The 576,716-nt window shown below is 41.6% G+C and overlaps 5 protein-coding genes and 1 long non-coding RNA gene across 8 annotated transcripts in view; 2 read left to right on the top strand and 4 right to left on the bottom strand.

Annotated features, from left to right (window-relative positions):
* The window catches only part of kiaa1549lb (KIAA1549-like b), a 290,305-nt gene extending 96,494 nt beyond the window's left edge, over positions 1 to 193,811 (bottom strand). The window contains exons 1-7 of the mRNA XM_034188840.1: positions 193,306 to 193,811; positions 66,457 to 66,804; positions 60,995 to 61,471; positions 51,148 to 51,263; positions 25,367 to 25,586; positions 25,097 to 25,230; positions 867 to 1,035 (exon numbers count right to left, since the gene is read on the bottom strand). Coding sequence (XP_034044731.1) covers positions 867 to 1,035; positions 25,097 to 25,230; positions 25,367 to 25,586; positions 51,148 to 51,263; positions 60,995 to 61,471; positions 66,457 to 66,804; positions 193,306 to 193,507 — 1,666 coding nt within the window. The 5' untranslated portion in view covers positions 193,508 to 193,811. The remainder of the gene's footprint in view (positions 1 to 866; positions 1,036 to 25,096; positions 25,231 to 25,366; positions 25,587 to 51,147; positions 51,264 to 60,994; positions 61,472 to 66,456; positions 66,805 to 193,305) is intronic.
* Positions 193,812 to 209,828: 16,017 nt separating this feature from the next.
* On the bottom strand, positions 209,829 to 371,146 carry hipk3b (homeodomain interacting protein kinase 3b). 2 transcript variants are annotated; one of them, XM_034188818.1, is made up of 16 exons: positions 370,764 to 371,146; positions 322,160 to 323,459; positions 264,405 to 264,528; positions 241,470 to 241,589; positions 238,180 to 238,266; positions 234,839 to 235,023; positions 234,586 to 234,751; positions 230,935 to 231,058; positions 230,725 to 230,846; positions 230,348 to 230,463; positions 229,909 to 230,076; positions 229,500 to 229,841; positions 229,244 to 229,390; positions 228,883 to 229,139; positions 213,455 to 213,588; positions 209,829 to 210,419 (listed from the first exon to the last, which is right to left on the bottom strand). In XM_034188818.1, exons 1-16 carry the CDS (start codon positions 370,834 to 370,836, stop codon positions 209,949 to 209,951), a joined length of 3,936 nt encoding a protein of 1,311 aa, XP_034044709.1. In that variant the 5' UTR covers positions 370,837 to 371,146; the 3' UTR covers positions 209,829 to 209,948. The 2 variants fall into 2 exon arrangements, with proteins under 2 accessions (XP_034044709.1, XP_034044719.1); XM_034188828.1 differs by having other exon boundaries at positions 229,500 to 229,817.
* Positions 371,147 to 380,020: 8,874 nt separating this feature from the next.
* On the top strand, positions 380,021 to 441,653 carry cstf3 (cleavage stimulation factor, 3' pre-RNA, subunit 3). 2 transcript variants are annotated; one of them, XM_034188807.1, is made up of 20 exons: positions 380,021 to 380,228; positions 403,333 to 403,437; positions 403,609 to 403,704; positions 412,733 to 412,765; positions 427,701 to 427,798; positions 427,888 to 427,954; positions 428,044 to 428,078; positions 428,156 to 428,282; positions 428,379 to 428,456; positions 428,552 to 428,714; positions 429,977 to 430,086; positions 432,778 to 432,894; positions 432,974 to 433,192; positions 433,315 to 433,417; positions 433,516 to 433,579; positions 433,662 to 433,857; positions 433,967 to 434,117; positions 440,450 to 440,544; positions 440,637 to 440,697; positions 441,021 to 441,653. In XM_034188807.1, exons 1-20 carry the CDS (start codon positions 380,202 to 380,204, stop codon positions 441,218 to 441,220), a joined length of 2,145 nt encoding a protein of 714 aa, XP_034044698.1. In that variant the 5' UTR covers positions 380,021 to 380,201; the 3' UTR covers positions 441,221 to 441,653. The 2 variants fall into 2 exon arrangements, with proteins under 2 accessions (XP_034044698.1, XP_034044690.1); XM_034188799.1 differs by having other exon boundaries at positions 433,516 to 433,585.
* Positions 441,654 to 459,403: 17,750 nt separating this feature from the next.
* Positions 459,404 to 539,471, bottom strand: depdc7a (DEP domain containing 7, paralog a). The gene is made up of 10 exons (XM_034188781.1): positions 539,330 to 539,471; positions 509,063 to 509,147; positions 505,469 to 505,916; positions 502,093 to 502,223; positions 501,772 to 501,961; positions 468,405 to 468,625; positions 467,329 to 467,471; positions 467,131 to 467,256; positions 465,396 to 465,474; positions 459,404 to 460,536 (listed from the first exon to the last, which is right to left on the bottom strand). The coding sequence occupies exons 3-10, from the start codon at positions 505,906 to 505,908 to the stop codon at positions 460,313 to 460,315; spliced, it is 1,554 nt and encodes a 517-aa protein (XP_034044672.1). The 5' UTR covers positions 505,909 to 505,916; positions 509,063 to 509,147; positions 539,330 to 539,471; the 3' UTR covers positions 459,404 to 460,312.
* On the top strand, positions 535,933 to 550,388 carry LOC117526727. The gene is made up of 3 exons (XR_004565339.1): positions 535,933 to 536,076; positions 548,360 to 548,365; positions 550,376 to 550,388. It is a non-coding gene; the product is annotated as an uncharacterized LOC117526727 (long non-coding RNA).
* A 13,132-nt stretch (positions 550,389 to 563,520) lies between these two features.
* qser1 (glutamine and serine rich 1) overlaps positions 563,521 to 576,716 on the bottom strand; it is a 57,713-nt gene continuing 44,517 nt past the window's right edge. Inside the window, exons 12-13 of the mRNA XM_034188767.1 lie at positions 564,619 to 564,714; positions 563,521 to 564,440 (exon numbers count right to left, since the gene is read on the bottom strand). Coding sequence (XP_034044658.1) covers positions 564,300 to 564,440; positions 564,619 to 564,714 — 237 coding nt within the window. The 3' untranslated portion in view covers positions 563,521 to 564,299. The remainder of the gene's footprint in view (positions 564,441 to 564,618; positions 564,715 to 576,716) is intronic.

The following is a 576,716-nucleotide window of genomic DNA, read 5'->3' as shown; positions in this document are numbered from 1 at the left end:
ATTTATACAGCTTGATGGGGGGTGGCACAGAGAACAATTTCCTTACATTTTGCCAGCAGGCACATGGGAGAGTTTAGGAAGGATCTGATTTTTTTTTTTTTTTTCTTTTTTTACATGAACCACCCTCTTTGGACGACTTCTCTAAGCCTAGTGGTTGTACAAATAATGGAAAATGACTTTAAAAAACAGTTACTGTATAACATTATTTCATGATGTTTTTGTGTCATCATCATCATATCATCGCTCAAATCATTTAATTACAAATGATTTACTGATTCATGTCATAGAAGCCAGTGGACAGAAATTTTTGGCAATGCTGATACCTTTGCAGGAGAGCAAAAGTCTTTAGAGTAGTGGTGCTTTTTACCATGTTGTATTGTTGAGAGACTTGAACATTAACCAGTGAACTAAGGTAACAGATGGATGTCTTCGGTACTAGGCCTCTATGGAAGATCCTTGGGAACTGCTGGAATGACTTTGTATCAGTGACCCGGGCAGGCCAGTTGTCTGCCTGGGTCACTGTTATCCAGGACCCAAGGCAAGTTCTAGGGGATGCTTTCAGATCTGACTTGATTTACCAATTGATATAAGACTTACATGGTCTCTCTAACCTTATGAATTTCAGGTACTGTATATTCTGGAGCATGTGTTTTTTTTTTTTTGGACAGTATTCTTGATTACCTTGACCTTTTACTGATTGACTCCAAAAGTCAGTCAACTGGAAAACTCACCCTTTGAATGTTCCTACCTAGTTTGGTGAAAATTTGCTCACCGTTTTCCAAGTTAGTTTGTACAGACACACACATAAACAATTACAATACCGTGCTGCCCCATCTGCGCGCAAAGTAATGAAAACTCTAACTTACGTTCAGCAATAATTAGGGGTGGATAGAAGAGGAAGTATCCAACCAGCTCAGCTGATAACTGGCCAAGGAGGTTTGAGGCAGTGGTGCCATTAAGGTAGACCGTCCCGTTCCTCACAGTGTAAACCAATGATACAGCAGGGGACGGCGCCAACTGAGACACAGTCAGAATCTGAAAAATCACAGGAAAAAGATAACAAGAAACACATCTGATGTCATAGTTACTGTTTGTGAAAAACAGGTGGTTCCAAACATTAGGGGCCCCAAGCAGCTGTGATGTTGTTTTTAGGAAACTGTAAAATCACTTTGAAATATATGACTGTAAAATGCAGGTTTCAAATATTTATGTGTAAATCTTGCACAATCAATAACATACAACCCCAATTCCAATGAAGTTGGGACGTTGTGTAAAATGTAAATAAAAACAATACAATGATTTGCAAATCCTCTTCAAACTACAGTGGGGAAAATAATATTTGACCCCCTATCAGTTTTGCAGGTTTTCCCACCTACAAAGAATGTAGAGGTCTGTAATTTTTATCATAGGTACACATCAACTGTGAGACAGAATCTAAAAAAAAATCTAGAAAATCACATTGTATGATTTTTAAATAATTAGTTAGCATTTTATTGCATGAAATAAGTATTTGACCCCAACCAACCAGCAAGAATTCTGGCTCTCACAGACCTGTTAATTTTTCTTTAAGAAGCCCTCTTATTCTGCACTCTTTACCTGTATTAATTGCACCTGTTTGAACTTGTTACCTGTATAAAAGACACCTGTTCACACACTCAATCAATCACACTCTAACCTGTCCACCATGGCCAAGACCAAAGAGCTGTCTAAGGACACCAGGGACAAAAAAGTAGATCTGCACAAGGCTGGGATGGACTACAGGACAACAGGCAAGCAGCTTGGTAGAAGACACACCTGTAGTGGTGTGTAGTCTTACACACCTCTCTGCAGCTTCTCTCCCCCTGCCATCCCCTCATTACCCCATCCCTGTAGAGACGGTGCCTGCTCCCAGACTACCAATAACCAGCAAAAATCTATTTAAGCATAAAAATTCAAAAAGAAAAAATAATATAGCACCTTCAACTGCACCACAGACTAAAACAGTTAAATGTGGTCTATTAAACATTAGGTCTCTCTCTTCTAAGTCCCTGTTGGTAAATGATATAATAATTGATCAACATATTGATTTATTCTGCCTAACAGAAACCTGGTTACAGCAGGATGAATATGTTAGTTTAAATGAGTCAACACCCCCGAGTCACACTAACTGTCAGAATTCTCGTAGCACGGGCCGGGGCGGAGGATTAGCAGCAATCTTCCATCCCAGCTTATTAATTAATCAAAAACCCAGACAGAGCTTTAATTCATTTGAAAGCTTGTCTCTTAGTCTTGTCCATCCAAATTGGAAGTCCCAAAAACCAGTTTTATTTGTTATTATCTATCGTCCACCTGGTCGTTACTGTGAGTTTCTCTGTGAATTTTCAGACCTTTTGTCTGACTTAGTGCTTAGCTCAGATAAGATAATTATAGTGGGCGATTTTAACATCCACACAGATGCTGAGAATGACAGCCTCAACACTGCATTTAATCTATTATTAGACTCTATTGGCTTTGCTCAAAAAGTAAATGAGTCCACCCACCACTTTAATCATATCTTAGATCTTGTTCTGACTTATGGTATGGAAATAGAAGACTTAACAGTATTCCCTGAAAACTCCCTTCTGTCTGATCATTTCTTAATAACATTTACATTTACTCTGATGGACTACCCAGCAGTGGGGAATAAGTTTCATTACACTAGAAGTCTTTCAGAAAGCGCTGTAACTAGGTTTAAGGATATGATTCCTTCTTTATGTTCTCTAATGCCATTTACCAACACAGTGCAGAGTAGCTACCTAAACTCTGTAAGGGAGATAGAGTATCTCATCAATAGTTTTACATCCTCATTGAAGACAACTTTGGATGCTGTAGCTCCTCTGAAAAAGAGAGCTTTAAATCAGAAGTGTCTGACTCCGTGGTATAACTCACAAACTCGTAGCTTAAAGCAGATAACCCGTAAGTTGGAGAGGAAATGGCGTCTCACTAATTTAGAAGATCTTCACTTAGCCTGGAAAAAGAGTCTGTTGCTCTATAAAAAAGCCCTCCGTAAAGCTAGGACATCTTTCTACTCATCACTAATTGAAGAAAATAAGAACAACCCCAGGTTTCTTTTCAGCACTGTAGCCAGGCTGACAAAGAGTCAGAGCTCTATTGAGCTGAGTATTCCATTAACTTTAACTAGTAATGACTTCATGACTTTCTTTGCTAACAAAATTTTAACTATTAGAGAAAAAATTACTCATAACCATCCCAAAGACGTATCGTTATCTTTGGCTGCTTTCAGTGATGCCGGTATTTGGTTAGACTCTTTCTCTCCGATTGTTCTGTCTGAGTTATTTTCATTAGTTACTTCATCCAAACCATCAACATGTTTATTAGACCCCATTCCTACCAGGCTGCTCAAGGAAGCCCTACCATTATTTAATGCTTCGATCTTAAATATGATCAATCTATCTTTGTTAGTTGGCTATGTACCACAGGCTTTTAAGGTGGCAGTAATTAAACCATTACTTAAAAAGCCATCACTTGACCCAGCTATCTTAGCTAATTATAGGCCAATCTCCAACCTTCCTTTTCTCTCAAAAATTCTTGAAAGGGTAGTTGTAAAACAGCTAACTGATCATCTGCAGAGGAATGGTCTATTTGAAGAGTTTCAGTCAGGTTTTAGAATTCATCATAGTACAGAAACAGCATTAGTGAAGGTTACAAATGATCTTCTTATGGCCTCGGACAGTGGACTCATCTCTGTGCTTGTTCTGTTAGACCTCAGTGCTGCTTTTGATACTGTTGACCATAAAATTTTATTACAGAGATTAGAGCATGCCATAGGTATTAAAGGCACTGCGCTGCGGTGGTTTGAATCATATTTGTCTAATAGATTACAATTTGTTCATGTAAATGGGGAATCATCTTCACAGACTAAAGTTAATTATGGAGTTCCACAAGGTTCTGTGCTAGGACCAATTTTATTCACTTTATACATGCTTCCCTTAGGCAGTATTATTAGACGGTATTGCTTAAATTTTCATTGTTACACAGATGATACCCAGCTTTATCTATCCATGAAGCCAGAGGACACACACCAATTAGCTAAACTGCAGGATTGTCTTACAGACATAAAGACATGGATGACCTCTAATTTCCTGCTTTTAAACTCAGATAAAACTGAAGTTATTGTACTTGGCCCCACAAATCTTAGAAACATGGTGTCTAACCAGATCCTTACTCTGGATGGCATTACCCTGACCTCTAGTAATACTGTGAGAAATCTTGGAGTCATTTTTGATCAGGATATGTCATTCAAAGCGCATATTAAACAAATATGTAGGACTGCTTTTTTGCATTTACGCAATATCTCTAAAATCAGAAAGGTCTTGTCTCAGAGTGATGCTGAAAAACTAATTCATGCATTTATTTCCTCTAGGCTGGACTATTGTAATTCATTATTATCAGGTTGTCCTAAAAGTTCCCTAAAAAGCCTTCAGTTAATTCAAAATGCTGCAGCTAGAGTACTGACGGGGACTAGAAGGAGAGAGCATATCTCACCCATGTTGGCCTCTCTTCATTGGCTTCCTGTTAATTCTAGAATAGAATTTAAAATTCTTCTTCTTACTTATAAGGTTTTGAATAATCAGGTCCCATCTTATCTTAGGGACCTCGTAGTACCATATCACCCCAATAGAGCGCTTCGCTCTCAGACTGCAGGCTTACTTGTAGTTCCTAGGGTTTGTAAGAGTAGAATGGGAGGCAGAGCCTTCAGCTTTCAGGCTCCTCTCCTGTGGAACTAGCTCCCAATTCAGATCAGGGAGACAGACACCCTCTCTACTTTTAAGATTAGGCTTAAAACTTTCCTTTTTGCTAAAGCTTATAGTTAGGGCTGGATCAGGTGACCCTGAACCATCCCTTAGTTATGCTGCTATAGACGTAGACTGCTGGGGGGTTCCCATGATGCACTGTTTCTTTCTCTTTTTGCTCTGTATGCACCACTCTGCATTTAATCATTAGTGATTGATCTCTGCTCCCCTCCACAGCATGTCTTTTTCCTGGTTCTCTCCCTCAGCCCCAACCAGTCCCAGCAGAAGACTGCCCCTCCCTGAGCCTGGTTCTGCTGGAGGTTTCTTCCTGTTAAAAGGGAGTTTTTCCTTCCCACTGTAGCCAAGTGCTTGCTCACAGGGGGTCGTTTTGACCGTTGGGGTTTTACATAATTATTGTATGGCCTTGCCTTACAATATAAAGCGCCTTGGGGCAACTGTTTGTTGTGATTTGGTGCTATATAAAAAAATTGATTGATTGATTGAAGACAACAATTGTTATGATTATTTATTAGAAAGTGGAAGAAACACAAGATGACTGTCAGTCTCCCTCAGTCTGGGATTCCATACAAGATCTCACTTTGTGGGGTAAGGATGATTCTGAGAAAACTCAGAACTATACAGGAGGACCTGGTCAATGACCTGAAGACAGCTGGGACCACAGTCACAAAGATTACATTAGTAACACATGATGTTGTCATGGTTTAAAATCCTGCAGGGCAGCAAGGTCCCCCTGCTCAAGCCAGCACATGTCCAGGCCCATTTGAAGTTCACCAGTGACCATCTGGACGATCCAGAGGAGGTATGGGAGAAGGTCATGTGGTCAGATGAGACCAGAATAGAGGTTTTTGGAATCAACTCCACTTTCCATGTTTAGGGGATGAGAACAACCCCAAAAAAACATCCCAACCGTGAAGCATGGGGGTGGAAACATCATACTCAGGGGGTGCTCTTCTGCAAAGGGGACAGGACGACTGCACCGTATTGAAGGGAGGATGGATGGAGTCATGTATTGCGAGATTTTGGCAAACAACCTCCTTCCCTCAGTAAGAGCATTGAAGATGGGTCATGGCTGGGTCTTCCAGCATGACAATGACCCCAAACACACAGCCGGGGCAACTAAGGAGGGGCTCCGTAAGAAGCATTTCAAGGTCCTGGAGCGGCCTGGCCAGTCTCCAGATGTGAACTCAATAGAAAATCTTTGGAGGGAGCTGAAACTCCAAACCTGAAAGATTTGGAGAAGATCTGTATGGAGGAGTGGACCAAAATCCCTGTTGCAGTGTGTGAAAACTTGGTCAAGAACTACAGGAAACATATGACATCTGTAATGGCAGACAAATGTTGCTGTACCAATTGTTAAGCTCTGTTTTTCTAGGGGGTCAAATACTTATTTCATGCAATAAAATTATTTTTGCAAATTAATTATTTAAAAATCATAATGTGATTTTCTGGATTTTTTTCTTTTTTTTTTTTTTGATTCTGTCTCTCACAGTTGAAGTGTAAAATGACAGACCTCTTCATTCTTTGTAGGTGGGAAAACCTGCAAAACTGACAGGGGGTCAAATACTTATTTTCCCCACTGTAGATTCAATTGAATACACCACAAAGACATGATATTTAATGTTCAAACTAATAAAGTTTATTGTTTTTGTGCAAATATTTGCTCATTTTGAAATGGATGCCTACAACACGTTTCAAAAAAGCTGGGACAGTGGTATGTTTACCACTGTGTTACATCACCTTTCTTTCTAACAACACTCAATAAGCGTTTGGGAACTGAGGACACTAATTGTTGAAGCTTTGTAGGTGGAATTCTTTCCCATTCTTGCTTTATGTACAACTTCAGTTGTTCAACAGTCCGGGGTCTCCGTTGTCGTATTTTGCGCTTCATAATGCGCCACACATTTTCACTGGGCAACAGATCTGGACAGCAAGCAGGCCAGTCTAGTACCCGCACTCTTTTACTACGAAGCCATGCTGTTGTAACACGTGCAGAATGTGGCTTGGCATTGTCTTGCTGAAATAAGCAGGGACGTCCCTGAAAAAGCCGTTGCTTGGATGGCAGCATGTGTTGCTCCAAAACATGGAGGTACCTTTCAGCATTGATGGTGCCATTACAGATGTGTACGCTGCCCATGCCATGGGCACTAACACACCCCCATACCATCACAGATGCTGGCTTTTGAACTTTGTGCTGGGAACAATCTGGATGGTCTTTTTCATCTTTTGTCCAGAGGACACAACTTCCATGATTTCCAAAAACAATTTGAAATGTGGACTCATCAGACCACAGCACACTTTTCCACTTTGCGTCTGTCCATTTCAAATGAGCTCGGGCCCAGAGAAGGTGGCGGTGAGGGATCAAAGGTCACAGGCATTCAATGTTGGTTTTCGGCCTTGCCGCTTATGGGTAGAAAGTTCTCCAGATTCTCTGAATCCTCTGATTATGTTATGGACTGTAGATGATGGAATCCCTAAATTCCTTGCAATTGAACATTGAGAAACATTGTTCTTAAACTGTTGGGCTATTTTTTCATGCAGTTGTTCACAAAGTGGTGATCCTCACCCCATCTTTGCTTGTGAACAGCTGAGCATTTTGGGGATGCTCCTTTTATACCCAATCATGACACTCACCTGTTTCCAGTTAACCTGTTCACCTGTGGAATGTTCCAAACAGGTGTTCTTCGAGCATTCACCAACTTTCCCAGTCTTTTGTTACCACTGTCCCAGCTTTTGTGAAATGTGCTGCAGGCATCCATTTCAAAATGAGCAAATATTTGCACAAAAACAAAAAAGTCTATCAGTCTGAACATTAAATATCTTGTCTTTGTGGTGTATTCAATTGAATATAGGTTGAAGAGGATTAGCAAATCATTGTATTCTGTTTTTATTTACATTTCACACAACATCCCAACTTCATTGGAATTGGAGTTGTAATAAAGGATGGAGAGAAAAAGCATCAAAAAGCAATTATAACCTTTGGATCCCCAAATATAAAATCAGCCAGAGCAGAAGAGGTTGGAAAAATGGCATGGCATAAAAAGGTGCAAAAATAATGCAGCAATATAAATTTTGATAACCGTGCAAAACTGGTAAATTGGCTTTAATATAGGGAGCATTTAATGTGGCAGCTCATTAAAATTTAACATTGCTGCCATAAATATAATTTACTTCCACATGAGAGCCGCTATTTTTGCACAAATTACACACAATTTGTGTAACTGCCTCACATTGCAGTTCATTTTTACTGTGTCACATGAGTTTATACATTGTCATTTGCACATTAGGTTTTGGTTCCTACTCTCACAAAACACTGAGACAGTGCCAAGGCTCCGGGGGACTTCTTATATGACAACCACAGGAAGCAGATGTTCTTTTGTTATTTCTGTCCTTTCAATAAGTGTTTATAAGAATTAAGGGTGTTTGTAAGAATCACGGAACACTCAAGAAGAAGCCTTACCCTGTTTGTGTTGTAATCCAGTCATTGAGGTTTGTGTAATTTCTGTAAGTTCCGTTATTTATTTGTGGTGAAGGTGAAGTTTGTGCTACTGCTAATGTTGCTAACAGTTAATTTGCATTGCCGTACTGTTGCTAGTATTACTAATGTTGCTTTATGTTGCTTTATGCAGTCATGACTTAATGAAAAAGCTTAATGTCACGTGGTTTAACCCAAGCTAAAACAAATCTAAAGATTGATAGTGAACAAAGATAAATATTAAAATAATACAACTAGTTAATTCTGTATAAATAGCTAATGGTTTAGGCAAACAAGTTATACAAGGGTTAAAATATATTATTATATGGCTGTGACACTACGCACATTCTGATTGGCTGATCACCGGTCGGATATTTTCCCATATCGGACCAGTTACCTTGACAATCAGTCCACAACGTGTATTTTCATTACAAACAAGGAAGCTAAAAACATGATTAGGAAAAGCAAAGTTGGACATGAACGTACTCCATAAATATCTAAACAGCATTGGAAAAAGTACACAGATTGACCTGATGACTGGACCATCTGTTCAGCTAGTGGAGGTGAAGAAAGTGAATGAGCCCAACACCATCAGCAGCATATTCGGGCAATTCTGTAAGTTTGCGTGTTTATTTATATAATAGCCATATAATAAACAAATTATTAACCCCACTTGCTCAGTTAGTAATACTTTATTAATTACTAAGGTTAAAGGACTAAAAGAGAGTTTATTCACTGTTTATTGTTTTATGTCTTTTATCAACAGTTCTCATTGTTGGGAATAAATCCCTCATCAGTAAACGTAAAGGACGGTTGTGCTGTCATCATTTACATTACATTGGAAGGAGGTACAATTTGTTTTTGTTTTTTTGAACTCTTTATTTAACCATTTAAAACATTAAACATAACATTTCCTGACACAACATTTCCCACAAAGTAAGAAGGTTTTCTTTCTTTTTTCCTTTTTTTCCCTTTTCTCTTTTTTCTTCTTTATATATATATATATATATATATATATATATATATATATATATGTAATATGGTATGTATGTAATTGTGTATATACACACACATACACACATACCTATATATCTATGTATACACACATAAATACCTATACCTATACATATACACACATATACATGTACATACACAATTACATACATACCATATTACATATATATATATATATATATATATATATATATATATATATATATATATATATATATATATATATATATACACACACACACATATACATACATACACACATACGTATATATATATATATATACACACGCATACACATACACACACATACATAGATACATACATACACACATAATGATTTAGGGGTATAGTAGATAATATCTATAAATGGTGGCTAAGGTAAATTTTCCAAAGAGTAATAGAGGAACAGTATTTTATCATGCTTCTCGTCAAACATCCACGTATCTCGAAATACATGCCCATTTTTGCTCAAAAGTGTCCATGGACAGTTGGAGATTTGCAGTCATTCGCTCCATTATATAAACAATTTTCAGTCGCTGTACCCATTGATCTATAGTTGGTGGTTTTACATCTTTCCAGTTCACCGTAATCATTTTCTTTGCTATCAGCAAAAGAATCCTCAGTATATATCGCTGATCTGCATTATATAGGTCTCTAGGAATGGCTCCCAACAGGAACAACATAGGTTCTGGGACAACATTTATTCCTAAAATAGTGTCTATCTCTTTTTTAATGTCCCAGTATTCCTTTATTACTGGACACTCCCAAAAAATGTGTGTGGTGTCTCCAATATTTCCACAGTTCCGCCAACATAGTGCTGTAGTAGGATTCTTTACAAATGAAGAGATGGTAAGGGGAGTATTAAAGTATCGGATTTTCACTTTCCAGTCAAATTCCTTCCACAATTGGCTATTAATTCCCTTATGGCAACCTGTACATATGTCATTCCATGTAGAGTCTACAATTATTATATTCATTTCCAACTCCCATTTTTCCTTGATATAATTTGTGTTTTGCACAGTGTCAGTTATCAACCTTTTGTATATATTAGATATGTGTCTTTTTGTTGGGAAGTGTTTCTCTGTAATACTGATAAAATACTCCTCCATCTCATTTGGGGCTTACTAATCATCTCCTTTTCTTTATGGCTGGGCTTTACTAATCATCTCCTTTTCTTTATGGCTTGTGATATAGTGTCCGATCTGGATATATCTATAGAAATCGTTCGAAGGGAGATCAAATTGTTCTTGAAGTTGGGAGAAGGATTTGAATTCTGTTTCTATAAAGAGTTGATTAATTGTGTGGAGACCTTTTTCTGCCCATCTTAAACCCACTATCACACACCGAGGGGGGGAATTCTATGTTTCCTACTATAGGCATAGCCCTTGAGATTGACTGCGGCCCCCCAAGCACTTTTTTAACTGTTGTCCAAATTTTTAAAGTGTGTTTTATCCATTCATTCTTTAATTTAATATTTTTGATTGACTTTATATCAATAAAGGGCAGTATTGAAAAAGGGACACCCTTAATTGAATCCTGCTCTATCCAAGTCCATATTGTCTCCTGATCATTTCTAAGCCATGCCACGATTGCGTTTATTTGTGCAGCCCAATAGTAGTTTTTAAAGTTTGGTAAACTCAGTCCTCCTCTGTCCTTAGGCAGATGGAGGCATTTCAGTTTTATCCTCGGCCTCTTCCTTTGCCAAATAAATGTTGATATTAGTTTATCTAACATTTTTAGAGTGGGAACAGGTACTCTTACTGGAAGGGACTGAAACAAAAAGAGAAGTCTAGGCAATAGGTTCATTTGTACTGTCTCTACCAATTAAAGACAGGGGAAGCACCTCCCAACGTGTCACATCCCTTTTTATTTGTCTAATTAATTTGCTATAATTGGCCTCAAATAACTGAGTGGGGTTAGGTGTAATAATGACTCCTAGATACCTAAATCCCTGTTTAGACCAGCGAAAGAAGACGCTGTTATTCAATTGTGTAGGCCAGGTACCCGAGATCATCATGGCTTCTGACTTAGTCTCATTAATTTTGTATCCCGATACTGACCCGTATTTATGTAGACATTTTATAAGCATGGGAATGGAAAGGAGTGGATTTTTTATAAAGAGCAAAATGTCATCTGCGAACAGAGCTATTTTATGGATTGCCCCTCCTTCATCTGCTATCCCTTGAATCTGCGTGTTTTGGCGTATTGCCTCTGCCAGAGGTTCAATACTTAGGGCGAATAAGATGGGTGATAACGACTTCCCCTGTCTCACACCTCGCTCAGTCCCAAAGGGACTAGAGCAGTGGCCATTGACTCTCACTTTGGAGCAAGGCTCTTTATACAAGAGACTGATCCAGGTCACAAATTCCTTTCCAAAACCCATTTCTAGCAGTGTCTGCCTCAAAAATATCTAGTCAACTCGATCAAATGCCTTCTCTGCATCTAAGCCGAGAAGCATCGACGGTTGTTTCTCCCTTGCTGCAATTGTCTGCAAATTCAGAGCTCTCCTAATGTTATTTGTTCCTTGACGTCCTGGTATGAATCCCGTTTGATCTGGATGTATTAATTTCTTAATATTTTTTTGAATTCTGATAGCCAATATAGAAGTCAAGATTTTATAATCCACACATAGTAGACTTATTGGGCGGTAACTAGTACACTGAAGGGGGTCCTTTCCCTCCTTATGTATGACTGTTATTATGGCTTCTGACCACGAGTTTGGGGGATTTCCTGATTTCAGTGCATAGTTGTATAATTTACATAGTATGGGAGTGAGTTCATTCACAAATATTTTGTAGTATTCTCCGGAGAAACCGTCTGTTCCTGGTGATTTATTATTTTTTAGTTTGGTAATAGTTTCTTTAATTTCACTTTCTGTGATGGGCTTTATTAATAGTTCTGCTTCCTCACTTGATAGTTTATTCAATTTAAGGGGCCCTAAGAACTCTGCACTCTCCTTTCTCCTGAATTCTGATTCATCAGTCCTATATAGTTGTTTGTAGTATGTTGCAAAGGAATCTGATATTTTAGTTGGATCGGTTTCTATCTGATTGGTCTCTGGGTTCCTTATCTTGGGGACTGCATGGCTAGATTGGGCTTTTCTGAGTTGAAAGGCCAATAGCCTACTAGCTTTATTACCCATTTCATAATATTTTCTGTTAGTGTATCTGAGAGCTCCCTCTGCCTTATGTGTCAAAACTTCATCCAGTTGTTGTCTGACTTTCTTTATTTTATTTAAAATGTCTTTATTTCCATATTGTTTGTGTTCCCTTGTTAATTTTTTTAATTCTGCTTCTAATCCTTGTTGTTTTGCAAGCCTTTGTTTCTTTATTCTAGATCCAATAGAAATAATCTTCCCTCTTATTGTGGCCTTACTGGCATCCCATACAACTGAGGGGGAGACACTACCATCATCACTGATAGCAAAGTATTCAGAAAGGGCTCTTTGTATTTTTTGTCTGATGTTTGTATCCATTAGTAATGAGACATTAAGCCTCCAGTGTTTAAAATAGTTATCTGCTCCCAAGTTAATTTTCATAGTCACAGGGCCATGGTCCGTAATAGTTATTGGTTCAATTGTACACTCTTTTACCCTGTGTAATTCAGTTTTTGATAAGCAGAAAAAATCTATCCTCGAATAACTTCCATGTACTTGGGACATAAAAGTGAAGTCTCTCTCGTTAGGGTGAAGTTGCCGCCAAATATCTACTAGGCCCAATTCCTTCATCATATCTGACAGCCCCTTAGACATTTTAGATTCAGATATTTTTATTGTAGGTAACCTGTCCAGCTTTGAGTTCAAGGTGCAATTGAAGTCACCCCCTACCAGTATAATCCCCTCACTTTTGTCTGCTAGTAAAGCTGCTACCTTTTTGATAAAGTGTGGACAATCTTCATTTGGGGCATACACATTAAGTATAGTTACTTTCATTCCTGCAATCATGCCTATCACCATAACATACCGGCCTTTATCATCCTGGAAGAATTTCTCATTATTATAATACACAGATTTATTAAACAATATGGCAACCCCTCTCTTCTTTGCTCTCCCACGTGATGAGCTATAAACCTGATCGACCCACTCTCTCTTCAGTTTTAGATGCTTCACCTCTGTCAGGTGTGTTTCCTGTATCAGAGCAACAGAACAGTGTAGTTTCTTTTATTGTCCCAGAATTTTCTTCCTCTTGATCGGATTATTGATTCCTCTTATATTATAACTTATGAAATTCAACTCAGTCATAATCCCTATAGGATCTCACAGTATAGTTCTCTACCTGTTTACCCTTGGACATCAGAGTGTATCTAACCCCTAACAAAGTGATATCAATTATAGTATATGTCAGGAAAAACAAAACACAAAGAACATAGAATTGAACTTCCACTACATCAATCTGACACAGTAGCTGAGCTATGACCGTGTCAGATCCCCATTGGTACTGGGGCAGAGAGGTGTGACCTACCCTCTCTGTGGAAAAAAGTACACACAGTGTAAGTGTGACCAATATTACACTAAACTGTAAAAAAGGTCCAGGTGAGTGTGTTCCACTCATATAATCAGCATAACCGCCTTGGACTATCTAACATATAACCTTATTTTGTGACAATAAAATATATTTGAATAATAAAACTTAGTGATGCTTATTATGTTCCTTTGAGTCTGTTAGCTATAGCTACCATGAATCCACCAACCTTATCCTTAGGTTAGTTGAAACAGGCTTATTGTCCACCTTAATGGTAGAGTCCCTTTAATCCTCCCCTTGCAGAAAAGTCTTGAGATCGGCTGATGACAAAGGCACCCCCCTCTTTCTCCTCTCCTGGCTCCTCCATCCATCCTTCAGTTCCTCCTCAATGCGCTCCCTCTCCTCGTATCGCACCTCGACCCCCAGGTCCTTCAGTAGCGTTGCGGCGCTCGTTAGCGATCCAAACGTCTTCTCTCCAGTGCTCAGCTTAATTTTCAGTTGCGCTGGGTACACACACCTTGCCTGGATGCTCTTCTTTTTAAGTTGTTTAATAACTTCGTGGACCCTCATTCGTTTCTGTTTTAGATCGGGAGAATAATCCTGATCGAAATAGATCCATTTGCCTTGATAGACAACCGTCCCCTGGCTCCATGCCTGCCTTATGATTATGTCATTTACCGCTGCGTCCAGAAATCTCATTATTATCGACCTCGGAGGGGCTGTTGGATCTTTAGGTTTAGCCGCCAGGGAGCGGTGTGCCCTTTCAATCTTAATGTCCAAGCCTGGTGGTAAGCTAAGCTCTTTCAGGAGCAGGTCCTTAACAAAACCAGCGGCATCCCCTCCCTCACTATCTTCTGGGATTTGAAAGATCCTGATATTGTTTCTTCTCAACCTGTTTTGGAGGTCATCGCACTTTTCTGTAAGCTCAATATCACGGTGCAGCAGATACCTCAGTGCTCTGTGGTGGCGCATCTCCGTATCTTCCGCCGTGCTGATTCTCTCCTCCAGCCTTTCCATTCGTTGTTCGTGTTCTGCCAGTTGGTTTTTTTATGTCGGAAATAGATTGTTCCACATGGTTAAGGGCCAGTTTAGTTTGTGTGTCCGTCTTGATTTTCTTTTCAGAGTTTTCTCAGTTCTTCCAGTACCGTTGTATCTGATTGACTTGTGTTGCTACTAGCCGAGTTCTTGCTAGTTGGGCTCGGCGGATTCGGCTTATTATCATCTTTTCCTCGCGAGGGGTCAAGTTTCTCCTGTCTTCTTTGTCCAGCGGAGGAGCTCATGGTTTAGTAATCTATTTTTACGTTTTGTTATAGTTGTTACACTTATTTTCATTTATGTCCAGCGGAGCTCAGTTACATTGCTGCCACTACATCCATGACGTCACTGGAAGTCCCGGGAGGTACAATTTGAATAGGTTTTTAATCTGACAATTCTCATAAACCACATGGCAATATTTACAAAACAGGGTTAAAAGTTCTGGAATTCAACATGCAACATGTTGCAAACACTATTTAGAACAACTGTAGCACCATCTACTTTTGTTCTTTAAGCATGGTGTCACAAACTCCACAAAAAGTGAAATCTTGTCACATCTTGCCTCTCAGCCCTCAGATTGAACTAACCCAGGAATGTCAAACAAATCTGTTTTCACGTGGCAAAGGATGTTACAGTGCAGGCTTCCTCTGTGTTTTGCTATTTGCTGAAGTTCAAATGATAATTCTTGGGGAAATGTAGTGGATATTTTAACACACTCTCAATAACAACTTGTCATATTTTTACACTTGGTCAGTGCCCCTTTCTGTCATCATGTAATGAATTACAACCCCAATTCCAATGAAGTTGGGACATTGTGTAAAATGTAAATAAAAACAGGATACAATGATTTGAAAATCCTCTTCAACCTATATTCAATTGATACACCACAAAGACAAAACATTTAATGTTCAAACTGATAAACTTTTTTTTTTTTTTTGCAAATATTTGCTCATTTTGAAATGGATGCCTGCAACACATTTCAGAAAAGTTGGGACGGGGCAACAAAAGACTGGGAAAGTTGATGAATGCTCAAAGAACACCTAAATGGAAACACGTGAGTGTCATGATTGAGTATAAAAGGAGCATCCCCAAAAGTCTCAGCCATTCACAAGCAAAGATGGGGTGAGGATCACCACTTTGTGAACAACTGCATGAAAAATTAGTCCAACAGTTTAAGAACAATGTTTCTCAATGTTCAATTGCAAGGAATTTAGGGATTCCATTGTCTACAGTCCATAATATAATCAGAAGATTCAGAGAATCTGGAGAACTTTCCACACGTAAGCGGCAAGGCCGAAAACCAACATTGAATGCCCGTGACCTTCGATCCCACAGGCGGCATTGCATTAAAACCTGACATCATTGTGTAAAGGATCTTACTGCGTGGGCTCAGGAACACGTCAGAAAACCATTGACAGTTAACACAGTTCATCACTACATCTACAAGTGCAAAGAGAAAGCCATACAACATCAACAACATCCAGAAGCGCCGCCACCTTCTCTGGGCCCGAGCTCATTTGAAATGGACAGATGCAAATTGGAAAAGTGTGCTGTGGTCTGATGAGTCCACATTTCAAATTGTTATTGGAAATCATGGATGTTGTGTCCTCCGGACAAAAGAGGAAAAAACATCCAGATTGTTACCAGCGCAAAGTTCAAAAGCCAGCATCTGTGATGGTATGGGGGTGTGTAAGTTGCCCATGCCATGGGAAACTTACACATCTGTGATGGAACCATCAATGCTGAAAGGTACATCCAGGTTTTGGAGCAACACATGCTGCCATCCAAGCAACGTCTTTTTCAGGGACGACCCTGCTTATTTCAGCAAGACAATGCCAAGCCACATTCTGCACGTGTTACAACAGCGTGGTTTCGTAGTAAAAGAGTGTGGGTACTAGACTGACCTGCCTGCAGTCCAGACCTGTCACCCACTGAAAATGTGTGGCGCATTATGAAGAGTAAAATATGACAACGGAGACTCCGGACTGTTGAACAACTGAAGTCGTACATCAAGCAAGAATGGGAAAGAATTCCACCTACAAAGCTACAAAGGATGAATATGTTAGTTTAAATGAGTCAACACCCCCGAGTCACACTAACTGTCAGAATGCTCATAGCACGGGCCGGGGCGGAGGATTAGCAGCAATCTTCCATCCCAGCTTATTAATTAATCAAAAACCCAGACAGAGCTTTAATTCATTTGAAAGCTTGTCTCTTAGTCTTGTCCATCCAAATTGGAAGTCCCAAAAACCAGTTTTATTTGTTATTATCTATCGTCCACCTGGTCGTTACTGTGAGTTTCTCTGTGAATTTTCAGACCTTTTGTCTGACTTAGTGCTTAGCTCAGATAAGATAATTATAGTGGGCGATTTTAACATCCACACAGATGCTGAAAATGACAGCCTCAACACTGCATTTAATCTATTATTAGACTCTATTGGCTTTGCTCAAAAAGTAAATGAGTCCACCCACCACTTTAATCATATCTTAGATCTTGTTCTGACTTATGGTATGGAAATAGAATACTTAACAGTATTCCCTGAAAACTCCCTCCTGTCTGACCATTTCTTAATAACATTTACATTTACTCTGATGGACTACCCAGCAGTGGGGAATAAGTTTCATTACACTAGAAGTGTAAAGCTAGGACATCTTTCTACTCATCACTAATTGAAGAAAATAAGAACAACCCCAGGTTTCTTTTCAGCACTGTAGCCAGGCTGACAAAGAGTCAGAGCTCTATTGAGCTGAGTATTCCATTAACTTTAACTAGTAATGACTTCATGACTTTCTTTGCTAACAAAATTTTAACTATTAGAGAAAAAATTACTCATAACCATCCCAAAGACGTATTGTTATCTTTGGCTGCTTTCAGTGATGCCGGTATTTGGTTAGACTCTTTCTCTCCGATTGTTCTGTCTGAGTTATTTTCATTAGTTACTTCATCCAAACCATCAACATGTTTATTAGACCCCATTCCTACCAGGCTGCTCAAGGAAGCCCTACCATTATTTAATGCTTCGATCTTAAATATGATCAATCTATCTTTGTTAGTTGGCTATGTACCACAGGCTTTTAAGGTGGCAGTAATTAAACCATTACTTAAAAAGCCATCACTTGACCCAGCTATCTTAGCTAATTATAGGCCAATCTCCAACCTTCCTTTTCTCTCAAAAATTCTTGAAAGGGTAGTTGTAAAACAGCTAACTGATCATCTGCAGAGGAATGGTCTATTTGAAGAGTTTCAGTCAGGTTTTAGAATTCATCATAGTACAGAAACAGCATTAGTGAAGGTTACAAATGATCTTCTTATGGCCTCGGACAGTGGACTCATCTCTGTGCTTGTTCTGTTAGACCTCAGTGCTGCTTTTGATACTGTTGACCATAAAATTTTATTACAGAGATTAGAGCATGCCATAGGTATTAAAGGCACTGCGCTGCGGTGGTTTGAATCATATTTGTCTAATAGATTACAATTTGTTCATGTAAATGGGGAATCTTCTTCACAGACTAAAGTTAATTATGGAGTTCCACAAGGTTCTGTGCTAGGACCAATTTTATTCACTTTATACATGCTTCCCTTAGGCAGTATTATTAGACGGTATTGCTTAAATTTTCATTGTTACGCAGATGATACCCAGCTTTATCTATCCATGAAGCCAGAGGACACACACCAATTAGCTAAACTGCAGGATTGTCTTACAGACATAAAGACATGGATGACCTCTAATTTCCTGCTTTTAAACTCAGATAAAACTGAAGTTATTGTACTTGGCCCCACAAATCTTAGAAACATGGTGTCTAACCAGATCCTTACTCTGGATGGCATTACCCTGACCTCTAGTAATACTGTGAGAAATCTTGGAGTCATTTTTGATCAGGATATGTCATTCAAAGCGCATATTAAACAAATATGTAGGACTGCTTTTTTGCATTTACGCAATATCTCTAAAATCAGAAAGGTCTTGTCTCAGAGTGATGCTGAAAAACTAATTCATGCATTTATTTCCTCTAGGCTGGACTATTGTAATTCATTATTATCAGGTTGTCCTAAAAGTTCCCTAAAAAGCCTTCAGTTAATTCAAAATGCTGCAGCTAGAGTACTGACAGGGACTAGAAGGAGAGAGCATATCTCACCCATATTGGCCTCTCTTCATTGGCTTCCTGTTAATTCTAGAATAGAATTTAAAATTCTTCTTCTTACTTATAAGGTTTTGAATAATCAGGTCCCATCTTATCTTAGGGACCTCGTAGTACCATATCACCCCAATAGAGCGCTTCGCTCTCAGACTGCAGGCTTACTTGTAGTTCCTAGGATTTGTAAGAGTAGAATGGGAGGCAGAGCCTTCAGCTTTCAGGCTCCTCTCCTGTGGAACCAGCTCCCAATTCAGATCAGGGAGACAGACACCCTCTCTACTTTTAAGATTAGGCTTAAAACTTTCCTTTTTGCTAAAGCTTATAGTTAGGGCTGGATCAGGTGACCCTGAACCATCCCTTAGTTATGCTGCTATAGACATAGACTGCTGGGGGGTTCCCATGATGCACTGTTTCTTTCTCTTTTTGCTCTGTATGCACCACTCTGCATTTAATCATTAGTGATCGATCTCTGCTCCCCTCCACAGCATGTATTTTTCCTGGTTCTCTCCCTCAGCCCCAACCAGTCCCAGCAGAAGACTGCCCCTCCCTGAGCCTGGTTCTGCTGGAGGTTTCTTCCTGTTAAAAGGGAGTTTTTCCTTCCCACTGTAGCCAAGTGCTTGCTCACAGGGGGTCGTTTTGACCGTTGGGGTTTTACATAATTATTGTATGGCCTTGCCTTACAATATAAAGCGCCTTGGGGCAACTGTTTGTTGTGATTTGGCGCTATATAAAAAAATTGATTGATTGATTGATTGAAAGCTTCAACAATTAGTGTCCTCAGTTCTCAAATGCTTATTGAGTGCTGTTAGAATGAAAGGTAATGTAACACAATGGTAAACATACCACTGTCCCAGCTTTTTCAAATGTGTTGCAGGCATCCATTTCAAAATGATCAAATATTTGCACAAAAACAATAAAGTTTATCAGTTTGAACATGAAATATCTTGTAGAACAAAAAGGCCAGAGGACAGGCCTTCTCTTCCTGCTGCACGCTGTAAGAAGAAATCAAGATGTCAAGTTTTGAATCGATTAACGCAAGTACTACTACTGATGAGCAAGGTGCTAATATTGTTTTGCCGCACTCATTTAAGGATACGTTTAAGTCTGCAGAGTCCAATATACTGTCCCTGACTAAAGAATTAGAAGACCTGAAGAAATCAGAATCCAGATTCTATAACTCTGTCTGAATACTGGAGAGCTAAGCACATTCCGCGCGGTTTGCACATCAATAAAACTCCGTCATTCGGTTTGAATGATGAACTCTTCATGCTGAAATGGGAGCAAATTCTAAACAAATGCTCTCTTGATCTTATGTTTTGATAATTGAGGAGACTAAGTCTGAACAAGAGAAATTGAAAACGGACGTGTTGCGGGTGGAAGAACAAATGAAGAGCAAAGTTAATGCTGATGCATTTGCTGAGGTTATAAAGAAAACCTCCATCACTTTGTCATCCTTTGTGAAAGATCTACAGGCATATAAGATAGGGAAATATGAAGGGGACACTAAAGACTATGCAGATGGATCAGTTTATGACTGGCATGGTAAAAAGAGGAAGTTTTTAAGAACAATCGTCCGCCCCTCCTCAAGACGCATGGGGACACGCCTCTTTCTACGGCAAGTGAGAGAGATTCCTCTGAAGAACTGAGTGACATTGGAGGTCGCGGCTTTTCTCCATCCAGCAGTTCCTCTTCTTATTTGGATCAAGGTCACACTCGTCCAAGAGTAAGACACGCCGGGGCTCGAGGGGGAAGAAGAAGAGGACCCCTGACAACCACTCGTTGGTCCTTTTAAAATTCTATGATTCTTTTAAAATTTTCAGACATTTTTTTCTCTAAGTCTAATTTGTCCAACAACAAAAGTGATGATCTAGATTCTAATATTAGTGAGTCTTCAAGAGAAGTTACTCCTTTTAAAAAAAAACTAGTTTTTTGCCTTCTTCAAATTTAAACCCTACTATAGTGGCTGTTAACCAGCTAGTTGAGTGGGATTTTGCTAAATTAGGTGTTTTATGTCGATCTAAACTGGATGTATTGCAATCTTTGGGATCCAGACGGGATATCATCATTCGTCCCGCTGATTGTCGTCATGGGGCTGGAGAATTATGACCGTGTTATTTTGAAATTGTTAAATAATGTAAAATACTATCAACCTTTATCTTCAAATCCCACTTCTAATATTAACAGTATGATTCATGAATGTATTGACTCATCTTATAAGAAAGGCTGGATTACAGAAAAAGAGAAGGCTTTTCTTTTAAGTGAATTTCCTCCTTGTCCTGTATTTTATGGTTTACCCAAAATTCATAAACAATTGGATGATCCTCCGTTACGGCCTATTGTTTCTAGAATAGGGAGTCTTACTGAGCCCCTTTCACAATTTCTTAATTTTTTTCTGGGAAAATTTGTTCATGATTTACCTTCGTATCTTGCGGACACTACTGATGTTCTAAACTTAATCAATAATTGGAATTGTGCAAGTGATGATATCCTTGTGTCTTTGAATGTACAAAGCTTGTATACATGCATACCTCACCACGTAGGCTTAGAAGCCATTTCCTTCTATCTTGCTACAGTCCTAATGATGTGTTGCCGCCTTCAGATTTTTTTTATCAAATTGGTTGAGATTGTTCTATCTAACACTTTTTTTAAAATATTCTGGTAAATATTAATTACAACTACAGGGGACTGCTATGTGGAGTGCGTTTGCTCCATCGCACGCCTGTTTAGTGATGGGTTTTTGGGAAGAGAAACATATCTTTAGTATTGAAAATAATCCTTTTCACTCCAAAATATCATTATGGCATAGATATATTGATCATGTCCTCTTAATTTGGAGGGGCACATCTGATGAGTTACATCAACTTTTGAATTTTATCAATTTCACTACAGATTATCTTTCTTTCACTATGAATTATAATCCATTCCATTGACTTCTTAGACTATTGACTTCCATTGACTTCTTACTATTTATAAGGATGATAATGATTTTTGCAATCGACTATTTACCGTAAACCCCTCAGTAGAAACACTTTATTGAAAGCAGACAGTAATCATCCACCCCATTTAGTTCGTAACATACCAGTGGGTCAATTTTTGTGAGTTAGAAGAAACTGTAGTACTATTACTGATTTCATGTCAAAAGCAGCTCTTTTAGCATATCCGTTTGAACAACGTGGCTATGATAAAACTGATATTGGCAAAGCATGGGATAGAGCTCTAAATACTGATCGTGCCTCTTTACTTAAGAAGAAATCTAAATCTTTTTCAACATCTAAATAGTTTTTTCTACCACTACACTCCATTGGCGGGAAGAATAAAAAACATAATTTACAAACACTGGCATATTCTTAAGAGTGATCCAACACTTAAAGACATCTGTGCTGAACTGCCCAAATTTATATTTAAGCGTGCCCGTAATATTCGTGATCGACTTGTTCATTCAGATATGAATATTCCTGTCTCGTCTACTTGGCCTTCCAGCCCACCAAAAGGTTTCTTTAGATGTGGTAATAGCGTACATTGTTCTAATTGCACTTTTTTTTTCCCATCCCCGTACTGGTAAGCAATATTCTATTTCTTCATTAATCATTTGTAATACTACACATGTAGTATACCTCCCATAACGCCCTTGTGGATTGGCATATATTGGCCAAACAAAACGTCAACTTAAATTACAGATAGCTGAACATAAAACGGCAATCCGTACCCAGAATCTAACTTATGCCATGGCAAGGCATTATAAACAAGCCGGTCAAGGCTCACCAGCATCTTTAAAATTTTGGGATTGAGAAAATCACAGTTCCACCCAGAGGCGGTGACATCATTAAAAAACTTTTTATTTAGAGAAGCATTTTCGATTTATACTTTGGGCACTATGGAACCATTTGGTTTGAATGAAGAACTGAAATTCACTTGTTTTCTTTAATATTAATATTTGTTTTTATTCTGGTTTTTGTCATGTTGTTTGTTTTTGTTTGATGGTTGTTTGTTTGTTTGTTTTTTGGGACAATGTGCCTCTAATTATCAACTGATTACAAATGGAGTGAGTGTTTTGACGGATGGTCACGCCCCATTTAAGCATTATGACACCTGGCTCTTATTAGTATTTAGGCTGTACCATCTTTAACCCTTCTCAGTACAGTTTCTGTGAGTCAGAATCTAGCAGCCTCTAGCCACTCGGCTCTGACCTGCCATGCCCACATCAGCAGGTTGGATGACACCTGTCTGGTGCTGAAGGAGCCATGCCATCCAATTGAGGTAAGCTTGAGACACAGCTCCTGGACATCATTTTGCAAGTTGGTGAGTGTGCTGCCCACACTTTTCTTCTTGTTTTTTAAATTATTATTTATTCTTTATTTTATTATTATTTACAGTGCTTTTTCTTCTGTGCCTACAATCAGAGGAATTTTCACAACCTCTTTTTACATAATAGAAATATAATAGCAGCCCACAGCCATCCTGAGCACTTGGTGCACAAATGTGCCATCATTTCAGCCATGGCAGTGGCGCTCGAAATCTGTGAAAGCGTCACACGGCATTCACACGCAAATCCTTGCATGCCATTTGAGTGGCACTTGTGCACTATGTATGCAGACTACTCGCCTATTTTCGCCACCAGTCACCATGTGACATTTGGACAGCATTCAGGAGACGTGCGCTAATATGTCGTAAGTACCAATTCAGTGAGATTCCAATTGAAAAACTGCCATTTTTATGTGATTTTGTGTCTCCAACTACTCCCCAACAGTCACAGCCCAGTGAGATACTGACCTTAGTGACAGGTGGGGAGACACCTTTTTTTCACAGCTACATCATTTCTCTTTGACAGCACACAGAACTAACTGCTTCAGTGTCATCAGGGAACATTTCTCTATGATTTGGCGTCTCACAGTCGCACAACAGTGGTACTCAACTTGTCATAGATTGTAGTTTAGTCAAAATATGAGAACATGGGTGTGAGACTAGGTTATTTTAAGTGTCCCAGTTAATCAGTGTGTCATCAAAAATGATGCAGTGGAAGTATACATAAAAATCCTACAGCAACATACCTTTTGTTTGCAACACACCAAATTCATTTGCCTTGCTGTCCTCTGCAATACCTCCACTTTAGGAACTGCTGTATTAACTGGATCATTTTCAGTGTGCAAGCATCGTTCTAGTTCCACAAAACATACAGCATTTTTGTATGTTGTCGCATGTTGCGTGTACTCCTTAGATTGGTTTCATTCATTATGATACATAACACACCTGTGAACACGTGGAAAAATGAACCCCAAACAGTGGCCTGGTATTCTGGTACTGGTAAGCTACATTCCTGTACTACAGTAGATGGCCTCTTGTGCTATGTATAAGAGGCCATCTCACCAATCCAACCAATCCACCAATCCAACCAATAAATTGACTGGATTGTTTAGTCACAGAGCCCAATTGCTGCATCTTAAACATTGGCAAAATGTTTGTGTTTCTCTTTTTCCAGAAATACAGCAACATCATAGTCTGGTTTTCTAGGATTTAGCCCTGGGATCCTTTGAGTGGAATATTGATTTTATCTGACATCACACAAACCCAGTTGGTACATTTTAAACATTATTGATTAGCTGGTAATAGTGACAAATGTTGTACCCACATAAATTATGTTAGCAATAGTTTATCTAAAACTACAGGCCGGTGCAGAACTCTGTTCAGCTGTCTGTGTGCCTTCTTATCATTTTACACAAACATATGTACAGGATATGTGCTAAAAGAGCTTCACGGAGCAAGTAGCTGAGATTTTATGATACAAAGTGCAGATCATCTACAGTATAAGAGTACAAAGACGAACAAGTTCCAGTTCTTTGAGAGGAAAAAGCTCAGATGGTCAAGAGATGATATTATAAGTAGGTAATGTGTAAAATGGATTTGTTCAGACTATGCAAGATGGGGTAAAAAAGTAGTGCATCAGGCAGCAATGTGTGTGTTTCATCTTTTTTGCTTCTAAGCTCAGCTGCTCTCCAGTTATATTAAAGCACCGGGAGACAGACTTCAACTTCATTTTGACACCAATGTAGCCATATGTGTGGAATGTGTCTGTGTGGCAGACAACAAATTCTGCTATAAACACAACTGTGTTCACACACCTAGGTTGATCTCCAAGTGTAATCCGCTCCTACAGAGTGACTGTGCACACAAACATCTCATGAGTCTACCTGGACAGACAGTCTGCTGATGGTCATGAACACTTTGGCCTGTGCTTCAGAAAACACCTTTTCCAGCCTCTGCTCCATCATTTGAGAGAATCGACAGGAGCGCGGGTCATCGGCCGCTCCAACAAACTGCAGCACTGCAAAACAACAAGAGGAGGCTGTTTACAAAATCAGTATAAAGATTTTAGAAAGAGAGGAGTTTGAAAATCAGATCAACAGCATTCTGATTACACATCCTCGGGACAAATAACGGCAGCCAAATTTGTTCCTGACCTGTTTTCAGTTGGAAGCTGGTGTCTGGACTCCGTCTCCATAATGCAATTGGGAGTGGCAGTGCTGTTACCATGGGGAGATACTGTCGTAGGTCTGAAATCATCTTATCGCGGCCATAGGAGTCCAAGCCCTCCAGCACTACGGAGGGAGGGTAAACCATGTCTCCTGCAGTCACATGATAAGCCACCGTCATGTTGGGAGAGCCGAATACAGTTTCCACCTGAGATGGCAAAGTATAGATAGATGTTAGTGCAGTGCTGTGTTACTTATTTCCCAATATTTTATTCCAATAATGACTTGAGCAAACACAAAAAACTGCTGACCATGTGTTTGTGCCACACTGAAAATAATACAGACCAGCTGCTGAAGGGAATGTATGAAATCAGGATGAGTATCATGGAAAATGTAAAATTTTGTAGTTGGTCTGCTAAAACATTTAGACGAAGGCAAAGTAGCTCATGTTATTTAATGTGCACTTTTCAAAACAACCTTTAGAAAGAGTAAAAGAGTAAATAAAAGAAAGAAGAAAAGCAATGCATAAAAGGTAGTGGTGTTAAATATATTTTGATGCAATACATCATAAAAACCTTTTTTTAAGTTACAATATGAAGTTGAAAAAATGGATCTTAATGTGTGCAGTCCTGGTCAAAGATATTAGCACGCCTAAATCTTAAGAAGAATATTTACAATGTGGTCAGAAATAAGGGCAACTACCCACTTTATCATAAGCACAATATTTCAATAAATGACCAAAGGTATTCAACAAATATAAAATGTCTTCACGTTGTGAAATTAAAGAACACATTTATAACCACTTTTCCATCTGATGCTGACACTCAAAGCACTTCAGAATGAAGCTGATATCAGAGTGTGCCAATGTAACATGTCCAAATGCAGCCCAGGAGCAACTTGGGAATTACAGGTCTGGCTTCAAGGCATCACAGAGACTCATCTGGGACTTGAACCCACACCCCTCAGGTGAAACATCAACATCTCTAACCTTTAGGCCACCACTTCCACATGCCAACAACTAAACAGACTCGTGTGACTTTTGTCCCCAACCTTTGGAAAATTTGACCTTGTCTGAGCAGTTCCAGAAGCCACCTACACAAGTGTTAAAGGGGGCTGGAATGGTCCAGGAATGCGATCCGGAACCTCAGACAATTAAAGGAATAATTTGGTTCAAACTAACAACAGCACAATACATTGTAAACATCTCATTTTTCGTGTGCTGCCTGTGGCCAAATTGCAGCCTGCCTGGCTCTCCCTCAGCAGCATCGAAGTGTTCAACAAATCAGAGTGTAATCCTCTAGCCCTGCCTTCACAAACATGCAGTATCTCTCCCCTTTGTTCTCACGGTCCTGTCCCTTTGTTGTGCTTTATTTGAGTGTATTAGTGATCCATATCGGTCCACGAGAAGCTCTGTGTTTGAGGCCCATCCACACAGAACAGGCATTTTCAGAGCCTGAAAACACTAATTTTGAAAATTGATCCCAGAGTGGATGAACAAAGCGCTGTGACTCCTTAAACTCTGAAAGCGCCAGTCACGATCCGACCACAACCAGCACTTTGGTACTTTAAAGAGTCACAGTGCTTCATTCATTCATGGCACACCAGGGGACCGGGTTGATCAGACAGGGGAACCGTTCAAAGCACTGGTCGCGATCTGATCAGTGATCAGACCGCAATACCAGCATCCTCTGAGAAACGGATCTGGAGCAGAAAAACCACTGAGGGACTTGCTCTAAAATGCTACATTTCCAGCCATGAGAAGGTATTAAAGTACTTTCAGATGTCGTTTTCCAAAAACAGGAGGCTTTATGTGGATACGTGTTCCTCAGACTGTGATGATGAATCCCACTGAAACAAAGAGGTAAGATTAAGATTATATTACTCCATGTGTGAATGAAACAGTCTGTTCACATCAGAACTGCAGCATGCAATCAATGGACAGCATTAACGGACGCATTTAGACTTATGAGTAAATTACAAGAAATATGTGTCAATATGTGGCACAACTTAACTAAAACTGATGTCCCGCATGTGCGGGACAAAGGAGTCATATGCTGGCATGCAAATTAAACTGTCAGCATGCCCAAAATATTTCGAGGTGCTCAGCTGTAACACCCCGGTCAAATGCGCTGCGCTGCAGGAAGGCGTCACAGAGACGCAATTCTTTAAGCTGAAGTAGTTCAAATTTTTACAGTGTTTCTGAAACTGCAGAAATGAACTAGTGATTTCAACTAATGCATAAAATCAATTTGATCACCAAATTTAGCTTTTTTGGACTGACATTTTCTTCAGGCAAACCAATTAAGCTTGAATCACTTTGAACAGCCCTATATAATCCAATTAAAACAAGCTTTGTGATCATTAATTTAGACAAAATGTGTAATGCTTCTCACTATCACAATTTTAGACTGCGGCTGGTTTCTTGGAGTTAAGTGTAATTTTTAAAAAGACAAACTGTGTGGCACCACTATCGGAGTGAAAGGAAATCAAACCACCCATATAATCCTTGAGAGAGGATCTTACGCGTAGCCAAGGGTGGGCCTGGATGGGCCTGGGCCTGCCAACTTGTCAGCCAGGCCTGCCCCATCCAAGGAGAAGGCTGAGTCAACACTTGACAGTCACCTGTTGTTGCCTCATTGTATTCCTATGATATGGTATTGCATTAGCACTGAGCGACAATTAATAAATTTTTTCAAAAAAATCTGGTTCATCTTCTGTGATTTTTATTAATTCATTTTCACCTTTCGCGGCCTCGCAGTTTCGCAGATTTTTTAGAGCAATTTTGCATGCTTTTTTTTTAATGGCGCACTGTGTTCTGCGTCCTTATCAGGCGGGCCGTTCGCGGCACCGGTCGGCATCACCACGATTGCTCTCACTGCCTCCGATGCGCTTTCTGCGGGCTCAGTAAACGCCGCAGCGGGCCAATCACACCGCCGCCCTCCTGTCTGCTGTGCGGAATTGCGCCAAATCTGGCAACAGGTCCAGAGACTACGCTCGCTATTTTGATCCGGATGTTGATCGCAGCCGCAGAGCTCTGTGACCACCGAGAGAGGACTTGGATTCTTTGCGGGTCCCGCATCCGTACCTCCGGAGGCAGTGAGCGAAGGGAGAGCACACGCATTGTGTTCTGCGTGTGTCTGTTTATAATCTTCTCGCACAGAAGAAAAAAGAGAGTGTTTACACAAGAGAGAAAAGTGAGAAAATTTTAATGCCTGTTTGAGAAAAGTGTGTAGTGAGGGGTTTTACAGCCTTAAAACATCTATAATAATTGCAAAAAAGAGCGCTGACTACTTCGCGGATTTTGCTTATCGCGGGTTATTTTTGAACGTAACTCCCGTGATAAATGAGGGACCACATTTTTCCTCAAATAAATAGTCTTCTGCGGGCCCTCATCACAATGCCAAAAACAACATACACTGTCGAACGGCTGTTTTCTACTGTTAATCGGATAAAAACGTCCACCAGAACATCCATGTTGACTCACAGACTGAATGCACTCTCCGTGCTTTCCCTTGAAAGAGAACTGACCCAATCATTGGACTATGATGATGACGTGATAAGAGAGTTCAACAAAAAACCCCGTCGTCTCCTGCTGTAGCATTAAAAGAATTCATCAAATGTAAGTGTGAGACCATTAATTACTTTTTTCTTCTAAATAGGCCTAACTGTTAATATTATATTGCATCTGCCACGAATAATGTTGGTGTCCGTTCTGATAGTTTTTAATTTGGCCGCTAAGCCATGGTTTCCACTGTTTATCAATTTCATAATTTGGCCGCCGAGCCAACCTGTTTTCATGTTGCGGATATATTTTGAATTTTTATTTTAAAGGACTTTACATGACTAAGCGTTGCGTTGCTGCTTGCATTGACCATGGGGTGCTTGTGTCTGACACTTTGCGTCTGTGTAACTGTGCACACAGCGTCTGTGCAGTTGGCTGAGATGTGTTCATCATAAACTTGGAATTCATTTTTGAAACAATGCCTTATTTAAATACTTATTGACATTTTGGGTTTAGTAGAGAAGCTTGAATCTTCAACTGGACTGGGTTGTTTGACGTGAGGACGTTTCGCTTCAAATCACAGAAGCTTCCTCAGCTAAAATTCTTGCTCTGGTAGTCTGAAGAAATTTTGGGTTTAGGCCGAGCCAAGTAGGCTACCAGACTTGCACTGAATGTGTGTGTGTGTGTGTGTGGGGGGGGGGGGCTGCACTGCAGCTTGCATTATCCATGAAGAGTACTTGTGTCTGACGTGTCGCGTCTGTGTGCTCACTTTGCCAGTGCTGTAGGCTAAGTGATATCGTTTTGCTTGCGATGTCCAAACGAGGCATACTTTTTCAAACGGTGTATTATAATACCTACACCTTACCTACAACTCCAAAAGTTGGGCCCGTTGATTTTTTTCTGGGCCCACCCATTTTATGATTTCTGCCTACGCCCCTGGAGAGGATCAGTAGCTGGTGTCTATCTGTCATATTAGCCAATGGGCTGAATGACAAGATATTGAACCGCAGTAGATGGATGAAGCACTTTAGTTGTTCTTCAAGTCGTCATTAATGAACGCATAAGAAGCAGGTGCAGGAATGATTATAGAATATAGATAAGAGAACCAGGGCTGCAGGAGAAAGAGACAAGATTGCTAAGATGTGAGACTGTTAAATAGAAACTCTGGGACAAAGAGGCTGATGTTCACTTAAGCTCTGAAATGGCAGTAATCCCTGTATTCACCAACAACACAGAAATGAAGATGTGATTCTACATTTTTGTGTTGAGACGTGCATATGACTACATACTCCTCAGCAATGGCGCTTTTCCACTGGCACAACTAAACCAAATGTTCCCAGTCTATACTGCACTAAGAAGCTTTTCTATTGCAAACCGGAAGAGGCCGGACCTGTACTGCACCCTACATAATACTGTGACTATCGGAAGCTAAGCAGTAGTTATCCAGGATTCACGGGGACAGATGAAGAATTTAACAATTTCCTTTTGCGATTTTTTCACCACACTGCTCTCCACCTCTTGACTCAGAGAAGTGGAGAGCAGAGAAGAAACACCTGTCTGATTCTAAGGAAACTACTGAATGATGCAGACCTATTTAGGTGTCATATAAAATAAATAATGAATGTTTGTGAGTGCAATGGAAAGAATATTTGCATGAGTTAGAAAAATAGAACATTCCAGTCTGCTTTCTAAATCGCAGACTACACACCTCTTCAAGGAGATGTCAGATGACACACTGACTGGTTTATTTCATTGTATGCCCAAAACATGCCTGTGTCAAATTAACTGCATAAATCCAGTCACTCTGCACCCTATTTTGCAAGCAGATTAAGTGCTGTGTGAATAGTTGAATTTACTTGAATGCCCCGCGGGCAGTGTGGTGTCCAAGTGGTCAGTGCACTTGCCTCCAAAACAGAAGATTTCTAGTTCAAGATCACCTGTGCCCATTCTCCTTGCAATGTGGAGTTGCATCTGGCAAAAAAAACCTGTGCCAAATCAACATACAGATCCACATCGAATTTGCTGTGGAGACCTTGAGCAAAAACGCAGAAGCTGAAAGAAGATCAGTATTTGGATAACCCACAAATTAATTTACAGCAAAAATCATCAAGTTAGTGTCCTAAATATCTCTGAAAAATACCACCTCAGTTGATGATGTGATTAAATGTTTTCACATAAAATGTATCCGAATGAATTTATACAAATGATAAATAATTCATTTATTTGGTCCCCCTGCAGATTCTGGTGCCTCTCAAAATGCTCTTATGCATCTGCATGTGATCAAGAGGTACACACATATGTACATTTTGGCAAGCCTTTTAAATTATGTTGCTTTTGAAAAACACCTCTGTAAAATCATGAACTTCTTAAGTATATTCCTACAAGCATCTCAGACTTCTGGTAATCTCAGTGAGTCTTTAAGGAAAGAAAAAGCGCTTGAGGAAGTATTTGGAAATAGATCCGCTTTGGAAATACAACACACTGCAAAGCAATTTAGAGAGAAGATTAGGAAAATAAAACATATGAAAGACCACAACAACTGATGTGGTTCATATGAAAAACTTTTCCACTGGCATGATGCCAGCAGTCCACGCTCAGACAAGGATCGGCAACAAGCTGTGGGGCTGCACTTCTGTTGCAAATCATTAACTCAGGTGCAGATGGGACCTCAACACATTAACGTTAGAGTTGATACATCATAAAATAGAAAATACAAAATAGAAAGATAATGTGTAGTGAAGGTATAGATGTGTACAATATATAGGAAAAGGTGGTAGTGGGCACAGTTCCGCTAATCCGCTAACTGCTAATTAGTGAAGCTAACTTTTTCAGCTAATTTTGAAAACCATCAGTCGATTAATTAGCTTCTGCTAAATTTAGTTCTGCTAAGTAGAGGTGGGCGGATCGATCCTAATATCGATAATATCGATACCAACGCTGGATTGATATTGAACGATCCTTGTGTAAAAAGATCAATACTCAAGCTTTTTTTCCTCTCCCGCACGCACTGACTGCTGTGCACGCAGGTTCAATCTACTCTGTCTGTAAGAGCAGCGCTGTGCTGTGTCACACAACACGGAGCAGCACACCCTCCCCCCTCTGGTCTTTTATTGTTGCGCCGTCACGTGGCTCAGCGGCACCAGCCAACAGCCATGCAGGTAGTCTCAGCCTGGCCCGCCCACTCAGCGCTCTCCTCGAGTCAACACGTGACACTGTGAACATGATACTGTTCTTAAATATGTACGAGGTCTGTTAGAAAAGTATCCGACCTTGTTTTTTTTTTTTCAAAAACCTGATGGATTTGAATCACGTGTGCTTGCATGAGCCATGATCGGTGAAGATGCTATGGGCATCACACAGATTAAGGAGCGGTACAACCGGTTTAAAGACGGCCGCACAATGGTGGAGAGCGAGCCGCGCTCCGGTCGGCTATCAACATGCTGAAATGACCAGGTCATTTCCAAAGTGAACGCTGTGGTGATGTGGGACCGTCGTGTGACTATCCGAGAAATTGTGGAAGAGGTGGACATCAGCACTTTTTCAGCACATTCCACTGTGACAGAAGATTTTGCCATGAAGAGTTGCAGCGAAATTCATGCCGATGGCTTCGGCACGAAGCTGATGGCGCAGCAAAAGCGCCACCGTGTTGAAGCCTCACAGGACATGTTTCATGCCCAGCTCTTCCACAATTTCTCAGATAGTCACACGACTGAAAAGCCACCGAAAGCCGTCTGAATCTTCCGAATGGTGGAAGACCTGGGCATGTCACAGCATTCGTATGTGTATATATATATATATATATATATATATATTTCTACCTCATTTTCTTATTTTATTGTACTGTTACAAGTATTATTATTATTGCTTATCCTTGCACACGCTGTTTGATGAACATTTTCCTCTACTTGCACCCATCTTGTGTGTTTTTTAAGAGCTGACATGTGAATTTCTCCTCTGTGAGATCAATAAAGTTTTATCTTATCTTAAATCAAAACCTCTAATCCTTTGTTCTCAACAGGGGGACTTATTAACGTATTCCTTTTTTATTTATACTTTCTTTATTTAATTTTCACTTATTGTTTTTATTTTGTTTAAAGACAGACGTGGAGTGAAGGGAGGAAATTCCTTATTCTTTGTATTATTTTCTTGTATTGTTTGACTTGAAAAAAGAACAAGTTTGAAACTGTTTACACTATTTGTTGTGGTGTGTTAGTTTTTCTCTATTGTGGTTTGTCAGCTCTCTAACCTCAGAAGATTGTTTTAATTTGCTTAAAGTTCTATGTTTTTACACTCTTTATTTAAGAAAGAAAGTGCACCGAAGGGAAGAAATTCCTTATTTTTTTGTATTATTTTATTGCATTGTTCAACTTGAAAAACAGAATAAGTTTGAAACTGTTTACAGTATTTGTTGTGGTGTGTTAATTTTGTTGTATTGTGGTTTGTCAGCCCTCTACTTCAGGAGATTTTGTTTTAAGTTGTGTTGAGTGATATTTTTTTAAACAAAAATGTTGATTGTGATAATAAAGTATTTAGTTGTCATGTACAATGTTTGGTGAAATTCTATCCTAGGTCTTTTGGATCCTTTGGTAGAGCCAAAGGATCCAAAAGACCTAACTTAAAGCAATCGGTATCAATATCAGCGATACTGAGCCTGTATTTAATTGGTATCAGATCAATACAAAAATTCCCGGTATCGCCCACCTTTACTGCTAACTTTCAGTCTGCTAACATTTCTTTGCAGATTGATGACTTGAGAATGACTTGACAGTGACTTCGTCCCACCTCTGGTCTGAAATCAAAGATTTGAGTACCAACCTGTTAAATGTTTTGTAGTAGATGCACAGCTCAATCCTCCTAAGAGGAGAGCTGGTTCCAGAAAAGCTGGTTCCAAGCAAAGGAGAACTGATCACAGAAAAGCTCATTTCATTTGACCCCATACGGATGTGTTGGCCATATCACCCACATCATCCAGAGGCATGCAGTTTTAATTTATAGTTAAAATTTTAACCAAACTGAAGTTTCATAAAGTGAAAATATCAGATATATGTTTTAGTTTTAAATTAATGCACTAATTTTTAAGGTTTTAGTGTGGACATTGTGTCTCCACAAAGTGCACTATGGGTAATCTCAGTACATTCATGACAGGAGAAATGCATTTGTGATGCTATGATTGGGCACGAACACGGACAACAGCATTAAACACTTTGTATATTGTGCCTAAAACTCTCGTGAATATATTCTCTGTGTTTATAGGCATTGTTATTTTGTTTGTTTTATGTAAAAATGCCAGAAGAAGCTCAGGTTGCTTCTACATTATTTTCAATTGGAATTACTGTGAGCTGCAATGCTTCATGTTCTTTAACGTCTTGCTTTTGTCAAACACTGACTGTCCTCTTTGTTCCAGAGTAATATATATAAAATGTCTGAAATTCGGTTTGTGTTTATTAAATTCCACACATCTTAAACGTAGCATACACGGACGGATTATTTATTTGGAATAATAAATGATCCGTATGAAAACTGCAGGTTTGCAGGGTCTCTACTGCCCTCTACTGGCCAGTAGTGTTCATAACAGCATTTGCCCTAAGTACTAAGTGTCTGGGCACCAGTAGATGGCAGTGTTCTATTTATTTTGACCCCGGTTATAACAGATGGTTGTCAAATCAACTTTTTGGCTTTTTGCAAATGGCTTTTTTTTTTACAAATTAAAAAATGGCATATTTTACAAAAGCACATTTATATGTAAACACCAACACACACACACCTTGGTTTTTACATAGAATGAATGAGTCAACCAATCAGTGTTAGCAGAGGCTCATTTACCCATAATCCCTTTGGCATCTGTCTGTGTTTGTTACAAAACTTCAGAATTAGTGCATTATTTAAAAGATATATGTTATATTTAAGCTTATTACATTAATGGAGTTCTTCTATCTGTATTAATTTTATTTACACTTCAAAACAATAAGCCAGCACTGCTTTATTTTCCAAGACCTCGTTCAAAATTAGAAGTATTTCACCTTGCGTGGTGTGATGCTATCTTAGACTATAAGCATGCATTATTGGCTACAAAGCGGACCTACTACTCTGATTTGATCAACAAAAACAAGCATAACTCAAAGTTCTTGTTCGACACGGTGGCAACACTTATGCATGGACAACCACCTGTAGTTCGCTCTCCTTTTACAGCACAAGCTTTCCTGGATTACTTTGGGAAGAAAATAGAAGTGCGTCTGGATGACGGCTGCTTTCAGCGGTCCTTACGCCTCTGCAGGACCCAGTTTGAGGACCAACTGTCCCGTTCACGCGTGCACATGTAAATAATAATTAAAAAAAAGAAACTCTGCTGCTTGCTGCAGCTCGCTCCTCCCCCAAAAAACTCTGTCATAATTGTGTTTAGAAACCAGTCACCATTTGTTTTATTATACATCTGTGTAGTTAAGTAATAAAATATTCTCCACACAGACGATTCGCTCGCGCGCGCATGTAAGAAAGAAAAAAAAAGAAAGAAAGAAACTCCGCGGCTTGCTGTGAGGCTGCTCCTCGCTCTTTCCCAAAAAAAACTCTGTCATAATTGTCTTTAGAAACCAGTCACCATTTGCTTTATTATACATCTGTGTAGTTAATAAGTAAAATAATCTCCATAGATGATTCCATCGCGTGCGCACGTAAAATAAAAATAAAAAGTCCGCTCCCGCTGCTGTGGGGCTGCTGCTCATCCCAAAAACTCTCTCATAATTGTGAAATAAAGGACAAAAGAGACATAAGTCCTGCTCACAGGCTGCTACCAGAGACAGGACATGTTCACATCTTCAGTCAAACTCCAGACATCTCCACGTCACTACATAGTCAGTCCCTGATTGGTCATCACGGCACGACGAGATGAAAAAGTTCAGATTTTTCAACTTGGGGAGGAGGACAACACGACGTAACACGACGAAAAAGCGTCCTTACATAGGGATTACATGGCAACCTGTGGCTGCAGTCGCTCACGTCGCGCCCGGTGTGAACGCAGAGAATGTAACTCCCGCGATAAATGAGGGACCACTGTACATCATTAAACAGGAATTTGTACTCTATCCGGATTTGGTGTGACTAGTGTTATTAGGCCTACAATACATGCCCAGTTTATTTTCGGTGTGGCGCACAGCGTTGTTCGCAAGCCCCCCCGTCCTTCTTTTTTTTTTCTGCACCGGAGCCACCCATCCTCTGTGCTCTGGGACCTCCCACTTTACAAATTAAGCACTGATCAAATCTATCATTTTTCTCTGAAATTCTGGAAAAAGTGGTGTCATGGCAGCTCGTAGACTATCTTACTGAGAATAATCTCTTTGAGCCACTGCAGTCTGCTTTTAGAAAATATCATTCCACAGAGACAGCTCTCACTAAAGTGGTGAATGATCATCTCTTACAATAGATTCGGACACCACTATGGTTCTGTTGCTGTTAGATCTCAGTGCTGCATTTGATACAGTGGATCATCATATTCTACTTGATAGGCTGGAAAATCATTTTGGGATTACTGGGAGTGCCCTTGCATGGCTGACGTCATACTTGACCAGTCGTTCTCACTGTGTTTTGTACAGTAACACTACCTCTAACCTTAGTTACATGAAATTTGGGGTTCCACAGGGGTCTGTCTTAGGCCCCCTGCTTTTCTCCCTTTATATAGCACCCCTTGGGCACATATTGTGGCGTTTTGGGATTACTTTTCACTGCTATGCAGATGATACTCAGTTATACATGCCGATAACTGCTGGTAATCTCGTTCACATAAAATCCTTAGAAGATTGCCTTGCAGCAGTGAGAAGTTGGATGTCTAGAAACGTCCTACTTTTAAACACTGATAAGACTGAAATGATGGTTCTTGGTCCAGTGAGACATCGGCATCAATTTGACCAGTTAACGCTCAGCCTCGGCTCATGTGTCATACATCACACTGACAAAGTGAGGAACCTTGGGCTAATTTTTGATCCTTCGTTATCCTTTGGCCTCGACATTAGAAATATTACTAGGACTGCTTTCTTCCACCTGTGAAATATAGTGAAGATTCATCCCATCCTGTCTATGCCTGATGCTGAGACCCTGATCCATGCATTTATCTCTTCTAGATTGAACTACTGCAATGTTCTATTTTCTGGTTTACCGCAATCTAGCATTAGGGGTCTCCAATTGGTTCAAAATGCTGCAGCCAGACTTTTGACACAAAGCAGAAAGTACAACCACATTACACCCATTTTGGCGTCTCTTCACTGGCTTCCTGTCCCAGTGAGATCAGATTTTAAGGTTCTGCTACTAACCTATAAAATTATTCATGGACTGGCACCTCCCTACCTAGCTGATCTAATTAAACTTTACGTACCGGCCCGGGCTTTACGTTCTCAGGGTGCAGGACTACTTTGTGTTCCTAAGGTGAATAAGAAGTCTGCGGGTCACAGAGCTTTCTCTTATCGTGCCCCTGTTCTGTGGAATGATCTCCCTGCATCAATAAAACAGTCAGATTCTGTTGAGATTTTCAAGTTCAGACTTAAGACGCACTTATTTTCCCTTTCATATGGCTAGCATACTGTTACAGTTTTGTTTTACGCTTTTTACTCTTTTAATTCATTTACTAGTAATTGGAGCGGGCTGCGGCCTCAACTTTACCTAAATTTTGGGTATTTTAGTGAAGTTTAGGGCTAGTGGCTGGCAATCACCTTAGTATTTCTCTGTTTTCCTTGTTGTTTAATGCTGGCAAATTATACAGTATTGTTTTGTCTTTCTGATGCCTGATTCTGTTTTTTCTCTGTTTAAGGTGCAGCTCCATCCAGAGATGGGAGTTGTATTCGTGTTGGCAATCCTCCTGTCCTGTGCGCCACTAGCATTTCTTGCATATCCGTCCGTGAATTGTTCTGTGAATTGTTCTGTAATTTATGTTTGTAGCATGGTCCAAGCAGAGGGTCACCCCTTTCAGTCTGGTCTGCTTGAGGTTTCTTCCTCAGAGGGAGTTTTTCCTTACCACTGTTGCTCTGGAGGTTGGTAAGGTTAGACCTTACCTGTGTGAAGCGCTTTGAGGCAACTCTGTTGTGATTTGGCGCTATATAAATGAAAATAAATTGAATTGAAAATTGAAAAAACCTCTGCCTCATGGCGACACTGCTATTGCATAGAGAGTTGAGATTTGCTGCTCCTCTCAGCAAATCTGTTTTACTGCTACAAGCTATGTAGTAAACAGGAGCTTCTAGCATTGGGCAGGGTGCACAAAGAAGTGCTGGCTTGTTTTTTGGAGTTTGTGATTGCTTTGCACTGAATTTAGTCAGAAGTCTCTGCTGTGCTAAAAGTCGAAACTAGTCTATCAGTCACCGACAATATGCAGAGTCAATACTAAAAGTTAGCGGTTAGCTGTAACTTCCCCTAATTTTTTTTAGGAGTTTATCAGTTTATAAAAGTTAACTTTTCAGTTAGCAGATTAGTGGTTATCGAAGTTAACTTTTCTGTTAGCTGTGCCCACCACTGGGGATAGGTATAAAAAACCAGTATCAAACTGGAACTGGTTACTGAGTGTTCTGAACTGAAATATCTAGACATGTCTTGACATCTGGATCCATACCTGATGAACTGATGCAACCCCAGCAAAAAATTAGAAAAGCTGGAAGAAGGTATTTGTTGTGAACTTTGCAAAGGGACATTATACCCTTCTCATTACGGTGCATCTGGAAAGTATTCACAGCGCTTCACTTTTTCCACATTTTGTTATGTTACAGCCTTATTCCAAAATGGAGTAAATTCATTTTCTCCCTCAAAATTCTACTCACAACACCCCATAATGACAACATGAAAAAGGTTTTTTTTTTTATTTTATTTTTTTTACATTTTTGCAGATAAAAACTAAGAAATCACATGTACATAAGTATTCACACCCTTTGGTCAATACTTTGTTGATGCACCTTTGGCAGCAATTACAGCCTCAAGCAGAGCTATGCCAGGTTGCACTTTGTGGATTACAGCTCGACATTCAACACGATCATCCCGGATATTCTGACAACCAAACTGGACACCTTGGGCCTTTCCCCACTCACATGTACATGGATCAAGGACTTAATGATCAACAGACTTGGCCCCCACCCGCACACTGAACACTAGTTCACCACAGGGCTGCATGTTTAGCGCCTTCCTGTACTGTCTCTACACCTGCAACTGCAGTCCGACCCACAGAAACAACATCATCGTCAAATTTGCTGACGACACCACAGTGGTTGGACTGATCTCAAAGGGAGACGAGGCAGCCTACAAAGAGGTCCAGAAGCTAAGAACTCTGTGTTCAGACAACAACCTGACAATGAATACCAAAAAACAAATGAGATAATCATGGACTTTAGGAGGAACAGATCTGACCTGCACCCTCTACATCAATAGCAAGTGTGTGGAGAGGGTCCACATATTCAGGTTCCTGGGAGTCCAGATCTCCAATGACCTCTCCTGGACAGACAACATTTCAGTTGTCATTAAGAAGGCCCAGCAGTGTCTACACTTCCTGAGAGTCCTCAAAAAGAACAACCTGGACAGGAAGCTGCTGCTGGCCTTCTACTGCTCATCCATGACAGCCTGCTGATGGATTGTGTTTCCACATGGTACAAGAGCTGTACTGAGGCAGACAGAGCAAGGCTTCAGAGGACAGTCAAAGCAGCACAGAGGATTGTTGGTTGCCCTCTCCCCTCCTTGACAGACAGCTACACCACCTGGTGCATCAGCAGAGCTCAGAACATCATCAAAGACAGTTCACATCCTGGCTCCCAGCTATTTGACCTGTTGCCCTCTGTTGCTCCGACCAGGAGCATTAAAAGTAAATCCACTTATGTCCTCAGAATAATAAATAAATAACACAAGAAATCTGGTTTGTGAAGGTTATCCATAGCCCGACAGGATGCATCCAGCCCCCACGCGCACAGCAGACATGCACTGACCAGGAGCATTAAATTTAAATCAACTTCTGTCCTCAGAATAATATATAAATAAATAGACACAATGAATCTGGTTCAAGCAGCTCATGCGTCCAGCCCAGCCCGCGCGTGCATGTCGGGTGGGTGCCGGCCGGCTGCAGAGTGGGTGGCTGGAGGCTGCTGGAGTGTTCTGTTGCTTCCAGAAGTGCTGTTTCTCTCTGAACATATACTAAAAACAAAAGTGTGTGTCAACCCCTCATAAGTTGTCTCACATGTTGCGCACGCTCTGAGTGGCAGAGACTACATGGTGAGGGGTATGAGGTGCCTACCTGATGACTTGGTGAGGGAGTTCATCGCAGCGATTGTTTTTGTTTGTTCAAACGTCAAGCGACACAGGGATCCGCCTCACGACTGAGGCAAGGGGACATTTAGAGGCTGATGCAGCCCAGCGAGACACTAGCCTTACTGCATGGTTGTGAGACTTGGACACTAGCCAATGACCATGAATGAATGTCTTTGGTACTAGATCTCTTTGGAGGATTAGAGACTAAAGACCCAACATGGACTGCTTTATAATTTCAATTAAGGGCTCTGTTGTTGTTGCTCTTCTTTTTATGTGTGTTTGTAAAGAAATTCTTGTAAAAACCTTGGAACTGTTCTGAGTCTGGTCTGCTTGAGGTTTCTTCCTCATTATCACCAGAGGGAGATTTGGTTCCCACTGTCGACTGTGTTTGCTCAGGAGGGTTGGTAAGATTAGACCTTACTTGTGTAAAGCACTTTGAGGCAGCGTTGTTGTGATTTGGTGCTATACAAATTAAATCAGTTGGATTGAGGATCCTTGAAGCTGGAATGACTTTGGGTCAAACAAATATCTTAGGAAGATTCACATGAGGAGTTTCATCAGCTACAGTATGACTTCATGGCCATGTGGCACACTTCACTGAGCACGATTAAGTGTGTATGTCCCTTAGTGTTTACGGCCCCCAGCAACTGGAAAAGGTCAAGGGGACATCCATGTATCACCCAGCTATGACCAGATTCCACAGGGCTACATTTAAGAGGTGGGAATAGACTTGTTGTATGCCTGGACGGTTGCCATGCAAGACCCAAGATGGTTCCTTTCATGTGATGGATGCAGACATGCACCACCCCAGTGCATGCCCTATACCTCAGCCAAACATCGACATACTGTAAGCATTTATATGTTTCTGTATCAATATACAGTACTGGGCGGCAATAGCTCAGTTGGTAGAGCAAGCCATCTTGTGATCGAATGGTTGGCAGTTTGACTCCGGCTCAAAACCTATTGCCATTGTGTCCTAGGGCAAGACACTTAACCCACCTTGCCTTGGAGGGGTCGTAGGCGCAGAATGGCAGCCATGCTTCCGTCAGTTTGCCCCAGGGCAGCACCGCCAATGTGTGTGAATGTGAAGGAATAATGCAACTTGGAAACTTTGGGTGTCTTGAAAAGTTATTATTACTGAGATTGTATTGAGAAAATCCTATCCTATGTGTATATACATATAACAGTGACTCTTTTCTGAACATATGGGTAAAGTATAGTTCCTGTGAACCTGTGAAAATAACACCTGATGTAGTTGCCACTTTTGGTGTACTGAAGAAGAAACAACTGGAAAAGACATGAACGTAGATACCGCAGTGAGAGAAGGGTGGCATAGAGGTGAGCCATTCTAACTCTACTATCTAAGTATATCTGAAGGTCCATGCTGACAAAGAGATCCGCTGACCACCACCCCAAAAGTGAGTCTCCACTCCACTTCCTCACAATACAGCCTTGTATTCAGCTCTGTGAACAGAGCCCTGTGAAGGTGTCATTAAGAGATTGAATTTCAAATTTGCCACAGGTTGGTAACACACCCACTGACTGTGTATCAAAGAGCCTGGGCGACTTGCAACAGATTAACCCAATCGATCCCAATAGAGGCACTCCACTGTTTGCTGGAGAGTTTTAACTACAAGACACAGAGCAGTTCACTCTATTTATTCATAGTTTAAAAGAGTTTTACTCCTATGTTTCAATTCATTTAGCCTCATTAGTTTCTTAGCATCCTCTCATTTTGCTCTTACCAACTAACTACAACCTATAATTAAACAAAGAAGCAATTTCCCTTGCCAGCAGCTTCCTTCCCATTGGCTGAGGGAGTTGCGCTGCTAAAAATGGCCTAAGCATGTTGTAATGGCTGACAGGAGTGTGTGCACTGAAGCAAGACAGCTTAAAAACTACACAGACAGAATATGTAAGAACACTGACCTTCACACAAGGACGACTGCACAGGCTTCATGCTCAATAATGAGACACTTCAACACAGAAATACTACAGACAGAGACATTTCGCTGGATTGCACATGCACAAGTAAAACACAAGTACACTCACGTGCACTGATGCACTTATAGTTTATCTAAACTGCAAGACTTTGAAGACAACCAAACCCACCAGAGACCAAGTGAGATGGTTGTGACCATATTGGCACCTCATTTATTCCCTACCCACTCAATTGTTTAACAAAATAAAATTTAATTACATCCCCTTAAAAATCATCTTCCTCAGAGATATGCAGTTTACAGACTAATTCCTTTAGGAATTGTTTCTCTTTTCCGCATACACGAGGAAAAAAGTGCACATATACATTGGTGGGAGACAGCACCAACTGCATTGTGCCATAGCTTCTCATTGCTAAGAGGTGTTGCTACCGATACCAATCCACACTGAGCACAGCTATTAGAGGCTTAGTGAAGGGAGATGATTGTTTTGGCATAATGAGAACCATGACTGTTTCCATAAATGGATAATCCACAGACAGAAAGCTCATTGTGTGTCCACTGAATATGTTTGCGTGTATTTTGGCATTGCATAGAAAGTACTTCCCCATTATTTTTTATTAAACCAAATGGACTGTGACCTTTTTTCTACCAGTGTGTGCACAGCTGGACAGCTATAGCTTTCTGTCTGTACATAAAATTGCATTGAATCTAAGAACTGTTTCAGATTACTAAAGCTCCTTCAAGCACTATGTATTTTGGGCAATCTTTTTCCTCAAGCACATTTTGGTACAGAGCCAAGAATTAAACCACCATTTGAACCACAACTGCAAGAGGTTTGGAGCAATCCATTTTTGCATTTGCTATTCTATATATTAAAAGCCAAGTTGTTGTGGTTTAGCCCCTGTCTGTGCCCTTTTTTCATGTTCTTTGTGTTCTGCCCATGTTCCTTCTGTGGGTTTCTCTGTGTTCTGATCTCCGTCTGTGTCTGTCACTTGTGTGGTTTTCCTGTTTTTTGACACTCTGTCACATTTTTTTGAGTTCCATGTTTGTCTTCTACCCCCTGTTTTCTTAGTTTGGCACTTGATTGCATCCCTGCTAATGTGGGACACCCAAGCGTGATAGCGAGTGCCAAGGGCGCAATGCGTAACTAGTGGGGTTCAGGAGCATGCCCGGACCCACACAAACACAAATGCAGGACTAATGAGCGTCCCGCACACACTCATCTGGGATGTGGGACATGGGGGTAAATACCGGGACTGTCCCGGCCAATGAGGGACATTTGGCAGTGCTGTGATTATTTTATAGTTCTCTGTTCAGTTTGAGTATTAGTATGTTATGATTTAGTTTCCACTCACCCCTGTGTTTCTTTTGAGTTGTAAGTCACTTCCCGTGTGTGTTAGTTTCACGCATATGTTTTGCACCAGTCTCCCCATTTCCTCCCATGTTTGTCACACCTGACACTTGTTTGTTCATTTGTGTTCACTGTTTAAGCCTGCTTTGTTTCCTGTTTCACTTGCCAGTTTCTTCTCCTTGGTTTGTGTTGTGATTAATTGTAAGTACTTGGATCTTCTTTGTTAACCCTCTGCATTTAGAAGTGTGTCTGTTTCTCTCAATTATGCCTGTAATTCCTCTGTGTGTTTTGACATTGTTCCATCACTTTGTTAATCCAGTTTGTGACAAGCCAATCGGCACCAAGTGGTCAGACACAAATGCAGGATTCAGGTCTCAGGTTAACAGAGTCTAATGTCAGGGTTGCATGGGTCTGTACACAAAAAGGCAGTCCAAAAATAGTAACAGTAAACAAAGCATTAGGCAGAGATAGGATCCAAAAACAGGCAGACAGGTTGATACACCGTAATGCTAAACAGGAATGTGAAAACTCAGAAGACAAATGCTCAAAAGAGGCACAAGGCAAAACAATCTCGCAAGTGAGAAAAGAAAGAGTGGCTAATATAGAGGACTTGATCAGGAGGAAATGTACCACAGGTGTGTGAGGAAGGTTCCAGAAAGGGGGTGTGGCAAGCAGGAAGGGAGGACCAGAGGGAAATGGCTGACACCAAACACTCAACACCAGACAAGAGAAATCCATCCACAAAACCCCAGTGCAAAAATATTCACATACCATAAACAAGAGAAAAAACAACAAACAATAAACCCCACAGACCCAAATCATGACAATTTGTTTGTTACCACCCTCTGTCCGGGTTGTGGTTTGTGTCTGTTATCGGACTTGGGTTAGTATTTCACCATTAGTTTGGACAGTATTCATGTGTGCTTGGAAAATAAATCACCTATGTTTCCACCTTACATCCCATTTTGGTTACTGCCTGCATTTTTGGGTTTGTTTTGAACCTGCTATGGCAACACAAGTGGCCTCTGTGTACATGTATACATGCGTGAATGTGTGTCTATGGCTTCAATCATGGAGAAACTGGGGAGAGCTGACATTTGCCATTTGGTACGATTCTGTTTTTTGGGTCAAGGATAAATGCCACAAAAACAGAAAGTTGATAAGACTTTTTTTTTCATGATTTGAACTTTATTGACTTTCTGCAAAAAACAAATGCTGTAAAATATGCAATCAAAGGTGCAATGCACAGAGTGAGCATATGTGCAATGACAATAAACAGGACTAATATTTTTGGAGAAATTAGGGATATTAGCTAACAACAGTGAACAACAGATGTTGATAATTAAATTTTAGACTCACACACCATTCCAGCAGGAGGCAACTAATCATCTGTTTATTAAAAGCCAAGTGGCCTCTGTGTAAGTGTATGTGTGCTTGTGTGTGTGTGTGTGTGTGTGTGTGAGTATAACTTCGATCACGGACAAAATGGGGAGCAAACATCTCAACCAATCAGTGTCACCTGTCCTTTATTAGCAGGAGGTGGTCAAATCACAAGTCAGAATTTCAATACATCCACTTGGGAAATGATTCACAATATTAATACCAGCATTTTGGCATCAAAATTAATCCTATATCTTGAAAATAACCCCCCACCCCTTGAATGTAACAAAGTATAGTCTATTTTCAATTATCTGGCTATTCCGCTATGTGTAAAGTTTGTCCATGCTCTTCAAAAACTTTAAAAACATAAACCATTGTCAAAGGTTTTATTTCATTCACACTGTGTGAATAACAGAACTCAGGAGGAGGCCATGCTCTTCAAAAGCTTTAAAAACATAAACCATTGTCTTTGTGACTGTGGTCCCAGCTCTCTTCAGGTCATTGACCAGGTCCTCCTGTGTAGTTCTGAGCTTTCTCAGAATCATCCTTACCCCACAAAGTGAGATCTTGCATAGAATCCCAGACCGAGGGAGATTGACAGTCATCTTGTGTTTCTTCCACTTTCTAATAATTTTTTTTTTTTTTTTTTTTTTTTAGATTTTTTTATTTTACTTTTTTTTTTTTTTTAGATTATGTCTCTCACAGTGGACATGCACCTAAGATGAAAATTTCAGACCTCTCCACGATTTCTAAGTGGGAGAACTTGCAAAACTGCAGGGTGTTCAAATACTTATTTTCCTCACTGTAGTATATAATTAAAGTCTGTGTAGTTCTATGTAAAAGTTTGGGCACCCCTGATGATTATCATGATTTTCCGTTATAAATTATTGGTTGTTTGGATCAGCAATTTCAGTTAAATATATCATATAGCAGAAAACACAGTGATATTTGAGAAGTGAAATGAAGTTTATAGGATTTACAGAAAGTGTGCAATAATTCTTTAAACAAAATTACGCAGGCGCATAAATTTGGGTGCCCCAAGAGAAAAAAATACATCAATATTTAGTGGATCCTCCTTTTGCAGAAATAACGTCCTCTAAATGCTTCCTATAGCTTCCAATCAGAGTCTGGATTCTGGCTGAAGGTATTTTGGAGCATTCTTCTTTACAAAACATCTCCAGTTCAGTCAGGTTTGTTGGTTTCTGAGCATGGACAGCCTGCTTAAAAATCACACCACAGATTTTCAATAATATTCAGGTCTGGGGACTGAGATGGCCATTCCAGAACATTGTACTTGTTTCTCTGCATGAATGCCTTAGTAGATTTTGAGTAGTGTTTAGGATCATTGGGCCTCATGTATCAACGTTGCGTACGGCGATATTTGAGCGTATATGGGGTGTACGCCAAAACGGCTGCGCTACTTGGCATTTATCAATGTGGTCAATGTTGGCGTACGCTGCGCTGAAAATATACACCAGGTCGAGAGGTGGCGTAAATTATACACCAAAATGAACCAGCCCTGGAATCCACATAAAAGTGAAGATGATCAACATGATAAACAGTGCCATTATACAAATCAATGCATATGTTACATAAATAACACTTTCCTGATTATACACCATAATAATCAATACAAATCCCGCCTTTGGGGGATTGTTATGGAGCACGATCCGTGGCTACAGCGCTGACTGCAAAGACAGCGCTGCTCGCCTTTTTCTCCAGACTTCGAGCCTGGAGCCAGAGCAGCACTGAGCTTAACTTCATGTGGTGTGATCGTTTTAGACTATGAAATTGATAATAACAACTGTAGTTTCGTCATTCCCTTAATTCGCCCGTGCTGCAACCAGGTTTTGTCGTCTCCATTCGGTTGTCACAATAAAATAAATACAGAAATACATTTAAAAAATAAAGACATCTGACAGATTAGGCGTGTCTTATTAACTGAGCAAGCAAATATCCACGTCAAGAATTATTGACGTGAAAAGAGAATACAATGGTCCCTCGCTATAACGCCGTTCACCTGTCGTGGCCTCGGAGTCTCGCGGAGTATTTAGTCCAATTTTGCATGCCTTTTTTTTTTTTACAGTGTTCTGTGTTCTGCGTATCTGTTTATAAGAATCTTGTTGCCCAGAAGAGAAAAGAGCACCAACAACTACTCATAACTGTGTTTGTCACTCGGAAACAAACACCTGCTGCAGCCAGGTGTGAGTGGAAAAAGGCGCAGCGCCAGGACGCAGAGGCCCGATCTGTGAAATACTGGTGAGTCACTATTAATAATTTCTTATGTGTCTGACCTCGTTCGTTGATCGTTAAAATTAATTTGTTAGTTCTAAATGCCATCATAATTATTTATAGGAAAACATTCTATTTTTATTTCTCAAACAAATGTTTGGGCCTGAAAACAGTTTGCTATTATTTTCCTACTAAGGTTTGAACTTTGAGAGTGTTTACACACGAGAGAAAAGTGAGAAAATGTTCATGCCTGATTGAGAAAGTGTATAAACTGTGTAGTGAGGGGTTTTACAGCTTTGAAACGTCTATAATAATTGTAAAAAATAACACTGACTACGTCGCGGTTTCGCGTATTACGGGCTATTTTTTAGAACGTAACTCCAGCGATTAATGAGGGACCACTGTAACACTTTATTGATTATATACTACAAAACAGTTGATACGACGGCCACTTTTGACGCTCTATTGGCACGCGTCGTGATTGGTGGAGTTCTTTTTCATTGCCGTCTTCCCGGCTTCCATGTCGTAAAATGAGGGTGTGTCTGGGCGTGTTTATTATAATTATGATCGTTTCCACCCGCCGCTTTTATCAAGATCACGTCAGGCGTATGCCGGAAATGGGCAGGTGCGCACTGCTTGATACATGTCACGGCGACTTTGGTGTATTTCAAGTTTACGCCGTAAATTTACGCCACAAGTGTGCAACATTGATACATGAGGCCCATTGTCTTGTTGAAAGATCCAGCCCCGGTGCAACTTCAACTTTGTCACTGATTCATGAACCTGCCGATATTGACTGGAATCTGTGTGACCCTCAACTTTAACATGATTCCCAGTAGGTAGCAAGCATTTTTCTTGGAATGTTTTGTTCTTTTTCAGCCATGTATACTGCCCCTTGTTATGTCAAAATAACTCAATTTTAGTTTCATCAGTCCACAGCACCTTATTCCAAAATGAAGCTGGCTTGTCCAAATGTACCTTAGCATACCTCAAGCGACTCCATTTGCAGCATGTATGCATTACAGCATCATACAGCATCTCTTTGTGCAAAGTGTGCTGTACATTGAATGATGCACAGAGACACTATCTGCAGTAAGATCATGTTGTAGGTCTTTGGAGCAGGTCTGTGGGTTGACTATGACTGTTCTCACCATCCTGCCCTTCAGCTTATCTGAGATTTTTTCTTGGCCTGCCACTTCGGGGCTTAACTCGTAATGTGCCTGCGGTCTTCCATTTCCTCACTATGTTCCTCACAGTGGAAACTGACAGCAGAAATTTCTGAGATAGCTTTTTGTATCCTTCCCCTAATCCATGATGTTGAACAGTCTTTGTTTTCAGATCATTTGAGAGTTGTTTAGTGGCTTCCATGTTGCCACTCATTAAAAGAGATGCAAAGAAAGGAAACATTTGCAAATGACCACCTTAAATACCCTTTCTCATGATTGGATTCACCTGTGTAAGAGGTCAAGGGTCATTGAGCTTAGTAAACCAATTTTGTGTTCCAATAAATAGTGCTAAATGTATTCAAATCAATAAAATGACAAGGGTGCCCAAATTTATGCACATGCCTAATTTTGTTTAAATAATTATTGCACACTTTCTGTAAATACTAGAAACTTCATTTCACTTCTCAAATATCAGTGTGTTCATCTGCTATATGATATATTTAACTGAAATTCTGATCCAGACAACCAATGACTTATAAAGGAAAATCATGAACATTATCAGAGGTGCCCAAACCTTTGCATACAACTGTATGCAAAATGCATGTATGTATAAACTGTAAGTATAAATGCATGTATGTATAAACATTAAAATGGCAGACTATTTTATATATAAAGATTTTGTGGCATAATGGCATCCTACACAAAGAATAAGGCAGAATTCTCTCTGTATTGTAATAAAAGCTTTTCTTTTCCCTGTTTACATCACTGGACCAGCCAAGCATGCATATTTAGTGCATTCAAGGCCTTGCTCTTTACTCCTTCCCATGTTTGCAAAGATACAGTACTAAGTGACTGCCCACATAAAACTAAACATGGCTTTTTAGTTGGAGGAATTTCTGATTCCTGAATGCACAGAGACTAAAGGCTCCTTTGATCAAGAACATAGTGGGACTAGAACCAATATTGGTCTGGCTTTAGCCACATGGAGAGTCCTTTGAACCACTACAGAGCCATAACTTCACTCGTAACTGGTGTTACTACACCAAGGTGTAAAAGTGGGGAAAGGGGAGGGGTACTATGCCTGAAGGGAAGATGTTTTGGTGTGAGATGCTGGTGCTTTAATATGAAATTGAGTGGCAACAAATCATTTATAGGGTTTGTAACACCTGTCATCTGCTATGTGTGAAAAGCATTCAGTGGCAACCATGAGCGACCATGCATGTAAGATACTACATCAGCTGGTCCACCCTTGCAAATTCCTGAATGAATGGAAGTACTGAGTCCTGTTGCCTGCAGCACTTTTTGGGATAAGTAAATAACTGTTCAGTCTGTCCTCACCTGGATATTTGCTGTTGTGATCTCTGATGTGTTGCTATGGTGAACACTGGTGAAGATTAAACTTTTTGTGTATTTATGTAACAAAGCATGGATTATTACACATATTTAAGATGTATTATCAGCACTGTGACTTCACACTAGCACTTCTTCGGTTCAAACAAATTGATTTGTTTTCTCCCTTGGTGCATTAATCTGGTTCAAACAAATTGATTTGTTTTCTCCCTTGGTGCATAATCTCACTTGGGTACACACATAAACAAAGCCAGACCCATAAATGGAGGTGCATGGTCTTGATCTGGTGCCAAACAAATTCTTTGTTTGGGATGAGAATGTAAACCAAATCAATGGACCAAATAATTAAACCAAATGAGAATAGTTGATGTTATATGAGTATCAGACAGCAGAGCCAGGTTTACAATGACCAAGGGGTTGGTGGTTCAATTAACATTTACATGTTTCTAAACACCCTGGAGGAAACTGGACAAGAATAGACCCTGGGTGTATTACCTACCTATTTAATGAAATATGTAATGTTAAATATACTTTGAATTACATGGAAACTGCTCCTAACATTTTTTCTTTTTAGTCAAATTTTATGACACTTTTAATTGTCTGTACAGATTTTGCGTAAGTGTTGATGCAGTTACTCGAATATGTGACATCGCTCAATGTCTTGTGGGACACATCACCCAACCTAATTTCTATATTAGTCCTCATCTCCTTCATGTAACCTACATGAGGGTCCTTGGTTTGAATGTCTAATTCACTGTGGTGTGGCTGTGGCTCTCTATGGTGAAAGTTTAGAAACCATTTTCTTTTCTCTGAGGCTTTTCAAGTTCAAGCACCAATCCTCGTTTTTGAGTGGAGGACAAGGTATGTGTCATGTTTACAAATTCAATTCAGAGGGAACAAATTACAATCTGTGAAATGTCACACAATTTATATCATTACAAAAAAAAGTAGGCTTAAATTCACTGCAAATTTAAAAGAGAGAGAGAGAGAGAGAGAGAGAGAGAGACTTTGTCATTGTGATAAACAACGAAACCTCGTTGGTGACAACCAGTCAGTAGCAGCAATGATTAAATATAAAAAATAAAATAAATAAAAATAAAGCATAAGTGCAATAAGGTGCAAGAGACAACAATAGACATGCTATGTTATGTGTAAAATGAGATGTAACTGAACATTTTTTAACAAACACTGAAAAAAAATATTGGACATACAGTTAAACCATTGGGTGGGCAATCCAAATTTTTGAGCATTGGAGTGGAGACAGTTTGTTTTTTTTACAGTTTACAGTTGATAGCAGGCGGTACTGTGACATAGACAGCAGTATGTTAATGAGGATTTTGCTTGTGTTAATGGCCCTCCAAATTCACAAAAAATGTTAAAATATGGTTGACAATTTTTCAAAATTGTTTTGTGTGATGCTGGTTGATTGGTTTATTAAACCAGTACATAAAGCTCTATTATGGATTTCTGTATGTAAGACAATCACAGTTCCATCTATTGAAGAGACCCCACTTCACAATGAGAGAAATAAATAATGTTGCCATTGTCAGGAACAGCTATATTACAAATATGAAACGAAATCTCACCTGTGCCTGTGCGGCGCTATTATTCAGAGCTTTTCTGAGGCCTTGACTTAGACCCCGGCGTAGGTTTTGTCTCTGGATACTATCCAGCCTGTTTCTTCTGACATAGATGGAAACAACTGAGATAGAAAAGAAGGAGACAGAAAAGGAGAAACAAGGCTACAATAGACTCAATATACTGTATCTTGGAGCAATAAAACAACTTATTTTTCCATACACTACTATGAAAACAAGTGGCAGGTGGGCTGGATATTGTCCCACCAAGATGCTGAGTTACAATGATGAGGAACATGTCTGTTTTTGTGGGATATGTGAAAATAGTGGATATGTGAAATAATCATGCACTTTTTGCTACAAGCATGAAATTTTGCACAGTGATGCCTTTTCATACCCTAAAAACATATAGACATGGAGGCATTTGTAATCCATGTGTACTTAATTTCCTCAGTGTACTCAGACTTTATATGTGGAAACTGTTGTAGAAATACAATGAGTGATTTTAACACTTTTAATTTTCATCAGTATTCACAAACATGACAAGAACTTAAAAGTATGTACACTGTTTTTCTTATAATAGCACCTACAGGTTTACTTCTATGCATTTTTGTCTATATATCACGCAGTCATTCAAACACATATTTTAACTCCACTACATATTAAAGGGCATGACTAATTTGTAGTTTCAAAATACTTTGATACTGACTGAAACAAAGTTGTATTTGTCTATAAGCAATGTTTACAAGTTTAGATTTGTTAATTCACATTCATATGCTGCAAAACTATCATTAACACTTCCATTAAGGACACAGTTCTCTACTGTCCTGGGTGATACCATCATTGAATCCTGGTTTGTGCTAAAGTCAAGAGAGATCACTTTTACATGATCCACCACATTTGCAAAGGAAAGTACACCTCTAAGCAGCTTTGTAACATTTACAACGGCCTTTGCAGCCTTTGGTACATCCACATTTGAGTAATTCATGACAGGACTGTGATGACTCAGGAAGGGTTGTCCACTTTGGTTCCCATTTGCCTTCTGAGTTTATTTTCCATCCCCAGTGGCTTGGATCAGGAAGCTCTGGTGAAGCTAGGAATGTTTGCCCCCATGTGTGTCCTCACTGGTATACTGCCCTTCTCACATGCTCCCTGAGTGCTGCTGGGGTTGAAGGAATGTTTTCAATTCTAATCCAATTACATTTTTTCAGCGAATCTGATTGGTTAATCAGGCAAATAATATCTGTGGAACGGAACAAAATATTAGACCAGTCACTAAAGATGTATTACTCCGTGCCCTGGCCGGTGTTCTGACGAGATGTGATTACTGTTTAATGTCATTCCAGTCCTTCGCGTGCAACAGTGCATGCGTGCGCAACTGCGCCTGCGCAGTATTGTCAGGACGCAGAACTTTCGAGACACACAATTCGTCAGAACACCGCCTGCATGCTCTGCTAGCTGTTAGCGCTGTTAGCTCAGAGAGAAAGTCGTGTGCCACCACTGAAATGGGTGAATTTAAATGACTGTACGAAAGTATTGATGTGGATTCTGTTACAGAATTACCGTTTCACGTTTGATGGATTTTCACATTTGATGGATTACTGCACGCCCTGACCGCTGTTGGAGAGATGGCTCGCTGCTTCATGGTAACTTAGCCTACCCTCGGCGACCGAATTACCTACAGAAAAATAAACCGTGCAAACAATGGAATTGGATTAGAATGGGAATAACCTCCTTGTGTCTGATGATGTGTCAGACGTTCATGCTGTTATATACGGCCGAAAATATTGGTTTTATCGGCTCTACTAATGCTAAACATCGCTGATAAAACTGCCTTTTAAAGCCTATTTTCGACCGTATATCCCAAAATGAACATCCGACACATCATCAGACACAACAGGGTTATTGCCTAATTGACCGACTTCCCCTTGTGAAAGCTGCTGTCTTGCTCCATTCACCTCAGTCTACATAAGTATGACAGAACGGTCGATGCTTGCCATGTGACTCTCTGCAATGTCAGAAGGAGCACAAGAGAGAGCAAGGAAGCTGTTCGTTACTTCATCAAATGTTTGACAGGTTTGCCAAGCAGTTTTTTTTTACCAATTCCATTAAAGGTGGATACTGTGTCGCGGCTAGATATGCTGTGGAACACAGGCAGGGTTCTGTATCTCAAAGGCCCAAGTGCTGCAGCAATGTCATGTACAGCGGGTACCGGAAATGTTTTCCAGCTCCAAATGCCACCTATAACTCATTGATATTGAGCTGGCTGACAGCAGATATTGCCAATGCCACCACATCTGTGTCCACTGTCCTCAAAAGTGCACTGTTGCATCCTTGCTTTGTGGCATCCACCAGATGCAACAGCATCCTGGTGTCGGCTTCCTTGTGTTGACATGGTTGTAAACCTGTAGTGTCACACTCTTGTGGACAAAGGATGTTCTCTCCAATGGTTGAGATGACTTGTTTGTCACTTTCAATAGTGATTGTCAGCTCAGACAGATACATGAACGGCTCTGTCTTGTTTTCATCTATACAAACTCTTGCCATTTTCTTGGAATTATAGTGTCGGCTTCTACCCGTCTTCTCACTCCTTTATCATGTCTCCCTCTGGCTGTTGCCTTCATGGAATCTGCATGGTACTGATCCCACACAACATCAAGTCTTTTTGTAGCTTGTTTTAGATGCTTCTGAAGATAAGGCAGAAATATGTCATCATGACCATATGCTGCAAATGTTTTGGCTGTGTTTGGTTTGAGCATGTTCACTATTACAGCCCCATTGAGAATGGTGACATCAACTGTTGGCCTCTCATCAGTAGAGTCTGCTAGATCCTCCAAGCACTGAAGGAGGCTGGATTTTTGCAGACATCCTGAGGCTTCCCAAATGTGAGAGTGATGGGGAGAAGGGCTGATTCTCGTGTTTGAAGAAATCTTCAAGATTTCCATCCCTTGTCTGGCATGAGATATATAGTCTTGAAAACAAATTGCAGTCACTTTGTAAACTGGCAATCTGCATCTTTGACTTGGATGGTTGCTTTGCACATGGGCATGACATCAGTGGCAATTTGCTTCACTTGATAGGATCACAAAGGGGCACAGTCCTCTCCACAACTCTGTCTTTTACAAATGCTTGAGATTGATCCTGTCTAATCTTCTTCATTCCCACTGTGCACGTTACAGATTGATCTGTTTGTTTTTGCTCAGTAAGACAAGAAGATCATCACTGTGCTCTAAGAATGGCTGACCATGGTCCTCCATAACCTGCGCTCGAGCATGCACATCTTATGCAGCCTGCTGTCCTCTCTTATTTTCATGGTGATCTGGTGGATGATTCTGTGCACAGGATGATTACTGCCCCACATCTGTTTGAAACTCTTGAACAGGCCTGGCAATTTCTCGGCCTCCCACTGTCCATCTTCGGAGTGTAGTTGGATTTTGGATTATGCTGACTGCACCGCCTTCACCCTTCAATGAAGCATTGTTCTGCTCATGGGCTTGGTCTGAAAAGGCATGTACAGTTTTGTTCACCACAAAGTGTCCCTTTTCAAACTCTGCTGTTACATGTGGATGTGTCTTGTGCAGAGTTGCCATATCTCTGACGTGGATAGATGGAATATATGAAAATGACATAATTACAGTTGCCATTTAAAGTTTATCAAAACCCGAAGAGAGTAAAGCTTTGAAAGTGGGTCCATTGTATTCCTTGACCTCAAAAATGTATATTTAGACACCAAGATTGTTATTCTACCTATTCTAGAAGCAAATATCTAAGAAATCAAATAACATCAGAGGCCATGTTGAAAAAACTGCCCCAAACCTGTTTACGTCAATTTTTTTTAAATGCCTCCATGTCTCTATCTTTTTGGAGTGTTGTGTTGCATCACTGTGCAAAAATTTCATGCTTGTAGCAAAAAGTGCATGATTCCACCCAAAATTGTTACATATCTGTTGGACTATATTTAGTCTGATCATTAAAACCATCTGGGGCTAAATAGCTAAAAAAAAAAAAAAAAATATATATATATATATATATATATATATATATATATATATATATATATATATATATATATATATATATATATATGAAAAGTACAGGGCAAACATAAAACACAGCAGTTAAATGTTATTCCTGGCTACTGAATATGCTAAAATGTCATTAGAGGTGTCAGGAAACATGTAGTGTCTTTCTGCCGAGGCACACGTGTGCACATTTACCTCAGTAAATGAAAAGCAAATTTTTCAAAGACTAATTCGAAAGGCAGCAGTTATTTTCTTCTTTTTTTTTTTTTTTACCACCAATGACACATTTACTATTTTAGCCAACAAAATCGTGAAGCCTATTTTCAAATTCTAGACTGCAAATTTAGATTATTTTGAAAGTACAGCATTTGAATTTGAAGCCTGAATATAATTATTTGAACAAAATATAGTGAGGAACATCACAGTGAACTTGTGGTTCATCATCTACTCCAGATGAGGTACTGTACCCATCATGTGAATAAGCTTCCAATTACTATGCACAGGTGAGACATAACTAAAAAAAACATAACAATGCTAAAATACCCTCAGCTGTATGAACATTGTGTTCTTTATAATTTGCATTTGTTTTATTAATTATTAAGATCCTATTGTCTTATGTACAATTTGTACATGTTCATTAAAATCATCAGCTCTTTAAAGAACTCCAAATGTAGGGACATCTTTCAGCTCGATATCATGTTTATTAAGAAACTCCAAACCACGTTAGTGCCACCAATTACTCAATCAATTTATCAAAAAAACATAATGTTTTCCAAGTGTTTGGAAGCAAGCCATCGTCACTCCTATCTTTAAATCTGGTGACCGTCATTAAGTGAGTAATTTCAGACCAATAAGTATACTTCCTGTGCTTTTGAAAGTTGCTGAGAAGGTTGTAATTAAACAACTGACTACATATCTCGCAGATAGTAAATGTTGTTTGCATCCATTGCAGTTTGGCTATAGACCCAATCACTCCACTGAAACAGATGATTTACATCTGATCGAGCAGATAAAATTTAAACAAGACGCGGGGGGGTTACCATATTTTTAGATTTGCTACAGTAAATCATAATGTTCTTATCTCAAAACTTTAAAATTTTAATATTTCATCAGAAACGCTGCAATGGATGGGTTCTTATTCATCTGATAGGATGCAATGTGTTAAAGTTATTGATGTTTTTTCTGATAACATTAAGTGTACAATGGGTGTGCCACAAGGTTCTATTTTGGGCCCCCTCCTATTTAGTCTTTATATTAATGATCTGCCACAGGTGTGTCAGGGCATGGATCTACAAAAGTATGCCAATGATACTGTTTTATACACACATGCAAAAACTGCTGAACTAGCAGCTAGGAAGCTGACAGCTGCTATGGAAAGGATCACAGAGTGGCTTGACCAGCCTTGTCTCAGCCTTAACATAAGACAAAAGGTATGTTCTTTTCTAAAATCAACCAGTTTGCGAATGATGTCGTTATAAAAGCTGAGAGGATTGACGTTGTGAGGGAGTTTAAATATCTTGGAGTAGTAACTGATTCAAATCTGAATTTTAAGTCACATGTGAAAAAATTTACCAAAACCATCAGATATAATTTGATACATTTTAGACATATTAGAGCCTGTCTCTCAATGGATGCTGAAAAGACCTTCATGCACGCTATGATCCTTTCTCATATTGTATCACATGCAGGCTGGAGAAACAACTATTAAACCACTGGAATCTCCGTATAAACAACAACACGTGTGGTATAACAAACCACACGTGAAGCGGACCAATCTCCGTCCTCTCGCTCGCTGCTCCCATCACACAGACTCACGCCACTTGAAATTGTCTCTCCTCAATACCCGCTCTCTCACAAACAAGGGTCTCATCTTAAATGAATTCATCACGGACAATAAACTGGATTTCCTCTGTTTAACTGAAACTTGCCACAAACCCCTGGACTACTTTTCTCTAAATATAGCCACACCCCTGGATTCACCTACATTGAAAACCCCCATTCTGAAGGGCGGGGCAGAGGCACGGCAGTTATTTTCAACAAGGACATTAAAGTCACTCCCATATCATTCCCAATTTTTTATTCTTTTGACCATATTGCTTTTAAATTCTCTGGTCCCTCACCTTTGGTCACTGTTGTAATTTACCATCCCCCAAAGCACAACCCCTCCTTTCTCTCAGAACTCACTGACCTCCTGACCCAAATAAGTGCCATCTCACCATTCATCTTTCTGCTTGGTGACTTTAACTTTCATGTCGACAATGTCAATTCCAAACCTGCCACTGAATTCTTGGACCTTCTCAACTGCTTCAACATCTCTCAACTAGTAAACTTTCCCACTCATTCTCAAGGCCATATCCTGGACCTAGTATGTTCTGCCGGTGTCACAATCCATAACCTTGCAAGCCATAACCTGCACATTTCAGATCATTCTTATGTTTTTATCTTTTTTTTCTTGGTTGTAAAGCGTCTTTGAGTGTCCATAAAAGCACTATACAAATAAAATGTATTATTATTATTATAAACAGCAGGGGTGGTGGCCAAGTGGTTAATGCGCTTGGTTTCAGTTCGGAAGGTTCTGGGTTCAAATCCCACCCCTGCCACATTTCTCCATGTAATGTGGAGTTGCGTCAGGAAGGGCATCCGGCATAAAACCTGTGCCAAATCAACATGCAGATCCACCTTGGATTTGCTGTGGCGACCCCGAGTGCAAACAAGGGAGCAGCCGAAGGGACTTACTTACATTATTATTATAAACAAACCTCAAAAACTCTAGATAAAAAAATCTATGCAATATCACCACTGCAGGATTCTAGAAAAGCTTCATCTTTTTGAGAATTATAAACTGTTTTCTAACTTGTGTCTTACATTTAAGATTTTAAATGGCTTGGCTCCTTCCCCATTATGTCAATTTGTTAATATTTGTCCGAAGCAGTCTATAAGATATACCAGAATATCTTCAATAAGAGACTGTTCTGTGCCTTTCCGTCGTACTGCTTTTGGTCAGTCAGCTTTCTCTGTGAAAGCAATGACTCAGTGGAACGCTCTCCCTGACAACATCAAGAACTCTGATTCTATTGGAAGCTTCAAGAACAAACTGAAAAATTTACTGAAAGTCACTCAGTTCTGTAACCACTGATTTTTAGAAATATTTAAAATATGACTGTGTGAATGTGTTTGTGTGTATATGTCTGCAGCTTTGAGCTGATGTTTTTGTGATGTTTTATTATTAATGTTTTAATTGTGACCTGACAAGGGACTGCAGATGTAAATTAGCTTTAAGCTAACTCTGGTACAATGCATCAAATGGAAACATTTATGTTCTTTATTGTACATGGTCCCTTTACAAATAAACAAATAAAAGAAAGAAGAAAGAAAGAATGACTAAAGCCCCTCTATCAATCAATCAAAAAACAATATTTACATTTTAACGGCATCAGCAGGAGGCTTTGCGTGTGTGTTTACATGAGCATTTGACAAGAGTGGAAGTTGTGCAAGTCAAGGAATATTTGTAGATCACCCTATGTGCATTTGCAGGTATAGAGGGTTTTCAATCACGTGACCAATTTGCTGCAGGACAGGTGCTGTCTCCATTCTGGATTACAAGGAGGCTGGCGGGTGATAGAAAAATGGAGAGAATGTATGGTTATTACGATGCTTTAAATCCTCGAGAGCTATTTATCGTGATAGATGTGTAGCAGTTGGTTCAGTGGATCCGTATCTTATACCAGATAGTCAATTTAGTGGTGATGTAACGAACTGGCCAACAGTGTCACACTGTGATATTGTGAACTAGGAAGCTGCCAACCACGTCAGCTTCGCCGGCCTCCTGCAGAGCATCACAGCGGAGCTCTGAAAGCGGAGGTCGTCTTGAAGTCCTGAGCGATTTCTCTCACCAGGCGCTAGAAGTGCAGCTTGCAGATCAGCAGCTCAGTGCTCGAGGACCACAATGTAAATAAGCGTCCATATTGGAAACATTCTTGTGTTATCCTCGGCAGTATTTTTATGTATTCTTATATAATTTTATTGCCGAATAAAATAAAATAAAATTCTGGTAGCAGTGGATTTCTGTTAGCGGCGGATCTCTCTCAGCGCCACGGTGCCATGAGACTTCTTCACACCAACGTTGAAGCTTCTGCAATTGGTCACCAAATGCACGTAGCGTATCACAGCGGCCACCGCGTCATAATCCAGAATGGGCGCGGGACACAAAATGATATGACCGATACGTCACATGACAACCCTCTATTAATGAGACAAACATAACTCCATAGGAAGTTAGCTATGCTAACATCTGCTAAATGTCTTATAATTCACTCCAGAGGTGTTACTAGGCTCCAAAAACAGTGTTTTCAGTTTCTGAAGTATTTTTTTTCTTGCTAGCTTTTTACATAATATATGACAAAGAGGTTATGTTTACACAAATGAATGAGTTTGCAGCTAGCTACCAGCCTGTGACAATACCACGCTAACATCCGTTAAATGTTTTGTAAATCTTTCCAGAGGTATTATCAGGTTACAAAAATAGTGTTTTCAGTTTAAAAGTGTTTAAAACTTAAAACCTATTTTTATTCCCTTTCTTATGAATAGTTTTTTTTTATTTTTTTTTATCTGTTTTATTCTTTTACTTCTGTTTTTAATTATGTATTTGAATTTTTGAATTTTATTTATTTAAATTTTTTATGTTGAACTGTTCTGTGTGAGGCACCTTGAGACGGCTTTTGTTGTGATTTGGCGCTTTATAAGCTGATTAAATTGAATTGTAAATTTTACAGAATATATGAGAAAGGTGTTATTTCTAGCCAAAAATGAAGCAAAGTTAGCAGTTAGCAACACCAGGAAGAGACGTCACCACACTAAGGTCCACAAGATCATCACGCAACTGTCCATGAGATCATACCATAAAAATAGCAGCAGAATATGACTTTTTAACCTTTAAAATACCTCTTAGAATAACTCCAGGTTAGCCATCTTTGAACTTGTCCAAAGTCTGTGTCCCAAGAATGTACCCTGTGATTTTGAAGACTCTGGCAGTAACAGGACTGGACTTGTGCTGAGCTGATGGACGGACGGAAAGCCTTGGCAATACCCGATGGTCATATTTGATGGCCTCAGGTAATTAAGATCCATAATTAGTATTGCTTTAATTCTGTACTTATTTTTATACTGGGTGGGGGGCCTCTCTTTTTTTATTCATGCGCCTTTAAACTTGGGATATTTTGAAATTATCTGTAATTTATCTGTGTTGCATTGATGTTTAAAAGCACTTTGTAATGATTTATTAGAACGCTCATTACAAAAAGCAGGAGTAGTAGTGGCAGTAATCGTGGTAGAAAATGTATGCAGTATTATAACAGCATTTGACATCTACTCTACATGAAGTACTCATGATGTATAACCTTTCAACTGGTAGACACTGTGAGCTATGGCCACAATTTTTTTTTTTTTATTAAAAATGTTTTATGTGTGTACAAATTTGTGCAAATATGTCAACTCAGACATGTAAAAAGTACACCATATCGGGTACCACTGATGCAAAAATAAACGTTCCACTATTCTGTACTATCGGGACATAGTGAATCCAAAAACATCACATTCCCTTCATTAGCATGCAGATTTATGCACAGAACTCCGCAAAAACCAGGCATCAACATCCTCCATGTATTGGGCTTGTGTTATTTTTTGACCCCCCCCCCCCCCCCCCAAAAAAAAGTGTCTACACAGACCAATAACAGTGACAGACACATAAAATGACGTTGCTCATAGTGGCGGGAACTTGAATTCTTATTTGCTACAAAAGCAGTGTTTGAAGCCAGTATAATAAAATTAAGGTTTACCTGTTTTTACCCACATTCTCTCTGTGATGTTGCACTGCTGTGGTGGAGCTTCTGCTGTGGTGGTAAAAGGAGAAACAAATATGGTGGTGGACACTCTTGGTGGGTTCGTTCTTGGGACCAGCGGTGTGAAGGTTCTCCTGCTGGTCTGTGTTCTGGTGGATGTGGTTGTTGTTGTTCTCCTGGTCACTGGGGACGGCTGCGGTGTGGTAGCTGTGTCTGATTGCGTAGTTCTGGTTGTGACTCTCACAGAGGGTGTGCTTGTGTTTTTCATTTTGGTAGTTGAAGCTAAGGTTGTGGTGGTAAGCTTCACGGAGGCTGTTATGGTGTCATGTCCAGGGGTCAGTGGCAATACCTGAGATGTCCTCTCGGTGAGCCCAGCAGAGAGAGTCATTCTTACTGACTGAGAGGTGCTGAGACCCGCCTCTTTTTCTTTGGGGAACATGAGCTCCCCTGCTCTGGATGTTCCAGGAGACAACTCTGTAAGAACGACAAACGTCTCTGTCTCAGAATCTGTCAATGCCTTCAGACTTGGTGTTGACAATGGAATTGCGGGTTGTACAAGCCTCACAGATGGTGAGTAAACAGGTGTTCTAGTTAATGGTTTTTGACCAGGTGAGTTTGGGGTTGGTGAAGATGACTGTGACAATGAAGAGGTTAGATATACGAGGTCTGTTAGAAAACTATCCGACCTTTAAATTTTTTTTAAAAACTATATGGATTTGAATCACGTGTGATTGCATCAGCCAAACTTGAACCTTCGTGCGCATGCGTGAGTTTTTTCATGCCTGTCGGTTGCGTCATTCACCTGTGGGCAGGCTTTGAGTGAGCACTGGCCCACCCCCCTCGTCGGATTTTCATTGTCAGGGAAATGTCTGAACGATTGGAGCAGCGCTGAATCAAATTTTTCCAGAAACTGTGAGAGACAGCCAGGTGGAAAACACACAGAAGATTCAGATGGCTTTCGGTGAAGATTCTATCGGCGTTACACGGATTAAGGATTATTACAACCGGATTAAAGCCGGCCCACAGCGGCGGAGGCCGAGCCGCGCTCCGAGCGGCCATTGACAGGCTGAAACGACCAGATCATTTCCAAAGTGAACACTGTGTTGATCCGGGACGTCGTCTGACTACCAGAGAAATTGCAGAAGAGTTGGACATCAGCACTTTTGCGGCACATTCCACTGTTACAGGAGATTTTGTAATGAAAGACGCGCTGAGGAATTTGCGCGTCGGGACGGAGCCGCAATGGTGCACAACAAAAAGCACGTCCATGTTGGAAGTCTCACAGGACAAGTTGTGACATGCCCAGCTGTTACACAATTTCTCAGATACTCACTCGACTGAAAAGCCACCGAAAGCCGTCTGAATCTTCCGAATGGTTTCCACCTGGCTGTCTCTCACAGTTTCTGGAAAAATTTGATTCAGCACTGCTCCAATCGCTCAGCCATTTCCCTGACAATGAAAATCCGACGAGGGGGGTGGACCAGTGCTCATTCAAAGCCTGCCCACAGGCGAATGACGCAACCGACAAGCGTGAAAAAACTCACGCATGGGCACAAAGGTTCAAGCTTGGCTGATGCAAGTGCACATGATTCAAATCCATATAGTTTTTTTAAAAAATTTAAAGGTCGGATAGTTTTCTAACAGACCTCGTATCTCTGTTTATTTTCTATTATATTTTATATTTTAAGTGGTAAATGGACTGCATTTATATAGTGTTTTTCCATCTGCATCAGACGCTCAAAGTGCTTTACAAATATGCCTCACATTCACCCCAGTGTGAATGTGTTGCCATGCAAGGTGCTCACTACACACCGGGAGCAACTTGGATTAAGAACCTTGCCCAAAGGCCCTTAGTGATTATCCGGTCAGGCTGGGATTTGAACCAAGGATCCTCTGGTCTCAAGCCCACTAGACCAGGGGTGGCCAAGTTCGGTCCTCGAGAGCCACCTTCCTGACACTCTTAGTTGTCTCCCTGCTCCAACACACCTGAATCCAATGAAAGGCTCATTAAAAGTCTGCTAACGAGCCTTTCATTGGATTCAGGTGTGTTGGAGCAGGGAGACAACTAAGAGTGTCAGGAAGGTGGCTCTCGAGGACCGAACTTGGCCACCCCTGCACTAGACCATCAATATTTTTCCCAATATTTTACTTTAATTTTTTACTGTATCAAGTATTTGCTATGCTTAAATGGTTATATTTTTTTAGTGAGTTTGAGTTATCTGTTTGAGTATGCATGTCAACTGGTCTGAACTGGTTTTATCTGTTCAGAACATTTAAAGAAAGGAGTTAAGTTCCACCAGGTACCAAGTAACTGTGGGCTGAAGACAAGGGGTGGGGTTACCCCTCTGTTTACGCTAGCCAATAAGGTTCGGTGTGGGAATAAATCCCACCCACTGTACCGCCTACACTGTCTTTTATAAAAACACTTGTTGGCTATGTTCAGGGTCACTCACAAGATGGCGCCCCTGTGTGGGCTGCATCTCTGAGGACCCAGGCCTGTTTTTCAACATGACTTTGAATAAATTCAAACTGAGGAATAGTTTGTCCCTTACAATACTTTGTAAGGGACAATATTACAATAAGAACCAGGGAGTCAAACTGAGTACACCTGAATGACAGCGGTGAAGCATCTGAAGATCATAACAAAATTCGGTCTGTTGATGATGATAACCCCTTCTGATTAGAGTCTGTTGTGTTTCCCACACTGTCCTTGGGAGCGGTGTTGTCTGATTGTGCTACAGCAGTTGCAGCATTGCTATGGGGAGGCTGTGCTCACTTTTATAAATGACTTTGAGGGAGGGGGCATGTGAAGTCGATACAGAGTTAAAGGTTATGTGACGGAGGGGTAGAAATACATCTAAACCTCAGACTGATGAAGGCCGTGTGTCTGTGGTGGCTTCCTGTGGTACTGTAACAGCAGATCTGACATCAGCTGTGGATGAACTCCACTCTTTCCATCCTGGTGTGACTTTAATAAATTGAAGAAACGCATAAAATGCTCTGTCCTCATTGGCTGAACTGACTATGAATCATCCTTGAATACAGTCTGATCAGTAGACCACCGTCTGTTTTCCAGCTTCTGATGTTTATAAGACGAGCCATCTGGTGGTAAATTTAAAATTAGCCTCATTAGAGCTAGACGATGTATTTTCTGATTCAAAAGCACGACTTTGAAAATGTGTAGTGGTTTTCCACTTTGTTCCAAACCTGAAAAGAGAATGAAACCTTTCAGTGCTTTGCTGGATGAGATTGGACGAAGTAGCTGCTGCAGAGGAAAGTCTGTACGGCGCAGTCGTTTGTCTGTCAAAATCAGATTTATCGCTGCTTTTTCTTGAGTTTGGTCTCTGAGAAACAAAAGAAGAACTTGTCCTCAGTGGGAAGATGGTTTTCGACCAGGTGGGAAGAGAAGCCTGCTCATAACGGCCCACAAGTGTCATGTTATCTTTATGAGAAAGAGGTTCTACTGCAACAACATAAGTTACTGTAGATGAAGGGTTTTCGGTTGTATATAGTGTGCCACAACCTTCAGGGTCTCTGTTCAACATGACAAATTTGTTTGCAGAATTAAAAGACAGAAACAGCATTGTGAACTGCACTGATGGAACAACCTCCTTATAAAAAGCAGCATGTCTGATCACATCAGGCTCTTCTTTTCTATTAAATAAAAGAGAAACCGAGCTCTCAGGAGGACTATATCTATGTTTTATGTGAATATTAAAAGCTGAATAAGTCTTTTAGTTTCCTGTGTTGGTTTGCGTTTCACTAGTCAAAGGTTTAGGGTGTTCCGCTCCATCTGACTTTGTGATGTGAGGTGAGATTCTAACTGAGGACTCAACGGTTTGGTCAGTTTTAACGGCAAGTGAAGTTAAACCAAATCTTGCGTAAATCGCATTGGGTAACTTTTGTGAGGGAGTCGCTTGTGATGGAGGAATCGAGGGATTGGGTTGGTCTGAGAGTTTAAATTAGTGTTTTTGGCAGGTGTTCCAGAGGTATCATTCATGTTGTTGTGGTTGTAAAAAAAAGCCATTAAAATGTTGCCTGAGGGTAGGTGTGAAAGGCTTTCTTGCATGTTTTTATGGGTTGTGACCTTTGTTAAATTAGAAAGCAGTGCTGTTCTGTTGGTGGAGGAAAATATCTCTCCTCTATGCTCCTCAGTAAAGCTCTTGGGAGAACCCGCTCCTGTCACAATTCCCTGAACATTTACTTCTCCATTACTCAGCAAATTATGTATTTCTGACTCTAAAGTGGTCCCTGTTCTGGTGATGGAAACAGCGCTGGGATTACGACTTGGCTGTGTCAGTGACAGAGGTATGTGTTCTGTGTCTTCCTGGTTGTAAGTTGTGCTGTGGCAAGAAATTTAAGGCTCCCTGCCACCATTAAATCACCAGGATTAGTTGCATGCCCCGAGGACACCACGTTGGAGTGGCTAGGTGTTAGGAGTGCGACTGCAATTTCACAAAGAAATATTTTATCTCGTCGAGTCTCAGGGGAAACTGTAAAATGTGATTCTGTGGTCAGGAATGCCAGTGCTGGGGTGATACACTTGAATTTACAACGCTACAAGAGAAAAATGACATGACTGCATTGCTAATGCTTTTGGGAATGAAAGTCCGACTGCCTACTGTTGTCTTATCTTTCTCTTCCTCATGTGTAACTTGAGTCTACATCTGCTCTGTGACATGACTAGAAAGTGAGTAACCTTGAGAAAGGGTCAACCGCGGTGCTGATGCCACTCGGCTTTCCTTGAACAGCCTGGCGCTCAATACCGTTGACAAACAAATAGCTGGTTTTGTGATTATTTGCTGATAAAGAGTTCTTATCTATGTATGTTCTGGGATTGAGCAAATGACATTAACGGAATTTTATCTTGGCTAGATGTACTAGAATATGATGTCATGTTTGCTGGTGCCTTGATACCGTGTGCACTTCCATCTGTGCTTCCATCGCCGTACGCTCCGTGGGGTTGAGCCACTGATGAGTAAAATTAGTGTATTTTTGTTTGATTGTTGTGTTCTTTGCTGGATCCCGAAGTGGAACATGCGATGGAGCAGCTGTTGTACTCTGCATTCCCTGTGGATCAGCTGGCAAGTTAACCACCAAATCAGCATTTGACTGTGCAGCTGTTGGACTGTGTGTCCGAGCTAGTGACGCTGTCTGTGCCAGCAGTGTTGTACTGGTCTGAGCTGCAGCGCTGGTCACAATCCTTTGACCTTCAGATGAAGCAGCTTTGGTAATCCGCTCAGTGGAAAGTGACAGTGGATATGAAGACATTAAAAATAACAAACTAGACGCAGTAGAAGGAGTGAATGAATATGGTGATGATGGTGAAGTTGACACTGTTGATGACAACACTGAGTGATTGTTTGTGTTCCCCATCGCAGACACGTGATGATGGAAAAGATGTCACAGTAATAGCATAAGGGATGTAATGTGTTGGTGAAAGATGTGGGAAATCTGACCTGAGCTGGTAGGGAGGGTCCTATCGGGGCCTGCAGGTACAAATGATGAGGACATCTCTGCGCCCTGGTGAGAATAATTTGAAGGCCATTGGGTGGTGTGGTTCTCATCCCTAGTGACGGTCGGTGAGGTTCGACTGGCATTTCTTGCTTCAAAGGTTAACACAGAAGAAAAGGCAGGTTGCCCTGCTAAACGCTCTTCCATGGACTTTGGGTCACCATGTGAATGAACGATGGAGAAAGGCACCTCCTCCCCCTCTGGCAGGTCAACCAATGGCTGAGCAGGAGCAGCTGTGACCAACGAGTCACTCAGTAAAGATGAGGAGCCCGAGGCATCATAGATGGATTTTTCTGTTAACAGAACAGAAACATGTGTCAGGGTTAGGGATTATGATTACGGGTAATAATAAAATGTGCTTGATCTTCAAGTTACTGCCCCGAAGAAATCACGAATGCTACTTATACTCCAGGTCTGGCGTAAACTGGCCTTTCTAATACTCTTTGACAGCACGCCAAGGGCAGAATTTTAGATATTCCCAAAGGAGCCAGAGAGAAAATCTTCAAAGTGGAACAAATAGAATTATTCAAGAGATTGCAGCCATGTGCTCAAGCATATCTAAGATAATACTACTTCTAAAAACACAATGGACTCATATTTGTGTTCTCTGCCTTTGCAAAAAAGTAGTCCTCACTAAAAGCCTAGAATGAAGCAGATTTGTGAATGTTATGTTACAATAAAGATCAAAGTTTCTGGTAGTGTCTCATGCATTGCTGTCCTCTCTCCTTTTAATTCTCAGCATGACTCTATAAAAGGTTCTTTACTCATTGATAAAGATTTGCAGTCCTGTCACATCTCTCACTGGCTCAGTGTTTTGCCATGTTTGAAGTGTGTCCACGCGGAAATCACACATGCAGTGCAACCTATTCAGTCCACAAACAATCCAGGCACGTATTGTGAAGGATACCTAAGCCTAGTATCTCACTGATGCGCTTCTGGTGGAGAGGAGGCAGACACACGAAGTCACAGAAAAACAGACAAAAGGTAATTTTTTGATGTGGAATCTCAGTGAATTGGTCCTCCCAACATGTGTGCACATGACCGCTGACTGTTCCCTGAATGCTGTTCGGAGTGGCAACGAAAATTATGGCCACAAATTTCAAGCAGTCCCCACACATACTATGCAAGAGCCGCTGGCATGGCACATGGCACGAATGCGAAAATCAAGTGGCACTTGTGCTGTCTTTGCAGGCACAAGGATTCGTGCGTGAATACCACGCTCACGGATGTTCAGCGCCACTGGTGCAACTGAAATGACGACAGATTTACGCATACAGTGCTCAGGATGGATAAGTGAAAGAGGAAGTGAAAATTCCCCCAATTTTAGGCAGAAAAGTTGGGAATTAGTTTAAAAGAAAAGAAGAAAAATGTGAACAACCACTCACAGACTTACAGAATGACATCCACTGAGCTGCATCTCTCAAGTTCCACTGATGTCCCCACAGACAATGAAAATGAAAATAAAAACAATAAATCTGGTGTCGCCGATCAAACGGTCCCCTCTAAAACTTGGTCCGCCCTGCCTTCACTGCGCATGCGTCATTTCGGAGCGTCATCAGCAATTCACTGATTATCGCCTCATTTCTGCTTAAAACTGCACTCCAGTCATCATCTATCTCAGTGGCAGTTGAAAAACTATAGGCCGATATCAAATCTATCATTTTGCTCTAAAGTTCTGGCAAAAGTGGTTTCACAGCAGCTCGTGGACCACCTTACCGAGAATAATCTTTTTGAGCCATTGCAGTCTGATTTTAGAAAATATTCCACAGAGACAGCTCTCACTAAAGTGGTGAATGATCTTCTGCTTGCAATAGATTCAGACACCTCTATGGTTTTGGTGGTGCTAGATCTCAATGCTGAGTTTGATACCGTGGATCATCATATTCTACTCGATAGGCTGGAGAATCATTTTGGGATTACTGGGAATACCCTTGCATGGTTGACATCATACCTGACCAGTCGTTCTCACTGTGTTTTGTACAGTAACACTACCTCTAACCATAGTGACATGAAATTTGGGGTTCCACAGGGGGGTCCATCTTAGGCCCCTTGCTTTTCTCCCTTTATATAGCACCGCTTAGGCACATATTGCGGCACTATGGGGTTATCTTTCACTGCTATGCTGATGATACTCAGTTGTACCTGCCGATAACTGCTGGTAATCTCATCCACATAAAATCCTTAGAAGATTGCCTTGCTTCAGTGAGAAGATGGATGTCCAGCAACTTCCTACTTTTAAACTCTGATAAGACTGAAATGATGGTTCTTCGTCCAGTGAGACATCTGCATCAATTTGACCAGTTAATGCTTTGCCTAGGCTCGTGTGTCATACATCACACTGACAAAGTGAGGAACCTTGGGGTAATTTTTGATCCTATGTTGTTCTTTGACCTCCACATTAGAGATATTACGAGGAGTGCTTTCTTCCACCTGTGAAATATAGCGAAGATTCGTCCCATCCTGTCTGTGGCTGATGCTGAGACCCTGATTCATGTGCTTGTCTCTTCTAGATTGGACTACTGCAATGTTCTATTTTCTGGTTTACCACAGTCCAGCATTAGGGGTCTCCAACATTATTGTGTTTGCGTTTATTAAATTCCACATATCGTAAACGTAGCAGAGTAGCAGCAGACACAGATTATCTGGAATTTTATTTTGGTAAGGCTCTACTGCCATCTACTGGCCAGTAGTGTTCATGGCAGTATTCAAACTGAAGCTGGGCTGATATTTTCAATCACTGTACTTGGTTCCAGCTCAAAGTGTACCACAGAACCGCACGGTGTAAATGTTCAGAGTGCACGATTTATGTTCTCACACACATTGTACGTTCAAAAACCACACGTCGGACTTGTGTTTCCAGAAGCAAAACGTAAACAGAAGCTTTTTTTTTTTCAAACTTAATTTACAAAAACTCTCAATGGGAGACATCAAAGTAAAAAAAAAAATTTAAAAAAAAATAATAATTACAAGACAGGTCTGCAGTGTTTGCACAGGCATAGTCCAAGAGATGGTTGTGTGATGTTAAATGCAGCTTGTTACTCCATGTATACTAAACGATGCAGGACGTGCGATTAACCTGCGATCCAAAAAAACTCTCGCACCAATGAAAAATCAACTGAAAAAGGCCAAAACTCGCACTGGCACCAGTAGATCATGGCAGCGTTCTATTTATTTTGGCATGGGTTATATCAGATGGTTATCTAATTACAACTTGGATTTTTTTTGTTTGTTTGTTTGTTTTTGAAAATGCCTGTTTTTACAAATAAAAAAATGGAATATTTTACAACACCAACACACGACACACGTCACATTAACATGTTGGTTTACATAATGAATGACTCAACCAATCAGTGTTTAGCGGAGGCACATTTTACCCAGACTCCTTTGTGATCTGTCTGTGTTTGTTACAAAACTTCAGAATTAGTGCATTATTCTACATTAAAAGATATATGTTATATTTTAACTTTGTACAAATGACAGAATTGACATTAATGGACTTATTCTATCAGTATTCATTTTATTTATACACCAAACCGTAACTCAGCACTGCTTTATTTTCCAAGACCTCGGCCTGACGGCAGCGTTGTGATTAGATAGAGAGTTGAGCTTTGCGGCTCCTCTCAGTTGCTTCTGTGCTGGAAGCCATGTAGTAAACTGGAAATTCCAGCAGGCGGCAAGATGTTCAAAGACAGAAGTACTGGCTCATTGTTTGGGTCTGTTGTCGCTTTTGATGCTTTCAGAAGCGATTGTGGTGTTAAAACTCAAAATCAGCTTGCTAGTAGTTCTAAGTGTACCAGAGACAATATTGGAATTTATCGGTTATCTGTAACTTCCGATACATTTTTGGGTGGTTTATCGTTAACTTTCAGTTATCTGATTATCTGTTATCAAAGTAAATTTTTTGGTTATCTGTGCCCACCACTGATAACAGTGAATAAAAGTAACTTGAAAGGATTTGTGGCATTGCAAGAAACGTCTGAGGGGAGTGTCCACTATGGGTCACGATGCCATGTGGCAGAGACACAACAGTGGGTGTAACAGTTCTGAGCAACATTCTTTAAAATAAAATAAGATGAACACAAGACTAAGACATTAGAGATTGAAGCTATATTTGGAGCAGAATGTAGAGTCAGTTCAAAGATTCTAAGAATATAAAGATATAGCTGTTGTGATACAACATTTACCATCAGTTTAAAAGACAGGCCCAGAGTACAATCAAGTCAAGAACTTTACACTTATTTTATATATATATATATATATATATATATAAACAGCGTGGGGCAGTTTGTGTATGAGGTACTACGAGCACAAACAGGGACTTTAGAGGCATGTTTGCTGTGAGGACAAGGTTGTTAAAAGCCCATTATTATACCTGGCGGCGACAAGGACAGGACAGGCTATTTTGGTATTTTGGCTCAGTCCTCTTGCACACGACAATCCCACTTGCTTTGTGCGCCGGACACTGTACAACCCCTATTCCAATGAAGTTGTGTAAAATGTAAATAAAAACAAAATACAATAATTTGCAAATCCTCTTCAACCTATATTCAATTCAGTACACCACAAAGACAAGATATTTAATGTTCAAACTGGTAAACTTTATTGTTTGTGTGCAAACAACAAACAATTTATGTTGGACCCAGTCCAACATAAAAAAAAAAAAATGGTTAATAAAATAAAACAGAAAGACATATCCCATCGCCATTTCAGCAAAATGTCAAGACTTGTGCCATTCCTTAGGGAGAGCTCTGGACCATTGATGATGTTTAAAAATGCAAAAGTACTTTTTATCTGATTACTCGATGAATCGCCAGAATAACTGATAGAATACTGGATTACAATCGATAGCTGCAGCCCTAGTTTGGCCCAAACCCATGCCTAAACATGCACCAATATCACATTACATGGTGCTACATGGATCATATGCGGCGACATGACGTGGATCATATGCGGCGACACTTGACGTGGATCATATGCGGTGACATGACGTGGATCATATGCGGCGACACTTGACGTGGATCATATGCAGCGACACAAGCCATTCGAGGCTGGACAGGGCTCAAATGACAGATCAGTCGTGGCTCACTAGAGGCTGATACGTGGCACATGTGAGGTACAGAGAGGCTTCTTCATAAAGGATACGTGATAGATTTATACATGACTCATTATTCAAATAATCACTGACAAATCCATAAGTGGCTCATTATTCATGGCTTTATTATTTGGTGGGACCAAGGCTTCACTCTTCTGTGTTGCAATGTCCTGCTTGTTGTTCACATGATTACAGTTATAGACTGGAAAGTGGTCACGAATGTCATTCACCAATAATCCTGATACAGATGGAGATCAGAAGTGACGATGAATTTGAATCCCAAAAGCAGCAAGTCAGACTCAGAGGGATATGAGCAAAAACTCAGGTGATTTATTTCCTCCATACTGAAAAGCAAAACCCATACAATTGATGGGGATAAATGGTGAGGGACTCAGGATTCAAAACCAACAAAACACACTTCTACATGGAGGGAGAATCTAAACACAGTACTTACGGATCTCAGACGACAGGTGACACAGAAGACATGTAGCACACAATGCCGTCATGGTTTAAAATCCTGCAGGGCAGCAAGGTTCTCCTGCTCATGACAGCACATGTCCAGGCCCATTTGAAGTTCACCAGTGACCATCTGGATGATCCAGAGAACGCATGGGAGAAGGTCACGTGGTCAGATGAGACCATAATAGAGCATTTTGGAATCAACTCCACTCGCCGTGTTTGGAGGATGAGAACAACCCCAAGAACAATGTGCCAATCCTAGAGCTTGGAGGTTGAAACATCATTTTTTGGGGGGGGGGGGGGGGGATTTTCTGCAACGGGGACAGGATGACTGCACTGTATTGAAGGGTGGATGGATGGGGTCATGTATTACAAGATTTTAGCAACAACCTCCTTCCCTCGGTAAGAGCATTGAAGATGGGTCATGGCTGGGTCTTCCAGCATGACAATGACCCCAAACACACAGCCAGGGCAACTAAGGAAGGGTTCCGTAAGAAGCATTTCAAGGTCCTGGAGTGGCCTAGCCAGTCACCAGACCTGAACTCAATAGAAAATCTTTGGAGGGAGGTGAAACTCGAAACCTGAAAGATCTGGAGAAGATCTGTATCGAGGAGTGGACCAAAATCCCTGCTTCAGTGTGTCCAAACTTGGTCAAGAACTACAGGAAATGTCTGAGCTCTGTAATTGCAAACAAAGGTTTCTGTACCAAAATATTAAGGTCTGTTTTTCTATTGGATCAAATACTTATTTCATGCAATAAAATGCAAATTAATTATTTGAAAATTATACACTGTGATTTTCTGAATGTGTTTTTAGATTCTGTCTCTCATAGTTGAAGTCCTGCAGCTTGCCACGCTGCAGGCTCAAGTTTTGTAGGGGAGACCTGGGCCACTTTCCCCCTGAAAAGTTTTAAATTTATAACTCTCTAAAACACTACTGACTGCATTTTGAGAGCCAAATTTTGTGAAGTAGTATTGATATGCTGCATAACTGGACAATCAGGTAACAGCTCAAAAAATGGTTTTAAAATGGTTTTTCAAAAACCCCAAATCAATACTGGATTGGATCTACAACCCCAATTCCAATGAAGTTGGGATGTTGTGTAAAATGTAAATAAAAACAGAATACAATGAACTGCAAATCCTCTTCAACCTATATTCAATTGAATGCACCACAAAGACAAGATATTTAATGTTCAAACTGATAGACTTTTTTGTTTTTGTGCAAATACAAAAGGAGCATCCCCAAAAGGCTTAGCTGTTCACAAGCAAAGATGGCATGAGGATCACCACTTTCTGAACAACTGCGTCAAAAAATAGTCCAACAGTTTAAGAACAATGTTTCTCAACATTCAGTTGCAAAGAATTTGGGGAGTCCATCATCTACAGTCCATAATATAATCAGAAGATTCAGAGAATCTGGAGAACTTTCTACAGGTAAGCGGCAAGGCCGAAAACCAACACTGAATGTCCATGTCCTTCGATCCCTCAGGCAGCGCTGCATTAAAAACCGACATCATTGTGTAAAGGATCTTACCGCGTGGGCTCAGGAACACTTCAGAAAACCACCATCAGTTAACACAGTTCATCGCTATATCTACAAGTGCAAGTTAAAACTCTACCATACCACATGAAAGCCATACATCAACAACATCCAGAAATGCTGCTGCCTTCTCTGGGCCTGAGCTCATTTGAAATGGACAGACGCAAAGTGGAAAAGTGTGCTGTGGTCTGATGAGTCCACATTTCAAATTGTTTTTGGAAATCATGGACGTCGTGTCCTCTGGACAAAAGAGGAAAAAGACCATCCAGATTGTTACCAGCACAAAGTTCAAAAGCCAACATCTGTGATGGTATGGGGGTGTGTTAGTGCCCATGGCATGGGCAACTAACACATCTGTGATGGCACCATCAATACTGAAAGGTACATCCAGGTTTTGGAGCAACACATGCTGCCATCCAAGCAACGTCTTTTTCAGGGACGTCCCTGCTTATCTCAGCAAGACAATGCCAAGCCACATTCTGCACATGTTACAACAGTGTGGCTTCATAGTAAAAGAGTGCGGGTACTAGACTGGCCTGCCTACAGTCCAGACCTGTCACCCACTGAAAATGTGTGGCGCATTATCAAGTGCACAATACAACTGAGACCCCGGACTGCTGAACAACTGAAGTCGTACATCAAGAAAGAATGGGAAATAATTCCACCTGCAAAGCTTCAACAATTAGTGTCCTCAGTTCCCAAACGCTTATTGAGTGTTGTTAGAAACACTCAATAAGATGTGATGTAACACAGTGGTAAACATACCACTGTCCCAGCTTTTTTGAAACGAGCAGATATTTGCACAAAAACAATAAAGTTAATCAGTTTGAACATTAAATATCTTGTCTTTGAGCTGTATTCAATTTAATATAACTTGCATATATAATTTGCAAATTATTGGATTCTGTTTTTATTTACATTTTACACAACATCCCAACTTCTTTGGAATTGGGGTTGTAATCGAAATAATCAATTCTGAAACTTTTCTTTAAATTTGGCACAACTGTGTAGTTATAAATCACTGTTCTGTTTCTCAAGAGCCTGCCTGTTGTGTTTAACAGGAAAGTGTGGGTCTTCCAGGAAAAAGAATGGCATCTTTATTTACAGCTATATACATCCACCTGTTGCTCACTCATTCCGGCACCAACACCAACTGCTCCACCAGAGGCAGATCCAGCATTTTATAGGGGCTGAGGCCCCTCCTCATTTATCCACACACCACACTGGCTTTATGTTTGTGTTGCCATTTCACTCTCCACTTGTTTTGGATTTTACTCAGTACTTTTACTTAAAGTACATTTTATATGAGAAATTTACTTTTGATACTTAAGTACAGAAAATGTCAGATACTTTAAGACTTTTACTCCAGTAAAATTTTTAAAGGAGACGTTAACTTTTACCAAAGTAATTTTATGGTAAGATACTTGTAGTTTCACTCAAGTATCACTTTGAGGTACTTTATACAAGATTGGAAGTGTACATATGATAAAAATTACAGACCTCTCCATTCTTTGTAGGTGGGAAAAGTTGCAAAATCGACAGTGGATCAAATACTTATTTGCCTCACTAATATGCTGGCATACAAAATACGAAAATATTGTGCATACCCAAAATTTTTGAGGTACTTGTGTATTACAACGTATGTCAGCATGTTTCAACGTGCTCTTAACTTATAAAAAACTTACCCATAACTTATTAGACGTACACCAGTGTTTTTAATACAGTCGGGATACGCTGGCTAAATCGTCAAGGTGTGACAGGGGTGTTACATGATGCCCAAAAACTAAAGATCAGCCATTTAAATGCATTCTGACTGTTCCCTAATCAGGTATTCAACTAAACATTTCAGCATTACTTGTACAATATTCAAACTTTCTGCTTATTTAGTTTTTCCATTTAATTATTAAATACATATGCACTGCTTAAAAAAGGCTAAATGTCCGAGACATAATCTAATTGGAGAAACCACTCCTTTCCAAATTACATACTTTAAGACAAGCCTGGGGCAGTGTTGGTAATTAGTGCTGCAATCTGTATGCCATTCTATTTTCTGATTTTAGAGATATGCTCAATGTTAAACAATAACTTTAACAGGATCTAATACAGGTGAAGTCAATGAAAGGTTTAGGTCACTAACTATAAATATACTCTTAAATGTCACTAATACTAATGAGAACCAGCCTGATATTTTGTATAACTTGTTTTCAGAGGGCTAAGTTACTCAATTTAATTGATTGCCAGCATTAATTTCTACAAGAGACCTCATGCATTCTGTATTCAAGATTACACTGCTTACTGCTCTTCAATAAATCACTACAGATTCTGACAAAATGTGAGGAGTGAAATCACTAAACTGCACAGTTCACCACAAAGTGTCAAAATGGAAGTTTAATTCGGTTTATAAAAGGGTTCTAATATCACCAACAACAGACAGTGTGCCTCAAGGTCAATATGTCAAAATTAAGAACTTCCTGGAACCATCTGTCACTGCATAGTGTGCACAGCAGCAACATGAATGTTCAAGACTGGAAAAAGGCCAATGCAAGCCGAGGTGTCGGAACTACCTGTGGTTTGCCACCTAGTCTTACAAAGCTGAACATATGTCAGGATTTTAACAATGGATTCCAGAGACAAGATGTGTATATAGATGAAAGAAAGACACACAAAGTAATGAGAAAATAGTTGAAGCATGAAGGTCAGCCTTTGAGGAAAGATTGGCACAAAGAGATCACAAACAGGAGACACAAGCAGTTATATCAGCCTAAGTTGTTTGACGCCAGTATGTTCTTAGTATGACATGTCAGTGCTAACCACTGCTCCACTATAATCTAGTACCAGCTATGCCACAGTGTCTAATGCTGACATGAAATAGCATGCAGTGCATCCGGAAAGTATTCACAGCACTTCACTTTGTCCACATTTTATGTTACAGCCTTATTCCAAAATGGAGTAAATTCATTTTTTCCCCCTCAATATTCTACTCACAACACCCTATAATGATAACATGAAAAAGGTTTTTGGAAATTTCTGTGAATTTATTAAAAACTAGTGTGTTACCCGTGGGGATCCATGGGCTCTAGATTGGGTAGTGTTTATAAAATAGGTAGCTGATGTTTTTCAAGGGTGATAATAAATTATACAAAGTTTCTATGAGTTGGAATGGTAAGCTCTTGTACTTGACTCTACATGCCTTCCTTAAATTATCTGCTTGCTCCTGTGGCCTCATCTGAAACCTGACTCAGGCCACCATTGCCATTCCCTGAAGTCCCTTCATCACCAGATTCCTGAGACAAGTTTAACAGAATGTCTTTTTCAGTCCCCTTTCAAAGTTCAAATTAACCCTCTGAAGTTGACTGATGCGCCATCGCGTAAAAAGTCACATGACCTAATTAAGCAGACATAGCACACAATGCACTCCACTCTGAGTGTCTGTTTGAATTTGTGTTGAACGTGTGAAATTCAACCTGCAAACCACCTTTCAAATTTTGTTAGTAGGCCAAGTATAACTTTAATTATGATTAATAATTTCCTCAAGTTTTTTTTTTTTTTTTGCCTGGCTAATATTCTCATATTTGCTGAGCATTCTGCAGATACCCGCAGCAAAAATGACTAATTTCCTCATTCAGCTGCAGGAGCGAGAGGGCTGGAATGAAATATGACTCCCTCAACTGCAGCAGGAGAAAGGGGTGTTTACCATTGGCGGAAAACTCAGGAACTAAACAGTCAAAACCACCAGCCCCACGGGGGTTTGACGACAACCCACAGACCCCACGTGGCTGTGTGTGTTTTTCTGTCTGCATTTTGTGAATGGGACTTTTCTTCCGTCTCTCTCTGTCTGCGACAGCAAACAAGTAAAAAAAAATACACAATTTTTTCTTTCTTTCTTTATGCTACATTTTTACATATATTTTTGAAATTTACAATTTATATTTGCATTCTAAGTTATAAAAATGGTTAAACCTATTTCTGGATTTCACAGTAAAAAAAACAAACTTTTTTCTGATTTGAATTTTAGGTTCTGGGGTGAATTTAGGGTCAGAGCTTTAATGGAGTATGTCAGAATGAAAGAAAAACTGCAAAGTCACACAGGCGAGGTTGTGTTGAAACAAATGACACCAAACAAGGCCAGGTAAACAGTTTAAGGCAAATTATGAAGGTAAAACCAAAAGTAGTCAAAACCCCCCAAAAAATACCCAAGACTCCAGAGAGTTAAGTTCAAAGCATCTATCAAGGAACGTATGGAAACAGTCTTTTACTTATAGCACCACATCAGTTTTTTGCTGATGACACCGCTGAGTCGTAGATCTGAAGCCGTGAGCAACACTAGAATCTTGTGCCTTCTTTCCAGGGGCCTGTACTACGAAGCGGGGTTACTGGCTTATCAGGGTAACTTCGGGAGTAAGTTGATGACGTGTGAAGTAACTTCCCGGTTAACCCGTACTACGAAAGGTGGATAGGTTTTGATCGAGGTATGCTGCCATGGCAATTTATGCTTGTGTGCCAAACCTGCTCCAAGCAGGTTATGTTCTCGGTTAGCTTGAGGTTTTCGCTCAACCACTCCCTTTATAAGTACCGCCCATCCACCTTCAATCACTCCGAAGACAATGCCGGCCTACCTGGATGATCCGTTTGATATTGGGGCACAAATTGTGAGGGGCTCTCTTTGCAGGGCGAGGGCTTTTAAAGACCGCCAGAATCCGCTGACATACCCGGACAATATTCTCTATGAAAGATATAGATTCTCAGCCGAGGGAATTCGTTATCTTTGTCAGCTGATAGGGCCAGAAGTCTGTAACATCACTCATCGTACACTGTAAAAAAAGACTGTTGTTTTTACAGGAAAACGCTGGCGGCTGTGGTTACCAGTGAATTCCTGTAAAAAATACAGCAGTTAAATGTACAAAAAAAGAGAGCTCTTGTTTATAGATTTAACAGTTCCTTTAATGTGAGTCAACCGTGGTTCATTCACTGTAAATCCATATACATATTATGTCTGTAATGTTATCTACTGTGCTGCTGATTGTTTTACAGGAATTCCCTGGTAATCACTGCTGCCAGCGTTTTCCTGTACAAAAAAGTCATTTTTTACAGTGTAGCAATGCCCCGACGATCAAGCAGATAATGTGCCTTGTGCCTATTTTGCCAGTGGACAATTTATGTATTCCATCGGTGATGCTGAACATCTGAGCAAGAATACTGTATGTCGTATGATTCGCAAGGTAGTACTTGCTCTATCTAAACTGTTGGATGCATTTGTCGTTTTCCCTGGCCATTTATCCGCAATGCAAATCAAAGAAGGGTTTTATGCAATCGCGGGTAATTACTAATATCAAAATAGGTGTAATGCATGTCCATTAATTAGGCGAAGTGGGGCTTATCAAACTATGAATATAAACCTACCGTTCTGAAGGATGTTTTTATATTTCATCTTCACCTGCTGCCAGGTGCATTTGGCACTGCTATTGCATCTGACATATTGACAGGATTAGGAATAGCAATCATACAGTCAAGGTAGCCTATTTAGGAAACATTAAATTAACCTAACATTTATTAGTAGGCCTATGCCCACTTCTGAATCGTGTTGCATCTGGGCATAATTAATGAAAGAAGGTCATTTTTTTTACACATATTAGACATTCCACAGGTTAATCATCTGTAACAGATTTGGGGAACAATTGAATTGTACGTACGCATTTACCTGATCAGCAATACGTTGCCAACAAGCCTGTCTTGCTTTATTGGCAGACGATGTGTTCGATTTCCCCCTTAACATTAATTTAAATTCCTCGTAGCTCCGCATAATAATCGTGCATTCTTCTTCGGTAAAGTAAGGTGACCGCGCCATCATTGAAAAATGGTGACGTGTGCTGCAACCTGCCCCTTTTATGTGAATGCGCACAAACTCCAATTAGGTTAACACAGGTTCAACAAATCAACATCTTATTCAGCGTCGTAGTACCAATTAACACCACTTGAGGGAACCAGGTTTTGTCAACCCCAGTTTAGGAGGTTGACCCTGGGTTACATCTGAGTAAGTTAACCCCGCTTCGTAGTACAGGCCCCAGCTCTGGTCGTGTGTTTTCCTTGTCCTGTTTGCCTTGTTGTGTTTTTGATCACCTGCCCATCACAACACTGCCACCCCTTGACTGTCATTTGTAACACCAGGCTATGTACTTTCAACCCTTCATAAACCTGAGTGGTAGGACTGGATTAGGAGGTCAATATAAAGTTACCACTTGAATACATGAATATGTTGCAGTTCTCTTTGGGAGTGATGAGAATGGACAGGATTAGGAATGAACATATCAGAGGGACAGCTCAGGTGGGATGGTTTGGAGACAAAGTCAGGGAGAGATCGAGATGGTTTGGACATGTGCAGAGGAACGACCCAGGCTATATAGGGAGAAGGATGCCGAGGATGGAGTCACCAGGCAGGAGGAGAAGAGGGAGGCCAAACAGGAGGTTTATGGATGTGCTGAGGGAGGACATGCAGATGGTTTGTGTGACAGAGGAAGATACAGAGGCCAGGGTGAGATGGAAACGATTGATCTGCTGTGTTGGCCCACTAACGTGAGCAGCCAAAAGAAGAAGTGAAATTGGACCAAATGTAAGAAGAAATTACACACTCCATTTCTATATGAAAGAGAATGTTGTTCTCAACTTTGGTGGTATTTTACATAATATATAAAAATATATAAATTTTAATATGATTTTTCATATTTTGAAAAGCACAGAGTGGTGGACTTCAAAGTAGACCATACGTATAAGATCAAATCAAATCAATTTTATTTATATAGCGCCAAATCACAACAAACAGTTGCCCCGAGGTGCTTTATATTGTAAGGCAAGGCCATACAATAAATACGGAAAAACACCAATGGTCAAAACGACCCCTTGTGAGCAAGCACTTGGTGACAGTGGGAGGGAAAAACTCCCTTTTAACAGGAAGAAACCTCCAGCAGAACCAGGCTCAGGGAGGGGCAGTCTTCTGCTGGGACTGGTTGGGGCTGAGGGAGAACCAGGAAAAAGACATGCTGTGGAGGGGAGCAGAGATCAATCACTAATGAATAAATGCAGAGTGGTGCATACAGAGCAAAAAGAGAAAGAAACACTCAGTGCATCATGGGAACCCCCCAGCAGTCTAAGTCTATAGCAGCATAACTAAGTGATGGTTCAGGGTCACCTGATACAGCCCTAACTATAAGCTTTAGCAAAAAGGAAAGTTTTAAGCCTAATCTTAAAAGTAGAGAGGGTGTCTGTCTCCCTGATCTGAATTGGGAGCTGGTTCCACAGGAGAGGAGCCTGAAAGCTGAAGGCTCTGCCTCCCATTCTACTCTTACAAACCCTAGGAACTACAAGTAAGCCTGCAGTCTGAGAGCGAAGAGCTCTATTGGGGTGATATGGTACTATGAGGTCCCTAAGATAAGATGGGACCTGATTATTCAAAACCTTATAAGTAAGAAGAAGAATTTTAAATTCTATTCTAGAATTAACAGGAAGCCAATGAAGAGAGGCCAATATGGGTGAGATATGCTCTCTCCTTCTAGTCCCTGTCAGTACTCTAGCTGCAGCATTTTGAATTAACTGAAGGCTTTTCAGGGAACTTTTAGGACAACCTGATAATAATGAATTACAATAGTCCAGCCTAGAGGAAATAAATGCAAGAATTAGTTTTTCAGCATCACTCTGAGACAAGACCTTTCTAATTTTAGAGATACTGCACAAATGCAAAAAAGCAGTCCTACATATTTGGTTGATATGCGCACTGAATGACATATCCTGATCAAAAATGACTCCAAGATTTCTCACAGTATTACTAGAGGTCAGGGTAATGCCATCCAGAGTAAGGATCTGGTTAGACACCATGTTTCTAAGATTTGTGGGGCCAAGTACAATAACTTCAGTTTAAAAGCAGGAAATTAGAGGTCATCCATGTCTTTATGTCTGTAAGACAATCCTGCAGTTTAGCTAATTGGTGTGTGTCCTCTGGCTTCATGGATAGATAAAGCTGGGTATCATCTGCGTAACAATGAAAATTTAAGCAATGCTGTCTAATAATACTGCCTAAGGGAAACATGTATAAAGTGAATAAAATTGGTCCTAGCACAGAACCTTGTGGAACTCCATAATTAACCTTAGTCTGTGAAGAACATTCCCCATTTACATGAACAAATTGTAATCTATTAGATAAATATGATTCAAACCACCGCAGCTCAGTGCCTTTAATACTTATGGCATGCTCTAATCTCTGTAATAAAATTTTATGGTCAACAGTATCAAAAGCAGCACTGAGGTCTAACAGAACAAGCACAGAGATGAGTCCACTGTCTGAGGCCATAAGAAGATCATTTGTAACCTTCACTAATGCTGTTTCTGTACTATGATGAATTCTAAAACCTGACTGAAACTCTTCAAATAGACCATTCCTCTGCAGATGATCAGTTAGCTGTTTTACAACTACCCTTTCAAGAATTTTTGAGAGAAAAGGAAGGTTGGAGATTGGCCTATAATTAGCTAAGATAGCTGGGTCAAGTGATGGCTTTTTGAGTAATGGTTTAATTACTGCCACCTTAAAAGCCTGTGGTACATAGCCAACTAATAAAGATAGATTGATCATATTTAAGATCGAAGCATTAATTAATGGTAGGGCTTCCTTGAGCAGCCTGGTAGGAATGGGGTCTAATACACATGTTGATGGTTTGGAGGAAGTAACTAATGAAAATAACTCAGACAGAACAATCAGAGAGAAAGAGTCTAACCAAATACCGGCATCACTGAAAGCAGCCAAAGATAAATTTTATTAGCAAACAAAGTCATGAAGTCATTACTAGTTAAAGTTAAAGGAATACTCGGCTCAATAGAGCTCTGACTCTTTGTCACCCTGGCTACAGTGCTGAAAAGTAACCTGGGGTTGTTCTTATTTTCTTCAATTAGTGATGAGTAGTAAGATGTCCTAGCTTTACGGAGGGCTTTTTTATAGAGCAACAGACTCTTTTTCCAGGCTAAGTGAAGATCTTCTAAATTAGTGAGACGCCATTTCCTCTCCAACTTACGGGTTATCTGCTTTAAGCTGCGAGTTTGTGAATTAAGGGCCTTTCACACTGAATCCATCAGGCCAATGCATCAACGGATCCGACGGATGACATCAGACGCGTCGCTTTGGAAGCGGCAAAAAAAAAAAAAAGTGGGGGGGGCGGAGATTGCCACGTCACACTCTGGCTGTTTCCACAATCTGAAAAAGTTCAGCGAAAAAAAAAAAAAAAAAAAAAAAAGTTCAGCGATCGCCATCTTGAATTTGGGTCACCTGAACCACAAAAAAAGCTTTACAAAACAGCAGTAGAACGATTCTCCCATCACCCTGCTGGGAGAAGCTTTTTTTCAGCTACCTTTCGGAGTGACGCCGACTGAGGAGGAGGATGGACAAGGAGGACCGACAATCGAACCGCGACAGCGGACCAAACCGCACGGAGAAGCCGGCCTTCAGGCATCATCACTGGGCAGACCGAGGCAGGCAGCCGGGGTGATGGAGCAGACCCACTCAGTCCGAAATCTTCCACTTTTTGGATATATGCGAAGTCCCAGTTTGCCCAACGGAGTTTAGTTCTGTAAAAATAAAACGTGGCGTTCACTTAACTGCTTTGAAGGTTTAATGATCGGCTAACGTTAGCATAGCCTTTTAGCACAGTTGATCTGAGGGAACACTTTAATTTCTAAATGGTTCAGTCTTTTTATTTTTACCAAATAAAGCTACAGCTTTTTTCAGACACCACAAAAGCTCAACTTTAAATAACTGGCGTTTTTTCCATCGTTTTTTTTTCCCGTTTTCCCCCTTTTATATATATAAACTGTTTAGTGTTTCTTTGTATTTAAAGAAATATTTTTATTTGTCCCAATCAGGAACATTTGCTGTGCAGACAACCAAACTTCCATTGATGAGCTGAACACCACGAAGTCCAGTCGAAATCAATCAATCAATCAATTTTATTTATATAGCGCCAAATCACAACAAACAGTTGCCCCAAGGCGCTTTATATTGTAAGGCAAGGCCATACAATAATTACGTAAAAACCCCAACGGTCAAAACGACCCCCTGTGAGCAAGCACTTGGCTACAGTGGGAAGGAAAAACTCCCTTTTAACAGGAAGAAACCTCCAGCAGAACCAGGCTCAGGGAGGGGCAGTCTTCTGCTGGGACTGGTTGGGGCTGAGGGAGAGAACCAGGAAAAAGACATGCTGTGGAGGGGAGCAGAGATCAATCACTAATGATTAAATGCAGAGTGGTGCATACAGAGCAAAAAGAGAAAGAAACACTCAGTGCATCATGGGAACCCCCCAGCAGTCTAAGTCTATAGCAGCATAACTAAGGGATGGTTCAGGGTCACCTGATCCAGCCCTAACTATAAGCTTTAGCAAAAAGGAAAGTTTTAAGCCTAATCTTAAAAGTAGAGAGGGTATCTGTCTCCCTAATCCGAATTGGGAAAGAAAACATCTCTGCTCTTCAGCAACACCACCAGAGTTCAAAGCTGCAGAAGAGACCTTCATCTGGTCCAGAGAATCCAGCAGAACATCACCTGCTTCTAAATAAAGGCTCTTTGAACAGCAAGTATTTTATTATTTTTTAAAAAGCTGTTTCATTTTATATTTTAACAATAAATGAACGGATCATTAAAAATGTCCACAAAATCAAAGTCAAAAGACATTTGCACAGGTAGAAGCTCTCCACTTATTGTGCTCAAATTCATATTTTAGAAATGACTCTGTCCTGATAGCAACATTAAAGGCAATTACATATTTTGGCGAAATTACAAGTTGAAATGACTATATATATATATATATATATATATATATATATATATATATATATATATATATATATATATATATATATATATAAAATCATCATGAGGTTTGTCACAGAAATCCTATTTTACAGTCACACTGCAGTCATTGTTATATTATTTCCTGTTGCATTTATAATAAACATTAGTATTTATTTACAGTGTCTCTTTTTCTGTTTAAAATGAGATATAAATAATCTACCAGAATTTTAAAAATGTACAAATTTCCATGTTATTTTGTCTAAAAATGAATGTCTGAGGTTCCTTATCTTAAACAAGAAATGAAATAATCTGAAATAACAGGTGGTTTTAATTTACAGACGAAAGGTTTCTAAAGAACCATTTATTGATTTATTTAGCTATTTTAATTACAAGTGTTCTAAACTGTTTTTTAACAGTAATCAGAAATAATGAGGTAACAACAAAAAACATTTCGAAGGATTTTTCTTCAGAAAACTGCTCCATAATGAGCAGTCCTGTGACACGTTTCTGTTTTGCACAGATCAGTGGTTTCCACCGATCCATTTTGTAGAGATGAGTGGTTTCTGCCATAGGTAGGACGCCCCTTCCAAGATGGCGGCCAATGCTGTTTCTGCCACCCGTCTTCCATGTTTTGGCCCAATGCGTCGTTCCTATTGGACAACGAAAAGGTACGTCACAGCTCAGCAGGTCGGAAGTTGGATTGGCTTGAACTTTGACTCCGTCAGCCTGCTGACAAGCGGCAATGCGAGCTCCCGTTAGATGCGTCGGTTTAGCTCGGCTTTTGACGCGACGCATCTGACGCATCTAAAACACAACGTGTCTCATTGAAAATAATGCTTTTTAGACTGATTTTTGATGCATTTGACGCATCTGACGGATTCAGTGTGAAAGGCCCTTTATACCACGGAGTCAGGCACTTCTGATTTAAGGCTCTCTTTTTCAGAGGAGCTACAGCATCCAAAGTTGTCTTCAATGAGGATGTAAAACTATTGACAAGATACTCTATCTCACTCACAGAGTTTAGTTAAGAGTATGAAAGTTTGGTCATTATTCATGGGATATGCTGAAAAAGTTTCAGCTCTGTCACTCTGATTTTTGGTGAAATTTTTTAAACTTTGAGGGGGGAGATATTTTTGAGTATCATTTGCATAATGAGGCATGTATAATTTCTGCAATCATCACAAAACTGTAGTGTTCAACTCAGCCATGATCCCCAATCATACCAGGTGAATTTTGTCCAATTCTGTGCATGTTGTTTTTCAGATTATTCTTTTTTTGCACATGTAGCACCCCCTAGTGACATACCTTTACCACATTTGGTGCACAGCCTTTACACATTCTTATGTAACCTTGTGGGAAATTTAATGTTTATAGGCGGTACTATTGCAATGATATGTAACACTCCCTGCGGTTTCTTCTCCTTTATAAAGTTGGCATATTTTGAGCTATCATGCTCCTTTTAATAGCTTAAGCCCTAAATGGCCCATTGATTGGACTTACAACAATTGGTGTTGATCAAAGTGATAACCTGGGGTGAGATAGATTTTAAAGGTTTTATATATATTGGAATACTGTGTAAAAACAGAAAAACAAAAATGGGTGTGGCCTAAGTCACAAGATTTGCCACACTCCATAGAATGCAGGGATATTGATCGAGCCAGTGTATCAACAAATTATTGAGCAAAGGGTGTGAATACGTAGGTACATGGGATTTCTTAGTTTGTTTTTATTTTTAATAAATTTGCAAAAAATCTTAAAAAAGCAAACTTTTCATGTTGTCATTATGGGGTATTGTGTGTAGAATTTTGAGGAAAAAAATGAATTTCATCCATTTTGGAAAAAGGCTGTAAGATAACAAAATACTTTCCGGATGCACTGTAAATATGACATAATATGGCTTGCTGTGTGGTTAATTGTGTTAATGGACCATCTAAGAAGTTTGTGCTCCTGTAATGTATTTTCTGTGAGTGAAAGTTTAGTATTATTAATTTTATATGTTTGTGCCATTAGTACTTATTAGCAACTATTGATATTGGTGATATTAGCAACACTGACAGTGTCAGTTTATGAGGTTATTTGCCAGTCACAGAAATTAATACCCACAACCAAGCCAGCTGTTCTTCAAGCCACCTTCCTGTGCCCCCAAAAAATGTTCATTTATTACCCAAAGCCAGTTTAAGGCTTGTTAGCCTCAGCTAGCTAACTTCAAGATAGAGCATGTTCAAGCTTTGTTCATCCCATGTAGGTCTGGCCGTGCCTATTCTCGAGATCTTTATCCAGTTATGGGTTTGCCAGGAGTTTGGCAGTCACCCCATTGAAGCTTCAAACCCACTCTTCAGATAAATTATGGGTGACACAACAGATGTAATGTAAAAATTTTGAATTCTTGTTCAATACAGAAAGTGATGTACAGAACAAATACCCTAAACACATAATACCCTGACCACTGAAACATATAATCACATAGAGAGCATTGTACTGTAGTGAGTTATGAGCCATGACGAAACAACTAGAGCAAGACGTACATGCATTCTACAGAACTATCACCAGAAACACTGGTCAACGCAGCATTAAGAAAAAAAGAATATAGAATAGAATAGAATAATTTTTTACTGTCCACCAATGTGGAAAATTGTCTTTGGCTCACCAGCACAAAAAAGACAAAAAAACAGTCATAAAACATTCATACAAACACACGAATAAAACAAAAATAAGATACATAAAATACATGGAAGTAAAAGAAGAAATAGAATAAGACCTAGTAAGATAAATAAAACGTACAGTAAGATCTAATGAAATCAAATAAAACAGAAGTAAAGCAGTTCAGGTTTAATTTGTGGAGTGGTCACTTTTTTGAGTTCATTATGGTGACGGCATTTGGTATAAAAGATTTTTTGAAAGAACCTTTGGCCAGAGGAGCTCTGTAGCACCTCCCAGACTTCAAGAGCTCAAACTGACAGGACAGAGGATGCAAGCTATACATCAAAACAACGCAGTACACCTTGATCACGTATTTTGAAGTGAAATTTATGGAAGTTCATTGACTGCCCACTTGAGAATAGCTACAAAACAAAGTACATTCCCCTAGGACTCCATGTTAATATGTCCATCTTTACAGCAGAAATAAACATGTATACAGCCTGGTACAAAAATGGTTTTGGTCTCTATAGACAGTTTTTAGCACTTTTAGCAGCTGTTGCTAGCTTCATCTGTTAGGTCTATTTAAAGCATGATTACTGAGAAAACAAGCGGCTCATAACTTTTAATGTCTACACCGAAGCAAATCATTAGCAGAACCACTGCACAGTCCCCAAAAATATGATTTTTTAAAGCACCAAAACTGACACTAGCCTGTTAGCTGGTGGTTCAGACTTGAAGAGAGGGGCATGTTCAGGCTTTTTTTTTTTTTTTTTGTCACCCATGCTCCACCCCTTTTTGCATTAATGAGTTCATAGTTAATCAGTGCGGGCAGTGCACATGGTGGTGCACAGACACAGGTATCATTTTGGCTGTCTCTATTGACTGTTTTAGAGTATCCCAGAATCCTTTGCGCACTTGGGAGGGAGGCTTGATAATGGCTCAGCTGAATGCTAACTTTAACATTGAAAATGCCATAGACATGCTAAAGCGTTAGCATCGGCCCCGTTTTTAAGTTATCAAATACATCTATCAACTGTTTCTGAAGACCATAACAGGTTGGTTTAACATAAAAAAGGTAAATATTACTCACAGACATATGCTCTTTAGGGTTTTAGCGAGGAAAATTAAGATAAAGGGAAATAAAAAAGAACCAATGAAGCAGCAGATCGAGATCGAAGCACTGCTTCATTGGTTCAAGGTTCAAAGCAAAGCCGCACTGCAGAAACGGTTGATTATACAGACCCGCTGCAGGGTCTGTAATCAATGTAGAGAAATGATCATTTTCCTGACAAACACCCCCAAAAAGAATGACCACTCTGAAAGACCGATAAGGGAATTGTTAAGTAAAAAGGCTATTGATGTCAATGGATCGAGTCATTTGTTAAGGATACCCGAAAAGAACCGGCTCCCGACACACAACCCTAACAGTAACACGCTTTTTTTTTTTTAAATTTTTTTTATAAAAATCACATTAAAGACTCTCAATTATCTTAGTTGAACACCTAAATACATATTTTGGTTGAACTCACCTCCACGACGCAATGTTGAAAACAAGTTGCCGCAAACGCTTGTTTACACTGGCAACAAAATCTCGGCCTCCCCATCGAGAACGTGATTACGCACGAGATTTGACACCGTAAAATCATCAATAGAAAACCAATGGGTGACGTTACGTGGACTTTGTTCAGTATATATACAGTGTGTGTGTGTGTGTGTGTGTGTGTGTGTGTGTGTGTGTGTGTGTGTGTGTGTGTGTGTGTGTGTGTGTGTGTGTGTGTGTGTGTGTGTGTGAGTGTGTGTGTGTGTACATATACAGTGAGGAAAACAAGTATTTGAACACCCTGTGATTTTGCAAGTTCTCCCACTTAGAAATCATGGAGGGGACTGAAATTTTCATCTTAGGTGCATGTCCACTGTGAGAGACATAATCTAAAAAAAAAAAAAAAAAAAAAAAAAAAAAAAATCCGGAAATCACAATGTATGATTTTTTTAATAATTTATTTGTATGTTTCTGCTGCAAATAAGTATTTCAACACCTATGAAAATCAATGTTGATATTTGGTACAGTAGCCTTTGTTTGTAATTACAGAGGTCAAACGTTTCCTGTAGTTTTTGGTGTTTGAGCTCCCTCCAAAGATTTTCTCTTGGGTTTAGGTCTGGAGACTGGCTAAGCCACTCCAGAACTTTAATATGCTTCTTACGGAGCCACTCCTTGGTTATCCTGGCTGTGTGCTTCGGGTCATTGTCATGTTGGAAGACCCATCCACGACCCATCTTCAATGCTCTAACTGAGAGAAGGAGGTTGTTCCCCAAAATCTCGCAATACATGGCCCCGGTCATCCTCTCCTTAATACAGTGCAGTCGTCCTGTCCCATGTGCAGAAAAATCAATCAACTTCAATCAACTTTTTTCTTCTATAGCGCCAAATCACAACAAACAGTTGCCCCAAGGCGCTCCAAAACACCCCCAAAGCATGACGCTTCCACCCCCATGCTTCACAGGGACGGTGTTTTTGGGATGGTACTCAGCATTCTTCTTCCTCCAAACACGGCAAGTGGAATTAAGACCAAAAAGTTCTATTTTGGTCTCATCTGACCACATAACTTTCTCCCATGACTCCTCTGGATCATCCAAATGGTCATGGGCAAACTTAAGATGGGCCTGGATGTGTGCTGATTTAATCAGGGGAACCTTCCGTGCCATGTATGATTTAAACCCATGATGTCTTAGTGTATTACCCACAGTAACCTTGGAAACAGTGGTGCCAGCTCTCTTCAGGTCATTGACCAGCTCCTCCCGTGCAGTTCTGGGCTGATTCCTCACCTTTCTTAGGATCATTGATATGCCACGAGGTGGGATCTTGCATGGAGCCCCAGTCCGAGGGAGACTGACAGTCATGTTTAGCTTCTTCCATTTTCTAATAATTGCTCCAACAGTTGATCTTTTTTCACCAAGCTGCTTGGCAATTGCCCCGTAGCCCTTTCCAGACTTGTGGAGGTCTACAATTTGTCTCTGGTGTCTTTGGACAGCTCTTTGGTCTTAGCCATGTTAGTAGTTGGAGTCTTACTGATTGTGTGGGGTGGACAGGTGTCTTTATGCAGCTAACGACCTCAAATAGGTGCTTCTAATTTGGAATAATAAGTGGAGTGGAGATGGACTTTTTAGAGGCGGACTAACAGATCTTTGAGGGCCAGAATTTCTGCTGATTGGCAGGTGTTGAAATACTTATTTGTAGCAGTAACATGCAAATAAATTATTAAAAAATCATACATTGTGATTTGCGGATTTTTTGGGGGGGATTATGTCTCTCACAGTGGAAATGCACATAAGATGAAAATTTCAGACCTCTCCATGATTTCTAAGTGGGAGAACTTGCAAAATCGCAGGGTGTTGAAATACTTATTTTCCTCACTGTATATATATATATATATATATATATATATATATATATATATATATATATATATATATATATATATATATATATATATATACGAGGTCTGTTAGAAAGGTATCCGACCTTTTTATTTTTTTTAAAAACCTGATGGATTTGAATCACGTGTGCTTGCATGAGCCAACCTTGAACCTTAGTGCGCATGTGTGATTTTTTCACGCCTGTCGGTTGCGTCATTTGCTTGTAAGCAGCCTTTGTGTGAGGATGGGTGGAGTCTCTCGTCGTTTTTTCTTTGCAAGGAAATGGCGGAACGACTGGAGCAGCACGACTGCATCAAATTTTTGCCACAAACTGGGCGATAGGTGGAAACCATTCGGATTATTCACATGGCTTTCGGTGACAATCCTCTGGGCATCACACAGACTAAGGAGCGGTACAACCAGTTTAAAGATGGCCACACAACGGTGGAGAGCGAGCCGCGCGCCGATCGGCATCAACACGCTGAAACGACCGGATCATTTCCAAAGGGAACGCTGTGGTGATGTGGGACCGTCGTGTGATTATCCGAGAAATTGCGGAAGAGGTGGACATCAGCACTTTTTCGGCACATTCCACTGTGAAAGAAGATTTTGCCATGAAAAGAGTTGCAGTGAAATTCATCGGCACGAAGCTGATGGCGCAGCAACAGCGCCTCCGCGATGAAGCCTCACAGGACATGTTGTAACATCCCCTGACATGTCCAGCTTGTCCACAATTTCTCGGATAGTCACACGACTGAAAAGCCATCTGAATAATCCGAATGGTTTCCACCTGGCTGTCGCCCAGTTTGTGGCAAAATTTGATGCAGTTGCGCTGCTCCAGTCGTTCCGCCATTTCCTTGCAAAGAAAAAACGACGAGAGACTGCACCCATCCTCACACAAAGGCTGCTTACAAGCAAATGATGCAACCAACAGGCGTGAAAAAAATCACGCATGCGCACGAAGGTTCAAGGTTGGCTCATCCAAGCACACGTGATTCAAATCCATCAGGTTTTTGAAAAAAATAAAAGGGTCGGATACTTTCCTAACAGACCTCGTATATATATACAACCCCTGGCAAAAATTATGGAATCACCGGCCTCGGAGGATGTTCATTCAGTTGTTTAATTTTGTAGAAAAAAAGCAGATCACAGACATGACACAAAACTAGTCATTTCAGATGGCAACTTTCTGGCTTTAAGAAACACTATAAGAAATAAGGAAAAATAATTGTGGCACTCAGTAACGGTTACTTTTTTAGACCAAGCAGAGGGAAAAAATATGGACTCACTCAATTCTGAGGAATAAATTATGGAATCACCCTGTAAATTTTCATCCCCAAAACTAACACCTGCATCAAATCAGATCTGCTCATTAGTCTGCATGTAAAAAGGAGTGATCACACCTTGGAGAGCTGTTGCACGAAATGAAAGCCATCATTAACACCTAAACAGAAAAAAACAAGGTTACAATGGGCTAAGGAAAAGCAATCATGGACTGTGGATGACTGGATGAAAGTCATATTCAGTGATGAATCTCGAATCTGCATTGGGCAAGGTGATGATGCTGGAACTTTTGTTTGGTGCCGTTCCAATGAGATTTATAAAGATGACTGCCTGAAGAGAACATGTAAATTTCCACAGTCATTCATGATATGGGGCTGCATGTCGGGTAAAGGCACTGGGGAGATGGCTGTCATTACATCATCAATAAATGCACAAGTTTACGTTGATATTTTGGACACTTTTCTTATCAAATCAATTGAAAGGATATTTGGGGATGATGAAATCATTTTTCAAGATGATAATGCATCTTGCCATAGAGCAAAAACTGTGAAAACATTCCTTGCAAAAAGACACATAGGGTCAATGTCATGGCCTGCAAATAGTCCGGATCTTAATCCAATTGAAAATCTTTGGTGGAAGTTGAAGAAAATGGTCCATGACAAGGCTCCAACCTGCAAAGCTGATCTGGCAACAGCAATCAGAGAAAGTTTGAGCCAGATTGATGAAGAGTACTGTTTGTCACTCATTAAGTCCATGCCTCAGAGACTGCAAGCTGTTATAAAAGCCAGAGGTGGTGCAACAAAATACTAGTGATGTGTTGGAGCGTTCTTTTGTTTTTCATGATTCCATAATTTTTTCCTCAGAATTAAGTGAGTCCATATTTTTTTCCCTCTGCTTGGTCTAAGAAAGTAACCGTTACTGACTGCCACAATTTGTTTTCCTGATTTCTTATAGTGTTTCTTAAAGCCAGAAAGTTCTGATCTGCTTTTTTTGTACAAAATTAAACAACTGAATGAACATCCTCCGAGGCCGGTGATTCCATAATTTTTGCCAGTGGTTGTGTATATATATATATACGAACCATATATGACAGTACACACACACACACACACACACACACACACATGTCCAAAGAACATAATAGTTTCTCAGTGTTGGAAGAGTGATGTCCAGGAGATAAAAATGCAGGGAAAACTCAACAGTGTATGCATTCCACATATCCCCTGTTTGCTGGTTGGTGATGGCGGCAGTGGCAGTGAAGCTAGAAACTGCTGAGGTGACAGTGTGTATGGGAGGAAGGATGCGTGTGTGTTTAGTTTTGTTTTCTGTTTTGTTTTTTTTGTTACATCACAGCAGGATGAGACACATGTCAGCTGTCAGCATCCTGGAACACAGCCCAGCAGACACTTAACCCTGCAACCACGCAGAGCTGCACACACAGTATTAAGAGAGATGTTCACTCGTCAATTCACAAATTCATTAGCTCCACCACGAAGGTTATGTTATTGGTCCAAACTGTCTGTTTGGCTGTTTGCAAATCAGACCAGATTTTCCCGTTAGGGTGACGACCTTCTCATTTTTTGTGGTGAGGCTCCAAGAAAGCTTTAAAATGTTTCTTATCTACGCTGAATTTAGATGAATGGCAGGTATCTGATAAATGTCTCTCATTACTTTCACTCATTATGTGTTTTGGGGCAGATGCAGTTGCATATTTTTTGTCTTATTATCTCTTACTAAAAACACTCCAATTAAGTACAAAGATTTAGAGAATTATGCAACTTCGCAGAGGGAACATGTGCCACACCAACTGCTCTCCAGAGCATATATTTACTTTGGGCTTCACACATCTAAAAACTACGACATCAAGCCCCAGTTTTCTCTTCAACATTTTTAATGAGCATGTTAACATTTGCAGGAGCAGTTGCTTTTTGAAGGATTCCACCAAAAACACACTTACTAAGTGCTGAACAATAGTGCACAGACTCGGGGGAAATCTTGCAGAAACTTTAACACTCTCTCAGAGTTGGGACTGCTGCTTGGCTCTCTTTCTCTCTCCGGATCAGAGTCAGCCTATCCACTGACACCACGGCTTGTCATCTTTTTCAGTGTGACGTGAACACACACTGACTTCTGTCCAGATGCAGCTCAGGATGCTGTTGTCACAGCTCATGCTGCGGCACACTGTCCACTCCCATCACTGCTCACGGTTGCTGTTCTCCTGTGGTAACACGAGCCTCCTTTAGGAGCAGACAGCATGATGATAATACAGACGTACAGTCAGGTCCATACGTATCTGTACTGTGACACAAATTTTGTAACCTTGTGTCTGCACATGACCACAATACAGTTTAAACTAGAGCACTGCGATCATAGAGCGCAAACCTCCGCCAGCACTAGTTCCCAATTCCACAAATTGTTACTTTGGAAAAAAATTTCAAGGTCAAAGTCCTGTTAGAAGTGGCTTTTCATAAGCTACATTAGATGTGATCAAATGTCAGGAGTATGCATTTAGTTCATACACTTGAATCAAAGTTTGTGCTGTAGTCAGGTTTTGTTTCTTTTTCTTTTTCAGTTTTTGAATTCTTTTTCAGATCATTTTTATAGAACATTGCTTATCTCTGCTATGAACAATTGTCATTGGTTTTTGGCACTTGGTTTCTGACTGATAACTGGAAGACAGACAAACAGGCATAAAATTGGAACCTCCATCCAATTTTGGGTGGTGTAGGTAAATCCATAACAGAAAAATGAGAGTGACTGAGGCACTTTTGATTGAGATATTTTTATTTCATTTTTATTTCTGTGTTCTTAAATTCCTGTAAGGCACTTTGTGAGTTTATCTTGAAAGGTGTGAAACAAATAAACTTTACTTACTTACTTACTGGATATAATGCAAAATGTACACCAAATGAGCTTTTCAATATTAAATTCAAATGTCCACAAAATCCACAATCAAGATCAGATCCGGATCAAACTTTGTCAGTCAATAAAGGATACGATCCTACATACAACTCCCAAATATGATCTTTATCTTTTTTGAGAGAGTTACGAATTTTTGAAAATTTGTTGAATGTTATTAAAGACAGAGATTTTTCCAATTTTCCAAGGTTTTTCCTGACTTTGACCTTTGACCTTGAAAATTGAATATGTTCTTGCCTATCAGTATATAAATCTTCAGTAAAAATGTCATAATTATATATGAAAAATTGTGGGCTCCAGGCTGTTTACAGACAAGCAAACAAACGCCTGTTTGTTTATTCGTTTGCATATTTAAAAAAAATAATAATTTTAAACAAAATTTTCAAAAAAAAAAATTCTAATCTATCTGATTATTGACTAGACATTATCAGCAAATGTCAGTTATTACATGACAGGTAATACACACTTTATAGTTGCTAATAAATAACACAGCTTAGTGAGTGACACGCTCAGCATAATTAATAAATATAATGCCTCAAACTATTGATATAATTGTGTATTTAAATAATAACATGCATATGTCACAGACATGAATGAGCAAAACTCTTCAGCATCTCACCATATCATTTAGGTCCTTCAGATTTTTTTTTTGAGTAAATGCTTTTAGCATGGCTAAAACCTTTCAGCTTTTTTTTTTGGGGGGGGGGGGGGGGGGCTTTTTAAGCATTTTTCTTTATTTGCCTCTCACTTGCCTGGAAGCTCCTCACCATCTAACCATGCCCTTTAGGTCCTTCAGACTTTTTTCAGTAAAATGGTTCTTGGGAGCATCAGCATGACTAAAACCTTTCAGCTTCTGGGCCCACCCCCCAGACTCCCCACCTTTTTAAGCATTTTCCTTATTTTGCCTTTCAGCTTCTGGAGGGGCTCTGCCCCCCATACCCCCCACCTTTTAAAGCATTTTTCTTTTTTTGCCTTTCAGCTTACCTGCCTAATTACCATTTTTTTTTAATGTAGATGTAAATTAATATTAAAACTTTTGAGCTAGTTGACAGTAGGGCTGTACAATATGGCCAAATTATCGTATCTCAATATTTTCAATAATAATCAGTTTTATTGCCAGTTTTCTTCAGACCAGTCAGGGGATGGAAACATGAACATTTCCAAGTCACTGAATATGTCTTGGACTTTATTTACATCAATTATGAAGAAATACAAAAAGTTTCTTTCACCAAAACATCAAATCTAGGCTTTCATCTCAAATGCACTTTCTGTCAAATTGGAGCTGAACCTTCAGGTCTTCTTTTTAAGAAAATCCTCCTCTACACCACTTCATCGGGAAGCTGGATTTTATATTTTTAATTCATTTATATCAAGTTGTAGATTAGCTTTCAGTTTGAGTTAAGGAAGATAATTTTAGAAAAAATGTATTTGAAATAGAATAAACAAATTAAAATGTGTGAAATACCAAGTGTTCCAATACTTTTGAGGGCAATTGAGAAACACTGAGGAGCAGCATCTTCCATCTCATATATAGTGCAGCAGATAAGAGACTATTTAGAGTGGAATCCTGCAAATGGTGATACAAGCATCAAATTTGGCACAAATAATCCATAGACATGAACTGTTAAAAAAAACTGATTGGCGACTTGATTTTTCAGCCAGGTAGGGGTCAGTTGAAGAATTACACAGAGGTCAAAATTAAAAGATGCTCCAGTCATATAGAAAACTACACCACATTATTTGCCTGATCATAAAGATTCCAAAAGGTATAGTTTGGACAATTTGCGTCTGAATGTTATGGAGTTATGAGGTAAAAGCAGCAAGAATAGTGACAAAGGTCAGTTTCAGTTTGTACAGGGGTCAAAAGTTAAAGTTGCTCCAATTTTGGTTAAAAAATGCAAATTATTAATTAGGTTTTAAAAAGTAACAGTTGTTACTTTTTAAAACCTTGTTGTTACCTTTTTAAAACCTTACTTGTTGTTAACCCTGTTAACATGAACTAAGCATGTGTCATGCTTAGTTAATGTTAACAGGGTACCATATGTCAAATGTCTTAGAATCCAATGGACATTGACCTTGTTTGACCTTTACTTTGGAGACCAAGCATTCAGCACTGTCAGAAATATTCCATTTATTAATCCTATTAACTCAACCAATAATTTACCTCAATTTTACCAAAATTAGAGCAAATCTTTAACTTTTTACCCCTGTACAAACTGAAATTACATCTTTGTCACCATTCTTGCCGTTTTTACCCCAAAACTCCATAACATTCAGTCATAGATAGCCTGAACTATACCTTCTTAGAATCTTTATCATCAGACAAGTAATGTGATGTAGTGTTCAATTTGATTGGAGCATTTGAAATTTTGACCCCTGTGTAATTCTTCAATTGACCCCTACGGCTGCCTATTAAAAATTCAAGTGACCAGTGTAGTGTAGTGTCTAAGCTGTATTTGTGCTGAATTTGATGCTTGTATCACCATTTGAAGGATTGTTTCAGTTATCTGCTGCACTAATAACCCAACAGAGCATGAACCAGCTGCTGTCTGTTAGTTAAACGTGTATATAAGGCAACCCAAATTAAAGTAGAAATTTTAACAACCTGGACCTCATTTCTGGTATAAAATATGGTTGTTTACTCACTAATATAAGTTTGGTGTCATTAGAAGTCCATAATTAAAACGATGCGTTCAGTTCAAATCTGAGGCAAACATTTTTCTTGTTCTACTAAGGTGGATTAAAACTTTTTGTGGTACACAGCAGTAACTACTAAACAGGAGGAACCCAGCAGTCAATGTGACTCACTAATTTGAAAATGCAGGTCTTTCAACCAGACATGTGGTGCCGTGACATGTCAATCATCTGTGTCCAATCAGATTTCAGGGGAGTCCAGTGAAACCCTGGTCTCCACTCTAGCTCCACCCATGCCAGGAAATGTTCAACATTTGACATTTCCTGTTTCACTGTGACTGAAAATTTGGCACTTCCTGTTTGAGTGTGAGGTTGCCTCTGAGTTCCTACGAGATTCCATGGGATCTCGTTAGTCAATCCAGGAAGTTTTTGACATTTAAACATTTCCTGTTTTTACTGTGGATTCAAAATTTGGCAGTTCCTGTTTAGGATGCCCTGTATCATGAGCGAGCTTTGTGCCGCTGTGCAACGCTTCGCTCGTATAACTGTCCATTTGGTTTTTAATTGAACATTATCATTAGGTACAGTAAAAAAAGGCCTATGGATTGTCACATGTACAGCTAATATATGTTTTAGAAAAAGAATCACACTCACAACATTACCTGTACACCTATATAATTGTTATTATTTATGTTATTATTATCATCATTATCATTTGAGGCAAGTCGGCCAATTTGTAAACAATGGTGGTGCACTGTGATTGGACACAAAGTGTGGATTTTCCCCTAAGGTGTTCCTGGAGGAATGCAAAATGTAAGACCACAAATCATGAATATGTGTGAAACGTAAGACAAATTGTGAAGAAATTGATGTTTTTTGAGATGTGCATTCACATTTCATGAGATATTTTGGGATCAAGTGTTGGTATGGTTTCTAGTGCAGGCTGCAGATCAGCAAAATACACCAAATAGTTACTTATTCATGACTTTGAGGAAGCTTTTGGAAGGTGACAAGGGGCACATTCTCTGCAATCATATATCATATATCTGCTGGCTCAAATGCTTTTGGTGAAAACGGAAGAACAGCAGTCACAATAAATTGATTTTTGGATGCATCCATCCACCACTGGCTTCCCCTTACGCTGTTGAGAGTTATTGGGGGTAGATAATATCTGGCATCAAGGTAATAACTTTGTTGCCCCTCGCAGGTTTCATCAAAAGAAATTTTTTGCCAGTGGAAATAAGCACATCCAGAAATTTCTGAGCATCTTGTGAGCATGTAAATATAAAATCACTTTTAACAGAAAACAGATAAAAAAAAACATCTCTCTCGCTCAATTTTGCAGGTGGTTGAAGACTGGACAATGACCACCATGCACGTCTCCAAGGCAGAGGTTTGCCACAGCAAAGTTTGCCAAAATTTAAATATTTCCACTGTGTTTTCTGTGAAATATGAAAATCAGTGTTGTCATTTGTATCAGCCAATGTTTTCCGGCTCAAGGAGTCCTTTTAAATAATCAAATTATTGCTCATGGGTATAACAAAATGTACAACCAATGTGAAGCGAAACCTGTTTTCTTTATATTTGACAGTGGTGGGCACAGATAACAAAAAATTAACTTTGATAACAGATAATAAGATAACTGAAAAGTTATCTTTTATAAAGATAAACCAATAAACCACCCAAAAATGTATCGGAAGTTACAGATAATCGATAACTGATAAATTCCGGTGTTGTCTATGGGACATTTGCAGTTACTAAAGAGCTAAAATTGATTTTTAACACGATCGCTTTTGAAAACATCAAAAGCGGTAGAAGATCTAAAGAATAAGCAAGAATGTTTGACCATGTTGCCACCTGCAGAAAACAGCACAGACAAATCCTGAGAGCACCCACAAAATCAACTCTTTACTAATCATAATCATTTTACTTTCAACATTCTACCCCTGCTGGAAGCTCTTGTTTACAACACTCTCACCACAGAAGCACACCAAGAGCAGCCATAAGGCCAACTCCCTATCAATTTCAACACTCCGGTCAGGCGGAGGTCTTGAAAAATAAAGTCATACTAACTTATGGTTTTTTGAAAATACTGATAGAATAACTCCATTAATGTCAGTTCTGTCATTTGTACAAAGTTAAAATATAACATATATCTTTTAATGTTGAATAAGGCACTAATTCTGAGGTTTTGTAACAAACACAGACCGCAAAGCATTCTGGGTAAAAGTGCTAAACAGTGATTGGTTCAGTAATCCATTATGTAAACCAACACGTTAATGTGACATGTGTCGTGTGTTGGTTTAAAGATAAATGTGCTTTTGTAAAATATTCCATTTTTATTTGTAAAAACAGGCATTTTTACGGAGCCCTGGAAGTGTCATCGCAATTGCATGTTTTAAAACTTTTATGATGTTGTAAAACATGCACTCAATATTAGTAAGTAAGTAAGTAAATTTATTTATATAGTGCCTTTCACAGACATAAGGCCATGTACACATACATGTTGTCGGGTATTTGTAAAACCGAATATCTTACCCTTTCAGTTTGGGGAAAAAAATTCATCCACACTACGTCGTTTAAAAAAAAAATCCATCCACATCGACCCGTATAAATGTGTTGTAATTAGTCTGCCAAACCTTTGGGTGGTGGCACTGATTAAAATTCTATCCAATCAGGAACCTTATTCTCTTGTCGTCACTTCCACAAAAACTAAAAACATGGCGCCAACCTCGTTCATGTGGACCGATAAGGAGTCGGAATTACTTCTAACCGTAGTTTTAGAATACAAAGTTAACAAATATATGCACACAAAAAGCGCCTGGACAATGGACAATACCAACACTTTGAGAGCAGCCATGTACCCAGATGTTTAATACTGCCATGAACACTCCTGGCCAGTAGATGGCAGTAGCGGCCTTGAAAAAAATGTCAAACAAAATTCCAGATAATCCGTGTCTGCTACATTTAAGATGCGTGGAATTTAACAAACGCAAATACACTAACGTCTATAAACCCAGAGAATATATTCACAAGAGTTTTAGACACTAGAGTTTATGCTGTTATCTGTGGACCCTGAACAGAGTGTCTGAAATGCATTTGTCCTGTTGTGAACGTCTGAGATTACCTTATGCTACCCATAATGCATTGCTGCCTGGCACAGCATGTGCTCACAAAACCTTAAAAATTAGCACATTACTTTAAAACGAAACATATATCTGATATTTTCACTTTATAAACTTCAGACATGACAATAATTTTAAATAACTTGTCTAAAATGAGTGGTTAAAATTTGAACCATAAGTTAAACATGTATGCCTCTGGATGACTTGGTGACATTGTGATTATACTAGTATGGTGTTAAAAGAAATGACTTTTTTTTGGTCACCAGTTCTCCTTTGCTTACAGACGATAGAGTGGTTCCTGATTGCAGAGGGTAGAACAACATGTCCATTAGGAAACTTTTAACAGGTAGGTCTCAACAGCTTTAACAGTTTTAAAAATGTTTTTCACTGTTCAGCTTAGTTTAGTACGTTATTGGTCTAAAAGTTATCGGACGGTAATTCATCGGAAGATAATTAGTCCGATGATGGTTTTTAAATTTATCTAAAAAGATAATCCGATAATGAAAACATTAGCTTCAATAATTATCTGTTATCGGATTATCGGAAGTGTGCCCACCACTGATATTTGAAATGTTCAAATGCGTTTTCACCCTATCATACATCATGTTTGTAGCTATAGATACAGGTTTAAATGCCACGCAGTGTCCCTGTTAATAAATTAACCAAAAAAAAAAATCACTTCCAAAAAAATGGATGGTTGTCTAACCCAGATTGTAAAAATTAACATAGCTTAACCCCACATACAATCTAAGTGTGCAAGTACAGCCAATAACAGAGTTGCCAGGTCTGCAGTTTTCCCACAGAATAAGGCTACTTTTGAATTGTTGCTGCAAGTAAAATGATCTGTTCGCAGGTTTAACTGAACTTTTTTATGGTAAATGTACTGCATTCACCTACTGGCTGTATGTGGAGAAGGTAAAATGGATTTTCTATTGTTTTCAAAGATAAATTCCTCCACCACTGCTTGAGAGTATTTTCAATATTTTTTTACAAGTGGCAACCCATGGACAGTGTTTTAAAGATGAAGATGGACATGTACAAATTTGTCTAAGGCCTGGTTCACACGGCAGGATAATTAGGCCAATATTGGACCCGATCTTCCCCTTCTGACAGTCTTAAGGACGCCCCGACTATCGTGATGACGCTAAAGATAATCTTATCAGATATTCCTGCCGTGGGCGGTGTGTTCAGAGTGCTCTGATCTGCTCGTAAGGGCGTCAGGAGCGCTCCAATCGCAAATCGGGGATATTCAACATGTTGGATTTTTTTGGCCGATATCACAGCGTGTTGTGTCCTCCAAGAACAAATGTGCACACAGCCTGCTAAATGTGACGTGCAGCCAATCAGAAAGCGAGGTGACGGAAGCATGGATCGGAAAATAAAATCAACACAGCTGTTCTGACTTACCAGAAAGTCTGGTGGTCGTGCTGTCTCCACTCCTTTAAAGAACGCCTTTTCTTTTTCCTTTTGTATCATTTTTTTCCCCTCTGTTTTAAATAGTCCACAAAGTATCTCCGTTTGTTTACTCTGAAGTCACGTTTAATCTCGAGAGATTTTGCGAGATTTCCTGTCTGACCTGAGAATGTTAGTGTGTGAAATCTGTTCGTGTGTGGTGTTGTTGTCCTTACCGTGTGGCTGAACACCACACACTGTACAACAAAAACTGTCAGATCTATGATTTTTTATCTTCACGTGTGTGGTCTCTCAGGTTTTGGAAACCTAAAGATAATTTTAAAATCCTGTCGTGTGAACCAGGCTTAAGAGTGCGAGTCATGGTTGGGTTTCCAATACAGATTGGTGTGATATTTTCAGAATGATGACAAAACATGAAAGTGAATTGACAGTGTTTCTGTTGAGTGATGGAATGTGACTGCTGGACTTCGTCTTCTCTCAATAACTGTCATTTCAATAGGGTCCGTCCTGCTAAATATTGGCATTTCATTGTTTTTTGGATTCAATATTACAGTATCATCTCTTATAATGTTTACCAAGCTCCCTGTCTCTTGCTCTGTCCACACAGACATACATATAGATATTGTATTGAGGCTAGTATCAGAAAAATACAAATAGAGCAATTATGTATCCAGATGATGCAGAAGACAGGCAACAACAGATGATATGTTCTGTAACTTTGCTGAAATCACATTCATGTTTAAATTCAAGCATCTTCCATGTAGAATCTGTTTCTTCTTTTGGCTGCTCCCATCCATTTCCATCTCACCCTGTCCTCTACATCTTCCCTCTGTCACACCATCCACCTGCACATCCTCCCTCAGCACATCTATAAACCTCCTCTTTGGCCTCCCTCTTCTCCTCCTACCTGGTGGCTCTATCCTCAGCATCCTTCTCCCTATATACCCTGGGTCCCTCCTCTGCACATGTCCAAACCATCTCAATCTCACCTCTCTGATTTTGTCTCCAAACCATTCGGCCTGTGCAGTCTCTCTGATGTTTTCATTCATAATCCCGTCCATCCTCGTCACTACTGAAGAAAACTGCAACATCTTCAGCTCTGCCACCTCCAGCTCTGCCTCATTTTTGTTAGCGCCACCATTTCTAAACTGTTCAACATAGGTGGTCTCATTATTGTCTTGTAAACTTTCCCTTTCACTCTTTCAGAGACTCTTCTGTCACAAATCACTCCTGCCACCCTTTTCCACCTGCCCGACTGTAGTCCACTTTCCGCTGGCAAACTGTTGGCTAACAACACCGGTGGTGGTTGTTGTTTCTTTCCTCCTCATTTGCCCCAGGTTGGTACCGGCACTCATAATGCACTAGCTGGCTGAGTTGTCTTCAATGGAATCTAAGAATACAAATTTTAAAAACTCATAATGGATGAATTGCTTAAATTTGAACATTCCTGAAACCAGGAATTCCCCAAAATCTGGAAATTTGCATGTTAAAAGTATAGCCTGACCACCAGGACACACACACACACACACACACACACACACACACATATATATATATATATATATTATCCTGACAGCCAGGAGGATATGGCCACTGAACATTTTAAGATTTAAGTCATAAAAAGAATTTTCACTGGCACCACTATAATTTTATTTATGAGCATTTTAGTATGGCTGTCATGCCCAACCAGTCGATCATGGGCTGACTTTCAGTCGATCACAGGAAAAATAAAAAATCTGTCACTGAACTCGAGAAGATTTGGTGCTGCTATTACAGATTGATGCAGAAGGTGGCAGTAATGCACCAATAAGGATGCTGGCTGCCATTAAATGCCACAGAAGATTGTAAAAATTATTTTTTTTTTTTCTGAGTGGGAGGAGGATTATTTTTTTCATTTATTTGAATGGCAAATCCATTTTTCTTATCTGCAATGTGAATGTGGCTTTACTAAAGAAAGGCATTTTGGAGCGGCATTTCAAGACAAACCAGATAAATGCACACCCGAAAAGTCCAGGAAGATGTGCAGATCACACACAGACATTCGGTGGCTCAACAGAGGTAAGTTTCTGGAACGGTTTTCTGAATTGCTGCCCGAAATTAAAGAATTCTTGAAATGTTCAAACCATGCTGAATATGCACAGGTTTTGGATTTAAAAACAAGTCTGTAATTTCTACCCCAGTTCTTTTTGTAATTTACTGCCCTTTTCCAAGAAGTTACACCTATCAAGCAAGTTGCAACAGTTTGACCTGCAGAACTTTCCACACATGGATACAGAACTTTAGCACCAGGACAAAACCTGTGGAGCCTAAGAGTGCACGTTATGATGATCACTTGCAGAGCATCTTGTCAGAATGTGACCGATGCTTTACTGACTTTGCATAATTGAGCCTGTTGTCAGTTTTCTGTTTTCCATTTTGGGTAAAATATAGAGTGGCATCACTCTTCAGCTTGGATGGCTGTGCTACTGAGAATGAGATCCTCACACTGAAAAATGACACTGAGCTCAAAATCCAGAGTAACGCCTGCCATGAATGTCCATTTCTGGAATCTAATGCAGACAGAGAGTGCCTGAGTGCCTGCTTACGGCTGCACTCAGCTCCTACTGTCCGGACTATGAGAGACCGGCTTCCTCCTCTCAGTGCCAGAAGTCCCACTAAGGTAGGAAGCAACTTTTCCAACTTGAGGCCAGTCCTAGGCCTACTTGTACTTATTCTTTTCACCACGCACATTTACTTCAATAATGCATTATTATTGTTAAAACTTTATCTTTGTGTCAGAAAATTGTGTTGTTATGCACAATAAACTATACCGCTATGGTGTTCCATATGGCTTAGGAGATCTCGATACACTGGTTGTCCATTCGGCTGCTCCCGCTTTTGTGTTCGGGGTCACCACAGCTGATACAACCAGATCCGCATTGATACGTGGGCTGTCCGTAAAGTATCGGTCCTTTTTATTTTTTTTAAAAACTATATGGATTTCATTCATATGTTTTTACGTCAGGCAAGTTTGAACCCTCATGCGCATGCGTGAGTTTTTCCACGCCTGTCGGTGACGTCATTCGCCTGTGAGCACGCCTTGTGGAAGGAGTGGTCCCGCCCCCTCGTCGGAATTTCATTGTCTGGAAATGGCGGAATGAAAAGGACTTTTTTCCATCAGATTTTTTTCAGAAGCTGTTAGAAACTGGCACCTGGAAACCATTCGAAAAATTTATCTGGCTTTCGGTGAAAATTTTGGGGCTTCACAGAGAATAAGGACTGTTAACTGTCGCTTTAAGGACCGCTTTAAGGACCCCTTTAAGGACGCTTGGCTCACCGCGCTGCGAGCTGCGACAACGCAGCACAAAACACCGTATCATTTCTAAACGGATAGCTCTGTGGATACGAGACGTCGTGTGCTCTTTCTCCGGTAATCACAAGAGCTGGACATCAGCCATTTTCCAGCAGATTTCACTTTTAACCAGAGATTTTGTCATGGAACGCCGCGCGGAGGCTTCGCGCATCACGACCGATTCGCTTGATGAGCGAGACAAAGAACGCCTCCGTTTTGGCGTGTCAGAGGACAAGTTTGGACATGCCTATCTCGGCTTTCAATGCTTACCAGTCCAGTAAGTATCAGAGAAATTGTGGAGAGCTAGACATGTCCAAACTTGTCCACTGACACGCCGAAACGGAGGTGTTCTTTGTCTCGCTCATCAAGCGATCGGTCGTGACGCGTGAAGCCTCCGCGCGGTGTTCCACAACAAAATCTCTGGTTAAAAGTGAAATCTGCCGGAAAATGGCTGATGTCCAGCTCTTGTGATTACCGGAGAAAGAGCACACGATGTCTCGTATCCACAGAGCTGTCCGTTTAGAAATGATACGGTGTTTTGTGCCGCGCTGTCGCAGCTCGGAGCGCGGTGCGCCAAGCGTCCTTGAAGGGGTCCTTAAAGCGACAGTTAATAGTCCTATTCTCTGTGAAGCCCGCAAAATTTTCACCGAAAGCCAGATAAATTTTTCAAATGGTTTCCAGGTGCCAGTTTCTAACAGCTTCTGAAAAAAATCTGATGGGAAAAAAAGTCCTTTTCATTCCGCCATTTCCAGACAATGAAATTCCGACGAGGGGCCGGGACCACTCCTTCCCAAGGCGTGCTCACAGGCGAATGACGTCACCGACAGGCGTGGAAAAACTCACGCATGCGCACAAGGGTTCAAACTTGCCTGACGTAAAAACATATGAATGAAATCCATATAGTTTTAAAAAAAAATAAAAAGGACCGATACTTTACGGACAGCCCACGTATTTGGCACAGGTTTTACACTGTCAACTTTAAAAGTGGACCTGGTAGAAAATCGATAACTGTAATATATTTTAGATGTATATGTTTTATCTTATGGTTGTTTTTAACTGTGTGCAGCACTTTGATCAACTTTGGTTGTTGTAAAGCACTTTAGAAATAAAACTTGATTGATTGATTGATTGAAATGCTCCAAAATCACTGTGTTTCTGTATAAAAACATGTTTCTCATATATTATGTAAAAGCTAGCAAGAAATAAAGACTTCTAAAGTCAAAATGCTGCTTTTGTAATCTGATAACACCTCTGAAGCGATTAAGAAATCATCTCAAGGATGTCAGCATCATGCATCACATAAAGGTAACTGCCGATCTTTTCAAAAGCTCATACATGCACAAACACGCACGTCCTCCTGCAGATGATGTTAAAAAAGACAAAATATTCGTTATGGAATTTCCCCCAGATAAATATGTTCTCTTGATTAAAATGAGCTGTAATTCCCCGCCCCCGTCTGCATATCTAGTAATGGTAAATGCCACACTGGCAGAACCATTTATGAACATTAATGGGTCTTAGACTACGGGCACTTATTATGTCCTTTGATCATATTGTATGAAAAACAGAAAAAAGGGGAAATTTCACACTTTTATAGTTATCTTTACAATGAAAGTGTGTTAAGAAATTTGTTCTAGTAGTCTATGATGACTTTTTCACCTTTTTTCAGCATCATTATATGCAAATATTGCCGTTTTGTGCTTGTCCCACACCCAGACTTTTGATCTTCAATGATAAAAATGAATGGTAAAGAAACATTTTTTCTAATGTTTTAAAATATCTCTGAATAAAATATCAGTAAAATAATCAAAACATAATTGGGGTATTCAATGTCATACAACTGTTGTGATTTTTTTTAAACAAAATGTAGTTGTCCCACACTATTGCCGTAATTTCCACCTCAACACTAATGTCCCTTTAAACAGTTTGTATGAAAGATTGTTTGGGTAGTTTGTATGGAGATAAACAGTGACATCAGAGCACATGTATATAGCGCCAAATCACAACAAACAGTTGCCCCAAGGCGCTTTATATTGTAAGGCAATGGTGTGGTGGAAATTACATTTACAAGGCCAATAGTGCCCATAGTTAAAGAATCACCCTAATACACATATATGCAATTTATTCTTGCAGGACAGAAGGTATGTAGTGCGTGAGAGAATGTGGTGTGCATGTGTGACCCCCATCCGCCCTTCACGATCACCCTACAAGATCCTACTCAAAGCCGACTGACAACTTCTATCAGGAGGGACCGACCACCAAAACAACACGAAGACAGACAAAAACGAAAGACAAGTGGTGAAGACAATAACTGTGAAGTGAGACACCGAGGAGATGGGGCCCCAACAGAAAACATGCAGGAATAAACCACCACACATGAACAAGCAGTGACAGCGACAGTCTGTTGTCTAGTTAGTGAGCATTCATTCCCTAATCTAGGACACCAGAGTCTTGATCACCTTGAGAGCACCCAAAACCGAATTGTGGTGTCGGCCACAAACACGTGACCAGCCACACACAGAGACCCAGATCACAGCTATATATCTGATCACTACTGTGGCTGGTGTGTTGGGCCAAGATAAAAGTACAGAACCCTACCATAACACATAGACCACTCCGGCGCATCGGAAGCCATACGGCCCACAGCAAGCGACAACGGATAAGGGCCCAGGACGCAGGACTAGTCTGAGGTAGTCTGACTTCTGTCTTGACTCTTGTAGAGAAGAAGTATTAGTAACAGATTGAAATAAACTGCAAAATCACCTAATCTGACAATGTCCACTGGATTTGAGGCTCTGATGAAATGAGTGGACAATCACTGAATGCAGATGCGCAGCGCTTACGGATGCAAACAGAAGACAAACAACTAATGCACGGATAAAACTAATGTCCGCTGGATGGCCACTGGCAAGTTACGAACAAGTACAGAACACAATGGTAAATAAACATGCAACCACCTGGGAATCAGTCTGATGTCTGCTCAAAGTTTTGAATATGCACAAAACATTGACAGACTTGCCAGACATCAGCTGCCAGCAAATGAGAAAAGGATTTGCCCAAGACACACAGACAGAAATGGACATCAAAATTTCATTTCCATTGCTCATACATTTCGTCAATCCCTCACAGTGTCACAGCTGCTTGACATGCAGCTTTCGCTTGACTAGAGTTGTGTTGGCCTATGTCAGTTAATCTATTGTGCCAATGTGTCATACAAAATAAGACTGAGATGTTGCCTTCATGAGCATGTTAACATGAATGTTTGAAGCTGGAAGCCAGTGTTGCTAGAGAAATGCCAAATGTTTAGTCTGTATCAATTGTTGTTCATCCAGCTATCAGAAGATGGTGGTCTATTGTTGGAAATGGATTCTTGAAGCCGATGGGAATGTCAGTTCATATTTTGGTTAATCCAAAGCAACATCAATTTTTACCCTGTATTTTTCCTACTACAGATGATCATGTAATACTGATGCTCGTAGCACGGGCCGGGGCGGAGGATTAGCAGCAATCTTCCATTCCAGCTTATTAATTAATCAAAAACCTAGACAGAGCTTTAATTCATTTGAAGGCTTGTCTCTTAGTCTTGTCCATCCAAATTGGAAGTCCCAAAAACCAGTTTTATTTATTATTATCTATCGTCCACCTGGTCGTTACTGTGAGTTTCTCTGTGAATTTTCAGACCTTTTGTCTGACTTAGTGCTTAGCTCAGATAAGATAATTATAGTGGGCGATTTTAACATCCACACAGATGCTGAGAATGACAGCCTCAACACTGCATTTAATCTATTATTAGACTCTATTGGCTTTGCTCAAAAAGTAAATGAGTCCACCCACCACTTTAATCATATCTTAGATCTTGTTCTGACTTATGGTATGGAAATAGAAGACTTAACAGTATTCCCTGAAAACTCCCTTCTGTCTGATCACTTCTTAATAACATTTACATTTACCCTGATGGACTACCCTGCAGTGGGGAATAAGTTTCATTACACTAGAAGTCTCTCAGAAAGCGCTGTAACTAGGTTTAAGGATATGATTCCTTCTTTATGTTCTCTAATCTCATATACCAACACAGAGCAGAGTAGCTACCTAAACTCTGTAAGGGAGTTAGAGTATCTCGTCAATAGTTTTACATCCTCATTGAAGACAACTTTGGATGCTGTAGCTCCTCTGAAAAAGAGAGCTTTAAATCAGAAGTGTCTGACTCCGTGGTATAACTCACAAACTCGTAGCTTAAAGCAGATAACCCGTAAGTTGGAGAGGAAATGGCGTCTCACTAATTTAGAAGATCTTCACTTAGCCTGGAAAAAGAGTTTGTTGCTCTATAAAAACGCCCTCTGTAAAGCTAGGACATCTTACTACTCATCACTAATTGAAGAAAATAAGAACAACCCCAGGTTTCTTTTCAGCACTGTAGCCAGGCTGACAAAGAGTCAGAGCTCTATTGAGCTGAGTATTCCATTATCTTTAACTAGTAATGACTTCATGACTTTCTTTGCTAACAAAATTTTGACTATTAGAGAAAAAATTACTCATAACCATCCCAAAGATGTATCGTTATCTTTGGCTGCTCTCAGTGATGCCGGTATTTGGTTAGACTCTTTCTCTCCGATTGTTCTGTCTGAGTTATTTTCATTAGTTACTTCATCCAAACCATCAACATGTTTATTAGACCCCATTCCTGCCAGGCTGCTCAAGGAAGCCCTACCATTATTTAATGCTTCAATCTTAAATATGATCAATCTATCTTTGTTAGTTGGCTATGTACCACAGGCTTTTAAGGTGGCAGTAATTAAACCATTACTTAAAAAGCCATCACTTGACCCAGCTATCTTAGCTAATTATAGGCCAATCTCCAACCTTCCGTTTCTCTCAAAGATTCTTGAGAGGGTAGTTGTAAAACAGCTAACTGATCATCTGCAGAGGAATGGTCTATTTGAAGAGTTTCAGTCAGGTTTTAGAATTCATCATAGTACAGAAACAGCATTAGTGAAGGTTACAAATGATCTTCTTATGGCTTCGGACAGTGGACTCATCTCTGTGCTTGTTCTGTTGGACCTCAGTGCTGCTTTTGATACTGTTGACCATAAAATTTTATTACAGAGATTAGAGCATGTCATAGGTATTAAAGGCACTGCACTGCAGTGGTTTGAATCATATTTGTCTAATAGATTACAGTTTGTTCATGTAAATGGGGAATCTTCTTCACAGACTAAAGTTAATTATGGAGTTCCACAAGGTTCTGTGCTAGGACCAATTTTATTCACTTTATACATGCTTCCCTTAGGCAGTATTATTAGACGGTATTGCTTAAGTTTTCATTGTTACGCAGATGATACCCAGCTTTATCTATCCATGAAGCCAGAGGACACACACCAATTAGCTAAACTGCAGGATTGTCTTACAGACATAAAGACATGGATGACCTCTAATTTCCTGCTTTTAAACTCAGATAAAACTGAAGTTATTGTACTTGGCCCCACAAATCTTAGAAACATGGTGTCTAACCAGATCCTTACTCTGGATGGCATTACCCTGACCTCTAGTAATACTGTGAGAAATCTTGGAGTCATTTTTGATCAGGATATGTCATTCAAGGCGCATATTAAACAAATATGTAGGACTGCCTTTTTGCATTTACGCAATATCTCTAAAATCAGAAAGGTCTTGTCTCAGAGTGATGCTGAAAAACTAATTCATGCATTTATTTCCTCTAGGCTGGACTATTGTAATTCATTATTATCAGGTTGTCCTAAAAGTTCCCTAAAAAGCCTTCAGTTAATTCAAAATGCTGCAGCTAGAGTACTGACGGGGACTAGCAGGAGAGAGCATATCTCACCCGTGTTGGCCTCTCTTCATTGGCTTCCTGTTAATTCTAGAATAGAATTTAAAATTCTTCTTCTTACTTATAAGGTTTTGAATAATCAGGTCCCATCTTATCTTAGGGACCTCGTAGTACCATATTACCCCATTAGAGCGCTTCGCTCTCAGACTGCAGCCTTACTCGTAGTTCCTAGGGTTTGCAAGAGTAGAATGGGAGGCAGAGCCTTCAGCTTTCAGGCTCCTCTCCTGTGGAACCAGCTCCCAATTCAGATCAGGGAGACAGATACCCTCTCTACTTTTAAGATTAGGCTTAAAACTTTCCTTTTTGCTAAGGCTTATAGTTAGGGCTGGATCAGGTGACCCTGGACCATCCCTTGGTTATGCTGCTTTAGACGTAGACTGTGGGGGGGTTCCCATGATGCACTGTTTCTTTCTCTTTTTGCTTTGTATGCATCACTCTGCATTTAATCATTAGTGATCGATCTCTGCCCCCCTCCACAGCATGTCTTTTTCCTGGTTCTCTCCCTCAGCCCCAACCAGTCTCAGCAGAAGACTGCCCCTCCCTGAGCCTGGTTCTGCTGGAGGTTTCTTCCTGTTAAAGGGGAGTTTTTCCTTCCCACTGTAGCCAAGTGCTTGCTCACAGGGGGTCGTTTTGACCGTTGGGGTTTTTCATAATTATTGTATGGCCTAGCCTTACAATATAGAGCGCCTTGGGGCAACTGTCTGTTGTGATCTGGCGCTATATAAAAAAAAAGTTGATTGATATAGAGTAAAGTGATACATTTTCCTTCATACAGAATTTTTATTCCTACCGCATGGCGGCCAAGTTCAGGTTTTAATTACTGAGGAAAAAGATAAAAAGTGCATCCATATGCAGTTTGAAATTCCAGATAACTAGTAGATTTTAACAGAGTTGTGCTTTGACAACTACCTCTGTCAAAGCTTCTTCATGTTTCATTTTGCTTGCAAACAAAAATCAAAGAAAAGCTGAGCTTCAACTTAAAGTCTAAGATGGTTTAGAATGGTACAGCCAAAACAATACATCGGATGAGATCAAACAATTGTCAAATCTTAAGTAAAATGGTGGTTAAATTATTCAGGAATATAATGTTAATGATTATATCATTATATGTTTGCTTTTAAATATAGTGAAAGCAGAAGCACAAGTATCAATCAGGTTTTCAAAACCACCTACAATAGACACAGACTAGTTAAAATGAGAGAAATTGGATGCATTTTATGACAAACATGATTGTCATTTGCCATCACATACTGATGATTTCTAACAATATAGAAGAATGTGGAAGAAAAAAATGAAAAAAAAAGTTCTTTCAGTGCATGTGATCAGAGATTCATGAATCCTGAATGAGGCAGACAGGACGACTGGAAGACAGAGCACTCACAAGGAATCTGCAGGCAATCACAGTTCCATTATACCCAAAAATATGTCATCATTCACTTCACCACAATGCCCAGAGGCAACACTGTCCTATGACCGAGCTGAGTACACCACGTAATAGTCATGGAGAGAAAGGTAAAACCCGGTCGTCCATCAGCATCTGTCACATAACAAAACAAAATTAAACTTACCTTTCAACATAAATAACTGTTCTGTTTTGTTCTTTTACATGGATTGGGCAGCACAGGGTGTGATTCATGTACGTATTCTGATTTTGTGACATAGCTCATTCATGAGGTCACTTAAACAAAGCAAGCCTCCGCCAAGCTTCAACTGTATTCTGTTCATGTCCCTGTTGACATCCAGAGGGCTATTTCTTTGATGGCTTCTCTAACATATGTAAGTAAGTAAGTAAGTAAACTTTATTTGTATAGCGCTTTTCACAGACAGTAGTCACAAACTGCTTTACAGTGGTGAAGATATATAAGCTTTTTGAAGGCATCAACTGAGGCCAGAGAGTGCACATCTAAAGGAAGTGCGTTCCAAAGGTGGGGCGCAGTGGCTTTGATCAGATGTCACCAATCAAGATCAAAGATGAGCGATCAGGGACAAAGATCAGGATAGCAAGCCAGTTGTCAGGATCCAAGACCACAATTGAAGGTCAGCAATCAGCAGCTACGAGTATATTCAACTTACGAGGTCTGTGAGAAAAGTATCCGACCTTTTTATTTTATGCAAAAAATATATGGATTTGATTCATATGTTTTTACGTCAGCCAAGCTTGAACCTTCGTGCGCGTGTGAGTTTTTTCACGCCTGTCGGTTGCGTCATTCGCCTGTGGGCAGGCTTTGAATGAGCACTGGTCCACCCCTCTCGTCGTTTTTTCATTGTGAGGAAATGGCAGAATGATTTGGGCTTTGTTCCATTAGAATTTTTTCAGAAACTGTTAGAGACAGTCCTTCTCTGTACTTTTCCAACAGTATTCTCAGAGCAAACATTGCATCTGTAGTGCTCTTTCTCGGCATGAAACCATATTGTTGCTCACAGATCTTCACCTGTTTTCTAAGCCTAGCTTCTACTACTCTTTCCCATAACTTCATGCTGTGGCTGATCAGCTTTATGCCTCTGTAGTTACTGCAGCTCTGCACATCACCCTTGTTCTTGAAAATAGGAACCAGCACACTTCGTCTCCACTCCTCAGGCATCCTCTCACTTTCCAAGATTTTATTAAACAATCTGGTTAGAAACTCTACTGCCATCTCTCCTAGACATTTCCATGCCTCCATTGGAATGTCATCTGGACCAACTGCCTTTCCACTCTTCATCCTCTTCATAGCAGCCCTCACTTCTTCCTTGCTAATCTCTTTTACTTCCTGATTTACTCTCACCACATCATCCAGCCTTTTCTCTAGCTCATTTTCTTTATTCATCAACTCTTCAAAATATTGCCTCCACCTTCTCAGCACACACTCCTCACTTGTCAGCACATTACCATGTGCATCTTTTACCACCCTAACCTGCTGCACATCCTTTCCAGCTCTGTCCCTTTGTCTGGCCAATCGGTACAAGTCCTTTTCTCCTTCCTTACTATTCAACTTCTTGTACAGCTCGCAATATGACTTTTCCTTTGCTTTTGCCACTTCTCTTCTCGCCTTACGCCGCATCTCCGTGTACTCCTGTCTACTTTCTTCATCTCTTTGACTATCCCAAAACTTTTTCGCCAACCTCTTTCTCCTTATGCTTTCCTGGACCTCTTCATTCCACCACCAAGTCTCCTTGTCTTCCTTCCACTGTCCAGATGTCATACCCAGTACTGCCCTAGCTGTCTCCCTCACCACATCTGCAGTACTTTTCCAGTTGTCCAAAATTGCTTCCCCTCCAACTAGTGCTTCTCTCACCTGCTCGCTAAATTTCACACAACAGTCTTCCTCCTTCAGCTTCCACCATCTGATCCTTTGTTGAGCTCTCTCTCTTCTTCTTTACCTCTAAAGTCATCCTACAAACAACCATCCTATGCTGTCTAGTGACACTCTCTCCTGCTACCACCTTACAGTCTGTGATTTCTTTTAGCTTGCATCTCCTATAAAGAATGTAGTCCACCTGTGTGCACCTTCCTCCACTCTTATATGTTACCCTGTGCTCCTCCCTTTTCTTAAAGTAGGTATTCACCACAGCCATTTCCATCCTTTTTGCAAAATCAACTACCATCTGTCCTTCCCCATTCCTATCCTTGATACCATATCTACCCATTACTTCCTCATCACCTCTGTTCCCTTCACCAACATGCCCATTGAAGTCTGCGCCTATCACCACTCTTTTTATGCTTGGGCACACTCTCCACCACCTCATCTAACACACTCCAGAAATCTTCTTTCTCCTTCATCTCACAACCTACCTGTGGGGCATATGCACAGATGATATTCATCATCACCCCTTCAATTTCCAACTTCACACTCATCACCCTGTCAGACACTCACTTAATCTCCAACACACTTTTAACATACTCTTCCTTTAAAATGACCCCAACACCATTTCTCTTCCTGTCCTCACCATGGTACAACAACTTGTTCCCACCACCGATGCTCCTGCTCTTACTTCCCTTCCACTTGGTCTCTTGCACACACAATATGTCTACCTTTCTCCTCTCCATCATATCAGCCAGCTCACTCCCTTTACCAGTCATACTACCAACATTCAAAGTCCCCACTCTCATTTCCACCCTTCTAGTTTTCTTCTTCTCCCGCTGTTCGTGGCAACGTTTTCCTCCTCTTCTTCGTCGTCTTCGCCCAGCAGTAGCCCAATTTCCACCAGCACCCTGTTGGGCAATAGCACCGGTGGCGGACGTTGTTAACCCGATCCGGTATGGGAATTCGATTCTGAGTCTGCATAGTTGGGTTGGCTTGTTTTACGCCGGATGCCCTTCCTGACGCAACCCTCCTCATTTATCCGGGCTTGGGACCGGCACTCAGAATGTACTGGCTGCACACCCCATGTGGCTGAGTTCAATCCACACATTTCACAACAAACCTAAATGTCCCTTACATTATCAATAACTACTACAGTCACATCACTATGTTTGCGCTTCATGTACATGAACTGTGTTTATTCTTTCCTATATCCCTATGCATGTAAATATGTCTGACTATGTTGGATGAATGTCAATCTTTTCTTAAAATAACTGTATTTGCGTGTCTCTTTATATCTCAATGTCAGCTCTGTCTTATGCCCCCTTCACACATAACACAAAGTTGGGTAAAAGAAGCAGAAACCGGACAAAAACTGTGAAAAACAAATGAAATGGGGAACTGGAAAACATTTCACCTGCTGTCAAGAGGAACATACAGTCGGACAGGAGTGAACGATACCACGGCAATGGTTCCATGCATGATCGTGGCACGCGTACGAACACAGTGCGAGCACCTGGAAGGGGTGATGCCACATCTTCCTGCTGATGTGGGGGGAAAGAAACCACACAGCAAAAAAACACAGCAATTTCTAATATTTAATCCCTCTTATTGAGTAGAAAATACAAGTATGATCCTTCTGTTCCTCTGTATGTGACCCATAGTCATAGACGTACAGTCATGAAATGACATGAATGAAGCAGTGCGCTCTTATCATGTCCACATCTGCCGGCCCCGCAAGTCATGTGGACGATAGCTGACGTGGGTGACGTGACATTCAGATCCCCAGCTCAGTGTACACATAATCAGATGGTTCTTTTCACATGGTACAGCCTGCCGATGTGCGCGCTGAGGTGCACATTGGACTGAGCGCAAAGGCGATGTGTTTTTATGTATTTCCACATGAGGACAGCATGCTCATGCACGCATCTCACATGGAGTGTTGTCAGGTGATGTCCTTCATAACATGCTATGTGTTCTCCAGCTGTGACTTGCGGGTCCACAGAACAGCAACGGCTGGTGGGAACACACCTATCTTACCTAACAAACTCAGTTCAAAGAAAAAGTGTCACTCTCTGTTCCTTTGTTATGCGATTATTTATGTTATGTATTTGTTATGTAATTATCCATCCATCCATCCATACATACATACACCCATCCATCTTCATCCGAGGTCAGGTCGCAAGGGGCAGCAGCTCAAGCAAAGCCCGCAGACCTCCTGATCCACACACACCTCCCCCAGCTCCTCCGGGAGAACCCCAAGGCGTTCCCAAGCCAGCTGAGAGATGTAGTCCCTCCAGCGTGTCCTGGGTCTTCCCCGGGGCCTCCTCCCTATGGGACGTGCTCAGAACACCTCTCCAGCGAGGCGTCCAAGGGGCATCCGGAAAAGATGCCGAGCCACCTCAGCTGGCTCAAGCCAAATCTCATGACCATAGGTGAGGGTCGGAACGTAGATCGATCGGGAAATCGAGAGCTTTGCCCCCCTGCTCAGCTTTCTCTTCACCACAATGGTCCGATACAGTGACCGCATCACTGCACACGCTGTCAATCTCACGCTCCATCCGTCCCTCACTCGTGAACAAGACCCCGAGATACTTAAACTCCTCCACTTGAGGCAAGGACACTCCACCGACCTGAAGAGGGCAAGGTATCTTTTTCCGGTCGAGAACCATGGCCTCGGATTTGGAGGTGCTGATTTTCATCCCGGACGCTTCACACTTGGCTGCCAACCACTCCAGTGCACGCTGAAGGTTCTGATTTGACGAAGCCAACAGAACCACATCGTCCGCAAACAGCAGAGATGAGATTCTGTGCTTCCCAAACCGGACCCCCTCTACATCCTGGCTGTGCCTAGAAATTCTGTCCATAAAGGTAATGAACAGAACCGGTGACAAAGGGCAGCCCTGGCGGAGGCCAACGTGCACTGGAAACAGGTTTGACTTACTACCGGCAATGCGAACCAAGCTCCTGCTGCGGTCGTACAGGGACCGGACAGCCCTTAGTAAAGGACCCCAGACCCCATACTCCTGGAGCACCCCCCCCCCCCCCCCCCCCCCACAGGATGCCTCGAGGGACATCAATCAATCAATCAATTTTATTTATATAGCGCCAAATCACAACAAACAGTTGCCCCAAGGCGCTTTATATTGTAAGGCAAGGCCATACAATAATTATGTAAAAACCCCAACGGTCAAAACAACCCCCTATGAGCAAGCACTTGGCAACAGTGGGAAGGAAAAACTCCCTTTTAACAGGAAGAAACCTCCAGCAGAACCTGGCTCAGGGAGGGGCAGTCGTCTGCTGGGACTGGTTGGGGCTGAGGGAGAGAACCAGGAAAAAGACATGCTGTGGAGGGGAGCAGAGATCAATCACTAATGATTAAATGCAGAGTGGTGCATACAGAGCAAAAAGAGAAAGAAACACTCAGTGCATCATGGGAACCCCCCCAGCAGTCTAAGTCTATAGCAGCATAACTAAGGGATGGTTCAGGGTCACCTGATCCAGCCCTAACTATAAGCTTTAGCAAAAAGGAAAGTTTTAAGCCTAATCTTAAAAGTAGAGAGGGTCTCCCTGATCTGAATTGGGAGCATGGTCGAACGCCTTCTCCAGATCCACAAAGCACATGTGGACTGGTTGGGTGAACTCCCATGAACCCTTGAGCACCCAATGGAGGGTGTAGAGCTGGTCCAGTGTGCCACGATCAGGACAAAAACCACACTGCTCCTCTTGAATCTGAGGTTCGACTATCGGTCAAATTCTCCTCTCCAGTACTCTGGAATAGACCTTACCGGGGAGGCTGAGGAGTGTGATCCCCCTGTAGTTGGAACACATACTCCGGTCCCTCTTCTTAAACAGAGGGACCACCACCCCGGTCTGCCAATCCAGAGGCACTGTCCCCACCTGCCACGCAATGTTGCAGAGGCGTGTCAACCAAGACAGTCCCACAACATCCAGAGACTTAAGGTACTCAGGACGGATTTCATCCTCCCCGGGAGCCTTGCCATCAAGGAGCTTTCTGACCACCTTAGTGACTTCGGCCTGGGTGATGGATGAGTCCGCCTCTGAGTCCCCAGTCTCTGCTTCCTCTTCGGAAGATGTGACGATGGGACTGAGGAGATCCTCAAAATATTCCTTCCACCGCCTGACAACATCTCCAGTCAGGGTCAACAGCTCCCCACCCGCACTATAGACAGTGTTGGCAGAGAGCTGCTTCCACCTCCTGAGGTGTCAGACGGTTTGCCAGAATTTCTTTGAGGCCGACCGATAGTCCTCCTTCCAGACCCGAGTTTTTGCCTCGGCGATAGCACAGGCTGCAGCACGCTTGGCCTGCCGGTACCTGTCAGCTGCCTACATTACATTGTTATGTAATTATGTATGTAGTTATTGATGTATGTATTTATTTAATTGTCCTGTTCTCTGTATTTTTAATTTAACAAGTCGTGTGCACTGAGCCGCTGTCAACTGGAACTGACGAGAGCATGAGAGCCCGCTCACACATGCATTGCTGGAGTGTTGTTCATGTTGTTGATGGCATAACATATGTCCTCCAACTGAGTTGCGAGGACACAGTGGTCAGTTGTCCCAGCTGGACTTTACAGCCGTTCAGATACGCGCTGCGCTGGACAGCGATCGCACTGCAACCACCTCAGCTGCACCTGACAATGTTTGAACATGGCGTGGGGGGGCACTACACACTCCTTATGACATCTGTGCTGCAGGGGGAGCATGACACACTTGCACACGCCACATGTGTTGGGGGGGCATTGCATGACATGTGTGTTGCTTTGTAATGGCACACTTGTGCTGTTCACACAGCAAAAGTGGTCAGCGGCTCTGTACTCTTATGCTGGCAGTGCAAATGGCCCCGCATTTTCTAAGTGGTGTTGGATGTTCATGGGTGACACCTAGACTCCAGCCGAGAGTGGGTGGAATGCTCATTCATCCGGCATTCAATGTGAAGGCTGCCTCGATAGCATCATTCACCCACGGTGCGACATCGATGATGATTTTGTGGAGCTGCTCAGCTGCAGCACAATATGTCTGACCTGCGTTCGACATGCCATGCGAATGTTGCAAGCACAATCAGATGGCAGTGTGAATGTGTTTCCGGAGCGAGTGGCACGCGAATATAGAGTGCATGTGCCGTGCCCAAACGAATGTGGCGACTGCTGTACGAGGTGTTCGAGTGTGGCTCCAATTTCCCACAAGTGCCATTTGACTCCTCCTTCATGTGCCATTCTGCATCAATCGTGTTATGTGTGAAGGGGCCCTTAACAAACATGCACTTTGTCTGTTAAATCTACAGTGGGGAAAATACGAGGTCTGTCTGAAAAGTAACGGACCTTTTTATTTTTTCAAAAACTATATGGATTTGAATCATGTGCGCTTGCATCAGCCAAGCTTGAACCTTCATGCGCATGCATGACTTTTTTCACGCCTGTCGGTTGCGTCATTCGCCTGTGGGCAGGCTTTGAGTGAGCACTGGTGCAGCCCCCTTGTCGGATTTTCATTGTCAGGGAAATGGCAGAGCGACTGCCGCTTTGCTCCATGAAATTTTTTTCAGAAACTGTTAGAGACAGCCAGTTGGAAACCATTCGGAAGATTCAGACGGCTTTCGATGGCTTTTCAGTCGAATGAGTATCCGAGAAATTGTGTAACAGCTGGACATGCCACAACATGTCCTGAGAGACTTCCAACACGGAGGTGTTTTTTTGTTGCGCGCCATGAGCAGCTCCGTGCCGACGCGCGAATTCCTCCGCACGTCTTTCATTACAAAATCTCCTGTAACGGTGGAATGTGCCGCAAAAGTGCTATGTCCAGCTCTCTTGCCATTTCTGTGGTAGTCACACGATGTCCCGGATCAACACAGCGTTCAGTTTAGAAATGATCTGGTCATTCCAGCCTGTCGATGGCCGCGCGCCCTCCGCCGTTGTGGGCCATCTTTAAAAAGGTTTTAACACTCCTTAATCCATGTGACACCGACAGAATCTTCACCGAAAGCCATCTGAATCTTTCGAATGGTTTCCAACTGGCTGTCTCTAACAGTTTCTGAAAAAAATTTCATGGAGCAAAGCGACAATCGCTCTGCCATTTCCCTGACAATAAAAATCTGACGAGGGGGTGGACCAGTGCTCACTCAAAGCCTGCTCACAGGTGAATGACGCAACCGACAGGCGTGAAAAAACTCACGCATGCGCACGAAGGTTCAAGCTTGGCTGATGCAATCACACGTGATTCAAATCCATATAGTTTTGAAAAAAATAAAAAGGTCGGATACTTTTCTAACAGACCTCGTAAATATTTGACCCCCTGTCAGTTTTGCAGGTTTTCCCACCTACAAAGAATGGAGAGGTCTGTAATTTTTATCGTAGGTACACTTCAACTGTGAGAGACAGAATCTAAAAAAAATCCAGTAAATCACATTGTATGATTTTTAAATAATTAATTTGCATTTTATTGCATAAAATAAGCATTTGACCCCCTAGAAAAACAGAGCTTAACAATTGGTACAGAAACATTTTTCTGCCATTACAGAGGTCAGACGTTTCCTGTAGTTCTTGACCAAGTTTTCACACACTGCAACAGGGATTTTGGTCCACTCCTCCATACAGATCTTCTCCAAATCTTTCAGGTTTGGAGTTTTAGCTCCCTCCAAAGATTTTCTATTGAGTTCCGGTCTGGAGACTGGCTAGGCCACTCCAGGACCTTGAAATGCTTCTTATGGAGCCCCTCCTTAGTTGCCCTGGCTGTGTGTTTGGGGTCATTGTCATGCTGGAAGACCCAGCCATGACCCATCTTCAATGCCCTTACTGAGGGAAAGAGGTTGTTTGCCAAAATCTAGCAATACATGACTCCATCCTTCCTTCAATACAATGCAGCCGTCCTGTCCCCTTTACAGAAGAGCACCCCCAGAGTGTGATGTTTCCACCCCCATGCTTCACGGTTGGGATGGTTTTCTTGGGGTTGTTCTCATCCTCTAAACAATACTTATTTATGCAATAAAATGCAAATAAATTATTTAAAAATCATACAATGTGATTTTCTGGATTTTTTTCTAGATTCTGTCTCTCACAGTTGAAGTGTACCTACGATAAAAATTACAGACCTCTCCATTCTTTATAGGTGGGAAAACCTGTAAAACTGACAGGGGGTCAAATACTTATTTTCCCCACTGTATGTAAGAATAAGTACATCTTTTTGTCCATCCCACCTTCAAACACAACCTCATACGGCCATCCATGAAAAATCTACTTAAGCTCCCACTTTTCTATAGGAATACAAACTTCCTACGGGCAGTGCAATAGTTATTATTAATAACAAATATGTGATGTTTTGGTATATAACTCCCACCACAGTATATGTTGCAGGTCCTCCCAAACTAGTAAAAAAAGAAAAAAACTTAGATTTATACTTCGACAAAATACAGTAGGTATTTTTCTTGACAGTGTGATCCACTTATCATCATCACTGATGCCTTGTGTCCATCTGTTGAAGAAATTGTGTCTGATCTCAGAGCAGAACCACTGAGACACTTTATATTGTGATAAATGTTCAAGCCAATTGCAGAAGCAGATTGAGTGGTGACACACAGACAGACAAACACACAGAACTCATTCCAATGTCCTCTTATCCAAAAAGAAAAAGGCAAAAGAAAGCCCACTACACGTTGCAGCTAAGCACAACAAGATACCAGGTCAAACATGACACATCTGAACTACAAGAGCATTCACGCCTCACATCACAGCAAACATTCAATCTCATCAGTGCCAGACGGTCAAAGCAAACACACCAGCGGCAGCTTGCAGCATGATGGATGAGCTCTGAAACACAGACCGCAGTTTCATATTCACTCAGTGCTGCACACCAAGGCAACGGATACGTCACACTGCAGCTATTGTCGTAATGTTAGCCAATGGCCATACAAGCTCCAACCATTAAAACTTCAATCAGGACAAAAACAATGTCAACTAGTCTGACTGCTTCACTTTCACATACAGAGAAAAGGGATGAGAGCAAGTTGGCAAAAAAGACATGCAAACTTAAACTGGATTAAAAAGAAAATCTCATCTTTATCTAACAACTTGCATCTGTTGAAAAGCTTTGTTGTTTGAGGAAATATTAAAGTTAAAATACACTCAACAAAAATATAAACGCAACACTTTTGGTTTTGCTCCCATTTTGTATGAGATGAACTCAAAGATCGAAAAACTTTTTCCACATACACAATATCACCATTTCCCTCAAATATTGTTCACAAACCAGTCTAAATCTGTGATAGTGAGCACTTCTCCTTTGCTGAGATAATCCATCCCACCTCACAGGTGTGCCATACCAAGATGCTGATTAGACACCATGATTAGTGCACAGGTGTGCCTTAGACTGTCCACAATAAAAGGCCACTCTGAAAGGTGCAGTTTTGTTTTATTGGGGGGGGGATACCAGTCAGTATCTGGTGTGACCACCATTTGCCTCATGCAGTGCAACACATCTCCTTCACATAGAGTTGATCAGGTTGTCAATTGTGGCCTGTGGAATGTTGGTCCACTCCTCTTCAATGGCTGTGCGAAGTTGCTGGATATTGGCAGGAACTGGTACACGCTGTCGTATACGCTGGTCCACAGCATCCCAAACATGCTCAATGGGTGAGTATGCCGGCCATGCAAGAACTGGGACATTTTCAGCTTCCAAGAATTGTGTACAGATCCTTGCAACATGGGGCCGTGCATTATCCTGCTGCAACATGAGGTGATGTTCTTGGATGTATGGCACAACAATGGGCCTCAGGATCTCGTCACGGTATCTCTGTGCATTCAAAATGCCATCAATAAAATGCACCTGTGTTCTTCGTCCATAACAGACGCCTGCCCATACCATAACCCCACCGCCACCATGGGCCACTCGATCCACAACACTGACATCAGAAAACCGCTCACCCACACAACGCCACACACGCTGTCTGCCATCTGCCCTGGACAGTGTGAACCGGGATTCATCCGTGAAGAGAACACCTCTCCAACGTGCCAAACGCCAGCGAATGTGAGCATTTGCCCACTCAAGTTGGTTACGACGACGAACTGGAGTCAGGTCGAGACCCCGATGAGGACGACGAGCATGCAGATGAGCTTCCCTGAGATGGTTTCTGACAGTTTGTGCAGAAATTCTTTGGTTATGCAAACCGATTGTTTCAGCAGCTGTCCGAGTGGCTGGTCTCAGACGATCTTGGAGGTGAACATGCTGGATGTGGAGGTCCTGGGCTGGTGTGGTTACACGTGGTCTGCGGTTGTGAGGCTGGTTGGATGTACTGCCAAATTCTCTGAAACGCCTTTGGAGACGGCTTATGGTAGAGAAATGAACATTCAATACACGAGCAACAGCTCTGGTTGACATTCCTGCTGTCAGCATGCCAATTACACGCTCCCTCAAATCTTGCGACATCTGTGGCATTGTGCTGTGTGATAAAACTGCACCTTTCAGAGTGGCCTTTTATTGTAGGCAGTCTAAGGCACACCTGTGCACTAATCATGGTGTCTAATCAGCATCTTGATATGGCACACCTGTGAGGTGGGATGGATTATCTCAGCAAAGGAGAAGTGCTCACTATCACAGATTTAGACTGGTTTGTGAACAATATTTGAGGGAAATGGTGATATTGTGTATGTGGAAAAAGTTTTTCGATCTTTGAGTTCATCTCATACAAAATGGGAGCAAAACCAAAAGTGTTGCATTTATATTTTTGTTGAGTGTAGAATAGATGCAACTGATGTGCACAGAATTGAGCTGCAGCTTTTGAATTTCAACACTGTAAAAAACAAAATGAAATGGCTCATCTTACTGTTTATGCTGGTTAAGCGGAACAAAAAAAGTTAATTTGCCATGTAAACTATGTGATGTTTTTTGCTCCAACAAACCACACTGAGTTCTAAGTGAAATGTTGGGCTCATTATAACAGTGTTACTGGCATATGTGTATTTCAGTCAGATTCTGTGTGAGACATGGCCAGCTTTGTTGTATAATGCAACATAGTTGTGTAAGCCGAGGTCTCACCCACTATATTGGGTTTCTAGATAGGTTTACTATAGAGACGCGGTGTCACCGACCAAACAGTCCGCCCTAAAAGTCGGTCTGCCCTGCCTTCACTGTGCATGCGTCATTTTGGAGCTCAGCAGCGTCATTTCTGAGCATCACCAGCGATTCACTGATTATCACTTTGTTTCTGCTTCAAACTGCACTCCAGTTATCATCTATCTCAGTGACAGGTATCTGAAGCTTTTTTACAACAATCATTTCCACATAAATTCAGCATTTCTTCATCATAAAAGATGGCGGACCGATCAGAGCGCCACATCCTATGTCATTTCAGAGCGTCAATGGCATTGATAGATGTCAGGATCCAATTATTTAAAGAAAAAACAACCCAGCACTTCTTCTTCTTTCGTGTATCATCATCATATGTCCAGCATTGTCGTGTAGCCACGCCCTCATCTCAGGTCCCACTCAGAAAATGCCCTCCTCAGAAGGTGGTCTGTGCAGGAAACAGGCAGTGATAATGTGGTTGGCAGTCTGCTCAGGCTCCCCGCACTCTGCGCTGTCTGTTAGGCCCCACTTCTTCTTGAACGCTTTGAAGCAGCCAACCCCTGTGCGCAGGCGGTTCAGGAGGGTCCATTGCCGGAGAGGTAGGTCTTCTCCTTCAACGCCATCTCCAGGATCTGGGACATAATGGTGTAGACGTGTATGTCCTGCCAACTCCCGCTCCTGCTTCCACGCCGCCACCAGCCAGGCTTTGGTTGTCAGATCGTCCAAGATGGAAGTAAGCATTTCTTGCGCGGCCTGGTTGTATGAGTGGCGGGACTTGAGTCTGCTTGGAGGTGTTGCCATGGTTGTGGTGTCATGGAGGAGGTGCCAATCGTGTTCCTGGGCTTTCTTTGCCAGGGTGAGTGTAGCAGCCTCTCGCCATAGGCCGGCCGGAGCTATTCCTGCTAGGACTGGCAGGTAGAACATGGGGTGGGTTTCAGGCAGCCATTTATGATCCGGAGGGCACTGTTAATGGCCGTATCGTCCTTCTTAACATGTGCTCTTCTGCTCCAGGTAGGGGCACAGTACTCGGCTACAGAGCACTCCAACCCAGCACTCATCAGTACTGTATAAAGTACTGATCTCTGAGAAAATATGAAAGTTGGTCATTTTATCTCAATGTTGAAAATTTCATTTCTTCAAAGTTTGCAATGTTTCGTTTGACTTTTTTTCATTATATTTAACTCACTACCAACAGGTCACTGTAGTACTGCAGATTTATTCCAAGCAGGTTTAATTGTCTGCAGACAAACACTATTAGAGGATGAAAGCCTCTGTGGAATCGTCACTGGTGGTTTAGCCAGGCAGTCTCTTTGAAATCAGTTTCTTTTAGTGTAAGAAGGATGTTGTCTTCTAAATGAAAGTACAACCAAAAAAAAAGAGACTGCAGTAATTTATTACCCTTTTTTCTCTAGTATTTCTATATGAGAAAATGGAAAGGGGGAATTATTAGATTTTGGGATGATAATAATTATAATTTATAATTTATTAATTTATATAGCGCCAAATCACGACAAAGTCGCACCAAGGCGCTTCACATAATTCACAACAACACAAATTAATCTAAATTCAAAATTAAAAGCAAGAAAAGCACAGTTAAAAGATAAAACACAGTAGAATAAAAAGAAATTACAAAGCAAACACAAACAGATTAAAAAATTAATGATAAGACAGTCTAAAAAAGTGGGTCTTCAGTCTTGATTTAAAAATCTCCACCGTGTCAGACTGATAAATAACAGCAGGTAGATCATTCCAAAGAGCCGGACCACGGTAGGAAAAGGCTCTATACCCCACAGACTTTTTGTTCATCCTCGGAACACACAGAAGCCCTGCGCCCTGCTAACGCAAAGGCCTCGCAGGTACGTAGGGCTTAACCAAGTCCGCCAAGTAGGAAGGCGCCAGTCCATGAACAATTTTATAAACCAACAATAAAACTTTAAAATCCAATCTGGCAGAAACCGGTAGCCAGTGAAGGGATGCCAGAATGGGAGTAATGTGGTCAAACCTTCTACTTTGTGTCAAAATTCTGGCAGCAGCATTCTGCACCAACTGAAGTCCTCGAATGCTAGACTGCGGCAGACCAGAAAATAAAGCATTACAATAATCCAATCTAGAAGAGACAAATGCGTGAATCAGAGTCTCAGCATCAGCCATAGACAGGATGGGGCGAATCTTTGCTATATTTCTCAGATGAAAGAAAGCAGTCCTTGTAATGTCCCTAATGTGGAGGTCAAAGGACAACGTAGGATCAAAGATTACCCCAAGGTTCCTCACTTTGTCAGTATGATGTATAACACATGAACCTAGGCTAAGCGCCAGCTGATCAAATTGGTGCCGATGTCTTGCTGGGCCAAGAACCATCATTTCAGTCTTATCAGAGTTCAAAAGTAGAAAGTTGCTAGACATCCAACTTCTCACTACTGCAAGACAGTCCTGTAAAGATTTTATGTGGACAGGATTTCCAGCAGCTATCGGCATATACAACTGAGTATCATCAGCATAACAATGAAAAGCAACCCTGAAACGCCGCAAAATGTTCCCGAGGGGTGCCATATACAGGGAAAAAAGCAAGGGACCCAGAACGGATCCCTGCGGAACCCCGAACTTCATGCCCTTAAAGTCAGAGGTAGTGTCTTTGTACAAAACACAATGGGAACGACCAGACAGATAAGACGTCAGCCACACAAGAGCAGTTCCAGTAATCCTGAAACAGTTTTCTAGCCTATCAAGTAGAATATGATGATCAACTGTGTCAAACGCAGCACTGAGATCCAACAACACCAATGCTGTAGTAGTATCCGAGTCCACTGCTCGCAGAAGATCATTAACTACTTTAATAAGTGCTGTTTCTGTGGAGTGATGTCTTCTAAAAGCAGACTGCAGTGGCTCAAAAAGGTTATTCTCAGTAAGATAGTCCACAAGCGGCCGTGAAACCACCTTTTCCAGAATTTTAGAGCAGAATGATAGATTTGATATCGGCCTATAATTTTTCAATTCACCAGGATCAAGATTAGATATCTTGAGTAGTGGTTTAACCACTGCAGATTTAAAACAATTTGGAACAGATCCAGAGTTTAAAGAAAGGTTAACAATTTCCAGCACAGTCAGCCCAAGAATGGGCCAAAGATCCTTAAACAATTTTGTTGGTATAGGATCAAATAAACAAGTTGTGTTTCTAGTAGACATCACGAGTTTCATCAGCACACCTTGTGAGATACTGTTAAATTCCATGAATCTAGGTAGCACCTCAGTAGTAGTCCCCAGCTCAGTAGCTGGATACAATAATTCAACCAAAGTATGCTGAGATGTGCTCAACCTAATATCTTCTATTTTCTTTTCGAAATAGTCCAGAAAGTCCTGTACTGAAAAGGAGAACGACCAACAGGTGGCTGTCCATGAATAAGAAATGCCACCATATCAAACAAGAACTCTGAGTTATGCTTGTTTTTGTTGATCAATTCAGAATAATACGCCTGCTTCGTAGCCAATAAAGCATGCTTATAATCTAAAATAGCTTCACGCCACGCAAGGTGAAACACCTCTAGTTTGGAACTACGCCATTTCCGTTCCAACCCTCTAGCCTTCTTCCTAAGGTCACGCAAATAACTATTGAACCAGGGTGTCTGTGCTTTGGGAAGGCATGGCTTTAACAGAGGAGGCGCAATCTTATCAAGTGTGGTTTTTAGCACTAAATTCAGGCTATCTGCAAGACTATCTACTGACTGAAATTTCATCAAGCTTGAAGTTAGGATTTCAGGTAGTCTTGCTTCGAGTTCAGTCAAAGTTGAAGGTTTAATTTGTCGCCGCAATGATAGGCAAGGTTGTTGCTCCACTAAACGCGGCAGCGTAATTGTAAACCTAATAAGCGAGTGGTCAGAGACCACTGATGCAAGAGGCAGGATGTCGATATTTGTGACAGCAAGGCCACGTGCAAGAACTAAATCCAGAGTATTACCACTGATATGCGTTGAACCATGAACGAACTGCTGAAATCTTAATGCATCCATGATTTCCATAAATGATTTACCGAGGGAATCAGAGAGCTTATTTATATGAATGTTAAAGTCACCAATAATCAAAATGTTGTCTACACTAGTTGAAAGACTAGAGATGAATGTGCCAAATTCATCTAAAAAATCAGAATATGGGCCAGGAGGCCTGTAGACAGTGACAATATAACATAGCTGATTTCCAGTTTTATGACCCTGACAGTACTTAGCATCATGGGCATAACGGAGAATCAGATGCTCAAATGAATTGTATTTCTGACCCCCAACAGTTACTAAAGTAAACCTGGATTTATAAATAAAAGCAACACCCCCGCCTTTCTTCACATCACGTGAAACGTGACTAAAAGTGTACTCTGGTGGGCAGGCCTCATTCAGAGGAAGGACAGCTGTGGATTTAATCCAGGTTTCACATAATCCAATCATATCCAGACGATGATCCACAATTAAGTCATTCACCAGCAATGACTTCAGAGACAATGATCTGATGTTAATGAGACCCAAACTAAGGATCTCGGTGGGATCAGCAGGTTTTAATGAGGTCATGCGGAAGTTCTGCTCCTCAGCAGCCAGTGATGCAGCGTGTTTCAACGGCCGGAGGAGCTCAGGTGAAACACTGCGTCTGAGAGCCTGCAGACGACAGCACCGGCGTAAAAACTCCGCAGCCTGGCGAGAGGCAGCAGCGGGAAGCTGCAGCACAAACGGGCACAGCTTTAGCAGAGCTGGTCCGGTCATCAGTTCAGGAACAGGACGAATACAGCAGCCTCTCGTGCGCAGCGCGCGCTCCCAGGCCCAAAAATATCGTCCATCACAGAGGCGGCGAGGATCAGACCCTCTAGTGAAGGCTGCCAGGTAAAACTTAAGTTTCACCACAGACCACTCCGCTTTCCGCGCCTTCTAAAGCGCCTCCTCCGGAGAGGAACGCAAGGAAAACGGAGCAGGTGGAGCGGGACATCCGCGAGCACAGGTGGCAGAGCAGGGCGGGGCCCTCCAAGCCCGGACCCAGACGACAGCAGCGGCTCATAAAGAGCATTAATGTCCAAGAGAGACTGGCGACCATACACAAGTAAGGCTGAAGTGTCCCGGCAGAACACACAGAGCAAAAACACAGCAACAAATAGCAAAAAACTCGACGAGCGACAGGGCTGACGGCATGCCAAACACACAGGCGCCATCTTCCTCCACTGCTCCCTATTATAATTCCACTATTTCAATTTCAATTTTTCAATTTCAATTTATTTTCATTTATATAGCGCCAAATCACACCAGAGTTGCCTCAAAGCGCTTCACACAGGTAAGGTCTAACCTTACCAACCCCCAGAGCAACAGCGGTAAGGAAAAACTCCCTCTAGGGAAGAAACCTCAAGCAGACCAGACTCAAAGGGGTGACCCTCTGCTTGGGCCATGCTACAAAACATAAATTACAGAACAATTCACGAACGAATATACAAGAAATGCTATTGGCGCACAGGACAGGAGGATCGCCAACACGAACACAACTCCCATCTCTGGATGGAGCTGCACCTTAAACAGAGAGAAAAAACAGAATCAGACATCAGAAAGACAAGAAATACTGTATAATTTGTCAGCATTAAACAACAAGAAAAATAGAGAAATACTAAGGTGTTCGCTGGCCACTAGCCCTAAACTTCACTAAAAGACCCAGAATTTAGGTAAAGTTGAGGCTGCGGCATGCTCTGTTTCCTAATAAAATGAATTAAAAGAGTAAAAAGCGTAAAACAAAATTGCACCAGTATGCTAGCCATATGAAAGGGAAAATAAGTGCGTCTTAAGTCTGGACTTGAAAGTCTCCACAGAATCTGACTGTTTTATTGACGCAGGGAGATCATTCCACAGAACAGGGGCACGATAAGAGAAAGCTCTGTGACCCGCAGACTTCTTATTCACCTTAGGGACACAAAGTAGTCCTGCACCCTGAGAACATAAAGCCCGGGCCGGTACGTACTATTTCATGTAAAATGGATCTCTAAAATTGAGAATTTTTTCTGCATAAAAGAAAAAAAATACATTTTACATATATATTGCAATGTATCAAGATGCGTATCGAATCATTGTCAGTGATGAGATTCACATGCCTGTAAATATATATATACACACACACACACACACACACACACACACACACACACACACACACACACACACACACGAGGTCTGTTAGAAAAGTATCCGACCATTTTAGTTTTTGCAAAAATCATATGGATTTGAATCACGTATGATTGCATCAGCCAAGCTTGAACCTTCGTGCGCATGCATGAGTTTTTTCACGCCTGTCGGTTGCATCATTCACCTGTGAGCAGGCTTTGTGTGAGCAGTGGTCAACCCCTCTCGTCGGATTTTTATTGCGAATAAATGTCTGAATTATTTGGAGCTTTGCTGCATCAAATTTTTCCAGAAACTGTGAGAGACCTCCAGGTGGACACCATTCGGAAAATTCAGATGGCTTTCAGGGACGATTTTATGGGGATTACACAGATTAAGGAGTGCTCCAGCCGGTTTAAAGACCGCCCACAGCGTCTGAGAGCGCGGCGCACTCCAAGCGCCGATTGACAGGCTGAAACAACCAGATCATTTCCAACGCGAAGGCTTTGTTGATCGGGGACGTCGTCTGACTACCACAAAAATGGCAGAAGACGTGGACATCAAGACTTTTTTGGCACATTCCACTGTTACAGGAGTTTTTTTCATGGAAAGAGAAGTGGAGGGATGCGCCACGGAGCCGCTCATGGCACGGACAAAAGCACCTCTGTGTTGGTCTCACAGGACGGCTTTCAGACAGCTTTCGGTGGCTTTTCAGTCGTGTGACTATCCAAGAAATTGTGAATGAGCTGGACATGCCAGAACATGTCTGTGAGGCTTCATCACGGCGTTGCTTTGCGCCATGCGGCTCCACCGCGACGCGCGGAATTCCTCCGCACGTCTGTCTCAATGTGCCGAAAAAGTGCAGATGTCCACGTCTTCCGTAATTCCTGTGGAAGTCAGACAACGTCCCGGATCAACACAGCGTCCAGTGTGGAAATGAACGGCACATTTCACTGTTACAGGAGTTTTTGTCATGGAAAGAGGAGCGGAGGAATTCCGCGCGTTGCGGTGGAGCCGCATGGCGCAAAGCAACGCCGTGATGAAGTCTCACAGGACATGTTCTGGCATGTCCAGCTCATGCACAATTTCTCGGATAGTCACACGACTGAAAAGCCACCGAAAGCCAGGTACTCCGTCTGGGCCAGCAGCTTTCCTGGGGTTCACTGTGAGGAGCACTCGCCTGACATCATGCTCTTTTACAGTGAGTGGAGTGGTGCGTAGAACAGGTGGGGGCGGGGGAGGGCAGGAGCAGGTGAGTGCAGCTGGGAAGATCCGAACCAAGCAAAGAAGCCGTTTAGCTCCTCTGCCAGTGGTGCACTCGGGTCCGCTGTTGGAGCATCACAACCCGGAAGTTTGTGATGTCATGTATTCCCTGCCACACCCTCCGTGCGTTGTTGCTAGACAGATGGGACTCTATCTGCATCCTGTGGTCCGCCTTTGCTCTTTTTACTCCTCTCTTCAGGTCAGCTCTGGCAGCACTATACAGAGCTCTGTCACCTGACCTGAAGGCAGCATTGCGGGCCCTGAGGAGTGAGCGGACCTGGCTGGTCATCCAGGATTTCTTATTTGGGAAAGCCCGGATGGTTTTTGTCACAGTCATATTCCCGATGCAGAACTGAATGTAGTCCAGAACCGTTCCCGTGTGTGTCTCCAGCTCATGATGTTCAAATAGGGCCCAGTCTGTCTGTTGGAAGCAGTCTTGGAGTTTGGGGAGTGCGTTGTCAGGCCAGATTGTAACAGACTTAGTTGTGGGCTCAAGCCTGCATCTGAGGGGGGTGTAGGCTGGTGTGAGCAGGAGGGAAAGATGCTCTGACTGTCTGAGGTGGGGGAGGGATACGGCTCTGTATGCAAGTTTGATGTTTGAGTAAACATGATCCAGTGTGTTCTCCCCTCTTGTAGCACATTTCACGTGCTGGTAGAAGTTAGGCAGTACAGTCTTTAAATTGGCCTTGTTAAAATCCCCTGCTAAGATGTGTACTCCGTCTGGGTGAGCCCGCTGCTGTTCGTTCACGGTGCTCAGCAGGAGAGAGAGCGCTGTGTTTACACTGGCGTCGGGTGGAATATACACAGCAGTGATGATAACAACAGTTAGCTCTCTCGGGAGGAAAAAAGGCCGGCACTTTACAGACATGTACTCTACATCTGGGGAGCAGTGACTGTCTATGATTGTCCCGTTGTTGCACCAGTTATCATGCACATAAATACAGACCCCCCCACCTCTCCTCTTTCCGGAGTCCTTTGTCCTGTCTCCGCGTAGCATCAGGTATGTCCAGGTGCAGCCAGGTTTCAGTGATAATAAGCACACAGCAGTCACAAACATAGCGTATTCCAGCAAGTTGTAAAACCAGGTTGTCCGTTTTATGCACCAGGGATCTGGCATTGGAGAGAAACAGGCTCGGGAGGGGTGGCTTGTGTGGTTGTTTGCGTAGCCTTAGCATAACACCAGATCTGCGGCCTCGCTTCTGCTTCCTCTCCCTCCTCTGTCTTTGTCGCCTCCCAGATCCAATAACAATCCACGGAGAGCCCGGCGGTCTCGTTATGTCGTCTGGGATATCTGATGTAAATGTCCGATATCCAACAGCGACTGGCGGGTGTACTGCAAGCTCGCAGCGCAGATAGTGTCCAAAAATAAATAAAACTGTAGAAAACTAAAAAGAAACGAGCACTGAACGGAGAGCCGGAAAGCTGCTGCACCACCTAGGTGCAACGTCATCATCATCTGCATCATCATCTGTTTCTGCTTCAAACGGCCTCAAATCTGCTTAAAACTGACTTTAGAATGATTTAAGAGGTTTTACCTTTATCACCTGATGGTTAATAATCCCATTAAGTGATGCAACGGAAACATACACATCCAAACACGTAAAAGGCGTGCAGGATCAAGAACAATTGTGACAAAAATAGAAACTAAAAGATCCACACAGCCACAACACACCCACACAAAAAAAGCTTTATTTAACAAAATGTAACGTTTCGGGCAACCTGCCCTTCGTCGGTCCCATTAATAATCCCATTTATCCATTTGCCTGGTTTGGGTGAAGAGACTCCGTCTCAGACGTGCTGCTGTGGTTCGAAATGACGCATGCGCAGATGCAAAAGGCGGACCATTCAGTCTGTGACAAGGGAACTGATTCCAGTTCCATAATGTTGAATCTGGTAAATTTGCTGCTTATAAGGAGTAAATCAAATCCTCTGCCTCTAGCAGAATCAGAAGAAGAAGAAGAATACCCTACTACCATACTGAATTGCAGCTTCTTATTTTCTATTTAAATTTTTGGTATAATTTCTTTGAATCATGTTGAATCGCATCATATCGCACCAAATCGCATCGTATCTCATTGTGAGGAACTGAATCGGCATCAAATACATATCAAATTGCATCGAATCGGGAACAGGGGTGAATCGTATTGCATGGTATAGTCAATATCGTCACGTATTGCTATATGTATCGTATCGCTGTTACTGTATCGCGATGCATATCAAATCGTTGTCAGTGATGGGATTCACATCCCTAATAAATAAATATATATACGAGGTCTATTAGACAATAAACCAACCCTTTTATTTATTTTTTTAACTATATGGATTTGAATGACGTGCGATTCCACCAATCATGCTTGAACCCTAGTGCGCATGCGTGAGTTTTTTCACGCGTGTCGGTGACGTCATTTCCCTGTAGGCAGGCCTTGAGTGAGATGTGGTCCCGCCCTCTCGGCTGAATTCCTTTGTTTCACACGCTGCTCCAGACGGCGCTCGTTGCTTTATCAAAAATGTTTTCTGGATCTGTGAGGAATATCCGAGTGGATACTATTCGAGAAATTAAGCTGGTTTTCGGTGAAAAGTTTAACATCTGATGAGAGATTATGGGGTGTTTCTGTCGGTGTAAGGACTTCCCACAGAGCGGGACGTCCTGCAGCGCTTCCAGGCGCCGTCGTCGTCCTGTTTCGACCTGAAAACATCCTAATTTAAGGCTTAATTCACCCAGGACATCGTGAGAGAACAGAGAAGATTCAGAAGAGGCCGGCATGAGGACTTTATGCGGACATTCCACTGTTTAAGGACATTTTTTAATGAAAGACGTGCGCGCAAATTCGCCGAGTCATTTCCGTGACGACTCGGCGAATCTGTGTGCGCCGCGACAGGGAAAACACCTCCGTGTTGAAAACCATTTGTAAAATTCAGGCGGCTTTTGATGGCTTTCAACAAGTGAGTAACTGAGAAATTGTTTAACAGCTTGGGCATGTTCCAACTTGCCCGTTAAGGTTTCCAACGGAGGTGTTTTTCCTGTCGCGGCCCCCTGCGGTCGGGTCCGGCCCGACATGCGACTCTGCCCGCACGTTCTTTCATTACAAAATGTCCGTTAACAATGGAATGTCCAAATAAACTCCTCATGCCGACTTCTTCTGAAAGTTCTCTGTTCTCTGACGACTTCCTGGATCAACAGAGCCTGAAATGTGGAAGTTTTCAACTTGAAACGGCAAGACGCTGCCGCCTCGAAGCGCAGATCGCCGTCAGGCGCCATGGGCCGTCCATAAAGCGACAGTTACAGACCAAAATCTCTCATCAGCCGTTAAAATTTTTACCGAAAACCAGCTGAATTTATCGAATGGTGTCCACTCAGTTGTGCCTTACAGTTTTGAAAAAATTTTGATCAAACAAAGCAGCAGTCTCTGAGCCATTCCTAAACAATGAATAAATCGACGAGAGGGTGGGCCACTCCTCACTCAAAGACTGCCCACAGGCGAATGACGTAACCGACAGGCGTGAAAAAACTCTCGCATGCCCACGAGGGTTCAAGCATGTCTGATGTAATCACACGTGATTCAAATCCATATGGTTTTTGAAAAAAATAATAAGGTCGGATACTTTTCTAATAGACCTCGTATATGCACTACCTTGACATTTTCTTTTTCTGTCCTCTTTCTTTACTGATGTATTAGCTGCATTGAATATGATGACATTTTTCTGACCTGAACATGTTCATCCCTGCAGTCTACACCAACATTTGGCACCACTTAATATGATGACCACATCAAGAAAGGGCCTGTCTCCTACGTGACAATATAATTACTGAAATGTATGTACAGCATGATGATCTTGTCCTACAAACAGCCTGTTGACCTTAATTAACAATGTAACACACTGTTGCACCACAGGCAAGCAAAAATCAGTCATACTTTAAACAGCTTCCCTAATACTATGCCACCCAGGAAAATAAACATCAATCTGTCCACTTTCTGCTGAGGATTCTGCTGAGGAGCAGGATCATAGTTTAATGTACAAAGAGGCCAGAGGCAGGGTAGATCCAGGAGAAGTCACCAAGCTCTCTCAAGGAAAACACATACACAACCATCCACTCTCACAAGCCCACAATTCAGTTTAGAGTCACTGTGTAACCTCATCTTTGTATTTTTTGATTATAAAGTCAGACAGACAAAGATGCAAACTAGACTGAAAGACACCAGCAGAGACCTCATGCATCAAAACGTAATTAAAACTTTGTCTATGCACAAAAGCAGAAACATATATTCTTGCCAGCATTATAAAGGCATGTGTACAACAGGGTTCTCCTTTATAAATATCATTCATGTTTGAAGTATACATATGGGCATAAGCCTGCTCGTGCACAAGCCTGGTGTCTAGTCCCATCTTTAGCTATAAATGGATGTAGACACTCCTTCAAGTAATCATTTGCATATGCAGAAAGAATATTTTACTGGAAAAATAAATACAAGATCTGTGACATAAACTGCTTTGTTTTCCATAAATTCTGTCTGTCTGTATTTTTTATTTCCATGTCACCATATCACACTTGTCTTGTCCTGAAAAATGTGTGTACACATGGTAAGTACGCATATTCATGTGTGGGAAAAGGCTTACACGTGGTTGTGGTGCGTATACATTGTTTATAAATGAGGACTACAGTCTTCTTGCTGAAAGGTGACACAGCTAACCACAGAAAAATGAAATAACTATATAATTTGCTCAGTTGTATAGTATTAGTGTTAAGTACTGTTAGGATTTTATCAGTTCAGTCTATTCCAGTTCTTATTGATTATCACTGATCGACTTCATGGTAAAAGAAAAGTCAATGGTTAAGACAACCATTAACTGAACATTCAGAAAGTAAAATTAGCACATTTTCTTTGGTACATACTGTTTAATATTATATTTAACAAATGCATATGGACTGCATTTATACAGCGCTTTTCCATCTGCATCAGAAGCTAAATGCACTTTACAATTATGCCTCACATTCACTCATTCATACAAACACACTTACACACTAATGTCAGGGTGCTGCCATACAAGGCGCTCACTACACACAGTAGTGTTCAGAATAATAGTAGTGCTATGTGACTAAAAAGATTAATCCGGGTTTTGAGTACATTTCTTATTGTTACATGGGAAACAAGGTACCAGTAGATTCACTAGATTCTCCCAAATCCAAGAAGACCAAGCATTCATGATATGCACACTCTTAAGTAGAGATGTACCGAATCCAAGATTTGGTTTCGGATTCGGCCGAACATTGGCCTTGTTGACGGGGTTCGGTTTCGGCCGAACCCTAGAGCCCCAACTGAACCGAATCCGATCGCGCGTTAGCACAACATGATTAAGTCGTTAATGTTTAAGGCCGGGTTCACACGGCAGGATAATTAGGCCAATATCGGACCCGATCTTCCCCTTCCGACAATCTTAAGGACGCCCCGACAATCGTGATGACGCTAAAGATAATCTTAGATATTCCTCCCGTGTGTGGTGTGATCAGAGCGCTCTGATCTGCTCTGATGATATCGCTGTGTGTGTTTGTCCTCCGACCAAAACAAGCACGCACCCTGCTGAATGTGACGTTCAGCCAATCAGAACGCGAGGTACTGGATGTACAGAGCGGAAAATAAAATCAAAACAGCTGTTCTGACTTACCAGAAAGTCCGGTGGTCGCGCTGTCTCCACTTCTTTAAAGAACGCCTTTTCTTTTTTTGTATCTTTTTTTTTCCCCTCTGTTTTAAATAGTCCACAAAGTATCTCTGTTTGTTTACTCTGAAGTCACGTTTAATCTCGAGAGATTTTGCGAGATTTCCTGTCTGAGCTGTGAATGTCCGTGCGTGAAATCTGTTCATGTTGTTGTTCTTACCGTGTGGCTAAACACCACACACTGTACGACAAAAACTGTCAGATCTATGATTTTTTTATCTTCACGTGTGTGGTCTCTCAGGTTTTGGAAACCTAAAGATAATTTTAAAATCCTGTCGTGTGAACCAGGCTTAAGAGAAGATAACCTTTTTGCTCTCTTTCTTTGTTCTTTGGAATGAACAGAACACTAAGCCTGTACACTGAATGGCTTAACATTTCAGTGGGGTTCTCTAAGTGTGACTCTATTCAAATAAAAAAAATAATGGTAGAAGTTATTGCCTATGTTTTATCTTACTGTTAAGGAAAGGAAATACACTGTGCAATGGTTTTCATTGCATTATAATGTACTAGCTGATGATTGGAGTAGGATTCGGTATTCGGTTTCGGATTTGGCCAAATCTTAAGCAGTGGATTCAGTATTCGGCAGAACCTTAAAAATCAGGATTCGGTACATCTCTACTCTTAAGGCTATGAAATTGGGCTATTAGTAAAAAAAAAGTAGAAAAGGGGGTGTTCACAATAATAGTAGCATCTGCTGTTGACGCTACAAACTCAAAACTATTATGTTCAAACTGCTTTTTTAGCAATCCTGTGAATCACTAAACTAGTATTTAGTTGTATAACCACAATTTTTCATGATTTCTTCACATCTGTGAGGCATTAATTTTGTTGGTTTGGAACCACGATTTTGCTCGTTTACTAGTGTGCTTGGGGTCATTGTCTTGTTGAAACACCCATTTCAAGGGCATGTCCTCTTCAGCATAAGGCAACATGACCTCTTCAAGTATTTTGACATATCCAAACTGATCCATGATACCTGGTATGTGATATATAGGCCAAACACCATAGTAGGAGAAACATGCCCATATCATGATGCTTGCACCACCATGCTTCACTGTCTTCATTGTGAACTGTGGCTTGAATTCAGAGTTTGGGGGTCGTCTCACAAACTGTCTGCGGCCCTTGAACCCAAAAAGAACAATTTTACTCTCATCAGTCCACAAAATATTCCTCCATTTCTCTTTAGGCCAGTTGTGTTCTATAGCAAATTGTAACCTCTTCTGCACGTCTTTTATTTAACAGAGGGACTTTGCGGAGGATTCTTGCAAATAAATTAGCTTCACACAGGCGTCTTCTAACTGCCACAGCACTTACAGGTAACTCCAGACTGTCTTTGACCATCCTGGAGCTGATCAGTGGGTGAGCCTTTGCCATTCTGGTTATTCTTCTATCCATTTTGATGGTTGTTTTCCGTTTTCTTCCACGCGTCTCTGTTTTTTTTTTTTTTTTTTTTTTGTCCATTTTAAAGCATTGGAGATCACTGTAGATGAACAGCCTATAATTTTTTGCACCTGCGTATACGTTTTCCCCTCTCCAATCAACTTTTTAATGAAACTACGCTGTTCTTCTGAACAATGTCTTGAACGTCCCATTTTCCTCAGGCTTTCAAAGAGAAAAGCATGTTCAACAGGTGCTGGCTTCATCCTTAAATAGAGGACACCTGATTCACACATGTTTTTTCCACAAAATTGACAAAGTCACTGACTGAATGCCACACTACTATTATTGTGAACACCCCCTTTTCTACTTTTTTTTAACTAACAGCCCAATTTCATAGCCTTAAGAGTGTGCATATCATGAATGCTTGGTTTTGTTGGATTTGTGAGAATCTACTGAATCTATTGGTACCTTGTTTCCCATGGAACAATAAGAAATATATTCAAAACTTGGATTAATCTTTTTAGTCACATAGCACTACTATTATTCTGAACACTACTGTACCAGGAACAACTAGGGAATTCAGGACTTTGCCTGGCCCCTTTCACACCGGGGCTGCTCCCAGTTGCGTCGTGCGTCGTTATGACGATGCCGCGTGGAAGCAACCTAGTGCCAAGACGATGCAGCTCAGCGCCACAACAACGCAAGGGGCGCAAAGAAAGAAGGATCACTATAACAGAACTCAGAGCGCAGACCTGCAGCTCAGCACAAGAACAAATATAAACTAGAAGAGAAATCAGGGTGCACAGGCTGTCTGCAGCCAAACTGTGCACTCTGTCTTCTCTGTGCAGAGAACCTGCAGGCTGCGTTCTCACCTCCTCTCTGCCCCCTGCTGCGTGCACCTGATGCAGATATTCCGGCGTCGTCATGACACAACAGGAAGCAACTGGGAGCAGCCCGGGTGTGAAAGGGGCTTTGTTGATTTTGTTGGTTTGGCTGGGTTTTGCACGAAGGATCCCCTGGTCTGAAGCCCAACACTTAACCACTAGACCATCACCTCCCCATACAGTTTAATGTGTAATCCACAGACGTGCATTGAAAAAAATCTTAATTAAAGCTGAATCTAGGGGGTAGTATGTGCATGCAGCAATTATCCTGTTATAAGTAAAATATAAGTGTGATATACTCATTTCAGACCTCTGTGACATGCATAATTGATGTCCACATCTGGACCCCTCTTTAATATGGGAGACACACCCACATTACCACTGGGACAAAGACAGAAAAGGTTATGGTGTCAAAAGCTCCAAATCTACCAGCAAACCACCCCTGCTTGATGGCTTCACTCCCTCCACCATCACTGTGGCACCTCTTTATTCCAAATTTATAGAACCCCCACTGAAACCAACACTGAGTTGCTCCTCAATTTAAAAAAGTTTAACATTAAAACAAGAGTAATGTTCCATCTCTGCAGCAGGGCTGAATGTGCTGAGTATAGCAAATTCTGAAACACATCACACACACAAACACACAAAATATTGACACAACACTGGGTGTGTGTGCAACACTACCGTGTGCTGGGACAATCTCTGAGGAAAGAACACATTGTGCAGCTAACACTGACATTTGTTTCAGCTGGGCTTGTGTCAACATGGTGTGTGTGTGTGTGGGGGGGGGGTACGTGGAGCTATTCTACGGAGGTTATGGAGCTACAGTACATCATGTGGATTATTCAGTAATGAAGCGGCCCGTGGGGATCAGCTGGTCTCGTTTTAAGAGGTGACTTCAGAACACTGTCGCATAAATCAAACAAAGGCAACAGTTGATGTACAGTTAAGGCCACAGATTTACATACACCTCGGCTAAAAGCTCTCAAATCAATTTGTTCCAACACCACACATTTCAGTGTTCACTCAATGATAATGTGAACTTATTTACTGTATTAACATATTTTAAAATAAAAGTTATATAAATATTTAATTAAATTTTGATTCATTGTGCCTTATCTTGACGGTGGATGCAAAACAAGTTCAACATTGTCATACGAATAAACCATTGCAGGTGACTGATTACAATTTGTGCAGGAAAGCAGGGATGACGTGTGTCGTGAACTCACATGTTCTATTACAGAAACTATTTACCTCATTGTTTACATAGACATACTTTAGGTCCCCTTCACACATAACACGAAAGACACAGAAATCGGAAGAAAAACCGCGAACCAAACACAAAATTGGGAACCACGAAACATTCCACCTGCTGTCGTGAGGGACGCACAGTCGCACAGGTGTGCACAACACACTGGCAACAATTTCGTGCATGCTTGTGCACAAACACAGTGCTGACAGCTAGAACATGTTGCACCACACCGTGCCACTGTTGTGGCAAAAAAAAAAAAAACAGCTGGAACATGTTGCACCACATCACACGCTGCTGTGGAGAACTAAAAACTAAAAAAAATACATGCCACCAGCAGGATTTGAACCTGGAATTTACAAAAGCTCTGATTAACAGACAGAAAGTTTACCACTGCTACCTATGCTACCTATACACGTCTCTACTTGAAAGGACCAAACATACACCAGACCACATCTGCCACCTCTTGGAGATCTGTCTTAACACCACGTATTTCCTGTTAAAGGGGACGTACTACAGGCAGATCCATGGTTGTGCGATGGGGTCTCCGGTATTCTCTATTGTGGCCAAACTGTACATGGAGCTAGTGGAGAAGACAGCCTTGGCATCGTTCATGGGCATCTCTCCCAGTCACTGGTTCAGATATATCAATGATACATGGGTTAAAATCAAACAAACTTTTAGCCTTCTTGGACTGTGATGTTATGATTGGAGAGAACAGGCAGCTCCAGACAGGGATTTACAGAAAACCCACTCACACTGACCAATATCTGCTCTTTGGCTCAAACCACCCCCTTGAACATAAGCTCAGGGTGATCAGGACTCTTCAACAAAGAGCCCTACAGGTGCCCACAACCACAGAGGGAAGGGCTAAAGAACAATAACATGTACGGAAAGCCCTCACAGTATGTGGGTACCCACAATGGTCCATGGATAAAGTGCAGAAGTCCCAAAGAACAAAGAGACCAGACAGACAGGAGATGGAGCCAAGAAGAAGAGGAGTGCCTCTCCCTTATTTAGCAGGAGTAGGGGAAAAACTACAGGGGATCTTCAAACAGCACAAAATCCCAGTTTACTTTAAACCTGTTAACACCTTGAGACAGAAATTAGTTCACCCTAAGGACAGGATCCCTAGTTACAAACAGAGCAATGTAGTGTATTCTATCAGATGTCAGGAAAACTGTAACGAACACTACATAGGTGAGACTAAGCAGTCGTTGCACAAAAGGCTATACCAGCAGAGAGGGTGCCAGTGTACCTCAGTCTGCAGTTCATCATCACCTTAAAGACCATAACCACACTTTTGAGGACAAGGAAGTTAAAATCTTAGCCAGAGAAAAGAAATGGTTTGAGGGGGGAATGAAGTAAGCATGGTATGTGAAATAGTTCAAACCCAGCCTTAACCGGGGAGGGGGTCTGAGACATGCTTTGTCCCCTGTTTACAATGGGATACTCAGGTCAAAGCAGTTTCAGTCTTTTGTTCATGGTAATGAGTCATTCACGTTGTCAGGAGAGTCATTAGGAGAGATGTCAGTCCCATTGCTAGGAGGGACAGCTTCCCTGTCAATAGGAGGGTGCTAACTAGAGCACAATAGGTACTAATTAGATCAACTGTTGGTCACTAGCCAATAGCAGTCTGCCTCTCGGTAGGAGGGGTCTGGTTAGGTTTAAACTCCAGCTTTTGCTGGCTTCTGTTATTCTTCTCTGCAAGAGTCAAGACAGAAGTCAGACTACCAGAGCAAGAATTTTAGCTGAGGAAGCTTCTGCAACTAGAAGCGAAACGTCGTCAAGTCAAGCAACCCAATCCAGTCGAAGATTCAAGCTTCTCTACTTTAATTTTCAACGTAATAACAGTGTATTTTTGTCTGTATTGTCATGTAACACCTTGCATGCACGGTCACGCCCAGCTGTCAGTCAGTTGGCAGTCAGCTGGCATGCGCTAGTGTCCACAGCAAAGCAATCACACAAGAATGAGTTCACGCTCACGAATGGCATGCAATTCCTCCTTCAGCACTTGTCGGCTCCATTCGTGTTACATGTGAAGGGGCCCTTAGATGTGATTTTTGTTGGTCCAAGGCGCAAACACACAATATCATGGCAGACAACAGACAATATCAAAGCACCAGTTGCTTTCACAACATAACTAATTTTTCTACCTTTGGCTTGATTTCAGTAATGTTCTTGACCATTTCTTTGCTTTGAGAAGCTCTTGGGTTGCTTTGGTAGTATGGCTTAGGTCATTAGGCACTGTGAAGCTCCATCCTACTGGTTTGACAACATTTTGCTGAATTTGAGCAGAGAGCGCAGCCCAGATAGATACTTCAGAATTCACTATGCTACTTCCATTAGCAGTCACATCATCAATAAATACCAGTGACCCATTTCCATTGACAACCGCATGCAAATGCCTTAACAAGCTGCCTCCACCATGTTTGACAGATGATGTGGTCTACTTCAGATCATGAACCGTTCCTTTTCTTCGCCATACTCTCCTCTTCCCCTCTTTGTTATACAATTTACAGGGTGGGCCAATAAAATGTTACCACTTTTTGATCATACACAAGTTTTTGAAATGAGAACTTATTCAAAAATTTTATTTACAGACTTGTAACAGAAGAATGAAATTAACATTTGATACCAAAGGTTTCCTACTTTGTCTCTTGTTTTCCGCACAGTTGAATAACTGATGACATGTTAAATCCACACTCTTCTTTGGATTACAGCTGCAGCAGGGACACTGAAGTTTGTGATGACATTGCCACACATCTCAAGAAGGATTCTCCAAATTTCTTTTTCAAAAAAAAAAAAAGAGTGACACTATTAAATGTGACTGATGTCCCTGTGTGTTGAAAAGCAATCCTTCCTCTCTCTGTGACCATCTGTTTCTATCTCACGTATGCACAGTATAGATCTCACTCTTGGTTAGAGCTAATCTCATTCCATTATGGTTAAAAAAAAAAAGAAATTTAACATTTTTAACTTCCTATTTCACTTTAATTATTTCCACTGAAATCACATGCAGTAATGAAGAATGATGTCATTCTATCAGACTTCATAGAAACCAGCACTGCCATCATAACCGAGGCCTCTGAACAGACACCGTACCATAAGACACCCTTAAAATCCAACAGCTCTCTTGTGTTGACTCGCTGACTAAATGACTCATGAGAACAAACATAAGGCAATACTCCTGAAACATTTTCAAATTTGTAATTTCCTTCACTGGCAAAAGTATTCTTGAAACAATGAGCTGGATTTGTCCTAATTTGTCCACTGGGGGAAATGCTACTCCTGTTTCCATTATTGCAGAGATCTAGACTACATCTAATGCATGTAATAATGTTGGGAGAGGAGGGGTCCGTGTCTGTTTCAATTGTTCTTGGCTCGTTTGGTCTGTCGTTTTATCTGTTTCCTGTGGTATGCCTGAGGGGGCACAATTGACATGTACACAGTTCTATTTTAAACGGTGCATTATCAAAAATTTACAAACATAAAAAACTAATTTATCATGTCGCCTGTGTACTTGCTCAGGGGGGTTGGTACGGTTAGACCTTACTTGTGTGAAGCGGCTTGAGGCAGCTTTGTTGTGATTTGGCACTAACAAATAAATTGAATTGAATATCAGAATTACTCCTAATCTTCCCATCTAGGTCACACCCATCTCACCCACGATCTGCCTCTTTGCCCATTTATGGCACTACCAACATTGCGACCTCCATGATCCGCCTCATGCCCAAATATTTATTGCACTGCCAGCATGATGACATCCTGAGCAACACTATTTGTGCTTCAAAACCACTCTTCATCACAGATGGTTTGTCCAGTATATACAAGGTGCATTCAAAATGTATCCAACCTTTGCCCTTGAAAAATACAATTGCTTACCTGGAGGTCTGAAATCCCAATCCACATTGCATTAGTCTCCTTGGAAGTGCACACACTTCTCCCAGCAGTTCTGCCATTGTTGGAAGCATTTCTGGAAGGCCTTTTGGAATGCTGTCCAGCTGGGTCATTACGTTACGCATGATGAAACCGAACAGTAAACAGTGAACATTGTTTTTCTTTTGTTTTGTTTTTACATAATAGATGCACTAAATTTATAAGAAGAGATTTTCACAAGATGTTTGTGAATATTACATATAACTAAGTAACTTAATTACTCTGAATAGCGCCGTTCGTTATGTATTCATCCCGCAGAAGGGGGAGGAATTATAGAATCTGATTGCCACAGGTAGGAAAGACCTTCTGTGTCATTTTGTGATGCACCTCGGTGGTTAAAGTCTATGGCTGAAGGTGCTCTGACAGGACATCAGTGTTGCATGCAGGAGGTAGGAGGTGTTGTTCTGGATCCTCCACTCTGACACCTCCACCACCGATTCCAGCTCAACCCCCAAGACAAAGCCAGCTTTCCTGACAAGCTTGTTGATTCTGTTCATGTCAACTGCCTTCGGCCTGCTGCCCCAGCACACTATAGCGAATAAGATGAAGCTGGAGACCACTGACTGATAAAACATCTGCAACATATTTTTGCAGACATTGAAAGACCTGAGCCTCCCGAGGTAGTACAGGTGGCTCTGACCTTTGTTATACACAGCATCTGTGTTTATAGTCCAGTCCAGTTTGTTGTCTATGTGGACACCCGGGTACTTGTAGTAGTCTACAATGTCCACCTGTTCCATTGAAAATAACTGGGTTTGGACGGGTCTTCCATCTTCTGAAGTCCACCACCAGCTCCTTCGTCTTACATACAATGATTTGCAGGTGGTTGAGTCCGCACTATTCCACAAACCTGTCCAACACACACCTGTACTCATCCTCCTGGTTCCTGCCAATGCAGAATAATCCTGAGGAGGAGATACCATGGAAGACCAAGCTCCTCCATGCAATGTATCATCAACTGATAGAGGAAGTGGCTGACATCAAGAAGGCCTACCAGTGGCTAGAAAAGGCCAGCCTAAAGGACAGCACAGAGGCTTTGATCATGACAGCACCAGATCCATAGAAGCAGAAGCCTACCACAGCCGACAAGACCCAAGCTGCAGGCTGTGCAAATGTGCCCCAGAGACAATCCAGCACATCGCAGCAGGATACAAGATGCAAATTGGGACAGTATAAACTGAGAGGCACAACCTAGTGTCGGGAATCGTCTACAGGAATGTCTGTGCCGCATACAGATTAAAAGTCCCCAAGTTCCGATGGGAGACGCTACCAAAGGTGGTTGAGAATGACAGGGCTAAGGTCCAGTGGGACTTCAAATTCCAAACAGACAAGCAACCAACCAGACATAGTGGTGGTTGACAAGGGAAAGAAGACTGCAGTTATGATTGATGTGGGAATCCCAGGTGACAGCCACATCAGAAAATAGGAACACGAGTAATCTGAGAAGTACCAAGGGCCGAAGGAGCAACTCAAACTCCCCGGCCATAAAATATGGACTACTATATCATTACAGTAATGACTTTAGCTGGATTATATATTTCCCAGAAATAATAACAATATACAGTATTACTGCAATTTTAAGACTGTTTTATGTCACCAATAATGCAGGTAGACATTTACCAAAACAAACAAATGAACAACAACAAAAAAAAAAAACAATTATTAGTTCTTAAAACTTTTCAACCATTAAAAATGGACTTTATTACATGCAATAAAGTATAGTTAAGAGAGTGGTTCAAAAAGATGATTTCACTTGATGGTTCCTGGAGCAACAGGAAGTGAAGGCCTGAGATGAACACACTGATGTTTCACAGTTTGGTAACTTAACTTTTCACTTGATTGGCTGGTCCTGCAAAATATATTTGAGAGCGACTTATTTCTCAAAAAAGTACGCCATTGTCATCTTTGGCCACAAGATGGCACCATCCATACATGTGACAAGCCACTCCTCCATGCTATTCTGGAAGAGGTATTGTCTGATTCACACTGAAGCAGACAGTGGCAGTAATGCACTAGTAAGCTGGTTGCCAACTGATGTAAAACAAGAAGATGTGAATGAAGAGGATGTGCTGGGTGTTAGAGAACGAGTTAGTCAAATGCACACTGCCTATACCACGAAACTCACAGAAAATAAGGCCTCAACCAATGTTATTCTAAAACTATTGATGCTGAAATAATAATAACAATTGATGCTGAATAATAACATTATACAGTGGTAACCTTGCAAGATACACCCTGGAGCAGGATATTGCTCAAGGGCACCCTTGTAAATTGGCTGTCTGCCAAGGAATTGAATCAAGGATCCTGTGGTCACAAACCCACCATTTCGATTTCTGGGCCACCATCTCTCTGCTAGCTGTTACTATATGTTGGGAAAAAAAAACTCATGCAAACAGAACATATTGTGTTTACAGGGATCGAAATACATTTTTTAACCTACTTGCACTGGTGCTAGTAACAAAAAATTATTTGCACCAAAAATAAGTTACTTGAACAACCAAAAGTCACTTTAGTCACTTTCACACCGGGCCCACTTCGAGTTGTTTCTGAAATGAGATGATATTGTTTTTTGTATCTCTTCAAGAGACACTGAAAAAAGAATTGTACTGAACAATACCTTACTGTTAGCGAAATATTTTATACATATATGTAAATGTAAGAAAGTAAAGCCCATTTTCACAGTTTTTAAAAAACAAATGCAAGATAACTAGGCTAAATCCCTGAAACAGATGACATGTAAAAATGCACTATCTCTGACGGAAGCCATAGAAGATCTACAAGTTTTTGCTGACCTCTAAAGTTTGTATATGGATGCATATCTTTGTGTGTGTGTGTGTGTGTATGTGTGTGTGTGTGTATAGGATCTATCCCCCCTTTTTTCTCTCTCTTTTTTCTTCTTTGATTACCAGTGCCTTGTAAACCGCACTAGAATGTTTCAAATTGTTAAATGCCATGATGTTTTGTACATTTAATTCATAAAAAAAAAGAGTTGCTTCTTCATGTGGCATCATGATGACGCAGGAATGCCTGCGTCAGGGTGCGCGTAGCAGGGGGCAGAGAGGAGGTGAGAACGCAGCCTGCATTTATCTGTGTGATCAAAGGCCTCGATTATCTTGTAAAAACGGAATTTTGATTCAAACTGTAATGTCTTTTCATAGATGTTTAGTTCCAAAGTGAAGGCTGGCAACAGTTGAAGGATGCAGTAAAGTCTCACAAAGCAAAGAGATCAATCCCTGTCAAAACCAAGATGTCAGAGCTCATTATCAACAGGCAGGTTTCAGGAGTAAACACAGCCAATGTCAGTACAGAAGTCACTTCAATCTGAAAAGGAGTAAAAAGAAATGCTACTCAGCTCGCCGTTCTGTGTGCACAAGGCTACTGTGTTGGACTGTTTCACCAGCTGTGTTAAGAATGCAATAAATCAGTCAACAGATCCTGCAAGTGAATTAAAGAGGCATCTAAATGCAAAAAAATACCTTCATGGAATCACATTACCCAGGACACCCACACAACAAATCATACCATGCCCAGAACTATCGGCACTACTGAGAGCGTGAATTGATAACTGCCTGACCATAAGTGGTGTTCATGCAAAAATCACATGTTGTGATGTTTCCCTTTGTTACGGTTACTGATGCTGGTTTTCCTGCACTCGGAGTCCCACCTTGATGGAATGCACTTGGGATGTTTCCAACGCCACACTGCTATTTGCTGTTTTAATAGCAGTGCACATTTTTATTATAAACATCTTTGAAGTCCGGACCTCCGATGAAAAGTAAATGTCCCACCCCTGTTTGTTCTGGCAGTTTGGTGCAGTCCACCAGCCAATCCAGGGAAGAAGATGAAGTGAGTCCTATATGGGCCCTAAAGCCCATTGGTGCCCGTGTTCATACCTGGATTCTGTAGCATGTAGCAGATGAGCGTCTATGTCTTCCTGTGGATGGGACGCACTTCCAATGCAGGTTACTTTCCCAGCCAAGGATGGTACCCATTTAAAGCTGGGTGGACTGAGACAATACAGATAGCTTATCTTGACACAGACAGGTAGGTTTATCGTAAATCAAAGCTAGGTCTACATATTGGTACCCCAACTCCTATTTAAATGTTGTTATTGTGGTACAAGCTCTATGGAGGAAATAGGCAAGTGTAAAGATAATGTACAAAAAACTATTTCCCAAAAATTATTACCATTTTGTTTTGTTTTTTTGTTGTTGTTGTTGTTGTTTTTTCCATTCATTGTTTACCCAGAATTTGTTAATCTTAGTTTTCAATTAAATTTTTTGTTAGCATGATGCGTGAATGTGCCGCTCTGTACAGGCAAAGGGTACGTGTACTGTGAACCCACCAGTCTAAGGTTATCTGAATACTGTAATTTCCGGACAATAGAGCGCACCTGAATACAAGCCGCACCCAACGAAGCCTCATTGAATGGTACGTTCCATCTTTCACCTCATGAAATATTTGTACCATTGAACTCATAAACATTATTTGTTTTATATAATGGTGAAAATAGATCCTTGTCATTTGATATTTTATTAATTTATAAACAACAGAAAAGGGACTTACATTCTGGTGTTCATCACTGGTGCTTTGATGTTAAAGTCCCCGTCACACATAGCAGGGTTCTCCCCAGACAATGGAACAATGGCGTGGTGCCACACACTGCTCAGAGTGCCGCTCTCATTGGGCTGACATCTCTGCTATTATGGAATTGTGGGATAGCTCGTGCCCACAGATTGACCTTGCCGGACCTATTTTTGCCACCCTGCGCAGTGTGCCGCTCTCGTTGGAGCGACAACACACAGAATGTGTCTCTTCCCAGATAGATCTCTTTCAGTGCAGCTTCTTCTTCTGACTTTAACACGAAGTTAATACCCAAGTCTTTCATCACCAACCGTAAATGGTAATCAAAACATTCAGATCGTGTCATTCTGAACTCTTCCACATCAAACTCCATCGTGTCAATGTTACAATGTGCTTGAGCAATAACAGGTGAAGGTGCTCATAAACTTTAAGTTTCTTAAATATTTATTACAGCCACTCTTAAAACTTCAGTTAGCTTTACAATTTTATTACTAGTAAGTTTTAGAATTGATTTAGATGAGATATACTCATTACTTCACAGGAATATATCTCAACAGAGACAGAGACAGAGATATTGTTTTCACAGATGGGTAATAAGCGAGTATTTGTTTGTGGAGATATAAACATTGATCTCTTAAACCCGCATTAGCATATAGTAACTGAGGATTTCATTAACACTATGTACAGTCTAAATCTATATCCAAAAATTACTAGGCCTTCAAGAATCACTTCACATTCAGCTACTCTCATTGATAATATATTTACAAATGATATCCATACCAAAACACTAAGTGGCTGATTAATTAATGATATTAGTGACCATTTACCAATTTTTATAGTAACTGATTTGAAGTTTAATAAAAAAAAATGTACTGAGGAAAAACAATATTGCAAGCACCTGCAATCTGAAGAAGCTATCACTGTTTTAAAAAATGATTTACTTTTACAGGATTGGAATCCCATTTACAATAGGCAAGATGCAAATTTAGCATATTCCGAATTTGATTGTCCAGTTATACAGTATAATAAAAATAATAACTATAAAGCTAACCCATGGATAACAAAAGGTCTTCAAAAGGCGTGTAAAAAGAAAAATAGGCTATACAGAGAATTCATTAAAAGTAAATCGAGAGGCAGAGGTTAAATATAAGGACTATAAAAATAAACTAACAACTATTATGCAGAACTGTAAAAAAATCATCCTTTGGAAAAATACTAAACGATAATAAAAACAATATAAAGGAAACATGGAAAATATTGAATAGTATTATAGCAAATAAACCCAAATCAAATAACTATCCAACATACTTTACTTATGACAACAAAGATGAATATAACGTGAGCCAAGTAGTGAACAGTTTCAATAAATTTTTTGCTAATGTTGGGCCAGATCTGGCAGCTGAAATCCCACACAGTACATGCGAAAATTAGCAATTAATCGCCAGAAATCCGCACACGTTTCTCAGCCCAGTAGATGAAAGGGAAATTATTAACATAGTTAGTACATGTAAAAGTAAAAAGTCAATGGATCATAATGAGGTACAATTGTCCTTAGTAAAGTGAATAATTACTGAAATCGCAAAACCATTATCATATATTTTTAACAAATCATTTCATATTGGGATTGTTCCTAACAGTATGAAAGTGGCAAAAGTGATACCTTTATTCAAATATGGCAGTAAGCATCTTTTTACTAACTACAGGCCTGTGTCTCTACTGTCACAATTTTCAAAGATACTGGAAAAACTTTACAACAGCAGACTGGATAAATTTATAGCTCGACACAACTTATGGTTTTAGAGCAAAAACGTACACGACATTTCCATAAAAGAGATCAATAAACATGTGGACCAAAGGGTAATAGTTGCAGCTTTATTTATTGACTTCAGAAAGGCTTTTGACACAATTGATCACATTATATTATTTCAAAAAGTTGGAACTGTATGGGATCAGAGGAGTTGCTCTGAGTTGGATTAAAAGCTACTTACAAAACCCAAAGCAGTTTGTTAAACTCGTGGAATGATTAAAAGCTACTTACAAAACCCAAAGCAGTTTGTTAAACTCGTGGAATACTGTTCTTCATATCTGGACATCATTTGTGGGCTACCACAGGGTTCTGTGTTGGGCCCAAAATTATTTATTTTATACATTAATGATTTATGTAAAGTCTCAGATATCAAATCAAATCAAATCAATTTTATTTATATAGCGCCAAATCACAACAAACAGTTGCCCCAAGGCGCTTTATATTGTAAGGCAAAGCCATACAATAATTACGGAAAAGCCCCAAGGGTCAAAACCACCCCCTGTGAGCAAGCACTTGGCGACAGTGGGAAGGAAAAACTCCCTTTTAACAGGAAGAAACCTTCAGCAGAACCAGGTTCAGGGAGGGACAGTCTTCTACTGGGACTGGTTGGGGCTGAGGGGAGAGAATCAGGGAAAAAGACATGCTGTGGAGGGGAGCAGAGATCAATCACTAATGATTAAATGCAGAGTGGTGCATACAGAGCAAAAAGAGAAAGAAACACTCAGTGCATCATGGGAACCCCCCAGCAGTCTAAGTCTATAGCAGCATAACTAAGGGATGGTTCAGGGTCACCTGATCCAGCCCTAACTATAAGCTTTAGCAAAAAGGAAAGTTTTAAGTCTAATCTTAAAATTAGAGTGTCTGTCTCCCTAATCCGAATTGGGAGCTGGTTCCAGAGTTGAGGAGCCTGAAAGCTGAAGGCTCTGCCTCCCATTCTACTCTTAAAAACCCTAGGAACTACAAGTAAGCCTGCAGTCTGAGAGCGAAGCGCTCTATTGGGGTGATATGGTACTATGAGGTCCCTAAGATAAGATGGGACCTGATTATTCAAAACCTTATAAGTAAGAAGAAGAATTTTAAATTCTATTCTAGAATTAACAGGAAGCCAATGAAAGAGGCCAATATGGGTGAGATATGCTCTCTCCTTCTAGTCCCTGTCAGTACTCTAGCTGTAGCATTTTGAATTAACTGAAGGCTTTTCAGGGAACTTTTAGGACAACCTGATAATAATGAATTACAGTAGTCCAGCCTAGAGGAAATAAATGCATGAATTAGTTTTTCAGCATCACTCTGAGACAAGACCTTTCTAATTTTAGAGATATTGCGCAAATGCAAAAAAGCAGTCCTACATATTTGTTTAATATGCGCATTGAAGGACATATCCTGATCAAAAATGACTCCAAGATTTCTCACAGTATTACTAGAGGTCAGGGTAATGCCATCCAGAGTAAGGATCTGGTTAGACACCATGTTTCTAAGATTTGTGGGGCCAAGTACAATAACTTCAGTTTTATCTGAGTTTAAAAGCAGGAAATTAGAGGTCATCCATGTCTTTATGTCTGTAAGACAATCCTGCAGTTTAGCTAATTGGTGTGTGTCCTCTGGCTTCATGGATAGATAAAGCTGGGTATCATCTGCGTAACAATGAAAATTTAAGCAATGCTGTCTAATAATACTGCTTAAGGGAAGCATGTATAAAGTGAATAAAATTGGTCCTAGCACAGAACCTTGTGGAACTCCATAATTAACCTTAGTCTGGGAAGAAGATTACCCATTTACATGAACAAATTGTAATCTATTAGATAAATATGATTCAAACCACCGCAGCGCAGTGCCTTTAATACCTATGGCATGCTCTAATCTCTGTAATAAAATTTTATGGTCAACAGTATCAAAAGCAGCACTGAGGTCTAACAGAACAAGCACAGAGATGAGTCCACTGTCTGAGGCCATAAGAAGATCATTTGTAACCTTCACTAATGCTGTTTCTGTACTATGATGAATTCTAAACCCTGACTGAAACTCTTCAAATAGACCATTCCTCTGCAGATGATCAGTTAGCTGTTTTACAACTACACTTTCAAGGAAGGTTGGAGATTGGCCTATAATTAGCTAAGATAGCTGGGTCAAGTGATGGCTTTTTAAGTAATGGTTTAATTACTGCCACCTTAAAAGCCTGTGGTACATAGCCAACTAATAAAGATAGATTGATCATATTTAAGATCGAAGCATTAATTAATGGTAGGGCTTCCTTGAGCAGCCTGGTAGGAATGGGGTCTAATAGACATGTTGATGGTTTGGAGGAAGTAACTAATGAAAATAACTCAGACAGAACAATGGGAGAGAAAGAGTCTAACCAAATACCGGCATCACTGAAAGCAGCCAAAGAGAACGATATGTCTTTGGGATGGTTATGAGTAATTTTTTCTCTAATAGTTAAAATTTTATTAGCAAAGAAAGTCATGAAGTCATTACTAGTTAAAGTTAAAGGAATACTCAGCTCAATAGAGCTCTGACTCTGTCAGCCTGGCTACAGTGCTGAAAAGAAACCTGGGGTTGTTCTTATTTTCTTCAATTAGTGATGAGTAGTAAGATGTCCTAGCTTTACAGAGGGCTTTTTTATAGAGCAACAGACTTTTTCCAGGCTAAGTGAAGATCTTCTAAATTAGTGAGACGCCATTTCCTCTCCAACTTACGGGTTATCTGCTTTAAGCTGCGGGTTTGTGAGTTATACCACAGAGTCAGGCACTTCTGATTTAAGGCTCTCTTTTTCAGAGGAGCTACAGCATCCAAAGTTGTCCTCAATGAGGATATAAAACTATTGATGAGATAATCTATCTCACTCACAGAGTTTAGGTAGCTACTCTGCCTTGTGTTGGTATATGGCATTGGAGAACATAAAGAAAGAATCATATCCTTAAACCTAGTTACAGCGCTTTCTGAAAGACTTCTACTGTAATGAAACTTATTCCCCACTGCTGGGTAGTCCATCAGAGTAAATGTAAATGTTATTAAGAAATGATCAGACAGAAGGGGGTTTTCAGGGAATACTGTTAAGTCTTCAATTTCCATACCATAAGTCAGAACAAGATCTAAGGTATGATTAAAGTGGTGGGTGGACACATTTACATTTTGAGCAAAGCCAATCGAGTCTAACAATAGATTAAATGCAGTGTTGAGGCTGTCATTCTCAGCATCTGTGTGGATGTTAAAATCGCCCACTATAATTATCTTATCTGAGCTAAGCACTAAGTCAGACAAAAGGTCTGAAAATTTACAGAGAAACTCACAGTAACGACCAGGTGGACGATAGATAATAACAAATAAAACTGGTTTTTGGGACTTCCAATTTGGATGGACAAGACTAAGAGTCAAGCTTTCAAATGAATTAAAGCTCTGTCTGGGTTTTTGATTAATTAATAAGAGTGGAAGATTGCTGCTAATCCTCCGCCTCAGCCCGTGCTACGAGCGTTCTGGCAGTTAGTGTGACTCGGGGTGTTGACTCATTTAAACTAACATATTCATCCTGCTGTAACCAGGTTTTTGTAAGGCAGAATAAATCAATATGTTGATCAATTATTATATCATTTACTATCAGGGACTTAGAAGAGAGAGATCTAATGTTTAATAGACTACATTTAACTGTTTTAGTCTGTGGTGCAGTTGAAGGTGCTATATTATTTTTTCTTTTTGAATTTTTATGCTTAAATAGATTTTTGCTGGTTATTGGTGGTCTGGGAGCAGGCACCGTCTCTACAGGGATGGGGTAATGAGGGGATGGCAGGGGGAGAGAAGCTGCAGAGAGGTGTGTAAGACTACAACTCTGCTTCCTGGTCCCAACCCTGGATAGTCACGGTTTGGAGGATTTAAGAAAATTGGCCAGATTTCTAGACATGAGAGCTGCTCCATCCAAAGTGGGATGGATGCCGTCTCTCCTAACAAGACCAGGTTTTCCCCAGAAGCTTTGCCAATTATCTATGAAGCCCACCTCATTTTTTGGACACCACTCAGACAGCCAGCAATTCAGGGAGAACATGCGGCTAAATGTGTCACTCCCGGTCCAATTGGGGAGGGGCCCAGAGAAAACTACAGAGTCCCACATTGTTTTTGCAAAGTTACACACCGATTCAATATTAATTTTAGTGACCTCCGATTGGCGTAACCGGGTGTCATTACTGCCGACGTGAATTACAATCTTACCAAATTTACGCTTAGCCTTAGCCAGCAGTTTCAAATTTCCTTCAGTGTCGCCTGCTCTGGCCCCTGGAAGACAATTGATTATGGTTGCTGGTGTCGCTAACTTCACATTTCTCAAAACAGAGTCGCCAATAACCAGAGTTTGTTCCTCGGCGGGTGTGTCGCAGAGTGGGGAAAAACGGTTAGAGATGTGAACGGGTTGGCGGTGTACACGGGGCTTCTGTTTAGGACTACGCTTCCTCCTCACAGTCACCCAGTCGGCCTGCTTTCCCGGCTGCTCGAGATCTGCTGGAGGGGAACTAACGGCGGCTAAGCTACCTTGGTCCGCACCGACTACAGGGGCCTGGCTAGCTGTAGGATTTTCCAAGGTGCGGAGCCGAGTCTCCAATTCGCCCAGCCTGGCCTCCAAAGCTACGAATAAGCTACACTTATTACAAGTACCATTACTGCTAAAGGAGGCCGAGGAATAACTAAACATTTCACACCCAGAGCAGAAAAGTGCGGGAGAGACAGGAGAAGCCACCATGCTAAACCGGATAAGAGCTAGTAGCTGCGCTAAGCTAGCGGATTCCTAAAAACACACAAAGTGAATAATGTGTAAATAATTTAGAGGTGATTCAGCAGAGTGAGTGCTTTAGTTAAGGCACGTGAAGATTACACTGTGAAACAAATCGTTATCTAGTTAACTAGATCAATCTAACTGTGCAGATTAAACAGCTAACAGATACAGCAAAACACGGCTGTGCTCCGGAACAGGAAGTGATACAATACCGCAGTGAGAGCCAACCACCAGTAGAGGTCCAGTAGCTGACACAGACTGCTGTCAGACGGCCATAAAAGGCGCTGCAGACTGCTGATGCCCAAACGTCTGGATGGAAAACACGGGACCAGAGTGGGAGGCAGCACTGTGTTCCTCAAGTGCATGTGCGCGCGTGTTTCGCAGCACATGTGTGTGCATGGCACACATGTGCTCCACGGACATGCATGGGGCTGCAATTATCACTCAGCTGTGTGTCTGTGTGTGTGCATGTATGCATATGAGCCACTAAGCGCGCACGCATGCCACTGCACAGCTGCACAGCTTCACTGGAAGTTTGCTGGCATTGGGCCATGCAGTCCCATGCATCAGATGGAGCCTTTTTTAGAAGTTGATCACATATTACAGCGTAAGATCCATTCAGCTCCAAGCCTGACGCGTGTTACTGTACACCACGGAAAGGCACGGCTGCCCGTGTTATATACAGTTATGATAGAGACAATATTCACATTATTTACGTCTCCCATGGGAAGGAATGGACATTATTATACGTGGCACATGCAGGTCATACCGGCAGGCTTTTGTGCCAGATTCATCTCGAGGTTCCCTCATATGCGTGCTCAAATCGTTTTGGATCCTGTTTTTCCACCATCGGAATATGTAAATTGCAGTCAAGTGGTCCTCAGATTGCACATGGACCACCATTGGATAGGTGTCTCATCTTGACGGCACCCAGAGGGTTTTGGGGTTTTGAACATGTGCATCACACTCGGGGCCGCCAGACGATTTTGACCAACTGTGTGGATGTCTGCAGATGGCTGTCAGAACGTTTTGGAAGTGAAATCCGACACTTCGCCATTCTGTGTGATTCTGGCTATGTGTGATGGGGGTCCAACACAAACTTTAAAGAGGAGTCCAAAATTGTTCTCAGTCAACTTGCAAAAAAGAAGCCAGACGATGTAGTCTGTTATGCCGTCCACTGACTTTGTTTACAGACTGCCATCTGCTTTCCTCACTCCAGTGAAAAATCACGTCAGAAATCTGTCTGGCTTTTCATCCTAATTTCATCCTCTTCATCTTAACAGCTCTTCATGCCTCCAGACGGCTTATGGTGTAGTGCAGGGGTGGCCAAGTTCGGTCCTCGAGAGCCACCTTCCTGACACTCTTAGTTGTCTCCCTGCACCACCACACCTGAATCAAATCAAATCAAAATCAAATCAATTTTATTTATATAGCACCAAATCACAACAAACAGTCACCCCAAGGCGCTTTATATTGTAAGGCAAAAGCCATACAATAATTACAGAAAAACCCCAACGGTCAAAATCCAATGAAATCAGTGAATCCAATGAAAGGCTCATTAAAAGTCTGCTAACGAGTCTTTCATTGGATTCAGGTGTGTTGGAGCAGGGAGACAACGAAGAGTGTCAGGAAGGTGGCTCTCGAGGACCGAACTTGGCCACCCCTGGTGTAGTGGATTTGTTTTTTATGCTAGAAGAATTACCAATGTCAATTAGCTCCTACAAATCATCGCTCATCACCAAAACAAGCTCCGCTATGTTTGGCTAAACGCCACCCCCACTAGTGTGTGCGCGCATGGTGTGCGTGGGTGGCGGTCACAGCGTGAAATGGTACAAAACGTATAGAACCAAATTTACACTGTAAATGCAACGTAACACAAATGAGATGAATAATCCATGTCACGTGACATACAAAGCACAAATCAAATGACAAGGATCCAATCAGCTGTTAGATAAACAAAATTCACCTTTAACTGTACTGTTGTCTATTCATCTGTTAAATTGAAAATCAACAAATAATGGTAATTCACCATAACTGAATGGGTTTTTTTTATGGGTTTTCGGACTTGCCGCTTATGTGTACAACCCCTGGCAAAAATTATGGAATCACCGGCCTTGGAGGATGTTCATTCAGTTGTTTAATTTTGTAGAAAAAAAGCAGATCACAGACATGACACAAAACTAAAGTCATTTCAAATGGCAACTTTCTGGCTTTAAGAAACATTATAAGAAATCAAGAAAAAAAGATTGTGGCAGTCAGTAACGGTTATTTTTTTAGACCAAGCTGTTGGGGAAGTGTCGTGACACGGACCCACAACAGGGGGCGTTAATGAAGGGACAATGGAATAGCCAAAAAGTAACAATTTAATGTTGTGAAGGTGCACAACGTAATACAGACAGATATAAATATGCGTTATATCAATCCGACAAAAAGGTGACGTGTGGCAGGCTCGAAGATAGGAGACGTCCGGTGAGAGAAAAGCCGGAACCCACACAAGCCTCACCACAAACGGACCTGAAGAACACCGGAGCCGCCAAGCCCTGCGCCCCAGGTGGCCACTGTCTTCAGCAGTCAGACCCGGTACTGCTGGCAGAAAACAGAAACAGTTCTGGATGAGTGTGAGTTCGCACACTCAGTAATCCCACAGTCTGTGTTCAGTAAGGAGGGAGAACCTCCACCACCAATCACACACTCGTGCAGCTCCTGAGATAACCACTTATCTGGGTGGGGTGTGAGGCGAAGCCGTCGCAGTCCACACCAAACGGCAACTCCGCAGACAGGGTATCCGTCCCAGGAAAACGGCTGCAAAAAGAGATCAGACTACTACTCGAATGTAAGGTTTAACAGAGAATTACCTGTATGGTAGAAGATTTCTCGGCGAGGAGGTGGAGTTGCAGTCCGGTCTTTGTAGTGGTGGTGATGGGTGACAGCTGGTGTTGATAGACGACAGCTGTCACCTCCAGCGGCTCCGACGCCCTCTCGTGCTTGGAGTCTGCACTCCAAGCAGGGCGCCATCTGGTGGTGGTGGGCCAGCAGTACCTCCTCTTCAGCGGCCCACACAACACAAGCAGAGGAAAAAAATATGGAATCACTCAATTCTGAGGAAAAAATTATGGAATCACCCTGTAAATTTTCATCCCCCAAATTAACACCTGCATCATATCAGATCTGCTCGTTAGTCTGCATCTAAAAAGGAGTGAACACACCTTGGAGAGCTGTTGCACCAAGTGGACTGACATGAATCATGGCTCCAACACGAGAGATGTCAATTGAAACAAAGGAGAGGATTATCAAACTCTTAAAAGAGAGTAAATCATCACGCAATGTTGCAAAAGATGTTGGTTGTTCACAGTCAGCTGTGTCTAAACTCTGGACCAAATACAAACAACATGGGAAGGTTGTTAAAGGCAAACATACTGGTAGACCAAGGAAGACATCAAAGCGTCAAGACAGAAAACTTAAAGCAATATGTCTCAAAAATCGAAAAATGTACAACAAAACAAATGAGGAACGAATGGGAGGAAACTGGAGTCAACGTCTGTGACCGAACTGTAAGAAACCGCCTAAAGGAAATGGGATTTACATACAGAAAAGCTAAACGAAAGGCATCATTAACACCTAAACAGAAAAAAACAAGGTTACAATGGGCTAAGGAAAAGCAATTGTGGACTGTGGATGACTGGATGAAAGTCATATTCAGTGATGAATCTCGAATCTGCATTGGGCAAGGTGATGATGCTGGAACTTTTGTTTGGTGCCTTTCCAATGAGATTTATAAAGATGACTGCCTGAATAGAACATGTAAATTTCCACAGTCATTGATGATATGGGGCTGCATGTCAGGTAAAGGCACTGGGGAAATGGCTGTCATTACATCATCAATAAATGCACAAGTTTATGTTGATATTTTGGACAATTGAAAGGATGTTTGGGGATGATGAAATCATTTTTCAAGATGATAATGCATCTTGCCATAGAGCAAAAACTGCAAAAACATTCCTTGCAAAAAGACACATAGGGTCAATGTCATGGCATAGGGTCAATGTCAATGAGCAGATCTGATTTGATGCAGGTGTTAATTTGGGGATGAAAATTTACAGGGTGATTCCATAATTTCTTCCTCAGAATTGAGTGATTCCATATTTTTTTTCCTCTGCTTGGTCTAAACAAGTAACCGTTACTGACTGCCACAATCTTTTTTTCTTGATTTCTTATAGTGTTTCTTAAAGCCAGAAAGTTGCCATTTGAAATGACTTTAGTTTTGTGTCATGTCTGTGATCTGCTTTTTTCTACAAAATTAAACAACTGAATGAACATCCTCTGAGGCCGGTGATTCCATAATTTTTGCCAGGGGTTGTAGAAAGTTCTCCAGATTCTCTGAATCTTCTGATTATATTATGGACTGTAGATGATGGACTCCCTAAATTCCTTGCAATTGAACGTTGAGAAACATTGTTCTTAAACTGTTGGACTATTTTTTTTCATGCAGTTGCTCACAAAGTGGTGATCCTCACCCCATCTTTGCTTGTGAATGGCTGAGCCCTTTGGGGATGCTCCTTTTATACTCATTCATGACACTCACAATTAGTGTCCTCAGTTCCCAAACACTTTTTGAGTGTTGTTTGAAGGAAAGGTGATGTAACACAGTGGTAAACATACCACTGTCCCAGCTTTTTTGAAATGTGTTGAAGGCATCCATTCCAAAATGAGCAAATATTTGCACAAAAACAATAAAGTTTATCAGTTTGAACACTAAATATCTTGTCTCTGTGGTGTATTCAACTGAATATAGGTTGAAGAGGATTTGCAAATCATTGTATTCTGTTTTTGTTTACATTTCACACAACATCCCAACTTCATTGGAATTGGGGTTGTATGTAGGACTTATTCACAGAAATAGAATCTAGCACTCATAATCATCTGTTCCTTCATGTATCAACGGAACTGATGTGTACGTGGTCTATTAGATAATAAACCGACCCTTTTATTTTTTTTTTAACTATATGGATTTGAATGACGTGCGATTCCACCAATCATGCTTGAACCCTCGTGCCCATGCGTGAGTTTTTTCACGCGTGTCGGTGACGTCATTCCCCTGTGGGCAGGCCTTGAGTGAGATGTGGTCCCGCCCTCTCAGCTGAATTCCTTTGTTTCACACGCTGCTCCAGACGGCGCGCATTGCTTTATCAACATTTTTTCTGGACCTGTGAAGAATATCCGAGTGGACACTATTCGAGAAATTAAGCTGGCTTTCGGTGAAAAGTTTAACGGCTGATGAGAGATTACGGGGTGTTTCTGTCGGTGTAAGGACTTCCCACAGAGCAGGACGTCGTGCAGCGCTTCCAGGCGCCGTCGTCGGCCTGTTTCGACCTGAAAACATCCTAATTTAAGGCTTAATTCACCCAGGACATCGTGAGAGAACAGAGAAGATTCAGAAGAGGCCGGCATGAGGACTTTATGCAGACATTCCACTGTTTAAGGACATTTTTTAATGAAAGACGTGCGCGCAAATTCGCCGAGTCGTTTCCGTGATGACTCGGCGAATCTGTGTGCGCCGCGACAGGAAAAACACCTCCGTGTTGAAAACCATTTGTAAAATTCAGGCGGCTTTTGATGGCTTTCAACAAGTGAGTAACTGACAAATTGTTTAACAGCTTGGGCATGTTCCAACTTGCCCGTTAAGGTTTCCAACGGAGGTGTTTTTCCTGTCGCGACCCCCCGCGGTCGGGTCCGGGCCGACACGCGACTCTGCCCGCACGTTCTTTCATTACAAAATGTCCGTTAACAATGGAATGTCCGAATAAACTCCTCAAACTCTGAAAGTTCTCTGTTCTCTGACGACTTCCTGGATCAACAGAGCCTGAAATGTGGAAGTTTTCAACTTGAAACGGTGAGACGCTGCCGCCTCGAAGTGCAGATCGCCATCAGGCGCCGTGGGCCGTCCTTAAAGCGACAGTTACAGACCAAAATCTATCATCAGCCGTTACAATTTTTACCGAAAACCAGCTGAATTTATCGAATGGTGTCCACTCAGTTGTGCCTTACAGTTTTGAAAAAATTTTTATCAAACAAAGCAGCAGTCTCTGAGCCATTCCTAAACAATGAAAAAAATGACGAGAGGGTGGGCCACTCCTCACTCAAAGACTCCCCACAGGCGAATGACGTAACCGACAGGCGTGAAAAAACTCTTGCATGCCCACGAGGGTTCAAGCATGTCTGATGTAATCACACGTGATTCAAATCCATATGGTTTTTGAAAAAAATAATAAGGTCGGATACTTTTCTAATAGACCTCGTATTCATAAGCTTAGAATGAGCCCTTCATATCTACACAGGAGTGTGCCCCCTCATGGAGGCCACCATGTCAATACAGTCACCCAAATGGAGCATACATATTCTGTTTTTGCATTTTTCAACATGGTCAGAAGACTAAAAAAAAAAAAGAGTAATCAGTGGTTGTTCCCTTATACCTACTGCTTACTGGTTGCTAGCGCAGGCTAACAAATGGAGGATCACGCATATTGCTAATCACAAAAACAAAAAAGAGAAGGGAGCATGAATCCCCATCAACAAAGAAGAAAAAACATCAAGGAAAACAAATTCATGACTGTGGTGTCATAATGCAATCTGCAACCTCACCAGTACATGACACTAAATCCTACACATTATAGGTGTAAATGGAAATGTAAGTGTGAAATTTTTAAATAATTAATTCTGTAAGTTACTTGTCAAAGAAAATTTTGAGCTTCTTACACTGTCACATTTGCTTTTTTACTGTTTTATGTATTTGTAACAAATATCTTGGTGAGACAAAGAGGTTACACCTTGAATATCTGGAAACTGTGACTTTTGGATTTTTTTTTATGTTTTAACAGCATAAAGGAAAATCTTTATTTGTGACCCTAATGTAAGGTTTTGCCACTACTCAAAAGCAGCCACCTGGACAGTGAATCAACAACACACAATCTCCCTTTAAGGCTCATCGTATAAAACATGAGCATGCAATTAATAAGCCCGGGTTCTTCTGTAGTATTTTCCACAGTATTCTGTGTGAATGCAGCTGAAAGTGACAGTTTGAGGTGGATTTTACCTCAGAGTCCAGCAAGGACAACTAGACTACGTCACATGTGATTTTTTTCCAACCCTAAGAGAATTCATCACTGAAAGAAGGTTTTCCTGTTTGTTGTGACACTTCATTTGATATCTGGAGAAATGTAAGAAGAGCTATGTGCAAGTAAGACAATCATTTTTCTGGAGCACTTCATTTCATTTTAAAGACATGCAAGTCAATCAGCTGCTGTAAAATGTTTTAAATAGTTATTTAAACTGCATAAGAGCAGTGGCGACTCCAGAGATTTTTTTCTGCAGGTGCTATGGGGGAGCTTGGCATTTTTATGAGGGTACTATGTGCTCGTGTGTCACAACAGCTCTCTGCTAAACCTCTGCCACATTCACGGGCATGCGTACACGTGTCCACGTAGCCACATTCTGATCTGCGACAGTCACTCATGACATACAGAATGAACAAAGTCACACACACAGACCTAGGCTACTGTTCAATACAAATATTCACAGACCTACACATGTAGCCTATAGCCTCAGGGAAAAATACAAACAGCAGGCCAAGGAAAACATCTTTCACCTACCATTGATGTCTTCATAACAGCACAATGCGCCTGTTGTGGTTAAGAGCAAAATCATCAATGATTTGGTTGCTGTCTAGGGGCCGTGTTCTCTGAGGGTTAATTGCCAGGAGTGACACTGGCTCACTGGTTTGTCTGTGCATACTGCTGTTCCTTAGGTAGTTCTTCACGTGACACAGACTTCACTTCTTTTCAATTCCACTCATGGATATTTGGGCAGCAAAAACTGAACCATTTCAGCAACTTGAAACTAGACTCACTACAGTACGACGTCATCATTGATGCTGAAAAACTCATCCAGGCCTTTGTCTCCTCTAGGCCTGACTACTGTAACTCCCTGTTCTTTGGGATCTCTGGAAGAAAAAAAACCTTCAAAGGCTCCAGTACATTAAAAACAGTGCAGCTAGAATTCTGATGAAAGTACATAAACAGGAGCACATTACACCTATTCTCCATAACCTTCACTGGCTTCCCATCACCTACAGAATCCATATTAAGATCGCTTTCATCACCCACCAATGCATCCATGGCAATGCCCCCACATACCTCAAAGACCTCCTCACTCCCCACACATCTTCCCGTTCCCTCCATTCATACAACACTAATCTTCTCCGTCTCCCTCGCACCAAACGTCACACCATGGGAGACAGGGCCTTCTGTTCAGCTGCCCCTAATATTTGGAACTCCTTCCCTGACTGTGGAAGCTTTTTAAAAAAGTCTCAAGACATACCTATTTAGACAGGCTTATCACAGGTCTCAATAATTTGAATCTGTTGCATATTAGTTTTTTTTTATTCTATTTTATTTTTCTATTTTATTATTTTATTTTGGTTTTATTCTATTCTGGTGAGTGTTTTTATCTTAAGATTTTCTGTTTTTATTCTCTTATTTATCCTTGGTTTTATTTTATATTTTTTCCTGTAGCACTTTGAGATTTTTATTAATGAAAGGTGCATTATAAATGAAATTTATTATTGTTATCATGACATTGTTGAACGTGATGTCATTGAACATCACGTTACACTCATTTTGTGTAAAACAATCAGTTCTGTTAATGAATGTTTTTTACTGAATGGAATATTTATCTAATCACATAAATGCCAGAAAATGCCAGAAGTATCTTACTGTGGAAAACTGAAAGGAAGATGTCATTGTCCTGCCTCTGTAACATGTTAACAGTGTAATTTAGCCAAGAATAACCTTTTGATAACTAATTTATTGCTGGCATGGAAACAATATATGAAAATTTTCAATAATACTCACCCTCTTAATCTTATAACGACACTGACAGATAACCCGGAGCTCTCACCACAGGGAATAGGACTGAATTTTATACTCTGGCGAAGAGTAGGTATTATTAGATTATTTTTGACCTCTTCAAGAATGGGAAATTTAAAACATTTGAATCACTTAAAATTCAGTACCATATACCAAAGACCTCTACAAATATTTACAGGTAGGCACTTTGTGTATACGAAGAACAATTCATTGGAAATCCCAACCAATTCCCATCCGCTAGATAGATTTTTTTATTAACTGTACACAACAAAAACATTTTATGTCCGTTCTACTCTGAGATGTCAAGCTTGAACCTGAGTAAACTTTTATGATTAAGAACATCATGGAGTACTTTACTCAAATATGTAATTGATGACGATGCGTGGGATGAGATATTGTGACTGCCTTCCAGAATTTTGATTTGCAATAAATACAGAGAGTTACAATATAATATTCTGCACCATGTCTACATATCTCCATATATCTATAGTAAGTATAGAACAGGAACTTCACCAAACTGTCCCAAATGTAAATCTTGCATAGGCACCGTTGCATTGCTTATGGGAATGGAAAAAAAACCCAAATGTTCTGGAAGGCAGTATGCTCAAATGATAGTAAAGCAACAGGTCAACAGGTATCAGGAGACCCACTTTTATGTCTGCTGGTGAGGGTCCCTGCTTCCCTGCCAATGAAGATGTAATCCAGTCGCTTTTAATGTTAGCAAGAAAAGCCGTAATGGTATAATGGGTCGGAGAGGACCCCCCTTCTATTTCTGTGTGGAAATCTCTGCTCTCAGAGGTTGTGACTTTGGAAATACTTGGACATAATATCAATGGAAGGACTCACCTTTTTCTGCAGAAATGGAGGATGCCACTGGAACGTTTGGGAGTTGATCATAATCTGTACTTAAATTTGTAATATGATGGTCATTATCTCTGAATTAGGAACAGAGGGCAGGGGCTTGATTCATATTTTAATTTTATTGTTATATTTCCCTGCATGACACAGGCTACTGCACGAATGCTGTGTATTATTTTCTGTGCTATTAACGCCACAAGCTTCTTCACCATATGGACCAGTCTCACAGCATTATGTAACATTAATGTTTGTTTATTGTGTATTGTTTGTGCATTTGTGTGGTTAAAAAACAGTGTAATTTAACAGTCTAATTTAGCATATTGTTTTTTCTTCTTGTTGGTGCTGGAACAAAGTGCTGGTGTCCTCCAGCTCAGTCTCAGAAACTCACCCAGAGCAGACAAACAGTGAGGGGCTTCTTTAAAAACTCTTTTAAAAAACCCTTAACAAGTAACTTCCGTCATAACGAATTAATGCCTTTCCAGAAGACATCTTCCAAAATAAGAGTGTCATGTGGAGAACAGTTTTTATCTGTGATGAATTCTGGCAACAGGTCAGATTAAAAGACTTTATTTAATCTGTGAGCCAGCTTCTAAAGTTTTAGCTTCCACTGTTAGCCCCATGCCTTCTCCATTTTTTGTAGAACCATTACAGCACTACATACAGGCCTAGCATGTGTACTACAGCATTTTCATGCAGTTTCACTGGATCTGTGACAATGGAGATATTTATTGAATGGAACACTTTTTGAAAATGACAAAGAAAAAGATTGTATAGGAGAAGTTCAGTTTCAGTGTAGACAAGGCCTTAAAAACATGGGATGAAATTAAATTAAAATAATGAAGAATTATTTTTCTATTTTCTTTTTCCATTTTTCTAGAAAATGGTGTAATTTGGTCCCCCAGACCCCCCAACTCAATATTGTTCCCCCAACTTTAAAAAGGGTTCTGACTCCCAGGTGTGATCTAAAGTATACATGATTTAGACCTGGTTTGACTACGCATTAGATATTTGGTGTTTGCGTTAATAAAAAAGAACATAACAGTGTGTGGGGGGGTCTTCAATATGACTAGTACCTAGGGCACAGAATTTGGTGCTACGCCCCTGTTTCCACATAAATTCAGCATTATTTCATCATGAAAGATGGGGAGTGATAAGAGCGCCACAGCAGCACATCTGAGACTGACATGCTGCTGCTGCTGCACCTACATCACTTCAGTAGCGATTCTCCAATTATTGCCTCATTTCTGCTTAAAACAGCCTCGTTTCTGCTTAAGACTGACTTTAGAATGATTTAAGAGGTTTTAATTTGTCATCTGCTGGTTAATAATCATATTATTCACTTTGATCGCTGCTTTTAAACTCAGATAAAACTGAAGTTATTGTACTTGGCCCCACAAATCTTAGAAACATGGTGTCTAACCAGATCCTTACTCTGGATGGCATTACCCTGACCTCTAGTAATACTGTGAGAAATCTTGGAGTCATTTTTGATCAGGATATGTCATTCAAAGCGCATATTAAACAAATATGTAAGACTGCTTTTTTGCATTTACGCAATATCTCTAAAATTAGAAAGATCTTGTCTCAGAGTGATGCTGAAAAACGAATTCATGCATTTATTTCCTCTAGGCTGGACTATTGTAATTCATTATTATCAGGTTGTCCTAAAAGTTCCCTGAAAAGCCTTCAGTTAATTCAAAATGCTGCAGCTGGAGTACTAACGGGGACTAGAAGGAGAGAGCATATCTCACCCATATTGGCCTCTCCTCATTGGCTTCCTGTTAATTCTAGAATAGAATTTAAAATTCTTCTTCTTACTTATAAGGTTTTGAATAATCAGGTCCCATCTTATCTTAGGGACCTCATAGCACCATATCACCCCAATAGAGCACTTCGCTCTCAGACTGCAGGCTTACTTAGTTCCTAGGGTTTGTAAGAGTAGAATGGGAGGCAGAGCCTTCAGCTTTCAGGCTCCTCTCCTGTGGAACCAGCTCCCAATTCAGATCAGGGAGACAGACACCCTCTCTACTTTTAAGATTAGGCTTAAAACTTTCCTTTTTGCTAAAGCTTATAGTTAGGGCTGGATCAGGTGACCCTGAACCATCCCTTAGTTATGCTGCAATAGACTTAGACTGCTGGGGGGTTCCCATGATGCACTGAGTGTTTCTTTCTCCTTTTGCTCTGTATGCACCACTCTGCATTTAATCATTAGTGACTGATCTCTGCTCCCCTCCACAGCATGTCTTTTTCCTGGTTCTCTCCCTCAGCCCCAACCAGTCCCAGCAGAAGACTGCCCCTCCCTGAGCCTGGTTCTGCTGGAGGTTTCTTCCTGTTAAAAGGGAGTTTTTCCTTCCCACTGTCGCCAAGTGCTTGCTCACAGGGGGTCGTTTTGACCGTTGGGGTTTTTACGTAATTATTGTATTGCCTTGCCTTACAATATAAAGCACCTTGGGGCAACTGTTTGTTGTGATTTGGCGCTATATAAATAAAATTGATTGATTGATTGATTGATCGCTTTGATCACATCTGAGTCAGACTCAGATGTGCTGCTGTGGTCCAAAATGAAGCATGCACAGTGAAGGCAGAGTGGACCAATTTTTAGGGGGGACCGTGCAGTTGGAGACACCGGCCCAATCTGAACCGACAGGAAGGATCTAAAGAGAAAACATTTTCAACACTACATTTGAACTTAGCAATACTCGACACCAACGCATGGCCGCGAGCGCCAAGGGTGAAAAGCGTTAACTAGGGGGTCCGGGTGCATGGTCGGACCCACACAAATTGGGCCCAGGCCCGCGGCGTCGGCGATCCATCCAGGCCCGAGGTATCGGCGGAGGCGAACCATCCAGGCCCGCGGCGTCGGCGGTCCATCCAGGCCCGCGGCATCAGTGGAGGTGATCCATCCAGGCCCGCGGCGGAGGCGATCCATCCAGGCCCGTGGCGGAGGCGATCCATCCAGGCCCGCGGCGACGGCGGAGGCCATCCATCCAGGCCCGCAGCGTCGGCGGAGGCGATCCATCCAGGCCCGCAGCGTCGGCTACATCTGAGGCTAACGGCGGCAACATACGAGGCTAGCGGCGGCTACATCCGAGGCTACTGGCGGCTACATCCGAGGCTGGCGCCGGCTACACCCGAGGTTAATGGTGGCTACACCCGAGGTTGACATCGGGGCGGGTCGGTGTGCGGCGACCGGACCTGTGGTGGTGGAGACTACGGGTGAGAATTGCTTCACAATTAATAGTGGCCAGTACTAAACCACGATAGTCAACATGGCACCACCTAGGAAAACGGATAAACTTAAGGAAGATATAGAGGAGATAAAGACCTCATTAAACCGTATATCAAAAGACATGTCTAATCTAGACAAGTTGATGGAGGAGATTAAAGAGCTCAAAAATCTTGTTAAAGAGAAGGACAAGATTATTAAGAAACTTGAACAACGTGTGGATGACTTGAACAATACACTAGAAAAGATGATGTTATAATATCTGGTTTAGAAACAAAACATCGGACTTATGCAAGAGTAGTGGATTCAAGTGGAGCCATTGGGGAGGATGCACCACCTGAAGAACTTCAAACATTGGAACAAGTTACAAATCTTTTATATCAAAAAGGTGTTGTCATCCATCAAGACACTATATCAGACTGTTATACTATTCCATCCAAAGATAGAAAAAATAAACTATCTAACATTATTATACGATTTACAAGCAGAAAATACAAAAATGAATTATTAAGACAGGCAAAGAATCTGAAAGGAACAAGTGTCTATATAAATGAGCATCTAACGAAAAAAAATGCAGATATTGCTAGGGAAGCAAGACTACTAAAAAACAGAAACACATTGTTGCTACATGGGTCTGGAACTGTAGGGTTTGGATCAGAGTGAGAGAAGGGACAAATGGTATACAAATCAAAAACATGGATGACCTTACAAAATAAAGACCTGAACAGACAATTAAATATGATGCCAGTTGGTAATTTGACCAACAAAAAATCTAATCAAATATGGAAATAGATGATAAAATATATGACATAGACACCAACATTGATGAAAGTATATTTGACTTAAAAACAATTGGTTGTGAGTATTATATGGAAGAACAGCTAAATAGTGAAAAAATTACAGAAGATACCCTGTCACTCATACATATAAACAGCCGAAGCTTGTATTGTAAAATGTCAAAAATAAAAGATTATTTAAATCAGTTTAAAAATAGATTTAGCATTGTTGCAATCACAGAATCTTGGCTTAAAGATGACCTCATGGCTCATGTTCAAATGGAGGGATATGAGCTGTATTTTGTAAACAGAAGAGATAAAAAAGGTGGAGGTATTGCTCTGTACACAAAAACAGATCTGACATGTACAATTGTAGAAGAAATGACAATTATAGATGATGTCATAGAAATTGTAACAGTGGAAATTGTACATGAAACATCTAAGAATATTCTAATCAGTTGTGTATACAGAGTACCAGACTCTTGTGTTGTGAAATTTACAGATAAAATAATAGAATTATTCCATCAAATCAAAAACAAAACGCTTTTTATGTGTGGAGACTTTAACATTAATATAGAAAGCTCCAGTTGCCAAAGAACAAGTGATTTTGTGAATTCAATGTATAGTTAAGGTTATTCCCCTTGATAACAAAACCAACCAGAATTACATTGCAAAGTGCAACGGTAACTGATAATATATTCACAAATAGAACAGATGAAATTATTAAGAATGGGATCTTGATGACAGATCTTAGCGATCATTTACCAGTTTTTTCAATATTTAAATACAAAAATAGGTACAAGAAAAAACTGTTATAAACTTTAGAAGAGATAAGTCAATAAAAGCCTTAGAGGCATTAAATTATGACCTTAAAAATCAAAATTGGGAAGAAGTTTATGTTGGTGATGTTAATGTAGCATATAATTCATTTATGAAAATACTTATGAAATCATATAATAAAAACTGTAAATTAATAAAAACTAGTAAGAAAAGAGTAAATAAACCATGGTTGACTAAGGGAATAAAAAAATGCTTGTGTAAAGAAAAACTATTTATATAGGTGCCTTTATATAGGTTCCTTTGTTTGCTTTTAAAAAAAGCAAACAAAGGAAACAGAACACAGATACAAACAATATAAAAATAAACTATTGACAATAATTAGGAAACAAAAAAAAAAGATTATTATAGTGAACAATTAAATAAGAGTGAAGATAATGTGAGGGCAACATGGGGAATTATAAATAATGTGATTGAAAGTGATGGAGTGAAATCAACTTTTCCAAATTACTTTGTCAAGGAAAATAAAGAGATATATGACACGAAGGAAGTTGTAAATTAGTTTAATGATTATTTTTCAAATGTGGGATCAAGTCTGATGGAAAATAAACTAATAGTAGAAGATAAATTAAATACACTTGTAAATACGGTCAATAGTATTTTCCTTGACAATGTGGAAAAAGATGAAATAAGAAATATTGTAAAAAACTGTGTAAGCAAAAGATCAACTGACTATGAAGATTTAGACATGATGACTGTAAAAAGTATAATAGAAACTGTTATTGAACCATTCACTTACATTTGTAATCTGTCAGGAATTTTCCCAGACAAAATGAAAATTGCTAAGGTAGTCCCATTATATAAAAATGGAGACAAACATAATTTTTCAAATTACAGGCCAGTGTCATTGCTTCCATAGTTTTCTAAAATTATGGAAAAAGTTTTTGTGACAAGGTTGGACAAATTCATTGAGAAACATCATATTTTAAATAATGCTCAGTATGGATTCAGAACCAAACATTCGACAGCTATGGCAATTATGGAATTAACAGAGAAAATATCAACAACAATAGATAATAAGGATTATTTTGTAAGTATCTTTATCGACCTGAATTATGGAATTAACAGAGAAAATATCAACAACAATAGATAATAAGGATTATTTTGTAAGTATCTTTATCGACCTGAAAAAAGCTTTTGATGTTATCGACCACTCAAGATTGCTTCACAAGTTACAACAATATGGAATTAGAGGTATTACACATCAAATAGAAAACAGTTTGTTCAGATAAATAATACTAAATCAGAATTGTGTAACATTATTTATAGTGTACCACAAGGGTCGGTACTTGGACCCAAACTGTTTATTTTGTATATCAATGATTTTGTGAATGTATCTAAAGTACTTGGCAGCATATTATTTGCTGATGATACAACATTATTTTACTCTGGATCAGATATACAGGAAGTAGTACAAGTGATAAATACAGAGTTGGAAAAAGTTAAACATTGGTTTGATATAAACAGATTGTCACTAAATCTTAATAAGACAAATTTCATATTATTTAATGACAGAGTGGAAAATAATGATGTGTCATTAAAAATAGATGGAATGGACATACAAAGAGTAAAAGAAACAAAATTTCTAGGAGTCATGATTGATGAAGATCTTACATGGAAGTCACACATAAATTACATAAAAGGAAAAATAATGAAAGCCATTGCTGTTTTGCATAAAGTAAAATTTTCATTAAATAGTAATGGTTTATTAACATTGTACAATTCATTGATTGTCCCATATTTAACTTACTGTGTAGAAATCTGGGGATCAACATGTACAACTTATACACAACCATTATTTATTCTACAGAAAAGAGCTTTAAAAATGATTAGTAATAGTTGTTTTAGAGATCCATCTAATCCATTATTCATTAAGTATAGGGTACTTAAATTTCATGATTTAGTTGATTTGAAAATATTACAAACAATGCATCAAGCTAACAAAAATACCTTACCAATAAACATTCAAAATATGTTTGAAAAAAGAGAAAGTAGTTATAATTTGAAAGGAATAGAAGTCTTTAAAAAAACAAGATTCAGAACCAAAGTAAAGGAACGGAGTATTGCAGTGAATGGTGTAAAATTATGGAACAACCTCAACAAAGAAATCAAAGAATCTGTTGTGTGGGCCGCTGAAGAGGAGGTACTGCTGGCCCACCACCACCAGAGGGCGCCCTGCCTGGAGTGCGGGCTCCAGGCACCAGAGGGCGCTGCCGCCTTATGGGAGCAGCCTGGGTGACAGCTGTCACCCATCACCGGACACAGCTGTTCCACTCAGCACAGAGGTATATCAGGAGGACGGCGTCTCCACCTCAGTGCCGAGTTATCGCCTTTAGACTGAGGTAACGTTCTCTGCATTTATATTCTGACTAACTAGCTAAAAGACTTGTTAAACCTTTTCAGGACTGCTGATTACTGAAAGCTAAATTGCTTGGATAAGTACTCACCTGCCTGCCATATTGTGACTAGAGGTGGAGGCGGCTTCTCCCCTCTCCGTTACTGGGTGCTGTCGCATCCACACCTGTGTTGTTGCTCTCTCCCGCCAGCAGTACCGGATCCGACGAGCGGAGGCAGTGGCCACCTGGGAATTCGGGACTTGGCGGTTCCAGTATTTCCAGGGTTCGGTGGCAGAGGAGATCTGGGTGGTTTCGGTTCGACTGAGACGGACGTCTCCTACCTTCGAGCCTGCCCACACGACACCAGCGGATTCGACCCCCAAATTGTGATTGTTGTATTCATTGTGCTCGTTTCACAATAGTAAACCTTGTTATTCACCTTCCTCCATTGTCCGTTCATTGCGCCCCCTGTTGTGGGTCCGTGTACCTACACTTTCACAACAGGATAACTCGGCCAGCGTCATGGACCCCGAGGGGCGTCAACCGGCTGTTGAACGGCCAATGGAAGACCAAGGCGCGTCGGCGGCTTCGGGAGGGGTAATCGGTGAGTTGCAGCGGATCCTCACCGCTTTCACCTCTCGGATCGATTTAATGACCGAGCAGCACGTTCTCCTAAACCGCAGGGTGGAGGCTCTCGCCGCACAAGTGGAGGCGCGCCCTCCGGGCGCCGCTGCGGCTCTCCCTCCCGAGGACCCTGCGCGTGAAAGTGACGTTCCACTGGTCGTTCAACGGTCCCTTCCTCCGTCCCCAGAAGCATACATAAGCCCTCCAGAACCATACGGAGGGTGTGTGGAGACGTGCGCGGATTTTCTGATGCAGTGTTCGCTCGTCTTCGCACAGCGTCCCGTGATGTACGCGACTGATGCTAGCAAAGTAGCTTATGTAATAAACCTGCTTCGCGGGGAGGCACGCGCTTGGGCTACAGCGCTCTGGGAGCAGAACTCACGGCTCCTTCATACATACGATGGGTTTGTACGGGAGCTCAGAACGGTGTTCGACCATCCCAACAGAGGAGAGTCCGCTTCAACCGTGCTACTGTCAATGAGACAGGGGCGTCGGAGCGCAGCTGCCTATGCAGTCGCCTTCCGCATCGCGGCGGCGAGATCCGGCTGGAATAGCACTGCCCTCCGCGCCGCCTTTGTAAACGGACTGTCACTGGTCCTAAAAGAGCACCTGGTGGCGAAGGACGAACCGCGGGACTTAGATGGGCTCATCGATCTAGTCATACGACTCGACAACCGGCTAGAAGAACGCCGTCGGGAACGAGGCGAAGGGCGTGGCCAGGCACGCGTCGTCCCTCTCCCTTCCGGTTCCGACCATGCTCCGCCTTCCCCACGCTCCACAGCCCCTGTGCTCCGTGGGGTCACAGCTCCCCCTACTGACGAAGCTAGGGACACGAGTAGGGCAACATTTAGGGCACCAGATGCACAGAGGAGATGGACCCACAGAGCGTGTCTTGTTTCTGGTTCAATAGAGCACCATGTGAGAGACTGCCCCGAGCGGTCAAACGCCAAACGCCCGCCCCTAGAGACTGGGCCAGGGGTGGGCCAAAACATTCACGTGGGACACACCCACATTGCTACACGACTCCCAGTCACGATCCTGTTTGAGGATTCAACCCTGAAGGCCCCAGCACTGGTGGACACGGGCTCTGAGGGGAATCTGCTAGACAGCAGATGGGCTAGGGAGATAGGGCTCCCTCTGGTGGCTCTTACCTCGCCTGTGCAGGTTCGGGCACTAGATGGCTCCCTACTCCCACCAATCACGCATAAGACACCTCCAGTAACTCTGGTGGTGTCAGGTAACCACCGGGAGGTGATCGAGTTCTTTGTGACTCAGGCCACCTCCCGTGTGGTTTTGGGTTTTCCCTGGATGTTGAAGCACAATCCCCGGATCGATTGGCCGTCCGGGGTAGTGGTTCAGTGGAGCGAAACCTGCCATCGGGAGTGTCTAGGTTCCTCGGTCCCTCCCGGCTCCCAAGCTAAGGAGGAGGTCCGGGTCCCGCCCAATCTGAAGGCGGTGCCGGCGGAGTACCATGACCTCGCTGACGTGTTCAGCAAGGATCTGGCACTCACGCTTCCTCCCCACCGTCCTTATGATTGTGCCATTGATTTGGTTCCAGGCTGCGAGTTCCCGTCCAGTAGGCTGTACAACCTCTCACGGCCGGAGCGTGAATCAATGGAGACCTACATCCGGGACTCATTAGCTGCCGGGTTGATCCGGAATTCCACCTCTCCGATGGGGGCTGGTTTCTTTTTTGTGGGTAAAAAAGATGGCGGGCTTCGTCCATGCATTGATTACAGGGGGTTGAACGAAATCACGGTTCGCAACCGATACCCGTTGCCCTTGTTGGATTCAGTGTTCACCCCCTTGCATGGAGCCAAAATTTTCACCAAGCTGGATCTTAGGAATGCGTATCATTTGGTTCGGATCCGGAAGGGAGACGAATGGAAGACGGCATTCAACACCCCCTTAGGTCATTTTGAGTACCTGGTCATGCCGTTCGGTCTCACTAATGCTCCCGCGACTTTCCAAGCGTTGGTAAACGATGTCTTGCGGGACTTCCTGCACCGGTTCGTCTTCGTATATCTAGACGATATACTCATCTTTTCCCCGGATCCTGAGACACATGTCCGGCATGTCCGGCAGGTCCTGCAGTGGTTGTTGGAGAACCGCCTGTTTGTGAAGGGCGAGAAGTGTGAATTCCACCGCACTTCTTTGTCCTTCCTGGGGTTCATCATCTCCTCCAACTCCGTCGCCCCTGATCCGGCCAAGGTTGCGGCGGTGAGAGACTGGCCCCAACCAACAAGCCGTAGGAAGCTGCAACAGTTCCTCGGCTTTGCTAATTTCTACAGGAGGTTCATTAAGGGCTACAGTCAGGTAGTTAGCCCCCTGACAGCCCTGACCTCTCCAAAAGTCCCCTTCACCTGGTCGGATCGGTGCGATGCCGCGTCCAAGGAGTTGAAACGGCGCTTCTCATCTGCACCAGTTCTGGTGCAGCCCGATCCTAGCCGCCAGTTAGTGGTTGAAGTGGATGCCTCGGACTCAGGGATAGGAGCGGTGCTCTCCCAGAGCGGGAAGACCGATAATGTCCTTCACCCGTGTGCCTATTTTTCCCGCAGGTTGACCCCCGCTGAACGGAACTATGACGTCGGCAATCGGGAACTCCTTGCTGTGAAAGAGGCCCTCGAAGAGTGGAGACATCTGTTGGAGGGAACAGCCGTGCCATTCACGGTTTTCACTGACCATCGGAACCTGGAGTATATCAGGACCGCCAAGCGGCTGAACCCCAGGCAAGCCCGCTGGTCACTGTTCTTTGGCCGTTTTGACTTCCGGATCACCTACCGTCCCGGGACCAAGAATCAAAGATCGGATGCATTGTCCCGGGTGCACGAAGACGAAGTCAAAGCGGAACCGTCGGATCCTCCGGATCCCATTATCCTGGAGTCCGCTATCGTGGCCGCCCTCACCTGGGACGTGGAGAAGACCGTCCGGGAGGCCCTGACCCGTGACCCGGACCCCGGAAACGGACCAAAGGACAGACTATACGTCCCACCAGAGGCTAGGGCTGCAGTCCTGGACTTCTGTCACGGTTCCAAACTCTCCTGTCACCCTGGGGTGCGAAGGACCGTGACAGTCGTCCGGCAACGCTTCTGGTGGGCATCCCTGGAGGCCGACGTCCGGGACTACGTCCAGGCCTGTACCACCTGCGCCAGGGGCAAGGCCGACCACAGAAAGACCTCAGGGCAGCTACAGCCACTGCCCGTGCCTCATCGCCCCTGGTCCCACATCGGCCTGGACTTTGTCACGGGTCTCCCGCCGTCCCAGGGACACACCGTCGTCTTCACGATAGTGGACCGTTTCTCCAAGGCGGCCCACTTCGTGGCCCTCCCGAAGCTCCCAACGGCCCAGGAGACAGCGGACCTCCTGGTCCACCACGTCGTCCGTCTGCATGGCATACCATCAGACATCGTCTCCGATCGCGGTCCCCAGTTCACCTCACACGTCTGGAGGAGCTTTTGCCGGGAACTGGGGGCCACGGTCAGCCTCTCGTCTGGGTACCACCCCCAGACCAACGGGCAGGCAGAGCGGGCGAATCAGGAACTGGAGCAGACACTTCGCTGTGTGACAGCCGCGCACCCGATGGCCTGGAGTACCCACCTGGCCTGGATCGAGTACGCCCACAACAGCCAAGTGTCATCAGCCACCGGCCTCTCCCCGTTTGAGGTGTGCTTGGGGTATCAGCCCCCCTTGTTTCCGGTGGTTGAGGGAGAGGTCGGTGTGCCCTCGGTCCAGGCCCACCTACGGAAGTGCCGTCGGGTGTGGCGTGCCGCCTGCTCTGCCTTGTTGCAGGCCCGGACGAGGGCGAAGAAACATGCAGACCGGCGGCGGGCCCCGGCCCCCAAGTATCGTCCTGAGCAGGAGGTCTGGTTGTCCACCAAGGACATTCCTCTGCAGGTAGACTCACCGAAACTCCAAGAACGGTACATCGGACCTTACAAGATCCTCAAGGTCATCAACCCCGCCGCAGTGAGGCTCCAGCTTCCGGCCTCACTGCGGATCCATCCAGTTTTTCATGTTTCCCGGATCAAGCCCCTTCACACCTCACCCCTCTGCACCCCAGGTCCGGCGCCGCCTCCTGCCCGGATCATCGACGGGGAACCGGCTTGGACTGTACGCCGGCTCCTTGATGTCCGTCGGATGGGCCGGGGATTTCAATATCTGGTGGACTGGGAGGGGTACGGTCCCGAGGAGCGCTCCTGGGTGAAGAAGGGCTTCATCCTGGACCCGGCCCTCCTGGCCGACTTCTACCGTCGCCATCCGGACAAGCCCGGCCGTGCGCCAGGAGGCGCCCGTTGAGGGGGGGGTCCTGTTGTGTGGGCCGCTGAAGAGGAGGTACTGCTGGCCCACCACCACCAGAGGGCGCCCTGCCTGGAGTGCGGGCTCCAGGCACCAGAGGGCGCTGCCGCCTTATGGGAGCAGCCTGGGTGACAGCTGTCACCCATCACCGGACACAGCTGTTCCACTCAGCACAGAGGTATATCAGGAGGACGGCGTCTCCACCTCAGTGCCGAGTTATCGCCTTTAGACTGAGGTAACGTTCTCTGCATTTATATTCTGACTAACTAGCTAAAAGACTTGTTAAACCTTTTCAGGACTGCTGATTACTGAAAGCTAAATTGCTTGGATAAGTACTCACCTGCCTGCCATATTGTGACTAGAGGTGGAGGCGGCTTCTCCCCTCTCCGTTACTGGGTGCTGTCGCATCCACACCTGTGTTGTTGCTCTCTCCCGCCAGCAGTACCGGATCCGACGAGCGGAGGCAGTGGCCACCTGGGAATTCGGGACTTGGCGGTTCCAGTATTTCCAGGGTTCGGTGGCAGAGGAGATCTGGGTGGTTTCGGTTCGACTGAGACGGACGTCTCCTACCTTCGAGCCTGCCCACACGACACCAGCGGATTCGACCCCCAAATTGTGATTGTTGTATTCATTGTGCTCGTTTCACAATAGTAAACCTTGTTATTCACCTTCCTCCATTGTCCGTTCATTGCGCCCCCTGTTGTGGGTCCGTGTACCTACACTTTCACAACAGAATCAAGGTCACTTAAATTAAATTATTTAAAAAACGTATTAAATTAGATGTATTAAGTAAGTATGAAACTATGAAATAAGTCAGTGGGCTATGACAAAGCCTAGGGTGTGATCTGTTAGTGATGTCTAGAATGTTTTAAGTTTATAATGTAACCTGTTAGGGATGTAATCTTTTAAATAATGGTTAAAATTATGAAATAAGTCAGTAGTATGTGACAAGTCAAAAATGTAATCTGTTTAATAATGTTGAATAATGATACTTAAAATTGAAAGATTGTATTGTAAAAAGGGGCAGAAAATATAAGACTTGTTATTCTCTCTGCTCCTTTTCATTCAAAGTTTTGTAAATTTCATTTCTGCTTTCTGTCTTTTTCTTTTAAATGAATGAAATAAATAAAGGAAAAAAAAAGTCACATCCATTAATACTTAGAATTGTCCGGAATCGTCCACACTGATGAAGCCCTCATCGCAGCAGCCAGAGGAGGAAGGAAAAGACCCTGAACCCACTTCAGATGAATAAATCATCACCATCCAGGAAGGAATCACGCTTCAAATGGTCAAAACTATTGTAATATGTCAAGGTGATTTTAGGTATTTTAGGTAAGTCTCATTAACTCGCAGTTTCAGATAACGCGCGGTCCAATTTTGTGGACCCTAGCACGAGTTGATGGTGTTCACCCAGTGGTGGGCACAGTTCCGATAATCCAATAACAGATAATTATCGAAGATAACGTTTTCATTAACGGATTTTCTTTTTAGATAACTTTAAAAACCATTATCGGGCTGATTGTCTTCCGATAAATTGTGGTCCAATAACCTTTAGACCGATAACATAGTAAACAAAGCTGAACAGCGGCAAACATTTTTAAAATTTTAAATCAGGGACTTCCGGTGCAGCGACTCATGGAGTAGGACGCGTTTTTCTGAGCTCCTGCAACTACTTCTACAAAACTATTCCTAAGCACACTTTTCCTCATCTTTTTAATTTTTTCTCTTTTTCTTTTGTTTTTTGCTGTGTGTTTGTTTCGCCACCATTACTTCACTTCAATTTACCGCCGACCTCTTCCCGGTAAAGATGCCTCCAAAACAAGCTAAGCTAAATATACAGCCATCGCGGCCTTCTCCTCCCGCTCCATCCTCGGCTGGTGGTGGCTCGTGCTCCCCCTCCTGCTAATTCGAAGCCGCAAGCAGCGGCTCTCTTCCCCCTGACTTTAAGGCCGAACTGCTCTCGTCACTCAGCACCGAGATGTCGGTTATTTTTAAATCTGAGCTACAAGCGGCCCTGACTCAAAATTTAACAAGCATCAAGGATGAGCTCCAGGCTGTGAAGTCCGAGCTATCTGCCACCACTACAAGCATCCAGTCTGATGTCCGCGCTCTGAAGGGCACCATAGGTGAAATGGAAACGTCGCTCTCCTCCTGCACTGACATCTCTATTTTACAAGCTAAGGTGGATCACCTGTCATCGGAACTGACAAGACTGGACAATAAATGCAAGGACCTGGAGGCAAGATCTCGCCGCAATAATATACGATTAGTGGGGATTCCTGAGGATTTTTTCACCTCTTCTATCGATGCGGCCGCAGTCTCCTCTTTGCTAAAGGAGGCATTCCAGCTTGAGAAAGAGCCCCTCGTTGACTGCGCTCACTGCACTTTCCAGCCAAAGCCGGGACCCGGAGGACGCCCCCGCCCCATCGTTGCTTGTTTGCATTACCATATGGACTGTGTGGACATACTGCGCAGAGCCAGGGCCCAGCAACGGATCAGGATCGGCGACATGAACTTTTCCATCTTCCCCGACCTCACTCAGAAGACAGCTCACGCCCGAGCTGCCTTTAACGATGTCCGACGCCAGCTCCGTGAAATACCGGGGATTCGCTTCGGACTGCTCTACCCAGCGCGCCTCCGAGTTACACCCAACGGTGCAGTGAGAGAGTTAAAATCACCAGAAGAGGCCACCGCATTCATCAGGTCACTAGGCACGAAATAAAACTGAGTGGTGATTGATAATATTTCGCTGATTCATACACAGTCGTTTTCATGCCTTTACAGGTTATGCTTTGCTCCCCCCCCCCTTTTTTTTCCTCTCCCTACCCCCTTTTTTTTCTTTTTCTTTTTAAATTTTATTCACTTTTCTTTATTATTATTTTTTTCTTCTTCTCACTTTTCCATTTTCATGTTAATTTCAGTTCAATTTGGACTTGTATTAGTTGTGTCTTGTGGTAAATTGTTGCTAGGTTTGTAGGAGCTCAAACTGAAATCTGACTTAACCATTAGTCAAAAAAAACGTAAGTTTTTGTCTTAGAGGTTCAACTGCTTGTGGAATTAGCACTGGGTGCTCCATCGTTTGGGGATGGGGCCATTGTAGGTGCTGTGGGGGTGGGCTGTTCTATCTTTGAATGTGTGTGTGTGTTTTTTTTGTTTTTTCACTCCTTTCTTTTTTTTTGGGGGGGGGGGGGGGGGTCCACATTCAGTCTATGTCCAGGTAAATAATGTCTACCAAAGCTAATACTTATGGTACTGGGTCTTCTGTGAGATTTTTGAGCTGGAACATTAAAGGCATGGGGAGTCCAATTAAGAGATCAAGGATATTTACTCATTTGAAACGTCTTAAAGCTGATCTAGTGTTTCTACAAGAAACCCACATGCGTATCAAAGACCAGGTCAGACTCAAATGTCCCTGGGTTTCTGAGGTGTTTCACTCGAATTTCAATTCTAAAGCCAGAGGGGTCGCTATTTTAATTGGTAAGTCAATTCAATTCTCAGCTTCTAAGGTTATATCAGACAAAGATGGTAGATACTTGATTATTGTAGGCACACTATTCCATGTTCCCATCCTATTAGTTAATATATATGCCCCCAATTTTGATGATTCACATTTTATGAATAGGCTTTTTGAACGTCTTCCCTCTTTGAACAATAATCTCCTTATATTTGGAGGGGACATGAATTGTGTAATTGACCCCAATCTAGACCGTTCTAACCCACGAACCCTAACCCTATCATTAATGTCAAGATCTCTTTCTGATTTCATGTCTAAAAATGGTTGCACTGATCCTTGGAGATTTTACAACCCCCAGGCCAAGGAATTCTCCTTCTTTTCACAGATGCATCAATCTTTCTCTCGGATTGATTACTATTTCATTGATGCCAAATTAATTCCCAATGTACTTAATGTTAATTACCACCCTATCGTTATCTCAGATCATGCCCCTCTTTCTTTAGATATTCAGTTTTCCTCACAATCTCGCTACTCAACACCTTGGAGGTTCAATTCATTACTTCTTTCAGATGATGAATTCAATAAATTTATTGCAGCTAAAATTGATGATTTTATTGCTATTAATCAAAATGACACAGAACCTATCACATGTTCACTCCTGTGGGAATCATTAAAAGCATACCTACGGGGACAAATAATCTCCTACTCTGCCCATTCTAACAAATCTCGAAAAGTCAAACTACAAGAACTTTCTAACAACATCACTAAAATAGACCAACAACTCACCACTTGTTTCTCCCCCAGTTTACTTAAACAACGTGTTGCGCTACAGACTGAATTTGACCTTATCACTACTAATGATGCAGAGAGGCTTCTTCTACGCTCGAGCTCCATATATTATGAACATGGTGATAGGGCAAGCCGGCTTCTAGCTCACCAACTACGATGCCAGGCAGCCTCACGTATGATTCCCCAGATAAAGGATTCAGCGGGCACACTGCATAGTGATCCCGCCACCATTAATTCTGTTTTTCAATCATTTTACTCCTCTTTATATAAGTCTGAATCTCCACCTAATACTACAGAAATGAACCTATTCCTAGATAGTCTCAATTTCCCAGTGATAAACCCAGTTTTGCTTAAAGAACTTGACTCACCATTGACGGTAGAAGAAATAAATCTCGCTATGAGATGCATGCAAAACAACAAGGCTCCTGGCCCAGACAGGTTTTCATTTGAGTTTTTAAAAAAATTTCAGGATAAATTGTCCCCATTATTGCATGCTGTGTATATGGAATCACTTCAATTGGGAACTCTTCCACCCACTTTAAGACAAGCATCCATAAGTCTCCTCCTAAAAAAAAGATAAGGATCCGGATCTCTGTAGCTCCTACAGACCTCTGTCACTGATAAATGTGGATGCTAAGATCCTGGCTAAAGTCTTGGCTAATCGTCTTGAAAATACTGTACCATCTATTGTTTCACCTGAGCAAACTGGATTTGTTAAGGGGCGGCAGCTTTTCTTTAATGTTCGTACACTTTTAAATATTATCTATTTCAGAACCACTGCAGCAATACCCGAAGCTGTGATCTCAGTCGACGCTGAAAAAGCATTCGACAGGGTTGAATGGGACTACTTATTCGCTGTTCTAAAGAAATCTGACCTGGGAGATGGGTTCATTTCGTGGATCCGTCTCCTTTACACATCTCCACAAGCTAATATTTCTACCAATAATATTCAATCAAATTTTTTCTCTCTTGCCCGTGGCACCAAACAGGGGTGCCCTGTATCTCCCCTACTGTTCGCAATAGCTATAGAGCCTTTGTCAATCTTTTTGCGTTCGTCCTCCATTTTTACTGGGATTATTCGACTGGGCACAGAGTTTAAGCTATCACTCTATGCCGATGATTTATTGTTATATGTCTCTGATCCCATTCTATCCATTCCAAAAATTTTATCTGTTCTTCAGAGATTTGGATCATTTTCGGGATACAAGGTGAATATCTCTAAAACTGAATGCTATCCTATCAACGCTTCAGCATTACAACTCAATCTGATATTCCTTTTAAATTGAGCAGGTCTGGCTTTAGGTATCTAGGGATCATTGTAACCACAACATTAAATTCCCTTTTTTCTGCCAATTTCTTGCCTTTAATGTCTAAAGTTAAATCCGATTTCCAAAGATGGGGGAGCTTACCTCTTTCTTTAATTGGAAGAATTAATGTAGTCAAAATGAACATCTTGCCCAAGTTTTTATTTTTATTCCACTGTCTCCCACTATTTTTGCCTAAACAGTTCTTTAATACAATTGATCAAACTATTTCCCACTTCTTATGGGGTGGAAAGGTACCCAGGATCCGCAAATCCACACTTCAGAGATGTAAATTCAATGGGGGATTGTCACTTCCAAATTTCCAATTATATTATTGGGCTGCACATATTCACAAGACCTTATTTTGGTTCAGATCAATAGACTTGCCATGGTGCAATTTAGAGGTACAGTCTTGTGATTCATCCTCCCTTATCGCCTTGCTTACCTCTCCTATTCCATCCAATCTAATGGTCAAAAACGTTTGTAAACCCTAAAATGAAACATTTTAGTCCCTGTCGTGTGTAGATCAGTGGTTTGTGGCAAACTGGCTGTCGCTGATGACGTAATTATTAAGCGCAAGACGTGATTGGCCGGTTGCCGCCGGGAGTATTGTGGATAGTGTAGTTCAGGTTCACTTTAGATGTTACACTGTTACCGTCCCCTTGACACAAACAAAACTAATTTGAACATTATTTTATTTTATTTCTTTGTGGCTGACTGGATAATTTAATCACCAAGACTCGCCCAGAGGAGATATCACGGCGCAGCTGTGTTACAGAGGGACTTTTCTTCACCGTTTTAGATAATCAGGACGCTTTATGTGGATTATTTTCTTCATGAATCCCACTGAAACTAACAGGTAAGAATTTATATTTACTACGTGTCTTTTACTCTGCCAATCAATGCATTAATGGATGTATTTCAGTAGTTTAAGGTGCAGGCTTCCAAGTGTGTGAAAAAAGCAGCAGTTTTTAGTTTGTAAATGACTGTGTATCTAATACCGAGATAAACTGTGATTTTTCTGCTTTGGAAAGATGATGACAGTTAGGGCTGAAACGATTAGTCGAGTAATTCGAATAATTCAATTACAAAAAATGTTCGAGGCAAATTCTGTGCCTCAAAGCTTTGTTTAACATTGTAGTACATATGCCAGGCCTGTGTGTGGCACTGTAATGTCCCCAGAAAAACAAACAGAAGAAGACTAGAGCAAGTGCTAATCAAATTAGCACAAAAGCTACAACTTTCCAACACGACCAACAGAGTGATATAAAGCCTTTTAGGAAAAAGACGGTCCACGCTGATTGTATGAAATAGCTTACTGTGCATTCAAAGCAAAGCAGTGTGTTTGTTTTTTTGTTGTTTTGTTTTTTAAACAGTTTGGTCCACTGGCCGCTCTACGCGCGGTGGCCGGCTGCTGCCTCTCTCTGCCCGGTGTGAGCGGCTCAGCACTGCCCTCACATGGCTCCGTCCCGGCCACAGACAGTCTCTGAAAGAAGTCCACTCTTTCTTCTGCGTTTTGCTTAGACTCGTAATGAGTGTTTAGTTTTTTTAATTTTCGCTTTTTTGGGCAACACACAACGCTTCACAGACAGGGTAACTCAAATAAAATAATAATAAAAAACCAGTGACTGTGAAGCTGCATGTTCAACCTCCAGCTGAAAATGAAATGCATTGGCTGAATCCCAAAGAGAGTGTTAAAAAGAAATTCATGCAGGGACCCAGTCCACCACCTTAATAAATAAATAAAAAATGGTTAAATTTTACAAGTTGGGGAAAACAAAAAGCCACAACCCATCACCATTTCAGCAAAATGTCAAGACTTTGGCCCGACTTTGGCTGAGCTCCTGACACCAGGAAAGATCCAAAACAGGTAAAGATGTGAAAAAATAAATAATTACCCAGGAAAACAGAAAGGGATACACTAAATTTGACAATCTCCGTTATGATCCAGTGACACTGTGCCATTACTTAGGGAGAACCCTGGACTGTTAATGTTTTAATACGCAAACATACTTTTTATCCGATTACTCGATTAATTGACAGAATAATCGATAGAATACTCGATTACTAAAATAACTGATAGCTGCAGCCATAATGACAGTGTTTGGGGTTTTATTTTTTTATTAATTCATTTTTCGTGCGTTCTTTTTATGTTTGCGATCCTTGAATTTACCTAGCAGCCCCTACATCAGAAGTCAGTGATGTGGCCGCGTCCGAATCAATACTAACAGTTATCGGTTATTGGTAATAAAGATACATTTTTTAGCAGTTTATTGGTTTCGCATCATAAAAGATAACTTTTCAGTTATCTGATTAATGGTTATTCAAGCTAACGTTTTGGTTAGCTGTGCCCACCACTGACCTACACCCACCCATCCTGTCATAGGAGCCAATCCACACGCACCCAACTGGCAAAAATATGTGCTGATTAATAACCTAAACCCAACCCACAAACATTTAAAAAAAAAAGAAGACAGTGAGTGGAATCCATGCCACTGACCTCCTTGTTTAATCCACATTTGAAAAAATATGGACACTGGTACAAACAACAAGGATTTCCACCATGGGTTACAGCAAAGCAGCTACGTCATAGCAAGGGCACGTAGGAAAAGCACACAAACACCAACAATGGAGATAACACCAATCACGGAAGAATAACTCCAAAAACACAGAGGAATATACTAAATGAAAGAAGAACACAACCATAAACCACAAAACTAGTTAATATAATAAACAAGGCAAAACACACAGACACGTCCACCTGAGTGATGCGGTTTATTTGTCATCAAGGTTATAGTTGTTGTGTGTTGGGGGGTTTGGCTGGATGTTTTTGTGTTGTTTTCTTTTCTTTGCTCTCCAGGTGGTATGCAAACTGGTTTTTGTCTGTGGAGAAGGTGCTGGCAGAAGAATCCTTCACCCTCATCAACATTATTGGCTGCACTTGTGGAGGATGTCCACGTGCAGGCCTAATGACTAGCAGCACCTGTGGATGATGCTCACGCGCAGACTTAAGGACTTTCAGCTGAAGCAGATAATTAGATGGCGTTCTGCATTTAAGCCATGAGTGGTTCAAGCAGAAATGCCGGGAACTCGACCTTGTGACGTTCGTTTGTGAGATGCTGAGGACCGCGCCTGGGTTTGACACATCGTGCCTGTGAAGGAGGACGGGTGAGGGACACATGCTGTCAGCACACATCAGAGGTGATTGAATGTCTGAATAAGTGTTAATAGTAATTTGGTATTTTGTTACGCAGTATATTTGAACATTGATGAGAATTGTGCAGCTCGCTTCTCACGGCCGTGGCGTGCGGACTGATGATCCTCCACCTGTTGTGAGAAGCTGCTCATTTACATAAAGCTTAAAGTCAGACCTGAATGTGTTGCTGATAGCGTGTGCCTTTGAAGGATATTAGTTGTAGCTGTTGACTTACCTCACCTCTTCTATCCTTCACAGAGTCAGTTTGTCGTGTCCACCTGGGGGGTGTTTGGCGGTGAATTTGAGTCCAGAAGCGCCGGGCTTCGATCCCTTTGGGCGCTGGAGAGCGCGCCGTCCTTCACTCCGCCAGACAAGCTATATATTATGTTGTACACAATTATTGCACGGAAAGGGAAATAAATGTTTTGTTTTTGGAACCGCTTTCTGGTTATTTAGCGCTGGGTTCAGTCAGACGCAGGTCCGCTCCTCAACCCGCGTTGGCACATAACAGTAGTTCCCGGCCATTCTAAAATGGACCCAGCGGCAGAAGCGGTTCCATTTGCCGAAAGAGTCCAAGAACACTTGGAGAAAATATGGGAGCAATTACAGCATCTCGCAAACCAAATTAAACAAACAGATGCCCGCGTTACGGAGCTTGCAGCGGAAGCCGTTCCGCTTCCTGCTGCTCCAGTTGCGGCACCATCGATACCGGTGCAGATAACTCCGTCACCCAGAGATTCGGCTTCCGAACCAATTATTTGTCATCCGGAGCCTTATGCGGGAAACGTTGAAGCCTGTGCTCCGTTTTTGATGCAATGTTCTCTGGTTTTTGCTCAGCTTCCTTCTCTTCTGATGGTAGCTGTGTCTCATATGTGACAAATTTGCTCCGAGGTGACGCCTTAGCTTGGGTCACTGCGTTGTGGAGTAATAATTCTCCATTGTTAGGATCCTTTAAGGATTTATCCCGGGAGTTCCGATTGGTTTTTGACCATCCGGTGAAAACAAATACCGTTGCTCAACGGTTGCTGAATCTCAGGCAGGGGAGGCGGAGTGCGGCGGATTATTCCGTGGATTTCCGAATTTTTTCTGCTCAGTCCGGTTGGAATACCGCAGCTTTAAGAGGAGTGTTTGTGGATGGTTTGAATGATTCATTAAAAGACGAGCTAGCAGTCCGTGACGAACCAAACGATTTAGATGAGCTAATATCTTTGGTTATTCATCTAGATGATTGGATAAAGGAGCGTGGACGCGAGAGAGGGCGGACATCAGAGCGGGTCTTTTCGTCTCGGGGCTTTCCCTGACACAGATCTGGGCTGCCTCTTCTTCGCCCCACTGAGACTCCTCCGACGGGACCTCTGGCTCCTCTTGCGGATGAGCCCATGCAGCTCGGAAGAGCTGAAGCCGCCATATTGCCCCGGTCACATAAGCGTCAAGAAAGATAGCGATGACGTATCTCCAGGTGTTCTGGGACAGGCACAATAATGGACACAAAAAAAAAAAAATTAGTTATATGGGCTATTTTTGTTTTTTTTGTGAGGGGTTATAAATTGTTTGGGTGTTTAGAGGCGGTTCTGGTGGAGTGAACGACTGGCGGGTCGGAGCTCGGCTGGACTCAGCCAATCGTCGGTTTTTATCATTTGAACTTAGGTATTTTCTGTTTGGGATTGGGTCGTTTTGTTTTGTTGTTTTTTATTTCCCTGCTTCCCTAACCCCAACCTCACTTGCCCTAAGACCGTTCGTCTTGTGGGTTGTGGGGTGGTGCAGGTTGGTCACGCTGAGTGTTTCTCAGAAGACCTCTGCACCTGGGGGGGGTTGTCAGGGGCGTTTTTTTGGGTTTGTTAGGGCCCGGTTCCACTCCAGCCTCGGTGGGCCTTTGACCGTTCGTCATTGGTGTTACCGGGGTGTGGTGCAGCGGGAACATACCTCAGTCGGAGGGGTGGGCCGATCTGTTGCCGTTCACCATTTCGGTAGTTCCGCCCTTCCCGATAGGCTGGTGGTATGGTCGGGTAGGGGCACCGGACGTATTTCCGGTTTTCCGCTGCGCTTCGGGGTTGGGACCGGGTTAGTTTTTCCTGTTTCCTTCCCCGGCTTAGTAATTTTGTGCCGTTTGCCAAAATGGAGCTAACGACTGGCTCTGGGAGTGATCTGGGGTCTTTCGGGGTGCTGGGGGAGGTAACAGGGTTTTCCAGTTGTTTTATTTGCCCCCAGGGTGTTTTAATGAAGTCCGCCGGGGGTTGGATTTTTGTGTTTTTATGCTTCCTTCCAGGTTCCACCTCCAGGGTTGATGGGACGGTCCTCTGGGGGGGGGGAATTGATTGTGGGGCCGACTCACCAAGTGTGGCCGGGTCTGGGGTTCCTGGGTTGTGGGGAGGGGCCTCCTGGGGTTGATGGTACGGTCCTCTGGGGGGCGCTGCTCCTCCATGTAAACCTGGGGACCTCTGTGGGATTCCGGTTTCGGTTGTCTCTCCTGCATATCGTTCTGGGGGGGGGGGGGGGGGGGGGTTGGTTGTTATTTTTCTTTGTGAATTTGTGTTTGTATTGTGTTGTTGGGGCTGTGTTGGGTTTTTGCATTTGGGAGTTTTTCTTTTCTTCCCGGGGTTGGGTGGGACGGTCCCCTGGGGAGGTTTTGGGTAGGTTTTGTGTTTTTTTTTTTGTATGTTGGGTTGTATGTGGGACTTTTTTGTTGATGCCAGCCGGCCTTCCAGCCACGGTGCCCTGTCCTGCTGTCTGCTGTGGACCTTGGGAGAGTTACGCCGTCTGCTTGCTGTCATGGACCCCGGAGGGAGGTGCTGTTCTCGGGCCTGGTCTGTTCGGTCGCCAGGAGGATTCCCGTTGATGGGGGGGGGGGGGGGGGGGTACTGTTGTGTGTTGGGGGGGTTTGGCTGGATGTTTTTGTGTTGTTTTCTTTTCTTTGCTCTCCAGGTGGTATGCAAACTGGTTTTTGTCTGTGGAGAAGGTGCTGGCAGAAGAATCCTTCACCCTCATCAACATTATTGGCTGCACTTGTGGAGGATGTCCACGTGCAGGCCTAATGACTCGCAGCACCTGTGAATGATGCTCACGTGCAGACTTAAGGACTTTCAGCTGAAGCAGATAATTAGATGGCGTTCTGCATTTAAGCCATGAGTGGTTCAAGCAGAATTGCCGGGAACTCGACCTTGTGACGTTCGTTTGTGAGACGCTGAGGACCGCGCCTGGGTTTGACACATCGTGCCTGTGAAGGAGGACGGGTGAGGGACACATGCTGTCAGCACACATCAGAGGTGACTGATTGTCTGAATAAGTGTTAATAGTAATTTTTTTGTTACGCAGTATATTTGAACATTGATGAGAATTGTGCAGCTCGCTTCTCACGGCCGTGGCGTGCGGACTGATGATCCTCCACCTGTTGTGAGAAGCTGCTCATTTACATAAAGCTTAAAGTCAGACCTGAATGTGTTGCTGATAGCGTGTGCCTTTGAAGGATATTAGTTGTAGCTGTTGACTTACCTCACCTCTTCTATCCTTCACAGAGTCAGTTTGTCGTGTCCACCTGGGGGGTGTTTGGCGGTGAATTTGAGTCCAGAAGCGCCGGGCTTCGATCCCTTTGGGCGCTGGAGAGCGTGCCGTCCTTCACTCCGCCAGACAAGCTATATATTATGTTGTACGCAATTATTGCACGGAAAGGGAAATAAATGTTTTGTTTTTGGAACCGCTTTCTGGTTATTTAGCGCTGGGTTCAGTCAGACGCAGGGCCGCTCCTCAACCCGCATTGGCACATAACAATATTTTTTTTTTTTTCTGGCAGAAAAGTGCTGAGAGAAATGCTTCATGTCAGCGGTTTGCCTGCATTTGCCTGCGGCCACATCAGATTTCAACGACAACAATAAACACACACACACTCATCTTCAACCGCTTAGTCCAATGAAGGGTCGCGGGGGGCTGGAACCTATCCCAGCAGTCATAGAGCGCGAGGTGGGGTACACCCAGGACAAACAAACACAGGGCCGCAGGGCCACAAACAGACAAACAAACACATTCACACCCACTCGCACACCTATGGACAATTTAAAGATTCCAATCCACCTAACCCACATGTCTTTGAATGTGGAAGGAAACCGGAGCACCCGGAGGAAACCCATGCAAACACGGGGAGAACCTGCAAACTCCACACAGAAAGGCCACAGACAGGAATTGAACTCATGACCTTCTCGCTGTGAGGCACCAGTGCTAACCACTAAGCCACCGTGCTGCCCAACAATAAACAACTATCGACTAATTTATAATGTGCACCAATAAAAAGTGCTCACCCTCAGTAGGAACATAGCATCTGTTCAATCTGCTATTATAGATGACATTTTTCGCAACTGTGATCGATTTTATGTGACAAGTCAACTGACTGTTGATAGAAATAGCAACAACCAACTTTGCTCCTTCTCTGAGGGTGAAATGTTTTGTGCCCTCTGCTGTTGCCTGAGAAGGTGCTGGAGTGATGTCAGTGTATTTCTGAAATGTTCAGATGTTTTCAACTGAAAAAACAACAACAACAAAAAACAAACAAACAAAAAAACAGATCACTTAAAAAAAGAGACACTGGGTTTGGCCTCTTTTCCTAGACATTTGCATGTGCTCCTTTCTCATTTAGAGCAAATGAAAAAAAGATGCTGCCACAAACACACACACTCATCCTCAACCGCTTACTCCAAGCAAGAGTCGCAGGGGGCTGGAGCCCATCCCAGCAGTCATAGAGCGCGAGGCGGGGTACACCCAGGACAAACAAACACAGTCACACCCACTCACACACCTACGGACAATTTAAAGATTCCAATCCACCTAACCCGCATGTCTTTGGACATGGGAGGAAACGGGAGCACCCAGAGGAAACCCACGCAAACACGGGGGAGAACATGCAAACTCCACAAAGAAAGGCCACAGATGGGAATTGAACCCATGCCCTTCTTGCTGTGAGGCAACAGTGCTAACCACTAATCCACCATGCCACACAGGGAGAGAAGAATGCTATATGGACATGAGGCCTAGTGAGAACTCTTGTTTGTCACTATTTGACTTGCCCCCCCCATGCAGGCACATTATTTTCTGACCAAGCTGACTCTCACCCGCTCCACCAGTGGGTAAACCCACGGTTTCCTGCAAGTTGACCAGAGCATCAGCAGTAAACTGTAGTCTGGTTTTCCTGTCTTTAAGCCTTAGCAACAGTTTACATTTTGTAGTAATTCTGTTGTTTTCTCTTTGTTGGTGACTTTGACAGATACTCTTTTGTACTGGAGGGTCTTCGTGATCTGGCCAGCTTTTACAGGGGCTTAGCTTCATGTGTGACCCTCATCTCTTTCTAAACATTGTCCACTGTGTTCTTCTGGTGTTAATCAACCCAATGATGCATTCTACTTTTTTAATAATAAAAAAACACCAGTGTTGATGTGGCCACACATTGGATTATTATTATGTCTCTGCTGTGATTCTCATGCCGACAGTCAACAGTAGAGAACATTCCAAAAACAACACTTTACATTAACCACCAACATGTTGAATCAAGGAGTAACACACACCTGGCCACAAAACAGCTGTGCAGCCAGTTGGCCAATTTCTTATTGCAAATTAAAAGTGAGGACATTTGAGAAAATTGCAGTAATCCGTACACCATTTCACCACACGGGGTAGAAATACCTTCAAATTAAAGATGAGGTGCTACACTTTAAGACCACATTCCCAATTTGCATTCAACTTTGCTGTCAGCATCCAAACCCATGGGCATCGACCTGCAGGTGTCGGGTTTTGCTGCTGCTATTTTGCCTCCTATGAATGGATGTGCTGACTGTGAAGGAGGAGGAACAGGAGGCAGGGGAGAGGGAGAGAAGGAGAAGGAGGAGCCTCTGCTACTGTAGCAGTGCATCAACAGAGGTGAGACTACAGCCACTCGATCCCAGTGTGCAGACTGGGAAGAGGTGATGGAGATGGCTGTAGATGCCATGCAGCAGTAAAACATCACATCTGGTTATAACTCGTGCTCAGAGCTCTTTGTAAACCAAAGCCACCTGTGCAGGAGGGGTGATACAGCCAAAAAAAGTGGCCATGCAGAGACTAGACCTGCAGTTACCTACAGCATGTGCACCATTAGGGCTGACCCATATGCACCGCATTCTCAAAATAACTCCCCACAGCTCATCCCAGGACGGTAACAGCATGCGATCAACTCAAATGGACAAAAGGGAAGTGAACTTCATGTGAAAGACAAAGTCAGCTGCAGCTGCTGCCGGAAAAGCAATGACTGTATGATCAGATGGAGGGTTGAATTCAGGGCTTCTCGGGTGGAGAGTGGTATGAGGTGCAAACCCCGCACAGTCCAGACACTCACACGCGCGCGCTCTGTATAATGTCACTAAAATCATGAGTGAATTTCAACAGTAACCTAATGCGCGTGACGGGAGTCCTGTTCTGCACAATGCGAGCTTTTGCATGAAGGACCACAGTTCATTTCTGTGCTATGATCTGTGGGGAGAGGGAGGGGAAAAAAAACGCTGCAGACGTGCGGCTCAAATCCCCGCAGCCAAAAAGGCGCCACGCGTGGTGTTAAATGCGAAATCAGTGCGGGTTGTAAATAGAGACGAGCCTGGCGGTGCTTACCCTCTGCGGCCAAAGCGCACCGGGCAAGAAGTGAGAGAATCATCAGCAGCAGCATCCCCGCTGCTCCTCCTGTTCTCCTCACACAGCTCCGCTCTCCTCCTGCTGCTTCTCCGCCGCCGCCATCCGTTCTGCACGCGGTCCGCGGCGAGCGGCCACCGGCGCCGCGGTCACCTGTCCGCCCACTCCTCACACCGGGAGCCATTTGCGGATCCAACGGACAAGTTGGTGAAGTTTCGGTCGTGAATAATACATTGGGGATCGACGGTCGCGCGTAAACGTGGAGTTAAGAGCGGCGCCGTGGTCTGGTCGTGCGTCCAATGTCTGGAGAGGGGAATTGAAGAAATGCGCCCTGGCTGCGCGTCATCGGCACCGTGTGGCGCAGGGCGGCGCGTGCACTTTGCCAAAGGTTTGACACGGAGTCCAAAGCGTCTTCCGCACGCATGACACGCGCCTCTAAGTGCGCTCTGGTGACGTAACAGCCACCAATTCAAAGGCAGTGAAGGTGTTGGTGCGTCTCTTAAAGTCCGCACGTTTCTCTCTGACAAAGTCAGCAAATTAGCCGATTTGCTCTTAATTAGTGAGGTGTGAAAGCGGGAAGGGCGACCTCTGCTGGGTATGTGAGATGACGCAGAGGTGACTGCGTCGTGCTGTGTTCACTAACGCAGCTGAAAATGTGAAAAATACTCTTCTGATTATTTATTTTGTTATATAAACATAAAGAAGTTACAAACTGTCTGTGTAAAAGCTGCAAAAGACAACTGATGTTGTTGCATGAGGGTGCTGTACACCTTTTTCTCCACTAGAGGACAGTATACACCACATTACAGTGAACCTGCCCATGTATCAGACAAGACAAGATTATAATAAAGGCAACATCAACTAAGAATAAACTGCACTTTTATCGAGGCAGGCATTCATGGGCGCAATTTGGTGGGGGATAGGGGGGACATGTCCCCCCACCTTTTCAACCAGGGGGGACAGAATATGGTATGTCCCCCCCACCTTCTAACATATATGTGTGTACTTGAAACATGCTATGCCAGTCTTATGTGCAAACCATGTCAGAATAGTATCTTTTGTTTCTGCAAGTTTGTATTTTTAGCAGCATTGACTTGTTTATAACACCTGTTTCTTGTTTGTCACATTCCGTATTTTCTGGGACTGCATTTGCCCAAATTTGAAACCAAAAATAGTTGCCTCTAGGGACTAGTGTCTACACATAAGTATCAATGGATCATATGCTAATTTACTAAATTCTGAAAGTTAGAAAAGGAAACTAGAAAAGCTATCTGGGACCTCAGAAAGCCCATCTGCAATTATTGCTTGATCTCCAAAATCAGTCTATGCAAGCGAAATTATGTTCAGTATGAGTGTTGTCATTAGTGCCACTTCGAAAATTAAATTCATTGTCATTTATCCTAAACTTATGATCTGTTTTTCAAACTTATGCAAAAACAAATCTTGAGAAAAAAAAAATACCGTATGCAATAGTTAATAATTATTAAGAACCTGTTCTTTCATATTTATGAATACGTTTTACCACATTGCAGTTGTTTTTTTAATGAAAACTCAACCTATCATTCTTTTTGAATTCTACACGTGGTGATACCTTATTTACACCAGGATGTTAATAAAATCAATGCTGGCTATTCTCAGAATAAAGTACTTATATCCACAGTTTCAAATTGCATAAATCAAATGGTGTCCACTTTATGGTCTTCTGAAAACATTAAAATTACTGTTCTGGATGCTCAGAATGCATCTGAGCTCATCTAGAAACCGTTGGCTTCTGGGGGCCTAAAGCGGCCCCCACACCCCCGGTCTATGGGCTTCGCACTTTGTCCCACCCAGTTTCTAGTTCTAAATTGTGCCCTTGCAGGCATTGTATTTGTTTATAACTGTAATCATTTTCTGGTAGAATTAGGGGAAAAAAAAAAAAAAAAAATTAATCATTTTTTGGTAGAATTAGGAAAAAACTACAAAAAAATTGAATATCCTGAAAAAGTTCAATATTATCGGTCAATCATTTCAGTAAGTCAGATTTTATATTCTATACACGTGACAACTAAAATGTTTTGAGCATTTTACTTTTAATAACTATGGCCAACAGCTCCAAAACATGGAAAATGTGTATCTTAAAATGTTAGAATATTTCAAGTTTGTGTAACGCTATTTATGCAGCATAAATTCAACTCATTTTATTTATACGTATAGCGCCAAATCACAACAATGCTGCCTCAAGGCGCTTCATACGAATAAGGTCTAACCTTAACAAATCCTAACTTACTAAATAATCCAATTACTAAATATCATGGATCTGTCAGTCTGGTTCAGAACATGCAACCACAATCATAGGGAAGACTGCTAGTTGACACTTGTTCAGAAGACATTCACTGACGTCCTTGAGGGTAAGCCTCAGAAGGTCATTGCTGAAAGGTCTGACTGTTGAGTGCTGTATCAAAGCGTATTCATGGTATGTTGACTGGAAGGGAAAAGTGTAATCGGAAAAGACGCACAAGCAACAGAGATGACCACAGCTATGAGATGATTGTCAAGCAAAGCTGACTCTAAGACTTGTGCGAACTTCACAAGGAGTGGACTGAGGCTGGAGTCTGGGCATCAAGAGCCACCATGCACAGATATTTCCAGGAAATTGACTACAAGTGTCAGATTCCATGTGTGAAGCCACTCCTGAACCACAGACAATATCAGAAGTGTCTTACCTGAGCTAAGCCCCGGTCACACGGCACTAACGAAGGACACCAAAGCCAAAATGAAACAAGAAATCTCGACTTACGTTGACTTTCGGTGACATCGTTTAACCATCGTCCAGCTTCGTTCCTGTAGCTGGCACTGCATCAGAATTTTCAAACTGTTGAAAAATGTGAACGAATCCCAACGACAACTTCAATTCATCTGTATTCCGTTTTGTTTTCTGTCTTGACGGCTCCTCATCGTTTGCGTAGTTCCCGTACCGTCAGCGTTCCATGAGACTGTCGTCCAACCTCCCAAGTCCGACATCTTGCACAAACATTGACAATATCTGAAAGGACCAATAACTAAAGATCCGATGAGCTAAAAGTGACTCATCCATGTGTGGGATGAAAAGCAACGTCATACAGAAACAATAGTAGCAAGAACACTTTTTTCAAAGAGTCATGTATTTCAACTGAAGTTAGTTGTGGGTTTTCTTTGCATCCCAAACAATTTTCCTGGCAGTTGTTACTGAAATTTTTGTTGGTCTACCAGATCGTGGTTTGGTTCCAACAGAATGCCTCGTTTTCCACTTCTTAGAGTTTGAACACTGCTGATTGGCATTCTCAGCCCCTGGAATATCTTTTTATATCCCTTTACTGTTTTATACAGTACAATTACCTTTTTATTGACAATTATTTTGCTTTCCCCATGACTCAGAAAGCAGAAACGTCAGTGCGGCACTGGATGGAAAATGTAAGGGTCTGTCAGGAACCCAGAAACTCACTGACCTTTTATCCACACACACTGATTACAAGCAAACATATCACAGGTGAGGATGGTTACCTTTAGTAATCATTCAAACCTGTTTGTGTCAACTTGTGTGCATGTTGTCAGGGCAGAATCACCAGGGTATATAAACCTTAGATCAGGGTCATTTGGTTAGTTTCTGTTGTCATCATATTTTAAAAAGGGTAAACACATTGACAATAAATGGCTTCACCCAACCTCTAACCATGTGTGAACTATGAGGCTGTGTGATTGCCCATAGTGCAACTTTTATCTGTTCCACCACCACTCACATCATCACAGTGGAGTGGCGCAGATAATGCTTTTCATACAACAAAACCACAAACAGATCAAATCTAGGCTTTCATCTCCCATGTGCCTTCTGGCAAATGTTTTGGGTTTTGTTGAGGAAGAAAATTCTTCTGTGTGACTGTCCACCATGAGGCTGTGTAACTAAAAGTTAAGAGTTGCAGTTTCTCAAGTTACAGCCACAGAAGCCTGCAACTTTTTCAGGGGGTCCTGGCAGCTTCCCCCACTCATCTCCTCCCTGCACAGTCACTGGGTGTTTTGAGAACTGCCTCCTCCAGGCAGGTTTACCGTACAGCACCATAATGTTTGTATTTCTTAAAGACTGATATAAATGAAATCCAACACATTCAGTGACTTTGAAACTTTCACGTATCCATCCCAACTTGTCGTATGTATATAAAACCCATGTTTCATCTATCTGTGGCTGATAGATGGTTATTTTAGAGATGTGAGGATGATGGACCAGTTGTCTACCTTATTGGTTGTCATTCAGGAGCCAAGGTAGCTCCATGATGTTGTGGATGTGGCGAAACGCAGCACTAGCACACGTTCTCAGCCTTGACTGTTGGTCTCAAATACAGTGAGGAAAATAAGTATTTGAACACCCTGCGATTTTGCAAGTTCTCCCACTTAGAAATCATGGAGGGGTCTGAAATTTTCATCTTTGGTACATGTCCACTGAGAGAGACATAATCTAAAAAAAAAAAAAAAAAAAATCCAGAAATCACAATGTATGATTTTTTTTAAATAATTTATTTGTATGTTACTGCTGCAAATAAGTATTTCAACACCTGTGAAAATTAATGTTAATATTTGGTACAGTAGCCTTTGTTTGCAATTACAGAGGTCAAACGTTTCCTGTAGTTTTCCACCCGGTTTGCACACACTGCAGCAGGAATTTTGGCCCATTCCTCCACACAGATCTTCTCTAGAGAAACACGGAGTTTGAGCTCCCTCCAAAGATTTTCTATTGGATTTCGGTCTGGAGACTGGCTAGGCCACTCCAGAACCTTGATATGCTTCTTAGGGAGCCACTCCTTGGTTATCCTGGCTGTGTGCTTCGGGTCATTGTCATGTTGGAAGACCCATCCATGACCCATCTTCAATGCTCTGAGGGAAGGAGCTTGTTGCCCAAAATCTCGCAATACATGGCCCCGGTCATCCTCTCCTTAATACAGTGCAGTCGTCCTGTCCCATGTGCAGAAAAACACCCCCAACGCATGATGCTTCCACCCCCATGCTTCACAGTAGGGATGGTGTTTTTGGGATGGTACTCAGCATTCTTCTTCCTCCAAACACAGCGAGTGGAATTAAGACCAAAAAGTTCTATTTTGGTCTCATCTGACCACATAACGTTCTCCCATGACTCCTCTGGATCATCCAAATGGTCATGGGCAAACTTAAGATGGGCCTGGACGTGTGCTTCTTCCGTGCCATGCATGATTTTAACCCATGACGTCTTAGTGTATTACCCACAGTAACCTTGGAAACACTGGTACCAGCTCTCTTCAGGTCATTGACCAGCTCCTCCTGTGCAGTTCTGGGCTGATTCCTCACCTTTCTTAGGATCACTGATGCGCCACGAGGTGAGATCTTGCATGGAGCCTCAGTCCGAGGGAGACTGACAGTCATGTTTAGCTTCTTCCATTTTCTAATAATTGCTCCAACAGTTGATCTTTTTTCACCAAGCTGCTTGGCAATTGCCCCGTAGCCCTTTCCAGCCTTGTGGAGGTCTACAATTTTGTCTTTGGTGTCTTTGGACAGCTCTTTGGTCTTAGCCATGTTAGTAGTTGGAGTCTTACTGATTGTGTGGGGTGGACAGGTGTTTTTATACAGCTAATGACCTCAAAAAGGTGCTTCCAATTTGGAATAATAAGTGGAGTGGAGGTGGACTTTTTAGAGGCGGACTAACAGGTCTTTGAGGGCCAGAATTTCTGCTGATTGGCAGGTGTTGAAATACTTATTTGCAGCAGTAACATGCAAATAAATTATTTAAAAATCATACATTGTGATTTCCGGATTTTTTTTTGGATTACGTCTCTCGCAGTTTACATGCACCTAAGATGAAAATTTCAGATCCCTCCATGATTTCTAAGTGGGAGAAGTTGCAAAATCGCAGGGTGTTCAAATACTTATTTTCCTCACTGTAAGTCTTTCAAGTCTTTTGTTTTAATTAAACAGTTGGATTCCCCTGGTCCGCACCAGTCTAAGTCAGCTGCTAGGCAACAGCCGAGGCACTGAGTGTGAATTTTTAAATTTTATATAAGAACCTGGAAAAATGAACCCTAATCAGGAGCACAGTTGGGGTCCACATGAAACCCCGGGGTATGTGTACATACATACATACGTACATACATACATACAGCCACGGTGCATCCAGAAAGTATTCACAGTGTTTCACTTTTTCCACATTTTATGTTGCAGCCTTACACACACAATCCCCCATCATAGCAAAAGTTCGGCTATTCCCTTGTTTGCACATGGGGTCGCCATAGCAGATCTGAAGGGGACTCTGTATATTGAATTGGCACAAGTTTTACATGCCGTCGGTTGTTTAGAATGCAGTCAGACTGCGGTCAGACGGCACTTCGACTGCTGTTCAATATTTTCCACTTTGACTGCCCGACTGTTGGACTGTGCTCAGAATGCTGTGTGATGGCTGCAAATGCACCTCAACACCTCCCGAATGTGGGTCAATTTTTAATTCGGCCTCATTCAACCTCTATTGTGACTGGGGTATTATTCAGGGAGGTGACCAAGAACCCGATGGTCACTCTGTCAGAGCTCCAGCATTCCTCTGTGGAGAGAGGAGAACCTTTCAGAAGGATCTCTGCAACAATCAGGCTTGTGTGGTAGAGTGGCCAGACCGAAGCCACTCCTTAAGGCCCTGTCACACCATGATGATTTAGCCAGCGTACGCCAACCATATTAAAAACACTCCCATAAGTCTAATAAGTTAAGGGTAAGTTTATTCTAAGTTAAGAGCATGTTGAAGCACACTGATATACGTCGTAATACTTTTGGGCATGCTGAAACTTTTCAACAAATGCCAGAGTGTGACTAATAATTTATTAGCGACGTATGCCAATGTATGGCAGTGTTTTTAATACGGTCGGCATATGCAGGCTAAATCGTCAAGGTGTGACAGGGCCTTTAGTAAAAGGCACATGGCAGCCTGCCTGGAGTTTGCCAAAAGGCATCTGAAGGACTGTCAGACTATGAGAAACAAAATTCTCTGGTCTGATGAAACAAAGACTTAACTCTTTGGCGTGAATGTCAGGCATCATGTTTGGAGGAAACCAGGCACCATCCCTACAGTGAAGCATGGTGGTGGCAGCATCAAGCTGTGGGAATGATTTTGAATGCAGCAATGTACAGAGACATCCTGGATGAAAACCTGCTCCAGAGCGCTCTTGACCTCTGACTGGGGTAACGGTTCATCTTTCATCAGGACAGTGACCCAATGCATACAGCCAAGATATCAAAGGAGTTGCTTCAGGACAACTCTGTGAATGTCCTTGAGTGGCCCAGCCAGAGACCAGACCTGAATCCCATTGAACATGTCTGGAGAGATCTTAAAATGGCTGTGCATCAACACTCCCCATCCAACCTGATGGAGCTTGAGAGGTGCTGCAAAGAGGAATGGGCAAAACCTCCCAAAGATAGGTGCACCAAGCGTGTGGCATCATATTCAAGAAGACTTAAGGCTGTAATTGCTTCCAAAGGTGCATCAACAAAGTATCGAGCAAAGGGTGTGAAAACTTATGTACAGGTGATTCCTTAGTTTTTGTTTTTTTTACCTCCACCAAGGAGGTTATGTTTTCGGTCGCGTTTGTTTGTTTGTCTGTCTGTCTGTCAGCAGGATAACTCAAAACGTTTTGAACGGATTTTAATGAAATTTTGTGGAGTGGTTGGAAATGACAAGAGGAACAAGTGATTAAATTTTAGTGGTGATCCGGTTCACGATCCGGATCGAGGAATTTTTTAAATGATTGTTCACCATTGCAGGATAGGGGGAATTTTGACATTCTAGTTTCTAACTCCACAAAAACAAGGCAGAAAGGCTTGAACAAAATTAAGGCGTAACATAGTCAAATGTTCTACCAAACAACAAAGTTTGGTGATGATCGGATCCGGATTCCAGATCTGGTGATCCAGAATATGCAAAAATATAGGGAAAATAGAGAATGTGTCAGTGTGAGGTGACAAATGAAGTTAGAGATGCATAACTAACACCAAACTGTAGCTGAATCTGTACTGATTCAGTAAGGTGTCATCAGATTTGATGTAGCTTCAAATTATGGAGCTAGATCCAGAAGAAAACCGCCATTACCGAAAAATCATTTTTATACAATAACGTTTCAACTAATAAAGACATAAAAGTGATTCCAAGTTCTACTGGTATGTTTTCATGGTCAAGGATGTCAAATATACAGGAAAGAAAAGTATATGTATCATAGTTTTTGGTTGTAACACTGAATTGTTGAATAGATCACTGTGCCAAGGAGGGAATCGCTTTAGGGTCAGTGACCCTATGGCCTTGGCAGAGGTTTGCACTCTCTGAGTGCTTCTAGTTTTTTAAGTAAATTTGCAAAACTTAAAAAAAAAAATCATGTTGTCATTTATGGGGTGTTGTGAGTTGACTCCATAACCAAAATTTTGAGTTCAGCGTCAATGTTTTTTTTATAACTACTGAACTGTTTAGAGTAGTTTTTATTTAGGCTATTTGCATCAGAGTAACAGCAGGGATTAGGGGTGAGTACTGAATTTTTGTACTGAAAAGTCACATTCAAATAAATAAATTTTTTTGTTCAAAGTTTTCAAAACAAAAGGTGGTTTATCGGCCATCCTCAAGTCTTTTTTCAAAGTGTTTGCACAGCAAGTGTATCTAGTTATATTACAGATACCTGAAAAAATAACATCAATAAAAGCATGTTAATAGTATTTAAAAACAAGAAACCCTTGTTTTTTAATACCCACAGTGTACAGATTAGTACATTTCAAAATATTTCCTGGAGGGATAAATAGGTTTTTTGTTTGTTTTTGCAATTTTGTTTAAATGAGATGTAGAATAAAGTGAATTTCATGAAGCATTACTATTCTAAGCTTAGATCTGGTTCCATTCCATGACCGAAGCATGCGAGTCTCATGGTATGGTCTAGGACCACCTGTTTTTGCAATTTCTGGCTACGATAAAGTGTTTTGTTTTTTTAATAAAGAAAATATCTTTCAAACCTGCTGGCAAATTGTGGGGATCAGAAGGCTAATAAGACAATTTCAGCTGACAGATATTTTCTGATCCTTTGGGGAACAAGACTGTGCACATAGAGCACAAGTTTTAATTATTCAATATCAATAATGGAAAAACAGACGAGTCGGCAACAGCTGCATCAATAGATTTTTTTTTTAATTCAAAGTGAATCTTAACAATAATACACCATAAAGTATTATTTTGACACTCACCAAAAGAGTCACCTGGAAAACCCGCTTAATGTGACAAAGTAGAGAAGGCTTGGTCACACTTAAATCACTGAGAACTCGAGAGGAAACACTATCGCAAACTGTAGAGACATCACATCCATAGTTAGTTTTCCCAGTCCTCATACTGTAAATATTGCACAGTGCAATTGCTACATGGCAAACTATTGTAGCACAAAATTTAAAAAGCAAAAAAAAAAAAAAAAAAAAAAAAAATCAAAACAGCCACGAAACTCTATAGATATTAAAACAGTAACAGTTCAGATTCCATAATCATAAAACAGATGATTGAATAACTTGCAGTCTGAATTAACTCTGTAATTGATTCAAATGACCAGAGAACTGAAACAAACTATGAAATAATCATCAAACCAAGTAAGCAGTAAAAAGTAACACAGTAGCACATTTAGACTAATACAAACCCTGAATTAACATTTCTAAAGGATAACACCGCAATTTTTTCAAAATAATATTTAACATGAATTTTAAAACTGACTTTTATCTGTTAAATGTTACATGACTCCTTAAAAAATGCTAGCCATAAAATCAACGCTCAATCATTGAAAACTACTGATTACTCTCCTCCTGCACCCATTCTTTTCTTAAAAAAAAAAAAAAAGTATGGGAGAGTTTATGCATGCACATTGCTGGTGAATACCTCTGAAGGAATCAAAACAGATCTCACATGCTTTTTGTCAGGGACTTATTCCAAGCACTAATCTGCCACGTTCATGCCTCGCTGTCACAAGCTATTTTTGTTTTAAAATTATAGTAGTTTAATCAGCATAAAATACAAATATGAATAAGCTAAGAAAAACAACAACATCAAAAAACAAAACAAAATTACAACTATATAATTTCCGGTCTTAATGTGCACTATTACACTCACGGCCAACTGTGCAGAGAAACCACAATAATCTCCTTTATAAAGGTGTTTCCATTTTGAACACAAAATTAAACAACCAGATAGAATATTCATGGATATACAGTTTGGCTCCTAACTTTACAACTGTGCATCAACTTGCATGATGGAAACTTGTTGTGTGCAGTGAGCTTCTGGACAGATGTATGACAGTTTTGACATAAGATCATGGAAAAGAATGGAGATTATCTAAGAACACTTGGTGGTGCAATGACTGCACAATGTTAAGTATTGCATCTGCTGTTCAGCCAGAGTGACTATCGAACGATCATTGTGTGAGCGCTATATCATTCAAAGTGTACTTAGGCATTTCACTGTTGTGTCCTAACAAAGAAGCTTTGGAGGTGGTTATCTGAAACAGAGGAAAACCTCCTTGTATGTCTACATGTCCCTGGAATGATGTCCGATTGTGAGTTATTTCCAGTTTATTTTTCACTGGTAAATGACTGTTTACATACTAATAGGTTATTGTATTCTACAACCCCTGGCAAAAATTATGGAATCACCGGCCTCAGAGGATGTTCATTCAGTTGTTTAATTTTGTAGAAAAAAAAGCAGATCACAGACATGACACAAAACTAAAGTAATTTCAAATGGCAACTTTCTGGCTTTAAGAAACACTATAAGAAATCAAGAAAAAAAGATTGTGGCAGTCAGTAACGGTTACTTTTTTAGACCAAGCAGAGGAAAAAAATATGGAATCACTCAATTCTGAGGAAAAAATTATGGAATCACCCTGTAAATTTTCATCCCCCAAATTAACACCTGCATCAAATCAGATCTGCTCATTGACACTGACCCTATGCCATGACATTGACCCTATGTGTCTTTTTGCAAGGAATGTTTTTGCAGTTTTTGCTCTATGGCAAGATGCATTATCATCTTGAAAAATGATTTCATCATCCCCAAACATCCTTTCAATTGTCCAAAATATCATCATAAACTTGTGCATTTATTGATAATGTAATGACAGCCATCTCCCCAGTGCCTTTACCTGACATGCAGCCCCATATCATCAATGACTGTGGAAATTTACATGTTCTCTTCAGGCAGTCATCTTTATAAATCTCATTGGAAAGGCACCAAACAAAAGTTCCAGCATCATCACCCTGCCCAATGCAGATTCGAGATTCATCACTGAATATGACTTTCATCCAGTCATCCACAGTCCACAATTGCTTTTCCTTAGCCCATTGTAACCTTGTTTTTTTCTGTTTAGGTGTTAATGATGCCTTTCGTTTAGCTTTTCTGTATGTAAATCCCATTTCCTTTAGGCAGGTTTCTTACAGTTCGGTCACAGACGTTGACTCCAGTTTCCTCCCATTCGTTCCTCATTTGTTTTGTTGTACATTTTTCGATTTTTGAGACATATTGCTTTAAGTTTTCTGTCTTGACGCTTTGATGTCTTCCTTGGTCTACCAGTATGTTTGCCTTTAACAACCTTCCCATGTTTGTATTTGGTCCAGAGTTTAGACACAGCTGACTGTGAACAACCAACATCTTTTGCAACATTGCGTGATGATTTACTCTCTTTTAAGAGTTTGATAATCCTCTCCTTTGTTTCAATTGACATCTCTCGTGTTGGAGCCATGAATCATGTCAGTCCACTTGGTGCAACAGCTCTCCAAGGTGTGTTCACTCCTTTTTAGATGCAGACTAACGAGCAGATCTGATATGATGCAGGTGTTAATTTGGGGGATGAAAATTTACAGGGTGATTCCATAATTTTTTCCTCAGAATTGAGTGATTCCATATTTTTTTCCTCTGCTTGGTCTAAAAAAGTAACCGTTACTGACTGCCACAATCTTTTTTTCTTGATTTCTTATAGTGTTTCTTAAAGCCAGAAAGTTGCCATTTGAAATGACTTTAGTTTTGTGTCATGTCTGTGATCTGCTTTTTTTCTACAAAATTAAACAACTGAATGAACATCCTCCAAGGCCGGTGATTCCATAATTTTTGCCAGGGGTTGTATGCCTTCCTCTCAGAGTAAGTGGTGAGTGTTCACCAACTTGGATTCTCACTTTTTGAATCTCAAGGCACATACACAGTGCTGCTCACACTGTTGTAACTTTAGTAAAGAACACATAACAACGGCCATGTTTTTGCATTGACAAGACGCCATCTTGATATGAGACACTCATAAAGGGGAACGCGATCTGAACACAAGGCGGTTGAAAGTTATAAAGTGTGTGGACCCAATATTTTAGCCAGATATAACATTGAACAGATAAAAGGTTGCAATAAATGTTGGTTTAAATCTACTTAAATTTAACTCAATCAAAACAAAATAAACTATAAAACTGTGTTTGGGAACAGACACTTTTGGGGGGATGTTACTGTCTAATCACCTGAAATCTTACAAGTGCTTAGTGACAAGCTTGGTTGCGTGCGAATTATAGCAACATTTCACTGAGCACAATGTTTTGTTTTTCTGGCATTGCACAATGCTCCTGCAATACACAAAAGAGCACTGATATTATACCATATACATACAACAAAAAGTTAAATCAATCCTGCAAGCTTCAGCTTTAGATGTGTACAATACATCAATATGAAAACATACAAAAAAATTAACTTACAACAACACATCATTTATATGCAGTGATGAGCCCAAAAGGTTAATAAGGATAAAATACTGATGCAAAACACACATCCCGAGGAACAAGAAATGCAACTAATGTTCATCATCAGCAATACAGTAGTTACAATGACACTCCAAATATGAACGCAAAACACTAAAATCAAAACCACTTCTATTTCAGATAATTAGGGACTAACACAAAAAATAGCAATGCTCGATGAAACTCAGAAATCACCTAATTTCACAGCTATTGAAGTGGCAATCATTATATAGCAGCTTATCTATGATACATTCAAGAAAGAAATGATACGACTTAATTGCCCAATAAGCTAGACAAGACCTCAGCCATGTTTAAAGTACATTGTTTTTCTGTTGTTTAATTGAACCCCTTTCTACAACTACAGTATATCTGAAGTCTATGCAAACAGAATAGCTACCTTGCTCAGGAAATTAATTACAGTCTTTGGTGCTGCACAACCAATTTCTTTTACAAATAAAGACGAGAGAGAGAGAGAGAGAGAGAGAGAGAGAGAGAGAGAGAGAGAAGACACCTAACGAGTAAAACCAACAGAAAGAGAGAGAGAGAGAGAGAGATAAGACACCTAACAAGTAAAACCAACAGAAAAATGCACACACAGCATATCTACATATATAGAATGGTGCAACCACCATATATATGTATACATATATATATCCTCCCTGACGGAATGTATAAAATAAGCAGTTGACACCAATCAGCTATAACAAATGGTATAATGTAAAGGGGGAAAGTCAACTTTGTCACACATGCATAAATGAGAAAATTGCACACAATTAACTCACACCTTACCAAGCATCTATACTAAATAGTCTAACTCTATAATATATGTGTGTGTGTATATATATACCAAATACTGCATGGTCTGCTCAGGCTCACCAGATTCCATATCATGATTTAATTTGCATTTTTTTCCTCTTACCTAATCAAAGCCATGCCCATCACACTTCTAAACAGCTACAAAACAAAGTGAAGACACTCAAATGAAAATACAAAGACCCGGGGGGAATCATCAACTACTTAGATTGTATTGCAGTTTCAAATAGTACAAATACTGTTAGTAACGAGTTTCACTAAAGAGAAAGTGATTATCAAATATTAAGCAATACTTAGTACTTGCACTTTGTACACTAGTTCATTCGGAAAGGAGCTAAATAATAATAATAAAATAAAACCCAACAAAACCCCCAACATTTTAAATGAAACAGCAAACATTCGTAACAGCAAAGCATGTTCTTGAAAGAACAGGAAATGAAATCACTACACACTGAAATATACAGACTCAAAAAACAAAAACAAAAAAAAAAAACAATAAGCACCGCTGTCCGCGAAACATCACATCCATGCATAATATGCATGATATATATATATATATATATATATATATATATATATATATATATATATATAAAACCTGGATTAATCTTTTTAGTCACATAGCACTACTGTTATTCTGAACACTACTATATATATATATATATATATATATATATATATATATATATATATATATATATATATATATATATATATAGTAGTGTTCAGAATAACAGTAGTGCTATGTGACTAAAAAGATTAATCCAGGTTTTGAGTATATTTCTCATTGTTACATGGGAAACAAGGTACCAGTAGATTCAGTAGATTCTCACAAATCCAACAAGACCAAGCATTCATGATATGCACACTCTTAAGGCTATGAAATTGGGCTATTAGTAAAAAAAAAAGTAGAAAAGGGGGTGTTCACAATAATAGTAGTGTGGCATTCAGTCAGTGAGTTCGTCAGGTGTGAATCAGGTGTCCCCTATTTAAGGATGAAGCCAGCACCTGTTGAACATGCTTCTCTTTGAAAGCCTGAGGAAAATGGGACATTCAAGACATTGTTCAGAAGAACAGCGCAGTTTGATTAAAAAGTTGATTGGAGAGGGGAAAACGTATACGCAGGTGCAAAAAATTATAGGCTGTTCATCTACAATGATCTACAATGCTTTCAAATGGCCCAAAAAAAAAAAAACAAAAAAAAAACAGAGACGCGTGGAAGAAAACAGAAAACCATCAAAATGGATATAAGAATAACCAGAATGGCAAAGGCTCACCCATTGATCAGCTCCAGGATGATCAAAGACAGTCTGGAGTTACCTGTAAGTGCTGTGACAGTTAGAAGACGCCTGTGTGAAGCTAATTTATTTGCAAGAATGCCCCGCAAAGTCCCTCTGTTAAATAAAAGACGTGCAGAAGAGGTTCCAATTTGCCAAATAACAGATCAACAGGCCTAAAGAGAAATGGAGGAATATTTTGTGGACTGATGAGTAAAATTGTTCTTTTTGGGTCCAAGGGCCGCAGACAGTTTGTGAGACGACCCCCAAACTCTGAATTCAAGCCACAGTTCACAGTGAAGACAGTGAAGCATGGTGGTGCAAGCATCATGATATGGGCATGTTTCTCCTACTATGGTGTTGGGCCTATATATCGCATACCAGGTATCATGGATCAGTTTGGATATGTCAAAATACTTGAAGAGGTCATGTTGCCTTATGCTGAAGAGGACATGCCCTTGAAATGGGTGTTTCAACAAGACAATGACCCCAAGCACACTAGTAAACGAGCAAAATCTTGGTTCCAAACAAAGAAAATTAATGCCTCGCAGATGTGGAGAAATCATGAAAAACTGTGGTTATACAACTAAATACTAGTTTGGTGATTCACAGGATTGCTAAAAAAGCAGTTTGAACATAACAGTTTTGAGTTTGTAGCATCAACAGCAGATGCTACTATTATTGTGAACACCCCATTTTCTACTTTTTTTTTTACTAATAGCCCAATTTCATAGCCTTAAGAGTGTGCATATCATGAATGCTTGGTCTTGTTGGATTTGTGCGAATCTACTGGTACCTTGTTTCCCATGTAACAATAAGAAATATACTCAAAACGTGGATTAATCTTTTTAGTCACATTGCACTACTATTATTCTGAACACTACTGTGTGTGTGTGTGTGTATATATATATATATTCACACATAAGATGCATCAACTGATTAGAATTTCAAGTGCTGCAGTCCAGTACATTAATATCCATGTATATAGTCATATATAAGTAGGTACATTAACAACCTCAAATATGTAAGGCACTATGGCTGGGGATAGTTATACAATGCAGCGAATCTTGTGACACAAATGATAAGAGCAACATCTATGCATCTTCCCATTTATATTTTTGCTCATGCAAGACCACATGCAGCGTGAGGAACATCCCTATTTAAAACCAGTTACTTGACTTGACATTGCTAACAACAAAGACACAGAAAAAGGTACAAATACTTCAAACGCAGTACAACATACACTGTGGACAACATGTGCATCTGTCAAACTAGAGCTAGAGATAGGGATGGCTTTACAAATATGAATGTGACTTGCACATGTAAGAAGGCAATATATAAAAATAGCTGGGATCAGGGGTGCAAAGTCTAACTATTCAACACCACCCCAATTATTTACCTGTTTTGAGGAGTATTCGTAGAAGATCCAATGCAAAGATATATCAAATGTGCAAAACACATTAAGTGTGAGTTTAACTACTCATTCATTCTTTCATTCAGTCATTCACACATAATTTCCTTCTGAATTTCCCCCAAAGCATCTCCATAGTTGGAACTCTTTTTAAAGCTTGTAGTTAATTTTCTGTACACCCAGGTCTATATGATTCAAAAAATAGCTTGTTTTCTCTGTGGTTGTGCCATGGTTTTGGAAATGAAAACCACTTGGTTTGTGGTTTAAGAAAGAATTTGCCCTGCTGACATAGCCCTCAGGTGGTAAGAAGGGTATCTGGGCATTGATGCTCAGATATATGGGTACTGGTTTATTTTGGTGGGGCTGAGAGGGAAACTGGTGTAGGCAGGTGAGGCAATGTAGGAGTGCGGGGCAAAGAGGGGCTTGAACTGGCCCTGTGGGTGCAAGGTAGGGGAGGGTAAGAGACGCGGGTTGATGCCCACTGTGACCTGATGCACAATACCTGCTGGGTGAGAGATGCCATAGGTGGGCTGGAGGATGGGACGCGAGGCCCCAGGGGAAGCCAGGAGATGGGCCATTGGTGGAGCTGTAACCAGTGGGCCAGATGGAGGATAGGACAATAAAGTAGGCTGTGAGTGTGGATGGGCACCAAGGTGAGGGTGAGGGCCTGCAGTGTGGTTTGGGCTGCCGTGGGACAGGGTGAATGTGTGTCCATGTATGGTCGGAGGGATATAGGCTTGTGGTCTCCGGGGTGCAAAACTGGCGTTCCATTCCTGGTGGCAGGATCCGAAATGCTGCACCTTTAAAAGAGAAAAGTAATGGATTCAACAAATTCAGTTTCAGCAGCACAGAGTTCATTCATCACAGAGCCACTAGATGATGCTGTTTTCATTCGTTCTTGCTTCTGTGCCACTCATCTGACCAAGTTTTCACCACCTCATCTTTGTCCATGTATAACACTGGATATGCCCCCCCCAATGCCCCCTCCCCCCACCCAATTTTTTTTTTTGAAAGGCTCCTTGTTTAAACATAATACATAAGCAAAGTATTTGAATATGTGCAGAAATGAGCTTCTGATACTATGCTACATACATGCTGCATCACGGCACCAGCGTAAATGATGTCATCGCTTGTTCTCCTGCTTCACCTGTTTAACAGTCAACCTTTCATCTTTAGTAAGTGCAAATAGAGCATGGTACACACAAAACATGACATCTTCAGTTCAGTGCCCGTTAGTAAATAAAGGTGTGAATCACAACCATCATTTAGTGATGTGGGAGAGAAGCATGAGACGCATGAGTGTGTAGACCTGTCAGGATAACTACCTTTACTTTGTAATTATTGAAAATGTTGTCAGTGTAAGACCATTTTATGCCACTGACATAATGATAATAGCTTAACAATGCAAGTCCACACTTTCTCCCATTTTTGTGGGAAAAACATTAAAATATATTAAATAAATAAATAAAATAAAATAAAACCGCAATTAAAACAATACATAAAATGGACTCTCGAACTGTTAACAAAGCTGCATTTAAATAAATAAATCGGCTTCAAACAGTCAACATACTGACTGACATGTTTGAGTTGAAGGGATCTCCTTTCTCATCTGCCTAAAACCAAATGGCCTTATCCTACACCCAGTGTAAAGTGTCATCGCTAGTTTCCAACCGATGCGGTTATCATTTCATGCTCACTGATGTTTTTTAGTAGCATGATTAATTTCTCTCATCTGTGCTCCATGGGCGTGCTAGTCTTAAAACGAGGTGTGGTCAGGCACAGCGTTCCCTTTCTTTCACCTGGTTCACTGCCCAGCCTTTGTGTGTGTACGTGTGTGCGTGTCTGTGGAGGAGTTGCCTGAGTTCTGCCTACAGGGAATCTAAGATATAGAGTAAACGAGAGGACAGACGGAGCATGACTGAATTTACAGCAAAGAGTGTCTCAGCAAACTGATTTGTACTCATTTACCTCAAATGCAATTGGAAAAACAAACACAACATGCTTTAAAACACTGTGACCACATCTGATAATTGTACCAAAAGCCTGCTGTTTATTCTGGTATTAAGGTAGCTAAAATGTTGGCGACTTTATGTAAATTAGCACACAATGAGCCATATCAAGGACCGGAGTTAATCACAGCAAACCTACCTAAGTGTCAGCTGGTTTAATGCGTGTTCTGTTCCTCTGTAATTACGACTCATATACAACCATAAGCAACAGGTTTGTCATCGTGTCCCTCAGCTGTCTGTACTCAAGGTTCTTGAAATGGTGCAATATCTCCATCTGACGGACATATACCATTCATGCAGGTACAATACAATTACACAAAGAGCTCTAGTATACTATATACTGCATTTCAAGATGTTAAAACCCCAGCTGAATTGAGAAATTGACTAAACTGGGCTATCAAAACATAATTTGTAAATAAATAGTTAAGAAGCTAAATGTCTTTCTTCATGCATCTCATCTGTAAAATAAAGACGTATGTACAGTTTAATGGCACTGATAAAATTTACAGTTAAGAGAAATTGACACAGCTCCAATAACTACTTTCAGCTGTAATACCGCATTCACACCGGGCGAGACCAGACGCCACAAATTCGGACCCAATTTGAGGACCTCCTGTCCCGTTCACGCGCGCACATGTAAACAATAAAAAAAAAAAAACAAAAAACAAAAAACAAAACTCAGCTGCCCCTGCTGTGGGGCTGCTCCTTGCTCTTCCCCCCAAAACTCTGTTATAATTGTGTTTAGAAACCAGTCACCATTTGTTTTATTATACATCTGTGTAGTTAATAAATAAAATAATCTTCATGGATGATTCGCTCGCGCATGCACGTGAAAAACAACAACAACAAAAAAACTCCGCTCCCCCTGCTGTGGGGCTGCAGCTCGCTCTTCCCCCAAACTCTGTTATAATTGTGAAATAAAGGACAAAAAGGGACATAAGTCCTGCTCACAGGCTGGCTACCAGAGACAGGACATGTTCACCTCCAACTCAGTCAAACTCCAGACATCTCCACCTCACTACATATCCAGTCCCTGATTGGTCATCGCGGCACAACAAGACGAAAAAGTTCAGATTTTTCAACTGGGGGAGGAGGGAAACGCAACGCGGCGTGACGCAATATCGCGTCAGAAACACGCTAATCACTCAAATCGCTTCACTCGCGTTGCTTCAATCGCGACCACTGCGTCACGCTGCGAGGCTTGGCGCCACAACGCCTCCTTCCATAGGGATTACATGGCAACCTGTCGCTGCTGTCACTCGCGTCGCGCCCAGTGTGAACACAGCATAAGAGTAATATTGAAGAGTCACAATAACTGTGACGATTTACAGGTAAAAAGTAGTTTTATATGTTTCAAGTTTCTTTATGTGAAAAAATTTGAATGCAAGGTTGAAAGTTATTGCTATAATTTGTGGTTATGATTGACTGGAAAATTAACCAAAGGATAAACCCCAAATGAGAAAATAATCAATAGGTTGTTTAAAACTCATTCAATCAATTTATCAGAAAAAATCCAGAGATTTTTCTAGACCGGAGAACAAGGGCACTACACTTTACTTTTGGTGTGCACCTTCTTACTTAAATACTAATGTAGCCTTAAACTATTCTCACAAACAATGTGTTTGTAGCATTGAGAGTTGTGTGTAGTGTGTGCTACGTCAAATGCCACTGAACCCCGCAAGCATGCAGCAGGCACATTACGTGCATCTCCAATGTTGATTTTTCAGCAAACAATTCTGAGCATCGGTGGTACAGTATGATGGTTATAGGGTGTTGTGTAATTCTCTGTATTATTGCTATGCATGTATGTTACTGTGTACGCTAACCTGCCCAAAGCCTATAGCCTGTTGTTGCTGGAATGCAGGGTTGATCTTCTGAGGCCGGTTGAGGAGTGGAGTGGAGTGGTGATGCTGTCGCCCACGAATCCCTCGCCCTTTGGACTGGCATGAAGACTCTAAAGCTGATTGAGGAGATAATTTAAACATTGAGGAAGGGAGAACAGAATAAAGAGAGCACTGCAAAAAAAGTGGTGCCTAAAAACAAGATAAAAAAAACTAAATCTGAGGGAAATTGCTGCATGGACAGATAATTTCACTTGACATGATCATGTCTTGAATTAAAATTGGTAAATCTAGAAATAAGCACGTCGAAACAGTGTAGAATGAGAAATTATCTAACACTTCTAAATATAAGTTTTTTAAGGTTATAAGGTGTTTTTTATCTTGGTAAGAAGCAAATAATTTGCAGTCTTAGGGTATAAAACATTTTAAATTACACAAATAGCTTGGCATCCCCTTCATACAACAATTTCAGCATGACCATAAAAATTATGCGACTGGAAAACGATGCTAACTACGGTGCATCCGGAAAGTACTCACAGCGCTTCACTTTTTCCATTTTATGTTACAGCCTTATTCCAAAATAGATTAAATTAATTTTTCCCCCAACATTCTACACACAATACCCTATAATGACAATGGGAAAAAAGTTTTATTGAGATTTTTTATAAATTTATTTAAAAAACAAACAAAAAAGTAAGAAATTACAAGTACATAAATATTCACAACCTTTGCCATGAAGCTCAAAATTGAGCTCAGGTGCCTCCTGTTTCCACTGATCATCCTTGAGATGTTTCTGTAGCTTAACTGGAGTCCACCTGGGGTAAATTCAGTTGATTGGACATGATTTGGAAAGACACATATCTGTCTACATATAAGGCCCCACAATTGCCAGTGCATGTCAGAGCACAAACAAAGCATGAAGTCAAAGGAATTGTCTGTAGACCTCTGAGACAGGATTGTCTTGAGGCACAAATCTGGGGAACGGTACAGAAACATTTGAGGCTGTAACTGCTGCCAAAGGCGCATCAACAAAGTATTGATCAGAGAGCGTGAATATTTCTGCACAGTGAGGAAAATAAGTATTTGAACACCCTGCAGTTTTGCAAGTTCTCCCACTTAGAAATCATGGAGGGGTCTGAAATTTTCATCTTAGGTGCATGTCCACTGTGAGAGACATAATCTTAAAAAAAAAAAAAAAAAAATCCGGAAATCACAATGTATGATTTTTTAATAATGCATTTGTATGTTACTGCTGCAAATAAGTATTTGAACACCTACCAACCAGCAAGAATTCTGGCTCACACAGACCTGTTAATTTTTCTTTAAGAAGCCCTCTTATTCTGCACTCTACCTGTATTAATTGCACCTGTTTGAACTTGTTACCTGTATAAAAGACACCTGTTCACACAATCAATCACACTCCAACCTGTCCACCATAGCCAAGACCAAAGAGCTGTCTAAGGACACCAGGGACAAAACTGTAGACCTGCACAAGGCCGGGATGGACTACAGGACAACGGGGAAGCAGCTTGGTAGAAGACAACAACTGTTATGATTATTTATTAGAAAGTGGAAGAAACACAAGATGACTGTCAATCTCCCTTGGTCCGGGATTCCATGCAAGATCTCACTTTGTGGGGTAAGGATGATTCTGAGAAAGCTCAGAAATACATAGGAGGACCTGGTCAATGACCTGAAGAGAGCTGGGACCACAGTCACAAAGATTACATTAGTAACACATGATGCTGTCATGGTTTAAAATCTTGCAGGACAGCAAGGTCCCCCTGCTCAAGCCAGCACATGTCCAGGCTTGTTTGAAGTTCACCAGTGACAATCTGAATGATCCAGAGGAGGAATGGGAGAAGGTCATGTGGTCAGAAGAGACCAGAATAGAGCTTTTTGGAATCAACTCCACTTACCATGTTTACAGGATGAGAACAACCCCAAGAAAACCATCCCAATCATGAAGCATGGGGGTGGAAACATCATATTCTGGGGGTGATCTTCTGCAAAGGGGACAGGACGACTGCACTGTATTGAAGGGAGGATGAATGGGGTCATGTATTGCGAGATTTTGGCAAACAACCTCCTCCCCTCAGTAAAAGCATTGAAGATGGGTCATGGCCAGGTCTTCCAGCATGACAATGACCCCAAACACACAACCAGGGAACTCAGGAGGGGCTCTGTAAGAAGCATTTCAAGGTCCTGGAGTGGCCTGGCCAGTCTCCAGACCTGAACTCAATAGAAAATCTTTGGAGGGAGCTGAAACTCCAAACCTGAAAGATCTAGAGAAGATCTGTATGGAGGAGTGGACCAAAATCCCTGCTGCAGTGTGTGCAAACCTGGTGAATAAATACAGGAAACGTTTGACCTCTGTAATTGCAAACAAAGGCTACTGCGCCAAATATTAACACTGATTTTCACATGTGATCAAATACTTATTTGCAGCAGTAACATACAAATAAATTATTAAGAGATCATACACTGTGATTTCCGAATTTTTCTTTTTTTTTTTTTTAGATTATGTCTCCTACAGTGGACATGCACCTAAGATGAAAATTTCAGATCCCTCCATGATTTCTAAGTGGGAGAACTTGCAAAAATTGCAGGGTGTTCAAATACTTATTTTCCTCACTGTACATGTGATTTCTTAGTTTTTTTTATTTTTAATAAATTTGCCAAGGAAAAAAACCCCAAAGAACTTTTTTCATGTTTCAATGAATGTACTCCATTTTGGAATAAGGCTGTAACATAACAAAATGTGGAAAAAGTGAAGCTAATACTTTTCGGATACACCGTACAACTGCCTCATTGTCTGAGTAACATAAATGGCTATATTTGCAGCAGCAGGATACTCTGTAAACCTGTCAGTGATCTCAGCTGCTTGATCAGATCCCAGGCATTAAATATAGTGGCATCTGTCCTCTGAACATGATCTGGATGAATATAAATAGACATGTTTGGGAGACCTGGGAGAAGCTGGTAACCAAGCTTGTTCATCGAGCTTATAGCAGGGTCAAAGCATCAATTATAAATAAAATAGCACTAGAAGAGCAAACTGTGCCCTTTCATGTGGGGCTTTAGTTACGACAATTTGAGTATATGAGGGGATGAACCACTGACATGAAAAGCACACAGGTCTGTATGATTTTGTCAGCAGTAACAATTAATGTTGTGCTCCAAAGCATCATTAAAATCAAATTAAACTATGAAAAGAAATGGCAACTACAGCTACAGTACCAAAGGCCAACATAAATCATGCGTTAACTGTAACTTAACTGAACAAAGCATTTGTGAAACATTTGTTTATGAAAGCCAGGAAATGCATCATGTCTTTTTTGGCTGATATTCAGGACCTTAACTCTTTTATGGGAATTACACATTAATGTTGCTTTAGAAAAACAGAGAGGAAGGAGAGGAATTACCAGATTTCCAGATATCTTATATAAACTACTTGCAGTGTAGCAGACATTGTTACATCAATACAGCCCAACTGACGACTGGTCACACTTAAGAAAATATTACTACCAGAGGTACTGATATTTACCAGAGGTGGGAAAAAGTCACCATCAAGTCACTCAAGTCATGAATCAGAAAGTCCCAAGTCAAGTCTCAAGTCATAATGACCAGTGGTGGGCACAGCTAATCACAAAGTTGGCTTTGATAACCATTTTTCTTGACGCTAAACCAATAAACTGCACAAAAAAAAAATTCTCTTTATTACAGACAACTGATAACTTTTAGTACTGATTCGGATGCAGCCACATCGGATTACACTGTCAGCTTCTGATAAACCAGCTTCACTTTAAGTGCTGCAGGGGCTGCTGGGTAAATCCAAGGATCACAAACAAAAAGAACGCACGAAAAATGAATGAATAAAAAATAAAACCCCAAACACTGTCATCTTTCAAAAGCAGTAAAACACAGTATTAGAAGTCACAGTTTATCTCGGTATTATATACGAGGTCTGTCCGTAAAGTATAGGTCCTTTTTATTTTTTTCAAAAACTATATGGATTTCATTCATATGTTTTTATGTCAGACATGCTTGAACCCTCGTGCGCATGCGTGAGTTTTTCCACGCCTGTCGGTGACGTCATTCGCCTGTGAGCACTCCTTGTGGGAGGAGTCGTCCAGCCCCTCGTCGGAATTCCTTTGTCTGAGAAGTTGCTGAGAGACTGGCGCTTTGTTTGATCAAAATTTTTTCTAAACCTGTGAGACACATCGAAGTGGACATGTTCGAAAAATTAAGCTGGTCTTCAGTGAAAATTTTAACAGCTGATGAGAGATTTTGAGGTGATTCTGTTGCTTTAAGGACTTTTCACGGTGCGAGACGTCGCGCAGCGCTCTCAGGCAGCGTCATCAGCCTGTTTCAAGCTTAAAACCTCCACATTTCAGGCTCTGTTGATCCAGGACGTCGTGAGAGAACAGAGAAGTTTCAGAAGAAGTCGGTTTCAGCATTTTATCCGGATATTCCACTGTTAAAGGAGATTTTTTTAATGAAAGACGTGCGGGCGGATTGCAGCGTCGGCTCGCAGCCGCCGCGACGCTCCGTCACAGGAAAAACACCTCTGTTGGAAGCCTTGAGGACAAGTTGGAACATCTCCAGCTGATAAACAATTTCTCATATACTCACTCCACTGAAAGCCATCAAAAGCCAACTGGATTTTAACAAATGGTTATCAACACGGAGGTGTTTTTCCTGTGCCGCCGCACCGCGTCGGCTGCGTCCCGACGCGCGGACCCGTCCGCACGTCTTTCATTAAAAAAATCTCCTTTAACAGTGGAATATCCGGATAAAATGCTGAAACCGACTTCTTCTGAAACGTCTCTGTTCTCTCACGACGTCCTGGATCAATAGAGCCTGAAATGTGGAGGTTTTAAGCTTGAAACAGGCTGACGACGGCGCCTGAGAGCGCTGCACGATGTCTCGCACCGTGAAAAGTCCTTAAAGCGACAGAATCACCTCAAAATCTCTCATCAGCTGTTAAAATTTTCACTGAAAACCAGCTTAATTTTTCGAACCATGTCCACTTCGATGTGTCTCACAGGATTAGAAAAAATTTTGATCAAACAAAGCGCCAGTCTCTCAGCAACTTCTCAGACAAAGGAACTCCGACGAGGGGCTGGACGACTCCTCCCACAAGGAGTGCTCACAGGCGAATGACGTCACCGACAGGCGTGGAAAAACTCACGCATGCGCACGAGGGTTCAAGCATGTCTGACGTAAAAACATATGAATGAAATCCATATAGTTTTTGAAAAAAATAAAAAGGACCTATACTTTACGGACAGCCCTCATACACTGTCATTTACGAACTAAAAGCTGCTGCTTTTTCACATGCTTTGAACCCTGCAGCTTAAACAACTGAAATACGCCCATTAATGCATTGACTGGCAGAGTAAAAGACACGTAGTAAATATAAATTCTTACCTGTTGGTTTCAGTGGGATTCATGAAGAAAATAATCCACATAAAGCGTCCCAATTACCCAAAAAGGTGTCTAACACAGTGAAGAGAAGTCCCTCTGTAACACAGCGGTGCTGTGAGATCTCCTCTTTCCCACCAAGTCTTGGCGATTAAATTATCCAGTCAGCCACAAAGAAATAAAACAAAATAATGTTAAAATTAGTCCATTTTGTTTGTGTCGAGTGGACAGTAACAGTGTAACGTCCAAAGTGAACCTGAACTACACTATGCACAATGCTCCCTGCGGCGACCGGCCAATCACGTCTTGCGCTTAATGATGACGTCATCAGCAAGCGACAGCCAGTCTGCCACAAACCACTGATCTACACACGACAGGGATTAAAATGTTTGATTTTAGAGTTTACAAATGTTTTTGACTGTTAAATTTTGCTCACTTCACCAGAAAAAAAAGTGTTAGCGGACTGAAAGTTATTGGAACTAAATTTATCAGAAGATAATTGTTCCACTGATGGTTTTTAAACTGATATGAAAAGCTAATCCCCCAACAAAAACATTAGCTTCGATAATTATCGGTTATTGGATTAGCTGAACAGTGCCCACCACTGATAATGACCACCAATTGTTTGCAAGATGACTTGAGACTTGACTTGGGACTTGAAGACTGATGACGTGAGAATGACCTGACAGTGACTTTGTCCCACCCCTGGTATTTACAGTATTTGCTTACCTACAGGACACCTGGTAATTCCTGGAAAACTTTAATTTCTGAAGAGTGCAGACACACAGATACGTCAAGAAAGGGAATGTCAAAGCCAGTTTTGCACCAACAGAACTAAAATATTACTTTCAGGGGCATTCTGAACACTTTATACAGTTACTTCGGAAAGTTCAATGTGACATTCACAGCACGCTTCATGTACTGTGAATTAAAGTCATGTAAGTTTTAAAGCAAGTAAGACTGGTTCACCAGTCGAACCATGATATTTGTTGTCAACTTTTTAAGTCCAATATGCATTTATAGTTGTGTTCAAAATAATAGCAGTGTGCTTAAAAAGTGAATAAAACTCAAAATCCTTAAAACAGCTTTTATTTCCATACACGCAAATGCATTGGGAACACTGCACATTGTATTTCAAATCAAAACGTGAAGAAAATGCGCACGAAGGTTCAAGGTTGGCTCATGCAAGCACACGTGATTCAAATCCATCAGGTTTTTGAAAAAAATGAAAAGGTCGGATACTTTTCTAACAGACCTCGTACATAACAGGGATCGTCGATCAGTTCGAATATATCACGATACTTGAAGAGTATATCATAGTATACTGCTTTGTTCTGAAGAAATACCATAACATCTTTTATACTGATAGATCACACATTTGAATGAAGATGGACTTATTATTATTATTTATTTATTTTTTTTATTTAGAAGAAACCTTAATTGGAATTATTTGTAAGTACAAGGACAGCTCTTTTAAGAAGAAAAAAAAAGACGATTTTCTTTTATAAATGTAGTAAAAAAAGTTTAAATCAAATCAAGTCAATTTTATTTATATAGCGCCAAATCACAACAAACACTGGCCCCAAGGCACTTTATATTGTAAGGCAAAGCCATACAAGAATTACGGAAAAACCACAACGGTCAAAACGACCCCCTGTGAGCAAACACTTGGCGACAGTGGGAAGGAAAAACTCCCTTTTAACAGGAAGAAACCTCCAGCAGAACCATGATCAGGGAGGGGCAGTCTTCTGCTGGGACTGGTTGGGGCTGAGTGAGAGAACCAGGAAAAAGACATGCTGTGGAGGGGAGCAGAGATCAATCACTAATGATTAAATGCAGAGTGGTGCATACAGAGCAAAAAGAGAAAGAAACACTCAGTGCATCATGGGAACCCCCCAGCAGTCTAAGTCTATAGCAGCATAACTAAGGGATGGTTCAGGGTCACCTGATCCAGCCCTAACTATAAGCTTTAGCAAAAAGGAAAGTTTTAAGCCTAATCTTAAAAGTAGAGAGGGTGTCTGTCTCCCTGATCCGAATTGGGAGCTGGTTCCACAGGAGAGGAGCCTGAAAGCTGAAGGCTCTGCCTCCCATTCTACTCTTACAAACCCTAGGAACTACAAGTAAGCCTGCAGTCTGAGAGCGAAGCGCTCTATTGGGGTGATATGGTACTATGAGGTCCCTAAGATAAGATGGGACCTGATTATTCAAAACCTTATAAGTAAGAAGAAGAATTTTAAATTCTATTCTAGAATTAACAGGAAGCCAATGAAGAGAGGCCAATATGGGTGAGATATGCTCTCTCCTTCTAGTTCCCGTTAGTACTCTAGCTGCAGCATTTTGAATTAACTGAAGGCTTTTCAGGGAATGTTTAGGACAACCTGATAATAATGAATTACAATAGTCCAGCCTAGAGGAAATAAATGCATGAATTAGTTTTTCAGCATCACTCTGAGACAAGACCTTTCTAATTTTAGAGATACTGCGTAAATGCAAAAAAGCAGTCCTACATATTTGTTTAATATGCGCTGTGAATGACATATCCTGATCAAAAATGACTCCAAGATTTCTCACAGTATTACTAGAGGTCAGGGTAATGCCATCCAGAGTAAGGATCTGGTTAGACACCATGTTTCTAAGATTTGTGGGGCCAAGTACAATAACTTCAGTTTTATCTGAGTTTAAAAGCAGGAAATTAGAGGTCATCCATGTCTTTATGTCTGTAAGACAATCCTGCAGTTTAGCTAATTGGTGTGTGTCCTCTGGCTTCATGGATAGATAAAGCTGGGTATCATCTGCGTAACAATGAAAATTTAAGCAATGCCGTCTAATAATACTGCCTAAGGGAAGCATGTATAAAGTGAATAAAATTGGTCCTAGCACAGAACCTTGTGGAACTCCATAATTAACCTTAGTCTGGGAAGAAGATTACCCATTTACATGAACAAATTGTAATCTATTAGATAAATATGATTCAAACCACCGCAGCGCAGTGCCTTTAATACCTATGACATGCTCTAATCTCTGTAATAAAATTTTATGGTCAACAGTATCAAAAGCAGCACTGAGGTCTAACAGAACAAGCACAGAGATGAGTCCACTGTCTGAGGCCGTAAGAAGATCATTTGTAACCTTCACTAATGCTGTTTCTGTACTATGATGAATTCTAAACCCTGACTGAAACTCTTCAAATAGACCATTCCTCTGCAGATGATCAGTTAGCTGTTTTACAACTACCCTTTCAAGAATTTTTGAGAGAAAAGGAAGGTTGGAGATTGGCCTATAATTAGCTAAGATAGCTGGGTCAAGTGATGGCTTTTTAAGTAATGGTTTAATTACTGCCACCTTAAAAGCCTGTGGTACATAGCCAACTAATAAAGATAGATTGATCATATTTAAGATCGAAGCATTAAATAATGGTAGGGCTTCCTTGAGCAGCCTGGTAGGAATGGGGTCTAATAGACATGTTGATGGTTTGGATGAAGTAACTAATGAAAATAACTCAGACAGAACAATCTGAGAGAAAGAGTCTAACCAAATACCGGCATCACTGAAAGCAGCCAAAGATAACGATACGTCTTTGGGATGGTTATGAGTAATTTTTTCTCTAATAGTTAAAATTTTATTAGCAAAGAAAGTCATGAAGTCATTACTAGTTAAAGTTAAAGGAATACTCGGCTCAATAGAGCTCTGACTCTTTGTCAGCCTGGCTACAGTGCTGAAAAGAAACCTGGGGTTGTTCTTATTTTCTTCAATTAGTGATGAGTAGTAAGATGTCCTAGCTTTACGGAGGGCTTTTTTATAGAGCAACAGACTCTTTTTCCAGGCTAAGTGAAGATCTTCTAAATTAGTGAGATGCCATTTCCTCTTCAACTTACGGGTTATCTGCTTTAAGCTGCGAGTTTGTGAGTTATACCACGGAGTCAGGCACTTCTGATTTAAAGCTCTCTTTCTCAGAGGAGCTACAGCATCCAAAGTTGTCTTCAATGAGGATGTAAAACTATTGACGAGATACTCTAGCTCACTTACAGAGTTTAGGTAGCTACTCTGCACTGTGTTGGTATATGGCATTAGAGAACATAAAGAAGGAATCATATCCTTAAACCTAGCTACAGCACTTTCTGAAAGACTTCTAGTGTAATGAAACTTATTCCCCACTGCTGGGTAGTCCATCAGAGTAAATGTAAATGTTATTAAGAAATGATCAGACAGAAGGGAGTTTTCAGGGAATACTGTTAAGTCTTCAATTTCCATACCATAAGTCAGAACAAGATCTAAGATATGATTAAAGTGGTGGGTGGACTCATTTACATTTTGAGCAAAGCCAATTGAGTCTAATAATAGATTAAATGCAGTGTTGAGGCTGTCATTCTCAGCATCTGTGTGGATGTTAAAATCGCCCACTATAATTATCTTATCTGAGCTAAGCACTAAGTCAGACAAAAAGTCTGAAAATTCATAGAGAAACTCACAGTAACGACCAGGAGGACAATAGATAACAACAAATAAAACTGGTTTTTGGGACTTCAAATTTGGATGGACAAGACTAAGAGTCAAGCTTTCAAATGAATTAAAGCTCTGTCTGGGTTTTTGATTAATTAATAAGCTGGAATGGAAGATTGCTGCTAATCCTCCGCCTCGGCCCGTGCTACGAGCATTCTGGCAGTTAGTGTGACTCGGGGGTGTTGACTCATTTAAACTAACATATTCATCCTGCTGTAACCAGGTTTCTGTAAGGCAGAATAAATCAATATGCTGATCAATTATTATATCATTTACTAACAGGGACTTAGAAGAGAGAGACTTAATGTTTAATAGACCACATTTAAATGTTTTAGTCTGTGGTGCAGTTGAAGGTGCTATATTATTTTTTCTTTTTGAATTTTAATGCTTAAATAGATTTTTGCTGGTTATTGGTGGTCTGGGAGCAGGCACCGTCTCTACGGGGATGGGGTAATGAGGGGATGGCAGGGGGCGAGAAGCTGCAGAGAGGTGTGTAAGACTACAACTCTGCTTCCTGGTCCCAACCCTGGATAGTCACGGTTTGGAGGATTTAAGAAAATTGGCCAGATTTCTAGAAATGAGAGCTGCTCCATCCAAAGTGGGATGGATGCCGTCTCTCCTAACAAGACCAGGTTTTCCCCAGAAGCTTTGCCAATTATCTATGAAGCCCACCTCATTTTTTGGACACCACTCAGACAGCCAGCAGTTCAAGGAGAACATGCGGCTAAACATGTCACTCCCGGTCCGATTGGGGAGGGGCCCAGAGAAAACTACAGAGTCCGACATTGTTTGTGCAAAGTTACACACCGATTCAATGTTAATTTTAGTGACCTCCGATTGGCGTAACCGGGTGTCATTACTGCCGACGTGAATTACAATCTTACCAAATTTACACTTAGCCTTAGCCAGCAGTTTCAAATTTCCTTCAATGTCGCCTGCTCTGGCCCCTGGAAGACAACTGAATATGGCTGCTGGTGTCGCTAACTTCACATTTCTCAAAACAGAGTCGCCAATAACCAGAGTTTGATCCTCGGCGGGTGTGTCGCCGAGTGGGGAAAAACGGTTAGAAATGTGAACGGGTTGGCGGTGTACACGGGGCTTCTGTTTAGGGCTACGCTTCCTCCTCACAGTCACCCAGTCGGCCTGCTTTCCCGGCTGCTCGGGATCTGCCAGAGGGAAACTAACGGTGGCTAAGCTACCTTGGTCCGCACCGACTACAGGGGCCTGGCTAGCTGTAGAATTTTCCACGGTGCGGAGCCGAGTCTCCAATTTGCCCTGCCTGGCCTCCAAAGCTACGAATAAGCTACACTTATTACAAGTACCATTACTGCTAAAGGAGGCCGAGGAATAACTAAACATTTCACACCCAGAGCAGAAAAGTGCAGGAGAGACAGGAGAAGCCGCCATGCTAAACCGGCTAAGAGCTAGTAGCTGCGCTAAGCTAGCGGATTCCTAAAAACACACAAAGTGAATAATGTGTAAATAATTTAGAGGTGATTCAGCAGAGGGAGTGCTTTAGTTAAGGCACGTGAAGATTACACTGTGAAGCAAATCGTTATCTAGTTAACTAGATCAATCTAACTGCGCAGATTAAACAGCTAACAGATACAGCAAAACACCGCTGTGCTCCGGAACAGGAAGTGATACAATACCGCAGTGAGAGCCAACCACCAGTAGAGGCAAGCAAGGCAATTACAATGTTTGTTCACCTCACATATGATCATCTGTTCAGTGGTTTAAGGAAGTAGTCTGCGCTTGTGACAAAAACATTAATTAGCTCTTAGCCTCTGACGGCTAAAACAGCAGTGTTTGTGCTGTAAATATATAAACGATACACCGGGTTGTCAAACGATTCATTGTGTGTTACGTTCATCTCACATATGATCTTCTGTTCAGTGGCTGAAAGAAGCAGTTTACTTGCATTTTGTGCCCTTATAGGGAGATTAATTAGCTCGTGGTCTGTGCTGCTTAACACGGTGTGTGCCTTATAAATGAATAATATGGAGATTGAATCCATTTTGCTTCTTCTTGCACGAAGTGATAAATATGACATATAGTCCGGAAAATACGGTATAAGGATTTTGAGCACTTTTTTAAACACACTGCTATTATTTTGAACACAAGTGTATGTAGTTTTGTCTATACATTGCTAAATGTTGCTCAATACACCAAGTTTTTATGAAGTGTCAGAGACTTTAAAGTTCAACTTTTATCTACAGGGTATCCGGAAATTATTCACAGAGTTTCACTTTTCCACATTTTGTTATATTACAGCCTTATTCCAAAGTGGAGTAAATTCTTTTTTTTCCCTTCAAACCTCCCAACACCGCATAATGATGACATGAAAAAAAAGTTTTTGGTTTTTTTTGGGGGGAGGAATTTATTGGGGGGGGGCTAAGAAATCACATGTACATAAGTATTCACGACCTTTGCTCAAGACTGTGTTGATGCACCTTTGGCAGCAATTACAGCCTCAAGTCTTCTTGAATATGATGCCACGAGCTTGGCACATCTATCTTTGGGCAGTTTTGTCCATTCCTCTTTGCAACACCTCTCAAGCTCCATCAGGCTGGAGTGGAAGTGTCGTTGCACAGCCATTTTCAGATATCGCCAGAGATGTTCAACTGAATTCAGGTCTGGCCTCTGGATGGGCCACTCAAGGACATTCACAGAGTTTTCCTGAAGCCACTCCGTTGAAATCTTGGCTGTGTGCTTAGGGTCATTGTCCTGCTGAAAGGTGAACCGTCCCCCCAGTATGAGGTCAAGAGAGCTCTGGAGCAGGTTTTCATCCAGGATGTCTCTGTGCATTGCTGCATTCATCTTTCCCTCAATCCTGAATAGTCTCTCAGTTCCTGCAGCTGAAAAACAACCCCACAGCATGATGATGCCAACACCATGCTTCACTGTAGGGATGGGGTTTTTTCCTTCAAAAATGATGCCTGGCATTCACTAAAAGAGTTCAATCTTTGTCTCATCAGAATTTTGTTTTCTCATCTTCAGGTACTTTAGGCAAACTCCAAGAGGGCTATCATGTGTTTTTTAGTAAAGAGTGGCCTCCATCTGGCCACTCTACCATACAAGCCTGTTTGCTGGGTTGCAGCAGAGATGGCTGGCCTTCTGGAAGGTTCTCCTCTCTCCACAGATGAATGTTGGAGCTCTGACAGTGCGACCATTGGGTTCTGGGTCACCTCCCTGACTAACAATCGCTCAGTTTAGATGGGCATCCAGCTGTAGGAAGAGTCCTGGTGGATCCGAACTTCTTCCATTTATAGATGATGGAGGCCACTGTGCTCATTGGGACCTTCAAAGCAGCAGAAATGTTTGTCCTCTTCCCCAGATTCGTGCCTTGAGACAATCCTGTCTCAGAAGTCTATATACAATTCTTTTGACTTCATGCTTGGTTTGTGCTCTGACATGCACTGACAACTGTGGGACCTTATATGCAGACAGGTGTGTGCTTTTCCAAGTCATGACCAATCAACTAAATTTACCCCAGGTGGACTCCAGTTAAGCTGTAGAAACATCTCAAGGATGATCAGTAGAAACAGGATGCACCTGAGCTTAATTTTGAGGTTCATGGTAAAGGCTGTGAATACTTATGTACGTGTGATTTTTTTAGTGGTTGTTTTTTTAAAAAAATTTTAATAGGTTTGCAAAAATCTCCGAAAAAAAAAAACTTTTTTTTTTTTTTTTTTTACATTGTCATTATGGGATATTGTGTGTAGAATTTTGAGGGAATTTTATTTCATCCATTTTGGAATGAGGCTGTAATTAACAAAATGTGGAAAATGTGAAGCGCTGTGAATACTTTCTGGATGCACGCTATAAGGACTCAGACCTATTTAATCCATAGTTCAGAAGTATTCCATTTCCAATGTGCTACAACAATGTTGCTTTAACTCTCTGAATTTTACCACTTTGAGGACAGTTTCAGTTGTTCACCTTAGCTGTAGGTATCTTACATATCACCAGTAACACCGCTGTCAAACCTTGATGATTTAGCCAGCGTATGGCAACCGTAAAAACACTGGTGTATGTCTAATAAGTTATGGGTAGGTTTTATATAAGTTAAGAGCACGTTGAAGCATGCTGATATATGTTGTAATACGCAGAGTATCTCCAAAAATTTTGGGCATACACAATACTTCCGACACATGCAGACCATAAGTTGTAGGTAAGTTATGTGATTGTTGGCACACATTTCTTCTGTTAGTCATGAGTAGAAATATGTCCATTAATACTGTCCACTGTTTGGCTGAAAGCTACAGTCCTCACGCAAACAGACTGTTTCAAATATTAAAATGATTCACAGGCAGGGGGACTGATCAGACGGGGCCTGGGGGACCAATCAGGCTGCGACACCGGCGCTTTATGCCACAATGAGACAATTAACTTATTTTAAAAGTTGAGGCACAGCGCTTAATTCATTAATGTCAGCGGTTATCACAGCCATCTCTTCAGCATTCTAAATATGAAAATAAATTTTATGATCCACCAAGACAAAAATAAAATAAAGCAATGTAAAATTACAGTTTGCCTCCGTGTGAAGCCACACGACAACGTACGCATGCTCAATGACGTGCTCGTCAATATTTATGTGTTACACCTGCAAAACAGAAGTGTTCTGCCAGTGGTAGAAATGCAAACCAAGCCAGACTTAACTGTTCCGACCTGCACCACACCATGCAGTACCGACTCGGACCGCACGGTGGAAATGGGGCTGTCAGCATACGTTGATTCAATCGTCCAGGTGTGACAGCTGCATAATTTCTTAGATGTACGCCTGTGTATACCAGTATTTTTAATGCGGGCGGCATACACTGGCTAAATCGTCAAGATGTGACAGGGCCCTAACAGACTGTTTATCCATGGAACCTTCATGCTTTTCTTTCAGACCGCCTACTCTTGAATGTGGACGAGAAGTGATTTAGAAACTAAAATGGCACTCCCTGTTGTGAAACAACAGAACAGTTTGTTAACAGATTCCTACATCCTTAAACAGTTCCTGCAGTGCAAAAGGGCCTGAAATACACAGCTGGATCCAAAGGAAGAAATGTTGACAGCAAACAAATATCAACTCTGCAGGTCAGAGCGGATATCTCGGATATCTCAGAGCAGGTTACCCATAATCACCTGTGAGAACCTCTGTGGTTTACTAAAACAGCATAATTCCAGGCCATGTGACCTGTGGAGCAGACAGCACCCATGGTGACTAGATATTGCTGCAAGCATCTTATATTTTTAGATGGATAACACAATCAGTCCCATAAAAATTAAGTGAGGGAGAACTATTGCACTCACATCTCCTTTAGTCAAACAATTTAAATTTAGGCATCACTTATTGGTCACCGTCACCTCCTGCAGCTTGATAACCAAATTATACTCTACATTCATGTTCATATCTCTGACTATCAAGACCATAATTTGTAAACTCACACACTTAGTAGATAATAAACACACTACATGAATTTGGAAGTTGTCTTTACCCGTGTTGCCAGGTCTTTGCCGAATGGCAGAGTTGTTTTTGTTCTGCACCCTCATTGGAGGCACCACAACGGTACGGACGGTTGGCTTGTTGGGTTCAGTCTCTGGAGCAACACATGCAACACGGGGCTCACAGTTCTGGTTGGGGTCTGCAATGTAGCATCGATCTGTGAAAGGACTTCTGCTTTGACCAGAGGCATCTGAGCCTGGCGAGCTATCAACGGTGTCACACCCACTCTCCTGTTCATCGTCTGACATACTGCAATCATTGAAAAACCAGGTTACACGTTGCAGCTTGTGCTTTGTGGGAACTAAATTCAAACCTGTGTATGAGGTTTGTGTCAGAATGTATCCCAGCCATACCTGTTTGGGTGTTTGCAAGGGGAGCTGCTGGACTGGGCAGAGGCTGATGAGGTGGTGCTGAGCGTGCTGTCTGGACTGCTGAGTGAACATACTCTCTCCATACTAACAGTGCTTTGACATGCCTCACAATCTGCACTACCTTTACACCTGCATACGCAGAGAAAGGCTTTAAAAAAGTACACCAATTTCTACAAATCACAATATGTAAAACTACTTTCAAAACATTCTTAGCAAAAACCTGAAGCTTAACACCCACTCCCTTATCGAGTGCGTCTGTTCATTCTCCTCATCGTCACTGCTGATACTGATCACGCTGACAGTTGGGCTACCAAAGTCAGAGATCACCATGGCCTGCCGCTGTTCCTGAGACTCCAAAAGCTCCTCATAGGGTTGCTCCGCCTTGCAGAAACTATCACGCTCTTCCCGCACTTGGCTTTTCCCATGCTGCTTTCCAGCAACTTGGCCATCCTCTGGACAACTGGCTTCTTCTGCCACATTCTTTGCTGTGTCAGCCATCTTTGGAGACTGGCATACTGAATTTTGGATGGTTGTATTTTGGGAAAGGATGTTGCCCCTACAGAACAAAAACAGCACCAGACTGAGCAAACAAATGCATGACATGTATTTATGTCTGTTATAATGTGGGAAACACACATGTATCATACCTGTTAGCACAGGGTTTGGCTCGCTTGTTGGCACCTGGCTGAGGCCATACCACATGTGCAATGCCAATGTTGATTGGCTGGTGGGCAGACACAGTCATTTGGTTGGTTAGCAAAGGCTGAGGGTGGGCAATCATGGAGCTGTAATGGTTACCATGGGAACGTAATTTCCTGCAAACAGAAACAAGAATATTGCAAATTGAGCCAAAAGCCTTCTTAACACCATTACTGACAAAACAGTCTCAGTTGCTGGTCCCAAAGCACATGTATGATTAATCAATCATTAATATTCAGAGGACATAGTATACAGCATCAGAACAGCTCAGCCCCTCCCCAAGGGTGTGCTTACAAATTGTGACCATGAACAAAAATTAGAACTGTCACACATTGGTTTTAAAAAATAATGCATAATACAGTATTGCGTTAAAATCAAACAACTTACCCCCACTCGCCCAATCTTTGTGAGCCCGACACTGTGTCAGATGCCAAAGTGGTTGGTGGTGGGGGCACCTGCTGCCAAGTGGGCACCAAGATTTGTTGGGCACGGTTGGACCAAGTCTGTTGAAAAGTACAGAGACTCTTCCATCAGCTTATATAAAATGTGAAACTTGAAACTTCAAAGCAAGTGTGTTATATGCTTGTCATGTAAATATCTTTGTTTTATGGCCAACAAAAGTAAACTAAGTTTCAGTAACAAAATTTAATTCATTTACTGATTAAAATGTTTGCATACTCAAGGTGCTAAAATGGATTTTACAAATCTTATCTTCTATTCTTCGACCTCTAACCAGCCAGCATTTTCCACTCCCAGTTCCTTACTTGCGTGATGATCCCAGGTCTAATTTGTATGGGCTGGATGGGGGGTGCTTGGGTGACCAGAGGCACGGAAGCCTCCATGCATACTGAGTAGCCACCTGGTTTAGCTGTGCTGGCAGGGATCCCTACAGGGATGACAGGCAGTAAAATAGGTTAAGGGACCACAAACATGAACAAGACAAATTCATGACAGTCAAGCTTTATATGTCCTACCTTGAATGGCTGGGGGACAAAGAATGAGTGCTTGTTGAAATGAATCACTGCATCCAAACTGACCACTTCCAGTTTGCAATGGTATCCCAGTGTGCATCACTGAAGGGGCTGATGGTGCTAACCCCTGAAATAGATTACATAGTGTTACAATTGAATTGGTTTTTCTCCGGAATAAAATAACTGACAGTTGCATTAAAAAGCCAGTAGATGGCGACATCTGTGTCAGGAGTAGTCTTTCAAACACAGGGTACAAGGATGTGTTTCATGAACTACAGAATTAAATCTCTTTTTCAAAGGAAAAATATCAGGTTTCATATTATATTTATGTTTAATGTACAGTTCATGATGGCTTTTTCACCTTTATTGAAGACAATAGACAAGGGAACAGCACAGCACAACACTGACCTCCAAATCCAATCTGGGATATTATTCTTACCTGTTCTGCACCCTGAAGCCCTCAATCACCATCCTGTGCTATATCTGCACATAACTATATTGTGCAAGGTTAACCTGCTCCATAGGAAATAAATTTGTAGGTACTGCTACATAAGCATTCACTTTTTTTTTGCAACCCAACTGCATTTATCACATGAAAAAATTACACAATCATTTGATGTCACATATGACCTGGCAGCTACATCCTGATAACTACTTTGGCATATCTTGGCTTCACGACGTGATAATAAGCTTTGTAAGACAAGCCATCACTAAATATTCTGAACTCACAATTTCACCCCACCCACCCCGGAGATAAAGAAGGAATAATGAAAAAAATGTCTCTCTTCATGGATCAGAGACAATTACTCATTCTTCCCCTGTGCTTGGATAGATATACATCTTGTAAAACACCTTGCTACAAGTTTCAAGATTCTCAATTCATCCCCAGCATGCCAATTTAAGAAAAAATATTTAAAGTAATTCACATTACAAAAATTTCAATGTACATAAGGATCCACTCCCTTTTCTTCCTCAGTAACAACACTGATTTGCGCTGTTGTCATGACCTCACCAACATGATGCGATCATGTTGCCATGACAGCAGTGCTTAGAGACAATCAGATGGGTAAGTCAGCATTCACACAAATTCAACACATGAAAAGAACTTATCTTTAGGTTCACACACAATCTTTGCAAATGAAGTTCCATAGAACAATACATCCATTATTACCCAAGGCCAAAATATGGCGATCGGGTACTGTGAAAACTTTGCATTCATTTGTCCAACCGTCCGTCTGTCTGTGCTCAGCATAAGTCCAGTCTTATTACTGCCAGGGTTGTCAAATACACAGGGAACATTCTTGGGACACAGACCTTGGACAAGTTCAAAGATGGGCAACCTTGACCTATTCTAAGGGGTCAAAAGGTCACATTCTTTCGAAACACTCTTTCATTGATTACATGCTCATATGGCTGAGGATATTTTAGCATTACGCTATATATAATAACCTACGCTATCTCTGGTTATTGCATCATTTTTATCTTTTGGGCACCTACCAGGTTAGAATCCATACCTGTTATTCTCAACAGTGTGCACCTGAAACCAGATGACACTGCTCAAAATCCTTACAATACCTTTTATTTCCATATATGCAAATGCATTGGAAGACTGCACATTCTATTCCAAATCAATTAAAAAATTTATCAAATTTATTATTACTTAAGAAAAAGAAATAAGATTGATCTTTCCTGTGAATCACTGAACTATTACTTAGCTGTATAACCATTGTTTCTAAGAACTGCTTCACATATGTGTTGCATGGATTTGACCAACTTCTTGCACCTGTGAACAAGTATTCCAGCCCAAGACGATTGGACTAGATTCCACAGTTCCTCCACATTTCTTGCTTTTACTTCAGAAACATAATTTTTAATGTTACTCCACAAGTTTTCTATTGGATTAAGGTCCTGGTATTGGGCTGGCCACTCAATAACCTTAAACTTGTTTGTCTGGAACTAAGATACTGCTGACTTGCTGGTGTGTTTTGAGTCACTGTCTTGTTGAAACACCCATTTCAAAGGCATTTCCTCCTCGGCATAAGGCAACATGACCTCTTCAAGAATTCTAAAGTACAGAAACTGATCCATGATCCCTGGTATGTGATAAATAGGCCCGACACCATAGTATAAGAAAAATCCCCATATCATGATGTTTGCTCCACCATGCTTCACTGTCTTCACAGAAATATGGCCATTGGGTATTGCGAAGACTTTGCATCTGTCCGTTTGTCTGTGCTCAGCATTACTCCATTCCTATTATTGCCACGGTCTACAAATTCACAGGGAGCATTCTTGGGACACAGAACTTGGACAAGTTCAAAGATGGCTAACCTTGACCTAAGGTCACATTCTGGTCACATTTAAGGTCACATTCTGGTCACATTCTGTTTCCTATTTTTAGCTCACATGGCCTAGGGTTCTTTAGCATTGCGTGCTATATTTAACTTTTTAATCAAAGTACGCTGTTCTTCTGAATGATGTCTAGAACAACACATTTCAATCAGATTTTCAGAAAAAAAATGCACAATAACCAGCATGTACAACATTTGCTGCCTTCATCCATAAATAACCTGTCAGGGTGCAATAAAGGTCACATAAAGAAAAATGCTGATTTTTTTTGAAGAGCCTAATATTTTTTTTCTTCACTTTCTGTAAAAGAATAAAAATATGATGAATTTTTCTTTGTTTTGATTTGGAATAGAATGTGGAGTGTTCCCAATGCATTTGCATGCATTGAAAAAAAAAAAACTATACAAAGGATTTTGACCTTTTCTCATGTTTTTAAACATACTGCTATTATTTTGAACACAACTGTATATATAAACATTTTTATAAACTCGCTTTATTTTGAAATGGTTTAATGCTCTACTCTGGTGATCAATGTGTACTCAAGCCGCAAAATGAAAATGGCAGATCATGATACAGACAGCCTTTCTGTGTGGAGTTTGCATGTTTTCCCCATGTTTGCGTGGGTTCCCTCTGGGTGCTCCGGCCTCCTCCCACATCCAAAGACATGAAAAGTTATGGAGCTATTCCGCAGAGCGGCGTTCCTTCCAGTTTCATCCCGAATAGCAAATCAGGGCATGTTCTGAAGAATCACAGTAACTTCTTGATCAGTCTTTGTCAATCTTCAACTAACTTGTCAATCTTCAACCAACTTGTCAATCTTCAACCAACGTGTCAATCTTCAACTAACTTGGATATCCATCCAACTTGGTACATGTAGTAGTTACGGCCAACATCGGCCATCATCGTTTTTGGGCAGATTGCCAAGTATGCAGTTTATGACCCAGCCAGTTGCCGGGTCTGCACTTTATAAGACAGCCTGTTAGGAGGCAAGCTGGAGTAAGCTGTTTTATCCCATTTTTGCACTGTTCTTGGATTGTGGACGATAGTCATAGAATGGCATCCTGTAGAATACGGGTGTTAGGTGAACTGGATCTCTGAATCGACCGTAGGTGTGCATGCAAGTGTGAATGTGATTATGCTTGTCTTTGTATATGTGGCCCTGCAATAAACTGGTGTCCTGTCTCGGGTGTACCCTGCCTCATGCCCTAAGACTGCCAGGATAGGCATCAGCCCCCCCGTGACCCTTAATTGGAATAAGCAAGTATAGAAAATTGATGCATGGATGATACAGGCAGATCAGCTTACTTGAGTGTGAACAGCAGTCATCTTGTTGAAGGGATGGTTCACTGAGACGGCAGCAGCAGGAGTTGTGGTCACAGGTCTGACAAAATTACCTTTATTTCTATTGGCCACCTCATATACACTGGCACGCGTCCAGTACACATCCATAATGTGTAAACATGACTTCACACTGTGGGCAAAGAATAACAAAGCTTCAGTTTATACAAGTAATTTAAAACAATAACTTTGTTTAATAACTAAAGCAAACTAGACTCACTGATTGCTATGCGGAAAGTCAAACAGGTGCTGCATTGTCACAAAGGGGTGACTGAGAGCATCGGCTGGGGCGATCCTTTCCTCAGCGTCAATCAATAACATCTTCTTCAACAAGCCCACAAATTCTCGGCGATCAGCCTTCTCCGCAAGCAAGTCACTACATTCCAGATTCATCACCATGTTCACCTGGACCACAATCATTTTTTTACTGTTACAATTGCTTGCAACAAAACAGAAAAAATAAATAAATAAACCATTTACAGGAAAAAAGCAATATTGGCCTGAAGGACTTGTGTCTCAGAAATGTGTGTGGTCCCATACCCATGTCATAACAACTGGCTGAAGGGAACTTCAAACTGTATTATCATAATCATTGTGGAGATTAGTTTCCAAGTTTTTACCGGGGAGATGGCATTGAGAGAAAAAAGGCAAACAGGAACAACTTCTGTGTAATGTGTGATTTTACTGGTTTGGAAATGGTGTGGAAAAGATGAAGTTTCACTGAAAAAGACATGAAGGCTACAGTTCTGGAGTACGCATTTGACCTAGATCTTCAAGGGATGCATCCTTGCTACAAATGAAATCCATTGAAATTTACAGAGGTCAGTGTTCATCATATATGGACAAAATGTTTGGCTCTGTGACCTTCAAATTAAATGAAAGCCATTCATGATCAAACGTGATCTTGATCTTCATGAGATGTATCCTTGCTCCCAATTTGGTAAGCCTGTGTTATTTCTTTGAAAAGTTATTGGGAGTACAGTATCAAGGACATTTTTGGCCCTATAACTTTCAAAATTAGGTCAAGGTCAGTCATCACTGAAGCTGGCATAGAGGCCCCTTCACACATACCCAACCGAACAGAGGTTGTGATGCTGTCATACCGCTATCTGACTGCAGTCACAGCATTTGTACAACAAGTCGAACACAAGTCGGACCATTCAGACTGCGGCTGAGAGGCCGTACGAAATGTGTGGCCATGTCGAATCCTGGCTGAATATCCCAACTGAGCTAACCTTCACGCTACAGGCTGAATGGCCATTTGAGCCGCACTCGGCCAAAGTCGAGGTGCAGTCCAAAGACCTCCAATAGCAGTCGCAGTACAATCGTAACAGCCAGGCCCATTTGCACAGCCAGCCCGAATGTAGTGCACATGACATCATAGTCGAGGTGCGGCTGAGGTGGCAAAAGCTCGAACAGTGGTGGAAGTGCAGTGCGATCGCTGTCCAGGGCAACGTGCACATCTGGACAGGCTATTATGGCATGACAGACCTAATTTAACAGATACATTGTTATTTCCTCCTATGGGTACACACACAGCTGTAACATAATGTACAGGTCAGCACAGCATACTGCTGGCCCATGGCGGGTCGATGCGTGTTGTCACAGGCCCAACACGCTGCCACACAACACACCTCACTGGGATATGACAGCTGGAATAAACCTATCATGACATATACAACATGGCCAGGCTGCCACAACAGAAATAAACATAAAAACCGAGCTTTGGAATGTCTCCAGATGCGTGTCACACCGCTGGGAGAACAACAACCACAGAGGAGCCTATGCTGACCATCCTCCAATCCTGCTGTTGGCTCCCAGTGTCAGCTCAGAAAAGCATCACCACCACATCATATAAATGCCATATGACATGGCATTCTGCGACAAGCGCACCATCCCGCCAGGCAGAGTGACGGCCTGCTATGCATCACGGCACGTACCACATGATCGCAACATTCACAAAGTCCGCCCGTCAAGCCAGGACACATGCGTGTGCCACAGTGTGGCCAGCTCATTGGCCCCACAGCCTGGAGAGGGGAAAGCTGTGAGCTTATTCATGTGATCGCTTTGCTGGTCTGGACAGAGGGGTGTGTCGCTGACCATCACACAGCTGATATCCTGGAGGCTGAGGGAGAGCGAGTGAACAGAGGAGTAAAATAGGAAATAAAGAGAAAAGACAGAGAGGGGTGGAAAAAACAGAGTAAAATGATGTGTGATGCTTTGATAACAGAATCATCATAATCATGGGTTGACTGTCTGTGATGCACCTCGGACTGGTTTACCAGTAATAATGGCTGTGGATGTGCACGTCGGTCATGTGATGTCCGTATTGACATGATCACACGTGATCACATCCACTACAGTTATGCATTAATCAGGGGGCCCTGGTTGACATGTAATCACATCATGGGTTGAATATCATTCAGAATCTAGCAGGGAGAGAGCAGACCACGCTGTACCATGCCCCGTACACAACTGATTCCTAGGGGGGTTGAGAGTGCGAGACAGACAGAGGGGCATGCGTGCAACAGGGGGGGGGGTATCCAACCCATGTACTGACATGTAATGTGGAACACGGCAGGTCTTCTGACAAGCAGGCCACAGTGCTCTTCCTCGCATGCTCCCCCTACTGTCCACCCACACTTCGGATGTCACGTTCGGCATTGGGGATGCAATCTGCATATTCCCGCTGCATTCTGCCAGCATTGTGGTGTTTCGTGCTGTGTACTTGTTTCTTTCTTTTGTTTGTATTTCATCCTATTTTGTACTGTGTTCCCGGTGCAGGCTACCTGGATTCTGGAGTTGCTGCACACCAAATGTGCGCGAATCATTCATGGCGGCTTTGACACACGTTCTGAGTATTCGGGCGGCATTTGTACGGCAGCTGTACAGGGCTGGCTGACTGTGTGTCCCTCCCGTCTGTGTCTTGAGCTTTGCAACTTTTGGCCATTCAGCCTGGTTCAGCCTCATTTGTGCTATGTATGAAGGGGCCTTAGACCTTGAAGGGATGCATGTTTGCTGCAAATTTGCTGAGCCTGTCTGAAATCCTTGGAAAGTTGTTGAGAATACAGTCTTCATCACAGACATTAGTTTTGGCTCTGTGGTACAGTATTTGGTCAAGGTCACTCATCATCGAACTTGACCTGGATCTTCAAGGGATGCATCCCTCCAGCAAATTTGATAAACTTATCTCAAATGTACAACAAGTTGTAGGGAGTACAGAATTTTGGATGGACACAAGGATAGCATTTTATGTCCCTCTTCTGGGACGACAGGGGACAATGAGAACGGCTACAATTCAGCATATCATGTGTATGACAAACCCATAGATTACGATTTTAAAAAATGGTTCTTTATGGAAAATACACAATTAAAGTGAACTTCACTTCCTCAGAATTGTAGGTTCTCACTTATGTGCATGTGATTGTGAAATTACCTAGAGTTTTCTTGACAGAATTGTCACAGTAGTTTTGTTTATTTATTCACGATTAAGGTCTAAGGGGAAGTGAGAGTGCTTGTTTCATTTGCTGTAAATGTGTAGTTTATGCTTTGTCAACATACATGCGCTATGTCATCCAAACAGCTGAAGATGTACTTCCTTGCTTCCTTTGATTTCATCCCCGTCTCTGTCTCATGCTCATCTGTTGACTACATGGAAGAAAAATAGTTTAGTGTAGACTGAAAACTAGCAGTTCACCATCTGGTTATGAATTTAAAGTATCTGTTCCACAAAGTTTCAACCCTGAAAACAAATCAAGCATAACTTTAGATTAAAAGTTTAAAAGAAATCTTCGGGAAAATCTTTACGTCATTGCCAGAAGCCCAAGTTTCAACATCACATATGATGTAATAGAAAAAACTGGGTAGTAATTTAAATAATTTGCTTGACAAATTAAGGGAAAGGGAAGTTTGGGGTCCTCTGCTGGGGTTGTTGCCCCCTTGACCCGATCCCGGATAAGCGGTTGAAGCTGTATGTATATACATACATACATACATACATACTGTTTTAATTGTGTTCAAATTCTTGATCAAAGTATAGCTTAATGTGAAACTCTTTTGTTTGTTCTTCCCTTTGGCACCTCAATGCACTGCAAGACAATGCTTTTCAGAACGGCTCCAAACACCGTGCGGCTCTCTGCTGAGTAAAGTTGGAAAGACAGGTTCCAGTCGGAGTTAATAACTTCAAAGCAAACATTGTAATACAGACAACAAACTACCAAAACCACCCCCCACCCCCAAAATGAGACATCCTCCGTTCTTTATGAATTACATTCATCTTGATGTGCAGGGGCTGTGGAGTTAAATTTCAGGTCTGTGAAATGAAAACTGTGAAATCAGAAGAAAATTGGGATCTGGGGGGCACAGGCCCCCAGGAGCTGAGGTCTAGGGCCCTGTGGGATCCCAGAAACCAAGTAATTTTTTTATCTAATGATAAATTTGCAGCATCTCCTGGAACAAAAAAATTTCAAAATTAGTGCATATTTAAATGACCCTGTATTCAACCTTTCATTTGAACTGTCAATGATAATGTTGAAATAACAGAATATGACATGGAAGTAGAACCTGGAATGATTTTCCTTTTAATTGTAAACCCAATTATGCATAAACGCAGAACAATTAAACTACATGAAATTGATGAAGACTGAAAAAACTGTTAAAGCATTTCAAAAACCACAGCTAAAGCTTGGAGAATATTCTGAAAATCATGGAAAAATTTCAATAACATACCTTATAGTAAAAAAGCCACATATTCTTGTGTAAATTCCTGTAAATCCACTTAAAGCCACAGTGTCTTTTTCCCATGAAAAAAGTCTACATTAATAAAAACTTATTTACATTCTTGTGTAAATTCATGTAAATCCATTCAAAGCCACAGTCTTTTTCCAATGAAAGAAAGTCTAGATTAATTAAAAAAGTCACATAATCTTTTCTAAAATCCCGTTTGAACGGCACAATATTTATTTTCCAGGGAAAGAAAAATTCTTACCGTGTTTCCTGATGGCACAGTTCACTTTTTCCATTTCTTTTATCTTTCAGGTGTATTCATGAAGCCAGCGACAATTCCACGGATTCTTGTCCTTATCAGACTTTTTCAGTCTTTCTCACATCTTCTCTCTGTCCGATATTGTTCCATGACACAGACATGCTGCACAATTCTTCTTTTAAAAACTTTAGAGTTCTAAAGGTATGCGATGTCCACATGAGACTTTTAGCTTAAGCTTCACGCAGGAGCCACATAACGCCGCCGCAGTAACCAACCAGTCCCGCTTGACGACAACTGTCACAACAGCCAGGCTTTGAGAGAGGGAGCCCGGGGCCCGCCTGTCTCCCCTCGGCTGCCCCTGCCACTTCGGGGTCCCATCTTGCACCTTCCCTGGTTCGGGGACCTGCGGGCAGAGTAGCCCGTTCATCTGCGGCTCCCTGGCCGCCAGTCCCCCCTGTTGGTTTGCTCCTCCCTGGCTTCACACAACGATACAAGTTGTGTGAAAAGACTATTTTCCCATATTGGCAAGATGACAAAACTATAATACACAGTCTGTCACATAGATTAAAATACGATTTGGGTTTAAATTAGATTCTTATTCACTTCTATAAATGGGAAACACAATAAACAGATTCTTCCATACAGTGCTGATGTCAGCATTTCTGGAATGCTCCCAACTTAAGTGTCGTGTAAAATGGTGACCAAACAGTTTTCACATCAATATCTGACTTCTGCGAACATGTTAAATATTTAGCATATTTTCCTTCACATGAATATTTCATACCCATGTAAAAGAAGAAACCATGAAATGCAGATTCGGAAGGCTAACATATCACGTTTGCATGGAGACCATCTGAAGTAAATTCATCCCAAAGACAGATTTTGATTTGTGTGAAATAACTTGAATAACATCAACTGACAACAAATTCTGTCAAAGACATGATATAATAAAATCAAAGATTTCCATGGAGTGTTAGCGTTTCTGTATAAATGATGATTTTAAAAAGTCGGTCAGTGTTTTGGTCCTTTTGGTCAAACCAGCCCCATTTGAATTTATTCATGAAGAAGTTTAAAATGTCTCCCTGCAGAAGAACATTTCATCAATTTTGCTCACAGTAAAATCTGTAACAGCGTTTCTCATTCACTGCTGTGTGCTTGAGCGGCTATGCATTACACTATCTCAGACCAGGACGTGAAAACGTGAGACTTAATATCCAGTGTGACTCATCGTCTCATTATCCCGATGCCTTCCCATCAGCCCCCGCACACCCGAGATGCTGAAATGGCTTATTTTACAAACAACATGAAAGACAGACCACAGACTAAATCCTACGCATGCCAGAAAAACAAAAATAACCCTTCTTTTTCTTTTGAGTTTATTGGCGGTTTGCAAACTTACACGGTGCATTACTGCCACCTACTGTTTGGGTGTGGAGCATTAATGGATTCTATCAAAAATAACCCAGAAACATTCACCACGTAAGTAAAAACCCGGATTTCCAGGAATTTCTGGAAAACTTTGTATATTCAAAGTACAGTAAACAATTATTTCAATTTATTTTGAACAAGGTGTGGAAAAAACTAGTAAGTTATTGAAATTTATTAAGTCATTTATTTATTTTGTATGAATAACATTAATCCCTTTGAGAATCACTTGGATTATATGTGATCTAATATGCCAATGCCATACTGTGATTTGCAACCATATCAGAGCACATCTGTGTGACAATGATTTCAAGTATATTGTGGACCCCTACTTAAAAAAATGACAAATGAATCTGATGAAATGTTAGCCCAATGAGCTGATCTATCATTATGACTATTCAGGATGAATTTACCACATCAGTGGTGACTAAATTGTGCTCACCTTCAGTCTCCAGGCTGCATAAGGTGAGTCTGACTCTCTGCAAAAGAATCGTGCTGTCTTTGTCCCAGCATTCAAAAGATGTTCCCCTGGCAAACCTTGTGTCTGAGATATGTAGCGAATCTGTTGGACATAAGAAAGGGAGAGAGACAAAAAGGACAAATAATGTAAACAGCAGAGAAAATTTTGGCAGATTAAGGAAAGAAAGTACAATTTTAATACTGAAAGTTGAGGGCAGCAGAGACCTTGACGATAACCTATTCCTGGAAGGGTGGGGGCAGAGACCAAAATATGACCAATCTACTGACGTTGGTGACCGTGAAGTATCAAGGTCCATGCTAACACCAATAACAAGGTTTCTGAGTCTCAATACCAAACACTCTGCTTTGCAACAACACTTGTCAGTTAGATGCTGCAGGCCAACAGTGTCACACACATGATTATGAGGAAACCAGTGAGGTGCCTGGTTGACATCAATCACAGCAATGTGTAAAGAACAATATCCATTAGACTCATCACTGTTTAGAGCAAGGCCACCAGAAACAGCCAGAAGGAGAATACTGAAGTTTATAAAGTCTAATGTGGTGCCGTATAAAAGAAACAGAGACTTTTAAAAATATATACATTTAAAGTTAGGTCCAAAAATATTTTGCACCTTGGAATTTCACATATTTTAATTTAATTTGTTTATGCCATTTTAAATACAAAAAATACAAAAACTACAAAAAATCTAAAATTATTACCCTTAAACTCAAAGCAAATCTCTCCAACTTGATATAAAGGGCCACTTCGGTATAATACCTGTAAATAATCAGTTTTATTGCTAGTTTTCTTCAGACAAGTCAGGGGATGGATGCATGAACATTTCCAAGTCACTGAATATCTCTTGGACATTATTTACATCGGTTATGAAGGAATACAAACAGTATGGCACTCTATGGTACATCTGTGTGGAGTAGACAGTTCTCAAAAACTGAGTAAGAAGAAGAGTGAGGAAAGCCACCAAGACAACCCAGACAAGGTTATAGGCTTATGTGGCTGTGACTGGACTAATTGTGTATGGTGCAAGTTTTGCATTTTGTATTCCCAGTTATACAACTTCATGATGAAGTGGTACAGAGGAGGATTTTCTTTCAGCAAATATATGCTTGCATCTCAGATGTACCTTCTGGCAAATTGATGTTGAACTTTCAGCTCTTCTTTTTAAGAAAATCCAAGTCACACTGGACTATAAGTTTCAGGGCCTCTCAAACTAGTAAAAAAATATTGGAACTTAGAATCCGAAAAATACACACACACACACACACACACACACACACACACACACACACACACACACACACACACACACACACACACACACACACACACACACACACACACACACACACACACACAGTGAGGCAAGTAAGTATTTGATCCACTGTTGATTTTGCAAGTTTTCCCACCTACAAAGAATGGAGAGGTCTCTAATTTTTATCGTAGGTACACTTTAAGAGACAGAAACTAAAACAAAAATTCAGAAAATCCCATTGCATGAAATAAGTATTTGATCACCTACCAACCAGCAAGGATTCTGGCTCTCACAGACCTGTTAGTTTTTCTTTAAGAAGCCCTCCTATTCTGCACTCTTTACCTGTATTAACAGCACCTGTTTGAACTCATTACCTGAATAAAAGACACCTGTCCAGACACTCAATCAATCACACTCCAACCAATCCACCATGGCTAAGACCAAAGAGCTGTCTAAGGACACCAGGAACAAAATTGTAGACCTGCACAAGGCTGGGATGGACTAACGGACAACAGGCAAGCAGCTTGGTGAGAAGGCAACAACTGTTGGTGTAATTATTAGAAAACAGGAAGAAACACAAGATGAATGTCAATCCTCCTCGGTCTGGGGCCCCATGCACGATCTCGCCTTGTGGGATAAGGATGATTCTGAGAAACCCCAGAACTACACGGGAGGACCTGGTCAATGACCTGAAGAGAGCTGGGACCACAGTCACAAAGATTACATTAGTAACACACAACACCGTCATGGTTTAAAATCCTGGGGCAGCAAGGTCCCCCTGCTCAAGCCAGCACATGCCCAGACACATTTGAAGTTCGCCAGTGACCATCTGGATGATCCAGAGGAAGCAATTCAGCACTCCTTCTTGCTGAAATAGAAGACAAGTGCCCGCTTTCCTCAAGAAAACAGTCTAAAATTAATTTATTACTGTGTTTACAAAATTCAGAAAAGTATAAAAAAAGCATGCATCATACAAATACAAGAATAAGCAAGATCCATATGTAAGTTTAACCATCCATCCATCCATTTTCTTCCGCTTTATCCGGAGTCGGGTCGCGGGGGCAGCAGCTGAAGCAAAGCCGCCCAGACCTCCCGATCCAAACACACCTCCCCCAGCTCCTCCGGGGGAACCACAAGGCGTTCCCAAGCCAGCCGAGAGATGTAATCCTTCCAGCGTGTCCTGGGTCTTCCCCGGGGCCTCCTCCCAATGGGACGTGCCCGGAACACCTCTCCAGCGAGGCGTCCAGGGGGCATCCGGAAAAGATGCCCGAGCCACCTCAACTGACTCCTTTCGACATGGAGGAGCAGCGGCTCGACTCCGAGCTCCTCCCGAGTGACCGAGCTCCTCACCCTATCTCCAAGGGAGCGCCCAGCCACCCTGCGGAGGAAATTCATCTTGGCCGCTTGTACCCGCGATCTCGTTCTTTCGGTCATGAGTCAAATCTCATGACCATAGGTGAGGATCGGAACGTAGATCGATCGGTAAATCAAGAGCTTTGCCCCCCTACTCAGCTCTCTCTTCACCACGACGGTCCGATACAGCAACCGCATCACTGCAGACGATGCACCGATCCGTCTATCGATCTCACGCTCCATCCGTCCCTCACTGGTAAACAAGACCCCGAGATACTTAAACTCCTCCACTTGAGGCAAGGACACTCCACCGACCACTGAAGAGGGCAAAGCACCTTTTTCTGGTCGAGAACCATGGCCTCGGATTTGGAGGTGCTGATTTTCATCCCGGACGCTTCACACTCGGCTGCAAACTGCCACAGTGCACGCTGAAGTTCCCGATTTGACGAAGCCAACAGAACGACATCGTCCGCAAACAGCAGAGACGAGATTCTGTGGTTCCTAAACCAGACCCCCTCTACACCCTGGCTGCGCCTAGAAATTCTGTCCATAAAAATAATGAACAGAACCGGTGACAAAGGGCAGCCCTGGCGGAGGCCAACGTGCACTAGAAACAGGTTTGACTTACTACCGGCAATGCGAACCAAGCTCCTGCTGCGGTCGTACAGGGACCGGATAGTCCTTAGCAAAGGACCCCGGACCCTGTACTCCTGGAGCGCTCCCCACAGGGTGCCCCGAGGGACACGGTCGAACGCCTTCTCCAGATCCACAAAACACATGTGGACTGGTTGGGCGAACTCCCATGAACCCTCGAGCACCCGATGGAGCGTGTAGAGCTGGTCCAGTGTGCTGCGACCAGGACGAAAACCACACTGCTCCTCCTGAATCCGAGGTTCGACCATCGGTCGAATTCTCCTCTCCAGTACTCAAGAATAGACCTTACCGGGGAGGCTGAGGAGTGTGATCCCCCTATAGTTGGAACACACCCTCCGGTCCCCCTTCTTAAACAGAGGGACCACCACCCCGGTCTGCCAATCCAGAGGCACTGTCCCCGATCGCCACGCGATGTTGCAGAGGCCTGTCAGCCAAGACAGTCCCACAACATCCAGAGAATTAAGGTACTCAGGACGGACTTCATCCACCCCAGGAGCCTTGCCACCGAGGAGCTTTCTAACCACCTCGGTGACTTCGGCCTGGGTAATGGATGAGTCCGCCTCTGGGTCCCCAGTCTCTGCCTCCTCTTCGGAAGACGTGACGATGGGATTGAGGAGATCCTCGAAGTACTCCTTCCACCGCCCAACAACATCCCCAGTCAGGGTCAAAAGCTCCCCACCTGCACCGTAAACAGTGCCGGTGGAGAGCTGCTTCCGCCTCCTGAGGCGTCGGACGGTTTGCCAGAATCTCTTCGAGGCCGACCGATAGTCCTCCTCCATAGCCTCCCCGAACTCCTCCCACACCCGTGTTTTTGCCTCTGCGACCGCACGGGCTGCGGCACGCTTGGCCTGCCAGTACCTGTCAGCTGCCTCTGGGGTCCCACCTACCAGCAAAGATAAGTAGGACTCCTTCTTCAGCTTGACGGCATCCCTTACTTCCGGTGTCCACCACCGGGTTCGGGGATTGCCGCCGCGACAGGCACCAGAGACCTTGCGACCACAGCTACGAGCAGCCGCATCAACAATGGAGGTGGAGAACATGGTCCACTCGGACTCCATGTCTCCAACCTCCCCCGGGATCTGGGAGAAGCTCTCCTGGAGGTGGGAGTTGAAGACCTCCCTGATAGAGGGTTCCGTCAGTCGTTCCCAGCAGACCCTCACGATACGTTTGGGCCTGCCAGGTCTGACCGGCTTCCTCCCCTCCCAGCGGATCCAACTCACCACCAGGTGGTGATCGGTCGACAGCTCTGCCCCTCTCTTTACTCGAGTGTCCGAGATACATGGCCGAAGGTCAGATGATACGACTACAAAGTCAATCATCGACCTCCGGCTCAGGGTGTCCTGGTGCCACGTGCACTTATGGACACCCTTGTGCTCGAACATGGTGTTTGTGATGGACAAACTGTGACTAGCACAGAAGTCCAACAACTTAACACCACTCGGGTTCAGATCGGGGAGGCCGTGCTTCCCGATCACCCCCCTCCAGGTCTCACTGTCGCCGCCCATGTGGGCGTTGAAATCCCCCAGGAGAACAATGGAGTCCCCAGTCGGAGCGCTATCTAGTACCCCTCCCAGGGACTCCAGGAAGGTCGGGTACTCTGCACTGCTGCTTGGCCCGTAGGCCGAGACATCGGTGAGAGACAGAAAAATGAAGCGTCCAGCCCCTCTCCAGGAGTTGGGTACCAGAGCCCAAGCTGTGCGTGGAGGTGAGCCCGACTATCTCTAGTCGGTATCTCTCAACCTCTTGCACAAGCTCAGGCTCCTTGCCCCCCAGTGAGGTGACATTCCACGTCCCAACAGCCAGGGGCTGTGAGCATGGACTGGGCCGCCGGGCCACCCGCCCTCGACCACCACCCAATCCTCTCTGCCTTCTCTGAACCCACAGGAGGGCGGGCCCACGTTGCTCCTTCGGGCTGAGACCGGCCGGGCCCCATGAGCTAAGGCCCAACCACCAGGCGCTCGTGCGCGAGCCCCAACCCCAGGCCTGGCTCCAGGGTGGGACTCCAGCTCCGCCATACCGGGCGATGTCTCGGTCCATGATCTTTCACTGGTCATGGAGGTTCTGAGCTGCCCTTAGTCTGACCCGTCACCTAGGACCTGTTTGCCTTGGGAGACCCTACATGGAGCACAAAGCCCCCGACAACATAGCTCCTAGGATCATCCGGGTACACAAACTTCCCCACCACGATAAGGTGGCAGCTAGAGGGGGAGTAAGTTTATTGTAAGTTTATTTTTTTTATTTAATTATTATTTTCCTTGTTTTTTTTATTTGTGGTCAACCAAGCAGAATCAATGTTTTTCCAAGTCTCTTCTGCTTATGAAGTTACACTAATTTGCTTCCACTGGTATTTAAAAAAGGCAAAGTGCAGGAGTTTCTCCTCCTGGGGGTGGGGGTTGTTTGGGTGGAGGAGGTCCTCCCCGTATTCGCACCCTAAGGCTACTTTCCTCTAAATATCTGGGGAGAGCCCTGCTAACAAATCAGGTAGTGCGGTGGGTTGGACTTTGCTACAAACCAGAAAGCAGTGATTCATATTTTAAAAGAAAGGTATGGGCAAACAGCCCCTCAGTGCATGAAGTCAGGGGGCTTCAGCTCTGTATGATGGGTATTTCTCACACATCAATGGGCCTTTGTGATGTGGAATAAATGGAAGCAAGATGTTTAATGTTTTGCAATTGAGTGTAAGAGCCACAACTTCAGCCAATTTAACTTAAATATGATGCATATTTCATGTTTCTGTTATATTTTTGTCTGGCAAGGGCCGAGGCGGGGCATAAACAGGATTGGACAGACAGACTCATACTGCAGGCTTCGGAGTAAAAAGGCTTTATCTGAGAAAACAAGCAAAGGTTTGGTACACTGGTGGTCAAAAAGCCAAGCAAACAAAACTGGAAGGAGTAAGCAAGGTCGTCGTCAAAAAACAAGCTGGTTTCACTAACACGGCAAGGTAGGATACAGAGGCTGAGACTTATGCAAGGTCAAAAACAAGGCAAGGACGATACACAGGTAGACAAAAGAACAAGACTCGTGGGAGGCTGGTAAGTGAATGTGGAAAGTCAACAAACTGGCAGTGAGGTGGCAAACACAAAGGATTCAAGGATTCAAAGGAATTTTATTGTCATATCACAGAAGAACATGTTCCCTGCACAATGAAATATGTCTACTGCATTTAACCCATTCTAATTGCCAGTAGGAGCAGAAGTCACCATTAGGCGCCCGGGGACCAGCTCCAGATGTACATCCCTGCCTTGGTCAACAGCAGGGCTGAGCAAACCAACACCGACCCATACAAACAACACACACACACACAACACATAGGCCGGCCCGGTACATAAACATATATATGAAAAGCAAAACACGAGGGAAAAGGAGAAAAAAAAACCCTCATAGCCGCTGCATTACACAGCGGCAATGAGGAAACAAAATCCCCATCAGCACAGAAAAACAATAATCACACAGACAAAAACAAGGACACAGGACGACAACCGAGATTTGAAAAGGTCCAGTTTATCAGAACACTCCGGAGGCAGCCTGTTTGGCGCCATCAACGGCCTTGTCCGACAATCCTGGAGGGGGGAGGGGCAGCCCTGAGCAGTCCTGAGCAGTCCACAGTCAACGTCAGAGCTGGAGAAGCTGAGGGGAGGGGGGAAGACCAGGGAGCTAGGCTTAAGTGTTGATCTTCTGAGGAGGTTTTATCACAGTGACCTTGAAGTGCAGCTGTATTTGGGGAAGCCAAAAGAATAGCCAGATTAGACGCCTGAAAGATTCCACAGTTCTGAGAACATAGTGGCTCTCAATGCATCTGAATGTCGATGTGGTCTTCACAGACGGTCAGAGCGGGTTTCCAGGGCTGCAATCCTATTCGAGATATTTTCCAACGTGCAGTTAACCCCCGCCAACTGCGCAGCCACTGCCTTCCAAATCGAATCAATCATGTAGGGCAGCCTGGAAGGACTAATCAAAGCTGCTTCCACATTCTTGATTTTCCGGTAAACCAGCATAGTGCCCGCTCCACACATCAGAAAGCCGGTTACCACCAAGCCAAATATGTACACATCTTCGACGTCCTCCACAGAAAGCATGTAAAGGCACATGACCTGCCATCTCCTCCACGAGTCCATCACGTAACCCATCACATGCGTCCCGGCAGGACAGGTCGGGTCCTCCGCCCCGAATGTCTTGTAGAAAAAATAGTGTCAACTGCGTTCAGAGACCACTTTAACAGATCCATTTTTGTCGTTCCAGAAGAGCAAAGCTGTAGCCTCACAGACAACATGCCACAGAAGCAGGAAAGATAAGGAGGGAGGGAGAAGAGAAAAGTGCGTCCGTCTCGGCCGAGTGCAAGCTGGCAAAAAAAAAATAGACTTAAACTAGGACTTAAATAGAACCAGTGGTAATTAGGGAACAAGACATAGGTGCTGGAGAACAACATGGAAGGGGGGAGTGGAAAACAGGAGAGACAGGACACTCCCACACCAAATCCTAAACACCAGATAAGAGAGTGCAGAAAGACAAAAGCAAAGTGAATTGGGCCCAACTCAAAGGTGAACCTAAAACCACCGTGATCTAAACAAAATGTCAAAACCTCAAAACCACTCATGAACAAAACCCAAGTACAAATAAAATAAAGACCTAACATGAAAAAACAAAGAATTAACCAGAGAACGAATGCAAGTATTGAAAATAAATCAACAACAGAAATAAAGGCTCAGATAAACTAGAATGGAATTAACACATGGCCTAAGTAAGAAAAACAGATAATTCAACATATGATAAAATCAAAACAGGTGATACAACTAATGACTACACAAAGGGAAAAGCAAAGGCTGGACACAAACTAGAACAGAACTTGAGTCATGGTTAAAGCATGATGAACAGAAAATACATGATAACTAGAAAACAAAACCAGTGACCTCAATATATCAAACAGAAAATTAAAGACACAGGATCGAAGACCGGGATCGAAGACTCCAGATCATAACAAGAACCCAGAACGGGCTGAATCATGGCAATTTTTTGTTATGCGCAGGTCATAAATAACATTTAAAAAGTTAAAAATACATTAATATTGGATGCCCATAGCATTTCCTCTTCAAAATTACTTTCAACATTTCTGAATGGGACTGGTTTTTATTTTTTATTTTTATTATTTTTTTTTTTTTTACAATGCAACCCATTTAATAATTGTCTTATTTGAACAAGAGCTGAACCTGAACTGATTGTTGTGTGGGCCGCTGAAGAGGAGGTACTGCTGGCCCACCACCACCAGAGGGCGCCGCCGCCCCACAGGAGCAGCCTCGGTAACAGCTGTCACCCATCACCTGAGACAGCTGACGGCAATTATCACTGGGGTATATCAGCAGGACGGCATCTCCACCTCATCGCCGAGATATCGTTCTACCTGGAAGGTAATAATCTCAGCTGACTGCTTGACAGTAACCTTTGTGATTTTTGTGAGTGATTGCAGACTTTTTTCTCCAACGAGAGGTGGAGGTAGCTTCCCTGCCGTACAGGTTGCTGGGTGCAAACGCGCCCACGTTAATTGTGTTCTTGTTCCTCGCCAGCAGTACCAGGTCCGACACGCGGAGGCAGTGGCCACCTGGGAGTTCGGAACTTGGCAACTCCAGTATTTCCGGGGTCCTGTGGCGGAGGAAACCGTGTGGTTCCGGTTCTACTTTGAAGAGGCGTCTCCTATCTTCGAGCCTGCCCACACGACACCTTTGTGAATTGACCTTTGTCCATTGTGTAATTTGTTGTGTTTGTTGTGCACGTTCGCAACAGTAAAGTGTTGTTATTTGACCTATTCCATTGTCCGTTCATTTGCGCCCCCTGTTGTGGGTCCGTGTTCCTACACTTTCCCAACACTGATTTTTGTTGTCCATCCTGTTTTTAAAAGGATAAAATGTGGATGAAAAACTCTGAATTATAGTTTTTCTGCACTTTCATGTTTCATGAACATGAAGCTGTGTGCTGAAGATGATCGCTTATGATCATTAGCTGCTTTAACGAGCATTTAGCACTCAAGTCAACTGTTCACACAAATGACGTGAGCATTTGTAAACAGTTTGTACAGTCTGTAAGCACTTCCATGAGAACTAATAACTTTTTGTCGTCATGTGAAAATGAATGAAGCTCCTTCTTCCAACCCCTACCCCGTCCCCTCTCTCCTTTCTTATCTTAAAGCCAGGAACAGTAACTCTCTTCTTTTGTCCACCTGGACCTTTTTGGAAACACAAAGCCTTTAATCTGTAAAATAAACCAATAATTTCTGATTGTAAAAGCAGCTAGAGACACAACTCTGGATTATTTAATGAAGAATTCGGATGAAGGTTTTTTCCTGTGACTCTGAACTGAAACTTGACACAGAGACCTGCAGAGGGAGAGAGACACCGTTTTCAGCTGTGTGCTTCTCTGTCTCTGCTGCAGTGCACATGCTGAACGCTGAAGTCAGTGAATGGCAATCTCTTATTAAAAATGTGTGCATGATGGCAAAACTTTGCCAACAGTGAGTCGCTACATCGAGTGCTGGAAAAAAAAAAAAAAAACTGGCATATTTGTCGTGGACTGCCCTGTTGCTTGTCCTGTCTGGTCTTTGTTTTCTGTATCCCTCCAGGTGGCGTGCGAGCATAGCTGAGAACTGTCACACCTGCAGCTCATCTGCACCTGATCACCGCCCGTGTATATAAACCCCAGTTTTTCGTCTCATCTCCATGAGAAACTCAGCGTTCCATGCAAGGTAAATCTGGCCTCTCTATTTTCCGCAATAGAGCCTTGCTATTTTAGTGTGTTCCTACACACCCACATTCTTTGTTTGTTCATTCCATTTCTCATCGTTGCTCCCTGCTTTTGGGTCCAGCCTATTCGGTCCAGTTCAGAGCCTAATCCTAACAAAATTGGCTGCTATAAACAACTGATACCGTTATCTCCAAAAATGCTGAATACTGGCACCGATAACCAGCCTAGGCCAATATATGTCGACCCCTACTTCATTCATCTGCAAAGCTGCCAGTTTCCAGAACCCTACCCAACATCCATTCCATGCAAGCACTGAACAGTGTAGGAACCAGAGCACATCCTTGATGGCCAGGAGTACTCATGAGGGAAATGTCATAGATTCTGCTCCTGCTCTGTACAGCACTTACAGTACATGGGTGGAGGCTATCTAAAAAAAAAAAAAAAAAAATACATAACGCATTTTCATATGTTGCAAACATGTCAAGTATACAGCTTTTTGGGATGTCACATAGACCGTCAGGTACAGGAGCCCACTGCATATATGACGTTCATGTGTAAAGCGCTTTCTTACAAAATTGTGTCAATGACCAAATACTTATAAGCATAGCTATAGCTCTATGTTAACTGCATGGCCTTCTGAGCTTACCTAAAACCATGCAAACTGACCTCTGTGGATGCAAAGATAAAATGGTATTAGACCAAAACACAAAGTGTTAGACAATATTAAAGCAAACAAAAGAAAATAACTAAAAAGATAACATGTAGGTGCTTTGAAATCTGGAGCACCAGTGCTAATCATAGCCACTCTTCACGAGATCTCGGCTTAAACGTGAGATTTGTCACATCAAAGTGTGCTGCCTGCTGCTGGGACAGTGAGGTGGAAGGTAGTGATATGAGGAATGAGGTAAGAAGGAGAGAAGAGTTATAAATACAATATGCAGTGTGGGAAGGAACAAGACCCATGCTGAAAGATAAGAAGAAATGGGAGTAGATGGGGCGGCAGCAGACAAACCAGCTCGAGCCAACTCACCCTGTGGCCCCAGGATGACACTCCACACCAGCAGTCAGCTGCCTAGCTGTTTACTGACACAGAATCAGATGACTATTTTAAGTGAAACAAGCTACCTATTTTCATGTTCTGCTATACATAGAATGTGACATCTTCACATCCTATCACTGTGTACAACTGTTGTCAAATAAATTTTGTTTCTGTCAAAGATGCGAATAAACCACACTACACATATGCATGCAACAAGAGTACAAAGTCTGAATGTTATTCTGGTGAATACTGAATTCTGGCCTGAGACTTGTGGCTTTTAAGGATTCATCTGAAGTTTTGCAGATGGCTGTCTGCCCTGTTCTGATGAGTAAAACTGGCCAGACTCCATGATCAGACTGTTTCTTGGGAATTTGTGTGCAATCTGGGTAGAGGACTTGTAGGAATGGACACAACTGATGGTCTGAATGGACTGTGGGACTTCTTCCACAACCAAACCCTAAAAAATGCTGAGGACTGTATAGGAGTAGATGTTTTATATCTGATGGCACTCTAAATGTCATTCAGAGAACTCTCAGCTGCACAGGGAACAGAGACTGGGGCCATTGTGGCCCTAAGAGTGGACAAGGAGGCATTTCTAAATGAATCTGTAATTAGGTGACTCACCATATGTGGTCCTGGTGACCCTCAGCTTGCTTACAGAGGAATCAGAGGACTTTGTTCCTCCAAACCTACAACTTGTGCTAATGCAGTTATGGCAGAAGATGGTTCAGTCTTGACAGATGCCTCTACTGTACTGTCTTGTTGGGCCAGCCACTTTAAGCACCTCTATAAGGCCGATCCTCAGCTGACATGCTAGACATCTCCAGTGCCAGGGTTTTGGTGATGGATTCCCCAGTCAACTATGAACCATCAAATGTTAGTGAGATCGCAAAAGCAGTGAAATAAGAAAGGATCTGCCATATCGGAGCACAGGTTCTCCAGCCAGGTGGAGATTCTCTTCTCCTGGCATTGTAAACAATCATTGTTTCAATCTAGGAGGCCGGTATCATCCCTATGGAAAGGACATCTTGTCCCAATCTGGATGAAAAAGTGACTGCACTGAACTACAACTACAGAGTTATTACACAGCTGTCTGTGCCAAGGAAGGTGCTTGTAAGGATTGTTAAGTTTGCCAAGGACGTAATGAAATCAGCGTTTATTTATTTGTCTGTCTGTCTGTTTGCAGGATTACGTCAAAACTACTGCACAGATTTTGACTAACTTTGCAACATATACATATTAGGCCATGGAAGACTCCATTAAATTTTGGAGGTGATGTGGATCCAGATACATATTCTGGATCAAGTTTCACTTTATATGTGTTTTGAAGGATTACATCAAAACTACTTCACAGATTCTCACCAAATTTTTACTACAGATACATACTGGGCCATGGAAAACTCCGGTAACTTTTGGAGGTGATCTTGATCCGAATTCTGGATCAAGATTTTACTTTATATGTGCTTTGAAGGATTACTTCAAAACTACTTCATGGATTCTCATCAAATGTGCACCACATATAGATATTAGGGCATGGAAGACTCCATTAAATTTTGGAGGTTGCTCTTGTTCCAAATAGGATTCAGTACTAGCTACTTGCTGCTCAGCGAATAGCCGCTTTCTAGCCTCGTGAAGACTCAAGGAACACAAGCATGAATATCAGCTGTGCTTGCAGCTTATGCTGTTTTTCTCAAAGCATTTGATTTAGTCAGACTGCTCTCTGGGACCCTTTGAGAATTTGTGGGAACCCCAAGAAGTGCCTGCACATCATAGCCAGCCTATACCCAGATTTTGTGGGTGCTGTACAAAGTGGAAGGAGAGAGGAAAAACTACCATTCATCAGGGATGTGTTCTGGCACTGTTCAACATTTGCATGGCCTTGGTTTTGGGTAGGGTTGTAGAGATCAGTGACTTGGGTGCTTTTGTTGGTGAAGAAAGGTTAACTGACCTTGGCATTGCGAATGATGCTGTGATCTTTGTGGAATCAGTGGATTCTCTAATTATAGCTCTTGAGAACCAGAATGAGGAATCTGAATGTCTGTGTTTGCGAATGCTGTGGATCAAGACTAAGATCCAGGCTTTTAGTAAGTTCCTGGACTCAGCCATCAGAAGTGTCTCTGTATGTGGTCAAAGTTTTGAACTTGTAGAGACATTCACTAATCTCAGCAGTGACACTTGTGTATCTGGGTCCTCGGCCTTTAAGACTGAGTGACACCTGGGAAGCGCTTATAGAGTCATGAGGTTGCCGGACAGAGCAGTCTGGCGAGGCCAATGTCTTTGCAGGAGAACAAAGGTCTAAGTATTGGCGGAGTGGGACTCAGTTTCACCATATCTAAATTCTGGCGCTGTTAGTGAAATATAACGACTACACTGCTAGCACTCACATCATCACTCTGTCCATTGTATGCTGCTGTGAAGCATTGCTCTTGCGAGTTGTGTATTCCTGCTGATTGACTTTTGCTCTGTCTCTGTCTGAGGTGCTGTGGTCCAAGATACTACGTTGTTGATTGCTGTACAATGGAGGAGAATAATTCCAGTCCCTAGAAGTTCCTGTCCTGACCACGTGGTGTCTGAACTCAAGTCACATGACAATGAACCTTTCCACTAATGAACAACTGTGGTCATGTTGCCCACAAGACTTTTTATTATCTGGATATTTACTTCCATTATTTCTGCTTTTCATTTTTAGCAATTCTTTGTTGATTTGAACTTTGTTATTGTTACCCACTGCCAAAGCAGTTTGTCATCCCTCTGAGTCTGGTCCGCTAGAAGTTTCTTCCTCAAAAAACACTGACGGAGTTTTCCATACCACTGTTGCCCATGTGCTTGCTTGGGAAGCACCTTGGGGTGACATGTCATTTGGTGCTATATAAATAGAGTAAATTGAGTAGAAGTCTTTAGGGTCCAGGTGCTACTGTCAGGATTTGAATTCTGCTTTGGTTATCTAGTTTTATTTTTCTAGTTCGTTTTGTTATTTTTCTGTTTCATTGGTTTTTTGTGTATGTATTCTCTTGTGGGGTTTTTCTGCTTGGGTCTTTTCTGTCTCTATCTCTCTTGTCTCTTGGTGGTAGATGTTTTTCTCTCTCTGGCTACATCCTTATTCTGATGCCTTCCTTGCACACCTGTTCTTGATTTGCTGCTTGTCACCTGGGGTTATATAAGCTCACTGGGTGTGCTAGTCCTTCACCAGATTGTTGTGCCTTGTGCCACTTTCCAGCTCTGTACCTACGTTCCACTGTCCTACCTGCCTCGTGTTTTCCTGTTGCAACGACCATGCCTTAAACCTGATGATTTTTGTACTGCTGTTTTTTCTGGACTTTTTATTGTGTACCGACCTCTGCTATCCACCCAAGTAAAACCATTTTACAACCAAAGCTGTGTGTGTGAGCCGTGCATTTGTGTCCTACAATTCCCGACCATCCAGCCTGATAGCTACCTGTCTTAGTGTATTATGTTGTGTGTTGTGAGTGTCTTTGGTACTAGTTCTTTATGGAGGATCTTTTGAGTACTACTTTTAATGACTGCATCAGACAAGGAGAAGCTGTGACTTACACAGACCAAAATGAAGAGAGTCACTTGCATTGTTTCATTAGTTTCAACATTCTGGCCATGTGGCATGTATCTCCGTGCATAATAAATATATTAATCAGCAGGAAAATAATAATAACATGAAAAATGCAAGATCTAACAGTCTTAAAATTCAAAATGCTACTGAATCTTCTACAATGTGTTTGAATTTCATTTGTGTTCCCTTTCACGTCATGATGCCATTTGTTGCATTTACTGCTTTCCACACATTCACTCTCATTGTCCATTTTTTCTCTCACGCCACTTATACAACCTTCATCATATTCATCCTCATTATGCTGTCTGAGGCTTCCCTGCAGCCCTTTCCTAAACTTAGGAGGCTCTCTCCATAGATCCCATAGGTGCCACTGCACCATGCTGACTGGCTCCTACAAAAACACATTCATCATTTTCAGACTGGTGCCACTATGCTGAAGTCAAATGTTGAGTTATCACTCCTGTCTTGGAGAGAGTGAAAAATGATACCAGGCCATAAACTTTGTAGTGAGTGGAGTTATGCAGGATATGGTACAGGACAGAGTGGGAACCAACTGAGGCTCCTTTGGCAGCCACAAAGGAGACAAGAGAAAATCGTTCAGCAAAAGCTGAAATCAGTCATACCCCAGGAAGACGTGTTCAGTTCTACACTGAAAAAGAGGCACCACCTACAAATAGATGTGCCATCAATCACTGGAATATATACGTAGTTTTGCTCAAATTCAAAGACTCCACCAGAAACACGTGCATGTTTGCCAGATTCCGTTGAACCACTAAATACTGTGCGACTTTGTTAAGGATGCACAATACTAATTAATATTGCTGGCGATACCAATGTTACGTGGTGTATCAGATATCGGTCAGACGCAACCAATAGGCGCAACTGATACTGATACTGACACCTTTTCAGCAGTAGCATGTGAAGTTGTGAGTGGCTTCACTAACCAGCACTTAACAAAACATTCCAAATGATGCCAATACCCACAGACATCCTAAAATTTCTCATCAATAAAATTCTAAGCTCTAGATGGTAGTAAGCCTTAGTGTGAGAGTGCATAACTGGAAATGCATACCAGGTAATGTAATGTAGGCTTGAGACAGAAAGGGCATCCAGCGTAAAACCTGTGCCCAATCAACATGCTGGCAATTAAAAAATGGAGGAACTAAAAAATAACATGCTTTTTGACAACATATTCATACAGAGCAAAGAAAAAAACGAGCACTCACAGGGAGCAGGAATGGAGGTGCAGGGCTCAAAAACTAAGTCAATATAAAAATATAGCCAGCAACACTCAAGTGTCCTTCTTAATAACATATTCATACAGGACACAGTGACAGAAAAACAAAAGAATCTGTCGTAGGGTGATTTCATCCAGTACAAATGCATTTTTCTCAGTAAATTCTCATTCAAACACTAATCTGCATCAGGTTTTATCTAGAACATGAGAAAGGGGTGCTACCAAAATCTTATTATTCTAACCTAATTTGTAATAATAAACATAATCTAAGAGTTTTGTTTGAGACTGTGACCAAATGTACTCTGGTGCAGCTGCCCACAGGCTGTTGGCCTTTTATAGGTCAAGATTTTTGGACTACTTTGAGAAGAAATGTTAAGGTATCAGGTTAACTATTCCCAGCAAACTCTACTTAATCCTAGTGATCCATGACTGTAGCAGATATTTATATTGATGGAAATTTAACATTTACTGATTTAGATACTATCTTGCTTCGTATGTTGTCTCAAGTTATGGATGTTCCTAAAGTTACTATGTGCCTCTAAAATCCGCTACCATCAAGGCCCTTTAAAGATTTGTGGTCTTTGCTTGGACCAATACAGCTGCAAGTCATTAACAATTGGTCCAGTTCCAGCATATTTTAAATCTGCTGTGATTAAAACTATTCTTAAAAACCCAATTTAGAGCCGGGGTTGTTGGCAAATTATCGTTCTATATCTAATTTAGCCTGTTGTTCAAAAATTCTCAAAAAAGTTGTTTCAGAGCAGCTAATGAATTATCTTGTTGACAATTACCTTTTTAAGCCAGTGCAGTCTGCCTTTAGAGCACATCATTCCACAGAGACAGTGCTTGTTACTAAGGTGGGGAATGATCTTTTGCTGGCAATGGACTCAGGTGTTACTACACTGCTACTTATATTTGATTTTAGTGTGGCACTTCATACAGCAGATCACTGTACATAGCTAGACAGACTTGAAAATTACTTTGGCATTAATGATTGAATTCTATCCCAGTTGACATTGTACCTGTCAAACAGGTAGTATGTTTTGCACAACAATGTCACATCAAAATTTGTTCCCATAAACTACAGGGTCCAGCAGGGTTCTGTGTTGCATCCTTTGTTGTTTTCTCTCTATACTGCACCTCTTAGACAAATTTTTCAAAGCTACAGAATTACTTTTCATTATTATGCCGATGACACCCTGTTTTATATGTGAATTAATGCTGACGTCTGTATGACCATGACCCAGATTTCCAAGGTCATCTAAGATAATGACCGACAGTCACTCACTGCCTCACCCCAAAATACCACTTTTTCTCTCCAAATATCAATTCTAGAGTTTAGGTTTTTATTGAAAACCAATAGCATATCATGTATACTAACTCCCTTCAGCACACTCCATTTGACCTTGAACCTCTGGGTCAAGATCAAACATGCAAATGGATAAAGAGAATATTTTGCCATCTCAGCACCAAATTTCTCTATTAAAGCCTAAATTTGCATTGAACACCTATAGTAAATCATTTATCCCAGCACCCTTGAGCCAACTGCATTTGACCTTGGACCTTAGAGTCAAGGTTGTGCATGAAAATTAATACAAAACTACACTTTCCTGTATTATGTGACTCTTTTCCACTCATTTTCACTGCCCCCCGCCATGAAATAGGGGTCCATTAAAATGGACTCCATGCGTCCGTCCATGCTTAATTGTTTAATTTGTCACCATGCCATATCAGCTTAATAAGCGGAGGACCTCAGCCGAGTACTGGCTTGTTTCTTCATTTTCCGCTCTTGTGAAATTCTTCGGTTTACAATCATCATCTGGGGCCACCTCTTATTCAAAGCAAACATCTGTCACCTTTGTTTTGCACAGTGCTGTTCTTCACAGCACACCAAACAGGTTAGTGTAGCGAATAAGCTCTATTAAGAGAACAATTGTGCACTTTATGAAGAAAGCATGAAATTTTTACCAGTGTTAGTTCATAACACTGACTTTAATTTTAGATGTGGAGGTAAGCTGGATTTGACCTCTGAGGACAATGAGAGGTCACTGACCTCAGAGCGCCAAAATATTGATGTTTTTACAACCTTTGATTACAACTTGATAGTTACACTGTCAAAATATGTGTTTATCTTTGTATCTTTTTTCGAATAAAATGTCTGCATTTTATAGTCAATGCCCCATCCAGCTCTGTGCAAAATATCAAGTGCCACCTGGTGTATATTGATACAACTCCCATCAGAACAGGTCCACTTGGTGTGTTTTGCCATTCTGGAATGAAAATGTAAAACACATGGCTGCTCATGGGAGTGTCCAAGACAGTGTTGCTTTGAAACTGCAACTAGCTTATAAACTACAATTACCTTATACTTTTTAGATCTACAAATAAGGTAAATAGGGTTTATACAAACAAAATCGGCTATTTTGCATGACATGTAGTCTACTGTTACAGTAGTGTAGAAATATCCCACTGAGATTGCATTGCTTAGTCACTGTGCAGGTGGTTGGTTATCCTCTATGTGGTGGTTGGTTCTAATGCATTGTGTTTGTTGCAGGATCTCCTTCTTTCTGATTTCCCTAATCTACAAATGCTAGTTGGTCTAATTGTAGATACTGCCATAGACTAATCCTAACAGAACTAGCCCAGACTAGTGACTGCTTTTCCCCTCGTCATGGCAAAGCGTCATATCCTAGTACAGGGGTGGCCAAGTTCGGTCCTCGAGAGCCACATTCCTGACACTCTTAGTTGTCTCCCTGCTCCAACACACCTGAATCCAATGAAAGGCTCATTAAAAGTCTGCTAACGAGTCTTTCACTGGATTCAGGTGTGTTGGAGTAGGGAGACAACTAAGAGTGTCAGGAATGTGGCTCTTGAGGACCGAACTTGGCCACCCCTGTCCTAGTAGATCCCAACATGCCTTCTCGATCTAAACAGCCCAAACAATCTTTAAGTACTAACTGGGAATTTTGTGTTTTGTGCCAAGCAGAAACAGGCGAATCTTTGCAGTGCCCGCTCAGATCAACCAAGGGACTCGCCGGGAGCGGCTATGCATCATTGGCAAAGGACCTTCTTCGGTTCCAGGAACTTCAGCACATGCCAATGGATCTCACAGTAGAGAGACTGGATGATGGCGATGGTGTGGAAGCCACCTTGAGGGCACACAGTGCTCAATGGCACAAGAAATGTCGCCTGAGGTTCAACAAGAAAATAGTCGACCAGCAAAGCCGAGCAGAATCAACTACTGGCCAACAAACTAGTAATTATCCAGCTGTCCACACACGATCTGCTCACATAACAGAGCCAGACAAGCTGCACCCAAGGATGATGACGGAGAGCATGATCGCCTACATGGTATAGCCTTTGCAGAGCTAGTCGTATTAATGGAGGACATACACTCAACAAAAATATAAACGCAACACTTTTGGTTTTGCTCCCATTTTGTATGAGATGAACTCAAAGATCTAAAACTTTTTCCACATACACAATATCACCATTTCCCTCAAATATTGTTCACAAACCAGTCTAAATCTGTGATAGTAAGCACTTCTCCTTTGCTGAGATAATCCATCCCACCTCATAGGTGTGCCATATCAAGATGCTGATTAGACACCATGATTAGTGCACATGTGTGCCTTAGACTGCCCACAATAAAAGGCCACTCTGAAAGGTGCAGTTTTATCACACAGCACAATGCCACAGATGTCGCAAGATTTGAGGGAGCGTGCAATTGGCATGCTGACAGCAGGAATGTCAACCAGAGCTGTTGCTCGTGTATTGAATGTTAATTTCTCTACCATAAGCTGTCTCCAAAGGCGTTTCAGAGAATTTGGCAGTACATCCAACCAGCCTGTAACCACACCAGCCCAGGACCTCCACATCCAGCATGTTCATCTCCAAGATCGTCTGAGACCAGCCACTCGGACAGCTGCTGAAACAATCGGTTTGCATAACCAAAGAATTTCTGCACAGACTGTCAGAAACTGTCTCAGGGAAGCTCATCTGCATACTCTTCGTCCTCATCGGGGTCTCGACCTGACTCCAGTTTGTCGTCGTAACCGACTTGCGTGGGCAAATGCTCACATTCGCTGGCGTTTGGCACGTTGGAGAGGTGTTCTCTTCACGGATGAATCCCGGTTCACACTGTCCAGGGCAGACAGCAGATAGCGTGTGTGGCGTCGTGTGGGTGAGCGGTTTTCTGATGTCAATGTTGTGGATCGAGTGGCCCATGGTGGCGGTGGGGTTATGGTATGGGCAGGCGTCTGTTATGGATGAAGAACACAGGTGCATTTTATTGATGGCATTTTGAATGCACAGAGATACCGTGACGAGATCCTGAGGCCCATTGTTGTGCCATACTGTACATCCAAGAACATCACCTCATGTTGCAGCAGGATAATGCACAGCCCCATGTTGCAAGGATCTGTACACAATTCTTGGAAGCTGAAAATGTCCCAATTCTTGCATGGCCGGCATACTCACCGGACATGTCACCCATTGAGCATGATTGGGATGCTCTGGACCGCCGTATACGACAGCGTGTACCAGTTCCTGCCAATATCCAGCAACTTCGCACAGCCATTGAAGAGGAGTGGACCAACATTCCACAGGCCACAATTGACAACCTGATCAACTCTATGCGAAAGAGATGTGTTGCACTGCATGAGGCAAATGGTGGTCACACCAGATACTGACTGGTATCCCCCCCAATAAAACAAAACTGCACCTTTCAGAGTGGCCTTTTATTGTGGACAGTCTAAGGCACACCTGTGCACTAATCATGGTGTCTAATCAGCATCTTGATATGGCACACCTGTGAGGTGGGATGGATTATCTCAGCAAAGGAGAAGTGCTCACTATCACAGATTTAGACTGGTTTGTGAACAATATTTGAGGGAAATGGTGATATTGTGTATGTGGAAAAAGTTTTAGATGTTTGAGTTCATCTCATACAAAATGGGAGCAAAACCAAAAGTGTTGCGTTTATATTTTTGTTGAGTGTATGTAGTGATGAGGGAAGTGCCCCAGTCTTCAAACTCACAGACATAGCTAAGCTGTACAAGGTCAGGCTGCAGCAGCTTGGGGTCACTGTGGAGAGCCGGATTCACACCACCAGACTGAAGAACAGGCTGCTTTCAGAGACTTCGTGTAGATGAAAATAAAACCGAATTGTTCAGTTTCCTCTCACGGGAATCCACTCGTGGTCCCCTGGAAGATGGTAAGGAGCTGTACGCAACATGTGGGGCCGATGTCCTCTGCTTTCCTGCAGCGTCTAACCTGTCCAACCTTGCCCCATGTTCTCAAGAGGAGGCCGACACCCGCTTACTTCTCCATGTGGCAGATGCTGTCCTGAAAGGATGCAAGAAGGTGACCATTCGCACAGTTGACACTGATGCCCTGGTAGTCACTGTTGCTTTATTTGACAAGATCAAAGCAGACGAGTTGTGGATTTCTCTCGGTACTGGGTCCAGCCTTCGGTGCATACCTGTTCATGATCTCGTATCAACAATGGATCCGAGAAAGTGTTCAACTCTTCCCATCTTCTATGCTCTGACAGGATGCGATACCGTATCAGCGTTCTCTGGTAGAGGAAAGAAAACCACGTGGGAAACGTGGAAGGCTTTCCCAGAGGTGACCGGTGCTTTTAGTGAGCTTGCAGTCATGCCACAAGAGGTCAGTGAGGAGTCAATGTCACTGCTCGACAGGTTCGTGGTGCTCATGCACGACCGCACCAGTGACATCATGGAGGTCAACGATGCCAGGAAACAGCTCTTTGCACACAAGGCCAGAACTCTGGAGAACATTCCTCCCACCCAGGCAGCTCTCGTGCAACACATCAAGCGTGCTAGCTACCAGGCCAACATCTGGAACCAGTCATTAGTTCCAGAACCTGAACTGCTGGACCCATCTGACTGGTGCTGGACAAAGGACACGACTGGATGGCAGCCTTTGTGGACCAGCCTCCCAGAAGCAGCAAGATCCTGCCATGAACTAATCCACTGCGGCTGCAAGAAGGGGTGCACCAGACACTGCAAGTGCACCAAGGCAGCACTCAAGTAAACTGCACTGTGCTTCTGTTCAGGAGACTGCTGAGATCAAAATCCAGTTGCTGGCAATTGAAGAAAGGTTTTGGACCTGTATGATCAATTCTGTTTTGAAATTTTACAGCTGGCTTCCACATTGTCAGAAATAAAGTGTATTTAACTGTATTTTTCTACCTATTTCAAGTGAATTTTTACTTTTCAGAGGTCATTGACCTCACTCTATGCAGTTCAAAACTCTCCAGTGTTTGTAGTAATAGGTTGTGAGGGATTGAGACATCACTATTTAGATGCAACATCTTTAAACAGCACTTCTATTGCTACAGCGGCAGGCAAAACCATGCGTTTAACGGTATATGAGGTCAACGACCTCTCACAGTCCTCAGAGGTCAAATCCAGCTTACCTCCACATCTAAAATGAAAGTCAATGCTATTAACTAACACTGGTAAAAATTTCATGCTTTCTTCATAAAGTGCACAGTTATGGTTATCTGCTGCACTAGGTGACCTTGTATAGAGAAACAGGGGTGTGGCATTATGCAGATTGCAGCCCACTCACCTGTCGGTTTTGACAGATTCTGATTCACTTACCTACACACAGTAGGGGGAGCAAAACCGGCTGGTACATTCATGATGAATCCAGCAGTTATTCTGCTGACACACTTATTTTATGCGAAGAATAAGAACATTTCTGCACACACACTCGTGAATGAGGCCCAGGGACGGCATAATTTTCAGAACAAAACATGAAATTATATGAAATTTTAAAAGAATTAGAAAGAATTACTTTTGGCTACATGTAAAATTTTCAAACTTTAGCTAGATATTGTTACAGCAGACTCTTAAATTTCAAAATATTTCATTCACTGTTTTAGAGAGTCTGTGCTTTTTTTTTTTTGAACATATGTAATTGGGTTCACCTAATCTCTAAAATCCAATATATTTTTATCTGATTTTGAAAATTTGTTGCATCCATCAACCAAAATATGATTTAGCTTTAAAAAAAAAAAAAAAACAGCCATTTACCTGATCATACTCAAGGGCCCCAGGGTAAAGTGGCCAGCCTAGGAAAAGTTCAGCTATCACACAGCCTAGGGACCACATGTCTATGGCTTCACAAAATGGCAATCCCAAAATAATCTCTGGAGCCCTGTGAAACACAGAAAACACAACAGTTAGTCTACAGTCTCATTTTAACAACACTTAGTATGGAAATATTAATCAGTCATGTAGTAGGAAAATAACTGTTGTACTGCAGAAATGTTGGTGCCATCTTTATAAGGATAAATCAGTTTCCACATAAAACACTGTTCGTCCAACACAAAATCATTGATGTGATCACCAACTGTTATGTGTAGTAAACAAATTAACACCTAACACTTGTTAACAACTATACCCATATAGCCATTTTATCCCTCAACAAAAACAGGTTTCTGCAGCTGTGACATCCAGGACCAGAGATGTCAACACCTGCTGCTGTTGGCAGCCAGCCACGCCCCCTGTCCGGTCAGAGCACAGACCAAGGTGTCAGTCTGTGATCAGATGAGAGGCGCCTCGAATGCGGGGGGTGCGAACCACATGCACGCCGTATGTTGGGGGAAGCATGCGAAACACGCACGTGTTGTGGGGGGAGCCGGCACTCTGGCACGCCATGTGTACTTGGCAACTGCACAGTCACGGGGGCACTTAGACAAATTTCACATCCAGCTCGAAAGTGACTGTCTGCTGGCTGTTTTCGTGCTAACAGTGCAAATGGCCACACATTTTCTAAGTGCCAAGTAAGCGGTATTAGATGTTCGTGTGTGTTATCTGGAAATTGGCTGACACCTGCCGTGAGAGGGATCGAACTGGCTCTCACAGGGCACACACTGTCTTTCAACCACTGGTGTGCACAAATAGTTGTGGGGCCCTAAGAGTTGTCATCTTTTCCCTGTGCAGTCATGAGCCCACTGAACCGAGCGTCGGCAAGAGGACAGAATATGTTGCACCAGCATACTTTGACATCAAAATGCACGTCTGGTATGAAAAATGCGTACAGTTTGGCAGGTTTGACCATTATAGGGAAATAAATTAGACATAATAATTGATTTAACATATCTACTGCTTGATATAATAGAAGATGTGCAGTCGGACAAATCTGAGTTTGAACATTTTTAGAATGCTGAGACAGATGTGTGAAAATACAAAACTGATCAGGAAAAAACAAAGGCAGAGATACAACAGAAATAAGACAGACATCTAAGAAAGTATAAGAAAGCAGGATGAGGCTGTTTTGACACAAGATGAGAAGAGATGTTTTGAGGATATAAATACTCGGATGATAAAGAGCAAAAGGTTGTCGTGGAGGTGAAGAGGGACAGAGTAAAGAATCACATGAAGCATAAGTGGCAAGGAGGTATAGAAGCCAACTGTCCAGAAAAAGTATCACCAACAATGGGCCATGCTACAGACAAACTACAGAACAATTCACAAAACAAATATACAAGAAATGCTATTGGTGCACAGGGCAGGAGGGTTTTCAGCACAAATACCACACCCATTACTGGATGGAGCTGCATCTAAATCAGAATTCCCTTTGCTCACCTCCAGAGAGGGTGATGTTTTGTTTTAATTAAACAGTCGGATTCCCCTGGTCCGCACCAGTTCTAAGTCAAAAGGTTGTACTTTAAGTGTTTCTGTGAACAACGTGATGTCTGAATCTGCTGATCTTTTGTGGGGTGTGCCGCAGGGCTCAGGCCTGGGTCCGATTTTGTTCCTGCTGTATATCCTTCCTCTTGGTAAGTTGATCCAGCAGTTCTGTGAAGTGTCCTACCATTTGTATGCCGATGACCTGCAGCTGTACTGTTCTTTTAAGACAACTGAAGCCCAGAAAATTTGTTCTCTATATTAGATGTCTCACTAAAATTACAGAATGGCTTACTGAAAACAGCCTGCAGTTGAATTCTAATAAGACTGAGACATTGATTGTAGCTCCAGATAGTGCTATGTCTGTCATTAAGAATGACTTTGGTAATCTGAGCGGCTCTGTTAAAGTAGACCTGCATTGAAATAAATGCAGTCAGATCTTTGGACCTAAAAATGACTTATATTTACACATAAGATCCTTCTGAATGTAGTAAAGTAAATCTGCAAGCCCAGATCTGTCATTCAACGGAGAAATCTTAGTTTAAAAATGACAAATTTACAGCTAAAATTTAGCCCTCCGCAAAACTGTCAGCACATCCGGGACGCTGCTGAGACGTCAGAGAGAAGACACTATCCCAGCATGCATTGCGCGCGCCAACTGTAATTTGTGGATTTACGTCAGTTTGCATCTCTTACAAAAGCACCTTTTTATTGTCTTATAGAGGGTTTTCATGTGACGTATCAGTCACGTCATTTTGTGTCCCGTGGCCATTCTGGATTACAACGCGGTGGCCGCTATGATTAGACTTTGTGCATTTGGCGAACAATTGCAGAAGTTTCAACGTCGGCGTGAAGAAGCCTCACGACACCGTGGCGCTGTGAGAGATCTGCTGCTAACAGAAATCCACTGCTCCCAGAATTTTATTTTATTCGGCAATAAAATTATATAATAATACATAAAAATACCGCAAAGGATAACACAAGAACGCTTCCAATACGGATGCTTATTTACATTGTGGTCCTCGAGCACAGAGTTGCTGATCCGCAAGCTGCCCTTCCAGCGCCTGGTGAGAGAAATCGCTCAGGACTTCAAGACCGACCTCCACTGTCTTGCAGTACGTTTGGTGAGTATACATTTCTTTTATTGTTGCTTGAAAATGATTTTTGGGGACTTTTTCCATACGCCCATTTGACTGAGTGGTGTCGCATTGAAAATGTACTGTCTTTAGCCTCCGGTGTTACCGTTGCGGGGTACGGATGCGGGACCTGCAAAGAATTCAAGTCATTAAAAAGATATAAACCTCTCTCAGCGGCCACGGAGCTCTGCGGCTCCGATTACCGAGACCGTGCGGCACTGCGGATTTTGCCGCAAGAAGTCTGTCCTTGCGGGCAACAGGTGTTACTGGCCGCTCCGCATCAAAACAGAGAAGAAAGGAGAAGAATGTTGCCCGCTGTCGATGTTGCCGCTGATCTGACCATGCAGAGCTGTATCTCACATTCATTGCAGCTTACTTTTGGATGTTGAAATCAGGATGTGTATAACAGTAGCATTACTAACATAAAAATCAATTTCAATGCCGGATCGGACTGAAGACTTTTTTTTGTTTGTTTGTTTGTTTTTGTTTTTGATCGGACTGAAGGCACAAACGCGTCGGAAATGACCCGGATGTACAAACTGTTTTCACGGAGGGCTAAATTTTAGCTGCAAATTTGTCATTTTTAAACAAAGATTTCTCCGCTGAATTACAAATTTGGGCTTACAGATTTACTTTACTGCATTCATAAGGGTATTATAAATACATATCAGCTATTTCTTTCTGAGATCTGACCACATTTATTTCAATGCAGGTCTACTTTAAAGGCAGCCTGCGTAACCTGGGTGTCTTTGGAACATCACACTAGGCAGCTTGTTAAGAATTGTTTTTTCCAAATTCGTAACATTTCCAAATTACGCAAAATGGTGGCTTTTAATGAGCTTGAGATGATTGTACACGCATTTGTTTCTTTGCAACTTGATTATTGTAACAGTCTCTTTACATGCCTCAATAAGAAAGAGCTGGCCCACCTGCAGGTAGTGCAAAATTCTGCTGCACGACTTCTTACCTGCGCCCACAGGAGAATGCATATTACTCCTGTCCTCAAGTCTTTACATTGGCTCCCTTTCTGAAAGAGAATAGAACGCCTGGTATACCTGAGAACACTGTATGGGAGGCTATGAAGGCAATAATGAGAGGGAAAATCATTTCACTGGCAGCATTTAAAAGATGGTGTGCAATGCAGAAACAGAGAGCTATCTCAGATCAAATTTTGAGTATTAATAGACCGTATGCTCAATCACCATCACCTGCTCTGTATCAGGAATGCTTGAGCTTACAAACCAAACTCAATTCGCTTTCCACCTGCCAAGTTGAAGACTGTTTGATTAGGAATAAGGGTGAGTTTTATGAACATGGGGAAAAGATTGGTAAGCTTCTGGCTAATCAACTGCATGGTATTAAGGCAAAGCAAATAATAACTGGGGTTAGGACAAATAATGGAGAAGTTACATCACACCACAAGGTGTTTAATGACACATTCAGGTCATTTTACTCCAAACTACACATATCAGAATCTACAGTAAATTTAAAAGGATTTGGACGATTTTGTTGACTCTGTTACTATGCCTTTGCTTTCCCTGGAACTTAGACAAACTCTTGACGCTCCCATCACAAAAGAGGAAATTCAGTTGGCAATATCATCTATGCAATCAGGAAAATCTCCAGGTCCAGATAGGTTTCCCGCTGATTTTTTTTTTTTTTTTTTTTTTTTCAAAAAAAATTTGGATGACCTTGCCCCTTTTTTTTGTCAAGTTTTCAGTTTTTGCCCTAGCAATCGAACCGTTAACAATTGCAGTTCGTGGCAGTGGGGACATATAAGGCATTTGGAGGGGTGGCATTGAGCACAGGGTCTAACTTTACGCCGATGATCTTTTGTTGTTCCTTTCCAATCCTTTCACTTCTTTACCTGCTGTACTTAATATACTGGATGGTTTCAGTAAGCTTTCTGGGTACAAAATTAATATGAAGAAAAGTGAATTATTTGCTATTAATGAAAAGGTTCCAGACAAGTGTCTTGAAAATGTCCCTTTTAAAGTAGTAACTGATCATTTCAATTATCTTGGAATATGTATCACTAAACGCTCTCACTGGGACAGGAAGCCAGTGAAGGGCTGATTAAATTGATAAACAATTTAATCATTTGTTTAAGAATAATTTTCTCCCCCTACTTGAACAGTGCAAGCAAATACTGTGTAAATGGTCCCCATTATCTTTGTCTGTAATTGGCAGAATTCATTCTGTTAAAATTATGCTACTTCCAAATTTTTTATGCTTGTTTCAGTGTCTTCCCATTCTGATTCCTAAATCCCTTTTTAACTCTCTTGGATTCTTTAATTATTTCATTTATTTGGAATGGCAAACATCCAAGATTGAGAAAGGTTCTTCTTCAGAGACCTAAGAGGATGGGAGGTATGGCTCTGCCCAACTTCAACATCAATGGGCTGCAAATATCAAGTGTATGTTGTACTGGAAACACTTTTACTTGGAACCAACACCACCCGTCAGGGGCGTCATGGAGTCCCATGCGGACAATAGGATATTTTTGCCTGCAACTTTAGGTTCAACACTTCCTCTTGTTTTCATTACCTAGTAATAATAGAGTAGGACATCAATCACCTATTTGTTCCTTCAATGACAGATAAGGCCTTTCACATTTGGCACAGAAATGGTTTAAAATGTTTTACTGATTTATATTTAGATGGACAATTTCCAAGCTTTTCTCAACTGTCTACCAAATTTGGCATTCCCTCTGCTCATTTTTTTTTCATTTTTTACAGGTCAGACACTATATACAAACCATGACTGCACAATTTCCTCAAAAACCTTCAGACAATCCCATTGATGATCTGTTAATGTTCAAGCCAACTTTTAGAGGTGTAATTTCAACTTTGTTCAACTATATCTCAAACCTTCAGTGTCTCTCTGCAGCTGTTATTAAATGCAAATGGGAACAAGATCTCAATCTTATCATTAAAAATGAACCATGAGATTCAATCCTTGGCCAGGTTCACATGACACTGATGTGTGCACGACATGCACTGATTCAATTTAAGACTGCTCATCATGTGCACATGTCCAAGGTTAAGTTGGCATGCATGTATCCAGATATTGATCCAACTTGTGGAAAGTGTAGATGTGCTCCCGGTACATTGTGTCAGATGTATTGGTCCTGTCCATCATTGGTCAATTTTTTGAATTCTGTTTTTTACACAGTCTCTGACATTCTGCAGTATCAAATTAAAGCAGATCCACTCTGTGCTATTTTTGGAGTGGCCCGGACCTGAACTTGCCAAATTCCAAGCTTAAAGTCTTGAATTTTTAATTTTTATTAGCTAGAAGAGCTATTTTATTTGTGTGGAAAGATTCATCACCCCTTCACATGCACAATGGTTAAGAGATATAATGTCCTGCATGGATTTAGAAAAAAAAATAAAAAATCAGATACATAATTCGTGGATCGGAAAACAATTTTTGTAAGTTGTGGCGTAGTTTTCTGGAATTCTTTGAGAGATCCACAACTAATGCCTCTGGGTAGCCCACTGATTCCTCTTCCCCTAGCCCTGTTCTACCCTCTCCCCCTTTATTTTATATATATTGTTTTTTTCCTGGGATTCTTTGTTGTATTTTGTTTATCAGCTGGCTGCTGGGTTCTATTATTTATTGTAGGGATGCACCGATACCACTTTTTCCAGACTGAGTACAAGTACATACATTTTATGAACATCGTATTTTTCGGACTATAAGTAGCACTTTTTTACATGTTTTGGCCGGGGGTGCGACCTATACATGAAAAATATACCGGTAGATTCTCAATTCATTTACCGTAATAAAACAATTTTACGTGACAGAGTCGTTCTATGTTTTAAAATGGCCACCGGAAATGCAATGCATCATGGGTACTGTAGTATGGCGGCCACCCTATAGGTCACGCTAGTCGCGATAACCAATCAGAGAACATAACACTGGACGCGTATTCCTCACCTAACCCAGACAATGAGTGTGAAACAGCGTGTGAAGCAGACAAACACGGTGCTTGCTGTTATTCCGGGAAGGCTAACAAAACAGCTTAAACCTTTGGATATCAGTGTGAGCAGAGTGTTTAAGTTGACGCTGAGAGCTGCGTGGGAGCACTGGGTGAGCGACGGCAGAGGATTAGCATCTGCACTTGGAAGGAGCTGGCGTCGACACCACGAGGACGTCATGAGCTGCGCAGGTAGGTGCTGCACGAACATCGGCAGCTGACACCTGGTGTGTACTATGGTTCATAGTGTCTAATATGTTAGAAAAGAACTGTTCAGCGATGGTGCGGGTTATAGTTCGGCTCGCAATGTGGTCCGCAAAATACAAACATATCCATAGGTAAAATGCAGCTCACAAGAGGGCACTCAAGGCTTGTGTGACTGTTCCTGCGACTTCTGACTACCATAGAAAAATAAAAATTTCAACATTACTGATAACAACCCAACAGAGAAGGCCCGAAAAAATGCCACCAAAAAGAAAATCATACTCTGCAGATTACAAGTTGCGACTGGTGAAATATGCATCCGAAAACAGTAGCCGTCACAATATTATCATCTGAACTTTTCATGTTAACATACCTGTATGTCCATGCGACTTATAGTCCAGTGCGACTTATTTATGGTTTATTTTTCTTTATAATGGATAAAGTGGCTGGTGCAACTTATACTCCGGTGCGACTTATAGTCCGGAAAATACGGTACTCAATGCAGGGGTCGAAATACATTTTTTAACCTACTTGCAATGGTGCTAGTAGGCTACTGGCCGTGATCATTCGTGCACGTTTTAATGTCCGTGATCATTTGTGTGCACGTTTTCCTTTAATCGAGCCCTCGAATTAATAAAACGTGTGCACGTTTTCCTTTAATCAAGCCCTCGAAATATTAAAACGCGTGCACGTTTTCCTTTCGTTCAAAATGAACTCCATAATATGACCTAAATTGTCATCCTCACGACGGGGAGACGCTTCGCACAATATAATAAACGTACACTCATTCTCTCCACATGCAAAACATTTTGCGATGACACTTCCAGGGCTCCATATGAACTAATCGTCCGTGAAGATAATTTTATTAACTACACAGATGTATAATAAAACAAATGGTGACTGGTTTATAACACAATGATGACAGAGTTTGAGGGCAGAGAGAGAGAAGAACCGCAGCCAGTTGTTTTTTCTTTGTTTACATGTGCGCGCGAACACAACAAATAGAGCACAGCCACTCGCTGTATGTGTGAGAGTCATAAAATGCAGGGAAGACGAAGACAACACACTGGAAATTGTTTTTTCCTTATTTATTCCTTTATTGGTTCATTCTACCAGTGCTTATAGTTGATAAAACTTGGATAAAGTTATTTGCACAAGTGCTAGTGGAGTATAAAATTACGTGCACCGCTCAAATAAACGTGCACAAACTAGCACATGCACGTACTATTTCGAGCTCTGTAATGATACCATTACAGTTTTATGATAATTTTGGAAACATGTTTTATTCATCAGTTGTTCCCCTTACTTTTTGACTGTAACTGTTACCTATATCATTAACTTTGTTTATATTTACGAACATTTCACTTAAATCATGTAACTTCACTTTTTGACAACAAATTGTTAACATTGTGTGTTTTTTAACAAACAAGACACTGCCAGACATCTCACCGAATTGTAACCTGTGGACTTCAGCACTACAAAATATACAACACCAAGAACAGAACTGAAACTGTCCATCAATAACTTTGTCTGTGAGCACTAAAAGCCTTTTTTGAAAATGTGAGGGGCAGATTCATTTTGATGAAAAGAGCTTCTCTGTGTTATCAGCTTTTTTTTCATCTACAATGTGTGACACTGAGCGAAACAGCCTTTCACTCTCCACACTATTTTTTTAACTTTTAATTACAACACCAATTCCAATAAAATTGGGACGTTGTGTGAAATGTAAATAAAAACAGAATACGATTTGCAAATCCTCTTCAACCTTTATTCAACTGAATACACCACAAAGACAAGATATTTAAATGTTCCAACTGATAAACTTATTGTTTTTGTGCAAATATTTGCTCATTTTGAAATGGATGCCTGCAAGATGTTTCAAAAAAGTTGGGACAGTGGTATGTTTACCACTGTGTTACATCACCTTTCTGTTATATGGCTGGGGGGGCCTGGCTGCCGGTTTGTTTCTGTCTTTTGGTTTTCCTCCCAGGTGGCGTGCGTTTGGGACTGAGTGGCTGTGTTGCTGAGGCTGTCAGGACCTCACCCTGATCACCTGCGACTCGCCAGGACTCACAGCTGTGGTGCATCTGGATGGATTGGAACATGTTGGCATTTAAGACTGGAGTGCACAGTGTGTATTTGCCAGGGACTCGACCTTGTGACCAGACGGGTGAGATCGTCGTCTCGGGAGCCATCTCATCAGCAGCGGATGCTGAGAACGTCCAGGTTTGATGCACAGTCTGTGAAAGAGGAGGGGGTGAGGTTTCACGCTCGTCAGCACACTTCCTGAGGTACGTTAGATTTTGTGACTAACAGTTATACAGTCAGTAAATGTGGTGTCCCTCACACCTTATTGTATTGAGCTGTTTGTTAGTCATGTATCAGCTTCCACTGCAGTGGAGTTTTGTGAACTGGATGTTCCATGCCTGCAGGTTGGGAAGCTGATCAGTAATCAAGCCAGGAAGTGTTTGCTGTTTGTACACCTTTAAGTGTTCTGTGTGTGGAGTGTGGACTCACATAATGGTACCTTCTTTCACAGACTCGGTTGTTGCGGCCACCTGGGGGGTGTCGGCGGGGTCCTTGGGTCCGAAACAGCTTCTGGCTCCGGGCCGTTAGCGCTGCTGGGAGCGCACCACGCCAGACCGCACTGTTTTGTTATTATATTATCACTGTTATGTATTAAATTCAGTTAGCCTTTGTACCGTGCTCTGCTTATTTCATACTGGGTCCTTCAAACGCTGGTCGGTTCTCCGAGCTGCGTCCGACACATAACAGTAGTCTCTGGCCAAACATCACGGACCCAGCGGTAGCAGAGAGGGTAACGCGCCGGGAAGGCGGCAGCAGACGTTCAGTGGTTATCCGGATCAGTTGCGGGGCTCTCCGCCCGGAAGGTGCGTGTTTGAGAACCCATTACTGGATACTGATTTGTGCTCTCTTGCAGCCGTGTTCCTGTGTTGTGCCTTATCCGTGGGTCGTGGTGGAGTGTGACTGGCGACGGCGTCGCGTCATGCTCCGACCGGATAAGAGGAGTAAACGGGAGCTGCAAGAGTGCGTTTGTAATGGGTTCACGCGCACGGCGGAGCTCTGTTAGCACGGGTCGCTGGGCTTCCTGTGTTACAGTCGTAGCCCCGTTTCCCCGGATAAAGGTAACTACTGCGTCTGTTGTTTCAGCTCCGGCATTATTTAGTTGAGCACATTTTGGTTGTGTGTTGCACTCAGCTGCGCACATAAAAGCAGCTCGTTTGTTTTTTCTGTCGCCAAAGGGGTTTTTTTGTTTTTAGCACTCTGGCTCCCCCTTGTGGTGACTGAATCACGTTACCGTCAAGCTCTTGAGTAGGAACAGGTGTGTTCCATTTGGTTGAGCTTGACGGTATAACTCACTGATTTGTTTTGTGTTAGTTCATTTTGTGTGGGTGTTTTTTGAGTTGGTTTTTGTGTGGGATTTTATTTTTTGTTGTCCACTATTTGTCTGGGGTTGTGACCCTGCAGCCTGTCTGATAAAGACAAAAAAAAAAAAAAAAAAAAAAAGGGGGACCCAAGCAACTGTGTGTTGGTCTGTTTGTTTTTCCTTTTATTTTTTTTTGTTTCACTTCCCCAGGGTTAGATGGAACGGTCCCCTGGGGGGTGATGGGGTGGTACTTGGGTTGTTTTTTTCTCTTTTTGTTTTTTGTTATGCCCTCTCTTCTCCTCTGACTCCAGCCGGGTGTGCCGTGGTGTCGGCATTGCTGGAGGGGTGCAGTTGGGTTGTGCTGGGCGTTTCCCAGGTAGCCTCTGCACCCGGGAGGGGAGGGGGGGGGTTTGGGGTATCTTTTTGTTCCCCCCCCCAGTTTCCGCCCTCAGGGTTTGACTGTGGTGTCCTCTGGGGGGGAAAGGGCTGTAGGCCCATCTAGCCATGGACGGCCGGGGCTGGGTCCATTGGTCATGAGGGGAGGCGTCTCCTGGGGTTGACGAGTGGTCCTCTGGGAGGCGCTGGTAGTCCCCGTGGGTGACGTTGGATCCCAGAGGGACCTCGGTCGTGGTTATTACTCCTGGAGCTGGCGGGAGGCCCTCTGGGGGGTGTTGGTCCCTACATGTCGTTTGGGGGGGAGGAGGGGGGGTGTTGTAGCATTTTTGTTTGTGAGCTCAAGTTTGGGTTGTTGTTCTTTTCTCCCCTTCCCTGGGGTTTGATGGAACGGTCCCCTGGGGAGGGGGGGGTGTTTTGGTTGTTTGTGTTTTGTTTTATGACTAATTACACATGTTTGGATAAAGGCTGACCGCACAGGTGTAGGAACTCCTGGCCACACCTGTGCTAAGAGACTGTCAGAAACAAGGGCAAAGATGCAGCAAGTTCAACCAGTCTGTTGGAGGATGGACGCGGACACGGTTTCCAGCCATGGTCCCTGGAGGGGGGTGTTTCTCCTGGGCCAGGTGTGTGTGGTCGCCGGGAGGCTTCCCGTGAGGGTGGGGTACTGTTATATGGCTGGGGGGGCCTGGCTGCCGGTTTGTTTCTGTCTTTTGGTTTTCCTCCCAGTTGGCGTGCGTTTGGGACTGAGTGGCTGTGTTGCTGAGGCTGTCAGGACCTCACCCTGATCACCTGCGACTCGTCAGGACTCACAGCTGTGGTGCATCTGGATGGATTGGAACATGTTGGCATTTAAGACTGGAGTGCACAGTGTGTATTTGCCAGGGACTCGACCTTGTGACCAGACGGGTGAGATCGTCGTCTCGGGAGCCATCTCATCAGCAGCGGATGCTGAGAACGTCCAGGTTTGATGCACAGTCTGTGAAAGAGGAGGGGGTGAGGTTTCACGCTCGTCAGCACACTTCCTGAGGTACGTTAGATTTTGTGACTAACAGTTATACAGTCAGTAAATGTGGTGTCCCTCACACCTTATTGTATTGAGCTGTTTGTTAGTCATGTATCAGCTTCCACTGCAGTGGAGTTTTGTGAACTGGATGTTCCATGCCTGCAGGTTGGGAAGCTGATCAGTAATCAAGCCAGGAAGTGTTTGCTGTTTGTACACCTTTAAGTGTTCTGTGTGTGGAGTGTGGACTCACATAATGGTACCTTCTTTCACAGACTCGGTTGTTGCGGCCACCTGGGGGGTGTCGGCGGGGTCCTTGGGTCCGAAACAGCTTCTGGCTCCGGACCGTTAGCGCTGCTGGGAGCGCACCACGCCAGGCCGCACTGTTTTGTTATTATATTATCACTGTTATGTATTAAATTCAGTTAGCCTTTGTACCGTGCTCTGCTTATTTCATACTGGGTCCTTCAAACGCTGGTCGGTTCTCCGAGCTGCGTCCGACACATAACACTTTCCTTTTAACAACACTCAAGCGTTTGGGAACTGAGGATACTAATTGTTGAAACTTTGTAGGTGGAATTCTTTCTCATTCTTGCTTGATGTACGACTTCAGTTGTTCAACAGTCCGGGGTCTCTGTTGCCATATTTTGTGCTTCATAATGCGCCACACATTTTCAGTGGGTGACATGTCTGGACTGCAGGCAGGCCAGTCTAGTACTTTTACTACAAAGCCATGCTGTTGTAACATGTGCAGAATGTGGCTTGGCATTGTCTTGCTGAAATAAGCAGGGACGTCCATGAAAAGACGTTGCTTGGATGGCAGCATGTCTTGCTCCAAAACCTGGATGTACCTTTCAGCATTGATGGTGCCATCACAGATGTGTAGGTTACCCATGCCATGGGCACTAACACACCCCCATACAATCACAGATACCTTTGAACTTTGCGCTGGTAACAATCTGGATGGTCTTTTTCCTCTTTTGTCTGGAGGACACAACGTCCATGATTTCCAAAAACAATTTGAAATGTGGACTCATCAGACTACAGCACACGTTTCCACTTTGCGTCTGTCCATTTCAAATGAGCTCAGGCCCAGGGAAGGTGGCGGCGTTTCCGGATGTTGTTGATGTATAGCTTTCGCTTTGCATGGTACAGTTTTAACTTGCACTTGTAGATGAAGCGACGAACTGTGTTAACTGACAATGGTGTTCCTGAGCCCATGCGGTAAGATCCTTTACACAGTGATGTTGGTTTTTAATGCAGTGCCACCTGAGGGATCCAAGATCACGGGCATTCAATGTTGGTTTTCGGCCTTGCCGCTTACGTGTAGAAAGTTGTCCAGATTCTATCATTCTTCTGATTACATTATGGACTGTAGATGATGGAATCCCTAAATTCCTTGCAATTAAATGTTGAGAAACATTGTTCTTAAACTGTTGGAATATTTTTTTCATGCAGTTGTTCACAAAGTGGTGATCTTCACCCCATCTTTGCTTGTGAATGGCTGAGCCTTTTGGCGATGCTCCTTTTATACCCAATCATGACACTCACCTGTTTCCACTTAGGTGTTCTTTGAGCATTCATCAACTTTCCCAGGCTTCTGTTACCCCGTCCCACCTTTTTTGAAATGTGTTGCAGGCATCTATTTCAAAATGAGCAAATATTTGCACAAAAACAATAAAGTTCATCAGTTTGAACATTAAATATCTTGTCTTGGTGGTGTATTCGATTGAATACAGGTTGAGGAGGATTTGCAAATCATTGTATTCTGTTTTTAATTTACATTTTACACAAAGTCCCAACTTCATTGGAATTGGGGTTGTAAATATGTACAGTACCATACACAAATACAAACCATAAATCTTTTCTTCCCCCCAAGGGTGGAACATGTAATACTTATGAGCAAGGCGTGCACGCACGTGCACACACAGTGTTGCATTGGCATGTCCGCGACACGCAGAGGCAAAATGGAATCATTTTAACATTATTTTATTTTTTCCTTTGTGGATCATGGGATAATTTCCTCACGGTCAGACAGACTGGCCTGTTGCCTGTAGTAAATGAGCCATTAATGAATGAGGTTAATGAATGAGGTGCGCAGTGAAATGACTTCTGCCGCAAACTGCGGCTTGTGAAGGAGGAGTGGAGGGTCCGAACGCAGTGCCACAGAGATTCCGCAAACAGATTTGACCGAGCCAGTCTGTCATCGGCCTGAACACATACATCAAGGGCTGAAACTCACCAACCTGATGGACAATCTCCGCCACTGAAATCCTGATCTGAGTTCTGATGGCGGAACTGGCGCAAAGTGCGGTGTCACAGAGGAACTTTTTCAGCCACATGAGAAATTAAAGTATTTTTAGTTGTTGTTTTCCAAACTCAGGAGGCTTTGTGTGGATTATTTTTCTTCAAGATTGTATGATGATGAATTCCACTGAAATGAACAAGTAAGACTTTTTATTTACTGTGTGAATTTACTCCATAAGATGGACAGCGACTTTCAGCCAATCAGTGTGCAGCATTGACAGACATATTTCGACTTATGAGTAAATTACACGAAAGCCTGTAAAAATCCATAAAATAGTCGCATCATTGAAAAACGTATGAAAAAGTAGCGGAAATTTCAGAGTGTGTGCATGAAAATCCAACATTGAGAGGTTGACATCACGCTGCTGTAAAGGGGTATCGGGTCACAGAGTATCTGAGACGTTTTATGATTAGACGTATGAGTAAATGAATATGAGATTGGGCCGATAACCGATACTGGATCAGTGCATCCCTAATTTATTGTTTAATGTTCATGGGAAGAAAATTTAAAAAATAATTGTTTGTTTTATTTACATAATTTGTATTGCATATTATATTTGAGTGTTTAATAAAAAGACTTTGGAAAGAAACCTCTTACAGTACTTCAACTAGAACTTGGAATGAAATATGTATTTATGGTCACTGCACTGCACTGTTGATGTACCTCCCTATCTATTTCAAGTTTGTATTACTTTTTTCCATGACTTGTACTTCACTTTGAATAAAAGCATCTGTCCTATGCATAAAGGTAAATGTAACTAGATGACAGAGTCAAGGCCCAACAGTTTTCTGTTCGTGTATTAAACTCATTCTACGTGGTGAGTGGGACTGTTTCCTCAAAGTAGAAATAAAATGGAAATTAAAAGCAGACCTGTATTTCTAACTTCAGATTCTGTTCCAAAAGGATGAGGATGTCTCATACACTGTCTAATGAAACGATGGACTTCTTCACATCCCCTGCTGTGGAGAACACCTACTCACTAGACAGTAAAGTGCCAGGCACAACTTGCCAAACCTTATCAACTCTGTGTGTGTGTGTGTGTGTGTGTGTGTGTGTGTGTGTGTGTGTGTGTGTGTGTGTGTGTGTGTGTGTGTGTGTGTGTGTGTGTGTGTGTGTGTGTGTGTGTGTGTGTGTGTGTGTGTGTGTGTGTGTGTGTGTGTAGATCTGGATGTCAGTGCACAACAGGTGGATATTCTTGGCAAGAAGGCAATGCAGAGAAAAAGGCTGTTTGTTGTCCATACCATTGCAGCCGCAGCAGAGAGGATGCTGTGGGTGCATGGACGTAGTGAAGTCTGATGTCACAATACTCGCAACATTGTAGCCACATTTGCATTCAGACATCGACAAATCCCATTCAAATCCGGCTCAATCTTGAGTCATCTTAAATCTGATTTGCAGCGTTCAGATTCAGAAAAAATAATGTAACTCGAGCCAGATTCGGCCTGAATCCTACTCAAGATGGATTGCTAACCGCAGTCTGAATGGGGTCGAAGTGTTATGTGTGGGTGTTCTCTTGGTTCATATCTGTGTCATGTCCACTGTCTGTGTTTTTGGTTTGCCCTTTGTCTTTTGTTTTTGGCAGTCATCCGTGTGTGTCCTCCTTGTGGCTGGTCCTTGGTCTGTCTCTCTGTAATCGTTGGGATCAGTCGCCTGCCTGTGTTTTGCTGTCATGTTCCCCTTGCCACCTGTTCATCTTATGTTCCCTCAGTTTCCACCGTATTTACCCTTAAGTTCTACATTACCTTTCTGCTTGAGTTCTTGACATAGTTTTTGGTCATTGTACAGTTTTTGTTATAGTTTATTTGTCTCTTTTGTGCTCTTTATGTGTTCTTAGTTCTTGGTGTTATGCTTTCCCTGATTTTGTACACTTGTGACTTCCTGGTTCATTTTCTGTGTGTATTCCTTGATTTAGTTTTTGGTTATTGTTTAGTTCTGATTGTAGGTTTGTTTGACTATGTGTTGCCTCCCTTTTTACTCTCTGTTTTCATGTCAGCCATTCCACTTTGGCATTTTATACACTGTTGAGTTCTATGGTTGTTTTTGGTATTGTCTACTTTGATTTATATTTTAGTTTTGTGATTTTCTTCTGCTCTGGCTTTGTTTTGTTATTGCATGTTTTATTTCCACTTACCCTTAGATGTCTAAGTTCATTTCACCTTTTTGTTGGTTATTTGCCTCCTGACCTTTGACTCCATCACCCATCTGTCCTCCATTTTGCTCATCAATTGAGTTTGTATTTAAGCCCTCACCTGTTCCATTTAGTTGCCTGTAGATTCACTGAGATTCCTGCTGGTTGCTTGTTGTGAGAATCTTGTGATTGCCTGTTTCTTCCTGCCTTTTCTGTGTTAATCTAGTGTCTGTTATCTTTTTGTAGTACACTGTTTTGGACTAATGAATCAACTTGGATCTTGCACGCACCTCCTGCCTCTTGCTGCCTGCACTTTGGAGTTCAATCTGACATTGAACCCCAAAAACAGTATATTTTATTTCATTTTTTTTACAAGTGGGCAAGTGAAGTCCTGGACTTTTCTGTATACAGATACCATTAATTTTTACAAGATAATTAGCATCCAACAAAACATTATGGGGAAGGCTGAGGTGTCAAGACCATTATCCTGCAACATCCAAGACATACACTTTCACAGTGGTGTGCAAACTAATAAAGCCGTTTGCATTTCACAGTGTATGAACAAGGATTTGAAAAGCAACTAAACTCTATCATCTCTGGAAACATGACACTGAATGGTAAGAGACAGAAGTAAGTCTCACATCCATAGCAAAAACAAATGAGGCAATACTCGGCTGAGGTACCCCGCCTACTGTGGTGATACAGCATAGTGACAAGTTAAAAAAATAAACAGACGGACACATGAAGTCCATTTAAATGTTCCCCCTATTTCATGGTGGTGGACAGAGAAAAATGAGTGGAAAAGGCAAAATAATACAGGAAATAGTTGTCCATTAATTATCATGCGTGATCTTGACCCTAAGGGCCAAGGTCAAATGCAGTTGGCTCAAGGGAGATGGAAAGAATGATCTGCTATTGGTGTATAATGCAACTTTAGGCTTTAGAAGAGAAATCTGGTGGTGAGTATGCAAAATGTACTCAAAAAGTGTTTTGTTTTTATTATCCATTTACATGTGGTTCAAGTGTAGTGTGCTAAAGGGAGTCAGGATACATGATTTGCTGCAGATGTTCAATACAAACATAAACTCAACAAATGATATTTGGAGCAATTTGGAGCAATTGTTTGTTGGTGATACCAACGAACTGGGACTCTTGTCATGTTGCTGGCAAGAAACAAGAATCGTTCTCTGTTCTACACCGGAGTTTTTATTCATTCCTTATTACATTTTCATGGGGCAGTGCACACAATGGTTGTCTGGCGTGAGCTGGACCCACACCGCCTGTTCATTAACTGAAGTTACTGTCCCTCATGTAAAAGAAATAATAGTGATAGTAATAATATCCTCTGTTTTGTGGGACGAACTGCACAGCTCCAAATGCTGCATGGCTCTCTGCCAAGTAAAGTTGGAAAGATGGATTTCGGTCAGAATTAATAACTTCAAAGCGAATCACTATTTTAAATCAAATGACACCTCTTTCCAAACATTGTAAGAGAGAAAACAAAGTAGAACTGACCAAAAAGGATAGTAACCTACTATGCCAGTATGCAAACCATATGAATGGGGAAAATAAGTGCGTCTTAAGTCTGGACTTGAAAGTCTCTACAGAATCTGACTGTTTTATTGATGCAGGGAGATCATTCCACAAAGCAGGCGCACGATAAGAGAAAGCTCTGTGACCCGCAGTCTTTTTATTCACCCTAGGGATACTAAGGCCCAATCTCAATTCTCTTTTGTACCCCCTTCCCCTTTGCCTTACCCCTACCCCTACCCCTTTAAAACAAGGGGTAAGGCGAAGGAGCATGCCTCTAGCTCTACAAAAAACTGCCTGTCTCAAACTGCCGTCCTCACTGTTTGTCAACATGGCAGTCGAAGCGCAACTTGTTGCAGTAGCCTCTCTGCTCGTTTTAGTTTCTCGCCTTACTGCATAAATGCAAAGAAATAGAAGAAGTCGCAGATTTCTTCGTCGCATCACAATCATGTCGGAGAATTCTGTGGTATTAATAATTAATTTAATGAATCAGTCATTTATAATAATAATAATTAATAGTATTAATAAGTAACTCATTAGTAATTAATTATTGTTAATACTAATAATTAATTCATCATTAATAATAGTAATAATTTATATTGTTAATTGATTAATCGTTAACTGGTTTAGTAATTAATTAATTATTAGTAATTCAAATAAACACTTGAAATATATCAGTCTGTGTGGAATGAATGTATACGTATACTATACAAGTTTCACTTTTTTGAATGGAATTACTGAAATAAATCAACTTTTTCATGATATTCTAATTATATGACCAGCACCTGTATGCATGTTATGGGCTGCATCTAGTTCTGCTAACCTTATATTTCTTTTTCAAATTCTCCCATTTTTTGCACCCAGTCCTATTTCCTTTAGAAACTTCCTTGACAAATAATAGCAGTCTATTAGGACATCAGGTTATGTGTTACACATATACATGTGTGTGTATATATTTTCCAACTTACTCCCATCGGTGAAACATCTCCTCATTTTCTGCCCGAAAGCTTATTAGGAGACGCGTGCGCTCAGGACTCCCTGTTTGTTTATAAAATACACACGTGTTACAGACCTTGAAATCCAAAAGCAGGGATCGATATTATCCAAAGATTTATGAACATACAAATTAACGTGCTTATCTTTTATCATGATTTTCTCCATTGTGAGATATAAAAGTGTCTTATCATAGCGTTCGTGTGTATATGCATTATAACGCCTCAGCACACGAGCGAAGTTACGGTATTCTTCAGAATGACAACATACGCAACATGCATGGACAAATCTTCACTATATTTCACAGGTGAAAGAAAGCAGTCCTCGTAATATCTGTAATGTGGAGGTCAAAGGACAACGTAGGATCAAAAATTTATGCCAATGTCTTACTTGACCAAGAACCATCATTTCAGTCTTGTCAGAGTTAAAAAGTACAAAACTGCTAAACATCCAGCTTTTCACTGTTGCAAGGCAATCTTTTAAGGATTTTATGTGGATGGGATTACCAGTACTTTTCAGCATGTATAACTGAGTATCATCAGCACAGCAAAGAAAGGTAATCCCAAAACACCATAATATGTGCCCAAGGGATGCTATATAAAGGGAGAAAAGCAGGGGGCCTAAGACGGAACCCAAACTTCATATCACTAAGGTCAGAGGTAGCGTTATTGTACAAAACACAGTGAGAATGACTGGTCAAGTATGACGTCAACCATGCAAGGGCATTCCCAGTAAAAATGATTCTCCAGCCTATCCAGCAGAACGTGGTGATCCATGGTGTCAAACACAGCACTGAGATCCAACAGCACCAGAACCGTAGTGGTGACTGAATCCATTGCAAGCAGAAGATCATTCACCACTTTCGTGAGAGCTGTCTCTCTGGAATTATATTTTCTAAAAGCAGACTGCAGTGGCTCAGAAAGATTATTCTCAGTAGTGTTGTCCACAAGCTGCTGTAAAACCACCTTTTCCAGAATTTTAGAGCAAAATGATAGATTGATTGATTGATCTCGGCCTATAGTTTTTCAATAACAGGGTCAAGATTAGGTTTCTTAAGTAATGGTTAGGTTTAATCACTGCAGATTTGAAACATTTAGGAACAGATCTAGAGAAAAATGTGAGATTAATCATTTCCAGCACAGTCGGCCCAAGAGTGGGCCACAGGTCCTTAAACAGTTTAAGACTCAATAAAATGTTGTTGACAAAGAAAACCTCTAAAGCCTACTTTTAGTACACAGAAAACTCACAGGAGGTATTGATAAGGATATCAATAAAGAATCGGATCGATAAGGAGAATCAATATCCATTAAAATGTAATTAATACCCATCCCTATCTAAGGCACAAAATCAGTCCAAAATTATTCACTTTTGGACATATAAACACCCAGTTTGAGTAAAAGAGATTATGTGAATTTGTCTAAGGGGCATGAATAATAATAATAATAATAATAATCACCTGACAGCCCTAGCAGAAACATAAAGGCTCTAAAAGTCTGCCTTCCTGTCCAGGGTTTAACCAGACCTTTGTCCAGTATATGATTGATAGACACTAAATCAGGATCAGGAAAAACTAATAATGGTGACTGCCTGGATTGCAACAACTACATGTGCATTACATTGCAATTTCCACGCTCTGTGTAATGCTGTATTTACACATAGGCAGGACCCATTACGAATGTCATTTTTCTGTCATTCGTGCCACATTTCTGACATTCTCAGCGCATCTGAATAGTTTTCTTAACAGTGCGTGTCGTGCATGACATTCGTGATATTCATGGAGCATGGTTTTGGTTGTCAAAAAAAAAAATCTTCCATGAATGTCATGCACCACCTTCATTTTGCGTCATGTTATGGAGCTCACAACTGAGCGTGTTAATATGTCTTGATTAGGTCTGACCCTTAAGCCTGGTTCACACGGCAGGAGTTTAAAATTGCCTGTGGGTTTCCAAAACCTGAGAGACCATGCACGTGGAGATAAAAAAAAGAGTCATAGATCGAACAGTGTTGGTCATCCAGTGTGTGGTGTGCAGCCACATGGTAAGGACAACAACACCACACAGGAACAGAGTAAACAGACAGAGATACTTTGTGGACTATTTACAACAGAGGGAAAAAAATAATACAAAAAGAAAAAGAAAAGGCATTCTTTAAAAGGAGTGAAGAGAGCGCAACCACCAGACTTCTGGTAAGCCATAACAGCTGTTTTGATTTTAGATTTCGCTCTGTGCGTCCGTCACCTCGCTTTCCGATTGGCTGCACGGCTGCGTGCTTGTTTGTGGTCGGATAACATCACACAAACTGCGATATCGGGCCAAGACAATCCAACAGGTTGAATATCCCCGATTTGCAATTGGAGCGCACCTGACGTCCTTCCGAGCAGATCAGAGTGCTCTTAACACACCACATGGCAGGAATATTTGATAAGATTATCTTTAGCGTCATCACGACTGTCGGGGCGTACTTATGCGTACTGACTCGGAAGGGGAAGATCGGGTCCGATATCGGCCTAATTATCTTGCTGTGTGAACGTGGCTTCAATAGCGCGTGACAGCATTTGTAGTGGTTCCTGTGATGCTTCTTGGAGCCCATACTGTCACGCATTGTTACGAATTGACACGGCAACTGTCAAGTTTTGACACGAATTGTAACACGGCGTCACATTTTCATTGTGTGCCACTACAAATCACTTCTCTCACTTGCACACAATTAAACCAAGCTGCACCCCAAGAAAGACAGTGACGCCAAGTCGCCTAAGGCTAAGTCCAATGCTCCTCAGCGCTCTCCTGCAGGTGTTCCACCTGCCGTTGTGCCTGATGTTTGGGAGAACAAGTCTGAGACAAAGGAGAGCCGCGTGCAGCCAGACATCTGGCTCTCTCAGTCTCCTCCTCCTCCTTTCTGTGCCACTCCATGGCACAGAGCCCAGCTAAGCATGCAATCTCAAAGTTCTTCTGCTGTAGATTCATCTGGATTTTGAGGAGCAATCTGGAGCGAACTGTTCAGTAGCTGATAGTAGGATGAATATGAGGGGTGTGTGGAGACAATTAACCTGATTCACAACATGACAGAACAATGCGCTGTTACAAGCACTAGTGTGTAACTGCGCAGAACATTACTGACCGTGCGTAATGGTTTGTGATCATTTGCCAGCAATACGTGCCATTAATCATAAAGCATGGTAACAGGTTGCAACAGTTCCTGAGGACTCCTGATGCCTCTGTCCCGAATCATCATATTCGTCATCAGCGGCCCAGAAAGTATACTTCATGGCGTTAGTGACTTGTCATTGTTATGTGTAAACACAGCATTAGGCATTTACACATAACAACGACAAGTTTATAAGTACTTTTAAGGGCCATTCTCATTATTCAGTGACAGCTGCTGATGCTTAATGACTTAAGCAATCTGGTTTCATGAACTGAACTGAAGGAGGTCAATTGAAGAATTACACAAGAGTCAAAATTAAGAGATGCTCCAATCATATTGAAACCTATGCCACATTATTTGCCTGAGCATAAAGATTCCAAAAAGGTATGGTTTGGACAGTCTGCAGTGGTGGGCACAGATAACCAAAAAATTAACTTCGATAATAGATAATCAGATAACTGAAAAGTTAACTTTGATAAAGATAAAACGATAAACCACCCAATAATGTATCAGAAGTTACAGATAACCGATAAATTCCAGTATTGTCTCTGGTACACTTGTAACTACTAACAAGGTGATTTTGAGTTTTAACACCACGATCGCTTCTGGAAGCATCAAAGTCGACAACAGACCCAAACAATGAGCCCACACTTCTGTCTTTGAACATCTTGCCCCGTGCCGGAAGCTCCTGTTTACTACATGGCTTCCAGCACAGAAGCAAGCTGAGAGGAGCCACGAAGCTCAACTCTTCGCAATCACAATGCTGCCATCACGCAGAGGTCTTGGAAAATAAAGCAATGCTGAGTTATGGTTTGGTGTATAAATAAAATGAATACTGGTAGAATAACTCCATTAATGCCAATTCTGTCATTTGTACAAAGTTAAAATATAACGCATGTCTTTTAATGTTGAATAATGCACTAATTCTGAAGTTTTGTAACAAACACAGACAGATCACAAAGGATTCTGGGTAAAATGTGCCTCCACTAACACTGATTTGGTTGAGTCATTCATTATGTAAACCAACACGTTAATGTGACGCGTGTTGGTGTTTACAGATAAATGTGCTTTTGTAAAATATTCCATTTTGTTATTTGTAAAAACAGGCATTTTCAAAAAAAAAAAAAAAAAAAAAGCCAAGTTGTAATTAGATGTAGTAGAACACCGCCAGGATCTACTGGTGCCAGACGTTCATTACTTAAGCTGGGTTTACACTATGAGTTTTGGCCCTTTTTCAGCTGATTTTTCATTCGTGCGAGAATTTTTTGGATCGCACTGAGCTTCACGTTAATCGCACGTCCTGCATCGTTTAGTATACATGGAGTAACGAGCTGCGTTTAACATCTCACGACCACCTCCTGATCGGCGATCGTATGGTCAGATGAAAATCAAACCTGTTTGATATTCTGGTCGGCCGTTGTGAGGGTATCCTGCTGCTAAAGAACTACAAGCTCTTGTGTACTTGTGCTGCCATGATCAGAGCTTCTGGTAGGGCTTTTTGACATTAGCCACTTTCTCTATCTGCCGAAGGTACATCCCACAGGAGGCTTGTTCTTCCATGATACGTCCTACTCCTGTTCCTTAACATCATATGTATCCAGCTGTCTGTATATATATATATATATATATATATATATATACATACACACACACACACACACACACACACACACACACACACACACACACACACACACGTTTTCATGGAATGGATTAAAAATAATCCATTACACAAAATCCGGTATATCGGTGTTTATTATTATGTTTATTATTATTATGGAAAACTATACAAAAACACTGTGATTTTTGCTTTTGTCCGGTGACTGAGAGTATCGGATGACTGGAAGACGTTTCAAAAAAGCTGGGACAGTGGTATGTTTACCACTGTGTTACATCACCTTTCCTGCTAACAACACTCAATAAGCGTATGGGAACTGAGGACACTAATTGTGAGTGTCATGATTGGGTATACAGTAGTGTTCAGAATAATACTAGAGCTATGTGACTAAAAAGATTAATCCAGGTTTTGAGTATATTTCTTATTGTTAGATGGGAAACAAGGTACCAGTAGATTCAGTAGATTCTCACAAATCCAACAAGACCAAGCATTCATGATATGCACACTCTTAAGGCTATGAAATTGGGCTATTAGTAAAAAAAAAAAAAAAAAAAAAAAAGTAGAAAAGGGGGTGTTCACAATAATAGTAGTGTGGCATTCAGTCAGTGAGTTTGTCAATTTTGTGGAACAAATAGGTGTGAATCAGGTGTCCTCTATTTAAGGATGAAGCCAGCACCTGCTGAACATGCTTTTCTCTTTGAAAGCCTGAGAAAAATGGGACATTCAAGACACTGTTCAGAAGAACAGCGTAGTTTGATTAAAAAGTTGATTGGAGAGGGGAAAACCTTTACACAGGTACAACAAATTATAGGCTGTTCATCTACAATGATCTCCAGTGCTTTAAAATGGACAAAAAACCAGAGACGCGTGGAAGAAAACGGAAAACAACCATCAAAATGGATAGAAGAATAACCAGAATCGCAAAGTCTCACCAATTGATCAGCTCCAGGATGATCAAAGACAGTCTGGAGTTAACTGTAAGTGCTGTGACAGTTAGAAGACGCCTGTGTGAAGCTAATTTATTTGCAAGAATCCCCCACAAAGTCCCTCTGTTAAATAAAAGACGTGCAGAGGAGGTTACAATTTGCCAAAGAACACATCAACTGGACTAAAGAGAAATGGAGGAACATTTTGTGGACTGATGAGAGTAAAACTGTTCTTTATGGGTCCAAGGGCCACAGACAGTTTGTGAGACGACCCCCAAACTCTGAATTCAAGCCACAGTTCACAGTGAAGACAGTGAAGCATGGTGGTGCAAGCATCAAGATATGGGCATGTTTCTCCTACTATGGTGTTGGGCCTATATATCGCATACCAGGTATCATCGATCAGTTTGGATATGTCAAAATAACTGAAGAGGTCATGTTGCCTTATGCTGAAGAGGACATGCCCTTGAAATGGGTGTTTCAACAAGACAATGACCCAAAGCACACTAGTAAAAGAGCAAAATCTTGGTTCCAAACCAACAAAACTAATGCCTCGCAAATGTGAATAAATCAAATCAATTTTATTTATATAGCGCCAAATCACAACAAACAGTTGCCCCAAGGCGCTTTATATTGTAAGGCAAAAGCCATACAATAATTGCAGAAAAACCCCAACGGTCAAAACGACCGCCTATGAGCAAGCACTTGGCGAAAGTGGGAAGGAAAAACTCCCTTTTAACAGGAAGAAACCTCCAGCAGAACCAGGCTCAGGGAGGGGCAGTCTTCTGCTGGGACTGGTTGGGGCTGAGGGGAGAGAATCAGGAAAAAGACATGCTGTGGAAGAGAGCAGAGATTAATCACCAACGATTAAAAGCAGAGTGGTGCATACAGAGCAAAAAGAGGTGAATAAAAGAAACACTCAGTGCATCATGGGAAACCCCCCAGCAGTCTAAGTCTATAGCAGCATAACTAAGGGATGGTTCAGAGTCACCTGATCCAGCCCTAACTATAAGCTTTTTCAAAAAGGAAAGTTTTAAGCTTAATCTTAAAAGTAGAGAGGGGGTCTGTCTCCCTGATCTGAATTGGGAGCTGGTTCCACAGGAGAGGAGCCTAAAAGCTGAAGGCTCTGCCTCCCATTCTACTCTTACAAACCCTAGGAACTACAAGTAAGCCTGCAGTCTGAGAGCGAAGCGCTCTATTGGGGTGATATGGTACTAAGAGGTCCCTAAGATAAGATGGGACCTGATTATTCAAAACCTTATAAGTAAGAAGAAGAATTTTAAATTCTATTCTGGAATTAACAGGGAGCCAATGAAGAGAGGCCAATATGGGTGAAATATGCTCTCTCCTTCTAGTCCCTGTCAGTACTCTAGCTGCAGCATTTTGAATTAACTGAAGGCTTTTCAGGGAACTTTCAGGACAAACTGATAATAATGAATTACAGTAGTCCAGCCTAGAAGAAATAAATGCATGTGACAGGACTGAGCGGAGGCGAGACACAGACAGAGGCTGGACACAAATGCAGGCTCACCACAGGACGTATGCGTAAAGGATGGTCAGTACACGAGCAAACAGAGTTGTCAGCAGGATCCGGTACACAGAGCAGAGTCAAAAACCACGGCTTGGCAAAACAGGACTGAAACAAAGTGCTGGTGAGTGAATGAATCAACAAACGAGCAGGGAGGAAGTGAACTGAAGCAGTTTAAATAAGAACAGGTGTTAATAAGATAATGAGGTGCACATGGAGGAGGAAGGGCATGGAAGGGGGCGTGGTCAGGTGACAACTAAGAGGCAAAAGAGATGCAGAAAGGCCGTGACAAATGGGCAAGTAAATGACAGATGAATGGGGCATGGCCAACAGTGATGACAAAGTGCAGGTGTGGGACATGAGTGATCAGAAAGAGACTGTGATAACAATGAAACTGGACATGACAACTTAGAGACCTGAGAGGAGTGCAGACAAAGAGAGAATAACAGGCAGGTGCAAGTGAGCGGTGAAGAGAAGAGACTGTGATAACAATGAAACTGGACATGACAACTAAAGATCATACAAAGAAAAAACATGAGCACAAATCTAAACTTGATCAGGACTGAAAAGCATACCAGAACATGATAAACAGAATCATGGGAAATAACACATTGTGACAAAACCAAGTGGAACAGACAGACAAAACTATAAGAAAAACAGAAACTAAGTGATAACAAAACATGGCATAACAGTCCTACATAATAGAAATAAGAACAGCAAAAACAACAGGCAAACAATAACCAAATGATGAACCATGAAAACACAGACTGATAGAACAAAACTAGAATGGAACTGGAACATGGCTGAAATATAAAAGTAACAGAAGAATGTGCCAAAGCAAAAATAGAACATAGAATAAACACATGATGAAGAAGGCAATTAATAAAACAAGGATGGGGCAAAAGGAACAGAACTAAATAAAGAGGAAAAATAAGGGCTGAAGCCTGGAACTGGGCGGGGCATGACAGCATGAATTAGCTTTTCAGCATCACTCTGAGACAAGACTTTTCTAATTTTAGAGATATTGCACAAATGCAAAAAAGCAGTCCTACATATTTGCTTAATATGCGCATTGAAGGACATATCCTGATCAAAAATGACTCCAAGATTTCTCACAGTATTACTGGAGGTCAGGGTAATGCCATCCAGAGTAAGGATCTGTTTAGACACCATGTTTCTAAGATTTGTAGGGCCAAGTATAATAACTTCAGTTTTATCTGAATTCAAAAGAAGGAAATTAGAGGTCATCCATGAATTTATGTGTGAAAGACATTCCTGCATTTTAACTAATTGGTGTGTGTCCTCTGGCTTCATGGATAGATAAAGCTGGGTATCATCTGCGTAACAATGAAAATTTAAGCAATGCTTTCTAACACTGCCTAAGGGAAGCATGTATAAAGTGAATAAAATTGGTCCTAGCACAGAACCTTGTGGAACTCCATAATTAACCTTAGTCAGTGAAGAAGACTCCCCATTTACGTGAACAAATTGTAATCTATTAGATAAATATGATTCAAACCACTGCAGCGCAGTGCCTTTAATACCTATGGCATGCTCTAATCTCTGTAATAAAATTTTATGGTCAACAGTATCAAAAGCTGCACTGAGGTCTAACAGGACAAGCACAGAGATGAGTCCACTGTCTGAGGCCATAAGAAGATCATTTGTAACCTTCACTAATGCTGTTTCTGTACTATGATGAATTCTGAAACCTGACTGAAACTCTTCAAATAGACCATTCCTCTGCAGATGATCAGTTAGCTGTTTTACAACTACCCTTTCAAGAATTTTTGAGAGAAAAGGAAGGTTGGAGATTGGCCTATAATTAGCTAAGATAGCTGGGTCAAGTGATGCCTTTTTAAGTAATGGTTTAATTACTGCCACCTTAAAAGCCTGTGGTACATAGCCAACTAATAAAGACAGATTGATCATATTTAAGATCGAAGCATTAACTAATGGTAGGGCTTCCTTGAGCAGCCTGGTAGGAATGGGGTCTAATAGACATGTTGATGGTTTGGAGGAAGTAACTAATGAAAATAACTCAGACAGAACAATCGGAGAGTAAGAGTCTAGCCAAATACCAGCATTACTGAAGGCAGCCGAACATAAAGATATGTCTTTGGGATGGTTATGAATAATTTTTTCTCTAATAGTTAAAATTTTATTTGCAAAGAAAGTCATGAAGTCATTACTAGTTAAAGTTAAAGGAATACTCGGCTCAATAGAGCTCTGACTCTTTGTCAGCCTGGCTACAGTGCTGAAAAGAAACCTGGGGTTGTTCTTATTTTCTTCAATTAGTGATGAATAGTAAGATGTCCTAGCTTTACGCAGGGCTTTTTTATAGAGCAACAGACTATTTTTCCAAGCTAAATAAAGATCTTCTAAATTAGTGAGATGCCATTTCCTCTCCAGCTTACGGGTTATCTGCTTAAGCTGCGAGTTTGTGGGTTATACCACGGAGTCAAGCATTTCTGATTTAAGGCTCTCTTTTTCAGAGGAGCTACAGCATCCAAAGTTGTGCTCAATGAGGATGCAAAGCTATTGACGAGATAATCTATCTCACTCACAGAGTTTAGGTAGCTACTCTGCACTGTGTTGGTATAAGGCATTGAAGAACATAACAAAGAAGGAATCATACCCTTAAACCTAGCTACAGCACTTTCAGAAAGACTTCTACTGTAATGAAAGTTATTCCCCACTGCTGGGTAGTCCATTAAAGTAAATGTAAATGTTATTAAGAAATGATCAGACAACAGGGGGTTTTCAGGGAATACTGTTAAGTCTTCAATTTCTATGCCATATGTCTGAACAAGATCTAAAGTGTGGTTAAAATGGTGGGTGGGCTCATTTACATTTTGAGCGAAGCCAACTGAATCTAATAACAGATTAAATGCAGTGTTGAGGCTGTCATTCTCAGCATCTGTGTGGATGTTAAAATCACCCACTATAATTATCTTATCTGAGCTAAGCACTAAGTCAGACAAATGGTCTGAAAATTCACAGAGAAACTCACAGTAACGACCAGGTGGACGATAGATAATAACAAATAAAACTGATTTTTGAGACTTCCAATATGGATGGACAAGACTAAGAGTCAAGCTTTCAAATGAATTAAAGCTCTGTCTGGGTCTTTGATTAATTAATAAGCTGGAGTGGAAGATTGCTGCTAATCCTCCTCCTCGACCCGTGCTTCGACCATTCTGACAGTTAGTGTGACTCGAGGGTGTTGACTCATTTAAACTAACATATTCATCCTGCTGTAACCAGGTTTCTGTAAGGCAGAATAAATCAATATGTTGATCAATTATTATATCATTTACGAACAGGGACTTAGAAAAGAGAGACCTAATGTTTAATAGACCACATTTAACTGTCTGTGGTGCAGTTGAAGGTGCTATATTATTTTTTTCTTTTTGAATTTTTATGCTTAAATACATTTTTACTGGTTATTGGTGGTCTAGGAGCAGGCACCGTCTCTACGGGGATGGGTATTGGGGGGATGGCAGGGGGAGAGAAGCTGCAGAGAGGTGTGTAAGACTACAACTCTGCTTCCTGGTCCCAACCTTGGATAGTCACAATTTGGAGGGTTTAATAAAATTGGCCAGATTTCTAGAGATGAGAGCTGCTCCATCCAAAGTGGGATGGATGCCGTCCCTCTTAACAAGACCAGGTTTTCCCCACCTCATTTTTTGGACACCACTCAGACAGCCAGCAATTCAAGGAGAACATGCGGCTAAACATGTCACTCCCGGTCCGATTGGTGAGGGGCCCAGAGAACACTACAGAGTCCGACATTGTGTTTGCAAAGTTACACACCGATTCAATATTAATTTTAGTGACCGCTGATTGGCGTAACCGGATGTCATTACTGCCGACGTGAATTACAATCTTACCAAATTTCCGTTTAGCCTTAGCCAGCAGTTTCAAATTTCCTTCAATGTCGCCTGCTCTGGCCCCCGGAAGACATTTGACTATGGTTGCTGGTGTCGCTAACTTCACATTTCTCAAAACAGAGTCGCCAATAACCAGAGTTTGATCCTCGGCAGGTGTGTCGCAGAGTGGGGAAAAACGGTTAGAGATGTGAATGGTTTGGTGGTGTACAGGGGGCTTCTGTTTAGAACTATGCTTCTTCCTCACAGTCACCCAGCCGGCCTGTTTTCCCGGCTGCTCGGGATCTGATAGGGGACAGCTAACGGCGGCTAAGCTACCTTGGTCCGCACCAACTACAGGGGTCTGGCTAGCTGTAGGATTTTCCAAGGTGCAGAGCCGAGTCTCCAATTCGCCCAGCCTGGCCTCCAAAGCTACAAACAAGCTACACTTACTAGAAGCACCGTTATTGCTAAAGGAGGCCGAGGAATAACTAAACATTTCACACCCAGCGCAGAAAGGTGGGGGAGAGACAGGAGAAGCCACCATGCTAAACCGGCTAAGAGCTAATAGCTGCGCTAAGCTAGCGGATTCCTAAAAACACACAAAGTGAATAATGTGTGAATAATTTAGAGGTGATTCAGCAGAGAGTGCTTTAGTTAAGGCACATAAAGATTACAATGTGAAATAAATTGTTATCTAGTTATCTAGATCAATCTAACTACGCAGATTAAACAGCTAACAGATACAGCAAAACGCCGCTGTGCTCCGGAACAGGAAGTGATACAATACCGCAGTGACAGCCAACCATCAGTAGAGATCAGAATCATGAAAAACTGTGGTTATGCAACTAAATACTAGTTTAGTGATTCACAGGATTGCTAAAAAAAGCAGTTTGAACATAATAGTTTTGAGTTTGTAGGGTCAACAGCAGATGATACTATTATTATGAACACCCCCTTTTCTACTTTTTTTTTTTTTTTTTTTTTTTTTACTAATAGCCCAATTTCATAGCCTTAAGAGTGTGCATATCATGAATGCTTGGTCTTGTTGGATTTGTGAGAATCTACTGAATCTACTGGTACCTTGTTTCCCATGTAACAATAAGAATTATACTCAAAACCTGGATTAATCTTTTTAGTCACATAGCCCTACTATTATTCTGAACACTACTGTAAAAGAAGCATCCCCAAAGGGCTCAGCTGTTCACAAGCAATGATGGGGCAAGGATCAAAATTTTGTTGACAACTGAAAGTGTGAAAAAATAGTCCAACAGTTTAAGAACAATGTTTCACAATGTTCAATTTTAAGGAATTTAGGGATTCCATCATCTACAGTCCATAATATAATCAGAAGATTCAGAGAATTTGGAGATCTTTCTACACGTAAACTGCAAGGCTGAACACCAACATTGAATGCCTGTGACCTTCAATCTCTCAGGCGGCACTGCATTAGAAACCAACGTCATCGTGTAGAGGATCTTACCGCGTGGGTCAGGAACACTTCAGAAAACCATTGTCAGTCAGTGATGAGTTCACATTTCAAATTGTTTTTCGAAATCATGGACGTTGTGTCCTCCGGACAAAAGAGGAAAAAGACCATCCAGATTGTTACCAGCGCAAAGTTCAAAAGCCAGCATCTGTAATGGTATAGGGGTGTTTTAGTGCCCATGGCATGGACAACTTACATATCTGTGATGGCACCAACAATTCTGAAAGGTACATCCAGGTTTTGGAGCAACACATGCTGCCATCCAAGTAACGTCTTTTTCAGGGACGTCCCTGCTTATTTCAGCAAGACAATGCCAAGCTACATTCTGCACGTTACAACAGCGTGGCTTCGTAGTAGAAGAATGTGGGTACTAGACTGGCCTCCCTTCAGTCCAGACCTGTCTCCCATTGAAAATGTGTGGTGCATTATGAAGTGCAAAATACGACAACAGAGACCCTGGACTGTGGTACAAATGAAGTTGTACATCAAGCAAGAATGGGAAAGAATTCCACCTACAAAGTTTCAACAATTAGTGTCCTAAGTTCCCAAACGCTTATTGAGTGTTGTTAGAAGGACAGGTGATGACAGTGGTAAACATACCACTGTCCCAGCTTTTTTGAAACGTGTTGCGGGTATCCATTTCAAAATGAGCAAATATTTGCATAAAAACAAAGTTTATCAGTTTGAACATTAAATATCTTGTCTTTGTGGTGTATTCAATTGAATATAGGTTGAAGAGGATTTGCAAATCACTGTATTCTGTTTTTATTTACATTTTACAAAATGTCCAAATGTTCATTGGAATTGGAGTTGTAGTAGTTTTATTTATTTTCGGAAATGCGCTCTGTTCTCAAAACAGTACACTGCAGAATAACAAAACAATGAAAGTACTGACTGACCGAGGTTTACACCGACCACATGTGCTTACGGTCAGGAGCTCAGCCCTCCCCTAACACCGGGAAAGATCCCTAAACTTGCAAAGATGTGAAAAAATAATTACCCAGGAAAACAGAAAGGGATACACTAAATTTGACCATCTGTTTGGTGGCGCAGCAATATTGTGTCATTGCTTAGGGAGAGCCCTGGACTATTGATGTTGTTTAATACGCAAAACTATTTTTTATCTAATTACTTGATTAATCACCAGAATAATCGATAGAATACTCTTACTAAAATAACTGATAGCTGCAGCCCTACAACTAATACAACAGAAAATACAAAATTTAAAATAGCTGATGTTAGTGCTGGCTGACCTTGAACAAGTGAGTGTGAGCACTCTAGTATTTCAAGCACTTCCTACTTCATTTTGGCTGCCTATGTGCTTCACCATCTACAGAAGCTAAGGCCCACTAGCCGACATTCCATAAGCTATTTTCGGCACCCCTTCACTCTCAGCCTCAGCAACACTGCACCCGCACATTAATTTGCATGAACACATCTGTGAAGGGGGACTTTTACAACACGTGTAAAGTAGTCACTCAACATGCATAATCAAATAAATAAGTTTCCTGACAAAAGAACCACATGAAAAATAAAAATCTGATACAATCCCTTTTGTTCAAAGCTTATTATAACACAATCTGATAATTTACACACACTGACACAGCCAACATTGCAGCTAAAAATTTACTGTGTGGAATGCATTTACTGCATGTGTGGTCCAAATGACTTTTTAGCAGACCAAATTTGATGGTTCAAAATGTGATTATTTGATTCAAAGGAGGGTTCATTTAGTCACTTTATTGCTACCCATCATCAACTTTGGAAAGGAATCAAAAGCAACCAACCAACTTTCAGAAACTGAGTCAACAAATGTGAGTTTAACAGGTGGATTTTGGCAATACTGGGGAATTACACTGGACTTACACTGGAATTCCACTCCAACTCTCACTTCTGTTGATCAACTCCAAGTACTGAACAAAGGAAAGTGTCAACAGATGAGGGTTGCTACAATACCAAAGATTTAGTAGTTGATACCAATACACAATTCTCAACAAACCTGATACCAAAAATATATATAAATAAAATAATTTCATAAAAACACAGGTTCAATAAAGGTGTCTTCTAGATAACAAAAAATATTGAAAATTTCAGATAAAGAAAAACAATCAAGACAAGACATAATATGCCAGTATGTAATATGCCATCTGCCATCTACTGGAAGGCAGTGTGAATGACACCCAGTTATGTCATAGTTGTTGCTGCCTGAATTACAACTTAAACAGAATTTTCAGGTTTGCAAATGTCTTTTTTAACAAGTGAAAAAAAATGACATACATTAGAAATACACATTTATTTGGAAAAACCTACACACGTTAAGTTGTGTGTGTATGTTTTAACATATAATGAATCAACGAATCAGTGATCGCTGGCTCAGTTTACCCATAATGCAGTTTGGCATCTGTGTTTTTCAATGTTCAAAAGTTCAGAATTAGTGCATTATTTTAAAATTAAAAGATATGTGTTATATTTTCACTTTGTACAAATGAAAGACTTGACATTAATGTAGTTAAACTATCCGGATTAATTTGGTTTTTAAATCAAAACCATAAGTCAAACTTGCTTTCCTTTTGAGGACTTCAGCCTCATGGCTGGACAGCTGTATGCTGTAAAGGGTAATGACTTTTGTTTTTTGTAGCAGCCTGGCAGCCAAGCCCTTCTGCTGGGGTAGAGTTGAGCTCAGCTCCTCTCAGCTGCTTCATTGCTGCAAAATATGTAGCCGACAGGAGCCAACAAGGTTTATAAAAGTTTTTCACAGTTCATTTGTAAATAAATGTTAGCAGTCTAATAGTTACCGGAACTAAATTCATCAGAAGCTAATTGGTCCGCTGATGGTTTTTGAAGTTAGCTGAAAAGCTAATCCACCAACAAAAAAGTTACCTTTGATAATTAGAGGATTAGTGGAACGGTGCCCACCACTGCATATTAGTAATAACACTGCCTCCAGTGTAAGCTATACATGTTGTTAAATTGGTCTACACTACTGTATTAAATGCCCGTCATAATGCTTGTACTTGAAAAGCCAAATATTTTCTTAGGTGTTACTCTCACTGTAAAATGTTTAAGAACCACTGCCCCAGACCATCACCTCCCCAGGCTCTTTCAACAGAGAACAGTGTTTCTATGTACTCTCTGGCTGCAATGGATTTAAGCTACAACTGCATTTGATCAGGCACTTCTGATTTAAGGTTCTCTTTTTCAGAGGACCTACAGCATCCAAAGTTGTCCTCAAAGAGGATATAAAACTACTGACGAGATAATCTATCACACTCACAGAGTTTAGGTAGCTACTCTGCCCTGTGTTGGTATATGGCATTGGAGAACATAAAGAAGGAATCAACCTTTCTGAAAGACTTCTACTGTAATGAAACTTATTCCCCACTGCTGGGTAGTCCATCAGAGTAAATGTAAATGTTATTAAGAAATGATCAGACAGAAGGGAGTTTTCAGGGAATACTGTTAAGTCTTCAATTTCCATACCATAATCAGAACAAGATCTAAGGTATGATTAAAGTGGTGGGTGGACTCATTTACATTTTGAGCAAAGCCAATCGAGTTTAACAATAGATTAAATGCAGTGTTGAGGCTGTCATTCTCAGCATCTGTGTGGATGTTAAAATCCCCCACTATAATTATCTTATCTGAGCTAAGCACTAAGTCAGACAAAAGGTCTGAAAATTCACAGAGAAACTCACAGTAACGACCAGGTGGACGATAGATAAAAACAAATAAAACTGGTTTTTGAAACTTCCAATTTGGATGGACAAGACTAAGAGTCAAGCTTTAAAATGAAAAAGCTCTGTCTGGGTTTTTGATTAATTAATAAGCTGGAGTGGAAGATTGCTGCTAATCCTCCGCCTCGGCCCGTGCTACGAGCGTTCTGACAGTTAGTGTGACTCGGGGGTGTTGACTCATTTAAACTAACATATTCATCCTGCTGTAACCAGGTTTCTGTAAGAAAATTTTAAAAATTTTAAAAAATCATATTAGCTCAATCAATAACGAAAGAATAGGAAATAAACGGCGAAAGTTTCGAAAAAGATCGCCAAAAACAACAGTGAACATGCCACCGCCTACTATTGCACTGATATTTTTACAAGTTCCTTGACCATTTCAAGATTATTGTGAACATATATGGGATTGACATTTTAGGTGTTCTTATGAGCGGTGCGAGAACATGGAGACGGTAGAAGAAAGTGTCTGCTGTCGGGAGCAAATGCGTGTGTGTGAGAGGAGGGAGCGGCAGCCTCACATTTCGTGCATCGCACAACACTGCTAAAACCTTTTGCCCTTGTGTTTGTGCAATATGCTGCGACACACTGGTCAGGCATATCGACAAACAAGTCCCTGAGAGCTATGTTTAATCAAAGTTTCTGCCGCTAAAAAAAAGTGTAAACAACAGCCACCAGGCACGCAAGCCGATACAGTCTACACGTAGTGACGTATTTCAGGCTTGGTGCTCAGCGGGAAGCTGGTCATGGGGCGTGCACATTTTGCAGTGGCGGGACGTTCAATGTTGTATATAACGGGAGAACCGCGTACATCTTCCCAAAATGCTTAGGTTGACCAAATTATATAACCTTTGTTACATGTAATAAGACTATGTTGTCTTTAAGTGTCATATCCACTTTAACTTTATTGAATTTTGTGTATGCTGCTGTGGGATTATGGAAGAAAACTCAGCCAACTCACATTTTTCCGTCGTCCCGCCGCTGTTTCTGTAATGAAATGAGTAATGTCTTAGTGCCGCAGTTTCCTTGTTTGTTTTTTACTATTTCTAACTGTACCCTTACTGTTACTGTCCATCATTAGCTTTATTGAATTTTATGTATGCTGCTGCAGGATTGTGGAAGAAATGTCAACTGTCCACAGTTTCTCTTTGATTGAAGATGCACGCACGCAGAGCTACTGTAAGCAGGTGCTTTTAATTTAACAAAAAATTACTCACTCATGGTACCAATATGAGACTTAGCTCCACTCATGGTAAGAGCAACACTTACCGAACCTGAATAAACCAACTGAACTACAAAAACTCAATAAATCAATAACATAAACAACACTGTTAAACTAACATTAACCACAATGACATTTAAAACCTCAAAAACCCCGAATCCCCATGGTGCATTGCAGCACAATGTCCATTGTTTACTGGTTAGCTAAAATTGTTCATTTTTCCAAAAATCATCAACTTTCCATTTTCGGAGCATTCATCCTTGATCCAAGATACATAAGCATACCAAATGGCAAACATAAGCTTTCCTTGGATTTTGCATGATTGAAGCCATACACACGCATGCACACAGAGGCCACTTGGCTATTACAATATAGATGAAAGGCAAGCTGGACCATGAAGAGGTTACGCTCTTGAAAAAATGTTTTGATTTAGTAATTCAGTAATCATCAAGAACAGTAATTTCTGTGTGTGTGTGGGGAGGGGGGGATCCATAACTACAGCCCAAACTCTATTTTACAAATTCCCACAAGAGAAGCCAAAATTCACTTCTCCTACACAAAATGCTTAAGGAAACACGTATTACAGATATGTGGAGAAATCTACATCCCACAGAAAAACAATTTACTTACGAGGTCTATTAGAAAAGTATCCGACCTTATTATTTTTTTCAAAAACCATATGGATTTGAATCACGTGAGATTGCATCAGACAAGCTTGAACCCTGTGAGCAGGCTTTGAGTGAGGAGTGGTCCACCCCCTCGGCGGATTTTCAATGTCAGGAAATGGCGGAATGATTTGGGCTTTTTTCCATCAGAATTTTTTCAGAAACTGTTAGAGACTGGCAGCTGGAAACCATTAGAAAAATTTATCTGGCTTTCGGTGAAAATGATACGGGCTTGGGAGAGAATAAGGAGTGTTACTGTCGCTTTAAGGACGGCCCCCAGCGGCTGTGGGGCGCACCGCGCTTCGAAGCCGCCATCGACAGGCTGAACGACCATTACATTTCTAAACGGATGGCTGTCTGGATCCGTGACCATTGTGTGCCATTTCTCTGGTTATCACAAGAGCTGGACATCAACCATTTTCCAGAAGATTTCACTTTTAACAAGAGATTCTGTCATGGAAAGCAGAGCAAAGGCTTCGCGCATCACGATGGATTCGCTACTGGAGGGAGACAAAACCACCTCCGTTTTGGTCTCACAGGACGGCTTTGAGATGGCATTCAGACAGCTGTCGGTGGTTTTTCCATCGAGTGATTATCCAAGAAATTGTGGATGTGCCTGGACATGCCAGAACATGTCCTGTGAGGCTTCATCACGGCGTTGCTGTGTGCCATGCGGCCCCGCCGCGACGCGCGGAATTCCTCCGCAAGTCTGTCTCAATGTGCCGAAAAAGTGCTGATGCCCACGTCTTTTCACAATTCCTGTGCTAGTCAGACGACGTCCCGGATAAAACACAGCGTCCAGTTTGGAAATGAACGGCACATTCCATTGTTACAGGAGTTTTTGTCATGGAAAGAGGAGTGGAGGCTTCAAGGGTTCAAGCTTGTCTGACGCAATCACACGTGATTCAAATCCATATGGTTTTTGAAAAAAATAATAAGGTCGGATACTTTTCTAACAGACCTCATATTTCTCTCATCTCCCCACTCTCCAAGACTCTTCCCGATTGGATTCTTTTTTTAATCCCTGCAGCAGAAAGGCATAGGATAGTTGACTGTACGACAGGCATCAGAGATGTGTCAGAGTAGTATTATTAGGGGTGTCAGAAAAAAATCGATTCACGTCCGAATCGCGATTCTTATTTATAACGATTGTGAATCGATCCAAAATGTCCAAGAATCTATTTTTAAAAAGCATTTTTTTTTACATTTTGTTGCTTACTCACTGCGTGTACTGTTTGTCAGGCAATGGCTTCCGTACTGCAGCGTCCCCGCGAGGAGAGGGTCCAGCGTGCATCAAACATTTGTGGCCTGCAGCTTAGCATGGTGGACAAAGAGCTAATTCAGCCAGCCCCGTCTTTGCTGAAGGCAAATGTTGGGGTGCAGTTTGGATTTTATTATTTGCTGCGTAAGAAGGAGCTTGACATGACTTATGCAGTATGCAAAATCTGCAAAATGAAAGTCAGGTACTTCGGAAAGACTTTAAATCCACAAGTCCACATGCTACGCCATCACCAGGAGCTAAAAGAGGGGAGCAGCGGTCTCTGCTGACTACTGACCAGCGCTTCGCTAAACTGCCAGCCATCTCTGAACGAACAAAGCAGAGTAAGTAAATTTGCATCTAGAATCACTTGATTAACCTTGTAAAGCTGCATTTTCTTAAACAAACATTTTTTAAGTAAACTATTTCTCAGAGCTCTCTGAACCAAAAATCGATTCTGAATAAAATCGTCGCCGATGGTTAATAATCACATTATTCCCTTTGATCGTTTTTGGGTGTAGAGTCAGACAGAGAGTGAGTCTCAGACATGCTGCTGTGGCGCTGTGATCACTCTCCCATCATTTATTACGAAATAATGCAGAATTTATGGGGAAACGGTTGTTGTACAAAAGCATCAGATACCTGTCTCTAAGATAGATGATGAGTGGAGTGCAGTTTTAAGCAGAAACAAGGCGTAATTGGTGAAATGCTGTCGACGCTCCGAAATGACGCATGCGCAGTGAAGGCAGGGTGGACCAATTTTAAGGGGGGACCGTTCTGGTGGAGACACCGGTGCTTCTCTCTGGATTCTGTAACATGATGCAGATGAGACTCTATGTCTCCCCCTGACCACAATGCCAATCTGATGCAGGTTTCTTCCTCAGCCAAGGTGAGCACCCATTTACAGCTGGGTAGACAGACAATGGAGATCAAGTGTCTTGTCCAAGTACAAAGACATATAGCATTAGCAAAATTCAAACAGAGGTCCACATAAACAGACCACATCCTTATCCACTGAGTGCTGAGGTAGCTTAATATAAAGTAAAAAGTAAACTGAAGCAAACATTTCCATGAATAAATACATGAAACTATTAAAGAAATAAAGACAAATTATTAGCAACGAAAATAAATTAAAGCATGTGTAAGGTCCTTAATCTCCCAGTTGCTCCGGGTGTGCAGTTGAGCGCCTTGCATGGCAGCACCCTCACATCGGTGTGTGAGTGTGGGTATGAAGCGCTTTCAGCTTGATTCAGATAAGAAAGCACTATATAAATGCAAGGGCACAATTTAGAACTAGACATTGGGGGGGGACAAAGTACGAAGCCCACAGGGCCAAAGCCCATAGGCCAGGGGTCTGCGGGCTGCTTTAGGCCCCCAGAAGCCAACGGTTTCTAGATAAGCTCAGATGCATTCTGAGCATCCAGAACAGTAATTTTAATGTTTTGAGAAGACCATAAAGTGGACACCATTTGACTTATGCAATTTGAAACTGTGGATATAAGTACTTTATTCTGAGAATAGAAAGCATTGATTTTATTAACATCCTGGTGTAAATAAGGTATCACCACGTGTAGAACTCAAAAAGAATGATAGGTTGAGTTTTCATTAAAAAAACAACTGCAATGTGGTAAAACTAGGGGTGGGCAAACATAAAAAATCTTAATCGCATTAACTCAATGACTTTCTGTGATTAATCATGATTAATCGCATGGTATATGTGAAACCCAAAAATGAATTCAAAAGCCGCATAAAAGCACAGTTTTATTTGAAAATGTAAACGAACATTGCATAAATTTGAAAATGTAAATTTCAACTGAAACACACTAATGAAATCAAATACAAAACCACTGGCAGGTCATTTGTTATCCTGTTTCATATCAAAATAACAATATTCATGTCCATGACTAAATGTACTAAAACAAATACGTCACAATTGTACACATACCACAATTTGATATGTGTACAATTGTGATGTATTTGTTTTAGTATATTTAGATTTTGTTGTGATTTGGCACTTTATAAGCCGATTAAACTGAATTGAAATTGAACATTTTATTGAGTCTTAAAGTAAATAAATATGAATTTGGTCACTGGATCCTTAAACTTTGTACATAATGAACTCTACTTGGTGAATCCTTGATCTCTGGACTTAAATAGGAATAAACAAAATCTGTAGTTTTTGTCAAAAGCATTTCCTTTCAGACATTGGCATGAATGTGTTTCCATATATCTGAGCTGAGCTTACACCTGCTGTGCTTCACTTCAGGATGTAATTTGAAAAGAAAATACAGCACGTTTCATTTTGGGAGAAAAAAAAATGTTTTAGTTGATTGTAGTTTCTTGTCTGTATTACATTTGGAAAGAGGTGTCATTTTATTTAAAGCGGCGATTCATTTTGAAGTTATTAATTCCAACCGGACTCTGTCTCAGCAATGCAGCGTTTCGAGCTGTGTGAACGGAACGGAGGACGATTCTCGTTTCTTGATAGCAACAAGACAAGAGTCCCAGTTAGTGACTTTAATCCACACAAAAGTGACTGACGATATTTTAATGGCTTTGCGAGGGGTTAAGAAGCGGCTTGCCATTTCTGAAGGGCAGTGAATCAAAGAACCAACAAGCTACTGGATCGAAGCACTGCTGTTTCAAAGTGGAGCCGCGCTGCAGAAATGGTTTATTACAGACCAAACCCTGAATATCCGACTTTATTTGTATGTCCGTATGACTCTGAAAATCTGAAAAATCCGTATAATTTACGGACTATAGGTTGACATGAAAACCACCGAAACGCTGTGTTTTCTTTTTTTGTTTGTTTTTTTTTTTGTTTTTTTTTTACAGATGACGAATGATGCGTAAAAAAAAAATTTGACGGATGCAGCTGCATCGATCCAAACCGGTCTGGATCCGGGCCTGATCCTGTAGAACTTTGTACCAAAAATGTCCATTCAAAAGCTCAGCATCTTTCTGCATTTTGTTTTGTTGTGCATTGCATAGCCTGTACTTTTCTCGATCCTCGTGTCGTTTTCTGTGTGAACTCAGCTATCAGCAGGAAGCAGCAGCATAAGCTCGCCCCCGACTGACGCTTTCAAAATAAAAGGCAACGAGTAACAGTCATAAAAGGCTTAAAAAAAAAACGCAGCATTAAGGGGAGGAACAAAATTGTCGGCGATATTGACCTCAATAATTAACGCAACGTTAGCGCGTTAACGTTGCCCAGCCCTAGGTAAAACGTATTCATAAGAACAGGCTCTTAATAATTATTAACTATCGCATACTGTATTTTTTTTTCCTCAAGATTTGTTTTTGCATAAGTTTGAAAAAACAACAGATCATACGTTTAGGATAAATTACTTATCACGAACTTAATTTTCGAAGTGGCACTAATGACAACACTCATACTGAACATAATTTGGCTTGCACAGACTGATTTTGGAGATCAAGCAATAATTGCAGATGGGCTTTCTGAGGTCCCAGATAGCTTTTCTGATTTCCTTTTCAAACTTTCAGAATTCAGTAAATTAGAATATGGTCCATTGATACTTATGTGTAGACACTAGTCCCTAGTAGACACTAGTCCCCCTTTTGGTTTCAAATTTGGGCAAATGCAGTCCCAGAAAATTCAGAATGTGACAAACAAGAAACAGGTGTAAACAAGTCAATGCTGCTGAAAATACAAACTTGCAGAAACAAATATGCTATTCTGACATGGTTTTGCACATAAGACTGGCATGGTTTGCACATAAGACTGGCCTAGCATGTTTCAAGTACACACATATATGTCAGAAGGCCCCCCCTGGTTGAAATGGTGGGGGGGACATGTCCCCCTATCCACCACAAAATTGCGCCCATGTATAAATGCAGCTCATTTAAAGCATTTTTTGTCAGTTTGAACAAAGGAACAGTCTGTTTCACTATTTTTACACCCTCCATCTCTCTTCCAGGAGATTCAGTCTGTCTTTTTAAATTTTAAGTAGTTGAAACAACTTACGGACAAAGAGTTTGGGTTGATAGTTGCACATGCATTCTGAGGCTTAGGCTCATAAGTGGTAGACTTGGCTTTTCTAAACCCTCATCTCAGAGTTGCCAAACAAGCTAAACACAGTGGTGTCCAAAGTATTCCAAAAAGGGCTGAGAGGGTGCAGGTTTTCTTTGCAGCCGCTGACTCCAACAGGTGATTTCACTGATTAACGTCACTTTGAGCAGATGGGATGAGTTCATCAGTGAAATCACCTGTTTGAGTCAGCGGCTGCAAAGAAAACCTGCACCCTCTCGACATTTCTGGAATACTTAAAGCTTGCTTGCTTTTCAGCAGGCATAGACTTGTGTGCAGCACCACCGGTCAACAATTTACTGGTGCTTGTTTTTTCATTTACGTACTTTTGAGTGACAAATCATGCCAGCATACTTTGATGTCAAAATGCATGCCTGTTACAGAAACACGTACAAGTTGGCAAGTCTGTTGGGCACTAAAACTCAACATCGTGCATGAATTATCATCAGTTTGTGCAGAGCAACTGCAACAGGGCAACAAATCTGACAGTGATTCAAATATGTACCAATTTTTTCATTGTTCTGGCTTTCAATTTTTTGTTCACATTGAAACATAGGCTTTCCTTCTAGCATTTATCTTATTTATCTTATAAACATACCAAAGAACTATTGAGGAGCAACAGTAGTTACTGTAACAGTGACGTGAGTGGCCATTAGGGAGAAAAAAAAAACTGAAAATTTTTCATGCTGTTGGACCTGTCGCATGGATTAGAATACAAGTCGCATTGGCCCAAAAATATCTCTTTAAAGTAGACCTGCACTGAAATAAATGCAGTCAGATCTTTGGACCAAAAAATGACACATAAGATCCTTCTGAATGTAGTAAAGTAAATCTGCAAGCCCAGATCTGTCATTCAACGGAGAAATCTTAGTTTAAAAATGACAAATTTACAGCTAAAATTTAGCCCTCCACAAAACTGTCAGCACATCCGGGACGCTGCCGAGACGTCAGAGAGAAGACCCTATCCCAGCATGCATTGCGCGCGCCAACTGTAATTTGTGGATTTACGTCAGTTTGCATCTCTTACAAAAGCACCTTTTTATTGTCTTATAGAGGGTTTTCATGTGACGTATCGGTCACGTCATTTTGTGTCCCGTGGCCATTCTGGATTACAACGCGGTGGCCGCTGTGATTACACTTCGTGCATTTGGCGAACAACTGCAGAAGTTTCAACTTCGGAGTGAAGAAGCCTCACGGCACCGTGGCGCTGTGAGAGATCCGCCGCTAACAGAAATCCACTGCTCCCAGAATTTTATTTTATTTTATTCTGCAATAAAATTATATAACAATACATAAAAATACCGCAGAGGATAACACAAGAACGCTTCCAATACGGATGCTTATTTACATTGTGGTCCTCGAGCACCGAGCTGCTGATCCGCAAGCTGCCCTTCCAGCGCCTGGTGAGAGAAATCGCTCAGGACTTCAAGACCGACCTCCACTGTCTTGCAGTACGTTTGGTGAGTATACATTTCTTTTATTGTTGCTTGAAAATGATTTTTGGGGACTTTTTCCATACGCCCATTTGAATGAGTGGTGTCACATTGAAAATATACTGTCTTTAGCCTCCGGTGTTACCGTCGCGGGGTACGGATGCGGGACCTGCAAAGAATTCAAGTCATTAAAAAGATATAAACCTCTCTCAGTGGCCACAGAGCTCTGCAGCTCCGATTACCAAGCTCGTGCGGCGCTGCGGATTTTGCCGCAAGAAGTCTGTCCTTGCGGGCAACAGGTATTACTGGCCGCTCCGCATCAAAACAGAGAAGAACGTCGCCCGCTGTCGATGTTGATCTGAGCATGCAGAGCTGTATCTCGCATTCATTGCAGCTTACTTTTGGATGTTGAAATCCGGATGTGTATAACAGTAACATTACTAACAGATAAAATCAATTTCAATGCGGGATCGGACTGAAGGCTTTTTTTTTTTTTTTTTGATCGGACTGAAGGCGCAAGCGCGTCATCTTCTCCCCGACGTCATGGAAATGACCCGGATGTACAAACTGTTTTCACGGAGGGCTAAATTTTAGCTGCAAATTTGTCATTTTTAAACGAAGATTTCTCTGCTGAATTACAAATTTGGGCTTAAGTTACACATAGATGGTAAACTCTCCCGGAAGCGTGACGGCAGAGATTTTGCCCCCTCCGGGCCGTTTTAGGGATCAAACGTAGTTAACGCTGGCGCACGGGGGCGTGGTTTGGTTCCGGCTTCACCGGGAATCGTCGAAAAAATTATTCAACATGACGAATAATTTCGGGAGCGGTCTCGGAGAAGTGGTCTGATGACGGAGACAACGCGAACAACGGCGTTTGATACTTTTTAATCACCGTGTCATCCCGCTCCTTCCTGTAGTGCCGCAGTTTACACCGCCGTAATTGGCGGCCGGCGTTGTATCCCTAACCAACGGCGTGTAAAACGGCGATAGAGCCCACATCAGTGTCCTCAAAGGCGTTTTAACCGGCGACAGAGGCAGACAAAACGGCGGCGCTAGCAGACAGTACGCGGTTCTAAACGCCACCTCCAGGTTAACGGCATTCCAAACGGCCGATAGACGGTGGTCAGTATAAAAACGCTAGCGCGCTGCATGCAGGTCTCTCACTCGCGGCCAGCTCCAGATATTTTTGCAGAGAAGCTCCAGTATGCCTCCTAAAATAAAATTGGCAGCAGCAACGACTTACCAAGAGGTCTGGTTCAGAAGCAGAGGGTAGCCCTGTGGTGGAGACGGAGCAACAAGGGGAAAAGGAGGAGGGGAAAAGGAAAGAAAAGAAAAGGCTGAGAGATGATCTCCCTCCCCCTGCACTGACAGCTGCTTCAGCCTATTATACTCTGGGGGCGGCGCCTATATGCAAAAGTTCCTGGAGTAACGCAGGATTTGCCTGGATAAATCCAGCGGTACACAGGGCATTATCGGCAGCAGCAGAACACCGCCGTTCTCACGCACGTCTTAACCTGCGACTGTAAAGGATAGAACCGGGTATTAACCCCCGTTGCCTGACGTGTGCCGGATGCTACGGCATCGAAACTCCGCTTTATTGGGCCGGATTTAGCGGCGTTTTAGCCGCATATTTGCGGCTAGTACGGCGCTCAAAACGCCAGCGAAATGCTCCGCCCACTTCCACTACGAAAACAGCCGAGGCTACCGCGAACTTCGGTCTACGTACTACCTGCCGACAAAACCGCCTATGTGTAACCTGGGCTTTACAGATTTACTTTACTGCATTCATAAGGGTCTTATAAATACATAACAGCTATTTCTTTCTGAGATCTGACCACATTTATTTCAATGCAGGTCTACTTTAAGAGAAAAAAGTATATAAGTCACACCAGAGCATAAGTCGCATCGATCACTTCATGCAAGAATAAGCAAAATGGATAAAATCTGTGTATTATTCATTTATGACAAACACATGTTGTAAAGGAGCACAGCCAACAAGCTAATTAATGTCACTATGAGGCAGAAAATAAGACTAAACTTCTTTTATTTTCAGTTGCTACTTTCAGCAACTGAACAGATGATCACGTGAGATGAAAGTACCACACAATGAAATGTTTGAAAACCCAGTGTATCATTTATATTTTTCCAAACTAACACTGCCTTAGCCACTGGAAGCTAAGAGCTAATAAATGTTTTTTGTTACAAGTGCAAACTGCTTCTTTAACCCATTGAACAGATTATTATATGTGAGATGAACGTACAATGTAATTTTAACTTCTTTTTTTAGTACATTTACAGGGTTCTCACCAGGATTTTTTTCACAGCATAGGGGGAATTTAGTGGGGCATAGACACGCCATGAGCATTGTAGGCACGAGTATTGTAGGAGGGTCCGGGGGGAAATTTTGACATTTATAACCCCTTGAAACACTATTTCCTTTATTTTGAGGGCCGCTTTGTGATGCTAATAAGACATTATAACATGCAATATGTCCTTTAAAAAGGAAAAAGGGGTGGAAAAAAAAGAAAAACAGAAAAGCCTCCCTATGGTTGTTAAATCACAGCATAGGGGCCCCCTATGCTCAACTGCGCTGGCGAGAACCTTGATGTATAAAATTAACTCACCATTAATTTTCTTCTTGTTAAAAGAGATATCCTTGTTACTTTCAAGTAAGTCCAAATAAGGTTTCTTCCAAAGAGAGGGAAAAAGTCCATCTTCATTCAAAAGTGTGGTCTTTCCAGTAAAAAGCACGTTAAGGAATTTCTTCAGAAAAACGAACATTTGTTTGTTTGGTTGTGTTGTTTTTTTGTTTTTTTGTTTTTTTTGTTCTTTCTGTTGTGATCTTATTCTGGTGTTTCTGTGCTCCCCTTCCTGAAGAAAGGCATCCTGGGACAGATTTTACACCACACAGTAACTTTGGGTAAGAAGCAGGGCTAAGCTTGCGCTGTGGATGGGGGGGAGCAGTCGCTCCGTCGGGTCGCAGTCTTCTGCCGGCGGAAGGCACGGACTGGTAAGCCACCTCGCAGGTGGTTTCTCCCTCTGGATGGGCACAGAGCTCTTTTTGAGGATCATCCCAGCTGCGGACCCGCCGGGACCCCGTTCTGTGATCAGAGGACAGACTGTTTTATTTGAGTCTCTTTCGAGAGCAGAGACAGCTGTTAGGGACTTTTCCGCTTCCTTGTTTAATGGTGGATTATCGCACTGATGTTTTGAGTGCTAATCTCTGTTGGATTCTATATGGAACATTTCCCACAGTGACACAGCGGTCCAGCACAAACCTAGGGTAACTTAGGGTAATGTTCAGTTTTAAATCAGCTTTAGTTAGCTTTAGTATCGTTTTCTGTTCACGTTGTTACTCTACTGTGGAAATTAACATCTGCTCAATTGCAGCATAACAGTGTATAGACACAGACATGAATGTCTGTTTATTTGCACGTACACATAGGCATGAATGTGTTTGTTTGCGCAGACGCAGGCATGAACACCTGTTCCTGTGCATTTTTATGGTACACTTCTTTGTGTTATTAGATAGCACTTGTTATCTGATAAAGACAATTATAAATATTTATTTGCTTGAAGTGAGCATGACTGCTAACTTATCTGGTGCCCGACATGAAGAAAAGCTCAAAATAGTAATGCCATCATGAATGCTCGTTATAGAACACTTTAAGTGTGACCCAACTCTGATTTAAACGCATGCTGAAGGTAATCAAACTCTGCTACAAAGTTTCTGCCTCTCTCGTTTTTTAAATTTTTTTTAAAGGCAATATAATGGCACATTTCTCATTTCAAGTCTAAAGAAAATTTGTGGTCATGAATCAAAATTTTTTTCCTGTATGCAAGTCATATGCAAGTCGCAGGACCTCTCAAACTAGTAAAAAAGCAACAACTTATACTCTGGAAAATACAGTACGGTGCTATAGCTATTCGAAAAAAACTCATATTTGCATTGGACTGTTACTGTTCTATCTCTACATTTTATCTAAGCATTTGACTTCAACAATTTGTACTTTTTATAAACTGATTGTGTCTTAACATGAATAAAAATAAAATTTGATACAAGAAAAGCAGCACTTACTGTTCATTAAGTCACCCATACACTTTTAGTTCTCAGGAACACTTATTTGGACGGAAATCAGTGAAATCACCTGTTGGAGTCAGCGGCTGCAAAGAAAAGAAAAGCTGCACCCTTTTTTGCCTTTTTTGGAATACTTTGGACACCAATGTGTTTCGATTGTTTGGCAACTCTGAGATGAGGGTTTAGAAAAGCCAAGTCTACCACTTATGAGCCTAAGCCTCAGAATGCATGTGCAACTATCACCCAAACTCTTTGTCCGTAAGTTGTTTCAACTACTTAAAACACCAACTACTTTCAACACCTTATCACATCTAAATTCCACTTCACATATTGTAAATAAGATGCACCTATCCCTTTTTTAATCCTAATCATGTTTTTACATATATATATATATATATATATATATATATATATATATATATATATATATATATATATATATATATGCACACGACGCCTGTTAGAAAAGTATCCGACCTTTTTATTTTTTCAAAAACCATATGGATTTGAATCACGCGATTGCATCAGCCAAGCTTGAACCTTCGTGCGCATGCGTGAGTTTTTTCACGCCTGTCCGCTGCATCATTCCCCTGTGAGCAGGTTTTGTGTGAGCAGTGGTTCACCCCCCTCGTCGGATTTTTATTGCGAATAAATGTCTGAACGATTTGGAGCTTTGCTGCATCAATTTTTTTCCAGAAACTGTGAGAGACCTCCAGGTGGACACCATTCGGAAAATTCAGATGGCTTTCAGGGACGATTTTATGGGGATGACACAGATTAAGGAGTGCTCCAGTCGGTTTAAAGACCACCTACAGCGACTGAGAGCGCGGCGCACTCCGAGCGGCAATCGACAGGCTGAAACAACCAGATCATTTCCAAAGTGAAGGCTTTGTTGATCCGGGACGTCGTCTGACTACCACAGCAATGGCAGATGACGTGGACATCAGGACTTTTTCGGCACACATACATATATATATACATACATACATATATATATATACAAGGTCTGTTAGAAAACTATCCGACCTTTTTATTTTTTTTAAAAACTATATGGATTTGAATCATGTGTGCTTGCATTAGCCAAGCTTGAGCCTTCGTGCGCATGCGTGAGTATTTTCACCCGTCGGTTGCGTCATTCACCTGTGGGCAGGCTTTGAGTGAGCACTGGTCCAGCCACCTCGTCGGATTTTCATTGTCAGGAAAATGGCTGAGCGATTGGAACAGCGCTGAATCAAATTTTTCCAGAAACTGCGAGAGACAGCCAGGTGGAAACCATTCGGAAGATTCAGACGGCTTTCGGTGCATATACGTATACATACATATACACACATACATCAATCAATCAATCAATTTTATTTATATAGCGCCAAATCACAACAAACAGTTGTGATACACATATAAACACACATACACATATACATATACATACACATATACATATACATATATATATACACATATACACATATACATACACATACATACATACACACATACACATATATACATATACATACACATATATACATATACACATATACATATATATATACACATATACATATACATACACATATATACATATACATACACATATACATATACATATATACATATATATATACACATATACATATACATACACATATATACATATACATATATATATACATATATATATACACATATACATATACATACACATATATACATATACATATATATATATACACATATACATATATATATACACATATACATACATATACATACATATCAATCAATTCAATCAATTTTATTTATATAGCGCCAAATCACAACAAACAGTTGCCCCAAGGCGCCTTATATTGTAAGGCAAGGCCATACAATAATTGCGTAAAAACCCCAACGGTCAAAACGACCCCCTGTGAGCAAGCACTTGGCGACAGTGGGAAGGAAAAACTCCCTTTTAACAGGAAGAAACCTCCAGCAGAACCAGGCTCAGGGAGGGGCAGTCTTCTGCTGGGACTGGTTGGGGCTGAGGGAGAGAACCAGGAAAAAGACATGCTGTGGAGGGGAGCAGAGATCAATCACTAATGATTAAATGCAGAGTGGTGCATACAGAGCAAAAAGAGAAAGAAACACTCAGTGCATCATGGGAACCCCCCAGCAGTCTAAGTCTATAGCAGCATAACTAAGGGATAGTTCAGGGTCACCTGATCCAGCCCTAACTATAAGCTTTAGCAAAAAGGAAAGTTTTAAGCCTAATCTTAAAAGTAGAGAGGGTGTCTGTCTTCTCCCTGATCTGAATTGGGAGCTGGTTCCACAGGAGAGAAGCCTGAAAGCTGAAGGCTCTGCCTCCCATTCTACTCTTACAAACCCTAGGAACTACAAGTAAGCCTGCAGTCTGAGAGCGAAGCGCTCTACTGGGGTGATATGGTACTATGAGGTCCCTAAGATAAGATGGGACCTGATTATTCAAAACCTTATAAGTAAGAATAAGAATTTTAAATTCTATTCTAGAATTAACAGGAAGCCAATGAAGAGAGGCCAATATGGGAGAGATATGCTCTCTCCTTCTAGTCCCCGTTAGTACTCTAGCTGCAGCATTTTGAATTAACTGAAGGCTTTTCAGGGAACTTTTAGGACAACCTGATAATAATGAATTACAATAGTCCAGCCTAGAGGAAATAAATGCATGAATTAGTTTTTCAGCATCACTCTGAGACAAGACCTTTCTAATTTTAGAGATATTGCGTAAATGCAAAAAAGCAGTCCTACATATTTGTTTAATATGCGCTTTGAATGACATATCCTGATCAAAAATGACTCCAAGATTTCTCACAGTATTACTAGAGGTCAGGGTAATGCCATCCAGAGTAAGGATCTGGTTAGACACCATGTTTCTAAGATTTGTGGGGCCAAGTACAATAACTTCAGTTTTATCTGAGTTTAAAAGCAGGAAATTAGAGGTCATCCATGTCTTTATGTCTGTAAGACAATCCTGCAGGTTAGCTAATTGGTGTGTGTCCTCTGGCTTCATGGATAGATAAAGCTGGGTATCATTTGCGTAACAATGAAAATTTAAGCAATGCCGTCTAATAATACTGCCTAAGGGAAGCATGTATAAAGTGAATAAAATTGGTCCTAGCACAGAACCTTGTGGAACTCCATAATTAACCTTAGTCTGTGAAAAAGACTCCCCATTTACATGAACAAATTGTAATCTATTAGATAAATATGATTCAAACCACCGCAGCGCAGTGCCTTTAATACCTATGGCATGCTCTAATCTCTGTAATAAAATTTTATGGTCAACAGTATCAAAAGCAGCACTGAGGTCTAACAGAACAAGCACAGAGATGAGTCCACTGTCTGAGGCCATAAGAAGATCATTTGTAACCTTCACTAATGCTGTTTCTGTACTATGATGAATTCTAAAACCTGACTGAAACTCTTCAAATAGACCATTCCTCCCTCTGCAGATGATCAGTTAGCTGTTTTACAACTACCCTTTCAAGAATTTTTGAGAGAAAAGGAAGGTTGGAGATTGGCCTATAATTAGCTAAGATAGCTGGGTCAAGTGATGGCTTTTTAAGTAATGGTTTAATTACTGCCACCTTAAAAGCCTGTGGTACATAGCCAACTAATAAAGATAGATTGATCATATTTAAGATCGAAGCATTAAATAATGGTAGGGCTTCCTTGAGCAGCCTGGTAGGAATGGGGTCTAATAGACATGTTGACGGTTTGGATGAAGTAACTAATGAAAATAACTCAGACAGAACAATCTGAGAGAAAGAGTCTAACCAAATACCGGCATCACTGAAAGCAGCCAAAGATAAGGATAGTTGTCTTCAATGAGGATGTAAAACTATTGACGAGATACTCTATCTCACTTACAGAGTTTAGGTAGCTACTCTGCACTGTGTTGGTATATGGCATTAGAGAACATAAAGAAGGAATCATATCCTTAAACCTAGTTACAGCGCTTTCTGAAAGACTTCTAGTGTAATGAAACTTATTCCCCACTGCTGGGTAGTCCATCAGAGTAAATGTAAATGTTATTAAGAAATGATAAGACAGAAGGGAGTTTTCAGGGAATACTGTTAAGTCTTCAATTTCCATACCATAAGTCAGAACAAGATCTAAGATATGATTAAAGTGGTGGGTGGACTCATTTACATTTTGAGCAAAGCCAATTGAGTCTAATAATAGATTAAATGCAGTGTTGAGGCTGTCATTCTCAGCATCTGTGTGGATGTTAAAATCGCCCACTATAATTATCTTATCTGAGCTAAGCACTAAGTCAGACAAAAGGTCTGAAAATTCACAGAGAAACTCACAGTAATGACCAGGTGGACGATAGATAATAACAAATAAAACTGGTTTTTGGGACTTCCAATTTGGATGGACAAGACTAAGAGTCAAGCTTTCAAATGAATTAAAGCTCTGTCTGGGTTTTTGATTAATTAATAAGCTGGAATGGAAGATTGCTGCTAATCCTCCGCCTCGGCCCGTGCTACGAGCATTCTGGCAGTTAGTGTGACTCGGGGGAGTTGACTCATTTAAACTAACATATTCATCCTGCTGTAACCAGGTTTTTGTAAGGCAGAATAAATCAATATGTTGATCAATTATTATATCATTTACCAACAGGGACTTAGAAGAGAGAGACCTAATGTTTAATAGGCCACATTTAACTGTTTTAGTCTGTGGTGCAGTTGAAGGTGCTATATTATTTTTTCTTTTTGAATTTTTATGCTTAAATAGATTTTTGCTGGTTATTGGTGGTCTGGGAGCAGGCACCTTCTCTACAGGGATGGGGTAATGAGGGGATGGCAGGGGGAGAGAAGCTGCAGAGAGGTGTGTAAGACTACAACTCTGCTTCCTGGTCCCAACCCTGGATAGTCACGGTTTGGAGGATTTAAGAAAATTGGCCAGATTTCTAGAAATGAGAGCTGCTCCATCCAAAGTGGGATGGATGCCGTCTCTCCTAACAAGACCAGGTTTTCCCCAGAAGCTTTGCTAATTATCTATGAAGCCCACCTCATTTTTTGGACACCACTCAGACAGCCAGCAATTCAAGGAGAACATGCGGCTAAACATGTCACTCCTGGTCCGATTGGGGAGGGGCCCAGAGAAAACTACAGAGTCCGACATTGTTTTTGCAAAGTTACACACCGATTCAATGTTAATTTTAGTGACCTCCGATTGGCGTAACCGGGTGTCATTACTGCCGACGTGAATTACAATCTTCCCAAATTTATGCTTAGCCTTAGCCAGCAGTTTCAAATTTCCTTCAATGTCGCCTGCTCTGGCCCCCGGAAGACAATTGTCTATGGTTGCTGGTGTCGCTAACTTCACATTTCTCAAAACAGAGTCGCCAATAACCAGAGTTTGATCCTTGGCGGGTGTGTCGTTGAGTGGGGAAAAACGGTTAGAAATGTGAACGGGTTGGCAGTGTACACGGGGCTTCTGTTTAGAACTACGCTTCCTCCTCACTGTCACCCAGTCGGCCTGCTTTCCCGGCTGCTCGGGATCTGCCAGAGGGAAACTAACGGCAGCTAAGCTACCTTGGTCCGCACCGACTACAGGGGCCTGGCTAGCTGTAGAATTTTCCACGGTGCGGAGCCGAGTCTCCAATTTGCCCAGCCTGGCCTCCAAAGCTACGAATAAGCTACACTTATTACAAGTACCATTACTGCTAAAGGAGGCCAAGGAATAACTAAACATTTCACAACCAGAGCAGAAAAGTGCGGGAGAGACAGGAGAAGCCGCCATGCTAAACCGGCTAAGAGCTAGTAGCTGCGCTAAGCTAGCGGATTCCTAAAAACACACAAAGTGAATAATGTGTAAATAATTTAGAGGTGATTCAGCAGAGGGAGTGCTTTAGTTAAGGCACGTGAAGATTACACTCTGAAACAAATCGTTATCTAGGTAACTAGATCAATCTAACTGCGCAGATTAAACAGCTAACAGATACAGCAAAACACCGCTGTGCTCCGGAACAGGAAGTGATACAATACCGCAGTGAGAGCCAACCACCAGTAGATGTATATATATATATATATATATATATATATATATATATATATATATATATATATATATATATATATATACACACACACATATATACGAGGTCTATTAGAAAAGAAACCAACCTTTTTATTTTTTCAAAAACTATATGGATTTGAATCACGTGTGATTGCGTCAGACAAGCTTGAACCCTCGTGCGCATAAGAGGTCGGGATCAGCAGTTTATCCGGACATTCCACTGTTAAAGGAGATTTTGTAATGAAAGACGTGCGGACGGATTTGCGCGTCGGCACCCAACCGCTCATGGTGCGGCGCCACAGCAAAACACCTCCGTGTTGTTAACCATTCGTAAGATTCAGGCGGTTTTCGATGGCTTCCGTCCGGATAAACTGCTGATCCCGACCTCTTCTGAAACTTCTCTGTTATCTCACGACGTCCTGGGTCAACAGAGGCTTAAATTTGGAAGTTTTCAGCTCGAAACAGGCTGACAACACCGGCTCGGGGCGCGGCGCGCCGTCCAGCTCCGTGGGCAGCCCTTAAAGCGACAATAACACTCCATAATCTCTCATCAGCCGTTAAAATTTTCACCGAAAACTGTCTGAATTTCTCGAATGGTGTCCACTTGGATGTGCCTTACAGTTTCAGAAAAAATTTTGATCACGCAAAGCGCCAGTCTCTCAGGAAGAAGTCAGACAAAGAAATTCCGACGAGGGGGGTGGACCAGTGCTCACTCAAAGCCTGCCCACAGGTGAATGACGCAACCGACAGGCGTGCAAAAACTCACGCATGCGCACGAGGGTTCAAGCTTGTCTGACGTAATCACACGTGATTCAAATCCATATAGTTTTTAAAAAAAATAAAAAGGTTGTTTTCTTTTCTAATAGACCTCGTATATACATACATATATAGATATACATATATATATATATATATACATATATATATATATATATACACACATACACATATATATACACATATACACACACATACACACACATACACATACACACATACACATATACATACATACATATCTTCTTACCTCATTTTCTTATTTCATTGTACTGTTACTAGTGTTATTATTGCTGTTGATGAACATTTTCCTCTACTTGCACCCATCTTGTGTGTTCTGTGAGATCAATAAAGTTTTATCTTATCTGACAAAATACATCAAAAACATGACATAACTAGAGCACGGCACTCGTAGAGCACAAACCTCCGCCAATACTAGTTTTCCACAAACATTTTACCTTGGGAAAATTTTCAAGGTCAAAGTCCTGTTTGTAGTGGCTTTTCATAAGCTAAATTAGATGTGATCAAATGTCAGGAGTATGTATTTAGTTCAACCACTTGAATAGTATTTTTGTGGTGTTGTCAGGGTTTTTTTTTTTTTTCACTTTTCAGTTTCTTTTTCAGATAATTTTCACAGAACATCGCTTATCTCTGTTACACGCAATTTCTCGTTGCTTTTTTGCACTTGGTTTCCAACTGATAACTGGAAGATTGATAAACAGGCATAAAACTGGAACATCCATCCAATTTTGGTGGTGTAGGTAAATCCATAACAGAAAACAGAGTGACTGAGGCACTTTTGATTGAGCTATAATGCAAAATTTACACCAAACAAGCTCTTCAGCATTAAATCCAAATGTCCAAAAAATTGTGAGGTAATTGGGTGTGAAATGAATTTAGGGATCAATAAAGTTGTCTGAATCTGAATCCATAATCCGGATCAGAGCCGGAGTGCCAGTCTGTACCTCACTTTCAAATATGAGAGTGATTGGGGCACGTTTGATTAAGATAAAATGTAAAATTAAAATTATATTACGTTACATTACATATAATTACATTAAATGGGGTTTTTAATGTTAAATTTAAATGGCCACAAAATCTGCAATCTGAATCAGATCCGGATCAAACTTTGTCAGTCTATAAAGGATACCAGCCTACATAACACCCTGAAATATAAAAGAAATGTGACCTTTTATAATAGTTGTAAATTTTTTTCAAATTCTTCCAGTTTTCCAGATTTTTCCTGACTTTGACCTTTGACCTATGACCTTGAAAACTGAAACAGTTCTTGCCTATCAGGATATGAATCTTCAGTAAACATTTCATAATGATATATGAAAAATGGCAGGCTCTAGGCTGTTCACAAACAAACGGGGCGAAAACATAACCTCCACCCAACTTTGTGGGTGAAGGTAAATAAGATCAAAGCCTTTCGAGGAATGTCAGCTTTTCCATATAATCGATGATTTAAAAAAAAAACTCAGGTTTTTATTCCTGATGAACTTTTAATTGTCTCCCTGGAGCAGAACAACGTTACCATCCATTTGTTTTGTAGTTTCAACACGGTGTGGAGTTCACAGTAAAATCTGTACTGGCGTTCTCTCATTTGGTGCTGTGTGGACGAGCGGCAGCACATCCGTAAGTCTCAGCTCAGGATGTGAAAATGTGAGACTTAATATTCACTGTGGCATCTCATGAGAGACGTATCCAAATGATTTTACAAATGCGAACATCGTGAAATCAAACCACAGACTAAATCTAACGTGGGCCAGACAAAAATAACCTGGAAACGGTTGCCACGGAAGTAAATACCTTGATTTCCAGGAATTCCTTGAAAACCTCCATCACTATTACACTCAACAGCTGAGGCATGAACTCTCAGCACACCTTCTTGTTAAACTGTGCAACTGCCCTTCATTCACAAAGAGAGGACATGGAATTTTATTGTATCATGAATGTTCCATCCAAACCAATTCAAGGGTTGATGCAGCTTCTCTCTAAATGTAAACATAACATAAAAAGCTTTTCAACCTACCATCCCTGGTTCTCAAGACCAGGCACCTAAGTGGCTCTACTCTACTCTTTTCCACTCCCCTATTTTACTCTTCCTTTTTAGATATACCTTTATTATACTAGCATAGTCCCACCTTAGAAATTAATATACGAATAGAATAGAATAGAATAGAATAGAATATATAAGATATACCTTACTGAATTTTCATATATTAACACAAGGCAAGTATGGTTGTACACATAAATTTATATACTCTGCCAGATTTTTTTTTTTTTTTTTTTTTTTTTGCCATTTTGAACTATAAGTTTTTTTTCCCCACTCATGGTTAGTGGTTGGGTGAAGCCATTTATTGTGAAACAACTGTGTTTACTCTTTAAATCATAATGACAACAGAAACTAACCAAATGACTCTGATCAAAAGTTTTCATACCCTGGTGATTTTGGCCTGATAACATACACACAAGTTGACACAAACAGGTTTGAATGGCTACTAAAGGTAACCATCCTGACCTGTGATCTGTTTGCTTGTAATCTCTGTGTGTGTGTGTGTGTGTGTGTGTGTGTGTGTGTGTGTGTGTGTGTGTGTGTGTGTGTGTGTGTGTGTGTGTGTGTGTGTGTGTGTGTGTGTGTGTGTGTGTGTGTGTGTGTGTGTGTGTGTGTGTATAACCCTCTCACGGCAGGCGCTGCAGATTTGCAACAGCTAAATATCTGATTTTTCCTGTTACTAAACATTATTTTGAGCCTGAGAGGGATAAAACGTCATTGAATTCTGGGCTCCTGACAGACCCTTGTATCTTCCATCCAGTGCTGCACTGATGTTTCTGGTGTCTGAGTCATGGGGAAATAAAAGGAAATGTCCACGGATCTGCGGGAAAAGGTAACTGAACAGTATAAAACAGGAAAAGGATATAAAAAGATATCCAAGGGACTGAGAATGCAATCAGCAGTGTTCAAACTCTAATTAGGTAGTGGAAAATGAGGGATTGTGTTGGAACCAAACCACAGTCAGGTAGACCAACAAACTCCCAGGAAAATTGTTCAGGATGCAAAGAAAAACCCACAAATACAGGACTCTCTGAAACAAAGTTGCTGTTCAAGATGCACAGTAAGGAGGCACTTGAAGTAAAATGGGTTGCACGGTCGAGTCGCCAGAAGAAAGCCATTACTACACAAATGCCACAAAGTATCTCACTTACAATACCCCAAACAACACAGAGACACGCCTCAATATTTCTGGAACATTTATACTCACCTATAGTACCGAGACTGGAGGTACGTGGAGCAAACTGCTTTGGACACGTGACTGGCTGAGCCAAAGTCTATCACCTTCACCCTGTATGGCTGCCTCACTGGGTCCACCAACATTATGTTCTCCGGCTTGAGGTCTGCATGAATAAGACCCATGGTCTTCAGTTTTTTCAGAGCTGTGGCTACCTGCTGGAGTACAGGCCTGATCACTTTCAGAGGCAGCGGGCTGAATTTATTTTGCTTTAGGAAATCATACAGGTTCTGTTCGAGCATCTCAAACACAAGGCAGGTGTGGCTACGGTGCTGGAAGCACTCAAAAGCTTGCACCAGGTTGTGTTCATCTGCATTTTCCCCACTCAGACGAGCGAGGATACCAACTTCGATTTGACCCTGCCGTGCATACGAAGGATGGTTCTTGAGTATTTTCACAGCTACAATGTCTCCTGTGCCCCTCTTCCAGCACTTTACAACCTGTCCGAATGTGCCACGTCCCAAGAAATCCAGCACTTCATAAGTATTCTTCAAGGAACATAAAACTTCATGCTGTACTACCTGATAGTCCCCATCTCCTCCTCCTGTCCCACCTGCTGCACCAACACCACCAGGTCCCACACCCTGTTTGGAAGGGCCTCCTCCAGGGACGACGGTCGCAGGTGCAGTCACGGCCGCGTTCCCCACATTCGATGTTTGCAACATCGCAGGCAACATAGACAATTCCTCCACAATCTGCATGGTGCTTCCTCGGTTATCCAGCTCCTCACTTTTACGTTTCAGCCCACATCGCTGAACACTATCAGCTGAGTTTAAACCTTCACCGTTCACGTCTCTGTCAACGCCCTCCTCTTCACACCCCTCACCTCCTCTGCCACAGGCCTCTCCCCGTCCCCCTCCACTTGCCCCTGTTGCTCCACTGCTGCCTCCACTTGATGCGTCTGTCTGCTCGTGCTCTTGCCAAAGGACACTTCTTGCTTCCAATTGCCGCTGAGCTTCAACTTGACCTGTTCCTCCTCCTTTGTTGCTGGCCTGCTGTCTCTGTACGCCACGCACCACCACAGTCTGCACCGGATGCTCTTGTCCAGCACGCACTTTGACAGCCCCTGTCAAATGATGGTTTACAAATGTGTGGGCTTGTTTTGTTTGATGCACAATGCCGAGGGATCTGCTGTTTAGATAAGTCCGAGGGTGTACTCGCTCATGGTAGACACAGCTGCTGGGCTCAACTTTGAGTTTCTTCACACTGCTAAAGGCACTTGTCTGGGTTTGATAAATGTGTGGTGGGTAGACCAAGACCTGTGAGGCCATACCTGTAAAGAACAAATGAGCAAAAGGAAGACTTTAGTTGGGATTCTCAACACAACAATTAAAGTGCCCTCCAAAGGTATTGGAACACTTGGTATTTCACACATTGTAATTTGTTTACTTGATTTCACATACATGCAAATACAAAAGTTCTAAAATTATCTAAACTCAAACTGAAAGCAAATCTCTGCAACTTAATATAAATTAATTTAAAATAGAAAGCCTAAGATAATGGGTGGCATAAGTAATGGAACACTTTGGAACAATACCTGTAAATAATCTGTTTTATTGCCAGTTTCTTCAGACAAGTCAGAGGATGGGTACATGAACATTTTCAAGTCATTGAATATGTCTTGGACTTTATTTACATCACAACTTGCCATTATCAATGCACATCAGACAACACATAACATAACTGCATAAGTTATCACTGACAAGAAATCTACAGCGTTTAGTGTTGCCATTAGCTAAATTAGCATGACTTTAGTGTTTTCTTCTAAGTTTAATAACAGCTGGCGCATTACTAGAGACGTCCTGATCAAGTTTTTTTGGCCCCGATCCGATTCCGAGTCATCTGATTTTGAGTATCTACCGATACCGAGTCCCGATCCGATACTTTAAAAAACTGAATGAACAATGAACAAATGCTAAATATATAATATTTTCATTTTAATCACCTTATTTTATTATTTATCACTTAAACAGTGCACTTCAACTTGAGGTAGCTTGAACAATCAAGTAATAATCTACCAGACTTAAAAAAAGTACAAATTTCCATGTTATTTTATGTCTAAAAATAAATGTCCAAGGTTCCTTATGTTAAACAAGAAATTATCTAATCTGAAATAACAGGTGGCTTTAATTTACAGATGAAAGGTTTCTAAAGAACCATTTATTGATTTAGCTATTAGCTATTGATTTAGCTATAAGTGTAATTTTTTTTAAACAGTAAATTAGAAATTTTGAGGTAACAAACAACAAAAAACATTTCCAAGGATTTGTCTTCAGAAAACTGCTCTATAAATGAGCAGTCCTGTGACACGTATCTGTTTTGTACAGATCAGTGGTTTTTGCACCGATCTGTTTTGTACAGATCAGTGGTTTCTGCCACTAGTCTTCCGTGTTTTGGCCCGACGCGTCATTCCTATTGGACAGCGCGAAGCTACATCACAGCTCAGAGCGTTGAAAGTTGGATTGGGTTGAACTTATATTTTTTCTTTTGTTCAGTTAAAAAAATAAATAAATGATTGGGTTGAACTTTGACCGGGTCAGCCTGCCGACAAGCGGCAATGCGCGCTCCCATCAGAAGCATCGCTTTAGCTCAGCTTTTGATGCAACGCTTCTGACGCCTCTAAAAAGCAACACGTCTCATTGAAAATAATGCTTTTTAGGCCAATTCTTGATGCCTCTGACGCTTCCGACACGTTAAAGGCCCATTAATCTGTAATAATGAGCTTGAAATAGCGCTGATCAAAATAATGATGATAAAATCTATATCGGATTCCTGATCGGGATGCAACGTCCGATTTCGATCAAGTCTGAAACCACGTGATCGGGCCCGATTTCCGATCACGTGATTGGATCGGGACATACCTACGCATTACCACAATCAACAATCCTCTGCATGCCACCAGACATTTATAATTATATTTTTACTTGTTCGGAGTGTACAAGAAGTGGTTTACTGGGCTTTGTGTAGCACGGTGGAATAGTGGTTAGCACTACTGCCTCACAGCAAAAATGTCATGGATCGATTCCCACTTGTGGTCTTTCTGTGTGGAGTTTGCATGTTCTCCCCGTATTTGCATGGGTTTCCTCCCACATTTAAAGACACGCAGCTTTAGGTAAATTGGAAACTTCACAATTGCCCAGGCTCCCTTGCAAAAGAGATCTCACTCTCAATAGGACTAACCTGGTTAAATAAAGGATAAATTCAAATTTAGCTTTCAAAGTGGATCAAACATGAAGCCCACAATACCTACAAATAGAGCCCAGTGTTCCCACACCTTGTTTAACATCAAATTCAAGGACTTTTCAAAGTGCACTTTGGACTTTTCAAATGCGACGACAGCGACTTTTCCAAATTTTATAATGAGAACTGCAGAAGGAATTTAAGCTCAGGAAGAACTGAGGTGCGAGGCTTGAATTTGCGGATATTTCTGAGCAGTCCTGTGTCCTTGGACAAGGCATGTAATGCCTGATTCAGTAAGATCCCAGATAATAAGTGCAAAACTGTGGGCAATCCAAATTTTTGCACAATGGGATTGAGACAATTTTGTGGATGATTTACAAAGTAAACACGCATTTGAGGCATACACATAGACAGCAGTATACTAAGGAGTTTTGCATTAATGGCTGCAAGCATAAAATAAAATTAAATCAGCCAAATGCAGGTATGTGGCTTGTGCATCATTATGCACAAACTCTACCACATGGCGTCCATGCTCTGGTCATAGAAAAAATTTAAAATTATCCTTCAGATTTAATGATGAGATGATTTAATGATAACTTCTTATTTTAAGTGCTTGGCATGCTTATTTCTAGAGTTAATCTTAATTTAAGACATCTTGTCAAGTGAAATCATCTATCTATGCAGCAAGATTCCGTCATCAATAGGGATGGATATTGATAAGATTTTATCGATATCGATACCATTATCGATTCCGCTTATCGATCCAATTCCTTATCGATTCCCTTATAGATACCTCTTGTGAATTTTCTGTGTACTAAAAGTAGGCTTTACAGGTTTTCTATGTTAACAACATTTTATTGAGTCTTAAAGTAAATAACTATGAAAATGGTCACTGGATTCTTAAACTCTGGACATAAATAAACTGTACATGGTGGATCCTTGATCTCTGGACATGAGTATTTAGACATAAACAAAATCTGTAGTTTTTGTCAAAAGCATTATTGAAAAAAGACATTATTGGCATGAATGTTTTTCCATACATCTGAGCTGAGCTCTTGCAGCCGGACAGGATGTAATTCATAAAGAATGCAGGACATCTCATTTTGGGAGGAAAAAACATTTTAGTCAATTGTAGTTTGTCTGTTTTACAGCATTTGGAAAGAGGTGTCATTTTATTTAAAGCTGCAATTCCTTTTGAAGTTATTATTTCCGACCGGACTCTGTCTCGGCAGAGAGCTGCGCAGCGTTTGGGGCTATGCCAACGGAACGGAGGATGATTCTCGTTTCTTGACTGCAACAAGAGTCTCAGTTAGTGAATTTAATCCACACAAAAGTGAGTCACAATTGACATATTTTAATGGCTCTGACAGGGGGTTAAGAAGCAGACTTGCTGCTTCTAAAGAGCAGCGAATCAAAGAACAAATGAGCCAGCGGATCGAAGCATTGCTTCATTGGTTCATGCTTCAAAGCGGTGTCCTGATGCAGAAGCGGTTGATTACAGAGCCGCTGCAGGGTCTGCAATCAACATAGAGAAATTATCATTTTCCCGTCAAACACCCTCAAAAACAACTGCCACTCTAAAGGACCAATAAGGGAATCGTTAAGCAAAAAAGCAATTGATGTCGGTGGATGGAATCATTTCTTAACGATACCCGAAAAGTACCGGTTCTCAATACCCAACCCTAGTCATCAATGTTGAAATTATTTCCTCAATCAGTTTTAGAGTCTTCATGTCAGTCTGAAAGGCTGTGTAGAATTTCGAGGAAAAAAAATCATCCATTTGGGAATAAGGCTGCAACATAACAAATTTGGAAAAAGTGAAACTCTGTGAATGCTTTTTAAATGCACTGCATATTGGACCCTTCAACAGTGTTGACTTACAGGGACAGCAGAGACGGTGGTTTCTTGCTTTCTTGAACACAGCAAAACAATGTATTGTGTGAGTACAGCAATGGAAATAATGACTTATTTTAAGCTGAACTAACCCCTGACTGATTTAATGAAATAACAAAGCAACATAAAAAGAAACAAAAGTACCACAAATACAGTGATCTTTACATTTACTTTTGAGTTCTATTTGATCGCAGATAATATACTCAACAAAAATATAAACGCAACACTTTTGGTTTTGCTCTCATTTTGTATGAGATGAACTCAAAGATCTAAAACTTTTTCCACATACACAATATCACCATTTCCCTCAAATATTGTAATATTTGAAAAAATATGTTCACAAACCAGTCTAAATCTGTGATAGTGAGCACTTCTCCTTTGCTGAGATAATCCATCCCACCTCACAGGTGTGCCATATCAAGATGCTGATTAGACACCATGATTACTGCACAGGTGTGCCTTAGACTGCCCACAATAAAAGGCCACTCTGAAAGGTGCAGTTTTATCACACAGCACAATGCCAAAGATGTCGCAAGATTTGAGGGAGTGTGCAATTGGCATGCTGACAGCAGGAATGTCAACCAGAGCTGTTGCTCGTGTATTGAATGTTCATTTCTCTAACATAAGCTGTCTCCAAAGGCGTTTCAGAGAATTTGGCAGTACATCCAACCAGCCTCACAACCGCAGACCATGTGTAACCAAAGAATTTCTGCACAAACTGTCAGAAACCATCTCAGGGAAGCTCATTTGCATGCTCGTCGTCCTCATCGGGGTCTCGACCTGACTCCAGTTCGTCGTCGTAACCGACTTGAGTGGGCAAATGCTCACATTCGCTGGCGTTTGGCACGTTGGAGAGGTGATCTCTTCACGGATGAATCCCGGTACACACTGTTCAGGGCAGATGGCAGACAGCGTGTGTGGCGTCGTGTGGGTGAGCGGTTTTCTGATGTCAATGTTGTGGATCGAGTGGCCCATGGTGGCGGTGGGGTTATGGTATGGGCAGGCGTCTGTTATAGACAAAGAACACAGGTGCATTATATTGATGGCATTTTGAATGCAGAGATACCGTGACGAGATCCTGAGGCCCATTGTTGTGCCATACACATCCAAGAACATCACCTCATGTTGCAGCAGGATAATGCACGGCCGCATGTTGCAAGGATCTGTACACAATTCTTGGAAGCTGAAAATGTCCCAGTTCTTGCATGGCCGGCATACTCACCGGACATGTCACCCATTGAGCATGTTTGGGATGCTCTGGACCGGCATATACGACAGCGTGTACCAGTTACTGCCAATATCCAGCAACTTCGCACAGCCATTGAAGAGGAGTGGACCAACATTCCACAGGCCACAATTGACAACCTGATCAACTCTATGCAAAGGAGATGTGTTGCACTGCATGAGGCAAATGGTGGTCACACCAGATACTTACTGGTATCCCTCCCCAATAAAACAAAACTGCACCTTTCAGAGTGGCCTTTTATTGTGGACAGTCTAAGGCACACCTGTGCACTAATCATGGTGTCTAATCAGCATCTTGATATGGCACACCTGTGAGGTGGGATGGATTATCTCAGCAAAGGAGAAGTGCTCACTATCACAGATTTAGACTGGTTTGTGAACAATATTTGAGTGAAATGGTGATATTGTGTATGTGGAAAAAGTTTTAGATGTTTGAGTTCATCTCATACAAAATGGGAGCAAAACCAAAAGTGTTGCGTTTATATTTTTGTTGAGTGTATGAACCCAAGATTTAACTGATGGTGGTGACATGTTTTGTGTGATCAACTTCATTTCACTTGTGAATTTCATAGTTCTCGCTAGCGTTTGAGTAACAGCCCGTTACACTGCTGCCTGAAAACACTTATCAATCAATTCAATCAATTTTATTTATATAGCGCCAAATCACAACAAACAGTTGCCCCAAGGCACTTTATATTGTAAGGCAAGGCCATACAATAATTACGTAAAATACCCAACGGTCAAAACGACCCCGTGTGAGCAAGCACTTGGCGACAGTGGGAAGGAAAAACTCCCTTTTAACAGGAAGAAACCTCCAGCAGAACCAGGCTCAGGGGGGGGCAGTCTTCTGCTGGGACTGGTTGGGGCTGAGGGAGAGAACCAGGAAAAAGACATGATGTGGAGGGAAGCAGAGATCAATCACTAATGATTAAATGTAGAGTGGTGCATACAGAGCAAAAAGAGAAGGAAACACACAGTGCATCATGGGAACCCCCCAGCAGTCTAAGTCTATAGCAGCATAACTAAGGGATGGTTCAGGGTCACGTGATCCAGCCCTAACTATAAACTTTAGCAAAAAAGGAAAGTTTTAAGCCTAATCTTAAAAGTAGAGAGGGTGTCTGTCTCCCTGATCTGAATTGGGAGCTGGTTCCACAGGAGAGGAGCCTGAAAGCTGAAGGCTCTGCCTCCCATTCTACTCTTACAAACCCTAGGAACTACAAGTAAGCCTGCAGTCTGAGAGCGAAGCGCTCTATTGGGGTGATATGGTACTATGAGGCCCCTAAGATAAGATGGGACCTGATTATTCAAAACCTTATAAGTAAGAAGAAGAATTTTAAATTCTATTCTGGAATTAATAGGAACCCAGTGAAGAGAGGCCAATGTGGGTGAAATATGTTCTCTCCTTCTAGTCCCTGTCAGTACTCTAGCTGCAACATTTTGAATTAACTGAAGGCTTTTCAGGGAACTTTTAGGACAACCTGATAATAATGAATTACAATAGTCCAGCCTAGAGGAAATAAATGCATGAATTAGTTTTTCAGCATCACTCTGAGACAAGACCTTTCTAATTTTAGAGATATTGCATAAATGCAAAAAAGCAGTCCTACATATTTGTTTAATATGCGCATTGAATGACATATCCTGATCAAAAATGACTCCAAGATTTCTCACAGTATTACTAGAGATCAGGGTAATGCCATCCAGAGTAAGGATCTGGTTAGACACCATGTTTATAAGATTTGTGGGGCCAAGTACAATAACTTCAGTTTTATCTGAGTTTAAAAGCAGGAAATTAGAGGTCATCCATGTCTTTATGTCTGTAAGACAATCCTGCAGTTTAGCTAATTGGTGTGTGTCCTCTGGCTTCATGGATAGATAAAGCTGGGTATCATCTGCGTAACAATGAAAATTTAAGCAATGCCGTCTAATAATACTGCCTAAGGGAAGCATGTATAAAGTGAATAAAATTGGTCCTAGCACAGAACCTTGTGGAACTCCATAATTAACCTTAGTCTGTGAAGAAGATTCCCCATTTACATGAACAAATTGTAATCTATTAGATAAATATGATTCAAACCACCGCAGTGCAGTGCCTTTAATATCTATGGCATGCTCTAATCTCTAATAAAATTTTATGGTCAACAGTATCAAAAGCAGCACTGAGGTCTAACAGAACAAGCACAGAGATGAGTCCACTGTCTGAGGCCATAAGACGATCATTTGTAACCTTCACTAATGCTGTTTCTGTGCTATGATGAATTCTAAAACCTGACTGAAACTCTTCAAATAGACCATTCCTCTGCAGATGATCAGTTAGCTGTTTTACAACTACCCTTTCAAGAATTTTTGAGAGAAAAGGAAGGTTGGAGATTGGCCTATAATTAGCTAAGATAGCTGGGTCAAGTGATGGCTTTTTAAGTAATGGTTTAATTACTGCCACCTTAAAAGCCTGTGGTACATAGCCAACTAATAAAGATAGATTGATCATATTTAAGATCGAAGCATTAAATAATGGTAGGGCTTCCTTGAGCAGCCTGGTAGGAATGGGGTCTAACAGACATGTTGATGGTTTGGATGAAGTAACTAATGAAAATAACTCAGACAGAACAATCGGAGAGAAAGAGTCTAACCAAATACCGGCATCACTGAAAGCAGCCAAAGATAACGATACGTCTTTGGGATGGTTATGAGTAATTTTTTTCTCTAATAGTTAAAATTTTATTAGCAAAGAAAGTCATGAAGTCATTACTAGTTAAAGTTAAAGGAATACTCGGCTCAATAGAGCTCTGACTCTTTGTCAGCCTGGCTACAGTGCTGAAAAGAAACCTGGGGTTGTTCTTATTTTCTTCAATTAGTGATGAGTAGTAAGATGTCCTAGCTTTACGGAGGGCTTTTTTATAGAGCAACAGACTCTTTTTGCAGGCTAAGTGAAGATCTTCTAAATTAGTGAGACGCCATTTCCTCTCCAACTTACGGGTTATCTGCTTTAAGCTGCGAGTTTGTGAGTTATACCACGGAGTCAGGCACTTCTGATTTAAAGCTCTCTTTTTCAGAGGAGCTACAGCATCCAAAGTTGTCTTCAATGAGGATGTAAAACTATTGACGAGATACTCTATCTCACTTACAGAGTTTAGGTAGCTACTCTGCACTGTGTTGGTATATGGCATTAGAGAACATAAAGAAGGAATCATATCCTTAAACCTAGTTACAGTGCTTTCTAGTGTAATGAAACTTATTCCCCACTGCTGGGTAGTCCATCAGAGTAAATGTAAATGTTATTAAGAAATGATCAGACAGAAGGGAGTTTTCAGGGAATACTGTTAAGTCTTCAATTTCCATACCATAAGTCAGAACAAGATCTAAGATATGATTAAAGTGGTGGGTGGACTCATTTACATTTTGAGCAAAGCCAATTGAGTCTAATAATAGATTAAATGCAGTGTTGAGGCTGTCATTCTCAGCATCTGTGTGGATGTTAAAATCGCCCACTATAATTATCTTATCTGAGCTAAGCACTAAGTCAGACAAAAGGTCTGAGAATTCACAGAGAAACTCACAGTAACGACCAGGTGGACGAAAGATAATAACAAATAAAACTGGTCACCCAGTCGGCCTGCTTTCCCGGCTGCTCGGGATCTGCCAGAGGGAAACTAACGGCGGCTAAGCTACCTTGGTCCGCACCGACTACAGGGGCCTGGCTAGCTGTAGAATTTTCCACGGTGCGGAGCCGAGTCTCCAATTCACCCAGCCTGGCCTCCAAAGCAACGAAGAAGCTACACTTATTACAAGTACCATTACTGCTAAAGGAGGCCGAGGAATAACTAAACATTTCACACCCAGAGCAGAAAAGTGCAGGAGAGACAGGAGAAACCGCCATGCTAAACCGGCTAAGAGCTAGTAGCTGCGCTAAGCTAGCGGATTCCTAAAAACACACAAAGTGAATAATGTGTAAATAATTTAGAGGTGATTCAGCAGAGGGAGTGCTTTAATTAAGGCACGTGAAGATTACACTGTGAAACAAATTGTTATCTAGTTAACTAGATCAATCTAACTGCGCAGATTAAACAGCTAACAAATACAGCAAAACACCACTGTGCTCCGGAACAGGAAGTGATACAATACCGCAGTGAGAGCCAACCACCAGTAGAGGCAAATGCAAATGCTGCAAATGGGCCAATACACTGTTTTTCGAGGGCATGTAAAGGGGGGGAAAAAAAATTCTCTACATTGATTGGACCCTGTGCTTCTCCACAATTTATTAATCGATCTTTATCAAAGCCTTTTAAAGATATCAATCACGATTCATCTTCCTGCTTATTAAAGTCGCTAACTGGGACTCTTGTCTATTATTGCGGGCCAGAAACAAGAATCGTCCGACATTTTACATGAACAATTTTTATTTGTTCCTCATTAGGGATGGGTATGAATAAGCTTTTATCAATATCAATGCCATTATCGATTCCGCTTATCGATCCGATTCCCTTATTGCTACCTCTTGTGAATTTTCTGTGTACTAAAAGTGGGCTTTACAGGTTTTCTATGTTAATAACATTTTAAATTGGCCACTGGATCCTTGATCTCTGGACATAGATATAAATAAATAAAATGTGTAGTTTTTGTCAAAAGCATTTTATTTCAGACAATTTGGCATGAATGTCACACCAAACCTCTGAGCTGAGCTCAGCCAGCTGCTGCACGTCAGTGCAGGATGTCTCATTTTGGGAGGAGAAAAACATTTTGATCGACTGCAGTGTGTTAGTGTTATTACAGTGTTTGGAAAGAGGTGTCATTTGATATAAACGGTGTTTTGCTTTGAAGTTATTAATTCCGACTGGACTCCATCATTCTAACTTGACTCGGCAGAGAGCCGCGCAGTGTTTGGAGCTGTGTGAACAGAATGGAGGATGATTCTCGTTTCCTTCTCGCAACAAGACAGGAGTCCCAGTTAGTGACTTTAATCTGCACAAAAGTGAGATTCATTCCAGTAGTATTCTGCTCTTACTGGGATGCAGCAGTTTTCTAGCTTGTCGAGGAAATCACTGAAGAAATTAACAAACTGAAAATGCAGTTTAACAGAAACAAACTGTCATTAAACTTAAATAAAACAGGGATGAAGTGGAGGTGCAAGAGTCATTAGCTGTTCACAGGAAACAGTTATTTATTTCTATTTTTTTTATTTCTATATTTATTTATTCATGTTCATTGTTAGTTGGTTTTATCTTTTCTGTTGTGTTTTGTTTTATCAGGTTCTTTGTGTCTCTTTCTCTAAAACTGTATTGTAGCATTATTCATTATTATTACTATTATTGTTGTTGCTGCTATTATTATTATTAATATATAAATAAAAATACATTAAAAAATATAATTTGTAACACATTTGACTCTTTTGCAACAACAAACCCTTTTATGACAAATTATACAGAAAACAAATGCACACAAAACGTGCTGAGATGCGAACAGCTTAATGCTAACTACAACAATGAAAATGCCATAGACATGGTAACGCATTAGCATCGGTCGCGTTTTTAAGTTATAAAATTCTTCAAGTACCTGTGGGAGCCATGAGTTCCACTTTAACATTAGCTCAAAAAAGAAAACTCCAGTTTTTCTTTTTCCTACCTTTTATGAGCAAAGATCCAGGAAGAGTTGTAACTAATTGTTGCCAATAAATAACAAATGAAGGATATGCTAATCCCGTCACAATGTTCTTTTTACACCCTTTATGAGAGCATAACCTGCAAAAGCCCTCCAATATCTATCAAACTGAGGCCACCCACGACACTGTCAAATAAAGAGCAACAGAACACACTCCGTGTGAAGTGCTTTTGAACACCTTTACCATTATATCCCAACTGCTATAATCAACCACCTCCACACTATAGTGACGAAGGTTTTAAAGGTTTGCGTGACCTTTTCATACATTCCACTCTAGGGCTCTAGGCAACCAATATGAACAAAGAGGAAATGAGCATGAGAAAAGACAAGCAAAAAATGAACAACGAATGAAAAAATGAACAAAGAATGAAATGTGTCTGAGAACCACAGACAAAACTGGAAGTCACCTTAAAAGATGATCTGTGATCTCTAGTGTTTTCTACTAGTTAACTTCCTTCATTCTAAGGCACATAGAACTTCAAGTCAAGTCTGGGAGCATGTGCTGGTGTCGTGATTACTCAAATGAAAATTCTGAAATATCAAAATTATCTCTTAATTTACTCTCAGAATACAGCTCTTCAAAACTTAATAACAAAATTGCATTGATGACTGAATTGCTCATTTTATGATGTCATGAAAGAAAAAATAAGCTCAGTAATCTGTCTTTCAAAGTTGATCCATTATTTTGGAAAATACTGGAAATACCAAATGTGAGCTTTATACTTCCATTCAAAGCTGATACATTGCTTTCTGAATATGCAAATATAGGTTGAAAATTGTTTGCGTCTTGTTACGGTACCCTACTTTTTTTCCTCACTATGAAGGCATTTGAGCTTAATAAAAAAAAAATTTTGACAACGTTGGTAAATCAATATGCTCTCCACAAAGAAATTATGAAGTGGATGAGCACTTGCCCACATGGTCAAATCATAAAGAGACTGGAGGCCAATTTTTGACATTCTACGATCATGTTTGATTTTCAAGAGTCAATCATTCCAAAACCCTTCAAGTTATGACCACAATGTTTTACACACATATAACTAGTACCCCAGATAAGGGTATTCTACAATATGAAGATTATCCATTGAATCCCTTCTTTAGTACAGCTTTGGATATTTTGTAAATTTTTGCGAGAATGGGCAAACTGCCATTTTTGTGATGCTACAGAATGAAAAAAATCAGCTCTTTAACCCATGTTTTTTTTTATTTACTACTGTATCTGGGGTACCCAAATAGGGTGTATTCCAAATGTGAGCTTTATATCTGCATTTTTAGCTGAGATAATGCCTTTTAAAAATGAAAAAAAAAAATAGCTCAAAATGTGTTCGCGAGTGAATAATTGGATTGTGGATACCCTTATTTAAAAAAAAATAGATCTAAAAAAAACTACTTGGAATTAAACAGAAATAGTTTGCATGTGTTCATCAGACATATGTAGGCACTTGCAAAAAAAAAAAAATCATGAGAATCCGAGTCGATGACCTGGGAGGAACCTGGTGATTTCACACGGAATGACCCTTGGGTTTTTCCTCTTCAAGAGGCTTTTGTTTAACAGCTGCAGTTTGGAATTGCCACACTTTAAAACCAGTCAGCCTGGACGGTGAGTGGACTTTATAGCCGTCGACCACACAGTCTGCAGATTTACAATCCTCTTTTCACTCAGGTGTCCTCTGAGTGCCGTTTGCTCCCTCTCCCCCTCAACCTGCTAACAGCAGCTGACGTTTAAGAAGCCCTCCTATTCTGCACCCTTTACCTATATTAATTACACCATAAGACACCTGTTCACACACTCAATCAATCATACTCTGACCTATGCAACATGGCAAAGACCAAGAGCTGCCTAAGGACACCAGGGACAAAACTGTAGACCTGCACAAGGCTGGGATGGGCTACAGGACAATAGGAAAGCAGCTTGGTGAGAAGACAACTACTACTGGTGTAATTATTAGAAAAAGGAAGAAACACAAAATGACTGTCAATCTTCCTCAATCTGGGGCTCCATGCAAGGTCTCGTCTCGTGGGGGAAGGATGATTCTGAGAAAGCCCAGAACTACACGGGAGGACCTGGTCAATGACCTGAAGAGAGCTGGGACCACAGACGCAAAGATTACATTTGTAACACACTACGCCGTCATGGTTTAAAATCCTGCAGGGCTCTAGCCAGCACATGTCAAGGCCTGTTTGAAGTTCACCAGTGACCATTAGGGATGCACCAATCCACATTTTTTTCACTTCCGATCTGATCAAGATACCTGAATTTGGGTATCTGCCGATACCGATACTATTCCGATACCAGAGCTCTGTTTGCTTTAATATTACTATCATTACTGTTGATTTTCTATGAGGATATTTTGTTTTCCCACTTACACTGCTTCATGATGAAGTGTTTGGAGGAGAATTTTCTTAAAAAGAACACCTGAAAGTGCAGCTACAATTTGCTGGAAGGCACATCTCAGATGGAAAACTAGATAGGATGTTTTGGTGAAAGAACTGAGTACTTTTATTTATAGACTTTTATAGACTTATTTGTATAGACTTAAACAGGGATGAAAGCGGTGAAACACAAAAAAAGATGAAACCCAAAATTACCCCCACACACAAAGATTTTTGAATTCTAGAAGCTCTGAAATGCAATCTGGAGCAACTCCAGACAATAGTGTAGCACCCATTTTGGTGAGAAAAAAAAAACAACTTTCCTTATTCAAAATCGCTCCTCTGGTAGTATTTTGCCCTTACTAGAATGTAGCAGTTTTCTATCTTGGCATAGTTCTGGAAGAAATGCTGGAGGAAATCACTGAAGAAATGGACAAATTGAAAATATGGATTGGCAAACAAATTCTCATTAAATTTCAATAAAACAAATGTTATTTGGGAACAGCAGAACGAATGAGCAAGTACAAATACAGATAGATGGGGTGTAAATTGAAAGGGTTGATGAAAATAAATTTCTTGGGGCAATAATAATAGATGAGAAAATCAGTTGGAAACCACACATCAAATAAAAACAAACCAAATTATCAAGAAGCATGTCAGCGTTTTTTTTTTTAAGCAAACGTGTTATGGATCGCAAATCACTCTGCATTTATTTCTTTTGTTATGTTCAAATTAAACCTTCAAATAGTTTAACAGTAAACATCCAGGAGTCACCAGGTAAGTTTGAGATGCTCACTGTGAGGATCACTGTGAAACTCACTCACTCACATCTTCAACTGCTTACTCCAATTAAAGCTAGGCAGACATTGTACGATATTTTCAATCGTTGTACTTGGCTCCAGCATCAGCCATCTTGGTACTCCTCATAGAAGATGTGTGATGACGTGAACAATGTGAGTGTCCAATCGGAATTGGTTCTCCGTCACATAAAAAGGTAAATATTACTCACAGCTCTTTAGGGTTTTAGGGCCCCTTCACACATAGTGCAAATTTTGGACAGCGTTTGGACGAAAATGGCAAAACAGTTCGAAATTAGCGCACAAAACATCGCGCTGACAAGTAGGCGTGCATGAACCCGGTGCGAGAGTTCATGCACGTGCCGGTGTCCATCAAGCAGGAACAGTGCCAGGTGCAGCACATGGCACCGCTTATATGGAAGAAATAAAAACCAGATGGTACACGTGGAATCACATCGCGCTGCTTATGTGGATAAAAAAAAAAAAAAAAACACCCAGGAAGCAAATTCGTACCTTTCAAAAGCTCTAATCACCAGTCTGAGATATAGAGCTGTTCTCTGAAAGCTGTGGGGATCTGCCTAAAATCAGGAAGGACATGGAGTTATTACAAAAAAAAAAAAAAAGTTTAAAATCCCATACCATATAAAAACACCGCATTTATCAAGCGAGCAATACAAATATGATCCGTCTGTTCCTCTGGTGATGACCCATGTCACAGACATACAGTCATAAAATGACATGAATGAGAAGCAGTATGCTCTGATGTCCACGTCTACTGGTCAGCTGTGTCCAGTCGGTTGCGCGCGTGTTCTGCCCGACGTCTTGTGGACGGTGTGCCACAGCATAGATGTGGAACAGAGCTCACGTGGGTGACGTGACAGTCAGATCGTCCGCTGCATGTTCTGATCTGATTGTCCATTTCAACCTGAGGGACTGTCAGTGTCCGCTCCATGTGCGCGCTCACTTGCTGCAGCTTGTCGCCACCACGGCGATGGATATTTTTATTTATGTCCACATAAATACAGCATTCAGACACACGCACCTCACAGTGGATAATTGTTAGTCAATAACTGCCGCGAGAGGGTGCGATGGGTTCGCAAAGTGCACTTTGTCTTTCCGGTGCTTGTGTGCGCAAATAGTTGTAGCAACAGGTGTACAAGGCACTGGCAACAGGGATGACATTATACGGTTTGCACACAATTCCTGCATCATGTGCACTAAGTGTGCATTGTGCATGACAAGTAGGGCTGAAACGATTACTCGAATAATTCGATTACAAAAAATGGTCGAGGGAAATTCTGTGCCTCAAAGCTTTGTTTAAACGGTGTAGTACCAGGATTCTAGCTAGTGCAAACTTGCATTACGGCCCATTACGCTAGAATTTTGGACCGTTACGCTTATTTTGGACTGTTACAATTTTCAATACAGCATCTGTAATCAACTGTTTCTGCAGCGCGACTCCAGTTTGAAGCGTGAATCGAAGCAATGCTTCGATTCAATGGCTCGTGGCTCTTTGATTACCTGCTCTTCAGAAGCGGTAAGTCCGCTTCTTAACCCCTCTGAAAGCCATTAAAATATCATGAGTCACTTTGTGTGGATTAAAGTCACTAACTGGGACTCTTGTCTTGTTGCAGTCGAGAAACGTCCTCCATTCCGTTGTCACAGCTTGTCGGAATTAATAACTTCAAAACGAATTGCCACTTTAAATAAAATGACACCTCTTACAAACGTTGCAATACAGACAATAAACTACAATCGACTAAAACATTTTTTCCTCCCAAAATGAGACGTCCTGCATTCTTTATGAACCTGACATGGCGCGCAGCGAGCTGTAAGAGCTCAGCTCATGGGTATGGAAAGACAGTCATGCCAATAATAATGTCTGAAAGGAAATGCTTTTGACAAAAACTAACAGATTTTATTTGTGTTTATGTCCAGAGATCGAGGATCCACCATGTAGTAGGGCTGGGTATCGAGAACCGGTTCCTTTCGGGTATCGTTAAGCAATGATTTGATCCACCGACATCAATAACCTTTTTACTTAATGATTCCCTTATCGGTCCTTCACAGTGGCCGTTGTTTTTGGGGGTGTTTGTCAGGAAAATTATAATTTCTCTACATTGATTACAGACCCTGCAGCGGGTCTGTAATCAACTTTTCTGCAGCGCGGCTTTGCTTTGAACCTTGAACCAATCGAAGCAATGATTCACAGATCGAAGCAGTGCTTCGATCATTGCTTCATTGATTAATTTTTTTCTTTCGTTTTCCCCTACTAAAACCCTAAAGACCATATGGCTGTGAGTATTATTTACCTTTTTATGTTAAACCGACCTGTTGTGGTCTTCTGAAACAGTTGATGGATGTATTTTGTAACTTAAAAACGGGACTGATGCTAACACGTTAGCATGTCTATGGCATTTTCAATGTTAAAATTAGTATTAAGCAGTTGCAGCTGTCAAGAGTTTGTTGTCTTAAAAGAGTCAAATGTATTACAAATTGTAACACTTTTTAAATTTATTTTTGTTTATATATTAATAATAATAGCAAGCACAACAATAATAGTAATAATAACTAATCTAATGATTATATACAATTTTAGAGAAAGAGACAAAAAGAACCTGAATAAAAACACAACAGAAAATATAAAACCAACTAACAATGAACCAAATCAAATCAATTTTATTTATATAGCTCCAAATCACAACAAACAGTTGCCCCAAGGCGCTTTATATTGTAAGGCAAAAGCCATACAATAATTACAGAAAAACCCCAACAGTCAAAACGACCCCCTGTGAGCAAGCACTTGACGACAGTGGGAAGGTTGCAGGTTGGAGCCTTGTCGTGGACCATTTTCTTCAACTTCCAAAGATTTTCAATTGGATTAAGATCTGGACTATTTGCAGGCCATGACATTGACCCTATGTGTCTTTTTGCAAGGAATGTTTTCAGTTTTTGCTCTATGGCAAGATGCATTATCATCTTGAAAAATGATTTCATCATCCCCAAACATCCTTTCAATTGATGGGATAAGAAAAGTGTCCAAAATATCAACGTAAACTTGTGCATTTATTGATGATGTAATGACAGCCATCTCCCCAGTGCCTTTACCTGACATGCAGCCCCATATCATCAATGACTGTGGAAATTTACATGTTCTCTTCAGGCAGTCATCTTTATAAATCTCATTGGAATGGCACCAAACAAAAGTTCCAGCATCATCACCTTGCCCAATGCAGATTCGAGATTCACCACTGAATATGACTTTCATCCAGTCATCCACAGTCCACGATTGCTTTTCCTTAGCCCATTTTAACCTTGTTTTTTTTCTGTTTAGGTGTTAATGATGGCTTTCGTTTAGCTTTTCTGTATGTAAATCCCATTTTCCTTTAGGCGGTTTCTTACAGTTCGGTCACAGACGTTGACTCCAGTTTCCTCCCATTCGCTCCTCATTTGTTTTGTTGTGCATTTTCGATTTTTGAGACATACTGCTTTTTCTGTCTTGACGCTTTGATGTCTTCCTTGGTCTACCAGTATGTTTGCCTTTAACAACCTTCCCATGTTGTTTGTATTTGGTCCAGCGTTTAGACACAGCTGACTGTGAACCAACATCTTTTGCAACATTGCGTGATGATTTACCCTCTTTTAAGAGTTTGATAATCCTCTCCTTTGTTTCAGTTGACATCTCTCATGTTGGAGCCATGATTCATGTCAGTCCACTTGGTGCAACAGCTCTCCAAGTTGTGATCCTCCTTTTTAGATGCAGACTAACGAGCAGATCTGATTTGATGCAGGTGTTAGTTTTGGGGATGAAATTTTACAGGGTGATTCCATAATTTATTCCTCAGAATTGAGTGAGTCCATATTTTTTTCCCCTCTGCTTGGTCTAAAAAAGTAACCGTTACTGCCTGCCACAATTTTTTTTCCTGATTTCTTATAGTGTTTCTTAAAGCCAGAAAGTTGAAAGTTGCCATTTGAAATGACTTTAGTTTTGTGTCATGTCTGTGACCTGCTTTTTTTCTACAAAATTAAACAACTGAATGAACATCCTCCGAGGCCGGTGATTCCATCATTTTTGCCAGCATGTATAAAGTGAATAAAATTGGTCCTAGTACAGAACCTTGTGGAACTCCATAATTAACCTTAGTCTGTGAAGAAGACTCCCCATTTACATGAACAAATTGTAATCTATTAGATAAATATGATTCAAACCACCGCAGCACAGTGCCTTTAATACCTATGGCATGCTCCAATCTCTGTAATAAAATTTTATGGTCAACAGTATCAAAAGCAGCACTGAGGTCTAACAGGACAAGCACAGAGATGAGTCCACTGTCTGAGGCCATAAGAAGATCATTTGTAACCTTCACTAATGCTGTATTCTAAAACCTGACTGAAACTCTTCAAATAGACCATTCCTGATGATGGTTTAGTGAGGTCCTCGGATCGGCCCTGTCGGGGTCTGAACACGGCCCTGGCAGAGCGCCAAGAAGACGATCAAACTTGATGTAGAGGAAGTAAAAGTCGTAACAAGGTTTCCGTAGGTGAACCTGCAGAAGGATCACTGGATCCTCACATACATAAATAAATAAATACATACATACATACAGAAATAAATAACTGTTTCCTGTGAACACCTAGTGACTCTTACACCTCCATTTCATCCCTGTCTTATTTAAGTTTAATGAGTGTGTTTCAGTCAAACCATATTTTCAATTTGTTAATTTCTTCAGTGATTTCCTCCAGAACTTTCTGCCAAGCTTGAAAACTGCTGCATCCTTGTAAGAGCAGAATACTACTGGAATGAATTTGATTAATAATTTTTTTCTCACCTAAATGGATGCTGCACTCACTGCAGTTTATTGTCTGGAATAGCCCCAGATTGCATTTCAGAGCTTCTAGAATTGAAACATTTTCATGCACGTGGTGTTGGGGGTCATTTTGGGTTTCAGCTTTTTTTGTTTTTCACCACTTTCATCCCTGAATATGTCAATCGTGAGTCACTTTTGTGCAGATTAAAGTCACTAACTGGGACTCCTGTCTTGTTGCGAGAAAGAAACGAGAATCGTCCTCCGTTTTGTTCACACAGCTCCAAACACTGTGCGGCTCTCTGCCAAGTCAAGTTAGAACGATAGAGTCCAGTCGGAATTAATAACTTCAAAGCAAAACACTGTTTTGTTTATTTTTATTTATGTCCAGAGATCAAGGATACAGTGACCAATTTCATATTTATTTACTTTAAGACTCAATGAAATACATAGAAAACCTGTAAAGCCTACTTTTAGTACAAAATTCACAAGAGGTATCGATAAGGGAATCGATAAAGAATCAGATCGATAAGCAGAATCGATAATGGCATCGATATCAATAAAATCTTATCAATACACATCCCTACCATACAGAGTTTATTATGTCCAGAGTTGAAGGATCCAGTAACCAATTTCATATTTATTTACTTTAAGACTCAATAAAATGTTGTTCAATTTCAATTTAATCAGCTTATAAAGCACCAAATTACAACAAAAGCCGTCTCAAGGTGCATCACACAGAACAGTTCAACATAAAAAATTTAAAGAAATAAAAATAAAAAATTCAAATACCTAATTAAAAACAGAAGTAAAAGAATAAAACATAAAATAAAAACTACTCATAAGAAAGAGAATAAAAATAGGTTTTATGTCTTGGCTTAAAAATGTCCACGGACTCCAACTGCCTCATTGAGGGTTATGTACTGGCTAACCCAGAATGAGATTGCCCACTCAACAAACTTCCCCAGCCTTCTGGACATGATGAAGGGACTTGGGCTGTCGTACCTGGCTTTTCCCCTTTGGGTACCCCTAGAATGGCCAATTTTTAGCTTGAATTTTCAAAAGCTTCCCCCCTTGCGCCCCCCCTCGGTTGTTTAGCTCCCTCGACATTACCACTATGCTAAAATTTTATCCTAGCTAGAACCCTCAGTAAATATGCCAGGCCTGTGTGTAGCGCTGTAATGTCCCCAGAAAAACAACAGAAGAAGACTAGAGCATGCGCTTAGGCCATGTAACAGCTAATAATTAAGCCTTTAAAGCTACCGCTTTCTAATGCAACACAGAGTAAAATAAAGCCTTTTAAGAGAAAGAGTGTCCACACTGATCATCTGAAATAGACTTACTGTGCATTTAAAGCTTTCTGCTCGAGGTGGTGAGTGACTATTGACCCGATGGCCAGGTATCCACAGTCGAAGCCGGCTGCTGTTCAGACTCGCGTCAAGTGTTTCGCTTTTTCTGGGCAACACACAATGCTTCACAAACACGGTAACTTAAAAAAAAAAAAAAAACTGCGAGGATAAAAAAAAAAAAAACAACTCAAAATGGTTACATTTTACAAGTTGGGGTAAAAAAACAGAACAGAAAGCCACATCCCATCGCCATTTCAGCACAATGTCAAGACTTTGGCACAGGGACATTGTGCCATTACTTAGGGAGAGCCCTGGACTATTGATGATGTTTAAAAACGCAAAAGTACTTTTTATCCGATTACTCGATTAATCGCCAGAATAATCAATAGAATACTCAATTACAAAAACAATCGATAGCTGCAGCCCTAATGACAACTCTCCTTTCGCGCAACCTTGGCTGCGGTGCGCAAAAGAAACGGCTCGGCTTCAGCTCAGAAACCTCACCCTCCCCCCTCCCCTCCTCATGCTGAGCACTAAACAGAGGACAGAGCAGCAACAGTTGAGAGGTTTACAGACATGGTTTTTCTCCGGTATCGGAAAACACCACAGGTTGGATCGGTATTTTACGATACTTTAATTACCTTGGTATCGGAACCCAATACCAATATTGGATCGGATCAGCCGCACCCCTAACAGAAATTATCATTTCTTTTCCCCATCAGCCTCAGTCAAACCCATTAAAAGATGTCAATCGTGAATGGGTATCAATATCATTATCGATTCCACTTATCAATCCGATTCCTTATCAATTCCCTTATTGATACCACTTGTAAATTTTTTGTGTACTAAAAGTAGGCTTTACAGGTTTTCTATGTCCGCTCTGTGGAACGGTCTTCCTGCAACCGTGAAGCAGTCGGCGTCCGTGGCCATTTTTAAGTCAAAACTTAAAGCCAATTTTTATTCTCTTTCTTATGAATAGTTTTTATTTTTTATGTGTTTTATTCTTTTACTTCTGAAATTGAGCAACATTTTATTGAGTCTTAAAGTAAATAAATATGAAATTGGTCACTGGATCCATAAACTTTGGACATAAACTCTACATGGACATAAATAAAAATAAACAAAATCTGTAGTTATTGTCAAAAGCATTTCCCTTCAGACATTATTGGCATGAATATCTTTCCATACATCTGAGCTGAGCTCCTGCAGCTGGCTGAGCTGCATGTCAGGATGTAATTCATAACGAATGCAGGACGTCTCATTTTGGGAGGGGAAAAAATGTTTTAGTCGATTGTAGTTTCTTGTCTGTATGAGGTGTCATTTTATTTAAAGCGGCAATTCGTTTTGAAGTTATTAATTCCAACCAGACTGTCTCAGCAGAGAGCCGCGCAGCGTTTGGAGCTGTGCCAACGGAACGGAGGACGATTCTCATTTCTTGACTCTAACACGAGTCCCAGTTAGTGACTTTAATCCACACAAAAGTGACTCACAATATTTTAATGGCTTTGAGAGGGGTTAAGAAGCAGACTTGCTGTTTCTGAAGAGCAGTGAAAGAACCTACAAGCTGGTGGATCGAAGCATTACTTCAATGGTTCACGCTTCAAAGTGGAGTCACTCTGCAGAAACAGTTGATTACAGAGCCGCTGCAGGGTCTGTAATCAACAGAGGAATGATCATTTTCCCGACAAACACCCTCAAAAACAACAGCTGCTCCGAAGCACCAATAAGGGAATCGTTAAGCAAAAAGGCTATTGATGTCAGTGGATCAATCATTTCTTAACGATACTCGAAAAGAACCGGTTCTCGATACCCAACCCTAAACGTGACTCACTTTTCTGCTGATTAAAGTTGCAACCGGACTATCATCTGTTATTGTGTGCAAAAAAAGAGAATCGTGTGCCGTTTCACACCGCAGTTTTTTGCCTTTTCCGTGGGACACCGCACAAAGGTTCTCTGGTGTAGATTGTTGCGCAGCAAAAGTTCTTGTACAGCATGGGTTAAAGCAATAAATTTTCATCTGGCTAAAATTTTTTCCTGGCAAAAATCAATGCCAGCAATTCCTTAAAATGTGGCGTAGTGGGGGCACACACTCTTTTTTCCTCAATAAATACAATAAACACATACAGCATACAAATCTATTCTAAATAGCCTCTAAGAAAAGACAGACAAAGCATAAAAAGAATGCAAAACTTGAACATAAAAGGTAAATAAAAGGGTGGTGGGGGGCAGGGTGTAGTCTTGATTCTGGGGGGGTCTGGAGGTGCACCCCCCAGAACATTTTTTAAAGACCAAGTCAAATTTTGGGTATTGTCGTGAATTTTAACAGGTATGAAGCCCTCTGAAACAAATAAAAAAACTTCAATCTGTGAAGTAAAAACACAATATTGATTATGGTGGGTCTGGGGGATCGCCCCCAGAAATTTTTTTAAAAGAACAAGTCAAATTTTGTATATTGTGGTGAATTTTAATGGGTATGAAGCCCTCTGAAACAAAGAAAACTCACTTCAAACTGTTAAGTAAAAACACAGTATTGATTATGGGGGGTCTGGGGGATCTCCCCAGAAATTTTTTTAAAAGAGCAAGTCAAATTTTGTACATTCTGATGAATTTTATTGAGTATGAAGCCCTCTGAAACAAATAAAAGTCACTTCAAAGTGTGACGTACGAGGTCTGTCCAAAAAGTAACGGACCATTTTAATTTTTTTCAAAAACTATATGGATTTGAATCACGTGTGATTACAGCCAAGCTTGAACCTTCGTGCGCATGCGTGAGTTTTTCCACGCCTGTCGGTTGCGTCATTCGCCTGTGGGCAGGCTTTGAGTGAGCACTGGTCCACCCCTCCCGTCGGATTTCTTTTGTCTGAGAACTTGCTGAGAGACTGCCGCATTGCTCCATGAAATTTCTTTCAGAAACTGTTAGAGACAGGCAGTTGGAAACCATTCGATAGATTCATTTGGATATTGGTAAGATTCTGTCGGCGTCACGCGAATTATGGACTGTTAAAAGCTTCTGAAAGACGGCCCACAGCGGCGGAGGCCACGCGGTGCGCCGAGCGGCCATTCGACAGACTGGATCGACCAGATCATTTCTAAACTGAACGCTGTGTTGATCCGGGACATCATGTGACTACCACAGAAATGGCAGCAGAGCTGGACACAGTACTTTTGCGGCACATTCCACTGTTACAGGAGATTTTGTAATGAAAGACATGGGGAGGATTTCGCGCGTCGGCACAAAGCAGCTCAGGACGCGCAGCAAAAAAAAAAAACACCACCGTGTTGGAAACCATTCAGAAGATTCAGACGGCTTTCGATGGCTTTCAGTCGAGTGAGTATCCGAGAAATTGTGTAACAGCTGGACATGCCACATGTCCTGTGAGACTTCCAAATTAATAATTAATCATTTAAGTAATTAATCTTTTTTGTTTGTTTGTTTTTTACTTGCATGTGAGTTTTGCCATTATTTCTTGAAGTGAGTTATTATTAAAAGGCCTTTGTCACGCAACATCAACGTTTGAGCTTGTAATAAAGTTATGATGTTATATTCTCATCAAAAACATAACTGGAGTAGTGTTTTGTTTTGCACATACATACATCACCGACACACCACAAAGAGATTTCCATCAGGTTTCACCTGATTATGAGCATTTTTAGATGCCTGCAGCAACTATCTCAACAACTGACAACATATTACAGCAAGAGTCCACGAAAGTATTTTAAAGGCCTGACTAAAGTGTAATATGTGATCTTTAATAAGTTATTTTCATGAAAAAAAGACACAAATGTGCAGTTTACTGCATTTTATTTTTTTCTTGTGTAAAAACAGCTTAGATGTGGTTTGACCGAAACAAATTATCATTAAACTTAAATAAAACAGGGATGAAGTGGAGTCATTAGGTATTTACAGGAAACGGTTATTTATTTATGTTCATTGTTAGTTGGTTTTACCTTTTCTGCTGTGTTTTGTTTTATAAGGTTCTTTTTGTCTGTTTCTCTAAAATTGTATTGTAGCAATATTGGTTATTACTTTTGTTGTTGCTGCTATTATCATACAAATAAAAATAAACCTAAAAAAATTACAATTTGTAACGCATTTGACTCTTACGACAACAAACGGTAAGCCATTAATTATTTATTATACAGAAAACAAATGCACACAAACTGTGCTGAGATGCGAACAGCTTAATGCTAACATTGAAAACGCTGTAGACATACTAACGTGTTGTATTTTTAAGTTATAAAATACATCTATCAACTGTTTTAGAAGACCATAACAGGTTGGTTTAATATTAAAAAGGTAAATATTACTCACAGACATATGCTCTTTAGGGTTTTAGCGGGGGAAAATTAAGATAAAGCGAAATAATACAACAAACCATCGAAGCAGTGAGACAGATCAATGCTTCATTGGTTCACAGCAAAGCCACACCCCGCTCTACTTGGGGAGTGTCTGCCATTGTTCTCACAAAGAGAGGGAGGAGAAAGACCGTGGCTCATGGCAAGCAGTAAACAGAGCGGAGAGGAAGGAAAATTCACACAGTCCCTTCCTCCGCAGTCCACGCTGACATTGCTGCTGCTTTGATTAGCGCAGAATGGGATGTTGCTTTGACAGTGAGAGTATCATATTTTGGCCCCAAAACACGCATGATACCACGTGCGCATGCGTATGTGTGGTTAAATTTTCCAAATGACGGAAATCCGTCGTGGTGACGGAGAACATTAACCCATGTTGTACAGCTGCTAAAGTTTTCCTGCAGTTTGCTGCGCACCGACCGCTGGGGGAAAAGTTCTGCAGCCGCTAAAGTTCTCCTTGCAGTGAGTCGCGCACTGAGTACTGGGGAAAGCGTCTCTTACAGCCGCTAAAGTTCTGCAGCTGCTAAAGTTCTCCTTGAGGCGAGCCGCTCATAGAGTTCTGGGGGATAAGTTGTGGTTTTAATTTACTGACAAACATCAAAGATTTCAAAAGAATCTTCTTTATTTTTACTTGAAAATATTTAAATTACAAGTTAATTAATGTAAGAAAAAACACAAACATTTTCTTTAATAAACTGATGTGTATAAATTAGCAGTTCTGATGTTAATGACACACATCTACACTGTTCTGTGTTTTGGGCTGATGCCTCGTTTCTTTTGGCTTTAAAATGAGGCTTTAACAAAAATGACCCCCCCCCCCCCCCCCCCCCCAAAAAAAAACTATGGCTTTACTTCACAAAATTTGGTGCTCAAAATGCAGTTAATAGTGTTTCAGAGGGTTATAAATTTAAAAATCTTCTGAGGGAAGCTGGTCTCGGTCTCCCCTATCCTGAAGCATGGCTTGCTGCAAGGAGAACTTCAGAATTTTAGGAACCATAAGAGAAGTTTTCCCCCAGAGCTCGATGAGCAATGCGCTGCAAGGAGAATTTTAGCAGCTGTAAGAGATGTTTTCCCCAGTGCTTGATGTGCGGCTTGCTGCAAGGACAACTTTAGAGGCTGTACAAGAACTTTTCCCATAGCTGCGCAATGATCCACACCAGAGAACCTTCATGCGCTGTCCCACAGAAAAGGCACGTTATGAGGAACCGAACAAAAAACCGTATGACTCTACACTATAATAAGTCAACAACATTTCAGCTCATTTCCAACTACTGTGTCACTCTAGTTACATGGTCCATGCAGGAAGGCAGGGATCTTCCTGCTCTATTTTCAGCAGTCTGTTTGTATGCTTCCTTCCCCTTCAGTGCCTGCTGTCTAAATCAAAACAGCCAGTTGAAGCCAGTGACTGGATTATTTAACCCAGAAACGTTGAAGCATGAATGGAATAGGTTAATTTACCTTTTTCTTCTGAAATATGAACCTAAAAGCGAAAGAGTATGAGTACGAATAATCTACTGTAAGAGCCACAACTTCAGACAATTTAACTTAAATGTGATGCTCATTTCACATTTCTGTTACATGGTGTGTCACATTATGTGTATGTCAAATCAAAATCAAATCAATTTTATTTATATAGCGCCAATGTTATGTGCCGACGCGGGTTGAGGAGCGGACCTGCGTCTGACTGAACCCAGTGCTAAATAACCAGAAAGCGGTTCCAAAAACAAAACATTTATTCCCCTTTCGTGCAATAATTGTGTACAACATAAAAGTGCGTTTGTCTGGCGGAGTGAAGGACGGCGCGCTCTCCAGCGCCCAAAGGGATCGAAGCCCGGCGCTTCTGGACTCAAGTTCACCGCCAAACACCCCCCCAGGTGGACACGACAAACTGACTCTGTGAAGGATAGAGAGGTGACGTAAGTCAACAGCTACAACTAATACCCTTCAAACGCACACACTATCAGCAACACATTCAGGTCTGAAGTTAAGCTTTATGTAAATGAGCAGCTTCTCACAACAGGTGGAGGATCATCAGTCCGCACGCCACGGCCGTGAGAAGTGAGCTGCACAATTCTCATCAATATTCAAATATACTGCATAACAAAATACCAAATTACTATTAACACTTATTCAGACAATCAATCACCTCTGATGTGTGCTGACAGCATGTGTCCCTCACCCGTCCTCCTTCACAGGCACGATGTGTCAAACCCAGGCGCGGTCCTCAGCGTCTCACAAACAAACGTCACAAGGTCGAGTTCCCGGCAATTCTGCTTGAATCACTCATGGCTTAAATGCAGAACGCCATCTCATTATCTGCTTCAGCTGAAAGTCCTTAAGTCTGCACGTGAGCATCCTCCACAGGTGCTGCGAGTCATTAGGCCTGCACGTGGACATCCTCCACAAGTGCAGCCAATAATGTTGATGAGGGTGAAGGATTCTTCTGCCAGCACCATCTCCACAGACAAAAAACAGTCTGCATACCACCTGGAGCGCAAAGAAAAGAAAACAACACAAAAACATCCAGCCAAACCCCCCAACACACAACAGCCAAATCACAACAAACAGTTGCCCCAAGGCGCTTTATATTGCAAGGCAAAGCCATACAATAATTACGGAAAAACCCAACGGTCAAAACGACCTCCTGTGAGCAAGCACTTGGCGACAGTGGGAAGGAAAAACTCCCTTTTAACAGGAAGAAACCTCCAGCAGAACCAGGCTCAGGGAGGGGCAGTTTTCTGCTGGGACTGGTTGGGGCTGAGGGAGAGAATCAGGAAAAAGACATGCTGTGGAGGGGAGCAGAGATCAATTACTAATGATTAAATGCAGAGTGGTGCATACAGAGCAAAAAGAGAAAGAAACACAGTGCATCATGGGGAACCCCCCAGCAGTCTAAGTCTATAGCAGCATAACTAAGGGATGGTTCAGGGTCACCTGATCCAGCCCTAACTATAAGCTTTAGCAAAAAGGAAAGTTTTAAGCCTAATCTTAAAAGTAGAGAGGGTGTCTGTCTCCCTGATCCGAATTGGGAGCTGGTTCCAGAGGAGAGGAGCCTGAAAGCTGAAGGCTCTGCCTCCCATTCTACTCTTAAAAACCCTAGGAACTACAAGCAAGCCTGCAGTCTGAGAGCGAAGCGCTCTATTGGGGTGATATGGTACTATGAGGTCCCTAAGATAAGATGGGACCTGATTATTCAAAACCTTATAAGTAAGAAGAAGAATTTTAAATTCTATTCTAGAATTAACAGGAAGCCAATTAAGAGAAGCCAATATGGGTGAAATATGCTCTCTCCTTCTAGTCCCTGTCAGTACTCTAGCTGCAGCATTTTGAATTAACTGAAGGCTTTTCAGGGAACTTTTAGGACAACCTGATAATAATGAATTACAATAGTCCAGCCTAGAGGAAATAAATGCATGAATTAGTTTTTCAGCATCACTCTGAGACAAGACCTTTCTAATTTTAGCGATATTGCGCAAATGCAAAAAAGCAGTCCTACATATTTGTTTAATATACACATTGAATGACATATCCTGATCAAAAATGACTCCAAGATTTCTCACAGTATTACTAGAGGTCAGGGTAATGCCATCCAGAGTAAGGATCTGGTTAGACACCATGTTTCTAAGATTTGTGGGGCCAAGTACAATAACTTCAGTTTTATCTGAGTTTAAAAGCAGGAAATTAGAGGTCATCCATGTCTTTATGTCTGTAAGACAATCCTGCAGTTTAGCTAATTGGTGTGTCCCCTCTGGCTTCATGGATAGATAAAGCTGGGTATGATCTGCGTAACAATGAAAATTTAAGCAATGCTGTCTAATAATACTGCCTAAGGGAAGCATGTATAAAGTGAATAAAATTGGTGCTAGCACAGAACCTTGTGGAACTCCATAATTAACCTTAGTCTGTGAAGAAGATTCCCCATTTACATGAACAAATTGTAATCTATTAGATAAATATGATTCAAACCACTGCAGCGCAGTGCCTTTAATACCTATAGCATGCTCTAATCTCTGTAATAACATTTTATGGTCAACAGTATCAAAAGCAGCACTAAGGTGTAACAGAACAAGTACAGAGATGAGTCCACTGTCTGAGGCCATAAGATCATTTGTAACCTTCACTAATGCTGTTTCTGTACTATGATGAATTCTAAACCCTGACTGAAACTCTTCAAATAGACCATTCCTCTGCAGATGATCAGTTAGCTGTTTTACAACTACCCTTTCAAGAATTTTTGAAAGAAAAGGAAGGTTGGAGATTGGCCTATAATTAGCTAAGATAGCTGGGTCAAGTGATGGCTTTTTAAGTAATGGTTTAATTACTGCCACCTTAAAAGCCTGTGGTACATAGCCAACTAATAAAGATAGATTGATTATATTTAAGACCGAAGCATTAATTAATGATAGGGCTTCCTTGAGCAGCCTGGTAGGAATGGGGTCTAATAGACATGTTGATGGTTTGGAGGAAGTAGCTAATGAAAATAACTCAGACAGAACAATCTGAGAGAAAGAGTCTAACCAAATACCGGCATCACTGAAAGCAGCCAAAGAGAACGATATGTCTTTGGGATGGTTATGAGTAATTTTTTCTCTAATAGTTAAAATTTTACTAGCAAAGAAAGTCATGAAGTCATTACTAGTTAAAGTTAAAGGAATACTTGGCTCAATAGAGCTCTGACTCTGTCAGCCTGGCTACAGTGCTGAAAAGAAACCTGGGGTTGTTCTTATTTTCTTCAATTAGTGATGAGTAGTAACATGTCCTAGCTTTACGGAGGGCTTTTTTATAGAGCAACAGACCCTTTGTTGAAAAGGTTAAAAATAAGGATGGGGCCGATCTAATATCGGTATCAGTTTCCGATACCAGCGTACAACCCCAATTCCAATGAAGCTGGGACGTTGTGTAAAATGTAAATAAAAAACAGAATACAATGATTTGCAAGTCCTCTTCAACCTATATTCAATTGAATACACCAAAAAGACAAGATATTTAATGTTCAAACTGATAAACTTTGTTTTTGTGCAAATATTTGGTCATTTTGAAATGGATGCCTGCAACACATTTCAAAAAAGTTGGGAATGGGGCAACAAAAGACTGGGAAAGTTGATGAATGCTCAAAGAACACCTAACTGGAAACACGTGAGTGTCATGATTGGTAGGGCAGTCACAATTATTACAAAATTCGCCAATCGCGATTATTTTTCATATTCGCGATTACCGTGAATTACTTATTTTATCCACAAAGTTGCATAAAATGACTCGGAATCTGACGTCATCGTGCAGCAGCAGCCACACGCAGCATCACTCACTCTGTTTCCTCTCGTCTTGGTCGGATGGTTAGCGAGGCTCGGATAATAACACGGAGCGGGAGGGTGTTCTGGTTCCAAAGCCACACAACAGAGTCAACTCGCTACAGACTGCGAGGGAGGGAGCGAGATTCCTGAACAGAGGCATGAGATGTTACGTTCTGCTGTGAACCATCAGTACATGTGAGACAGCGAGCGCGGAGCAGAGAGAGGATTTTAACCTGAGTAAACATGTTAAAAAAGAAAAAAAAAAAAAAAAAAACCTTGGAGCTGCCTTTACTCTCTGTACTTTCTCTACACGTGTGGTTCTGGTGGCACCGACCTGTTCACACCATGTGTGCGTCATATACTGAATTTATGAGATCACGAGATGAAATAAACGGTCAAGTATCCTTAAAACCTCCTTAAAAATAGGAATATATAAATGAACTGAGCAAAAATTACACACACACGGGTTTAAAAAAAAACCCTGCTGTGGAGAAGCTATGCAGAGGCACAGATCACAAAAAGCTGAACTTTACCAGCTGTTTATTTTCCAAAGGTATGTATTTGTTCAATCTTGAGCTTAATGTAGTGTTCAAGCACAAAACGTGACTGATGAGATAAAAAAAAGTTTGACTTCATCACACTAAAATGAAATGTAGTCAGAATAAAAATACAAGCTGCTGATTTCTGTTTTTCAAAGTTATTAAGCTGCAGCTATATGTTTTAATTATTTCAAAGTGAGTTGCCTCTTATTGTATTCTGATTTATTTATACAAAAAAATAAATAAATAAAAAATACATATGGGGAATCAAATCAGCCTGCATTGTTCTGTTAAGTTTATATCAGTTTTCCTGAACAGGTCCAGGTGTTTTTCCTTCTTTATAAGTGTTTGGTGTTTGTGTTTGCTCCACAAAGTTTTAAAACACAATAAAATGTTCACACTTTTCTCAGTTCTGTAATTTCAGAAATTCAACAGAAACAACAACAAAACATAAAAAGTTGGGACTATATGTAAAATGAAGATAAAAATAAAAATGTTGCACTATTCCCAGTTTCTCCACTCACAAAAGCCAAACGTTCTTCCAGAGTTGTGTAATCATACAACCCTGGCAATAATTATGGAATCACCGGCCTCGGAGGATGTTCCTTTAAGAAACACTGTAAGAAATCAGGAAAAATAATTGTGGCAGTCAGTAACGGTTACTTTTTTAGACCAAGCAGAGGGGAAAAAAAAAATATGGACTCACTCAATTCTGAGGAATAAATTATGGAATCACCCTGCAAATTTACATCCCAAAACTAACACCTGCATCAAATCAGATCTGCTCATTAGTCTGCATCTAAAAAGGAGTGATCACACCTTGGAGAGCTGTTGCACCAAGTGGACTGACATGAATCATGGCTCCAACACGAAAGATGTCAATTGAAACAAAGGAGAGGATTATCAAACTCTTAAAAGAGAGTAAATCATCACGCAATGTTGCAAAAGATGTTGGTTGTTCACAGTCAGCTGTGTCTAAACTCTGGACCAAATACAAACAACATGGGAAGGTTGTTAAAGGCAAACATACTGGTAGACCATGGAAGACATCAAAGCGTCAAGACAAAAAACTTAAAGCAATATGTCTCAAAAATCGAAAATGCACAACAAAAACAAATGAGGAATGAATGGGAGGAAACTAGAGTCAACGTCTGTGACCGAACTGTAAGAAACCGCCTAAAAGAAATGGGATTTACATACAGAAAAGCTAAACGAAAGGCATCATTAACACCTAAACAGAAAAACACAAGGTTACAATGGGCTAAGGAAAAGCAATCGTGGACTGGATGACTGGATGAAAGTCATGTTCAGTGATGAATCTTGAATCTGCATTGGGCAAGGTGATGATGCTGGAACTTTTGTTTGGTGCCGTTCCAATGAGATTTATAAAGATGACTGCCTGAAGAGAACATGTAAATTTCCACAGTCATTGATGATATGGGGCTGCATGTCAGGTAAAGGCACTGGGGAGATGGTTGTCATTACATCATCAATAAATGCACAAGTTTACGTTGATATTTTGGACACTTTTCTTATCCCATCAATTGAAAGGATGTTTGGGGATGATGAAATCATTTTTCAAGATGATAATGCATCTTGCCATAGAGCAAAAACTGTGAAAACATTCCTTGCAAAAAAGACACATAGGGTCAATGTCATGGCCTGCAAATAGTCCAGATCTTAATTCAATTGAAAATCTTTGGTGGAAGTTGAAGAAAATGGTCCATGACAAGGCTCCAACCTGCAAAGCTGATCTGGCAACAGCAATCAGAGGAAGTTGGAGCCAGATTAATGGAGTACTGTTTGTCACTCATTAAGTCCATGCCTTAGAGACTGCAAGCTGTTATAAAAGCCAGAGGTGGTGCAACAAAATACTAGTGATGTGTTGGAGCGTTCTTTTGTTTTTCATGATTCCATAATTTTTTCCTCAGAATTGAGTGATTTCATATTTTTTTTTCCCTCTGCTTGGTCTAAAAAAGTAACCGTTACTGACTGCCACAATTTTTTTTCCAGATTTCTTATAGTGTTTCTTAAAGCCAGAAAGTTGCCATTTGAAATGACTTTAGTTTTGTGTCATGTCTGTGATCTGCTTTTTTCTACAAAATTAAACAACTGAATGAACATCCTCCGAGGCCGGTGATTCCATAATTTTTGCCAGGGGTTGTACTATGACAGTAGAATATAAAGAAGGGGAAAACAGAAAAAATAGACAATATAATCAATCGCAATTATTTGCCTGACAATTAATTGTCTCCAGAAATTCTTAATCGTGACAGCCCTAATGATTGGGTATAAAAGGAGTATCCCCAAAAGTCTCGGCCATTCACAAGTAAAGATGGGGTGAGGATCATCACTTTCTGAACAACTGCATGAAAGAAATAGTCCAATAGTTTATGAACAATGTTTCTCAATGTTCAACTGCAAGGAATGAGGGACTCCAGCATCTACAGTCCATAATATAATCAGAAGATTCAGAGAATCTGGAGAACTTTCTACACGTAAGTGGCAAGACTGAAAACCAACATTGAATGCCCGTGACATTTGATCCCTCAGGCTGCACTGCATTAAAACCCAACATCATTGTGTCAAGAATCTTACCATGTGAGCTCAGGAACACTTCATAAAACCACTGTCAGGTAACACAGTTCGTAGCTACATGTACAAGTTTAAGTTAAAACTCTACCATGCAAAGCAAAAGCCATAAATGCCAGAAACGGCACTGCCTTCTTTGGGCCCGAGCTTGCTTGAAATGGATAGATTTAAAGTGGAAAAGTGTGATGTGGTCTGATGAGTCCATGTTTCAAATTGTTTTTGGAAATCATGGATGTTGTGTCCTCTGGACAAAAGAGGAAAAAGACCATCCAGACTGTTATGAAGGCAAAGTTTAAAAGCCAGCATCTGTGATGGTATGGGGGTGTGTTTGTGCCCATGACATGGGCAACTTACACATCTGTGATGGCACCATCAATGCTGAAAGGTACATCCAGGTTTTGGAGCAACACATGCTGCCATCCAAGCAACATCTTTTTCAAGGACATCCCTGCTTATTTCAGCAAGGCATATATATATATGATATATGAAATGTGGTACTTCCAGGGCAATTACAGCTGGTCCATCCTGTTTTTCTTCAATAAATCATAATGCAAAAATACCTAAATTTACTGTACACACAGGTCACCTTGCACCTTGTCACCTTTAGTGGATAAAAAATACATGTTAAAACTTCTAGAAGTACCCAATACCCCTACTGGTTGATCGAAAGAGTTGACAAAAATAACTTTTCATTTGATTTTTGGAATTTGATACTGTAGTCCTTTTATTTTGGGCATATTTTTTTTTCCGTCCCAGTGTCCATCCATAACACTACATGTTGCTCCTCACTGTGGGAAGATAAAAAAAATGTTGACAAAAGTGTGATGAAGACCTACCCACAAGCATACTCTATAATGACATCCATGAAAAAAATTCAAGTGGCCAAATTCCCACAACCAATGAACCATTTCTGTCCCACAAAATGTCCATCCGTCACACATGTGACGGACAAACATGTTGTGGGACATTTTTCCTTTGGTACTGTATGGAAAAGGTATCATTTGTATGTATAATTTTTGCAGAGTTACAGTGTTTACAACAGATATCTTGTGCATTTTTCACAAATTACATTTACTTTTGCTTGACGACAGATCTCTTAAGGCTCATTGATTTTGTTCTTTTTATGATATTGGAGATAATTTTTCTTCATTCATTGCCAATTTACATACAGTAGGGTGAAAGTGACATTTTTTACTCAAATCAGAATTTATGAAGTTTCAGAGATGGAAATCATCACTTTGGTCCCACAGTGGCCATTCGTCGCATGTACAGTCGGGAGCTCAATCTAATATTATTAGTCACTATATAACAGCTAAGTGGATCCCTCTCATTAGATTGGTGCTTTGTATGTTACATGACATGGATTAATTCATCCCATTTGTGTTGCATTGCATTTAGAGTGCAGCTTGGTTCTATTTAGAGTGCAAATTTGATTGCATACGTTCGGTACCACTGCACTCTGCATGTGCATAAATGTGATCGCGCGATCACGAGTACATGTGCGCCCACACAAAACAAATCCACTGTGCTGTCTGTTAGCAGAAAGAGAATGCTGCACTGAGGACGTACACAGTTGACCTAGCCAGCTGCGTGTGTGCACGCATGTGGGGGACAACAACGCGATGATTTGATTGAGCTAAGTAATGCTGCTGCCACACACACACACACACACAAGATCCACTCTGCTGTAAACTGTCTGGATGCATGAAGAGCTGTTCAGATGAAACGCTGATGTGATTTTTGGCTGGACTGAAGAACTACACAAAGTCTTTTTTTTTTTTTTTTTTTTTTAAATGGAAGTCCGAAGTCAGTGCACTGTTGTGTGGGCCACTGAAGAGGAGGTACTGCTGGCCCACCACCACCAGAGGGCACCCTGCCTGGAGTGTGGGCTCCAGGCACCAGAGGGCGCTGCCGCCTCACAGGAGCAGCCGGGGTGACAGCTGACACTCATCACCTGTGACAGCTATCACCACTCATCTGATCTGCATCGGTATATCAGCAAGACGTCATCTCCACCTCTTTGCCGAGATATCGTTCTACCTGAAAGGTAATATCCTCAGCCTGACTGCTGGATAGAAAGCCCTTTTTGTGATTTTTGTGAGTGATAACAGACTTTTTCTCCAACGAGAGGTGGAGGTAGCTTCCCTGCCGTGCAGATTGCTGGGTGCAGACGCACCCACGTTTAATTGTGTTTTTGTTCCTCGCCAGCAGTACCAGGTCCGACACGCGGAGGCAGTGGCCACCTGGGAGTTCGGGACTTGGCGGCTCCAGTATTCCCGGGGTCTGGTGGCGGAGGAAATCGTGTGGTTCCGGTTCTGCTTTGGACAGGCGTCTCCTATCTTCGAGCCTGCCCACACGACACCTTGTAATTTGACCTCTGATCTATTGTGTAATCTGTTGTGTTTGTTGTGCACGTTCGCAACAGTAAAGTGTTGTTATTTGACCTATTCCATTGTCCGTTCATTTGCGCCCCCTGTTGTGGGTCCGTGTACTTACACTTTCCCAACATGCACAGCATCACTGGACTACATGTTACAGTGGAACACCAAAATGTAAGTCCCTTTTCTGTTGTTTAGAAATTAATAAAAATATCAAATGACAAGGATCTATTTTAGCCATTATATAAAACAAATAATGAATGTTTTTAGATTCTTTCAATGGACCAAATATTTAATTTGGTCAAAGCTGGAACATACCATTCAACTTCGCCTCGTTGAATGGTATGTTCCAGCTTTGACCAAATTAAATATTCGTACCATTGAACTCATAAACATTTATTATTTGTATATTATAAGTAACCTATCTCTTAAAGATGAAACTGGTCAAGTACTGATTACATGTTTATACTTCATTGAATTTATGGCCCCTCAGATTAATTACCTGCAATATATCACTTTAGAATGAAGCAGCAATGCAAGTGCAGAAGCACCAAATGCAGTTCAATGAGTGCATGCTAAGTGCAATCAGTGTCATAGGGTGCAAGTTGTAAACATGTTTATTTTGATCGGTGGCTTCAGAATCCTCATTTGGACTGGAAATCTTGAACTGTACAGATAGAGCCCTACTCTATAAAGCTTTCTGAAGGTGAGTCACCATGAGTTTCCTGATTTTCCGTCAATTCACATTCTTTCAAAAGCTGTTTGTCAAATTCGACTTTTGATAAGTAAAAATTGCATGTGCCAATTATTCTAGGGGGGGCTGAGGTTGGTTTTAGGATGATTCTTTTTTATGCACATCCTGCTATGATTTCCTTTTAAATTCACACCCCACTCTGATAAATCAAGATGGCGACTACATGCATGGTGGCCATATTGATTTTATTTTCTGCCTTATAAATCTTAAAATTGCCTGGTCCTTTTGTTTTCATTTTCTCAGGGTACTAAAAGTATGTTAGGGTGGTAAGGATGTTTCATATAGATTTGTGGCATGCTACAATAATCAAGATGCCCCCATGGCAGCCATCTTGATTTTGGTTTCCACAAAATAACTCGTTAATATCTTGTCAATTTGTTTTCATTTCAAGGTATGTTTGGGTGCTTAAAGGGACACTTTACTCAATGTTAACCCATAAAATAAGAGATTATATACTGAAATAGTGACATCTATTGACATAGACACAACAGAAAGCGTTTGACACAATTAACCATGGAATACTATTAACTAAACTGCAGAAATATGGAATCAGAGGTCTGGCATACAAATGGATAGCTAGTTATTTACAAGGCAGATTTCAGTATGTTCAATTCAATAATACAAATTCTGAACTCAGGGAAGTCACATGTGGGGTGCCGCAGGGCTCAGTGCTGGGTCCTTTGTTGTTTATAATCTATATAAATGATATAAGTTGGGTGTCGAGTTCACTGAGATGTGTCTTTTTTGCGGATGATACAACTGTGTTCTGTAGCGGTGAAAATCTTGAACAGCTTCTGGACATAGTGGAGAAAGAACTGGAAAAATTTAAGGTTTGGTTTGACGCTAATAAGTTGTCACTCAACCTTGGGAAAACTAAATGTATTATATTTGGAAATAAACAGGCACCCAAATGTAAAAATTTAACTATAAACAATAAGGAAATTGAGTTAGTAACAGAGAATAAATTTTTAGGTGTTATAATTGATAATAAACTTAGCTGGAAACCACATATAAATTATGTGAAATCAAAATTGTCAAAAACTATAGCCATTTTGTATAAAGCCAAAGACCTACTGCCGCAAGAAGGGTTACTTACTTTATATCATTCTCTGATGGTACCATATATGACATATTGTGTTGAGTCATGGGGAAACACAAATCAAATACCAATCCAATATTCCTTTTGCAAAAACGAGCCATACGAATCATCTGCAATAAACATTATCGTGAACCAACTCATTCTCTATTTGTGTCTTTAAATTTATTAAAATTCATAGATTTGGTCGATTAGATTACAATTCAAACTTTGTTTCGAGCGAAAAACCAAGCCTTACCGAGACATGTCCAGAGTCTGTTCCGATTGAGGGAATCCAGATATAGTTTAAGAGGTTGTGCAATTTTTATGAAACCACCAGTAAGAACAAATGTAAAGGGTTTTTGTGTGTCTGTGGTTGGGGTGAGGAAATGGAACAAATGTTCAACAGAGGTTAGAATGAGTGGTACCTTAGTAAGATTTAAGAAACTACTCAAAAAGAACATCATGTCTAAGTATCATAAAGAAGCAAATATAATTTGATTTATAGGGAATGTTCAATTTATAAGTGGGACTTATTGTATATTTGAATGTGTGGGTATGTATATGCGTATGTAGATATATAGATATGGGTAGGTGTATATGTATATAAGTGACTGTGTATATGTATGTATATATACGTATATATTTATGTTTGTAAAGTACGTACGTATGTATATAGGTATATATGGCACAGCCCAAGCAGAGGGTCACCCCCAAGAGCCTGGTCTGCTTGAGGTTTCTTCCTTATAGGGAGTTTTTCCTCACCACAGTTGCCTAGTGCTTGCTCTGGGGGTTGGTAAGGTTAGTCCTTACTGGCGTAAAGTGCCTTGATTCGACTTTCTTGTGATCTGGTACTATATAAATATAATTATAAGTGAATAGTATATTGATGTGTATGTCTGTGTGTCGACATGTAGTAGTGAATTTGTATTTATGTAAATATGACTGATTAGAATTGTTGGACTTGTACTAGCAGGGGTGGGCGCTAATAAGCTTTGCTTCAGCCCACACCCTTTCGGACTCACTAGTTTTGTCTGTGTTTGTGGAATTGTTCATTTTTTTCTATTTGAATATTTTGTGTGCCGAATAAAAAAAAACTTTGTCACTTGTCACTTCTTAAATAAAAACAAGATTTGCAATAGATTAGCTTCATTTTTATGATTTTTAAAAAACTGACCAGCCTTCCATGTGCTACATGTATGAAGTCACAAGTGCTGATTTTGCACAGCCTGGCGTACATACATTTATAGATACTGCAGTAAAACACCTGACAATCTTACACTTAAATTATAATGTGACATCAGAAAGTAGCAAATTATATTTCTTGCTCTTATTTATGAATATTAGTCTAATCATTAGCCTATTTTTGAGTTTTACTGATATCTCTATACATGTGTTTACATTCAACAGTGTGTTAAGAGCACTTGTGATGTCATAGCACAGGCAACTGGAGGAAACTTCATTTGAAAAATTCTCAAAAATAAATAAATAAATAAATAAATTCCAATAATTATCAGAAACTGTATTTCAAGGTTGATATGATCATTATCTTTATCTTTTAGAAATTGTTTTTTAGTACGAGTGGAGTGTCCCTTTAATACGGCCTTTTCACATGCATGTAAATCCTTAAAGTTTGTTGGCAATTTACCCTTAAAGGAGACCTGCATTGAAATAAATGTGGTCAGATTTCAGAAAAGAAATAGCTGATATGTATTTATAAGACCCTTGTGAATGCAGTAAAGTAAATCTGTAAGCCCAAATTTGTAATTCAGCAGAGAAATATTCGTTTAAAAATGACAAATTTGCAGCTAACATTTAGCCCTCTGTGAAAACAGTTTGTACATCTGGATCATTTCCATGACGTCGGTGACAAGACGACGCGTTCCCGCCTTCAGTCCGATCCCGCATTTAAATTGATTTTATCTCTTAGTAATGTTACTGTTATACACATCCTGGTTTCAACATCCAAAAGTAAGCTGCAATGAATGTGAGATACAGCTCTGCTTGCTCAGATCTGGGGATCAGATCAGTGGCGGCATCGACAGCAGGCGACATTATTCCCCGACGCCTCGCTCTCACTGTCCCCGATACGCTTACTGAGTGCATGCGCTCGTTAAATTCCGCCGCGGCACTCACACCCCGTGTCTGCTGTGCAGCCAACACCACCTCTCTGTCTACTAAATGGAGTTGCAGCCAACTTGGCACAAGTCCAGAGACTATGCTCGCAGTTTTAATGCAGTGCGCGCGGTGACACCTGTTGCTCGCAAGGACAGACTCTTGCTGCAAAATCCGCAGCGCCGCACATCTCGGTAATCAGAGCCGCAGAGCTCCGTGGCCGCTGAGAGAGGTTTATATATTTTTAATGACTTGAATTCTTTGCGGGTCTCGCCTCAGTAGCCCGCGACGGTACACCGGAGGTGAAGACAGTAGATTTTCAATGTGACACCACTCAATCAAACGGGCGTATGAAAAAGTCCACAAAAATAATTTTCAAGCACAAATAAAAGAAATGTGCACTCATCAAGCATACCGCAAGACAATATGAAGTTTTAAAAAGTAGATCCTTCCGTATAAGACAAAAAGGTGCAGATGCAAACTGACGTAAATCCACAAATAACTCGTAGTACCATATCACCCCAATAGAGCGCTTCGCTCTCAGACTGCAGGCTTACTTGTAGTTCCTAGGGTTTGTAAGAGTAGAATGGGAGGCAGAGCCTTCAGCTTTCAGGCTCCTCTCCTGTGGAACCAGCTCCCAATTCAGATCAGGGAGACAGACACACTCTCTACTTTTAAGATTAGGCTTAAAACTTTCCTTTTGCTAAAGCTTATAGTTAGGGCTGGATCACGTGACCCTGAACCATCCCTTAGTTATGCTGCTATAGACGTAGACTGCTGGGGGGTTCCCATGATGCACTGTTTCTTTCTCTTTTTGCTCTGTATGCACCACTCTGCATTTAATCATTAGTGATCGATCTCTGCTCCCCTCCACAGCATGTCTTTTTCCTGGTTCTCTCCCTCAGCCCCAACCAGTCCCAGCAGAAGACTGCCCCTCCCTGAGCCTGGTTCTGCTGGAGGTTTCTTCCTGTTAAAAGGGAGTTTTTCCTTCCCACTGTAGCCAAGTGCTTGCTCACAGGGGGTCGTTTTGACCGTTGGGGTTTTACATAATTATTGTATGGCCTTGCCTTACAATATAAAGCGCCTTGGGGCAACTGTTTGTTGTGATTTGGCGCTATATAAAAAAATTGATTGATTGATTGATTGAAATTACAGTTGGCGTGCGCAATGCATGCTGGGAGAGGGTCTTGTCCCTGACGTCTCGGCAGCGTCCATGATGAGAGGGACAATTTGCGGAGGGCTAAATGTTAGCTGTAAATTTGTCATTTTCAAATGAAGATTTCTCCGTTGAATGACAGATCTGGGCTTGCAGATTTACTTTACTACATTCAGAAGGATCTTATGTGTAAATATAAGTCAGTTTTTGGTCCAAAGAACTGACTGCATTTATTTCAATGCAGGTCTACTTTAATAAAGTTATTACTGTAAAATATGTGGTCTATAATTTCAGTGATCATTTTTGATGGTATGTATGTCCCACAGTGTCTGTCCGTCACATGCACATTGTCCCACAGTGTCTGTCCATCACAGATATTCACATTCTCTACATAAAACTATACCCCTTCCAGCAAAACCTCTTGCATGAGGCTTGGGCACTACATAAGGCGTGTTTCAAACAGTTATTTTTTTTCTTCTGGTTTTGTTTTTACAGCAAGTGAAATAATGGACCTGTTTAAAAAAATAATAATAATAAATCAAACTTAACACATTGTTTCCCACACTGCTGCATGGTGCAACAACTGGCATCAATGAAACTGTGCAGGAAGTTAGCATAGTTCCATACCTACTTGGAAATGTGTCATTTGATCATCTGTGAATAGACACTTTTGTGGGGCAGGGATCATTATTTTGGCAAAATATTCCAGTTTTTGGGCATTTTCATGAAAAAGAGCGACCAGGATTTTATTCAGAGAATAAAGATTGTTTAAAAAAAAAAAAAAAAAAAAAAAAAAAATCTCAAGACCCTAGTGGTCCTTACTTAAAAACAAATACATGTTCCACTTGTTTTGAAGAATTTTTTTTCCACTGTTGCTGTTACATTTTGATGCCCAGCTTGGTGAACACACTCATCTATCAACTGTTTCAGAAGACCAGAACAGGTTGGTTTAACATAAAAAAGGTAAATACTGCTCACAGACATATCCTCTTTGGGGTTTTAGCGGGGAAAAACTTAAGACAAAGCAAAATGAAACAAAAAACCAACAAAGCAGCAGGTCAGATCAATGCTTCATTGCTTCAAGCTTCAAAGAAGAGCCGCGCTGCAGAAACGGTTGATTCCAGACCCTGCAGGGGTTCTGTAATCAATGTGACATGATCATTTTCCCGACAGACACCCCCAAAAACAACAGCTGCTCTGAATGACCGATAAGGGAATCGTTAAGCAAAAAGGCTATTGATGTCGGTGGATCAAATCATTTCTTAACGATACCCGAAAAGAACCAGTTCTCGATACCCAACCATACGTCTCATCAGACACATTTCCAAATTATTCACAAACATAGTGAAATCAGACCATAAACTAAATCTAATGCAGGTCAGAAAAACAAAAATAAACCAGAAAAGTTTGCCATGTAAATACCTGGATTTCCAGGAATTCCTGGAAAACTCCTATCACTGCTTGTTGTATGGTGAACCATCCTAACAGATCATCGAAATCAGTGGTGTCCAAACTATTCCAGAAAGGGCCGACAGGGTGCAGATTTTCCTTACAGCCACTGACTTCAGGCTTGTGTGTCATACATCACACTGACAAAGTGAGGAACCTTGGGGCAATTTTTGATCCTACATTGTCCTTTGACCTCCACATTAGAAATATTACAAGGACTGCTTTCTTCCACCTGCGAAATATAGCAAAGATTCATCCCATCCTGTCTATGGCTGATGCTGAGACCCTAATCCATGCGTTTATCTCTTCTAGATTGGACTACTGCAATGTTCTGTTTTCTGGTTTACCGCAGTCTAGCATTAGGGCTCTCCAATTGGTTCAAAATGCTGCAGCCAGACTTTTGACACGAAGCAGAAAGTTCGACCACATTACACCCATTTTGGCATCCCTTCACTGGCTTCCTGTTCCAGTGAGATCAGATTTTAAGGTTCTGCTACTAGTCTATAAAATTGTTCACGGACTGGCACCTCCCTACCAAGCTGACCTAATTAAACCTTACGTCCCGGCCCGGCTTTGCATTCTCAGGGTGCAGGACTACTTTGTGTCCCTCGGGTGAATAAGAAGTCTGCAGGTCATGGAGCTTTCTCTTATCATGCCCCTGCTCTGTAGAATGATCTCCCTGCGTCAATTAAACAGTCAGATTCTGTGGAGACTTTCAAGTCCAGACTTAAGACTCACTTATTTTCCCTTTCATATGGCTAGCATACTGGTATAATTTTGTTTTACGCTTTCTACTCTTTTAATTAATTTTATTAGGAAACGGAGCGTGCTGCGGCCTCAACTTTACCTAAAGTCTGGGTCTTTTAGTGAAGTGTGGGGCTAGTGGCCGGCGATCACCTTAGTATTTCTTCTGTTTTCTTGTTGTTTAATGCTGGCAAATTATACAGTATTTCTTGTCTTTCTGATGCCTGATTCTGCTTTTTCTCTCTGTTTAAGGTGCAGCTCCATCCAGAGATGGGTGTGGTATTTGTGCTGGAGACCCTCCTGTCCTGTGTACCAACAGCATTTCCTGTATATTCGTTTTGTGAATTGTTCTGTAATTTGTGTCTGTAGCATGGCCCAAGCAGAGGGTCACACCTTTGAGTCTGGTCTGCTTGAGGTTTCTTCCTCAGAGGAAGTTTTTCCTTACCACTGTTACTCTGGGGGTTGGTAAGGTTATGTGATGCGACTTGAAGCAACCCTGTTGTGATTTGGCACTATATAAATGAAATTAAATTGAAAATTGAAATTGAAAAACTTCAGCAGCGGATTTCACTGATTAACATCACTTTGAGCAGGTGAGATGAGTTCATCTGTGAAATCACCTGCTGGAGTCAGTGGCTGCAAAGAAAACCTTCATCCTCTCGACCCTTTCTGGAACAGTTTGGACACCACTGATCTAAGGCGTCTTAATCAATCAACAACTTTATTAATCCCACAAGGGGCAATTTCATTTGAGCAGTCCGTTTAAGAAAAAATAAAATAACAATATATAACAACAATAAAACTAATAAAAAACAAATAAAACAGACTTAAGAAGTTAAAATGAATAGCAAGAGTAAATAAATAAATAATAACATTGCAGACCTACGGAGCATTTAAAAATCGAATTGCCGAAGGACTTTAAAAACCTGTTGGTTCTACACACCGGGGATGCATAACGGCGTCCCAAAAGCAGCAGAGAAAACTCTCCTAAAAGAACATGACCTGACATGGACAAGATGATTTCAGCCTTCCGGAGGATCTGTTGATTACAAAGAGTGTAAGTCTGTTTGTTTCATTCCGATAATCTTTGAACAAATTTTAACAATGTTGTTCAGGCTGTTTCTGTCTTTCACTGAGAGGCTGTTAAACCAGCAGATAAATGAAAAACACAAAAGACTCTCAATAAAAGACTGATAAAGATGACAAAGGAATGCAGGCCTGACAGAAAAAGAATTCAGTTTACAGAGAAGATAAATTCTCTGCTGTCCTCACTTCACAATGGCGTCTGTGTTCACATCAAACTTCAGCTTGTCATCAAAAACAGTCCCCAAATACTTATATGATGTGACAAGTTCCACTTTTTCATTGTGTATGATACTCTCCTTGGCCACATCCCTGTTACATCTGAAGTCAATGATCATTTCTTTAGTTTTGGACACATTTAAATCCAAAAAGTTATCACTCCAACAAATGAAATATGATAAAACAGATCTGTGGTCTGATTCTGAACCATGGAGAAGAGACAACAGTACAGTATCATCAGAAAATTTAACCAAATGACTGTTGTCTTGAGAACTCCTACAGCTGTCTGTATACATGATAAAAAGGAGGGGCGAAAGAACGCACCCTTGTGGTGAGCCTGTGGACAACACAACAGAGTCCAAGAAGCAGCCATTGATGCTGCGTTTACACATAACGACGACAAGTCATGAATGCCACAAAGTACACATTCTTGGCCGCTGATCACGAATGTGATTATTTGGGGCAAAGGTGTCAGGTGTCCTCAGGAACTTCTGCAACCTGTTACCACACTTTACGATTAATGGCACGTGTTGCTGCAGAATTATCAGGAACCATTACACACGGTCAAGAATAGTGTTCTGTGTTGTTGCGCGCTATTGCGCGTAACAGCGCATCGTTAAGTTCTGTCACATTGTGAACGAGGTGAATTGTCTCCACACACACACACCCATATTCATCCAACCGAATTCAGATCGCTCCAGTTTTTCAGAAGAACTTTGTGACTGTATGCGTATTTGGGCTCTGTGCCATGGAGTGGCGCAGAGAGGAGGAAGAGGACAGAGCCAGATGTGTGGCTTCATGCGGCTCTCATCTCACACATTTTCCCAAACATCAGGCACATGCAACAGGTGGAACACCTGCAGGAGCGCGCTGAAGAGCACTGAAATTAGACTTTTAGCTGACGTGGTGTCAGCAATCAAACTGAAAGTGGTGCAGCAGAGTTTAATTGTGCGCACGCTTCTTCCTCCGCCAGACTGGAGGAGGTGCAGAGATGTCTGGCTGCACGTGAGTCTCCTCTCGCTCCTCTGGTTGCTCAGACTCGTTCTCCTGCTCATCGGTTATAACAGCAGGTGGAACACCTGCAGGAGCATCCTGAGGAGCTTCAGCAGAAACTGTGGAATGGCACTTGGAGCCGAGTTTAATTGTGCGCACGTGACAGAAAACTGATTCGCCGTGAAATGTGACGCCACGTTACAAGTCGTGTCAAAACTTGACAGTTTCTGTGTCACTTCGTAATAACGCGTGACAGTTTGGGCTCCAAGAACCATCACAGGAACCACTACGAACGTTGTCACATTCTATTAAGGATCACTACTCGTCAAGACGGATCAACACGCTCAGATGCGACCTCCACGACGTGAGACGAAATGAGGGTGGTGTGTGACATTCGTGGAAGATTTTTTGACAGCCAAAAACATGCTCCATGAATATCAAGAATATCACGCACCAACACGCACTGTTAAGAAACCTATTCAGATGCGTTAAGTCACATTAAGAATGTCAGGAATGTGTCACGAATGACAGAAAAATGACATTCGTAATGCATCTTGGTTATGTGTAAACACACCTTTACAAAGGCCCTCTGCTCTCGGTCAGATAAAAAATTAAAAATCCATAAAACAAGCTGGTGAGGCAGGTGGAAATCATCACGCAGCCTTTGTACTAAAAGACACAACTGCATCGTATTGAATGCAGATGAGAAGTCTGCAAACAAGAGTCAAGTCAGGCATGTGCCTGTGGCTTCTCCAGATATTTATACAGGGAGTCTTAGATGACCTCTTAGGATGTTTCACCACAAAACAAGCCAAATTATCCCAACTGAGACTAGCCTATTAGCTGGTGGTTCGGACTCAAACACAGATGAGTATTCAGGCTTCTTGTGTCATACACTGAGCCACCCACGCACCACCCCTTTATGCATTAATGAGTTCCTCATGAATCAGCGCAGGAGGGGCTCTCAACATGGCGACGCCCAGACATGGGCTATATCTCGGCTGTTCCGGTATCGCAAACCAAACGGTCACCCCTAAAAATTGTTCCGCCCTGCCTTCACTGCGCATGCGTCATTTTGGACCACAGCAGCACGTCTGAGACCCATCAGATAACAAGGTAAAACCTCTTAACATCATTCTGAAGTCAGTTTTAAGCAGAAAAGAGCCAATAATCGGTGAGTCGTTACTGACGCTCTGAAATGACGTAGGCGCAGCTGTAGCTGTGGCACTCTGATCAGTCCACCGTCTTTTATTATGAAATAATGCTGAATTTCTACGGAATGATTGTTGTACAAAAGCTTCATGTGCCTGTCGTGTGCAGTTTTAAGCAGAAACAAGGTCATAATCAATGAATTGCTGGTGACACTCAGAAATGACACTACTGAGCTACAAAATGATGCACCGATTTTTAGGGGGGACCATTCAGTTGGCGACATTGGGTCTCTACAGATAACCTATGGGTGACATCATGCAGCCTTTGTCCAGTGTATATATACACAGTCTATGAGTCACACCTACGGTCAAATAGTCACAAATTCCCCTACCCTATATGCCTTTGGAAACATTTGTAGGAAGTGTTTTGGAGGAACCCAGAGCACCGAGAGGAAATCCACACGAACTACACAAGAAAGTACCAGTATGGGACATTCTCGCTGTGAGACAACAGTGCTCACCTTGCAGACACCTCCTTGAAAATAGGCAGATTTGTTCATTGTTCTTCAAATAACAGTGTGGCACAAGTGCTATGGTGATGCTTTTTGGCACCTACTGTAATCTGACCCAAGTCACAGCTGTAATATCTTAAAAGTTGATTTGAAACCCTGTATTATTTTAATAGTTTGTTTGTCCACTTGTACAGTGTTTAACATGTAATGATTTTAATATCTGAAACATTATAAGTCATAACTATATGAATAGTCGTGTGAGGACTCCACTGAAAATAAATATATGGCTGTTCATGCAGGACTGCACCTTTGTATAAAGATATATATTATTATTATTATTATTATTATGGCAGTGCCTCTCGTGTATGGTGAAATGCGGAGATGATTCACTTACAGTTTGTTGCTTTATTCGTGTGTATTCCAGATGTTCATTAAAGAGGTCTCTCTACTGCCAGCGGCTTTTGACTGATCGTACCTAATTTACAGATTTCATACAAGGCCAAATAAAGCCTGTTGGACCTCGCCCATGCAGTCAGGCCACGTTTGGATCCACAACTCTTTTGCTGTGCCAATCTGTCAATCTGCTACAAAATATTCGAGTGTCTCCTTATTACACAATGGTAATAAGAAAAATATCCGCTAGAATCCATATCCTGAAAATCCAACCACTTATTCCCAGTGCCAAAACATGTCCTCAACAAGTTCCATAAAAAAATACATTTATAACAGTTATAGAGCCACGTACGGAGATAAATAACGGCCAGAAGCTCCCTTTGCTAAGTTTGTAGCCAAGTTACAGCTATACGTTAAGTCACAGCTAAACCGTAGCTTAAAATACAGAGTGAAATAAATTAACGGCCGTCGGGCCCCACTTACCTTCACATAGAGTAAGTATTAGTATCATCCAGGGCTTCTGTGAACATGTTATGGACTTATAAAGCCATAGCATGCACAGTTCGCCTGCACTGCTGCTGCCATCTTGTCCTAGACGACAAGAAGGGAGCGCTCGCGCTCGGTAACGCCACCATCTCCCGCATTTTAGCTAAACATTAAATAACTCCCGCGCGTCAGCGTTCACACACATCACTCTGAGCCCGGCCTGTAGCTACACAGCTCAATGTCGTCTTCTTCCTCTTTGGGCATAGTAGCCCATATACCAAAAGCGTCCGTTAGCCCGTCGGAACGAACGATTAGGCGACGCTGCCAGCAGCTACTAACATGTCCTTTTTTCTGCTGCAAGCAAATGTTTGCGAACTGACGGCATAGGCCAGACAAAAGCAAAGGATCACCGAGCGCAGCACCGTGCACGATGAATAGAATGAACATTGCATTCATAGGAACTATATAATTACAGTGTATTGTGAAGAAAGTGTATCCAAGTATGACTAATGCTACTTATTATAAAAATACAATAATAAAATGGGTAAACTAGAGCCATCACTGGAACTATATAATTGAGAAATAATTTGAGTTGCATCCCCCTCAACCCGACCTCCAGCCAGCCCACCATATATACAGTTTTACAATTTCTGTGCGCCACTGACTAAAAGTGTGACAAAATATGGGAAAGGTCTTGTTTATTCGAGATCTCTTCTGCAAAGGAGACCTGGACAATTATGAAGTTTCCAATTCACCTAACCTGCATGTCTTTGGATGTGGGAGGAAACCGGAGCACCTGGAGGAAACCTGCACAAACGCCACAGGTGTGAATCAAACCCATGAACTTCTTGCTGTGAGGCAACAGTGTTAACCACTAATCCACCTTGCTGCCCATACATACATACATATATATATATATATATATATATATATATATATATATATATATATATATATATATATATATATATATATATATATATATATATATATATATATATATATATATATACGAGGTCTATTAGAAAAGTATCCAACCTTATTATTTTTTTCAAAAACCATATGGATTTGAATCACGTGTGATTGCGTCAGACAAGCTTGAACCCTCGTGCGCATGCGTGAGTTTTTCCACGCCTGTCAGTTGCGTCATTCGCCTGTGAGCAGGCTTTGAGTGAGGAGTGGTCCACCCCCTCAGTGGATTTTCATTGTCAGGAAATGGCAGAATGATTTGGGCTTTTTTTCCATCAGAATTTTTTCAGAAACTTTTAGAGACTGGCAGCTGGAAACCATTCGAAAAATGTATCTGGCTTTCGGTGAAAATTTTTATGGGCTTCACAGAGAATAAGGAGTGTTACTACAGCTTTAAGGACCCTCGGTGCGCCGCGCTCCGTGCCGCCATCGAGAGCCACAAACCACCAGATCATTTCTAAACGGATGGCTCTGTGGAGCCGGACCGTCGTGTGCACTTTCTCTGGTTATCACAAGAGCTTTGACATCAACCATTTTCCGGCAGATTTCACTTTTAACAAGAGATTTTGCCATGGAAAGCCGAGCAGAGGCTTCGTGCGTCACGACCGATTTGCTGATGGAGCGAGACAAAGGAACACCTCCGTTTTGGTCTCACAGGACGGCTTTGAGATGGCGTTCAGACAGCTGTCAGTGGTTTTTCCATCGAGTGATTATCCGAGAAATTGTGGATGTGCCTGGACATGCCAGAACATGTCCTGTGAGGCTTCATCATGGTGTTGCTGTGCGCCATGCGGCACCGCCGCGACGCGCGAAGCCTCCGCTCCTCTTTCCATGACAAAAACTCCTGTAACAGTGGAATGTGCCGTTCATTTCCAAACTGGACGCTGTGTTTTATCCGGGACGTTGTCTGACTAGCACAGGAATTGTGAAAAGATGTGGACATCAGCACTTTTTCGGCACATTGAGACAGAAGTGTGGAGGAATTCCGCGCATCGCGGCGATGCCGCATGGCGCACAGCAATGCCGTGATGAAGCCTCACGGGACATGTTCTGGCATGTCCAGGCACATCCACAATTTCTTGGATAATCACTCGATGGAAAAACCACTGACAGCTGTCTGAACGCCATCTCAAAGCCATCCTGTGAGACCAAAACGGAGGTGTTCCTTTGTCTCGCTCCATCAGCAAATCGGTCAAGATGTACAAAGCGTCCGCTCGGCTTTCCATGACAAAATCTCTTGTTAAAAGTGAAATCTGCCGGAAAATGGTTGATGTCCAGCTCTTGTGATAATCAGATAAAGTGCACATGACGGTCTCGGATCCACAGAGCTATCCGTTTAGAAATGATCCGGTGGTTTGTGGCTCTCGATGGCGGCACAGAGCGCGGTGCGCCGAGCGTCCTTAAAGCCGTCCTTAAAGCTGTAGTAACAGTCCTTATTCTCTGTGAAGCCCGTAAAATTTTCACCAAAAGCCAGATAAATTTTTTGAATGGTTTCCAGCTGCCAGTCTCTAACAGTTTCTGAAAAAATTCTGATGGAAAAAAAGCCCAAATCATTCCGCCATTTCCTGACAATGAAAATCCACAGAGGGGGCTGGACCACTCCTCACTCAAGGCCTGCTCACAGGCGAATGACGCAACCGACAGGCGTGGAAAAACTCACGCATGCGCATGAGGGTTCAAGCTTGTCTGATGCAATCACACGTGATTCAAATCCATATGGTTTTTGAAAAAATAATAAGGTCGGATACTTTTCTAATAGACCTCGTATATATCCCTGGCTCACTGACAAAGTCCTGTCAGGAGAGATACTTGCAGACAGTCACCACTCACCATCCCCACTAATAGCATTACAGAAACCAATGAGCTCATATATACCACCGCCACAGTACTACTTGACACACTTGGGTATAAGATCAAGAATACCCTGAAAGGGAGAGCCCTCCATGGAGAAGAAGACTGAAGGCCCAAATCCGGAAATCCTGTAAGGATGTTTGCCAACTAACAGGCGGCCTAAGGTAGCTGAAGACAGTGACGTACCTTATCATGGGATGTATCATTGACAGATAGAGGAAGAGGGTGACATCACCAGTGGCCAGACCTACCCATGGCTACAAAAGGCCGGCGTAAAGGACAGCACAGAGGGTCTGATCATGGCAGCAAGAGAACAAGCCCTAAACAACAGATCCATAGAGGCAGGAGTATACCACAGTCGACAGGACCCAAGTTGCAGTCTGTGAAAATGCGCCCCAGAGACAATCCAGCACATAGTAACAGGATGCAAGATGCAAGCTAAACTGGGACAGTGTACACTGAGAGGTACAACTAAGTGTTGGGAATCATGTACAGGAACATCTGTGCCGCACATGGATTAGAAGTCCCCAAGTCTCAATGGGAGATGCCGCCAAAGGTGGTTAAGGACGACAGGGCTAATGTCCCATGGGACTTCAAATTCCAGATAGACAAGATGCCAATCAGACATAGTGGTGGTTGACAAGGGAAAGAAAACTGCAGTTGTGATCGATGCGGCAATCTCAGCTGACAGCCACATCAGAAAGAAGGAGCGCGAGAAAATCAAGAAGTAGCAAGGGCTGAAGGAGCAACTGGAGCAGATGTGGAAGGTAAAGTCCAAAGTGATCCCAGTGGTAATAGGAGCAGTTCTGACTCTGAAATTGGAAGAGTGGGTCCAGCAGATTCCAGGCACAACATCAGAGGTCAGTCAGTCCCTTTGGCCGCTCCCTTGTTTGCACTCGGGGTTGCCACAGCAGATCTAAGGTGGACCTGCATGTTGATTCTGGCACAATTTTTACGCCAAATGCCCTTCCTGACGCAACTTCACATTACATGGAGAAATGTGGCAGGGGTAGGGTTTGAACCAAGAACTTTCCGCACTAAAACTAAGTGCACTTGGCCACCATCCCTGCCCAGGCACAACATCAGAGGTGTCTGACCAGAAGAGTGTAACAACTAAGATGCCATGCTGAACCCTCAACCCCCAGGGCCCTGACAGAGGACTCAAGCTTGAGGAACACACATACCACCCTCCCCCGGGGTGGGAGGTGTGTTTTTATATATATATATACATACATATATATATATATATATATATATATATATATATATATATATATATACGTATACACATACATACAGTGGGGAAAATAAGTATTTGACCCCCTGTCAGTTTTGCAGGTTTTCCCACCTACAAAGAATGGAGAGGTCTGCAATTTTTATCGTAGGTACGCTTCAACTGTGAGAGACAGAATCTAAAAAGAAATCCAGAAAATCACACTGTATGATTTTTAAATAATTAATTTGCATTTTATTGCATAAAATGGGTATTTGACCCCCTACCAACCACCAAGAATTCTGGCTCACACAGACCTGTTAATTTTTCTTTAAGAAGCCCTCTTATTCTGCACTCTTTACCTGTATTAATTGCACCTGTTTGAACTTGTTACCTGTATAAAAGACACCTGTTCACACACTCAATCAATCACACTCCAACTTGTCCACCACAGCCAAGACCAAAGAGCTGTCTAAGGACACCAGGGACAAAACTGTAGACCTGCACAAGGCTGGGATGGACTACAAGACAACAGGCAAGCAGCTTGGTAAAAGACAACAACTGTTATGATTATTTATTAGAAAGTGGAAGAAACACAAGATGACTGTCAATCTCCCTCAGTCTGGGATTCCATGCAAGATCTCATTTTGTGGAGTAAGGATGATTCTGAGAAAGCTCAGAACTACACAGGAGGACCTGGTCAATGACCTGAAGAGAGCTGGGACCACAGTCACAAAGATTACATTAGTAACACATGATGCTGTTATGATTTAAAATCCTGCAGGGCAGCAAGGTCCCCCTGCTCATCTCAAATTCAATAGAAAATCTTTGGAGGGAGCTGAAACTCCAAACCTGAAAGATTTGGAGATCTGTATGGAGGAGTGGACCAAAATCCCTGTTGCAGTTTGTGAAAACTTGGTCAAGAACTACAGGAAACGTCTGACCTCTGTAATGGCAGACAAATGTTTCTGTACCAATTGTTAAGCTATGTTTTTCTAGGGGGTCAAATACTTATTTTATGCAATAAAATGCAAATTAATTATTTAAAAATCATACAATGTGATTTTCTGGATTTTTTTTTTTAGATTGTGTCTCTCACAGTTGAAGTGTACCTATGATAAAAATGACAGACCTCTCCATTCTTTGTAGGTGGGAAAACCTGCAAAACTGACAGGGGTTCAAATACTTATTTTTCCCACTATCTATCTATCTATCTATCTATATATATATATATATATATATATATATATATATATATATATATATATATATATATATATATATCTATATCTATATATCTATATCTATATATATATATATATATATATATATATATATATATATATATATATATATATATATATATATATATATATATATATTCTTCCTTAAAAGAATGTGAACAGCTGAGTGTTTTATTTTTTATGTTTCCTTGCAGAAGCTGGAGCACTTAAATACCATCCAGACAGTCAGGAGGCACCCAGCTGACAAAGAAAGCTGCTCTTAAGCCCTCATGTCTGAAAACACCAGCTGTAATCTAATCCATGTCGGCCCCAGTTTTACACCATACACCTGTCTCTGCTCCAATTACGCACAACAGACATCCGGGTCTGCTCACCTGGACAGCAGGTGTGAGACAGTCTGAGGTTTCTTTGCTGGTGCTCGCCCGCACGCCCCAAGTCTGGGTACAGTATGTGTAAACACATATGAGCAGAGAGGTCAGTGTGCCTGTTGTTACCTGATATGTGGGTCAGGCTGTCTCGACATTGTGTCCTTCCTCTATTCTGTCAATAAGACAGAATAGCCTGCAGCCACAGTACAAAACATTTTTCAAATTATCCTAAAGCTTCTTCTTTTGTATTTCACTTTGAAATGTTTTGGAATGCCAAAATGTAATAATAATCATAACAATAATAATGTCCCCACAGACAACATGCTAGTCTGTGGGGATCCACAGGCCCTAGATTGGATAGTGGTTCTAAAATAGGTAGCTGAAATTTTTAAAGGTGGTAATAAATTAAGCAAAGCTTCTGTAATGAGTTGGAATGGTGTGTGAGTCCAGAATGTTTTTAGACTTCAACAAGTTTAAGAAGAACCCATTTATTTCCTGTTAATTGTGCAATTTTTATGTTAATTTACTATCTTAATGTATTTATAATTTTTTAAGTTCTTATTATCATATACACACTATCATCATCATCATTATTATTTTATTTTATTATTACTTCTATTTTGTCATTTGATTTTTAAATGGTCTACAATGGAAATAAATGTTTTCACTTTCTTGTGTCATCCATGTGTTTTTAATGTACAACCCCAATTCCAATGAAGTTGGGATGTTGTGAAAAATGTAAATAAAACAGAATACAATGATTTGCAAATCCTCTTCAACCTATGTTCAATTGATTACACCACAAAGACAACATATTTAATGTTCAGTTGTTCAACAGTCCGGGGTCTCTACTGTCGTATTTTGCACTTCACAATGTGCCACACATTTTCAGTGGGTGACAGGTCTGGACTGCAGGCAGGTCAGTCTAGTACCTGCACTCTTTTACTACAAAGCCACGCTGGTGTATTCAAAACCTGGATGTACCTTTCAGCATTGATGGTGCCATCACAGATGTGTAAGTTGCACATGCCATGGGCACTAACACAGCCTCATACCATCACAGATGCTGGCTTTTGAACTTTGCACTGAAAGAAATTAAAATTATGAAATTAAATGAATGAATGAAATCTAAAAATGTAATTTAGAACTGAATAAATGGAGAAGACTCCTGGGAGCTATAACTATTATATAAATTGTTTTTAACATATGACTTGAACTGTACCTTGCACCTGAGAGTCTGAATATGAGTAGGCAGTCTGTTCTGTTACACAGAGGCAGGGGTTGTGGTCAAGTGGTTAAGTGCGCTTCTTTTCAGTGCAGAAAGGTCCTGGTTAAAAAAAAAGACACCCCTGCCCATTCTCTATGTAATACGACACTGTGTCAAGAAGGGCATACCACGTAAAACTTGTTCCATATCAGTGTGCAGATCCACCTCAGATCTGCTGTGGCGACCCTGAGTGAAAAAAAACAAAGGAACAGCTGAAGGGACTTACTTTAGTCTGTTCCATATCATGATACTGGTATAACAAAAGGAAGATTTCCCATAGAACTTTACAGGAGGCATCTGGAGAGATGTGTTAACTGGATCTTGTTTAGATTGAGTGCTGATTAGGTATTAGTTTAAAAAAGGCTGAAAAATAATTTGGAGCTTTATCATTATCAATATTATGAACCAGGTGTCATTTAAGTTGGTTAAGATGTAATTCAATAGGCAACACACCAACCAAAGCAAATTCCAGAAGCCCAATATAAGTTCTCGGTGGTACATTTGAAAGGAACTGAATAACTTTGTTTTGAGTACAGTGCAACCTGCCTTATATTTTTTGTTAAACCAGAGTACCATGAGGTGCTGGCATAGTTCAAATGACTCTGGATCAAGGCAGATAAAAGCATCTTCCATGAGCTTAGCATTTGCCTTTATAACATCAGCTATAGTCAACATCATCTCTCCACATAGAGATTAATAGTACTCAAGTATTTAACGTTTGTTTGGCATTTCAATGTGTTTCCCGCACATTGCACCTGAGCGCTATGATATGAATGTTTGCTGCATACAGCTAGAATGTATAGCTACTCACAAGTCTTACACAGCTGACATAGACTCATGCAAATTCATTCTTTGTGATTCAGTGATGCCAAAATGTGTCTTTGACATTTGCTCAGTTCTGTCCAAAATCGATTCACTCTGCTGATACTACAAAATTTAATGTATACTAATCCCCAAGCTGTTTGAGTTAAAACAGTTATAACCATGGGTTGACCTTTCCAGGTCAGCCAAGGTCAAAGTTCAGGTGACCCATGACTCCATATTTCTGTTTAGTCATGACTGAGTGCATAACCAATTCCTCAAAATTGGCACCCTAAATATCCCTCATATTGGAATTTGACCAGCATACTTTGAACCACTTTTTCTCAAAATCAATTCAGTGATTCCACTAAGTTTGGTCTGAATCAGATCAAAAGTCTCTTGCATTATGTAGTCCCCCCAGTCACACACCACTGATCTGTATATAACACACTCCGCTTCCTTCTTGTAATTATGCACTGATCTAAATGTCCCAGCTCTGTGGTTGATTGCTCTGGTCTGGTTTCGAGGCTCTTGAGCGTCACAGGCAGTCATTTGTCTCCCCCTACAGGACAAACACCATTTTTACTGCACAGCGCCAGCAGACGAGTTTTGAGTTTTTAAAGTATTCATATTATACACTTTTCCAACAAGCCAGTATCTCGGCATTTCTTAAAAAACAGATATAAACGTTTGGAGCCAAAAATTCCTCATAGACATCGAAGATGAAGTCTTGAAATGTCCAGAAGTGAGCTTTTTGTTTGTTTGTTTGTTTTTTGCTTTAAATATTTGTCACACTTACTCTTCCTGGGCCTTTTTTCGCCCTACACATGCACAAAAAATAAACAAACAAACAAAAAAAACAAAAACAAAACATAACAAAACAAAACAAAACAGAAAAACAACTCAATATTTCGACACATGGGGTTACTGGCAGAGGAATTGTTATATACAGATTATTCAAGAATCAGTTTATAAGAAAGAAAATGCAAAGCTGGTTGATTTCAATCTAATGAGTATGCTCGATTTTCATGTATGAATAAGTGCAAGTGATTTTGTTTTTCATGACGTTTCATGACAGAATAGCAAGTCCTGATTCAACAGCTTTTTGATTCATTTTCCAAGAAAATATTGGTGTGATGTCCAGTGATATTTTTTAAGAAATGGAAACAATTGCAAATGTTCACATGACCAGAGTCTAAAACAATATTGTGTGAAATTAAAATGAATTATATCAAAACTGTACTGACGACAGTTTTGGCTTTTTTATGCTTGATGTCTTATTATGTATATAAAAATATCAACTGGTGTCACATTAATAATATCGTCATGTTAAAAAACCAAGTTGTTCGCCAGATATTTTTTAAAACAAGCATAAAAAGAACGCAGCCCGTGTTTTTTTTTAAACAACGAAATAAACAAACAAATAAATAAACACAACAAAAAAAAGACCACAGTTTCAAATTGCTTTATTATGAAGGGTTCAACCTGTTACTGGCGGAAAAAGCTCTACTGTCAAGCTGCTTTATTGTGAAGGGTTTATTTTGTTACTGGCGGAAGATCCTTTACGCCATTTTGAGATCGGCCGAGTAGTTTTTGGAACGCAGTGTGGTCGAGAATTTTCAAACTATGTTGCTTGTTTAGGCTTTTACAAAATCGTGTTTTGTTTTTCTTAAAGTGAAGAAATTTGGCGCTCCATTTGTGTCCCAAATTACTGGTTAAGCCATGGCCACTGACGCAGCAGCCGACCAGGTAGCTATACCGACCTGCTAACGAAAAGCTAACAGAAATTTGATCATGTGGGTTTTTAGCTTTGTTAGCCACAAATGTTGCTAAATGTTTTCATTACTAATCCTATTGGTTTTACTTGCGTAGATGAGTTTATTTGAATGACCACACGCGTTGTTTGTTTTGGTAACATTTATGATGCTCCATTATGAAGTTGGCAAATTTTGATTAGCTAAAAAAAAAAAAAAAAAAAAAAAAAAAAAACGCTAGCTAGTCAGTTAGCTTCGTTGTTGTGGTTGAATTTCTTCCCATCTGATGTCCAAGGACAGGATGTATGCGAGTAATAAGCCTATTGAAACATCAAGTCAATTTCGACCATACATATAGTACAGTGACAATAAATTACATTAGAACCTCATTAAGCTAAGATATGTAGCAATTCACACTTAATCATTATAGTTTTTTTTTTAACTTCATGCTAAATGGTGCCAGCTATTGTGAAGATTGAACCAGCTTGTTGTCAGTGACAAACCTCAGAAAGACGTTGTAGTGCCATAGACCGTTCTAGCTCATATCTGGGTGTTTGGGTTTCTATGTGTAGTTTTGTGCATGTTCAAAACAAAACCCCAGAGTCATCGTGTTACATCAGTTAATCTCACCTGAAACAGGATAGGTCAGTGTACACTTTGTCATGAAGTTCAGGAACCTTGGCATACATTTGTTTCATGCAGTTTACAAATCTGAATGGTTTGCGAATGGACCTGGGCCCCATCAGAATTGTGCTAATACGCAAAACCCCATAAACTCGGTTGCAGATACCGCCATATTTGTTTTGTGTGGTGCATTCTGGGAAGGCAAGGGGCAAACACAGTGGTGTCTATAGGGCAGTCACAATTATTACAATATTCGCCAATCGTGATTATTTTTCATATTCACGAATATTTTTCATAATCGCTATTACCGTGAATTACTTATTTTATCCACAAAGTTGCATAAACGACTCAGAATCTGATGTCATCGTGCTGCAGCAGCAGCCTCGCTGCTTCACTCACTCTGTTTCCTCTCGTCTTGGTTGGATGGTTAGCGAGGCTCGGAGCATGAGGAGGTTCTGGTTCCAAAGCCACGTACCACGGCACCGCTGTGGATGCATTTCAGTTTTAAGTAGGGCTGCCACGACTAGTCACGAATACATTGACGATTGAAATCGTTAACAACTAATTTAGTAGTTGACGAGTCATTTATTTTATTTAAGTCTTTGTTTTTCCTCTCAATTCATAGTTTTAGGCAGTCGTCCTGCCGTCATTTGGACGTTCAAATTTTGTATAAGACGGCCGATTAAAACAGTGGCCGTCTTATTCAAAGCCGTTAAAAATGGGTAGTTTACCGAAGGAGCTGTGTGTGTGTATGTTTGTGTGCGCGCAGAGTCAGCTTGCTACAGACTGCGAGGGAGCAGGTGAGGGAGTGAGATTCCTGAACGGAGGCACGAGATGTTCTGCTGTGAACCATCAGTGCACATAAGGCCGGGTTCCTACGGCAGGATAATTAGGCCGATATCAGACCCGATCTTCCCCTTCTGATGGTCTTAAGGACGCCCCGACAATCGTGATGACGCTAAAGATAATCTTATCAGATATTGCTGCCGTGGGTGGTGTGTTAAGAGCACTCTGATCTGCTCGTAAGGGCGTCAGGAGCGCTCCAATCTCAAATCTGGGATATTCAGCATGTTGGATTTTTTTTACCCCGATATCACAGTGTGTGTTGTGTCCCCCGACAACAAACAAGCACGCAGCCTGCTGAATGTGACGTTCAGCCAATCAGAAAGCGAGGTGACGGATGCACGGAGCAGAAAATAAAATCAAAACAGCTGTTCTGACTTACCAGAAAGTCCGGTGGTCGCGCTGTCTCCACTCTTTTAAAGAACGCCTTTTATTTTTGTATAGCTTTTTCCCTCTGTTTTAAATAGTCCGCAAAGTACCTCCATTTGTTTACTCTGAAGTCAGTCGAGAGATTTTGCGAGATTTCCTGTCTGAGCTGTAAATGTTCACGTGTGAAATCTGTTCGTGTGTGGTGGTGGTGTTCTTACCGTGTGCCTGAACACCACACATTGTACGACCAAACCTGTTAGATCCATGATTTTTTATCTTCACGTGTGTGGTCTCTCAGGTTTTGGAAACCTAAAGATAATTTTAAAATCCTGTCATGTGAACCAGGCTTAAGACAGCGAGCGTGGAGCAGTGAGAGGATTTTAACCCGAGTGAACATCTTAAAAAAGACAAAAAAAAAAACAAACAAACCTTGGAGCTGCCTTTACTCTCTGTACTTTCTCTACACGTGTGGTTCTGGTGGCACTGACCTGTTCACACCATGTGCGCATCGTATACTGAATTTACGAGATCATGAGATGAAATAAATGGTCAAATATCCTTAAAACATCCTTAAAAATGAGAATATATAAATGAACTGAGCAAAAATTACAAACACGGGTTTAAAAAAAAACCTGCTGTGGAGAAGCTGTGCAGAGGCACAGATCACAAAAAGCTGAACTTTAACAGCTGTTTATTTTCCAGAAGTATGTATTTGTTCAATCTTGAGCTTAATGTAGTGTTCAAGGACAAAACGTGACTGATGAGAAAAAAAGGATGACTTCATCACACTAAAATGAACTGGAGTCAGAATAAAAATACAAGCTGCTGATTTCTGTTGTTTTTCAAAGTTATTATAAGCTGCAGCTATATGTTTTAATTATTTCAAAGTGAGTTACCTCTTATTGTATTCTGATTTATTTATACAAAAAAAACATGGGGAGTCTAATCAGCCTGCATTGTTTTATTAAGTTTATCAGTTTTCCTGCACGTGTCCAGGTGTTTTTTCCTTCATTATAAGAGTTTGGTGTTTGCTCCACAAAGTTTTAAAACACAGTAAAATGTTCACACTGTTCTTTTTATAGCAGTTCTAATCAGAAAAAAGTTGGGACTGTAAGTAAAATGAAGATAAAAATAAAAAATGTTGCACTATTCCCAGTTTCTCCACTCACAGAAGACAAATGTTATTCCAGAGTTGTGTAATTATACTATGATAGTAGAATATAAAGAAAGGAAAAAAGAAAAAAAAAAATAGACAATATAATCGTCAATCGCAATTATTTGCCTGACAATTAATCGTCTCCAGAAATTACTAATTGTGACAGCCCTAGGTATCTATTGACTTTTCACTACATTCACAGTGGAATAACTGAATTTTTTAAAGTACTCCAAAATAGTGCCCTTTTCAAGATGTTTATCTCCTTTGTCAAAGGCTTTGTTTTTCCTCCAGGTGTTAACTGGGCCAGGAATAACTCGAGTTTTTACATCTGTCTTTAAAAACATTACCACTGATCACCTGGATTAATTCACACATTAGCTTCTTGTGCTAACTCCGCCATGAAGTTCACGTTTGTCAGCAGAGACTGCGTTCATAACTGAAAGTTAGATCATTTTTATTTAAGACTAATCTATCACAGTGATACAATGACAGAGAGACTGATCACAACTGATCATTGTTTTTTTTAAAAACAGATGTAAAAACTTATTTTGGTTGTCATATTGCTATGATTAGATTAGTCTAAAATGAATGCATTGAATTTATTTCACACAAAACACACACAAAAAAATAATCCACAAGAAAAATGTTGACAAAAACGATGTTCAAAGAGAAGTAGGAAGAAGTAAACACTTATAAATGGCTACCCCCATCTTGCACTTCCTATATTCAAATAAATAGCAATGAAAATGATCTAATGTTCAGTTATCGCAGTCTCTGCAGAGGAGGGTAAGCTTCATGACGGAGCTAGTGCAGGAAGCTAACATATAAATTAATCCAAGTGATCAGCAGTAATGTTTTTAAAGAGAGATGTAAAAAATGTGAGTAATTTCTGGCACAGTGGTCACTTCCATACATGGTGATTGAAAAGAGTTGAAGCAAAGGCTTTGACAAAGCAGATGAATGTCTTGAAAAGGTGACTATTTTGGACTATTTTAAGAAATCTTTCAGATATTTCACCATGAATGTAGTGAAGAGCCAATCGACGCTGTTGTTGTTTGCCCCCTTGCCTTCCCAGAATGCATCATGCACAACAGATATGGTGGTATCCGCAACTGAGTCTATGGGTGCCCAAAGCATTGGTTCGGAAATGAAAGTATAGTTCACGATTGATCAGCATGGCCAGCGCCTCCTAAAACCGAACATGTGCTGTGCTCTTCCAGAAAAGGGAAGTAAGTAAGTTCTTTCAGCTTCTCCTTTATTCCTCAGGGTTGCCATTGGAGATCCCATAGAGATTTCTGTGTTGCTTTGGCTCAGGTTTTACCCTCCTGACACAACTACACTTTACATGGATAATGGGCAGGGAACTGGGAATCTTCCCCTCTGGAAACAAGTGTTAACACACTGCCAAGAAGAAACAGGAGTTACTTTGGAGATTTCGGGTGTGGATAGCACCTGAAATGTCTAGACCATGATGTGGCCTATTGTCTCCTGTTGGGCATTGCCATGTGACATCAGCTTGAGGACATAATAAAAGACTCCATAAAGAAAGGAGTCATCTGTGATTTAGGCAGAACTTTCAGACTGCGAGAGCAGGAAACACTGAGACAGACTACCAGATGATGTGGACATGGTCCCTGAGCCTGTTTCAGAGTACATAAATTATGTGCTGGCTTTAGTATCACTACTGTCAGCTCTTCCTGCATGCCCATTACCAGTATGACACATTGAGTATCTAAACCTGTTAAACTTACAAGCTTGTGTTCTTGTGACAGAAGAGCATAAGTAAAACCACTGAATTAGATTCTCTACACCCCCTTTACACATAGCACATACTGTTTTGGACATAAATGTGCGTATACTCTATATGAAATCTTTGAAGCTCAATTTTCGAATACTACATTTTTTTCCATTTGATCAAAGAATGTTAAAACAATTATAATCTGCAATGTATTTCCAGTATTGTTTAAAAATTTCAAGTTTTTCTTCACTGTCAGATTTTCATAGGGTTAATGCAACCCCTGGCAATAATTATGGAATCTCCGGCCTTGGAGGATGTTCATTCAGTTGTTTAATTGTGTAGAAAAAAGCAGATCACAGACATGACACAAAACTAAAGTCATTTCAAATAGCAACTTTCTGGCTTTAAGAAACACTATAAGAAATCAAGAAAAAAAAATTGTGGCAGTCAGTAACGGTTACTTTTTTAGACCAAGCAGAGGGAAAAAAAATATGGACTCACTCAATTCTGAGGAATAAATTATGGAATCACCCTGTAAATGTTCATCCCCAAAACTAACACCTGCATCAAATCAGATCTGCTCGTTAGTCTGCATCTAAAAAGGAGTGATCACACCTTGGAGAGCTGTTGCACCAAGTGGACTGACATGAATCATGGCTCTAACACGAGAGATGTCAGTTGAAACAAAGGAGAGGATTATCAAACTCTTAAAAGAGGGTAAATCATCACACAATGTTGCAAAAGATGTTGGTTGTTCACAGTCAGCTGTGTGTAAACTGGACCAAATACAAAGGCAAACATACTGGTAGACCAAGGAAGACATCAAAGCGTCAAGACAGAAAACTTAAAGCAATATGTCTCAAAAATCAAAAATGCACAACAAAACAAATGAGGAACAAATGGGAAGAAACTGGAGTCAATGTCTGTGACCGAACTGTAAGAAACCGCCTAAAGGAAATGGGATTTACATACAGAAAAGCTAAATGAAAGCCATCATTAGCACCTAAACAGGAAAAAAAAACAAGGTTACAATGGACTAAGGAAAAGCAATCGTGGACTGTGGATGACTGGATGAAAATCATATTCAGTGATGAATCTCGAATCTGCATTGGGCAAGGTGATGATGCTGGAACTTTTGTTTGGTGCCATTCCAATGAGATTTATAAAGATGACTGCCTGAAGAGAACATGTAAATTTCCACAGTCATTCATGATATGGGGCTGCATGTCATGTAAAGGCACTGGGGAGATAGCTGTCATTACATCATCAATATATGCACAAGTTTACGTTGATATTTTGGATACTTTTCTTATCCCATTAATTGAAAGGATGTTTGGGGATGAAAACATTCCTTGCAAAAAGACACATAGGGTCAATGTCATGGCCTGCAAATAGTCCGGATCTTAATCCAATTGAAAATCTTTGGTGGAAGTTGAAGAAAATGGTCCATGACAAGGCTCCAACCTGCAAAGCTGATCTGGCAACAGCAGTCATAGAAAGTTGGAGCCAGATTGATGAACAGTACTGTTTGTCACTCATTAAGTCCATGCCTCAGAGACTGCAAGCTGTTATAAAAGCCAGAGGTGGTGCAACAAAATACTAGTGGTGTTGGAGCGTTCTTTTGTTTTTCATGATTCCATAATTTTTTCCTCAGAATTGAGTGATTCCATATTTTTTTTCCCTCTGCTTGGTCTAAAAAAGTAACCGTTACTGACTGTCACAATTTTTTTTCCCCTGATTTCTTATAGTGTTTCTTAAAGCCAGAAAATTGCCATTTGAAATGACTTTAGTTTTGTGTCATGTCTGTGATCTGCTTTTTTTCTACAAAATTAAACAACTGAATGAACATCCTCCGAGGCCGGTGATTCCATAATTTTTGCCAGGGGTCGTATACACCAAGATTACTCCCTCTAGAAACAGTTTGGAAGATTCCACAGATTGATGTAATTGCTTTGAAAAACTTCTGAATAAGTACTTAACTGGTACCGTCGTGGGTATTTAAAGACCTACCTGGAGAACCAGTGCCTTCTTGCTTTGAAGAGCAGTAAAACTAAGGCTTCCAGAACATAACTTTGGATCTCAGATTTTTACTTGGGAGCAGTGTTTTAATGTTTTAAGTTACGGCACGCAAGTGTACAATACAGAAATATAAGAAGCTTGAGATCATACAGATTTGACTTAAAAGAAGACATTAATTAGCTTAAAGTTTGTTCTGAAGGTCCATCAAAATCTCAGAACCACAACTGGTAGCTAGAGCACCGCACTCGGCGCTCTCATAGAGCGCAAACCTCTGCCAACGCTAGTTTCCAGTTCCCAAAATTTTGACCTTGGAAAAAAATTTCAGGGTCGAAGTCCTGTTCGAAGTGGCTTTTTATAAGCTAAAATATAATACAGAATATAGATCAAAAGTACTTTTGAAAGGACTGTAAATTTACATCTAGAATCACTTGATTAACCTTGTAAAGCTGCATTTTCTTAAACATAAACATTTTTTAAGTAATATTTTTTATTAGTAGTATTTTTTTTAATTCATTTTTTTATTTTTTATTTCTCAGAGCTCTTTGAATCGAAAATCGATTCTGAATTGAATCATCACCCCAAGAATCGGAATCGAATTGAATCGTGAGTTGTTGTATGATTCACATCCCTATAAAATATATATGAAATGGGGTTTTTGGTGTTAAATTTAAATGGCCACAAAATTTGGAATCTGGATCAAATTTTGTCAGTCGATAAGGATAACGCTTGGAGATATGAAAGAAATTCAATCTTTTTTGACAGTTCTGAATTTTTGAAAATTCAGTCAATGTTAAAGAACAGGTATTTTTCCTTTCTTTGACCTATGACCTTGAAAATTGAATCAGTTCTTGCCTATCAGGATATGAATCCACTGAGAAAAAAAAAAAAAAAATTCTTAACGATATGTGAAAAATTGTGGGTTCGAGGCTGTTCACAAACAAAATGCGTGAAAACATAACCTCTGCCCAACTTCGTTCAGGTAGAAATATGACATTGCCTGTCTTTTATGCTGCGTTTACACATAACGACGACAAGTCACGAATGCCACAAAGTACACATTCTTGGCCGCTGATCACAAATGTGATTATTCGGGGCAGAGGCGTCAGGTGTCCTCAGGAACTGCTGCAACCTGTTACCACACGTTACGATTAATGGCATGTGTTGCTGGAGAATTATCAGGAACCATTATGCACGGTCAAGAATAGTGTTCCGTGTTGTTGCGCGCTATTGCATGTAACAGCACATCGTTAAGTTCTGTCACGTTGTGAACGAGGTTGTGAACGAGGTGAATTGTCTCCACACACACACCCATATTCATCCAACCGAATTCAGATCGCTCCAGTTTTTCAGAAGAACTTTGTGACTGCATGCGTAGTTGGGTTCTGTGCCATGGAGTGGTGCAGAGAGGAGGAGGAGGACAGAGCCAGATGTGTGTCTTCATGCGGCTCTCGTCTCGCGCATTTTCCCAAACATCAGGCACATGTAGCAGGTGGAACACCTGCAGGAGCGCGGTGAAGACACTGAAATTAGACTTTTAGCCGACTTGGTGTCAGCAATCAAACTGAATGCGATGCAGCAGGGTTTAATTGTGCGCACGCTTCTTCCTCCGCCGGACTGGAGGAGGTGCAGAGATGTTTGGTTGCACGCGAGTCTCCTCTCACTCTTCTGGTTCCTCTGGTTGCTCAGACTCGTTCTCCCGCTCATCGGTTACAACAGCAGGTGGAACACCTGCAGGAGCATCCTGAGGAGCTTCAGCAGGAACTGTGGAATGACATTTGGAGCCGAGTTTAATTGTGCGCACGTGACAGAAAACTGATTTGTTGTGGCGCGCAGTGAAATGTGACGCCGTGTTACAAGTCATGTCAAAACTTGACAGTTTCCGTGTCACTTCGTAATAACGCGTGACAGTTTGGGCTCCAAGAACCGTCACAGGAACCACTACGAACGTTGTCACGTTCTATTAAGGATCACTACTCGTCAAGACGGATCAATACGCTCAGTTGTGACCTCCACGACATGAGACGAAATGAGGGTGGTGTGTGACATCCGTGGAAGATTTTCTGACAGGCAAAAACATGCTCCACGAATATCAAGAATATCACACACCAACATGCACTATTAAGAAACCTATTCAGATGCGTTAAGTCACATTAAGAATGTCAGGAATGTGTCACGAATGACAGAAAAATGACATTCGTAATGCATCTTGGTTATGTGTAAACGCACCTTTACAGAACACTCAGTTACTTTGACCTTAAAGAGGAGCTGTGCAACATTTTTACTTTAATTTTATAGTTTGCAACATTCTCACCAGGACATTTTCATAGGTTAGCGTAAAATTTAGTGTGGCATAGCCGCGCGTATAGCGCTGCAGGTGTGAGTATTGTAGGAGGGTCTGGAGCGTTTCCCCACCCCGGAATATTTGGAAGTTTATAACCCTCTGAAACCCTTTTGAGGACCAAATTTTGTGAAGTAAAGCCAAAGGTTTTTTTTTTTATATTTGTTACAGCCTTGCGTTAAAGCCAAAAGAAACATGGTGTCAGGCCAAAACATGGAAGACGAGTGTAGAAATGTGTGTCAGAGGAGCATCAGAACTGCTGATTTAGTCACAGCAGTTTTCCAGTTATCCTTAATGTTTTGTTTTGTTTTTTTTTTTTCAAGATTAACTTCTGGTTACTGTACATTTTCATCTTAAAAATTCTTACATTAGAAAACTTGTAATTAAAATAGTTTTAAGAATTTTTTTTGTTTATATATATATATATATATATATATATATATGTGTGTATACACACACACTCAACAAAAATATAAACGCAACACTTTTGGTTTTGCTCCCATTTTGTATGAGATGAACTCAAAGATCTAAAACTTTTTCCACATACACAATATCACCATTTCCCTCAAATATTGTTCACAAACCAGTCTAAATCTGTGATAGTGAGCACTTCTCCTTTGCTGAGATAATCCATCCCACCTCACAGGTGTGCCATATCAAGATGCTGATTAGACACCATGATTAGTGCACAGGTGTGCCTTAGACTGCCCACAATAAAAGGCCACTCTGAAAGGTGCAGTTTTATCACACAGCACAATGCCACAGATGTCGCAAGATTTGAGGGAGCGTGCAATTGGCATGCTGACAGCAGGAATGTCAACCAGAGCTGTTGCTCGTGTATTGAATGTTCATTTCTCTACCATAAGCCGTCTCCAAAGGCGTTTCAGAGAATTTGGCAGTACATCCAACCAGCCTCACAACCGCAGACCACATGTAACCACACCAGCCCAGGACCTCCACATCCAGCATGTTCACCTCCAAGATCGTCTGAGACCAGCCACTCGGACAGTTGCTGAAACAATCAGTTTGCATAACCAAAGAATTTCTGCACAAACTCTCAGAAAGCGTCTCAGGGAAGCTCATCTGCATGCTCGTCATCCTCATCAGGGTCTTGACCTGACTCCAGTTCGTCGTCGTAACCAACTTGAGTGGGCAAATGCTCACATTCGCTGGCGTTTGGCATGTTGGAGAGGTGTTCTCTTCACGGATGAATCCCGGTTCACACTGTCCAGGGCAGATGCAGACAGCGTGTGTGGCGTTGTGTGGGTGAGCGGTTTTCTGATGTCAATGTTGTGGATCGAGTGGCCCATGGTGGCGGTGGGGTTATGGTATGGGCAGGCGTCTGTTATGGACGAAGAACACAGGTGCATTTTATTGATGGCATTTTGAATGCACAGAGATACCGTGACGAGATCCTGAGGCCCATTGTTGTGCCATACATCCAAGAACATCACCTCATGTTGCAGCAGGATAATGCACGGCCCCATGTTGCAAGGATCTGTACACGGTTCTTGGAATCTGAAAATGTTCCAGTTCTTGCATGGCCGGCGTACTCACCGGACATGTCACCCATTGAGCATGTTTGGGATGCTCTGGACCGGCGTATACGACAGCGTGTACCAGTTCCTGCCAATATCCAGCAACTTCGCACAGCCATTGAAGAGGAGTGGACCAACATTCCACAGGCCACAATTGACAACCTGATCAACTCGATGCGAAGGAGATGTTGCACTGCATGAGGCAAATGATGGTCACACCAGATACTGACTGGTATTCCCCCCCCCCCCCCCCCCCCCAATAAAACAAAACTGCACCTTTCAGAGTGGCCTTTTATTGTGGACAGTCTAAGGCACACCTGTGCACTAATCATGGTGTCTAATCAGCATCTTGATATGGCACACCTGTGAGGTGGGATGGATTATCTCAGCAAAGGAGAAGTGCTCACTATCACAGATTTAGACTGGTTTGTGAACAATATTTGAGGGAAATGGTGATATTGCGTATGTGGAAAAAGTTTTAGATCTTTGAGTTCATCTCTTACAAAATGGCAGCAAAACCAAAAGTGTTGCGTTTATATTTTTGTTGAGTGTATATATATCAGACTTAAGTTATGGTTTTATTTTTTTTATCTGTTGCCTTTTCAGATGAGATTATTTCTTGAGTAACATAATAAGCAACCTAGCGCATTTACTTTTAGACAAATCAAAAGGCTTGAAAAGTAATGTGTACATTTTTTTTTTTAGTCTGGTAGATTCATTCATATTTGCATTTCAACCAGGAAAAAAATACACCTTAAACAAACATAAATATTTATTACGAACACAACAGACAGGAGATGATGTAACAATGACTGCAGTGTCTGTTAATTAGGATTTTTTTTTCAATGTGACAGACATCTCATGATATTTTTTAATTTAGTCATTTCTACATTTAGTAATGTTTTCATTGGCTAATGTTATAATCAGGACAGAGTAATTACTAAAATATGAAATTGACTAGTGATTGTGAATGCTTTGAAATTGTGCACAATTGTGAAGAAATATATTTCTTAAAATATAAAGAAACATGAAACAGTGCTGTGCTATTTTCTTCAAGGTCTGATTACTAGATGGTTAAAATAAAAAAATCAAAGTTATTTAAAGTTGAGATTTCTTGTAGTCACAGCAGTAACAATTAAAAAACTGTGTGGCTTTATTTGGTAAAAATAAAAATCAATCTAACAATTTACAAATACAAGCGCAGGGGGATTATGGGAAACATTAAAGTACCAAATGCACAAATATTAGAAATGAAGCCCCTGATTTCCAAAGTATGCACATGAAGGTGTCACTCATGGGGCAGTAGAAAGGAAAATGTAATTCTTTAATGTAAGCACCTGAGATATATAATTAATACAATTTTGGCAGTCCATACAGGGGTACCTAAAAAAAAAAAAAATCCTAAAAAAAAAATTCTATATATTTTTTGTCAGTTATATAAGAATGTGAATGTTTTATGTATTTTGTTCTGTGGAGAGAGGAGAACCTTCCAGAAGGACAACCATCTCTGTAGCAATCCACCAGTCAGGCCTATATGGTAGAGTGGCCAGATGGAAGCCACTCCTTTGTAAAAGGCACATGGCTGCCCACCTGGAGTTTGCCAAAAGGTACCTGAAGGACTCTGAGATCATGAGAAAAAAATTCTATGGTCTGAGACAAAGATTGAACTCTTTGGCGTGAATGCCAGGTGTCATGTTTGGAGGAAACCAGGCACCCCTCATTACCTAGCCAGTACCATCCCTTCAGTGAAGCGTGGTGGAGGCAGCATCATGCTGTGGGGATGTTTTTCAGTGGTAGGAACTAGGAGACTAGTCAGGATTGAGGAAAATATGAATGTGGAAATGTACAGAGACATCCTGGATGGAAACCTGCTCCAGGTGCTCTCTTGACCTCAGACTAGGGCGACGATTCATCTTTCAGCAGGACAATGACCCTAAGCACACAGCCAGGATATCAAAGGAGAGGCTTCAGGACAACTCTGTGAATGTCCTTGAGTGGCCCAGCCAGAGCCCAGACCTGAATCCAAGTGAACATCTCTGGAGAGATCTGAAAATGGCTGTGCACACCACGGGCTGTAGATGACATTTCTTCATCACTGATGAATGATGGTTTGGACTTGAACAGTGTAGCAATTATGGCTATCTTTCATAATTGTTACATTGTTTGAATCCAACTCACAATCTGCATGGCAGCCCACCTGGAGCTTGCCAAAAGGCACCTGAAAGACTCTTAGACAATGAGAAAGAAAATTCTCTGCTCTGAGTAGGGCTGCAGCTATCAATTATTTTAGTAATCGAGTATTCTCTCAATTAATTGGATAAAAAGTACTTTTGCGTTTTAACAACACCAACAGTCAGGGCTCTCCCTAAGCAATGGCACAATGTCGCTGCGTCATCACGGAGATTGTCAAATTTAGTGTATCCGTTTCTGCGTCCCTGCGTGATTATTATTATTTTTTTAATCCCTCTTTCTCTGCGATTCAGCCAATGCATTTCAGCTGGAGGTTGAACATGCAAGCCTTGCAAGTTTTTTATTATTATTTTATTTAAGTTACCGTGTTTGTGAAGCATTGTGTGTTGTCCAAAAAGGGAAAATTAAATGGCGAAACACTCAGTGCGAGTCTAAGCAAAACACAGAAGGAAGAGTGGACTTCTTCCAAAGACTGTTTCAGTGTGGCCGGGGACGGAGCTGTGAGGGCAGTGCTGAGCCACTCACACCGGGCAGAGACAGGCAGCCACCGGCCACTACGCAAATAGCCACCCCCACATAGAGCGGAGGAGAGCAGGCAGCGGCCGAAACGGTGTTTTTTTTTTTTTAAAAAAAAAACAAAAACACACTGCTTTAAATGCGCAGTAAGCCATTTCAGATGATCAGCATGGACTGTTTTCTCATAAAAGGTTGTATTTCACTCTGTGTGTCACATTCTTCTGTTTCTTCTTCTGTTTTTTTGGGACATTACAGTGCCACACACAGGCCTGGCATATGTACTACAAAGTTAAATGAAGCTTCAAGGCACAGAATTTGCCTCAAACATTTATTTGTAATCAAATTATTCAGGTTACTCAACTAATCGTTTCAGTCCTCTCTCTCAGCCAAAGATTAAACCCTTTGGCGTTGTTGTGTACCACCAAAGAGGTACACAACAACTTCATGTCCTCATCCACGGCACCTGTAGCATGATTTTCCACTTTCCTCTTTCTTAGGAACACCTTTTGGAAAACTACGTCGGTTTTCATGTACTTTTGCAACCCTCTTCTCTCTGGAACTCCACCTTCAAAAATGTTTTTCACCAGCACCCATGTAAATATGTAATTTACCATAGCTTGAATTTGTCCTTGGATATGGCGCATGAACCCCTTTTCCATGTGTACCTGCTGCAATCACAGCTAATTAGTCAAGTCTGATGTTTCCTAGCTCTGTTGGCTGAGCACACTTGACTTGGTTAATAAGTGAAGTGCGCAACGCATCTGCGCATGCGTGGATCAAACGGGGGCAAAAATTCCAGCTCCCAAACTCACACCGCTCCCATTGAATTTCATATACAGTAGCATTAGTAGACTGTAAAAGTTAAGGCTTTTACAGTGATTGTTTCAAAGGCTTTAAGCCTTAAGCAACGCATACAATAATGACAGGGGCGCATTGTGCTGTTTTCAAATGCTCAAACGGAATTTATAGGCTTGAAAGTTGGCTGAAAACACATGATTGCAAAGCTCCACCGAGTCCACACAAAGATGGAAAGAAGAAGAAATGTGGTCGTAAACCTCCGTTCATTCTACACAATTTCGCCACAGAAAAGAAAGATCCAGACGGACTAAAACTGTAAGTTTCTTGCACACATTTATTTTGTCAATATCCTGAAACCGTGCTGCCGTTTTCATGCATCGGCTTATGACTGTAATGTCGCGTCATGAATGACGTGGCGTGTAATATTGACATGTTCTATAAACAAACTATGCATGTACATATTGTATCTCTGACAAATTATCAAAACAAACGTGACACCAAAGAGGTTATATGTGAGACTCACCATCATTGTCGTCATTATGAAGCCGGCGGAGTAGCGATTTCTCATCCCTGCTTAGCAAATATTCTGCAATATCCACAGTTTCAGACTCTGGACTTCGTCTAACCATCCGTCAGTTGCCTTCAAGGGGTCAGAAATTTGTTTGTCTCCAACTATCAACAAGGACTGGTCATTTTCGACAGCAGCGCGCTCTTCCTCCTTTGTCGGTACTAACGGTACTTGCTGTACAGATGCAGCACACGCAAGCACAACCAGCTCTTCTTTCCATTTCTGTCCTCTGCCGTACATAGTACTGGTTGTAACAGGCAATCCGCGGAGCTTACAAAAACGCTTTAAATCGTCAACTTTCCAGCGGTTGAAATGATCCAAATCACGGCACTCCTCGATGCTTTCTGCCGCCATAGCTTGTGGGTTGGTAGTCGAAAAATTTAGCCTACCCATAATGCACTGCACGGCCTGAGATGTGCACTTCGCTTATTAGTAGTGGGGGGAGGAGGGAGAGATGGGACATATGCAGGACAGGTGATTTCCTGGGGCAGGGTTGACTCCTTTTGTAGTGTACGAGGTCTGTTAGAAAAGTATCGGACCTTTTATTTTTTTCAAAAACCTGATGGATTTGAATCACGTGTGCTTGCATGAGCCAACCTTGAACCTTCGTGCTCATGCGTGAATTTTTTCACGTCTGTCGGTTGCGTCATTTGCTTGTAAGCAGCCTTTGTGTGAGGATGGGTGGAGTCTCTCGTCATTTTTTCTTTGCAAGGAAGTGGCGGAATGACTGGAGCAGCGCGACTGCATCAACTTTTGCCAGAAACTGGGCGACAGCCAGGTGGAAACCATTCGGATTATTCCTATGGGCATCACACAGATTAAGGAGCGGTACAACCGGTTTAAAGACGGCCGCACAATGGTGGAGAGCGCGCCGCGCTCCGGTTGGCCATCAGCATGCTGAAATGACCAGATCATGTCCAAAGTGAACGCTGTGGTGATGAGGGACCGTCGTGTGACTATCTGAGAAATTGCGGAAGAGGTGGACATCAGCATTTTTTTTCGGCACATTCCACTGTGACAGAAGATTTTGCTATGAAAAGAGTGGCGGCGATATTCATCGGCACGAAGCTGATGGCGCAGCAAAAGCGCCTCCGTGTTGAAGTCTCACAGGAGATGTGACATGCTCACCTCGTCCACCATTCGGAAGATTCAGACGGCTTTCGGTGGCTTTTCAGTCGTGTGACTATCCGAGAAGTTGTGGACGAGGTGAGCATGTCACAACATGTCCTGTTGTACCACTCCTTAATGAAGGTCTGGAGACTGGCTTAGCCACTCCAGGACCTTGAAATGCTTTTTACAGCGCCACTCCTTTGTTGCCCGAGCAGTGTGTTTGGGATCATTTGTCATGCTGGAAGACCAGCCACGTTGCATCTTCAATGCTGTCACTGAAGGAAGGAGGTTTTGGCTTAAAATCTCATGATAGATGGCCCTGTTCATTCTTCCCTTAACACGGACCAGTCGTCGTGTCCCCTTTACAGAAAAACAGCCTCAAAGTATGATGTTTCCACCCCAATGCTTCACAGCAGATATGGTGTTCTTGGAATGCAACTCAGCATTCTTCTTCCTCCAAACAAAACAAGTTGAGTTTTTACTAAAAGTTCTACTTTGATTTCATCTGACCACATGATTTTCTCCCAGTCCTCTTCTGGATCATCTATATGCTCTCTAGCAAACTTCAGGTGGGCCTGGACACGTACTGGCTTATGGTGCGTTTACACATAAGCAAGACGCGTTACGAATGTCATTTTTCTGTCATTCGTGACACATTCCTGACATTCTTAACGCATCTTAATAGGTTTCTTAATAGTGCGTGTTGGTGTGTGATATTCTTGATATTCATGGAGCATGTTTTTGGCTGTGAAAAAATCTTCCACGAATGTCACACACCACCTTCATTTCGTCTCGCATGTGCCTAATGTTTGGGAGAACGCGCGAGACGAGAGCCGCATGAAGCCACACATTTGGCTCGGTCTGTCTCCTCCTCCCCCTCTCTGCACCACTCCATGGCACAAAGCCCAACTACGCATGCAGTCACAAAGTGCTTCTGAAAAACTGGAGCGATCTGAATTGTTAGCAACGGTTGGATGAATATGGGTGTGTGTGTGTGTGGAGACAATTCACCTCGTTCACAACGTGACAGAACTTAACGCGGAACATTATTCTTGACCGTGCGTAATGGTTTCTGATAATTCTCCAGCAACACGTGCTATTAATCATAACGTGTGGTAACATGTTGCAGCAGTTCCTGAGGACACCTGACGCCTCTGCCCCGAATCATCACATTCGTGATCAGTGGCCAAGAATGTGTACTTCGTGGCATTTGTAACTTGTCGTCGTTATGTGTAAACGCAGCATAAAAGACAGCCAATGTCATATTTCTACCTGAACGAAGTTGGGCAGAGGTTATGTTTTCACCCGTTTTGTTTGTGAACAGCCTCGAACCCGTCATTATGTGTAAACGCAGCATTAAGCAAGGGGACACATCTAGCACTGCAGGATTTGAGTCCCTCTCTGCGTAGTGTGTAGCCTTTGTTACTTTGGTCCCAGCTCTCTGCAGTTCATTCATCAGGTCCCTCTGTGTAGTTCTGGGATTTTTGTTCACCATTCTCATGATCATTTTGACCCCATGGGATGACATCTTGTGTGGAGCCCCAGATCTAGGGAGATTATCAATGGTCTTGTATGTCTTCCATTTTCTTACAGTTGCTCCCACAGTTGATTTATTCACACCAACCTGCTTGCCTATTGTAGATTCACTCTTCCCAGCCTGGTGCACATTTACAATTTTCTTCCTGGTATCCTTCGACAGCTTTTTGGTCTTGGCCATGGTTGAGTTTGGAGTCTGACTGTTTGAGGCTGTAGACAGGTGTCTTTTATACAGATAACAAGTTCCAACGGGTGCCATTAATACAGGTAACAGGTGGAGGACAGAAAAGCTTCTTAAAGAAGTTGTTACAGGTCTGTGAGAGCCAGAAATCTTGCTTTTGTTTTTGACCAAATACTTAATTTCCACCACAATTTGCAAATAAATTCTTTAAAAATCCTACAATATTATTTCTTGATTTTTTTTTTTTCCTCATTTTGTCTCTTAGTTCAAGTGTACCTATGTTGAAAATTACAGACTTCTCTCATCTTTCTAAGTAGGAGATCTTGGACAGTCAGGGGCTGACTACATACTTTTTTTACCCCACTGTAGTTGACTACAGTTATCCAACATTATCCATCTAATCGGCATTTCACGTCCACTGTTAAACTTGTAGATTAGCCATATTACATTAGTCGAGGTTTTCATTGGCATAACAGCCTCTTGCGCGTGCTGTTGCCAAGGTAGCTTAGCCGCCGTTAGTTTCCCTCTGGCAGATCCCGTGCAGCCGGGAAAGCAGGCCGACTGGGTGACTGTGAGGAGGAAGCGTAGCCGTAAACAGAAGCCCCGTGTACACCGCCAACCCGTTCACATTTCTAACCGTTTTTCCCCACTCGGCGACACACCCGCCGAGGAACAAACTCTGGTTATTGGCGACTCTGTTTTGAGAAATGTGAAGTTAGCGACACCAGCAACCATAGTCAATTGTCTTCCGGGGGCCAGAGCAGGCGACATTGAAGGAAATTTGAAACTGCTGGCTAAGGCTAAGCGTAAATTTGGTAAGATTGTAATTCACGTCGGCAGTAATGACACCCGGTTACGCCAATCGGAGGTCACTAAAATTAACATTGAATCGGTGTGTAACTTTGCAAAAACAATGTCGGACTCTGTAGTTTTCTCTGGGCCCCTCCCCAATCGGACCGGGAGTGACATGTTTAGCCGCATGTTCTCCTTGAATTGCTGGCTGTCTGAGTGGTGTCCAAAAAATGAGGTGGGCTTCATAGATAATTGGCAAAGCTTCTGGGGAAAACCTGGTCTTGTTAGGAGAGACGGCATCCATCCCACTTTGGATGGAGCAGCTCTCATTTCTAGAAATCTGGCCAATTTTCTTAAATCCTCCAAACCGTGACTATCCAGGGTTGGGACCAGGAAGCAGAGTTGTAGTCTTACACACCTCTCTGCAGCTTCTCTCCCCCTGCCATCCCCTCATTACCCCATCCCCGTAGAGACGGTGCCTGCTCCCAGACTACCAATAACCAGCAAAATCTATTTAAGCATAAAAATTCAAAAAGAAAAAATAATATAGCACCTTCAACTGCACCACAGACTAAAACAGTTAAATGTGGTCTATTAAACATTAGGTCTCTCTCTTCTAAGTCCCTGTTAGTAAATGATATAATAATTGATCAACATATTGATTTATTCTGCCTTACAGAAACCTGGTTACAGCAGGATGAATATGTTAGTTTAAATGAGTCAACACCCCCGAGTCACACTAACTGCCAGAACGCTCGTAGCACGGGCCGAGGCGGAGGATTAGCAGCAATCTTCCATTCCAGCTTATTAATTAATCAAAAACCCAGACAGAGCTTTAATTCATTTGAAAGCTTGACTCTTAGTCTTGTCCATCCAAATTGGAAGTCCCAAAAACCAGTTTTATTTATTATCTATCGTCCTCCTGGTCGTTACTGTGAGTTTCTCTGTGAATTTTTAGAACTTTTGTCTGACTTAGTGCTTAGCTCAGATAAGATAATTATAGTGGGCGATTTTAACATCCACACAGATGCTGAGAATGACAGCCTCAACACTGCATTTAATCTATTATTAGACTCAATTGGCTTTGCTCAAAATGTAAATGAGTCCACCCACCACTTTAATCATATCTTAGATCTTGTTCTGACTTATGGTATGGAAATTGAAGACTTAACAGTATTCCCTGAAAACTCCCTTCTGTCTGATCATTTCTTAATAACATTTACTCTGATGGACTACCCAGCAGTGGGGAATAGTCAATAGTTTTACATCCTCATTGAAGACAACTCTGGATGCTGTAGCTCCTCTGAAAAAGAGAGCTTTAAATCAGAAGTACCTGACTCCGTGGTATAACTCACAAACTCGCAGCTTAAAGCAGATAACCCGTAAGTTGGAGAGGAAATGGCGTCTCACTAATTTAGAAGATTTTCACTTAGCCTGGAAAAAGAGTCTGTTGCTCTATAAAAAAGCCCTCCGTAAAGCTAGGACATCTTACTACTCATCACTAATTGAAGAAAATAAGAACAACCCCAGGTTTCTTTTCAGCACTGTAGCCAGGCTGACAAAGAGTCAGAGCTCTATTGAGCCGAGTATTCCTTTAACTTTAACTAGTAATGACTTCATGACTTTCTTTGCTAATAAAATTTTAACTATTAGAGAAAACATTACTCATAACCATCCCAAAGACGTATCGTTATCTTTGGCTGCTTTCAGTGATGCCGGTATTTGGTTAGACTCTTTCTCTCAGATTGTTCTGTCTGAGTTATTTTCATTAGTTACTTTATCCAAACCATCAACATGTCTATTAGACCCCATTCCTACCAGGCTGCTCAAGGAAGCCCTACCATTATTTAATGCTTCGATCTTAAATATGATCAATCTATCTTTATTAGTTGGCTATGTACCACAGGCTTTTAAGGTGGCAGTAATTAAACCATTACTTAAAAAGCCATCACTTGACCTAGCTATCTTAGCTAATTATAGGCCAATCTCCAACCTTCCTTTTCTCTCAAAAATTCTTGAAAGGGTAGTTGTAAAACAGCTAACTGATCATCTGCAGAGGAATGGTCTATTTGAAGAGTTTCAGTCAGGCTTTAGAATTCATCATAGTACAGAAACAGCATTAGTGAAGGTTACAAATGATCTTCTTATGGTCTCAGACAGTGAACTCATCTCTGTGCTTGTTCTGTTAGACCTCAGTGCTGCTTTTGATACTGTTGACCATAAAATTTTATTACAGAGATTAGAGCATGCCATAGGTATTAAAGGCACTGCACTGCAGTGGTTTGAATCATATTTATCTAATAGATTACAATTTGTTCATGTAAATGGGGAATCTTCTTCACAGACTAAGGTTAATTATGGAGTTCCACAAGGTTCTGTGCTAGGACCAATTTTATTCACTTTATACATGCTTCCCTTAGGCAGTATTATTAGACGGCATTGCTTAAATTTTCATTGTTACGCAGATGATACCCAGCTTTATCTATCCATGAAGCCAGAGGGCACACACCAATTAGCTAAACTGCAGGATTGTCTTACAGACATAAGGACATGGATGACCTGTAATTTCCTGCTTTTAAACTCAGATAAAACTGAAGTTATTGTACTTGGCCCCACAAATCTTAGAAACGTGTCTAACCAGATCCTTACTCTGGGTGGCATTACCCTGACCTCTAGTAATACTGTGAGAAATCTTGGAGTCATTTTTGATCAGGATATGTCATTCAAAGCGCATATTAAACAAATATGTAAGACTGCTTTTTTGCATTTACGCAATATCTCTAAAATTAGAAAGGTCTTGTCTCAGAGTGATGCTGAAAAACTAATTCATGCATTTATTTCCTCTAGGCTGGACTATTGTAATTCATTATTATCAGGTTGTCCTAAAAGTTCCCTGAAAAGCCTTCAGTTAATTCAAAATGCTGCAGCTAGAGTACTGACGGGGACTAGAAGGAGAGAGCATATCTCACCCATATTGGCCTCTCTTCATTGGCTTCCTGTTAATTCTAGAATAGAATTTAAAATTCTTCTTCTTACTTATAAGGTTTTGAATAATCAGGTCCCATCTTATCTTAGGGACCTCATAGTACTATATCACCCCAATAGAGCGCTTCGCTCTCAGACTGCAGGCTTACTTGTAGTTCCTAGGGTTTGTAAGAGTAGAATGGGAGGCAGAGCCTTCAGCTTTCAGGCTCCTCTCCTGTGGAACCAGCTCCCAATTCGGATCAGGGAGACAGACACCCTCTCTACTTTTAAGATTAGGCTTAAAACTTTCTTTTTTGCCAAAGCTTATAGTTAGGGCTGGATCAGGTGACCCTGAACCATCCCTTAGTTATGCTGCTATAGACTTAGACTGCTGGGGGGTTCCCATAATGCACTGAGTGTTTCTTTCTCTTTTTGCTCTGTATGCACCACTCTGCATTTAATCATTAGTGATTGATCTCTGCTCCCCTCCACAGCATGTCTTTTTCCTGGTTCTCTCCCTCAGCCCCAACCAGTCCCAGCAGAAGACTGCCCCTCCCTGAGCCTGGTTCTGCTGGAGGTTTCTTCCTGTTACAAAGGAGTTTTTCCTTCCCACTGTCGCCAAGTGCTTGCTCACAGGAGGTCGTTTTGTCCATTGGGGTTTTTACTTAATTATTGTATGGCCTTGCCTTACAATATAAAGCACCTTGGGGCAACTGTTTGTTGTGATTTGGCGCTATATAAATAAATTGATTGAAATTGATTGAAGAGACAGCTTCAATGCGCGACAGTTTTGTTTGCTTCCGGGTGGGTCTTTGTCAGGAACTATGTAGCCTTTCTTTTCTTAGCTGGCTTTATTAACATTTATGGACCCATACGAACAGCAGAATGAATGCTTAGGTTTAGACTAGCAGTTTCACGCTTCAGTTTTCTTCTTCTACGCTTTTGTCAAGCGTTTTGTGCAGACAACTTTGCTCAGCATAACAGCGACGCCCAGTGAGAACTGTCACAAACCCATCATGACAGTTGTCTGCCATCACCATGGCCAATGGTGGAGGAAGCTCGCCTTTTGAAGGAGCACCCCTACAAGCGATATATGGGTGCTCTTGAGTGTTCCTTCAAGTGTTGGTACATGATAGTCGCCATTTTTTGAGGTAAAACATTGAAGTTTTGTCGACTAAAATGAGATTAGCCTCCTCTGTACCAGGCGAAAAACTTTAGTCGGGTAACGTGAAACTTTAATCGACTAAGCACTTTCTGCAACAACTAAAGTAAAAAAATTAGTCAGTTGAGTTTATTTGACTAAACAAGATTAGTCTTCTTCATGAAACTGGGCCCAACATGTCATTTCACAGATGGATAGGGATTTGAATTTGAAAGGAGGAGCTCATCAGTAAAACCACCTACTGAGGCGATCAGTTGCATAGAAAACCTGTACATCTTTGCCCTTGATTGCACACTGTTGGCTGCACTGCAAGTTCAGCACACTTTGACTATGCATGTCCTCATTTGTTGGCTCAGTCCAGGAAATTTTTGAAAGACTCACAAACACGGGCAGTCTAGCTTCTTGATTGTTACAGTTAAACCATCTATTCATTCTGTAAAGATTGCAGCATTGTCTGCAAAGACCTTTCCTTGTTGATAAAGGAAACCAAGCCAATGTTCTCCACAGTAAAGAGTTTCGCTGTCAGCCCGGCTCTTTAATACAACTGCAGATGGCAGGGTTCTGTCACCCTGCCACTCCCTTCATCGGTGTAACTCTTTTGCATGTGTGTGTTTGCGTACGTGTGTGTGTGTGTGTGTGTGTGTGTGTGTTTTACAGGCAACAGCAGAGTATATTCCAGAGAAGGTGAAGAAGGCAGAGAAGAAGCTGGAAGAAAACCCATATGACCTTGATGCGTGGAGCATTCTGATTCGAGAAGCACAGGTTTAGTGACACAGAGTTGCATTCTTGGGGTTAAGTAAACTGGGGAAAAAAGGGGGCGGGGAGATGGGAGGGCACAAGGGATATGGGTTGTTAAAATAGACAGGATGTAACTTTGCATCTTTTTCCTCACTTAACTGCAACTTTAAATGTCAGTGCAATCTCCCTCTTTAGAACCAACCGATAGATAAAGCAAGGAAGACATATGAACGACTTGTCACCCAGTTCCCAAGCTCTGGGAGGTTCTGGAAGCTATTCATAGAAGCCGAGGTTAATACACTTTAATTTTCTGTAGTGTGTGTGGGTGAGACTTTTTCCTAATATGATCAACAATGTGACTTTCACACAAACAAAATGTCTCTTAAATGTGGTTTAAAGTCACAATTCTTATTTTAACTCACAAGGCCTGAGTGCTAGATTTGGTTACAATAACTTTTTCCATTACAGCATGAAAATATAACAAATGTCATTTAAGTAATGTCACTTCAGTACTGTACAGTAGACAATTAGGATTATCCATAATAGCTACAGAACACTGATGGTGTAACAAATTCCAGGCTTTAGCAAGACTGAATGAGAATTGTGCCTTTAAACACTAACAAAGGGGAACACTTAACCTTTTTTTATCCCAAATAATACTGCTTATGTTCCCAAGAAAAGAAAAAAAAAAACTTTATCTGCGCCGTTATTTTATTTATTTTTTTTAATGGGGTGAAGTGCATATGTTGCATGTCTGATCTGCAACAGTATTAAAACAGTTTTAATGGTATTGAAGTGCACTAGCCTTTTATTCACTTGTCGTGTCAATTTATTGCCTCCTGTGTCATTTCTTTTGGGTAATCTTTCTCAAGAAGTACTGATTTTGTGGCTGCAGCTTCACAACATTTCTCCACAGCCGGTTGATGAGATGACCAGTGGGCCAACATTATATATTGCACTGTATCAGTGCTCTTACTATGAAATCATGCTTGCACAAAGTTGCACAGCATTTGTTCTTTTTACTTTCTAGTTCAGTGTGTAGTTCAGGGAAATGGTAACCTCTGTGTTGTGTGATTTTTAATTTAACCTTTATTTCACCAGGTTATGACTGCATTTTGAGGTTGTTTTGGTTTGTTTGATTGATTGGGTGGATGTTGATTACTGTATTTCTAACTCACTTAAATTACCAGCATAATCTTTAAAGTACCAAAGTACAACAAACACAAGTGACAGAGCATTAGAATAGTGCAGGATTCTCCCCGGGAGTTTTTTAAAATTAATTTAACAGGTATAAATAAAGGCAAGCACGAAGTGTGAGCCTTCAGTAGTAGGAAGTAATGAATGATGTAATTGTACTGGAACTCTAGAACCCACTGAGAGAGAGAGAAGGTGGGCAGGGGGAATGCTTGTTAATACAGTAAAAACTGCTTTTTTCTTGTTCTTACCTCTGCATGTATGCTAAGGTAGCAAAAAAAAAAAAAAAAAACCCAAACAAAAATTAGTGTATCAGTTAGCAGTAACAGGGAAGCCACAGCAGGGTGCAGTGCCTTGTTATGTATTAGTAGGGAGAACCTGAATTCTTACGCCGCGTTCACACCGGACGCCACGCAACACTACAAATTCACGATGGACGCGCCACCATCGCCCGGTGTGTCGCTGCTGTGCTCTATTTTTTCTGGAAAGCTTACAAACATCGCCAGCGGCGCCATCCCTGGGTTCACAACATCCTCATGAGATGTTCCCAATTCGGGGAGTTTCATCATTTGCTACAGGAGCTGTGTCTGGATGACGGCCGCTTTCAGCGGTACATCCGCCTCTACAGGACCCAGTTTGAGGACCTCTGTCCCGTTCGTGCATGCACATGTGAATAATTAAAAGAAAAAAAAAACTGGCTGCTGCTGCAGTTCCTCGTTGTCCCCTCCAACTCTGTCATAATTGTTATAAACCAGTCACCATTTGTTTTATTATACATCTGTGCAGTTAATAAATTATCTTCACAGACAATTTGGTCGCGCTCGCACATGTGAACAAAGGGGAAAAACTGGATGCTGCTGCAGTTCCTCGCTCTCCCCTCAAACTCTGTCATAATTGTATTAAATAAAGGACAAAAGGGACATAAGTCCTGCTCACAGGCTGATTGGCAGATACAGGACATGTCCACATCAAGTGTAAACTCCAGACATCTCCACGTCACTACATATCCTGTCCCTGATTGGTCATCGTGGTGCAACAAGATGAAAAAGTTCAGATTTTCAACTTGGGGAAAAGGGCGATGCAACGTGATATCGCGTCACAAATGCGGCAGTCGCTCAAAATCGCTTTATTCGTGTTGCTTTATTTGCATCCATCATGTCGCATTGCATGGCTTGGACTTTTGTGGCGCCACAATGCGTCCTTCCATAGGGATTACATGGCAACCTCTCGCCGCCGTCGCTCGCGTGCGTCCGATGTGAATGCGGCATTAGGCTACCAAAGTGCACAAGACAAAGGTGACGGCATCAATAGTGTTGCGTTTTTAGGCTCGATTTCCTGTTTGTGCACATTTGTTCCAGTGAGTTATCTGGTTATCATATATTATAAGACGACTCCAATTTGGCAAAAAATACAGCTTTTAAATTATTGAGCAGTCAGAACACAGATGTTACAAAGACCTTTTAAGATCCAGATCTGCTTTGAGATTTCATCTAATGTTCCCTGACTCAGCTATGTACTTGCAATCTGTTGAGAGGAGTTCCAGCTCAATACATACTCTTATGATACAGTTTAGTATTTGACTTTAAGGAAAGTAGTTCACTCTAGTATTAGCGTCCATTTTGTTGGGAGAAAAAACAAATTTTGTTTGACTGCCATTTGTCCGGGTCACCGTGACGGTAGACTAAGCATCTCAGTCCGCGCTTTATCGTCAACCAGTCCTTTTTAATTGAGTCCCTGAAGGCCTTCTCCCTGTTTATGTCCCTGGAAAACTGCCCTAAGGGGGACGACCAAAAGGCATCCTCACCAGACTGCCCGAACCACCACAGCTGGCTCTGTTCCATGTGAAGAAGCCATGGCCCTGCTTGGACATCCTTCCTGATACTTTAAATGCTATCCTTTCCTAAGTGACAAGCAGGAAAAGCGTTACCATCCCCTGATGAGGTTGGACCGGGGTGTACTCCTGGACTCGTGCCTGGTGGTGAGGAGCTTGGAGGCATGTACCAGCTGACCAGACCTATAGCCATGGTGCTCCTTCGGGCCCATTCCGAAGAAAAATGGTGTTTCCTCCATGTGGACCCACCACCCTTGAGAAGAGAAGGAAAGGTCTGGTGCTGTCGAGCAGGGCTGTGGAGAGGATTGAAAGCCCAATGCTGACATGTCTTGACTTTCACATTACCATGAAGGAGGTTTGGTCGACTTTGTAAACCTGTAATTCTCCAACATGGCTCTCTTGGGTTATTGTTAGGATTTTAATTACAGCCATTACAAAAAATTTAAGATGCTCTGAAATGGATTTGGTTCTGTCCTTCAGGCCTTTGTCTTGTGCTTCAGATCATTCTTGCTTTAAAGCACCATGCTCAAGGTTCATCTTATGGACCGACCTGAGATTTTCCTTGAAAAATATTGAAAAATCAAATTTTGGGTTCTTGAGTCTGAGTTAACCAGGGTGTCAGTCAGGTGTAATGTCAGATTTACTGGCTTCCTGTTGGAATTCTTTTTGTCTTACTGGTTGCTATATGCACAGCGTGGATCTGTTCATGCAATCCACAAAATGAGAGACAAGCAATACTTTATATATAAGCTAAAATTGATAAAGTACAAGTAACATGTCTGCTAATGTTTCCACAAAGCTATGCTGTGTGGGTTATAAAATGGTTTACCAAAAACATTCCAGCATTGTTCTTGTGATTCGTCTTTGTTTTTGTAAACGAACATGCGATTGTCTGACCGAAGACTGAGCATGTTAAACACTGAGTGAAGGGGTGAATTTTACCTCACGTAAGGCTCAACTTTGCTGTTCAGACCAAACAGATGTATTTTACAGTATGTGTGATAAAACATAAGATGGAAACCCTAATGATTTATGACTGGGGATTACATTTTTTTTTTCTTTAACTAGCAGAGTGTAGATTGCAGCGTGTTTGTGTATGCTGCAGCACTTGGGTACCTTAGTGTTGAGGACTCCACCAACGGGAAAAGGCCAAAAGGATGCCTGCCTTGGCTGTTACTGGCTGTTTTAGATGGCTTTTTTTTTTCTTTTTCTTTTAAGAGGTGCAAATGGACCGGTTGGCCATCTGAGACTGAAGGTGCAGCTGTAGTGTGCTAACGTGGCACCAGTGCTTGCTGATATGCTGTTATGTAACTTTCTGTTCCCCTCCAACTCATAATTCAGAACATGCAGCATAGTATGGCACAGAGGTTACCATTTGTTGAAAATACAGACTGAATACGGACAACGGCCTATGTCACTTACGTATTTCTGTTCAGAATTCACGTAAGCCACTTCTGCAGTTGGTATCTCATCGGAGGCCTGTGTTTATAGCTTTTTTTTTTTTTTTTTTTTGAAAATATGGAACCCTTGCTTCAGTAGTTTTAAATGCGGTACACCCACTTGCATGGTAAGTATATGCAGATACTCCACATTTATTAGCTCCTGATCCAGATTTTATTTGCTGATGATGGAAGCCACAATGGTCTTTTCCACCCACTTACTCCCAAGTAAAGAATACATTCTGACCTAAGTTCAGTGTAGGAATTTGGGGCAGATATGTGTAAAATACCACTGTGATTTGGTTTTTCAGAGTTGCAGCATAGCGCGTTTGGCATTGGTCCGGTGTTAACCGGCGTTAGCGTAGTTTTTAAAAAAGGGCAGCCAAGAGACGAATAACTTTGCCAGCAGATTCTTGGATGTTGATAAACTATGACCAAACCCGTATGAATTAAGTGCAATCAGAATTCAGTTTGAAGGCAGATTTGTATAGAGGAAAGACAAGCTAGACTTCTGTGTTTTTTATATTTTACAATAACACTCAAAGGTGACAAACTGACACTGCCCTTTGGAAAACAAAAGTAGTTTGTGTGTGTGTGTATATATATATATATATATATATATATATATAAATTAACCATTGCCACTGTTGGCTGTGTGCTTGCTCTAGGGCAGGGGTGGGCAACTTGTTCCAGAAAGGGCTAAGAGGGTGCAGGTTTTCTTTGCAGCCACTGACTCCACCAGGTGATTTCACTGATTAACTGATTCCATCTGCTGAAAGTGATATTAATCAGTGAAATCACCTGGCTGCAAAGAAAACCTGCACCCTTTTAGTCCTTTCTGGAACAAGTTGCCCATCCCTGCTCTAGGGGTTGGTAACGTTAAATTGTGTGAAGCACTATGAGGCAGTTTTGTTGTGATTTGTTGCAATATAAATGACATAAATTGAAAAAGTATATAAAGGAAAAACAAGCTGGGCATTACATCGTCTCCTGCAGACGGACGGATGGTAGGAGGAGGTGTGTGTATGTATGTATATGTATGTATGTATATATACAGAGCAATGGGCAACATTTTGTGCCAATACCATAAAATGCACAAGTGATGATTTTTCCTTGCATGCATGGCAGTTTTCCTCATAGGCTGCATTCACTGAGCTGTGAATAAACGTGTGGGGAGGGGGAGACAGTCATCCTTTTTTTTTTTTTTTTTTTTTTTTTTTTTTTTTTTTTTTTACACACACACGTGTGTGTGTGTGTGTGTGTACAGATGTTATCAACACATTTGAAACCAAATCCATTCCAATCACAAAGAAAATGCTTGTCAGTATGAGGGCATATGCCTATATAAAGACAGGGCATTTTCAAGGTATTCTGGAGCAACATGGTGGCCATCTTGGATTTTACGGTTATCCAAATTGGATGTGATGTATGTCTAATTTTGTATTATGTATTTGTGCAAGAATGGGTGCTTTTACCATAAAACAGGTTTTTCCGAGTATCTGCCCCTTTTATAAATTGTTTTTGCTGATGAGGTCTTTCGCTGCTACCAGTGCTGTTGGAGTTCTTGTCATCTGTTACAAAGTTCACCAGCATATTATTGGTCACCTTTACCTTCTAATTTAAAAATTTAATTAATTTAGAGGTTGGCATTCGGAAGGTATTCACAGCATTTCACTTTTTCCACATTTTATGTTACAGCCTTATTCCAGAATGGAGTAAATTAATGTTTTCCCCTCAAAATTCTACTCACAACACCACATATTGACATGAAAAAAGTTTTTTTTCATTATTATTATAATTGAAAATTTATTAAAAATAAAACTAAGAAATGTATATAAGTATTCAAAGCCTTTGCTCGATACTTAGATGATGTATCTTTGGCAGAAATTACAGCTTCAGGTCTTTTTGAATATGATGCCATAAGCTTGGTGCGCCTATCTTCGGACAGTTTTGTCCATTCCTAATTCCTCTTTCCAGCACCTTTCAAGCTCCAGGTTGAATGGCGAGCGTCGGTGTACAAACATTTTCAGATCTCTCCAGAGATGTTCAATCGGATTCAGGTCTGGGCTCTGGCTTGGCCACTTAAGGACATTCACAGAGTTGTCCTGAAGCCACTCCTTTGATATCTTGGCTGTGTGCTTCGGGTCATTGTCCTGCTGAAAGATGAACCGTCGTCCCAGTCTGAGGTGCTCTGGACCAGGTTTTCATCCAGCTTGTCTGTTCATTGCTGCATTCATCTTTCCCTCAATCCTGACTAGTCTTCCAGTTCCTGCTGCTGACAAACATCCCCACAGCATGATGCTGCCACCACCATGCTTCACTGTAGGGATGTTGCCTGGTTTCCTCCAAACATGATGCCTGGCATTCATGCCAAAGAGTTTAATCTTTGTCTCATCAGACCAGAGAATTTTGTTTCTTACGGTCTGAGAGTCCAGGTGCCTTTTGGCAAACTCCAGGTGGGCTGCCATGTGCCTTTTACAAAGGAGTGGATTCCATCTGGCCACTCTACCACACAGGCCTGATTGATGGATTGCTGCAGAGATGGTTGTCCTTCTGGAAGGTTCTCCTCTCTCCACAGAGGAATGCTGGAGCTCTGACAGAGTGACTATTGGGTTCTTGGTCACCTCCCTAATTAAGGCCCTTCTCCCGTGATTGCTCAGTTTTGACGGGCAGCCAGCTCTCGGAAGACTCCTGGTTGATCTGAACTTCTTCCATTTATGGATGATGAAAGCCACTGTGCTCATTGGGACCTTCAGAACATGTCCAATCAACTGAATTTATCCCAGGTTGACTCCAATTAAGCTGTAGAAACATCTCAAGAATGATCAGTGGAATCAGGATGCACCTGAGCTCAATTTTGTGCTTCATGGCAAAGGCTGTGAAATCTTATGTACATGTGATTTCTTAGCTTTTTTTTTTTTAAATAATAAATTTGAAAAGAAATCTCAAAACAACAAAAACTTTCATGTTGTCATTGTGGGGTATTGTGTGTAGAATTTTGAGGGGAAAAAATGAATTTAATCTATTTTGGAATAAGGCTGTAACATAACATAAAATGTGGAAATGGTGAAGAGCTGTGAATATTTTCCAGATGCCTTGCATACAATTTACTCAGGAAAAATGGCTCCCTGTAAAGCATGTTTGTTTTGTGTGTGTGTGTGTGTGTTTTAAATAATTGCACCACATGAATCTTTAGCCTTCAAAAATGTGTCCAATATTAATGGTCTGTTTTGTGCCACTTTGCTTTCATGAGATAAGCTTCAGTAGTTCTACAATGCTTTCCTATTCCATGTGCAGTTGATGGTATCTACTGACAGACACTGTTCTGAAGTATGTATTCATATTTTGGAAGAAACTTGACCATAGGAAAACTGGTCTCCAAAACCCATTCTTGAATCTGCATTAATGGAAAATGAGATTTGCTTTTGTTGCAGTCATTCAGTCCTCTTTAGATCTAACCAGATTTATATTTAGTGTTAGAATTGGTAAGCTGAGAGAAGTGAATGATAAAATGTCAGAGCATAAATAGGGATGATGCCATGTATTCCTAAATTGAGAGTTCTTTTTGTGGTGCTTCCCTGTGTAACTTTGATCTTAAGTTGTACTACTAATCATGTTCTGGCTATCACTTTTAGTGTAATATTTGCCTGTTCAATTTTTATGTAACCTGTGTCATAGCTGAAGCCGTGGCCTATCAAAAGTAGAAATGTGACAAAAGATGCAGTCTTACGTCTGGCTGTGATGTTACTGATGCTTTTTAACAATAAAGTTCAGAGTTGCAACACATTTTGTATCACTTTGATTCTGAGAACAAGTTGCTGCTTCAAGTAGTTCATGTCTTCATCTTGGTACCTTCAGGGTATGTGTACATTTTGGAGCACATAATCTTGCATTAGAGGTGGCCATTTTTGATTATCCACAAAATCTTAAGAATATTATTTTCTACTGGTATTTCATAAAATGAAGGAGAAATAAGCTTTCTCACATCCTGGAAATTTTTGTTTAGTCTACTGCTGCTGTTTTGTGTTTACACTTGCTGGCCACAAATTGATGGACTATAACAACTAAAACGGCAAGATTTAATGACTCAGACACATGGTCTTTAATGGACCCCCCCTCCCCCTTTTTTATTTAGGTAGCAGAGATGATTTCAGCATTAAGTGTGTGTGTAACAAGTAAAAACAATTCTGATATAGCGGGGCAGATATGTTAAGAAAAGTGTATTGTACTACCTCATGCCACTCAGCAGTCAAAAATACACAACCCCCCCCCACACACACATGCATGCACGTGCGATCTCTCTAACGGGCCACTTTGATTTATGGGATCTGCAGCTTTAATTTATGTTGTTTAGTTGTAGACCTCATTAGTTTATACAGTAGTTAGAGGTTCATTAAAGGTCCAAATGCTGGAGGCCTGACTGTCATCTTTGTCACTCACTCGGGTGCGGCCTCCCTCATCTGCACTGGAGGAGTCTGTCCTACTCTTCTCATCATCAGATGTCTGTTAAATTAACCATTGCAATAGTTTTTCTTCATTGCAGAGGAAGAATTTCTGTCAAAGTAATCACGTTTGACAAATTCTGCATATGTTTTCTGTATTAAACGTCAGTATTCTGAATGTTATTTTGTCTAGATATTTTTTTTAATTGGGTTATGTGGCGCAATTTACAAAGAAAATAAACCCCTTTTTCCAAAGTTAATTGTCATTTGTTGTGTGAACTTCACTTTGTTGATCTTTGAGGACCTGTGTGTGTGTGTGTGAGTGAGAGAGTGGCCACAGTTGCATGAATGCATTTGATGTGAAAGAGGTGAAAGCAGAGGTGAGCTAACCACATTTACAATCTGATTTGCAGATCAAAGCTAAAAACTATGACAAAGTAGAAAAGGTAAGTGTCCGCCACTCTCACAATAACTTCACTACTACAACAAACACACTTTCAATGAGCCTCAAGGTTGGGCAGATTATTGGGTTCATTCTGTTCAAGGATAATTCAACACCAGTTTGAGACTGAAGTCACAAGTACTTTGGTTACTGTGCAATCAACTTTGAGCCATCATCCGTGCTCCCCTTCTTTAGAAGCTGAAGGGAGAGGCCTTGAATTGGTTGTTCTGCATTTCCAAAGGTTTGTCAAGGCAGTGCCATAGTTTCCATTGTAGAAGGCATACTAAACATGGCTAAACAATACTTGAAATCTGCATTGGCATACAGTTGAGGGGAGCAGTGTACCCCAGCGTTGGAACAGTTTAGGGAGCGATACCCCCTCCACAACACTGAATGTCATGTTTGAAGATCAAAGCAACTGGGCCTTTCATTATTGGTCAACCTGCTCCACTTGTATTGATGTAAATTGCAGCGCCTCAGTCTAAATGTGTATATAGCGCTGGGTGATCATCCAAATCTTTTCATGGGTTTGAATTTTCATTTTGTATCCCAGGATATGTGTGCATATATATATATATATGTGTGTGTATATATATATATATATATATATATGTGTGTGTGTGTGTGTAAGATGTAATTATAACAAATTAGGCACATTCAAACTACAAAGGAATAAAATTAAAACTTGAAGAAAAAAATGTTCCATCAATAATTATACGTTTAAAAATATGAAACTCGACTGTCTAAACTCAAGCCGCAGTTTGTTACACAACCATGGTGCACAAAATGAACAACCATATCTCGTGGCATTTAGTGATGGCATCAGGAAAAGTACATTAATTGATTGGTTCGTGATGCTGTCATGAAATCATCATGTTTTTGTGACGGGAGCACGAAATGCAGGGGGTCTGTGGGGGTTAGGGGAAGGGAGAGGATTAGGTTAGGGTTGGGGAAGGAGTAGAGTTAGAAATAATAAAATAATTTTTAAAAATTGCATCACAAAAATGAGACCAGACTGCAAATAAAATCAAAATATAGTCCCAAGAAAGTTCCCTGTGAATTTGAAGACCCTAGCAGCAATAGTACTTGACTTATGCTGAGCGCAGACAGATGGGCGGATGCAAAGACTTTGCAATGCCCGATGGCTGTAGTTTGTCCTCAGGTATAAACCTACTGCCTGTTGTTTTCTCCCTAACCTTAGGGGCATCACACAAAGCAGGCCAGCCCCCCGTAGTTGCACACTAACTCAGCCATGTAAGACTGCACAACCATTCAGTGTCTTGGAGGTCGGTAATGGATATTTACAATCCTTTCTTCCATGAACAGCCACCCAATAAAGACAAGTTCAGACTGGGGTAACATGATTGCATTCTTAAAGGTCTAGTCAGAATTCATGCATCCCCCTTCTGAATCACCTCAATGCTTCTGATGGTTTTAAGCGTCATCCCCAAAAACAAATTGTAAGCAACTAGCTGAGTTAATCGTTCTATGCACGGGTAATAGAGATGTATTTTATCTATGTCAGTATATATTTCATGTCACTTTAATGTGTAGTAAGTTGCATTGCATTGTGTGTATGTTGTCATTAATTTTCATAGAGCAATTTGACATTCATGAGACTCGAGTGAATGAGGATGAAAGGTGATTGCATGTCATATCACTGCAATGCTCTGACATGATGTACACAACAGGTACATTTTAATTGAAAAAAAAAACATGCGCTTTAACTGGCACACACTGGCCCGTTCGGATTGTAATTAAAATGCGCCCTAGCCAGTCGCTACTACATAGTAAGTAAAGTGTGACGCTTGATACCTGACCTGAGTACCATGTGAACTGCGAAAATAAGGGCTCTAGTGAGTGGGTCGTGATCTAATACAGTAGTGTTCAGAATAATAGTGCTATGTGACTAAAAAGATTAATCCAGGTTTTGAGTATATTTCTTATTGTTACATGAGAAACAAAGTACCAGTAGATTCAGTAGATTCTCACAAATCCAACAAGACCAAGCATTCATGATATGCACACTCTTAAGGCTATGAAATTGGGCTATTAGTAAAAAAAAATAAAAAAAAAAGGTGTTCACAATAATAGTAGCATCTGCTGTTGATGCTACAAACTCAAAAGTATTATGTTCAAACTGCTTTTTTAGCAATCCTGTGAATTACTAAACTAGTATTTATTGTATAACCACAGTTTTTCATGATTTCTTCACATCTGCGAAGCATTAATTTTGTTGGTTTGGATCCAAGATTTTGCTTGTTTGCTAGTGTGCTTGGGGTCATTGTCTTGTTGAAACACCCATTTCAAGGGCATGTCCTCTTCAGCATAAGGCAACATGACCTCTTCAAGTATTTTGACATATCCAGACTGATCCATGATACCTGGTATGCGATATATAGGCCCAACACCATAGTAGGAGAAACATGCCCATATCATGATGCTTGCACTAATCAAATCAAATCAGTTTTATTTATATAGCGCCAAATCACAACAAACAGTTGCCCCATGGCGCTTTATATTGTAAGGCAAAGCCATACAATAATTACGGAAAAACCCCAACGGTCAGAACGACCCCCTGTGAGCAAGCACTTGGCGACAGTGGGAAGGAAAATCTCCCTTTTAACAGGAAGAAACCTCCAGCAGAACCAGGCTCAGGGAGGGGCAGTCTTCTGCTGGGACTGGTTGGGGCTGAGGGAGAGAACCAGGAAAAAGACATGCTGTGGAAGAGAGCAGAGATCAATCACTAATGATTAAATGCAGAGTGGTGCATACAGAGCAAAAACAGAAAGAAACACTCAGTGCATCATGGGAACCCCCAGCAGTCTAAGTCTATAGCAGCATAACTAAGGGATGGTTGAGGGTCACCTGATCCAGCCCTAACTATAAGCTTTAGCAAAAAGGAAAGTTTTAAGCCTAATCTTAAAAGTAGGGTGTCTGTCTCCCTGATCTGAATTGGGAACTGGTTCCACAGGAGAGGAGCCTGAAAGCTGAAGGCTCTGCCTCCCATTCTACTCTTACAAACCGTAGGAACTACAAGTAAGCCTGCAGTCTGAGAGTGAAGCGCTCTATTGGGGTGATATGGTACTATGAGGTTCCTAAGATAAGATGGGACCTGATTATTCAAAACCTTATTAGTAAGAATAATAATTTTAAATTATATTCTAGAATTAACAGGAAGCCAATGAAGAGAGGCCAATATGGGTGAAATATGCTCTCTCCTTCTAGTCCCTGTCCGTACTCTAGCTGCAGCATTTTGAATTAACTGAAGGCTTTTCAGGGAACTTTTAGGACAACCTGATAATAATGAATTACAATAGTCCAGCCTAGAGGAAATAAATGCATGAATTACCATGCTTCACTGTCTTCACTGTCAACTGTGGCTTGAATTCAGAGTTTGGGGGTTGTCTCACAAACTGTCTGTGGCCCTTGGACCCAAAAAGAACAATTTTACTCTCATCAGTCCACAAAATATTCCTCCATTTCTTTTTAGACAAGTTGATGTGTTCGTTGGCAAATTGTAACCTCTTCTGCACGTCTTTTATTTAACAGAGGGACTTTGCGGGGGATTCTTGCAAATAAATTAGCTTCACACAGGCGTCTTCTAACTGTCACAGCACTTACAGGTAACTCCAGACTGTCTTTGATCATCCTGGAGCAGATCAATTGGTGAGCCTTTGCCATTCTGGTTATTCTTCTATCCATTTTGATGGTTGTTTTTCGTTTTCTTCCACGCGTCTCTGTTTTTTTTTGTCCATTTTAAAGCATTGGAGATCATTGTAGATGAACAGCCTATAATTTTTTGCACCTGCTTATACGTTTTCCTCTCTCCAATCAACTTTTTAATCAGACTACGCTGTTCTTCTGTACAATGTCTTGAACGTCCCATTTTCCTCAGGCTTTCAAAGAGAAAAGCATGTTCAACATGTGCTGGTTTCATCCTTAAATAGGGGACACCTGTTTCACACCTGTTTGTTCCACAAAATTGATGAACTCACTGACTGTATGCCACACTACTATTGTGAACACCCCCTTTTCTACTTTTTTTTACTAATAGCCCAATTTCATAGCCTTAAGAGTGTGCATATCATGAATGCTTGGTCTTGTTGGATTTGCGAGAATCTACTGAATCTACTGGTACCTTGTTTCCCATGTAACAATAAGAAATATACTCAAAACCTGGATTAATCTTTTTAGTCACATAGCACTACTATTATTCTGAACACTACTGTATATAAAGCTGAGCGTGTGTGTGTGTTCATGCATGTACACTTTCAACCTAAGGGCCCCAGTGACCTCCTCCTTGATGGCCACAGTCACCATGACAAGTTTGGTGTAGATTGCTTAATTTCTGTGACCGTATAGCGAAACAAACACGCACACACGGTCAGCCTTGTATATTAGCTTCCAGACAACACAAAAGCTCAGCATCAGCCAGTGACAGAAATAGTCTAATCTTTGCAATATTTTGCATATGAAAAAGTGTAACATCTCTGATATGCACATCAAAAGACAGACTGATCAAAAATCACACCAAGATTCCTGTTAAGACCAGTGATGCCGGTAACGCGTTACTCTAATCTGACCACTTTTTTTAGTAACGAGTAATCTAACACGTTAATCTTTCCAAATCAGTAATCAGATTAAAGTTACTTCTCCAAGTCACTGTGTGTTACTGTTATTTTTGGATTGTGGGTCAATAGCAACATTAAACTTGGTCCGTGGGCAGGGGGTCGGGGTTCGACTGAACTGCCCACTTTAAGCGAGCTGTGAGCTTTTCATCCACGGTTTTCTGCAGCAGCTACGACTCGTCCTCACCTCTTAAAACGCGGTGACAACAGCACACCTCCACTGAGCTTTACAAAGACATTTTTATGCTTTTTTTCTCCTTTATTTAGAATTCTGAGCTGCTCCGTATCTGCTCGCTAAAAACAGCTGATCCTTCACAACGCGTCAACAACTAACATTTTTCCACTCAAATGCACCTAAACTCTCTTTCTGAGGACCACATGATGTGAAAACGCAATAAAACTTTACCTGTAAATCTGGTCATGTTTTCTGCATAAATAAATGTTATCCTAGTGCAGCAGATAAGTGAATATTTACTGAGGGATCCTTCAAATGGTGATGCAAGCACCAAATTTGGCACACATACTCCTTAGACATTACTCTTTTAAAAATGCCAGGTACCCACGTGAACTTTCAATAGGCGGCCAAGAAGGGGTCAATTGAAGTATTACACAGGGGTCAAAATTTAAAAATGCTCCAATCATATTGAAAGGTATTCCATATTATTTGTCTGATCATAAAGATTCCAAAAAGGTATAGTTTGGACTATCTGTGAATGAATGTTCTGGAGTTATGGGGTAAAAACAACAAGAACAGTGACAAAGGTCAATTTCAATTTGTACAGGGGTCAAAAGTTAAAGTTGCTCCAATTTTGGTAAAAAGTGATGCAAATTATTAGTTGGGTGAATACGGTTTTAAAAAGGAATAGTTTGCATCATGTATCATGCTTAGTTATCATGTTACAGGGTAGCATATGTCACATGTCATAGAATCCAATGGATGCTGATATTGTTTAACCTTTACTTTGCAATCCAAGCACGCAACACAGTCAAAACTATTCCATTTATTCATCCTATTAGCTCAACCAGTAATTTGCACCACTTTTTACCAAAATTTGAGCAACTTTAACTTTTGACCCCTGTCCAAACTGAAATTGACCTTTCTCAGTGTTCTTGCTGCTTTTACCCCATAACTCCAGACCATTCATTCACAGATAGTCCAAACTATACCTTTTTGGAATCTTTATGATCAGACAAATATGGAATACCTTTCAATATGATTGGAGCATTTTAAAATTTTGACCCCTGTGTAATACTTCAATTGACCCCTTCTTGGCCGCCTATTAAAAGTTCACGTGGGTACTCGGCATTTTTAAGAGTAATGTCTAAGGAGTATGTGTGCCAAATTTGGTGCTTGCATCACCATTTGACGCATTTTTTTCAGTTATCCGCTGCACTATCCATTCTTTGTGCTCAAACGCCAAAGCAGGGGCGAATCCAGTTGGAATGGGGGCGTGGGGCAAGGATGTGCCCCCCCCACAACATCCCTAGATTAAAGGTCTAGTTTTGAAGTCTTTTTTTACAACAACTACTAATACTACTTATAATAATAATAATAATTTCAACAAGTAAAATGTTTAGAGAGAATTTAAATGTTAGAAAGACTTTAATAGTTACATTTATAAACAATGTAGGTTAGAAATTGCAAGTTTTACTGTTACAGTGCTGTCAGCAGTTAAATGTGAGGTCAAGAAAGAGGTCTTTATTTTACTTTTTATAAAACAAGTATTTATTTTCATTGAAGTCAAGAAAGGGTTACTATAAAGTGAGTTTTGGCAAAACAAGTATCATTGTCATGTTGAGGTGGCAGAGGGTTGTTGTCGGCAGCTGGGGAAAGTAACTAAAAAAGTAACTAGTAATCTAACTAAGTTACTTTTTCAAGGAGTAATCAGTAATTGCATTACTTTTTCAAAGTAACTGTGGCAACACTGGTTAAGACCCCCGTCACACATAGCAAGAATGAGCACGAATCAAGCAGAATCAGCCGGAATGGGAAAAACCTAAACTTCGAGGCGCAGTTGAGAGGGACAGGCAGTCGGACAGCCATTTTTGACTGCCGAGCGACCACGTAGAATGTGGGTGGATCCAGTCCGGACTGAGTTGCTCACACCCACAAGACCGCAGCCCAAACATTGTTGGACAACAGTACGTAGACTCATACTGCAACAGAATCATAAATAAAGTGCTCAGGCTGCCAGACAGATGCGCCTGAGTGCTGTCTGTCACTCACTCACTCACCAACCCACTCACTCACTGATTTGCTCCCTTGTGTGCACTGACCTCTGAGCAGGACATTTTAGTGCCAGGATGGACATGCATGTCCCACACATGATGGACTATCAGTACTGTGCTCACAGACACAGCACAGCGAGGGTGATGTGTTGTGCACATGGAGTGCATGGAGGGGTTGCGCGCAGTGTTGTCCGGTCGGATCATCACGCCACGGAACGGCACCTGACATGGGATATATTTATGCCTAGTTGGACGATGCTTTTATGAGCCGATATTGTTAGCACGCGAGAGGAACTTAACCACAGACTGCAGCGCCTGGCTGGTGTCAGCCCTGCGCTGTGACACGCACCTGGGGCCATACCGGAGGTGAGTTTACATGTTTATTTATGGTGTTACAGGCTGGCGAAACAGTTCCACAGTCATTCCTCCGACAGAGTTCGATGGTGAACATGTTATAATAAGTGTATTACAGGGTGACATCCCCTTCAGCTGCGTTGTGGGCGCCGTGCCGAGCCTCTGACACCACAATGGCGCACTGACTTGCAGTGACAGATGGTGCTTTCAGTTTGTTTGTGCAATGTCCACGTCCACTTCACATGATGGATACGTGCCACATACATGTTGCATATCAACATTTCCTCTGTGCTCCCTGAACAGGATCCAGTGGAGGTGCATGCATGTGGTACAAGCGGGACTTGCTGGCAGGATTTGACGTGCTTGATCCATTATGGGGTTCCCCAGACCATGATCAAATTGTTGCAAATGCTGTTATGATGCCATATGAATATGTAGATTGCAGTGGAATTGCGCTCAGACTTTCACATTGACTGTTGTTTAATAGGTGTCCCACCTGGGCTGCGCCACAAGTGTTTTGCACATGTACAAAATCTGCTCGTGTCAACTGCTCTGAGACTGCTCTCCGACATTTTCAGACTGCACCTCGACACTTTTTGGCTGTGGGTCGATTTCTCATTCAAACACAAAGGTAGCGAAATGGTCAAATAGCTTTCTTTTGTTAGCAGGCCAGATTACCATGCTCTCAGTCTTATCAGAGTTTAGTAGTAAAAAGTTAGATGTCATGCAGCTCTTCACTGTGACCAGACAAGCCACCTGCAGTTTATCCATATTGGATCTATGACCTGTGAGTATGAGCATATACAAGTGTAAATCATCAGCATATCAATGAAATTCAACTCCAGAGCTATGAATAAGCTTTCCCAGTTGTGCTAATGTGACAGTATGGCATCTTTGGGACCATGGTGGGATTTGAACATCAAATTGCTCACATATGAAGCCAAGGCCCTATCAGGTCAGCCAAAGGGGAGTTCCCCACTAGCCAAGCCACTAGGAACATCTTTCCAGTCTGGACTTCACCTGATTACATATGTCTCCACCATTTTTGACCTCGTCACAAGCGCATTTAAGCATACATCTGTGATTACCTGGTCATCTGACACATCCTGGTAGAGCCTTTGTCTCATGTACGAGTAATCTGGTGTTTGAACCCCACCACGGTCACAAAGATATGTCATTTGGTCACACTTGCATCAATAACAGATTGATGTTTCTGTGTAAGTATCAAAGTTCTGGAATTGTGTTCATTATTCATCAAATTAGAATGAAAAGCTGCTTTAGCACCTGACATAACATGTTGACAGTACTTCAAATAATCATGCAATTTACAATATGCCTCCTCCAGTTTTGAAGAGCGCCATTTGCATTCCAGCCTCAGGCAATTCCTTGTAAGGGTTTGCAGATTATCATTATTATTATTTTATTTTTCCTTCTCCTCCTCCTCAGTGAATGGTAGGGGGTTTGGCTGGTGCAGTTAAGTTCAACAGAGTTCGACACACAACCTCAAATGAGGAAAAAGTAGGGACAATATGGAAAAAAAAAAAAAAAATCCCACAGTGATTATTAAATTTACTTTGACTTCTGTTTCGTTGCAGGTGATGCAAAACATGAAGATATTTCATATTTCGTATTGTCAGTTTCATTTCATTTGCTAATACACATGTATTTCAGGCCTGCAACACATTCCAAAAATGTTGGGATGGAGCAGATAGAGCTAGTAAAAAATTACATAAAAATAACAGTCATTTCAAACAGATGAGGTGATTGTAATTATGATTTGGTACAACCCCAATTCCAATGAAGTTGGGACGTTGTGTAAAATGTAAATAAAAACAATACAATAATTTGCAACTCCTCTTCAACCTATATTCAGTTGAATACACCACAAAGACAAGATATTTAATGTTCAAACTGATAAACTTTGTTTTTTTTTTTTTGTCTGTATGTGTGTGTGCAAATATTTGCTCATTTTGAAATGGATGCCTGCAACAGGTTTCAAAAAAGCTGGGACAGTGGTATGTTTACCACTGTGTTACATCACCTTTCTTTCTAACAACACTCAATAAGCGTTTGGGAACTGAGGACACTAATTGTTGAAGCTTTGTAGATGGAATTCTTTCCCATTCTTGCTTGATGCACGACTTCAGTTATTCAGCAGTCCGGGGTCACTGTTGTCATATTTTGCGTTTCATAATGCGCCACACATTTTCAATAGGTGACAGGTCTGGGCTGCAGGCAGGCCAGTCTAGTACCTGCACTCTTTTACTATGAAGCCACACTGTTGTGACACATGCAGAATGTGGCTTGGCATTGTCTTGCTGAAATAAGCAGGGATGTCCCTGAAAAAGACGTTGCTTGGATGGCAGCATGTGTTGCGTCAAAACCTGGATGTACCTTTCAGCATTGATGGTGCCATCACAGATGTGTTAGTTGCTCATGCCATGGGCACTAGCACTGGTAACAATCTGGATGGTCTTTTTCCTCTTTTGTCCGGAGGACACGACGCCCATGATTTCCAAAAACAATTTGAAATGTGCACTCATCAGACCACAGCACACTTCATTCCATTTCAAATGAGCTCGGGCCCAGAGAAGGCGGCGGCATTTCTGGATGTTTTTGATGTATGGCTTTCGCTTTGCATGGTAGAGTTTTAACTTGGACTTGTCGATGTAGCCATGGACTGTGTTAACTGACCATGGTTTTCTGAAGTGTTCCTGAGCCCATGCGGTAAGATCCTTTACACATTGATGTTGGTTTTTAATGCAGTGCCACCTGAGGGATCGAAGGTCACAGGCATTCATTGTTGGTTTTCAGCCTTGCCATTTACGTGTAGAAAGTTCTTCAGATTCTCTGAATCTTCTGATTATATTTTGGACTGTAGATGATGGAATCCCTAAATTCCTTGCAATTGAACATTGAGAAACATTGTTCTTAAACTGTTGCACTATTTTTTCATGTAGCTGTTCACAAAGTGGTGATTTCACCCCATCTTTGCTTGTGAATGGCTGAGCCTTTTGGGGATGCTCCTTTTATACCCAATCATGACACTCACCTGTTTGCAATTAACCTGTTCACCTGTGGAATGTTCCAAACAGGTGTTCTTTGAGCATTCGTCAACTTTCCCAGTCTTTTTGTTGCCCCTGTCCCAGCTTTTTTGAAACGTGTTGCGGACATCCATTTCAAAATGAGCAAATATTTGCACAAAAACAATAAAGTTTATCAGTTTGAAGATTAAATATCTTGTCTTTGTGATGTATTCAGTTGAATATAGGTTGAAGAGGATTTGCAAATCATTGTATTCTGTTTTTATTTACATTTCACACAATGTCCCAACTTCATTAGAATTGGAGGTGTACAAAAGTAGTATCCATGTAAGGTTGAATCTCTGAGGAGCAAAGATGGGTAGAAGATCTACAGTTTGTCAACAAATGGGTAGAAAATTATAGAAATGTTTAAAAACAATGTTCCTAAAAGAAATATGGGATTTGCATATTTGTCCGTGCACAGAGCATGGTAACTCAAGGAATTTCAGTGTGTAATTGCACAAGCCTAAACTGAACACCTGTTATCTCTTATTCCTCAGGTGGCACTGTATCAAAAACTGTCATTCATCAACAGCTGATACAGGGCATTGCGTTTGCAGATGCACTTAAAACATTACTGTGCAAAATAGATGACTTTCCTTAACCTTATCCAGAAGCAGCGTCAACGTATCTGCACTCTGAGGTGTCTGGGTTTGACTGTCACACAATGGAAATGTATTGTGGTCAGCCTAATCAGTATACAAGATCTTTTTTGGAAGAAATAGACACCATGTGTTCCATTTCAAAGAAGAAAATGTCCATCCAGATTGTTATCAGCAATAAGTCCATATGCCTGGATCTGTCATGCTATGGGGTTGTGTCAGTGCTCTTGGCAAGGTAATTTACACTCTGCAATGGCAGTATTAGTGAAGAAAAGTAGACTGAGAATGAGATGTTAGAGCTGCATACACTGCCGTCAAGATGACATCTTTTCCAGGGATGCTCATGCATTTTTCAACAAGACAATACAAAATCATACTTTGCACACATTACAAAGGCATGGCTGTAGAAGAAGCTGCTACAGGTACTAGACTGGCCTGCCCACAATCCTGACGTGACCCCAATAGAAAATGTGTGGAGAATTTTGAAATGATGACCCTGTAAGATATGTTTAGAAAAAGAATGGGACAAAATAACACCTGAAATGCTTAATTGCTTGGTATCCTCAATGTCACAATGTCTTTTAAATGTTGGGAGATGAAATGACAACATTACAAAGTAGTAAATGCTTTAGTGTCCCAACATTTCTGGAATGTGTTGCAGGAATGGATGTATGTCTATTAAGAAATGAAATGAAGTTGACCACACAAAACATGAAATCCAGGGTTTTCATGTATCCCATAATCCCTTGCGCGCCAGAGAGTCGCTGCAGTCTAAACAACATAGAGAATCCACATGATGACAATTGTAAATGAATATTATACTACAAAAATGTATTTTTTTAATGCTTTTCATCACGTTAATAAGAGACTGCTGCATGATACCCTGAAAACTCGCTAAAACAATTATAACAAATAATCCATGTCTGCTATGTTTAATCTGCGTGGAATTTAATAAATGCAAACCAAATTTCAGACATATTATATATATTAGTCTGGAACAAAGAGGAGAAACAGTGTTGTAAAGAACAATAATCAAGACGTTAAAGAGCAAACTTCACTTTCCCCCAGAACGACATGATCAGGAAGCGAGTGTAGCTCACAGCAGCTCCCATTGAAAATAACGGAGAGACAGACTGTGATTCTCGCATGTTTACATAAAATAAACACAATAACAACATCTATGAACTCAGAGAATATATTCATGAGAGTTTTAGGCACAATATAAAAATAGTTTTATATTGTGATGTTAATGGTGTTGTCCATGTGCAGCGGTTAAAATGCAGCCCGATTAGAGCGTCTCAGTGCTGTTCTCAATGTCACTGAGATCTCACAGCGCGGTGAACTCTCCGAGGTTTTGCGGGATTTGAAACCTGAAAAGGGTGGATAGCTTCTTTATTTCTTCTTCATACAGTCTGCAATGAAATGAATGTAAAATTTTATGTAATCATTGAGGGCCAAGTCGAGTTAAGTCTGAGAGCGTGCACTGGTGCTGCGCTTTTGCTGGATCAACAACACGAAACCACCTCGGGTCCTGGGTGGCAACTACCCAAGCAGATAACTGGTCCATTCCCACATCTCTAAAATAACCATCCATCTACTGGAGTGTGTGTGTGTGTGTGTGTGTGTGTGTGTGTGTGTGTGTGTGTGTTTGTTTTTGTTTGTGTTTGTGTTTTCCCGCCATTTCCCATACTGTCCCAACTTTGTCTGATGTGGGGTTGTAAATTAAGACTCTCGGCTGTCAACTGAGACAGCATACACATGAATTGACTTGAAGTGTAGGTGACACCAAAAAATGTGCACAAATAATCACTAAAATTATGAAATGTTGCTATTTTAAAAAAATTTGAACAATAAAAGTCGATAAGTGCGCAGGTGAAGGATAAACGACAGCTGTCTGAAGCCTGCGCTCTATTTCAGCCCCGTTCAGCTGTCAGCCGTGGCCATATTGTTGCTACGTCATCACCGGAACGGAGCCTGCTGATTCAAGTCCAAATCTATTGTAAACACAGCAGAGATCGAGCTGTTTTCAGATTTTTTTTTTTCTTTTTTTCTAGTGTGGAGTTTTTTTTTTTTTAGTTCAGTCTGAACATGTCTGAATAAGCTGTGGGGTTCACAGCTTTATGGTTTTTTAAGCCTTATTTAGATGACAATGAGGGAGAAGAAACTTGGAGGAAAACCTTCAGTCTGGCAACAGTGACAAAAGTGGCAGAGTTCAGAAGACAGAATGGTGATTATAAACTAAATAAATAAATAATGCAGGCGATTTTGGCAGGAGATGATACTTTTTTTGCCAGCTCTAATAAAAAAAAATATTTTGGTGATGGTGTGGATTTTTCTTTTTTTTTTTTAGGACCTTTTTCTGAGAAAAAGGTACATTCAAATCTGAAAAATGTCATGAGGGACTGAAAATATCGGCTATTTTTAAAAATAAATATTGTTTCCTTCTTGAATAGTGTAACATGTTATTAAATATTACAGCCATTCAGACAATGTGAAAATAATAGTCTTACCTGTTCATTTCAGTGAGATCATTTTCATTTTGATGAAAGTGTGTGAAAATATTTGAATTCATTGTCCTGACAGAAGAAAAGTCTATGATGGTTCGAGTCTAGTCCGGCACAGTCCGCTGTAGCAGGTGTAATCTGTTCATTGCGTCTGTGTCTGATCGATTCTCTCTTGTGAATGGATCTTCTTGTTCCACAGCGGGCTGCTTTGCACTTCAAGTTAAAAGACTCGCAGTTCCTCCTCTGCTCCTAACATTTCAGTCTGCATGCGACAAAATTCCCATGATCCAAAAACAATCAAATAAAATAAGTGAAAATAGCCAGTTCTGCCTCCGTGTGGAGTGGAGAATTCACACTATAGTCTGTGTGCACGCTCATCGCTATAAGTGTTTTCACTTGCCAATCGAAAAAGATTATGCCAGCGAGTATAACTGTTCTGACACCAAAAACATGGTGCAGCTCTGACCCGAACCATAGGGATGTCAGTAGCCTGTAAAAATCCATAAATTAATGCGACAATTAACATAATGGTTCCAGAGGTGACGCCACTTCCTTCTTCTTCTTGTCCAATGTCGGCACACTGGGAAGTTCCTGGTTTTTAGTGGCGCACAGTTCAAAATCTGAATATTTATCTCTTCAAGAACTGTGCAACAGCAAAGGATAAATTTCAAACTGGTGTTTAATTTTAGTCTTAAATATTCATGAAAACATGGCATTATGTGTCACCTACACTTTAAGCAACCCCAAGAAGTTTTTGGCCAAAGTCTATTAAAGCAAAAGGGCCGATGTTCCAGGCAAATGTCTGTCTTCTCCGCAATAGTACACAGTTAAATCTGGGGGAAAAAATCTGATTGAATAAAATGGGTGACTGACCAACATGGGTAATGCATAAATCTCTTTGATTGAAATGGTGAAACCATATTATACCATAAGGTGAAGTGTGTGTGTCCTCTTAAATACTCCATAACCAAAGACTTGTCCTCACAGCAAATATTAATAATAATGTTTTTTTTTTGTTTTGTTTTTTATGGGTGCTAAATCATTGCATACAGTACTGTGGACTTCAATGCAAGAAAACTGATCCCATTTGGACTCAAGTCAACCATGTGTCTTTAAACTATTGGAAATTTCACATCTTTCTCAGAAAATCCTCCTCTGTTCTACTCCCTCATGAACCTGTGACCGGTGATGCAACAGACAAAAGTTATATGATGCCCACTTTGTCCAGTGTCAGAAGAACGCTAGATCTCCTTCAGAGCTGTCATGGGTGTTTTGGTGGCTTGTCAAACTTGTCGCCTTCTTGCACAGTCACCCAGTTTTTGAGAATTACCTAGTCCAGACAGATTTACCATACTGTATTCAACTCAAGTCCAAGACATGTTCAGTGATATGAGAACAGATTTGTTGTTGTTGTAATTCAATTACTTTGGACATTTTATTAAATACTCTGATTGTATACATTTTTTAAAATTTGCATACTGCATGCATGCAATGTGTTTATACGTTTTTAGTCATTTGATCGTTTTTGCCCTCTAGCTGTTCCAGAGATGCCTAATGAAAGTTTTGCACATCGACCTGTGGAAATGTTACCTGTCATATGTGCGAGAGACCAAAGGGAAGCTGCCCAGCTACAAGTAGGACAACACAGTGATCGTTGGTATACAGGTTTATGATCTCATGCTGTACAGTGGCATTTTGTTTTATAGCCATATTTCTTTGACAGAGAGAAGATGGCCCAAGCATATGATTTTGCCCTGGATAAAATTGGCATGGAAATAATGTCCTATCAGGTACACTTACCGGGTAGCTGTGTAGTAATTTCTGTGCATGTGTGTTGCTTTAAATACTGCTGCTTTATAATGTTTCTTTCCTCTCACAGATTTGGGTAGACTACATTAACTTCCTCAAAGGAGTGTAAGTGACTCAGCATTGCAAGGTGATATTTCACCAAGGTGAGCAAATGTTAAAGTTTCTGTTATGTGATCCGTCAGTGAGGCTGTGGGCTCATACGCAGAGAACCAGCGGATCACCGCGGTACGGCGAGTGTATCAGAGGGGCTGCGTCAATCCCATGATCAACATAGAACAGCTCTGGAGAGATTATAATAAATACGAAGAGGTGAGACTCGCAGAACTCACACCTCCACTTTGCTAACCATAAAGTTTCACAAGAGCGGAATTGAAGAGGTTGCTGAATTTTTTGTTTCATGACCAGGGCATCAACGTGCACTTGGCCAAAAAAATGATCGAGGATCGAAGTAGGGACTACACGAATGCCAGGAGGGTTGCAAAAGTGAGTTTTTGCATATAAAGCGTGACAGAAATGACTTTGCAGTGTTTGTCTGTCATTGCACACTGATCTAAGAGACTGTCTAATGCGTATTTCAGGAATATGAGACTGTAATGAAGGGGCTGGACAGAAACGCGCCCTCAGTGCCTCCACAGAACTCCCCACAGGAAGCTCAACAAGTAGAAATGTGGAAAAAGTACATCCAGTGGGAAAAGAACAACCCACTGAGGACTGAAGACCAGACTCTGATCACAAAGAGAGGTGAGGAGTCCTTGAAAGGATGCTTTAAAATCTGCTCATCTTCCTCTGAGAAATTGCTTTAACATCTCTATTATTCATGTTTCCATTCAAACCAGTTTTTGTTTGTGTGTGTGTGTGTGTGTGTGGAAACAACCCACATTTGTTCTGTTTACTTGTGTAACACGTCAGCCTCTGCCTCATGCATGTCTCAAATGGCCGATGATTCCAATCATTTTGTTGCCATGTTTTTGTTTTTTAAGGTTTTATTTTTAAATGTGGTTTTTGGGAGTTTTTTTCATTTTGATGATGGAAGGTGCTCTGGACCCTGGTCCAAATCAAACAGCCGACTTTTGGCCTGAACAAATTGAACCATGGTTCCACTCAGTTTACAGGGTGAAGTTACTGTATGTTTATTTGTTTGGCCATGTGGGGGGGGGGGACTCACTAGATTATTTACACTCCTCACCTTTCCTGTCAGCAATGACATGATTTTCACACAAAGTTAACAGACCATCCCAGAGGTGATGATGTAGTGGGCTTGAGACCAGAAGATCCGTGGTTCAAATCTGGAAAGTCACTAAAGGCCTTTGGGCAAGGTCGTTATCCCCAAGTTGGTTCTGGTGTCCAGTTAAGTGACTTGCATGGCAACACCCTGGCATTGATGTGAATGTGAGCCATCACTGTAAAGCACTTTGGGCTTCTGATTGAAATGGAAAAGTGCCATATAAATGCACTCCATTTAGATGGGGTAAATTGGAATTCATCTCATAGACAGTATTGATCATGAAGTTGTTGCTGCTGGTAGAAATAACCTGTAGTAGTACTTTTTTAAATATTTCTTTGTTATTGATGTAAATGAAGTCCAAGACTTGGTAATGTTCACATGTCCATCCCCTGGCTTGTCTCAAGAAAACTGGCAGTGAAACTGATTATCTGAATAATAATAATAATAATAATAATAATAATAATAATAATATAATAAGAACTTTATTAATCCCGAAGGAAATTGTTTAATTTCAGTAATACTTATCTTTACCTTCCAAGTACATCTTGATTGTTTCATTTCAACTCCATTGTGGTGGTGTACATATGCAAATTTATATAAATCGTGCCACTCTAAATACTTATGGGTGTGACTGTATGGGAAGCTATAGCTCTCTTGGGCAAGGACAAAAGGATGTGTATGTCTATGTAAACATGCATATTTTAGTACATAACATTTCCCCCCATTGAAGGAGCATTGCTATGAACTGCATTTTATTTTTTTATGTTGTGTGTCACAGTGATGTTTGCCTATGAGCAGTGCCTGCTGGTCTTGGGTCACCATCCTGACATATGGTATGAGGCAGCACAATACCTGGAGCAGTCCAGCAAACTGCTGGCTGAAAAGGGGGTAAGAAATAGTACCTATATGTGACCTAAAATTAATATCATAGTATTTATCTCTTTGTGGACGGTGATAGTATTATATCACAGTATTAATGGTTTTGAACTATGTTATTTGAGCAAGTGTTTGTCATGGACTACTGTCATTTGCATAATGTGCTTCTTCAAACGTAAAGGAATTTTATCAAATTTTATGTCTAACAAATTTGCGGCTGTGTTTAATTTATGATTGTTGTGGCTTACATGAGCACACGTGCAAAAGTCTGCTGGTTCACACAACAGAATCACAGTCTAAAGCCCTAGTCCCACTGAATAATGAAGGATGAATAATGAGCCACGTATTATATATATATATATATTTTTTTTTTTTTTGGTACAAGACCAGTTATTCAACAAATGTGGGAGAATAGTGGCAGAATATTTGGCTAATGAGGCTCATCACTGAGCGTGGCACTAATTTTGATGTGGCCCCACGCGGTTTTAGCAGTTTGTGTACGGGGTACTACGAGGACAAACGCGGATGTTAGAATCAAATCAAATCAATTTTATTTATATAGCGCCAAATCACAACAAACAGTTGCCCCAAGGCGCTTTATATTGTAAGGCAAAGCCATACAATAATTACGGAAAAACCCCAACGGTCAAAACGACCCCCTGTGAGCAAGCACTTGGCAACAGTGGGAACGAAAAACTCCCTTTTAACAGGAAGAAACCTCCAGCAGAACCAGGCTCAGGGAGAGGCAGTCTTCTGCTGGGACTGGTTGGGGCTGAGGGAGAGAACCAGGAAAAAGACATGCTGTGGAAGAGAGCAGAGATCAATCACTAATGATTAAATGCAGAGTGGTGCATACAGAGCAAAAAGAGAAAGAAAGAAACCCCCAGCAGTCTAAATCTATAGCAGCATAACTAAGGGATGGTTCAGGGTCACCTGATCCAGCCCTAACTATAAGCTTTAGCAAAAAGGAAAGTTTTAAGCCTAATCTTAAAAGTAGAGAGGGTGTCTGTCTCCCTGATCTGAATTGGGAGCTGGTTCCACAGGAGAGGAGCCTGAAAACTGAAGGCTCTGCCTCCCATTCTACTCTTAAAAACCCTAGGAACTACAAGTAAGCCTGCAGTCTGAGAGCGAAGCGCTCGATTGGGGTGATATGGTACTACGAGGTCCCTAAGATAAGATGGGACCTGATTATTCAAAACCTTATAAATAAGAAGAAGAATTTTAAATTCTGTTCTAGAATTAACAGGAAGCCAATGAAGAGAGGCCAATATGGGTGAGATATGCTCTCTCCTTCTAGTCCCTGTTAGTACTCTAGCTGCAGCATTTTGAATTAACTGAAGGCTTTTCAGGGAACTTTTAGGACAACCTGATAATAATGAATTACAATAGTCCAGCCTAGAGGAAATAAATGCATGAATTAGTTTTTCAGCATCACTCTGAGACAAGACCTTTCTAATTTTAGAGATATTGCGCAAATGCAAAAAAGCAGTCCTACATATTTGTTTAATATGCGCATTGAATGACATATCCTGATCAAAAATGACTCCAAGATTTCTCACAGTATTACTAGAGGTCAGGGTAATGCCATCCAGAGTAAGGATACAATACTGCAGTGAGAGCCAACCACCAGTAGAGGCAAGCAAGAGGCTGTTAGAAGTACATTATCCAAGTACCTGGCAGCTACGAGAACAGGACAGGCTATTTTGGACAGGCTATTTTGGCTCCGCACTCTTGCGCACTTCGTCATGACAATCCTACCCACTTTTTGTACGGTGCACTGTGCGCTGAATATATAAATGAACCATTTTCTCTGAGAAAACACCTGTTGAAAACAACTCTAATCGTTTCCGGAATCACAAAGGACCGTTTCAACTGGAGCTTTTTATTCTCTCTCTCTCTCTCCTTCGCTTCATGAGGTGGAGAACATATTTGGAACAGTCTAAAAGGTAATTATTTTTCATGTTTATATTGTAATGGCTTGGTAAAACAGTTGCATGTTCATTCCTTCTTATGAGCAGCTGTAAAAGTATGTTTATGATAGATTCAACATCTCGTTCTAATCGATCAGATGAGCTGCGTTGTGATGCGGTGCGCTGACACAATCACTCGCACGCAGTGATTTTTAATTGTTTTTGCAATGTTCATATACGTGGCTCATTATTTGAGTAATCACTGAAATTTCTGACAAATCCATACGTGGCTCATTATTCATGACTTTATTATTCAGTGGGACCAGGGCTTAACTAGTTCCGTCACAGTTATGTCTTCATGTGAAAATGATTTTATAGCAACTTTAATCTACAAGATAAATATTTAACAGATGTTTTGATTTGCATCTGGAGCACAGCAGAACAGGAAACAAACAGAGCTTGATCATCACAGATTCTGCCCTGCAGTGCAGAAATGATTATTGATTTCTAAATCAATTAAAATTTGGTGTCATTTTTCATTTTTTGGTTAGTATCATAAAAAAAATTCTGGGCTGCCGGAGGATCTTGATGCCCTGAGTTTTCAGGGTGTTGATGCTACTGTGCAATCCATATCATGGGGCACTAGGGCACTGGTGTACTATGTGACATTCTTAAAAAGCTGTTGAGTTTAAGTTGAAAGTAAATTACTTGAGTCCAGAAACACTTTGATCACAGCGGTCCTATAATTTATTTTGTACTTCTTTTATTTTTGCTTTTTACCCCTCTCTGTCAGGATATGAACAATTCCAAACTGTTTAGCGATGAAGCTGCGAACATTTATGAACGTGCCATTGGGAATCTGCTGAAGAAGAACATGCTTCTCTACTTTTCATTTGCTGACTATGAAGAAGTGAGTGTTCAGATGATGGTTGGGCACCAGGTTGCAGCTCCATATTTTTCATTTACTAACCATTTTTCTGTCCTCATAGAGTCGCATGAAATACGAGAAGGTCCATAGCATCTATAATAAACTGCTTGCCATTGAGGATATTGACCCCACACTGGTCTACATCCAGTACATGAAGTTTGCCAGGAGGGCAGAAGGCATCAAATCGGGTCGTACCATTTTCAAGAAGGCCAGGGAGGACCCACGGACACGTCACCACGTGTACGTGACGGCAGCGCTGATGGAGTACTACTGCAGCAAGGTGACAACACATAATTCCAGACTGGCATGAATAGGGTGTGATGGAAATGAAATAAGGAGCTTTACGCTTCTCTTCAGTATTTGGCTCTTTTTTTTACAAACTAGTGTTATATTTACTCACAGGATAAATCTGTGGCCTTCAAGATTTTTGAGCTTGGTTTGAAGAAATATGGTGATATTCCTGAGTACATCCTTGCGTACATTGATTACCTCTCACACCTTAACGGTAGGTTATGTTTGTTGAGATATAGATGTACATTGTTTCCCTATTTGTCAATGCACTTGCACATATACAGCCTTCTCTTTTTGCTTAACTCGTTTCAGAGGATAACAACACGAGAGTCCTGTTTGAACGTGTCCTCACTTCAGGAAACTTGTCAGCAGAAAAGTCAGGGTAATGTCACATGTGCATCTATGTGTTCAGTGCATTGTTGCATCTTTCTGACATTATAGTTCCGTTTGTTTTCCAGTGAAGTCTGGTCTCGCTTCTTGGCCTTTGAGAGCAACATTGGGGACCTGGCCAGTATTCTGAAAGTGGAGCGCAGGCGCTTTTCTGCCTTCAAGGACGAGTATGAAGGCAAAGAGACAGCCTTGCTTGTAGATAGGTACAAATTCATGGACTTATACCCCTGCTCTACCAGTGAACTCAAGGCCCTTGGATACAAGGTGTGTACTTCACCTCTTTTGAGACTTCATCTTCCAGCTGTGCTAAAATTGATCAGAATTTGTTTTTAGGCTTGATTTGATATTCAGTCTGTTTACGGTGTGTTTACAGGATGTGTCTCGTGCTAAATTGGCGTCACTGCTGCCAGAGACTATAGTTGTGCCCTCAGTGCCTACACTCAAAGATGATCTCGACCGTAAACCAGAGTACCCTAAGCCGGACACCAGTCAGATGATCCCCTTTCAGCCACGTCATCTTGCCCGTATGTAATCTATAGCTTTGCCTGAATGTTATGACGTAGTGACTCAATGGTTCTCAACAATATTGAAGAAAAGCTGGGTTTTTTTCGCCTTGTACTTTGGACTGTTATGAAGTTATGAGCCCGCAGGCCAAGCGCGAATCTTAAATTATACCAATTGATGGCCTGCAGAGTTGTCGCAGGTGTGTTGGTGGCTTCCCTCGCTCGTCTTGTTCTTGCAAGACACCTTGTGGTAAATGATCAGAGCCTTAACCATTTAATAATGAATGATTTAACTCAGCTCTGAGATGACATTTACACAACCACATATAACTAACTTCATTTATATATATATATATATATATATATATACACTCAACAAAAATATAAACGCAACACTTTTGGTTTTGCTCCCATGAACTCAAAGATCTAAAACATTTTCCACATACACAATATCACCATTTCCCTCAAATATTGTTCACAAACCAGTCTAAATCTGTGATAGTGAGCACTTCTCCTTTGCTGAGATAATCCATCCCACCTCACAGGTGTGCCATACCAAGATGCTGATTAGACACCATGATTAGTGCACAGGTGTGCCTTAGACTGTCCACAATAAAATGCCACTCTGAAAGGTGCAGTTTTATCACACAGCACAATGCCACAGATGTCGCAAGATTTGAGGGAGCGTGTAATTGGCATGCTGACAGCAGGAATGTCAACCAGAGCTGTTGCTCGTGTATTGAATGTTCATTTCTCTACCATAAGCTGTCTCCAAAGGTGTTTCAGAGAATTTGGCAGTACATCCAACCAGCCTCACAACCGCAGACCACGTGTAACCACACCAGCCCAGGATCTCCACATCCAGCATGTTCACCTCCAAGATCATCTGAGACCAGTCACTCGGACAGCTGCTGAAACAATCGGTTTGCATAACCAAAGAATTTCTGCACAAACTGTCAGAAACCGTCTCAGGGAAGCTCATCTGCATGCTCGTCGTCCTCATCGGGGTCTCGACCTGACTCCAGTTCGTCGTCATAACCGACTTGAGTGGGCAAATGCTCACATTCGCTGCCGTTTGGTACGTTGGAGAGGTGTTCTCTTCACGGATGAATCCCGGTTCACACTGTTCAGGGCAGATGGCAGACAGTGTGTGTGGCGTCGTGTGGGTGAGCGGTTTTCTGATGTCAATGTTGTGGATCGAGTAGCCCATGGTGGCGGAGGGGTTATGGTATGGGCAGGCGTCTGTTATGGACGAAGAACATAGGTGCATTTTATTGATGGCATTTTGAATGCACAGAGATACCGTGACGAGATCCTGAGGCCCATTGTTGTGCCATACTGTACATCCAAGAACATCACCTCATGTTGCAGCAGGATAATGCACGGCCCAATGTTGCAAGGATCTGTACACAATTCTTGGAAGCTGAAAATGTCCCAGTTCTTGCATGGCCGACATACTCACCGGACATGTCACCCATTGAGCATGTTTGGGATGCTCTGGACCGGCGTATACGACAGCGTGTACAAGTTCCTGCCAGTATCCAGCAACTTCACACAGCCATTGAAGAGGAGTGGACCAACATTCCACAGGCCTGATCAACTCTATGCGAAGGAGATGTGTTGCACTGCATGAGGCAAATGGTGGTCACACCAGATACTGACTGGTATCCCCCCCCCAATAAAACAAAACTGCACCTTTCAGAGTGGCCTTTTATTGTGGACAGTCTAAGGCACACCTGTGCACTAATCATGGTGTCTAATCAGCATCTTGATATGGCACACCTGTGAGGTGGGATGGATTATCTCAGCAAAGGAGAAGTGCTCACTATCACAGATTTAGACTGGTTTGTGAACAATATTTGAGGGAAATGGTAATATTGTGTATGTGGAAAACGTTTTAGATCTTTGAGTTCATCTCATACAAAATGGGAGCAAAACCAAAAGTGTTGCGTTTATATTTTTGTTGAGTGTATATACGAGGTCTGTCCATAAAGTATCATACCTTTTTATTTATTTTTTTAACTATATGGATTTGATTCATATGTTTTCACGTCAGACAAGCTTGAACCCTTGTGTGCATGCGTGAGTTTTTCCACGCCTGTCGGTGACGTCATTCGCCTGTGAGCACGCCTTGTGGAAGGAGTGGTCCCGCCCTGTCGTCGGATTTTCATTGTCTGGAAATGGCGGAATGATTTGGGGTTTTATTCCATCAGAATTTTTTCAGAAGCTGTTAGAGACTGGCACCTGGAAACCATTCGAAAAAATTTATCTGGCTTTCGGTGAAAATTTTACGGGCTTCACAGAGAATAAGGACTGTTGCTACAGCTTTAAGGACGGCCCACAATGGCGCTTGGCGCGCCGTGCTCCGAGCCCCGACGACAGGCATGAACCACCAGATCATTTCTAAATGGATGGCTGTGTGGAGCTGGGACCGTCGTGTGCACTTTCTCTGGTTATCACAAGAGCTGGACATCAACCATTTTCCAGCAGATTTCACTTTTAAGCCACACGGAGGCTTTGTGCGTTATGACCGATTCGCTGTTCGAGCGAGACAAAGAACGCCTCCGTTTCGGCGTGCCAGAGGACAAGTTCAGACATGCCCAGCTCTCCACAATTTCTCTTATAACTCACTCGACTGGTAAGCATTGAAAGCCGAGATAGGCATGTCCGAACTTATACAACCCCTGGCAATAATTATGGAATCACCGGCCTCGGAGGATGTTCATTCAGTTGTTTAATTTTGTAGAAAAAAAGCAGATCACAGACATGACACAAAACTAAAGTCATTTCAAATGGCAACTTTCTGGCTTTAAGAAACACTATAAGAAATCAGGAAAAATAATTGTGGCAGTCAGTAACGGTTACTTTTTTAGACCAAGCAGAGGGAAAAAAATATGGACTCACTCAATTCTGAGGAATAAATTATGGAATCACCCTGTAAATGTTCATCCCCAAAACTAACACCTGCATCAGATCAGATCTGCTCGTTAGTCTGCATCTAAAAAGGAGTGTTCACACCTTGGAGAGCTGTTGCACCAAGTGGACTGACATTAATCATGGCTCCAACACGAGAGATGTCAATTGAAACAAAGGAGAGGATTATTAAACTCTTAAAAGAGGGTAAATCATCACGCAGTGTTGCAAAAGATGTTCGTTGTTCACAGTCAGCTGTGTCTAAACTCTGGACCAAATACAAACAACATGGGAAGGTTGTTAAAGGCAAACATACTGGTAGACCAAGGAAGACATCAAAGCGTCAAGACAGAAAACTTAAAGCAATATGTCTCAAAAATCGAAAATGCACAACAAAACAAATGAGGAGGAAACTGGAGTCAACGTCTGTGACCGAAGTGTAAGAAACCGCCTAAAGGAAATGGGATTTACATACAGAAAAGCTAAACGAAAGCCATCATTAACACCTAAACAGAAAAAAACAAGGTTACAATGGGCTAAGGAAAATCAATCGTGGACTGTGGATGACTGGATGAAAGTCATATTCAGTGATGAATCTCGAATCTACATTGGGCAAGGTGATGATGCTGGAACTTTTGTTTGGTGCCGTTCCAATGAGATTTATAAAGATGACTGCCTGAAGAGAACATGTACATTTCCACAGTCATTGATGATATGGGGCTGCATGTCAGGTAAAGGCACATGCACACGTTTACGTTGATATTTTGGACACTTTTCTTATCCCATCAATTGAAAGGATGTTTGGGGATGATGAAATCATTTTTCAAGATGATAATGCATCTTGCCATAGAGCAAAAACTGTGAAAACATTCCTTGCAAAAAGACACATAGGGTCAATGTCATGGCCTGCAAATAGTCCGGATCTTAATCCAATTGAGAATCTTTGGTGGAAGTTGAAGAAAATGGTCCATGACAAGGATCCAACCTGCAAAGCTGATCTGGCAACAGCAATCAGAGAAAGTTGGAGCCAGATTGATGAAGAGTACTGTTTGTCACTCATTAAGTCCATGCCTCAGAGACTGCAAGCTGTTATAAAAGCCAGAGGTGGTGCAACAAAATACTAATGATGTGTTGGAGCGTTCTTTTGTTTTTCATGATTCCATAATTTTTTCCTCAGAATTGAGTGATTCCATTGTTTTTTCCCTTTGCTTGGTCTAAAAAAGTAACCGTTACTGACTGCCACAATTTTTTTTCCTGATTTCTTATAGTGTTTCTTAAAGCCAGAAAGTTGCCATTTGAAATGACTTCAGTTTTGTGTCATGTAAATGGACTGGACTGCATTTATATAGCGCTTTTTCCATCTGTATCAGACTCTCAAAGTGCTTTACAATAATGCCTCACATTCACCCCGATGTCAGGCTGCTGCCATACAAGGCGCTCACTACACACCGGGAGCAATAGGGGATTAAGGACCTTGCCCAAGGGGCCTTAGTGATTTTCCAGTCAGGCGGGGATTTGAACCCATGATCTTCTGGACTCAAGCCCAACACCTTAACCACTAGACCATCACCATGTCTGTGATCTGCTTTTTTTTCTACAAAATTAAACAACTGAATGAACATCCTCCGAGGCCGGTGATTCCATAATTTTTGCCAGGGGTTGTGTGTGTATATATATATATATATATATTTTTTTTTTTTTTTTTTTTTTACTATTGAACTCATGGTGTACATCTCTATATAACAAAGTCATGAATCAAAGAACTGTCCTTCTATGAATTTATTAAAGTCATACAAGGGATTAATGCATCTGGCCAGATGGACCCTCACCACATAGACCCCGAGGGTCTTTGCCAATATAGTGATGCAGCTTAGCCAAAATTTCCATAACAGTTGTACATTTTGTGATAAAAGCATAGCATTTTAGTTAATAGGGTTTTAAAAATGAATACTTGCACCATCTTTCAGGCTCAGTTATCATGTTACGGGGTAACATATGCCACATGTCATAGAATCCAATGGCTGTCAACCATGTTTGATCTTTACTTTTGAGACCAAACATTGAACACAGACCAAACTATTTAATTTATTAATCCTATTAGCTCAACCAAGATTTTCCTTACCACTGTTGCTCTGGGGGTTAGTAAGATTAGATCTTACTTGTGTAAAGCGCCTTGAGGCAACTCTGTTGTGATTTGGTGCTATTTAAATGAAAATAAATTGAATTGAATTTGAGAAACAAAACAAAACAATTTTCATCACATCTTTACCAAAATTGGAGTAACTTTAACTTTTGGCCCCTGTATAAACTGAAATTGACCCTTGTCATTGTTTTTGCTGTTTTTACCCCATAACTCCATAACATTCAGTCATAGATGGTCCAAATTATACCTTTCTGGTATTTCACAAATATAACGTGGTAGATTTTTCAATGTGACTGGAGGATTTTTGAATTTTCATTTTGAAAAATGGCTACCATGGGTGACATATTAAAATGTCATGATGGCTCAATATCCAATTTTATTTTAAATATCTCTGGCTATATCTGTGCTATATTTGGTGCTTTTATCACAAAATGCACTATTTATTTATTTATTTACACTGTGCTGCCCCACTAGTAAAAGTGTATCAGATTTGTTAAAACTTTGTATTTATACATTGAGAGAGAAAGCAGGAGGGTGTGTTTTGCTCAGAGGGTCCTAGCTGTTTGAGGCTATAATTTAACCTGGCCATAAAATTTGTGTTATCTGCCTACGTTTGTACCTGGAACAGCGTGCAGCCTGCACCATTATAGTTTTGTTTCTTAGTACTCAGATAAAGGATTTACAGTCTTACATCGCCTGTATGAACAAAATTCACGTTGTTTGAAAACAATTTATTATTTTGACTCGTGGGTTAGAATACAGTGACAAGGCGCCATTACACAGTGGGACACTCAGTTTCCCAGCATGCAGTCAAATGGCACTGGTATGCTGTGTATCCTAGTGAAGAAACCCTGTGGGCCTTCAACTGTGATTAAAAGTGTCAAAGTGTAAAAAAAAAAAAACCCAAACTGCAATTGCAAAATGCAGTAGAATCACAGCAAGACACAGAAACATAGGCCTTCAGAGAAGAACACCAGACAAAATCTGAATCATTTTTTAATGAAAGTTCTACTTACTTATTAGATCCATTTTTCCAAGTTGTAAATTGGAATTTCTGAGTTTCCAGTTTCCATAAAATGCAGCATGCATTTCTTCCATCAAAGTGTCTCATGTGAGATCTCAAGGACCAAGGTATTTGCCATGAAACCCCTCAAAAATAACCTTTACCAGCAATAAAATTAGCCATGATTTAGCAATACATCACAGAACAAGAGGTATGTTATTCTAACTAGATTTAAGTGTGAAGTATTGTGTGAATGTATTAATCTCTAATGCACCTTTTTCTTCCTCCCACCAGCTCCAGGTTTACATCCTGTACCAGGTGGAGTTTTCCCAGTTCCCCCAGTTGCTGTCATCCTAATGAAGCTGCTTCCTCCACCGACCTGCTTCACTGTGAGTATCAGCAGCCATGAATATGTCACGTGTCCAGTAGAGGCTTGGCTTGTGTTTCCTCCCTCTGACTTTGTCGTTGTTTTGTGCTGCAGGGTCCCTTTGTTCGTGTGGATGAGCTCATGGAAACGTTCAGGAGATGCACACTTCCTGACTGTAAGCTTGCATTTCAAATCAGCACAGCTCCTGAACCCAAAATGAAATATCTTGGCAACATTGTTGTTTGTTTATTCACGGCATACGTATAAATGTACTCAGCCAAAAATACAAACAGTTCTTTTCCATGTATCTGGCGCTTTGTAACCTCTAAAAACTGCTTGACCTAATTGCTGAATGATGAGCTGAGTTTTGATATTAATACTAACAGTGATGTTGGCATCATAGCTCAGTGTGTCCAACGTACGCACTCACAGTTGTTAGTTTGACGTTTTGTGTGCGCGTGGCTGGTGGTGAGCTTTTTCTTTTTGTGCTCTCTGCAGCCGTTGAAGCTGCTATAGAGGTGATCACTGGAAAACAGCTCGATGCAGGAGGTGAGGGTAACGGCCCCATGGAGAACCACACTATTGTCAAGTCACTTAAGAGGCCGAACGCAGACTCCGACGAAGAGGATGACAAAGGAGCTATAGCTCCGCCCATACATGACATTTATCGCGCCCGCCAACAGAAGAGGATTCGATAAGCTCGGTGAACACACGCTGAACCGAACGGGAGTATGACCTTACCTGGTGACGATACGATGTAAATGAACCTGTCAGCATTTCTGAGCAACATTTTCTGTACAGCAACCAACCATACAAACGCACATACACACAATACCGTATGTACATGTGTTCTTGTGGTTTTGTTCTTTTTTTATGGTTTTTATTTTATAGATTGAACATTATACTGTACAAAGTTTTTAATTCACCTGTTGATTTCGATGAGAAACTCAGTTATGGCCTGGTGGTGTTCCAGTACTAGCAAAGTGGAATGGAACTTCTTTTTTTTTTTAACAGGAGGAAATCCATTTCCTTACAATAAAAGTGGAAAAAATCAACAAGATGTGCTTTTTGTTTGACTTTACAATTTGTAATGATGCTGATGCAACTTTAAATTGAAACTCGCCAAATCAGTTCATTTCGGCAATGTATCACAATTTATTAAGCAAAAACAAAACAAAAACACAGTAAAAGTATAATCTCTGTAGAGGATATTCAAAATATAAGTAACCCAATTATTAAATAATGTATTAAGTCCTGTCAGTAGCTGTTAGCAGTCCCCAGTTTCTCACACCTCTCCAGCTCTCATTTTTAATTTCCATCCAATATCACAGTTTTCAGTTCAGCAGTTCAGTGCACTAAATGTTTAAAAATCTCACATTCATTTCAAAATTACAAAGTTCAAATCATGTTGTATATTTCATATTTATCAGTTGTTTTTACTGTGTTTCTTTGCTGTTTTTGCACATTTGGTCTGCTGTTGAAACGCAGCGTTCTGGATTTGTGATAAATACTAGAGGGCAGCAGGTGATCTGAGGACATGTCCCTTGTTCAAATAATCAAATGGTAGAAGCATCCAGATCATCCATCCTTTTTTTATCCAGTGGTATGAGATGCAGGTGGATATAGCGATCAGCATGTCCATTTTTGCTTTTTAGCTCATTATCTCAGTTGACCAATTTCATTCATATTTAGCATCAGGGTGTATTTGGGTGATACCCAACACCAGTTGATCACGGTGACCTTAGGGTCAATTTCAGGGCTACAGTGAGATATTCAAGCATAATATCTCAAGAACCAGTTGACCAATTTAATTCATATTTAGAATAAGTGTGTATTTGGGTGATCCACTAACACTTTGTAATATAACTAAGGCAAAGCCTTGGACCAAACATCGACGTAGGTTGATGTAAATATGTTGTGTTTGTATGTGATACACCATAGTTCAAAATTGCTTGGGTGCATGAAGGTCTTGAGATGAAAGTACTTTAAAATTGACTGACACGATTTTCTCATGATAAACTATTGTAGGCTTTAATGATACATACCTTTGGGTTTATTAAAGGTATTTATGAAAATATCATTGATAAGTAGAATATCAAGAACAGAAACGTCTGTATTCTCGAGATCAATAGATTTATTTAATGATCAATGTAATTTACAACAGTAAATAATGTTTGTCGCCGACATTAACGAGCGAAGCCCCTCACCATGTCATTTAGGTCCTTCAGACTTTTTCTTGAGTAAATGCTTCAGGGGAGAATTAGCATGGCTAAAACCTTTCAGCTTCAAGGGGGCCGAGCCCCTCCAGACCCCCCGCCTTTTTAAACTTTTTCTTTTTTTGCCTTTCAGCTTCTGTGCCCCCCCCCAAGACCCCCGCCTTTTTAAGCTTTTTTCTTCAGCTAGTTGACGGTAGAGCTGTACAATATGGCCAAATTATCGTATCTCAATATTGTCATATCAATATGATATACAGTGGGGAAAATACAACCCCAATTCCAATGAAGTTGGGACGTTGTGTAAAATGTAAATAAAACAGAATACAATGATTTGCAAATCCTCTTCAACCTATATTCAGTTGAATACACCACAAAGACAAGATATTTAATGTTCAAACTGATAAACTTTATTGTTTTTGTGCAAATATTTGCTCATTTTGAAATGGATGCCTGCAACACATTTCAAAAAAGTTGGGACAGTGGTATGTTTACCACTGTGTTACATCATCTTTCCTTCTAACAACACTCAATAAGCATTTGGGAACTGAGGACACTAATTGTTGAAGCTTTGTAGGTGGAATTCTTTCCCATTCTTGCTTGATGTACGACTTCAGTTGTTCAACAGTCCGGGGTCTCCGTTGTCATACTTTGCGCTTCATGATGCGCCACACATTTTCAATGGGCGACAGGTCTGGACTGCAGGCAGGCGAGTCTATACTACCTGCACTCTTACTATGAAGCCACGCTGTTGTAACACGTGCAGAATGTGGCTTGGCATTGTCTTGCTGACATAGCAGGGACGTCCATGAGAAAGACATTGCTTGGATGGCAGCATGTGTTGCTCCAAAACCTGGATGTACCTTTCAGCATTGATGGTGCCATCACAGATCTGTAAGATACCCATGCCATAGGCACTAACACACCCCCATACCATCACAGATGCTGGTTTTTCAACTTTGTGCTGATTACAATCTGGATGGTCTTTTTCCTCTTTTGTCTGGAGGACACGACATCCATGATTTCCAAAAACAATTTGAAATGTGGACTCATCAGACCACAGCACACTTTTCCACTTTGCATCTGTCCATTTCAAATGAGCTCAGGCCCAGAGAAGACAGCAGCGTTTCTGGATGTTGTTGATGTATGGCTTTTGCTTTGCATGGTAGAGTTTTAACTTGCACTTGTAGATGTAGCGATGAACTGTGTTAACTGACAGTAGTTTTCAGAAGTGTTCCTGAGCCCACTCTGTAAGATCCTTTACACAATGATGTTGGTTTTTAATGCAGTGCCGCCTGAGGGATCAAAGGTCACGGGCATTCATTGTTGGTTTTCAGCCTTGCCGCTTATGTGTAGAAAGTTCTCCAGATTCTCTGAATTTTCTGATTATATTATGGACTGTAGATGATGGAATCCCTAAATTCCTTGCAATTGAACGCTGGGAAACATTGTTCTTAAACTATTGGACTTTTTTTTTTCATGCAGTTGTTCACAAAGTGGTGATCCTCGCCCCATCTTTGCTTGTGAATGACTGAGCCTTTTGGTGATGCTCCTTTTATACCGAATCATGAGTGTCCTCAGTTCCCAAATGCTTATTGAGTGTTGTTAGAAGGAAAGTTGATGTAACACAGTGGTAAACATACCACTGTTCCAGCTTTTTTGAAACGTGTTGCAGGCATCCATTTCAAAATGAGCAAATATTTGTACAAAAACAATAGTTTATCAGTTTGAACATTAAATATCTTGTCTTTGTGGTGTATTCAATTGAATACAGGTTGAAGAGGATTTGCAAATCATTGTATTCTGTTTTTGTTTACATTTTACACAACGTCCCAACTTCATTGGAACTGGGGTTGTAAGTATTTGATTCACTGTCGATTTTGCAGGTTTTCCCACCTACAAAGAATGGAGAGGTCTAAGTTTTATGTAGGTACACAGTAAAATCACCAGTGTTAAATTAACACAGTGAACATATGGTCCCACTCTGACCAGACTAGGACCATATGTACACTGGTAGCGTTAATTTAACACTGTCAGTGTCAGTTTTACACTGACGATTTTACTGTGTACACTTCAACTGTGAGACAGAATCTAAAAAAAAAAGATTCTGAAAAATTACATTGTCTGATTTTTAAATAATTCATTTGCATTTTATTGCATGAAATAAGTATTTGATCACCTACCAACCAGAAAGATTTCTGGCTCTCACACAGACCTGTTAGTTTTTCTTTAAGAAGCCCTCCTATTCTGCACTCTTTATCTGTATTAATTGCACCTATTTGAAGTTGTTACCTGTATAAAAGTCACCTGTCCACACACTCAATCAATCACACTCCAACCTATCCACCATGGCCAAGACCAAAGAGCTGTCTAAGGACACCAGGGACAAAACTGTAGACCTGCACAAGGCTGGGATGGGCTACAGGACAACAGGCAAGCAGCTTGGTGAGAAGGCAACAACTGTTGGCGTAGTTCTTAGCTACTTTATCAGTTACAACGAAACACAAAAGTTTCTTTCACCAAAACATTAAATCTAGGCTTGCATCACAGAGGCTTGCATCACAGATGGCTAAATTTCTGGCTAATTGTAGCTGAACTTTGAGGTCTTCTTCTTAAGCAAACCCTCCTCTACACCACTTCACCAGCTCTGTATTTTATATTTTTAATTAATTTATATCAAGTTGTAGACATTTGCTTTCAGTTTGAGTTTAAGGAAGATAACTTTAGATGTATAACTTTAGATGTATTTATTTATTTATTTATTGTCCAGCTCTCCACAAGTTCTCTTATACTCACTCGACTGGTAAGCACGGAAAGCCGAGATAGGCATGCCCCAACATGTCCTCTAACACTCCGAAACGGAGGTGTTTCTTTGTCTCGCTTCATCAGCGAATCGGTTGTGACGCGCGAAGCCTCCGTGCGGCTTTCCATGACAAAATCTCTTGTTAAAAGTGAAATCTGCCGGAAAATGACTGATGTTCAGCTCTTGTGATAACCAGAGAAAGAGCACACGATGGTCTCGTATCCACAGAGCCATCCGTTTAGAAATGATCCAGTGGTTTGTGCCTCGTCGTCGCAGCTCGGAGCGCGGCGCACCGACCGTCCTTAAAGGGGTCCTTAAAGCTGTAGTTAAAGTCCTATTCTCTGTGAAGCCCGTAAAATTTTCACCGAAAGCCAGATAAATTTTTCGAATGGTTTCCAGGTGCCAGTCTCTAACAGCTTCTGAAAAAATTCTGATGGAAAATAAGTCCTTTTCATTCCGCCATTTCCAGACAATGAAAATCTGACGAGGGGGCGGGACCACTCCTTCCACAAGGCGTGCTCACAGGCGAATGACGTCACTGACAGGCGTGGAAAAACTCATGCGTGCGCACGAGGGTTCAAGCATGTCTGATGTAAAAACATATGAATGAAATCCATATAGTTTTTGAAAAAACTATTAACCGTCAATTTATGAACAGACCTCGTATATAACTTTGGTGTCATTATTAGTCCAAATGACATGTTCAGTTCAAATTTGAGGCAAACATTTTTCTTCTTCTACTAAGGTGGATTAGAACTTTTTGTGGTACACAGCAACAACTACTGGACAGGAGGAACCTATCAGTCAATTTCACTGATTTCAAAATGCAGCTGGTTTCAACCAGACGTGTGGTGCCGTGACGTCAGTCATCTGTGTCCGATCAGATTTCACAGGAGTCCAGTGCAATCCTGGCCTCCGCTCTAGCTCCACCCATGCCAGGAAGTGTTCATTTTTGACATTTCCTGTTTCACTGTGGACTCAAAATTTGGCACTTCCTGTTTGGAACTCCCTGTCCCATGAGCAAGCTTTGCGGCGCTTCGCTCAAATAAAACGTGTCTGTATGTGTGTATGTGGCTTGCATATCTCTCTGTTTATCAGATCGGCCTCAGCTTACAGATATGGCCTGCGCATGGCAAGATGATATGCATCTTGTATTATGACAATTTTGGGGATTAATTTTCAAAACCTTTATTTTGAAGTCATCATCATTATTGGCACAAGACAATGTTCTCACCTGCCAGCTTCATAAAGATCGTCTACAAAGATGAGTTACTCTCTGCCCTAAAGAGATGCCTATCTCATGTGTTCACAGGGGAGAGATGGAAAAAAATAAAGAAATAAATGATACAGAAACAGTTAGAGATATGCAAGGCACAGACAGACACACAGGCGCTTCTTGCTTTATTATCACATGGCAGAATGTTCTCAGCGCCAGCTTCGACAAAGACAGTCGACTATCTTTGTCGAGATGCAAGATGCCTATCTCTAACGTGTTCATGGGGAGAGACGGCAAAAATAAAGAAACAAATAATACACAAACAGTCTTACAGATAGATATGTGACACACAGACACTTCTTGCTTTTACAAGGCGGAATGTTCTCACATGCAAGCTCTGAGAAAGATCGTCAACAGAGCTCCCACTTTTCCCCACACTTCCTATGGGCACTGCACGAGTTTATTTATAAATGGCTTTACAGCAGCCAGACTGTGTCCAAAGTGCTTTACTGTAAAATCAAATATTCACAAAAATACAAAAAAACAGCACATAACAACAAAACATGTCACAGTACCACTAGATATTAAAACCCAGCTTAATTTTTGTTTTTGCTTAAATTTAATTGTTTGGGCACTGTGCACTACTTACTTTGAAATCCGAGACGTATTTTCGGTAGGTTGCAATAGCAGCCGATCTGCTCTGTGTAATCCTGATCCCATCAGATCTCAGAAGCTAGGCAGTGCAGGGCCTGGTTAGTACTTGGATGGGAGACCTCTTTGGAACACCAGTGGCTGTTGTGTGTTTATCCAGGTTACACTGGAGTTGCGTCAGGAAGGGCATCCAGCATAAAACTTGTGCTAAATGCCAGTGCGGATCTGGCTGTATCCGCTGTGGCGACCCCGAACACGAAACGGGATCAGCTGAATGGACAAGAACAATTTTCAATAGGTTGCACATCCGGGTACGTCGTCTGTGAGGTTTTATCAATGCTGGTAACTGATCTGATGCGAAAGCAAACTGGAAGTAATGTCGCTGTGACAGGGTCCTTGTGGCGGATGAAGCAGATGATGTAGCACAGTGCCCACATTCAAAATGGCAATGCCCATGGGTTCTATGGGTTCTCATGGCGGAGCACTCGGATTTTTTTATTTATTTATTGTCATCACCCGAACATTCGGCCTTCGGCCTCACTCAGTGTCCTGTATTACTGATAGTCTATGCCAGCAGTCATAGGGCGTGAGGCAGGGTACACCCTGGACAGGATGCCAGTCCATCGCAAAAGGCCACATATAAACAAACAAATGCATGTGTTCCAGTTGTGAATCTTGCGTCGTCTGGCGGGCTGTGACTCACGCACGAGGTTGGTGTCAGCAGAGTTCTGGTTTAGGGCACAATGTAAACACACCTCGTGAAGCGTGGACAACAAGACAACATCAGGCCACAGCAGAAGTTTATCAGAAGTGCTACACCTCTTCTAGATAACCCTCCCAACTTGAGGGAACGTGTCATCATCATAATCTCTCATGAACTAGCTGAATCGGTGCCATTCACATCCTCACTTTGCCATTGTTTTCATGCACTGTGAGACACCGGAACTCTGCTGGTGCCACAGTGCATTCTGGGAAGCGCATGGGGGATTATGGGAAACGTTAAAATACCAAATGGTCAATTTCAAGTTCCCAATTCACCTAAATGGTAAATGGACTGCATTCATATAGCGCTTTTCCATCTGCATCAGACGCTCAAAGCGCTTTACACATCTACAGTATGTCTCACATTCACCCCAGTGTCAGGCTGCAAGGCGCTCACTACCCACCTGGAGTGACTTGGGGATTAAGGACCTTGCCCAAGGGCCCTTAGTGATTTTCCAGTCAGGCTGTGATTTGAACCAAGGATTCTCTGGTCTAAAGCCCAACACTTTAACCACTAGACCATCACCTCCCCTCACCTAATCTGCATGTCTTTGGATGTGGTCAGAGTGAAGCCGGAGCACCTGGAGGGAACCCATGCACACACGGGAAGAACATGCAAACTCCACACAGAAAGGGCGGGTATTGGACCCACGACCTTGTTGCAAGGCATCATTGCTAACCACTAATCCATCATGCCACCCTTCCAGATCACTTATTATTGAATAAATAAATGAAAGCCTCATATTCAAATCTAAGAAAAATTCCTACATTCAATCATAGATTCAATAAATAACGCTGGATTGTTAATTGGTATTTTAATCTTGAGTTAATTGTAAAAAAATTATAAACTTCAGAAATTATTTTTTTGTTGTAAAACCTAATGAAAAAATTTATGTGATAAAAGTAACACAAAACAGAACTAACCAAACTTTTCCAGAGTCACTGAGGAGATGATCATAGGTTTTATCGCTGTCAGATGCCCACTGTGATCCACTGTAGGACTTCTGCAGTCAACACAAACTAAAAAGCTTTTAATTCTGTTTCTGCACATATTTCATCTGTGTACATTTTCAAATTAAAAATATTAAATATAATGTTTATTTTATGAGGGGGAAAAAATTAAGTTTTCTATTTAAGCTCTTTTAAAAAGACATCATTAGTTGACAGTATGTTCCTAAGCACACTATAAAGGATGGTGTTGTTTGCAAATAGCAGCCAGCTGTTCATTTTCACATTGTATTGATGCTGATGTTTGTCAGCCTGGTGTGTTCTTTGTTCTGTGTTTGCAGCCCGCTCACATGGAACTCTGTGGCGGAGACCAATTTATGCAGAACTCTTTCTGTGAATTAGTTTGGCAAAAAAGTTCACAACTGAAATGTGACAACACTTACAGTCTGCTTTGTATATTTAAATGTTCAAGATGATAGAATTTGCAGAATATTTTAAGAAAGAATTACTATCAAATAAGTAGGCTACATGCACATTCGCAGATGAGAGGAGAAAGTTCATGTTTCTTTCTTTCCTGCTATTTCAGTCTTCTCAAGATGAACCCTCGAATTTTCAAGCGAAAAACCCTTTTTTCCCACCTTAAGATTATTGAGGGATGGGGCTCCAAACAGCTTCCCCCATCCCCTTCAGAGTGCATGCAACCTTGTGATTGAAGGCTGCAACAGAGTTGTTCCCATGAAGAGAGGAACAAGAATCGGCCTTTTTCTTCTCTTCATAGTGCAAAGTGTTTTTATAGCAGCTGAAGTGCCAATCTCACCCCCTACCCCCAAAAAAGGATTTACTGCAGGCTGGAGGACCGCCTACAGTTCTGGATACAGAAACCATGCCCAGGGTATATAGTCATGGGCCAAGCAGGTTTTCGGTACCACTTAAGGGGACTAAATGACACTTAGAATCCAGCCTCAGTGTACCATGACCTACACAAAAAAAATGTATGATAGCCATCCCAGGGTGGTAGTTATAGCCAGGTAGGGGTGAATGAAAAATTACACAGAGGTCAAAATTTAAAAATGCTCCAATCATATTGAGAAATATGATTGGAGCATTTTTAAATTTGTCTGATCATATCTCCCCCTCGAACTGCCACCTTATCGTGGTGGGGGAGTTTGCATACCCGGATGATCCTGGGGCTTTGTGCCCCTGGTAGAGTCTCCCAAGGCAAACAGGTCCTAGGTGACGGGTCAGACTAAAGGCAGTTCAGAAGCTCCCATGACCAGTACAAAATCAAGGACCGAGATGTCATCCGAAATGGCAGAGCCGGGGCCCCACCCTGGAGCCAGGCCTGGGGTTGGGGCTCGCGTGCGAGTGCCTGGTGGCCAGGCCTTAGCCCATGGGGCCTGGCCGGGCTCAGCCCGAAACAGCAACGTGGGCCCGCACTCCTGTGGGCTCACCACCTGCAGAGGGGGCCATGGGGGTCGGGTGCAGAGAGGATTGGGTGGCAATTGAGGACAGGTGGCCCGGTGGCCTGGTCTGCGCTCACAGCCCCTGGCTGTTGGGATGTGGAATGTCACCTCGCTGGGGATGGAAGGAGCCTGAGCTTGTGCGGGAGGTTGAGAGATACCGACTAGAGACAGTCGGGCTCACCTCCAAGCACAGCTTGGGCTCTGGTACCCAACTCCTTGCCTCAAGTGGAGGAGTTTAAGTATCTCGGGGTCTTGTTCAAGAGCAAGGGACGGATGGAGTGTGAGATCGACAGACGGATCGGTGCAGCATCTGTAGTGATGCGGTTGCTGTATCAGACCTTCGTGGTGAAGAGAGAGCTGAGCAGGGGGGCAAAGCTCTCGATTTACTGATCAGTCTACACTCAACAAAAATATAAACGCAACACTTTTGGTTTTGCTCCCATTTTGTATGAGATGAACTCAAAGATCTAAAACTTTTTCCACATACACAATATCACCATTTCCCTCAAATATTGTTCACAAACCAGTCTAAATCTGTGATAGTGAGCACTTCCTTTGTTGAGATAATCCATCCCACCTCACAGGTGTGCCATACCAAGATGCTGATTAGACACCATGATTAGTGCACAGGTGTGCCTTAGACTGTCCACAATAAAAGGCCACTCTGAAAGGTGCAGTTTTGTTTTATTGGGGGGGGGGGGGGGGATACCAGTCAGTATCTGGTGTGACCACCATTTGCCTCATGCAGTGCAACACATCTCTTTCACATAGAGTTGATCAGGTTGTCAATTGTGGAATGTTGGTCCACTCCTCTTCAATGGCTGTGCGAAGTTGCTTGATACTGGCAGGAACTGGTACACGCTGTCATATACGCCGGTCCAGAGCATCCCAAACATGCTCAATGGGTGACATGTCCGGTGAGTATGCCGGCCATGCAAGAATCAATCAATCAATCAATTTTTTTTATATAGCGCCAAATCACAACAAACAGTTGCCCCAAGGCGCCTTATATTGTAAGGCAAGGCCATACAATAATTATGTAAAACCCCAATGGTCAAAACGACCCCCTGTGAGCAAGCACTTGGCGACAGTGGGAAGGAAAGAGATCAATCACTAATGATTAAATGCAGAGTGGTGCATACAGAGCAAAAAGAGAAAGAAACAGTGCATCATGGGAACCCCCCAGCAGTCTACGTCTATAGCAGCATAACTAAGGGATGGTTCAGGGTCACCTGATCCAGCCCTAACTATAAGCTTTAGCAAAAAGGAAAGTTTTAAGCCTAATCTTAAAAGTAGAGAGGGTGTCTGTCTCCCTGATCTGAATTGGGAGCTGGTTCCACAGGAGAGGAGCCTGAAAGCTGAAGGCTCTGCCTCCCATTCTACTCTTACAAACCCTAGGAACTACAAGTAAGCCTGCAGTCTGAGAGCGAAGCGCTCTATTGGGGTGATATGGTACTACGAGGTCCCTAAGATAAGATGGGACCTGATTATTCAAAACCTTATAAGTAAGAAGAAGAATTTTAAATTCTATTCTAGAATTAACAGGAAGCCAATGAAGAGAGGCCAATATGGGTGAGATATGCTCTCTCCTTCTAGTCCCCGTTAGTACTCTAGCTGCAGCATTTTGAATTAACTGAAGGCTTTTTAGGGAACTTTTAGGACAACCTGATAATAATGAATTACAGTAGTCCAGCCTAGAGGAAATAAATGCATGAATTAGTTTTTCAGCATCACTCTGAGACAAGACCTTTCTAATTTTAGAGATAATGCGTAAATGCAAAAAAGCAGTCCTACATATTTGTTTAATATGCGATTTGAATGACATATCCTGATCAAAAATGACTCCAAGATTTCTCACAGTATTACTAGAGGTCAGGGTAATGCCATCCAGAGTAAGGATCTGGTTAGACACCATGTTTCTAAGATTTGTGGGGCCAAGTACAATAACTTCAGTTTTATCTGAGTTTAAAAGCAGGAAATTAGAGGTCATCCATGTCTTTATGTCTGTAAGACAATCCTGCAGTTTAGCTAATTGGTGTGTGTCCTCTGGCTTCATGGATAGATAAAGCTGGGTATCATCTGCGTAACAATGAAAATTTAAGCAATACCGTCTAATAATACTGCCTAAGGGAAGTATGTATAAAGTGAATAAAATTGGTCCTAGCACAGAACCTTGTGGAACTCCATAATTAACTTTAGTCTGTGAAGACGATTCCCCATTTACATGAACAAATTGTAATCTATTAGACAAATATGATTCACACCACCGCAGCGCAGTGCCTTTAATACCTATGGCATGCTCTAATCTCTGTAATAAAATTTTATGGTCAACAGTATCAAAAGCAGCACTGAGGTCTAACAGAACAAGCACAGAGATGAGTCCACTGTCTGAGGCCATAAGAAGATCATTTGTAACCTTCACTAATGCTGTTTCTGTACTATGATGAATTCTAAAACCTGACTGAAACTCTTCAAATAGACCATTCCTCTGCAGATGATCAGTTAGCTGTTTTACAACTACCCTTTCAAGAATTTTTGAGAGAAAAGGAAGGTTGGAGATTGGCCTATAATTAGCTAAGATAGCTGGGTCAAGTGATGGCTTTTTTAGTAATGGTTTAATTACTGCCACCTTAAAAGCCTGTGGTACATAGCCAACTAACAAAGATAGACTGATCATATTTAAGATCGAAGCATTAAATAATGTTAGAGCTTCCTTGAGCAGCCTGGTAGGAATGGGGTCTAATAAACATGTTGATGGTTTGGATGAAGTAACTAATGAAAATAACTCAGACAGAACAATCGGAGAGAAAGAGTCTAACCAAATACCGGCATCACTGAAAGCAGCCAAAGATAACGATACGTCTTTGGGATGGTTATGAGTAATTTTTTCTCTAATAGTTAAAATTTTGTTAGCAAAGAAAGTCATGAAGTCATTACTGGTTAAAGTTAATGGAATACTCAGCTCAATAGAGCTCTTACTCTTTGTCAGCCTGGCTACAGTGCTGAAAAGAAACCTGGGGTTGTTCTTATTTTCTTCAATTAGTGATGAGTAGTAAGATGTCCTAGCTTTACGGAGGGCTTTTTTATAGAGCAACAGACTCTTTTTCCAGGCTAAGTGAAGATCTTCTAAATTAGTGAGACGCCATTTCCTCTCCAACTTACGGGTTATCTGCTTTAAGCTACGAGTTTGTGAGTTATACCACGGAGTCAGGCACTTCTGATTTAAAGCTCTCTTTTTCAGAGGAGCTACAGCATCCAAAGTTGTCTTCAATGGGGATGTAAAACTATTGACGAGATACTCTATCTCACTTACAGAGTTTAGGTAGCTACTCTGCACTGTGTTGTTATATGGCATTAGAGAACATAAAGAAGGAATCATATCCTTAAACCTAGTTACAGCGCTTTCTGAAAGACTTCTAGTGTAATGAAACTTATTCCCCACTGCTGGGTAGTCCATCAGAGTAAATGTAAATGTTATTAAGAAATGATCAGACAGAAGGGAGTTTTCAGGAAATACTGTTAAGTCTTCAATTTCCATACCATAAGTCAGAACAAGATCTAAGATATGATTAAAGTGGTGGGTGGACTCATTTACATTTTGAGCAAAGCCAATAGAGTTTAATAATAGATTAAATGCAGTGTTGAGGCCGTCATTCTCAGCATCTATGTGGATGTTAAAATCGCCCACTATAATTATCTTATCTGAGCTAAGCACTAAGTCAGACAAAAGGTCTGAAAATTCACAGAGAAACTCACAGTAACGACCAGGTGGACGATAGATAATAACAACGAAAACTGGTTTTTGGGACTTCCAATTTGGATGGACAAGACTAAGAGTCAAGCTTTCAAATGAATTAAAGCTTTGTCTGGGTTTTTGATTAATTAATAAGCTGGAATGGAAGATTGCTGCTAATCCTCCGCCTCGGCCCGTGCTACGAGCGTTCTGGCAGTTAGTGTGACTCGGGGGTGTTGACTCATTTAAACTAACATATTCATCCTGCTGTAACCACGTTTCTGTAAGGCAGAATAAATCAATATGTTGATCAATTATTATATCATTTACCAACAGGGACTTAGAAGAGAGAGACCTAATGTTTAATAGACCACATTTAACTGTTTTAGTCTGTGGTGCAGTTGAAGGTGCTATATTATTTTTTCTTTTTGAATTTTTATGCTTAAATAGATTTTTGCTGGTTATTGGTGGTCTGGGAGCAGACACCGTCTCTACGGGGATGGGGTAATGAGGGGATGGCAGGGGGAGAGAAGCTGCAGAGAGGTGTGTAAGACTACAACTCTGCTTCCTGGTCCCAACCCTGGATAGTCACGGTTTGGAGGATTTAAGAAAATTGGCCAGATTTCTAGAAATGAGAGCTGCTCCATCCAAAGTGGGATGGATGCCGTCTCTCCTAACAAGACCAGGTTTTCCCCAGAAGCTTTGCCAATTATCTATGAAGCCCACCTCATTTTTTGGACACCACTCAGACAGCCAGCAATTCAAGGAGAACATGCGGCTAAACATGTCACTCCCGGTCCGATTGGGGAGGGGCCCAGAGAAAACTACAGAGTCCGACACTGGGACATTTTCAGCTTCCAAGAATTGTGTACAGATCCTTGCAACATGGGGCCGTGCATTATCCTGCTGCAACATAAGGTGATGTTCTTGGATGTATGGCACAACAATGGGCCTCAGGATCTCATCACGGTATCTCTGTGCATTCAAAATGCCATCAATAAAATGCACCTGTGTTCTTCGTCCATAACAGACGCCTGCCCATACCATAACCCCACCGCCACCATGGGCCACTCGATCCACAACATTGACATCAGAAAACCACTCACCCACACGACGCCACACACGCTGTCTGCCATCTGCCCTGGACAGTGTGAACCGGGATTCATCCGTGAAGAGAACACCTCTCCAACGTGCCAAACGCCAGCAATTGTGAGCATTTGCCCACTCAAGTCGGTTACGACGACGAACTGGAGCCAGGTCGAGACCCCGATGAGGACGATGAGCATGCAGATGAGCTTCCCTGAGACAGTTTCTGACAGTTTGTGCAGAAATTCTTTGGTTATGCAAACCGATTGTTTCAGCAGCTGTCCGAGTGGCTGGTCTCAGACGATCTTGGAGGTGAACATGCTGGATGTGGAGGTCCTGGGCTGGTGTGGTTACACGTGGTCTGCGGTTGTGAGGCTGGTTGGATGTACTGCCAAATTCTCTGAAACGCCTTTGGAGACGGCTTATGGTAGAGACATGAACATTCAATAAACGAGCAACAGCTCTGGTTGACATTCCTGCTGTCAGCATGCCAATTGCACGCTCCCTTAAATCTTGCGACATCTGTGGTATTGTGCTGTGTGATAAAACTGCACCTTTCAGAGTGGCCTTTTATTGTGGGCAGTCTAAGGCACACCTGTGCACTAATCATAGTGTCTAATCAACATCTTGATATGGCACACCTGAGAAGTGGGATGGATTATCTCAGCAAAGGAGAAGTGCTCACTATCACAGATTTAGACTGGTTTGTGAACAATATTTGAGGGAAATGGTGATATTGCGTATGTGGAAAAAGTTTTAGATCTTTGAGTTCATCTCATACAAAATGGGAGCAAAACCAAAAGTGTTGCATTTATATTTTTGTTGAGTGTATGTTCCGACTCTTACCTATGGTCATGAGATTTGGCTCATGACCGAAAGAACGAGATCGCGGGTACAAGCGGCCGAGGTGAGTTTCCTCCGCAGGGTGGCTGGGCGCTCCCTTAGAGATAGGGTGAGGAGCTCGGTCACTCGGGAGGAGCTCGGAATCGAGCCGCGGCTCCTCGAAAGGAGTCAGCTGAGGTGGCTCAGGCATCTTTTCCGGATGCCCCCTCGACACCTCGCTGGAGAGGTGTTCCAGGCATGTCCCATTGGGAGGAGGCCCCGGGGAAGACCCAGGACACGCTGGAGGGACTACGTCTCTCAGCTGGCTTGGGAACGCCTCGGGATTCCCCCGGAGGAGCTGAGGGAGGTGTGTGTGGTTCGGGAGGTCTGGGTGACTTTGCTTGAACTGCTGCCCCCGTGACCCAGCTTCGGATAGAATGGAAAAAAATGGATGGATGGATGTCTGACCATAATGATTCCAAAAAAAGGTATAGTTTGGACTATCTATGACTGAATTTTATGGAGTTAAGGGGGTTAAAAACAGCATAAAATGGTGATAAAGGCCAGTTTCAGTTTGTACTGGGGACAAAAGGTAAAGTTGCTCCAATTTTGGTAAAAAGTGATGCAAATTATTGGTTGAGTTAGTAGGGTTTAAAAAGAAATCATCTGCACCGTGTGTCATGCTTAGTTTTCACGTTATGGGGTAACATATGTCCAAAAGCAGATAATCAAATGTACGTCGACCTTATTTGACCTTTACTAGGGAGACCAAGCATTCAACGCTGTCAAAACTATTCCATTCATTGCACCTGAGCTCAAAATTTTCAATTTCAATTTATCTTCATTTATATAGCGCCAAATCACAACAAAGCTGCCTCAAGGCGCTTCACACAAGTAAGATCTAATCTTACCAACCCCCAGAGCAAGCACACAGGTGACAGTGGTAAGAAAAAAACTCCCTCTGAGGAAGAAACCTCAAGCAGACCAGACTCAAAGGAGTGACCCTCTGCTTGGGCCATGCCACAGACACAAATTACTAAATTCACAAAACAAATATACAGGAAATGTTGCCGGTGCACAAGACAGGAGGGTTTCTGGAACAGATACTACAACTACTACATTTCTGGATGGAGCCGCACCACAAACAGAGAGAAAAGAAAAAAAAAAAAAAAAAACAGAATCAGGCATGAGAAAGACAACAAATACAGTATAATTTGTCAGCATTAAGCAATAGAAAAATAAAAGAAATACAAAGGTGATCACCGGCCACTAGCACTAAGATTCACTAAAAGACCCAGACTTTAGGTAAAGTTGAGGCCACGCCCACTCCATTTCCTAATAAATGAATTAAAAGAGTAAAAAGCGTAGAACTATACTATGCCAGTATGCTAGCCATATGAAAGGGAAAATAAGTGCATCTTACGTCTGGACTTGAAAATTGAGCTCAGGTGCATCCTGTTTCCACTGATTATCCTTTAGATGTTTCTACAGCTTAACTGCAGTCCACCTGGGGTAAATTCAGTTTATTGGACATGATTTGGAAAGGTACACAGCACAGTGGCCTCCATCATTGGTAAATGGAAGAAGTTCAGCTCCACCAAGACTCTTTCTAGAGCTGGCCGCCCATCTAAACTCAGCGATCAGGGGAGAAGGGCCTTAATCAGGAAGGTGACCAAGAACCTGATAGTCACTCTGTCAGAGCTCAAGCATTCTTCTGTGGAGAGAGAACCTTCCAGAAGGACAACCATCTCTGCAGCACTCCACCAATCAGGTCTGTGTGGTAGAGTGGCCAGAGGGAAGTCACTCCTTAGGAAAAGGAACAAGCAGTTAATCAGTGAAATCACCTGCTGGAGTGGGTGGTTGCACAGAAAGCCTGCACCCTCTCGGCCCTTTCTGGAACCGGTTTGAGACCTCTGCTTAAGTGAAGTATGGTGGTGGTAGCATCTTGCTGTGTCAATGATTTTCAGTGGTAGAAACTGGGAGACTACTCAGGATTGTGGGAAAGATGAATGCTGCAATGTACATAAACATCCTGGATGAAAACCTGCAACAGAGCACTCTTACCCTCAGACTGGAGCGACAGATTATCTTTCAGCAGGACACTGACCTTAAGGACAGACCCAAGATATCAAAGAAGTTGGTTCAGCTCAGACTTGAATCTGAGTGAACATCTCTGGAGAGACCTGAAAATGGCTGTGCACCCGACGCTCCAAATCCAACCTGATGGAGCTTGAGAGGTGCTGCAAAGAGGAATGGACAAAACTGTCCAAAGATAGGTGCCAAGCTTGTGGTATCGTGTCCAAGAAGACTTGAGGGTGTAATTGCTGCCAAAGGTGCATCAACAAAATATTGAGCAAACAGTGTGAATACTTATGTGCATGTGATTTAGTTTTTATTTTTGCTAAATTTACAAAAATATATTAATGGATTTTCAGCTATCAGGGGTCAACCAAAAATCCACAGTGCTTCGGTATTGCTTCGTCTTGGCAGGAGGCGTTCAGTCATAATCTCACAGATGGTAGCTTCGCACCATTGGCTCCTCAGCCAAGCACATATACCAAATGTCTGAATCTGCGGTTCCTCTCGTACTGAGCAGGATTACTACTGAAACAGCACATCATCAGTAGGGTAAAACTAACCTGTCTCACGACAGTCTAAACCCAGCTCACGTTCCCTGTTAGTGGATAAACAATCCAATGCTTGGTGAATTCTGCTTCACAATGATAGGAAGAGCCGACATCAAAGATTCAAAATGCAACGTCGTTAGCTATATCTGTGGTAACTTTTCTGACACCTCCTGCTTAATACCCAAAAAGTCAGAAGTATCGTGAGGCCCCACTTTTACACACACACACACACACACACACACACACACACACACACACACACACACACACACACACACACACACACACACACACACACACACACACAATATATATATATATACACACACACACACACACACACACACACACAAGAGCGCTTGGCAAAATTCTATTTACCTGCATTAATTCCATTGTACTTGCATTAATGGTAAATGACCACCAGATGGAGATATTTCTCTTTTTCAAGAACCTTGGGACAAAACAATGACCAACATGTTGCAACATGTAAACACACAAAATACCTAAAAGCATAATACAAAAAAAGGGGCAAAAAAGATGACACAGATGACACTAAATCTTTCACACTGTAGTTTTACTGTTAGGCAATAAATGTTTAAATTCAACACCTGGTAAAATGTGTTTTTACACAGTATGAAAACATTTTTAATCACATGACACAGCGGAAGAAACACGAACAACTGATTAGACGTAATAACAAAACATTATTTAAAAGACCATTCTGACAGCACCATGAGGTTTTTGTTCTCATAAAATTGGCTTTACTCCAGGGCATGATTCTCCTTTACATCTCTGAATGTTTGCTGCACCAAAAATTCCATAATAAACTGAACCAACAGGTGTTTTGTTCTTAACACTGATTATACTGCTGCATGTGCACAAACAGTGCATGTATTTAACATGGATGTGAACAGATGCTTATTGGGTATTTCACTCACTCACTCATCTTCAACTGCTTACTCCAATTAAGGGTCATGCCCTATGACTGCCTATCCCAGCAGTCATAGGGCATGAGGTGGGGTACACCCTGGACAGGACGCTAGTCTTTCACAGGATCACATATAGACAAACACATTGACACCTGCATGTACACTTATGGACAATTTAAAGATTCAATTTCATCTAACATCCATGTCTTTTCAGAAAGCCAGAGCACCCAGAGGAAACCCACACAAACACAGGGAGAACATGCAAACTCCACACAGAAAGGCCACAGGTGGGAATCGAACCCATGACCTTCTTGCTGTGAAGCAACAGTGCTAACCACTAAGCTGCTGTGCTGCCCCTTATTGGGTATTTAAAAAAATTAATCTAGGAACACATGGCATTAAATATCACAGCTTATTAAAACTCTACACTTAAAATTCACATTGATAATTGGGAGTCTAAATGAAAGCTGAACATTCGCTTTTGTTCTCATATCTACATTTTACATTATAATACAAGAATTAATAAACAAATAAATATTACTGTAGCAACATGTTGACAGTAGATAATCTGTTACCGAAGTACTGAACAAAAATGTCCGGGTGGCCTTTATAGAATTGTGCCAATAGCCGTCTCTTTTCCCTGATGGAAAGTTTTGGGTTCTCGTGGATTGTCCGGAGTAGCGACCAGAGTTCACCTTTCGTAGTTTTTTTTACAGTGTCTGAATAAGTTTTAATGTTCACTCTCCTGCAGTATGTAGATCCTGAAGTTAAAAGAAGCGGTGGAACAAAATAAAGTTAACTGACAGTACCTCGTCATTACAGTGATAAATACTTTCTGGGAATAACCAGATTTCCTGATGTGGAGCATATCGTTTTTTATTTTGCATACTGTTACACTAACATTGCGCATTTTACAGAAAACGGCAAATGCTATTAGCATAGACATTAACATATGCGATCATGCTAAGCATGGCTGAACCCAGCCATTTGTGTTTTCTTTAACACAGCCTGTCAGTAGTCAAACATGTGCCACATTAACAGTATCTTGTATGAATAGCAGATTACTCCACATATGGAAATTTAGTAATTCCTGGGAATTACTGATTTACAAAAAAAAAAAAAAAAAAATCAAACACACAAACAAAAAAGCAGCAATTTACGAGTAACAGCTGAATATATGAATAATTTGAGGTGCACTAATTGAAGTTTACCAAATTTCTTAGGGTCCCTTCACACATTGTACAAATTTGGTCGAAGTGCGCATGAATAGTGTAAATTCGTTGCTGCCTCCAATGCCTCATACACCTGTTGCTACACCAGTGGCTGAAAGACAGTGTGTGCTACGCAACTCCATCAAACCCTCTCGCGGCAGGTGTCGGCCAAATTCCAGCTGACACACACAAACATCTAACACTGCTCATTTGGCACTTAGAAAATGTGTGGCCATTCGCACTGTTAGCATGACAATAGTTAGCAGACAATCACTGTTGAGCTGGATGTGAAATTTGTCTAAGTGCCCCACGACTGTGGAGTTGCTGAGTGCACGTGACGTGTCAGAGTGTCAGCTCCCCCCACATGTGTGCGTGTGTCGCACAATCCCACTCCGTCCTGTTTCCGCCCCCCAACACGGGCATGCATGTGGTTTACGCCCCCCCGCAGGCGAGGCACCTCTTATCTGATCACAGAGTGACACCTTGGTCTGTGCGCAGAACGCACGGGGGGCGTGGCAGCTGCTGACAATTCTGATCCTGGACATCAGAGCTGCTCAACATGCACAGTGTTTTGACAGAAATGCGCGTGTGTATGCTTGCTGTCCTCACATAGAAATACATAAAAACGTATATCGCTTCCGCGACAGGCTAGAATGCGCGCACATTGACAGGCTGTTCCAGCTGGACTGGCCCGCCAGTTCATGTGGACATGCATCTGGCAATCTGAACATCACGTCTGTCTGACAGGACAGTGAGCGGCATGCCACAGGACCATATGACAGGCCAAAGGTACGATAAATACGCCACTTTCAGTCACATATCAGCAGAAATACGCCGTACCAAACAAATGCTGTTTGGTCAGTTATCACAGTGTTTTTTTTTTCTTTTTTTAGAAAATACATTTATCTGCTTATTGATTTTAACCATTTCACACTCTTGTTATGATATAGTGATTGTGGTGCAGTGGTAAAGTTTCTGTCTGGTAATCAGCATGTTGTTGTGGCTGGCGTGCCTGGCTGGCTTTTGTTTGTCTTCTGTTTCTGTCTTTTGGTTTTCCTTCCAGGTGGTGCGCATTTGGGACTGAGTGGCTGTGTGGCTGAGTTACCAGGACCTCACCCTGCTCACCTGAGGCTGATCAGGTGTGGCTCGTCAGGACTCACAGCTGTGGTGCATCTACACGGATTGGAACATGGTGGCATTTAAGTCTGGAATACACAGTGTGTATTTGCCAGAGACTCGACCTTGTGATCAGACGGGTGAGATCGTCATCTCGAGAGCCATCTCATCATCAGTGGATGCAGAGAACGTCCAGGTTTGATGCATGGTCTGTGAAAGAGGAGGGGGTGAGGTCTCATGCTCGTCAGCACACTTCCTGAGGTACGTTAGGTTTTGTGACTAACATTTGTACAGTCAATAAATGTGGTGTCCCTCACACCTTATTGTATTGAGCTGTTATGTTAGTCGTTTATTCAGCTTCCACTGCAGTTGAGTTTGTGAACAGGGTGTTCCATGCCTGCAGGGTGGGAAGCTGATAAGTAATTAAGCCAGGAAGTGTTTGCTGTTTGTGTACACCTTTGAGCGGTCTCTCTGTGTGTGGAGTGTGGACTCACATGATGATTTCTTCTTTCACAGACTCGGTCTGTCGCGGCCACCTGGGGGGTGTCGGCGGGGTCCTTGGGTCCGAACAGTTTCTGGCTCCGGACCGTTTGTGCTGCTAGGAGCGCACCGTAATCCACCACGCCAGACCGCGCACTCATTTGTTGTCTTTTTTCACATCACTGTTATGTCCTTAAATTTAGTTATCCTTTGTACCGTGCTCTGCTTATTTTATACTGGGTCCTTCAAACGCTGGTCGGTTCTCCGTCCTGCGTCCGACACATAACAGTAGTCTCTGGCCAAACATCACGGACCCAGCGGTAGCAGAGACGGTAACGCGCCGGGAAGGCGGCAGCAGACGTTCAGAAGTTATCCTGATCAGTTGCGGGTGCTCTCCACCCGGATGGTGCGTGTTTGAGAACCCATTACTGAATACTGATTTGTGCTCTCTTGCAGCCGTGTTCCTGTGTTGTGCCTTATCCGTGGGTCGTGGTGGAGTGTGACTGGCGACGGCTTCGCGTCACGCTCCGACCGGATAAGAGGTTTAAACGGGAGCTGCAAGAGTGTGTCTGTAATGGGTGAACGCGCACGGCGGAGCTCTGTGGCACGGGTCGCTGAGCTTCCTGTGTTACAGTTGTAGCCCCGTTTCCCCGGGTAAAGATAACTACTGCGTCTGTTACAGCTCCGGCGTAATTTAGTTGAAGCACTTTTTGGTTGTGTGTTTGCACACAGCTGCGCACAGAAAAGCAGCATGAGTTGGGTTCTCTGTTACCAAAGGGGGTTTTTCATTTTTAGCACTTTGGCTCCCTCTGTTGGTAACTGAGTCACATTACCGTCATAGCTCTTAAGGTGGAGCAGGTGTGTTCCATTTGTTTGAGCTTGACGGTATAAATCACTTATTAGTTTTGTGTTGGTTCATTTCTTGTGGGTGTTTTTTGAGTTGGTTTTTGTGTGGGATTTTTTTTACACTATTTAGTGTTCTGGGGTTGTGACCCTGCAGTCTGTTTGGAGCTTAAACAGGACCCAGTTAACTTTATGTTAGTCTGTAGTCTTTCTTTTTATTTCTTTAGTTTCACCTCCCAGGGTTGATGGGACGGTCCCCTGGGTAATTGGGTTGTTTTTTCTTTTTTCTTTTTTTTGTTATGCCCTCTCTTCTCCTCTGACTCTAGCCGTGTGAGCCGTGCGTGTCGGCGTTGCTGGAGTGGTGCAGTGTGGTTATGCTGGGCGTTTCCCAGGTGACCTCTGCACCTGGGGGGGGGGGTTTCAGGGTGTTGTTGTTTTTTTGTTTGTTTGTTTCTTGATTCCCTGTTCCACCTCCGGCTTCAGCGCGCCTTTGAGCCGTCTGCCATCGGCGTGGCTGAGGTTTGGGGCAGTGGGATATACCCGCAGCTGGTGGCTGGTTTGGAAGTCGGAGGGGTGGTGCCGTTTTGTGCCGTCTGCCTTAACCGCTGTTCCACTCCTCCCGGTTGACTTCTGGGGTATAGTCATGGTTGGTGACGCTGGACGTGCTTCCAGTTTCCACTGCGCCGAGGGGGTGGGGTTGGGGTTGTTTTGTTTGTATGTTTTTTTTTTCTTTCCTTTTGTTTTTCCCCCCAGTTTCCGCCCTCAGGGTGTGACTGTGGTGTCCTCTGGGGGGGGAAAGGGCTGTGGGTCCATCTAGCCATAGACGGCCGGGGCTGGGTCCGTTGGTCATGAGGGGAGGCGTCTCCTGGGGTTGATGGAACGGTCCTCTGGGAGGCGCTGGGAGTCCCCGTGGGTGACCTTGGATCCCAGAGGGACCTCGGCTGTGGTTATTACTCCTGGAGCTGGCGGGATGTCCTCTGGGGGGTGTTGGTCCTACATGTCGTCGGGGGGGGGAGGGGTGTTAGCATTTTTATTTGCAAGCTTAAGTTTGGGTTGTTTTTCTTTCTCCTCTCCCCGGGGTTTGATGGACGGTCCTCTGGGGAGGGGGGGGGGGTGTTAGCGTTTTATTTGCAAGCTTAAGTTTGGGTTGTTTTCTTTTCTCCTCTTCCCGGGGTTGATGGGACGGTCCTCTGGGAGGGGGGGGGGGGGGTGGTTTGGTTGTTTGTGTTTGTCTTTTTTTGTTTTATGACTAATCAGACTGTGAACATGGTTGGACAAAGGCTGACCGCACAGGTTCAAGAACTCCTGGCCACACCTGTGCTAATTGACTGACAGAAACAAAGGTAAAGATGCATCCAGAAGAGAAGACATCAACCGTTCTGTTAAATGAAGATTCTGTTGGAAGATGAATGCAGATACAGTTTCCAGCCATGGTCCCTGGAGGGGGGTGTTTCTCCTGGGCCAGGTTTGTGTGGTCGTGTGGGTTCAAATCCTGTGAGTGGAATTTTTTTTTTTAACCGCAGGATTCTGTATTGTGTCCCCTTTTATGTATTATTTATATCAACCCAGTGATATTCACTAATTATACAGCTGGTTTTTATTTATTTTCCTCCACATCAACAGCGCGATGTGGTGCATCTCGTCCCACAGTGCAAGCTGCTGCAGCTGCTTGCACTGTGTTCCTGCTCAAAAAACACCGTCGCATGCACGAACCATCGCACTGGGATCGTGCAAGCCTGCCCACTGGTGTGATTTTTGTGGTTTGCTAATTCGAACTGTTCTGCACTGCCGTAATTCGACCAAATTTGCACTATGTGTGAAGGGACACTTAATGATATTCCCATTTCAGGAATGCAAGTGGTAACATTTCAGTTATCACCTTCATTTTTAAATAAGAATAAGTGCATCAGTCTAACCAATAATTAGATTTTTTTCAACTAATCAACCAACCAACAAAGAGGTCTTCATACCTGTTATTGTATCAGGATTGTTTCCTTTCACAATATTTGTTAATTTGTCACTGACCATCTTGTGCAGTACCACAGGAATCTGATGGAAAAGAGGGAAACATGTAGTGTCAGTCCATTGTGATTTAAAGCTTCAACAATTATTGAAATTATGTTAATATTTTCTAATTTCATAATTTAATATAATATAATTTAATATAATATATAGATAATCACAAAATGCTTCATGGGTGAGACTATCCTATATCAGAATGGTTGGTTTGGCTTCCGCACTCTCCAAAGGCCAGATCTTTGTAGAATGTAGCCTTTGAAGGAGCTCCTGAATTGAGGCACAGCCTACATGCTTTCTTAGTTATAACATTTCTGTCTCTGTATGTCTGACATTTCTTTGTTGGGCTTGCATTTTATTTGCTCATTTAAAATCAATATTACAATAGCCAAGTGGCCTCTGTGTGCGTGTGTGCCTGAGTATGGCTTCAATCACAGAGAAACTGGGGAGAACTGACATTTGCCATTTGATATGCTTATGTATTTTTGGTCAAGGATGAACACTGCAAAAATGGAAAGTTGATATCATGTTAGTTTAACAGTGTTGTTAGTGTTATTGGTTTTTTGTGTTTCTGTAGTTTATTTGGTTTACTCAGTTTAGTTAAGTGTCATGTTGCCGTTACCATGAGTGGGAAGAGCAGTGAATTTAATAGCTTCCGCCACTGTCTCTGTGTGTGGGTGTATAAAAATAAAAGCACCTGCTTGGGGCCGAATGCAGAAAAGACGATGAGCTCTTGTGTGCAGCTCGCCACAATATATTAAAAGCAAAGTGGCATGCGTGTGTATAACTTAGATCACGGACAAACTGGGGAGAGCTGACATTTGCCATTTGGTATGGTTATGTATTTTGGGTCAAGGATGAATGTCGCCAAAGGAGAAACTACAGCTTTTGGAGAAACTACAGCTGTTAGCTAACAACACTGAACAATGAGTCCTGAATGGAATAATTACAGTCAAGACTCACACGCCATTCCAGCAGGGGACAGTAAATCATCTATATATTAAAAGCAAAGTGGCATGCATGCATGATTTTTTTTTTTTTTTTTTTTTTGGTAAGTTCAATGTAAGTACATAATATAATTGTAAATACTTTAAAAATACATGGATGACACAAGAAAGTAAAAACACTTATTTCCATTGTTCTCCATTTAAAAATCAAATCACAAAATAGAAGTAATAATAAAATAACATAATAATGATAATAATAGTGTGTATATGATAACAAGAACCTAAACAATCTTTAAATACATTAAGACAGTAAATTAACATTAAAAAAATTATGTAATTAACAGGAAATAAAAGGGCTGAGTTCTTCCTCTAAAACTGTTTAGATCTAAAGTTCTAAAATCATTCTGGACTCACACGCCATTCCAACTCATTATAGAAACTTTGCTTAATTTATTACCACTCTTGAAAATGTCAGCTACCTATTTTATAAACACTATACCAACTATTGATATTATGGCCAAAGCAGATGGTCACCACACCGAGTCTGGTCTGCTTAAGTTTTTTTTTTTTCCTCGAAAAATGCTTGAGGGAGCTTTTCCTTACCACCGCTGCCAATGTGGTTCCTCATGGGGTGGGTAAGGTTTAAGTCTTACTTATGTATAGTGACTTTGGGGTAACTTATGTTGTAATTTGGCGTTGTATAAATAAAATAAAGTGAATTACAGAAGGAAAGACCACTCACTTTGAACAAATCACAGTGGTTATCAATCATGAAGAGAACCATCAAGTCCACTTTTCCTTTAGAGAGTTTTGTGCTGTAGATGATGGCACTTGAGAAAGACCTTTTGACGGCCATTCTGTTCTCAATCTGAGAGACACAGTTTGGGTTAGCAGAGGTCAAAATTTTAATTTACACACAAATATGGAGATAAATACTTACCTCTTTGTGCAGTTTGACCTCCTGTGGTTTGGCAGCAGTGGCCATGAATATCAGGAGCCGGCGTAGCTCCTCCCTGCTGCCAGAGTCCTGCAGCTTTAAACTCAGCTGCAGAGCCTCTAGAGCTTGTTCACACTTCCCGTTCACTGAAAGTGAAAACAGTGGAGTGAAAAGATCAACACAAAGTTAAACAGGATCTCATTTTTCTATGCTTTAGAGCAGTGGCACCATGGGCCATGTTTGGTCCATCCTCGCTTTGATTTGGTCTGTTATGTTGCCCAGCATGATTTTAACAGGAAAAGAGGTATTATAACCCAACATCAGTGTTATAAGCCTTGCTGCAGTTCAGTAACTGACCACAATTTTACATGCAGAAGTTGTGCTGTGGTGTTTCTGTGATCGTTAACCCTTTTCTTGAATAAACACTGCCATCTAGTGGTCTCAGAGAAAAAAATGCATATTTTGTCATGTTTTGCCATCATCACCTCATTGAAGAATCTTACACAAGTCTGTCTGGGGGAACTTTGCAATGTGCAACTTAAATGCTGTAAACATAACATCCAAAACTAATTTGTTAATGTGTGTTGTCATTTTTGACAATTTTCAATTAAGTGAAATTTTCACTTTTCATTATAAAAGGTGAACAATACAGCTGTTTTCAACTTAATTTCCCAAAGCACTTTACTTGCATATTGTCAGAAAGGTGTTGTTCCTTTGAAATATGTCATGTTTTCAGTGTCTCCTTGCCGCATGAATAAAATACTACAAGGAGATTACAGAGAAGTCTTTATTATACTGGAATTTAGTTTTAGATTTCAAGTGGTAATTTTGTGCAAAATATAATGTACTTGTTGTAACAATAAAATAAAATTTTGGAACATGACCCTCCACCCAGATTCATTTTTGGCCCTTAATAGGAGAAAGTTTGGGCATTTCTGCTTTAAATGTTCCATGTTCCAGTTGATCTTTAGAGCATCTATTTGCAATGACAAAATAAATAAATAAATAAATAAATAAATAAACAAATTAAATAATAATAATAATAAACCCCCCTCATTGACTTTCACCGTCAGTCTTACCAAGCAGCTCCGAGATGCCGGAAAGGATGTCAAAAATGTGGTTGCTAAGCAGTGGTGGTCGGTGCCTGTGTCCGTAATGCTCAGCCAGCACACTGTAGAGAAGCCTTTTGCATTGGAGCAAGTCGTCAGCACAACCAGCCAAACCTCTGCTCACCTCCACTACAAGTTCATCCGGAAGAAGCTCCAAACAGTCCACTGCTCCCGACAGCCACTCATCAGCCCTGAGGGAGAGCCAGGCGTCATTAGTCTCAGATAAAACCAGAGGGTCAGAGAGACCTCTGAGTCTGCCAGTAAGCATAGATTCAGTAATTACTTCTCTCAAGGAGGCCATATTTTTTTTGTAGCTATATATCTGTCAGTAGGATGCAACAAATGATAAAAATGATTTGAAATTATTTTGATGGAAAAGCAGGTCTCGCGTCAAAGAATAATCCATAACATTTAGGTGCTGATCTCGTTTAATGGGCTGGTCTTGCCTTTGATCCTTGAGCTTCAGTATGGACTACTATGATCTTGATTCCTTTTAGCTTGGTCATAAGATCACAGCAATCATCAAGCAATATCTAAGTTCACTCATAGTAATCAAAAAGGCTTGAAGTTGAGCAGTGGGATGTAATACTTTGATTCATTTTAGACAATATTTCAATTTCAATTTTTCAATTTATTTTCATTTATATAGCACCAAATCACAACAGAGATGCCTCAAGGCGCTTCACACAAGTAAAGTATAACCTTACTAACCCCCAGAGCAACAGTGGTAAGGAAAAACTCCCTCTGAGGAAGAAACCTCAAGCAGACCAGACTCAAAGGGATGACCCTCTGCTTGGGCCATGCTACAGACACAAATTACAGAACAATTCACAGAAACAATTCACAAAATGAATATACAGGAAATGCTGTTCTGCACAGGACAGGAGGGTCTACAGCACGAATACAACTCCCATCTCTGGATGGAGCTGCACCTTAAACAGAGAGAAAAAACAGAATCAGGCATCAGAAAGACAAAAAATACAGTATAATTTGCCAGCATTAAACAACAAGAAAAACAGGAAATACTAAGGTGATCACCGGCCACTAGCCCTAAACTTCACTAAAAGACCCAGAATTTAGGTAAAGTTGAGGCTGTGGCCCGCTCTATTTCCTAAATTAAGAGTAGAAAGCATAAAACAAAACTATGCCAGTATGCTAGCCATATGGAAGGGAAAATAAGTGCATCTTAAGTCTGGACTTGAAAGTTTCCACAGAATCTGACTGTTTTATTAATGCAGGGAGATCATTCCACAGAACAGGGGCACAATAAGAGAAAGCTCTATGACTTGCAGACTTCTTCTTCACCCTAGGGACACAAAGTAGTCCTGCACCTTGAGAACGCAAAGCCCGGGCCGGTATGTAAGGTTTAATTAGGTCAGCTAGGTAGGGAGGTGCCAGTCCGTGAACAATTTTATAGACTGATCTCACTGGGACAGGATGCCAGTGAAGGGATGCCAAAATGGGTGTAATGTGGTCAAACTTTCTGCTTCATGTCAAAAGTCTGGCTGCAGCATTTTGAACCAACTGGAGAGCCATAATGCTGAACTGCGGCAAACCAGAAAATAGAACATTGCAGTAGTCCAATCTAGAAGAGATAAACGCATGGATCAGGGTCTCAGCATCAGCCATAGACAGGATGGGACGAACCTTCACTATATTTCGCAGGTGGAAGAAAGCAGTCCTCGTAATATTTCTAACGTGGAGGACAAAGGACAATGTAGGATCAAAAAATACCCCAAGGTTCCTCACTTTGTCAGTGTGATGTATGACACACAAGCCTAGGCTAAGCGTTAACTGGTCAGATTGATGCCGATGTCTCACTGAACCAAGAACCATCATTTCAGTCTTATCAGAGTTTAAAAGTAGGAAGTTTCTAGACATCCAACTTCTCACTGATGCAAGGCAGTCTTCTAAGGATTTTATGTGAACGAGATTACCAGCAGTTATTTGCATGTATATCTGAGTATCATCATCATAGCAGTGAAAGGTAATCCCAAAACGCCGCAATATGTGCCCAAGGGGTGCTATATAAAGGGAGAAAAGCAGGGAGCCTAAGACAGAACCCTGTGGAACCCCAAATTTCATGTCACTAAGGTTAGAGGTACTGTTACTGTACAAAACACAGTGAGAACGACTGGTCAAGTATGACGTCAACCATGCAAGGGCACTCCCAGTAATCCCAAACTGATTTTCCACCCTATCAAGTAGAATATGATGATCCACGGTATCAAATGCAGCACTGAGATCTAACAGCACCAGAACCGTAGTGGTGTCTGAATCCATTGCAAGCAGAAGATCATTCACCACTTTAGTGAGAGCCATCTCTGTGGAATGATATTTTCTAAAAGCAGACTGCAGTGGCTCAAAGAGATTATTCTCAGTAGGATAGTCCACGAGCTGCCGTGAAAAGCAAAATGACAGATTTGATATTGGCCGATAGTTTTTCAATAAACTAGGGTCAAGATTAGATTTCTTAAGTATCACTGCAGATTTGAAACATTTAGGAATAGATCCAGAAGTTAAAGAAAGATTATTTATTTCCAGCACAGTCGGCCCAAGAGTGGGCCACAGGTCCTTAAACAGTTTTGTTGGTATAGGATCAAATAAACAGGTTGTGCCTTTTGTTGACGTTACGGGTTTCGTCAGCATGCCTAGTGAGATACTATCAAATTCTGTAAATCTAGGTAATACCTCAGTAATGGCACACACCTCAATAGCAGGGTGTCGTGGCTGGGTTAAGGCATGCTGGGATATGTTTAACCTAATGTCTTCAATTTTCTTCTCAAAGTAATCCAGGAAATCTTTTCCTGTAAAAGGAGAGCGAACTACAGGTGGTTGTCCATGAATAAGTGTTGCCACCGTGTCGAACAAGAACTTTGAGTTATGCTTGTTTTGTTGATCAAATGAGAGTAATAGGGCCGCTTTGTAGCCAATAATGCATGCTTATAGTCTAAGATAGCATCATGCCACGCAAGGTGGAATACTTCTAATTTTGAACAACGCCATTTCCGTTCTAGACCTCTAGCCTTATGCTTGAGGTCATGCAGGTAATCACTGAACCAAGGTGACTGTGTTTTGGGGGAGCGCAGTTTTAACACAGGTGGCGCAATCATGTCAAGTGTTGTTTTGAGGACTGAGTTTAAACTACCCACAACTCTGTCTACTGATTGAGTATTTGCCAAATGTGAAGCTAAGAGCAGATAGTCTAGCTTCAAATTCAGTCTTAGTTGAGGAGTTGATGCAACGCCGTAGTGCTATATAAGGTTGTCGTTCCACTAAACACGGCAACAAAACTGTAAACTTAATAAGTGAGTGATCAGAGACCACTGATGTAAGAGGCATGATGTCAATATTCGTGACAGCAATACCACGTGCAAAAACCAAATCCAGGGTATTTCCACTAATGTGCGTCAAGTCCCGAATGCATTGCAGAAATCCTAATGCATCCACAATTTCCATAAATGATTTGCAGAGGGGATCAGAAGTTATATGGGCGTTAAAGTCACCAATAATCAGAATGTTATCTGCACTAGTTGACAAGTTAGAGATGGATGCACCAAATTCATCTAAGAATTTAGAATATGGGTCAGAAGACCGATATACAGTGACAAAGTAGTACAGCTGATTTTTATTCTTCTGACCTTGGCAATGTGTAATATCCTGAGCAGAGCGGAGAATCAGATGCTCAAACAATTTATATTTGTGACCCCCAACAGCTAATAAGCTAAACCTAGATTTATAAATGAGAGCAACACCCCCCCACCTTGCTTCGCATCACAAGTGAAATGACTAAATGTATATGCTGGTGGGCAGGTCTCATTTAAGGGGAGGACAGTTGTACATTTAAGCCAGGTTTTACATAACCCAATCATATCTAAGTGATGATCAATAATTAGATCATTAGTCAGTGATTTTGAGGATAGTGATCTTATGTTAATGAGACCCAGACTAAGGACCTCAGTGTGGTTGACAGTTGAACTGTTTGGATTTAGGGGTGGTTCCAGAGTAGCATATATAAGATGCCTAGAAGTAGGTTTAGGTTCGAGACATTCCACAATAGCCACTGGCGGTGCTGTGGAAGCAATGTCACCATCTTTGGGCTGTTGATATCATCAGCAGTCCAGACAGTGTAATTGTAACATACTTTTTTGTCTTTGTGGATCATTAATGGGATTTATTTTAGTCAAGTATTCCTCAGTTTGAATTTATTTGAAGTCAAACTGAAAAACAGGCCTGGTTCCCCAGAGAAGCAGCCCACAAAGGGGCTCCATCTTGTAAGAGACCCAGAAGACAGACAACAATGTAGCAGTACAGTGGGTTGGTTTTATTCCCGCAACACCTAACCTTATTGGCTCGCATAGACAGGGGAAACCCCACCCCGTGTCTTCAGCACACAATTCCTCGGTACCTGGTTGAACCCAACATCCTTGTTTGTGATTAGATAAAACCAGTTCAGACCAGTTGACATGCATACTCAAAAAGATGACTAAAAACTCACAAAAAGAAATAACCATTTAAGCATAGCAAGTACTATGTGACTAATAAAATAAGTGTAAGAAAAGACTTTCAGCTATTAAAATAAGTGCTTTTTACCATCAAATATGACCATCAGGTATTGCAAAGACTTTGCTTCTGTCTGTCCGTCCCTCTGTCTGTGCTCAGCATAGGTCCAAGTCCTACAACTCCAATTCCAAAGAAGTTGAGACGTGTGAAATGTAAATAAAAACAGAATACAATGATTTGCAAATCCTCTTCAACCTATATTCAATTGAATACACCACAAAGACAAGATATTTAATGTTCAAACTGATAGACTTTTTTGTTTTTGTGCAAAAATCTGCTTATTTTGAACATGTTTCAAAAAAGCTGAGACAGGGGCAACAGTGCTCAAAGAACACCTGTTTGGAACATTCCACAGGTGAACAGGGTAATTGGAAACAGGCGAGTGTCATGATCAGGTATAAAAGGAGCATCCCCAAAAGATGGGGTGAGGATCACCACTTTGTGAACAACTGTTTGAAAGAATAGTTCAGCACTTTAAGAACAATGTTTCTCAATGTTCAATTGCAAGGAATTTAGGGATTCCATCATCTACAGTCCATAATATAATCAGAAGATTCAGAGAATCTGGAGAACTTTCTACACATAAGCGGCAAGGACGAAAACCAACACTGAATGCCTGTGACCTTCGATCCCTCAGGCGGCACATTAAAAACTGACATCACTGTGTAAAGGATCTTACCGTGTGGGCTCAGAAACACTTCAGGAAACCATTGCCAGTTAACACAGTTCGTCATTACATCTACAAGTGCAAGTTAAAACTCTACCATGCAAAGCGAAAGCCACACATCAACAAGATCCAGAAACGCCGCCGCCTTCTCTGGGCCCGAGCTCATTTGAAATGGACAGACGCAAAGTGGAAAAGTGTGCTGTGATCTGATGAGTCCACATTTCAAATTGTTTTTGGAAATCATGGACGTCATGTCCTCTGGACAAAAGAGGAAAAAGACCATCCAAACTGTTACCAGCGCAAAGTTCAAAAGCCAACATCTGTGATGGCATGGGGGTGTGTTAGTACCCATGGCATGGACAACTTACACATCTGTGATGGCACCATCAATGCTGAAAAGTACATCCAGGTTTGGAGCAACACATGCTGCCATCCAAGTAACATCCTTTTCAGGGACGTCCCTGCTTATTTCAGAAAGACATTGCCAAGCCACATTGTGCACATGTTACAACAGCGTGGCTTCGTAGTAAAAGAGTGTGAGTACTAGACTGGCCTGCTTGCAGTCCAGACCTGTCACCCACTGAAAATGTGTGGCACATTATGAAGCGCAAAATACAACAACGGAGACCCCGGACTGCCGAACAACTGAAGTCGTACATCAAGCAAGAATGGGAAAGAATTCCACCTACAAAGCTTCAACAATTAGTGTCCTCAGTTCCCAAACGCTTATTGAGTGTTGTTAGAAAGAAAGGTGATGTAACACAGTGGTAAACATACCACTGTCCCAGCTTTTTTGAAATGTGTTGCAGGCATCCATTTCAAGATGAGCAAATATTTGCACAAAAACAACAAAGTCTATCAGTTTGAACATTAAATATCTTGTCTTTGTGGTGTATTCAATTGAATATAGGTTGAAGAAGATTTGCAAATCATTGTATTCTGTTTTTATTTACATTTTACACAACGTCCCAACTTCACTGGAATTGGGGTTGTTTTACTGACAGTCTTCAAATTCAGAGGGAACATTGTTGGGACACAGCCCTTGGACAAGTTCAGAAATGGCTAACCTTGACCTATTTTAAGAGGTTAAAGGTCACATTCTGTTTCATTCTGTTACTTTTTTTTTTCATTTTTTAGAGCCAATCAGAGTAGAATGGCACTGTGAAGTCAGTGGTTGGTCTTGTTAGCTGCAAACTCTGTGTGTAAATATAACCTTGTTGTCATATATTATGTAAAAGCTAGTGAAAAATAAAACCCTTCTAAAACTAGAAATGTTGTTTTTGGAACCTAATAACACCTCTGAAGTGAATTATAAGACATTTCGCGGACGTTAGCATGGTGACATCACAGGTTGGTCTAGCTAGCTGCAAACTCCATTTTGTGTAAATATATATATATATATATATATGTATGTATGTATGTATGTGTGTGTGTGTGTGTGTGTGTGTGTGTAAGATATAAATATATCTTTGTCATACATTATTTAAAAGATAGCAAGAAATAAACACTTCTAAAACTGAATAACACTGTTTATAACCTGATAACACCTCTGGAGTGATTTACAAGACATTTTGCGGATGTCACTATGCACACTAACTTATGCTAACTTAAAGGTAACCTTCGCTCTTGTCAAAAGCTTAAATATTCAAATCAAATCAATTTTATTTATATAGTGCCAAATCACAACAAACAGTTGCCCCAAGGTGCTTTATATTGTAAGGCAAAGCCATACAATAATTACGGAAAAACCCCAACGGTCAAAACAACCCCCTGTGAGCAAGGACTTGGCGACAGTGGGAAGGAAAAACTCCCTTTTAACAGGAAGAAACCTCCAGCAGAACCAGGCTCAGGGAGGGGTAGTCTTCTGCTGGGACTGGTTGGGGCTGAGGGAGAGAACCAGGAAAAAGACATGCTGTGGAGGGGAGCAGAGATCAATCACTAATGATTAAATGCAGAGTGGTGCATACAGAGCAAAAAGAGAAAGAAACACTCAGTGCATCATGGGAACCCCCAGCAGTCTAAGTCTATAGCAGCATAACGAAGGGATGGTTCAGGGTCACCTGATCCAGCCCTAACTATAAGCTTTAGCAAAAAGGAAAGTTTTAAGCCTAATCTTAAAAGTAGAGAGGGTGTCTGTCTCCCTGATCTGAATTGGGAGCTGGTTCCACAAGAGAGGAGCCTGAAAGCTGAAGGCTCTGCCTCCCATTCTACTCTTACAAACCCTAGGAACTACAAGTAAGCCTGCAGTCTGAGAGCGAAGCGCTCTATTGGGGTGATATGGTACTATGAGGTCCCTAAGATAAGATGGGACCTGATTATTCAAAACCTTATAAGTAAGAAGAAGAATTTTAAATTCTATTCTAGAATTAACAGGAAGCCAATGAAGAGAGGCCAATATGGGTGAGATATACTCTCTCCTTCTAGTCCCTGTCAGTACTCTAGCTGCAACATTTTGAATTAATTAATTTTCAGGGAACTTTTAGGACAACCTGATAATAATGAATTACAATAGTCCAGCCTAGAGGAAATAAATGCATGAATTAGTTTTTCAGCATCACTCTGAGACAAGACCTTTCTAATTTTAGAGATATTGCGCAAATGCAAAAAAGCAGTCCTACATATTTGTTTAATATGCGCATTGAATGACATATCCTGATCAAAAATGACTCCAAGATTTCTCACAGTATTACTAGAGGTCAGGGTAATGCCATCCAGAGTAAGGATCTGGTTAGACACCATGTTTCTAAGATTTGTGGGGCCAAGTACAATAACTTCAGTTTTATCTGAGTTTAAAAGCAGGAAATTAGAGGTCATCCATGTCTTTATGTCTGTAAGACAATCCTGCAGTTTAGCTAATTGGTGTGTGTCCTCTGGCTTCATGGATAGATAAAGCTGGGTATCATCTGCGCAACAATGAAAATTTAAGCAATGCTGTCTAATAATACTGCCTAAGGGAAGCATGTATAAAGTGAATAAAATTGGTCCTAGCACAGAACCTTGTGGAACTCCATAATTAACCTTAGTCTGTGAAGAAGATTCCCCATTTACATGAACAAATTGTAATCTATTAGATAAATATGATTCAAACCACCGCAGCGCAGTGTCTTTAATACCTATGGCATGCTCTAATCTGTGTAATAAAATTTTATGGTCAACAGTATCAAAAGCAGCACTGAGCTCTAACAGAACAAGCAGAGAGATGAGTCCACTGTCTGAGGCCATAAGAAGATCATTTGTAACCTTCACTAATGCTGTTTCTGTACTATGATGAATCTAAACCCTGACTGAAACTCTTCAAATAGACCATTCCTCTGCAGATGATCAGTTAGCTGTTTTACAACTACCCTTTCAAGAATTTTTGAGAGAAAAGGAAGGTTGGAGATTGGCCTATAATTAGCTAAGATAGCTGGGTCAAGTGATGGCTTTTTAAGTAATGGTTTAATTACTGCCACCTTAAAAGCCTGTGGTACATAGCCAACTAATAAAGATAGATTGATCATATTTAAGATCGAAGCATTAATTAATGGTAGGGCTTCCTTGAGCAGCCTGATAGGAATGGGGTCTAATAGACATGTTGATGGTTTGGAGGAAGTAACTAATGAAAATAACTCAGACAGAACAATCGGTGAGAAAGAGTCTAACAAAATACCGGCATCACTGAAAGCAGCCAAAGAGAATGATATATCTTTGGGATGGTTATGAGTAATTTTTTCTCTAATAGTTAAAATTTTATTAGCAAAGAAAGTCATGAAGTCATTACTAGTTAAAGTTAAAGGAATACTCGGCTCAATAGAGCTCTGACTCTTTGTCAGCCTGGCTACAGTGCTGAAAAAAAACCTGGGGTTGTTCTTATTTTCTTCAATTAGTGATGAGTAGAAAGATGTCCTAGCTTTACGGAGGGCTTTTTTTTATAGTGCAACAGACTCTTTTTCCAAGCTAAGTGAAGATCTTCTAAATTAGTGAGACGCCATTTCCTCTCCAACTTACGGGTTATCTGCTTTAAGCTGCGAGTTTGTGAGTTATACCACGGAGTCAGGCACTTCTGATTTAAGGCTCTCTTTTTCAGAGGAGCTACAGCATCCAAAGTTGTCCTCAATGAGGATATAAAACTACTGACGAGATAATCTATCTCACTCACAGAGTTTAGGTAGCTACTGTGCCCTGTGTTGGTATATGGCATTGGAGAACATAAAGAAGGAATCATATCCTTAAACCTAGTTACAGCGCTTTCTGAAAGACTTCTACTGTAATGAAACTTATTCCCCACTGCTGGGTAGTCCATCAGAGTAAATGTAAATGTTATTAAGAAATGATCAGACAGAAGGGGGTTTTCAGGGAATACTGTTAAGTCTTCAATTTCCATACCATAATCAGAACAAGATCTAAGGTATGATTAAAGTGGTGGGTGGATTCATTTACATTTTGGGCAAAGCCAATCGAGTCTAACAATAGATTAAATGCAGTGTTGAGGCTGTCATTCTCAGCATCTGTGTGGATGTTAAAATTGCCCACTATAATTATCTTATCTGAGCTAAGCACTAAATCAGACAAAAAATCCAAAAATTCACAGAGAATCTCACAGTAACGACCAGGTGGACGATAGATAACAACAAATAAAACTGGTTTTTGGGACTTCCAATTTGGATAGACAAGACTAAGAGTCAAGCTTTCAAATGAATTAAAGCTCTGTCTGGGTTTTTGATTAATTAATAAGCTGGAGTGGAAGATTGCTGCTAATCCTCTGCCTCGGCCGGTGCTACGAGCGTTCTGGCAGTTAGTGTGACTCGGGGGTGTTGACTCATTTAAACTAACATATTCATCCTGCTGTAACCAGGTTTCTGTAAGGCAGAATAAATCAATATGTTGATCAATTATTATATCATTTACTAACAGGGACTTAGAAGAGAGAGATCTAATGTTTAATAGACCACATTTAACTGTTTTAGTCTGTGGTGCAGTTGAAGGTGCTATATTACTTTTTCTTTTTGAATTTTTATGCTTAAATAGATTTTTGCTGGTTATTGGTGGTCTGGGAGCAGGCACCGTCTCTACGGGGATGGGGTAATGAGAGGATGGCAGGGGGAGAGAAGCTGCAGAGAGGTGTGGAAGACTACAACTCTGCTTCCTGGTCCCAACCCTGGATAGTCACGGTTTGGAGGTTTTAAGAAAATTGGCAAGATTTCTAGAGAGCTGAGAGCTGCTCCATCCAAAGTGGGATGGATGCCGTCTCTCCTAACAAGACCAGGTTTTCCCCAGAAGCTTTGTCAATTATCTATGAAGCCCACCTCATTTTTTGGACACCACTCAGACAGCCAGCAATTCAGGGAGAACATGCGGCTAAACATGTCACTCCCGGTCCGATTGGGGAGGGGCCCAGAGAAAACTACAGAGTCCGACATTGTTTTTGCAAAGGTACACACCGATTCAATATTAATTTTAGTGACCTCCGATTGGCGTAACCGGATGTCATTACTGCCGACGTGAATTACAATCTTCCCAAATTTACGCTTAGCCTTAGCCAGCAGTTTCAAATTTCCTTCAGTGTCGCCTGCTGTGGCCCCCGGAAGACAATTGACTATGGTTGCTGGTGTCGCTAACGTCACATTTCTCAAAACAGAGTCGCCAATAACCAGAGTTTGTTCCTTGGTGGGTGGGTCGCCGAGTGGGGAAAAACGGTTAGAGATGTGAACGGGTTGGCGGTGTACACGGGGCTTCTGTTTAGGACTACGCTTCCTCCTCACAGTCACCCAGTCGGCCTGCTTTCCTGGCTGCTCGGGATCTGCTGGAGGGGAACTAATGGCGGCTAAGCTACCTTGGTCCGCACCGACTACAGGGGCCTGGCTAGCTGTAGGATTTTCCAAGGTGCGGAGCCGAGTCTCCAATTCTCCCAGCCTGGCCTCCAAAGCTATGAATAAGCTACACTTATTACAAGTACCATTACTGCTAAAGGAGGCCGAGGATTAACTAAACATTTCACACCCAGAGCAGAAAAGTGCGGGAGAGACAGGAGAAGCCGCCATGCTAAACTGGCTAAGAGCTAGTAGCTGCACTAAGCTAGCGGATTCCTAAAAACACACAAAGTGAATAATGTGAAAATAATTTAGAGGTGATTCAGCAGAGGGAGTGCTTTAGTTAAGGCACATGAAGATTACACTGTGAAACAAATCGTTATCTAGTTAACTAGATCAATCTAACTATGCAGATTAAACAGCTAACAGATACAGCAAAACACCGCTGTGCTACGGAACAGGAAGTGATACAATACTGCAGTGAGAGCCAACCACCAGTAGAGGCCAGACAAGACACGTGATCGTGTGAAAATATTGTTTATGATTGATTGATTGAAGGGCTTTATTGAATATGTACAAATTGTACATAAGGAAATAGGATCTTAATAATTAATTAAACAACTGCAACTTATAAAGAAGACAATGTTCATATAGCCGAGGGTATTATAGCATTGCACCATATTTTATCTTCTTGTTGGCGGCTGTGAAATGCAGAGGGACTTCTTTAAAAACACTGCAATCATTCACGAACAATTTCCACAATAAGGAATTACAGAATTTCCAGTCGTCTTTTTCCAAAACATTTTCATCAGGCTGTAATAATGACTCTGGGAGAATGAACCCCAGCAGGTGAATAAAAACTTTATTTACAGTTGTGCTCAAAAGCTTATATACCATGGTCAGTGAGAATTCCATGTCTAACTGGCGTAAAGATTTAACATCAGACGAACTGGATAAGATTGAAGACAGGAAAGAAGAAGAGAAGGACAACCCACAAGGATAGAACCGGAGTGCTCCGCATCAAAACAGCGAGCGTAGTTTCTGGACCTGTTGCCAGAGTTGGCCGCAGCTCCATACAGCAGAGAGGTGGGAGGTGTGAGTGGCCTGCTGTGGCGCGAGCCCGCAGACTCGGTAAGCGCATCGGAGACAAAATATCTTGAGACTGGCAAAAAATAGTCTGAAATACTCACACATTTTATCAAGTTCTGTTAATTTAAATAAATATTTGTGATGTTAGCTCACTGTGTGGGACCACGGTATAAGCGGATTAAACAACTTGAAGCCGTGCATTATACGGTTTGAATGCACGACGCGGAGTTTCTTGTTGTTTAATCCTTACATAATTCATTATTATCAGGTTGTCCTAAAAGTTCCCTAAAAAGCCTTCAGTTAATTCAAAATGCTGCAGCTAGAGTACTGACGGGGACTAGAAGGAGAGAGCATATCTCACCCATATTGGCCTCTCTTCATTGGCTTCCTGTTAATTCTAGAATAGAATTTAAAATTCTTCTTCTTACTTATAAGGTTTTGAATAATCAGGTCCCATCTTATCTTAGGGACCTCGTAGTACCATATCACCCCAATAGAGCGCTTCGCTCTCAGACTGCAGGCTTACTTGTAGTTCCTAGGGTTTGTAAGAGTAGAATGGGAGGCAGAGCCTTCAGCTTTCAGGCTCCTCTCCTCTGGAACCAGCTCCCAATTCAGATCAGGGAGACAGACACCCTCTCTACTTTTAAGATTAGGCTTAAAACTTTCCTTTTTGCTAAAGCTTATAGTTAGGGCTGGATCAGGTGACCCTGAACCATCCCTTAGTTATGCTGCTATAGACGTAGACTGCTGGGGGGTTCCCATGATGCACTGTTTCTTTCTCTTTTTGCTCTGTATGCACCACTCTGCATTTAATCATTAGTGATCGATCTCTGCTCCCCTCCACAGCATGTCTTTTTCCTGGTTCTCTCCCTCAGCCCCAACCAGTCCCACCAGAAGACTGCCCCTCCCTGAGCCTGGTTCTGCTGGAGGTTTCTTCCTGTTAAAAGGGAGTTTTTCCTTCCCACTGTAGCCAAGTGCTTGCTCATAGGGGGTCGTTTTGACCGTTGGGGTTTTACATAATTATTGTATGGCCTTGCCTTACAATATAAAGCGCCTTGAGGCAACTGTTTGTTGTGATTTGGCGCTATATAAAAAAATTGATTGATTGATTGATTGACATATACCCTGGCAGAATTTTTGCTTTTTTGGCCATTTTTCAGAGAATATGAATGACAACACAAAAACTTTTTTTCACTCATGGTTAGTGTTTGGGTAAAGCCATTTATTGTCAAACAACTGTGTTTCCTCTTTTTAAATCAAAATGACAAGAGAACTACCCAATGACCCTGATCAAAGGTTTACATACCCCTGTTCTTAATACTGTGTATTGGCCCCTTTAACATCAATGACAGCTTGAGGTTTTTTGTGGTAGTTGTGGACAAGGCTCTCTGATGGTAAAGTTGCCACTGAATATGTGGGCTTATGTGGCTTATGTGCACAGTGCAAGCTTTGCATTTTGTATCACCAGTTATCCATCTTCATGATGAAGTGGTACAGAGGAGGATTTTCTTAAAAAGAAGACCTGAAAGTTTAGCTACAAATTGCCAGAAGGTACATCTGAGATGCAAGCCTGGATTTGATCTGTTTTGGTAAAAGAAATTCCTTCTCTGCTCTACTCCACTATGAAGTTAAGAGCAGTGATGCAAAATGCAAAGCTTGCACTGTGCACAATTTCTCCAATCACAGCCACATAAGCCCATAACTTCTTCTGGGTTGTCTCGGTGTCTTGGGGCTTTCCTCACTCTTCTCCTTCTTGCACAGTCACTCAGTTTTTGAGAACTGTCTACTCGATGCAGATTTACCATAGAGTGCCATACTGTTTGCATTTCTTTGTAATTAATGTAAATAAAGTCCAAAACATATTCAGTGGCAGCTTTACCATCAGACAGCCTCGTCCAAAAAGACTCCAAGCTGTCATTGATGTTAAAGGGGGCAATACACAGTATTAAGAACAGGAGTATGTAAACTTTGGATCAGGGTCATTTGGGTAGTTCTCTTGTCATTTTGATTTAAAAAGAGGAAACACAGTTGTTTGACAATAAATGGCTTCACCCAACCACTAACCATGAGTGAAAAAAAGTTTTTGTGCTGTCATTCATATTCTCTAAAAATGGCCAAAAAAGCAAACATTTTGCCAGGGTATGTAAACTTTTGAGCACATTTGTACTTTGTATGCTGCCATCAGGTCTGCTTCAAATAATGCTAAATTATATTTTTTGTTAATTAAAAAAATTATATACAGGCTCTAACAGCAATTCTTCTTCTTCGCTGGTCGGGGATTTGTTGAGAATGGAAATAGAGAAATTACCAGCGTAGAGTTCAGAAAGAAATAAGAGGCCCGAACTGTGCTCTAATGACCACACATTCAAGATGTTGAACTTATGCGAAGCAATGCAAATGCAAACTAATGTGAAATATTCCAATGTCAGCTTTGATTTCTAAGGAAGTGTCGCAATGCTGTTATACATCAAATCATCATTTCATGGATGCGTACAGTTTGCACAAACAGTTTTGTTTGACTGTGGCATTGGGAGACTCACTATTAATGTACTTATTTTATTTATTCAAAGTATCAAAGTATGAGGAAAATGAAAAAAAAGTTCACATCTGCAGCAGCTGTGGTGAGCTTGGCTTCTTTCGACAGCCACAGTCTGACCACAGACTGTATGGGTCTGACGGAGCTTCACCTCTTGGTATTACATTCTCTTTGTCTGCAGTTCTGATCAATAGACCAAAATCATGATAGTGACACCCTATTGCAAATCAAACATGTCAAGTTGTCAACATGGTGTATAAAGACCAGATGGAAATAACGCAAAATTTATCAAACAGAATTATTATAAAAAATGGTTGTAGATCTAACAAATTCTGTGCTTGGAGGATATGTAAACAGCAGGCCGATAGATTTATTCAGAAAAATAAAAACCCAGCAGATAATAAGACATATCATAATCTGAAAGACAAAAAAAAATCTTTTGTGGCGTATTACTTGTATACTCAATTCTAATCCAATTACATTTTTTTCTGCAAATCTGACTGGTTAATCGTGTGAGATTTCAGACCATATAATATCAGGTATGCGGTGGCAAAATATTCGACAGCTTCATATTTGCTGTATTACTCCACGTCGTGACTGTGTGCGCTGCTATGCAGCTGTCAATAATGGCGCTGTCAGCTAAGAGCGACAGATGTGGCGTGGTGACAACGATGCTGAAATGGGTGAATTTAAGATACCATATGAAAGTACTGATGTGGATTCTGATACAGAATTACTGTTTCACATTTAATGGATTACTCTGCCCCCTGACCGCTGAGCAAAAGTGAAGATGCTGTTGCTAATAGTAAACCTCGCCGACCGAATTACCTACAGAAAAATATACTAAATTACCTACAGAAAAATAAACTGTGCAAATGATAAAATTGGTTTCGAATGAATGCATCGCCGGTAAAACTCAATTTGTGACCGTATAACCAGCATGAATGTCTGCAAATCATCAGACACAACAGGGTTATTCCCTAACTGTATGTTGAACCCCACGCAATAGATTTACCCTCTGTAAAAGCATTTCTTTCCTCACTGGATTTACCATCAATAGGAACAGAATAAAACAGGAACAGAACAAAATAAAAATATTAATGCAAACAATAACTGTGGAGGAGATCAACAAAGCCATTTCAAAACTGAAAGGGAATAAGATGGCAGGTGAGGATGGCTACCCAGCAGAGTGGTATAAACATTTTTGACACAGAGTAATTCCCCTGCTTAAGTACTACTTTAACTGTGCTTGGGGAAACGGGCAGTCATTTCAGTAATTTCCATTCCTGGTAATGATAAAACAGAGTGTCGTTCCTACAGACCAGTATCAGTTTTAAACATTGACTACAGGATAGTTGCAGCAATATTAGCTACAAGGTTTGAATTTATAATTCCAGAATTGACTGATACAGATCAAACAGGCTTTGTCTAGAGGAGGGCTCTTGGCCTTGTAGACCAAATTAGAAACACATAATTAATAGCTGTCAGTCTCTATGCCAAAACGGCGTTTGATTTGGTTTGTTGCAATTACCTTTATTTAGTTTTGAAGAGATTTGGCTGTAATATGCAAATTATTGGGTGTTTACGGTCTTTATATAACTCGCCCATTGCCAGGATTAAGATTAATGGTGATCTATCAGTTACAGTACAACTGGAGAGGGGTTGTCAGTCCTACTCTTTGTGCTTTTTCTTGAGCCTGTGGTGCAGGCTATCAGAGAAACCAAATACATTATAGGTGTAACTATTAATGAGACAATATACAAAGTCTGTGTGTATGCTGACGAGGTCCTGCTAACATTGTCTAATCCTGAAATCAGTCTACCAAATCTTCTCTCTTTACTTCGGACATCCGGCACACATTCGGGATACAAGTTAAATCTACAGAAGACCCAGGTTCTTGCATAATATGTTCAATGTCGCCGACTTTAATGAGCGACGCTCTTTGCTATCTGTGTATATATGATCAAACAATAATTTCAAATTTAATAATTGTTGCAGAACAGATTTTTTTGTGCCATTTCCGGTTTGTGGCTGTGTCGACCACTGAGCGAGCTCGCTCATATAAATATCAACCATCATGAGGCTGTTGTGTGGGCCGCTGAAGAGGAGGTACTGCTGGCCCACCACCACCAGTCGGCGCCCTGCTTGGAGTGCGGGCTTCAAGCATGAGAGGGCGCCGGAGCCATTGGAAGTGACAGCTGTCACTTGTCAACCACACCAGCTGTCTCTCATCAACCACCTCATAAGAAGCGGATTACAACTCCACCTCCTCGCCGAGAAATCATCTACCACTAGAGGTAACCTTCTCTGCTGAATTATCGATTGTCTAACATTGTTCTGTGTGCAGCCGCATTCCTGTGGAGATCCAGAAGAGGGACAAACAGGAGCTGCACGAGAGAAAACGTATCTGGAGGTGGAGGCTTTCCCTCCCGGAGGAATTGAGTGTAAAGGTTGCTGGGTGTGAGGACTCACACTCACCGCCTTCTGTTTCTTGTCTGCCAGCAGTACCAGGGCCGACAACGGAGGACAGAGACCACCTGGGGACTCAGGACTTGGCGGCTCCGGTGTTCTTCAGGCCGTTGGTGGTGGAAGCGGTGTGGGCTCCGGCTCTTCGATCATCAGAGGTCTCCTATCTTCGAGCCTGCCCACAGTCCTCTTGTGTACAATTGGCACCCATTATTTCTGTTTGTATTCCGTTGTGTGCTTTCACAACATTAAATTGTTACTCCTTTTCTTATCCATTGTCCGTTCATTTGCGCCCCCTGTTGTGGGTCCGTGTTACGACACTTTCCCAACAGAGGCATTCAAAAAATGTCCAAATTCAACTGGAATAATAACTCTATAAATATTTAGGAGTTCAAATGCCTAAAGATTTATCCATCCTTTTTGAATATAATTATGTCCCACCAACATCAGAAATTAATGTGGATATACAGCATCGGTCCTTACTGACTATGAATATGCACAATGAGATAGACATAATGAAAATGAATCTTTTACCAAGGCTTCTTTATCTATTTCAGACACTGCCTATAAATGTACCCTCCAAGCAATTTAACAACTGGAATAGGATAATCTCAAACTTTATTTGGGGTAAACAAAAACCGAGAGTGAAATTTCAGACATTACAATCACAAAAGGACAAGGGCAAGTTGGCTCTGCCACACTTGGAGGACTATTATAGGGCTGCACAGACGCGAGTTGTAATTGGTTGGTGTGAACCATCGTGTGATGCTAAATGGAAAAGATAGATCAGTACTACTGTGAGACACCCCTCCAGTCATTGCTTGGAGATCAATCTCTTATTAAAAGACATATAGAGACAGACCTGTTCCCTATGTGGATAAAAGTACCAACAGACATATGGCATAAAATACTTAAACACAAACCTCCTGGATTTTGCGATGGCCAGCTTACTATACAGATTTTTTTTTACCTACAAATATGATTAAGCGATTCATACAGTAGTCACAGAAGGGTCAAACAGGATATTAGAAGATTTCAGACAAAAATGTACTGAAAGATTCAGGAAACCTAAAATTTCCAAAAACAGGACTTTTTTTTTTTTTTTTTTAGATCCCTCTAGTTAAGACACCATTATGATAAAAATATAAAGTTTTTAGAGGAGGAGGAGGGAACAGGCCTGGTTAAGATCCTTCTTGATTCATGTAAAGGAAATGCGCCAGAGAAACAGATATCCAGATTATACTCACGTTTACAAATGGAGAGAACTATTAATACAACATACATTAAAATTAGATGGGAAAAAGAGGCCAACATAATAATAACTGATGATAACTGGTTAAATATACTATGCAATGCTGTGGTAATTACTTAAAGCTCAGGTCTGGGAATGTACTAAGATCGTACCCTACTTGTCTGCAGTGATAAAACAAATCAATACCATAATGGGCTTGAGTTTAGCCTATGAGTTCACTTTGTCTTATCTACTGTATGTAATCCATTCCAAGGACTGAGGAAAATCAGACAGATATCTTCTATTAAGACTAGCAGGTGCAAAGAAAACTGTAACACGCAAATGGCTAAGTGTGGATCCGCCATCACCTCTGGATAGAGGTTGTCAAGGAGAATTACATACTGGAGAGACTGACTTGCTGTTGATAAATTTGAGAAGTATGGGAAGAAATGGGACCTTTACCTGAATCAGAGAATACTGTGATTTCAGTATCAACTGTATGATCACTGTAGTTATTTTCTTTTATTTATTTATTTTGTACTGGCTTGTATTTTTCTTTTGGACCTAATGTGCCGTTGTCTGTCCCAGATGCTCTGCATGTTTGTTAGAAATAGTCCGTATGTTACGTGTGTATTTAAAAACAAACAACAACAAAAAAATTATTCATTTTATTTATTTTCATTCATATAGCGCCAAATCACAACAGAGTCGCCTCAAGGTGCTTCACACAAGTAAGGTCTAACCTTACCAACCCCCAGAGCAACAGTGGTAAGGAAAAACTCCCTCTGAGGAAGAAACCTCAAGCAGACCAAACTCAAAGGGGTGACCCTCTGCTTGGGCCATGCTACAAACATAAATTACAGAACAATTCACAAAAGGAATATACAGGAAATGTTGCCGGTGCACAGGACAGTTTCTGGAACAGATACCACACCCATCTCTGGATGGAGCCGCACCTCAAACACAGAGAAAAGAAAAGAAAGCAGAATCAAGTGTTGGGAAAGTGTAGGAACACGGACCCACAACAGGGGGCGCAAATGAACGGACAATGGAATAGGTCAAATAACAACACTTTACTGTTGCGAACGTGCACAACAAACACAACAAATTACAACAATGGACAAAGTTCAATTCACGAAGGTGTCGTGTGGGCAGGCTCGAAGATAGGAGACGCCTCTCCAAAGTAGAACCGGAACCACACGGTTTCCTCCGCCACAGGACCCCGGGAATACTGGAGCCGCCAAGTTCCGAACTCCCAGGTGGCCACTGCCTCCGCGTGTCGGACCTGGTACTGCTGGCGAGGAACAAGAACACAATTAACGTGGGCGCGTTTGCACCCAGCAACCTGTACGGCAGGGAAGCTACCTCCACCTCTCGTTGGGGGAAAAAGTCTGCAATCACTCACAAAAATCACAAAGGTTACTGTCAAGCAGTCAGCTGAGATTATTACCTTCCAGGTAGAACGATATCTCGGCGATGAGGTGGAGATGCCGTCCTGCTGATATACCCCAGTGATAATTGCCGTCAGCTGTCTCAGGTGATGGGTGACAGCTGTTACCGAGGCTGCTCCTGTGGGGCGGCGGCGCCCTCTGGTGGTGGTGGGCCAGCAGTACCTCCTCTTCAGCGGCCCACACAACAGGACCCCCCCCTCAACGGGCGCCTCCTGGCGCCCGACCGGGCTTGTCCGGGTGGCGACGGTAGAAGTCGGCCAGGAGGGCCGGGTCCAGGATGAAGCTCTTCTTCACCCAGGAGCGTTCTTCGGGACCATACCCCTCCCAGTCCACCAGATATTGAAAGCCCCGGCCCATCCGACGGACGTCCAACAACCGGCGCACTGTCCAAGCCGGCTCGCCATCGATGATCCGGGCAGGAGGTGGTGCCGGACCGGGTGTACAGAGGGGCGAGGTGTGGCACTTCCGCAGGTGGGCCTGGACCGAGGGCACACCGACCTCCCCCTCAACCACCGGGAACAACGGGGGCTGATACCCCAAACACACCTCAAAGGGGGAGAGGCCGGTGGCTGATGACACTTGACTGTTGTGGGCGTACTCGATCCAGGCCAGATGAGTACTCCAGGCCGCCGGGTGCGCGGCTGTCACACAACGCAGTGTTTGCTCCATTTCTTGATTGGCCCGCTCTGCTTGCCCGTTGGTCTGGGGGTGATACCCGGACGAGAGACTGACCGTGGCCCCCAGTTCCCGGCAAAAGCTCCTCCAGACATGCGAGGAGAACTGGGGACCGCGATCGGAGACGATGTCTGATGGTATCCCATGCAGGCGGACGACGTGGTGGACCAGGAGGTCCACCGTCTCCTGGGCCGTAGGGAGCTTCGGGAGGGCCACGAAGTGGGCCGCCTTGGAGAATCGGTCCACTATCGTGAGGATCACGGTGTTTCCCTGGGATGGCGGGAGGCCCGTGACAAAATCCAGGCCGATGTGGGACCAGGGGCGATGAGGCACGGGCAGCGGCTGTAGCAGTCCCGGAGCCTTGCGATGGTCGGCCTTGCCCCTGGCACAGGTGGTACAGGCCTGGATATAGTCCCGGACGTCGGCCTCCAGGGACGCCCACCAGAAGCGCTGCCGGACAACTGCCACGGTTCTTCGCACCGCTGGGTGACAGGAGAGCTTAGAGCCGTGACAGAAGTCCAGGACTGCAGCCCTTGCCTCTGGTGGGACGTAAAGTCTGTTCTTTGGTCCAGTCCCGGGGTCCGGGCTTCGTGCCAGGGCCTCCCGGACGGTTCTCTCTACGTCCCAGGTGAGGGTGGCCACGATAGTGGACTCCGGGATGATGGGTTCCGGTGGATCCGACAACTCCGCTTTGACCTCGTCTTCGTGTACCCGGGACAAGGCATCCGACTTCTGGTTCTTGGTCCTGGGCCGGTAGGTGATGCGGAAGTCAAAATGGCCGAAGAACAGTGACCAGCGGGCTTGCCTGGGATTCAGCCGCTTGGCGGTCCTGATATATTCCAGGTTCCGGTGGTCAGTGAAAACCGTGAATGGCACGGACGTTCCCTCCAACAGGTGTCTCCACTCTTCAAGAGCCTCTTTCACCGCAAGGAGTTCTCGGTTGCCGACGTCATAGTTCCGTTCAGCCGGGGTCAACCTGCGGGAAAAATAGGCACACGGATGAAGGACCTTATCGGTCTTCCCACTCTGGGACAGCACAGCTCCTATCCCTGAGTCCGAGGCATCCACTTCAACCACTAACTGGCGACTAGGATCGGGCTGCACCAGAACGGGTGCAGACGAGAAGCGCCGTTTCAACTCCTTGAACGCGGCATCGCAACGATCCGACCAGGTGAAGGGGACTTTTGGTGAGGTCAGGGCTGTCAGGGGGCTAGCAACCTGGCTGTAGCCCTTAATGAACCTCCTGTAGAAATTCGCAAAGCCGAGGAACTGTTGCAGCTTCCTACGGCTTGTGGGTTGGGGCCAGTCTCTCACCGCTGCAACCTTGGCCGGATCAGGAGTGACGGAGTTGGGGGAGATGATGAAAGGACAAAGAAGTGCGGTGAAACTCACACTTCTCGCCCTTAACAAACAGCCGGTTCTCCAATAACCGCTGCAGGACCTGACGTACATGTCGGACATGGGTCTCAGGATCCGGAGAAAAGATGAGTATGTCGTCTAAATATACGAAGACGAATCGGTGCAGGAAGTCCCGCAAGACATCATTAACCAATGCTTGGAACGTCGCGGGAGCATTTGTAAGACCGAACGGCATGACCAGGTACTCAAAATGACCTAACGGGGTGTTAAATGCCGTCTTCCACTCGTCTCCCTTCCGGATCCGAACCAGGTGATACGCATTCCTAAGATCAAGCTTGGTGAATATCTTGGCTCCATGCAGAGGCGTGAACACCGAATCCAACAAGGGTAAGGGGTATCGGTTACGAACCGTGATTTCGTTCAGCCCCCTGTAATCAATGCATGGACGTAATCCGCCATCCTTTTTCCCCACAAAAAAGAAACCCGCACCCATCGGGGAGGTGGAATTCCGGATCAACCCGGCAGCCAAAGAGTCCCGAATGTAGGTCTCCATTGATTCGCGTTCAGGTCGTGAGAGGTTGTACAGCCTGCTGGACGGGAACTCAACGCCTGGAACCAAATCAATGGCACAATCATACGGGCGGTGCGGGGGAAGGGTGAGTGCCAGATCCTTGCTGAACACCTCCGCAAGGTCATGGTACTGCACCGGCACCGTCCCTAGATTGGGCGGGGCTCTGACCTCCTCCCTGGCCTGGGAACCGGGAGGAACCGAGGAACCTAAACATACCCGATGGCAGGTCTCGCTCCACTGGACCACTACCCCGGACGGCCAATCGATCCGGGGATTGTGCTTCAACATCCAGGGAAAACCTAAAATCACACGGGAGGTGGCCGGAGTTACAAAAAACTCGATCTCCTCCCGGTGATTCCCCGACACCACCAGAGTTACTGGTGGTGTCTTGTGGGTGATTGGAGGGAGTAGGGAGCCATCTAGTGCCCGTACCTGCACAGGCGAGGTAAGCGCCACCAGAGGGAACCCTATCTCCCTGGCCCATTTGCTATCAAGCAAATTCCCTTCTGAGCCCGTGTCCACCATTGCTGGGGCCTTCAGGGTTAAATCCTCATAAAGGATTGTAACTGGGAGTCGTGTGGCGATGTGGGTGTGTCCCACGTGAACGTCTCGGCCCCCCCCTAGCCCAGTGTCTAGGGGCGGGCGTTGGTGTTTAACCGTTCGGGGCAGTCTCGTACCTGATGCTCAATCGAGCCACAAACAAAACAAGCTCCGCGGGCCAGCCTCCTTTGTGTGACCGGTGCCCTAAATGTTGCCCTACTCGTGTCCATAGCTTCGTCAGCAGGGGGAGCTGTGATCGCACGGAGCGCAGGGGCCGTGGAGCGTGGGGAGGGCGGAACGCGGTCGGAACCGGAAGGGAGAGGGACGACGCGTGCCTGGCCACGCCCTTCGTCTCGTTCCCGACGGCGCTCATTTAACCGACTGTCTAATCGTATGACAAGATCGATAAGCCCATCCAAATCCCGCGGTTCGTCCTTAGCCACCAGGTGCTCCTTGAGGACCAATGACAGTCCGTTTACGAAGGCGGCGCGGAGGGCAGTGCTATTCCAGCCGGACCTCGCAGCCGCGATGCGGAAGTCGACTGCATAGGCAGCTGCGCTCCGGCGCCCCTGTCTCATTGACAGCAGCACGGCTGAAGCGGTCTCTCCTCTATTAGGGTGATCGAACACTGTTCTGAGCTCCCTCACAAACCCATCATATGTCAGAAGGAGCCGTGAACTTTGCTCCCAGAGCGCTGTAGCCCAAGCGCGTGCCTCACCACGAAGCAGATTTATCACATAAGCTACTTTGCTAGCGTCGGTCGCGTACATGACGGGACGCTGTGCGAAGACGAGCGAACACTGCATAAGGAAATCCGCGCACGTCTCCACACAGCCTCCGTACAGCTCTGGGGGGCTTATGTATGCTTCAGGGGATGGTGGGGGGTCGTTGGACAACCAGTGGAACGTCGCTGTCACGCACAGGGTCTACGGGAGGGAGAGCCGCAGCGGCGCCCGGAGGGCGCGCTTCCACCTGCGCGGCGAGAGCCTCCACCCTGCGGTTCAGGAGGGCGTTCTGCTCGGCCATCAAGTCTAACCGAGTCGTGAAAGCGGTGAGGATCCGCTGCAACTCACCGATTACCCCTCCTGCGGACGCCTGTGCGCCTTGTTCTTCCATTGGCCGTTCAACAGCCGGTTGACGCCCCTCGGGATCCATGACGCTGGCCGAGATATCCTGTTGGGAAAGTGTAGGAACACGGACCCACAACAGGGGGCGCAAATGAACGGACAATGGAATAGGTCAAATAACAACACTTTACTGTTGCGAACGTGCACAACAAACACAACAAATTACAACAATGGACAAAGTTCAATTCACGAAGGTGTCGTGTGGGCAGGCTCGAAGATAGGAGACGCCTCTCCAAAGTAGAACCGGAACCACACGGTTTCCTCCACCACAGGACCCCGGGAATACTGGAGCCGCCAAGTTCCGAACTCCCAGGTGGCCACTGCCTCCGCGTGTCGGACCTGGTACTGCTGGCGAGGAACAAGAACACAATTAACGTGGGCGCGTTTGCACCCAGCAACCTGTACGGCAGGGAAGCTACCTCCACCTCTCGTTGGGGAAAAAAGTCTGCAATCACTCACAAAAATCACAAAGGTTACTGTCAAGCAGTCAGCTGAGATTATTACCTTCCAGGTAGAACGATATCTCGGCGATGAGGTGGAGATGCCGTCCTGCTGATATACCCCAGTGATAATTGCCGTCAGCTGTCTCAGGTGATGGGTGACAGCTGTTACCGAGGCTGCTCCTGTGGGGCGGCGGCGCCCTCTGGTGGTGGTGGGCCAGCAGTACCTCCTCTTCAGCGGCCCACACAACATCAAGCATCAGAAAGACCAATACAATGTAATTTGTCAGCATTAAGCAACAAGAAAAAGAAGAAATACTAAGGTGATCACTGGCCACTAGCCCTAAGCTTCACTAAAAGACCCAGAATTTAGACAAAGTTTAGGCCGCGGCACGCTCCGTTTCCTAATAAAATTAAGTAAAAGAGTAAAAAGCATAGAAACATACTATTCCAGTATGCTAGTCATACGAAAGGGAAAATAAGTGTGTCTTAAGTCTGGACTTGAAAGTCTCTACAGAATCTGACTGTTTTATTGAAGCAGCGAGATTATTCCACAGAACAGGGGCACGATAAGAGAAAGCTCTGTGACCCGCAGACTTCTTATTCACCCTAGGGACACAAAGTAGTCCTGCACCTTGAGAACGCAAAGCCCGGGCCGGTACGTAGGGTTTAATTAGGTCAGCTAAGCATGGAGGTACCAGTCCGTGAACAATTTTATTGGCTAGTAGCAGAACCTTAAAATCTGATCTCACTGGGACAGGAAGCCAGTGAAGAGATGCCAAAATGGGTGTAATGTGGTCAAACTTTCTGCTTTGTGTCAAAACTCTGGCAGAAGCATTTTGAACCAATTGGAGACGCCTAATGATGGACTGTGGTAAATAGAACATTGCAGTAGTCCAGTCTATAAGAGACAAACGCATGAATCATGGTCACAGCATCAGCCATAAACAGGATGGGATGAATTGTCGCTATATTTCGCAGGTTGAAGAAAGCACTCCTCATAATTGGCTGTAACCTCTACTGGTGGTTGGCTCTCACTGCGGTATTGTATCACTTCCTGTTCCGGAGCACAGCGGTGTTTTGCTGTATCTGTTATCTGTTTAATCTGCACAGTTAGATTGATCTAGTTAACTAGATAACGATTTGTTTCACAGTGTTATCTTCACGTGCCTTAACTAAAGCACTCCCTCTGCTGAATCACCTCTAAATTATTTACACATTATTCACTTTGCGTGTTTTTAGGAATCCGCTAGCTTAGCGCAGCTACTAGCTCTTAGCCGATTTAGTATGGCGGCTTCTCCTGTCTCTCCCGCACTTTTCTGCTCTTGGTGTGAAATGTTTAGTTATTCCTCGGCCTCCTTTAGCAGTAATGGTACTTGTAATAAGTGTAGCTTATTCCTAGCTTTGGAGGCCAGGCTGGGCGAATTGGAGACTCGGCTCCGCACCTTAGAAAATGCTACAGCTAGCCAGGCCTCTGTAGTCGGTGCGGACCAAGGTAGCTTAGCCGCCATTAGTTCCCTCCCGGCAGATCCCGAGCAGCCGGGAAAGCAGGCCGACTGGGTGATTGTGAGGAGGAAGCGTAGTCCTAAACAGAAGCCCCGTGTACACCGCCAACCCGTTCACATCTCTAACCGTTTTTCCCCACTCGGCGACACACACGCCGAGGATCAAACTCTGGTTATTGGCGACTCTGTTTTGAGAAATGTGAAGTTAGCGACACCAGCAACCATAGTCAATTGTCTTCTGGGGGCCAGAGCAGGTGACATTGAAGGAAATTTGAAACTGCTGGCTAAGGCTAAGCGTAAATTTGGTAAGATTGTAATTCATGTTGGCAGTAATGACACCCGGTTACACCAATCGGAGGTCACTAAAATTAATATTGAATCGGTGTGTAACTTTGCAAAAACAATGTCAGACTCTGTAGTTTTCTCTGGGCCCCTCCCCAATCGGACCGGGAGTGACATGTTTAGCCGCATGTTCTCCTTGAATTGCTGGCTGTCTGAGTGGTGTCCAAAAAACGAGGTGGGCTTCATAGATAATTGGCAAAGCTTCTGGGGAAAAGGAGAGACGGCATCCATCCCACTTTGGATGGAGCAGCTCTCATTTCTAGAAATCTGGCCAGTTTTCTTAAATCCTGCAAACCGTGACTATCCAGGGTTGGGACCAGGAAGCAGAGTTGTAGTCTTACACACCTCTCTGCAGCTTCTCTCCCCCTGCCATCCCCTCATTACCCCATCCCCGTAGAGACGGTGCCTGCTCCCAGACCACCAACAACCAGTTAAAATCTATTTAAGCATAAAAAATCAAAAAGAAAAAATAATATAGCACCTTCAACTGCACCACAGACTAAAACAGTTAAATGTGGTCTATTAAACATTAGATCTCTCTCTTCTAAGTCCCTGTTAGTAAATGATATAATAATTGATCAACATATTGATTTATTCTGCCTTACAGAAACCTGGTTACAGCAGGATGAATATGTTAGTTTAAATGAGTCAACACCCCCGAGTCACACTAACTGCCAAAACGCTCGTAGCACGGGCCGAGGCGGAGGATTAGCAACAATCTTCCACTCCAGCTTATTAATTAATCAAAAACCCAGACAGAGCTTTAATTCATTTGAAAGCTTGTCTCTTAGTCTTGTCCATCCAAATTGGAAGTCCCAAAAACCAGTTTTATTTGTTGTTATCTATCGTCCTCCTGGTCGTTACTGTGAGTTTCTCTGTGAATTTTCGGACTTTTTGTCTGACTTAGTGCTTAGCTCAGATAAGATAATTATAGTGGGCGATTTTAACATCCACACAGATGCTGAGAATGACAGCCTCAACACTGCATTTAATCTATTGTTAGACTCGATTGGCTTTGCTCAAAATGTAAATGAGTCCACCCACCACTTTAATCATACCTTAGATCTTGTTCTGACTTATGGTATGGAAATTGAAGACTTAACAGTATTCCCTGAAAACCCCCTTCTGTCTGATCATTTCTTAATAACATTTACATTTACTCTGATGGACTACCCAGCAGTGGGGAATAAGTTTCATTACAGTAGAAGTCTTTCAGAAAGCGCTGTAACTAGGTTTAAGGATATGATTCTTTCTTTATGTTCTCCAATGCCATATACCAACACAGGGCACAGTAGCTACCTAAACTCTGTGAGAGATAGATTATCTCGTCAGTAGTTTTATATCCTCATTGAGGACAACTTTGGATGCTATAGCTCCTCTGAAAAAGAGAGCCTTAAATCAGAAGTGCCTGACTCCGTGGTATAACTCACAAACTCGCAGCTTAAAGCAGATAACCCGTAAGTTGGAGAGGAAATGGCGTCTCACTAATTTAGAAGATCTTCACTTAGCCTGGAAAAAGAGTCTGTTGCTCTATAAAAAAGCCCTCCGTAAAGCTAGGACATCTTACTACTCATCACTAATTGAAGAAAATAAGAACAACCCCAGGTTTCTTTTCAGCACTGTAGCCAGGCTGACAAAGAGTTAGAGCTCTATTGTGCCGAGTATTCCTTTAACTTTAACTAGTAATGACTTCATGACTTTCTTTGCTAATAAAATTTGAACTATTAGAGAAAAAATTACTCATAACCATCCCAAAGACATATCGTTCTCTTTGGCTGCTTTCAGTGATGCCGGTATTTGGTTTGACTCTTTCTCTCCGATTGTTCTGTCTGAGTTATTTTCATTAGTTACTTCCTCCAAACCATCAACATGTCTATTAGACCCCATTCCTACCAGGCTGCTCAAGGAAGCCCTACCATTAATTAATGCTTCGATCTTAAATATGATCAATCTGTCTTTATTAGTTGGCTATGTACCACAGGCTTTTAAGGTGGCAGTAATTAAACCATTACTTAAAAAGCCATCACTTGACCCAGCTATCTTAGCTAATTATAGGCCAATCTCCAACCTTCCTTTTCTCTCAAAAATTCTTGAAAGGGTAGTTGTAAAACAGCTAACTGATCATCTGCAGAGGAATGGTCTATTTGAAGAGTTTCAGTCAGGGTTTAGAATTCATCATAGTACAGAAACAGCATTAGTGAAGGTTACAAATGATCTTCTTATGGCCTCAGACAGTGAACTCATCTCTGTGCTTGTTCTGTTAGACCTCAGTGCTGCTTTTGATACTGTTGACCATAAAATTTTATTACAGAGATTACAGCATGCCATAGGTATTAAAGGCACTGCGCTGCAGTGGTTTGAATCATATTTATCTAATAGATTACAATTTGTTCATGTAAATGGGGAATCTTCTTCACAGACTAAGGTTAATTATGGAGTTCCACAAGGTTCTGTGCTAGGACCAATTTTATTCACTTTATACATGCTTCCCTTAGGCAGTATTATTAGACAGCATTGCTTAAATTTTCATTGTTACGCAGATGATACTCAGCTTTATCTATCCATGAAGCCAGAGGACACACACCAATTAGCTAAACTGCAGGATTGTCTTACAGACATAAAGACATGGATGACCTCTAATTTCCTGCTTTTAAACTCAGATAAAACTGAAGTTATTGTACTTGGCCTTACTTGGATCCTTACTCTGGATGGCATTACCCTAACCTCTAGTAATACTGTAAGAAATCTTGGAGTCATTTTTGATCAGGATATGTCATTCAATGCGCATATTAAACAAATATGTAGGACTGCATTTTTGCATTTGAGCAATATCTCTAAAATTAGAAAGGTCTTGTCTCAGAGTGATGCTGAAAAACTAATTCATGCATTTATTTCCTCTAGGCTGGACTATTGTAATTCATTATTATCAGGTTGTCCTAAAAGTTCCCTGAAAAGCCTTCAGTTAATTCAAAATGCTGCAGCTAGAGTACTGACGGGGACTAGAAGGAGAGAGCATATCTCACCCATATTGGCCTCTCTTCATTGGCTTCCTGTTAATTCTAGAATAGAATTTAAAATTCTTCTTCTTACTTATAAGGTTTTGAATAATCAGGTCCCATCTTATCTTAGGGACCTCATAGTACCATATCACCCCAATAGAGCGCTTCGCTCTCAGACTGCAGGCTTACTTGTAGTTCCTAGGGTTTGTAAGAGTAGAATGGGAGGCAGAGCCTTCAGCTTTCAGGCTCCTCTCCTCTGGAAACAGCTCCCAATTTGGATCAGGGAGACAGACACCCTCTCTACTTTTAACATTAGGCTTAAAACTTTCCTTTTTGCTAAAGCTTAGGTGACCCTGAACCATCCCTTAGTTATGCTGCTATAGACTTAGAGTGCTGGGGGGTTCCCATGATGCACTGAGTGTTTCTTTCTCTTTTTGCTCTGTATGCACCACTCTGCATTTAATCATTAGTGATTGATCTCTGCTCCCCTCCACAGCATGTCTTTTTCCTGGTTCTCTCCCTCAGCCCCAACCAGTCCCAGCAGAAGACTGCCCCTCCCTGAGCCTGGTTCTGCTGGAGGTTTCTTCCTGTTAAAAGGGAGTTTTTCCTTCCCACTGTCGCCAAGTGCTTGCTCACAGGGGGTCGTTTTGACAGTTGGGGTTTTTCTGTAATTATTGTATGGCTTTGCCTTGCAATATGAAGCACCTTGGGGCAACTGTTTGTTGTGATTTGGCACTATATAAATGAAACTGATTTGATTTGATTTGATAATATTTCTAATGTGGAGGTCAAAGGACAATGTTGGATCAAAAATGACCCCAAGTTTCCTCACTTTGTCAGTGTGATGTATGACACATGAGCCTAGGCTAAGCATTAACTGGTCAAATTGATGCTGATGTCTCACTGGACCAAGAACCATCATTTCAGTCTTACCAGAGTTTAAAAGTAGGAAGTTGCTAGACATCCAACTTCTCACTGATGCAAGGCAATCTTCTAAAGATTTTATGTGGATGAGATTACCAGCAGTTATTGGCATGTATACATGGACTACATTTTTGATAAATGGACTGCATTTTATATCCATCTGCATCAGATGCTCAAAGCGCTTTACAAATAATGTGAGGGTGCTGCCACACAAGGTGCTCACTACACACCGGGAGCAATAGGGGATTAAAGACCTTGCCCAAGGGCCCTTTGTGATTTTCCAGTCAGGCTGGGATTTGAACCAAGGATCTTCTGGTCTCAAGCCCAACGCTTTAACAACTAGACCATCACCTCCCCCTCCCCTGTATAACTGAGTATCATCAGCATAGCAGTGAAAGGTAACCCCAAAACGCCGCAATATGTGCCCAAAGGGTGCTATATAAAGAGAGAAAAGCAGGGGGCCTAAGACGGACCCCTGTGGAACCCCAAATTTCATGTCACTAAAGCCCATTTCACAATGGCATATTCGTAGAGCTGCTCATTGTGGCGTATCATCTACACTGAGATGAGCAGCTCTACGCCCACTTTTAGCAGCTCTACGTCAAGTTTTTTCTCCCTACGCAGCATTATGTTGAGGGCTACATGCGTCGGACGGTAGAAATTAAACATGTTTAATTTTCTTCAGTGTAGAGTGCTGGACACAGTTTTAAGCAGGTCTGCACAGCACAGCGTTACTGCAAGCAAGTCTGTGCAACACGGCACTCCTGTACACAACCAAAAACTGAGTATGTGCATCCAGCTGGAGAACATGATCATACAGCCCACAGCGCCTGTGTACTCAGAACAGGGAATCTAACCTCAACTCAGAACAGGGAATCTAACCTCAACTCAGAACAGGGAATCTAACCTCAACTCAGAAATTCTCTCTCTCTCTCTCTCTCTCTCTCTCTCTGTGTGTGTGTGTGTCTGATCACACCTGTGACTTTAAAATAAAAGCGCACTCGCTGCATGTCGGTGCACTCATCAAACGCCCTGATCGATAAGCTCTGATCAAACCTGTGACTTTAATATAAAAGCGCACTCGCTGCATGTCGGTGCGCTCATCAAACAATGTCTTCACTGGCTGGGACTGATGCTCCCTTGCCTTCTCATGATAAGCAATATGTATGATCCTCTATCTCACAAAAATTAGAGTTTTCAAACTTGCTTGACTGCACAAGCAACCAATAGACAGTGTACAGGGGAGCAACCGCTAATTCCTTTTCTTTTTCTTCCATTTGTTTGGGACACATTGTAAAAAACTGTAAGGCAGAGTAAGTATGTCCCTTTTGGGTGACTGTATCAACATGTAGATATGAAAGGCTAATGTAAACACATGGAATCATTGTTGCAGGTAATTAGACTCTAATGAACAGATGTGTTGTGTGCTGGGGTGTTTGGCTGGCTTGGTTTTTGTTTTTCGTTTCTCCCACCAGGTGGTATGCATTCAGGACTGAGTGGCTGAGTATTAGAACCTCACCCTGAACACCTGAGGCTTGTTATCACATGCAGGTCATCAGGACTCACAGCTTTGGTGTATCTGTCTTGATCAGAGATTGCTGCACTTAAACCTTGAATGCACAGTGTGTGATTGCCAGAGACTCGACCTTGTGAGCAGACGTGTGAGATCGGCGTTGGGAGAACAATCTCACCATTATGGATGCAGAGACCGCTCCAGGTTTGACGCCACAGTCTGTGAAGGAGGATTGGGTGAGGTCTCACGCTCTTCAGCACACTTCCTGAGGTAATTTGGTTTTGGTGACTTTTATGAAGTAATGACAGTGGATTTGGTGTCCCTCACACCTTGTTGTATTGAGCTGTCACGTTATGCTAATTGTCTAATCAGCTTCTGCTGCAGTGGAGATTTGAACTGAGTTGTTCCGTGCCTGCAGGGTGAGAAGCTGATATATATTTAAGCCAGGAAGTGTTTGCTGATTGTGTGCACCTTTGAGCTGTGTCTCTCTGGGTGGAGAGTGTTGGACTCACCTCATGTTTTCTTTCTTCACAGACTCCGTTTATCGCGGCCACCTGGGGGGTGTCGGCGGGGTCCCTGGGTCCGAACTGCTGTGGCTCTGGACTGTTTACGCTGCTGAGAGCGCGCCGTGTTTTCACCTCACCAGACCGCGGACATTTTTGGTTGTTTATCACTAAACTCACTATGATTATTAAATTCTGTTATCTTTTGAACCGTGCTCTGCTTATTTCATGCTGGGTCCTGTTAAACGCTGGGTCGGTGCTCCGACCACGTCCGACACATAACAAGATGGTTATGAACCCTATTATCCATTTCTGCCTATAAACACCCTTAAATCCTACACGTAGTAGCTGTAAGGCATTTTTTGTTATTTCTCCACTATCCACCTCAGAGCACATAGTGGGTTCCACATCAAAGATCATACTACTTTTTCGTCTGTCAGGGGTGGCCAAGTTCGGTCCTCGAGAGCCACCTTCCTGACACTCTTAGTTGTCTCCCTGCTCCAACACAACTGAATCCAATGAAAGGCTCATTAAAAGTCTGCTAACAAGTCTTTCATTGGATTCAGGCCCCGTGGCCGCTACGGTAGCCATGAAGGGCCAACGGGAACCCTGAACATGAGACGGCTAATGGGGCTCTAGTGAAACAATGAGTCCTGAACGGTGGATCAGGCGGAGGAGGTGATGGCTTGTAATCCAACAGCTGTGAAGGTGGATAAAGGCTGCAGCTTGTCCTCAGACCTCGATCATCTGGGATTTCCCAGCCATTGGACCAGGCTAAGGATCTGTCAAGGACCATGTGTTTGTCAGCGTGCAGTGTTATTCCCACATTAAACAAACCCACGCACAGACATCTCTAGATCGACACCTGGATGCAGAATCCTGTCTGGGAATTGATCAAGACACCATCTTCCTCACCACCACCAGACTGCCACACTGACTTTTTTTTTTAAAGACACTTGTAAAAGTCCTGATTATCAACTTAAAATTTAAAGGTGTGAGCTTAAAAAAAGACTTAAGAAGAAAAACTTTTTTTTCTTGGAGACTCACTGTGCTTCGCTGAATGCTTTGAGGATCTCTCTGTCCACATAGTGGGATGTGTACAGCTGCTCGGGATCACTGCCCATATTTCGCAGCCGTCTAGATGAGTCCTTGCGCTCCAACAGGTTCTCCAGCAGGGGGAGCTCTATCAGCTGCAGCAGCCTGAGCACAGCCTGCTGGTACCACACCTCATTCACCACTGACAAAACACAATCACTGTCACTAGGGATCCTCACAACCAAACACGTGTACTGAGCAACCATTTGTGCATGACATCACGCAGCCCTTTGTGTCCTTCAACTGCACATCATCAGCTGGAACATGACTTACGCTCTTGAGACAGGCCGAGGTTGATCATCTGAGGCGTGATGGATGAGCTCAGGTTGAGATTTCCCAGAACATCCTCCAGTGATTTGTTCGTTTTTACAGGGGAGTGTGTGGCATAGCCCAGCACCTCTTGGCTGGAGATTCACATAGCAACACAAATTAGCGGGAAATTGTTGAAACAACATGAATAGACTTATTGTAGAAACAAACTTGCAAAGTGTGTTTTGTACATATGACTGAGTGATGATGTGGCCTGACTCTGAGTACAGCGGTTATCAAACCAACCCAAGGCCAGTAAAATAATCAGTTTCCATTGATCAATGTTTTCTGGCGAATGGTAAACAGAACGTCGCAAGGCTGTATGCTAGCGGTGCAAGGCTGATGGGTCCTTTGTGTGTTTGTGATGTGCTCGAGACCCTGTCAACAATTTTACTTGCAAGGCTCAAAGTAAAGGCAAATTAGAACGTGAAAATCCATAGTTTCAGTGTTAAACTTTATTCTGTCAGTGTTCGTGGTTCAGGAGGTAGATTACCAACATGTAGACCAGTGTTCGATTCCAGGCCTGTGCTTGCTGTGCTAAATAGTGCTGTGATGTTTTGAAATGTTTTACTTGATTGTCCCTATAAAAACATAATAAAACACAAGCGAGCTCATGGCTGAGTCGGGATCTTAATCTTCTGTTATTTGTTGCAGTTTAAGCCTGTGCAGCCACATGATCTGCATGTTGGAAAGTCTCTGCATGGCTGCATTAACCATATTTCTTTTCCCTCTGCGTCAGCAAAAGTGAAATTAGCACATAACATTACACTAGTGAAATTAGGATGTCAGGGGTATTACTGTGTGGGTTACACTAGTTTTTTTTTTCTTTCATTTGCCTTACACTGTTTGAAGAGAAATGGCACCATAACTCTGGTAATTGGGCTAATGGGCTATGGAGTAAATCATAATTACAGAAATTAAAGGCTGACCAATTATACGGTTCATCCAGAAAGTATTCACAGCACCTCACTTTTTCCACATTTTGTTATGTTATAGCCTTATTCCAAAGAGGCAAAGAGGAATGGGCAAAACTGCCCAAAGATAGGTGCACCAAGGTTGTGGCATCATATTCAAAACTTGAGGCTGTAATTGCTGCCAAAGGTGCATCACCAAAGCTGAGAATACTTATGTACATGTGACTTAGTTTTTATTATTAATGAATTTGCAAAAATTAAAAAACAAAAAGAAAATAGTTTGTTCATGCAGTCATTATGGGGTGATGTGAGAAGAATTCTGAGGGGAAAAAAATGTATTTTCTCCATTTTGGGAATAAGGCTGTAACATAGCAAAATGATAAAAAAAGTGAGGCACTGTGAATACTTTCTGGATGCACTATTAGTTGGCAGATCAGAATCCTAATAGGATAATCAATAATATAACAGTATGGGTATTATGTTTGCCAATATGTAAACTTTTATATATTTTACAGAATAAACAATGCAGAAAAGCACTTTGGCTGCTGGACATAATAGCATTATGTTCTTTGTTCAGCAGAAGTTGCTCCAGTGGTACCGTTTACAATGTTGCTCAGCATGGTTGGGACCCCCATCAGCAGTGATCACATAGCTACAAAAGACAGAGGCAACATGACCAGCTGTCTTTCATTTTCAATCAGAGTGGGTGTTTTACAGCCACAAAAGACAAATGGCTGCCATGCCAAAAAGCAGTGCCAAAATAGATGAAAAGTCTATTGTATTAAAATGCTGAATGATGTGATATTTTAACTACCAGTCAGAGTGAAGGCAGCATGATGTACGTTGGTTTGGTGATATTTATAGTTATTTTTAATACAATTCATGTTTAAACTGTAAAACATCAAGCCTCAAATAAATTTCTTTATCATAATAAAGGTTTAATACAAAATGGTAGGAATCACTGCCATTTTTAATATACGAGGTCTGTCCGTACAGTATCGTACCTTTTTATTTTTTTCAAAAACTATATGGATTTCATTCATTGGTTTTTACGTCAGACATGCTTGAACCCTCGTGCGCATGCGTGAGTTTTTCCACGCCTGTCGGTGATGTCATTCGCCTGTGAGCACGCCTTGTGGAAGGAGTGGTCCCGCCCCCTCGTCGGATTTTCATTGTCTGGAAATGGCGGAATGAAAAGGACTTTTTTTCCATCAGAATTTTTTCAGAAGCTGTTAGAGACTGGCACCTGGAAACCATTCGAAAAATTTATCTGGCTTTCAGTGAAAGTTTTACGGGCTTCACAGAGAATAAGGACTTTAACTACAGGTTTAAGGACCCCTTTAAAGGACGGTCGGTGCGCCGCGCTGCGAGCTGCGACGATGCGGCACAAACCACTGGATCATTTCTAAGCTGATGGCTCTGTGGATACGAGACCGTCGTGTGCTCTTTCTCTGGTTATCACAAGACCTGGACATCAGCCATTTTCCGGCAGATTTCACTTTTAACAAGAGATTTTGTCATGGAAAGCCGCGCGGAGGCTTCGCGCGTCACGACCGATTCGCTGATGAAGCGAGACAAAGGAACACCTCCGTTTCGGAGTGTTAGAGGACAAGTTGGGACATGTCTATCTCGGCTTTCAGTGCTTACCAGCCCAGTGAGTATAAAAGAACTTGTGGAGAGCTGGACATGTCCCAACTTGTCCTCTAACACTCCGAAACGGAGGTGTTCCTTTGTCTCGCTTCATCAGCGAATTGGTCGTGACGCGCGAAGCCTCCGCGCGGCTTTCCATGACAAAATCTCTTGTTAAAAGTGAAATCTGCCGGAAAATGGCTGATGTCCAGGTCTTGTGATAACCAGAGAAAGAGCACACGACGGTCTCGTATCCACAGAGCCATCAGCTTAGAAATGATCCAGTGGTTTGTGCCGCATCGTCGCAGCTCGCAGCGCGGCGCACCGACCGTCCTTTAAAGGGGTCCTTAAACCTGTAGTTAAAGTCCTTATTCTCTGTGAAGCCCGTAAAACTTTCACTGAAAGCCAGATAAATTTTTCGAATGGTTTCCAGGTGCCAGTCTCTAACAGCTTCTGAAAAAATTCTGATGGAAAAAAAGTCCTTTTCATTCCGCCATTTCCAGACAATGAAAATCCGACGAGGGGGCGGGACCACTCCTTCCACAAGGCGTGCTCACAGGCGAATGACATCACCGACAGGCGTGGAAAAACTCACGCATGCGCACGAGGGTTCAAGCATGTCTGACGTAAAAACCAATGAATGAAATCCATATAGTTTTTGAAAAAAATAAAAAGGTACGATACTTTACGGACAGACCTCGTATATACTGGCAAATATACCAGTATCATAAATTTTTTGCTGTTTTATATTAGCCCCTAAAACTCTCTACTGGTCGGGCTGTAATCTAAATCTGTACCTTCCACACGGTGGACTAAGACTGTGTATGCTTGGGGAGTCGTAGCCACTCTCAATGGTACTCGTGGACTGGGACTTGATGTTGTCCAGCGCTGGCGAGCTGGACACTGGACTCAGGAAGCGGTACAAACTGCAACTACTATCTTCAAATGTTGCCCGCCTCTTTTCTTTGGAAAACACTTTGGTGTCCACCGGCTCAAACACCCGCGACTCCATCAGGGCCTGACACAGACGGACGGCCTTGTATCGTGGGACCTCCTCATCATTACAGTAATGGTTCTGGATGATGTGTGCCAACACCACATCTACAGCTTCTGAGCCCAGGAAGCAGTCATGGTAAGACTTCAGGTTGTGGCGTCGCCGCTTGACCTCAACATTAGCCTGGAGGTTGGAAATGATGCTGCTCCAGATAAAAGTTGCACGGAATGGCTTCCCAGCCATGGCTTGTTCTGAAAAAGGATGAGACAAAAGGATCAGCAGACAGAAATTTAACAGTCTTGAAATTTAACAGTTTTCCAATGTGTTTATTTTTGTTTCTGCTTGCAAAGGTGCAGGTATGAGCATGTCACAAAAAAGACAAACCAGGTGAGTTTCATGGAACAAACTAAGTAAACCATGCACTTCTGTGACATAAGTCAAGGGCACCAAAAACAAGCCGTGTGACTAAGGGCACGATCTCACTGGGCTCTGACAGCCTGCAAATGGCAATTGCAAGGGAAATCGCTTAATTTCATGCAACATTTGCTGGATGGCACTTTCCTTCACTCACAGGACGTTGCACCTGGATTTTGAACTGTTCAAACTTGGCAAGGTGGCAAGGCTCCTCCCCGTATGCCCCCAGAGCTATTGCTGGTGTTGTGCGACTCTCTGAATGCATTTGCTGGGACTCCTAATATGATTGATTCATGAGAGAACAGTGGGAGGGGTGGCTGGGCCACATGCACAAGCTGGGGGAGGGGGGGGGGGAGCATGCTAAAATAGCAGAGATGATCGGAGAGGAACAGCCAGTTTTGGAAGTGGCCGAGCTGCTGCCAGCCTGGCTGCAGTTGCAGCGGACATCAGAACTCATATTCAGCTTTCTGGACTTATGCGTTTAATTTTTTATTTTTATTTAATTTTATTATTTTGGCCCTTATTTTTTTATTATTATATAATTTTATTATGTTGCCCCTTCATTGGACGCCGGAAGTAAGGGATGCCGTCAAGCTGAAGAAGGAGTCCTACTTGTCTTTGTTGGCAGGTGGGACCCCAGAGGCAGCTGACAGGTACCGGCAGGCCAAGCGTGCCGCAGCCCGTGCGGTCGCAGAGGCAAAAACTCGGGTCTGGGAGGAGTTCGGGCAGGCCATGGAGGAGGACTATCGGTCGGCCTTGAAGAAATTCTGGAAAACCGTCCGACGCCTCAGGAGGCGGAAGCAGCTCTCCACCAGCACTGTCTACAGTGTGGGTGGGGAGCTGTTGATCCTGACTGGGGATGTTGTCGGGCGATGGAAGGAATACTTCGAGGATCTCCTCAATCCCATCGTCACATCTTCCGAAGAGGAAGCAGAGACTGGGGACTCAGAGGCAGACTCATCCATTACCCAGGCCAAAGTCACCGAGGTAGTTAGAAAGCTCCTCGGTGGCAAGGCTCCTGGGGTGGATGAAATCCGTCCTGAGTACCTTAAGTCTCTGGATGTTGTGGGACTGTCTTGGCTGACATGCCTCTGCAACATCACGTGGCGGTCGGGGACAGTGCCTCTGGATTGGCAGACCTGGGTGGTGGTCCCTCTGTTTAAGAAGGGGGACCGGAGGGTGTGTTCCAACTACAGGGGGATCACACTCCTCAGCTTCCATGGTAAGGTCTATTCCAGAGTACTGGAGAGGAGAATTCAACTGATAGTCGAACCTCGGATTCAGGAGGAGCAGTGTGGTTTTCGTCCTGGTCGCGGCACACTGGACCAGCTCTACATGCTCCATCGGGTGCTTGAGGGTTCATGGGAGTTCGCCCAACCAGTCCACATGTGCTTTGTGGATCTGGAGAAGGCGTTCGACCGTGTCCCTCGGGGCACCCTGTGGGGGGTGCTCCAGGAGTACAGGGTCCGGGGTCCTTTGCTAAAGGCTATCCGGTCCCTGTACAACCGCAGCAGGAGCTTGGTTCACATTGCCGGAAGTCAAACCTGTTTCCAGTGGATGTTGGCCTCTGCCAGGGCTGCCCTTTGTCACCAGTTCTGTTCATTATTTTTATGGACAGAATTTCTAGTCGCAGCCAGGGTGTAGAGGGGGTCTGGTTTGGGAACCACAGAATCTCGTCTCTGCTGTTTGCGGACGATGTGGTTCTGTTGGCTTCGTCAAATCAGGACCTTCAGCGTGCACTGGGGCGGTTTGCAGCCGAGTGTGAAGTGTCCGGGATGAAAATCAGCACCTCCAAATCCGAGGCCATGGTTCTCGACCAGAAATAGGTGCTTTGCCCTCTTCATGTCGGTGGAGCGTCCTTGCCTCAAGTGGAGGAGTTTAAGTATCTCGGGGTCTTGTTCACGAGTGAGGGACGGATGGAGCATGAGATTGACAGATGGATCGGTGTAGCATCTGCAGTGATGCGGTCGCTGTATCAGACCGTCGTGGTGAAGAGAGAGCTGAGTAGGGGGGCAAAGCTCTCGATTTACCGATCAAACTACGTTCTGATCCTCACCTATGGTCATGAGATGTGGCTCATGACCGAAAGAACGAGATCGCGAATACAAGCGGCCGAGATGACTTTCCTCCGTAGGGTGGCTGGGCGCTCCCTTAGAGATAGGGTGAGGAGCTCGGTCACTCGGGAGGAGCTCGGAGTCGAGCTGCTGCTCATCCACGTTGAAAGGAGCCAGTTGAGGTGGCTCGGGCATCTTTTCCGGATGCCTCGCTGGAGAGGTGTTCTGGGCACGTCCCATCGGGAGGAGGCCGCGGGGAAGACCCAGGACACGCTGGAGGGACTACATCTCTCGGCTGGCTTGGAAATGCCTTGGGGTTCCCCTGGAGGAGCTGGGGGAGGTGTGTGTGGATCGGGAGGTCTGGGTGGTTTTGCTTGAGCTGCTGCCCCCACGACCCGATTCCAGATAAAGCAAAGGAAGAAAATGGATGGATGGATGGATTTATTATTTTTTTTTTTACTGAGGAGCACATGTCCACAGGAATGGAGCACACAGCACTGTTATTTTTAATCTTTTTTTTATCTGGAGCACTCTCTCTCTCTTTCTCTCTCTCTCTCTCTCTCTCTCTCTCTCTCTCTCTCTCTCTCTCTCTCTGAGGACGTGCGGTGAGAGTTCTTTGATGTGCTGGTTGTCAGTGAGGAAATATGACCACGTGCCTTCATTAAATGGCATACTCCTTTCAGATCCAGCTCCCAGAGCATTCATGTGTCTTTAACCTGGGGTAATCTTTCTACTAAATGCCATGCCATAGAAATGAGACTACATCTGTCCAAATGAGCCAAAATGCAAAATGCAGATGTAGGAGGACGTATCCATGAAAAATCAACGTGCAGATCCACCTTGGATCTGCTGTGGAGAACCAGAGTGAATAAAAGGGAACAGCAAAATGGAAAATTTTATTGCTGAATAAATCAAATCAAAGGACGCACCCCTGAAGTGCTGCCTAACATCACTGCATCACAGAGAAAAGGCTGGTCCAGCCCATGGATGAGCACTGTGCCTGGTTCTTGATGCCTAGAACAAAAGGATCATATAAGCAGGTGATTATATGATTGGTGAGTACGCTGTAGACCTTATCATTTATTTTATTTTATTCTTACTGGGTACAGTGAGGGAATATCTATTCACATAATAGTAACAACGTAACCCTTTGTGTGCAAATGTGTCATCATTTCAGCTGTGAGCGACCACTTCAGTGAGATACCAACTGTGACATTGTCGCTCGTTCGTGTGCTTGGTCGCTAATTCACTTCTCCAACTGCTCTCCAACAGTTGTGCCCAGTGAGATAATACGCTAAGAAATTTTGTTCACATTGAGGGACTTTCTACACAGACAGAAAATAATGGAATTGAGGACATTCTATCAGGGTTCTTTTCTAGAAAATCAACTTCCTGCTGAGATTACACATAGAAATTTTATTATATTTATCCATTCTTACCTACAAATACAACTATAATGATTCATGGTTTACTGTATTTTCTGCAGTACAAATCACAATTTTTTGATGTTTTCTTTTTAATACTAGTTTAGGAGGTCCTGCAACATACATAAAAAAATCAAGCATTCATTATTAGTAATACCAATTATAATAACTATGTATAAAGGGCTTTTGCAGAAAAAGCACTAATCAAAATACACTCCAACAAGGAAAGAATAAATGGCAATAATAGAAAGCATATTAAATAGATAAAAAAAATGCACACCAAGATCCTCCGCTGAGGTGCACATGCAGAAATACTAACTCAAATATAAAGAAAAAGCATAGCACACTCAAAATATTGATGTCTAGCCGTTGTTTTATTTCATAATAATTACGTTTCGGCCAAAAGGCCTTCGTCAGATAGCAGCTTCCATTGGACCAAGAGTTCCCTTGTTCCCTTGTCCCCTTCCGTTGGACCAAGTGTGAATTCTTGGTCCAACGGACGTTGCTATTTGACGAAGGCCTTTTGGCCGAAACATAATTATTATGAAATAAAACAGCGGCTAGACATCAATATTTTGAGTGTGCTATGCTTTTTCTTTATATTTGAATAATAGAAAGCATACCATAAAAATACACAAATGGTAAATGGACTGCATTTATATAGCACTTTTCCATCTGCATCAGACGCTCAAAGGGCTTTACACACTAATGCCTCACATTCACACCGATGTCAGGCTGCTGCCATACAAGGCACTCACTACACACCGGGAGCAACTAGGAGATTAAGGACCTTGCCCAAGGGCCCTTAGTGATTTTCCGGTCAGGCTGGGATTTGAACTGAGGATCCTCTGGTCTCAAGCCCAACGCTTTAACCACTAGACCATCACCTCCCCTCATAAATATCGCAAAATAAGGAGATGATAATACAGAAAAAAAGTTGTAACATATATATTTTGTTTCTTCTTCAAGAGGAGTTTTACAGTTCAAGGTAGCTGCCTCAACAACGGAGGTATTGAACATGGACCACTCTGATTCTATGTCCTCGACTTCCCTCAGGATGTAGAGATTTCTTCTGAGTTTTAAGTTGAAAGCCATCTGGCTAGGCTCTTCCACCAAACGTTCCCAGAAAAGAGACTTACACCATATTATAGTTGTACCTTTACTCGCAATGAGAGAGTAAAAGGTCTAGAGCGTTGTTCTACGGGCAGGGGACAGAGGCAGATACCCACTCTTGGAATTTGAAACATCACCTCTCTGGTGGGGAAGGAGCCTATTTGAGCTTGCGTAAGAGGTTGACTGATACCAACTAGAAATAGCTGGCCTCACCTCCACTCACAGCACAGGCTCTGGAACCAAGCGTCTGGAGAGCAGCTGGACTCTCTCTTTCTCTGGGGTTGTCCAGGGTTAGAGGTGCGGGACAGGTGCAGGGATACTCACAAGTTCCCAGCAGAGTGCAGTTATTTTATATCCCTGGTGAACAAGAGGGCTGCCTCCATTTGACTTCATGTGTATGTCTAATGTTTCTGTATGCACAAAACAAAAGTTCAGAGTATCCATCCTTCTTGGAGACTGTTAGTAAGATCCTGGAAAAGGTCCCTACTGGGGACTCCTTAGTTCTACTGGGGGACTTCAATGTTCATGCTGGCAATGCTGGAGAAACTTGGAGGTGAGTGATTGGGAGGAACAGCTCCCCGATCTGAATCCGAGTGGTGTATTGCTGCTGGACTTCTGTGTCGGTCATGGATTGTCCATAACAAACACCTTGTTCAAGGACAAGAGTGTTCATAAGTATAAATGGTACCAGAGCACCTTCAGTCAAAGCTCAATGACGAATTTTTTTTATTTTTTTTTTATCAAGTTATTAGACCTGCAACCATGTGTCTTGGACATTTGGGTAAAGAGAGAGGTGGAGCTATCAACTGATCACCACCTGGTGATGAGTAGTCTCAGATAGGGGTAATCCACCGCACTAACCTGAAAGGCCTGAATTCATTGTAAGGGCTTTCCCATAATGTTTGGTGGAAGAGCCTATCCAGATGGCTTTCAAATCATAACACCGAAGAAAACGTCTACATCCTGAGGGAAGTCAGAGACATGGAATCAGAGTGGTCCATGTTTATACCTCCATTGTTGAAGCATCTGCTTTGAGTTGAAGCCAGATGCCTGTCTGTGCTTGTTGTGGTGGCAACTTGGAGACTGGCTAGGCCACTCCAGGAGCCACTCCTTAGTTGCTGTGGTTGTGTGTTTAGGGTCATTGTCATGCTGGAAGATCCAGCCATGACCCATCTTCAATGCTCTTACTAAGGAAAGGAGGTTGTTTGCCAAAATCTTGTGATACATGACCCCATCCATCCTCCCTTCAATATGGCCAGTTGTCCTGTCCACTTTGCAGAAAAGGACCCCCAAAAATGTTGTTTCCACTCCCATGCTTCATGGTTGGGATGATATTCTTGGGGTTGTTCTCATCCTTCAAACATGGTGAGTGGAGCTGATACCAAAAAGCTCTATTTTGGTCTCATCTGACCACATGAACTTCTTCCATGCCTCCCCTGCATCATCCAAATGATCACTTGTGAACTTCAAATGGACTTGGACATGTTCTGGCTTGAGCAGGGGGACCTTGTGTGTCCTGCAGGATTTTAAACCATGACAGTGTAGTGTGTTACTAATGTTATCTTTGTGACTGTGGTCCCAGCTCTCTTCAGGTCATTAACCAGGTCCTCCCGTGTAGTTCTGGGCTTTCTCAGAATCATCCTTACCCCACGAGACAAGATCTTACATGGAGCCCCAGACCAAGGAAGATTGACAGTCGTCTTGTGTTTCTTCTATTTTCTAATAATTACACCAACAGTTGTTGCCTTCTCACCAAGCTACTTTTCTACTGTCCTGTAGCTCATCCCAGCCTTGTGCAGGTCTACAATTTTGTCCCTGGTGTTCTTAATCAACTCTTTGGTCTTGGCCATGGTTGACAGTCCAGAAATGTAGAAATGTCTTTTCTTGTATTTGTCCTCTACAGACCACCGTCCGCTAAGGAAGATTTCTATGATGATCTCCACTGCTTTTAATGCTGTGATCAGCTCTTCTGAGTGTCTCGGCTTTAATTTAGATGTTGACTCCTTCACCTCTGAATTCAACTTGATCTGTCAGACTGTCTTAGATACTGTAGCTCCATTGAAACTTAGATCTTCAAAACGTCGATCTGAGCCTTGGATGAATGATGTTACGCGCACTGTCAGGCGCAAGTGTAGGAGAGCTGAGCGAAGGTGGAAGAAGGACAGATCTCAGTTGTCCTTCCAGTTACTGCGTGACTTTTGGCGTTTTATCAGAAAACTATGAAGGCTGCTAAATTTAAGTACTTTTCTGATGTTATTGATTCGAACTGTCACAATCCTCGTGTTCTTTTTAAGATTGTAAATTCTGTTTTAAGTGCACCACAAATGGATTGTCTCGAGAGCTCCACTGAATTGTGTGAGAATTTTATGAGTTTTATTCTTAAAAAGGTTGCTGGTATTAGGGCCCTCATTAGTTCTCCTGCTTATGACCCTTCTATCTCTGTGACATGCTCAGCTGTTTTTGACCAGTTTGAGTCTGTCAGTTTGCTGTCTTTGAGAGATATTATTGATCATATGAAGCCTGCTGGTTCTCCAAATGACCCTTTGCCACCTCGTCTTCTTAAAGAGGCTTTTTCCATGTTGGCACCGTATGTATTGAATATTATTAATGGGAGTTTGGTTAATGGTATAGTGCCTACCAGTTTCAAGAATGCAGTGGTGACCCCACTTATTAAGAAATCTGGCTTGGATTCTTCTGAATTGTCCAATTATAGGCCAATTTCCAAACTTCCTTTTCTCTCTAAAATTTTGGAGAAAATTGTATACTGCCAGTTGAGTTCTTTTCTTAATAATCATGACACCCTGGAGATGATTCAGTCTGGTTTTAAATCCCGTCACAGTACTGAGTCGGCACTGCTGCGGGTTTTTAATGACATTTGTATAGCTACTGATTCTGGTCACTGTGTTGTTTTGGTCCTGTTGGATCTAACAGCGACCTTCCATACAGTGGACCATCAGATCCTCTTGTCTCGCCTGGAAAACTGGGTGGGCATTAGGGGTGCTGTTTTAGATTGGTTTAGATCCTACCTTTCAGAGAGAAGTTTTTGTGTCCGTATTGGAGCTGCTGAATCTTGTGCAGCGCCCCTTGCATGTGGGGTGCCTCAAGGCTCCATACTTGGTCCGCTTCTTTTTTCTTTGTATTTACTCCCAATGGGATCAATTTTTAGGAGACATGATATCTCTTTTCATTTTTATGCTGATGACTGTCAAATTTATCTGCCACTGAAGCAGCAAAATGCATACTCTGCGAACCATCTCTTAGAGTGCATTGGTGAGATTAAGGCATGGTTGTCCATAAATTTTCTACACCTGAATGATAAAAAGACTGAGGTGTTGCTGTTTGGACCGAGCTTTTTCAGTCGTTGCCCCGAGACTGTGGAATGATCTTCCTTTGCACATTAGGCAGGCTGATTCTCTCTCTGCTTTTAAATTGTCTCTTAAAGCACATTTTTTCTCTTTGGCTTTTAACACAGCTTGACACTGTTTTTTTTTTTGTGTGTGTGTGTGTGTGTGTGTGTGTTTTTGCTTTTAACTGTAACTTTTTATTTATTAAATTATTTTAACTTGCCTGTTTTTGTTGTGTACAGCGCTTTGGTTGTTGGTGCATTTTAAAGTGCTTTATAAATAAATTGAGATTGAGATTGAGAATGAGACCTCGGTCAATTGTTAAAAATTTATAGTGCAAAAGAAATGATCCTTTTGGGGGATTTCAACTTAAATTGGATGGACAAAAAAACAAGAAAGAAATTGAGTGACATGTGCGTTAAATATCAACTGTCACAATTAATCAATAAGCCTACCCGAATCACCAATAAATCACAAACGTTACTGGATTTAATTCTTAGTAATAAAGTAGACCGTATCTCTAAAACATACAATTTAATAACCGGAATGTCTGACCACAATCTTACATTAGTTGCACGTAAATTATCCCGATTTAGGACTAAAAAATCAAAATAGAGAAATAAAGGTAAAATGTGTAGATATTATTCCAAAAAGAAACTTAGAACCTTTGGAAAATGATCTTGGGCTGATTAACTGGGATGGAAAAATTGTAGGACCCGATTGTGAAGACGTGGCAAATCAAATAATAAGTACAATCCAAGACATATTGTCTAGATACAGGAAGACAGTACCAATAAAAAATAAAAAGCAAACTATACCCTGGTTAAATGAGACCTTGAGGCAAATGATGAAAATTAGAGATATGGCGTTAAAATTTTTTTTTAAATCAGGCCGGAATACAGATCACATAGTATTTAAAGGGATGAGGAACAAAGTAACATCAGAACTCAGGAAAGCTAAAGCGAATTTTTTTCTAAATAAAATAAAAGAAGCAAAAGCCAATAATAAAGCCTTATGGGAAACACTCAATAAATTGATGGGCAAAGATCATCAAAAATGTGAAATTACACAAATTAAATGTTGTAATGAAATTTTTAATGATAGCGTAAGTATTGCAAATAATTTTAACACATATTTTATCAATTCTATATATGAACTTAGCCAAAAATTCACTCCAGTGTATCCCAAAAAAGGACTAATAACAGATAACCCAAAATTGAACCTATGCTTAACTAATGAATTTCAGGTAAAAAAAAGTTTTGGTTTCTCTGACAAATTCAAAAAGCAAAGACATCTATGGAATAGACTCTGCGCTCATTAAAAAAAATTATGAATACTTAATCAAACCACTAACAAGGTTAACGAATCTTTCAATTGAACAAAATTCTTTCCCAGATAAAATGAAAATTGCAGCAATAATTCCTATACACAAATCTGGTAATAAACAAGAAATGGAAAATTATAGACCGATTAGCATTCTTCCAATATTTTCCAAAATCATAGAAAAGGTAGTGTCTAGGCAAATAATTGACCATCTAGAATCAAATGCGTTGTTACATCCTATGCAGTTTGGTTTTAGAAAGTACCATTCTACAGATACAGCCTGTAGCTATCTCTTGGAAAACATAAAATCAAATTTAGACAAAGGAGGAGTTGTTGGAGCAATTTTCTTAGACTTACGCAGAGCGTTTGATACCGTAAATCATGAACTTCTCTATTCAAAATTACAAAGATTCAAACTATCAGAAAACACAATAAGTTGGTTAAAATCTTATTTATCAGTGCAAAATCAATGTGTCAGAATTAATAATGTAGTATCTGAGATAAAACTGTGCAATATAGGTTTACTACAAGGGTCAATTTTGGGCCCGGTATTATTTTCTTTATATATAGATGATTTACCTTCAGTATGTGACAATGTGAGTATACAAATGTACGCAGACGATACAATAATATACACACATGGAATAAATATGACTGAGGTTGTGAACAAACTAACTATAGCCATGGGAAGAGTTTCTACCTGGCTTCAGGAATCCTGTCTAACATTAAACTTGGAAAAAACAGCAGCCATGTATTTCAGTATTAAGAATAAAACAACAGTATATCCAAATATTATTATCAATGATCACATTATAAAAAATGTAACTGAGTTCAAATATTTAGGGCTTACATTAGATTCAACTCTCAGTTTTAAGAAGCAAACACTTTGAAATTTAATTTAGTTACTTTTAAAAGCATAAGAAATACATTAACAACAGAGGCTGCAAAATGCTTTCTAAATGCAATGATAATACCTCATTTTACTTACTGTATAACAAATTGGGCTCAAGCAAATCTAACAACGTTAAGACCTTTAGAGTCCCTGTATAAAAGTGCTCTTAAAATCCTTGATCAAAAAAGTATTCAATATCACCATTGTCATATTTTGAGCAAATATGCTATGCTCAGCTTTGAAAATTTTATCTTTTTCCATGAGGTTCAAATGGTATACAAAATAGTTCATAATTAAGCTCCGCCACCTCTCAAGAACTTTATTCACCTGTCCTCTGATACAACAACAAGGGTAACAAGAGCAACCACTCGGAGGCAGTGTACCATTCCCAAATGTAAGACTGCATTTGCACAATCGACATTTTCTTACAGAGCCACAAAGAAGTGGAATATATTATCAGAATAAATAAAAGCACAACCAGACTTTAAGACATTTTCTGTAAAGGTAAAATCATGGCTTCTTCAAAACCAAAGATGTAGGCACTAAATATATAGCACTGCTAAAGGTAACACTGAACATGTGTATTAAGTATTCTGATTCTATATAGAAATTGAAAGATGAACTGTATGAAGGGTGAATATCTTTTACAAGTGTTTTGATATTGTACAGTAATTGAGAGGTTTAGATGAATTTATGAATGTTTTGACAATTTTGATGTTTTGATGCTGCATGTTATGAGTGACAGGGATGAACTATGAATGGTTGTTTTAAACGTTTTGATATGACAGTATTTTAGAAATGAATGACATAAGAATGAATTTAATATTATATATTTTATGAATTTAGTATTATATATTTTGTAGGTTTGTTTGTGATGTATTTAATAGCCCTATGTGTATCCCCCTGACCCTCAAGGACTACAGATGGAAATTAGCTGTTGCAGCTACAATCTGGTACAAACATCTCTGCTTGATGAGCATAATGTAATTGTATGCTGTCCCTGTACAAATAAATGGATATGAAATGAAATGAAATGAAATTAAATGAAATTAAATGATATGATAGGTTGGAGTGTGATTGATTGAGTGTGTGGACAGGTGTCTTTTATACAGGTAACAAGTTCAGACAGGTGCAGTTAATACAGGTAAAGAGTGCAGAATAGGAGAGAAAAAAAAACCTGCTCCTGCTGAGTTAGAGCTGGAGAAGTATAAATCAGGCTTTAGGATTTTAAGGAATTGGGGTTGTACAAGTCAGGGCCTTAGAAACCAAACATATATCATTAATATATATAAAAAAACAACAACAATGGACCAAGGACTGAACCCTGGGGCACCCCACATGTGATCTTCAAATTTTCAGAATTTATCCCACATAAATGAACATACTGATCCCTATTGTGGCCTGATTCCCGTGGCCTTTCTGTGTGGAGTTTGCATGTTCTCCCCGTGTTTGCGTGGGTTTCCTCCGGGTGCTCCGGTTTCTATATATATATATAAACTATATATATTCTGAATCCTCATGACATGGGGAACAAACTGGTACTATTTTTTAAAAAAGTTGAACTGAAAATTACCCCCAAAATAGCCATTTATGTAAGACCATACAGTGTTGTACCATGTGCGATAAACTCCCAAACTATAATATGTAGCCCTAAAACCTATATATATTCTGAATCCTCATGATATGGGGAACAAACTGGTACCATTTTTTTAAAAGTTGAACTAAAAATTACCCCCAAAATAGCTGGCTGTGGGTATGACCAGGCAGACTCAAATTTCCAGCCCTGTATACGTGTTGGCCATCTCTGTCTATTTAATCCCTTTCTACGGCACACTCAGCACAGCACAGCCGCAGCACACTCAGCAAAACAACAACATGCTTAGGCTGAGGCTGTGGGTATGATCAGGCTGATTCAAATTTTCAGCCCTGTATATGTGTTGGCCATCCCTGTTTATTTAATCCCTTCCTTCAGCTACTTTATGTTCTCAATTGTTAAGCACCTGACTGTCCTGTACAACCCAGTTTGCCTTCCTGTCTGAATACATTCATTTTATGTTTGTAAAATTGCAATGTAAAAACAGTGAAATACACCACTACCTCAATTTTGATTAATTGATATTTACATTTACTGTTACCTACCTTTTGTGTGTAATTTTGTTATGAATTTGACTGCAAAACAGTCTCCATGAAGGACTTCAAATGTGTTTGTCTTTTAACCAAGTACAAGTATTTCCACTTAGTTTGGGGAGTCCACCTCTTATAGTTCTGCTGGACAAATTTTAGCCCATTAACTATTATATTTATAACACACCGGCATTACAAAAACAAATGATGGGCAATTGTTTTGATTAAAATGACTGGCATTTGGCTTATGTCTAAAACAGGTTAACCCGGGCAGCGCCGGGTACCCCAGCTAGTATCTTATATTTTCTTTCAGCCTTATTAGTTCTAAATTTTATAAACTGCTTGTTCAGTAAATTTTATTTTTACATGCTTTCATCCACTTTGGAATAAAGCTGTAACATAAAATGTGAAAAGGTGAAGCACTGTGAATACTTTCTCGAGGCATTATGTGTGTAAATATATACATATATATATATATATATATATATATATATATATATATATATATATATATATATATATATATACACATATATATATATACATATATATAAAACTCACGCATGCGCACGAGGGTTCATGCATGTCTGACGTAAAAACACACGAATGAAATCCATATAGTTTTTGAAAAAAAATAAAAAGGACCTATACTTTATGGACAGACCTCGTATATATATATATATATATATATATATATATATATATATATATATATATATATATGAACACTAGGGTGCACCATTTTCCCTCTTTATTTGAAAATCACCTTGTCTCTAGGCTTATTGGTTTATTTTGTTACACTACCCAAGAACTTACAACAGCACAAATTTCAGCAAATCAAAATATATTTAAGGGGGCCACCAAAGCTTTGAAATGTAAAAAAACTGTCAAAAAAAAAAAATCTAAATTCATGATTTCAGAGAATTGTTAATATACACTTTGATGATTATATTGTCTCTTCACACAATAGAAGGCAGAGAGAGATGTTTCCTCTCCAAATTCTGTCGTCTGTGCTTAGTTCTGTAACAGAATAACGAGTTATGAAACTGAAAGTGAAACTGATACTGAAAATTGTTGGGAAGTAAAACTGCCTGAAAGGTTTTTCCAGAGGTTTCAATAAGACTACAGTCTTTATTTTATCTGAGGATCATTTTTTCCACTAGTCTACCATCAATCAGGAAAACCGCAAACATAAATTTGCAGAGAATTCTCATCTCACCGTCGTCCCCCTTAGCATTAACCAAAGGGGGGAAATGATGTACCCTAATACACACACACATTATATATTTTATATATATATATTTTATATATATATATATATATATATATATATATATATATATATATATATATATATATATATATATATATATATATATATATATATATATATATATATATATATATATATATGTGTGTGTGTGTGTGTGTGTGTGTGTGTGTGTGTGTGTGTGTGTGTTGATCCCTTTAACGCTTTCATTTCAAGGATTTTTCCTCTATCATGTCTGCAGACTGTCCATCTTTTCAGAAAAGGTTATGTATACAAATAAAAAAATAAAAGTAGTTTTTGTCATAATGAGTTGAAATGTGAGCCATGACTTTGTGGCACAAGGCTCAGGGTCAGTGCATGTCCTCAAGAAATTAACCAGTCCTAAATCCATTTATATTCTTGCTCGTAGTGCGCATTTCAACTTTGCAGTTTCATTAATTACAAAACAAACTAAAGATGAATATCACAGATGAGCATCTGAAGGATATTTACAGTACTTCCTCCACAGACACAAATTCAATGCAGGCACAATGCACGTGCAAAAGGAAAGCAGACACAATGAGCATACTGTGAGGCAGCTCAGACAAAGGGATTTCCTAAGATGCTCTTCAAAACAGACTGGCTGCATGACTGTTCACATATGCACAATGAAATAGACACAGAACTGGAGATAAGTCAACACAAAACATCGGCAAAGTTTGTGTGCACGTCTTTGATGCACAGATCTAACAACTTTCTTGGCTGAGGCAAAAACATTGTTTACATGTGTCGCCCACGGCGGCGCACACAGACACAAAGCGACTGAAAGCAGTGGAGGTCTGAGATTTTGGTTCTCATCACAGGAAACATTAAAAACCTGGTGAACAAATGTTAAAGGAAGATTAAGAAAAGGTCATAAATCAGGATGTGGCAGCAGCTACGGTGCACTGTGACAAACGCTGAACCCAACTGTAAAACTATAGGTGTTTGGGGAAATGTACAGCAGCAAGAAGATAACAAGAAGAATCCAACAGGTCAATGAGGATTTCAATTTCAATTTTCAATTTATTTAATTTATATAGCGCCAAATCAAAACAAAGTTGCCTCAAGGCGCTTCACACAAGTAAGGTAATACTAATCTTACCAACCCCCAGAGCAAGCACACAGGCAACAGTGGTAAGGAAAAACTCCCTCTGATGATTTGAGGAAGAAACCTCAAGCAGACCAGACTCAAAGGGGTGACCCTCTGCTTGGGCCATGCTTAAGACAGAAATTACAAAACAATATTGAGGAAATGTTGCCGGTGCACAGGACAGGAGGGTACAGATACAGAAAACACACATCCATCTCTGGATGGAGCCGCACCTCAAACAGAGAGAAAAAAAAAATCCAGAATCAGGCATCAGAAAGACATCAAATACAGTGTAATTCGTCAGCATTAAGCAACAAGAAAAACAGAAGAAATACTAATGTGACTGCAGGCCACTAGCCCTAAGCTTCACTAAAAGACCCAGAATTTAGATAAAGTTGAGGCCGCGGCACGTTCTGTTTCCTAATAAAATGAATTTAAAAGAGTAATAAAAAGCACTGAAACATACTATACCAGTATGCTAGCCATATGAAAGGGAAAATAAGTGCATTTTAAAGGGCCTTTCACACTGAAAGCTTCAGCGCAATACTTTAACGCCCCCAACGCGTCGTAACGCCAGGCCGATGCATTTTCAACGCGTCGTGACATCAGATGCGTCACTTCGGAAGCGGCAAGGGGGCAGAAATTGCGGCTACGTCACACTCTGGCTGTTTACACAACCTATCACAACCTGATAGTGATCGCCATCTTGAATTTGTGTCGCCTGAACCACAAAAAAGCTTTAAAAAAACAGCAGTAGAATGATTCTCCCATCACCCTGCTGGGAGAAGCTTTTTTTTTCAGCTACTTTTCGGAGTGATGCCAACCGAGGGAGGACTGACGACTTGGTGGGATATCGATCGAACCGTGACAGCAGGCCGACCCGCACGGAGAAGCCGGCCTTCAGGCATCTTCCCTGGGCAGACCGAGGCAGGCAGCCGGAGTGATGGAGCAAACCCACTTAGTCTGAAATCTCCCACTTTTTGGATATATGCGAAGTCCCAATTTGCCCAACGGAGGTTAGTTCTGCAGCTTTATCAAGGTGAGAATTGTTGTATGGCTGGGGGGGCCTGGCTGCTGGTTTGTTTGCCTTTTGTGTTTCCTCCCAGGTGGCATGCATTTGGGACTGAGTGGCTGTTTTGCTGAGGCTGTTAGGACTTCACCCTGATCACCAGGACTCACAGCTGAGGTGCATCTGGAGGGATTGGAGTATGTTGGCATTTAAGACTGAAGTGCACAGTGTGCATTTGCCAGAGACTCGACCTTGTGACCAGACGGGTGAGATCGTCGTCTTGGGAGCCATCTCATCAGCAGCGGACGCTGAGAATGTCCAGGTTTGATGCACGGTCTGTGAAAGAGGAGAGGGTGAGGTCTCACGCTCGTCAGCACACTTCCTGAGGTACGTTGGATTTTGTGACTAACAGTTATACAGTCAGTAAATGTGGTGTCCCTCACACCTTATTGTATTGAGCTGTGTGTTAGTCATGTATCAGCTTCCACTGCGGTGGTGATTTGTGAACGGGATGTTCCATGCCTGCAGGTTGGGAAGCTGATCAGTAATCAAGCCAGGAAGTGTTTGCTGTTTGTACACCTTTAAGTGTTCTGTGTGTAGAGTGTGGACTCACATAATGGTTCCTTCTTTCACAGACTCGGTTGTTGCGGCCACCTGGGGGGTGTCGGCGGGGTCCTTGGGTCCGAAACAGCTTCTGGCTCCGGACCATTAGCGCTGCTGGGAGCGCACCACGCCAGACCGCACCTGTTATTATTATTATGATCACTGTTATGTATTAAATTCAGTTAGCCTTTGTACCGTGCTCTGCTTATTTCATACTGGGTCCTTCAAACGCTGGTCGGTTCTCCGAGCTGCGTCCGACACATAACAGTAGTCTCTGGCCAAACATCACGGACCCAGCGGTAGCAGAGACGGTAACGCGCCGGGAAGGCGGCAGCAGACGTTCAGTGGTTATCCGGATCAGTTGCGGGGCTCTCCGCCCGGAAGGTGCGTGTTTGAGAACCCATTACTGGATACTAATTTGTGCTCTCTTGCAGCCGTGTCCTGTGTTTGTGCCTTATCCGTGGGTCGTGGTGGAGTGTGACTGGCGACAGCTTCGCGTCACACTCCGACCGGATAAGAGGTTTAAACGGGAGCTGCAAGAGTGCGGTTGTAATGGGTTCACGCGCACGGCGGAGCTCTGTTAGCACGGGTCGCTGGGCTTCCTGTGCTACAGTCGTAGCCCCATTTCCCCGGATAAAAGGTAACTACTGCGTCTGTTGTTTCAGCTCCGGCGTTATTTAGTTGAGCACATTTTGGTTGTGTTGCACACAGCTGCGCACGAAGATGCAGCTCGTTTGTTTTTTGTCACCAAAGGGGGTTTTTCATTTTTTAGCACTCTGGTTCCCCCTTGTGGTGACTGAATCACGGTACCGTCAAGCTCTTGAGTAGGAACAGGTGTGTTCCATTTGGTTGAGCTTGACGGTATAACTCACTGATTTGTTTTGTGTTGGTTCATTTTGTGTGGGTGTTTTTTGAGTGGGTTTTTGTGGGCTTTTGTTTTTTTGTTGTCCACTGTTTGTCTGGGGGTGTGATCCTGCGGCCTTTGTTACACAAAAAAAAAAAAAAAAAAAAAGGAAAGACGGGGACCCAAACAACTGTGTGTTGGTCTGTTTTTTTTTCTTTTGTTTCTTTTTGTTTCCCCCCTCCCCGGGGTTAGATGGAACGGTCCCCTGGGGGGTGATGGGGTGGTATTTGGGTTGTTTTTTGTTTTTTGTTATGCCCTCTCTTCTCCTCTGACTCCAGCCGGGGGTGCCGTAGTGTCGGCATTGCTGGAGGGGTGCAGTTAGGTTGTACTGGGCGTTTCCCAGGTGGCCTCTGCACCCGGGAGGGGAGGGGGGGGGGTTTGGGGTTTTTGTTTTGTTTTTCCTCCCCCAGTTTCCGCCCTCAGGGTTTGACTGTGGTGTCCTCTGGGGGGGAAAAGGCGTTGGGTCCATCTAGCCGTGGGCGGCCGGGGCTGGGTCCATTGGTCGTGTGGGGAGGCGTCTCCTGGGGTTGACGAGTGGTCCTCTGGGGGGCGCTGGTAGTCCCCGTGGGTGACGGTGGATCCCAGAGGGACCTCGGCCGTGGTTATTACTCCTGGAGCTGGCGGGTGGCCCTCTGGGGGGTGTTGGTCCCTGCGTGTCGTTTGGGGGGGAGGAGGGGGGGGTCTTTTGGCATTTTTGTTTGTGTGTTTACATGTGGGTTGTTTTTCTTTTCTCCCCTTCCCTGGGGTTTGATGGAACGGTCCTCTGGGGGGGGGGGGGGTGTTTTAGTATTTTGTTTGTAGGCTTGGGTTTGGGTTGTTTTTCCTTTCTCCCCTTCCCTGGGGTTTGATGGGACGGTCCCCTGGGGAGGGGGGGGGGGGGATGTTTTGGTTGTTTTGTTTTTGACTAATCACACGTTTGGTTAAAGGCTGACCGCACAGGTGTAGGAACTCCTGGCCACACCTGTGCTAAGACTGTCAGAAACAAAGGCAAAGATGCAGCCAGTTCAACCAGTCTGTTGGAGGACTAACGCGGACATGGTTTCCAGCCATGGTCCCTGGAGGGGGGTGTTTCTCCTGGGCCAGGTGTGTGTGGTCGCCGGGAGGCTTCCCGTGAGGGTGGGGTACTGTTGTATGGCTGGGGGGGCCTGGCTGCTGGTTTGTTTGCCTTTTGTGTTTCCTCCCAGGTGGCATGCATTTGGGACTGAGTGGCTGTTTTGCTGAGGCTGTTAGGACTTCACCCTGATCACCAGGACTCACAGCTGAGGTGCATCTGGAGGGATTGGAGTATGTTGGCATTTAAGACTGAAGTGCACAGTGTGCATTTGCCAGAGACTCGACCTTGTGACCAGACGGGTGAGATCGTCGTCTTGGGAGCCATCTCATCAGCAGCGGACGCTGAGAATGTCCAGGTTTGATGCACGGTCTGTGAAAGAGGAGAGGGTGAGGTCTCACGCTCGTCAGCACACTTCCTGAGGTACGTTGGATTTTGTGACTAACAGTTATACAGTCAGTAAATGTGGTGTCCCTCACACCTTATTGTATTGAGCTGTGTGTTAGTCATGTATCAGCTTCCACTGCGGTGGTGATTTGTGAACGGGATGTTCCATGCCTGCAGGTTGGGAAGCTGATCAGTAATCAAGCCAGGAAGTGTTTGCTGTTTGTACACCTTTAAGTGTTCTGTGTGTAGAGTGTGGACTCACATAATGGTTCCTTCTTTCACAGACTCGGTTGTTGCGGCCACCTGGGGGGTGTCGGCGGGGTCCTTGGGTCCGAAACAGCTTCTGGCTCCGGACCATTAGCGCTGCTGGGAGCGCACCACGCCAGACCGCACCTGTTATTATTATTATGATCACTGTTATGTATTAAATTCAGTTAGCCTTTGTACCGTGCTCTGCTTATTTCATACTGGGTCCTTCAAACGCTGGTCGGTTCTCCGAGCTGCGTCCGACACATAACAGAGAATAATGTAATGTAATAATGTACTTAACTGCTGTGAAGGTTTAATGATTGGCTAATGTTAGTGTAGCCATTTAGCACAGCTGATATGAGTGAACACTTTAATTTGTAGATGATTCAGTCTTTCTTATTTTTACAAAATAAAACTACAGCTTTTTTCAGACACCACAAAAGCTCAACTTTAAATAACTTATTTTTTCGGGCATTTCTTTCCATCGTTTTTTTTTTTTGCCGTTTTTTTTTTCTTCTTTTTTTTTATATATATATAAACTGTTTAGTGTTTCTTTATATTTAAATAAATATTTTTATTTGTCCCAATCAGGAACATTTGCTGTGCAGACAACCAAACTTCCATTGATGAGCTGAACACCACGAAGTCCAGTCGAAAGAAAACATCTCTGCTCTTCAGCAACATCACCAGAGTTCAAACCTGCAGAAGAGACCTTCATCTGGTCCCGAGAATCCAGCAGAACATCACCTGCTTCTAAATAAAAGGCTCTTTAAACAGCAACTATTTTATTATTTTTTAAAAAGCTGTTTCATTTTATATTTTAACAATAAATGAACGGATCATTAAAAATGTCCACGAAATCAAAGTCAAAAGACATTTGCACAGGTAGAAGCTCTCCACTTATTGTGCTCAAATTCATATTTTTAGAAATGACTCTGTCCTGATAACAACATTAAAGGCAATTACATATTTTGACGAAATTACAAGTTTAAATGACTATATAAAAAAATTCATCATGAGGTTTATGTCACAGAAATCCTACTTTACAATCACACTGCAGTCATTGTTAAATTATTTCCTGTTGCATTTATAATAAACATTTGTATTTATTTAGTGTCTTTTTCTGGTTGAAATGAGATATATATAAATAATCTACCAGACTTAAAAAATATACAAATTTCCATGTTATTTTATTTGTCTAAAAATAAATGTCCAAGGTTCCTTATGTTAAACAAGAAATTATCTAATCTGAAATAACAGGTGGTTTTAATTTACAGATGAAAAGTTTCTAAAGAACCATTTATTGATTTATTTAGCTATTTTAATTACAAGTGTTCTAAACTTTTTTTAACCGTAATCAGAAATTTTGAGGTAACAAACAACAACAAAAAAACATTTCCAATGATTTTTCTTCAGAAAACTGCTCTATAAATGAGCAGTCCTGTCACACGTTAATGTTTTGTACAGATCAGTGGTTTCTGCACCAATCCGTTTTGTATAAATCAGTGGTTTCTGCCACGAGTCTTCCGTGTTTTGGCCCGATGTGTCGTTCCTATTGGACAATGCGAAGGTATGTCACAGCTCAGAGCGTCGAAAGTTGGATTGGATTGAACTTTGACCGCGTCAGCCTGCCGACAAGCGGCAATGCACGCTCCCGTCAGAAGCGTCAGTTTAGCTCGGCTTTTGACGCAATGCTTCTGACGCGTCTAAAAATTATGCACAGTGCAAGCTTTGCATTTTGTTTCACCAGTTATCCATCTTCATGATGAAGTGGTATAGAGGAGGATTTTCTTAAAAAGAAAACCTGAAAGTTTAGCTACAAATTGCCAGAAGGTACATCTGAGATGCAAGCCTAGATTTGATCTGTTTTGGTGAAAGAAAATCCTTCTCTGCTCTACTTCACTATGAAGCTGAGAGTAGTGATGCAAAATGCAAAGCTTGCACTGTGCACAATTTCTCCAATCACAGCCACATAAGCCCATAACTTCTTCTGGGTTGTCTGGGTGTCTTGGTGGCTTTCCTCACTCTTCTCCTTCTTGCACACTCACTCAGTTTTGAGAATTGTCTACTCCATGCAGATTTACCATAAAGTGTCATACTGTTTGTATTTCTTTGTAATTGATGTAAATAAAGTCCAAGACATATTCAGTGGCAGCTTCACCATCAGAGAGCCTCGTCCACAACTACCACAAAAGACTCCGAGCTGTCAGTGATGTTAAAGGGGGCAATACACAGTATTAAGAACAGGGGTATGGAAACTTTGGATCAGAGTCATTTGGGTAGTTTGTGTTGTCATTTTGATTTAAAAAGAGGAAACACAGTTGTTTGACAATAAATGGCTTCACCCAAGCACTAACCATGAGTGAAAAAAATACGTTTTTGTGTTGTCATTCATATTCTCTAAAAATGGCCAAAAAAGCAAAACTTTTGCCAGGGTATGTAAACTTTTGAGCACAACTGTAAGTTGACCGAACTGTCTTGGCCACATATTAGTTAGCTTATTGCAACTGAGTAACATGTCTCTTTGCGGTGTTGCAAGGTGACATAAGGATCAAAATACACTGAACAAATATATCAATGCAATACTTTTGTTTTTGCAAATGGCAAATGTTAGCTTTAACCAGTGGTGGGCACAGCTAACCAAAAGGTTAGCTTCAATAACAGGTAACCAGCTAACTGAAAAGTTATCTTTTATGAAGCTAAACTGATAAACCACCCCAAAAAAATTTCAGAAGCTACAGCTAACCGATAACTTTCAGTACTGCCCCAGTACACTTGCAACTAACAAGCTGAATAGCTTCTGGTACCGTCAAAGATAACCAGGCCCAAATAATAAGTCAGCATTTCTGTCTTTGCGCGCCCTGCCCACTGTTGGAAGCTCATATTTATTACATAGCTTGCAGCAATGAAGCAGTTGAGAGGAGCAGTGAAGCTCAACTCACTACTCACTAGCAGTGTCGCTGTGAGGTGGAGGTCTTGGAAAATAAAGCAGTGCTGACTTATGGTTTTGATTTATAAATAAAATTAATACAGATAGAATAACTCGATTAATGTCAGTTCTGTCATTTGTACAAAGTTAAAATATAACATATATCTTTTAATTTTAAATAATGCACTAATTCTGAAGTTTTGTAACAAACAGACAGCTGCCAAAGGGATTATGGGTAAAATGTGCCTCCGCTAAGACTGACTGGTTGATTCATTCATTCTATGTCAAAACCAACACGTTAATGTGAGGTGTATGTTGGTGTTTACATATAAATGTGCTTTTGTAAAATATGCCATTTTTTGTATCTGTAAAAAAACAAAGGCATTTGCAAAACAAAGCCAAGTTGTGATTCTATATATAACCGGTGTCAAAATAAATAGAACACTGCCATCTACTGGTGCCCAGATGCTTAGTACTTAGGGCGAATACTGCCATGAACACCACTGGCCAGTAGATGACAGTAGAGACCCTGAAAACTTGCTAAAACAAATATTCCAAATAAATAATCCATCCATGTCTGCTACATTTAAGATGCATGGAATTTAATAAACGCAAACCGAATTTCAGACATCTTATATATATTACTCTGGAGCAAAGAGGACAGTCAGTGTTTGACAAAAGCAAGACGTTAAAGAACAAACATGAAGCATTGCAGCTCACAATGATTCCAATTGAAAATAATGGAGAAGCAACCTGAGCTTCTTCTGGCATTTTTACATTAAAAAAACCAAACGCAATAACGTCTATAAACCCAGAGAATATATTCACAAGAGTTTTAGGCACAATATACAAAGGGTTTAATGCTGTTGTCCGTGTGGAGCCTGGTCAGAGCGTCTCAAATGCATTTCTTCTCTTGTGACTGTACTGAGATTAACCATAATGCACTGGCCACAGCATATCCACACTAAAACCTTGAAAATTAGTGCATTACTTTAAAACTAAAACATATATCTGATATTTTCACTTTATAAAACTTCAGACGTGACGTTAATTTAAATACCTTGTCCGAAATTAGTTTGGTGAAAATTTTAACCATAAGTTAAAACTGTATGCCTCTGGATGACTTGCCTGTACTTGCCTATATGCCTCTGGATGACTCCTTTCATTGCAGTTGTCCTTTCTCTGCAGAGGATAGAGCAGTTTATTCTGAAACTAGCTCTCCTCTGTTTATAGAAGATAGAACTGCCATCTACTATCAATCAATCAATCAATTTTTTTATATAGCGCCAAATCACAACAAACAGTTGCCCCAAGGCGCTCTATATTGTAAGGCAAGGCCATACAATAATTATGTAAAACCCCAACGGTCAAAACGACCCCCTATGAGCAAGCACTTGGCTACAGTGGGAAGGAAAAACTCCCTTTTAACAGGAAGAAACCTCCAGCAGAACCAGGCTCAGGGAGGGGCAGTCTTCTGCTGAGACTGGTTGGGGCTGAGGGAAAGAACCAGGAAAAAGACATGCTGTGGAGGGGGGCAGAGATCGATCACTAATGATTAAATGCAGAGTGATGCATACGGAGCAAAAACAGAAAGAAACAGTGCATCATGGGAACCCCCCCACAGTCTACGTCTAAAGCAGCATAACCAAGGGATGGTCCAGGGTCACCTGATCCAGCCCTAACTATAAGCCTTAGCGAAAAGGAAAGTTTTAAGCGTAATCTTAAAAGTAGAGAGGGTATCTGTCTCCCTGATCTGAATTGGGAGCTGGTTCCACAGGAGAGGAGCCTGAAAGCTGAAGGCTCTGCCTCCCATTCTACTCTTACAAACCCTAGGAACTACAAGTAAGCCTGCAGTCTGAGAGCGAAGCGCTCTAATGGGGTAATATGGTACTACGAGGTCCCTAAGATAAGATGGGACCTGATTATTCAAAACCTTATAAGTAAGAAGAAGAATTTTAAATTCTATTCTAGAATTAACAGGAAGCCAATGAAGAGAGGCCAACACGGGTGAGATATGCTCTCTCCTGCTAGTCCCCGTCAGTACTCTAGCTGCAGCATTCTGAACCAACTGAAGGCTTTTTTAGGGAACTTTTAGGACAACCTGATAATAATGAATTACAATAGTCCAGCCTAGAGGAAATAAATGCATGAATTAGTTTTTCAGCATCACTCTGAGACAAGACCTTTCTGATTTTAGAGATATTGCGTAAATGCAAAAAGGCAGTCCTACATATTTGTTTAATATGCGCTTTGAATGACATATCCTGATCAAAAATGACTCCAAGATTTCTCACAGTATTACTAGAGATCAGGGAAATGCCATCCAGAGTAAAGATCTGGTTAGACACCATGCTTCTAAGATTTGTGGGGCCAAGTACAATAACTTCAGTTTTATCTGAGTTTAAAAGCAGGAAATTAGAGATCATCCATGTCTTTATGTCTGTAAGACAATCCTGCAGTTTAGCTAATTGGTGTGTATCCTCTGGCTTCATGGATAGATAAAGCTGGGTATCATCTGCGTAACAATGAAAATTTAAGCAATACCGTCTAATAATACTGCCTAAGGGAAGCATGTATAAAGTGAATAAAATTGGTCCTAGCACAGAACCTTGTGGAACTCCATAATTAACTTTAGTCTGTGAAGAAGATTCCCCATTTACATGAACAAACTGTAATCTATTAGACAAATATGATTCAAACCACCGCAGCGCAGTGCCTTTAATACCTATGACATGCTCTAATCTCTGTAATAAAATTTTATGGTCAACAGTATCAAAAGCAGCACTGAGGTCCAACAGAACAAGCACAGAGATAAGTCCACTGTCCGAAGCCATAAGAAGATCATTTGTAACCTTCACTAATGCTGTTTCTGTACTATGATGAATTCTAAAACCTGACTGAAACTCTTCAAATAGACCATTCCTCTGCAGGTGATCAGTTAGCTGTTTTACAACTACCCTCTCAAGAATCTTTGAGAGAAAAGGAAGGTTGGAGATTGGCATATAATTAGCTAAGATAGCTGGGTCAAGTGATGGCTTTTTAAGTAATGGTTTAATTACTGCCACCTTAAAAGCCTGTGGTACATAACCAACTAACAAAGATAGATTGATCATATTTAAGATTGAAGCATTAAATAATGGTAGGACTTCCTTGAGCAGCCTGGCAGCAATGGGGTCTAATAAACATGTTGATGGTTTGGATGAAGTAACTAATGAAAATAACTCAGACAGAACAATCGGAGAGAAAGAGTCTAACCAAATACCGGCATCACTGAAAGCAGCCAAAGATAACGATACATCTTTGGGATGGTTATGAGTAATTTTTTCTCTAATAGTCAAAATTTTGTTAGCAAAGAAAGTCATGAAGTCATTACTAGTTAAAGTTAATGGAATACTCAGCTCAATAGAGCTCTGACTCTTTGTCAGCCTGGCTACAGTGCTGAAAAGAAACCTGGGGTTGTTCTTATTTTCTTCAATTAGTGATGAGTAGAAAGATGTCCTAGCTTTACGGAGGGCTTTTTTATAGAGCAACAAACTCTTTTTCCAGGCTAAGTGAAGATCTTCTAAATTAGTGAGACGCCATTTCCTCTCCAACTTACGGGTTATCTGCTTTAAGCTGTGAGTTTGTGAGTTATACCACGGAGTCAGGCACTTCTGATTTAAGGCTCTCTTTTTCAGAGGAGCTATAGCATCCAAAGTTGTCCTCAATGAGGATATAAAACTACTGACGAGATACTCTAACTCCCTTACAGAGTTTAGGTAGCTACTCTGCTCTGTGTTGGTATACGACATTAGAGAACATAAAGAAGGAATCATATCCTTAAACCTAGTTACAGCGCTTTCTGAAAGACTTCTAGTGTAATGAAACTTATTCCCCACTGCAGGGTAGTCCATCAGGGTAAATGTAAATGTTATTAAAAAATGATCAGACAGAAGGGAGTTTTCAGGGAATACTGTTAAGTCTTCTATTTCCATACCATAAGTCAGAACAAGATCTAAGATATGATTAAAGTGGTGGGTGGACTCATTTACTTTTTGAGCAAAGCCAATACAGTCTAATAATAGATTAAATGCAGTGTTGAGGCTGTCATTCTCAGCATCTGTGTGGATGTTAAAATCACCCACTATAATTATCTTATCTGAGCTAAGCACTAAGTCAGACAAAAGGTCTGAAAATTCACAGAGAAACTCACAGTAACGACCAGGTGGACGATAGATAATAACAAATAAAACTGGTTTTTGGGACTTCCAATTTGGATGGACAAGACTAAGAGACAAGCTTTCAAATGAATTAAAGCTCTGTCTAGGTTTTTGATTAATTAATAAGCTGGAATGGAAGATTGCTGCTAATCCTCCGCCTCGGCCCGTGCTACGAGCATTCTGACAGTTAGTGTGACTCGGGGGTGTTGACTCATTTAAACTAACATATTCATCCTGCTGTAACCAGGTTTCTGTTAGGCAGAATAAATCAATACGTTGATCAATTATTATATCATTTACCAACAGGGACTTAGAAGAGAGAGACCTAATGTTTAATAGACCACATTTAACTGTTTTAGTCTGTGGTGCAATTGAAGGTGCTATATTATTTTTTCTTTTTGAATTTTTATGCTTAAATAGATTTTTGCTGGTTATTGGTGGTCTGGGAGCAGGCACCGTCTCTACGGGGATGGGGTAATGAGGGGATGGCAGGGGGAGAGAAGCTGCAGAGAGGTGTATAAGACCACAGCTCTGCCTCCTGGTCCCAACGCTGGACAGTCACAGTTTGGAGGATCCAAGAAATTGGCCAGATTTCTAGAAATGAGAGCTGCTCCATCCAAAGTGGGATGGATGCCGTCTCTCCTAACAAGACCAGGTTTTCCCCAGAAGCTTTGCCAATTATCTATGAAGCCCACCTCATTTTTTGGACACCACTCAGACAGCCAGCAATTCAAGGAGAACATGCGGCTAAACATGTCACTCCCGGTCTGATTGGGGAGGGGCCCAGAGAAAACAACAGAGTCCGACATTGTTTTTGCAAAGTTACACACCGATTTAATGTTAATTTTAGTGACCTCCGATTGGCGTAACCGAGTGTCATTACTGCCGACGTGAATTACAATCTTACCAAATTTACGCTTAGCCTTAGCCAGCAATTTCAAATGTCCTTCGATGTCGCCTGCTCTGGCCCCCGGAAGACAATTGACAATGGTTGCTGGTGTCGCTAACTTCACATTTCTCAAAACAGAGTCGCCAATAACCAGAGTTTGATCCTCGGCGAGTGTATCGTCGAGTGGGGAAAAACGGTTAGAGATGTGAACAGGTTGGCGATATACACGGGGCTTCTGTTTAGGGCTACGCTTCCTCCTCACAGTCACCCAGTCAGCCTGCTTTCCCGACTGCTCGGGATCTGCCAGGGGGGAACTAACGGCGGCTAAGCTACCTTGGTCCGCACCGACTACAGGGGCCTGGCTAGCTGTAGAATTTTCCACGGTGCGGAGCCGAGTCTCCAATTCGCCCAGCCTGGCCTCCAAAGCTATGAATAAGCTACACTTATTACAAGTACCGTTACTGCTAAAGGAGGCCGAGGAATAACTAAACATTTCACACCCAGAGCAGAAAAGTACGGGAGAGACAGGAGAAGCCGCCATGCTAAATCAGCTAAGAGCTAGTAGCTACGCTAACCTAGCGGATTCCTAAAAACACGCAAAGTGAATAATGTGTAAATAATTTAGAGGTGATTCAGCAGAAGGAGTGCCTTAATTAAGGCACCAAACAGGCCATGAAGCAGCACAGGTAACGCACGACAACAGCGAACGCACGACAACGGTGCTAAAATAAAATAAAAATCGACTAAACACGCTGTGGAGCAGCACAGGTAACGCACGACAACAGTGCTAAAAAAAAATAAAAACGAAAGCGTTAGCAAGCTAGTTAGCTTGCCAACGCTGATGAAAGTTAGCTGATAAAAGTGCTCCGTCGCAATGTTTCGACCGTTAGAGGTCTTCTGGTTATGGTCCAAGTCTCACAACAATACTCTAAGACTGCTAATGCCAGGACCCTAAAGACTTGGACTGTCTCTTAAAGGTAATGGCATCTCCAAACACCATCGTTGAGGCATCTCTCAACTTCATCAGCTGAAGTCCAAGAGACATTAATGTCACTGCCAAAATAAGAGAATTTCTCAACAATTTCAGCACTTTCAGTAAGACATTGAAAGCCTGAATCTCAGTCTTGAGGTTGGAGAATCACTAAACCAGATACTGTGATTTCTCATTCACCTTCTCAAGTGCTGCAATCAGAGTATTCATTGATTCTGCAAAGATCACAGCCTCATCCGTGAGATCAAGGTCAGTAAACCTTTCCTCATTAACAAAAACACCCAAGTTATTGGACTCTACGACCCTCCCACACCTAATCCATGCAATGCTATTTGAAATGCTAACAATCTCCCTCTAATGCTGCCACTGGTTTGCGCATCTGTGATCAAATGACAAATGTTTGAATTATAGTGTTTTAGCCCCATCACTGAATTGAACTTTAGGTAAAAGTGATCACATTGGGAAAAATAAATAAATAAATACATACATAAATAAATAAAAAGCAGAAAAAAATACCAGGGTACTAATAGAATAAAGATTTGGCATCAATGTGACTATAATTTATTTACATCTGTGTGTGTGTGTGTTTGAAATAAGTCATATACATTTATTTGTGTGATTGGCCACTTCAAAAATCATGACTTTTCTAGTATCTGGTGGCTAAAGAGTTTCTTCAATTTTTTGTTAGATCCAGTCGACAACTTCAGGCTCAACCTTCGCTTAAAAAAAAAAAAAAACCTGTCCTCTTTAAATATTTATTGAAACTTAGGGCTAAACCACTTGAAGACAGGGTTAAACCACTGGAGACCCAAATATTTAGTAGGTTGATGAATCTGAAACATCTGTTACCTCTTAAAAAAACATTCATGAAATGAACCAGAAAAAGTTAGAATACAAACTCATGCAACATTTTTACCAGTAGGGAGGAAAACTTTATGGATTTTAGACAAATCCCAATCCATTAATACGCATCAAGAAGAAGAAGAAAATTGCGCTGTGCGCAAAGCACACAATTTGGACCAGAGTGAAATTGGTTACCAGTTACTAGTTAGTTATTCAGACACTTATTCTGCAAAAAAAAAAAAAAAAAAAAGTTATTTTTGGAATGAATGACATTCAATGGATCCACAGAGATGCATCATTCAGGAAACTGGACTGAAATTGCGAATGTCTGTCTAAATTTCTGTACAATCCAGTCCAGGCACTTATTCGGCCCCCGCAAAAAAATTGTTTATTTTTGGTCAGAAAAGCGTTAATTTGGTCCAAAGACATGAGTAATATAGGTTTGGGGCAAAAATATGGCAATACCATTGAAAATTGGGTTGAAATTGTGAATATCTGTCTGAATTTCTGTCCAGTGCAGTCCAGACACGTATTTGACCAAAAACATTTTCGTTCAATTTTTGGTCAGAATGGTGTTCATTTGGTCCAAGGTTATGGTTAATATAGGTTTTGACTGAAAAAAAAATTGGGTTACAATCAGAAATTGAGCCAAAATTGCGAATATCTGTCTGAATTTCTGTCCAGTCCAGTTCAGACACTTATTCGACTGGAAAAAAAAAATTCATTTATTTTTGCCCAAAACCTATATTACTCATGTCTTTGGACCAAATGAATGCCATTCTGTCCATTTTTTTTTTTTGGCCTAATAAGTGTCTGGACTGTACAGAAATTTAGACAGATATTCACAATTTCAGTCCGATTTCCTATATTATGCATCTCTGTGGATCCATTGGATGTTATTCATACCTTTTTTTTTTTGCTGAATAAGTTTCTGAATAAGTAACTAGTAACTGGTATGGCAAGCCAACAGTGCCACAATTACGACACTTTCAGACACGTTTCGCCAAAAATACGCCGTAAAAAAATGCAGTTTTGTCAGTTATTACGGCGGTTTTTACGCCGTAATTAAAGACGACGCCATTAAATGCGCCATAATGTGTCAAACAATACGCCATTTTTCACGCCACAATGGAGCCCTTAAAAAACGCTGTTCAGATGCCCACAATGCGTGTAAAATACGCGCGTCTGTGCACTTCACGACACGCATAAAAAACGGTGTTTGTGCGGTATGATAATCATCTCCAGCCTCCTTTTCTCTCAGCCATTGAACTTGAAGTGTTTGTGTCCAGTCGTTGATCAAGACGAGCAGACAGAATCAGTCCAGCACAGATCTCTTTGTGGCAAAGTTTTCTGCAACTTACCTGTTGTGTCATTTAACATCGGCTAAAATTTTGGGGTTAGGCAGGAAAATATGTCATAAATTAACATCCTCTTTCATACATCGTTTCATTGCTTTTTTTTTAAATTAAATACGTTTCCCTCCTTATTTATTTGAAGGATTTTACACATACAGTTTGTAACTGTGGTTGTGGTGCAGTGGTAAGACTCCTGTCTACCATTCAGCTCTTTTCAGGTTCGAATCCCGCGAGTGGCATCATGTGTTTTTTTTTTTTTTGTTTTTTTTTTTTTTATATACCAGAAAACTCCCTTTGAGATTAAGAACATCTTTTCCGAGGGAGTCCCGGCCAAGATAAACAGCAGCAAATACAAAGAACAGTTACACATTTACACAAACACAAGCAAAAGGCAAATAAAAAGATGATAAAAATTAAAATTACAAGCATACTATAAAAAACAAGTGCATATTATGGAGTTGGCCTCAAGTGCTCTTAATGTGGATTTAAAAGCGCTCAGTGAAATTAATACTTTTAATTTCCACTCCTTTTGTAATTTAATTGTATTTAATTGTATTTAATAATTGTAAAGACAGTGGAGATGGTTGTTGACTTCAGAAAGAACCCAGTCCTGTGTGACTCCCCAGTTGCCATTGTAGAGTCCTTCTGCTACCTGTGGATCACCATCACCAGGACCTCAAGTCAGAGCTGAATGTCAGCTCTCTCATCAAGAGAGCAAAACAGAGGATGTACTTTCTACGGCAGCTGAGGAAGTTCAACCTGCCACAAACAATGATGGTGAACTTCTACACTGCCATCACTGAGTCCATCATCTTTGTCTGTCACCACTAATAACCTAAATAGCCACAGAAATTTTGGAAAGTTATTAAATCTCTCTGTGAGGAAAAGCTCTCAATGACATGTTATGTTTCTGTGTACCTCGAGTCTTCACCGAAGCAGTAAAGAATGCCTTTAGTTTTTCAGCTTCCTCTGATTGGAACGTTCTCCAATCTGAACTGTAACTGTCCAGACTGACTTCCTTGAACACCTTCCAGTTTATTTAATGAGATCGCAAATGGGATTTGTTTGTGCAGTGCCTATGTTTCTAAAACTAAATCTGCCTGATACTTTACACCATGTACAATGTTATTATGACCAAGTTGATTGTATTGTATTGATCACCATCGCTCTTCTGTTGATGTTGAACTGTCCATGATGACGTGTGCTGCTGCCTTTCTTGGCCAGGTCTTCGTTGCAAAAGAGGCTTCAATCTCAGTGGAATTCTACCTGGTTAAATAAAGGTTATTATTATTATTATTTTTAAATCTGATGGTCTGTGTTCTGAATTTGTTTCTGTCCACAAGGGGGTGCCGCAGGGTTCTCTTTTGGGTCCCCTTTTATTTACTAATCATGCCAACTTTTTGGGCTCTAATGTGTCAGATGCTAATTTGCATTTTTATGATGATGGCACAGTTATTTATTGCTGTGGTTCAACTCTGTTCCATGTGCCCGGACAGAAGAGGGCTTTTGTCCACTCCGCAGCTTTTGCCTGGAATAAATTACAAAAGGAGTGGAAATTAAAAGTATTAATTTCACTGAGTGCTTTTAAATCCACATTAAGAGCACTTGAGGCCAACTCCATAATATGCACTTGTTTTTTATAGTATGCTTGTAATTTTAGTTTTTATCATCTTTTAATTTGCCTTTGCTTGTGTTTGTGTAAATGTGTCACTGTTCTTTGTATTTGCTGCTGTTTTATCTTGGCCGGGACTCACCTCGGAAAAGATATTTTAATCTCAAAGGAAGTTTTTCTGTTTTAAAAAACAAACAAACAAAAAAAAAAAAACAAACACCTGATGCCACTCATGGGATTTGAACCTGAAAAGAGCTAAACACTAACCAGGAGTCTTACCACTGCACCACAACCATAGTACAAACTGCATGCATAAAATCCTTCAAATAAATGAGGGAAACGTATTTAATTTTAAAAAAGCAATTTTCCTGTCTAATCCCCAAAATTTTAGCAGATGTTAAATGACACAACAGGTAAGTTGGAGCAAACTTTGCCACAAGAGATCTGTGCTGGACTGATTCTGTCTGCTCGTCTGATCAACGACTGGACACAAACACTTCAAGTTCAATGGCTGAGAGGAAAAGGAGGCTGGAGATGATTATCATACCGCACAAACGCCGTTTTTACGCGCGTGGTGATGAAGTGCACAGATGCCACAACGCACGTATCTGAACGGTATTTTTTAAGGGCTCCATTGTGGCGTGAAAAACGACGTATTGTTTGACACATTACGGCGCGTCGTCTTTAATTACGGCATAAAAACCGCCGTAATAACCGACAAAACTGCGTTTTTTACGGTGTATTTTTTGCGAAACGTGTCTGAAAGTGGGGGAATTGTGGCACTGTTGGCTTGCCATAATTTCAGCTCAGGTAGAATCCGTGTCAGACTCAGACTGACTGCATGTTTGCACACATGTGCACGTAAATAACCGCAGAGGGAGTTTCTGCAGGGGCCGGGGGGAGTCCCCGCGTGACACCACACACCCACCATCATCATCATCATCATCATCATCATCTCCGTGGAGGTTTCAGGGGAAAAATAACTGCAACAGCTGTCTGATGATCCAGAAACAGGAATAAGTGACACCACAACTCGGCTTCAAATTTCAAATCTGTGACGCTCAAAATGAAGAAAAAAACACCAACGACCACATGCAACAAAATTTGTTTCTTTGAATATAGTTTATATTTTCCAGTATGATCAATTGTCAGAGAGGAAAAAAGAAAACATAACTAAAAGGAAATTTTTTTTTTTACATAAATTAACATAAATGATCTTCACATAATAAAAAAAAAATGCTACTTAATTCAAAAGCATAAATACATTTCTTGTATTCCATTTTATGTTAAAGCTTTATATTATTCACGTGTTTTAGGTCATGATCTATTACACACACACACACACACACACACACACGGCTGCTGACTGCATAATCTGTGTATGTGTGCGGTGCGTGTTTTTGAGACGTAATTTCGAATTTTTATTTTATTATTATTATTTTTTAATAATAGCGTCTGGAAGGCCTGATGTGCGTATAAAAATAACTAAATAAATAAATTACGCGTAATTTACGCACAGCGCTCCAAATCCGAACAGACAGAACTTGTCATGAGAGTTAAAGTGACAAAATTACCTGGTGGTCGGTGCATGAAAAAGTCCTCTTATGACTGTGGACGGAAGCCATTCACACGTTCACGCCGCGTCCCATCTTCAAGTAACGCCGTGCGCGACGCGCGCAACCCTGAAACTGTCCCCGCCCACTGCCACAAAATATTCCGTCCCAGTCACCGCCCTGCACAGGTCAAACACTCACGGCTCCCTTTGAGAAATTTAAACAAATTTCTATGAAAGATCCGTCCATCAGCGCCGTGCGGTCATCTCTGTAGGTTTACAGTCTGACATAAAAAAAAAAAAAAAAAATATCAAGGCTGAGCATCCAAGAAGTTAAAATTCATCTGGTGAGACTTTGAACAAAAAAATCAGGAAAGTCCAGGAACTTTCCTCTCAGAGTCACACCCTTAAAGCCTACACTGAAAACAAATGTGCTGATAAAGAGACATTCAACCTCTGAGACGCACAGTCCCAAAGACATGAAGTACACACAGGAAGAAGCCATGATATTATTATTAACGCACGGAACAGCAACGGCAGCTGGGCCAGGAATCACAGAGCAGGAAACAGTCTGCTGGAAGGAACCCGAGACACAACAATGGTGCAACAACTGATCCCATCACCAGCCCAGAAATGCACTTTTACGCATTTCTGAGTCGAACAGGTTCAACCAAACCACCTATAGGTTAGGCCTCAGAAGCAGGCTGCCTCCTCTGCACACTCTCATCTGTGTGAGCAACAATCTCACACACTGACTGCATAAGTTACTTGATGGCGTAATTCATTTTAGTAGCAGCTGTCATGTCGTCATAAGGAAACAAAAGCTGTCCACACCTTAAAAAACGAGCTCGTTTCCAGAATGGGAAGTCTATTTGGATGAGGGTCAAACTGGTTTACTGCTCCTGGTGCCTGTTTTGTAAACTCACATCAAAGATGATTTGAGTGTCCTGAATGAGAAAATTTTAAAGTCAACACAGGTGGAAACAAAAAAAGTCAAGACAAGCGTGAGTTACCACAATGAAAGGTCTAACCCGCGAGGTGACAGCAGTATTTACCCTCCTGCTTGTTTCCTTTCCTCTGCCCTTCACACTTATGGGTCTGACAATGTTAGTACGTTTAGGCACTGTGAAGGACAAATACTGAGGAATTTTCTCCAGGAAGTTAACAACAACCTAATGTGAGTTTCTGTTTAAAGCGCGCCACAGAGAGAGATGAAGAAAAACAAAAAAAATCTTATGTTACAGGTATAATATGAAATGCTTTTTTTCATCTGTGTTGTTGTTGGTTCAGTATCCTTGCTGAAATGTGTGAGCATGTACAGACGTCTGTCAACAGTTTCATTACCTGCCTGGATTTCCACATGTTCATTTAATGACTTCAATAATTTTTTTTAGTTGTTATGCACTAATTTTAAAATGAATGTTCCTTAACCTTAAATACAAGTATATCTCTGCAGCGCACTAGAGCACAAACCTCCACCAACACAATTTCCAATTCCACAAAAGGTTACCTTGGGAAAAAATTTCAAGGTCAAATTCCTGTTAGAAGTGGCTTTTCATACGCCAGATTAGATGTGATCAAATGTCAGGATATGTATTTAGTTCATGCACTTGAATCAAAGTTTGTTTGTGGAATTGTCTGTTTTTTTTTTAACTTTCCAGTTTCTGAATTCTTTTCAGATAATTTTCACAGAACATTTCTTATCTCTGCTATGCACAATTTGTCATTGGTTTTTGGCACTTGGTTTCCTCCTGATAATGTGGAAGATAGAGAAACAGGCATAAAATTGAAACCTGCATCCAGTTGTGGTGGTGGAGGTAAATCCATAACAGAAAAATGACAGTGACTGAGGGACTTAATGCAAAATGTTCACCAAATGGGCTTTTCAATATTAAATTCAAATGTCCACAAAATCCACAATCTGGATCAGATCTGGATCAAACTTTGTCAGGTGATAGTGAGTGCCAGTCTGCACCTCATTTTCAAATATGAGAGTGACTGGGGCATGTTTGATTAACATATAATGTAAAATATGCATTAATTGGGGTTTTCAATGATAAATTGAAATGGCCACAAAATCTGTAATCTGGATCAGATCCGGATCAAACTTTGTCAGTTGATAAAGGATGCTACCTTACAACATGCTTTTATATATGAAAGAAATTCAATATTTTTTGACAGTTACAAATTTCTGAACATTTCTTCAATGTTGATTAGGAATTTCCAATATTTTTCCTGATTTGACCTATGATCTTGAAAATTGAATCAATTCTTGCTTATCAGGATATAAATCCTCTGTTAAAAAAATTCAAAATGATATGTGAAAAATTGTGGGTTCCAGGCTGTTCACAAACAAACAGGTGAAAACACAACCTCTACACAACTTTGTAGGCGGAGGTAATGATATGATGCAATTAATATTTAAACCTGCCGTCTGTAGGATTTCAGGTGTTTGATAAAAATGAAACAAATGCAGTAAATCCTTCAGTTAAACACAAATTTGGTGTGACTCAGCAATGACCACACTGTGCCAAAGCTGACAGACACCTAAAGGCTGTCCCTAGAAATAGTTTACAAATACTTGATACTTGCAGTTACCTATGTCTTTCTTGTTAAATTTGATCAGTTTAATGTTGATCTGATGTTATGTCAAAATAGGCAAGTCAGATGTTTCCCACCACACGTGCCCAAATCCATCCCATAAATGTCAATATATTTATTACACAATTAGAAATACGCCATATCCTTTGTAACATGCTGGCTGGTTTTTATTGAGATGACAGCCCAACATTCTGCTGATGCAAATTAAAAACACATCCTGGAATGAAAAAGGCAGACCTGCCCACTTATTCACTATATTTGCTGGGTTCTTGTTTTGCATGTTTTACAGACCATCAGGTTGCCTGCAACTTGGTTGTTTTGGATTAATCAACCAATAGAAAGACATGTTAATAAATCAGGTTAAAAGCTTTACCTGCTACATGGAAAGCCCAGTCTAGTCTGGGAGCAATGCGTTGGTGCTGTGTTTCACCACAGCCATGACACCATGAAACTGCCTTGGGTTCGGGAGGGCAGCCACCCAGGCAGACAACTGGTCCATCTCCACCTGTTTAAAATAACCATCTATCTGCCACAGCCAGATGAAATGCAGGCGTCCCTTTGGCCATAGCAAAACAATTGTTCATTTTTGTGATAAAAGCATGGAATTTGGCACACATATTCTAAATTAACTAATGTTTATTTCAGATATGGAGCCATCGTGGAGCTGAACTCTAATGAGCTACAGGGGTCAATAAATAATTGCACAGGGGTCAAAATTAGAAAATGCTCCAATCATGTTGAAAACTATACCACACTATTTGTCTGATCATAATGATTCCAAAAAGGTATAGTTTGCACTATCTATGACTGAATGTTCTGGAGTTATGGGATAAAAACAGCAAAAATGGTGACAAAGGTCAGCTTCAGTTTGTACAGGGGTCAAAAGTTTAAGTTGTTCCAATTTGGGTAAAAAGTGATGCAAATTATTGGTTGAAATAAAAGGATCAATAAATGGAATTGTTTTGACTGCGTTGAATGCTTGGTCTCCAAATTATAAGGTTAAACAAGGTTGATGTCCATTGGATTCCATGACGTATGACGTATGTTACCCCGTAACATGATAACTAAGCATGACAGATGGTGCAAACTATTCCTTTTTAAAATGCTATTAACTCAACCAGTAATTTGCATTTTTTTAACCAAAGTTGGAGCAACTTTAACTTTTGACCCCTGTACAAATTGAAACTGACCTTTGTCATAATTTTGCTGTTTTTAACCCCTTAACTCCATGGAATTCGGTCATAGATAGTCCCAACTATACCTTTATGGAATCATAATGATCAGACAAATAATGTGGTACAGTTCTCAACATGACTGGAGCATTTTTAAATTTTGACCCCTGTATAATTCTTTATTGACCCCGTATCTCATTAGAGGTCAGCTCCAGGATGGCTCCATATCTAAAAATAACATTAGTTAATTTAGAATGTTTGCCAAATTCCATGCTTTTATCACAAAATCAAGTTATATGGAAATTTTAACTAAGCTGTACCATTACTGTCCAAATCTGAGGTGGCTCATGCGAGTGGGCACCTGGAACAGCCTTTCTCTAAGGATGACTGTCTTTCACTGCTGCAAAAAGTACCAATATGGTGACAAACAACACAACAACAGGCCACATAATTCAGAACTGAAGTGACACACAGGCTCCAGCTGCAGATGGTGAACCCTCCTTTCTGATAGATTGTTAATACTTACAGTGGTATGTAAAAGTTTGGGCACCCCTGATGATTTCCATGATTTTCCTTTATAAATCATTGGTTGTTTGGATCAGCAATTTCAGTTAAATATACTGTATCATATAGCAGACAAACACAGTGATAATTGAGAAGTGAAATGAAGCTTATAGGATTCACAGTGTGCAATAATTCTTTAAACACAATTAGGCAGATGCATAAATTTGGGCACCCCAACAGAAAAAAAATATATCAATATTTAGTAGATCCTCCTTTTGCAGAAATAACAGCATCTAAAGGCTTCCTATAGCTTCCAATGAGAGTCTGGATTCTGGTTGAAGGTATTTTGGACCATTCTTCTTGACAAAACATCTCCAGTTCAGTCAGGTTTGTTGGTTTCTGGGCATGGACAGCCCGCTTAAAATCACACCACAGATTTTCAATAATATTCAGGTCTGGGGACGGAGATGACCATTCCAGAATTTTGTGCTTGTTCCTCTGCATGAATGCCTTAGTAGATTTTGAGCAGTGTTTAGGGTCGTCGTCTTGTTGAAAGATCGAAGCCCTGGCGCAACATCAACTTTGTCACCGATTCATGAACATTGTTCTCAAGAATCTGCTGATACTGACTGGAATCCATGTGACCCTCAATTTTAACAAGATTCCCAGTACCTGCACTGGCCACACAGCCCCACAGCATTATGGAACCATCTCCAAATTTTACTGTAGGTAGCAAGAGTTTTTCTTGGAATGCTGTGTTCTTTTTCAGCCATGCATACCACCCCTTCTTATGTCTAAATAACTCAATTTTAGTTTCATCAGTCCATAGCACCTTATTCCAAAATGAAGCTGGCTTGTTCAAATGTGCTTTAGCATACCTCAAGTGACTCTGTTTGTGGTGTGTATGCAGAAAAGGCTTCCTCTGCATTACATCATACAGCATCTCTTTGTGCAAAGTGCGCTGTATAGCTGAACGATGCACAGAGACACTATCTGCAGCAAGACCATGATGTAGGTCTTTGGAGCAGGTCTGTGGGTTGACTATGACTGTTCTCACCATTCTTTGCTTCAGTTTGAGATTTTTCTTGGCCTGCCACTTCGGGCCTTAACTAATACTGTGCCCGCGGTCTTCCATTTCCTCACTATGTTCCTCACAGTGGAAACTGACAACTGAAATCCCTGAGATAGCTTTTTGTATCCTTCCCCTAAACCATGATATTGAACAATCTTTGCTTTCAGGTCATTTGAGTTGTTTGGAGGCTCCCATGTTGCCACTCATTAGAAGAGATGCAAAGAGGAGAAACATTTGCAAATGGTCACCTTAAATACCCTTTCTCATGATTGGACTGACCTGTGTAAAGAGGTCAAGTGTCAGTGAGCTTACCAAACCAATTTTGTGTTCCAATAATTAGTGCTAAATGCATTCAAATCAATAAAATAAGGGTGCCCAAATGTATGCACCTGCCTAATTTTGTTTAAATAATTATTGCACTTTCTGTAAATACTAGAAACTTCATTTCACTTCTCAAATATCAGTGTGTTCATCTGCTATATGATATATTTAACTGAAATTTCTGATCCAGACAACCAATGATTTATAAAGGAAAATCATGAAAATTATCAGGGGTGCCCAAACCTTCGCATACAACTGTAAATGTCTCATGCGCAGAATTTTCCTCTGCATGTCAACTGGTCAAAACAAATCCTAAAATGACGATGTAACCACGGAGGACATGAGATTGTGCGGCAGAGCAAACAAATGTCTGTGTGTTGAGGTCTTGCTGCACACAGACGGTCGGGTTTCTGTGCCCGCCTCACATTCATGCCGCCTGAAGCGTCCTTATTTTGCTTCCCACGTATGGAACAATTCAGCACATTAAAATTCATATAATTTTTATCTGAAGATGTTCAGAATGTCCCGACCAGTTGTGACTGCACTGGAATCCCAAAGGCTTGCTGGACAGGCTGCCGGCCGCCCCCGTTCCTCTCCACCTCCAGAGGACAGTGCCTTCCCTCACAGCTCTGTCACTGCAGCACAGAGACACTTTTGTTGTTTCTGGGCCTGACAGCACTTGTGTTTTGTAGCTGCATGGCTGGACAGTCATATTTTATTCAACAGGCCCAAGACAAAAAAAAGCCACCCATTCCCACTGAAATTTGGTCATAAGACCATGGTGGGTGAACATGTATCCCGCCGTGCAGAGACCCGCGTGACAAAGATCAGAAATATTAATGGCGTGCTCGAGCAGGTGACATTTATCGCTGGTCGACTTTGCTGTTTGGAAAACATTCTGGATCTCTGCTGGCAAAGCTGAACTGCATGAGGGGTGGAAGTAACAAATTATACCCCCCCCCCCAAAAAAAAAAAAAAAAAAAAAAAAATTGGGGAAGAAAATGCATGAGAGATGAAACATGAGGTGATAAATTATCAAGCGATATGATTCATGCAATTCTGTTTTGATGAGAACAGGATGGACTGGTCATCTGCCTGCACCTAGGGCCTTGACAGAGGGGCCAAAATATCTTCAAATTCAGTATGTCTTCATTTTTGGCAACACCAATAAATTTGTCCTACTCACTTCCTAATAACCAGAAAATTGATATGTTGCCGTTGTTGTTGGCTTTTGGGTGTTTAATGGTAGGAGTCACGCATACAGAGGGATCACATTTCAAAATGGGCAACGGGGGAATCGTTCACGTCCGAATTGTGATTATTATGATTCTGAATCGATCCAAAATTTCCAAGAATCAATTTTTTTAAAAGCATTTTTAAAAAATAATCTTGCTTACTCACTGCGTGTACTGTGTCAGGCAATGGCTTCCGTACTACAGCGTCCCCCGCGAGGGGGGGTGGTCCGGCGTGCTTCAAACACTCGTGAGCTGCAGAGTTCAGTGGCTGTAGCTTAGCATGATGGACGAAGAGCTAATTCAGCCAGCACCGTCTTTGCTGAAGGCAAATGTTTGGGCGCATTTTGGATTTTATTATTTGCAGCATAAGAAGGAGCTTGACATGACTTATGCAGTGTGCAGAATCTGCAAAATGAATGTCAAGTACTTCGGAAACACTTCAAATCCGCAAGCCCACATGCTACGCTATCACCGGAGCTACAAGAGGGGGAGCAGCGGTTTCTTGCCGACTACTGACCAGCGCGTCGCTAAACTGCCAGCCAACTCCGAACGAGCAAAGCAGAATAAGTAAATTTACATCTAGAATCAGTTAACCTTGTAAAGCTGCATTTTCTTAAAACATGAACATTTTTAAGTAATATAACTTTTTCTCATAGCTCTTTGAATCGAAAATCGATTCTGAATCGAGTCGTCACCCCAAGAATCGGAATCGAACTGAATCGTGAATTGTTGTACGATTCACATCCCTAATGGCCAAGCTCTTGTTTTGTCATGATGATTCATAAAAAAGTATAGTTTGACCTATCTGCATAGTGCTTGTTCATAAATTAATAACAATAATAAAAAAAAAAATACCAAACACACCCCAAAAGTAAATAAATAAAAATCATCTAATAAAACAATTGGAAACTGGGTTGGTTTGCCCCAGTAAGAACATTCTGTACACAGGTGACAAGATCAAAGGGGCCAACGCTCTTTGGACCAAGTTTAACTATTTTGTGATGCTTCATGTGTAACAAGTATCAAAAACCTTTTAGTGGGCAGACTTAAAGAGGGGCTGGCATCACCAAGTACTGTACGATTTAAAATAAAAACTCAACTGTTTAATTTTTGTTGCATGACTATTTCTGTAGCGCCCTCAGACAGCCCAGTCTCACGCTTTTCTTCGTGCCCCCATCCCATTCCATTCATCCTTCCTTCAGTCAGATGAAGTTTGCCAGTACCCTATGCTGAAAAACAGCTCCACACCACGATGCTCCCACCTCCAAACTTCACTGTTGGGACAGTGTGTAGAGCCATTTATGGTGTGTATTATGGCACCCATAGTTGTTTTTATCTCATCTGATGATACCATATTCTCCCATATTTCACCAAATGTTGTGCAGCAAAATTTTGCATGCTGGGCGTGCATACAGGCCATGGCGGTTAGTGCATGACTTATTGTTTTCTTTGAAACAATTGTACCTGCTAATTCCAGGTCTTTTTGAAGCTCTCCACAATGGTACTTGGATCTTGGACAACTCTTTTGATAATTCTTTTCAGTCCTCTCTCAGTAATCTTGAATGGAGCATCTGGTCATGGCTGGTTTATGGTGAAATGATGTTCTTCCCACTTTCAGATTATGGCCTCAACAGTTCTCACTGGAACATTCAGTTTAGAAATCCTTCTATAACCAATGCCATCAGTATATTTTGTAGCCATAAGGTTGTGAAGCTCTTGAGAGCGCTCATTGCTTTTTACCCACCATGAGAGGTTTCTTGTGCGACACCTTGGTAATGAGACACCTTTTTAAGTTATCAGTTAGCACTAAACCAACTGATATTAATTTGCACTGACAAGGGGCAGGATTCATTCCTGATTACTGATAGATTTCAGCTGGTGTCTTGGTTTCCATGCCTTTTTGCACCTCCCTTTCTTCAGGTCTTCAATACTTTTTTCCTGTCAATGCACATTATTGCACAGCTTCATTTATGGACATCTATGGTTTGGTTTCTTTGTATGCGTGGACAACTTGGGTTGGTGAAAATTTCATGTCAATAGCACTTTTAGAATATATTACTGAGGAAAAATAGTGATGCTTTCAATACTTTACCTGCTGTATGTACAGCGGGTAAAGTACATATCACTGTATGTGAGGTTTATTCCAGATGAGTGTGTGTCAGTTTTTGAGAAAGTAACTGAAATGTTAAAAAAATTGAACAGGCTATTCTTTTTGGTAAGTTTAATTATTGCATCTGGTTTGTGGAGATAAACAAGAATAACTTTGACAAGCGAGACACGACAAACTTACAACTGAATACTCATTCCATGCTGCTCTTCTATTTCAGGCACGTGTGTCTTTTTAAGCGTGTCGAAGTCCTAAAATGCACTGAATTATTTTTTTAAACTAACATGAATTATACTATGACCACACTTAGAAATGATCAGGACAAAAAAAAAAAATACATGCTGCACTTTATTTACAAGATAAAAACTATCTTGAATGAAAATTCTAGACAGCATAAAACTGTTAACAGTGATATAAAAAGTCCATTTCTGAAAACTGGGAAAAGGAACACTATAAAAGTTTCAGAAATCATGATGAATATTTACTTTTGTGAAAAATATATTTGTCATAAAATGTGGGATATGTTTGTAAAGGAGAAGCATCGCAGCCACTTTATGTTACGTTCACATAACAAAATGGATTATAAAAAAATTTGCTTCTATCAAAAGAGATGTTATAAACAGAAGGATTTTTGGAGGACAAATCTGAAGCACAATATAGATCTATAATGACCACATTCCTCTTGAAAGGAGTCACTACAACTGCCACCTGCCTGTTCTTTTTATACAAAATGTACATAAGTTGGTGCTTTATTACAAAACTGACATTATACAAACTGCATTTTTTGCAATCACAGTTATATACTTGCATAAAAAAATTCCAAAACATTAAATCATCTCTCTATTTTAACCTACTCTGAAAATGATTGAAGCCTGCCATATCTGCTGGCAAATTTCTGCATTTTGATTTTTCTACACTGTCCTATGTTGATTTAAGTCTATAGTACATGCTCGCTGATCTGCCATTCAAAAGTAAACACTATAAATTTATAATACGGCCCATGAAAAGTAAAGTGGGATCGTAGCTACAAAAAAAAAAAAAAAACTAGAAGAAGCATTTGTGGCAATCCTCCAAAATGCTCTTGGAAGCCTCATTGTTCATCAACATACTACCTTTAACACAAACTATTTTCCTGCCAACTGGTCACCCTTTGACAAAAATGACGCAAGTCTCTCCAGTAATTCAGCTGGCAGGTGTCCGATTGAAACTCTCCACTCCATTCCATTCTTTATTCCACTCTGTGTTTGCTACTGGAGGTGTTTTGTGTTTATGGGTAGCCGCAGACCTTCTGCACTTGACTGATCAGCTCCCCAAAACGTTCAAAGAGCTTCTCTACCCAAGATGCATTCTGCAGACACTTGTGTATGGTCTCCTCCTGTCCCAGCTCTCTGGCCTGTCCCGAAGAGACGCAATCTACAGGGAAAGAACCGCAACAGGAACGTTACAGAGGACGGTTTTACCTGAATAATAAGCAGTCGACTTCCACTGTACCAAGTTTTTACTTGTCAGAGAGCCACAATCACTACAAAGATGGGAGCAGCAGAAGACATGAAAATTAAAAAACAAACACGAAAATATGTCTGATGTCTCACCTCGTCTTTACACATGAGGTATGTGTGGTACTTGTAATGCTGCAAAGAGTGGTACAGAGAGAACCACTGGGTTTTCTGCTGCTCCACCATGTACTCCTGAAAACACAAAGTGTGAAGTTCAAAAACCCTTTACAAAGATTTGCTGACTTTGTTATTCAACCTGTCTATAAACACAAAAAGTAATGAGGATGTTAACACTGCTTACATTAAGTCATGAGTGACAAAATAAAAAGTCCATAGTGCGCCCTCTCCTGGACAACAGAAATACAGAGTGCAGCCACGTGACCATCAGTGCTGCCGTCCGTTTGGAGGACAAAACAGATGATTTGCTCACTCAGCACGAGGAGGCTTACCGCTATCAGAAAAAAAGAAAGAAGAAGAAAAAAAAAAAGAAAAACGGAGCACATTTAGGTAATAGGTGTGAGGCACATGTGTTGGCGAAATCTTGTCTTGATGTTGTGCAGGATCCACACAATCTGCCTGTGCAGTTTAACACTGCTTTTACTTGAGAGCAGATATCCCAGTGGGTAAGTTTGCTGGCCTGCCAATCTGCAGACCTGTGTTTGAATCTCGCTCATGCTGCCTGTCTGTGTCACTAAGGGCCTGATTTATGAAACCTTTGCATGTAAAAACATGCACTAACGCCACACCTGCTTGCTGAGTTACTAACTGTGCAACAAGGATGGTGTCTGTCAAATGTGCAAAACAGCCCACATTTCTCTCATTTATAATGAATGCTGGATACATGGAACAGCCTGCCAGAGGATGGAGGACAGCCCAGAGTGTAATCCGTTTCAAAAATAGATCTGACAAATATTGGAGAAATGATAGGGAATTAAATATAGACTTGATTAGAGATATCAATAAAATATACTGCTATTTGAGTACTGAGCTGTCTTCCATGTATATTAGATCTGGAAAAAGAGGTACCTTGCACCTGCATTCAGTAATTTAACTGCCCGATTTCATCTTGTTTTGCACTTAAGGCCATTAACATGCATAAAATCCTCATTTACATGCTGCTGTCTATGTGACATTACTGCACACTCCAACGTGTAACAGCATGGATCGTCCACGCAATTTAGCACTCATCTGGTACCTCAGTAAATCAGGTCCTTAGTCCACATTGTCTCAGTCCACCCAGCTGTAAAGGGTACCGGCCTTGGCTGGAGAAGTAACTTGTGCCAAATTGGCGCACCGTCCAGGAGAAATCATAGACTCTTAGACCCCTCACACTACAGAATCTGGAAATAACCACTGGGACCAAGTGGCCTCGAGGCCTTCATACAACTTTTTCTTGCACAAATGACACAGTGATCATGTAAAACTAGTTCAACCTGTCAACACGTCATGAAGACTGACAACAAAATAATCTGTAGGAGACCTTTGAACTGAACCTGGAGGTGAACATACTTTAGTCATTAAGTTCCTGTATCTGCTTACTCCAATCAAGAGTCAGGGGGGGAGCTGGAGTCTATTCCAGCAGTCACAGGGTGAGAGGCCTTGTACCAGTAGATTCAGTAGATTCTCACAAATCCAACAAGACCAAGCACTCATGATATGCACACTCTTAAGGCTATGAAATTGGGCTATTAGTAAAAAAAAATAGAAAAGGGGGTGTTCACAATAATAGTAGTGTGGCATTCAGTCAGTGAGTTCATCAGTTTTGTGGAACAAACAGGTGTGAATCAGATGTCCCCTATTTAAGGATGAAGCCAGCACCTGTTGAACATGCTTTTCTCTCTGAAAGCCTGAGGAAAATGGAACGTTCAAGACATTTTTCAGAAGAACAGCGTAGTTTGATTAAAAAGTTGATTGGAGAGGGGAAAACTTATACGCAGGTGGAAAAAATTATAGGCTGTTCATCTACAATGATCTCCAATGCTTTAAAATGGACAAAAGAAAAAAAAAAAAAAAAAAAAAAAAACACACACATGGAAGAAAACGGAAAACAACTATCAAATGGATAGAAGAATAACCAGAATGGCAAAGGCTCACCCATTGATCAGCTCCAGGATGATCAAGACAGTCTGGAGTTACTTGTAAGTGCTGTGACAGTTAGAAGACGCCTTGTGAAGCTAATTATTTGCAAGAATCGCCCTCAAAGTCCCTGTTAAATAAAAGACGTGTAGAAGAGGTTACAATTTGCCAAAGAACACATCAACTGGCCTAAAGAGAAATGGAGGAATATTTTGTGGACTGATGAGTAAAATTGTTCTTTTTGGGTCCAAGGGCCACAGACAGTTTGTGAGACGACCCCCAAACTCTGAATTCAAGCCACAGTTCACAGTGAAGACAGTGAAGAATGGTGGTGCAAGCATCATGATATGGGCATGTTTCTCCTACTATGGTGTTGGACCTATATATCGCATACCAGGTATCATGGATCAGTTTGGATATGTCAAAATATTTGAAGAGGTCATGTTGCCTTATGCTGAAGAGGACATGGCCTTGAAATGGGTGTTTCAACAAGACAATGACCCCAAGCACACTAGTAAACGAGCAAAATCTTGGTTCCAAACCAACAAAATTAATGCCTCGCAGATGTGAAGAAATCATGAAAACTGTGGTTATACAACTAAATACGTTTAGTGATTCACAGGATTGCTAAAAAAGCAGTTTGAACATAATAGTTTTGAGTTTGTAGCGTCAACAGCAGATGCTACTATTATTGTGAACACCCCCTTTTCTACTTTTTTTTTTTTTTTTTACTAATAGCCCAATTTCATAGCCTTAAGTGTGTGCATATCATGAATGCTTGGTCTTGTTGGATTTGTGAGAATCTACTGGTACCTTGTGTTGTGTGGGCCGCTGTAGAGGAGGTACTGCTGGCCCACCACCACCAGATGGCGCCCTGCTTGGAGTGTGGGCTTCAAGCACGAGAGGGCACCGGAGCCACTGGGAGTGACAGCTGTCGCTCTTCATCAGCACCAGCTGTCACTCATTCAACCCATCACCATCACCATAAAGGCCGGACTGCAACTCCACCTCCTCGCCGAGAAATCATCTAGGTAATTTTCTCTGCTGAATCTAAACCGAACAATAGTCTGATCTCTTTTGCAGCCGTTTTCCTGTGACGGATTCCTTGTCTGCTGTGTTGGCGTTTGGTGTGGACTGCGACGGCTTCGCCTCCCACCCCACCCAGATAAGTGGTTGTCTCAGGAGCTGCACGAGTGTGTGATTGGAGGTGGAGGTGCTCCCTCCTTACTGAACACAGACTGTGGGATTACTGAGTGTGCATACTCACACTCATCAAACTGTTTCTGTTCTCTGCCAGCAGTACCAGGTCTGACTGCTGAAGACAGTGGCCACCTGGGGCGCAGGACTTGGCGGCTCCGGTGTTCTTCAGATCCGTTGGTGGTGGAAGCTGTGTGGGTTCCGGCTCTTCTATCACCAGAAGTCTTCTATCTTCGAGCCTGCCACACGCCACCTTATGTATGATTGACATTCCGCAATATTGTTATTGTCTGTACTTCGTTGTGCGCTTCACAACATTAAATTGTTACTTTTGGCTTATCCATTGTCCGTTCATTAACGCCCCCCTGTGGGTCCTGTCACGACACCTTCCCAACAGGATTTCTCGGCCAGCGTCATGGATCCTGAGGGCGTCAACCATCGCTTGAACAGCCAATGGAAGAGCGAGTTGCACAGGCACCAGCAGGAGGCGTGTTAGGTGATCTGCAGCACATCTTAACCGCCTTTACTGCTCGGTTGGACTTAGTTACCGAGCAGAGCATTGTTCTCAATCGAAGGATGGAGGCTCTAACCGCCCAGGTGGAAGCGCATGCTCAGGGCGCTGCTGCAGCACCTCCTCCTGCTGCCCGAATGCCAGAGACAGACATTCCACTGGTCGTTCACGAACCCCCCCACCTTCCCCTGAAGCATACATAAGCCCTCCGGAGCCGTACGGAGGCTGTGTGGAGACGTGCGTGGACTTCTTGATGCAGTGCTCGCTCGTCTTTTCACAGCGTCCCGTCATGTACGCGTCAGACACTAGCCGGGTGGCTTACGTTATAAATTGCTTCGAGGAGAGCACGAGCCTGGGCTACGGCGCTCTGGGAGCAGAATTCACGGCTCCTAACGATTTACACTGAGTTTGAGAGGGAGTTCCGACAGGTGTTCGACCACCCTCAAAGAGGCGAAACCGCTTCAAGTGTGCTGCTGTCGCTAAGACAGGGAGGTCGGAGCGCAGCGAAGTATGCAGTCGACTTGCGCATCGCGGCAGCGCGAGCCGGCTGGAATGCTGTTGCGCTCCGCGCCGCCTTTGTAAACGGACTGTCTCTGGTCCTTAAGGAGCACCTGGTGACGAAGGACGAGCTGCGGGATTTAGACGGGCTTATCGACCTGGTTATACGGTTAGACAACCGATTAACAGAACACCGACGGGAGCAAGACAAAGGGCGTGGTCAGACACAAGCCGTCCCTCTTCCTCCGGGGTCCGAAAGGGAGCCGACTTCCCCACGCTCCACAGCCAGGGCTCTCCACGTGACGACAGCTCCCCTGCTGACGTTGCTATGGAGACGAGCAGGGCCAAAAAGCGATCAGATCAGAGACAAAGGAGGCTGATCCGTGGAGAGTGTTTTCTCTGCAGCTCAACCGAGCACATACAGAGAGAGTGCCCCAAATGGTCAAAACAGCAGCACTCGTCCTTAGAGACTGGGCTAAGGGTGGGTCACAATACCCACGCGGGGAAACCCTGAAAATCTCCACGTATCCCAGTCACGATCCTGAGTGGGGATCTAACCCTTCACGCCCCAGCACTGGTGGACACGGGTCGGAGGGGAATCTGCTGGATAGCAGATGGGCAAAGGAGGTAGGGCTCCCTCTAGTGGCCTTACCGTCACCATTGTCGGTGCGGGCACTAGATGGCACCCTTCTTCCATTAATCACACACCAGACACAGCCCGTGACTTGGTTGTTTCTGGGAATCACAGGGAGGAGATTGTGTTTTATGTAACACCTTCTACATCCCGAGTGATTTTGGGTTTTCCATGGGTGTTAAAACACAATCCCCGGATTGATTGGCCGTCTGGGGTTGTGGTTCAGTGGAGCGAAACCTGCCACTGGGAGTGTTTAGGATCCACGATTCCACCCGGTGTGACAGCTAAGGAGGAGGTTTTAGTCCCCCCCAATCTGGCAGCGGTGCCAGCCGAGTACCATGACCTTGCTGACATCTTCAGCAAGGATCTGGCACTCACGCTGCCCCCACACCGTGCGTACGATTGTGCCATTGATTTGATACCGGGCGCTGAGTACCCGTCCAGCAGGCTGTACAACCTCTCTCGTCCGGAACGCGAATCAATGGAGACCTATATCCGGGACTTGTTAGCTGCCGGGTTGATCCGGAACTCCTCCTCCCCGATGGGTGCTGGTTTCTTTTTTGTGGGCAAGAAGGACGGCGGACTCCGTCCATGCATTGATTACAGAGGGCTGAACGAGATCACGGTTCGCAACCGATACCCGTTACCTCTGTTGGATTCAGTGTTTACGCCCTTGCATGGAGCCCAAATTTTTACAAAATTGGATCTTAGGAATGCTTATCACCTGGTTCGGATCCGGGAGGGAGATGAGTGGAAGACAGCATTTATCACTTTGAGTACCTGGTCATGCCGTTCGGCCTCACCAATGCGCCCGTGACGTTCCAAGCATTGGTTAATGACGTCTTGCGGGACTTCCTGCATTGGTTTGTCTTCGTATATCTAGACGATATACTCATCTTTTCTCCGGATCCTGAGACCCATGTCAAGCATGTACGTCAGGTCCTACAGCGGTTGTTGGAGGAGAACCGGCTGTTTGTGAAGGGCGAGAAGTGCGAGTTTCACCGCTCTTCCTTGTCCTTCCTGGGGTTCATAATCTCCTCCAACTCCGTCGCCCCTGATCCGGCCAAGGTTGCGGCGGTGAGATTGGCCCCAACCAACAAACCGTAGGAAACTGCAACAGTTCCTCAGCTTTGCAAATTTCTACAGGAGATTCATTAAGGGCTACAGTCAGGTAGTTAGCCCCCTGACAGCCCTGACCTCCACTAAGGTCCCCTTCACCTGGTCGGACAGGTGATAGTGAGTGCCAGTCTGCACCTCATTTTCAAATATGCGAGTGACTGGGGCATGTTTGATTAACATATAATGTAAAATATGCATTAATTGGGGTTTTCAATGTAATTGAAATGGCCACAAAATCTGTAATCTGGATCAGATCCGGATCAAACTTTGTCAGTTGATAAAGGATGCTACCTTACAACATGCTTTTATATATGAAAGAAATTCAATATTTTTTGACAGTTACAAATTTCTGAACATTTCTTCAATGTTGATTAGGAATTTCCAATATTTTTCCTGATTTTGACCTATGATCTTGAAAATTGAATCAATTCTTGCTTATCAGGATATAAATCCTCTGTTAAAAAAATTCAAAATGATATGTGAAAAATTGTGGGTTCCAGGCTGTTCACAAACAAACAGGTGAAAACACAACCTCTACACAACTTTGTAGGCGGAGGTAATGATATGATGCAATTAAATATTTAAACCTGCCGTCTGTAGGATTTCAGGTGTTTGATAAAAATGAAACAAATGCAGTAAAATCCTTCAGTTAAACACAAATTTGGTGTGACTCAGCAATGACCACACTGTGCAAAGCTGACAGACACCTAAAGGCTGTCCCTAGAAATAGTTTACAAATACTTGATACTTGCAGTTACCTATGTCTTTCTTGTTAAATTTGATCAGTTTAATGTTGATCTGATGTTATGTCAAAATAGGCAAGTCAGATGTTTCCCACCACACGTGCCCAAATCCATCCCATAAATGTCAATATATTTATTTACACAATTAGAAATACGCCATATCCTTTGTAACATGCTGGCTGGTTTTTATTGAGATGACAGCCCAACATTCTGCTGATGCAAATTAAAAACACATCCTGGAATGAAAAAGGCAGACCTGCCCACTTATTCACTATATTTGCTGGGTTCTTGTTTTGCATGTTTTACAGACCATCAGGTTGCCTGCAACTTGGTTGTTTTGGATTAATCAACCAATAGAAAGACATGTTAATAAATCAGGTTAAAAGCTTTACCTGCTACATGGAAAGCCCAGTCTAGTCTGGGAGCAATGCGTTGGTGCTGTGTTTCACCACAGCCATGACACCATGAAACTGCCTTGGGTTCTGGAGGGCAGCCACCCAGGCAGACAACTGGTCCATCTCCACCTGTTTAAAATAACCATCTATCTGCCACAGCCAGATGAAATGCAGGCGTCCCTTTGGCCATAGCAAAACAATTGTTCATTTTGTGATAAAAGCATGGAATTTGGCACACATATTCTAAATTAACTAATGTTTATTTTCAGATATGGAGCCATCTTGGAGCTGAACTCTAATGAGCTACAGGGGTCAATAAATAATTGCACAGGGGTCAAAATTAGAAAATGCTCCAATCATGTTGAAAACTATACCACACTATTTGTCTGATCATAATGATTCCAAAAAGGTATAGTTTGCACTATCTATGACTGAATGTTCTGGAGTTATGGGATAAAAACAGCAAAAATGGTGACAAAGGTCAGCTTCAGTTTGTACAGGGGTCAAAAGTTTAAGTTGTTCCAATTTGGGTAAAAAGTGATGCAAATTATTGGTTGAAATAAAAGGATCAATAAATGGAATTGTTTTGACTGCGTTGAATGCTTGGTCTCCAAATTATAAGGTTAAACAAGGTTGATGTCCATTGGATTCCATGACGTATGACGTATGTTACCCCGTAACATGATAACTAAGCATGACAGATGGTGCAAACTATTCCTTTTTAAAATGCTATTAACTCAACCAGTAATTTGCATTTTTTTAACCAAAGTTGGAGCAACTTTAACTTTTGACCCCTGTACAAATTGAAACTGACCTTTGTCATAATTTTGCTGTTTTTAACCCCTTAACTCCATGGAATTCGGTCATAGATAGTCCAAACTATACCTTTATGGAATCATAATGATCAGACAAATAATGTGGTACAGTTCTCAACATGACTGGAGCATTTTTAAATTTTGACCCCTGTATAATTCTTTATTGACCCCGTATCTCATTAGAGGTCAGCTCCAGGATGGCTCCATATCTAAAAATAAACATTAGTTAATTTAGAATGTTTGCCAAATTCCATGCTTTTATCACAAAATCAAGTTATATGGAAATTTTAACTAAGCTGTACCATTACTGTCCAAATCTGAGGTGGCTCATGCGAGTGGGCACCTGGAACAGCCTTTCTCTAAGGATGACTGTCTTTCACTGCTGCAAAAAGTACCAATATGGTGACAAACAACAACAACAACAGGCCACATAATTCAGAACTGAAGTGACACACAGGCTCCAGCTGCAGATGGTGAACCCTCCTTTCTGATAGATTGTTAATACTTACAGTGGTATGTAAAAGTTTGGGCACCCCTGATGATTTCCATGATTTTCCTTTATAATCATTGGTTGTTTGGATCAGCAATTTCAGTTAAATATACTGTATCATATAGCAGACAAACACAGTGATAATTGAGAAGTGAAATGAAGCTTATAGGATTCACAGTGTGCAATAATTCTTTAAACACAATTAGGCAGATGCATAAATTTGGGCACCCCAACAGAAAAAAAAAATCAATATTTAGTAGATCCTCCTTTTGCAGAAATAACAGCATCTAAAGGCTTCCTATAGCTTCCAATGAGAGTCTGGATTCTGGTTGAAGGTATTTTGGACCATTCTTCTTGACAAAACATCTCCAGTTCAGTCAGGTTTGTTGGTTTCTGGGCATGGACAGCCCGCTTAAAATCACACCACAGATTTTCAATAATATTCAGGTCTGGGGACGGAGATGACCATTCCAGAATTTTGTGCTTGTTCCTCTGCATGAATGCCTTAGTAGATTTTGAGCAGTGTTTAGGGTCGTCGTCTTGTTGAAAGATCGAGCCCTGGCGCAACATCAACTTTGTCACCGATTCATGAACATTGTTCTCAAGAATCTGCTGATACTGACTGGAATCCATGTGACCCTCAATTTTAACAAGATTCCCAGTACCTGCACTGGCCACACAGCCCCACAGCATTATGGAACCATCTCCAAATTTTACTGTAGGTAGCAAGAGTTTTTCTTGGAATGCTGTGTTCTTTTTCAGCCATGCATACCACCCCTTCTTATGTCTAAATAACTCAATTTTAGTTTCATCAGTCCATAGCACCTTATTCCAAAATGAAGCTGGCTTGTTCAAATGTGCTTTAGCATACCTCAAGTGACTCTGTTTGTGGTGTGTATGCAGAAAAGGCTTCCTCTGCATTACATCATACAGCATCTCTTTGTGCAAAGTGCGCTGTATAGCTGAACGATGCACAGAGACACTATCTGCAGCAAGACCATGATGTAGGTCTTTGGAGCAGGTCTGTGGGTTGACTATGACTGTTCTCACCATTCTTTGCTTCAGTTTGAGATTTTTCTTGGCCTGCCACTTCGGGCCTTAACTAATACTGTGCCCGCGGTCTTCCATTTCCTCACTATGTTCCTCACAGTGGAAACTGACAACTGAAATCCCTGAGATAGCTTTTTGTATCCTTCCCCTAAACCATGATATTGAACAATCTTTGCTTTCAGGTCATTTGAGTTGTTTGGAGGCTCCCATGTTGCCACTCATTAGAAGAGATGCAAAGAGGAGAAACATTTGCAAATGGTCACCTTAAATACCCTTCTCATGATTGGACTGACCTGTGTAAAGAGGTCAAGTGTCAGTGAGCTTACCAAACCAATTTTGTGTTCCAATAATTAGTGCTAAATGCATTCAAATCAATAAAATAAGGGTGCCCAAATGTATGCACCTGCCTAATTTTGTTTAAATAATTATTGCACTTTCTGTAAATACTAGAAACTTCATTTCACTTCTCAAATATCAGTGTGTTCATCTGCTATATGATATATTTAACTGAAATTTCTGATCCAGACAACCAATGATTTATAAAGGAAAATCATGAAAATTATCAGGGGTGCCCAAACCTTCGCATACAACTGTAAATGTCTCATGCGCAGAATTTTCCTCTGCATGTCAACTGGTCAAAACAAATCCTTAAAATGACGATGTAACCACGGAGGACATGAGATTGTGCGGCAGAGCAAAACAAATGTCTGTGTGTTGAGGTCTTGCTGCACACAGACGGTCGGGTTTCTGTGCCCGCCTCACATTCATGCCGCCTGAAGCGTCCTTATTTTGCTTCCCACGTATGGAACAATTCAGCACATTAAAATTCATATAATTTTTATCTGAAGATGTTCAGAATGTCCCGACCAGTTGTGACTGCACTGGAATCCCAAAGGCTTGCTGGACAGGCTGCCGGCCGCCCCCGTTCCTCTCCACCTCCAGAGGACAGTGCCTTCCCTCACAGCTCTGTCACTGCAGCACAGAGACACTTTTGTTGTTTCTGGGCCTGACAGCACTTGTGTTTTGTAGCTGCATGGCTGGACAGTCATATTTTATTCAACAGGCCCAAGACAAAAAAAGCCACCCATTCCCACTGAAATTTGGTCATAAGACCATGGTGGGTGAACATGTATCCCGCCGTGCAGAGACCCGCGTGACAAAGATCAGAAATATTAATGGCGTGCTCGAGCAGGTGACATTTATCGCTGGTCGACTTTGCTGTTTGGAAAACATTCTGGATCTCTGCTGGCAAAGCTGAACTGCATGAGGGGTGGAAGTAACAAATTATACCCCCCCCCCCAAAAAAAAAAAAAAAAAAAAATTGGGGAAGAAAATGCATGAGAGATGAAACATGAGGTGATAAATTATCAAGCGATATGATTCATGCAATTCTGTTTTGATGAGAACAGGATGGACTGGTCATCTGCCTGCACCTAGGGCCTTGACAGAGGGGCCAAAATATCTTCAAATTCAGTATGTCTTCATTTTTGGCAACACCAATAAATTTGTCCTACTCACTTCCTAATAACCAGAAAATTGATATGTTGCCGTTGTTGTTGGCTTTTGGGTGTTTAATGGTAGGAGTCACGCATACAGAGGGATCACATTTCAAAATGGGCAACGGGGGGAATCGATTCACGTCCGAATTGTGATTATTATGATTCTGAATCGATCCAAAATTTCCAAGAATCAATTTTTTTAAAAGCATTTTTAAAAAATAATCTTGCTTACTCACTGCGTGTACTGTGTCAGGCAATGGCTTCCGTACTACAGCGTCCCCGCGAGGGGGGGTGGTCCGGCGTGCTTCAAACACTCGTGAGCTGCAGAGTTCAGTGGCTGTAGCTTAGCATGATGGACGAAGAGCTAATTCAGCCAGCACCGTCTTTGCTGAAGGCAAATGTTTGGGCGCATTTTGGATTTTATTATTTGCAGCATAAGAAGGAGCTTGACATGACTTATGCAGTGTGCAGAATCTGCAAAATGAATGTCAAGTACTTCGGAAACACTTCAAATCCGCAAGCCCACATGCTACGCTATCACCGGAGCTACAAGAGGGGAGCAGCGGTTTCTGCCGACTACTGACCAGCGCGTCGCTAAACTGCCAGCCAACTCCGAACGAGCAAAGCAGAATAAGTAAATTTACATCTAGAATCAGTTAACCTTGTAAAGCTGCATTTTCTTAAACATGAACATTTTTTAAGTAATATAACTTTTTCTCATAGCTCTTTGAATCGAAAATCGATTCTGAATCGAGTCGTCACCCCAAGAATCGGAATCGAACTGAATCGTGAATTGTTGTACGATTCACATCCCTAATGGCCAAGCTCTTGTTTTGTCATGATGATTCATAAAAAAGTATAGTTTGACCTATCTGCATAGTGCTTGTTCATAAATTAATAACAATAATAAAAAAAAAATACCAAACACACCCCAAAAGTAAATAAATAAAAATCATCTAATAAAACAATTGGAAACTGGGTTGGTTTGCCCCAGTAAGAACATTCTGTACACAGGTGACAAGATCAAAGGGGCCAACGCTCTTTGGACCAAGTTTAACTATTTTGTGATGCTTCATGTGTAACAAGTATCAAAAACCTTTTAGTGGGCAGACTTAAAGAGGGGCTGGCATCACCAAGTACTGTACGATTTAAAATAAAAACTCAACTGTTTAATTTTTGTTGCATGACTATTTCTGTAGCGCCCTCAGACAGCCCAGTCTCACGCTTTTCTTCGTGCCCCCATCCCATTCCATTCATCCTTCCTTCAGTCAGATGAAGTTTGCCAGTACCCTATGCTGAAAAACAGCTCCACACCACGATGCTCCCACCTCCAAACTTCACTGTTGGGACAGTGTGTAGAGCCATTTATGGTGTGTATTATGGCACCCATAGTTGTTTTAATCTCATCTGATGATACCATATTCTCCCATATTTCACCAAATGTTGTGCAGCAAAATTTTGCATGCTGGGCGTGCATACAGGCCATGGCGGTTAGTGCATGACTTATTGTTTTCTTTGAAACAATTGTACCTGCTAATTCCAGGTCTTTTTGAAGCTCTCCACAATGGTACTTGGATCTTGGACAACTCTTTTGATAATTCTTTTCAGTCCTCTCTCAGTAATCTTGAATGGAGCATCTGGTCATGGCTGGTTTATGGTGAAATGATGTTCTTCCCACTTTCAGATTATGGCCTCAACAGTTCTCACTGGAACATTCAGTTTAGAAATCCTTCTATAACCAATGCCATCAGTATATTTTGTAGCCATAAGGTTGTGAAGCTCTTGAGAGCGCTCATTGCTTTTTACCCACCATGAGAGGTTTCTTGTGCGACACCTTGGTAATGAGACACCTTTTTAAGTTATCAGTTAGCACTAAACCAACTGATATTAATTTGCACTGACAAGGGGCAGGATTCATTCCTGATTACTGATAGATTTCAGCTGGTGTCTTGGTTTTCCATGCCTTTTTGCACCTCCCTTTCTTCAGGTCTTCAATACTTTTTTCCTGTCAATGCACATTATTGCACAGCTTCATTTATGGACATCTATGGTTTGGTTTCTTTGTATGCGTGGACAACTTGGGTTGGTGAAAATTTCATGTCAATAGCACTTTTAGAAATATATTTACTGAGGAAAAATAGTGATGCTTTCAATACTTTACCTGCTGTATGTACAGCGGGTAAAGTACATATCACTGTATGTGAGGTTTATTCCAGATGAGTGTGTGTCAGTTTTTGAGAAAGTAACTGAAATGTTAAAAAATTGAACAGGCTATTCTTTTTGGTAAGTTTAATTATTGCATCTGGTTTTGTGGAGATAAACAAGAATAACTTTGACAAGCGAGACACGACAAACTTACAACTGAATACTCATTCCATGCTGCTCTTCTATTTCAGGCACGTGTGTCTTTTTAAGCGTGTCGAAGTCCTAAAATGCACTGAATTATTTTTTTAAACTAACATGAATTATACTATGACCACACTTAGAAATGATCAGGACAAAAAAAAAAAATACATGCTGCACTTTATTTACAAGATAAAACTATCTTGAATGAAAATTCTAGACAGCATAAAACTGTTAACAGTGATATAAAAAGTCCATTTCTGAAAACTGGGAAAAGGAACACTATAAAAGTTTCAGAAATCATGATGAATATTTACTTTTGTGAAAAATATATATTTGTCATAAAATGTGGGATATGTTTGTAAAGGAGAAGCATCGCAGCCACTTTATGTTACGTTCACATAACAAAATGGATTATAAAAAAAATTTGCTTCTATCAAAAGAGATGTTATAAACAGAAGGATTTTTGGAGGACAAAATCTGAAGCACAATATAGATCTATAATGACCACATTCCTCTTGAAAGGAGTCACTACAACTGCCACCTGCCTGTTCTTTTTATACAAAATGTACATAAGTTGGTGCTTTATTACAAAACTGACATTATACAAACTGCATTTTTTGCAATCACAGTTATATACTTGCATAAAAAAATTCCAAAACATTAAATCATCTCTCTATTTTAACCTACTCTGAAAATGATTGAAGCCTTGCCATATCTGCTGGCAAATTTCTGCATTTTGATTTTTCTACACTGTCCTATGTTGATTTAAGTCTATAGTACATGCTCGCTGATCTGCCATTCAAAAGTAAACACTATAAATTTATAATACGGCCCATGAAAAGTAAAGTGGGATCGTAGCTACAAAAAAAAAAAAAAAAAACTAGAAGAAGCATTTTGTGGCAATCCTCCAAAATGCTCTTGGAAGCCTCATTGTTCATCAACATACTACCTTTAACACAAACTATTTTCCTGCCAACTGGTCACCCTTTGACAAAAATGACGCAAGTCTCTCCAGTAATTCAGCTGGCAGGTGTCCGATTGAAAACTCTCACTCCATTCCATTCTTTATTCCACTCTGTGTTTGCTACTGGAGGTGTTTTGTGTTTATGGGTTAGCCGCAGACCTTCTGCACTTGACTGATCAGCTCCCCAAAACGTTCAAAGAGCTTCTCTACCCAAGATGCATTCTGCAGACACTTGTGTATGGTCTCCTCCTGTCCCAGCTCTCTGGCCTGTCCCCGAAGAGACGCAATCTACAGGGAAAGAACCGCAACAGGAACGTTACAGAGGACGGTTTTACCTGAATAATAAGCAGTCGACTTCCACTGTACCAAGTTTTACTTGTCAGAGAGCCACAATCACTACAAAGATGGGAGCAGCAGAAGACATGAAAATTAAAAAACAAACACGAAAATATGTCTGATGTCTCACCTCGTCTTTACACATGAGGTATGTGTGGTACTTGTAATGCTGCAAAGAGTGGTACAGAGAGAACCACTGGGTTTTCTGCTGCTCCACCATGTACTCCTGAAAACACAAAGTGTGAAGTTCAAAAACCCTTTACAAAGATTTGCTGACTTTTGTTATTCAACCTGTCTATAAACACAAAAAGTAATGAGGATGTTAACACTGCTTACATTAAGTCATGAGTGACAAAATAAAAAGTCCATAGTGCGCCCTCTCCTGGACAAACAGAAATACAGAGTGCAGCCACGTGACCATCAGTGCTGCCGTCCGTTTTGGAGGACAAAACAGATGATTTGCTCACTCAGCACGAGGAGGCTTACCGCTATCAGAAAAAAAGAAAGAAGAAGAAAAAAAAAAAAGAAAAACGGAGCACATTTAGGTAATAGGTGTGAGGAACAATGTGTTGGCGAAATCTTGTCTTGATGTTGTGCAGGATCCACACAATCTGCCTGTGCAGTTTAACACTGCTTTTACTTGAGAGCAGATATCCCAGTGGGTAAGTTGCTGGCCTGCCAATCTGCAGACCTGTGTTTGAATCTCGCTCATGCTGCCTGTCTGTGTCACTAAGGGCCTGATTTATGAAACCTTTGCATGTAAAAACATGCACTAACGCCACACCTGCTTGCTGAGTTACTAACTGTGCAACAAGGATGGTGTCTGTCAAATGTGCAAAACAGCCCACATTTCTCTCATTTATAATGAATGCTGGATACATGGAACAGCCTGCCAGAGGATGGAGGACAGCCCAGAGTGTAATCCGTTTCAAAAATAGATCTGACAAATATTGGAGAAATGATAGGGAATTAAATATAGACTTGATTAGAGATATCAATAAAATATACTGCTATTTGAGTACTGAGCTGTCTTCCATGTATATTAGATCTGGAAAAAGAGGTACCTTGCACCTGCATTCAGTAATTTAACTGCCCGATTTCATCTTGTTTTGCACTTAAGGCCATTAACATGCATAAAATCCTCATTTACATGCTGCTGTCTATGTGACATTACTGCACACTCCAACGTGTAACAGCATGGATCGTCCACGCAATTTAGCACTCATCTGGTACCTCAGTAAATCAGGTCCTTAGTCCACATTGTCTCAGTCCACCCAGCTGTAAAGGGTACCGGCCTTGGCTGGAGAAGTAACTTGTGCCAAATTGGCGCACCGTCCAGGAGAAATCATAGACTCTTAGACCCCTCACACTACAGAATCTGGAAATAACCACTGGGACCAAGTGGCCTCGAGGCCTTCATACAACTTTTTCTTGCACAAATGACACAGTGATCATGTAAAACTAGTTCAACCTGTCAACACGTCATGAAGACTGACAACAAAATAATCTGTAGGAGACCTTGAACTGAACCTGGAGGTGAACATACTTTAGTCATTAAGTTCCTGTATTGCTTACTCCAATCAAGAGTCAGGGGGGGAGCTGGAGTCTATTCCAGCAGTCACAGGGTGAGAGGCCTTGTACCAGTAGATTCAGTAGATTCTCACAAATCCAACAAGACCAAGCACTCATGATGCACACTCTTAAGCTATGAAATTGGGCTATTAGTAAAAAAAAATAGAAAAGGGGGTGTTCACAATAATAGTAGTGTGGCATTCAGTCAGTGAGTCATCAGTTTTGTGGAACAAACGGTGTGAATCAGATGTCCCCTATTAAGGATGAAGCCAGCACCTGTTGAACATGCTTTTCTCTCTGAAAGCCTGAGGAAAATGGAACGTTCAAGACATTTTTCAGAAGAACAGCGTAGTTTGATTAAAAAGTTGATTGGAGAGGGGAAAACTTATACGCAGGTGGAAAAAATATAGGCTTTCATCTACAATGATCTCCAATGCTTTAAAATGGACAAAAGAAAAAAAAAACAAAACAAAAAAAAAACACACACACATGGAAGAAAACGGAAACAACCATCAAAATGGATAGAAGAATAACAGAATGGCAAAGGCTCACCCATTGATCAGCTCCAGGATGATCAAAGACAGTTGGAGTTACTTGTAAGTGCTGTGACAGTTAGAAGACGCCTGTGTGAAGCTAATTTATTTGCAAGAATCGCCCTCAAAGTCCCTCTGTTAATAAAAGACGTGTTGTAGAAGAGGTTACAATTTGCCAAAGAACACATCAACTGGCTAAAGAGAAATGGAGGAATATTTTGTGGACTGATGAGAGTAAAATTGTTCTTTTTGGGTCCAAGGGCCACAGACAGTTGTGAGACACCCCCCCCCAAACTCTGAATTCAAGCCACAGTTACAGTGAAGACAGTGAGAATGGTGGTTGCAAGCATCATGATATGGGCATTTCTCCTACTATGGTGTTGGACCTATATATCGCATACCAGGTATCATGGATCAGTTTGGATATGTCAAATATTTGAAGAGGTCATGTTGCCTTATGCTGAGAGGGACATGGCCTTGAAATGGGTGTTTCAACAAGACAATGACCCCAAGCACACTAGTAAACGAGCAAAATCTTGGTTCCAAACCAACAAATTAATGCCTCGCAGATGTGAAGAAATCATGAAAAACTGTGGTTATACAACTAAATACTAGTTTAGTGATTCACAGGATTGCTAAAAAAGCAGTTTGAACATAATAGTTTTGAGTTTGTAGCGTCAACAGCAGATGCTACTATTATTGTGAACACCCCCTTTTCTACTTTTTTTTTTTTTTACTAATAGCCCAATTTCATAGCCTTAAGTGTGTGCATATCATGAATGCTTGGTCTTGTTGGATTTGTGAGAATCTACTGGTACCTTGTGTTGGTGGGCCGCTGTAGAGGAGGTACTGCTGGCCCACCACACCAGATGGCGCCCTGCTTGGAGTGTGGGCTTCAAGCGAGAGGGCACGGAGCCACTGGGAGTGACAGCTGTCGCTCTTCATCAGCACCAGCTGTCACTCATTCAACCCATCACCATCACCATAAAGGCCGGACTGCAACTCCACCTCCTCGCCGAGAAATCATCTAGGTAATTTTCTCTGCTGAATCTAAACCGAACAATAGTCTGATCTCTTTTGCAGCCGTTTTCCTGTGACGGATTCCTTGTCTGCTGTGTTGGCGTTTGGTGTGGACTGCGACGGCTTCGCCTCCCACCCCACCCAGATAAGTGGTGTCTCAGGAGCTGCACGAGTGTGTGATTGGAGGTGGAGGTGCTCCCTCCTTACTGAACACAGACTGGGATTACTGAGTGTGCATACTCACACTCATCAAACTGTTCTGTTCTCTGCCAGCAGTACCAGGTCTGACTGCTGAAGACAGTGGCCACCTGGGGCGCAGGGTTGGCGGCTCCGGTGTTCTTCAGATCCGTTGGTGGTGGAAGCTGTGTGGGTTCCGGCTCTTCTATCACCAGAAGTCTTCTATCTTCGAGCCTGCCACACGCCACCTTATGTATGATTGACATTCCGCAATATTGTTATTGTCTGTACTTCGTTGTGCGCTTCACAACATTAAATTGTTACTTTTTGGCTTATCCATTGTCCGTTCATTAACGCCCCCCTGTTGTGGGTCCGTGTCACGACACCTTCCCAACAGGATTTCTCGGCCAGCGTCATGGATCCTGAGGGGCGTCAACCATCGCTTGAACAGCCAATGGAAGAGCGAGTTGCACAGGCACCAGCAGGAGGCGTGTTAGGTGATCTGCAGCACATCTTAACCGCCTTTACTGCTCGGTTGGACTTAGTTACCGAGCAGAGCATTGTTTCTCAATCGAAGGATGGAGGCTCTAACCGCCCAGGTGGAAGCGCATGCTCAGGGCCCGCTGCTGCAGCACCTCCTCCTGCTGCCCAGAATGCCAGAGACAGACATTCCACTGGTCGTTCACGAACCCCCCACCTTCCCTGAAGCATACATAAGCCCTCCGGAGCCGTACGGAGGCTGTGTGGAGACGTGCGTGGACTTCTTGATGCAGTGCTCGCTCGTCTTTTCACAGCGTCCCGTCATGTACGCGTCAGACACTAGCCGGGTGGCTTACGTTATAAATTTGCTTCGAGGAGAGGCACGAGCCTGGGCTACGGCGCTCTGGGAGCAGAATTCACGGCTCCTAACGATTTACACTGAGTTTGAGAGGGAGTTCCGACAGGTGTTCGACCACCCTCAAAGAGGCGAAACCGCTTCAAGTGTGCTGCTGTCGCTAAGACAGGGAGGTCGGAGCGCAGCGAAGTATGCAGTCGACTTGCGCATCGCGGCAGCGCGAGCCGGCTGGAATGCTGTTGCGCTCCGCGCCGCCTTTGTAAACGGACTGTCTCTGGTCCTTAAGGAGCACCTGGTGACGAAGGACGAGCTGCGGGATTTAGACGGGCTTATCGACCTGGTTATACGGTTAGACAACCGATTAACAGAACACCGACGGGAGCAAGACAAAGGGCGTGGTCAGACACAAGCCGTCCCTCTTCCTCCGGGGTCCGAAAGGGAGCCGACTTCCCCACGCTCCACAGCCAGGGCTCTCCACGTGACGACAGCTCCCCCTGCTGACGTTGCTATGGAGACGAGCAGGGCCAAAAAGCGATCAGATCAGAGACAAAGGAGGCTGATCCGTGGAGAGTGTTTTCTCTGCAGCTCAACCGAGCACATACAGAGAGAGTGCCCCAAATGGTCAAAACAGCAGCACTCGTCCTTAGAGACTGGGCTAAGGGTGGGTCACAATACCCACGCGGGGAAACCCTGAAAATCTCCACGTATCCCAGTCACGATCCTGAGTGGGGATCTAACCCTTCACGCCCCAGCACTGGTGGACACGGGTCGGAGGGGAATCTGCTGGATAGCAGATGGGCAAAGGAGGTAGGGCTCCCTCTAGTGGCCTTACCGTCACCATTGTCGGTGCGGGCACTAGATGGCACCCTTCTTCCATTAATCACACACCAGACACAGCCCGTGACTTTGGTTGTTTCTGGGAATCACAGGGAGGAGATTGTGTTTTATGTAACACCTTCTACATCCCGAGTGATTTTGGGTTTTCCATGGGTGTTAAAACACAATCCCCGGATTGATTGGCCGTCTGGGGTTGTGGTTCAGTGGAGCGAAACCTGCCACTGGGAGTGTTTAGGATCCACGATTCCACCCGGTGTGACAGCTAAGGAGGAGGTTTTAGTCCCCCCCAATCTGGCAGCGGTGCCAGCCGAGTACCATGACCTTGCTGACATCTTCAGCAAGGATCTGGCACTCACGCTGCCCCCACACCATGCGTACGATTGTGCCATTGATTTGATACCGGGCGCTGAGTACCCGTCCAGCAGGCTGTACAACCTCTCTCGTCCGGAACGCGAATCAATGGAGACCTATATCCGGGACTTGTTAGCTGCCGGGTGATCCGGAACTCCTCCTCCCGATGGGTGCTGGTTTCTTTTTTGTGGGCAAGAAGGACGGCGGACTCCGTCCATGCATTGATTACAGAGGGCTGAACCGAGATCACGGTTCGCAACCGATACCCGTTACCTCTGTTGGATTCAGTGTTTACGCCCTTGCATGGAGCCCAAATTTTTACAAAATTGGATCTTAGGAATGCTTATCACCTGGTTCGGATCCGGGAGGGAGATGAGTGGAAGACAGCATTTATCACTTTGAGTACCTGGTCATGCCGTTCGGCCTCACCAATGCGCCCGTGACGTTCCAAGCATTGGTTAATGACGTCTTGCGGGACTTCCTGCATTGGTTTGTCTTCGTATATCTAGACGATATACTCATCTTTTCTCCGGATCCTGAGACCCATGTCAAGCATGTACATCAGGTCCTACAGCGGTTGTTGGAGGAGAACCGGCTGTTTGTGAAGGGCGAGAAGTGCGAGTTTCACCGCTCTTCCTTGTCCTTCCTGGGGTTCATAATCTCCTCCAACTCCGTCGCCCCTGATCCGGCCAAGGTTGCGGCGGTGAGAGATTGGCCCCAACCAACAAACCGTAGGAAACTGCAACAGTTCCTCAGCTTTGCAAATTTCTACAGGAGATTCATTAAGGGCTACAGTCAGGTAGTTAGCCCCCTGACAGCCCTGACCTCCACTAAGGTCCCCTTCACCTGGTCGGATCGGTGCGAAGCCGCGTTTAGGGAGTTGAAGCGCCGGTTCTCGTCTGCACCAGTTCTGGTGCAGCCTGATCCTACTCACCAGTTCACAGTGGAGGTGGATGCCTCTGACTCAGGGATAGGAGCCGTGCTGTCCCAGAGCGGGGAGTCCGATAAGGTTCTCCACCCTTGTGCCTATTTTTCCCGCAGGTTGACCCCGGCTGAGAGGAATTACGACGTCGGCAATCGGGAACTCCTTGCGGTGAAGGAGGCTCTTGAAGAGTGGAGACACCTGTTGGAGGGAGCGACGTTGCCCTTCACGGTTTTCACGGACCATCGGAACCTGGAGTACATCCGGACCGCCAAGCGGCTGAACCCCAGGCAAGCCCGCTGGTCACTGTTCTTCGGGCGCTTTGACTTCCGGATTACATACCGCCCCGGGACCAAGAACCAACGGTCGGATGCCCTGTCCCGGGTGCATGAAGAGGAGGCCAAGGCCAAGTTGTCAGATCCCATAGAGACCATCATCCCAGAGTCCACTGTCGTGGCCACTCTCACCTGGGACGTGGAGAAGACCGTCCGGGAGGCCCTGACACGGAACCCGGACCCGGGGACCGGCCTGAAGGACAAACTGTACGCCCCACCAGAGGCCAGAGCTGCGGTTTTGGACTTCTGTCATGGTTCCAAGCTCTCCTGTCATCCCGGGGTGCGCAGAACCATGGCAGTGGTCCAGCAGCACTTCTGGTGGGCGTCTATGGAGGCCGACGTCCGGGACTACATCCAGGCCTGTACCACCTGTGCCAGGGGCAAGGCTGACAAAAAGAGGACTTCAGGACTCCTCCAGCCCCTACCGGTACCTCACCGCCCCTGGTCCCACATCGGCCTGGACTTTGTCACGGGCCTCCCGCACTCCCAGGGCAACACCACCATCCTCACGATAGTGGACCGGTTCTCCAAGGCGGCCCACTTCGTGGCCCTCCTGAAGCTCCGAACGGCCCAGGAGACAGCAGACCTCCTGGTCCACCACGTCGTGCATCTGCATGGGATACCAGCGGACATCGTCTCAGACCGTGGCCCTCAGTTCTCCCCTCAGGTCTGGAGGAGTTTCTGCAGGGAACTGGGGGCCACCATGAGTCTCTCGTCCGGGTATCACCCTCAGACAAACGGACAGGCAGAACGGGCCAACCAGGAGCTGGAGCAGACCCTCCGTTGCGTTACCTCCGCGCACCCGACGGCCTGGAGCACCCATCTGGCCTGGATTGAGTACGCCCACAACAGCCAAGTGTCGTTAGCCACCGGCCTCTCCCCGTTTGAGGTGTGTTTGGGGTACCAGCCCCCATTGTTTCCACTTGTGGAGGGAGAGGTCGGTGTGCCCTCGGTCCGGAGGTGCCGCCGGGTGTGGCGGACCGCCCGTTCTGCCCTGTTGAAGGCCCGGACGAGGGCCAAGGCCCATGCAGACCGCTGGCATTCCCCGGCCCCTGCATATCAGCCCGGGCAGGAGGTGTAACTTTCAACCAAGGACATACCACTCCAGGTCGAGTCTCAGAAACTGAAGGACCACTTAATCGGACCATTTACAATCCTCAAAGTCCTCAGTCCTGCCGCGGTGAAGCTGAAGCTGCCGGCTTCACTGCGGATCCATCCTGTCTTCCATGTGTCGCGCATCAAACCTCACCATACTTCACCCCTCTGTACCCCCGAACCGGCGCCGCCTCCTGCCCAGATCATCGACGGGGATCCGGCTTGGACCGTGCGCCGGCTCCTGGACGTCCGTCGGAAGGGCCGGGGGTTCCAGTATCTGGTGGACTGGGAGGGGTATGGACCCGAAGAACGCTCCTGGGTGAAGAGGAGCTTCATCCTGGACCCGGCCCTCCTGGCCGACTTCTACCGGCGGCACCCGGACAAGCCTGGTCGGGCGCCAGGAGGCGCCCGTTGAGGGGGGGGGGGTCCTGTTGTGTGGGCCGCTGTAGAGGAGGTACTGCTGGCCCACCACCACCAGATGGCGCCCTGCTTGGAGTGCGGGCTTCAAGCATGAGAGGGCGCCGGAGCCACTGGGAGTGACAGCTGTCGCTCTTCATCAGCACCAGATTTCACTCATTCAACCCATCACCATCACCATAAAGGCCGGACTGCAACTCCACCTCCTCGCCGAGAAATCATCTACCATACAGGTAATTTTCTCTGCTGAATCTAAACCGAACAATAGTCTGATCTCTTTTGCAGCCGTTTTCCTGTGATGGATTCCTTGTCTGCTGTGTTGGCGTTTGGTGTGGACTGCGACGGCTTCGCCTCCCACCCCACCCAGATAAGTGGTTGTCTCAGGAGCTGCACAAGTGTGTGATTGGAGGTGGAGGTGCTCCCTCCTTACTGAACACAGACTGTGGGATTACTGAGTGTGCATACTCACACTCATCAAACTGTTTCTGTTCTCTGCCAGCAGTACCAGGTCTGACTGCTGAAGACAGTGGCCACCTGGGGCGCAGGGCTTGGCGGCTCCGGTGTTCTTCAGATCCGTTGGTGGTGGAAGCTGTGTGCGTTCTGGCTCTTCTATCACCAGACGTCTTCTATCTTCGAGCCTGCCACACGCCACCTTATGTATGATTGACATTCCGCAATATTGTTTTTGTCTGTACTTCGTTGTGCGCTTCACAACATTAAATTGTTACTTTTTGGCTTATCCACTGTCCGTTCATTAACGCCCCCCTGTTGTGGGTCCGTGTCACGACACCTTCCCAACACCTTGTTTCCCATGTAACAATAAGAAATGTACTCAAAACCTGGATTAATCTTTTTAGTCACATAGCACTACTATTATTCTGAACACTACTGTATAGACAGACAAACTCATTCACACACACACACCTACGGCTAATTTAAAGTTTCTAATTCACTTAACCTGCGTGTCTTTGGAAGTGGGAGGAAACAGGACCGTCCCTGAGGGAACTCATGCAAACACAGGAAGGACCAGGTGGGAAGTGATCCCAGGACCTTCTTGCTGTGAGGCAACAGTGCTGACCACTAAGTCACTGTGCCACACGTGCAAATATTCACCTACAATAGAGAACAGATTCAAAAGTACCAGAGGTTATGGACATCCACTACGACAGAGGCGAAGGATAAATGTGCCAGACTGAAAATGCAGTGGCACTCAAGAACAGAACCAACTGCGGCCGTGTAATGACTCGCTTACTTAGGAGTAGCAGTCTGACAGTGCATTGATTCTAACTCACAGTCAACTCATTTTTGGCAAATGTGGTAGAAAAAGAAAATGATCACATATGACGAAGACAATTTAAACACTTGTGGCATGAATAACAGGTTTTCCTTCTTCATCCCTCCATGTACATAAAGGAGCGCCAACGTGCATGTGCCCTGATATGAACACAATGAAAATACGAAGTCTCAAATAAATGTTTACTTCAGATATTCTTACATATTGCAATGGAGAAAAACTGGAGCGACACTTTCTTTGCAATCTGCAGCTAGTTTTTAACTAGACTCTGAACTGAGAGTTGTTTTTATGTGTCTGACCACTGAAACAGTTAAGTTTTTTAACGTGCTTTAAAATCTCCCTACTTTCTTTTCTCAACCCTTCAAAGGAATCTCTGAGGACCTTTTGGGCATTTACTCATCTGAAAACTCCTAGGAGTATGTAGTCGAGCCAAAGTCACAACACAAGTGGTGACCATGTGTCGAAAGTACTGCCTGTGGAGAACGGACTGTTGACGTGAATATCAGAAGAGCAAAGGTAGGCCATTTTGACCAGTTTATTCCTCCAATTTTACTGCACTCCTCCTTCATGCAGCTTTATCTGTTTTCATTAGCATTATTAAAAAAAAGATATGCCATAAAATAAATAAATAATAGTAGAGATTTGGTTTTCAGGAAGTTTTTTTTTTTTTTTTTTTTTTTAAGTGTGTGCGTGCACTGCGTGGTGTATTTTTGAGCCTGTATGTTATATGAGAAATGTCTGCTAAATATCCCATTTGTTGAAGGCGGTTCCACAGCATTGCTGCTAATCACTGTTCTGGTGTTTCTGGGTCTGATGGAACTCTATACAATGGAATATATTCGTCTTTAGTACATGCAAACTAATGTACACTTAAGCTTGGGCATTAAACCACTATGTGACCTTTGAGCCATAAGGATCAAAATGTGGAAAACAAGTAGATCAAAAAGTAGATTAATAATTTACCAGTTGTGCTAACTGAAACAAACTTGACTTGCCTGCCAAGACGGCGACAGTGTGACATAATGACATGAGCTGCACACAGCAAAGCCTTCTAACACCTCAGACATCGACCACGACAAGTACTGTCAAACTATCAAACAAAACTCCAAATTAAAATTGTGTAAGCCTCACTTTTTTCTGCACGTGAAACACACATTTTAACACAGCACTCCCCTTGGTGTGAGTGGGGACTTTTAAGTCCAAAAATAAGCCAGATGACAGATACACATGAACAGTGGGTTTTTGCAGAAGCCCTCATATCTTGGGGTGTGCAGCATACAGAGTTTTATAATGCAAAAATAATCAAGCTGGAAAAATCAACATTAGACAAAGAACATATGGGATGTTATTTGATGCAGTCTGAGCAAAAGAAAATATCACCTCATCATGGACTGCTGACCTACAACAACGGAAACACGACAATAAGAAACGTGAGTCCATTTGATTTTTACTCGAGGCCACCAAATATGGCAATATTACGAAGGCTTTTCGTCTGTCTGTCTGTGCTAGGCATAAGTCCAGTCCTATTACTGCCAGACTCTTGAAATTCACATGGAACATTCTTGAGACACAGACATTGGACAAGTTCAAACATAGCTAACCTTGGTGTATTTTAAGAGGTTAAAAAAAGTCACATTCTCTTTCAATCTGATCCGTTTCATTTTTGAGTGACGCGGGTGACAGCAAATCAGAGTAGAGCTGCACCGTGATGTCAGTCACTTCCAAGCCGCTTCATTTTGTGTTTTAATATACATGTTAATCATATATTATGTCAACACTAGCAAGAAATCAACACTTCTAAAACAGAAGGTGCTGATTTTGGAACCTAATAATGCCCCTGAACTTATTTACAAGACATTTCGCCGAGGTTAGTATGGTGACGTCACTTTGTGATGTAGCTACTTTCTAACACCTTCATTTCTTGTATATTATGTAAAAGCTAGTGAAGAATAAACACTTCTAAAATGAAAACACTGTTTTTGTAACCTGATAAGTCCTCTGGAGTCATTTACAAGACATTTTGCGGACGTTAGCTTGCATGTCAACTGTTGCTAACTCAAAGCTAGCTTCCTATGGAGTTAAATTTGTCTCATTAATACCTGTAAATGCACAGAGAATGATCTACAAATATTCCTTGATTTGCTCAACGTGAACAAATGATGATTTGAACATGTACAAATTGTACACAAGACAACAGAAAAGAACACAACACATACATATATATATATATATATATATATATATATATATATACACACAACCCCTGGCAAAAATTATGGAATCACCGGCCTCAGAGGATGTTCATTCAGTTGTTTAATTTTGTAGAAAAAAAGCAGATCACAGACATGACACAAAACTAAAGTCATTTCAAATGGCAACTTTCTGGCTTTAAGAAACACTATAAGAAATCAAGAAAAAAAAGATTGTGGCAGTCAGTAACGGTTACTTTTTTAGACCAAGCAGAGGAAAAAAAAAATATGGACTCACTCAATTCTGAGGAATAAACTATGGAATCACCCTGTAAATTTTCATCCCCAAAACTAACACCTGCATCAAATCACATCTGCTTGTTAGTCTGCATCTAAAAAGGAGTGATCACACCTTGGAGAGCTGTTGCACCAAGTGGACTGACATGAATCATGGCTCCAACACGAGAGATGTCAGTTGAAACAAAGGAGAGGATTATCAAACTCTTAAAAGAGGGTAAATCATCACGCAATGTTGCAAAAGATGTTGGTTGTTCACAGTCAGCTGTGTCTAAACTCTGGACCAAATACAAACAACATGGGAAGGTTGTTAAAGGCAAACATACTGGTAGACCAAGGAAGACATCAAAGCAT

This window comes from Thalassophryne amazonica, chromosome 2 (assembly GCF_902500255.1).
Source record: "Thalassophryne amazonica chromosome 2, fThaAma1.1, whole genome shotgun sequence".
Taxonomy (NCBI): Eukaryota; Metazoa; Chordata; class Actinopteri; order Batrachoidiformes; family Batrachoididae; genus Thalassophryne; species Thalassophryne amazonica.
This window is presented reverse-complemented; position numbering and strand designations above follow the sequence as displayed.

What these genes read in the sequence shown, in the direction of transcription:
- hipk3b (XM_034188818.1), bottom strand. Translation starts at nt 370,836, where the DNA reads ATGCTATGGCTTTATAAGTCCATAACATGTTCACAGAAGCCCTGGATG. An exon ending in GACTTTCCGCATAGCAATCA is followed by an intron (nt 234,752 to 234,838) that starts GTGAGTCTAGTT and finishes CTTTGCCCACAG; the next exon opens with TGTGAAGTCATGTTTACACA. An exon ending in CCTTGCAAACACCCAAACAG is followed by an intron (nt 229,140 to 229,243) that starts GTATGGCTGGGA and finishes CAATGATTGCAG; the next exon opens with TATGTCAGACGATGAACAGG.
- cstf3 (XM_034188799.1), top strand. Translation starts at nt 380,202, where the DNA reads ATGGCCACTGACGCAGCAGCCGACCAG. An exon ending in AGCTATTCATAGAAGCCGAG is followed by an intron (nt 403,705 to 412,732) that starts GTTAATACACTT and finishes TCTGATTTGCAG; the next exon opens with ATCAAAGCTAAAAACTATGA. An exon ending in CATTTGCTGACTATGAAGAA is followed by an intron (nt 432,895 to 432,973) that starts GTGAGTGTTCAG and finishes CTGTCCTCATAG; the next exon opens with AGTCGCATGAAATACGAGAA.
- depdc7a (XM_034188781.1), bottom strand. Translation starts at nt 505,908, where the DNA reads ATGGCTGGGAAGCCATTCCGTGCAACTTTTATCTGGAGCAGCATCATT. An exon ending in CCTCGGCCTGTCTCAAGAGC is followed by an intron (nt 501,962 to 502,092) that starts GTAAGTCATGTT and finishes GTGTTTTGTCAG; the next exon opens with TGGTGAATGAGGTGTGGTAC. An exon ending in AAAGCATTCAGCGAAGCACA is followed by an intron (nt 468,626 to 501,771) that starts GTGAGTCTCCAA and finishes GCTCTCCCTCAG; the next exon opens with GGCTGATGAGTGGCTGTCGG.